Here is a 464,572-nt window from a genome sequence, read left to right on the forward strand (position 1 = left end):
TATAATTTAATAACAATATTAAATTATCATTTAAACTCGGATATTTCAGACATTCCTTTCAAATAGGTTTCCTAGGGGACATATAATTAGCATCAGACATCACTTGTTCCATATACCAATAAACAATATTTTTAAAACCATATGAACTACCAGTTAATTTTTTGCGAACTTTGTCAGTCTTCATTCCAGTGACCTATCACTCAATATCTTTACTTCTAGGCTTTTAGTTTCATCAGAAAATGTAGTATATACATTTGACAAATTTGACCCTTATGACCTTGAATAGGACAATATTGCTTTTGTTTTTTGTTTCCTATATCAGAATTTTGGACATGAATGGAATGTCTATAGGACTAGTTTTACATAAATATGTATTCATTAACCCATAGACTTACGTCAGAATATGTGTAGAAATTACAAAATATCACAGTCTGAATCATCAGGCAAGTGTCTGTAGAATATTAATCATGTGTAAAAACACTTAATTAAAAATTTTAATAAAAATTTCTCTGATTGAAAATCATATGTGTCACTGCAAAAAATGACAGACTAAAAATGATGTCATAACTATGGTTTTCCTTGTCCTGGCATTTTTCTGCACTCCCACCCACACTTTGAAGTGACAAATTGGTTTGGTCTTAATCTACATCAGTAAAATCACAATACTGACACAGAATAAATGGCATTAAATTTACTTGGCTCTTGACAAATCATTTTGCAAAAAATAAGCCCACCCATCTAAACTTTGTAGTGACATGTTCCACTGATGTCTTTCTACATCAACAACTTTTTCAAACCCTTAATAATAATTATCATTATTACAACCTTAATGGCCCGTCAACACATAAAAGGTCATTAGGGCCATCAACCAACACACAGTGATCAAAAAAGGAAAAAACATCAAACAAACTAAAAGGTAAAAGACAAATGCTAAAAGTCTTAAATGATTAAAACAAATACTTGCATTGAAATATCAAAGTTTGTACATTCCAAAGGAACTTTTTATGACAGGTTAACTTCTTTTTCATTATTTTATCCCCATTTCTTACCATGCTAAGTGTTATCATCCTGGCACCTTATATAAATGTCGCACCTATTCAATTTCTATTCAAATCTTTGCCCTAATTCATTTCCAGCAACATTTATCAACCTAACACCTGTGAAACCTTGGCCCTGATTTCCTAACACTTGTTTGGGTTACCAGCAAGCACAGTAGTCTTGCAATCATTAATATGTGAACAGGATGGTCATATTTATCACCAGCCACTGGCAGCAGCCATGCCTGATATGGCAGGCAAAGCTGGTCACATGATCAAGTTGCTTTATTATCTGTATCATTGGATGGGTCATTTATAATGGAAGTCCATGGTTAGAAGTGACCATTCTGTTTACTTATGTCCAGTCCTGATAACAACAGGTCATATCGGTCATAAAACTGGACATCAGAACTTGAAGCAGAATGACCTTTCTTACATTCCTCACTCTTTCTATTTGGCTCTTCATACAATAGCTTCATCACAAGAGCAAACAAAATAATTTTTTTTTCGCATAAAACAAATTAATGAATGGACAGACTAACCCCAGTTATGTATTTATGATAACTATCATCACTCAATGTGTCTCATAAGAAGACTCTGGATATGTACAGGAAACATAAACGCCAGCTGAGTATGGCCTTGAACTTAGCTGTTATCCTGTTATTTCAATTGACCATGACCTAAGCAGTAATCCTGTTATTTCAATTGACCTTGACCTTAACTGTTATCCTGTTATTTCAATTGACCTTGACCTTAGTTGTAATCATGTTACTTCAATTAGTGTAGGGTATATCAAAGACAATCAAGACCTGAATCCATATCAACGGTAATTTCATAAAAGTCGATAAAACAACTCCAAAATTCTCATTTACTATTTTGGATGTATCACTTCTTTACCACCCATCAAAACTAACTTAATACCAGCATTTATCAGATGTCAATCTGAGCAGTTTCCAAGGTTACATATCCTACTTTTGGATACAATTTATCAAACAAGTGTTCCATATAAAGAATTTCTATCAAACATATACCTGATCACAGTTCTCACCATGGAATATTGATATTCAAGGAACCAGTTGTTACAAAGATCTAATCACTATGGAGCTTCAAAACTGGAGAACTTTGTGTTTTAATTTTCAAAAAAACCTTTAGGCAACTCTTCATAATAAAAAATTAACAAAGAAAGCTGGAGAAATCTGTTAAATACTCGTAACACCTGTGTGTCTGTAGTAGCAGATACATTAACTATGAATGTATGTTTTAATAGTTTAAACATCACTTCCCATAGGTATACATAGTCATTACATTATTATGGCACTAAAAATCCATATTTGAGCAAATTTTTTAAGCAGAAATTGGCTTTTAGTAGGAGTCATTGGGTACATACTATAATTAACCTGCATACATGTCAGCAATAAAGTAATAATGGATAACTTCATTACAGCAGGATATTTGCATTTTGTTATTTTTTCTTCTCATCATTGCTTTCATAAATGGTCTCCAAAATGACCTACAATTTTTCTATACAGAGGTATACCAGGCAAACATGATAATTTCTGGTTTATATTCATGAACTAGACCGATTATTAAAATTGCATGTTAAACAGTTTTCAAGTGTAGCTATTATATGACTGCTACATGGGGACTGAACAAAACCTGCCTCGCCATCATATGTCCCCAGGGAACTATTCTCCTTACATGTAATGCTGGACCCACATAAAATGGAATACCATGATGCACTAGTACTTTTTTTCAAAAACCATGATGCACTATAGAGTTTTTCCTTTCCATTATTGATTGTCTTTGACAGTAATGTTTCCCTGTACTTCATCCAAAAGATGCCTTTAGAAGATTTATTTATTCATTAGTCGTGTTTTACCAAACGATGGATACACGACACCTACAGCTTGCACAATGACTTGGAAACTCGTTTCAGGGGCTTGCTTTGACATTTCAATGTTGCGATGTCGAAAAGAAAATGTAACAGCTTCTAGTTTTCTATGAAACTTGAACATGTGACATAATGGCGCCTTCAAAACTACAAGCAATTTTCATCACCATTAACTTCTTTTCCACTGTGAGTGATGATGATACATGTCCCTATTCAGAAGTCGACCCAACATTTTACTGTAAACTTCATACTGTGTTGATGAGTTGTTCAATACACATTTCCTTGTTTTATTTGCTTTTCATTTTTTGTTTCCTGTACTATTACTTGGGAAAACTGCATTTTTCTTCTGCAATTTCTAGTCAGTCAATGCTTCTCTAGGGCTCTTCTTGTTTTCTTGAAGTTTTCTACATCATTAAAGTGTTTGTAATTTTGGAGTGTTTGTAACTCTAGAAGATAAGAATGTTCACAGATCTGAGATTATTCTGTCATATATATTCTGTTCATTCCACACTCAAATTATAATGCACCTTGCCAAATTTCCTGTAAAATAAAACCATTGCCCAGTTCTCAATTGCTACAAGGGCTTTAAAGTAGATTTCAGTAACTTTTTTTTCTTTTCGACTCTCTACGGAAGTTATCTAATGGCTTAAAGTTTCATTACTCCTATTTCTAATTTCTGAAATCAATTTCATATTACAGCATATCTACAAAAGAAATAACGATGCAGTTTATACTGAATACGGCCTACAGACCTATCACTGCACACAATCTAGCGTGGATCTTGTTGCTATCAACTGTAGCACTTTCCAATCGTAAGGTAACTTTATCTTATCTGGTGGCACGTTCTTGTGAGTTTCAATTCACATACTGAGTTTTTATGTACCTAAAGAACAATTCTGTTGATAAATATGGATGGGAAACATTTAATGTGTCAGGTTTTATAGTTGGAAGATACACGACAAGCTACAGGGAGGTACACAGAATCCCTACAGATGGTATACAGCCTAGCGCAGATTACTTCTATGTACTCATAAAATGATGTATTTGCAGATGCCAGATGTTGCAGTTTTTCTCTTGTTTTCTTTCACCGATAATTTGTCCAATTCATGTTGTAAATTTCAATCAAATAACACATAAATCCCAGCCTGGCTAATTTTACAACTGCGTACAACAGTTTTCCCCAGTCTGAACTTCTTTACACAACCATAAAAGCATTTCCTTGACAGCTTCCCCAGCAGGTGGATTTATAATTATCATGGCTTGTCATATCCTTTTCATGGCAAATAATTGACAAACAAAAACCCCATACAGTTACAAGAAAAGAAAACATAACATTTTTCAGCAAAAATTTAATGCATTTTTAAACTGTGTCCATGACCAATAATGACAACAAAATTGTTTAAGTCCTTGAAAAACCAAATACTTTTAAATAAAACATTTACTTTCTGTCAAAACTTTCCAACAATTTTGTTACATTTCTGTTTTTTTATATCCCAATACTTTCTCATCTCATCAGAATAAAGTTAGATAAGCTGTTACTGGCAATGTAATTTATCATGTCTGTTAAAACTCTATCATCAGGCTTTAGCCTCTCCCTCCCCTGTGTGCTTAATCCTTGATAATCACCTCTAACCCAGACACATTCTTGCACTGATCCACCACTTACTAGCTAGACCTCAACACCCAAAATATATATGTTTAAACAGCAGAGTAATACACTCCTGTCTAAACTTAAGCCAAGTAGACACGCAAAGCTTGCTCCAACGAGAAAAGGAAACAAAAACTTTTCCAATACGAAATGCAAGTACTATAAATATAACGATTCTTGATTTTGTGAAAAAGTTGTAATTTTTCCCATCTGAACCACAAGATCGTTTTCATTGTGAACAAATCCTGCATACTATTGACCTTTGAACTTACCTGTTGTTCTATTGATGGAGAAGTACTGCCCAGTGTTGCCCTTGGTGATGCTGTAGGTCAGTTTTTCTGTAGGATTGTTGTCGTTGTCATGGGCAGTGACATTCCCGACCACCAGATCTGCTGGCGAGTTCTCCACGATAGCCATGTAATAGATTGGTTGGAGAAATTGTGGGATATTGTCATTGACCTCTATGACCTTGACAAAGACCTCGAGACGAGCATGCTGAGGTACAGGGGCATGTTCTTGGGCATACACAGTAAGCCAATAGTGAGGTGCTGTCTCGCGGTCCAGAATCTGATTTGTCCGAATGGTACCTAAAAATCAAAGAATTATAAATATCAAACATCATACAAAACTATTTGAGATAATGGTGAAAGGATTTTATCTTAAAACTACATGGAGCTTAGAAAACTGCACTATCTGGAGCTTAGAAAACTGCAAATATTTTTGTTGTTGATGATGATGATGATGATGATGATGATGATGATGATGTGACCATCTTATTCAAGAATTCTCTAGATACATGTACAATATAAATTCTCATGTGCTTTTCTGTGCTTCAAATAACTTGGTAATAAGCCTGACCCAACATAATATCATTGATTATTATTTTATATCTATATGACATAAATGTAAACATTGTTCTCTTATTTCAATATCTCTTATGTTTAGATATATGATCAATGAACCTAATAACGACCTTGACCTAGTTATTAATACAGATTAAAATAATGATATACAACTGTATAAGTTAGGCAACAATAGTTAAAACAATTATTTCAATACTTCCTTGTTTTATACATTATTAATGAACTTGATGAATGTGTTTTATTATCATTCTCAACTAGTTTCTAATTTACAATACTACTATAAATGTGCTTTGTCTTATGCCTCTGTACCAGGCCTCACATTGGAGATAATGAGCTGATAAAGACAACAGGCTGGGCTGGCTCTCATACAAGGAATGTTACAGTCTACAGCTAGGTCATCCACAAGCTTACATAATTCATTTATACTTATTATAATTCATACCAATTTCAAGGACAGCTAATCATAAGTGTTTCTATAACAAATGAAAAATATACCGGATTAGGGCACAAATATTTTTAACAATATCTTTAAGTTAACATGTATACAAATTTTACTAGAGTGAAGAACAGGTTGACAATGCTCAGCAGACAGACCAAGACCAGGTGTTCTATACCCAAGACAGAAATCTGAGGTTACATAACTGTCCATTAACACTATGACCCCACCCCTCCTTCCTCCTCTCCTGTCTACAGCCCAGACTCCCATTATTTGCATCCATAAGCGATGACTTCTACTATTCCTTTCAACAAAATTTATATGGAGAAGAAATGAATACTGTTACCAATTTTCTCCCTAGCTTTCCCTAATAAAACCGATTCTCTCCTTCAATGTCCCCTTTTGAATATAACTACAAAACATCTACCACAAACTTGCCCTTGCGATCACTCTTTCCTTCAAGAGCGAAAAAGTCGAACACAGGAATTTATACCGTTATAAAATATATACATGCAAGTCCAACAAATGTAATGGTAAACTTGTGACCTCTGCAACACATCTGGTGTGTTATTACAAACAGCTCAAAAAAATCCCTTATACATGTTTTAAACAGTTTTAGGGGCAATACACTTTTACTACAGATTCAAAACTAAAATTCAAGTAATTAAAATTTTGCAGTTAAAGCTGATCAAACACATTTATCCGATATCCGCTACTTCAATGTCCTGTAATACGCCTTCCCCAATTTGGCTATAGGTTGGCTCCAGGCCATCGACTTATTGTGGGATTTTTGTATGCTATTTCACTTAGCACAAAAAGATAAAAATATGCATGAAAATATCTGATCCCATTTCAAGTCATCCATGAAAAATCAACACCAGCCATTGCCAATACTTTATTGACTCTCTCTGTTTCAGTCATTGAGAGCTTCTATCATACCATCCGCTCTGAACACCTCTGTAGTAACATATACCAGGCAGACAACCTGCCCATCACAACACAACAAAGCGACAGCTAATATGCCAAACATTTTATTTACATCACCCATAAAAACATTTGAGTCAGCAATGATCTTTTTACTGTTATTCCAATACAGGGGCCGAGACGAAAATCATCATGATACTAAAGGCTTATTTCTATACTAGTGTTGTTTGCATTGAGACAGTTCGTTTTCCTTGGTAGGCATCCAACGATAGCCTTACCAACTGGAAAGTAGGTGCTACAACAAACCTCATCTACACTCACAAGTCATCCTTCAGTAACAAATTAACTGATGGAAACTTGCATGCAACCTGAAAATTGGTTCTTGAAGGCATTTCATGCTATTTGAAGACCAATCTAAAACAAGAACTTTCCACATTGATGGTTTCAGGCCCTCGATGCGGACAGCATCGCCTCCGCATTAAAATCGGGTCATGTGCAGGCCTAATTATTCCGAACTCAAGGTTTTCATTACACTAATTACAGTTAGGCAAGACAGAATATAGCAGCATAAAAACTCCTCTCTATTAATTAAAATTTAGTGGAACAACAATATAAAATCCATTTATGGCATCAGTTCAAACCATGTCCCCTGGGTTTTGGATTCTGTCTAGAATATCCAAATAGTATGATGGAACTCATCTGAATTGTACATTTTTTTCCCATCACGTTGAAATACATGAGCAGGGCATAAGAAAACTACTAGCCATTTCAAACTGAAGCTCACATATGTCCCTTTCAAGATACCAGGAGACCCAAGAATACATGTTAATGTTGTCAGTAGGAAGCAGATTTATTACAAGGGACAATTAAGGACTAAGGACTAATTGTTTTCCATTGAACAGATATAGGCGGGCTTATTCCAGGACAATGAATTTTTCTTTGTGATTCTATTGAACTAATATAGATACGGCTGGACTTATTACCAGACAATGGCTTAGTGCTCATGTGTATTTTAGAGTTTTTTTCTTGATGGTGTTCAATATGTTTATAACTAAGGACATCCATCACAACAACATTCTTTCCAATAAATGAACAGATGCATTAGAGATGTTGAAAAACAGAGGTGTTGTAATATAGGTGTCCATATTCAGACATGAAGGCGATCAATTAATTCACTAGCATGACCTATACAGACAGAGCAGGTGTTGTATAGTTAATCAATTCTCCTATATCATCAGTCACTATAAAGCCTACCACACAATAGCAGAAAAACTAAACAATTTGTATCAAACAATCCATCCACTGCCTTGATAGGTTTCAGACATCACCGCTTTCAAAGCCATTATGTGTATCCCCTGGGACAGAAATGAATTTTTACAGCATTTCGGATGAATATCTTATTTTAGCCCAACACTGAGCTAATAGTTCTACTTGTCATAGAATCATGAAATTCTAAACCATGACATGATTGTTTTGGATACAAAAAAGTTTCAAGAAACGGAAAGTTTTTTTGTGAATGGGGGTGGACTTATTACAAATCTTCTGAACATGGTAGATATTTGCATGGGCTTATTACCAGGTATGGGCTTTTTACCTGATGAATATGGCATTTAGTACAATTAAATCATAATACTGATATGCTTAAATTCAATGTTGTCTTTAGTGTAAGTAAGCTTTGCTGATTTTAAAAATATCTCTTGTTTAAAGGTTTATTTTTCTCTCTTTCTCTATTTAAAAAAAAACCTGTCTAATGTATGTTTTGTGTTAAATAAATTTGAATTTTTGCCGGCAAAACCTATGAATTTCATTCAAACATCTACCAGAAGGAAAAAATGGAGGTCCTTAATTATCTAGCTCTTACAACTACTTTCGAGAAAAACAATGAATAATGAAGCCTTGTTCATGACTCGACTTTGAGTGCAAGGCTAGACCAGATTGAAGGTTAAACCAGGACTATGAAAGAACATAAATATTTGGTTTCTGTATTGTAAATTTACAGGTCTGACTGATGGTTGTATCTACAGTTCTAGGTCTTTGTTGAAAACCAGATGTACAAGTATATTCTAAGGATTTTGTATTTTTATTTACAAGCTGGGTAAAAACAGACAGTAAATCGTTAAAATCTGTATATAAAATATCCCCCATGTGGCCATCATGATCAGGGTGTGTACCTGAACTGGAATAAAAGTTGGTAGATATTGTTGAGATAGGACAGAATTAGTGGCAATAACAGCCAATAGTAAATATAATAATAAATTTCACATCCATTTGGGTGTTTTTAGATTGTAACGAGAAAAAAATATGTCCTAGAGAAACAAATTAAAGTAAAAGCATCTGCAATAAAGATGAAGAAGCATGGAGGATAAAACTGACACCACAACTAAATATACAAGTTTTAGGGAAGTTTCCCAGTTAACCACACACTGGGTAACGTTCCACATTTAAATTTGATTATCTTTTTTTTCGAATTTTCAAATTTTGATTAGATGTTCAAAAAGAGTACAGTCACATTATAAAGGATCAAATAATTTCGATTTCTAACTTTGAAGATAGAAAATGTTTCTAAATGGGTGTCATTAAGTTGTTATTTTTTGCAGCAGCTTTGTGTCCTTTTCAACGCAATATAATTTTACTGGTACAAATATAGGTTTTATAATTCAAGCATTCTGAAAAGGCTTTAAATGTCACAGAACTTTAAACCGGATTTACAAAAATATTTTTTCCAAGAATGCATTTGGAAACCAGAAACTTTTTAATTTTAAATTGTTGGTTAGGTGTGGTTATAATTGATATATCTTAAACCAACCCTTCATAGTCAGTGTGTACCAAAGCCAAACAATACATAGGGTTCAAGATGACAAAGTGGTTTTTTAATCAGTATAAAACTGCACCTAACAACCTCTGTCACCTTGTCATAGAATGTGGTATTGCCCCCCCTCAATGCAATCTATATGGCCGGTTACATGTCAAATTATGGCTGTTCATTCAGGTGTCAAAACATCATGGTGAACCAGATTTTTCCTGTTTGAATATACCTTGAGCACACTTCATTAGCCATACACCCGCCCAGGGTTAGGATTTCAAACATTTGTAACATAACTAGAAAAATTAACCTCTCAATCAAAACAGTCAGGTCAGAAATGTGATGCTTTGTAGAAATATTGTGGTAGAATGTTTGGAAGATTAGTGTCGCCTACAGTATATCATGTCAAACTTCCTCCAGGGAAGGCCATATATACAATAATTCCAGTCCCTCAATTACAAACAAATACTATTGATACTAGTAAACACAACAATGACCCTGAATTAATACATGTTGTTTACTTCCATGAAGGTCACTGTTTTGGATCCTCCTTGATTATAATCCACACAAGGTGTTCCAAGTTTGAATGAGTAAGTGATTAACATGTGTCAGATAATAATCCTTCCTTTATACCAGATCTATCAAATACACATGTTGTTGATATCCGAGTATGTCCCTAAATAATTCATTAAATCAACTTATTCAGTCATATATTACTTTCCTTTACATATACATGTATTAAGAATAATAGTTTTTCCAAACAATCAATCACATTTTTTCTAAGGCCAAGTGATTTTCTTTTCAAATAAAAAAAAAGAGATTTCTGATGGTGAATGTATAATGTATTTATCAATTTTTAAGACCATGTCTAGTAATAAGCCCACCCATTCGTATTCAACAGAATCAATTGCTAGTATGTAACGCCAAGCTCAAATAACAAATGACATGTACTATATTCTATGGATAGGGCCAAAAAAACCAAATTCTTTAATTGCTGACGCTAGAAACGAAATTCCCACTGCAGCAGTCATTGCATAAGCACTAAAATAGTTGATGAGACAGCATACTTTTCATTAATTGTTCAACAGCTGACTGAGAGCAAAAAATAAACAATCAAACACAGCTGTCAGTCGTACTTTGACACAAACACTTATGTCCATAGATGTGTGGGCCCGAAGCCTTACGTAGAACAAGGATGATCATACCTATACATAGATCTCTATTTACCAATCTTAAATAAAAGAGCACTCCCTTCCATTCATACGTAACTTTATCCTGTTTCTACCTGTATAATCTCACCTGCCACAGGTATACAAACTCTTACATATATCAAGGTACATCACAGGTAATATATGGCTGAAATGCCTGCTAATCCAACTTCCTTTCTATGTAGCATCTAATAAATCTGTCAAATCCCTAGTATAGCTCACAGTATATTGGCACCAGAATTTGAATATTGCCATAGCTTTGTTCTAAATGAAATCCTACACAGAAAATTCTTCCAAAAACTTTTCCAATGTACTCTAGCTATTTTTAATAATTTATAAGATGTATTAAGATTTTCTTCAAACAAATTTCCAATTTAATTCTAATTCTCAAGTTTTAAATATGGTTCAAAATGTGTGTAGTTTAATATTTCAAAAATATATTAAGAGGAAAACTTTGTGTCCATTTATAATTAATATCAACAATCTACCTACAAATACTGAACCAGCAGTACAAGTCATAGAATCACAAATATTAACATTCGTTTATCAGCTGTCATAATCAATTGCAGGTTTACAAGAATACCTATAAGTAAATACTGTATATGTAAATATCAGTGATAACATATGGCCGCAGTATATGACATGCAGACAACAATCTTTGTTTTTGACGCAAACATCATATCTAAACAAGGTGTACGTACTTGTGAATGACAGAGTGTAGTAACTTTAATGATGTTGTTGACTTACTGGAAAACCACAGACAAGTCTAGATTTGTCCGACAGATAACCCAACCTGTGCTTTGTGATTATGAATGAACGGAGGGAACCCAAAAACTCCACTCTCGACCACAACACAACACTTTCAATTCAAAATGCTAATTTATTTCCAAGCCAGCGTCACCTCCAGTTTAAATTTCATTCAAGAAACATACAAGTATATATTTATACATGAAAGCCGTAGGCCCTTGATACGAAAGCCATGTGATCTGTCGAAAGGTGTTTTTGTCCTGGGTCAGGTAGACGCAAGTCATTCACTCAGATCAAATGAGAAATTTTATGTGCAGGAAAACGACAAGAAATATATAATTATCTATATCCTTTGGGTGCTTGACCTTTGTTATTCCAGGTATAGATCAGTGCCTCAATTAACACATCCTTGACCTGGGATATACAGACACTTTAAGTTTGAATTTGGTCAGTTGCTTGGGAAAACAGTTACAAGTTCTACACCAAGGTAGAGGACATACATTTGTAATGTAAGTTCAGAATGAAGTCGATGTGTGTTTTGTACAATCCTTAACATTGTAGGTGGCAGACACTGCTAGTGGAATAGAAGCCCCTGAGATTTGGCGTAACCTGCATGCCATGTTTTGAATTCATTCGAATAATGGCATGGTTCAGAATATATTCATGTACTTGACTTTGTTCTAAAATTATGATATAGATGGAAATTATTATAAAATTTATTGAATTATTTGGCTGGTGTGCCTCTCCATCTTGGTTTTTTCCTTTCGATTACTTTGGTTTTTCCTCAGATGCCTCCAAGGCTTGGAGACTTTTAGCATCACCGAGTCCAAGGACAAAACAGCTGAATGATGCTGTTTATCTCATTGGCCCTACAGTATTCGACTATGAATTTTGAAGGTGCTATTTACCCAAGTGTCTTTTATACAATCTTTTAATCCTTTGAATATCTAGGACTCCTCTTCGCATATCCTTTTGAAAGGAGTTCCAATAATGTAAGAAAACATCGCAGAAGTTTATACAAAATGTTCTAACTTAATAAATTAATTGTTAAAAAAACTTTTAACAAGAATGCTTTCATGATAATAGTACACAACACTTATATCTACCTGCTTTTATAACATTATAATGCCAATGGAGACCCATTGAGAGATATTAATATGTGTATGTAATATTCTAAAGATTTTTTAGGGAAATAACTCTATATTAAAGTGATTTAATATGTATGGTAGTATATTTTAATTAAGTTATTTGGTCCTGAATCGCCATATTAATTCCTTTCTTTCCTAAAACACCTATTTTTAGCCACTCTGTAACAGCACTATTTACATAAACACTATATAAAAAATGCATGATTTTATTCCCTGTAATGGTTGACCATAGACTGAATACTGTACAAACTAAATTGTCCTAAATGCACCACCGAGCCTACACTAATGACATAAAGTTTTGACACCAATATAAAAAATTTCAAGGTAATTATACAAATTATATCAAAATATACCCAAAGCTACAAAGCCATTGATTACATGAAGCAGAAATTTAATCCATTAATGTTTTTTCTTCAGTATAATTTTCAGCAAAGTATACAACAGATATTCTCAATAGATAAATGTACACAGTGGTCCAATTTCTATGTAGTATTTACTGGTGGACTTTCCAGACCATGAAATTTCTAGATCTGTACATGTATATGTGGCCATATTAAAGACCCTCTGGAACACTACTTATCACCCCTCAGCTACAAATCTATTTTCCTACAAGCCAAATTAAATCACTTCAAGTGTTCTCGGTGACAATTTGTGATTTATAGAAAGCTTTCAAAGGTAATTTATATACAATATATAAACGTGGTGAAAGTCTGATTCAATCAAAACATTTTGGCAGTGAGCATTACAGAATTTATAACAGGTCCACCAACATAGGTCTGCTAACCCTTAGATTTCATGATCTGTTGCTCATTCAAGTGGGCAGAAATTATATACTAAAGAACCCACTTCAACTTAAGTGAACTGGCAAATGCTAACTTTGTGAGAGTGTTAAATTTCTGTAAAACGAATTCCTACTCCGTTGTAGTTTTTGCATGCATGAGTTTGATCTATAAAATAATATCAAAAGACCAAAACCTGTAGGTGTGTTTCACGTTGATGAAATATTTCCTTCAACAGTCCCCTCCTTTATTTCATTAAACATTCTATTTAGCAAACACTTATAACAGAGGGTACTTCATTCATACAAAGGTCCTCATGAAAATGATATATTGCAGAATCCAACCTGGTATGCCCAGTGCATACACAGGCTACAGTTATATGCCAGAATGTGAACAGCATGCACTCATAATTTCTACATGTGTTCTTACAAGTTACCCTGAACCCAAAAAGGCAGAAACAAATTCAGCATGAAATATTTCATTTTATTTAACAGCATTTTTCTTTGCTACCCTGGGATTCTTTGCCCCCTGTGGATGAGATTTGAGCTAATCTTTATCAATGAATGTTGGGTCCATTAGTTAATGAGGGGGTGACAGGGGGTATCCAGCCTCCCTGCAGGTGCAAGAAAGTGGTGTGCATTACTTTTAGAGTTATCACATGTTCTCTAACAATGCTCGTCAAGATTAACACAATTCAGGCCAAGCCACACAAAATGTATGGTTGTCTCACATTATTACTCATGCAGTTTCAAATGCAGCACATACAGTAGGCCAAGTCATAGAAACTGTCAGGTTTGATATTGTTTTAGTTTATGTGAAATTTTAAGGATTAGCATGATTGTAAAATTAAATGATTTAAAAACTATATGAATTAAATTTTGCATCAGTTTAAACTCAGGCATTTGTTGAGCAAAATCAACTTTGTACTTTCAAATAAACTTCTCACACATGGAAAATATTCTATTTTAAAAATACACTATTTTTTTTAACAGACAACAATTAATAAAAGCTCTCAAGTCACTTTAAATGTTTTGTAACACATGTTCTTTCCCATAAAGTTTGACAAGTTGGCAAGTACCTGTATACACATGAAAGTTTTATCAAAATTGGGAGTGTCTTCATGATGTAAACCCTGAGTGAAGTGAGTTGCTAGCAATATACTGATTTACAAAATAAAAACTATCTTTTCCTTGTATCATGAAATGTGCCTGTGGAATTGTTTTTCAGATGAAGTGAAAGAAATGTCAATTTCAATGTGAAAAAAATAATCAGCCAGGATGAAGATCAGAACAATGACGCCTCAAAAGTTCAATAAATATCTACAAGATTTTGGACGAGGCAAGATTTTGGACAAGGAAGGAAAAAGGTGGACTGATAAGTATTTCTGCTGAAATCTGAACAGGAACATTAAACAATGCTTTTTGTATGTAGCCTGTAAAACAAATCCATCAAACCATGGAACCAAGTCAGAAGGAGTTCAACAAGTTTATTATTATACAAAATGAAGGGGATGGCAAATTCTTCTAAATACCTCCAGCTGATTATTACTACACCTCTACTACAGCTCCTTTGTAGTCCTTAACCTTACCATCATCAACATCCTATACCTTTATACCTTCATTTCAGTAACTTCAGACTCAATTATATTCTGCCATTCTTATAAAGCATAATTGTAGAAATTGGCACTTCTTGTTTATAGACCATTTTTATGTACAAGATCTCAGAATATAAATGTCTGGTAGATATTAGGGGTGATTTATTTACATTTTAAACCCTGTTGACCTCCATTCTCTACGATGTCTGCTTCTGCTTTATAAAATTATACACCACAGTGTTTCATGTCTGATATTAGTAAAAACATTGCCTCCATAACATTATTTTCAAGGTAAATGTATGATGTACAGGGAAATTAATTGTTGTCTACTATCATCTCAGTCCTTGCATACAAAGTAATTTTTCGTATAAATTAGTGTAAGATATATCATGATGGAACCTTGCTCGTTTGTTTTCTGACAAGTGTTTGGTCAGATAACTATGGTAAAGATTCTGTCAACCCATCATTATTGTGATGGGTTAATATGACAATTCCATCTCCAGGTTTTGAAGTTTGTCATTGTGCAAAAAGGTCAACATCAAAGGTCATATCATTCACATACCCTGGGAACAGGTCGTATAGAAAAAGTCAAAACACCTCAGCACTGTAATATTAAATCACGTTTCCTGGGTCACAACGGGTCAGCCGACTTTTTGACACATGATTCCTACAAATTGTGCAAATTTTGTATGTTACAACTAATATGTATACGATCAAATAACGCTAGCTGTTACATCCAACTTCCATAAAACCTTGGGAGGTTTTTCTCCATGGGAAAAAAAATTTCAAATGAAATGCCAAATGTAATTCATTTATGTGACTGGGCTTTAATGTGACAAAAAAACAAAATGTGAAACAAATTTAGCAATTTGTAACACAATGTCTATTAAAGAGAACACAAATCGCCACGTAAAACTACAGTATAACGTAAGCAAGTCAACTATTTGAATAATTTGAAATATTTCAATGAAGCGAAGGTTTCAGTTTCTGGTTTTCGTGTATCAGTGAGTTGATCATGTTCCCTATTGTCTAGGGCTGATCGTTTTTTGTCCTCCTATCAATGTTTTGTTGTGTCGGAGATAGCAACTAATCCATTTGCATGGCATGACTTGGAATGGCAACCTTCAGCTGTCGAAATACAGGAGCACGTTTTATAACAAGGGAGCAGTCTAATAGTTTACATACGAGAGGCACGCACCACTGTAAAAGATAGCCCGATAGTATACATTCTCACCAGAGTTTAGGTTCAGTATCACAGAGAACCCAAACATTTACACATATTTTTGGTCTGTACTGATTGGAACTTTCCAATCTGGGCAATGCAGTATCTTTTACTTCATTCTACAACACTTTCAAGATCAAGCAAATAAGATATTTGTTGATAAGTATATATAAGTATAATTACTTATACATTCTTTATATTTATACATCTTATATACATCAATATATACATATTTATATAATTAATTTATAAATTTACATAAAAGAATTCCTAAGTTTATAAAATTTGCTATAGGTATAATGAATTCCGGTTCATCTATAAGGTAATTGTTTATGTCAATATTTTTTTTATTAATACATGTCAATGTTAGGTCAAGTAAGACTTAATGTCATTCCCTCACATCAAAATATTTTTAATTATGAAATGTTCATTTGTCCTTCAATCAATTGTTCAAAATGTCAAGCATTCCAAGAGCTTCCACACAAATGGTGAGGACTAGTAGCTTTAAAACAATATGCTTTAATTATATAATCACTTAGCAATTAATTATTCTGATAGCTGTTAAAATTGAAATGAAGAACAAACAGAAAAAGAAATCAAATTCTTAAATGACATTTACCAAATTGTATATATTATGTTTATAATTTACGACCAAAAATGAAAAAAAAATGAACATACAATATTATAATCAATCAACATTGTATCCTGTATGTATAATGCCATTGGCCATCCTATACATTATAATGATATAGGTATATTTCCTGTTGGTGAATGATTATGGCTATCTTCGGTCTGTTAGGCAATTACCCTTAAGTGAATTTTTTCTGTGCCATGAATTGCACTACATACAATATCACATGAAAGAGTTCCACTGTTTCTTCTCCGATGTAAAATGTAAAATTTAATGAAATACATGTGTAACATTAAAAGTTACAATTCTATGTGTTAGTCAATTTACAATGTAAACCACAAACCAATGATCAGTCTCAAATCAAATCAAGCGAGAACTGACATGAAAATAAGTCAGATAATTTCAAAGGCCAATAGAGACCTAAAGATGGACACAATTTCTTTTGTAAACTTTTTTTTATCATTTCAATACAGCTACAACTTAAACACTGTAGCATGGGTTTAGTCTTTAACAATGAGCTGACAGAAAACCTGATCTCCGTCACCTGCCTTTACGGGGTACAAATCATACATTGGGGTCAAGAAAGGTCAGGGAATTCTTCCCTTGGCCGACAGACCAGTGGACTTTTCAATACTGCAGGACAATGGACAATTCTATAAGCAAAATGTTGTGTACTCTTCAAACCCAGTCGACCAAGAAGTAACTCGCACGACAAGGATAGTGTTACTAGACGCTCATCCTACAGCACTGCATGTTCTGACAACGGACACAAGTAAAAAACAAAACTCGGATCCGTATCTGCTGTCAAGCTCGCGACAGTATGTCCCGACAAGGTACCTGTGTGATTTAAGGAGTGTCTGAGCTCCATACAGTCTGTCTCTAGGCTTTTGTTTCAATGACGAGATTACGTTTCTACCTGTTAGCGTTTGTGTTGACGTTGAATACATCTCCGCAGTCTAAAAGTGTGGGCATGTCAGTCAGATGATGAAAAATTTGCAAAGTCACATCCACATTAATCTACATAGCACCTACTATCATGATACAATGGTCACTTTAATCATTCATACTGGTCACTCCTTTATTCTTTTTTTCCCCCTTTCTGAGGACAAGTACAATGTCATTAAAATAACTTCTGACACCAACATGTAATTGTACTATAACTCGCCCATGGCCAGATGTACTAATGTATTCCAGGCAATAAATTAACATTATCTACTCCATCAATTACAGTACAATCATCAGTGGACGCAAGTATTTCTAAATTCAAACTTGGTCCTGGTCCTCGTCGTGTGTGGCACAAGATTTTTAACAACAAGAATAAATTTTATTGAATCTAATGAAATATATAATTCACTGTCTGATTTCACCTGAGAAAGAGGTGATTAGGTATATATACACAATAGTACAAATGGTACATCAAGTTAAAGGAAGAAGTTAGGTTTAACGCCGGAAGTCTCGTCAATTAAATGTGTATATTCTTTTCATCAGAATGATATATATTATTAAAAAGTACTGAATACTGAATAAGGTGAAGTAAAAGAGACGGCCTAAAGGTCTTTTTTAACAATTCTTATCTGAAACATTGATAGTCGTGTCATTATTTATGTGTGTTTATTGCCCCCAGTGACTTCGAATCATAAATCCTTCCTTTTTAAGTTTATACATTAGATTTTTTTCATAATAATTTCTTGGTTATAAATTTATGTCTAAATGAAAAGGTTCACTATAAAGATGCTGTATCATGAAAAAAAATCTCTAAAAATCATGGATGTAAGAAATGGATACATTATTGGCCAATGCAGCAATTTGATCACTTTTGTCAAAATCCAAATTTCAAGTCTTGGAATTTTTAGTGAACGATAACATCACTACTACAGACTATAGTGTTGTCTTATTGAACGAAAACAACCCTACTACATATCATAGTGTTATCTTCCTGAATGAAAACATCACTACCACAGACTATAAAGATCCGCCACAGGGGTCCGACAAGAGTTGGCTTAATTAGTTGAATTAAGGACAATAGAGGTAAACAGATACACCAGTATATGACTAGGATTAGCTGTATTACCTGTCAAATCACACCTTTATAACTTCTATCAGGATTTGTATAGAGCTGAATAGACACAAAAAAACTACAAAACTGAAGACAGTAATTGGCTCACAAAGAGGGAATCACACCCTTGGTAACAATAGATCTATCATGATCATGTAGCACAAGGTTATGTTCTTTGTGGCCTATTTGTCCTGTAGTAATGGGATCCATACTTGTAAAATAGGTCGGGAAATTTGAGCTCAGTAACTAGGTCATATAAATCAACATAATGACACGAGGTTATTTATTGAACTAACCCCCACAGTTATACTGAAGCACAGGTGTACGGATGTCATGTTGACAGCTTCAATCAAATGTTTGCATTGATTCCAATACCTATACATATTTGTCCTGTTATATTTTATAGTACAGTGATGTTATTTTAGTCATTAAACACGAAATAAAAATCAGAAATATTTTTTCTGTCAATAAAAAAATTGATAGCACAATTCATCAATGTTAGGACAAATACTGAGTCAATGAATTATTCAATAGTTTCCCTCGGGGTCTATATGTAGCCTTTTAGACCTATCAAACTATGTTAATTGCCATAAGTTTTGGTTAATACATAATACACAGAGATGCAAGCTATGAAATAAATTCATCTTATTGTTCTTTGGATGTAATTTTGTTAAATCAAAAAAGCTGTCAAAAAAGTACTTACCATTGTTGTCTATTGTGAAGCGACCCAGACCCGATCCATCTCTGATGGAGTATGTTAAAAAATTCCTTGGATCTACATCAGAATCTGCATCACTAGCACTCACTTGTTGAACATAAACTCCGATTGGACGATTTTCTTGAACAAAACCAGTTTCACAATAAGATGCAAACACAGGAGGCTCCAGATTTTCATTTACATCTATAATTTCAATATTAATGAAACACGCCGAAACCAAACCACCCCCATCCTCCGCTACAGCACTTATATTATAGATCTGTTGCGATTCAAAATCAAGAGCGTCCAAGATCCTGATCACTCCAGTGAGGTCATCAATTTCAAATTTATCCTCTGTTCCATAGGTCAATCTGTAGGTGACCTTGCCATTCTCACCTTGGTCTGCATCCTCTGCTTTTACGATGGTAACAACAGTACCAATGGGTAAATCCTCACGAATTTTAAGATCATAATGATCTGGAATAAATTTTGGAACTTCATCATTTACATCATCCAGGGTTATGGTGAGAGTTGCAGTAGAAGATAGTGGCTTTTCACCCTTATCAGAGGCAACCACTGGTAAGTGGTATACTGCCATCTCCTCCCGATCAAGAGACTGTGCAACCCTGACAATACCGCTGTCTGCGTCAATAGAAAACTTATTGATATTTGTTCCCAAAGAATATGTCACCTTACCATTCACACCAAGGTCACGATCATGTGCAATTAGTTGTGAAATTGTAGCATTAACGAGGATATTTTCAAATATTTTCACCTCGTAATTATTATTCAGGTCACTATTTCCCTCCTCAAAGATTGGTGGATTATCATTTTCATCAAGCAAATTTACAGAAATAAGAATGCTTGCTGACCTTTGTGAACCCTCGTCTGCTTGGTCAATGGCCATAATTTCAAGGTCATATTTTGGAATGAATTCACGATCAAGTTTAGAGATGACAGTAAGCTGCCCTGTGTTTGGTCCAATATCAAACTGATTGTGCGGGTCCCCATCAAGAATGACAAAGTTTAACCTGCCATTGAAACCTGGATCAGCATCATCAGCTTCCACCAACAAAATTGACGTCCCAACCTCCACACCTTCTGAGATATCCAAAATGGTGACCTGAGTTGAACTGAATGTAGGGTCATAAAGGTTAGGATTGACATTTAACTGAGACATTGATTCATCAACAGGAGTCTGGTTATTTTCACGCATGACTTGCACTTGTTTTGCCAGTTCCTGAGACACATTAGTGGACTGACACCTAATATTTGCATCACTATTGGAGAGTTGAGAATTCTGACGGTTGTTCACCAGTGTTATCTGCATGCTTGACTCACTTGAGATGAAGTTTTCATCAGTAGCTACAACTGTGACTCTCCTTTCAGTTTCAGTCTCATCTTCCATGGAGCAGTTCAGCATCAGAGTACCCGTCGCAGGTGAAATATCAAAACAGCCGTCATCATTTCCAGATTCTATTCGATAAGTTAAGATGTCATTGTCAAAGTCTATGGCAGTAATCACCGCAAGCTCAGTTCCAATTGGAGCCTCTCGAGACAGATAGCCAGAGCATTGCATTTTCTCAAACCTTGGTATGTTATCATTGACATTTGTAAGCTCAATATCAAGGGTGACCTCAGTTTCACGTCGAAATGGGGACCCCCAATCTGAGGCTCGCACTTTCACTTTGTAACTTCTTCTCATTGTTTCATAATCCATTCTCTCAGTGGTCTTAATGGTTCCTGTGAAATGATCAATCTCAAACGGGACGGAGTTGATGTTTGCAATCGAGTAACTGACACGTCCATTTCCTCCTTGATCTGAATCAGTGGCAGCGATAGTAGCTACTTGTGTTCCGACAGGAAGGTTCTCCTCCATTTGGATAACGGTGTCACTAAGATTGAACACTGGGGCGTTGTCATTGCAATCGATGATTGTGATGTTGACTACCGTATTGCCTTTTCTTGTGGAACCTTGGTTACCATGGTCTACGGCACTGACTACCAGTGTTACCACAGGAACAGATTCAGTATCAAGTCTGGCCCCTGTCGTTATCAAACCAGTGTCTTTATGAATAGTAAATAACTTGTTGTCATTTCCAGATTCTATAGCATAAGTTACCTCCGAGTTTCGACCAAAGTCTTTATCCTTAGCCTTTAAGTATATTACTGATGTTCCCATTGGAAAAGATTCCTCCACATTTGCCTCATATTGATCTTTCTCAAACAGTGGCTTGTTATCATTGATGTCCAAAATGTCAACATGAATCGCTGTTCTCATAGATTTTGGAGGAATTCCAGAGTCAGTGGCCTCAATTTCAAGGTCATATCCATCTGGCGCTTTTTCCTTATCTAGAGACTTCAATACTACAAAGTTAAATTCACTCGGATCAGAAGTTTCTTCAATTCTAAACAAGCTTCTGTCAAGATTATCCGAGTCTATAATTGAGACATCACTGATGACCCCTTTGTCCCCTTGGTCTTCGTCTGTGACTGTAATTATCGCATAAACTGTTCCTTTACTACCATTTTCCACTACTGCTGGTAGATGTTGCACTATTATCTGTGGAGCGTGAAAGTTTGCCTCTAAAACCTCTATGTTAACAGTACAATTTTTTGGTTTAAGATCAGGATGTTTCGGCCCCCTGTCTTCTGCTATCACATCAAGGTGATATTCATTTTCCTCGAAAACATTTAATGGTCGTGTAAGAGTTATCACCCCTGTTGTTGGATGAATAGCGAATGTTCTCGTCCTTTTCCTAAAACTGTAATAGATTTCTTTATTGATGCCGATATCACTGTCTAACGCAAACACTTGAACAATACTGGAATGTAATGGTGTATCCTCACTTACTGACTTGTTATAGATCTCGGGGTCAAACAGTGGACTGAGATCATTTCTATCCAAAACAGTAATGATGAGATCTGTGGTTGCTGTAAGTGATGACCCTGAGTTTGTTTGGCCTATGGCCTTAATCTTTAAGTGATATCTGTCCTCAAATTCTCTATTTAGTACCCCATGGGAGCTTGAATGTGTTCTCACTCTAAGAAAGTGAAAATCCCCAACTCTATTTTCTTCGGCCTTAAAAAGACTGCGACGATCCCCATCAAATATCTTATATCTGACATCTGTTGTCAGCATTGAATAGATGCCCATTTTCTTTGATGACGTGACATACGTCTTACCTGGTGCCTTTTCATAAACAGTGGCATTGTAAGTAGCATGTGTGAATTGGAAGGTATTATCAATAGCAATTCCTGCAGCTCCATTGCCAATGGCTAGCATTGCCGTGGCAACGACAAAGATGGTGTGCAACATAAGTCTTCGACACCATTTTGACTGCCTGACTGCTCCCATTTTTCACATACCTGAAAAAATAAGAAAAAATTAGCTTTCAGAAAACTACAAATCTCAAATTTCACATCATTTATCTTTCTGTTTAATTGATACATTTACTGATTTACAAGCATACATTAAGCAAAACAAAGTGTTACAGAAATGCTGGATTGTGTGAGCTATTTGTACCTGATGTGGACCTACCGCAGAACACATTTGTAATGATATTAAATGTACTCTACAAACCACAGGCTATGACTGTACTCATTCAGCTTTATACATCACATCATTGCTGACAAACATTTGTATAGGCAAGAAAATATAACATCTGAGAAGAACTGGCTACAGTAGAAAAGTATGCTGTGACAAACCATAATAAACTCATTAATCATCAGCTCTATTTTAAACATGCATGTAAATAAATCATTTATTAGCGATAAGAATAAGATTGAAGTGTGTCCACCGAGCACAATATCTGTTGGGTGTGTGTATGAACACTATGTACACTATGTACTTGGTAAACCTTACTTATCTTAACTAAAACCATTGACAGATTATCAGATCTTCGATGAAGTTAATACTTATAAACATTCGTATCTGTGTCAACCTATTTAATTAGCTAAACCTTAAATCAATAGAGCTTAAACTTGGGGATTGATAAGCAGAAATCTGTCGTGTAGAGCACCAACATTGTTACCGAGAAAATATTTTTGATGAAGTGTTAACTTTTTCAATATTATTTAAATCATTTATTGATGATTTACTAATTTTATTCACAAAATACATAAATCAGCTAAATGTCATTCATACCGGTAAATGATTAAGACAAAATTATATTTTCATAAATGTATAAAGACTGTATACTGTATACATAATATATGAATAGTAAGGAAGTCATTCTGTACCTATAGACCCAAGCCTGTGTGTGGACACATCAAATAAACATATTAATATTAGAGTAACAAAGGCATGAAATACAGTCTGTAGTTCACTCCATCTGGTCATATCTAGCTTTACAATAAACCTTGTCTGTCTAGCCAACATAGTCATTGATTGTACTTGTGTATTGGTGTAAACAGACTTCCGGCTCAGCTTGAGAAGTCCTCATGGCTGAAGAGTTTGAACTCTTGAGAAGATACTACACATGCTAAATACCAATGGGATCATCTCTTGGCAAATTTTACCTTTCACATGATTACAACACTAAACAAGAAAGTGAAATCGGGTCCAGACATCACCTTTCATCTCAATACAAACTCTAATCCATTATGTGTTGATTAAAGATAGCCCAGTAAAGATACTTATAGTGTATTAATTATAAAGGAGAATTCTTTGAAGCACCTGTTGACTGTATGGGAGCTTTCCTCAGAAAAAATTATTTCCTTCCGTTTCAATATTTCTGAAGTTTTGGGATTATTTTGGATAAAGTAGTCTTTAATCTATCATTGAGTTTTGATACATCAGAATGGAAATCCAAATATACTTATATTATGCAAAGCACTGATCATGGATAATGATGCTGGTGTATCCTACAGACTTATCTAATATAGGCCAACCAGTGTACATGAAATTTTACAAGATAAACTGATCCCAAAATCAAAGATCACAAATATTTATACACTTATGTCATACAATTTCAATCAACAATCATATCTGATTTCAGTAAAGACTAAGAAATGCCTTGTTTACATCATCAACACGATATAATTCTATTATCATTTAATATATTTTCATAGAAATCTGTTGTTACCAATTAAAACGAGAGATCATCAATATATATATATTGATCTGACTAAGTATGAATCTATGGATTCATATCAATTCACAACTGCTTCTCAGGAAGCTTCACTTCAAAATAAATACTTGATGATAAAAACATAACTTTACAGTACATGATTAGTTCATTCTAAAAGGCAGCTGACAATGAAAATATGAACACCTTTGAAAGCTTGAATGACATCACAGGTTGGTTCCAGGCCATCAATTCTAAATAAGAAATCGCCAATATAAAATCTACTATGGAAAATCTCTGTATTAAGTAATTATACATAAGTATCGGCCAATGGGAGTACATGGCTGATCACATGTGATTAATTCAAAAGCATGAATATAAAGAAACTAATGGCAGCAATTTCAACTTGGGACATCGTTTATTTTAGGAAGAGTGTGACTCATCTAGCTAGTACAGTTTGTACCACAGACAATGACGGAGTAAAAGCAATGCTCCCACATCTAGCTCCCATGACACAGCCAGTCCATGAAGCCATGATACACCGTGTACTGACTGAAACAACGTCTGAATGTCAATGAAAGAAATAAGGCAAAAAAAATCAATACAGACACTATAACATACATCTATTTAGGCCAAACAAATTTATAATTTTTTTTCGCTTTGGACTTTTGGAAATTTTAAGCAGTATTAAGCAAAAACATTTTGCAACACAAATATAATTCAACACAGGTTTTGTAAAAAGACAACGTTTTCGACTTCAGTTTCTTTTTACTTAAAATTTTCGGGGGAAAAGGCCAAAAGTAAGGTAGGCCAGGAACGAATATCTTGGCATATTACCCAGTTTTAAAGCTATATATGTACATGATAGAATGTCAATGCATGTAATATTACTGGAGTCTTCTCAGCTTTCATCGTTTACATGCAGGACGTTTCACTCTTTGTATACACTGAGAATGATTCCATCATCGAAACATTTCAGTACATAAATCAAATTACATTATTGGGTACAAGGGGAAATATAATCTACCTGAATTGATAAAGTTCATTCTGTAATACTATAGTGAAATTAATCATGGCAAAAGAAATACATCCTGGACAATATTTCAAATAAACTTTGCAAGTGATATTGTACACCTGTTTATCTTTAGACCTAATCACTTCCTCCAACAGGTGTGCAGAGTTCCAGGTGAAACTGTATAAAGACATAGGACCCTTCCTGCATGTCTGTATCACACTTACCATATATTCCCTTTCATAACTTATCCAACATGGCAACAACCCAAACAGATTTTATTTCAGTTTTTTCCTTCTGTGATATGCGACAGAAATGTGGTATTGTTGATGGGTAAATAGGAACTTTGAAAGATGTGAAAGAAATCTGCCAGAAGCATGAGATACAGAATAAACAGATACTTTCCAGACTTATTGCACATCCTTGTGATACAGATATATACAATCTATCTTTATTTATTAAAACTATTTTTTGCTGACAGACAATCATCCACAACCTATGACATGATTTAAGAGATGACCTTTTCTTGTCGAGGTTTGTGATTGTAAACCAAATGAAGAATTTTGTTACTAGGAATGACATTGCTGCACACATTTGCTAGAGATGATGTTTCATTAATTGAAAATTATGAAACACCTGCGAGATCGTAATGATGTGTTTTGCGTTATGAATACTCAACCTGTAGGGTACCACATTTAAAATGTACCTCAGAGGAGTCCACAGATGAGGTTATATTACTGAGCAGTGTATGAAATATTATGACAGGAAAAACACGCTGAGGGTATATATATTAGGAAATCCCACAGGCATTTTGGAATGAGGTTTTCATTTTTTGCATGTGCAGGTGTTATACAAGCACTTGGTGAGTCGCAATCTACTAAAATGTATCCAAATGACCTTGACAGTCAAAGGAGAACCATTCCTAAGTTATGAATGTCATTGCAAAGAAACTACCTGTATACACATGTTTCTGTTGCTGATGCAGAATAAAAAATACATCTATATCTTGCTCAGACAGCACATTTTCTGGTTGATGTTTTACTGTAGAAAATACCTGTGGTACAAGGCAGTTCTATGGTGTAGTATATCTAAACTATCGGAAAATGTGTTCTATTTAATACAGGTGTAGTATTCTGTAGTTGTGTACAGAACAACATAAGCAAAAGTGATGCCATCCATTGTCACCAATAAAAGCTTGGCAGTGATTCTTGTAGCATATACACTGTGGTGTAATCTGATAGCTGATTGTTTATACAAAAAACCTGCATCATAATTCTCATCAGCCATTACATCTTGGCTTGCACTAAACAGACATGTACATCTGTGCACAAATAGGGAACAGCCGGTCACTGATAACTCTGCCGATTTTTATCAAGGCCACTCAAGCACCCAGAGGATGTACCAACAAAGATCAAAAAAACATTCCTTTTGATACGGAATGTTTCTTAATTAATCAGAATTTTGTCAACCGATATTAAGACACATTCAGCATATAAAAAGTACTGTGAGCAACACTTTTTAAAAAATAATTTTGATAAATTGATAATTATTATGATATTACTAATGAACATCTGTGACACATACACGGCATGTATCCAATTATATAAAGTCATTTTAAGTAACACCTCACCAGGAAATGTGAAAAATCAAGATGATTTAGTGATGATGTCAAATTAAAACTAGTTCCTAGTTAATATATACCACCAGATGTTACTAGGAGTGAAGTAGGCAAGAAACTAAAGGGCAAAACAACGGAATGCCTCAGAGCTCCAAATAATTCTATAACAGATATATCTCACAATAGCAGGAAATCTTTAACTTAGGCAATTTAATCAAGGAATATCTCATGATTTACCTATATTCAGCAGACCCCGCAAAATAAACTTTTTGTCACAGAAATTCCACAGTAATTTTTCCATTAACTAAGTCATCCTTATTTGTTTCTGAATCCAATTCCTATTAGCATTGTCTGTTTTGCAGTGTAACACATTATGGAATGAAATCAAGTTTATATCAAAACACTCAAATTACAAAGTTTTACAAAAATATGGTTAAATTTTTGCAGCCAATTAAAAACATGATATGGGTACATTTATAGCACATCCAATCATACAGCTTTACTTCTATCCTCATATACAGAGAGTAGAATTTACCAAATTCTGTTGATACACTATGCTATTGATTGTAAAAGCCTATCAGTCCCTACAAATACCTGGCAGCACCCAGCAGAATCCCTGTAACATTTGCGGAATGCTATTTTACGGTGCTGCTGCCAAAGGCTTATGCAGGTAATGATATTTATATTCAGTTCATAATCTTCAATCTATAGGATCAATACCTATTTCAATTCCAGGTTAACGGTAATATCTACCTGTATCACTTGAGTCCTGCTCCACCCAGGTGTTGTATAGGTGATAAAAATCGCGTCGAAATACATGTTATTCTGATGAGTAATAGACTGTAATCCTATTTCTACTATCAATTTCAGTTTTTGCAGTTCACAATATCTGCATTTTCCAAAAGGACTTACATCACACAGGTAAATGAATCAGAAAACACAGGCCGTAAATTTTCTGAAATTGTCCAACTTCTATTCATTTCTTGAAATGGTTCTATGTATTTAAGTAAAAATAGGTGTTATCCGTTTCCTGAATGGTAAAATTAACAAGTCTAATGCTGACCTAAAAAGATGTACACAGTATGTTCATTATTTATACATACATGTATATGTAAATTACAATTTAATGTGTTCTGATGTCTGTGGATATACACAACACCTGTATCCTACCTGGTCGGATATACCTGGCCACTTATGAACATGTGTACTATACCTCTTTTTCAAAGTCTCGGTAATCAAACATCATACATCACTGATGTTCTCTTTTAGCAGCTTAAGATATTTTCACTTTGATAGTGTCAGTTAAATATGCCTATAACACTTCTTATCAGCCATTTCAATCTGTATACTCAAATACATTGTTCCTTTTGGTTCCTGAGCATTTCTTAAAATTTCTAAAGACTGATGAAACAGCCATACCCTCAGGAACATGTTCAGTTCCTATGGTTACCAGTTTCATTTAGTAATTTTCATCCCAATTCTGATTTGACTGTAATATGCTTTAACAGAATGTTGGGTGATGAAACAGTTTAACTACATAATTGTTATTTGACTTTTATCAATGTTTTTTTATATAGAAATGACTGTACAACAGAAGAGTATTCCAAATTCAGTGAAATTCCTACAAAACCAACCTGTAATACATACACAGTGTCCTTAAGACTGGTTTTCCCATTTGAAACCTCCTACTCCTTTGATTGCTTTTAATAAAAAAAATGAGAAAATCTGTAGTTTGTCAAACAGCCAGCTACATGTCAAAAAGATGACAAGTACATGTGTCAATAAGTTCACCAGGTAATCTGAAATTTATCATCTGTGTAATTTCATTACAAAATCACCATCTGTAATCAGTTCTGAAAGGTATAATACCTTTGATCTTTTTTTTTAATACAAAAGACACAGACATATCCTGATAGCTTGGACATGTTTGTTAACGATCATTGCCTGTACCTGTAGATCAATACCTAGAGATAGCCAACTTTCAGGTAACATTAAACACACCTATCACTATTTATTATTTATCAAAACCAAAATAATAAAAAAAGGATTTCCCAACATACACTGTTTTGATCAAATATGAAATAAAATTATGCAATGCCTTGAAAAAATATTTTCTGAAATAAAAGATTCACATCTAGACATTCTCTGATTTTTAAATCTGTAGGTGCATGTTTATCTGTTTAAGACTTATTCCTCCTACAAGTAACCCAGAACACCAGTTCATAGGTATTTATTTATTTTTTATTTATTTAAGAGTTTCATGTCCCCTGTAACAGCCTTATGGCCTTTCAAACTTTCAGCAGAAGAGAAAAGATAAGAAAATGAGTAGAGAGGTATAAGTATGAAGATAGGAAAGGGCTGGATATAAGGATGACCATTAGTTCACAGGTAAATAACAAGTCCCTATTTATATGTGTATAATGGTAACTTACAGGTAGAATAAGTAGAGTTTAGAGACAACTAACATTTCCTGTAAACAGATAATAAACACAGGTACAAGTATTATTACACAATAGTTGTTGTCTTTGTCTATATATATGCATATATATCTATGAACAGATTGTGCAGGTAACATGCAATTTGCACAGGTATGTCTTTGTCTTTACCTATATCTTTAGACAAAGAGATGATCCTTTGCCTTTACCCCAGATCCTATATTTTGTGACACAGAGACAGATAGATGATCTTTTTCAGCCAATTTGTAACAATCAAGGTAATTCTGTGAATGAATTCAAACAAGGTCTGACTGTGGACTGTGTACAAACAAAGGTAACGCATGTCTTTCCTAATTCACCTGTTTATCATTCAGGTGTGTACTTTGATCACTTGTACTTGCAGGCAATTTAAAACTGTAGACTTGAGCTCACCTTTAGGATGTTTATCACCTGTATTTACCTGTATATTTAGGTCAACAGCTGTGTACTGACTGACCGACACACAGCACTCCTACTCAAAAAACTGATTTCCTTCCCATTCATTCATTTTTCCCCCGTTGAAATAAAATTCACAAACAATCTGTCTGTAGTGTTATATTTTAACATGTGTAAAATGTTGAATGTCACAACAGATGGTAAAGTTAATAGACAGATTTGCTGATTAAAGCTTACCTGTTGATAAAATATTGATACATATCAGCCTTGTACTAATTTATGACATACACATACATCTTAATGGTTTTGCAAAAATCATTGTCTGAATATTTTCGTTCAATCTAATCAATTCAATTTTTTTTTTTTTTTTAATTTATTTTTTTTTTAATTTTGTTGAACTTTTTTCTTTGCTCATTACTTCAATCTTAGCTCCCATTCAAAAATATTCAAATTACACTTCAGTCATAAATCTTTTTGCGGTATAAATAATGAGTTAGATAAATTGTTCTAATCTGACAAATTGACAAGATTTTACTTGTCTTGTATTAATTGAAACAAAAGAAGCCACATTATATCAGACTTGTTCTTCTAGTTTCTAAATTAAAATCATCTATTTTAATTTTATCACACTATACTGTTAAAAGCCTGGGGGTGACAGGGAGTGGAGGGGGGGGCAACATGATTCACTAAATCACATTTTATGTCACTTCTTTCTGAAACTGGAGCAGATATGGATTTGAATATGGCAAGTTAAATCTCACATAAAGCTGTACTGCCTACAGTTTTCTCACAAAAGTCACACTGACAATCAAGCATCCTAATGACCCTATACATACAAACCAATCACCAATATTCATATTTAAATGGAGTTTTTGAGAGGTCAGTCACTATGATTAGGTGCCCATGACCATGGTGTGATTCCCCAATCATACGTTTGGGGTAACAATGCATGGCAGTACACTGAAAACCATTATATGTTACCTAGGTTGGGTTCATCATAATCCTTCTTTTTCTCTTTCCATCTTTTGGTTCTGTTTTAGTATTACTGGAGATTTGCATAAACATGAGCATTAAATTTAATTGGCTCGTAAAAGTTGACGCTTGCCATTCTAGATTTTTACACAAACAAACATACAACATACTAAATAGAAATTAAAAATCCCTGTTGCTCTCCTGTGCCATTATTTTGGTTTTAAATTGAGTTGTTGACATTCAGTTTCACATCAAAATGTAGCGTGTTGTGTATGAATATGGCAATACATAATATAGCATGGTACAGAAGTAATCACAGTCCCAAAGGGGAACCTACCCCATCATTTGGATAAGTATATATAACTTGTACTAAACTGATGCACTGTAAAGTTACATAGTTTTTCTTTTAAGTTTGTTAATCCTCACCTTTGTTTTTAACACTACTGAACAGGACTTTTAAAACACTTTCAATATTACAGTTTTCTGAACCGTGGGATTAAAATCTACTACTATATATACATTGGTAATCTATTTGCTTCTCTCATATAACAATCACAAAATCACATCCTGTTAGACATCCACTTAAATGGTCAGTACAGTGGGTAAAGTTACCCTGTCACATGTGACTGACCATGGTCCTGAGTGCTAACAAATTAATCGCTGATCATAATGGACACACATCCCTCCATTAAAGCTCCTCCCATCTACTGAGGCAATCACATGATCATAAACACCAAGAAAACGACCTTCAAATTTCCTTCTTCATTGTTAACAAATTTTCACACCTGCCCGTTTGTAGGACATTACTTATCTACCCATGAATAATGTTGAACAGTTTCCAGGTGAGATACAACACTGATCACTTATCTCCTAATGGTCTGGTTTGACCACTAGCATGGGTCATTGCTTGACCTCTTGACCAGCAGGCCAATGGACAGGGTAAACACAACACAAAAATAAAACAACTGTTATCTACCCGGTAACTAATTTAAAGTACATAACTTAAACTGCTCCTTCAGAAAACAACTTTTGTCAATTTATGCATTGTACTTTTAAGATATATTCATAGGCTATATACATGTACAGAAAAGTTGTAATTAATGAAAAATTACCAACTTTACCACATCAAGAAAATCAAAGATTTGGTGATAAAATATTGATAAATGATAACAGCGTTTATTTTGAAAGATACCAAAATCAATATATTACCAACACATATTTTATACAGGTAACATGTTGTCCAGTTAGATTTTCATCACAATCACTGTGTGTAAGATTTGACCTACTTTATCCTTCAGATTGAGTTCTATATTTCAGCATTGCGTTTTTTTCTATTTTCATTTCAACTATTCATGCTGGACTGTTTGGCGATTGAATGATACCTTACTGTAATTTAGCCTCCGTGTGATGTTTATACAAGATATTTATACAGTAAACTACAATCAACCTACATATAACCCATTAAATAATATATACATATACAAAATTAAGTTCAAGAAGCAAACCATTAAAAGTGAAATCACAATAAATCTAAATTTTACAGACATATCACAAAGTTACGGGACTAACTTTCAGTTAGACTTTAAGGAGAATATAGTTTTAAAAATTTTTGACTTGACATATGACAAAGAGTCAAAATTATTTTGAAAAAAAAATTATATATATATATCTTCAAAGGAAAAAGTCATACAGAGCATAAATAAAATTTTTTGATTGAAATAAAAAAGAATATATCAAAATTGTACAAAGTCTTTATTTATATACTTAGTTACATTTGTTGTTACTAGCACTGTAGAATTTACATGTAGACCACACCACCAAATCCCTACATATATATTTAAAATTAGTCAGTACTTTAAAGTACAAACACTATGATGTTGTCACCTTCTCTATTTTAACTTGGTAAACAGTTATGAACTTTGAATCAAATAGAATTAGTTCAGCCTGACCCTTACACCAACACATTATATACATACATCCAACAAGCTGAGCTCACAAATCCTTAAAATCCGCTTCAATCAGGTAAACAGAAAGATCTTTAGTGCTCATTCATAAAATTTCCCACATAAAATGTTTAGGTGGCCCAACTTTAAAAGATGTGTGTTTTTCATCCTTCAATTGGAAAATATCCAATCTACCCCACATCCTTTCATCAGTGAAATACAAACTGGGGGACAAAGCTTTGGTGTGACCAACTGAAGATCTAGATTTTCTAGTTAAAGGAGACCTACATTGTGTTCCACCCCTGTAAATGACCTTACACAACCACTTGAGCCCTCAAGTGGATCAGAGCCCAGGTTCACCTTTGACAAATCATTTAGTACTAATTAATTACCATAGATAAGAAAATGAGGTTAATCCTTAATAAAGAGCCGACAAATCCACATCTTAATCCCACATACACCTGTACATATAAGGTACTATAGCCTTAATTTCCTGTCCTCACTTGCTGCATTTTACCAAATTGCAGTTGTCCTCATTAAAAGATAAACATTAAACAACTACCATTGTGTGGAATCACAAAATGTGTATCATCACTTAACACAAGCAAATCCAAACACACAATTCCAACATCAACTCTTTACATTTGTAAGAAAATTCTCAATTTCTAAAATCACCTACCTTAATATTTTTGTGTAAATCACTTAAAGAACAGGATTTCAAAAGTTTCATGCAACTGACAAATTTGATATCAAAGTTTCACATGAAGAAGACAAAACTGAAGTTTTAACCAATCTACATTTGATTGTTTGCTGGACTTATTGCACTGTGAACAGCTGGAGGCATTTTTAGTCGGTATCACCTTGTAGTAGCTCAGGTGGCGACCTCACTGAACAACATTTGAGAGGGCCATCACATGTGGTAAAGTGTCTTACCCAATGACACAACCACATCAGCACAGACAGTGTTATTTCTCTGCTTCTTGAACTGAGAAACACAACCACTAAGAGTAGGGAGCATTGAACCTGATGTTACATAGGCCAACACTCTAACAGACTGAGATGTGGAGGTTTCAATCTACATGCAATACCCTGAATTGGTGACAAGACAGAAGATCTTAATGAATCAAAAGTGAAGACAGAAAAGATATTTGTATTCAAGAGACTTTTAGATTTCCACATAAAATTTTAATATCTCCAGGAGTATAACACAACGCAAGTTTGCCATGTCTTTTTAATACACTAAAGTAACCCAAAATAGAACAGGAGGACCAGGACTTTATTACAAAGGATAAATGACCCCTGCTTAAATAAAAATTTTAATTCAGTGAAAAAGAATTTGTTTCTCCTTGATATGTTGTGTCTAGTACACACATATGCCTTATCTATGTGGTGTTTGGCAGTGTTGTGGCATTTAGTTAACAGTACAATGCTCCGTCTCCCACCAGCTGGGTCCTCTTTTACCCCCTGTACAATTTGTCTCCCAGTGCTTTCAACAATAACTAATGACTTCTAAAGACTGTAATCATGACCGCACAAAAGTACCCATTTAAAACTTTCCACCTTTAAATTATCACAAACTTAAATCCAACATCGAAAAGTAAAGTAATATCAAAACCTGAATTTATACAATCACTTCAAAGAGTTTTGGATGTCGAGGGGTTTTCACTGATACCATTTCTTGACACGTTCTTGTACTGTAGGTAAAACATATATAGTTGATTTTTTATATCTCCATCTCCACATGTCAACAGGTGTATTCAGTGAACGATTACTGACGATCAGATACACACTTATCTAGACATCTGCGTACAGCTACAATAGGACATTATGTCTAGTCAATACTCTGGCCCGCTAATGACTTATTATTTAATGAAACATAAGCCATAACTTTGGCCCTACCTGACGGCTAGAATGTCTAAACTATATTTTTAATTTGTGACATAAACTTGGTAACTACATCACGTGAAAATTTGACACTGCTACGAAAAGTCAAGAACATATTTATCATTATTTACTTATTATATATGTATATATGTTGATCAAATGTGTACATCGCTACAATATATCACAGGTATACACCATTATAACACAGAAAACTACTACATTAATATTCATTTATACAAAGGTAATTCTGCATATACTGCATGCAGTCCTGCAGTTTAGCATACATTGTAACAAATCACAAGTTCTCACCGGGAATTATTGGAAGAAATTTACCAGAAATTCTTAATAACATTCTATAAATCAAGCACAATAGATTTTTGTTGTATATTTATTTGATATGGATACCCAATCAATATATATCATAGAAACTCCTCTGGTTCAAAGCAACGTTGCAACAAAACCAATCGATACTACATCGTGCAGCAATTCCCTCTGGTTGGATCAAGAGTTGTGATACTTGGACTGCGGCTATTAATAAGTATTCATCAAAGTTACTTGGAGCTCAAAGGAGTTTCTGAAATGTATACTGATTGAAGCTCTGCTTCAGTAACGACAAAGAGTAAAATATTTCAAAATTGTCTGCATAAACTTCTATATATAGGAATTTCATGTTACTTCTCTTATCAGTAATATAGAGATCAATATTTTTTGACATCAAAAAAATATCACAGAGATTCAAGTTATATATATATATACACAGATTCAACTCAGACTAAAACATTTATTAGCAGAAATATTGGCTCCAGGTGTTACAGGCTCGTAACTAAAGTCTTGTGGAGGTGTTACGCCTCCTAAGAAAATACCCAGCTCAAAATGTTATGACCTCCAAGTAAAACCTGTCTCAAACCAGGGGAACCTATGCAGTCACTTCCACATGCAACAACAGGTTGTAATTCAACATAACTGAAGCGGAAAGAAGAGGAATTAATAAATCACTTTTGTGTGTTGTGCTCAACCTACCATGGAGGACTTAAAAAACATTCAGTACAAAGATGATGCAGAGTTCTTTCTATTTTGATGGCAATAATTCATAGCAAAACTTCACCTGATCCATTGTATGATCGCAAAATAATTTGATATGTTATAAAAACCGTCTTCTGAAAGTCATGATCTACAACAACAGGTTCAGAACTAATCAGCAATTTGTATGTATTGAAATTATTTCCAAAGGGATTTCTACATTCGTGATCTGAAGGTAATAAATCTTATACATGAAAATGTATTCCATTCTTTTCTCCGTACACTACAACATGCTAAATTTTATTTCATTTTCTTACAGAACAGATGTCTCTTTTGAATATGAATTACTAAAAATAATGAATACGAGGCTGCACCACACATTAAAGTCAGTTGATCGTGATGATCAGAAAGCCATTTCAATGTGATGCCTCAAATGTACCTGTTGCATGCTTCAGTCAACCTTGTGAATTTCACATAAAAATCAATGATTTCTAGTATTAATTGCCTAAGTTCAAAAGTGTAACAGAATAAAAGATAATATTCAAATAGGAAATAAATATGACATTTTTCCAGCATCGAGATTAAAAGGGTGCTAGAACACAAAGTGGTCTTTACTATAGCGAATGCTCCAGTGTATGAGATATGTTGTGTGTGTGGTGCCTACACCATCGTTTACGAGATGGGTTCTATCTGATAGGTTCGTTGCTGTGCGTGAGCAGAAGACATCAAGATACATTCAACCATTGCCTTGATCAGGCTATTCCAGTACCGGACGCCATGTTGTCGATCAAAATAATAACTGATCCTCAAACTTGTTTTAATTACACTCATTATAAAGTACGCCACAATATTTTATGTTGTATTTTTTTTCCATTTCAAATTGCATTTTGTGGACAGTAGAGGAAGTTATTGATTAAGAGTGTAAAAGACTCAATGTAATTAATGGTCACAATTACATTTAAATCCAAGAACCAGTAATATTTGGTTGTATTACACACAACATCAAAGCCATTGATTTCTAAATAACACTGTTATTTATGACAGGGACATAATTAATAGGTCCCTGTTAATTAGAAGACAGGGCTAAAAAATAATAATCCATTTTGTTGTATAACACTAAATCTCATTGTCTCTAAACTCAACTGATTATCTAAAAATTTTCTAAAACTGCAATAATACATAAAGTAATGCATTCCATCAACAACATTTAATATAATAAGATCATTCCTAAACGAAAGTGAAGTAATGATATGTAAAATTGTAGTCATGACACTTGCCACCCGCCATCACTTTAACAGCCTTACAACTGTCCTATTATAAATAGTTGATGAAGTAACCTTTCTGTGTCACGTTTGAGACATTACCGACTATCTTAACTTCTTTTTCATTATCTGATTGTACTATATCCCAGCAACTTACTGTCCACTAACACACTCCTTGAACCTTTCTCATCCCAAACCCAACCAACTCATGAATATATAATCAATTGACAGATTGTGTTTTTGATATTAATTCATTGTTGAGTAACATTGTGTATGTTGGTGATGGTCTTGCATAGAACTCACTGAGTCATTTCCCATTAATGATTAGACTTGTTAATGTGACCCAATACCATGGCATGCCATATCACACAAGCCTTCTGTGTCATTCCGCTGTACGCATGCGGGAAAAGTCTGTTTCATGTTCTCCATGTGTAAAGCATCTGTAGATATTGTGTGTGATGAACCAGGTACAAGGCTGTATATATATCAACTATCAAGTACCTTCATATTGTTCATCAAAAGTTGACAAGAGTGTCACTTAACCAGATGTAAACCTATGTAGCCATTATACATCTTGTACATATACCAGTATATAAAACAATATTCACTATCCGACATCTGAGGACATTCTTGAAATAATTGACTATGTAGCATAGAAGTTAAAAATAAGTACACGTGTATATATATATATATATGTTATAATTTGCATAAGAGATCCAATTTATCTTAACAATGCTAGATTTACAGTGAAAACATTTTGAATACTATTTCAGACAGATTATACAGAAAAAATGTATACCACAAGGTATTCTTTACATTGATCAACTGTCTTTATTTATCTGACCTTTAAAATAACTATTTAGTTTTAAAACTACAATAAGCAATATCTAGATAATTTGATAAAAAGATATTTTAGAATTTTTTCACGTGTTATTGATGTGGAAATAAACATGACTTAAGCAATTTTAGTCTGATCTGACAGGAAGGCATTTTGTATGAAAGCACCACTGCAGTCAGACCTAACTAGTGCAACAGGTCGTTCTAAACCTATCTTTATGATCAGAATAATAATAGATCTATGTGTCAGATAGTGGGTAGATTTAATATGAAACAAATTTCCTGTTTTATCACATAGGATGTACCAGATTCTCTCTATATACTATAGTTAGCATGACGGCTTGATCATTACTTATCATACAGAAGTGCTATTGAAAAATAACAACAGGAAATTCACCTTAAGGGAAAAAAAAAAGATTTTAAAAACTTGAAAAAAAAAAGATTCTTTGAATTGAGAGACATGGTGCCGTTGAAATACCAAGCCGATCCAGTCAGCTGTTCAGACACAGAAAATAAACATGTGCTTTGCTCCAGCAAGGTTCAGAGCAAGCTATCAAAAAGGCACCCCACTTTTATAGCAAATCTATCTACACATATCACAGTACTGATATGCTTTTATTTGATCCTGTGTCAACATTATCACACTTTGATAAACTGTGATGAAGAGTTCTGGAGAACTAAAACAAAATGTATAAATATACAAGTTAACACATTAATGCATATAAATTGTTCTTTCACTAAATTATGTATGCTACAGTATGCTCCAGGTTACTTTCTCAGCTTTTCTTCTTTTGAATATTCATTCATTCATTACAAAGATTTTATTAATCATGAAATCTTGTAAATCACAGCACCTATATATTCTGATCTACATATTTGGTCGTCCGAAGGGCAAATGTCTATTCTTGATTTATTGTTTGTATGTGTCACAGTCAATAAAAAAAAATTAAAAATAAACCATCTATGTTTAAAAAAAAAATAAAAAGAAACCATCTATGTTATGTAACAGCAACAGCTAGACATGATTTTTTTTATATCTAAAAATCTATGTTCTGTTATTAAGATGTAGGTAATTATCTCAATATGAAGTATATAGGTAAGTCATTGTAAAACGCTCAGGTAAGGGTTGAAAAAATATTATACGGTTGGCCATTAATTCACTTCTTGAAACGAAAGCTCACCAGAAGACATAAACTGTATCACGACCATCATTTCAATCCTTTTAACTTAACATATGATGATTAACTTTAAAATATCAAACCTGACACATACACTGTCACCACCACGAGTAAAGTTACCTGTCTTTTCCGAGTGAAAAATAACACAAAACCACAATCAGCTGTTACGGTAAACAGAGAGCTGGAATACACACGGTCAACGTTTTCAATCTTGTCCAATACACAAGTGCATTAAAAACTGACCACGAGATATAATCCACTTTGAATTTTTAAAGACGTTCCCTGCACCATTTCATCCTTTTCCCAACCGTACACATGAGTTCGTGGGGTTTTAATCCGTCCTCAGGGTTACAGAGAGCGGACATGTCCCCATTCCGGAGTCTCTAAGCTCTCGCTGATCGGCGACAGTACGTCCCTATATATAATACATTATATAGGCCCAGCTTATGGAGTTACCTGGCAGTTGAAAAAATGACCAGATATATTTTATATACAAATGATAAAACAAATCAATACAAACCTTCTAATTAATACAGAACAGCAGTAATTCCGAGTAAACACATCACTTCCAATCATTCACAACATGCCTGTATTCCATACTATGTGTACACTTCAACGACCGCCATGCGACTCGCGTAAACTCACTCCAGCCGGCAGGTGCGCGTCATCCGCACTTAAAAATAGTTCGCTGTTATAACTTAATATACACGAGAAAATGCACATGAAAATACTTATTTTGAATAAAACTTTTATCTGTGTCTTAAATTGATACTTTTGCATTTTCAATACTGTAATATAACGTCTAAAAATTCAATCAAAACATACCAGCGTGTTGGCCTCGCTGTCTGGTGCAGGGATATTCATGGCTCCGCCCATATCTGAATGACTGACAGCGGCATCACACCTTTCACGCGTCGAGCTAACCTGGACATCAAAGGTAGTTATCAACAGGTAAATCGTGGAGACACTGCGTTGAGTAATTAGTCCTTATTAGTATGTATCTATTGACAAGTTGGACACGATAACAGTCTTTATTATAGAAGTTGCTTTAGACTGCGAACGACGGAACCTTACATATATAATATTTTATCAGGATCGTATCAAGACGTAATTTGTATCAAATCTCAAGTTCATCACCAAAGCTAACTGGGTGACATATTTCACTCGAATAGCAGAAGATAGCGATCACAAACATTTAAAAACTTGAAAATCCATTCACAAAAGAACTATAAAAAAATGTACTCTTTGCATAAAACAGGTTACAAAGGTCAAAGTAATTATTTTAACTCTAGATAACTATTATAATAGAAAATCGTGCCGACTATTTTCATATTTCAATGATCATAATATTCATAAAAATGTATTCATCTTATATAGAAATTCATCATAGAACTGAGGACGAGCCTAGTGTTAATTGTTACCGGAGATAGGTGTCATTAAAGCTTGAACAGACATTTATACAGAAAATAACTTGACATTAATCAGGAGAGAATGTTAATTTGTCATCTTAAAGTGCATCTATACGCCTGTGTATGAAAAAAAAAGTTTAAGCCAAACAGTATCAATATAGGTTTGATGATAATTACCAGTGATGTTGTATCAACTTGTAAATTGAATATATTTATTTATTTATCGGTATAATTAAAAACTTTTAATCATTGTCTAACCATAATTATTGCCAGGAGATAAACAGCGCTATTGTTAATCGCCAACACAATTTCTTTTAAAAAATTGTATTATCACAATATCCCATGTCTTCAATCAAGGGCACAATAACGGTTTTTGTAAAGAAAATGAATCACTAAATTTGCATACTATTTTTACAGTCACCTAGGTGCACTTATACAATACTCACATAGAAATGAAACTGATTCAACTGAGGATTTTCATTTTCGTTTGAGTTTTAACCATTCAGTATTCAAAGGATACTTAGATGATGTTTACAAGCCATTGATATTGTTGTAAAACAAACTAACATCACCAATTAAAAGCTTGATTCATTTAGTTTCCAACGATGTACAAAAGATTCTGTGTAACACGTCAAGAGAGTTAAATAATATGGTAAACACGCACACGACCACGCCCCTCCCCCTCTCCCTCAGATAGTGTGTTTAATTAATCAGATAATGTTTGAACCATTGTTTTAACATCTGATTTCATCTACAATAAGAAAAATTGTGCATCTGTTTTTCATCTTCTGGATTCTAATAATTAGATAGATAAGTTTTTAAAATATGTAAATAATAATTTTGAGTTTGTTAGAAGTTTTTAGTCTTTGGGTTTGTAGACAGATAAAACGATTCCTTTAATCATTAAACAAAACGTATGTTGTTTTTGTGAACTGGAGCACTTTACTTGACTGTGTCCGAAATATAGACCTACCCCTTTAGTTACGGAATGGGGTCAGCATTCATCATTATAAGCTGTTGCGATATTTGTGCCAGACATACACAGGTGATGTTTACAATTCTTCCCAAATGTCAACAAAAACCTACAAAACATTGTTTGTATAATGTATTTAAAGCTTGATAATGATACATGTCTCCCCTCTCTCCCCTCCATCGATCGCGGCACAGCCTGCTGTCCGAGATTTACAGAACGATTTGGGTACTATCAAATGATCCGGGTGAATGCCCGTTCTGGTACAATTGTCAGCGGGTCAAGGAAAAGTTAGTCTTTTAAATAGCCGCTGTTTTAACCATAAAGATACAGTCCAGCTGTTAATGTACCGAATAACTCAAGCAGAAAACTGCAGTCCAAACGCGGCAGGCCTGTCTAAGAGAAGGGAGGCCACTCCTAAACCATGTTGTATAATTATATTTTTTATTTCAATTCAATTTCCGAGCTTGTTTTACAAGAATTATGATTCACGAAGTGATAAAAAAATATCTTGCACCAGAAATACATACATCATATGTATAGTAGACTTTTAAGAGAATAAAAAAAGTAATCAAAAGACTAACCGTAATCCCGTGGAAGCTTTAGGGGTTAGAGGATAGTTGTGTTGGATACGTTTGTCCGTGTGGTGCCTCATTAGCCTGGTATCAGAGGAAGCACGGCGAGTACCAAGGTCAATGCCTTCGCTCGCCATTTTATCTGAATGCTTATATCAGTAGAGTATCAAAGCAATTTAAAAGTAACGAAAGGTTAACAAAATCAACCAAGAATAAAATATAGACCTTTTAAAATGTACAAATAGAACAGCACGAGATGTTCCGGAAGGGTGTGCTTCTTTTGCTTCATCGTCTACAGTTGCCATTTCGTAATGTCACGTCCTCAAATAAGAGAACCAATGTATAATGGCTACCAACACACAGAAGTCGACTTCCCCTAAAAGTTCAGTTAATTACGAACAGTTCATGATCCAAAAAACACATTTCTATTAATTTTGCAGTTATCTGGGTATTTCCATTAGAAGGAGAATGCTTCGGGAAGATTTATCAGATCAAGACTAGATTCAGGGATAGGAAACGTGATTTCCTAATATGGCAACGCTCACTCGTGACGTCAAGAAAGTGTCAAAGTATATCAATAGATACCACTTGCTGGAAAATAAACATGCCTAAGTCTTTTGTCTTTACCATAGTTGAAATGTCGAACCAATCCACGGTCTGTCGCCTCGATTTATTACGAACGGTCTAGTAGGAAATTCCTTAATTCCCACTGGGAACTTGCAGAGCACCCTTACAATGAAAGTACAAATTAAGTGACAGTTTTTTTCCTTGGCTTCGGTATTGCTTCCTTTCCGAAAAAAGAAAACTTTTTAAATATGTAAAGGAGCATTTGGGGATGCAGGGCATAGGCCGCCGTGAATTTGATTGCGTCGCATTTTGATTCCGGCAATGTTTTCACATACATGGTTAAGTCAATATGTATCAGCTGAAGTATTGACCGAAGTGAACTCATTGCGGCGTCTATATGTGCACTGCGGTACACGGAATTTTTGTTTATATAAGTATCAACATATGCAAAACGACATTCGTACTTCTACGAATCAGGGTGCGCGAACTTTTGTCTACACGAGAGTTGTTGCTGGAACCTTCATTCATTTGTCTGTACATGAAATACTCGTGTTCACTCGTCAATAAAGTGTGCAGAATTTTTGTGCCCAACCTACACTTACGATATTCTGAGTAAAAACCCTAGTCCGTTCGTCCACACACCCAAAATGCGTGAAGACCTCGCCTCCTACCGCCTGCCAGTAGGTAATTGATATTGGTCACGATCTGTGCCAGTTTTCGCAATGTTATGGTTTACAGTGCAGCTACAATTGCTGGTTTTCATTTTCTGTCAAATATTTCATTCTGTATACTTTTAAGCGCTATGAATGCATCGTTTGGTCAAACTTTCTAGCACTAATTCCTCACAGCAGGACTTCCCGATAAAGTAAATCAAATTTTCTCCCGGCCCTTCATTTTTTCTGGACGGACAAGGAAGAGGAGAGTGGGGAAGATCAAAGGTGCCAAAGCTTGAAGTACACTGAGAACGGTACACGGACTCTACAGGGATCAACCTAGAAGATGCCGCCTTCTCCTAAACTTCACTGAAACATGCAAGATATACTGGGATCTATCACCTCTAAGCATAAAGCATTAGTTTTAAGTCGGGCGTCGACTTCAGTACATTAATCATATTGCAGGTAGGCAATGGTACTGGAGCACCACAGTAAGACACTGAAATGTGTTTACAACTCATTTTCCTTATCATATACCGTATCACACTTGGCAGAAGAGATAAAACCATAGACCTTAATTAACAAAACAAGTTTAACTTTGCCCCCATTATCTTCAGATTTCATCTTTGGATTGGGATTCAAGGCGCTTAAATTAATTTCTCTTAAAATTGCTATTAAGTCGTTGTCGTGTAGTCCCTAGTAGTAGAGACGGCAACGCGATTGATTGAGGTGCGTTCGTTGGGGTCTATAAATTGCTAAAGGGTTGATGGATTCGTATATATTCACAATACTTAATACTAATACATGTTAACGCACAAACTGTAGACGATCAATACGAACACGCCTAAATGATGTTATTCTGGATTTTGGTAAACGTCCGGATTTTTTTTATTTCGTTACCGTGACATAAAACAATAAAACCCCCATGTTTGTTAATTGGGATCTACATATATTCATAGTAAGTACATCCAAGGAATTCCATTACACTACCGAATCACATTTACAATTTACGAACAGTTACAATATATGACCGAAATGTAATGGCCGCTAACCAGCTCCAATTATTATTACCGAAGGAAGAATTCACGATGTTTCAAATATTTTCATATCAAATATTGCCGGCCTTACTAAGATAATTTTCCTAAAAATACATAACATTGCTGCAGGCTTTTCATGCTGTTTACAAGATACGATAAAATTAGTTCTGAATGGTGTCTTCCTTATAAACAATGGTCGTTCGTTGGTAGAGGTTCTGTGACGACGAAGCAAGCAACATACGGTGAGGTTAATTTGTGTAATGAGACTAATAAACACAGCGTGCAGATGGAAGTAGACAGGTGTGGAGCTGTCGGGAAGAAATAAGACACAAGGCTCGATATATCTTGCAGCGAGGCATATCTTCAGTATTTTGTGCAAAATGTTTGGCATGCGTACCTCGTAATTTGTCCCGAATAGTGTTATAACAATGTTTATTTTACATATATAGGAGGAGTCACCTGTCGGAACAGAGGTGAAAGGAATCTGCTAGTTTCCATCTCTGATGCTATCTGGGATTTCTACTTTGTCGCTGGGTATATTTCGGCGACCAACGTATGCTGCTCCTTAATTACAAAGGTGGTTTTGTTTCCTATACTGTGCCTAGCTGGCTCTCGCGCCTGTTAACGAAAAAAATCCTCTCCCGCACTACATGTGTACGACTCATACGGATACAGTCAGCGCATTCCCTCCTAAAGAATTCCTTACTTGTACTTACAAATATAATGGGCTTTTTTCATCGTCAGTTTCGCAGGCCAGTTTAAAAGCATTTAGAGTTCAATTTGAAAACAAATGACTAGAAAATAATGGATATGAATTGTCTCAACGCTATTTACACTCTCTCTGGAATTCAACACATGCACCATATTAAAATGGACACAATTGGATGGTTAAAAGACAATTGCCAAAGAGATGAAAACATTTACATGAAACGAAAAGCAAATAAAAACTGGCCCTAAAATAAGTGGTAAACCTTTTATCAGTCTTCAAATACACAAATCTATTGCCGACTGTCCATATTTTTGTGAAATGGTCATAATAATACATGTATGTTTTTATCCGGTATTATAGATACACGATGAATTACGTTCTTAGTGCAGCTGTGTTTCTCAAGTGAGGCAGTGTCAAGGAGTGAGGCAGTGTCAAGGAGTGAGGCAGTGTCAAGGAGTGAGGCGTTGTCAAGGAGTGAGGAAGTGTCAAGGAGTGAGGCAGTGTCAAGGAGTGAGGCAGTGTCAAGGAGTGAGGAAGTGTCAAGGAGGAAGGCAGTGTCAAGGAGTGAGACAGTGTCAAGGAGTGAGGAAGTGTAAAGGAGTGAGGCAGTGTCAAGGAGTGAGGCAGTGTCAAGGAGGAAGGCAGTGTCAAGGAGTGAGGCAGTGTCAAGGAGTGAGGAAGTGTAAAGGAGTGAGGCAGTGTCAAGGAGTGAGGCAGTGTCAAGGAGGAAGGTAGTGTCAAGGAGTGAGGCAGTGTCAAGGAGTGAGGCAGTGTCAAGGAGTGAGGAAGTGTCAAGGAGTGAGGCAGTGTCAAGGAGGAAGGTAGTGTCAAGGAGTGAGGCAGTGTCAAGGAGTGAGGCAGTGTCAAGGAGTGAGGCGTTGTCAAGGAGTGAGGAAGTGTCAAGGAGTGAGGAAGTGTCAAGGAGTGAGGAAGTGTCAAGGAGTGAGGCAGTGTCAAGGAGTGAGGCAGTGTCAAGGAGTGAGGCAGTGTCAAGGAGTGAGGCAGTGTCAAGGAGTGAGGCAGTGTCAAGGAGTGAGGCAGTGTCAAGGAGTGAGGAAGTGTCAAGGAGTGAGGCAGTGTCAAGGAGTGAGGAAGTGTCAAGGAGTGAGGCAGTGTCAAGGAGTGAGGAAGTGTCAAGGAGTGAGGAAGTGTCAAGGAGTGAGGCAGTGTCAAGGAGTGAGGAAGTGTCAAGGAGTGAGGCAAGGATTGAGGCAGTGTCAAGGAGTGAGGCAGTGTCAAGGAGTGAGGAAGTGTCAAGGAGTGAGGCAGTGTCAAAGAGTGAGGAAGTGTCAAGGAGTGAGGCAGTGTCAAGGAGTGAGGAAGTAGCAAGGGAAATATTACAAAAATTTCAGGAAAAGTGAAAAATGTTTAGATTCCAAGTTAAGTCGTCTCTTACCATCATACAATGGGTACCATTCTTATGACCTATGGACAAGGTAACCACACCAGAGAAAATGATCAAGCGATTACATACACTCGATCCCAATCAGTTTTCTCCAGCTGGTATATTTTTTACCTAATCACATAAAGACAGCTTAGCAATCTACCTCACTACAAAGTACATAGATGTTATGACGTAACGTAAGTATAATCAGGACGTCACAAAATGAAGTGAACAAAATTACAACCTAAGAGCTAGAACTGATGGAATGTATAAAAATGATGATGAAATAGTGCAGTGATAATTATTTGAATCTTTAAACTGATTTATATATAACGAGACATACGCTCCTCTGATGGACGATGTCAAGGATATATTGCTAGAACGCCGATTTTAATCATTACACGTGCTATAATCCCCTACAGGCCGATTTATTCGTCTGTAGCGAGGGTTTATGATGTGATATATTCTTTACCTATATCCATTTGAATCTTCATTTAATTTCCGTTGTGCATGCAACATCGGAATCTCTTGGCATTTGCTATTTTGGGTCATTGCAGCGACTTATCAGCAGCAGTGAGAAGAGAAACCTTTGAAACATGTCATTCAATTCCTTGTTACTTCCATATCCGCTGAGATCCCCTATAGTAAGCTATCAACACGTAATACCCTCTCTCTAATTCTTTCTTATCTCCTTGGTATAACAGTACATGCAGTATTTCAGTCAGAATATAGATATTGGTTTCATAAACTGCTCCATAAAACACAAATGTGTGTTCGTATGGTGTTTTTTGCGCAGTACCAATGTCTGCAACGACGTCACAGGTGGCAAATACCACGCGTCTGACACGAAACGATTTAAGTTAGATCGGTGTTAATATTCAACCATGCTCATAACGTGAACACATCGTGCTGGTGCGTACGTGACTTAAATATAATTGACTTCTTTAAAAGGAAGAGCGAAAAGTGTAAGAAGTAAATAAAATACGGTCTTTGTAAGTTTTATCTTACGCTAAAATTTACCACTTGCAATATTCATTTCGTGTCTATTAGGTAATTATCAAAGACATGTATGTAAATAGGTCATTTATCATAACACGGAAACGCCAGATGGTTATTTTGCTTGAACAAAAGCAATACACAACAGCAATTGTGACAACGATTGACGAGCAAAGGTTCAATACCCGGACTTCAAAGAGAAATTGTAAAAAGATTTCCTAGTGGAATTAATTACTACATTATAATTTCAGTCTATATGTTTAAATGAAATAATTTGTTTCGCTTACGGCAAATAACAGTAAACACCAATTAAAAAAAAACAATTTTCAATGAGGATGACAGGTAATCATATTGTATGATGGATGGCTATAATACATAAAATATTGAGGTTTTTATTTTACTGAATACCACTGACTTACATTAACAAAAAAATGTATGTATTGTAAATAGGAGCATACCTTTACCTGTAAGGGATTTACGCCGGTGTCTGCTCTAGAGTTCGGCTATCATTCCATTTCATTAGATTTTGTGCAATAGTTCTTTGTACCAACTTTAAACTTGATATTTTGCGATGTATGAGCAGAAGTGGAAACCGGTCAAAAATAATACTCGTCTTGCTCAGGTAGGTGCTTGGAAGATGCTCCGGTGTATTGTGAAATTACACAAAGTCGAAAGACTGCACTAATTGTTTGAACTATGAAATGAAAACACTGGTGTATCAAAAAATCGAAAAAGACAAACAAATTATCGACTGACATTTTTATTAGGGAATGTACGGTATATGAGCGTAAAGAACCCGTATGGTCAGCGCCGCCACGGTAACAGACATATTGTTTGAAAACATGCATTCATAATACACTTCATTTCCAGGCTTAACAGTAGATTGAAGACATATAAAGGTCGCGTGACTGAAGCCGTTCATTCCATGACTAACGTGATAACAGTTCCAGAACCACAGTCACAGAACAATTCACACCCTTTGGAAGGATTATGAAAGGGTTGTGTTAAAGATTGACTCTCCCTGTTTTAAAGGGTTGTGGTTTGTCTTGTAGTTTAACACTCACCGTTTTAAAGGGTTGTGGGTTGCCTTGTAGTTTAACACTCACTGCTGTAAAGGGTTGTGGCTGTCTTGTAGTTTAACACTCACTGCTGTAAAGGGTTGTGGCTGTCTTGTAGTTTAACACTCACTGCTGTATAGGGTTGTGGTTTGTCTTGTAGTTTAACACTCACTGCTGTATAGGGTTGTGGTTTGTCTTGTAGTTTAACACTCACTGCTGTAAAGGGTTGTGACTGTCTTGTAGTTTAACACTCACTGCTGTATAGGGTTGTGGTTTGTCTTGTAGTTTAACACTCACTGCTGTAAAGGGTTGTGGGTTGTCTTGTAGTTTAACACTCACTACTGTAAAGGGGTGTGGTCTGTCTTGTAGTTTAACACTCACTGTTTTGAAGGGGTGTGGTTTGTCTTTTAGTTTAATACTCACTACTGTAAAGGGTTGTGGGTTGTCTTGTAGTTTAACACTCACTACTGTAAAGGGTTGTGGCTTGTCTTGTTGTTTTAACACTCACTGTTGTAAAGGGGTGTGGTTTGTCTTGTAGTTTAACACTCACAACTGTAAAGGGTTGTGGTTTGTCTTGTAGTTTAACACTCACTACTGTAAAGGGTTGTGGTTTGTCTTGTAGTTTAACACTCACTGTTGTAAAGGGTTGTGGGTTGTCTTGTCGTTTAACACTCACTGTTGTAAAGGGCTGTGGTTTGTCTTGTAGTTTAACACTCACTATTTAAAAGGGTTGTGGCTGTCTTGTAGTTTAACACTCACTATTTAAAAGGGCTGTGGTTTGTCTTGTAGTTTAACACTCACTATTTAAAAGGGTTGTGGGTAGTCTAGAAGTTTAACTCTCACTGTTTAAAGGGTCTTGCAAGGGATTTTTTGGAGTCTGGTTCGTTACTATTTGAAAGGAATTTTCATTGATTCAAACTCATTGTTTGAAGAAGCTTGAAAGATAATCTGTTCATTTAAAATATCTTTACTGCAAAATCATATATTTTCACGAGGCTTTCATGAGATTCTTAATGTCCTAACGATTTGTTTTAGAGGTTCTCCTTGTTTGACATTATGCTACATGTGTCATTTTTCTTTTAAGCTTTGTCGTAAAATAATTACAGCTTCTTCGTGTCGTCGAGGTGTGTTTCTACTCTCATGTTTCAAGAGGTTAAAAATATTGTTTGATAAATCAACTGTTTCCTATTTAGTTTGAAGAGTATTGTATTGATTTCGAGAGTTGTTACAACAGTTGTTCGATAAACAATGTATATTGAGGATCGGCAAACATTCTACATCTTTATATTGATCCATCTCCCTGTCTCCTACTTAAAACGGTTTTGTTGAGGACTGGGCGTTCAAGCGTTAATTTTATAAAACGGCATCAACCACGAGTCTGTTCGCTCGTCACACGTGATAAACGTTTTTGATCTGCTCTGGGTTTGAAACTGGAGCTGTTCAAGAGATATACATGTACATGTAAAATATTGTAAATTGAAATAATCTGTAACAATGAATTCCGTTTAATCATTTATGACCAAACATGATTCGATAGGGGGTAGATACAAAACTACTATATTCACAAACATTCAACATGATCTTTAACACACAGCGATTGAAAACGGTATGTTTGCGAGTTTTCGAAAATGTGTCACTTTGGGTTCATCAATCATGTAAAGAATGCAAATGACTACATATTGAGGCAGTATTCAGCGTATGGACGAAAGTGTTAAGTCAGCTGTCATTTCAATTTTTTTTTTCATTCAAGATAAACATCTTCTAAAATGTATCTATACGAAGCTGATGAATCTCAATCTCATTCCGAGCATTACTTCACAGACTGTTTATTTCATATATCCGTTCGGAATTGTCGCTTGAATAAAAGTTCACTAATTACTACGTGCTTGTCATATGAACGTTTTCTAACATGGCTCTGAAATGATTCTAAGGATAACTTATTTCCGAAAAAGCAACGACATCTTGGAAGTGTTTTGCCTTCTATTTATCATTACTTGAGGACATGACGGAAACCCGTTTCCGGTTGGTGGTGATGAGGCATTCGCCTCCACAAACATATCTTAATGACGTAATGGCTCTGTCAATTATTATTACTGACTGTAAAGCCTTGTATGCATAAAACTAGAAAAAAATTCCGCAGAATCGATCTATAGATGATGCTTACAATAATTGTGGTACTGACAGAATAATCGAGAGCCTCATTATCATCGGAGGTGACGTAAGAGCAAGGAAACAGAACCGGATATTACAGGCTTAACATTCAGCATCAACTGCCGTGTGGTATCCGTACCTCTAGTATTATTTACATTACGAGCAAAATCATTATCGGTAATGTCACAGACAGAGAACAGCAACAGGCGTTTGATTTTTTCAGAACAAGGATAGCGGTAATCACGTTGGCTTTGAACCCTCATGTTATCGACCCTATAAAATTAATATCATATTTTATTTGCCATGATGGAATTGCTGATTCAATATTTTGTTGCAATAGAACGCATGGAATTCACAATTCAGCTCAAGGACTGTGTATGCTTTGATTATTCTGGTGGTTAAATCAAGAGCAAAACTACGGGTGTGATCTGTCCTGAATCACTGGAATGATTTTATACTGTTAACCGCTTTAATTTGGCGCTTAATAGTTTTTGACAAAAAAGCACATCCACAATGATTGTTCAGTAAACAACATACAGAAAATGCAATTAGCGCGATCCTATTTTAGAGCAACGCTTTTAGCACTGAAAGCGTTAAAATGATATTACCGCGAAGTTAGGTACGAATACCGTACTTTTGTTTTATTGTTTCGTTTTCTGTGTGTTTTTTGTTTTTGTTTTTGTTTTTGTATTTTTTAGGGGTGCAGGGTGTTTGGTTTTTGGCACATAATGTCAAAGCATGAAAACTCATAGCTATACAAAACGTTGTATCGTCATTCGTTCATACAAACTCATCTGAAATTTTGATACTGACCTCTCGCAGAGACTGCTTTGAAGAGCTCCCACCGATAATGAGTCACTATTATCCGTAGCAGGAAGGGGGTGTTGGTGGTGGCACGCTAACGTCTGTCTTTTCATCCAACTGTGTCGTTATGACGACCCTTTGATAAAAATCATGGAATACAGAGGGACGTAAAAAACTTTTAAAATACCAGGTAAAATGTAAAACATACCTCTATGAATCATGTCGATGCAATTTCCTCAAAACACCACCCACCATACACGACATCATGACTCTTGTTTTTTCTTTAAAAAATAAGATAATTACAATTTATTTCGTCCTCCGTCGACTAATACAGACACATTTTAAAAGTGCCGGAACAAGCATGGCGTGATTTTTATATCACAATAGTAAGTAAAACCATTTCAATTCAAATTCAATTTATCTTAAAATGATTTGCGCCGAGTATATTCTGAAGCTAGACAGATTGTGAAATAGACACGTGTTGCTTTATCAAATTAATGTACCCGGACGTAGTTTCGATCCTTTCAAGGACAAATTGTCTTTTACTGCTCCAGCGCCATCACGCTTTCCAATACCATGTACCAATTCATACACAGATTAATGGGTAGTCCAGATTGCCTCCCAGGGATTTCCACTGCCTAACCATTCCATGTGTCCAGCCATTTCAAAGGTTCGCTGTTCATTGATTATTCTAATTAATGGATGTTTGACCCAACGCTGACCTCATAATATTGTCCAAAGTTCACACGTCCAGAAAAGATTGAGTGAAGCGGATGAGTTAGAATGTCATTTGCGAATTAGACTCGAAATAGCTCTAGAAATATTTCGTGTATAAGCGCCATAGCGTACAAGCGTCTTCCTGATGTAGAGACACGATGACATGACATGCACGTGTGTTCGGAACGTCTCCTACGTTTTCAATTAGAATCAAAGCATACCGTGCATTATTCAGAGGCAACAGTATGAATTGTTGACCTTGGTACCTTGTAGGTCCTAGACGACCTCGCAATATCAGCCTCTTGCCCTTATGCCACATACATCAATTTTAAGTTTTTGTAACATTTGTTCACATCGACATCATATCGCGGACATTTTGGGCTTCAGGGAAAACCACTCCACATTACCATTAATTTGGAATCCACCTACGAGTTTTCTCCAGTAGCTAAACTAAAGACCACTGAATGATTCAGTGGCTGGCTGCATATTTTACACAGTTTCCAACCATTATCTTCTCTTCATGTCCGTCAAATGTACAACTATCATAGAAACATTGCAGCGAAATTTCAAAAGGCATATAAGGACTGTATTGTTTACCCGTTCGTCTGAAAACGAGTTTAGTAGCAAAATAACCCGTCAAGGAATGAGGAGGAAACAGGACATAAAACATCCTAAGTTTTCTGCTTCCCGACTTTCCTTTAAATTTTGTAACTTGATAACAAGGTAGATAGGAGTTTCTTGTATACGAATAGTTTTAATGCAGTTGACTTATCAAACATGTCTACAAACCGAAGCGTTATAAATCTATCTTTTTAATCCGTATTTTAATGTGGATCTATCACCTTGTTGTCGAAACAACACATTCCTAAACCAAAGTTAGAATTTAAAAATTGAGTGTAGTGAATTACATACCAACACGATATAGCTTGTGTGTGAAGGAAAGATCAATACTAAGTATATCACAAACCTTTTGTTAAAGGCAGAATTTATACTATTTACATCACAATAATTTTTACCAAAATAGAAAAGAATAATGATAGAATTACGCCAATTTTTAAAACTCGTGTGCACTGAAACGCATTGGAAATTTCAACAAAACTAAAAGTGAACGTTGTGTGTGATAAAGCGGTATAATGTGTGCTCTGAATCATTTGCATTCTTTGTCCCAAAGCGTTTAACACGACACGGCACAAATATAAAAAATGTTCATGAATTTGAAAGTATTTAGGCTAATAACAAGATGACCACCAGTTGGTTCCTAGAAAAAGTTCCTAACTACTGTCATTAATACACCTGATAATTTGTATATTCTTAACACAGATTAATCTTACCTACCACGAGTAAAATAATTAAACATATGTGGTCGCCTGTCCGACATCTTTGTGTAAGTTGACAAAAATGAGTAACGTTTATGATATTGATACGATATTGACTTGACACATAAATTGACCATCAGTTGGTGACAGGGTGATGCAATGGTAACACACTGGCAATACTATCGGCTTTTTACTAAGGCGATTTGAGTTGGATTCGCACGTGAAAAAGACTAATTGGGTCACATGGTAAATCTCTGACAACAAGATAATTTCAAGTTTAATACCAAATTCATTATATTGGTTGGAACCGCAACGCAAACTGATACTTCAGTGGTAAGCAATGGTTGGTAGACGACTGTTGGACAGATGGTCATACATCTAATGTTTGTGAAATGACATCATCAAACTAGCTTCTAAATTTTCCCGACCTTCTAGTGAAAAAATAAATCAACCGATATAAAGGGGGCGTTTCTAACAATTTTAAATGATATAGAGATATATCAGAAGGTTCAAACCTTTAAATAGTACGTAAATTGGTTGACGGTTGAGTATTGAGAAACAACATGTTTGTAAAAAGATTCATGAAATAACGGGTGGCATGCAAAAAAAACGTGTGGCACACAAGAAAATAACGTGTGGCACGCAAGAAAATAACGTATGACACGCAAGAAAATAACGTGTGGCACGCAAGAAAATAACGTTGTGGCACGCAAGAAAATAACCTGTGACACACAAGAAAATAACGTGTGGCACGCAAGAAAATAACGTGTGACACACAAGAAAATAACGTGTGGCACGCAAGAAAATAACGTGTGACACACAAGAAAATAACGTGTGACACGCAAGAAAATAACGTGTGGCACGCAAGAAAATAACGTGTGACACACAAGAAAATAACGTGTGACACACAAGAAAATAACGTGTGACACACAAGAAAATAACGTGTGGCACACAAATGAAAACCGCTGATCACTGTTGGATCTAAAAAAATCAACGGTAAAATTGGAATCTTCAATTCTATTTCAGCAGAAGATATTTTCTGTAGAGACCTTATCTGTATCATATGATCACCACCAACCCATCCAAACACCTTCTCTTAATCACGAACTTTCACCATTTCTCTCTATTCCCTTTGTCTACTTTCGTTTTTATCCAAACTTAAACCTCACACATAATGTGAAATCAATACAAACGATCTTACTGATCTTATTACGGTGACTGGAAACTGACAGTGACAAAAATGTCTTCGAACTAAGTCAACGCAAGAAATGATTTTGTAAGGAAAATTCGCTGAGTACCATAATATCACTGAAACTCCTTATAATGTCGATAAGAGACATATTTCTGTATTTCATGTTTCAAATACCAACATCTTTGTTCGAAGCCATTTAAAGGCTAGTCAGTGCTGGTTAAGTTAATGTCACATTATTTTTAAAAAATGACTACTTTTATTTTCTTCTAAATTCTAAGAAAGCACATGTTTTTTTATCGCTTGATTTGTGCTCAATTTCCTTATTTAACAGAATATATTGAATTGTCTTTTATTCGCTCTTAGATTTGATTTTCTCTGCACGAAACAATTTAATTATCTTACTGATAAGTTGTCTTCCAACAGAATTTAAGTTTGCACGCACTTTTAGACTACAATGTAATTTTTGTTTTCTTTCACAAGGAAATGTCACCGTGTCCGAATTGTGGTCATCAGTCGTGGTCAACAATAACCATAATAAGTCTACTCTGGCGAGTCAATGTCAATCAAGGTCCTACGTCCTAGACAGTGTCATTACTCTATCCGGATTAGGCAGTTTTACGGCTCCGGGTCGAAAGTTATAGTTGACGGTCTATGATCAACAAAGAATGGTTAGTTTGATGAAATGTTGTAAACCACCATTTCTGTTTTATGGCAATATATGACAAACTTCCCACACATATATTATTTGAATTAAATCGGACTACACTATAATACAAAACATAAACTTTTGACGCTTTCTTGCACAATCTTGAAATTTCTTCTCTACCCCATGTATATATGCATGTGTGATATTGTGGAATATATTTTTCAAAAATATTCCGTAAAACTAAGGCAGGTTTTGTTGGTAATTTGATATAGAATATTGACGGAAATATAGATTTTGTTTACAATGTGATGAAACTGCAGGTCTTTTGGAAAGAACATACGCGTTGTAACGGAGAGCTGTTTGGAAAGTCAACTCCAGTTGAGCCATCGTTTAGTAACATATGTTCCAACTGGCACCAGACGTTTGGACTGAAGAGTTAGGGATAAGTAGGAACGGAGTTGCAGGGGGACGGGGAAAGAAGTAAGGTGGGGTCTTAATGTTACAGAGGACGAATTGTCCAGTTCATAACATCAGTCGATCTTGTCTACCTGTTTGGTTATTCGCCTTGTAACTGAGTGAACATTGACGTCTCTTTGGCATTGCTTTCGCGCCATTTTGTCAACTCCACAAAATAGCCAAGTCATGCTCTGACAACTGTCTGAGAGCAAATTAGTGTTATTTTGTTGACATAGTGACAGGCATTCGGTCCTGTATTGTGCATGACAAAACCATATTACTTACGTACGCTTCATTACCAGACATCGATCGAAATCGTGTAAGCTAGTCAAGTACTACCAGAGTATATCGGCTGTTTCCGTGACATTCCGACATGATCGCTCGGCCGTGGTCTCTACACGTGATGATAGATAAGGTCAAAGAGGTCACTTATTATGTGTTCACAAAAGACAATAACAGGTTAAATAAGTAAATCACTTATTCCGTGTACGTTTCAATAAGAAAAAACGAACAACATCCATTTTACAACTCCCGAGACCTGTCATTACGAACTAATTCCAGCTCACTCATGACCAGGGGTACAAAATTACCATCCAAAAATAGAAATTAGATACACACAGTAACCTCTCATAATATTACCCTATACGATTAATAAGGAATCTTATTCACTACGAAGGATTTAACAAAATCAATATACGTTTAGTGTTTAATCTCCGCGAATGAAAACACCTTGGATAGTCACTCGTTCGTGGAGAATCTAATATGTATTTGCACGTATTAACGGATCAAATCGTGCGCAAACCTTATAATTAATTCGCCCTATCCCTCCTTGACCACCCTCCCTTCCTCTCAAGGGACATGACTGACTACATGCCTGATAATGTTGCTGGTTTTATATCCATTTTTAGTACATGTGATTGCACATGTTGACGACCTATTCATAAACAGGTGGTAATTTTTAATCACTAGAACCCCCCTCCCCTCCTCCCCCCCCCCCCCCCCCCAAAAAAAAAATAATAACAATTTCGATCTTTGTTCACCATAACGTCTTAACGGACCATTGACACTTCAAGGTCTAATAGGTCAGACGATATATTGAAACGCGGTAAGCTAGATTAGAATGTCGTTTTTTTCGGATCTAAACATTTAATTTTCTCTGTGTGTTTTTTTCTTCTTTATTTTATTATCGCGGTTGACGTCCTTCGTTCCGTCCGAGTCTAATGGAGTACGACGTCAAAGGATACGACAACAAACAAAATAAGAGAAATTGAGACGAAAACATTAACTGAAGCTTTTTGCATAGCGAAAACAATCGCTGCAGTTAGACAAACAATCCTGTTGTAAGGTTTTCCCATAACTGATAAAGCTTCCCTGAATCCCGAATCGTAATTAGATATCAAAGCATCAATCATACTTGCAATGTGTATTGAATTTAGTGCCTAAATACATCAATGTGAACATAATTATTAAGACAATAAAACCAGGGTATTTACACATGTCCGAATTGGCAAGGTCCAACTTCGACTCGCAGGATTGGAGAAGGGGGTGGGGGTGGGGGAGGGGTGAGAGAGACACATTGGGATATAACGCAACAGTTACCCTTGTTATCACTTTATACACCTATATATGGACCATAATATCTCGGACAAGTTTGAGTTTTAGAATTTTAGGTTGTAGGGTCAAAGTCAAGGTCACTGTTACAGGTTTTAGAAATCCATGTGGGCTCTAGCCGTTTCTTTCCTTCGAGATAGTTTTATCGTGGTCCTTTTATAAAGAAACTTAGTCTGAGTTTCAGGGTTGTGGGGTCAAGGTCAGGGTTACTGTTCCCAGCTTTTTTGAAAATCTTTGTCAACGCTCTTCCACCATAGCATCAAGGATAAATTTGAGTTTCGTGATCGCAGGATCAAGGTGAAGGCCACACCTTTTTTTCACATATATAAAATCTATACCATCACTGCAGGATGTTTCCATTCCCGGAAATACATAAATAGAACCATGATATCAAGGACAAGTTTGTGTTTCAAGATTGAATGTTCGAGTCATTGTCATTTTCAAAATTTCTTGTCAGCACTCTTGTTTTTTTAATTCCCGGAAGGATTTCAATAAAATTTTACAATCTGGAACATTTGCTTTAAATCATGATGGGACCGGTCCGGTATGTGTATAGCTGGCGATTCCTCATTTAAGTTGGTTAACTGTCCCCACTCGAGTGTTTCTCAGAAAATCGGGTATCACCAACCGCCTTCTGCTGTTGTGGTTGTTTCCTTGTCATAAACCTAATTGCACGTAATAGCATGCGATGTGCCTCCCGCACGTTGTTCAATAATGTAATCACCAGGTTTTACAAGGAGACATTTCCTCAAAATAATATCGATTGTTCACAGAGAGTACAGCACAGCAAACAAGCATTTTTAATAAATAAACAAACAACTGTTCTACTGTTTCCTATTGTGACGCCCTTCCTTTGTATAAAGCAAAAGAAAATAAAACAAACAAATGATTATCACTCCTGATTTGGTATCCACACATGTTTTAAATCAATGCATATTAAACCACTAGCGAGTTCCACTTAAAACTATTGACGACGGAAGGACATATAATACAGATATAAGCATATCTACTCCAAATCTCCAATAAAACCGTCACAGCGTCATAACTCTCTAAATACCAACCGAACGCACCATTGTAAACTGAAAGGAGTGTTGATATAAACTTGAGGAATTCGTATACTCAGCAGGGCCTGAGATAAACAGGTTAGTCTATTAATCCTATTTAAAACTTCGTCGTAAATCCATCTTTATGATTCAACATTTCCATTTAAGCTTTCACATAAAACGTAATTTTCTGCAAAATGGAGCAAAATGACAGGGTGTGGGGTCTTTTTGTTAAGCACGCGTCCGCCACGTTTAGACGTCTGTTCGCTTAATTTGCATTTTAATAAGTGAACGAGAAAGAATGTAGTTGTGTCATACAAGTTTGCCGAGCCATTTAACATTTTATAAATTATGCATGTTTCTAAAGGGAAACATGTTCAAAGGAATTAGGTTTAACGTTTATTGGATAAAGGTTATGATGCACGTCTAGAGTGAATCGGGGGCTTTTTTAATCAGATCAGAGGAAATTACCAAATAAGGAAATGTGTAATTGTCACGGTGAGCATCTAATTCCCGCGTCAAAGCGTTGGGGAAACTGTGTAAGCATGCATTATTATTAAATGCAAATATCGTTCACGACTCTTAATAATAACCCTTCCCGATTTTTACACAAACTCGAGAAAAAAAGGAAAATCTCTTTCGTAAAATTCTTTAAATTTTGGCACGAGTTAATAGTGCCTATGAACAACGTAAAGATATGCCGTCCTTTATCTGGATGTCAATTGTCTTCATCTTTTTCATAGTATTCAGGAGACTAGTTAAATACAACCTTAAGTCACTGTTGTATAATTGTTTACTAGTAATTTAGCGGGCCCGATATTTTACGACTGCCCCGTTTTACGTTCGTTCTCGAGTTTTGAATTTCGCACGTATCATTCACATGGACATACATTTCCTTAGATTTTGATTCACTATAGAACTATTGGTGGGTATATGTTTGTGTTATCTTTAGGTACTGTGAATACTATTAACCATACTCCTGTTTCTTGTGTTACTTGTTGGTAACTACCATCATATAAGCAATATTTTATCACATTATTTTCAGACGAGGCCTCTTTATAGGATTTCGGAAGTCGTCAGTGTTTCGAACAAAGATCCTAATAATCTTATCGAGGTTAAGGGAATCATTACATACAGTTCTCACTGTGACAGAGCCAAATTGAATTCCATAGCACACAGGAGAAAGAAACCCACTTCCCACCCCCGCCCTCCCCTCATTTCAATCAATCCGCCAAGAAATCTGTAACGCCATAAAGCACCGTCGTTGTGACGTAACAGTTAAAGCAATGAGACCAAGTCTATACAGAACTACGTTATGTTGTATAAAACTATACGAGTTATGATAGTGATAATTAGAAAGTAATGTGATGAACGTCAGACGTCATGGATAGCAGGAGTTTGTGCCTATATCATAAAGTAGTGATGCACAGGTTCACGGACTTCGATTTAGACCATATTGTAGTCAGTGGTTAGATTTATCAGTCTGTACGGAAAAGTATTGACTATATACATCGCAAAATATTCGTATCTTAAAGAAAGAAATAGGAATGATGATGATGATGTATGCTGGTATCAGTTGAACAGTGAAGTTATAAATCCTGGGCGAAGAAAGAGATCTTTATACCAAACACAATGACAGCGTCACTGAAGTGTTTGTTCTGGATACAGCCAGTTATTATCTAGTTAAGCTTGCGTCTGCGTCGATATTGGCTGTCATGGCAGAGCGGCTTCAGATCTGTTGTTGAGTAGTTGCTTGTGTGCACTTTGTGTAATGGGGAGACGAATGTCGTTTTCCACCATCAAACGAGGCGTCAGGTCAACATGACTACATCGATCATATTCTTAGTTAAATATTTTATATACAAATGTACTTTGCTCTCGTGACAGGGTTTACAACAAGGTACTTGTTGCGTTTTCGCGTGGTGTATTCATTAACATGCTACACAAATATTTATCTTTAAAGGCTTTCATTCGTAATATTATATCTTTGTTATTGTAATATCATACACGATCATTAGCGGCATGTTAACCTCGCTGATCACCAGCTCACTGCTGGATCTACCTACAGATCGATTCATACGTCCAGCAAACATAGTTCGAAAACAACAACTTTGCTAAAGCAACGTCTACATAAAATCCCCAGCCATTGCAAGCGCACAAGCCTACAATTCTGGGATGCATTCAAACACTTCCGGTTATTCGGAAGCTTGTGTTCCGTGTCCCAGACCATAACAATATCGAACCGAACCTCCTCCATCTTTCGCTTCATCCGGAACCTGTTTGCTTTGATTCTTAAGGCGCTTTTAATGCCATTTTCACAAACAGTATCCTGCGGCATGACGTTGTGGATATCGCCATTTTTATTGCGGTTGGTTGGCAATGACAGGTTATTTTATTGTCCCATTCACATCGACGTTACAGTAGCCATGTTTGATTTAAACACACACACTCCGATAACCAGAGATATAGCACAAATATGCCGCGTCGCAATATAGCGAGATCTATATGGTATATAGACTTACAGCGTTAAAAGGTCATAACACTAAATTTCGTCTATTTTATGGTAATGGACTGTTCGGAGTTGCCTAAGGTATCTAAAAGTACCAGATATAAACCAACGGTCGTTTTGTAACTGGAGGGTATTACTGGCCGTCGTAATTTATCAATATACACCATTACTTTATTATCAGTTTTAATGTTCTATATAAATGCACAGTGCAGAAACTCCTTCTTCAACATAGACGATTGCTTTAAATACCTTCTTAATTAGATATGAAATTTTATGACGCGGGATTTCTTGTGATTTCAGGCGTTATGCGTTATATTTAAGATTGGCTGTCCTAAGGCGGTGTCTGCGTATTATCAAATGGTCAGTTTATATTGTAAGATAGACTCCGAGTAGAGATTGTTTAGTGTAGGCATTAGCTCCGTAATGAATGAGTCGGCGTTTTAAGTAGAAGCCGGTAAACTTATGAGTGTGTGATCATTCCGCCAACGTTAACTGAAAAGCATTCCGATTTTTCTCATTCGACAGAAGTCAAAAGGGAAACAAATTACTGTATATAAAAATTACCGTGTATAAAATCTACCTACGAAGCCTGACATTCGACACAGAACGTCAAGTCCAAAGTGTTTTGTCTTTAAATATATTCTGATTTTTGGTTAAGTCTTTTTCTTATCTGGAGATAGGTTGGAATTAGTGTAGGTGAGGACGTGAGAATTATTAGTGAAATAATGATGAAAAATGCCCAGAGGTGCTTGGTTCCAAATTAAAAAACAAACGAATGAAAAAACAAAAAAGTACCAAAATATAATGATGAAACGTCCCAGAATCTCCAAGAGCTGATATAACAAACATATTTTTTCCTTTCTGATGCTACACAAAACAATGTCTCAAAATGGCGATTTAGGGAATTCTTAAGCAATAAACTCTATATTTTTACGAGAGCTTTGTCAGACAAGTGGTGATCGATAATATGATCATTTCTATCACGTGATTGACATAAAAATACCCGACAGTCGTTAATACTGCTGATAAGTGCATAATAACCACTAAAGAGAGGAGATCGGCGCAGGCGCACTATCGACGTTCGGTGTTGTTACTATACACAGGGAGCTTCCTTTTATCACGTTCCAGGCGATGTTGTTTGTTTATGAAATATTTTGTTGATGACAAAAGTACATTAAATAACATTTTCCAGTTAATTGTTTTCAAGGTTTAACAATTATCGCAATAAATAAATGAGATAAAGAGGAGCTGGTCGTCGGTTGTCTGCCCTGCATCCTCTTTAAAATTTTCACACTCTTTGATATGATTCATTTTTCATCACATTTTAGTTTCGTTCTTTTCTTATCGAATATTTGTTAGTTTGGTAGCGGAACGATATATGTTTTTTAAAATGCTATTAATTGATGTTTATAGTATATTAGAAATACCGGAGAACGTAAACTGTCGTTGTAGATATTTTCAACATTGGAATTTGAAAACACACAACAAAAACGAGAAATGTGGTTAAATATAGCTATATTTTAGTATATCTGTAGTGGGCCCATGTCTCAAATAGTGAGTGGTTACAAGCACACAATGTATATGTACTTATACATGTATAATGTTTTCAATATACATTTTCTTCTCGTGATACCGTTCATGCTAAAATTCAAAAGCAAGTTGAACTCATTTTTATTGATATACCAACAATGGTTATACTACACTCCTATAGATAACGATCCCTACCCGTTAGTTAAAAATCTAGCAGTTATGATTTTCATTCACTGTTTTATCGAACAATCATACGTTGGGCGTAACATTTCATTGTTATGATAGAAAACTCCATTTGATTGTTCCAAAAATTGCACTGTAATGGAATTCCTGTTATTTAATCACATCCGCGGTATTTAAAGTGAGATTGTCTCTTGTTTTCCTGTAGGCATCTCCAACACAAAAATTTCACCACAACACATTAAAAAACCTTTTGTAAGAATCTCAACAACATATCCGATATTAAAAAGACACCTTTTTGATTCTTTGAGTTGTCACTTGAAGAACACAGTTAGGATTATCGGAGACGAACAATACTTATTTTTTCTTTGTCGTCAATAAAATTTGGAATGTTATCTCAAATATCTTAATTATAAATCCACAACTTAGAATCGCTGATAAGAAATTGGCACTGAAAACATAATTGAGAAATATCGAGAGGGGTATAATCTCTTTTCTTTGTTGTTGATAAATTTTGAAAACAATATCTCGAATACCAGAGTCCTTGATAGTCTTATTTCCTTCTCATTGAAGGAATATAGAATGTAGGCTATAAGGTATGCCCTGAAGTACACATCAACTATCTATAATTAATGGATGGATGGCTAGCAGCAGATGTCTTTCTATCTGCTGACGAACGGTTCATTTATCAACCACCTTCTTATGTATGCTATTCGGCTATAAATCCAGACCAGGGTAGTGATGTTGCAGGGGATACTATCAAAACAAGGGTGGAGCGGTGGCATTGGGCATCGGTCTTGTTATCTAGACGAGGGCAGTGGGTGAAATCGGTGAGGCTATGATTAGACAGGGGTGGGGTTCTTATGAATAATTTGGAAGTTGACAAAAGCGAGTTCGTGAATGGTTTCGTCGACGAGGGCGTCTTTGGTAGAGGTTTTGGTCGACTAGGGCAAGTTTATTAGTTGAGGCAAAAAGGGTGTGGTAATGAGGCGTTTGAGAGTACAAGAGCCAAATCGAGTTTTAAGTCGATGAGTTCGTTAACTGATGTTGGCAAGGAAAATTGAAATATACACAGGCAAGTTATTGAAGCGTTGGGATTGACAAGAAACGTTTCGTTGGGGGTTTAGTTGACAAAGACTAGTTCGTTAGTTGAGATTACTGGTTGAGGGTCAGTCCGTTTGGGGCTGAGACCGACAGCCGCATTGTTAGTTGTTCAGGTGGGCAAGGCAGGTTCGTTAGGACCGAGGTTGACAAGGCGGATTTCGTTAGATGTTGAAGTGGATAAGGCGGGTTCGTAGAGGGTTGAGGTGGGCAAGGCAGGTTCGTTAGGGACTGAGGTGGACAAGGCGGATTTCGTTAGATGTTGAAGTGGATCAGGCGGGTTCGTAGAGGGTTGAGGTGGGCAAGGCAGATTCGTTGGTGGTTGAGGTGAACAAGGCGGGCTCGTTAGAAATTGAGGTTGACATGGCGGGTTTCGTTAGATGTTGAGGTGGACAAGGCGGGTTCGTAGAGGGTTTGGGATGACAAGGCGGGTTCGTAGAGGGTTTGGGTTGACAATGCGGGTTCGTAGAGGGTTTGGGTTGACAAGGCAGGTTCGTTGGTGGTTGAGGTGAACAAAGCGTTTATTATGGGTTGAGGATAAAGCAGGTTCTTTTGGGTTGAAATGAACAAGGCTGTTTTTTAGTTTACAAGGCGGATTTGTTAGTGGTTAAGGTAAACAATGTGGGTTTGTTAAGGATTGAGGCCATCGAGGCGAGTTCGTACGTGGCGGGTTAGTTAGAGGTCGAATGTCTAGATAGTCATGTTGCATGTCGTTTGTTTTTGGGTTGACTTGTTTTTATGTAACTGTTGCCAAGCGATATTACCTTAGCATAACCCACGTCTCTTTGACTCCTGTACAAATATCCGTATCTTGCCTGAAAATCCCCGAAAGTAAGGGCACGATATATATATATAAATTGGTCCATGCAGTTTTAAATCCAATAATTCCTTATTGTTAGATTACCTGGCCAACTCTTAAATCAACAAATATCATGACGCACTCTTCGGTTTATCGAACAACAATCAGTGGTAGTGAGTGGCACAACGAATTACTTCATGTACCCTATCACCATTAAACACATTGCTAGCAATATTAAAAGTCGATTAAAAAACCCATTAAAGTCATAATTTTATTACGTTCTCTTACGAAATTTGATTGAATGATATCTAAAGGTACATTTACCAAACCAATCAGTCTTGTTTAACGACTTTCATGGTGACATCAGGATTTTATTTTTATTGATGTGTTTTATTGATAACATGATATTTACTGATTTATTTTCCAGTTTTTATTTATTATCAAATCTATGTGAGAATACGAGAATCAGAAGAGGGAAGGAAGGATGAAGATATAATGGTATTGATGAAGACAAAATAGGAGAAGGGAGAATAAACCAAGGAAGAGAGTTTGAGAAAATGAAGGAAAAACAGAAAAATAAAGAGAAATGGAAAAATGATACGAGAGGCGAGAGAAGAGAGACAGAAGACATAAAGGAAGGAACAGGGAGAGGAATGAAGGATAAAGAAATGAGAGAAGGTATGGGAGAAGAGGGAAGGACATGTGGAAAGGGATAAAGAGAACGAAAAGCAAAGACAGACAAACGAGGAGGGGTATGCATGTGTACTAGTAGATCAAAGTAATGGATTGGTCTTTTGTTTTGCATGTGTTTGGTTAATTGGTTTGTAATTTGTGTTATATTTATTTATTTATTTATTTATTTATTTATTTATCTATATAATCATTTTAAAGTACACGTCTGTTTTTCTGTGAAGGGAATTGTGTGTTCACGTCTTATCTGAAGTCCGTTTTTGTTATGTTGGTATGTCAATAATTTTGCGGTGTTGTGTTTTGTAGGGTAAGGTTTTTTCTTTATTTTGTCAAATGTTCTTTTTAGGGACCAGAATCTCAAATGAACGTGTTTGAGTGGTAATAAACTACAAGTTTGGTGATGTCCGTATTTTGTGTTTTGTTGTGTAATTCTCAACACTACACAACATGTCCTCAAAGGTCACACGATTTCTGATTGTAAGAGAAAACTTTAATATAAATATTTCTTTAAAAAACGTTTTAGAGAGTGGCTGTCATTTCGTTGTTATCTGTTGATAATATCTTGGATATCTTACCGCCATCGGTCATGCAACAGTGATTTCCAAATGACAGCGATATTTTAATGTTTATCAGTCTCTTTATCACCTGTGGCAGATCGTATCTCTGGCAGGGAAATAGACTTATTGTGATATTACGTCAGTCAGATCATAGAGCGATTTACTTATAGTCCATTTATTCCGAGTTTGTGTCTCTGTCTACTTAGATTTTTATGACTCTGTTCATTTATTCCATCTGATAAAATTCTCGACAGTGTTTGTAAATATATCACAAAATTGTTTTCCATTTTTTATCAATTCATAAACTTTAAAAAAAAAATTTTCTCAATGAGTAACAAATAAAATATGTTTTAACATAAATAGAAATGTTTATGTGACACGTTGAATATGCCGATGTTTTCTGCCCAGTAAATATACCTCCCGAACAGTCGACAGAGACACTGATGCTATATTGAGGTCTAGCACAAAATATCTTCCCAACGTTGGCTGCTATGTGCAAATGTCAGATGTCCAACTTCACGGACGATGAAGTCTCCAGGGTCGCATTCTTTGGTATCATTTTAGTAATGTGTCTTTAAAACGACAATACTTTGACTTTGGACCTAACGGTATTATCGCAAAAATACGGTCCAGCATCGACAAGGGAGATAACTCTAGTTTTACATTAGATTTGCCGCGGAAGTCATTGAGTAAGAGAGTAAATCAATCTCAGTATTCAGAACTATCTCATCCGATATTTGAAATTTGAAACGGTGTGGTACTGAAAAAATCTTCTAGTGGATTCAAAAACAAAAACATGTGCAGTATTACTGGATAAATTCAATAACTTTAAAGTATTTTGTATTACATTTGGCTCTGAATTAAAAGAATGAAACGTTAAGTTATGAAAACTCGGCATGCATTTGGATCGAAAATGGCACTTAAACTACAGGAAAAGGAAAGAAAAAGAAATTTACTTTTGTAAATTGTATGGGGAAATGATTTGAAATCTAATCTAATGTGTCGTAAAATGCTCCCCTATTGCTTGGTACATTTTACAGCTAGACAAAAATTCCAAAGCTAGAAGGTCAAAGCAATAATACAGTCGTAAAGAAAGTGAATTTGTGACTGACCTACACGTACAAAGCACAAATGAAATGTTGATTTTTTTGTGTGTAAAGTAACGACAGTATCTGCAGCAGATGTAGCATGATAAGATTTTTTGTCTGAAGTCGGTGCAATATTGAAATGTTCATGGTTACGATGTTTTTACGGTTTTAATGTGTTATGGAATAAAATGGTTTGCGTGTCTAGAATCATTCGTACGCGATGTTTGGTGCTATCAATAAAAATCACAGACAACTAACGACCTTGTGGAAAACGAACGAACAAACATGGCGAAATGTCAACTTCCGGTTTAACAGACAATATCTTGGTGTCGGGAATCGGTTTAAGAAAAAGCTGATTGGCGTTAGTTGCAAGTGGATAAAAACATTGTGTACTGGAATAAGTAATGCCCTTTTTCATTTTATCTGTGTGACTGAGATAGGGTAGTTGATTGAAGGGACGATTTGTGCATCTTCCACATGTAAAAGGGCTGTTGACGAACGATAAATGTTAGTACTTCTTCTTGATATCGGCGATTCCAGACGTGTCCAAACGTCCACTTCGGAACTTTTAAATTAAAGACGGTGTCAGGTGAAATGACAGCGTATCTATGGAAACGAGCCGGCGAATCACATTCATGTATTAAAATGATATAAAGTAAACCGTCCGAGTATCCTCTCACCCTGCCGCCAGATCAAAGACAGGTTGGCAATAGCATATTGAATATTAAGATAATTTGGTCCAGAGGTAGGCAAGGGATGTTCGAGCTATGTAAGATGTTCACCAGCATAATTACCTGTGTAATGTAGATACTGCGGTATCATTGATTTCAACTGACCTCTTTTCCGTATCTGCCAGTTCAAACATGACCTTGTAGTCTAAACAAATTTATCTTTTTAGGTAAACCTCACGAACATTTGGCAATCTCCATTTTCATTCTAAAGATTGCCTCAAATCTACGTTTACCTGTAAAGATGTGACAACCTGTCAATTACTCCTAATGCAAAGTGCGTTTTACAATCTCTGTATGAACAGGTGCGTGCTCGCGAGATAGGGGACAGGTAACACATTGACACTATCAATGAATACAACACGATACGGAGAAAGTGGCTTGTGTATGTTATATACAAGTATACCAGGTTCTTTAACTGGCACAGCGCTTCAGGGTCAAAGGAGGTTTCTTTTTAAATATCCAACATTTTCCATCCTTACTCGGCTATTTTTTCAGTGTTCGCTGTGCTGTTGATTCATGATAAAACGGTTTATTAAGTTGATAAAGCTCTCTAATGTGGACCGGTTAGCATTAGATTGTCATGACACAGCAGAAACTTAGAGAAAAACTTGACATATGAAATATCACATTTAGATACTGTGCTAGATATTAGACTGAAAGGTAGAGCATCAGCTTTTAAAGTATTTACAAATTTTGCCATGAGTTTTGCAAATATAAATATATATATATAATGAAGTATTCTTAACTCAGACATTCTTGTCGCGGACGTTTACAATGATTTCTGTACACGGTATTGTCAACATAGGAACTTCAGACACTTTTTAGTCCTACATGTAATCATTAGTTCATTTATGTGCATCTTATGGTAGTCTTCCTCCTAACACAAGGTGCTGGATCAAAAATGATAACACTAACCGTTATTCATTGGGGAAAATTTTAATGAACTTGTAGAAAAGAAACACGGCTTTTGCTGATAAAATGCTGGCTTAATTGATTGCTTGCCTGACTGTTGGCTTGGTGTATGGATTATTTACCTGTCTGACTGACACATACCTTGTTAATCTTTTGTTTTCCTGCCTGTTTGACTGTTAATTTTGATGAGGATGAAACATATATTGCAATGTTATTTCATTTATTTTTTTCTTGTCTGTTTGAGATTCCGTTTGCTTTGTTTACTGTTTTCTTACTTCCTTGTCTGTTTGCGTGCTTTTTGGGTTGTTTGCTCGCGTATTTGGTTGCTTGTTTGACTAGTTGGAAAGTAGGGGTTTACGGCCTTGCAAAGACTAAAACGTATCATAATAATACACAAAGATAACTGGGCCAGCAACGGAACCTTCAAACTGCTCAACTTTCTCAGTCCTTACAACCAAATATATGCTTTTATAGAAACTCGATTCTACGTTATACACAAGTATCGATTCCTGTAACGTGGCGATGTAACTCCCTATTTGTGTACCGGACATTGTGCGTAAAATTTCGTGCTGCACGAAACAGAAATCTTCTGTATATAGAGGATGAAAAATATATTCCGATGCAAAAGGGTGTTAAGAGTCGAGCCTCCTTAACGAGTGTACAAAACCTCTCACAAAGGCGATCGGCGTCGAGCACTCAAAATCCGCGTGACTTTATAGCGCATTTTTCTTTATTACAGATAAATCCAGAAAGTGGATGAATTACTAAAGAAGACCTGTGTTATACATTAAAGACTTTGAGATAATTCATTTGACAAATATTGCTGAATCATTACTTAAAGGCTATTATGTGCTACTATCAAGTATGATGATGCAAAATTTTACATTTTTTTCAAACCCGTGTAACTGGTAGATCACTTCTTCAAACGTAGATCTTTTTGTCCTAAATATGATATGTTTTTCCACTAATTTGTTTTTAAGGTGAGATATTATGAAAGGCAAATGCATGATGTAGTGTTCAATAAGGTTTTTCACGGGTTAAATAATAACGTACCTGATACGTTCTGTTCGTATTCAAATTAAATGTGTCAAATTTACCACTTATCTATACAGAAGGTAAACCCTGGGGTGCCATGCTTTTTATCAATCGTGTATAGATCATATGGCCTGTACTTACAATCACACCTAACGTTTTAACATGTATAAATTAACTTGAATTAGGAGCATACACCACACCGGGAGAGTCACCAGACTAACGTACCTCGTCAACCTATAATGTCCTCTCACCAGTCTGATCACTTAGAACAAGATTAATTACGCTTATACATCATATTTAAAACGTATTTCTATATATCGGAGGTAATTCACAGAAGAGGACATAAACACGTAGCTCAATAGAAAGGTATTGGTGAAATATATTCTTTTAAAACAGTATATCAGAAATCCTTACTTTGTTATTAAACTGAATTAGAAAGAAAATACAAACTGTATCCAAATTAACGATAAAACGAGACTTTCCATCAGTTAGGAATGGGGTTTTATTAGATAGTTATAAGAATAATTCATGTTCCATTTCATTTTATTTTGCTCCATTTAGCTATGCATGCAACTATGTTCTGAAAGTCTCCCCGCGCTACTCCCCCTCCCCTGCGTCACTCCCCTCCCCCGCGCCCCTCCTCCTCGCTACTCCCCTCCCCTGCGTCACTCCCCCTCCCCAGCACCCTCCCTCTCCCCACACTACTCCCCCTCCCATGCGTCACTTCCCCTCCCCTGAGCCACTTCCCCTTCCCCTGCGCCACCTCCCTCCCATGTGTCACCCCCCTCCCCTGCGCCACTCCAACTCCCCTGCGTCACTCCCCCTCCCCTGCGCCACTTCCCCTCCTCCGTGTCTCCCTACCTCCCCTGTCCCACTACAACTCCCCTGCGCCACTCCACCTCCGTCACAAGCCCGTTGAAAGCGAAAACAAACATGTGATTGGCCATTACTGAACAAATTCATTACTGACCTTTGTTGAATTAGTGTATACATATATGCATATATTTTGTTTTATATTCCATGTTATGTACATGTAAGTGTTGGCTACAGCGTTCAAAAAGCATGATATAGTACACAACTGGATTTCGCAAGGAAGAGATTTAACCACAGACTGATCATTGTAAAACCATGAAGTTTGAGACCTATGAAAATATATAATTTGAGAGTATATGATAGCACTATGTTGGTGAAATGACCGAGACTTGCGACATTTAGTATAGGAAAGGACCTACTTTAGTACATACAATTGTGGATACTAGACAGGCTGAACTGTCCTGAACATTGAACTCTACACGAAAAAATCTGAGGTCGATGTGTTTCATCGCCATTGCTTTATATGAATCTATATTCCATAAGATCAATGAAGTGTTTCCATTTCAAATACCAGTCGGACAATATTTCAGTTAAGCAAGTTTCTGGCCAGCAGATAGAATATTTTGTGTCGTTTTTATAGTATTTATAGAAAAGCTAGCTGACTCTATACATATAGTAAGCCAGCTGGTACTATACATGTAGTAACCTAGCTGACTCTATACATATAGTAATCTAGTTGACTCTATACATATAGTAAGCCAGCTGGTACTATACATGTAGTAACCTAGCTGACTCTATACATATAGTAATCTAGTTGACTCTATACATATAGTAAGCCAGCTGGTACTATACATGTAGTAACCTAGCTGACTCTATACATATAGTAATCTAGCTGACTCTATACATATAGTAAGCTAGCTGACTCTATACATGTATTAAGCTAGCTGGTACTATACATTTATAGAAAGCTAGCTGACTCTATACATGTAGTAAGCTAGCTGACTCTATACATATAGCAAGTTAGCTGACTCTATACATATAGTAAGCTAGCTGACTCTATACATATAGTAAGCTAGCTGACTCTATACATATAGTAAGCTAGCTGACTCTTTACATTTATAGTAGGTTAGCTGGTTCTATACATTTATAGTAAGGTAGCTGGTTTTATATATTTATAGTAAACTAACTGGTTCTATTCATTTATTGTTTCATACTGGTTTATAAACCCCGTGTTAATCAATTAGTTATGGTGTCAATCAAGGTTTGTGGAGCAGGACGCCATAGATTTCAATTTTTGGTGGAGATCCCGAAATTGTCGTCAATTTCATTTTCCGATACTATATATACTGCACAATCAACTTTGCTTCAGATGGTGGGTACCTACATACATGATACCTTAGATAGATTTCGGTGATAGACTAGAACACGCTACAGATAGGGTAACACATATATGTACATTTATCTAGATAAGAAAGACACATAGATTAGCTACTTATTGGAGTTGCGTAAGTTCGTGTTTGATTGACGCACATGTAAATGTGTCCTATGGTAAATGTATCATTTAAACCATTATAAATGATCTTTTATACGAACCTTTGTTTTACCGTAAAGTACATCTTTGGCTGTTTAAAGTGATACTATAAAACTGCAAATGTTACTTTTATGAATACTAAACAAGAGGTCCAATGGGCCTGCATCGTTCATCTGGTAATCAAACCTTTCACAAATATATGCACATTAATATTTAACATCGCTGGCATTCAAATCTTGGTTAATGAGCAAAACATGAAAAGTACCCAGTGTCGTATACCCGGTACCTAAATTAAGTATGGAGAGAAATCTATTTATAAAATGTACTCCATTTGCAAGCAAAGTGTGTGTATAGGGGGAGGGGGCGGGTCGTTCTATCTACACCCTATACAACAGTTTGACTTGTATATACTCATTCCATGCAATGTCAGACAGTAAGGAAAGACTGGGAGGAACCGGTAAAGTAGTATAAATCTACAGTTTGTAGCATGGACCAGCTCAGGTGGGATACGACACGGAAGTTTATGTAGAAGAGTTTCCGGAAATTACGCTGTCGCTGGGCAAATCATTTTACTTTGCTTTCTGTACCCCGTCTCTCACAACTTAAAGCTGCACTGTGTTGAAAAGTTTTAATTTGTAGAAGTATCGCTCGAAATGATTTGAATTACCTTTACAGTATCGAGTGAACTACTAAATAACATATGTGTATGATGTCAAATGTTTATGATCGGGCGATGAAAAAAAAATAAGGGGGGGGGGGGGTCCATTGGAAACAGTATAATCCTATTTGCTTTAAGCAATTTTGAAAATTGTTGAAATCTGTTGATACAAAAGCGGACAACTGATAACTGAAGAATGTAAAATGACCACAAAATATTTTAAAAGGTTAGAAATAATAACATTATATTATTTACAAAAATATCTTCTAGCGATAGCGTACAGGCATTAATTTGTACGCATGTTGCGGTAAAATTAAAAAACTCAGTCTGAAATAATTAAAACAAAGATACAATTTGTAAGTCTTTTATGATTTTGTCAGAGTTATTTCTGATCATCCATTTCCACCCCTTCTCTGTCCTCATGCAATACGAGGGGTGTTTTCGGAAGAGATCAGGGTTAAACAGAAGCTTGATCGGGTACAAACTAAATCCATCTGGTAAACAGAACGCCGGACAGTAAATCCGAAGATTTAAATCATGGCGACAACTTGACAAACAGCGCATTGTTCTATTAAACAGAGGTAATACTTTGATTCATAAAACAAATCAATAAGTCACGGAATTAAACCGATTTGATAGATATAATGTGAAACGTTTCGGAATCAAGGATGACATGTTGGTCAATTGTACCACGATGACGCACAACATATAAACCTACTGACAGGTATCTTCTCCTTTGGAAATACTGGTTTATTATCACGTGTGACATCATGACCTTATATGACTTTTTTTTTATCACAGTTGTCATTTTAAAATGTGATAAAATTTAAGTAAGATACATTTATAGTTATAGATTGGTAAAGGGACTACATCGTGTATTTGTGTCCACTTAGGGTTTAAAACATAACCGACAGATTAAATAAAATGTATTTTCAATTATATTTTGTTGGGACCAGTTACTCATCAATAAGTCCGTTGACAAAATCACTAGTGTAGATATGTAGGTAACCAGCTACAAACACCCCGCGATGGCAATGGTTTTTTTTTTACTGAATTCTTCCCATAATTTATCTTTGACATCTCCCGTTCTTTGAACGAAAGGAAGTACACGTTTCGGGTCTAAGATAGAATAATTCTTCTCTTTTAAAATACGTAGTTCAGATTTGTTCAAATACACGGTATCAAAACAAGATCTGTACATTGAGTGTATGGCATCATTTATCTGCTGTTGTTTTGTGATATTGAAATTTGAAATACCAATGGAAGAAATTCTCATTCAACTAGACGTTGTTGTCTGTTTGTCACGCAAACAGAGATGATGGAGCGGCTGGATGAGCAAGACCAAATTGATGAAAGCTTTCAGAGCATACATTTGGAATGATGAAACAAGAATTTAAATGTGATATACAAAAAAAGGGTCCATTTCTAGATTGGACGATATCCAAGTCAGTGAAGCATGAGACTATACAACATTAGTCACGTGGTTTGTGGTTAGATCCCTATCTTGGTTCCAAGAACCTTAGATCTCGGACCTTCTTTTGGTGTCTCGATTATGTCTTTCTGCACTAGGTTGCTTCAAAGAACATGCGGCGGACACCCGCGTTGTGTTTAGTGAGGTAGCCAACAGCTGCTACCAGAGGACCCCGTCTCTAACCCTTACTGTTCACAATGTAGTATAGACAACACACTAACAAACCGAACATAGAAAACCTCTGAAATTGAATCTCAAAGTTATAAGAATAATGCAAAATATATTTTTATTTCAGGGTATGTCTGACATTTCTTTGAAATAATTGATTACAAAAGAATTCTTCACAATGAAAATAAATATCAAAACTCAAATAATCCAGTCTCGTTTAGATGTAAGTTGTGCTTTACATGTATAAATGATTGCAGTGTATGATCAACTGGCTCATAAAATATGCCTTAACGCGGTTTTACAAAATTGAATGAAAAGTATATTTATCATGATGTGAAAATCTATTCTTTTAAAAGAAAGCTTACTCTATAAATTGTGTTAAATACATCACTGAATACTGCTAGATCATCGCATTTCTGGCAAAACAGTATCAGAAAGAATCCTTCATCATTTGATAGCCAAGCATCTGCAGTTTTCTGAGCAGAAACCGAGAAACAATATCAGCAGGTTATGATGGATTTTACCGCCGAATCTAAACCGATCTGTATTCAAAAATATCTATATACACCTATTCATGCTTCTACAAACATATATATTACATGTTGGGGCGATATTATCCATGGATTCAAGGCCGATTTTTTGTTAAAGATGAGACAATCTCACAATCGACATTCGACTAGCGTGCTTCATGATATGTCTACAAGCAAACTGTGAAAAATCAAACAGATATGATGTCAATTAAAAGATAACATTCTATATGCATGTTTCTAGAGCGTGTGCACGATTTGGTGAATAGATTACGTCAATTTTTTTTAATGAATTCGTGTTATTTATTACTAAAACATAAAGTAAGGTCATTTCAGTCAATGATAATGTTTCGTCTGAGAACACCTGTCACATTTAAGGGGTCTAACTTTGACATAGAATCGTCATGTGTTATATATTATTTCTCCTCGTGCCACGGTATTTGATACATTATGTAAACAGGCCAACGTGCAGCATATATTTAAAAATTTGATTTATTCATTTTTATAAATATACATCGTGAACAAATAATTAAAAATTCCTAAATGAAGTGTGCTGAAATGCATATAAATCACCTCAAATTGAACTCATATCGTAGTTTGTGGTAATTTATGTACATTTCATGTCAAGTAATTCAATAATTAAGGAATTTTAATTGAATCTAATTAGGTAAGAATTGATTATACATTTAAAGTGGCGATCTAGCGATTTATCCGATGGGGTTTTCAGGTTCAGCGATCGCACTAGTCTGATAAAAATCTGAGACAGATTACACCACCGCAAGAACATGGACGTTTTATGTTCCTAAATGATCTATTTAAAGAATTAGTTATATTACGTACGGGTATTGTTCCTCAAGTAATGACAATATAGGGAATCGATTAAGTTACATCTGAAATATTGTAAATCGACGCGTTCCCGCGATCAGAGGAGGGCACACACGGCCGCCTTGTCTAAATCCCTCGGCCCGAAAAATTGAAATTTGGTTTGAGCTTGACAAAAGTCATTGTGGTAAAGTTTGTACGTCACTGATACTGAACAGATTGAGTTACAAAATCTATCAAGTGTCGTTAGCTTAATTTTACCATAAATCGGTTTAGGAAAAGATTCTGTCAAAATTATAAGTTTATTTACCGAGTAGTTTTTAATTTTATTGTTCTTAAGACACATTTTAAACTACAGACCATCTCTGTTTAGCTCTTCTTTTGAATCGTTCTACAAGCACGATATACAGTTCACTTGTATACCTTAAAAGCTTTTAATGCATATACAAAAAAAGTTCGAAATCATGAATATTTCCACTCTCTTTTAAACATATACAGATATACACACATATGTATATATTCCTTTTTAAAATCATTTTTTATTTACGAAATCTCTTTTTATAAATATCCTTATTCAACAGCTTGTTCGTTTTCATCAAGCTAACGAGACATCAAAGCAACGCCCTAATCTATATCACTTATCAGTAGAAAAATCACAAGATGTCAAGTGTTCACTTTGTTAAATACCATCTATTATATAGATACTGTCAAAGGAAACCTAATGTTTTCACGTCAAAGGCCCGAAACAACAATCAAAACAATATCTAAAGTTTTTTTTTCATTTTTTCAATTTTCGAAATCATGATTAAAGAGTCGAAAAGTCTTGACCCGAATTTTCTGGCGATGCATACAACTTAATTACAATCCTCGTCACCTTGACTCATAGACATTTCCTGACTCGTCCTCTGTTAGACGATAGGTGAAACATTTGTCGTTGTGAGTCGAGATTCTTTGCCGAGATAACACACTGTATACCCACGTGGTAGTCTTATCGTAGATTTACGTTGATATTCTAGTGAAATATAAAAGAAATTGCCACCGGTTTTCTACCTCATTATACTTAAACAAAATATTTGACTGGAGTTTAAACTCATTTTATATTAGATATTGCTTATTTTAATGCACGCACTAAAACACACAGAATGATTTGGAAGGCTTTTGACGTAGTTGGGTGCATTTTCACCTGTGGAGTTTAACGTATCTAATGGTCTATTTCCAAGAGCTTGTCAGAAGCAGGGGTGCATATCTATCAGAAATTGAGATAGTCGTAAAGATGTAAAACTGGCATATTTTACACTTAAGTTTCACATAAAGTCAGTTTATAAGATGATGGTTAAAGTACAGCACGTGCTGTGGGAGTTACTTACGACCATGCGCAGTTACGAGTGTGTTTGTAAATAACTGATAAATAATCCTTGTGTAAGAGTTGTCCTACCTTGATAAACCCTAGGGTTTTAAGAAGTATTCTTCCTGTTCCCCAATATTGGCAAAATGTTTGAAATTAATTGTCATGTCTGTGACAGGGCTCTTTTGATGGCGGACAGCCAGTTGGCCCTCTTCACAGATGTAGTTCTGCTAGCGGTCCGCAAAATCGCCAGGATTACTTTCCATTTCATTGTAACTTTTGACCTGGCAAAGCTATATTTCAAATGGTGGCAACCGCAATGTAGTTTACTAAGTGTATTTTCATAGTTTTCTGTCTGTTCTTATGGTTTATAGGACAGTCCGATGAATTTGACGAGTTTCAGACAATCAAACCATTAGGATCATTATTAAAGTATTATCCTTTATGAAGTAGTTAATGTAATTCTGATATTACAAGATATACTATAGAACGTAGACAAATCCTAATATGATGCAAAATAAGCAAGATTCTTTTAAAATGGATTTTTTCATTATGACGGCTCGGCGTTTGGATGATGATAAAATGTGCTTTGTCGTGAGAGATTGCAATAATTTCCTATGGTAATCCTCACCCATGAGACAACTTCATAGGATATATGTCCGGTGATAATTCAGCCAATTACAATGTCTGGGATAAAAATAAATCTTTTATGGGATAGATTGTTGACTACGATGTCATTTCTACCAATGCAAGATGTCCGCCAGACGTCCTGCACGGAAGTAATCTCGCTGGCAATCACATGGCGACCGCCAAGTGCTCCCATCTTACCGGCGACGTGCGGGTGACTCCGTCATTACAGTCTAATTCAACGTAGTTTTCGTTAACTCGACAAGGTTTCACTGAGTCACTTATTCTAGGAAACTGACATATAGCATATATAATTCCCTCTCCCCAGTGCATACCAAATCACTAACTGATGTTACGGTAGATGGGTATGAATATCGTCAATATATAATTATTGCACGAGGACGAACTCCACTCACGTGGAAACGCAAATGAAAAAAAATGTTATTGTGTTTGAACGCAACAATATTTTGATTGATTGCAATGCTGTTTTCCCAGCAACGTATTTATGCTTTCAAAATCGAAACAATATTTCATTTTTCTGACTTTAGTGTTATTTCCCTTTGCAGAGAACTCTTCATGTTGATTCAACTTCTTGATAAAGAGTAGGACTGGTAGTGTACAGGTTGTTAAACAAGAAGCCATTTTGTTTTCATTTTGTGTCAGACGATACCATGGAACACTGAAACTTACCGTCTATGAGTCTGTTTAAGATTTACTGGGCAGGTCAGCTAACACCGACATATTGACCTCCGTAGGTTCTGTCGACGCAGTGGCAGTTATGGTTTACAAAAACAAATTGGGCTTTCACGAGTCAAGTAAACAATGCGGATCGGGAGTCTTGAACCTGTCAAAGCCAGACTTCTATAACAGTCAGCTCGACTCCAAACCTGTTGTGATTACGTCGTAATCTGAGAATCAGCAGGCCAGAGCGAGGTGTTCCAAATTGCCCGACCCGGGATGGATCCAGAGAGAACTCCGATGCGTTGATGGAGCAGAACATGAGTTGAGTGACAGTTCGTCCCCGGAAATCAATGCCGATTTGACTCGTCTATTTCCTTGATTAGTTCCGACTTAAACAATAAATGTTTGCTGTCATATCAGCCCGTACTCGTATTCTGTGCTCCCGTCTGGTTACGGCCACCGTCTACGAACGGTAGCCCAAGAATTGTATTCTGTCTGATAGCATTGGTATAAGAGTTGTCAGGAACTCTCCGATCAGGGTGAGATATGAGAAAAGTTGACTTAACTACGCTTCCATAACGCGTACTTTATTATTGTTGACAAATTACCCAATCCTTCCTCGCATACAGCCCAGTCCACTCTCTTTCACCGACAGCTACATCTCCAACCAAACCCTTGTGAATGCCATGAAAGTTTCACAGTCATGTGCAGCAGTAAGCTTTAGAGCAGATTCAAGATCGTTTGAACGCTTTGTTGCAAAGTTTCTCCTACTGTTATAAATTAAACCATCTTCAATTAACACGTGGAACTGTGGCTATTCACTCAGCGACTATTTATCGTAATGGTAACGAGGAACAATCACAACAGTTCAGATATTCGTTACTAAATCGGTTGATTCGATAGAGTTAAAACTAAATGTCGATTTTTGCCTTCGGACTGACGTAATGTTTCTCTTTATCTTCCCGTCAACCATTCTAACACTTTCGAAGAAATCAATAACGTCCTTGACTTTTTCTGTCCCAGGAGACTACACTCCGACAGACATGTTTCACGCGACCCGACTCTCTAAACAGAATGACGACATCGGTGCTATGGAGACCGTTCTGGTCAGTAAAAAGTTTCCTTTTGTCCAGACTTCAGTTGTTGCCCAGATTAATGACTATTTTGTACGGACTAACGTATAACGTTGTATCATTGTTCTTTCTACACTGACAATGTAGCCTAGTTGTACCCTTGTTCTATCTACAATGACAATGTAGCCTAGTTGTACCCTTGGTCTATCTGCACTGACAATGTAGCCAAGTTGTACCCTTGGTCTATCTACAATGACAATGTAGCCTAGTTGTACCCTTGCTCTATCTACACTGACAATGTAGCCTAGTTGTACCCTTGTTCTATTTACAATGACAATGTCGCCTAGTTGTACCCTTGTTCTACCTACACTGACAATGTCGCCTAGTTCTACCCTTGTTCTATCTACACTGATAATGTAGCCTAGTTGTACCCTTGTTCTATCTACACTGACAATGTAGCCAAGTTCTAACCTTGTTCTATCTACACTGACAATGTAGCCTAGTTGTACCCTTGGTCTATCTACACTGACAATGTAGCCTAGTTGTACCATTGTTCTATCTACACTGACAATGTAGCCTAGTTGTACCCTTGTTCTATCTACAATGACAATGTCGCCTAGTTGTACCCTTGTTCTATCTACACTGACAATGTAGCCAAGTTGTAACCTTGGTCTATCTGGACAAATGATGACGCCTAGTTGTACCCTTGTTCTATCTACACTGAAAATGTAGCCTAGTTGTACCCTTGTTCTACCTACACTGACAATGTCGCCTAGTTGTACCCTTGTTCTATCTACACTGACCATGTAGCCTAGTTGTACCCTTGTTCTACCTACACTGACAATGTAGCCTAGTTGTACCCTTGTTCTATCTACACTGACAATGTAGCCTAGTTGTACCCTTGTTCTATCTACACTGATAATGTAGCCTAGTTGTACCCTTGTTCTATCTACACTGACCATGTAGCCTAGTTGTACCCTTGTTCTACCTACACTGACAATGTAGCCTAGTTGTACCCTTGCTGTACCTACAATGACAATGTAGCCTAGTTGTACCCTTGCTCTACCTGGACAAATAATGTCGCCTAGTTGTACTCTAATTCTGTCTAGACGAACAATGTACTCTAGGTGTAGTCTTCTTCTCTCAAGACTAATAATGTTCCCAGTTGTTCCTTTATTCTATCTAGACTAATAATGTCACTTAATTATATTATTTTCTATATATACCAATAATGTCACCTAGTTGTGTTCTTGTTCTATTTAGACCAATATTGCCACCCAGTTGTGTTCTTGTTCTATTTAGACCAATATTGCCACCTAGTTGTGTTCTTGATCTATTTAGACCAATATTGCCACCCAGTTGTGTTCTTGTTCTATTTAGACCAATATTGCCACCCAGTTGTGTTCTTGTTCTATTTAGACCAATATTGCCACCCAGTTGTGTTCTTGTCCTATTCAGACCAATCATGTCGCCTAGTTGTACCCTTGTTCTACCTACACTGACAATGTAGCCTAGTTGTACCCTTGTTCTACCTACACTGACAATGTCGCCTAGTTGTACCCTTGTTCTATCTACACTGACAATGTCGCCTAGTTGTACCCTTGTTCTACCTACAATGACAATGTCGCCTAGTTGTACCCTTGTTCTACCTACACTGACAATGTCGCCTAGTTGTACCCTTGTTCAACTTACACTGACAATGTCGCCTAGTTGTACCCTTGTTCTACCTACACTGACAATGTCGCCTAGTTGTACCCTTGTTCTACCTACACTGACAATGTCGCCTAGTTGTACCCTTGTTCTACCTACATTGACAATGTCGCCTAGTTGTACCCTTGTTCTACCTACACTGACAATGTCGCCTAGTTGTACCCTTGTTCTACCTACACTGACAATGTCGCCTAGTTGTACCCTTGTTCTACCTACACTGACAATGTCGCCTAGTTGTACCCTTGTTCTACCTACACTGACAATGTCGCCTAGTTGTACCCTTGTTCTACCTACACTGACAATGTCGCCTAGTTGTACCCTTGTTCTACCTACACTGACAATGTCGCCTTGTTGTACCCTTGTTCTACCTACAATGACAATGTCGCCTAGTTGTACCCTTGTTCTACCTACACTGACAATGTCGCCTAGTTGTACCCTTGTTCTACCTACACTGACAATGTCGCCTAGTTGTACCCTTGTTCTACCTACACTGACAATGTCGCCTAGTTGTACCCTTGTTCTACCTACACTGACAATGTCGCCTTGTTGTACTCTTGTTTTATCTCGTCCGATTTTGTTGCCTAGTTATATGCTGGATTGATCCTAGTTTGATCCTGTAATGTATGATGTGGCGGGGGCATGCGAGTCGATATGTAAACCTGTCTGCAGACTAGTATAGTGGGAAGCCTTTATTACGCTACAATATGAGTTCTGTATCAGAGCAGGATGTTATCGATATATTTTTTAGTGTTCGGACAGAAATCCCGTTTGCCTCGCATGCTGTTTAGTTCGTTTGGATCTCGTGCATACAAAGTCGACTCATTAAAGGTTCTGTTGTGCTACAAATTGTAGACAATATATGATCATTCGGTGTTCGATCCGGACGAAACTTAACTGGGTACTACTTTCAGTTGGATACATAGATCTTCAAATCATTCGTCATTTTAACACTGCGACCGTTGTGTCCGACCGATCTCCATAATGACGAAGATGTTTGGATGCTGTCATTTAAGGTCACCCTGACCAGAAACCTCCCCGTCACCCTCCCCCCACACCAATATAATGTTATTTCTTTCGCTTCAGTGCAAGTGGCTTTACGACGATATATGTAGCTCTGTTTAGCCGAATGGTTAATATCCTGACACAAATCAGCAATAAAAACGAGGCAGATAATTAATTGAAACCATCTAGTTGCTGCCCCTTAATTTACACTGAAATGTCCTATCACGTGATCACTACAGATGCCTTTGAGGCTGGTCTCCATGCGGAGTATCGATCTCACAACAGTAGTATATCCAATGACTTGGCATGTTGCATGTTAGTTCTGTCGATATTTTTTACTTTGTCAACCTTCTGATGATGCTTCTGGGTCACTACTTCCGGGTCACTGCATGAATTACAATATTGATATAATCATGTTTCCCCCGAAAATTTAATACCCAACTCCAGAAGTTCATATGAAGTTTAGGTCCTGTTCCCGGCATTAGGCTGTTCCTTAATCATGGGACCCCTACAATCTGGTTTATCTTCCGTTTTTGTGTATCGCTTATTCTTTAGGTTGTAACACGAGACGCTGCATGACATGCCCTGGTTAACCGTGGTTGTAATGACGTTCCTGTGTAACATACATATAATTTTCATCTAAGATCCAAACTTTATCAGTGTCTTCCCTGTATATATATACTAACAAAAAGCCCATGCTACTAGACGCTAATATGTTGATGAATGAATCTTTGATCCTAAATTTTCGATGGTTATTATAGGTTTGCCTTACCGGAGATTAATATGTCTCCTGTCATATGATACCAAACATAGCCATTATTTCGGTTGGTTTACGCAGTCTAGTGGAACAAAATTTTGAAGGTATAAAAAAACAAACAAAACAACAACAATTACAAAACAGAAACAAAGCAACAAAATAAAAACAAAACGAAACAAAAAAAAAACCCATAACCAAAACTCGACAAGCGTAACAGCTGAACCCATAGCATCAAAGACGTGTACGATAAGCATCCTCCAAACACAGTCACATTGTCAGCACTTTGTCATCCCATCAACTGCTTTAGTTTTTGAATTAATAATCTGTAAATTATATGGAGACGAGGGCTGAATGCGTTATTCCACTGACAACACAAGTGATCTTGTCTCGGCAATCCAGCCCTAACACACAGATGTCTTTTATTTGAATAGTGATTGAAAAGATTTTGACGACAAATTATTTATTTTCGTATCTTGTCAATTAGTCTCATTTTGCTTAAGGATTAGCTTTGATTTGATGAGGTGAGTCATTTGACATGTTTTTTGTGTCCGCTCTCATAGCGGTTCCGTATAATAGGGGTCTGCCGACGGTATGGGAGGGACGCCGGGGGCCGCATATAACGGGAGATGGAGGGTGCATGGGACACGACAGATTGTTAGCAACAATGCAGAAGTCACGTGACATGAACGAACATCGCCGAGACAATACATGGCTTTTGTTGCAAAAATTGTCGCCAATCTGACATAGAAATATCAGCTCAGGTCAACATACACGACAAGGAAACCCAACAAAGAGACTGCATTAAAGGGCGTGTCCGCAAAACCACGTTCCATTCGGAATCAACAGCCAAATGTTATAAGGCCTCTAGAAATTGATCGACGATGCACTCTTCGTGTGGAAAATACTTAATATTTCTAAATCAATGTTTACAAATACAACATCTTGGCAATATCGGAAACCTTTGAATGTGCTGCTAGGAATCCGCTTTTGTCCAAACAAAATAAAGGTAGATATTCTCGTCTTTTATCAGTGTTTATTATACAAATAGAATCTAGAAGGTCACTTGTCTTTGTTATATCCGGTATTTCTTCTCTACGCTAGACTTTAATGTTAGTCGTTTACTGTGGAGGGGAGAAAACTATTATAAAGGCGATCCAGTTTAGAAAACAACTTTTGCCGCGGAAAACCCGGACGTTCGCAGATGATATAACTTATTTGTTTCGTTTTATCTATTAGTCTCTCTATATCAAATCGGACTTCGTTTATTTCCCGAAATCGATGCTGAGCTTTTTTCTTTAAAATTGTCACAGCTTGTTGTAATATAACTAGATAATGACAGAAGTTTTCCAATGTCAGACAAACGATAGGTGAGCCTTCCAAGTTTGACAAGATTATATGAATGATCATTTCCGGACAGAACGAGCAACATGGCTTGCAAATCATTAAAATGAGACTGACACATGTACGCAGACAAATCCTCCCACACGACTGACCACAATAAGAGTCAGGATAATGAGAGTTTACGACGGACCCCTCGGGCAGACAACCCAATAACGAAACCGCTAATTGTTTTTGGATCGATGATATGAAAACTACGGATTATATCCGGTAACGTCTTTGTTTCAAATTTTAGATAAGCTTACTTTCTTTGCTGGTAAAATGTCCTAGCAATGTGTATTACTCGTTCGGTGAATGCTTTTTCACGTGACAGATGGTCGCAGTGACCCAATAATTTTCAATCTGGGAATCGCACTCAGACCTCGTTGTGAAAGGCGACTGAGCAATCTACTACATCAACCAACCATATTCCATACTATGATCCATATGACGCACAACACATGTGTGGTATGTGTTAAACAGGGAATTTTCAAAACTATCACAATGAACGGAAGAATCCATGTTTCATTAAAACATAGTACCATCCCTGACGGTGGTTAGATGGATCCACAATTATCTTCATGCTGAAAACTTGATTTTCTGATAAATTTGCACAGTTTTACAACATAGTTCTTAACATAGGTCTATGCTGGCTTTTACAACCGATTAGATGAAGTAAGACAAAGGAGGATAGAAACCAGACAAATGTTATGGGTGTTCACGCAAATTCACAGCTTTAATGCTTCATTGATACCAATATGCGACAGGGCATTACACTGTATGTCGCTTTGGTTCGTTTCGCCAGCGGACACCATGTTCGCAAGTGCATTATCCATATATATAGGTCAAATGCTACATACACATGCATATTTAACCATGTATATTGTTTACAAAGTCAACTGAAATCTGATGTTCTGAAAATTAAACATCTGTATACATCTTTTTCTGCCAGTTTGTCATTAACTATTTCTTACATGTGTTTGATAATTGTAATTTCTTATGTAACCTTCCGTCCCAGACCAGGTTTAATATACACACAAACACAACTCAGATTGGTTTTAGTGTAGATTTCGTGACTAACAATAGAAGAGTTCCAGTCATGGCACCAGCTATCAAACCCAGACAGTGCAATACTGTTACCCCAAAGACTCCAACAAACGGTCGTTTCCTGTCAATACCATCAGTCATTCGGGACCCGCAATAACTTGTCTGTTCAGAGTTGACACGGGGCCACATATATCCCTAGAAATATCGGGTTGTTTACACTTCTGAAATATTGGCAATTACTCATATTGATGTCAGGCGCCTAAACCTCTATCATTGTGAACTGTTTATGCGTATTTGGTCTGTTGGCCACAGGCAGGTGTAGAAATCAGGGCGCTATATCATGAGAACAATGCCCTAATGGTGCTGTAACACCATTTCCGGTCGGCCCCTGGGGACGTGTCGTCTGCACATCTCCGTGCGAATAAGTTAAACTTGAAACCAAACCAACAGCAAAACACGCCATGTACACACTTTATTGATGCAAGAAAAATTACCTTAAGAATTGATGTGAGCTGGAAAGTTTTATTGGTCTGTGATTTTCGATCAACAAGTTTCACTTCGGCAGGGACTTCAAACGGAGAGTCGCTTCTCGGATAATGCTAAACCTTAAATATTAGCTTCCTATTAACAATATACATTGTAAAAGAAGAAAAATAAAAGTGTCGCATTTCAATAATCGAAATATGTTATTGGGTGTTATTTTCTAGACCACAAGCGTGACTGCTTTATACAGATTTAGTTTTCGTACAAAACAAAGTCTACCCGTTAACTGTAGCTTGCTGTGCACACAAGTAATATGTCCGGACTAACGAATAAACGCTCACTAAAGGAGCAAAAGTTTCCGTACTAACGAGGATTAAAAAGCACGCACATCCAAAATGTCCGAACAAAGGAGGGTTAACAGTGAGCGCAATCAAATTTTCTGGAATAACGAAGAAGTGAATGATGTCGATATTATTAAGAGCAATTTATAGTCAAACAGAAATGTTCACACTAACGATGTTTCAAATCATAACAAACGTTGAGGGCATAAAAATCCATAGGAATATACATATATTCGTCATTCGAATTCGGGCCTGACGAAGAATTACTGCACACATAGACCAAATCCATGGAAGTTAACCAATATACAAAAACCAAATACATGGACTGCGGAGGTTTTACAGCAAGCAAAATCAAACCCAGGAACGACAAAGATTTACAACTTACAAAAATTAAACTCAGGACTGACAGCAAACAAAAACCAAATTCAAGATTCATGCAGTATTCTGGCACACAGGACTGGGGTAGTTTTACGCATACTCGCGTAAATTGGGACTAAGGAAGTTTTACAGGATAAATAAACCAAATTCGGGACTAAGGAAGTTTTACAGGATAAATAAACCAAATTCAGGACTAAGGAAGTTTTACAGGATAAATAAACCAAATTCAGGACTAAGGAAGTTTTAAAGGATAAATAAATCAAAGTAAGGACTAAGGAAGTTTTACAGGATAAATAAATCAAAGTAAGGACTAAGGAAGTTTTACAGGATAAATAAACCAAATTCAGGACTAAGGAAGTTTTAAAGGATAAATAAATCAAAGTAAGGACTAAGGAAGTTTTACAGGATAAATAAACCAAATTCAGGACTAAGGAAGTTTTAAAGGATAAATAAATCAAAGTAAGGACTAAGGAAGTTTTACAGGATAAATAAACCAAATTCAGGACTAAGGAAGTTTTAAAGGATAAATAAATCAAAGTAAGGACTAAGGAAGTTTTACAGGATAAATAAACCAAAGTAAGGACTAAGGAAGTTTTAAAGGATAAATAAATCAAAGTAAGGACTAAGGAAGTTTTACAGGATAAATAAACCAAAGTAAGGACTAAGGAAGTTTTACAGGATAAATAAACCAAATTCGGGACTAAGGAAGTTTTACAGAATAAATAAACCAAATTCGGGACTAAGGAAGTTTTACAGGATAAATAAACCAAAGTAAGGACTAAGGAAGTTTTACAGAATAAATAAACCAAATTCAGGACTAAGGAAGTTTTACAGGATAAATAAACCAAATTCAGGACTAAGGAAGTTTTACAGAATAAATAAACCAAATTCAGGACTAAGGAAGTTTTACAGGATAAATAAACCAAATTCGAGACTAAGGAAGTTTTACAGGATAAATAAACCAAATTCAGGACTAAGGAAGTTTTACAGGATAAATAAACCAAATTCAGGACTAAGGAAGTTTTACAGAATAAATAAACCAAATTCGAGACTAAGGAAGTTTTACAGGATAAATAAACCAAATTCAGGACTAAGGAAGTTTTACAGGATAAATAAACCAAATTCAGGACTAAGGAAGTTTTACAGAATAAATAAACCAAATTCAGGACTAAGGAAGTTTTACAGGATAAATAAACCAAATTCAGGACTAAGGAAGTTTTACAGAATAAATAAACCAAATTCAGGACTAAGGAAGTTTTACAGAATAAATAAACCAAATTCGGGACTAAGGAAGTTTTACAGAATAAATAAACCAAATTCGGGACTAAGGAAGTTTTACAGAATAAATAAACCAAATTCAGGACTAAGGAAGTTTTACAGGATAAATAAACCGAATTCGGGACTAAGGAAGTTTTACAGGATAAATAAACCAAATTCGGGTCTAAGGAAGTTTTACAGGATAAATAAACCAAATTCGAGACTAAGAAGGTTGTACAGCATACTTAAACCAAAATCAGGACTAAGCAAGTTTTAAGGAAGTCAAATTCTTGACTAATGGCATTATACAGTAACATTTAGCCCGAATAAGTAAAAATGATAATATGATATCGATTGTTTCATTATTGCAATAGTCAAAAAGCATTTGTATACCTAAGATATTGATTTAGGAATTTGAAACAGAACCTGAAAACACTGTCCCACCCTCGCAGTAAAGTTGTCATTATAAATATACACTATATGTTCGCGATCTCAATCAAATCTTGGCAGCCTCTCAAACTAATTTGAATTTAATGCTGTTTTTGATGGCATTTGAATGAATGTTACTCCGACAACCGACCCATGCGCACTCGACCTCATAAACCTTAATCGATTTACATTTTTTTCGCTGACCCCATTTTCTTATCATACCTGAGGTCGCTTAGATCGTTGTCAAAGCTTGCGCACGGAAATTAGTCACCATCGTCTTGAGTCATTTACAGGTATATTGTTGACAAAGGGTTAGATACAATGTTGTATAACATGATACCTGATGATTAGAGCAGTACACGCAAGTTGTGACGTCATCGAACCTTGTTGTGGTCGCATTGTGCAGCAATGTTCAATATGCACTTTAAATGTAGAAACGGAATCGCGTTTTCGAAAGGAAGCAAATTAGATAAAGTTTAATGTCGGTGTTCATGGGTATTGCTGTTGGTACACATTCATATACCCTAATTCCATTCAAAGGTCCTTTTGAAATACATCTAGAAAAAAAAGATTCATGGTTCAGCATACCATGTTCAAACTTTTCTCGGTTATAACGGTGTAATCAACCATTACCTTTTTTGATACCATCCCCCCTCATTTTCCACTCAAAGGTCAAAGGTCAGATGTGTTTGCGGTTAAATTCGTATCCAGATCTCAAAACCACAGATAGGTTCGCCTGTGACACAATGTTCATTATTGGCTGAAAACATCCAATTTTATCTTTATCAAGTCTGCAGTGTATGTGAAAATGCATGTGACATGAATTTCGAGACGAAATATTAGTAAACAATTGCAGGCTTTGTGGGAAGTGCGTGTCTGTCCCTGCAAATAGTCTTTATTCACATCTCCGTCCAGGTCCTTATCTTATAACGAACCTAACTAGACCCACTAAAGTGTTTTCTTTCATTTTAATGGACGGCATCATAAATATGATATAAACATTATCAGTGATCTATAGATATGTACAGACGGCATTCAGAATTAGCTACCGTCGTTTCGAAAATGTAATTATGTAGAAATGTGACCCTCATTACCGATCCATCGAGTTGTATTACGGCACTTTAATTATAACGCTTGACTTCGGGTTTTGTTAGTTTTTTTCTTTCGAACCTGTAATCAAATGATATCCATTTCAACATTTTGAAACGTTAAAACGAAAGTTCAAAGGTTGCCACGTCTTTGTAAATTTACTCAATCAAGATAAACCCATCAAACCGGAACTTGCTTACGTCATTCAGATTCTAAACAATTGCTGGGACGGCATTGCATTTCCGGTTTTGAGGTCAACTTGGGCGGTTGACAGATCACATATAAAAGTTGATATCTATCTCGGCGGATAACAAGATACGTACACATATTAATTACGTCAAGTATTGATTACCTGATCGTTCTCGGAGTTTACAAATCCAATCGTCTCTTTCCGTCAAAAAAACTGTACAGGACGGAAGCACCTCAGTGGCATTATTAATTTGTTTGTTTGTTTGTTTTGTCTTTAATGAACACTGATTTGGGAAAATCGATGACAATTCCAAAAGATAAGAAAAACCAAGATATCACAGAGATGTTAAATTCATGATAATTTATTGTTAATTAAAGTCAATCTTGTAAATAAACTGATAACCTGTTATAAATAGTTTCTGGTATTGGTATATTTTAAACGAACTCTTAATCAAACCAATAGCTTGATCATCCAAAATCAACAATTTCATCTAACATTGACTTAAATGGTATAAACCAGTTTTATCAATTTGCCAATAAGTGTTTTGATCAAAAAGTTAAACATTCTGCGTTTGATATCTATAATGAGATATTGTTTGTCAGTATCCATGATTTATATGGCGTACTTAATGAAGTACTCACTTCTCAGGCGCACAGAAACGAAGATCATTCTCTGGACATGGTAAACCGTTAGTAAGTAAAAATATGTATACAATGGCCTCGTGGTGAGATACGGTAACCAAAGTCGCTTTCACCGGATTCTACTTTTGATTTTTTTGTCTTAAGAGACGATTTGTTCAATAGGTCTACCATGGTGACATATCCAATAATCGTCTTATTGCCATTGTAACTTTGTATTTGTCTGTAGCAAGCTAAGACGTTATTCTATTGTTAGTAATTACCAAACGGGTCCAACGTTAAAGAAGTCACACAGCTCTTACAAACTGATTCCTATACAAATACAGTTATCTGTCAATAAAGGCCTATACAGGGAAATTCTGTACGTTTGAGTAACAGAATGAATTAAATGAAAAAAGTGCTGATGTCGACAAGTTTCAATCACAACGAGAGGGAAACTAATGATATCCTTGTAAACAAGACACAGGCGATGATACGTAATTGTTTGTGCAGGTGTGCTGGTAAATATCCGGGAACGAGCACGGATAGATAAGTAGGTGCCGTGACTTTTATAAACTCCTTGTAGAAGGGATCACCTCAAGATCAATGCTTGTGTCATGACAAAGGCGAAGGCGAAATGGCGTAACGGACTAATAAAGCATTTATTTACTAAACGCGACAGGGATACGCCTCTCTTGAAGGAAGGGGCGACCACAACTGACAATGTCACGCTCCCACCCCCTCCACACCCCCACTTCCAGACGGGAGAGACTTGCTACCAATGCTAACCGTTCTTCAACTGTTCTTAGGGTAGACAAAAGACAAGTATACATATATTTACCTGCCGAACAAGGCAAATTCTACATACACGTCTGAGAGGAGCCAGCTGACTCTGACGTTTTACTTTAGAAAATATATTATGTATGTACTTAACGTGTGCAAACATCCCGATGACATCGATTTGACTTTTGTGTAATCAAAGCGTCAAAGGGAGCTGATCCAAGTTTTATACACGGGGTGTGTTTTGTCCGCGTGTCTGTTTACATTGGATTTAAAGTGATACCCTACTACTATATGGGATAGAATATTGTCTACAACACACAGCTATGACAGCTTAATCAAACATTCATTCAAATGTCCTCATTTGCCATGGTCTGTTTCATTAAATATATACACTGTGTATAAAATACTCTTACTATCTGTCCTCTCTCTGATCAAAAAAGGTGATCAGATCCTTGGACATATGTTCATATCAATACGAATACTTAAAGATATAGTATGCACATAGCGTTTTCATGGCCCAAAGCTTATTGATCTTTCAAGAATCAACATTCAGAACAAAAGAGATACTAAGTAAATCGATGGGGCCTAAAGGACCTCCCCTAACCATGGGTAATTATATACCCTGCTAGGAACTCTTCAATCCCTCTGTCACATTTGAAAACACACAAAGTCTGTGTTACATCATTTTAGCCTTCTGATCGAGAAGACCTTGTCAAGTTTGAATTATTAGAACACATCCGGAAAATCGCCTTCTCGTCTTTCTCTAGTTCACAGATATGACAAAAAGTAATATTTCGTTCATATATTTAACGGCAGCGACAAGCTAAATTAAGCCGGAAGAGAAATTCTTCATTTCTGAAATTCAGCCGATCTGGGATCTGTAAATATTTTTTGACACCTGTTCGTCGTTTAACAGGCTACATTTTGAGTATGCTTAATTCATATCCTTCGCAAATTTCCAGTCCAGATAAATGGTGCGCTTCGGTATTGCCCGCTGAAGCATTAAAATCCGTGGAAAGAAAAACACTTTCTATTTATCTAATGCAGCCGGCGACTCTTAATAGAAAAACTTTCTCTTCGACCCTTTAATGGTCCATTTGTAAAATAATTCCGAAACTTAAAACTCAAATTGTGTACATGACAATAGCTAGAAAGTAAAATTTATCATCTGCTATAGAAGAAAAAAGCGTCATCTATAGAATGTGAAAGGGTAAATCTAATTAAATATTTGATTATGAAACTTTCCAGGTACTTATTCCTGACTTGCGCGTATCGAATTCTCTGGAGAGTACTTGACACGAGATGATCATGTGCACGAATTATAAGGTCAAACGTAAATACACCCCACCCACTCTCCAATCAATTGCCCTCTAACCTTTAAAGCCACAAGGGCCTTGTTTTATGTGCATTTAGCAATAAAATCCTAAAACACATTGGTTTAATTCCTCGCGTTAAGTAATGATAGTGAGATACTGCTGCAGGACAAGTTTCTTAGAGTAAGCGTTGGTTTAATGGAAGCTACGGAATTGCTGCTTAATCCGCCTGGGGTAACAAAGCGCATCCATTTCGAGTTGGTAAAAGTCTTGCGATGCGAGTAATTTTACGAGAGTTCACTTCATTTCGATATTGATTATAGTTATACATTAATACTGAAATAATAATGCAAATGAAAGAATTACGATTGATTTTACAAGTTAAAAAAAATGTTTACGAAGGTTCTTGACGCAATGTATAATGGATTTTTCTGTCTTTGAGATATATACGTTGAATCTTCGACATAAAAATACTCTTCTGGTTTCCAGTTTCTTTGATAATACCTATACAAAATACCCCGTACATATCCCAAAACCCTTAACGATGTCAAAATGTATCTGAGATGATGATAACAGTATAACGAAGTTTTGACGATGTTACGTAGTATGCATGTTAGTAAATGTTTTGTCACTTGAAACCGACTTTTTTAAAGAAAACTTTCACCTCTCTCTCTTTTGAGTAAATAAAAAAAAAATTAAATCCTTGATATATTGGCATTGCATAATTTCGTTAGACTTATGTTGTGATCTGTCGGTTTTCTAAAAAGTGAATTTTATTATTAAAACATGACGCATGAGATAAGTATGAAAGGTTTAGGCCGACTTAACTGAAAACTGACACGTTTAAGAAAAAACTGCTATTATACAAACAAATTCGGAAAACATTAAGTGTGACCATTAACATCCGGTCTTTGCCAATATAAATGAGAATATGTCACCGCTCGCGCCAGTAGATAAGCCGAACTCGTCTGCAGATAAACCAAGCGATATCATATATACCCTGTGTTACCGTCCACATACCTTCAGTGTGGGCGTTCGTTATTCACGAGACATGACTCTTAAAAATATTATTATGATTATGTATATCAAGATGTCTGCCAACACTTCCGGTTTGTGTTAGTGTGGTGTCTGCTAAGCATGGTGGACAGGTCAATTTACGACTGGATTACTAGGCATTATAGAAAAATGACACAGTAATTCTACCCATCATTTCTCGTATGTCTCTTTAATGAGGAATGGTGTCACGTGCCCGACAGTAAGTTAACGATGACACATAATGCAATATATATTTTTCACGAACATTCTATTTCAAATCTACGCATGTTCATTTCATTGTTTCCTTTTATCTTCGTCTCTGGGTTAATATCATCAGTTGGCAGCGTCTATCCACCTGCTGTGTTGTGTCATTTCATTGTCTCATTCGATTTTCGCGTACTACTCATGGATTTCGAAATTACGACTTGTTGGTTCCAGATATAGCACTGTATGAAGTGGTAATATGTATTTTCGGGCATATTCGTGTAATTTCGTGATCGGATTGTGTGATGGATATAGCGCACTCTCTCTCTTCTCGAGTCTACCGTGCAGAGTTCAAATTCCTAATGTGATCATTTACCCCACTACATGTGTTTTTTCTCCGGATAAGGATTTTCTGTCACATATTCTCATCGCGCTGCCATGAAAATATTTTCTAATTCTGGTAAAATGAATAAATTTTACTTTTGAAAAATTCTGGCATAAATCTGTATTGTAACAAACACCAGAACTCCAATATCACAGCAACCGTTTAAAGCTCGGAAAGCTGTCTCAATATATGTTGTAAATCTAAAACAATGAAACCAAATCTCCGTGTTTGCTCGGAAAGTAAAACACGTTGTTGCTTAGCAACCTAAGCAACCTAACACTACACTATGAGCTTTGCCATATATGTACACAAGATTGAAGACATATCACATGTTGACAACGTTTTATAAACTTCTTGCCTAAGCCAACAACAATAAAGATATTTTTTTCACTCAGCCTTACAAGCTGATTGCATGTTTCTTTCTCTAGTTGACCCAGTTTAATTCGCAATCCTGATGCCACTAAACTGAAAATATATAAAGACATATTTATGACGATAAATAAGTCAAATAAGAAAGTGTTGGCAAAGAAATGAACAACGACATGTAGTGTAATAAACATAAAAATAACGCAAAATGAAAATGAGAGGACATACAAAACGATCATAACTGTCTTAAACACAAGGAATATCCTTTGTTTTAATTCTGATTTTGTAACCAGATCATTCCAGATGTTCCCTCTTATTTTGTCGAACAATCATCATATATCCAAGTAATTCCATATTCAATATTCATCTATAGAAAATTTTCTCTCTTTAAATCTAATTCACAACCCATAACATCTCTATCCCTTTAACTCTGATTAAAAACCTGCACATGATTTTTTAATATATAATTCATCATCGTCACGTGGTTGACGACCAAACCGGAAGTAGGAATTCTCTAGATACATGAACACACAAATGGACAAAAACCAGCAAATCATAGACACTCCTCTACCATGACCCGGAAAATAATTAGAAAATCACGATGCGACAAAATCTAGCAACTGATAAAAAAACTGATGTTTAAACGTTTAACTGTTTTCAGGACAAAACCGAAGTCGCGAAGGAATTGTTTCGTGCAAACATGATTCCTGTAAACAACAGCATCCAGGACAGTCTATTAAGTTTCCATCAGGAATCAAATGACTTATTTAAAGTAACCAGCATGAAGATGAACATCACAGAAGACTATTATGGGTTCGTTTCTGATTGAGAATTACCCAAGGCTAGCCCATGTCAGTATGGAAGGCAGATAATTTTTGGATTATCCAGTTCTTACAACAACTTCAATCTATCTAGACGTGAAGCATTTAACAGAGAGAAGATGACTTTCGATGGTCTAGGTAAGAAGAATTCATTGGCTTCATTGCCTGGATGGCGCAATGGAAACGCATTCCAATTCAATCTTGCCGTCCGGAGTTCAATTTTCCGAAAGGACATAAAATATATAGTGTTACCTGCCCAACGGTTTGGGTTTCTCTGGGAACTCTGGTTTCCTCCTACAGTAAGACGCCTCATGCACTTCTATCCGAGCCATCAAGAGTGATTTGTTTCGCATGTGTTGTGAAAATTAAATTATTTGTCAATTAAACGTGGTAACGAAACCTGTCGTCTCTTACTGATTAAGTAGTGAGTAATAGCTGGTTGCTCGTCAGATTGCATTTAATGATAAAATGAACGCAATCTGAGAGACATAAAAAAATGCCGTCCAAACGCACGTCTTTCAATTTATCTGTCCCTCAGGTGGCATTCATATCGACAATAAATGCTAAGTGGCAACCGCTCAATGATTTCAAAAATATTACTATTCTGCGGTCACCTGCCCGACCACGTGGGTTTTGTTGAAAAAAAATTGCTTCGATTTTTTTTTTTTTTTTTTTTTGTAAAATAGCTAAAGTTTGATTTTAAGCTATTCCACATTACGGTGACGATTATCTCAGTTCCGAAGTGGATTGCATTCACACGAGTATAGGTACATTCACGATCACAAGACAACTTAATGAATTGTAACGGTTTGATAATGTCATAGTGAAAATTGAGGGTATTTTTCACCAGATATGATGAACTGATCAATAGGTATGGTCATCTTTTTTGAACGAACCGATTTCTTAGTCGCTGAATTTCTTAATTCTAAGAAATTAATGTTTAACGTATATATCAAGGGAGTTTATAAACAAAAACAGACACTTTTTGATTTAACATCAAACTTTATATAAAATATAAAATTGAGCACATGTAATTTGTTTATATTTTGCATTGATTTTCATCACATTGTCTTCCTTAAAGCTTTATGTTACATTTATCGCAAATAGTTCATTAAGTGTTGAGCTTATCGGTCACTGGATTTGAAAGTAAGATTTCCTTACTTTACGCTTTAAACCTCCATGAAACAGTATTAAGAAGATCATTTAACGAAGAATAATGATCTAAGTCCGAGGAAGACTAGCGTGATATGAAATATCTATGAAATGTTACATAACTACGATGCTTTTGTTTTTCGTTTCCGGCTGTTCGGAACTCTGCTGCCGTCAGAAGCACTAGGCGGAAGAAGCATGCCCCAGAGTTTGACCATGACCAGGAACGGAAGGACGACCCAGACACCATTCGGAATTAAGAAAAGGAAGATGTGTTCCGTCATTGTATTGTTCTTCCGGTAAGTGTCGGAGACGACGTACATTAAGAAGTACAGCACTGTCTTCCAAAACGTCATAACGGTCACTGTGAAGGCCAAGGGCAGTGTATGGCGGCTCTTCCGGTAATGCTGCAAGATCAATGAAAAGCTTGGAATAGACACTACTTCAGTACGTACAATAAAAGCGAGATGCTGTTCGTCAAGAATTTCGATCACCATGAACGTGTAAATATTTTCGGTTGTCTGTTAATTTAATTGTGTGTATATGCGGATGGGGTCTAAGCGGACACCAAATGAGAGAAGACAGAAAGCGGAACTAGACATGAAGGGAGATTCCAAGTATTGTGATGGAGACAGAAGATCAGTGTTGGACAAGTCAATAATGTCTATGTTGTAGAAGACACATTTGTAAAATCCCCGATTCTGCGGTGACCATTTGCAATCTTCTCTAACGATCAAGTACAGTCTGCTTATTAGATTCTACCGTAAATATGATTAAAATTGTCTACGCGTCATAGAGAAAATAAAATATTCCACAAACCGACAAAAAATAAACTAATTGTAAGAATAGACATCCCTGTTACAATATCCAGCAGTCTGGAATAAAATAACCACCAGGTGTTAACTGTCTACCAATTATCTGCACTAACCGTACATATTTCTCAAAAGATTCTCTATGAGTAAGCGATGATCACCTATTATTCGGCCTCGGCCTTCGTTGTTTGTTGAACTTTAACGTGTTTGTTGATATTTACATGAATAAGGTATTAACATATGTAAGTGTCTATAAATCAAATATTCAACGTAAACCTATTTTGAAATTCATACACAATTTGTGATTGTAAAATCGATCCGTAATATGACCCGTTTCTAAGAGCTGTTGCGTAGCAACAACAAAGGTAATCACTTAATAAGGCATGTTCCCATACTCGACAGTCAGGTCTTATATACGTTTGGTTAATTTTGTAAATGGGGTCAAAATTAGTTCGTACAGAATTTAGTTCTTTGCTTGGTAATAACATATCGTGAAGGGAGAATCACATTAGTTAAATTGTCTTGTCAGTTTCGTTTTTTTCCCGAATAACGTTGTACATAATGGTATTATAAAGTTCTTTGTCACGGTACTAAAGAATCGCACATCAAGGCTCTGCAAGTTCTGATGTAAATACTACAAGGTGAATGGGTTAAGACTGCGAACCACACGATACCTGTATCAGATACTCTCCGCCCGCTACAGATTAACACGCAGAATAGTTCCGTCGTCATAACAAGAGGTTAATAAACTATACATCGAATACCCGCTCAGAACCCTTGGTTGTCGAGAGACGTCAGTCAGGAGTGACATATACGCATTTTAATTATTACTTGACACTGATTAACGAAGTGATGAAATCTGAAATGAATATATCAGGACACCCTTTGTAGCCGAAATTATCTGTTAATTTATGAGATTTTGCTGCTACAATTTTGAGTTGTCGTGTTTAGAGAACTTTCTGAACCGCTAATAAACTTATTTTCACTTTACAACAGGTTGACTATTTAACAAATCAATATTTCAAGCTGATTTGACCGTCTTTTGGACAGAACCTTTCCTCTCTTTTGTTTTGTTATATGAAATACTTTCAAATCCGTGTGCAATAATGAAGCATTTTGCATTGGTTGATGCCGGTGGGATTGACAATAACTGATTGTGTTTGTTTTAACTTGGGAAAACCACTTTAAAAGAGTAAGAAAAAGTGTAAGTTATGACGACATTTGACCTTGACATTCTCATAGACGGGATTATCTGCCATATCATTCCCCTCCGCTAGACTGCACTCGTTGGCAATAAAAGTTCTTTAGAAATGAAATCAAGCGGAGAGTAAAACACGTCGGCTTTGTAAAGATCTGATATGAGAAAATGACGACTAGGTTTATTAAAACTAACGAGTTGTTATATGGTTAATGGATTTCACATTAATGTTGAATGAAGATCAATTAAATGTATCTTTGTTTACTAATATATTCAGGGCACAACTTAAAATTAAAATATATATATATATGTATGTGAACGATCCTAAGTGTAACTTACTGAGATCTTGTACCCCGTGTAGATGACGGGGACTTTGTTTACTAAGAGATGACTAACTGAGGGGCACCCCCTGCAGGTCCGCGGGGGTTGTTTCTCTGATGCCTTCTGCTAAGGTGACATCAGAGAGTCTAATAATACTGGCTTTGTATCCCACAGCATAATGGAGGAGGTGGTTAATGTGGGTTCATTGCACTAAGCGAGTATTGCAGAGACGAAAACAGATCTTCTGTCCCTATACCAATGTTCAGAATATAGAGTTTTTTTCCGTCTTTCCTAACCGTTCTTTCTTCCTGTCCCTTTTTCCTCTCTTGATGTTTCCCTTAACACCTGTCCACATATGGCCTGTATTTTGGCTATTGCAAGGACGTTAAACCCCGTAAAACCAAAACATATACCGAGACCTTGTCAAATGTAGAATGCAGGTAATCTTTTAACACTTTAATCCCTTGGAAGATGAATAGACACACACACTCCAACCCCCATTTTGGTTCACCTTAAATTTTCCCGAACATACATAGAGAACCTAATGAAAATGTCCAACAAAAATCGATCCTTGTGACCCACAGACTATTACAGACGTGTTTATTAGGAGGAGATCCATGGGCGAAGGGCAATAACTCTTACTACATATGTGTAATTGTCCGTACATACCATGAATATAGCGATGATGTTCAGGATTACTTCTACATAATTCAGTCTGAAAAACAAAATGAAATAAAATCACATGGAAATATCAACTATAGAAGTTTTCAGGAAAAAATCTGACAACTTGAGATCAATTCATGATAGCTTGAAAACAAAAATTGTCACTTGATAAGCAGACTTTTCCATTTCAGAAATCATTCAGCAGCTAAGGTTTCATGATAACATACATACATAAAGTGAAATATTTTTGTCAAACAGGAGTACATATAAGTAGATATCGACGAACAAAATGAACGTGGTATTTCGTATTGTTTTTGATAGGCTTACCTCCATATCAACACAAGTCTGCATAACTCAAATTGCTTCAAAATACCGAAATTTATACAAAATTTTAAATATTACGCAAAGGTGCGACCACAAAATCTACTGTAGTATCGGAACTGAACTGTGTCTGGCAACGATTAAGTTCAGCTGGTTGCTTCCTAATTCTGTAGTTCAGATGTCCCAGATTCGACTCCTAACTGGTTTAGTGTCCTGAATGTTACATTGAGTTGTACAATACCACAAACATAGCATTAATATTTCTTCCCGATAGTTATGTCTCATTTTCATCCCATCCGGAAAAATATCACCCGCTTCCTACTAACTCTTCCATCAGCTCGTCATTAGCTCGATCTCTCGAGGAGACACTGTAATTCCTATGATGCGTGTTACAAATATGCATGTGATATACAAAACATAAACGCGGTTACACTGGCCAGCATTTGCCACAAATGTTTCTGGGATAGTAACGGTTATCAACGTTTCCGATATTTTATGGACACAGAACACCCAACCATGCATACGAATGAGGTCTTCATTTTTTATTTGTATGTTTTCCGAGATTACGTGTTGTAGTGTTTTAGTTGGTTGGTAAAGGATTCTTCCAAGTACATCTACGAATTACAGGGAAATATGTGAAAACTGAGCATACACTTGTACTATGATCCAATCGTTGACACGGACGACAGAAGTTTGAAAGCTGTAGTCCTACATTATAACGATGATTAATATTTATATAGACCATCGGGACGATGGACGGAGAAACATTGGCCACAGCGCCACCCGATCACCAAAATATTGCCGTTCCCCTAAAACGTTCTTTATATACTGTTCGCTTGAAAAATTTTATAATGTCACGAATTGTCTATGTTTTGTAAGTTATACTTGAATTTTAAAGCTAGGATGCAAATAAGGCTTAAATAAAGTATGCACTTTCGTTCTATAAGTTTATATTTTGCAACTGTTTGGTAAGCGGTCCTACACTATAATATTGCATGGAACACTGTATTACAGTGTGACGTCATTAATGCAAAAAACACATTGCGTTTAGGTTTGCCAAGCAGCAGCCTTAGGTTCGATACATTTCAGATTATAACGAAAGTAGCTATTTAAAAAAAATCACCATGAATATAAAGTGGATTGGAAAAGGTTAATATAGAAATTGAAAGACAGCTTATTAACCTCCATAGCTCTATAGGAAGCTGTGAAGGTTAAAAAGCTCCAATCTCTACCACAGCTGTCGTTCCTTAACAGCCACAATACATCGATATCATGTTGGGTATGCTGGGAGAGATTGATAGCGCTGTGAAAATTCAATAAGATCACAAAAGAGCTATGATGAAATTTTTAATTTTCTAAGGTTAAAGGTGAAGGTTAAAAACATTGGCTGTCAATCTTAATAGCCTAGAAATGCGATGATACTTACAAACTCTGGGCAAACACGAAGTCGTCTTTGAGATCATTATATCGCTGGTCTACCGTCACATAGTGCTTATCTACAACAGAAAACATACAGATAATTGTGTCACATTACTGGTTGTATCTTAAAAAATGTCAAATAATTAAATCCATTGTGCATTTTGAATTTAAATCTGATATTCTTTACGACAGACATGATACTTCAACGGAAATCCAAGTACCGAGGGTCTCCTCCGTTGATCCACGACATTATACATGTATTCAGACAAACACTCGTAAACATATCGGTTTAAAAATATTCAAATGAATACTTTAACATTCAGCATGAACAGTGTCAAGTAAACAACTTAACATCTCATTGTAAACCTCATTATTTGTGCTAATATAATTAAAATATAGAACATAGCTGCTCGGTTGTTCCTACGACGCCCTCTTTATGTGTCCCCTCCGGACCAAGTACACGATAGAGGATTACGTAGTTTAATTGTGTAACAACGGAATAATTTATGAATATTTCATTGTCATAGCAACATGACTAACCAATAACGAATTCTTGTCAAAATCTCCGTGATATAACCACGTTCTTCTTGAATGAGGAAGTTTGATATTATCTCATTTCTTTTTTATACGTATCCGGTATGACAAACTTTCTATTCAATACATTGAAACATAACCTAGACACAGATGCCTATTGCAGAGTCGGTAGATTAAAAAATCTCCAGTAACACATCGCGCATGAATTGTCCAGTCTGTTGGCCGCCGTAGCACAGTTGGTATTTCACGGAAAACTTTGTAGATAACGCCCCTCGGGAGGACACTTTAATTGGATTTCGTAAGAATGTATGCGACGGATCTCTCGCACATTTCTGTGTGGTAGCCACCACTTACTAAAAGGAGACAACGTGGAAAAAAAAGATAATGACTGTTGAATGAATTTAGACATAACGAGATTGACTATCATCTGACATTTACCGAGCGCGTTTTTATTGTTTTGGAAGCAATGACGGAATATCTCGTGTAAAATATTGTTACCTATGAGATTGCTTTTAAATTATTAAAACAATGTTATACAGATCGGTTCGTTAAGTGTCAGAATATTATACATTTAAAAAAAATCCCAGTGCAATTAAAAGAAGTAAATGCACAACTTTGTAAACGCAACGTTGACTTCGGTAGACGCGAAATCAAATTCGTATGTGGTTTAGTGGTTAAAACATGATATTATATAGCGGTGTTGTAATTCACAGGTCACGTGAAACTTATGCGAAATTGTCCACGGACTAGCTATCAAAGTTTGATCAACTTACTGACAAGGTAACACAAAAATGTCATGTTTTTTTTTATGAATTTTAAAACTAAAATTGTAACAAACGACCACATGGAAATAAGACGACCGGGAAAATGTTGTAATTTACATAATAAGTTTTACGAATATTTCATTGTAAATGGTTAGCTTTATCTATCACATTCTGAACATGATTTTTTTAAAGATTTGTTCGCCGAACTCGTAAAACTAAACCTTATACGACTTGAAGCTCAATTAAAGGTCATGTAGGCTTTCATGTAAAGTAATAAATATTAGAGTCGGTAAGGTGTTACTGGGTCTAGACTGTTACCTGCACAGGTATTTGAGTCAAATATAGAACACGTGACGACACGAAAGTTGAAGTGACAAGCAATACTTTTCGTATGTGATTGATTTAGTGGAAAATCAAGTGAATATTTGTACAGGCTGACGACCTGATGCTAATATTGTGTATAAATTCAACACGCTCACTATGAAAACATTGTGTATCTGGTTCTCGGGTCCACGAGAACAATATGTTACATTAGATAAATCCGCGAGCACGATTAGATCAAGACTTTGAATCAGGTAAACAAACTCGCTACATTTATCAGTTTTTTCTTCACTCCCCACAGTTACAAGAACTGGAAAACACTCCCAGCAAATATACAGAACATTTAAAACTAGATGTTGACTCATTCAGTGAATTAAGACATGATTTAGGTATCAATATCTTAAGTAATTAAATTAATGGACCCTGTACTCCTCCAACCGGTTCCCGGACATTTAACTTCGTGGATGGATAGATAATGGCTCCACTCAAGGAAAAAGAGAGATTTCTGTCTACATGTAATTTCACTGGGTAACATAAAAATGTCCCCGAGTAGGTGTATACTCACATAGGTACCAGATGGAGGCCAGGCTGCCCCCAGGGAGAGAGTGAGGTCGAAAAACAATAAAGCTTGCATCCCATGTGCAGATAACGGCTGTGGAGTAGAACCAGTAAAGGACCCAGCCCGGCATCTGAAGAGCACTCTCCATTGTACGTCCGTTAAAAGAAGCACACACCTCTTTATTCAAGGAACGTGTTTATACCACGTGAGAGGCGGTTGTTTGGAAGGCACTTCTTATAATCCCACACGTAAGAATATCATTGATGATTTTAAAGGGTCAATCTCACGTCAGTTCCAACTCGTGCATAAAGTTAACTGAGGTAGGTGATATCCGGGTGACACGCGTATATACGTGCCACGGGTGGTCGGATAACGAGATTTGTTTACTTATGTACAGTTGTAACGCATAAGCATATCGCGTAGTGAAGTTGACCCACGGGCACTCACATTGGACTTGTAAAATTACGATAGCTTTGTCACGTGACAACTGACCACAGCGATTGATAATCGCATGGATTAAACAAGCATCGCAAGCTTGACGGTGAATGTTTGTGTATTTTACATCGTCATACAGCAGGGGGCGGGTACAATAGGTAGCATGAGATTGGTCCATGTTTTAAAGAAGCAGAATCTTTTCACAGGGATTTTTTACATATCGTAGACATGGGTCAGGGAAAGCACACGGACGGTACAGGTAGGGTAGGCATAGGAACTATAGAGACGGTTTGACCGAGTTCACGAGTCAGAGAAAGTACCGGCGGTATGATCTGGGTCAAGGAATGCACACAGTCGGTACAGGTAGGGTAGGGCCTGGGGGTATAGAGACGGTTTGACCGAGTTCACGGGTCAGAGAAAGTACCGGCGGTATGATCTGGGTCAAGGAAAGCACACAGTCGGTACAGGTAGGGTAGGGCATAGGAACTATAGAGACGGTTTGACCGAGTTCACGGGTCAGAGAAAGTACCGGCGGTATGATCTGGGTCAAGAAAAGCACACGGACGGTACAGGTAGGGTAGGGCATAGGAACTATAGAGACGGTTTGACCGAGTTCACGGGTCAGAGAAAGTACCCAGGCGGTATGATCTGGGTCAAGGAAAGCACACGGACAGTACAGGTAGGGTAGGGCATAGGAACTATAGAGACGGTTTGACCGAGTTCACGGGTCAGAGAAAGTACCGGCGGTATGATGGGTCAAGAAAAGCACACGGACGGTACAGGTAGGGTAGGGCTTGGGGGTATAGAGACGGTTTGACCGGGGTCACGTGTCAGAGAAAGTACCCAGGCGGTATCATCTGGGTCAAGGAAAGCACACGGACGGTACAGGTAGATAGGGCCTGGGAATTATAGAGACGGTAGGACCGGGGTCAGAGAAAGCATACGGACGGTACAGGTAGATAGGGCCTGGGAAGTATAGAAATGGTAAGACCGGGGTCAGAGAAAGTACCCAGGCGGTATGGCCTGGGTCAGGGAAAGCACACGGACGGTACAGGAAGGTAGGGCCTGGAAAGAATAGAGACGGTAGGACCGGGGTCAGAGAAAGTACCGGTGGTAGGGCCTGGATTAGGGACGGCACACGGACGGTACAGGTAGTGTAGGGCCTGGGAAATATGCCAGACGGCTTGACTGGCGTCACGGGTCAGAGAAAGTACTGGCGGTATGACCTTGATCAGGGAAAGCACATGGACGGTACAGGTAGGGTGAGCCTAGGAAGTATGTCAGACTGTAGGACCGGGGTCAGTGAAAGTATCCAGACGGTAAGACAAATGCTAGGGTCTTGGACGAATGTCAGGCGTCAGAACCGGGGTTAGGAAAGCGTGTTAAACGGTAGAACCAGTTAGGACCACTGACTTAAGTTTGGCAAGCAGAACATGGCCAGCGAAATAGAAGTGTGTCAGAAGGTAGGACCTGGGTCAGGGAAAGTACACAGACGGAACAGGTAGGGTAGGGCCTGGTGAGTAGGTCAGAAGGTAGGACCTGGGTCAGGGAAAGTACACAGACGGAACAGGTAGGGTAGGGCCTGCTGGGTAGGTCAGAAGGTAGGACCGGGATCAATGAAGTGAATCATGTCTCTTTTTAGCTACACTATGTAAACTGAAGGTAATGTGCATTTACGAGGTTGTATTGTAATCATGTTACATGATCAGCCTTTTTTTCACGTACACACTATGTCTATTTGTTTAAGAAATATTAACGTTTCCGTGTCTTTTCTGGGGTTTAACCTTAGCACAACAGCTAGGGGTCATGCATGAAACCAAGATATGAAAAAAACCAACGTACACGAAAGATTGACAAGAAAAAGCAAGATCTCAAGAAATGCAATGTAAAGGGCAGCAAATTCATTTGGGGTCATGTTTTCAATTTTTATTGTATACAGTTTGCAGTGAGATAAAGTCAGAATACCATCCCTGTTTCCACGGTCTAACATTTTCGCACAAAAATAATTCAGGGCATTGTCAAAATAAATAACAAATTTCATTGCTTCACATGACATTTAAATTTTAATGTAAATAAATCCGCGAATGTTATTTAGTTGTTATTATTAATATGGCATTTCTTTCTTTTTTTCTATCGTTTCTTTTATCTAAATAAAATCTTCAGTTTCACTGTTTTCTTTTTCTTTTTATCTTTCTCTTTCTTTCATTTATATAAAGTAATTGTCAGATCGCAGTTTTTCAGAACATGATTATTTCAATGTTTTCCTGTTTTCGAACGTTTCGAAACCTTCCGTTTCCTTGGGGTTCTTGGTTCGTCAAGAAACGATGTTTCCATGGTGGGAATCTTTACCAGAAGATGAAAGGGTTCTTCGGTGTTATCAGTCATGTGATCTACCCCTGTTGTCATGGTTCCGGTGTCGCACGCTTCGTTAGTCCGCTCTGTTTGTTCGCAACGGCTATTATTTCTGATGCTTTCATTAAAGGGAGACTGGTATCCTTGGTATTTCTGCGGAATACTCGATTTACCGTGCCCACATACTTCCGGTAGTTTCAATGGGGGAAGCTTACACCCGAATAACAAATTTGAATGTGTTGTAAGCATTTCTCCTCTTTGAGTTTTTGGTTTCTTATTCTTCCTTTTCAGTACAACATGGCTCGGAATAGGAGGAAGCCTCTTGTTGTCGGCACGACAAGCGTCAGACAGACGCAATTTCCGGTCCACGGGATATTCTTTGGGTGTTAAGAGAGGCAGGAAAACTCTTGGTGGATGTTTTTGTTTCACAAGATTTGTCTCAGAGATTGTGTTTGAGTTGCCGGGATTGGAGTTGATTGGTGGGAGATGGGTATTCTTATTTTCATATTTTACATACGGCGTGGCACTAGAAACAACGTTGCTTGGTTTTCCTGTATGAATTTGTCTCATTTTGTCGTCATTTGCACTGACGGTTTTCTTAACGCTGCCTCCACCAGTGTATGGCTCGAGTCTGTTTTGTCCATTTTTTGAAAATGTATATTTTACATTGTCTATTGAGAATATGATCTGACTATCAGACCCGAATCGTTCGCACAATGAACACTTAGCTAAGGCCGCAGTATTTGCTCCCTTCTTAACTTTGATTATTGCGTTTTTCCGCTTGAGGCTGTCGTCAGAACCGGAAGAGGTAGCAAATGACCTTTGAGACGAGCTAGCTGTAGGAGAAACTTTCTCCATAATAGTTGGTAGTACCTCTACTATACCACATCTGCCGTGACAATAGGGCATGGAGCCTATTTGATCAATATCATCATTAGCATCCTTCTGTTCGCAACGCTGTCTTGGCGTGTCTCCTTCAATATTGCTTTGCGAGGTATTCGGTGAATTCAACTCGTCCTGTGATACTGGAGTTGTTGCCTGCTGTTGAACCCTTCTCCCGTCTCCCTGGTCAGCTCTTTTCTCCTGCATTTGCTGCCACACCAGATTATCCCGGGGTGAGTTTTTGGCCGACTGATTGGGAGTCGTGTAATGCTTGGTTTCCGCTCCTAATGGTTTCAGATAACGCATCATATTAGCTGCTGCGTTGGTGTTCGATGATCCCTTCCTGAGAAGCAATGAAGCCTCCTGGAATATATCGCCGACACTGACACCAGTTCCAACCTCTCGGTCAACACACAACTTGAACTCCGAAAAGCATTTTCTGATGGACTGGGAGTTGATTTCTGGAATCATTAGAGGTCGAAATTCTTTCCCGTCAGTCCATGATAGATTATTTTGTGAATTTGACCGTGATGTTTTGGTAGTAGCCCCGATTTGGTCACTGTTTGTGTAGGGATCTGTTGTGCCATTATCTCTACCGGTGTCATCGACATTGTCTGTGTTTACGTCTTTCTTATTACGCCATTCTCGGACCGCTTGCTGTATCCTCTCCAAGTCCTGTTTGGCATCCAAGACGGCCGCCTGGTGTTCCGCTTCTTGAAGGCTTATCACAGACCTGTTTCGGGTAAGCACCTGATCTATCGAATGAAAGGACACATTTAGACTGGGTTGTACAACAAAACTAAAGAAGCCCGTTAGTTGTGGGTGTTTGGGTACATTTAAAAACAAGAAAATGCACACATACTAATATAATCATAATCCAAACTCAAGTTCAATAAAAATAAAAATATTAACACCAGAAAGTGTACGGATGAATCGTCTTCTGCATTATCGACGACTCCTACCATATACGTCGTGGTCAATTCAAATTATTAATCATGGGAAACGTACAGTAGAATTGTTTTGTGGAAATCTATGATTCCGCCTAACGCTTTAACGATAAATATATTGTTTACTTACATTTCATGGTCTATCTGTCTTTGGTCAGGTCCCTGTATCAACAAACTTCACCTGTCAACATACCAATGACTTACAAGTTATTCTTACCAGATGGCGAGTTTTTAACACTGTTCGACCGTACATGCATTACAGCAACAAGTTATCACTTATATAAAATGGGATTGGGAGGTCGTCAACATTATAGCGTCAATCATCTTTAATCGTTTTTTGTTTGAAATTTGATTTAAAACAAAACTGTGCTTCAGTTTAATCACAACTTGAATTATTATACATCTTCACAATAGAAGTGCTGGTGTGTCTAACTGCATATTGCATTTATATTGGGAGAAAATGTAAATAAGTTAATTTGTGTCTCGTCCCTTCCTTGTTCTTATGTTGACAATAAATAGGTTTAGATCAAACGGAACATATAGAACATTCATATCAAATATTTGCAAGACAAGTTTTGTTGAAGTGTTGTACAATTAACCAAACCGTAAATGTGTTAAACATTATTTAACCACGATTATACTCCAGTCAAAATAATTGTACGAATCCGATAAAGTAAATACCTTTCGGGTCCCGCCATTCCTGTCAGCCTCCTTGTTCAGGTTGCTTGGCGACGTTCACGACAATATCAATGACGTCACAGTGTTTGTTACGCTTTGCCTTTTTCATTGTGTTGATATATAGCCAAATTAGCACTATCTACCGAAGACATTCGGGATGTGAGAAGATTTACTAACAGTTTGTGTGTGGAGTAGCCAACCAGACAAGGCTGTGTAATCTGATCTCCTCCAACACACAACTACAACCTTACACTCTCCGCGAATGTTGGATATAATATTCTCAGAAAGCTTACATCCTTTCCAACAACTTTGATTCACGCTTAAACGTTATCAAACATAACCTGTGTGAAATATTGTTCGAAAATTGGTTTCGTTTTAAAGTAGCAATATATATGTGTTGGCGGCGATGGAGCCAGTGGTCGACTTGTCGACCGAAAAACGAACCTTCTCTTTATTAAAAAGTGACGTTAATATGGCTTATATATATATATTTGAGTTTTCATTGCATATGAGATTTTATGAAACGGGTCCTAGAACTTTTAGTTTTGAGAGCCTTGGAGTGTAAAGCTCTAAACTTCGAGACGAATTTCATCAAATCCTTTTTGAAATGGAAACAAATTTAAAACACTTTTTATCACAAGACTCAGCTATATTTTGATAGGTTTGAAAGTAAAGATATAGAGGACAAAACCAAATTTCAATTCGTGACGTGACGTCATTACTATGAACTTACAATCATCGAAATTAATCATTATTAGACGTAGCGTGTTTAAAATATCGTGTTATCTTAAAAAGTTACTTTCCTAAAAACGAAAAGTACCTTCCATAAGAAAATTAATCATGCATGTATGAGTAATTATAAATTTAACAAAGTACATTTCATCTATGATACATTCTCTTCTCTGTATAGCCACACATGCGCTCTGTATTTCTGTATATAAATTGTATATTTCTGTATACCACTTGTAAAGATATTGATATACAAATAACAAATTACATGTGATAGTTTGAAATGAATTTGATAATCTCATTGACGAGTCGTTAAATAATAATTTCCCCTATATATAGTAACGAGTGTTGTGTAATTACATATGATTTCATTCAAACATATCTGATATTTGGATGAACAGAACAAATACGTTATTTGGCTACTAATATAAATGCATTATCAATACTGTAGGATTCAGTTTCGTTGTTTAAAAAAATACTTTTTCGTGGGCACTTGATTTTCAGAAATCTATGTATACTCATTTTGCAGTTCATGGACATATGAATTGGTTGGTTAAACGCATCCACGAAATTAACCCTCACCCCTCACCACTTTCCTCCTCAAGAAAATTAGTGATTTTTGAGTAATTCATGTAACGGTTATAAAACTGCGTACATCATGAAACGGATAAAGAGGGTCGCTTAGATTTATAGTGGACAAGCCTACAAAAGCCTACAACCTATAGATCTGACTGACCTTCTATTTCCGCTTGTATCCTGAAAAGCCTTCACAAGCCTACAACCTATAAATCTAAATGACCTATTTCCAGTTTGTATACTGAAAAGCCTACACAAGCCCACAACCTATAAATCTAAATGACCTATTTCCAGTTTGTATCCTGAAAAGCCTACACAAGCCTACAACCTATAAATCTAAATGACCAATTTCCAGTTTGTATACTGAAAAGCCTACACAAGCCTACAATCTTTAAATCTGACTGACCTTCTATTTCCAGCTTGTATGCTGAAAAGCCCGAATGTTCGTAATAGCGAACGGAAAACCTGTTGGATAAATGAATAAATCGACAGTATTATACAGATAAAGTAAAAAGCATGATTGCTGTGAAATGTTTGTTTCTCAAACAACATTCAAAATCTAAGAATCATTAACCGTGTGACGTCGACAACCCTGTTTTTTTATTCATCACGGAACAGAAAGAAACACGTGTCAGAGGTAACTATGGTTACTGATAGAACTGGTGTCAAACACGTTTTACTTTGGCTGTGTTTTCACGATTATAGCTCAGACCTCCTCGACAGACTTGAAACCAACATCGACATCAGGGTCTGGTAATCCGAGTAGAAATAATATAATGAAATTTCAGTCAAAGCCTGAATTGAAACTTTGAAAAAAGTCTTTGTTAAACCTTTAGGAGGTAGTCTCAAGAAGCTGCGAAACAAACCGTGCTGATGTGGTTGTGCCCATGCCGAGATATTTTACCCTGATTGTTCTGAATGGCGTACGACGGGTCATCTTTATTGTTTAGTAAGTTAGTCACCACCTATTACAGATTATCAAATGAATGAGGAGAGTCGGTTCCAAAACACTCCTTTGTGGGTTAACATTCGCTGTTTCTTTTGCTTGATTATGATACTCTCTGAACCATTCTCTAAACACACTTCAAACCATTCCAGACTTTTACACCTTTCATTTACTGATCAAGGTTGAATGGAATAAACTTGTACACACCATGGGACGCTTATGTATGTATTGTCATCAACGTGCTGTGTATCTTACCTACTGGTGCACTTTCACCAAAATTCTTCCGTCGTCCATATTCTTTAGTCAATACATAATCCTACGTTATGGGCGTTTGTCTACCTTAATGATGTTTGGGAATTATTGTGGCCTGTCGGGAGATGTACACAGTATGACGTCATCTATCGAATCATCGCAGATGGACACAATGACGTCATCTATCGAATCATCTCAGATGGACGCAATATGACGTCACATATAGAATAATCCAAGATAGACACAATATGACGTCATATATCGAATCATCCCAAGACAGACACGATATGACGTCATCTATTAAGCTTATAGTTTGTGCTGGTGTAAAATAATCCTAAATCAATCACATCTGGCCCTGACCCAAAATATATCAGCTATATTCATTGAACTGCATTACAATTATTCCAATAAAAGTAAACATTGACTACACGGGATGTATGATATCATCTCTCCTTTTGTTAACTCCCCATGGCCGATCTTTAATGGTGATTAAGGACGTGACCAGCTGGTTTATTGTTATACTAGTTGTTAGATGAAATATTTGATGTTCGGACATGTACGATTGTGTAGGATTGTGTAGTACACAGTTAATGGTATTCACTGGTCTAATATCCACTTATACTACCTAGCTGTACGCTAGTTTTACTATCACAAAGGGACATAACTCTAGTTTATCCCATGTGTCATATACCACAGACTTGCATTTACTAATTTCACTTGTTTCCTTTCTGGACCAGCAATATATGGCTGATAGCTCCTTTCAGTTGAAATTGTTTCCAACAACAACATTTGTACAAAATATGACAGAATATTTTATTGATATCTTATTTTAATATGACATCATAAATAATAAATTATTATTTAAATGTTTTTATATATACACATACTAAGCAAAACAAACAAGACAAAATCTGTATCATTTTATACAATGATATACAAGGGATACCTCTATCTGTTGTGTACGACAGGTAAGGTTCAAGGGAGGTAATTTTTACTGTCAAAACCGCAAAGAACATATGCCATACAACAGCCAGCATGTACTAATGACAGTCTTTTAGCACTTATTTCTGTATATGTGTAAGGGGAGTGTCTTGACAACTATTGACTGCTCTTTTAAAATATATGAAGCAAGGAAACAGAACCTGTTACTCTCTAACAGTATTTGATGTATTATTACTTAATTATTACAGACAACCAGATGTTTTTTTAATTTTGATAATGCCACTCCAATGTACACTTTAATTTACCCAAATCACCAAAAGCTCACTCTGACAATTTCCAGTCTGATAAACATGATCTAGGATTGGACATACTTCCAGGAGTCCTGCTCTCATGCAGAATAGATCAAGGGTGGAACTGTAGGATATAGGATTAGATTGGTTGTGCTTTTATTAACCAAGACAGTACTTAATAGACATCCAAAGTAAAGACATAAATTTTACAACAAATGACAAGAATTGCTACATGTTGAAAAATTCAGCAGCCATGGACGATTTGTGTTGCATTTCAATAAACTAAAATAAAGCAAAAAAAAACCCATTTATACTAAATACTAATTCTTAAACCATACATCTTTTTCAAATACTCCTAAAAAGACAAGTAAAGTGTTTTTCATAGCTGTAATATTAATAATAGATTAGACCCTGACATTTCAGAATGGAATTAGTGGTACCAGTGATTTCCCTCAGTATTCCTATGGTGACAAACTTTTCAGTGACCCAAGAGTTTAAAGCATTCAAATAATAGCTGAAAGCTAAGAGTCTTTAGCAAGATGACAAAGAGTCTTGCCAGCTAGCTTCCAAGCTTTAACATTTGGGTGATAACTTCAAATATAAACTATCTGGTAGCCAAGCCTTTCTAACTTGGAGGTTACCATATTAAAGCAAATTCTGCATACATCTCCACATGTTCACTATCCACCAGGAATGTGTACTGATCATGTGAACAAAAGTTATGAAGAAGCATTCTCTTGCCCTTAACATGGAACAGCTTTTAGGTTGTGCAAAATCTCATTATCTTGAGGTCAAAGTTCAACAATGTGAAGAATGGAGGACATCTAGGCATCTGATAGTGCATCCACACCTGGCAGAACTTTACCTGGAAGACAACAATTAAATTTGTAAAATCAGGGAATACAGAAAATACAGTATCCCTATTTTTGACACAAATAACTGGGACAAAACACTTTGATCTAGGTACAGTGAGACCTGTTTAAAAACAAAGATTTTATAACAGTACGACATGGCTACATGATGAGACAATCGTTGACAAAACATTCTCCAAAAGAAGGGCCTGAATATATGTTTGATTTGACTTCTTGATAACTAACCTTCCAGTAACTCAAGACTGGCTCCACCCCCAGTGCTGACATGGCTGACTTGGTCCTCTGTTTTATACTTTGCTGCACATGTTGCTGTGTCACCTCCACCTGTAATAGTAATATTCAAATTTAGAAATTTCCAATTCTGAGTAGTTCTACCAGTATAATATTTAAGCTGCCTCTGTAAACCTCAACAGTGTTGATAAATACAACAATAAGTACAATAGGTACATGAGAACAAACTAGAATTTGACTCAAATGAATTTTACTTTTTCAGTGTCAGATGTTAAAAAAGTATTTGATGCATCAAGAGAGTTCTACAATGGCTATCATTTTAACAATACAGGTCAAGTTGCTCACCATACAAAATATGATGTTTAGAGATGTGAAATTAAGATTGAATTATTTGATTTCTTTACATCAATTGTACACCTGAAAATAATTCTCATTGTCAAAACAGGGTTATCATCCACAGAGCCATCACCTGACTTTATATAGGGAGTTGGGGTAACAACAGGACAATATCATTGCAATCAAAACTGCTATAAATGGAGTTTGGCTCTTTACCCTGGATTTGACTGATTACTGAAGGAATATTGTCGGACATTGATGATATATAGATGTATGTATACTTACCAATGATTGTTGTGGCTCCCCTCTTGGTACTCTCCACCACTGCATTCATTACTGTCTTTGTCCCTTCAGCAAAGTTAGGGAACTCAAAGACACCAGGAGGACTGTAATGACAAGTGTTGACGTCAGCTAACACTGAATTATACTAGAATGAAAACCCCGGCCAAAATTAATAACGACCATCTTCTTTTAGCAAGAACTGCTTTAATAATCTAACAGTATTTAAATGTGGATCACAGTTCCTGTTATTAAGAAATACAGCAGTTATTGTTAGGTCATCTAAAACAAAGTCCCATAGTAACCTACTGCATCACATTTTGTGTGCTAACATGCCTCATAAAATTTGAACATTTTTGACTTCTTAAAACCCCTGCACCCATTCCAATGAAGTTTTTCAAGAAATTCCATCCCTCTCCAAAGATTAAACAATGATTGCAAATTTTTATGATTCTCATCCCCAAGGGACTTAAGAGACGATGCTAAAAGGGGCCATACTGACTCAAAGTTCAAAAATCCCCTCTCAACACCAAGATATGGTAAGCGAAGTAGCAAAGTGCCTGATCACAGTCTTATAGTAAACAAGCTCAAAAATTAGTTTCTCTTGGAATCAATGGGATCAACTTTTGTCAAAAAATTCATGCTGGTTTGATGGTTTTATTTTCATAGTTGCTAAAGATACATGCATGTTTTCATGTCTTGTGTAAATGCGCTACTTGTTAAACGTGTACAAGTAAGTCACTGCTTTAGGATAATGATACTAATTAAGGAGTCAGCTTTTAATTGGATAATTAAAGTGGTAATCACTAGAGACCAAGTACTATATGTATGATGGACCCATACGTGGTACTTAGCCAAGTATTATGCACAAATGACTTTCTACTCTGTGTATGTATTGACTCATTTCGTCAGAATTATTTTTGAGACAACAAATGACTATTTCCATGCTTTACAATTGCTAATTGGCAAGGCAAAACAGGGTTAACTGATTCAAACTTCAAAATTCTTCTTCTCAACACCCAAACATGGTAGAATCAAATATCCTTCATGGATGCTTTACCTTGTGAATGTCTTCACCCCCAGGGTTCTGAATTTCACGTTTGGAAGGGTAAAGTTTAGTTTAGTTTATCTAGGAACATTACATTTTTGAGCATAATTTGCATAGTGTTGATTTGAAATATTTTAAATTTGGAAAGCGTTATTAGTTTATAATGATGTTTTAAGGGGTGGGGTATGCACATATTCACTCTTGCTAACCCCCAAGGAGTTGATGGGTTGGGCAAAATTGTCAGAAATTTCAAAAAACTTTTTCTTAACATTCTGATATGTTAGAATCAAGTGACCCTTGACTCCTTGTTATGATCACTTTGCATCTTACCCATTCCAAACGATGGTATTAGCTCTTGCTATTGCTTCAGAGAATAATGTAGCTGATTCTGGTCCTATATCCAAGCCCTGCAATAACAAGTAATGTAAAACTCAGCAGTCCCTGCTAAAGGAATTCCCATCCTATTTACACCAATATCTAAGATTTTCCAATACTGAAAGGAACACTACAATAAATCCAAAGTGTCAACACAGTATTTCTTAATCAGAGTATCGGACATGCTTAGTGCATGATAATAAAGGTAAAGTGGATTTTAATTTCACTGAGCAGTAATATTCCTAAGAATGCTTATTTCAAGACATGCTCTTTTCAGACAAATGAAGGTTATGAATAGAAGATTACCATATGTCCAGCAGGAATTCCAGATGAAACAGTAGCTTTACCAACAGCTGCATCCTCCGCAAACTTGTCACCTGTTACAAAGTCTTCAGGGAGAATGATCTTCACATTGTTTGCTGCTGCCTTATCAACAAGTTTCTGAACAATCTTTGCTCCATCTTCATCAAACAACGAGTTTCCAATCTATAAAAAATTTAACAGATAGAAACATTCCCGATTAATTTTTCCACTTTTTAATTTTCAAATTCATCACTGTGTCTCATTTCTAGAGAAACTCTTTAAACCAAATGAAATGGTTGTTTCTTCTCAATTACGAATACACCAGTGACAAATGAATCATAAGTGCCCCACACACATCCATGTACCTGTCACAGGCAGGCCTTGTATGCCAGTGTACATTACCTCCAACAATCAAGACCATCATGATTAACGTTATGTATAATTATGACCATTGACAACATACAACCATACCAAAGAATGTGAAAATAAGCATGGCACCCTGCGTGACTATTCAGTGTGTTATAAACCCACCAAACGAACAAACTAGTTCTCCTCACTTTTATTCTCACAACATCCACAGCTGGTTGTACTTTTTGAGCCTCACCTCCATATCTTTTAGGACCTTAAGGAAGGTAAAGGCCATCCCACCGCCTACGATCATCTCATCAACCTTGTCTAACATGTTCTCTATAAGCTGGATTTTGTCTGCCACCTTTGCCCTTTAAAAAAAGCATACACAATCTATATTACAATCTATGTTTTATTTAACCTAAACTTCTGGGGTCATTTTAATTATTTATCTAGTTTACCTAATACAAAATTTGTCATTATTCAACACACATCTTCATTCAACCACATGCTTGAAATGAATGCCATATCAATGATAAATCATTATGAATATTTAAATGAAAAATATATTATCATAAGAATTTTATTCATTTTATCTTTTTCATGAAGATCAAATACACTGTGTACTGTCTGTTTTTCCAATTGTTCAAATATTAACTGTTTTACCAAAAGTTAAAAAGAAAGCCTTTTAAATGGAGAAAATGTCTTTTACATGATGAAAATGCCTTTTATACATAGAAATAGTATTTCACATGTAGAAAATGTTCTCTTTTCATGGTGAAAATGTCTTTTATGAAAAGAAAATGTTTTCCATATGTAGAAAACATCTTTCACACAGAGGAAATGTCTTTTGTACTGAGAAAATTGGCTTAAATCTCTTTAATTCCAACAAAAGTGAAAAGTAGTACCCAGTTATTTATCTGCATTTTAAAACATCTGGACATTTTTTGCCAAAAACAAGCAAACAACAAGGATATTCCCTAATAACATGGTGATTTTTTCTATTTTAATGGGACAATTTAGAGAAATATGTGTCCTTTGCTCCTGAACTTGTAGGTAGATAAATCATTATGTAGTCATTAAAAATAACTACTGTAACAGTGAACTGTCACTTAACAAATTGACCTTGTCATCAAGTTATCCCTATATAATCAGAAAACCTGTCCAAATCAAACAATACATTTACATTGTCTACATTCTGTATAGATGATACCAACATGATCTGGAAACACATGGAATCAGTAACAGTATTACATTGTATTAAGCTCACTGGAGTTCTTACCCTCCAAGAATGGCCAGGAAAGGTTTTACTGGTTTGTCCAGGGCCTTGGAGAAATATGTCAGTTCTTTTTTCAGGAGGAAACCTGAAGCTCTCTGAGACAGCTCACAGCCCACCATAGAACTATATGAATACAAATTAAACATTGTCAATGTCATCATAGAATAGTGAATATTACAAATACAGGTGTGACATTTATATACAAATTTCCTGAGGTGAATTTTAGAAATTTTCATGAACTGCCTATGTGTGTTTATTGCGACCATCTGAAGTTGTTGGACATAGTTTCATTATATTATATCACATCAGGTTAAATGAATATATAGATGCAATAATGAGGTATAAAATAGGATAAATAATGAGAATAAACACAAAATCTCTCTGCTATTGTTTGATCTGAATTTTTTTTAAACTTTCCCTTTTCTCTGAAATTGGAAAATTCCTCTTAAAAAAACTTTAACTGCTAAATCCCATCCTCCATACTCCAGGGGTTACACTCACTATTGCTCTCTGCACCGTGGAACATTTCAAAGCCAAGCTGAAGGTTCTATGTGCCACGCCTTGTGGATAAGATGAGAATACTAATTTGATCCTTTGATGTACACCACACACATCACCAGGTCACATAAGGATATGTTGTACTGGCTTTGAAGTTGAGTGCCATGCCTTTGCAATCTTTGAAGCAACTTTTCAGTCTGTGATGGTCAGATTTTTTCTCCTAAACTCTGCTCTAGATCAATCAAATTACTATGCATATGCCTTTAATTTTGCCATGAAATGTTCCAGGGGTGCAGTGAGTGAAAATGGTTATAATAACTGGAGTATGAAAGAATGCTAAATCCAAGATGGTTGCCTGTTGGCCAATTTAAATCTCTGATCAAAAATAAAATCAATATAGCACATTTAGGATGTAACCTACAGATCAAATGTTTTAAAAGTCCATCCAGTATTTCTCAAGAAAAAAGTGATAAAAACTTTCACAGTAAAAAAATTAAGACAACTATCTATGGGTCATTTTGTTTATCTGATCAGTGGCACAATCTAAAAGGCACAACTAGTAACCAAAGGATATCCAAGAAAGATCCATCCAGTACCTCCCAAAAAAAAGCAATAACAAAAACACTGATGGCTGTCAACCGATGACAAACAGACAATGGACTAGGGACACAGGTCAATTCAAGTACATCAGATAGTGGGCTAACAAATATCAAAACCAAGTTGTTCAGGTACTTGAATGACTAGCTGTTGAGAAGAAATGTGAAAGTAAGGTGTATCAGCTTTATTGAAAAAGAAATATTTTAGTTTTAGAAATGAAAGTTTTCAATTTCATCAATAAGACATCAAATATTTGACCAGCTACAACCAGTCAGTATGTAGACAGGCCTGAAATATCTGCTTAAGCATCATGGACATATACATACCTATGTGCTCTATGGGCATTGTCAAAAACATTATTTACATACCCATACCTGTGTTCTATGGGCAATACTTAAGTGGCATACATGTTCTCTATGGGCTGAGTTTTAGTGACATGGACTTACACATACCTGTGTGTTGTATGAGTAATACTGAAAACATTACTGACAAACACATACCTGTTTGTTTTATGAGCAGTGCTATGAATATACACATACCTGTGTGTTTTATGAGCAGTGCTTAAGTGACATGGACAAGCATACCTATGTGCTCTATGGGCAGCGCTATGAACATACACATACCTGTGTGCTCTTTAGGGAGTACCAAAAACGTCATTGACATAACCATACCTGTGTGCTCTTTAGGGAGTACCAAAAACATCATTGACATAAACATACCTGTGTGCTCTATTGGGAGTACCAAAAACATCATTGACATAACTATACCTGTGTGCTCTTTAGGGAGTACCAAAAACATGATTGACATAAAAATACCTGTGTGCTCTATAGGGAGTACCAAAAACATGATTGACATAAAAATACCTGTGTGCTCTTTAGGGAGTACCAAAAACGTCATTGACATAACCATACCTGTGTGCTCTTTTGGGAGAACCAAAAACATCATTGACATAAAAATACCTGTGTGCTCTATGGGCAGTGCCGAACGCATCATTGACATAAATATCTCCAAGTTTTGAAAGGGAGGCCCTAAATGCTGCAACAGCTTCCTTGTCAGCCTTGACCTGTAGTATAAAATATACAAATCTAAGAAATATGTAATGCAACTTGGTAATAAAAGAGGCCAAGGACCTTAATGGTGACCTGAGTCACAATGCTTCTTGTAACATGTGATAGAAATAATTAAGTTAAAAAAGGTAATGTAAAATTAACTATATTTTACACATAATGAAAATTTAATAATAAGAATATAATAATAAATTTATTCAGGATAAATATGTGCAAATTTGTATACAAAACATGAATATATGGCACATATAACATGTTATACATAATCAGAAATAAGTTGTTAGCTATATCTTTAATGTATCAGCTAGTTATCATTATTAATAAAGACAAAAGTACATCTATCCTAGGATTTCCCAAAAAAAATGTTAAAATGTTTATTTCCATTGGGGTCCTTAAAATGGATTTACAAATGTATTTCCCTCAATAATATACCTAATAACTATCATGATTCTCTTGCATTTTGTTTTGAAAGTGACATTTCACTTGGCTTTTGAACTTAAGCTTTTTTGATATACTTTTAATACAATCTGGAAGAGAATTCCATTATTTTGTGCCTTTAAAAATCAGATTATTTTTGAGGGACTGAATTTTTCATGGTTTTTCAAAAAATCACTATTTCCTTAGCACTGGTATTTCGTGGATTGATATAACCTGATAAATCTGCAGATATGTACTAACTGTAACAGTGGACATATGAATTCATGTATTTCAAGTAACCAAGAAATAAACAAAAAACCCACAAAAATTAACGATTCTCAGTACCTTGAAAATATAATCAGAGACAATGTTCTATTTCTGTGAAAAATACTTACCTCCTTGTAGATTTGAACCATTGCCAAGGAACAATCTCTACAGAAATCTAAATAGTATTGTAGAATTATACAGCACTGACTTACTTGTATCCCTAATGATATGATTCCCTGAAGCTATAATTACCAGGTATTTTTATTTCATTTATTGCAGGAGAAATCTGGTAAAGTAATGTGGGGCCCGAACATTCCTGTATAAAATTCATTACTACTTTGTAGTCTGAATATTTCCAAAATGTTATAAGATCACCTTCTTTGGCATTGAAATCTCAAAATAGCAGCTAATTACAAACTTGTCATCCTGAATTTGAATAAATTTCCAGCAAATGTTATAAAACCTTCTGTTGGCATTGAAATCTCAAAATAGCATCAATCCCGACGCTAATTGAGGAGGACACACATGGTATTCCAGAGGAATGGACAAGAACACGTGTGTGACTCATTGACAGTGCTGGCGGAGAAATGGTAACTTGTCATCCTGAATTTGATAAAGCTGAAAACATTCTGTAGGAATAGCTGTAACAAGAATTGCCTATGGAACAGATTAACACACAGACCATGGACAAAACATGTCCATGACCTAATGTTAGGCTAAAACATTGTCCCACATTACCTTAACACCCTCAGCATTCACACCCTTGCCTTCCTCTTCCACATGGAAACGTAAGTTCTCTAAGAGAATGATTGACCCTGGAGCAGGGTTCGCACAAGCAGCTTCCACCTCTTCACCGACACAGTCATTCAGAAACTGAATATCTCTATAACAATAAGCAAGAGAATTAAATCAAAAAGCAGTTCAAATTCAGTTTATTGAAGGAAAGTGCATTTCTTGAAAACAAAACTTGAATACATTCAGGGTATTCTACTTTTGACAATTATATATTTTCGTCCAAACAAATGGAGGTAATTACCACACCACAATTTGATGAGATTCTAGTTATAATATGCTCAGAAAGTCAAGACATAAATTTTTGACTCAGAGCATGAGTTAGAATTGGACTCATCCCAGGACAATGAAATAGATTTTATTAGCATTTTTATTTGAATCTAATAGGCATGGAATAGATTATTATTAAACGAAAGAGGAAATAATACTTGGTGTTCTAGAATACTGGGATCCGAGCCCAAAGAGTGAAGCAATTTTGAATCTTTAATCCAAAATTGAATTGCTAAAAAGATGTAAATGTTAAAATACAGACTTGATTTGACAACAATTGTGAAACATGTTATACCAATTTTAAATATGTAGTTGATCTTGTTGTGTATGGAAGCATGAAGGGGTGTCACTATGGGTACCTTGGGAAATCATACAGGTGAACCCCATATCTTTTCTTGTATGGACAGGAAAATATACCATGGTCAGCTATGTGAAAAGGCAAGACTGTGCAATCTAATCACCAAAATAACACTTTTATATGTCTATATGTATGTTATCATAATCAGCTTCAAAAAGAAAGAGTAAATTATATGCATGCACTACAGTTGAAATATCTTGACTCAGAACTGACCAGTGAAGAGAGTGTTATACTACAAAAGAGACATTTAAATGCTTAGCATTCAGAATTTGAAATGAATATTTGTAGTTCTATATATAAAACGCAAACAGAAACATGTACACCTTCCCTTTGTTCAGAATGTTTCAGAATGTTTTGTATTTACTTCATCAGAGTAAAAGGGACACAGGGGAGAAATAAACCTACAGGTTATGATTAAATTTTGCTATATTTGTGTTTTATCATTTTATCCAAATTTACATTTTTATCACACTTTTACCAAATTAAAAGCCAAGTTCTTCATTCACGAAGTTGTGAAAAAAGAAAGCTGTGATGTATTTAGGATGTTTATATTTTCAATATAACTTGGCATTTAACCAACAATTTAAGACTGAACCTTGACTGCTAGAGCTTAATGTTTTAATTTTCTAACAATCACGGACCCAACCTTGTTGACAAGCTACTCTTACATCAGTAGCTTACACATCTATTATGATTCACTGTCCTTGATGTCAAATGCTTTAAAATGATATACTTACTTTCCAAGAAGATTTTTTAGTTCTGCAGCAACAGGAGCGAGGGAGTATTTGTCCTGGCGACGCCCATCAGGACGTCCGAGGTGACTCATCATCACTACACTCTTTGCTCCATTATCTAAAGCATGCTTCACCGTTGGCAATGCTGCCACAATTCTGTTACACAAAAACACATATACTTCTCAAAAAATATTTAGTTAAATCATTATAAACAAACTTTGTAAAACAGAAAAAATGGATTGGTTCAAGTTCTAAGCAACAGTACTACCAAAAATGGAACGATAGAGATTTAATCTAGAGAGATCAACTCTTTAGCTGAATCAGTTGCACAGCTTTTTGAGATCTTTTTGGGGCTGAAATTGGCCTGATTCCCAATGAAACAGTTTTGATACATATTTAAACCAAATTCCCAAACTTTGCAATTTACTATACTAGTAATCCCAGTGAAGACACTAAAAATATTTGATAATGATCTCTAGCAATATATGAAAATTTCTGATATCAATCAAACTCTTTCCAAATGTTGCCAACTAATTTTTTTATACTGGTTTGTAATTAATTCAATGAAAACTCCAGCAGAAAGGTTAAATTTGTATGGTTTCAGTAAAATCAACACTTGCCTTTGGGTGTTAGTTATTTTACCATCCTTCAAGGGGACATTGAAATCAACCCTGAAAAAGAAAAATATAAATGCAAACTCATTGGTGAAAGTGATACCCGGTAATATTATATTTCCTGTGAAATGTAGACAAAATCACATTTAATAGTAGTTCGAAAGTCAAAAGTTTGCTATCAACTGTACTTCTAATTCACTCACCATGTAAATAACTTTTGATTAGTCAGAGAATAATTTTCTTCAACATAAGCACAATCGTCAATCCATAAATATCTCATTTGTATATTTAGCCAGATGTCAATTGCCGTAGCTAATAGTAATAACGTGTAGTGACCTATCCTGACCCCGACAGGTTGTGAAAAAAAAATGAACGATTGTGTTACAATAAATGTATTCCTGCTTTTGAGTCATATGTGATGGACTGTTTACAATAGAAATTTTAAAGGATGAAACTATATGAACCTCTTTGAACTTCGGTTCCTTTTCGTTAATATAAAAATAACTGTTACACATGAAAATATAGAATGGAGTGAGAAAAAACACCATGCCACCTCTGTGGTTCAAACTAATGACATATTGGTCTCTAGCCTGGCACTCAGCCAATCAACTAAAAGGAAATTCCTATAAGCAAAGGCTAATAATTAAGCAACTTGTACTCTCTACATCTGCTTGCATGAAACAAATCTTTAAAAATGCTGTATCCATATCAGACTGATAATTATTACTACTACAGTAGCTTTATTTTAATTAAAAAATAGTTTTGAATTTTATAAACAAAATTTAAAGCAGAATTTATTTCTGTCCAATCCACCCTATCTTAACAGCATGTCGGTGGCAAAAGTGCTGTTATCTTTACATCAATGTCGAGTAGCCTAACTGTTTTAATAAAATGCAACATCTGCTCAGCATGAATTAGCGTTCTATCTAACAAAGGGGAGCGTACATCAAACAACTGTAGTTGGGTACTTTATATCTAACCTAACTTAATTGACTTCGTGACAGATTTTAGTAGAAAAAATATATGAACTAACCATTTCGCATATGAAAGAACAATTTGATAATTATAAGTCAACAGTTTTAATCAACCAGGAAAAATTTCCCGTGCAGAACCTCATTCCAGGTGACATTCAAGCCGTCCTTGATGAAAGTCAAGGTCAGACATGCGAGTGTGCACCTCAAAATATATCTGTTCCTCGTGCAAATAAATGTCGTGATCAACGGGTTATCATACCACAAGTAGAATATATACGAACCGCATCAAGACTCTCTTGTCCTTTAAATCCAGAGAATCGATTGCCAATTTGTTCAGTGCCATTGTTCTTCTGTTTTTTGGTCTCAAAAAATGAAATTGCTTCGCCAAAAACTAAAAACACAGCCGGCAAAGTATATCTTTTTGTCCTTCAATTGAAAAGTTCTACCAAGAACCTTAACTCTATACGGTTTAAAGGTAGCAAATTCTGTAGTCGGGCGGTAAATTTAAATACAATGTCTTCAAATAATTCCCTAGATTACACGCAACTCACTGTATTCACTGAGGGTTACACGCACTAATAAATGCAAATTATACATTGTTTATATTATAGTTAATATATTGCTATGATAGCTATTTATATCTATATCAGACTCGGTTACATCACACTGGCGAAAAACAATATTTTTTTCAGATAAAAATGCATGTGCACAAATGCGGCGAAATTTTATACCTATTGGGATGTTTATAAAGAGAAGACAATCATACTACAATCAATATTTATATAAAATAATAGAGCAATTATTTCACCAGTTAACAAAAAATACGTGTAAAAATGATTGCATTCAGGGGCGTAGCTAGCCCAGCAGAAATGTGTAAGCCAAGACGAGGGGTCTGAATTTCATGATTTCAAAGATGTTTTGAATCGTTTTCTGAGACAGCTTTTTTTTTTAAATTTATTTAACAACAAACTTCAACCCCTGATATTTATCTTCAATCTTAGTTTTGTAATTTTGTCCGACATACTCTATGCAAGGATTTTTTTATGTGTAAGCCCGGGCATTTTCTTTCTATGGAAGCTACGCCTCTGGCATTCTATTTGATGATGTTTATAAACACTCCCAGTAAGTTTTAGATGTTGCTTTCGTGTACATGTATTTTTTGTTGGAAATCAACGATTTTTTTCAGTTCTGTTTTGGCATAAATCGCTATCATAACGACATATATGGACAGTAGGAATAAATCAACATGTGTGAAGCCTGTCAATAGCACGTGAGAGTATTGATGTATTTCTTACATACGAACAATACAAAGTACATTTAAACATGTTGTTTCATCTTTAGGATCCCTTCCTTTTATGGTTACTGATAAAATACTTTGGTGACTTATTGCGGCAATTTCGCAGAGTACAACAATGCGAATAAAATAAGTAAGGCAGGGACTAGTGTAGTATACTGTCATTATAATATTGAAATCTTACGGGAAGCTTATTTACTGACACAAAGAACAACGTATAGAATGTTTCACGGTAGCTCAGACTATATGGTGCAGAGGGAAATCAATTCTAATTAAAAACTACTATCGGTGAAGCATAATGGCACTTAGAACATAAAACGTTTAACAAAATAATGACATCAAATTTTAATTTTCAATTCCGTGACAATTGATATCATGTGATTTAATTGATGACGCACTCTAATATGTGACGTCACAATAGACGCCGCCATTAGTAACGGAATGGGAGGACTTGCAGAGTCATGAATCCGGCAACATACGGACGTCCTCAAGCATCCAACATGAGAGGGCCTCCTAACCTATTGGCCACCCAGTGGGGGAATGCGGATGAGGACTTCCGTCATAGGAGATTTGGGACTCCGTGGGAACCCCTACCTAGAGACACTGCTTCTTACTGGAACTATGAAAACGACTGTTTCCGAGTCGATCGGAACCAGTTTGAAAGTAATGAATTTTCCTTTTCGCCTGATCATCTCTTTACAGCAGATTCATGGCGTGAACGAGAGGAACAGAAGAAATATCCATCTTCTACAGGATTAACCACGGAAGACGATCCACTTAGCAAATTAAAAGTTAAAGGTCGCGCTGTTGGTACAGATGAAGAGATAGCCGATTATTGTTTTGACAATGACAGAAGAGTCAAAAGTTCACAATCTGGAAAATTATGTGGCACATTGAATAATTACAAGCTCGATCCTGCTGAGTGTGATGCTGATTTTGCTTCACTCTCTATCAACGGGAAAAAGGTAGGCACGAATTCCATCACCAGCGATGACAACGAAATGGGCATATCTACATCTATTGTGGTTGGTGGAGAGCGCGAGTTCCTGTTTTCGTTCGGTAAATGTGGGAGAGTTGCTGTGATGACCCCAATCACAGAAGTCCCGTCACAGTGTGGGACCCCGTACAAAATTTTGGTGAGCCCTTCTTTCTCTGAAGAGACTTTATCCCCTGCTAGCAGCATGTCATATGAGTCTGTCTTTGATTGTCCTTTTGCGAAAAATGAATATTTTGCTCACGACCAACACCTGCAACAATATGCAGCACCAAGAGGTCACGTTCCGTTCGAGCATGACATGCGTTCATCATCGCAAGGCGATGGTGGTCTTTATGATATCTATGGCAAGCTGAAGAAAAGTGTGTCAGCAGTGACGCCGAAAGATCCACTTCTTAACCAACTAGAGCGTTTATCAGTTCTTCCAGAAAGGACAAGGGCGGCCTATAATCTACCTCGCGTTCCCGTGTTAGAATTTGGCATTCCGGCTTTGTCGGTTTCCACGGCAACTATCACAAATAGGTATTCCATCAAGAAGACTGACGACAGGCCGCTCAATAGATTTTCTTATAAGTCACTTCCTCCGTTATACCCAACAGCACACCTAGAGAACGGTCCCAGTAGCCGTCAGTCCATGAGTCGCTCACAGAGTATTTATGGGTTCAAATGCAACTCTGAGAAACATGAGAATTCAACTGTAAATACGAACAAAGATACAAAAAAAGATAAAACTGAAAGCAATCGGTCTATGTCTACCCCACGGGGAAAATCAGAACATGATCTTAAAGCTTTAAGAGCAAAACTGCCACCACTGCGGAAATCGTCAAAAAAGAAGACACCAAACTCTAACAAAAGAAATATCAAATCTAAACGATCAAAGAAACGAAATCTGGAAATGAAGGGTGTGAATGACCCGTCACCATGGCAGGAATCTCCGCGTGATGTTTGTGTCGCCAGCGAAATCGAAACAATTGTTGGTGAAAAACTCAAACACACTCTGGACGGAACGGAATCGGAACCAGAACAGGAACCCGATGCCAAATTGCAGAGCTCCAGTTTAATCCTTATGCGTTCCAGTGTGAACCTTACAAAATCGAAAATGAGTTGTCCCTATATGTCACAAAGTGTCTCCAAAGGTAGCATAACAAAAAAGGCAAAGCGGAAACGAGAATCCAGGAATAAAAAGAAAAATGAATGCAAAACAAGCAAATAATTGAATCATATCATGAAATAGGCCTATACCATTGATCATTTAGTTATCCAAATGGAAAATAAATATTATATCACGGACTTTTTGTATACATAATGTGCGTGTTTATCCTTGATAATACTTATGTCCATTTTCAACTAAAATAGATTAAAAAGAAAAAAATGGAAAATGTTGAAGATAACAGTTGTGATAAAATATTATATCTTTATTTCGCGTTCAGTGTTTTTGTTTCTATGATCAGGTTATTGGCATTATTTTAGTATCAGACACGATTCTTATTCGTGATAAAGCCACGATTTCGCTGCTTAATCTCCCATAATCGGTAACTCGTAGAATACATGATATCGACTCCAAGGAAAGAGAAGAGTCTAGGTTTAATTTGCAAGAAATTGGAAACAGTTTTTTCCCGATATCTTGATACATGGATCTTTTCGATAAATATTTACTTCCTGGAGTGATGATATTTATTTCCGGGAATGATATTTATACTCTGGAATTATGATATTTATTTCCGATAATGGTGATATTTCTTTCCTGAAATGATGATATTCATATCCTGTAGCGATGATGTATACTTCCTAGAATGATGATTATTATTCCCGAGAATGATGATACATAATTCCGGGGAGGGTGATATCTTTTTCCGGGAGTGATGATTTTTATTTCCTAGAAAGATGATACTAATTTCCGGGAATGATATTTAAAACCGAGAATGGTGATATTTATTTCCGGGAATGGTGATATTTCATTCCTGAAATGATGATATTCATATCCTGTAGTGATGATGTATATTTCCAAGAATAATGATATCTATTTCTGGGAATGATGACTTTTATTTTCTGTGGAAAGACTATATATATTTCCGAGAATGACGATATTCATTTCCGAGAATCATGATATATATTTCCGAGAATGATGATGTTTATTTCCGAGAATGATGATATATATTTCCGAGAATGATGATGTTTATTTCCGAGAATGATGATATATATTTCCGAGAATGATGATATATCTTTCCGAGAACGATGATATATATTTCCGAGAATGATGATATATATTTCCGAGAATGACGATATTCATTTCCGAGAATCGTGATATTTATTTCCGAATCATGATATTTATTTCCGAGAATAATGATATTTTTTCGAGAATGTTGATATATGTCTGAGAATGATGATTTTTTATTCCTGGATGGATGATATTTATTTCCGGGACTGACAATGTTACAGAACACACATGGAAAGCATTGCGACCACAGGAACCTGACACAGTTATAAAAACACATCGTGTTATAAGACACATAAAATATAACGCGTGCTGGTATGCGACCATGGTTTGGGAATCGGTGCCTATCCACGTCAATGGTTCTATGCAGGTCTTTCGCATTACATGTCAGTGTTACAAACTCTCCTTTTCAACCTACAAATGAATGCATCAGGATGTCGTCTTGCTCTGTTGGGGCTTTAGTTACGACATTGGTGAATTCAATTAGATAATGCGTATTACAGCATGTTTTCGTTTTCAAAATGAATAGGCCTATCGAATGTTCCTTTTAGTTATAAACAATAAAATATTTTCTGAATGTGGATATAGTTTATATAAATGTAAGTGACATGTTCGTTAATCTTCCATGAGATATCGACTATCATTACATTTAGAAATTACATCACTTTCTATGTTTACATCTCCAACAACACTATGTTGTATTGAGTATTGTGACGTCTCAATACAGCAGGACCAGGTGTAATTGTAGTATTGTAGTGACGAGAAGGCAACGGAAAAATGTAAACACTAAATGTATAAAACCACGAAATCATGAACAAAGAAAATACCAACATGTCAGCAAAATCTTCATTCATTCTAAAATTCCACCAAATAAGGGCAAATATAACTATACCTAGACCTCTGAACGGTATAAGGAGAATAAGACAAAGTGTTCCAGAAGGGTAAACGTCTTCTACTTTATAAAAGATATTCTACTTGAAAATCTTGGACAAGTATGTAATGACACGCTCCCAAATGAGAACAATCTCAACAATATTGGAACCACTAAGCATACTCAACCACTATTTCGCCTAGCTTTCCACTGAACAGGTACTTTAAAATTAACATTCCAGTTAATAAGAGGAAGCTCGTGGTATTTTGGACCTTGTATTAAAAGCTATCTTAGCTTAACATATTGAATAATGCTTAAATCGCCGATAACTAGGACCTACATGACTATTGTATCCATCCCGATCATACATCTGTAGTTAACAAGCAAATTCATGGAATTTATATCTCCCGCTTTCTAAACATATTGTAAGTAAATATTTAAGAGGTTAGGAGTAAACATGTCATAATGCTATGTAGAATGATATATTCTCTTGAGCTATGATGTATTGCTTTAAAGCCAAAGAAATATGTAAAGGATTATAGAGAGGATGTTTTATTGGACATATCAAATATTAACCAATAATGTGAACTAATTAAAGAAAACTTGTATACCAGTAACTAAGTTTAATGATAAACTGATAATATTTGTGGGACTTCAAGTTACATCTAAATCATATTATATTTAGGAAAGTTAGAGCACAAAAACTGACCGACCAATGAAATGAAAGGATACCTAATTAGTATGCATAGATATTAACAGACAATGATGATTGCTGAACTCAGTCTGGTGTGCCCTAATATGTATCTGCTGACCAAGTTTCATCTAAATCGGATTATATTTAGGGAAGTTAGAGTACGGAAATAAACCGACCAATGAAATCAAAGGATACCTCATTAGTATGCATAATTATTAACAGATGACACTGATAGTCAAACTCAGTCTTAATGATCTCAAGATGCATCTGCTGACCAATTTTCACCCAAATTGGATAATATTTGGGGAAGTTAGAACACGGAAACGGAAGTGTGACAGACAGACGGACGGAGGGATGGACGGACATACCCAAATTAATATCCCCTGTTTCGGTGAAAGCGGGGGATAATAAGTTGTACAGGGAGAGGTAGAACAAGAACACGCCATAGGAGAAATAGCTCTAAGGTCATCTGCATTGAGTTGCTGCAGTTTGTGTGTAACTGGGGAAAAACCCATCTAGACTTGGAGTAATAGGAAATGCTTCAAAGGGGTTACCATCGACACACTTATGGTGTAAAATGTTACTGATATTGATAACATCCACTCCATAGCTTGTTTGCAAGCTCGACTTTCATCAATTGCCGAGTTGCTGGGATATTAACTGTCTTACCTATCCATGCGGACAGACTTAAAAAGTTGGTGTTGCCGCGTCAAGATACAAGATACAAGAAAATTTATTTTCTGTCGTATACAATAAAACACGTAACATTAGCTCAGAAGAGCTATTATCACGGCAAACATATAAAAATATAATACAGAGAACAAAAAATCACAGAAGGAATGTTGAAATAAAATTCAACAAAACATCCATAATGTAATAGGCACGGTATTAACATAGAATTTATCACAGTGAGTTTGTGGTACATAGCACAACTAAAAAACACTACAGCTTAATGAAATTACAAAAATTAACTAACCACAGAACAAATTCATTTAGAAATTGAATAAGTTTCGAGCTATCATCCGTGATGGTTAATTTGACTTCAAAGTGTAAATAAAATGGTAACATATTGACACGTACCTTAATGTGTTATATACCTTGTTAGATGTGTACTACATGTAAACATTAGTTTGGTGGGGTTTTGTTGGTAATTCCAGGGACGTATATGACACTGGTAATTCGCTTGAAATAATATGATAAATTTAACAGTAAAAGAAATTAATTAAGTAGGATATCGATATGTAATTGGAATTTACCTGGATCAATAGATATTCCGTGACCATTGTATAAATGCTATGAAAGAAATTTGAAATACGAATTGTTCTATATTTTTTTATGATGGATCACGAATCACGCCAGCATGCATTGATCTGACGTGAAGCATCTCAAAAGTAAAAAAATTGTGTATATGTCAGGAGGTCTCGATCTTAAATACATGACATGATACCAAAAAGGTCATTGACGAAACAATAAAAAGAAATGAATTGAAAAAGTCACACGCATATTTTGATATATGTGCCTTCTGAGCGTTGAATTCCTTTCAGTAATAAACACATACAGAGTTGTCTTTCTTGGTGTAGTTCTTTTATTTAGGATACTTCCTGCTGTCACATCAAGCTCATCGAAGTTCATCTAATCTTAACAGTGAAAATGCAGTGATATATCATTCAGGTAGCTTTAATTGTTTGATCAAAAATGGAAGGCAAGGAAGGAAACGAACTTTTTCCAGAACCGAAGAATCCACAAGCCGCCGCAGCCAGCAGCGAATCCATTTCAACATCCGATCGTTCTGCATCTTTCCCACACGAAACTTCAAGCACCAGTTCCAAAGAATCTGAATCGCCATCGAAGTCACTGTGTTCGTCATCCTCTACCTCCTCGGAACATGTGCCCGCCGAAATTATCCCTCTAAAGGTCGGTAACATTAAAACCCGTTTTCGTTTTCTTTGTGACCGGACTAGAGCAGCAGAGTTGCAGCTACTACTATTCTCAACTATTCTCGTGAGACTACCCCACCAGGCGATATACATGTTGGTACTCAAAATGGGACACTTCCTACGTCTTGATGATTGGTTGCATACCTTGTTTTTACATATTGTTATTTTTTTGTTAAAATAACAGGTAGAAATATTTGAAATAACCCTTTTTCTTTTTCACAAATAACACAAGATAGCAGGGACGTGAATATGGTACGGTAGCATTATGAAAGCCTCTTACCAGTTTACAAGTTATTTGAAAAATTCAATGGTTATTATGCCACCAAAATCTCATATTTAAGTGAGACTTTCAATACGCCAATGCTATCCTGTGTGATTTCATACTTTGTGCCTTCTCCAATTTTAACAGAAACTCCCAGACATCACTGATCAGTAATTGAAACATATTACTTTAAACAATAGATTGATATTTTGAGAAAAATGTACTCCTTTATACAACATTTTTTTCAGGTTCTGAGGGATTCGACTAAACTTGGTCAATCTGATGATCCACCACTTCTTCAGGGAGAAAAGGTCCAGGGAATAGGTAAGACAACTAATCATTTAAAGCATGCAACATTTTTCATACCATTTTGTCAAGTTTATATTGTGGCTTACTTTTTGGCAATGTGATACAATTTACATAAATGTAATAATATAAAACCTGATGAGTTATAATTGCTAAATAAGTTAGTAATTTCTCTTTAATCAGTTCAATATGATTCTGCTAAAAGTTTATTTCACTCACAAACCACTGTTGAAGAATTAATGACCCTATATTTAAACTTGTATATGATGTGTACTCTTGGGCTTAAAAAGCACAAGATGCAAATCCACTTGATATGACTTATGGAAATAAGCTAATGGATGAGGGATGTTGTGCTTATGATATGGAATATGATCGACATCAACTGATTTATTTCAACAACTAAATTATTTTATCAGTTAATGTTTCACAAAACAAATTTGACACCTTGTTTGAAAATAAAAACAAGAATGTAGTAAACCAATAACTGTTGGTTATTGAAATATCTATGTACACCTTGTCCCTGTATTCATTAAAAGCATGGAAACAAAGGATTGGTTTGTGGTAGCATATTTTCTAATTTCAGACGATAAATCTGCTGTATAAAATCAAAGATTCAGAAATTATATGCATATGTAATCAAAATTATAAACATTTGCAATAACATGTTTTTTCTGTCTTCTCTGATCCATATACTTGTTTCATTTAATGAACTTTTGTACTATTTATTTTTTAACATAGGAAAGGATGTAACCTATCTGTGCCCATACAGTGGAGCTGTGAAGGGTACCCTCACTGTCACAAACTACAAACTTTATTTTAAAAGCTCAGAGAGGGTATGTGTTATGCTGTTGTATTGTTAAAACACATAGTATCAGGAATTTCAAGAATTTTAGTTACTGGTAAACAAGTCAAAACTTAGACTAAAGATACAGCTTCAATGTGTAGATTGTGAATGACATGTGTCAGTTTATTAGAATTTTTTTTGTCTGTTTGTTGGAAAAGATATATTGGTTTTTGTAAGGCATAATGAAATTTGAGTATTGACACAGGGACAGTGTATGTTGAGAGAGATTCAAGGTTAGACAATTTCAAGTCTCTGTCTTTAGGAATCTCCATTTATCCTTGACGTGCCACTTGGTGTCATCAGTAAGATAGAGAAGATAGGAGGCGCCACTAGTCGTGGGGAAAACTCCTACGGCATAGATCTCTTATGCAAGGTAAGTCTTCTTTAATAGCTTCATGAAATTTAATTTGAAAGGCATTTACAGAATGGTTTAAGTGGTGGCAGCTAAAAAGGGACAGAGTGCTGTTATTTAATAAGTAATTATTTGATATTCCTTAGGAATATTGTTTATTTTTTCTGTTTTCTTGTTATTACAGAATATCCTTTAATACATGGAATTATAAACAGATCATGAATTAATCCCACTTTTCTTTCTCCAGGACATCAGAAACTTGAGGTTTGCACATAGACAGGAAAACCATTCAAGAAGACAAGTGTTTGAAAAAATCCAACATTATGCCTTTCCCATTACAAATAAACAGGTAATATTGGATTTTACTGACTCCTTAATATGATTGTGTCACACTGCTATCATAAATGGTTGTGTAACAGTTGAATCATCTGTTTGTTTTAACATGTATTTTCTTATTTTAACAGCCTATATTTGCCTTTGACTTGGCAGAAGATTATGGAGAAGATGGATGGAAAGTATTTGATCCTATGACAGAATTTAAACGACAGGTACAATGATTTCACTTGTTAAATATTTTGCGAAGGTACCAATACTTTTCTAAAAAGATGCATATTTTTAGATTAAAACTTTTTCACAGTGAATGTAGTCTCTTATATTTGCTGTTAAATCTTTGTTTGTAGATATTTATTCAATTTCAATCATTGTGAAACATGAGAACAAATTCTTTCATGTAAAAATTCCAGGGACTACCAAATGAGAGTTGGCGAGTGACACGGATCAATGAAAATTATGAATGTTGTGACACCTATCCCTCTTTGGTATGTATTCAATATTTGAATGAACTAATATGTAATTTGTTTCTCTGAAACATTTCTAAACTGTAAAATTTAGTTTTACTTCATTCTGAGTACATGGAAGACCCAGATTAGCAAAGAATAGGGATATCAACTAAGTATTATATTAGTACAGATCCTTGGTTAACTCTTTGAGGAGCCATGTCAGGAGCTTTATCTAATAAATTTATATAAACAACATTTCTTTTTAAATGCCATATTCTCCTCCTCTGTTATCAAAAGGATTTTCTCAAAAAGTACAAATGTTACATCTTAGCAGGAGGCGGTATGTCATGTTTGACAAAGAATCTTGAGTGCTGATTACACACCATTTAGAAGTTTTTTAATAACGATTGATATCTTATCATCTTTGTAGACTTTGTGAAAGTTTTGTGCATGACATGATGAGTATTAAATTACTTTTTTTTTAAGTTTGTTGTACCAGCTGCTACAACAGATGAGGATGTCAAGCAAGTGGCCAGTTTTAGAACTAAGGGGAGACTACCTGTAAGTTTTTTTTATAACCAAGGGAAGTCATACTATAAGTTACGAAAAAATCAAGGGAGACTACATGTATGTTCAATAACTAAGGGAAAAGTGTTGATAACTCAAATACTCTATTTTTTTAGACATTATAATGATAAATCGATAAGAATGAAATAAATAGGGGTTTTATCAAAGGTCAGCATGACTTAGTGTCAATGTCCAGGTCAAATTCTATTTATTAGCTGGTGTTATGTTACCTGGTTTCTGATTTTCGGCCTCCGGGAATATCTTATGATAATGTTACTGGTGTATTTTGAAGGAGGTTGTGAATTACAGTGTATATTTAGACACAAACATCCATACCTATTATCAAAAAGAAAATGATTACATTAATATGATGAACTATTTCCTGTGTTAGGTTTTATCATGGATACACCCTCAAAGTCAGGCCACCATCTCGCGCTCTGGACAGCCCCTGGTGGGTGTGGTCAACAAACGCAACAAAGATGACGAGCGTTACATACAGATGATCATGGATGCCAATGCTCAATCACATAAACTCTACATTATGGATGCACGACCAAGTGTTAATGCACAGGCTAACAAGGTAGATAACATTGCATTGCGGTTGTTTTATAGACAGTGTACTCATAACTAAGTGTAAATTTATTTGTTGAGTAAAGGCAAACATGATGAGAGCCAATAAATCCAAATGTTTTATAGAATACTTCTCGAAGGTTTTGTTTGGGAAATAGTTACTTAAATCTCCTTGCCACAACAGGTATATTAAAATTTTACCCAAGGGGAGTTATTCTTTTCTTTGACAGTTAACAGGTGCATACTGGTGTTTGCTAGATAGAAATAAGAACTGTCTTTCCCTGGAGTGTAGACATTACTTTATTCACTTAAAAACTTTGCTAGTGATTATTGAAGTACTGTTTATTCAGGAGAAGGCAATGAATAAAAGGTATCTTTGTGATTTGTAAGTGTGAGTAAAACAGTTATAAAACCTTATGTCAAACTTTAAGGATATGGTATATCCACACACTTACCAGTAAGAGATTTCTGTGTCTTACCCTAGGGTTGAGACAGGAATTCCCATTGTCATTACAGCAGTGATATAATGATATTGCATCAATATTTTAGTCAACTTTGAAATCTTTCTCTTGTGATTACAATCCATAAATTAGATTTGTAAAAGAGGTGAAAGATTATTCTTTTCACAGTGTTTCAAGTTTATCACTCTTTAAAATTTTGTAAATCTGAGTGAAGGAAACTGAATGATTAATTGTGTGATTGAGATTGAATGAGATGACAATTATTGTTTGCTTTGTGTGTCTGAGTAGTGATATTGGAGTAATATCTATGTACTGTATACAATATACTGGGAAAATGGAATTGGAATAAATTGTGTTTGGTAAACTCTGTAAACATCATGTATTTGATTGCCTGGTTTTAAAAGACCTAAAGAGGAGGCTTTATTTTCTCTCCTTTTGAATCAGTGAAGAAACATTATTTGTAATTTATAGGCAAAAGGAGGAGGTTATGAACGAGAGGAGAACTACCAGAATGCTGAAGTGGTATTTTTAGATATACACAACATCCATGTCATGAAGGACAGGTAAATCTAAAGTGCAATACTATACAGTTACATAGATTTAATTATTGTTTTCTATAATAAGTATATCTATTATCTCTTATTCACAATGAATAATAAAATGTTACTATTTTTTAGTTTACTAGCATCACCATTAACATAATGTGATCAAATACATAAGATACAACAAATGAATTCAGAGTATGTGGTTGAGATACTTGTAAATATTTTGTCAGGTATCTCGAACTTTTCTTCAATCTACATGATATTGAATTTGTTGTATCAGAGACCTAAGGTTTTATATTGACGTTAAGTTCATATTTGTTGAAATTAGAACAAGTAATAACATGAGATACTTTACAGAATTCTGTTAATATTTTTGTGAACAGTTTGAGGAAATTAAGAGATGTGGTGTTCCCGACAATAGATGATGCTCACTGGCTGACTAATATTGAATCAACACACTGGCTCGACCACGTAAAGGTAGAAAACATGTCCATATATATGTTCTTTTGATCCTATCCCAAAATACATCATGGCTATCTGCAACTTAAAGTATAAGTTCCTGATTCTGTGGAAAAAAAATCAGGTTATTTAGATATTTGGATTGTGAGATTCTGGTTTGGGTGGTGATTTTTCAAGTAATGTTTATTTGGAAGAATGTTTTTTTTCAGAATCCATGTTCCATTTTTAAATGAGTATTTTGTTATTCCAGCAAATTTTGTCAGGTGCACTGAGGATAGCAGACAAACTAGAGTGTAACAAGACTTCAGTGCTAGTGCATTGTAGTGATGGATGGGACCGGACTGCTCAGGTAAGCATCATGTCGTTCCGTCTACTCATCACTTCTGACTGACATTTCCTGGAATGATTTTACTGTAAAAATTACTTACTTCGAAAATCTTTAATAGAATAAAACTATGATGAAAGGATTAAATGGGTATCAAGTGACATTGGTAAAACACTAGATCTACACGACCAGGGTAGGTATGAGGTCACTTTCCCAACTACCTTGGTTCTATCCTGGTAATATTTCCTCCCTCAGTAAGACCCCATATGTCCACTTCAGTCTAGCCAACAAGTGTCATTTTAAAAGTTTGTATTTATATTTATGGAATGAAATATTTAACACTTTTGATGAGTTATCAGCTGAATCATTATTATTTTTAGAGGTAAATGAATACTGCATGTCAGTATTGACTTGCTGTTGTTAGGTGTTTGCCTTTAAATAATAAAAACTGAGTTTCTATATCAGTTTAAGACATTTAAATTTGAATTTAATGTCATGATTATAACATCTTCATCCTTTCATGTCAAAAACTGAAAAGTGTATCTGATACAATTACAAAAACTGAAAAGTGTATCAGATACACTTACAAATACTGAAAGGTGTATCAGATACACTTACAAATACTGAACAGTGTATCTGATACACTTACAAATACTAAAAAGGGTATTAGATACACTTACAAATACTGAAAAATGTATCAGATACACTTACAAATACTGAAAAGTGTATCTGATACACTTACAAATACTGAAAAGGGTATCAGATACACTTACAAATACTGAAAAGTGTATCAGATACACTTACAAATACTGAAAAGTGTATCAGATACACTTACAAATACTGAAAGGTGTATCAGATACACTTACATGTATGGTTTGTTGACATTAATTTTCAATCAAACCCAAAAACATTTTTATATGATTCCTTCTCAACATGTACATAAACAGCTAAATGTTTGCAGTTTACATTTGAATCTGTCCTCATGTTCAGCTTTTAATTCCAGTTGACATGTCTGTCTATGATCATGTTGGACCCATTCTACAGAACTGTCATTGGCTTCGAAGTCCTAATAGAAAAAGAATGGCTGAGCTTTGGACATAAATTTGCACAGGTAGGTTTTAAAAAAGGCAAAATTGATAAGTAACTTTATGACCTTCAGTTGTGAGAAAGGGGTGAATATACTGTTTGTATTTGTAAGCTATGAAATAATATGCTAATACAGACTAGTAATTCAAAGAATAATTTCCAAGTAAATACTTACTTTTCATATGAATTGGTTAAATCATCTTTTATTAAACCTAAAAGCTCAGATATTTATTTTGATGTGTTCATGTGATTGATCAATTTTTATAACAGAGTTGGTCATGATAAATTTTTATAATAGAGAGTTGGTCATGATAAATTTGTATAACAGAGAGTTGGTCATGGTGAAGATAAACATTCAGATGCCGACCGATCACCCGTGTTCCTCCAGTTCATCGATTGTGTGTGGCAAATTATGCGTCAGGTATGTAAGCCATTTTTTATCATCACTTGTTGCTTTGAAATCTTAACTTTATGTTCATTACCATTCTGACTGTAATACATGGAACTATACAGCTATGAAAAGTCTGGAAAGTTGAAAATGAAGAAATAAATTAATAGATATGAAAGAAGAAAGAAACAATGTGTCTTTTGATATGAAAATTGAAAAAAAAAAAAATTATACAAAAATTTCAGTCTGCAATTGTTTAATGAGGAATATATGGGTCATCATTTGTCTGTATATATTTTATTTCAGTTTCCGAATGCCTTTGAGTTTAATGAGCATTTTTTAATAACAATCATGGATCACCTGTACAGTTGTCTGTTTGGGACATTCCTGTGTAACTGTGAACAACAGAGACATAAAGAGGTAGGTATATATAGATATAAGATATAGGTATCACTTCCTGTACAGTTGTCTGTTTGGGACATTCCTGTGTAACTGTGAACAACAGAGACACAAAGAGGTAGGTATATATAGATATCACTTCCTGTAAAGTTGTCTGTTAGGGACATATTTGTGTAACTGAACAACAGACACAAAGAGGTAGGTATATATAGATATCACTTCCTGTAAAGTTGTCTGTTTGGGACATATTTGTGTAACTGAACAACAGACACAAAGAGGTAGGTATATATAGATATCACTTCCTGTAAAGTTGTCTGGGACATTCCTGTATAACTGAACAACAGACACAAAGAGGTAGATATATAGATAGTAGATATAGATATCAACACATGTTTTTTTGTTATATACACATCCTGTAAATTATCTATCTGGTACATAAATCAGTGTAGCTTCTGTTTCTGTTGTATAATGTGTTTGTAGATACTGTATACATCCTTATTTCATTTTAGTATAATATCGATTTTGAACAAATTAATGCCATATTTAATTTGCAAATTACTCACAGCCCAATGACATACAGAGTGTGCAATTTGCTTCATCATATTTTAATGCCATATATTTAAGCATTACAAATACTACAATAAGATTGTTACTACATTATGTACATTCACAGTATATTTTTTAATGATTTAAACAAAGCTGTGAAGATTATTTCTTGGTTCAGCTTTTCTTGGTATTCTTAATTTTTGTTAGGATTTCTATTTATCATTTTTTGATTAACATAGTTTTGAATGATGGACACACTGGTTTAGTGTGATAAGTGAGTGTGATGGTTTTTCTGTTCAGAACCTGAAGCAGAAGACGGTGTCATTGTGGTCGTTTGTGAACTGTCAGAAGGAGGAGTTCATTAACCCACTATATGCAGCCTATGTTCACCAGCACGTTCTCTTCCCAGTGGCCAGCATGAGGAGGATTGAATTGTGGACTGGTTATTACTGCCGCTGGAACCCACGCATGAGGCCACAGGTAATGTATAACAGTCATACAGGGCTACATTAGTAGTGTCTTCAATTTTATAGAGTCAAGTCACACCAGGCTACACTAGTTAATGTCTTAACAGTCATACAGGGCTACATTAGTAGTGTCTTAAATTGCTGTCTATAGAGTCAGGTCATACCAGACTACACTAGTTCATGTTTTAACAGTCAACCTGTACAGTCAAGTCTCTTTTAATATCTTACACAGTCAATATGTGTACAGCCAGGTTGTAAAGGGTTGCACAGGAAATGTCCTTGAAGTCATATTCAGTCAAATCATAAGGGGCCACACAATAAAAAAATTGTGAAAAGCAAGTATGCCAAAACAGACATTGATGTAAAAAGTAACACAGATTTATGTCTAGTAATAATAATAATACTCTTGGTTACACTGATCGCTAAGTATTTGATTATCACAAATAGTTAAAACATCTTGTATATCAAGAAAGAAAATAGCCTCTATACTAAAAAGGATATTAGAAATAAATGACTTCTATTGGTCATAGGAACCCATACACCTCAGGAACAGGGAGTTGATCATACTGAAAGCTCAACTTCAAAAGACAGTGGAGGAACTTCAGCAGGAACTGGAAGCCAGAAACTCCGGAGGTGGATTATCTCCAGAACGTCACAGTCCTCCAAGGATATCAGCTCCTATCAATGTATAGTGATGGAAAAGATTAATGGACTTTATAGTGATACTAACATTATAATAACTATTAACATGGTTAATAGAATATGTCCCAGAGAATGCTGTTTGTAACAGTAGATGAAGGGGCTTGTCATGGCCAGCTTAAATGAAATGGCATTTTTCTGTTGATCTGTTGCCAGTGTAGAGAAAACTAGGAGGGAATCCACTGACAGGGGAGATAATCTCCTTTACAGGGGAGGTAATTCATACCAAAACTTACAGGGGCCATAATCTATATTGATTCACCAGTCTGAATTTCCATTTGACAAGGTTAAAAAGAGATATTTCAGGGAATATGGACGTCATAGTCAGGACTGTCTCGTCAAATTTTCATTTATTTATGAAACAGCGAAATATACATATTTATCATCTACATCTAGATTTTTTCATGATAAATTTGTGCACAAATTAGACTAGCAGAGATGTTCTAAAGAGTGATATCATTCAAAGCCAGTTTTTGGCAATAGCCTGCTATTCATGATATTTATCAGCATCATTTAACCAGGCATTTCTCAAAATATTCAACCATTCTTAGAAATAACTATAAAAAAGAAAAGGTTTGTCATTAGAATAGAGTTAGTTTATTAAAAACAAAAGACTTGATTCAGATTTTGTTTAAAATGTTTGTGTATTTGTCAGTGGTTAAAAGAACAAATTTGAGTATAGGTAAACAATAGCTTTGACAATCTTTCCAGGTAGGAGCGAGTCGAGGAGGGGGTCAAACTTAATACTTTAATTATTAGTATTCAAATGATTGCCTTAACATATTTGTAGCTTGTATTGAAATATGGCATTGTCCGAGACATAAATATGTGCAATATATAAATTGATTTAAATGTTTTATTAGTGGCTCTGGAAAGGTGTTAGAATGTGGAGTGTCTTTGGAATATATGAGAAAAAGGGGTGTGATTGAGTATAAATGTTTTTTGTAAGGTTAAATGTCAAGTCTTGTATGTAAAATGCGACAGCGGCACTCATGAATGGATGGTGTGACTAAGGGTAAGCCATGTCTGTATGGTGTGATATGGAGGGTGTGTCTCAAAAGGTGTGGTGGAAGGGCCCCACATATGTAGATGGTATGACCAACTGGGCATTGTATGGCATGACACAGAGGATGTGTCTTGAAGGTGGGGCTGGAGGGTGCTCACATGTGTAGATGGTATGACCAGTTGGATGATGGATTGTAAAACACGGAGAAGATGTCTGGAAGGTGAAGCAGGAAGGTGACACATGTGGAGGTATGGACCAACACAGAGGATGTGAAAGATATGAAAGTGGTGTGACTAGTGTATCGTATGAAATGGAGGTGAATTCACGGATGTTAAATACAGATGTGTATAGATAGGGAAGAAGATGTAGATCTCTATGGTGTTTGTAAGGTATGGCCATAAAGGGGTGCAGCTGACGACCTGTCACAGAGTTGGATGAATGAGAGAAGCGTTTCTATGATTTTTAGTAAAAATTATAATTATGATACAGTAAGTGAGGTAAGGGGATAAGGCTTATTTGATGAGGTAACTGTAATGTCTCTCTGCTGCAAGTTAAATGAGAGTTTCTTGATCTGTTCTCATGTGTTTCTTAAATGAGTATGCCTTGTAACTACTTTTCGTTGATAGAAACATTCAACAGTGCAAGAAATTTGTATTAATTTGTCTTTTAAGAATGAAATAATTATTGATCAATTAGTTGGATAATGTCTCTATAAAAAAATCAGTTGTTACTGAAAGCAATGAACTAAGAGTTGATTGGAGGTGAGCGAATTCTGATTTGATTCAATTTACCTTCTAATAACTATTAATTAGCTAGCGAGTCATTAATATTATTTTGAATAGTACCAATTTTATTTGTCAATAAAAGTTAATATATTTGTATTAATTGTCAGTATAATTTCCCATCATGTAACATCCCTTGTTTTGCCTTTATCAATTGTTTGTATAGACTTCAGCGTAATCCCATTTGGATACCAAGCATATGGTACAGTTGTTCTGACTAGAGATCGTACAAGTAGTGTGTGTAATATTTTTTAAAAGTATACTCTTTTTTAACTAATTAGTTAGTTTATTATAGTCTTAATTTTGAAATGCATTTAATGATTGATGACAACATGAATTATTATGCAATAAATAAAAGAAAGTTTTGACAATATATCAGATTTATTTCTTTAGTAATAATGTTATAGAGTTGTGCAGTGAATAACACACCTGTTTCTCAGAAACGTTTTCTGATGGATCTTCTCCAGGCACTCTAGTTTTCTCCCATAGTAAACTGTGTGCTTCCAGCAGCAAATGACTACTGTACCTTATAATTATTTTTTATCAGCAATTTCATACGAATGCTTCCTTATACAGATAAGTGAAACAGAAATGAAAGAATATCTTTAATTCTGTACCTACAAAAAAATGTATATCAACCAAACATACAAATAAGTTTCTGTGATAAAGATTAATTTTACTATAAACAGTTCTTAGTGATAATACACTGTACATGATGCATTTCAAATAAGGCAACAATATTGAATAGAATATTGAGATTAATCAAAGGCAATAATATTCAACAATTTTCCTCTTAAAAGTGTCAATACTCAACAGCGAGGAGTGTATATATTTTGAGAATATTATGCATCTACAGTGATGACATGTAAGCAAGGGATGATTGAAAAATACAAATTCTTAAAAAAGAAGAAAAAGAACCAGCACTTTTAAATGTAAAACAACAATTCCAGCTAGAGAGATTACTGAAATAAGAAAAATGTGTAAATTTCAGGATGAAAAAGGTTTGGTATATATAAAAATTATCTAGGCACAAAGATTTTTTAAAATTAAGGTTTTTTTTTCATAACATAATTCTCTGAAAATGAGAGTGATTTCTTGGTCTGATAATAATTTTAATGACTTCTGTTTTGGAGCATCTAAATAATGCTGCATAATGATAAAAAACAACTGTATTTTACTGTTAAAGCATTGTAAAGACTAGAGATAAATACAAATATGCATTTTCTATATAAACTTTACAGACTGCAGGTGTAAATAAAAATGGACATCTTGCTGACATCTGCTATATGTATTATTAAATTATAGTATTGAATAAAACATTTCACAAGAAGGGAACTAAGCCTTTCAACCCTTAAAAATTATACAGGTAAGAAAGTATACAAATATTCACTTTTTGGACATTTTTGAAACCAACTTTATGGAGGCAGTATATATATACCAATATATATATTTTTTTTTAAATATTAGCATTTTCCCTTGAAAATTATCAGTTTAAGGATAACTTTAATTTCATTAATTGTTACAGACCCTTAAAGAAAGTCATATTTGTGTTGGACAGCAATTGTCCTGGAAGGGACAGGAACTTTAAAGGAACTTTATAATGTCAATTACATTTAAGAGTTGTCAAATTAGTGTGTTTAATATATTTCCTTGTTTCAGCCAACACATGAATTAATTTTACTCTAATTAACTGTAACTCTGTCTCCATTGATGTACCAGGTATTTCTAAACCTCTGTTATTATGCCAAAAATGTGACAAGGTTGTACTATTCAGGAGCCAGGAATCATTTATTCAATTATCTAGAGATTTCAGAATATAGGAAAGTAGTAATGAAAATCACTTTGATATAAAATTAATCTAAAAAAATTACATGAATGGTAAATATAGAATATAATTTAAAACACAATTAACAATCATGTGGTCTCAGTAAAGATTTCAAATACGTAATTAGGCTTTGAATATATATTCTCGTTACTGAATTTCACAAAACTTTGAATATATATTCTTGTTACTGAATTTCACAAAACTTTGAATATATATTCTTGTTGCTGAATTTCACAAAACTTTTAATGAGGTAGGCTGGTTTATACTACATGGTTTAACATTTGGTCAAACTGGTTTGTATAAATAAATATCTCCTATATTCAATATAGTGATAATCAATTTTAAAATGCAGAGTGAGAAAAAATATCAACTGTTAGGGATTGTGTAATACTATATAGTGCATATTGCTAATTACTGACACAGTCAGTCATAAGGTTTTCTTTTACTGACAATGTGTTTATTTCAGCTCTTGTGTTAGGATCTTAAACAGAATCTCAAATTAATTACTGATATTGTTTATTTTTTGCCAGTCCTTCATTCAAGATGTCCTGCTTTTTTCTTGTTTTTTTGTTTTGTTTTTTTGACTTTAACAATATGGGTATGTGAGCAGTTGATGAAATAATTTTCAGAAGTTGTGACAATCAAGGAACAACATCTTTAAGTATTTTCAACTAAGCATTTCATTTTAAAGATTATGTGTCAATTACTTTGAATATAAACTTACTGGTCAGACATAACCTCACACATAAGAGTTAAATACAGGTCCTAAATATAAGCAATGTGTTATTTGGAAGGTTATTGGATCACATATGACAGGTGGTCTGTAAAGGCAGGAGTTATTGAAGTAGAATGATCCTACTAGGGAAGGTTTTTGGGAGTACTACATTTTATCTACATTTATATTATGATATATAAAAATCAATTTATTGTTTATTCATGATTGTCATGTCTCATCAAAAGGTTAGAAATAGTATATCTTTCATGTGATTATATTGAGTGAATGAAAATGACAGTGTAAATATGACTTGTTCTTACAGGAAATTGACCCCGGTAAGTGGTAGTAATTAATGGCGTTAATGACTTTGACACATGTACATTTAATGTATAATGGTAAATTCTTGTGTCCTTCACAACCGAAGTGTTGTTGGCAAGTTTTCATTGGCAAGTTGTGAATGTATCTACAGATGTTACTAGATTTACTGACTAGTTTATAAATACACTGTCACAGGTGTATCTCCTTACTCACTATTCTGCTTATTCAAAACTCCAGTTTTGGCCCACAAAGTCTTTTTTAATAAAAAATGATAGTCCCATTAAGGACCATTTACAAAGGACATGTATACATATACTTGAATATATAAACAAAATCCACTGGACACAGATAGTATCTACATCATTATTTTCTTTTCTCACCATATTCCCCAAAACAGATTGATTTCTCCCTCATTGGGGTAATGAAGTTCACCTGTATAAGGTAAGAGGATTCTGAAATCAGTTCTGACAAGAGCCCAAAACTAAACAATTCCTTCCTTCCTTATTGATGGCATATAAAAGTATTAGGGCTAAGTCAACCACTATTTTCTAGATAATACAAAGTAAACATACATACTAATATGATATATGTATAGGAGCTGGTCAACATTAATATCCTTGATTTTTCTATCAAGATCAACAAAATGGTCCAATGATACAACTCAAATCAGCAAAAATCAAAATCAAATCAAAATTAAACATCAACAATGCTTTCAGTAAACAATGCTTTCAGTAAACAAGCAATTTTCTAAACAATATTCTTCTAAAACAAAAATACCTTAAAATAAAATTTCTTAAAGCTGGAATGAGTAAAAAAATCAATAACATCCGCAAATTATAATAAAAAAGAAACGATTACAATAATTATAAAAAAATAGATTACAATGTTCAAAGTTATACTTACAGCAATGGCAAAAAAAAAATTTTTGATCAAAACTAAGAAAGGATAGTCATTTGAATTTAATAGGTTACTCTCAACTCATTACAATTATCTTCTGCTTTCATCTTTTTATGATTACTGGATATGATGCAAATATATTTATTTAAGTTCTAGCAGTTTGGTCCCAACTATAATCAGGGAGCAATGCCTTTGCTTTGTGTATAATTATCTTTGTGTATTTCTGAGATTTTTTTCAAGCATTGATAGAAAAATTTACCAAATGAACAAGATAAATAATTAAATCTGAGCAATACATGCGGTATGACTAGTCATGATTTAAAAATAAATACTAACATGATTAGTGATGAATAACTAGTGGTATAGTGACAGATTCATATTTCTTTGTTATCGATATTATTGTGTGACTGAAATACTGTATTTATTAATTAGATGTCATATGCAAGGATACAACATCAACTAATTTTTCATTGAAAATTGGGGAAGATAGTGCACCTCCTTTCTCAAAGAATTTTGACCCAAGTCTTTTTGGTTAATATTAATTTGGATTTTTGTCCCTTCCAAATATAATACAATGTACAGTAATACAGATTTGCTATCACCAAACTCACAAGGTTAAGTTATTAGATAATGTGTGAACTTCATTCTGGTGGGCTTTCCACTTGCAGGACAGTTTAATATCAAACATGTATTCAAAAGGATTTCTGACAGTAACTTCAGGTACAAAAATAGATTTTTCATAATGTGCTAGGGCACCATTTTGTCAGCCATTTGGCAATGTCCCAAACCTCATTTGAACACCATCACTATATGACATTGCAAACATCAAAATAGCACACCAGAATCAAGGTCTATTGTTAACTACAAATGCTTCATCAGTTATCATTTTAACACATCACAGGCAGTTAACATTAAAATTTGTATCAAAGAAAGAACACAAAATTAATACATTTTGGTAATAGTGTGTGTTAAAAACAAGGCAACCATACTGAGGATACAACAAACTACAACAATTACTATAATAAACACTAACAAAGTTATACATACATAAACAATATAAGTCAGAAAAAACATAGTGTACAAAATATTTCTATCAAATTTTAGTTTTGAAAGCGTCAGAAAAAAAATTAAAAGGATAATTTTTCAACAGATCTGCATTGACATTAATTTTTGACCATTAAAAATAATGAATTACAGAAAATCTCCTTACAGACATTACCAGAGTCTTCCATGTAAAACTGAAAAATATCTGTAGCTATTTCTCACAGAATTTCCCTTTGTACTACTGTCTTTGTGATACCTATTAAACAAATGATGTAAATTTTTCATGACTTATGTATCAAAAATAGACAAATTCACATAATATCTAATTACCTTATTAAATATATAAACAGGTATATTAATAAAAAGATATCCTGAACATACATGTTTGATATAATGAGACAGACCTAGTTAAATTAACATACATCATGGCAGTGAAAAGTGAAGAAAGAAAGTCCTAGTCTCGCTTATATAAGCTACATCTCCATCTCATACCTCTGCTGGGTACACCCGAGGAGGACTGCCTTTTTTCTACATCACCATATCTCTGTTTTGCAATATTGTGAAAAAGGTCATCAGAGAACAGTCCTCGTTAAAGCTACACCGCCACCTCTCTATTTTGTAACACTGTGAAGAAGGTCGATGGTGATAGCTTCAGCTACACTGCCACATCTCCATCTCGTATCACTGCGGAGTAGGTTGGAGGAGGACGGTCCTGGTAGTTATAGTCAGAATTCACACCACTTGAATCCTCTTCCTTCTTTGGTTTCTTGGTGGCAACAAATTGTGTTCCATCTGGTCCCGCTTTTGGCACAAGGTACCCATCAACACCAATATCGGGAGATGTTCCCGGTGCATATGTACTAGAATGTCCACTGTCCGTGTCATCAGAACGATGCACCTCTGCCATTGTATTTAACTGTGTCGGAGATTCATCCCCAGGGTTGGTATCATTCATTTTCCTTCTCAGCCTCACTTCCTCTGACTCCTCACTGTCCTCACCTTCGTTGTCCTTTGACATTATTAGAGGCATAAGCTCAATTTCCTTGGCATTTTCCTTTGTTTTATCTGTCCGCCATTTGTTAGCATTAACATATCTCTCATCCTCAATAGAAGCTTTGTCCAGAGGAATTGGGGGTGCTGGTGACATCTTCGTGTAGTCAGAGTGGAGTTTTGTCTCCCCATTCATCTTGTAGTAGCCTTCCTGATCTGCTGAGCTTCCACAAGCTCCTTCAGACTTTCCAGTTTTCTGTAGGTCTGCCATTTTGATGTACGGCTCATTCAGGTCAAGATAATACTGAAACAAGACAAATAACGAGTTCCAATGATAAGAAAGAGTTTTCACCGCACATGATTCATAAAGGACAAGGTAATAGAAAAATTTTCATGTACAGTGTATTTTGATTTTAGAATACCAGCAAGGTATAGAGCTTATCAAGCAACCATTGTTTTCCACCTCCAGACAATCTTCTGTATTGAAAATAAACAAAGAGCAACATATAAATCTCTTTATGCTTTGGAATTTTTCGATACTAGGCACAAGCAAAAGGACTGAGTAAGGTTTTGGCATTTTTTGGCCCCTTAATCCATCAAATTTTTAAACCCATCATTAAACTCTCCATTCACTGTATTTCAAATCTATAATACTTCCCTGGTAACCTTTGTAATGATAATTATTTGTTATCTCAGGTAAAGTTGCCATAGTAAGCATCTTTCATAAGTTGAGGGAAATTTGAAAATTCATAATTTTTCTTAGTTATCTAGTGTAGAGAGTGTAAGGAGATGTATATTCTTGTTATCTATTTATTGAAATGCATTAGATTTTGGAGATTTGAAATTTTGCCAATCTGGATAAAGACCTGCCAAATGGCCAAATTAATGCTGTTTTAAAATTAAACCCCTCCACCACTGAATTTGTGCAATTTTTGAGACCACACCTTATCTTTTTACACACTGGTAAACAAAACTATGTTGGCTACATTCCTAACCTAATATCTAGTTTCACAATGTGACAGCTACAGAAATTAACAAATCTGTATAAAACACAAACAGGTGCACTTCGCACTTATGTTTAACTTTCTGCTACTTTTTACTATAAACTTGTAGATCACCTGTTTAACATTAGCCTCCAGGAAGTCACCCATCAGGGAAGCGAGTCCCGAAAAGGATGGTCGATCATCTGGATCATGTCTCCATGTGGCCTTCATCACCTTATACCTGTGAATAAAATAAATTGATCAAAGTTCTGAAAATCACTATGAATACTCACTTATACAATATCCCTGTATTAACAAATTTGATCTTACAATATAATTTTTTCACACTCCTTTAAAGAAAAGGAATGACTTGTAGAATGAAATTTGAAAATAATAAATTTTAAACTTGGTTTTTAAGATAGATAAAACAGATGTATATATGACTTACTATTGGATATACTTGTCAAGCAAGTTAACTATAGTAAAGTTATTTTAGGAAATGACATAACCCGTAGAGCCAAAACTATCCACTGTTAATATCATTACCCACTTCAAGACATTTTTTCTAACTTACATCTCATCAGAGGCATAGTATGGCTTGTCCATGATGTAACCACCCTTAACAAGATCAATGAATTTTTCGTTGATCTCCACACCTGGATAAGGACTTCCTCCTGTATTGTACAAAATAGTTCATGTTGAGTTTCTTGCTTGTTATTTTAACTGAGGTACATGTGAAAGGTGAAAAAGTTAGAAAAGATATTTTAGTTATTTGTACTTTATTAACTGATGGCACAATGACAAAAAATGCAAGATTTGATGACATACTATGGTACACAAGGTTTGATGACATACTATGGCACACAAGATTTGATGACATACTATGGTACACGAGAATTGATGACTCCAAGAGAAAATACACATAAATAGGTGACATTTTGGAAAAGTACATGATATTTATTTGTAGCACTTCAGAAGTTCAGAATGTCTTTGTACATCAGTTCTGCATATGTCTTACCAAGTGAAAACAGCTCCCAAAGAAATATCCCATAAGACCACCTGTGGACAGGAGAAAATGAATATAAACACTAACATAAAGAGACATTAATATCCTGTAGCATGGGATTTAATTTGGTGAGTTTAATGAAGGTATGATGTATACATCATCAGCTCTTGTATGAATGTAAGTAGGATACGTTTTGTATAAGTATATGGTAGACAAGTTGGTTGTTATAAACTAAATAATTTCTATTGATCACAACACCTGTATTTGTTGTGATGAAGATGACCAACCAAAAGGAGATAATACAATACTTTAGATGGTTGTAATATCAAATTTCATACTTACACATCACTCTTGGTGGTGTAGAGACGATGTGTCAGGGATTCTATAGCCATCCACTTTACCGGAACAGGGCCCTGAAACACACACATTCAATATTAATTCATTTCATCAGCACAGGACTGTGAAACACAACCATAACTCAATTATCATTCATTTCACCAGCACAAGGCCCTGAAACACCACATAAACTTGGCATTCATTCATTTAACCAACACAGGGCCCTGAAACACAAAACTCAATATTTATTCATTTCACCAGCACAAGGCCCTGAAACACACACATAAACGCGGCGTTCATTCATTTAACCAGCACAGGGCCCTGAAACACAAAACTCAATAATTATTCATTTCACCAACACAGGGCTCTGAAACACACACATAAACTCAATATTTATTCATTTCACCAACACAGGGCTCTTAAACACACACATAAACTCAATATTTATTCATTTCACCAACACAGGGCTCTGAAACACACACATAAACTCAATATTTATTCATTTCACCAGCACAAGGCCCTGAAATCCACACATAAACTCAATATTTATTCATTTCACCAGCACAAGGCCCTGAAACACACACATAAACTCGGCGTTCATTCATTTAACCAGCACAGGGCCCTGAAAAACAAAACTCAATATTTATTCATTTCACCAACACAGGGCCCTGAAACACACACATAAACTCGGCGTTCATTCATTTAACCGGCACAGGGCCCAGAAACACACGCATTAAGTTTTTATTCATCAATATCACTGGCACAAGGCCTTGAAATATACTGACATTCATTTCCTTGACACAGGAAGTTACTGTTTACAAAATTTAGATCCACTAATTTCACTGACACAGGACCCTGAAAGTCCTTAAGTTTCTTCTTCTTTACACAGTACCCTTTGTGGACTAGCTCTGGGTACCACTGACATACTGTAAAATTATTAATTTTTGTGGATGATTTATTTTCACTGATCTCACGTGTACTCATAATCCATGTGTTCATATTATATATTCCATGAACTGTTAAAATAAGTAGAAGTAGATTTATCCAGCTGTATTTATCTACAAATTGAAATGTTAACAAAGTAGTATGTACGGTACTTTACAATAAAACATAATCTAATCCACCTGATTTTTCCTTTATCATATCATATATGTAAATATTCTTTGTTCTATGGACAGTAATGGTGCATGGACATGCCAAACTTACATCTCCTTTCTTGAAGTACTCTGGATTTTTGTAGCAGTCTTTAGCCAAGCCAAAGTCACAGATCTTGACGACATTGTCCTCTGCAAGTAGGATGTTCCTAGCAGCCAGGTCCCGGTGAATGTACTGTACAAAATCATCATATCATATTAGAATAAAAGTACCATATATTTTCTGTTCCATATTTTAAATCTAATATTTATTCAGCTATAGACAAAAAACTATTTTACAGTATTTCTAATTGAATCCAGAAATAAAACTGAAATATAAGAACATTCTATAGCATGGATTTGATGGCCTTATAATCTACAAGCTCGGCTTAAGTTACTGTTACATGGGCTTAAATTTGCTATTCATCCTTTTTCACCTAATAAAGGTGTAAAAATTCAGACTCAATGTGTTACGTATATGGACATACATGCAAGATAAATATTATTTACCTGGTATGAGTAATTTTTTCATGTTAATCTACAGTCAAACCTGTCTCTAAGGCCACTCAAGGGACCAGATAAAAGTGGCCTTTATACACAGTTGGTCCTTGTATAGAGGTTCAATTATTATGAATTGCATTATATTGGGAATTTAAAAAAAAGCCTTTTTAGACAGGTGGACTTTAAGCAAATTTGACTGTATTCGAGACCTTGTATAGGCACATTTTTGTGTCTCCATAAAATCTCTTCTGTTCCAAGTTGCTCATAACATGAATCACATCTGTATCTACAGAACTAATAATCGTCATTTCCTATTTTCTCATTTAAATTATCCACTCTCAATACTTAAACTTACTTTTTTAGAAGACAAATATTCCATGCCTCTTGCTGTTTGAAATGCCCAGCAGATCAGATTCTTTGTTGTTAGGGATGGACCAATCAGATCAGCCGAGTTATCCTTCAGTGCCTTATTGACATAGTATGGTTTCGAAGCTGCTGCTTCCTTGGCAGCTTCACGTTTCTTCTCTTCAACAGGATCAATGTAATCGTCCATGACATCTTTAAAAGTGTTCTTGTTCTTCAACAAGTAGTTACGTAGATTTCCAAAATGAGCATATTCCACAATGACATACAGCTCTCCTACAAAGATCAAAGTATTATTGCAAACATACAGACACAAGGAACTTCCCATACATTACATAGGTTTGAAATTCTAATTAGTATGAGTAATACAAACTGATAAATAGTGCTTTAAAAGAATATGGGAAAAGCTCTAATATACACTCTGCTCCATACTTGTTGTCGTTCCTGAATCAATCATTACGGTTCCAGAACCAGCTCTAACTACCACTCACCATATCCCATATCCTTGGTTACAGTTCCTCATAAGTTACTTACTTACTCACTCACCTGTATCCTTTGTTATAGCTACGGATGAGTTACCCATTCTCTACTCGCCATATCTGATATCCATTGTTACAGCTCCTCATAAGTTACTTACTCAATCAACTGTATCTTATATCCTTTGTCACACCTCCCAGTGAGTTACCAACTCCCCTACTCGCCGTATCTGATATCCTTCGCTACTACTCCCAGTAAATAACTCACTTATCCTCCACTCACTGTATCTTATATCCTTTGTCACACCTCCCAGTGAGTTACCAACTCCCCTACTCACCATATCTGATATCCTTCGTTACTGCTCCCAGTAAGTTCACTATATTCAGATGTTGACCCACATGGATGAGAATTTTGAGTTCAGACAATAGAGCTTCCATCTGGTCACGGTCTGTACAGTCTGTTGATGATAACCATTCAACCATAAAATATCAGTTAAATATTCTTATGTAATAGTCTAACAAGGGAGATAAATCTTTATAAAATAAAATAAAATAAACGCATTGTGTAACGATCGCTTGCAAATACAGAGTTGAGGCCTCAATTTGAGTCATCTGGCATGTGCAAGACTTCAAAGAAGATTGTAATCAGCTGATTTGGTCATTAAAAGAGAGACAATTTTTGTACCTGAGATAACAACACTGACACTGTTGATCAGTGTATAAGACAAGTGTTTGTGTATAAGATGGATAAATCTAGGTTAATTAGAACGGCAAGTTTTCAGGTGTACAACATAACATGTCTTATTTCAAAGAAATGTAAAGATAAGCCCAGAAATTAGGCAGATGATTTCTGTACAAATATATTGTAGTTAAAGGTAGTTATAATCAATGATTTAGATGAAAACAGATTTGGAAGAGAATACTTTCAAATTCTGGACTGATATTGTTCTGACATGTTATTGGTCTAACATGTTAGCTAAATATTTTGAGATCATTTTTTTAGATCAAGGTGATAGATCATGACTGAATTCTAATGTACTTCAAATTACGAGCACACATTATGTGGGTTTTTACTATACTAGTAATATACTGCAACAATAAATGTCAAACTTATTATTTATGCTTAATTATGTAAACAGCAGCAGTCTCTACAAACTTCAGATTGTGATAACAACAATTCAGGCCAATGGGATGTCAATTAATCAAGAAATGAACTAACCTTTCACCATTTTGACAGCCACGATAGTGACATCTTCATGTTCCACTATACCAATGGCTTCAGCCTTGATCACTCGACCAAACGCGCCCTGTCCCAGGATCATTCCTTATCAAAATAGAAAAAGACATTTTCAGAAAACAGCATATCTATCTTTTTTACTATAACACATAACAATGGTAAATAATTTTCTCATGGTACAAATTATCCATACAGAAGACAGCACAATGATCTTTGATGAAACTTTGTTGACCATGCTTTAGAAACAGTCAAATAAAAGACAAGTTGACAGAAGGTAAATAATGAAACGGTTGTGAGAGCTCGTATACTTTAAACCAAGTGAGCAAATGTATTTTGAACCTGTGAAGTAAAAAGTATGCAGATGGGCATTGCTTAGCAAGGTGGATAGAAAGATGGCCAGCAAATGTGTTGCTATTTTTGAAGTCTGAAAGCACTTCACATATGATAATGTTGTAATTGTGGGCCACAGTGGCCGAGTGTTGAAGACATCTGACAATCTTTATCATTAGCCCTCTACCTCTGGTTTGAGGGCTACATGGGGGCAGTCGCAAGTTACTAGCCAAATAAACTTGAAACCACAAACTGCATTCACAACATATTCTAAATAAATAGATAAATAAATAAATAAATAGATAAATAGATAAATAGATAAACAGATAAATAAATAAATAATCAATCTTGAAGAAAACTACATCTACCTTGCCTCAGCCTCTTCTTAGGAAACTCCCATTTTGGATCATAGGGTATACATGTGGTTTGTTCGTCAATAGGGAGATCTGGGTTATAGTCCTTTACAGGGTGGATCAGTGACTGCTCCAGTTCCTTGTGCTGAAGAGTAAACAATGACATAAAACCCATTTTCCTAGGTTGAGGAGGTATTGACTAAACAAGGACAGTTTAACTCATGAACAATTTGAGAATTGTCCATACTTAAAATTCAAGAAATATTTTGGTTTTAATAAAAGGTTTCTGCAGCTTATCTATTCTGTAAATGAGAGGTAGGAGAATTTAGCAGAACTGGTAAAATGCAAGTCAGAATGATGGGTATCAGAGTTTGACATTAAAAAAGAAATTTGTAACAGGAGAAATATGACATTTTTAGGTTGTTGATACTGTACAAGAAATAATGAAAACAGACATAACTAGCTAAACTGACCTTGACAACAGATGTGCCCTTTTCTATAGGCTACAACATTGGTTTACATTTTATATAAGCTAAGGAGAGAAAGCATGACTTACTAAGATGGCCGATCTTCTCCGGTAGAGACATATAACTACCACCAACCCAACAACAAGAATGACTGTTGCTACGACAACAGCCGCTATAATTATATTGGGATTTAGACCTTTGTGATAAATCTTCGCACCCTGGAACAATGCTCCTGTCAATTGAAATGAAAATATTGGTTTTAATTCATCTGAACATCAAAAGATAAGGGAGGGCTTATTGTGGGATAAATACAGTAATTCAATAAGTATACTACAGTACTGATTACTGGTTGTAATTTGGATGTGTTTGATTTGTTCATTTACTGTAGCCATATCATCCAATTTTCAACACATTATTGCAATGATAAATTCGAGCATCCACATTGAATACTATATGTACAGCAATAGAAACAATCAAAATTCATTGCTACACTAAAGAGTGCAAAAAGTGCTAAAAAAAGATTACTACTAAAAGATGTTTACACTATTTGTGAAAATTTGATACAAACACAATTAAAATTGGATAAGGCTTCGTGTCTTTTCGTTTTAAGATTTACATGTTGCAATATTTAATTACTGACAAACATTTCAGTTTGCTTTGCATTGTTTTTCTTGTATGAATGATTTACATATTGTAAGCACTTAACAATGATTTGACATTTACAACTCCTATATAATGGAAAATTATCTAAGATTTGCAAACTTGTAAATAAAGTTACCTAGATAGAGTGACCAGTTGCCATACACAATGCCACCGCGATTCTCTGCCTCACACAGATATTCACCTTCATGGATCTGTGATGTTTTTTTGATAATCAAACTGAAATATAAAAATTTATTTGATGTTGGTAGACATCAGGCTACTATTGAATTCCTAACATCTTAAATTTCATGTGAAATATGAAAAGTTTCATTTCTAGAAGATTAAAGTTTCTTACTTTATTGCACGAAAACACTCCATAAATCTGATATGGTATGAGAGACTTAATTTTAAAGGTACCTCGTATACATTCTGAGAAACAGTGCTGACAAGAATTGTTTATGGGCAGATGGTAAACAGACAGATGATGAATCAAAGAGGAAGGATTACCTAAACAGCCAATTACAGTGGGCTACATAATGCAGACAATACTTCAGTAAAAAAGATATCTCAATGCTACCTTTTATTGTCATTGCTGAAGATAAAACCTAAAGTGTTGTTGCTAAGATCAATGGGAACTCCATCTTTAAACCATCTGATGGTAGGCGTGGGCACACCGCTGACATCACACTCTGGGAGCTTGAATCTGATACCGATACCTGTTGGTATTTTGCCTTGATTACTTTCTTGTTGAAAGGAAGGTGGTTCAATATCTGTAAACACAAAGTATCACTTAGATTATAATCAGTTTAACTGCATCATAATTAATACCATGTCAAAAGAAATCTACAGCATTTAGACTTCTAACATACTGCTCTTCTTCTAAAGATCCCTTGGAAATGAACTTAAGAAATAATCAGAGTCTTTCAGACTAATCAAAATTGGAAAAAAATAATAACAAAAGAGTTACCAGCACTGCCCTCCATCCCCTTCCTCCATCCAGTCTAAGGAATGTATTTTATCTAATGGGAATTCCTGAAGTTTATTGTTATTCTTCCTTGGCTTAAGAAAATTCTATAATATCATTATGTTAAAGAATTTCCTTTCATCAAGGAATATAAAATTATGTTAATTTGGTCGGAGTGTGAAGTAAAAATCTAATATTTGTATGAATATCCTACCTCGAACATCCAATCTCTTCTCCACAGTTGCATTGTTTGTAGAAACATTTTTGGCAGAGGATATCAGTACAGCGACACAAACGTAGCTACCTTCATCTGACTTCTCTATCTGGTCAAAGTCAACATGAACCACTGAGGAATAATCAGTTCTGTAATCAAAATCAAAGTGTGATACAAACAAGTTCATCCTTATCAAAAAACTTGTTTAGAATACAGAAGTTTTTATGAAATGAAAATACCTGAAAAATAACTGACTACATGTTCAAAAATGTTGATGACATGTATAAAAGGTACCCAAGAATAAAATCAAATATATATGACATGCAAACACAGGGAATTTGGAAGTAACAATGGTAATAACTTATACAGGGAGGTAACTCTAACCCAAAACAAAGACAAAATGCTTCAGGTAACATGCTCCCTTAAAAAATACATCATCAAACAATAGCTCACCTATTGTAGGACACGTAAGTGGTGTTTGTTGTTGTCAGCTTGGTCTGAGTGGAGTTGCCAAACCTCCTGTAGTACAGACTGACTGACTGGTACTCCCACAAACTGGCATAACAAGAGATTCGAACTGAGTCCTCCTCAATGACTTCTGGGGGCATCACTATCCCTAGTCCATCAGCTACCTCTGTTGAATAACAGATCAAGATGAATAAAAGGTCAAGGAAAGGTCAATGTCCAGTAACTTATCAGGCGTGGGAGAGATATAAAGACTTTGATGACTCACATACACTTGTGGCAAAGGTCATGTAAGGACAAATGATCAGATGATTGGAGACATACAAAGGTTTTGACAGCTAACATAAGACAATCATGACAATGCTTATGATGAAGGTCATATCTTTGACAAAGAGAGTACTAGAGACAATGGTCAAACAGAGGTCACACAGAGGTTAAAGGCGACAAAGTTCACAATGGTGGCATAAAGACTGATCATAGATGTGACAAAGGTCATTTGGAGGTAACGAAGGTCAAACTAATCTGGACTAATCTGACTCCGAACTAATGTGTCTGGAATTATGTGGTTCTACTGTATTACACAATTATGGTATGCAGGTACAACAAGAGAGAAATGTTTAAAACAAACCTGAGATTTTGAACTCAATTTGAGCTGAACTGCTCCCTAGTCTGTTGGATGCTTTACATTGGACAACTCCGGCCTCTGTTGCGACAAGCTGTAGTGAACTGCGGTGGTCAGTAATGATACCCGAGTCATTATAGTAAGCTAGAGTGTCCCAGCCGTCCTGAAGAGATTTCCACTCCCATATTATGGTCTGGGTTGCAGGGACAGACACAGGATTACAGAATACATTGTAAGTATCTCCTAGTACTAGATACTGGCTGGATGGAGGCTTCACTGTTATAGATACCACAGGCTTATCTGTAAACAAAGACCTTGTAACAGTAGTTTTTTCCTCTAAATTTCGATGTGTGAAAAGCGAAAAAAAAAAATCCTGTTTTGGTGATTAAAATATTAAGATCATACTTTTGATAAACTCGAATCTGAATTTCTAATCCAATGTTTTTTTAAATATCTACCAGGGCATGTGATTTTTTTGCTCACAATAAATGTCAATGTAGATAAAATCGTTAACAGATTCTAGTGTTTATTGCATGTAAACAACACCATTTTTCTAAGCCTGATTTCACCATTAGTATAGTCCTAGTAATTCTGTTTCCCGGAATTTTCCATGACTGCATAATGATTCTAATAATATTATTATTACTATGTTTTTGTGATCTTAATATCACTACAATACACTGACGAAAACTTATCTTCATTTACACTTATTGTTTCAATCATAAGCATGCTGCTTGCCAGGTTAATCCAGTTTTGTCCCATATGAAAATGGAACAAGACTGGATTAACTTCACAAATACCTCTTGTTATCTAGTTATATTGGAGGATAATTCAGGACCTTTTATATATAGCACAATTGAGAATTCTAGCCAGCACACAAGAACTAGCGTCCTTACAGATATCATATTAGAGTTTATATTACAATAAGCTCATGCCTGGTAATAAGCCAAAATACATCTAATATACTTTCAGTATTAATGCCAACAAATGATCTATCATTGTCCTGTGATAAGCCCACTCCCTTACTTTGAGAGGTAATGTGTTGACCCCTTGTGGCATGTAATAAGTCCAACCCTTTACATTGAGTAAGTAATGTGTTAACCCCTGGGGTTTTGTAAAAAGCTACACTTACTTTGAGCTATGAGTAATGTGTTTGCCCCTGGGGTCTTGTAATAAGCCTATCCCCTCACTTTGAGTTAGAAGTTATGTATGGTTACCATAGGTCCTGTAATAAGCCCATCCCTACCTTTGAGCTAGAAGTTATGTATTGGTCCCTGGGGTACTGTAATAAGCCCATTCTTACTTTGAGTCAGAAGTTATGTTTGGTTACCATAGGTCCTGTAATAATCCCATCCCTACCTTTGAGCTAGAAGTTATGTATTTGGTAAGCCCCCTTTGTCAGGTTATGTTTGGTAGGTACTGTAATAAGCCAACCCCTAACTTTGAGCTAGAAGTTATATATGATCCCCTGGGTTCCTGTAATAAGCCCATTCTTACTTTGAGTAAGAAGTAATGTATTGGTTCCTGTGGTCCTTGGACAAGCCCACCTCCTTACTTTCAACAAAAAGTTATATAATTGTCCCTGGTGTCCAATAATAAGCCCACCCCTTTACTTTGAGATGTTTTGCTTGCCTCTGAGCCTACTGCAAGATAAATAATACGATAGTTTAAATACTCACATAGAACTACCAGTTCAACTTGAGCTGATTCAGACAGGTAACTATTCTCTATCACAACTTTATACACTCCAGCATCACTCTTTGTCACATTTGTAATAATGTATTGGGTGGCATCTTCAGCAATTCTAAAAATAAACAAAAAACTGCTATAAACAAATAGTTTGCAAATCTAGAATGTGCAGGAAATTACAAAATTTTGTACATAAGGTCAGTTTTTTGTTTTTGTTTTGTTTTGTTTGACAGCTGAGGAGACTAGAAAATAATCTCTCCTCCCTCTCGCATCCCCTGTTTCCTTCATGTTTTTCCTCATATAATATTTGGACATTCCAATTTACTTCAAGTTAATATGCAATCTGTCTAAAAGTATTGGACACTCAGTCTGTCATATTCTCGCAGTATAGCTCAGAAATTGTATTTAAGCTTTGGAAAATAATATCACAAATATGTGTTCACATATATACAAGTAATGTATTCAAAGATTTAAGTTAACAATTTACTTTAACTTTGAAACAATCTTATTCTATTTCAAATGTTTGAGTTTAAAATTGTTGATATTTTGACATTCCGTTTAGATCGTCTTTTCTTGATGGTTCAAATTTTAACAAAACTTAAATTCACAAGAGATACATTTTTCATGAATGAATTTTTTATCATTTTCTTTCAAGGTTTCATTTAATTCTTGAAAATAGCAAAGAGATCATGTCAAGTATAACTTTTACATTATAACACATTTATACCACTGGTAAACAATGGGAGTTGTCAAAATGACTTCCCTTGAATCAACCTACTCGATATTGAAAGGAAGAACTTTGTCCTCTTTGTACCACTTGACTGTAAAGTCATCAGGATGACAATTGATGGTGAAGGCCAGTCGTACATACTTTACATACTCTTCTACTTCTAAAACATTCTTTTCTCCTGGCACATTAACATGGCAATATGGCTCTAAAAACACAACATCACAAAAGTATTACAGCAAATCATTTCTGTTTCAAAATGAAAAACAAGGAAATCAAGAGATCGGGGTCTTACATAGATATTACCCCCCCCCCCCCCCCCTCTTTATTTTTACTCAAAATCTGTTCAGAGGTCCATGAAAACAAGCTTTTCATTCAATAGTGGTCAAGGATAACCTTTAACCTTTAACCCTGACCAATGACGATTCAAATGAGGTGTAGACTTTGGAGATATGATACTGTGGTATGAATATGAACCAAAGCTGATCATGATCATGAGAGTTATATATAATACCACGGTTTTTGCTGTATTATGAGGTATGGTAAGATCATTGTAAATTTTAAAAGTACAAACCTCGAATGTAGATGTCTTTGGATACAGACTTCTGTTGTTTATCATGTGTGGTAATTTGACAGGTGTACACGCCTTCATCCTTCAGTTGGACATTACGCACAATTAACAGTGTCCTGATGATGTCATAGTCATATTTATCACTCATGTGCTTCACGGTAGGTTTGGTGTATCTTACTCGATCTGAAACCTGATCAGAAATAAACAAATTGAATGATGTTTACAAACAAGAGGCTCAAGGGTCTCAAAAGTTCCATAAAACTGTCTCAAGTGACAGCCTAAATTGGGTACATTATTTCATCAGTTTTTATACATTTTTGATACGTAAAATATAAAAAAAAAAATGTTAACAACATAGCGTTGGGCACTGCACACATAACAGTGAAAACTCGTAAACTGGAAATCTCCATCATGTTACATTATAATTACAGCCTTATTGAAATCAACACAGTTTATGAATATAACACAATACTTACATGGAACACCAGTTTTGAAAATAAAATTTTACTGAAATAAACTGGAGATTCCAGTCACAAAACCAGAGACTTGACAGTTATGTCTAAATCTAAGACAAATATATACATTATTTGGTAGTCTCCAGAGGAATGTCACATATAACTGTCTCCAGAGGAATGTCACATATACTTGTCTCCAGAGGAATGTCACATATAACTGTCTCCAGAGGAGTGTCACATATAACTGTCTCCACAGGAATGTCACATATAACTGTCTCCACAGGAATGTCACATATAACTGTCTCCAGAGGAGTGTCACATATAACTGTCGCCAGAGGAATGTCACATAAAAACTGTCTCCAGAGGAATGCCACAAAAAACTGTCTCCAGAGGAATGTCACATATAGCTGTCTCCAGAGGAATGTCACATATAACTGTCTCCAGAGGAGTGTCACATATAACTGTCTCCAGAGGAATGTCACATATAACTGTAACCAGAGGAATGTCACATATAACTGTAACCAGAGGAATGTCACATAAAAACTGTCTCCAGAGGAATGCCACAAAAAACTGTCTCCAGAGGATTGTCACATATAACTGTCTCCACAGGAATGTCACATATAGCTGTCTCCAGAGGAATGTCACATATAACTGTCTCCAGAGGATTGTCACATATAACTGTCTCCAGAGGAATGTCACATATAACTGTCTCCAGAGGAATGTCACATATAGCTGTCTCCAGAGGAATGTCACATATAGCTGTCTCCAGAGGAATGTCACATATACTTGTCTCCAGAGGAATGTCACATATAACTGTCTCCAGAGGAGTGTCACATATAACTGTCTCCAGAGGAGTGTCACATATAACTGTCTCCAGAGGAATGTCACATATAACTGTCTCCAGAGGAATGTCACATAAAAACTGTCTCCAGAGGAATGTCACATATAACTGTCTCCAGAGGAATGTCACATATAACTGTCTCCAGAGGAATGCCACAAAAAACTGTCTCCAGAGGAATGTCACATATAGCTGTCTCCACAGGAATGTCACATATAACTGTCTCCAGAGGAGTGTCACATAAAAACTGTCTCCAGAGGAATGTCACATATAACTGTCTCCAGAGGAATGTCACATAAAAACTGTCTCCAGAGGAATGTCACATATAACTGTCTCCAGAGGAATGTCACATATAACTGTCTCCAGAAGAATGTCACATAAAAACTGTCTCCAGAGGGATGTCACATATAACTGTCTCCAGAGGAATGTCACATATAACTGTCTCACATATAACTGAGGAATGTCACATATAACAGAGGAATGTCACATAACTTGTCTCCAGAGGAATGTCACATAAAAACTGTCTCCAGAGGGATGTCACATATAACTGTCTCCAGAGGAATGTCACATAAAACTGTCTCCACAGGAATGTCACATATAGCTGTCTCCAGAGGAATGTCACATATAACTGTCTCCAGAGGAATGTCACATATAACTGTCTCCAGAGGAGTGTCACATAAAAACTGTCTCCAGAGGAATGTCACATATAACTGTCTCCAGAGAAATGTCACATATAACTGTCTCCACAGGAATGTCACATATAACTGTCTCCAGAGGAATGTCACATATAACTGTCTCCAGAGGAATGTCACATATAACTGTCTCCACAGGAATGTCACATATAACTGTCTCCAGAGGAATGTCACATAAAAACTGTCTCCAGAGGAATGTCACATATAACTGTCTCCAGAGAAATGTCACATATAACTGTCTCCAGAGAAATGTCACATATAACTGTCTCCAGAGAAATGTCACATATAACTGTCTCCAGAAGAATGTCACATATAACTGTCTCCAGAGGAATGTCACATACACTTGTCTCCAGAGGAATGTCACATAAAAACTGTCTCCAGAGGGATGTCACATATAACTGTCTCCAGAGGAATGTCACATAAAACTGTCTCCACAGGAATGTCACATATAGCTGTCTCCAGAGGAATGTCACATATAACTGTCTCCAGCGGAGTCTCACATATAACTGTCTCCACAGGAATGTCACATATAACTGTCTCCACAGGAATGTCACATATAACTGTCTCCAGAGAATTGTCACATATAACTGTCTCCACAGGAATGTCACATATAACTGTCTCCAGAGGAATGTCACATATACTTGTCTCCAGAGGAATGTCACATATAACTGAGGAATGTCACATATAACTGTCTCCAGAGGAGTGTCACATATAACTGTCTCCAGAGGAATGTCACATATAACTGTCTCCAGAGGAATGTCACATATAACTGTCTCCAGAGGAATGTCACATATAACTGTAACCAGAGGAATGTCACATATAACTGTCTCCAGAGGAATGCCACATATAACTGTCTCCAGAGGATTGTCACATATCCCTAGGAAGCAATCTTACTTAAGATCATGAATTAATGATATATATATATGTAAAAACACATCTTCATCGACTTATGTATAGACATTGTACACCTCAGTGGTAGTTCATTTGTGGAAATTCTTTATAGATATAACTAGATTGATTTTCAAACATTTGTATGACCCTGATTTCACCATAACAGGTTTACACCATTATAAGAATGAAATGTTTATGTAAATTGAAATATCAACAGAAAATAAGCTTAATGAAGTAATAAAAATTGCAGCTCCAGCAGAAAATTTATTGAATGGCATACAAACTTGTATATTTATGTAATACTCTGCATAAAATCTATGATCTAGTGACCTTTCAGTCAAGAATTTTCGCAATGTCCTATATCTAGTTGGTTTTGGCCGAGAGTATTCCCTCCCATTTCGCCAGTCCAAACTGACCACCGGTGAGGTATTTTGATACTAACAATAGTTTGAAAAGGCATTAGAATGAGTTCTTAAAAGAACAGCCAGAAATTTTGAAACTTGGACTGACTATCTCTTTAAGACTACATTTAAAATGTTCATCACAGAAAGACAGAATTCAAGTACAGAAAAGTCACTGAGGTCAGGATTATACACATTTTATGCTGCATATCAAATAAACTTAAAACACTGAAAAATATATCCATCCAACTAGTCGATACAGTTGAATATTAACAAATTGGATATACTGATAAAACAGCAAGATGCTACAGTACGTGACATTACATTCATAAAACAATAAAAGTGTGATGAAATTACGACTTTGTACATGTATATCATTTCATCTGCCAGTAAGTTTAGAGCCTGTCACAAAGCTTTTGAACCAGTAGGGGGATGGGCCTATCATAAGACAATGAAAGAACATAATTTGGTAATTTCTATTGGACAGTTACATGACTGAATAAGTTTATCTTAGTTACTTTCAGGTTCATCTAAAATTAAAAGCAAAATAACAAACTTCAGGATCAAAATAAAAATGAAGTTGCTTGAATATTTTCAAATATTTTGACCTCACTGACCTTGTAAGAAGATTCAGGTCATTCATTTGAACTGACTTTGTAGCTCTTCATTCCAGCATGCTGATAGCTATATATCCTAACCTTGTGCTTTTTCATTTATCAGAAGTTGTTTAAAGATTTTAAAACATTTGGCTGTGCAACCTTGAAAGTGGGTCAAGGTCATACCTATTAACAAACTTGCATGTACTGGAATCAAGTAAATTGAACAACTTAAACATTGTTGGAAGCTTTAAGTATTTAGAGGAAGATTACATGACACAAAGGTACTGTCATTAGTAACATCAGGAAGACAATAGTAGGTTGTTCATCATGTCTCCATGTCGAAGTTTTATTTATCTAATGAAAATAAAGTGATATATCATCAAAACATTTCAAAAATATTGTTGCAGGATATCAATTAAGTCTATCAAATTTTCTTAGTGGCCAGCAGCAGATCTGGTTTGTATATTACTGAATGGATCAATGATAAGAAACCAATCTTCCTGTTGGAGTCTTAATAAGTGGAAGATATTCTTAAATAAATCTTGTACTGCCTGGAATATCGATGACAATCAAAAGCATTCTAGTCATCCATTATGAATTCTGTTTCAATGTTTGTATACTCCTGGTTTTTGGATAGAATTATCAACATTTTTATTGATTTATGCTAATAAAACAGAGCAAAATAATAAGAAAAGAAAATTTCACAGCAAAACCAAATAATACATGCAAAACTCACAGCAACTATGGCTGACACAAGCAAAACAACAACAGATGTATACGAGTAATCACCATTCATCACCTACATCTGACAGAAACCATATAAATGTGAGGATTCTGTAACGATGTCATCTTCAATTCAAATCTGTGTATGAGGTAAAGAACATACAGATTACTACTGTCAGACAAAATATCTACTGCACTTTTATCAATATTTCCTGTACAGAAGAATATTATATATGAAGCATTAGCTTCTATAAAGATATTTCACTCAACAAGTCCATGGGTTTGATCATCACTTGCCTCATCAAACAAATATACCGTAAAATCATTAGTTTTTGTGGGTTTTTTATTTTCATTGATTTCCCGGGTGTTCTTAATATATGAATTGGTATGTCCATGAGGTGTGTAGAAGTAGATTTATTGAGCTATAATTATCCATAAAATCAAGTGTCCATCAGAAAGAATTTCTTTTGGAAAAACCTTGGAAATTGGAAAAACCTTCTGGCAGAGATTGAGATCAATTCTCATATGCTGTGTGTGTGTGAGAGAGAGAGAGAGAGAGAGAGAGAGAGAGAGAGAGAGAGAGAGAGAGAGAGAGATCAATAGTATCAGGATGCAGCATCATAAAGCAAACAAACTAAAAAACAGAAGCTGAAAAACAAAATTAAAATAATAACCTAAAAAAATCATTTTAATGTTCTAAATCTGTTTTAATACAGGTGTAAGGAAAATGGATAAAATAGAAATACATTCATACAAAATATAAAATTGTGCAATATATCACATCACCAGTGTTACATGCAGGTAAAAAAGAATATCTTGGAGAACTGAGTAGCCCCCATATAGGCATACAACCAGGCTATACATGCATGATGCATGCTTACCGGCGTAGAGGCTGCAATTTCAACAGCAATGCCCATCTACAAAGGAAATCATGGACAGTAGGTAAGGGTGTGTCATTCTTGAGGGGTAGAGATGGGGGAGACACTCCTGTCTGGTCAGGTTTGTTTGTATTAGTATACCAATCTTCCGTTTGTACAACATACATGCATTCTAAAAGATTACATTTCTATTTCCAATTCTACAACAATAACCTACGATGTTTTTTTTTGTATTAAAGTAGAAATTTTATTTTTAAAGAAATATTTGGTATCCATGACAATTGTGAATTAATGTTCAATATACTGACAATTTTTATAGAGAAAATCACTTTTTTACCAGCATTTACAGCTAAATGTAATGTATGGAAAAGTACAGTAATTCATAAAACATTTGTCTGGGTCTAAGTAACATAGGTATATCACCATGAAAACACCTTAACATTTTTACAAGAGTCAGATCAAAAAATACAGATTTACTGAAGTAAATTACCCTAGCATTTTTACAAGAGTCAGATAAAAAAATACAGATTTACTGAAGTAAATTACCCTAGCATTTTTACAAGAGTCAGATAAAAAAATACAGATTTACTGAAGTAAATTACCCTAGCATTTTTACAAGAGTCAGATAAAAAAATACAGATTTACTGAAGTAAATTACCCTAGCATTTTTACAAGAGAGCAGATAAAAAAATACAGATTTACTGAAGTAAATTACCCTAGCATTTTTACAAGAGTCAGATAAAAAAAATACAGATTTACTGAAGTAAATTACCCTAGCATTTTTACAAGAGAGCAGATAAAAAAATACAGATTTAGTCAGATAAAAAAATACTGAAGTAAATTACCCTAGCATTTTTACAAGAGTCAGATAAAAAAAATACAGATTTACTGAAGTAAATTACCCTAGCATTTTTACAAGAGAGCAGATAAAAAAATACAGATTTACTGAAGTAAATTACCCTAGCATTTTTACAAGAGTCAGATCAAAAAATACAGATTTACTGAAGTAAATTACCCTAGCATTTTTACAAGAGTCAGATTAAAAAAATACAGATTTACTGATAAAAAAATAAGATTTACTAAAAACCCTAATTGGTAAACACATTTTCTAAAAAAAACATTTACAACGCATTAAAACAAATAATTCTTAATATCCATCAAAATAGGTTTTTTACAATCAGATAAAAAAAATACAGATTTACTGAAGCATTACCCTAGTCTGATAAAAAAAATACAGATTTACTAGTGTAACAGGATAAAAAAAACAGAATGAAGTAAATTACCCTAGCATTTTTACAGAGACAGATTAAAAAAATCATGCATTTTTACAAGAGAGCAGATAAAAAAAAAGATTTGCTGCTGGGGAAAAAAAATACAGATTTACTGAAGTGATCCCATTTTTACAAGAGAGCAGATAAAAAAATACAGATTTACTGAAGTAAATTACCCTAGCTTACAGCCCAGATTTACTGAAGTAAATTACCCTAGCATTTTTACAAGAGTCAGATAAAAAAAATACAGATTTACTGAAGTAAATTACCCTAGCATTTTTCAGATAAAAAAAGAGTAAATTACCCTAGCAGACAGATAAAAAAAATACAGATTTACTGAAGTAAAACCCTAGCATTTTTACAAGAGACAGATAAAAAAATACAGAACTGATAAAAAAAATACAGATTTACTGAAGTAAATTACCCACATTAATCCAGATTTACTGAAGTAAATTACCCTCCTGAAGTAAATTACCCTAGCATTTTTACCAGATAAAAAAAATACAGATTTACTGAAGTAAATTACCCTAGCATTTTCACAAGAGTCAGATAAAAAAAATACAGATTTACTGAAGTAAATTACCCTAGCATTTTTACAAGAGAGCAGATAAAAAAAATACAGATTTACTGAAGTATATTACCCTAGCATTTTTACAAGAGAGCAGATAAAAAAATACAGATTTACTGAAGTAAAAACCCTAATTGGTAAAGGTCACATTTTCTAACATTTACAACGCATTAAAACAAATAATTCTTAATATCCATCATAATAGGTTTATAACATCGTACAATCAGTATCGGCATTCTGTCTGTTGTCTGTAGTGTAACAGGAAAACAATTCATGTGCTGCTGGGGATCAAACCAGTGATCCCAAGCTTACAGCTTACAGCCCTACGGATCAAACTAAAGAAACATCTTTCCTAGCCCAAAAGCTAGAATGCAACTCTAATATGTACTATCTAAACTGGCCACATTCATCCTACCTCCTCCCCCCACCCACCTTATAAATGTGGTCAACCCTGACCACCTGGCCACATTACACTGGGCCACATTACCCCTACCTCTTCCCCCAGCCCACCTTATAAATGTGGTCAACCCTGAACACCACATCAATAAATGTGTTCAACCCTGAACACCACCCCTGAACACCACATCAATAAATGTGTTCAACCCTGAACATCACATCAAACCACGTCCTTCCTAAACTTTAACTAAGCCTCTCATTCTCCTAACCTCCAATAGATTACACTGAGAGAGGTCTTAGGCACCAAATACAACAGCAAAGCATGAACTAAGCTGCCACTGAAGATCACGCCTAGGACTTTTATCTTACCTGTCCATATTACTACTGATCACATTAAAGGTAAATTCCTTCTACAGAAAAAAAAACTCAAGATGGCCACTTTCATATTTTACGTATGAGCAAAACTTGCCATAGTAACAATACACTACAAATATAATTAATACTGTACTTTAAATTTCCACTCCTCTGCATTACACTTCAATACAGGATCATTGAGGAGTAGAACTTACAAGTCTAATTTTAACTACATATACACATACACAGAATACATTACTAGATAATTACAGCTATTTTCAATGTATCATCGCTTCTATTATTTACAGTAAACCTATACATACAAGCCTAGAAGCAATCAAAGCATTCTAATTAAAACTGAATTAATTTTTATGTCACACTTTTACCTTACTTTGATTTTCCAGTGATAATAATTACCACAAGCTATGTTAACACATTAAAGTTTATAATTAATCTTATCATAATATTCTAGAGTAATGTGAAGACTTCTCTTATCACAAAAATAATTTAAAATCTCAACACAGAAAGATGATTGCAACAAACATTTATCAATTTTTCAATATTAGAAATAAAAGAATATCAGTGATTTAGATGAAGTGAATTAAATAAAATCTAGCATCCACGCAGCAAAGCTTTCCTAAATGAGCTAAAAACTCAATCAAATTATTACTGTTTCTATCAGATGTATTAATTAATCAAATTAGGTATTTGTGATTTTTTTTTTACAAACACCCACATGCTGTTAATTAACTTTATTTAAAACCCAAAACCAAACAGATTGTCAATTACTTATACAACATGCATAGTTTACAATTTACATACCTCAGTGTCAATATTGCCGGTTGACAATTCTGGAGATAGATCAATTTTCGCTGATGTCTACACAAACAAGAGTGGTTTATACAAATATCTACTAACATAAGGTTATTGATCTACAACAGACATGCATCTCTGGAGCTTTCCATCTATATCCTCACAACATGGTTCTCAAATAACAAAGCAGGTGCCCTATCATTATTTAAAAAAAAAAAAACAGGTTTTAAAATTTTGGGAATTCTGCATTTCTTTTCTTTTTTTTTTAAAAAATTTTTTGGGAGGATTTTTAATTTGTCTGTTGTTTTGTTTTTGTAGGAATGTTTACTAAGACATTCTTTTATTATATAGGTAATTTTGCCAAGATATCTTTTTTTTTGTAACGGGAGAAAAAAAAATTGTTTATAGTTTTCTTTAAGATTCATGATCTGAAAGAACAAAAAGTTTTATTGAAAACCATATATCCAAAAAGGATGATCAACTTATTGTATCTCAACAGACAAAGGTAAGGGCGATTCCACCCAAACAATACATTATATCTTGTATATCCAAGGAAAATACATCCTGTTCCTGTTATTTTAAGGGGAGTAACTCTGTAGAATTCTGTGATATAAACATTATCCAATAAGTTTTAAATCGTATATTCATGGAGGGTTCATGTATTTATTCAGCATTACACTATTTTCCTGTCATAGGAGTTTGTTCATAAAATTTCAGCTTTAGTTGACCTTGGTTGACCTTGACAGTCTCGTGACAGAGATGCACAAAAACACAACATTGGGACAAAATACAACTTGGATGACATTACAGCAGGAAAATGAATGGGGAACTTAAAAGCCACAGACAGGTACAAGCATTTTGGATCTTTGGGGTCTTTTATGATAAAAGCAAAGGACAGCCATGGAATGTTGTCTTTCATTAATATATGTACTGGAGGTAGAGTGGGAAAAGAATATAGAATAAATTGAGGGATTTGAAGGATGGAATTAATAGTTTCATGCTCCAATATCAAAACAACAAATCATTAATAAAACATGATGGAAATTTAAATGTGTGAATGAAACCATTAAGGTTAAAACCTAATCTAAAATAGTATAATATAGAAGTGTCAGTTAACATTTTTTCTACAAATGTTGCTAATCATTCTTTTTTCTGAAAAGGAATATTATGAGTCACAACTTCAAATGAAAAAATCAATATCACAGCTCTGTAGCCTACATTTTGACAACATTTTTTTTAAATACAAAAGATTTAAAATCACGATGAAAACATGTGTAAAACTAAAAATCTTTCTGATCACAAATCTTAAAGACAGGGTTCCAGTCTGTCATATATGTACCAGTATTAGTGTTACTTTAATTTCCTCTTTGTTTCTTCATCAATAGCAACATGATCACTGTCTTTCAAATGTTTATTGAAATGTTCTATAGAACAAGTCTACTAAACAAAAATCATTTACATCGCTATTTTATCAAATGTACCTTATACCCCATTCATACGACGAAAATTTGCTTATATATGCAAATTTACATGCGTAAATTTACACACATAAGTAAAAGTTAATTTGCTATGCGTTCATAAGAGATTTATGTACCGTCAGTAAATCCCCAAATTGCTATTTGAAATAAGGAGATGGACCGATTCAGACTGGTGAATTTTCACAGAAAAGGGTATTCCCTTGCTATTTGGGCATAGGACTAGCTATTGGATGTTCCCAAATCAAAGAAACTAGAAGGAAAGTTTTATCCACTGAATGGTATGACAGAACCGTACTTAATGACTTTAAGGACAAAGATTGGTATGAGAATTTTCAAATGAAATAAAGAAAAATTCTTAAAATTTTGTGAAAAATTGGAAAATGCTTTGGCCCCGGCACGCATATTCCCATCATAGCTCCTAAGCATTCCCATGGAGACTACTTGAACTGGAAAGGGTTTTACTCCTTGATTTTGCAGGGTGTTTGCAACCACAGCTATATCTTTAGAGTCATAAATATAGGTTGACCAGGAAGGGTCCACGATGCAAATTCGGAAATTTATCTCAAAGGAGATAATGGCTCCTTGTTTCCAGAGTGGCGAAAGACATTTTGGGAAAGTACTATGCCAGTAGTTCTTGGCGACCCAGTGTATCCTTTGAAGTTTTGGCTTTTGAAGCCATACATCTACCCTTACAAAAACTCAGTCTACTTTCAATTATCGTTAAAGTAGAGCACGAATGACCATTGAAAATTCGTTTGGTCGTTTGAAAGGCATCATGTTTACAGACTTATATTTTTTCCTGCCAAAACACACACAACCATAACAACGCTTAAAATAGAAACTGATGCAATTCACATAGCAAAATACTTACATAAGTAAATTTGCTGGGTGTTCATACGACAAAATTTACACACGGGAGCAAATAATTTGCGACAACATGTATGCAAAAGTTAATTATCTCAACTGTGCAGAATTTGCATACGAGCAAATCAGTCCATACGACAAAAAGTGCACACGTAAGTAAATTTACATATGTGTAAAATATACTGAGGTATGCAAATCGCGTCGTATGAATGGGGTTTTATTCATGTACTGTAGGAATTATATAGTATATCTCTTGATCTTTAGCGCAAGGACACAACCACGACATCCAAGACCAATTTAATATAAATTATTACAGGTATTGCTTCCTACCTCTTTTGATGTGTAAATCCATTTCATGAAGACAGAATAGTTTGGATCGACCTTCACCTCACACTGTAGAGTAAAATTAGAGCCCTTCTCTATGATGAAGTCCTTGTCAGATCCTTTCAGGAAAGGTGTTGGGGCTGATTGACTCCTTTCTGTAGTTTGAAAAAAAATATCAAGAACTGTGTAAACCCAATTTAGTAAATGGAATGTATTTGTATACAATGACAAATACGCTGCCATAATTGACATGGAATCTTTTCTGTAGTTTAGATTTTTATCTTTGTTTTATGATATAAGATATGGTATCAAGTCCACATCACATTACATTCAATTCAGATAATTATTCATGAAGACATCAAGAGAAATCCCAGAGACATTTTGGTATCTACGAAAAAGGAAACACGGGCATCCAAAAAACCTGTAACTGTCGAAATCTGCTGCCATTTTCCTACTTTGTTTTACTGATCAGTTTGAAAGTTGAAATGACATAAATAGTTAGGGACCCAAGAAACCCTACAAGTGAAATATCAGAAGTTATAAGAAAGAAATAGTTATAACAATGATTAAATCATAACAAAAGATCCCAGAGGGATCTTAACCCCCACCATTGTTTGATATTTATTTGCTCTTTGAAAGTTGGATCTTTGTCCTTCTTTTCTTCTCTGGTTTTGCTCTTCGTGATAAGAGATCTGAACATTCCTTTGCAGAAATTGCGATGATTATCTTTTACTGACGAATCTAAGATAGTTGCCTGGAAGCCATGTTGTTTATTCTGATCATTTCTTTTTCTGATCAGTACTAAAATAACAGGCACAACTGGAACCTACATATGAAATTTGAGAAAGATCTATGCTGTAGTTCTCAAGAAATAGGGATAACAAACTTGCAAGTCAAAATCCAAGTTGGCTGTGTGTCAGCCATTTTAAAAAAAAAAAAAAGTTTTTGATCAGTCCCAAACTATTTAATGGGCACAACTAGAGACCAGGGGAATCTACATACGAAATTTGTGAGTGATCCAGGAAGTCCTTTTGAAGAAATAGCAATAACAACTTAATTGAAAAAAATCAAAGATGGCCATCTGCCAGTCATTTTGTTTTTCTGATCAGTCCCATAATCAAATGGGCACAACTAGGAACCAAGGGGAACTTACATATGGAATTTGAGAAAGATCCATCCAGTTCTTCTCAAGAAATAGCAATAACAAAAACTGTTTACAGACAGATGGAACATGGACGTAGGGCAAATTGAATCTAAGATAACCGCTAATTCGCCTTCCCCCCCACCTCCTGTCACTCCAGCAGTTACAACTAGAGGTCGGGGGAACCTTTGTAAGAAACTGGAGAAAGATCCATCAAGTATTTGTCTAAACGATAACAAACTTCTAGTTTCAAGATCCAAAATGGCCACCTATGGGCTAGTTTGTGTTTCTGATGAGAACCACTATTAACTGCCATAACCATCTTATGATGATAGGCTACATGGCTGCAAACAGTATCATCATGGCTAGTATGACAGCTTTTTACTTACTCAGGTAACGGAGATGTATTTGTTTGGTGTCTGTGTAATTACTGTAGTTTGCTCTACATTCAAACATTTCCGTGAAGAAAGAATTAGGAAACTCCAGGACAAATCCCTGTTCTGGATCATAGTAAACAGCATTTGTGTCTCCCGTCTCAATCAGCTGATCTGGGTACAGTTTATACAGCTCCACCTGGACATCAGGGTGCGTAACTCTGCATGGAATGTATGACCTCTGATATTGATAGACTGCTTTACTGACAAAAATGTTGTTTTTCATTTTTAAAGGTGTGAGCAAATGGTCCGGATCTGAAATAAGATGGAAATTTTTTATTAGAAAATGTTTTGAAATAGACTTATGACAAGGATCATTTTCACTTTCCTTTTTTCAATTTTGTTTTCTGCCAAAATTTTGGCTACAACACATGATATTATCAGTACAGCTCTATCCCTCTTCCTTACCTTATCAGCTGGACCCATACTGTTGTATTTGTAAAATTTTCCGTTAAACTTAACAGGTGCTCCTTAAATTTGTACCTTAACATTTGTACTATGAAGAAGGTAAGATCCTAAGATGTGTACCATGAAAGAATGGAGGGACCCTAAAATTTGATTCCTTAAAGGAGGGTGAACTCTTAAATTGATACCCTTAAGTGGACTCTGAAGTCTTATCTCTGTAGCAAAGTGTCAATTTTTTTTCTTAACAACATATATAATTTTTGATATTTATGAATGAATACAAAGTTTGAATGACTTACCATATACATAGATGTAAATACTACTATACAAATCGTCTCGGAATTCGTCGACGTACAAACAGCTGTATTCCCCGGTATACAGATAATTGATATTGCTCACAGTAAAATTAGCTGTATAATTGTTGATGCTGTGTAATAGTCGCTGCTCAGCAACATTAATACCTAGGTATGGGGAATTCTGTAAGGACAAAGATAGATATACATTTCAAGGTAAAACATTTAATCATTCAAAATTAGGTGTGATAAATGATAGTAACAGCACTGAATATGAAGACATTCTCTATTGGACAGAAATATTTCTTTTTATAATTCACTGTGATGGATTCTTCTAAATAACTTGACTAAATTTGAGTATTACAATAGAAAAGAAAATGAAGAAGATGTAAAACAAAAAACTAAAACAAACAACATGGGGATTTAAGTTGGTTGCAGATTTTATGTTTACTTGACTCTTCCTATTTCTAGGCTTTGTCTCATCAATGAACATTAGGATTCTGGCAATGTTGGGATTTATCTGGGATCATGTGATATTTCTATCCAAATCTAGATCAATATATTGTAAAGGGAAATAACTCTCATGCCAAACAAAAAATGGTTTAAAATTAACAAGATTTTCATAAATGAAACTTAAATATTTCAGTGATGTAAAAGTATTTCTGCCATCTTTCGATGGAAGTTTTAGTTTTAGTTTTTTGGTTTTGCCAGTCTGATTTTTGATTAAGTAGCAATTATGAACACAGAGCTTGTGATAATACATACTTTCGGTTTAGTCACTTTGAAAAAAAAACAACATTTAAATGTTTTGCAAGAACTGCACTGAATGATGAACAATTAACAATGACATCGCTTCTTGAGAAACAGATAAAAATGTAAAGAAATCACTTCTGGCAAAAAAAACAATCAACAGACGACGAAATAACAATTTATTTAAGTGGCAGGTCCTGTTAAAATCAAAAATAAAATGTGTGATATCAGTTAAACAAAGTAAATTTCTAACTAAACATATTTTATTATGCATACCAATTTATGATAACTCCTTGTTAATCTCATTGTCACATTATAAACACCTCGGCACTCAATTGTAAAGTTCTGTCCGGGTGATAGGATGACATCAGTCGCCTCCGGACCCCACAGATCTGATTCAGAGCTCTGTGTGGAATTGTCATCTGTATCAGTGTAAATACGAATGGTTGGACGTGGATAACTTCTGTTGGCTTAAAAATAAATAGAAAAAAAATCACACATCTTGCATAATATACCTATACATTAGTGGAATTTCTATACTTGATTACAATAACGTTACTAGAAGAGGCCCAAGAGCCTTAACAGTCACCTGAGTCACAATGCTTCTTGTAACATGGCATAGAATTGATTTTGTTTAAAAAAATAATAAACTTTATCTATATTGTATACACTATACAAATGTTAATTGTGTATAACATTAACTGCTGTCTCATGCTGAGTCTTCTAATCAAGTTTGAATTATAAGAAATTACACTCAAAAATTGAATTTTCCTTTATAGAAAAGTACAGAACAGTAGAACATCTTTGAAATTTCAGTCAACTTGACCATTTTTTAGTCTCGCAAATCAGTCCCTGGGGGTCAGTAAAGAACAATATGTGCATCTCACCAAACTATCATCTTAAATGAATAATTCTAACCAAGTTTTAACTATTTCTGAAAGAAAATAAATAAATTATTCTACTATACCTGGGTTTTGAAAAGAAGATTTTTGAAGTTTCAATCAATTTAACCCATTTTGGTCCTACCCCTCAGGCTCCTGGGGGTTGGGGACCATACAATTTACGCCTTTAGCCATAGAAAGTTTTTGTAATCATTGAAATTCAGTTCAGCAGTTTTCCAAAAGAAGTTAAAAATGTTAAAAGTTTATGATGCACGAAGAACAGCTCCCGACAAAAGGGAATTGCAATAGGTCATCCTGCCCCTAAGGGATCTTGGCACCCAACATTGTTTGATCTTTATATGCTCTTTAAATTTGGATCTTTTCCCTCCATTTCTCTTCCCTTCTCTGTTTTTGATCTTAACGATAAGACATATGAACATTCCTTTGCAGCAATAACAAAGATAATCTTCCCCTGCCAAATCCAAAATGGCCACCTTGAAGTCATTTATTTTCTTCTGATCAGTCCCAAAATTCAAACAAACAGAAGGAGAGACCAAAGGGAACGTACATATGAAATTTGAGAGACATCCATTCAGTACTTCTTAAGACACAGTAAACAACAATCTTTACCAGACAAAATCCAAGATGGCTGCCTCTGGCCATTTTGTTTTTCTGATCAGTCCCAAACTCACATAGGCACAACTAGGGACCTAAAGGAACCTATACAGGAAATTTGAAAAAGATTTATGGAGTAATCCTCAACAAATATTGATAACAAACTTGCAAAGTCAAAATCCAAGATGGCCGCCCTTCGAACGTTGTTTTTTCACATCAGACCCAGAATCGTATGTGCACAACTAGGGACAAAGGGGAGTCTATGTATGATATTTAAGAAAGACCCATCCAGTACTTCTTAAGAAATACAATAACAAACTTTTAAAATCAAAATCCAAGAAGGTCACCTGTTGGCCATTTTGTTATTTTGATCTGACCAAAAATTAAATGGCCACAAATAGGGACTAAGTGGAATTTACATATGAGATTCAAAAAAGATCCATTCAGTACTTCTCATTAAATAGTGATAACAATCTTTCAAAGTCAAAATCAAAGATGGCCACCATTCGTCCATTTTTTGTTTTTTCTAATCAGTCCCAAAATTACATGGGCACATCTTCCTACATGGCTGCCTGTCGGCCATCTTGTTTTCTTTTTAATCAGTCCCAAAATCAAACGGGCAGTACTTGGGACCTACATATGCAATTTGAGAAAGATCAATCTCAAGAAATATTGATAGCAAATATTGTTTACAGGTGGACAGACACCAGGACAACAAAATTTGATAAAGGAATAGGCTTATTACAAGATAAAGAATATTCATTTGTTGGCATTTCATTAAGTTTGCTGTGTTTATCATCCCATCAAAAGCCCATGTAGTTTTGAGCCTTCCTTGCAATAGTGGGTAAATATAACATATGAACAAGAAACACTTTGTTGTCATTTCCAAATTGTGGACATTAAACACTTGACGTCTCACAACAAGTTACCTCCTTCAAATTTCATGCGGTGGCACAAAATACATTTTGTATGTACATGAAACATATTGCATTCATCTACATGATCTCACAATAGTGCGTATGTACCTCTGTAAAGTCAAACAGATGTATATTTTTTAAACAAGTTCTACAATGTCTTATGCCATGCGTTTATAGATCATTCTGTGAACAGTCCGGTATATTTTGAGTCTGGGACTTCTTGAAGTAACTGGTGGCTACCTCAGTGGTCATCATGTAAGAGGCCCATTGTTTAGATGCCATCCAAAGCAGTTGGGGTCAAGTGTCTTGCCTTGACAGGATGGTCCGTAATCTCAACATGGATAGTCATGTTGCATTAGTCCATTACATATATCCACTGGCCGAGATATTATAACCTCACTGCCAATACCATTCAATCATCAGCCACGAAAATGAAGTTCCATATATTTCTTTGTCACAATTGTTAGTTCTATTTCTATGTAGCAATCCTAAATTTAACTTCTGTAAGAGTAGCTAAGTGAATTTTGAGTTGGACTGAGCACACCTAAAAAGTTTGATGTCATGTATATAAGACGTAATCTAGACATTACCACAGTGTTGTTACTTGTATCATGCAGTATTTATGATGTGGTCCGATTAGATTTATAGTTTGAATGATAGGCAATACATGGTAAAGAATAGCTTCAGTGATTATAAATAACACATGTAGACCTATCATACAGGTGAAATTTCTCAAAGCATTTCAAAACTAAAAAAAAAACATTGTTAAACTATAAAACTACTGAAATTTGTAGCTGGTATAAATTGTATGTGTCAGCTGAAAAAGGTAACTGTTCAATATTTATGATCACAAGAAGTTAGTGTTCTACTATGACAACTTTCCCAGTACAGGCCTGTATACTACTCACTGTAGATTTGGTTTTGTTAACACCCATTAAATGAAATAAGTTTATTTATCTTTAACTCAGCAGAGCTCAAATAAAAACATCTTACATATGTTTTACAGTCAAATCCAAATTTAAATGGAAATACAGTCAACACATCTTAAAACCTGATGTAATTGATAACATGATAATTTCCCAATTAATTTCATTTTAATATTTTTTTTTATCTTTGAATTAATTATAAAGGAATAACAAGAAAATATTTAGGTGTAGTTGAAATAACATTGACAGTAAATACCGTTGTAACATGATGATAAACCAACAGGTTTTTCATCTGTGTCATAATGATCTGTATACCACACTAGGACACAGTGAGATGAGCTTATCATACATGAATATGTCTATATATGTTAGGAATGATTCTATAATTTATCTTTCTGGTTTGTTTGTTTGCTTGTTGCAAATTAATTAACTTAATTAAATTACTACAGCTCAAGGGAATTATGATATATATATATCAACATATTTTGAATACGTCCTCCATCCCTGGAGCGAATCATATCAATAAAACTAATTGGTTATTACTTCACAATAAAATAGGTTTAACATCTCTTTCCCAAAGCGTAGATATACAGCTGAAGGGCAAGCTACAGTTTATTGGCAGCAGATTCAGTATTCTGCCACCCTGGGGTGAATTTTAGGTCTGTATATAATTAGTGGTTAAGGCTTTAACAATGTACAGAACACTTGCCTTCTAGATCTCCAACGGAAATAAGAAGTGCATGATAAAGAGGATCTATTGTCCACAGTGGTCAATTATGAGAAACTTGACCTTGGTCACTTCCTGTTTCATGGGAATCATTTATTTATTTAAATTCTTAAGGCTGTTATCGTCTCTGCTATATATAACCCAAACTTCCTCCATGCCTCTCCTCCAAACTAACATAATCCTATCCACTTAACATTAGTACATAGAAAACCTGCTAAAGTGATGAGTATTTCCGGAAATACACGCTACTTAAGATTTTAAAATACATCATTTTAGCGACAATAACTAGGAATCCAGACTTCTTTAAACCATCTGTCAACTGAACTTGACTGTTTTAGAAAATCTGAGAACTGATAAAAGCTGTAAAGAATCCTGTTCTTCCTAAAGAGAAAATCTCAAAAACAGAGATAATGATCAAGGTCAACATCGAAGGTCAGCTATTTTGAAGACACATCTTCCTTTTATCTGTTTAAACTTAAGCAATAAAAAGCAATATTTACTGACTAAATAATCGTGGCCTTCCATATCCTGTTTATTTCTGACATTTGGTTACCTGACCCCAGTTCCTAAAGCTTGCTTACAATACTACTACTAGTTATCCTATGGTTAGTGAAAAGTTTTCAAATACAAATTAAAGATAATTCTGTAAATTCTTTGTCATTTCCAAACTTTCCGGTGCAATTCATATTTCTGAGCATCAATTTTGAAATTGAAAGTCCTTGTTTTTTTCTATGGCACTGTCAAATTTTTTTTCTTTATTCACTGGTTACACTAACCAAGCTTTCAGCAACTTGTGCCTGAATTTCTAAAGCTGGTCCTGTTGACCTGGTCACTTAAAGCACCATGGGGGAATACCAGTATTACCTGACTTGATTAGGATATACCAAACGTAGAAAGTTGGACGTACATATACAATGGATACATAAAACAGCATGCTTATTAATATGTGTTCAAACAGCACACTTCATTTTCCAGGTATATAGAAAAATTTTAATTACCTAAAATCTTTTGGTTGTTAAAGAGTTAGTGCTTGGCCAAGAAAATTATTCTTTATAAATACCTATATCAAAGTGTACAATGATTAACAGTGCATATGCAAAGTGAACTTTCCTTTCCTTCACATGATGTCAATGAGTACAAGTCTGTTGTGCTATCTCAGAAACAGCAAGGAGAGATGATGGATTGGTTAAAGAATGTCTACTCTCTGCACTGGTGTACTTGTAAACAAACAGAAATGAATTAAACTTGGTCTATACATACACATGCACGTGCAATGAATGACGGAGGAAATTAGTACACCAAGTCAACCTGATCCACGTGTACTGACACATTGGAGATGCTGATCAATGACAGGTGGCCATGGCTAATTTTTTGCATTAGAGATCCAAGATGGACCTTATTATAAAGGTTTTAATTAAAATTGGTCTTGTCATGTTGAAGTGGACAATGTGGGGTTTTATTTTTTTCGGAATAAAATTTTAGCTTTGTGTTGGAGATTACCTATTGGACAGTCTTGAATCTGTGTCTACACACCAAAAACTAACTTTACAGGAAGTGAAATTTTCATAGTGTTTACATGTGGTCATGTTGTGAAGGATTTCCATGTTGGAATTTGCTGAAATGTAAGCAGTTTGTTACCATGACAGTCTTATTGATTTTAAGACAGGTGTTAAGAAATAAATTTCTTCGATGAAGTTGTAGTGTTAGGTTCGAATGAGCAGTCTTTTTGCATTTTTAGCATTTTTTGAGTTGGTAACCATGGCAATCACATGGCAGAAATCAGAGAAAATTTTTGATTCAAACAAATTTTATCTCTCTGCTATTAATGTAATTGTTATGTAGTTTATAAAAATATATACATGTAAGGATGTTTTTTTTTATTACCAAACTGCTATACCTGTACATCTTAGGAACAATTCAGGAAAAATGCAAATTAACTGTTTCCTGCTACTTCAATATGGAATTTGTGAAAGAGTTTTCAAGTACTTTCTGATGACTGGCTGAACATAATCAGTTATTTTGAAATTTTAAATATCTAATTCATAATCAAATAAAGCTTGAGAATCAGCTATAATCAGTCTGCAGACCATGTTTTAATTCATATGAATGAACTTGACAATCTTCTAATATACAGGTATGAAAATTACGAAAATGATTGAATTATGGAGCTAGTGCACCTCCCTATCAACATTTTGACATTTTTTTTCAGTCACTTCTGAATTTCCTTAGTTGCAAATTAGGTTTCAAGACTTAAGCCAATTAGCATTACTGAGGAGTCCTCAAAGGACCTGTCAAATATATGATGCAGTTTAATTCACTATTTAGTTCTACTGTGTCTAACTCTAAATTTGTATTAAAAGTTGCTACATTGTATCAACTTGTGTGTCCATATAAAATGGACAAGTAGAGTACAGCTGGCCCCAGGGGCAAGACGGATGATTTCGGGGTAGTGTTAAGAGAGGTGTCACTATGAATTGGGATTAGTGTTTGGGATAGGGGTGGGGGATTCTAGAGAGGAAAAAAGTGTTAATATTTTAGTACGAAAGAGGAATAAAAAGTCAGTAAGGGTTAAAAGAATTATTCAAGGACACCAAGGGAGATAATTTTTTGATGATACACGAGTAAAGGGATGGTTTTACAAAATGTCTTGGGTACTAATGTGAAGATAAAGAATGAAAAGGAGTTAATTTGAGTTCAGGATTAACAGAATGATATTTCCATAAAGTACACTGATAAAGGTAAATGCACTGTAGAGGAAGGTGGGTTTACTTGCATGCCTATATAATATTACCATGGTGACAATTGGTAGGGGTTAATTTAATACAATGGGACCAATATAGTGATGTATTGAGCTTTATTCTAGTACAACTTAACAGCCTGTACATCTGACATTAAACCAACAAGTAATCTTTACATTAAAATTCGTAATAAGCCTGCCCATCCTGACTTTGAGTTGAAGTATATGTATTGGTAGTCTGGGCTTGAACCTTCAATCATAGTACATGTACATTATATGAATTGTGGGCTTGTCTCTATATCTGAAGTATACTGCACACAAGCCATAAACATTTAACACTGAAATACCAATATATATCACATATACACAGGGCTCGACTGTGAACTTGTTAACAAGGAAAAATCTACAATGGTGTAAGGATACAGAACATTCCTAAGTGATAATCTGCATGATTTCCTGGGAAAACGTATACTAATTACACAGTCCATAAAGAATATATTATATAGCACAAATGAGAAAACAGGGTCACCTGAGTACATCCCATACAAGTTAAGTCAGGTAACATTGCTGAAAAAAACAAGCCAATTGACAGAAGTTGTTTTTGACTTTCATTTTCTTCCATGATGTTGACCCATATGTACAACATACAGATTGAGCTTCAAATTGCAAATGCTTGAACAATTGAAGTCCAAAGGAGATATGAGAGATTTGACCTACATCATTGAAATGTAGTAGGTGCTCAAAACAGTATTGTCATTGAAACAGTGATCTCTAGAAAAAACATTGCTGTAGTGGTACATTTTTACAGAAGTCTGTCCATATGATCATATTTGACGAGTTTAAATAGAAAAAAAAATGTTTGAGACCGGTGACCTCAGGTAGATTTATGGACGTCTTGGCATGGAGAGTCAAAACCTTTAAGATAAAGTAATTTAATCATTTTGACAAAATAATATACTGAAATATTTTTGAATCCTGTTAATGACCTTGACCTCTGTGCCAATTTCAATTGAAATCTCTAAGAAAATGGAGTAGCTTTAGTACAGTGATGATTCAGAAACAACACAAGGAATGGGACAGGCAATGGTACCCAAGGTATTACACTGCACATGCTCCATTCCTCCAACCTCCACATAAAAGGGCATATTCATCAAGAAAGGCAAGCTATATCATACACCAGTATATTCTTGTTTAGCTCTACTACAATGTACTCCAGGAACATTGGGTCTTAGGGAAAGGAGATTGAGGTTTAAATCTGACAAGGTCAAATTAGATGCAAAAGTTTCAAAGTTACAACTGATAAACATTTCATGGCACTAAAATCTGTGTTCTGAATACGTGAGTTTGGATTATGACTTGTGACCTTTACATTTGCGAGAAAGTCACATTCAGTTCAGCACCTCGGAAAAACATGAAGTTATAAAAATAAAATATCTACAGTATCATCTGATCATGTTGAGACCTGAGGTTTACTTGACTAATGCTTATAAACATACTGCAGACTCTGAGTGCCAACTCCATCTTACTTAAGGTTAGAATGTTTCAGTAGACCTGTAAACAAAATGTCTACACGACGCTGCTGAATTGTAGTTTTTGGCTGCCAAATTTAAACAAAGTTTAATGCAACAGAATAGCTCTACATCTGCATTGTATCATTGCATTTCAGAAACGAAACTAATTTGAAAATGTTTTTTCACATGATGTGAACCTATATAACACCGTATAAAACTGTGCCTGCTTTTGTACAGACAACACATCATTATACATGTAAATTATCTTAAGTCAAGCGCTGAGGACATGACAGTTAATACATTTTAAGGACTATGGTAAAGGTCAAACAAAAATTCTGCTTCCTCTCTGCCTACCTGCATTAGTTTTAGCATCCTACTTATCTTCAGAAACTTTATGGAAATCTATAAGTCTTGAAAAGACTTCCTTATAGTTCTGTACTTGTTCAAAGTTCACTTCTAAATTGGCTGCAGTGCACTGTGTTTCAGATGAGAAAGCCTTGCTGTACATACTAAAAATGTGAAATTCTGAATCTTTACAAAATCAGAGATTTTATATTTTAGAAATGTCCATTTTATTTTTCATTTACTTCTTTATTTTCTTTCATAACTTCGTATTCAGCAGTCATTCTTATGCTAACACAGAAATAAAAGTCTTTCATAATAAGTTAAGTTAATAATGGACACGGGCAAAACAATGCCTCTATGTCCATATCTAAAATTGATTTACAGTGGAATTGATATATCATACAATGTAGGAGGAAATAAAGTGTTACATAGTAACTTAGCAATTTACGGTTTTGAAAGATCAAATTATTGTTCATCAGGAAAGATTGAGATATAGGTGTATTTATATTTCAGTGCTTAATATTGTATAACATTCCTGGTTTAAATGTCTGCTGATTTGAACAATTTTTCTGTTCCATGGTGGTCCGCAAACCTGATAGATGTAGGCTTCAGATTCTTGTTCTTTTTTCCTTTTTGCCTCTTTATATAATTTACTTTCCTTTTCTTGTTCTAATTCGGTCAGATCATTCCTGATTTGTATAGAATAAAATTGTTCGCAGCTGTGACTTCAGAGTGAGAAAAAGCGACTTTTGATTTTTGCCAAGGTTAAAGGGAAACAATGTTAAAAAAATATGAATCATATGATCAATAGAATCTTATACTTGTGTCCATGTCTTATTTAATTGATGTAACTTGTTGCAATAACATTTTAATCACTCTGTCTTAACAGTACTTGTTAAGTTCAACTTGGAGTTACTTCCCCTATCCAAGTTTTGACAAGTTTTATTATTTATTCAATTTACTGACCGATATATTTATTTATTTTTTAATACATGTACCATAATTCTGAATCATATATGTATAACATATACATATAGGCTATATGCCTTTAGAAAGTAATACATATACATGACATATACATATGAAATAGTACCTGTACATGCTGTACCTGTAACAGGAAGGATAGATCTCTATGGCCAGCACATAAGACTATAATATAATGGAAGCATAGATAATAGCATTTGTCCTAAATTTCCTAATATGTTCCTGGTAATTATTACATTCTTTTATGTGACTGACTTGTATTATTTACATATGAGAATTCAAACGAGAATGTAAATCAGACCATGAGAAATGATAATGTACGAAATAAGTCATGCAAAACTGTTTACTGATGTAACAATTAGCTGTGCTTGAAATTTTTCATGAAATGCAACAAGTAACAGTAAAATGTAACAGTACAAGGAAAAATACATCCTGGCAGAAAGCTCCAACAGGAATCAAACCAAGGTCTCCAGGGTGACAACCAAGGCTCTACCAACTGAGCTGAAGAAGCATGCTCTGTCATTAGTGTGACCGAGATTGTATTTACTCTGTGTACAAGCCACAACAACCGACTATACAACTCCCTTTGTTATTCTTAAAATTTCTTTAATCTCAACACAAAACTCTAAATATCACAAAAAGTGGGAACATATGGATTGAAGAACTGAGCTAAAGAGCCAAGTCCTTCCAGCTGAGTGACCCAGGTCACATATAACACTTTTATAAAACGTAAATCAACTTTAGAGGTTGTTGTGATTGATAAACTGATTTTAACACATTCATGTACAAACCATAAACTATCCATCTTCACAAATATCCAGAACATGAACTGACACCAGTGCTTCAGGTCTTTTCATTTCAATGATTTCATGAGATTTTTTTTTTTTTTTAGCATTAATTTATTTAAGAATAAAAATATGTCATTATTTGCATGAACCTAAGCAAAGTTCTGATTTATTTCAGAAGTGCAGGTTGCTGAAGGGGATGGTGGTGGGAAGATGAAAACTGTGACAAATCTTAAACTTTTATAATTATAAGGTCAATTTTTCGTTAAACCAAGTTTTTAATTTAAAGGGATTGTGCATAGCATGATGTCAGTTTTGAGTGAGACATTAGGACCACTAACTGCAGAAATACGCCAATAAATCACCATTTATATTCTGCACTGTACATTCTCATGTCTAAAACATTTAAAATAAGTTTATATATACATTTTAAAGTGTTGAGAACTTTCCTTTACTCTGGCATTTATCAGGTTTGTTTATTAAGACATCAATGAACAATATTTTACATATACTGTATACTTACGCACTTGAGCTGATGAAAACACCAGAAGTAGGCCTATAAACAGCCAACGGATGCCATCCATTGCTCTAGAGGGTAGACCTAATTTATCCACAAGATGGAGATCTCAGATTCAGGTACAGAGTAAGATTAACTGTTGGAACTTAGTAACGAAAGTCCAAATAAGTTATTCCTTTTGTATATTATGTGTGATCCTCAGATATATTCATTTTAAAGACACTTTCAATCGGTATTCGATATCCCATGTTTAAATCTGACTCAGACTATGTTAGATTACTTTCATGACAAGGCTCTGAAGGTAAGTACTTGACATAGTTTGAGGGGGAGTTCCTGTGTTGAAGTATGGCTGTTCCATCAACTTGACAAACATCTAAAAATGTAAATAAAAGTACTCAAAACATATCATTCATTGCGTTTGTAAACTGTGTTTCTTCATTATCACTCAAAAAAATTTATAAATGATTAATGTTTTCTTTTTAAACGTCAATTTAAACTTTTATTTCACTTTTTTTCCCCATGGGAAATTAAAAATAGCCAGGGAATCCCCCTCAATGCGTCATCTTCCCTCCCGGATGTACTAAAATTTGTCTCTGCGCAGGACCGGATACAACGGGAGAATCATGGCTAACACAGTGAGTTGACAAAATACCGGTTGCATCTATTTTACTTTATTTCTTCAGACTTCAAACTTACAATAGAAAAAAATCGGCGTCTCTCTGAGTGAATCATTTTCTTTTTCAGAAATATGTTTAAGACCGTTATAATCATCGTTAACGCAGAGACTTAACATTTCGTTCATAGGCATACTCGATCACAACAGTGAAAATGGACCAGTGAAGTTGTTTCACACATTAATGATTTATTCAATTAGTTTCACATATTTTTACTTTGTAACACAGCAGTAGAATTTTCATTACAGTACGCATGGTACCACATAATTAATCCACTCATAGCTTGGCTATTAGCGAAACATTTAAGAAAGAAAATGTCGGTCTTTGTCAATTTATGTCATTTAAACACTAATCATTGTATGCTCTTTGGGCTTCTGGAAGCGTATCCGTGTGTGATCAATGATTAGATCATGAAACAGTAGAACTTATAGGTAAACAGAGGGTTTGTCGCTCCAGTGTTTGTTTAGCCACAATTTGAACGAGTTTTTATAAGAAATCAATATTATCAATAGTGGATATCAATTTTCATTTGGGGACCTCTTGTTAATAGCAGAATCCAGAGTTACCATCTCTAAGTACAATTAATGTTTTTTCTAAGTTAATAGTTGATTACCGCTGACATTGGTCAGATGGCTTCTTTGTTGCAGTGCTACTGTTACTAACTTAAAAGTAGAGAAAAATAGATATAAAATACTTTTCTCTTTCAGCATATTTCATACCCAGCAGTCCGTCCAAAGCCAGAGGGGTCACAGAAAGTGGAAACTCCAGTTGGGAATTATGGTGTCCCTGAAATGATGACACATGGGTAAGTCTTATATAAGACTTTCCTGTTAATGCAGTAGTTTTGTAATTCAATGTAATAAATTTCTGTAAATACTGAAATCCTTCTGTAGGTTTTGTTTTGTGTGTGTGGAATAGTCTTCTCTCAAAGGCTTATGATCATGAATCCTCAATTTGAAATCTTCATTTTCTTAAAAAAGTTTCATCAAATTACTTGAAATGTCAGTTAGCATGTTGGATTATTTTGATAACTTCACAAAAGTTTGTACTAACTATTTATACTCATGTAGATTATTTTTATCAATAACCAGCACAATGTAGAATTCTAGTACATAGCATGTGTTGCAGTGTCAGTTTTCTATACCCCACTGACACCCACTTGTGTAAAAGGGGGATATATGGTTATCACTTTGTTGGTGTATCTGTGTGTGTACATCCATGATAAACTTCTGTAAAACATATCTCATGAAGCCTTTGACAGATTACAGCTGATAATATTTTGGTGGTCATCAAGTTAGGTTTAAAGTCAAAGGTCAACCTTGACCATAGATATAGATCAGAAGAAAAAAATGTATAGTTGGGGGTTATCTGTGCTCACTTTGTTTTTGTTCTTCATCCAGATTTGACAAGAACGATGCCATCAGCAAACCAGTGCATCCATTAGAACAATCTGAGAAACAAGTAAGATTATTTTTTCTCTATGATACATGTTAGCTGATTCAATGATTTGCTATTCTCAATAGTTCAATGATACTTCGCTATCATACTGATAAACAGGTAACTGCATTTTACAAGCAACATTACTAAAAACAGAAACATTCTCTTTCTTTGTCACTTTCTGGAATGACATGTCTTTTAGAAATTTGATCAATTTTGAAAAGTCTGTACAGATTGCATGCAAATTGTGAATTAGTATTTGCATGCCCAGTCCTGTTCAGTGAAATGGCTTTCTTTTTTAATGTAAATGCTAGAAAGCATTTGACAAGTTATTATAATGTAAATAATTATGTATCACATTGATATTCAAGAACAAGCTATTTAATCTGTAGAAGTATATCATAGCTACGTTTATATTCCTGAAACTTCAGTGGAATGAGAACAAAATGAAGATGGACTTTGCCATGTTACGAAAGACAGAAGGCATCCATGCGCCTTTACGACTTCAGATGGAATTTGGAGTAGCTAAAAGGGTTAGTTTCTTAAATCATCATTTTCCAAAGATTAACAGTGTTCTCAACAGCAGACTGACTCTGCTCATTTGAATAATACAGTCGCAACCTAAGACATTCATTAAATAGATGACTTCAACCTGCAAGCTCACATATTGCATTGAAATTTAATTATGTGTGCTTCGCTGGAGGATGTGAAAGTGATGAAAATGATTGGTATTAATAAATCTGCATCACATACTTCAATATTTGGGATAATATTTTCTCTTAAATATCTTTTTTTATATGCCTTTTCAATCTTCTTTGTTGTCTTCAACCAAGATACATTATGATTCTGTCCTTTTACATCATAAAAATTGGTTCTTTTCATCCCATGATTGACATTCAGCTTTAAAATTGCCCTGAAGTGACCCCATCATCTGTAGAGTTTAAATAAAACACCAGATTCATTTGACCTTAGCTGTTGAGAAGATGAAAATTAAGAAACAAAAAGAGATTGAAATTGAAACATTGTCATGAGGCAGTGGATATGTTAATTATTTTATTGTGAGTCTTGTGCAATTTTCATAATGTTTATAATGTGAAATGCCTTAAAAATTGATGAATGATAAGGATTGAAAGAGTTATCTTTGTTTCAGAATTTACGACTACCAGGACTACACAGCTCAGGTCTAATGCTTGATACATTAACAGGCAGGGATGAGATAATCGATTTTGATGACATCCTAAACAGTAAGTTGAGGGTTCTTTACTATATTATGATCAAAATAATAGTACATGCAAATTATAGACCAAACAGTATTTCCTTTTGTTACATACCCACGCCTTGTGAGAACTATTTTTAAATCTGCGTTGAGCAATGTACGTAAGTGACCTGATGTTTGACACAACGTTATCCCAATGGATCTGGTATCTCTGACACCTTGTTTAGATAGGGATCACAGACATTATCAAGACCATGTTCTCTGTGGTTGTACTATATAAAACTAATTAAATGTCCATTATTAAGTAGGTTCAACAATTATAAAAGTCGGGTATTTGAAAAAATGGGGTCCCTTAAAGGAAAATCTGATTCAAATAAGAAATGGCGATATCTCCAGCATTTCTTAAATAAAAAATATCAGTGTATCATTCTTCATTAAATTAAAGAAAGAAAAATTGGTGAGTTTGTTTCACTTAGCTTTTGTTATTTACGGGAAAAAATGTACTAATGTTTTGTGAAGTTTTATATCATCTCCTGTGTGATGACCTCAGAAAAAAGGAGACAGTCTGCTATGTTTGAGAGGTGGAGTGCCTACTTCCGTTGATTGGGGAGGGGGTACGTTTCCTGTTACAAGTGCGTTAGTAGGTCACCGGCACTGTGTCGGACAGAATTAACATATGAACATTCAGTATTAAGCTTATTGGTTCACCTGTATAACTTTTTCATTAACAATGATTGAATGACAATAGATATGGTAAAATGTTTTTCAACTGTTTGTTAATGCATCTCCCATAGCCTCATTGTACTTAGTCTATCACTGAATGAAACATATGAAGTTTCCAGTTTCTGTCTGCCAATCCCTGATAAAGCAAGTTAAAGATACACTGCTGTAAGATTAAAAATAACATGTCTCAATTTGAAGGTTATGTCTTTGCCTGTCCAACATAGGTGCAATATGTGTGTCTATAGACAAACAGCTGATTCATGTTATCTGGGAAACTTTCACCAAACAATGAAGTATTATGAGTTTGTGGGAAAGAAAATGAAGTGAAGTGCTGTTAGAGAGATATCTTCCTTCAATTGCCACTGTTTTATGAAAATATCATGACTTGTTGAAAAGTTTTATTTTTACACAAGTTATTCTCCAATCAACACACTTCAAACTTTTCAAGTGTCTGTGTATTGTGTAAGTGCAAAAATATGCTGCATCTAATATCTACTTGTCAAGATATTTGAGGAAAGCATTGTAAGCCAGATATACTTGACTTTGTGGGTCAAAAAACATGCACAAGTTCAATCTGACTTGGCCCTTCACGTCATTCAAATCTGTGTAGATGACTAGTCATGAAAGCATGTATGCATGCATTGGTCACCTCTCCTAGTAAAGATATGACACAGCTTCTGCCCCTACTGTGAATGTGTATAGACATTAATCATCTTAGTTTAGAGTGAAAGATATGTCTTTGTTTATTGTTGATATCCTAGATTAAGATTTTCTATACTCTAGTGGGCAATATACAGATAGAGCTTTATATATATGAAAACTGTATTAACAAGTTAATGTTAAAATATGACAGTTGACAATCTGCATTGTCTGGTAATAAGTCCGTAAGATATGATATTGTTCAGTAAAAAGTATCATCCAATGCAATTTGATTGTACTTAGCTCATACCCACTGGTTGAAGAAGTAATGTAGTGGCCCCCTTGGCTAATTTCAAAATAATCATGGTAGTACAGTAGATATTGATTAACAAGAAACTACTTCTAAATCAGGCATAAATATTAGAAAAACTGGTGCAATCTGCAAGATTCAAGAACTTATGCGAGCAAGAAAGCTACTTATTGTATGATAATACACAAACCAAACCTGTGACAAAACATCGATTTCAGCTATATAACATTATCCCTGTATAATCTAGATATGTTTTAAATTATTCCATAAAAAAAACCCAGCCAGTTATTAAGGAACATTTAATATTCTTAACAGAAGTACAGTATACCTGGTTATTTTCAGAGGTCAAAGTTTTCACGATTTGCTTTTAAAAGGGTGGAATTATATTTCAACTAATTGCGGCCTATTTCCTGCAAACCATCTGATATCCAAGAGGAGGATGACCAAATCTTATGAAACCTTTCATAACTTGTGTTAGCTCTCTTTTTATATTCAAATCAACTAATTAAGAATTTCCCAATCTGAATTTAAAAGGACATTTAATATGCATGTCTCATTCTTTTAAGAATTTAATTTTTCGCGTTAATGTTCTGCAAATGTTGTTCCTCCAAAAATAACCAGCTCTACAGTATTTGTTTCATTTGACAATTTTTCCTTGTTACATGAGTACATATCAGTGCTCCAGATAGGATGCGTGATATTGCATGTTTCACGCATAATTAATGGACAAAATACGCACAAAAACTCTGCCAATGGGTCATGATTACTTAGAGCATATTCAATTCAATATCATTATATGCGTTGATTCCAGATCAGTGGTCGGCAATCATAGTTTTTGTTTAGTGTTTCCAATGATATTATAGGAACACCTCATCTGTTCACCTCCATATGAGTACCAGACCAGTACCAGCTAATCTTAATCAAATAAAAGCTAATGTAAACTTCCATATCTTACAAGCGCAATGATGATTTGTTTTCATCTTTGAGAATATGTCTGCCATGCAAGGGGAGTAAATTCTTTAAGTATTGTTATACATGTAAAAAACCAGTATTAAATCATTACTTAATTACTCATTTGAAATTTCACCCCCTGTGGACAACAAGTCATACCAATTTCACCCCCGGTTTTCACATTGAGGGGTGATTCACTTCCTAGCATCAAGATCTATCTGGAGCACTGCATTTAAATCATTGATGGTAGATGTAGATATAATTTTGATTTCTTTTTATTCATTGTAGATCCATATGAATCAGAAACGATCATTGATCATCATGGACTGATGGAGAAGAGGCTGAACATACTATAGTGCCACCTGGTGGTGGATGTTAGATATATAATAAACTCTCATCTCATTGTCTGGACTAATAATTGTCTGTAGTGCTATTCACTCTATGTAAGAATTAAATTCATTTTTTACATGTCCATTGTTAGTTGTGTTTTGTGTACATTTACCTTAAGACCACTTCAGATCAAGCCAGTCCTAAACACATAGATGAGCTGAATTGTTTCAGGTTTTTGTTGGTGAGTAATCCACAGAAGTAGATATCGTCACAAAATCCAATGCTTCATAATAAGTCCATCAATATCCGTTGCTATTTCATTGACAATTAATCCTATTTCATTGTCTTTCAAAATGTTTTGGCTCCATTGCAGGATAAATATGGTATGTAGTATTCAAATATAAATTTTTTTTTTTTTACCAAATATGGTCATGAGGGCATTATTGATGAAAAGGGAATCAACTTAGTATAAAAGAAGGGTTTCTGTCCCCTCTGGCCTTAGGGGATCGGTCCTACTAGGGAAGTGAATTTTATGTGAAACTCGGGTCTGAAGAGTGGCAGGCCCAATTATGGACAATAAAGGTATAGTGAGAGTTAAAAGCATTCCTTTCCTACTTGCATGAAAGTGATTTGTCAAAATTTAGTTAGGAACTTTAAAATTCTTTAGAGAAGATGAACACAATCATGCAGAAAAATAATTTTTAGTGAAAGCCAAATATCCAGGTGAGCAACACAGGCTTCCAGGCCTCGTAAGATTTCAACAGATTTTCAAAACATTCATCTTGCTTTAGATGTAAGAACTGACTATTTGGATCATGCTTACCTGCTGTATACATCCTGTAATGTCATTAGCACACCATAATAGGATGGTGGATTATCCCTTTGTCCCTCATCTATCCATAATCTGGAATTTATACAATAAATGAGAACTGGATTATCTTTCTTAAATTTCATATGTGGATTCACCTCTTGGTGCCCTTTGATGTCATGCTTGATAAAAAAAAAAATGACTCTGGTAACCATAATTGATTTGACGATTAAAGATTAATATTGCTAGTTTTGAGGAAAGAAGGGAAAAAAACTTTCAAAGAGCAAATGAAGATCAAACAATGTGCCAAGATCCCCCTGGGACCTCTTGCATTGAAATAGCATGGAGTACGATATCTCTTATAACCCCAGATGCCGCAGTGGAATGTGCACTCAACTTGTGCAAAGACTTCTGGTTTTGATATACCAATCAGATATGGAAAAGGTCATCTGTCCGACCCATATCAGCCTTCTTGGGATTAGTCTGGTTTTCTCTCTCTTAAATTTGGATCCTTCCGATCTTGTTTTTTATCAAGTCAGGTAGAAAGTTGGGCTTATTACAGGATATTGCTTGAATGGGGAGTTCTGATGAAAGTGTAGTATCACCACCAGACATCATATTGTTGTTGATAACCATAGATCTTTCTTACTCCATTCATTTCTGCAGTTAATATAATTTCAATTGAGGCTTGTTGAACCTTGTAATGTACACAAGTGCCAGCAAAGGTTGGGATTACCTCACCTTCAACAATGAGCTGTTTTCTTCATAACACACACATATATATATACAGCATACACGCCTTACAAACAGGTGGTATAGAATTGTAAATTTTTTCCCAACACATGGAAAGAGCATTTGACATCAATAAGCAAAGAGGAATGGAGTTTTGATTACGTAGGATTTGCTGGAGACCTAACTGTTTATATTTACAACAGCTACGTTGGATTTTGTTGACGTGCATAAAGAAAGGGAATCATGATTCTGTTGTAAGAAAAAAGTGTTTGGTAATGGACATAGACATTGAAACTTGAAATGACATTTGAAGAATTAATTTAAACAAGAGGCCCACCCACGGGCCTTAACAGTCATCTGACATGAAATACACGATTTCAAATTTTGAATTGAGAAGAAGTCGAAAATGTGTTTTCAAGATGGTGGCCATGTTGGATTTTGGACCAATCCGAAATTAACAAACTTTGGTCAGGATCATGTCACGATCATTTCAGGTAAGTTTCAGCTCAATGAGACATGTAGAACTTGAGAAGAAGTTGAAAATGTTTATGATGGACACTGCCGGACAAAAGGCAATCGCAATAGGTCATCAGACCCTTCGGTCAGATGACTTAAAAACTTTTAAAATTTAACAGAAGATATGTGCCATTACGATGTGTGAGAATATTCCAATGCCTCAATAAATTTGGCACAACACAAATGGCAAACATTTCCCCTTAATCTTAGAATTGTATAGCTGTTGGTAATCCTTAATAAAATAGGTAATTATCAAGTAATATAATTTTTTGTATCTAAGCACAAAATAATTTGGCTACTTAAATTCAATGCTGTTGACGGTACCCAATTTATATCAAAATATCTTATTGTTGCCAGATTTAAGAAATAGATTTGGCAATTCATTCAATTCCATATACATAAGAATGTCTGTTTCTCTAGTGTTTTGCAACTGTTGACACCATTAAAGAAAGAATCAAAACTGGGGGACCTGACTCAAAACTTTTATTAAGTGTGGCTATTGCTACCAAATATGTCTGAACTGGTCAGTGTGGACACTGGTCAGTACCAACGTGTCACATATAAATACATCAAACTTAGGAAAAGCTTTCTATATCACAAACACAATTAACAAATTCATTAGAGGAGGAAAAAAAAAAATTTTGATATGTTTTGTTCATGAAATAATGAATTTGATATAGCATCATCCAAAGTAATATGTATAAATAGCCTCTTTAAAAAGAAATCTGATTAGCGATGGATACACACATACCTGGTAACATACACACATACACACACAAGTAACATATACATATAAATATATCTATACCCCTACGTAACTCTGTTTCAGAATGGAACAGTACCCAATTTCAGGATCTTGACTTAATACAATAGAAGCTGTTAAAAAAGAATAACTAATTATTGAATAAGAAATAATTTCCCCTTTCTGACACCCCCACCTAAATTTTGATCTGCTCCCTCGCTTTGATAGGAAGTTCAAACAGGAACAAGATTTTGGATTTACTGTGTGAATGTATCCATTAATAAAAAAGGAAAATCTTTATAAAGACAGCAGATGATCTCTTAAGCTATTAACAACATGACAACAAATATCAGCATGCATGTGAATGGTTACAAGAATCGCTTTCTGAATAAATAAACCCAATTCAAGAGAGACTATAAAATATGAAGACTTCCCTCTGGTTTAGTAGCCGTCCTCGCTCTACTTACAGAATTTAATGCCCACCCACAAATTATCCCATAAATTTTTCAGGCAATTTCAAAATTAGAGAACATTAAAAATCTTCCATTTAATGGAAGAATTGTTTCTATGGTGGGAATATTTTCTTAAGATTATTTATTTACATCAATATATATATACATATATATCTATAATGTACACACTATTAATCTTAATTATTTATGTGGACCCTATCATACTACAATAAAAAGAAGCAAGACATTGAATTAAGTACCAGATATACCATCATAACAGTACTGTGCAATCAGATGGACACAATCCTTCGTGCTCAAATGAGAATTTCACTTTAAGCACAATAACTCTATAAAAGAGAATACCTCACGGAATGTACTGTTTATCATTACAGCATACTTCTCCCATTCACAAAGCTGAGCAGCAAACAAAATAAATCATTCTTTTTATGAAGTTTTCACTTAAAGTGTTTCTGTACAACCTATAAAGTAGCATACGATAAACAGATTTAAAAAGTATATAAAAAGAAGATATTTCAACAAAGAAATAGGAATGTTATCTCAAAAGTTTAAGAATAATATCACTTCAATTAACTCTCAAATTCATATATTACCCTACAAACAAGTATTAAAATATGAATACACTAAAGTTCCTTGCTAGATCTAAATCTATTTAATCTCAAAGTTTATAGAAAGTAGAAATCTAGCATCCTCACAGTCTTTTCTGCTCCATATTTCCATAAAGAAAAACTTTATTTAGTTTAAATATCAAAATGTATTTAAAAAAAAAGGTCCAGTCCTATCACTAGCACTTCATCATCTTATCACTAATAACCATCGTTAAATACAATGAAATATTTTATAAATTTCACTACAGGTAAGTTAATCCATACCACAGTTGTATGATATATTTGGTTTAAAGGAACAAACAACAGTCTGGTTTGAATTAGAGGACTAAAGCCAAGATTAAACACCTACTGGTTTGATAGTCATCAATGAAACTACCTAATGGTTAGATTGAGAATTAACACAACAGCACAAAATCAAAACCTTTCACAAATCTTAAAATATAACCCACACGAAGTAACAATGAAACTGTGGATACCATTGTAAAACAAACATGAGATACCAGTCAGTAACTCTGGAATGATAGCAGATATTTTACTGAACATAAGTAACGCAACTACTTTTAATGTCTACCAGGAGTGTCATGTGCTACATACCCATTAACAGACCTCACATAAACTCAATATTCACCAAGGAGTCTAAAACCTTCAAATTACTCAAATTATTTTACCGTGGACACATAGTATAATTACTAGCAGGTAACGCATCTATATCTCATCCAAAGTAGCACTTTACTGCAGGGTGATTCAAACTTATTATGTGAAACATTAGTACTCGCATGCATTTCTGGTAGGTCAGAATCAGTTTTAGTGACAGGCGATGAAAATAATTCCACAGGTAGTCAAAATAATTTTGTCAGTAAAGAACTATGGTCATCAAGACTTACATGCACAAGTAGATCTGAATCCTCGTTGTAGATCTACCAACACAATTCAAAGGCATCTCAAGAATTGTTGAAGGAGGACAACCCCTCATGTCATTTACTATATTTAAATTTGCTAGCAAATTACTATTTGGCTGCTTTTCATAACAACATTTGTTAAAGTTTATAACATCACATAAATATATTAAGTTATTTTAAAACTTCCCTTGAATGTATTGAAAAATGCAACACATAATATACTTGTAACAATGAATCAGATTGAGTGCATGATATCTTATATTGGTTCTACACAGCAATATGCAGCGATAAGACTTTGTCACAGGAATAAGTTGACTAGAGATACTGTACCATAGTAATAAGCTATATCGGCAGTGCCACAACTTGTCATTTAGAGTAATTTGCCAGTACAGTGAGCTGCAATATAATTCTGCACAATATTACATTTTAGTGCTGAGCAGGACAACAAATGGTGTAAATATTGCCAACATAATGGCAAAGCTCTCCCTGATAATAAAACAATTTTAAAACTGACTGCATCACAAGTTGCTCTAGAATGCAATAACTATATGTTAGTGATAAGTGACACAGCTAGCTCTTGTGGCACTATAATATAATGGTTGTGCTTGTGACTGAGCAATTGAATTAATTGACAGCCTGCCTTACAACACAGTACAGCTACAGCAGCTTTGCTTATCTATTTCCATAAGTTTTCCCCTCCAGAGATTCTAGATCTACCACGACTGGTTTTGTATGGAGACAACTTATGATGCATTTGACAGTACATATTAGAGAAGTATTATTTTCAGTGATTCTAGTTCTACAACTGGTTCTGTTCAGGGATGATTATGTCACACAATATGTTCTACAGAATGTCATCACGTTGATAAATCATATCAACTGATGGTGTGAACCTGTCAACCACTGGACTGCACCTAACACACACCAGTCTTGTGTCCAGACACACAACACACATGCATGCCAAAGGGGTGCCAGCACATTATCCCTTGGTGCCAAAATTGTCCTTGACATCACTCGTTTCTCGTGTCCACAAACTGTTCTGTACTGTTCCTGGACCACAACAATCTTCACACCTACAGTACTGTTTCTTTTGATGCACACAAACTACTCTTCAGTATCAATGCTGATACACAGGTTTGTGAAAGACCATTTAGTACTATTTCTGATCCTCACAGTGTCCACTAGATCTTCAGTATCGTTCCTGGTATTCATGGTGCCACTTATTGAAATCAATGTTGAATACCAAAAGACATCCAGTTCCTAAACCAGCTAACAAAAACCTGAAAAAGTTGAAGCATGATCAATTGTATTTGTCAGTAAACAATGTAATCAGGCAGAAAAAAAAAGGAACTATATGGTAGTCCCTTTATTTTGACATGAATTCACAGTGCCACAGTTTTTGACTGTTTAATGTATATTCAAAAGAGATTCATCAAAAACAGGACATTTGTACTTATCTGTGTTTTTTTTATACATATTTTTGTGCTAGATACTTGTTTATAATAGTGACTTGGTCACTTATTGATTTGACAAACCTTTTTGTGACCACAGAATAGAAATTCTTACAACACAACCAGTAGAAGATGAGAGTGTGATGGTTGACTTCATGAGAGAAATGACCATTGGCAGCGTACTAACACTGATGTACTTAGTGTATGAGATGGTAAGGAATCAGCCAACTTTTTCAGATGTACTATAATCATGTGACAGAGATCAAACTAAATTAGTGACTTCATATCCTCACTTGTGACCAGGTGTGACAAAGGTATGACACACTAAATTAGTGACTTCATATCCTACCTTGACGGAGATCTGAACTACTAAACAAGAGATCTGACACACTTATTTGATTGCCAGATACTTATTTTTCGACTGTGTGTGACAAAATGTGACTGATCCCACTATCATCAGATTTTACTTATGACCTTTCCTGAGAGCAAGTGACCTGATCTCAACATCATTAGATACTTATTTGTGGCTGTGCGTGTGAGCATGTGACTTGATCTCACAACATCAGATAATTACTTGTGACCATGTATGGGAGGAAGTGACCTGAGCTCACCATCATAGAGATACTTACTTGTGATCATGTATGAGAGTAAGTGACCTGATCTCACACATCATAGATACTTACTTGTGACCATGTATGAGAGCAAGAGACCTGATCTCTCCATCATAGATACTTACTTGTGATCATGCGTGAGAGCAAGTGACCTAATCTCGCTATCACAAGGTGGGTAGGCATACAACAGGGTTAGGTCATGTGAGCGCCACACTTCAACCACTCCATTGGAACCACCCAGCATCATGTATTGACCATCACGACTCAAGATCATTGACTACAATAACAAAAGATATTTTTCTTTTTTTTTTATCTGGCATTAACTATTGATGATTTTACCTCTGTAATATCATGTATAAGTATCATTATAGATCTCAACAATTTAGTAGCGCTCTCTGTTGCCTTTATGTAATCCAAAAATCTACATGACATGTTTTTAACAAAATCTTCAAATGAAAGGACATCAAAGCTCTGACAAATGTAGCTTTAAAGATTTACTTGGTTTTAATCCTTTACAGCTTGAATACACATTATTGATTTAAATCTATGACTTCTTTATTATAGGAATAAGGACTTTTTGCAAAGCATTAATCTTTTTTCCTTATATTGCCCAATAAGGCAGATAATAATGCAGATTTGAATTTACAACTTTGAGTCTGCGTGAAAATAATGCAATCACACATCTATATAAATATCATCTTTGATACTCACCTGAATGTTATCCTTATGGCGGACATTTAGAAGTAAGCGGCCATTGATGCTAAAGTTGCATATATGACCCTCGTCAAACTTGACAAGAACAAAGGACTCTCTAGACATTGTAATGAGTTGAGGTGTCCGACAGCCCTCAGGGGCCTCCAGAGACCGCAGTAAATCGCCACTCAGGGTGTGCACCAGACAAGGGCCATCTGAGAGAGAACCAAACATCTTGAGATTTCAATCATTAACAATGCATAACATCTTCATACATCAAGCCACAAGACCTATTTGTCATTCCAATGGATGCGTTTCATTTTTAGAACACTATTTTCTTGTCTTTCTAGGAAAAAGCCATTCATTTTCTCTCACAGATTGGTTTTTTATTCTCAATTACAAAGCAGAAATATCAAAATGCAGCTTTCATAATTTGAAAACTCATCTGAATGTGATCTAAGGGAGAGAATTCAAATAAATTGTTGCAAATGACATCAATTGGAATTAAAAAACAACTTACTCTGTGATCCACTCATGACTAGACCAAGTTCAGCAAGGACGGCGACACAGGTGACCTCAGACTCATGGCCAGTCAAAGTGGCTTTGGGAGTTGGGTGCTCAAGACCTGAAAGTCAACAGATTATACTCATGACAACAGTTTCTGCACCTGGACTTTTTTAAAATAAATTTTTGAAAAGATCATATAAATTTAAATCAGTTTTAAACAGGTCATTTACAATAACAATTACTTTAAACATGTAAAATTCCTCCATTGCTAAATATTAAGCTTGCATTTTCATCTGTTTCAACATGCAATTTATATGGTTATTAAAACCAACAACCAAAATTGCATACATTTAAAAACAGATATGACAAATTTGTATAAATTATACAGAATCAGAAAATGCTTATGAAATAGGATAGACTATATCATCGATCTGTTAGCAGTTAGGATCAAAACTGATAAACAAAATTAGTTCATTTGATAGCTTAAGAAAAATCACAGATTATCCCTAATATCAATTATCAATTGCAAGAAAGGGACACCAGGCTTACAAAGAAAACTGTGACATAAGTACACTGTGGAACTGTCTTCCAGCCTGATAACAACTATAGCGATGACCCCATAACAATTCAGAGACACAAAAGGACAGTTAGTCATATACCAGTAAGGTTTTTGTCCAATCATATTTAAGTTTTTGAAGGATGAACTTAATGACTCGATTCCATTCACAGCCATGGGAGTACCAAAAATTAAAATAGCCTTTTTTTTTTAGAGAAGGGGACAATATATGGTGCAATTATAAAACGTACAGTAAACAAGAGCATTAGTCACATACATACAATCAACAGTAAGGAGGACAATACATTGGATATGTGGGTTGTGTTGAGGAAAAATGGTGATAGAGCTATTATTGGAGGTTTATGAGATGTCATTGGAGGGAGTGAAAATGCCTATAATTCATTTCTATTTTTGCATTCAAGCAGGTAATGGGTGATCATTAGAGTGCAAGTAATTATTATTAGAACATATAGAGTACTTATTTTGTGGTAGTAACAGAGAATAGACGAATAGCTCTGTGCTAACTTACTGCCATTGTCACCAATGATGGCCATGTTTCGAGCAGTGAACATCCATACCATCACAGTACAGTCTTTGGAGCCAGTGATGATGTAGCAGTCCTGATTCAGGTTACACTCAGAACGTGTCAGACATGTCACTACATCAAAGTGGCCATGTACCACTTGTAAAATTTTGGCTGAAAAGCACAAACAACAACATGAAGGCAGTGAAAAAAAACAGTCACTCTAAGATTCCATATCATGAAATGGTCATTTATCATAAAATTTCTTTTTGCTGTACGCTAACAACCAATCTATAATTTGCTTGGTGATCCAATTAACTGTTTTGTTTGAGTACTGTACATTATCAGTTATAAAATTGAGTTCTACTGATACCACTCAAACCTAAAATAGAAATCTAACATCGGTACCTTCAATATCAAATTTACCACTGGTACCTACAATACCAAATCTGCCAACGGTACCAACAATAACAAATCTATCACTGATACCTAAAATATCAAATCTACCATTGGTAATTTCAACACCTAATCTAACATTGGTACATTCAATAAGAATTCTACAACCAGTACCTACAATGAAAAATCTATCACTAATACCTACAATACCAAATCTACAATTGATACATACACTACTGAATCTACTACTCTCCGAGTTTTAATTATCAAATATATACAATAAAATCTTTCGTTATAGTGTTTTAGATGTTATAAATTTCAGTTTTAATGAACAGCTGATTTTACCTGTTTCAGTAGAAAACAGACGGAAGCTTTTGTCCCAAAATCCACAGGCAAAAATAAAGCGGTTGTCAGCAGATGTAGTAAAGGAAGAGTGCCGAGCCTTCATCCTCTCATCAAAGTTATCTCCTAATGTACGTCTCTGTAGACCAGTGTTGAGGGCTGTAACAAAAGAAGTCATTGTAAATTTTGGTATGATTTATATGCAATAAACTGACAGATCCATTCAAGTTTTATACAAACCCTTTCCATTTTGTGAGATCCAGGTTTAATACAAACTCTGTACATTTTGTGAGATCCAAATTATATATAATACAAATCCCATGCATTTTGTGAGAAGATTCTCAGCCAGTCCAGACAATATTCTTTTTTGATAAATCAGTCTTAATCTTCAAGATTATTTTCAGAGTAGCTAACACTACATATACTTTCTGTTTAGCTCCTAGTCTAGCATCAGTGCTAAGAGGCAACATCCCACTACACCTACCTAGTAGCTGATCCATAGACAGAGGCAGGTTTGCCTGAGTTTCAGGTTTCTCTGAAGAAAAGCTTGTTGGTGTGCCTTGTTCTGTAAAGACAAGTAGAAAATTACAATGTTGATGAAAAATTCAGACAAGAGGCCCAATGGGCCTGCAGCACTCAACTGGTATATATATATTTACCCACCAAATATCATGCCACTAGACCTTTTAGTTCATCAGAAGAAGTTGGTTCAATGTTTAAACAAATTTGACCCCTGTGACCTTTAATGTAAGTCATTTCTTTTCACAATTCACAAACTTTGTCGGGCTTAATTCTCAGAACATAAAGGCTTATTATCAAGCATCTAGGCATTTTAGATCATGAGAAGAAATCGTTTAAAGCTTTTAACAAATCTGACCCCTGACCTTGAATATAGAAACACACCAACTAAATATCAAATAAGTAAGTATTCGCGAAATTTTAGTGATTTACAGTAATTCGTTTTTCACAGTAACATTTGTTGAACTTTGACCAAGCCAGCACTTTCCTTTGCACTATGACTGTAATACAATACATATGAAAACTTACTGCAATGTTGATCAAGCAAGTGTTTCATCTCAGATTATTTGTAAATATTTAGTTTGCGATTGTAACACATACGTTGGTAGCTTGGGTTCCACTTATTGATGGCGAAGTTGTGGCTGCAGGAGATTGTTGTGACAGCAGGCACAGGGACGGCAGGGTGAGTATTGGCAGCCACATAGGTTACCGGTGAATTAGACAGGAACTTCATGATCATGCACACATCGTCCTGCGTAGTTGAGAACATCATCGGGGTCTGCAAAACACAAAGTCACATTGTTTTGAAGTTTTTAAAGACAGCATATTGCATGATTATCTTTTCCCTTAAATATCTACCAATTGGCTAATTATATGAATTTTACCAGCTGCTATATTGCTTGATGTTCAGTTGTTTTTGTTAAACTTTAAATAAATACAAGCTCTCATCTTTTGAAGGAATTATCCTTCACATAATCCTTCATGTCTATTTGTTGATTATGTATTTGTATGATTCAGATATGGCACAAAGATACTTCCTTGATTTTACACTGACATAACTTGAACCATTTGAACAAAATCCATTAGGAACATGTTACCACCATAAAAGTAAATTTTCTTCACTGCATTGAAAATAACGGTAAGACAAATCTTAAAGTTTCTTTCTAATGCTATAGGCAGGATGGCAGGCTTGTTCAAAATCATTCCTAAACAAGAAACCTAGAGTACCGTAAATTGGGAATTTTTTGTGAGGTGTTATTAAGAATTCCATAACCAACTTTTATTCCTACAGGACAAGGTGTTCCAATTAGGTCTGATACAGGTGAATAACTGTTACAGGTGTTCGCAGTGAAAGCACTCATGGTAATGTTAAGTATAAGTTTGTTGGACTATATGTTCTAAATGTACAGGTTCACTTCCATGTTATAAAATTCTTGTTGGGTTTTTTTTGTTGGTTGATCTAAACTCTTGTCGAAAATTTATAACTAAAACAAAAACTTGCCATTTTACGGTATGTGCATTTACAGAGGTTCAAACTGATCAATCAATACATTGGATAACTTTCCAGTTCTAGAATATCTGGAATTATTCTAGCCACACCATCACCTGTTTGCAAGGAGGGTCACAAAATATAACAAAGAATAGATACAAAAAAGGTACTTAGCACAATTCAAGCATGCATATGAAATACCTATTTCACCAGCAATGCAATTGATATATGTGATTTAATCAAGACAATTCAAAAAGATTCATTATTAAATATCACACTCATTAAGTTGCCTTAAATGTAAAATCCCTTTATACATTTTTGTCATTCCCTTGGGTCAAGTTACTGGACTTACTTAACTACTATGAAATCTCAACCCTTCAATCCACATTAAAAAAAATGTCTGCAGTAAGTTATCATATGATGCAATTCAAGACCAATATAACTTTTCAACAGCATCAATAAAGCTGAAGACAGAAGAGAACTTAACCAATCAGATCTATACAGGGTTGACTACCTGTAGCTTTGCTTTGATATATGTACCACAACCACATACATTAGCCAGAGAGAGATAGAGAGATAGAGATCGGTAAGAAACAAGACCTTATGTATTATACTCCTGGTTTTTTTGTATTTTTCAGTAGCCTGCAATAAAATTGAGTCAAATCTTTTATAATTTTTATCAACTGTATTTCCACCATTACATTGTAATATGAAATCTGAGTCAAATCTTTTATAATTTTTATCAACTGCATTTCCACCATTACATTTTAATATGAAATCTAACATAAATTTTTCTTTTTAACCATTCAAAAACTATTTTCTTTTTTATCTTTTTGTTGAAATCTGCTTATCTATCAAGTTTGAGGCTTAAGTGGTGCAAAATTTATCCGAACAATAAAAAGAAATTTGAAGTCAAAAGTGTTCACCAATTTGAATTTAATGCTCAGTAACATGTGCTTCATTTCAATATAAGTTGGAAATATGTCAGTAAGAAATTGACTGGAAGGTTAGTTCTTAAACCAAAATAAGTTAAGACTGGAATCAAAGTTAGTCCAAGCAATACCAAGTACAAAAAAGAAGTGAGTACAATACATACAAGATGCATCACAGAGCTCCGGGGAGGATGAGGTTCCGTCAGTAGCTGAGTGGGAGTTTGACCAAAACTGCGAATCTGGTTCTCAATTGCCTGTAATAATGTAGAAAACAATCAATCCCAATTCAATATGATGACTGAAGAACAAGGATTATTGGACAAGTGATAATATTTTAAACAAGTTGTTTTTCAAAATATCACCCAGTTGCTTACATTTAATAGCTACAAGTATTTAGAAAGACAAAGTCATTATCAAATACAACATCTACTGGTATTCCCTGAAATAGTGTCCTTTGAAAACTGTTGTTTTGTTAACAAGAATAGAGTCAGAATTTTTGACAGTCAAAAATGAACCTGCCTCTTTAACAGTATTACTACAAAACCCCTGAAATAATCAACACTGTTTATTAAAGGAAAGATTTACGATTTTTTCTTGGTAATACTCCTTTCACAACATTAACCATCAATAGTGCCCTTCTCCCCAAAAAAGGTTAAAAAAAATATGTTAAAATATTAGAGACTTCAGATTTTTAAGTACATTACAACTTTCTCATACCACTGTCCAACAATAACCATCTATCAACATAAGTAACAAAATTTATCTACATGGAGAATTTAATGTTGGAGGTCAACTTTACCTCTTTCATAACTGGGTCGGTCATTGATTCCAGGTCTACACTACCCTCGTATGTCAGGTAATAGAATACGTTAGTGGATCTCACTGCTTCTGGTCCTGTGAATACACAACAAAAAGTTAAAACTAGTTTAAAGGCTAAATTTCCTGTAGATAAGAAATCACTGTCCAAATGAGATTTTAATACATGAAAAGTGACAGTTGAAATCTTAATGAAGATATGTTTCCACTGCTACTATCTTTTACAAAATTGAACAAGTGGATTACTACAGAGCACCCACATCTCGATGCAGGGCCCTGATAAAAATTAACGAACATTGAACCATTTAACACACTATAGAACATAACAAGGGCCGTCAAGACACAAAATGGGACAAAATTTATGTAAAGAAATAGCAAAGAGCAATAAATCCTAAATTTTGCAAAAGATAGTGATGGTTCTTGTGCACTGCACTTCTCCTTGTTGAGATCTATCTACCTGTGTTTCATGTTTATACCTCTTGTAGTGCTTGTGTAATGCTCCTGATATAATTCAAGTATGTAAAATATAAAAGGGCAATAATGCCTTAATTATGCAAAAGAAAGTAATGGTTCTTGTGCACTACACTTCTCCTTGTTGAGCTATATCTACCATATAAGTTTTTGTAATATGCTCCAGACAAAATTATGATGGACATACAAACAAACAGACAGACAAAGTGACAACTATATACTCTCCCTTTGGAGAGCATGAAAATCCTAAAACGTCCAATGTGAAACCATCCAAACTATTCAGTGAAATACAATGTGGAAATTCATAATTTTACATAACACCTTTTCAAGGTCTCCTTACTGCACTGCAATTATTAATAAAAATAAGGAAAATAAGCAACACTGGCAACATTTTACAGAAAACAAGTCGGCAAAACATTAAAGATTTAATACATAAAAATGGGGCAAAGCCACAATTTACCGGGATGAGTGCAATGTTATATGGTATTTATAAGACAGTTAAGGGTGTTTCATTTGTTGAGTATCAAGAAAAAAGGTCCTGAATGAATCTATGATAAGAGGTGTACATCTTCAACATATATATAAACATCCTACAAAGTTTCAAGCTTCTACGTTAAAAACTCTAGGAGGAGTTGATTCTACAAAACCAGTACCCCTTTTCCTTGCCAAACTGCTGAAAATGACTTAAGTTTCAAAGCCCGGAAAATCCAAAAAAATGTCAAGAATGAATCCATAATAGGAGGTGCACATTTTCAACATATATATAAACATCCTACAAAGTTTCAGGCTTCTACGTCAAAAACTCTAGGAGGAGTTGATTCTACAAAACTGGTACCCCTTTTCCCACCAGCCCAGCCGCCCGCCCGACATTCACCATACTATAACCCGGATTTGCACTATGTGCAATCCGGCCAATAAAAATGAACAACATGGAGATTAACATACCCCTTTGTTTGTATCCAAATATCAGATCAATCCAATGATGGAGTTGACAGGACACAAACTCAGATTCCAGAGCCTGAAACATTAAAACAACATCAATCAGGGATTATAAAAGAAACATTTGATTACACAAGACGATTTTACTTTCTATGGCCATTTCTACCATGCCTCACTTACTGAACATCATACATAAACATAGGAATCTTGATGCAGACAAAGGCTTCTGTATTAGTTAGACAGTAGAAATGTTTTCAACAAATAACTGTCAAGGAAAGAAAAAACTTGGTAACAAATATGTCAAAGTTCATGTTCAGAACTATTACTTTTAAAGAAAACTTTAGGTCTTCAATCTTATTTCAATACAGCGGAATCTTAATCATAATTAAGCATGAACATGGAGATGATTTTTCAGATCAATCTAAGAGAAGGTGTCTTTCAACATCTCACCATTCTATTGGTCCTAATGAAGTCCTCAGGACTCTTAGCCCAGGGTGGTAAGATGACGTCCTTCACTTCCAGACCGTCATCCTGCTGGCCCAGGTTGAAATCATTCTCATTGACTAACATCTCTGGGAGGAAAAAGTGTTCTGGCACCAACTCCTGTGAACAAGATAACATGCAATCAAATCCAACTGATGTCACAATACTTCTTGTCAATGGTGTGAAAGTTATGAATGTACTATATAACATTACTTTCTTTCGTACTTTAAACTTTGAGAATTCATTTCAAAGGTAAATAACTAGCATGGATAACATAATTACATTTATAATTTTATCATTTGAAGTCTTAAATTTCTTGCATTAAACTCTTGTGATTTATCTAGAACGGCAAAAGCAAATGTTTCTACACAACAAACATTTCATATGTTGAAGTATATGATTATTCTCAGATGAACTATTTCAAGAAAGAGACAGTTTCAACACAAAGAAAGACACAGTTTTAACACAAAGAAAAGACACAGTTTCAACATAAAGAAAGAAACAGTTAAAACACAAACAATGAAACAGTTACAAACAAGAATAAAAATAAAATGTAAATCTAAACTGTTTTTCTGACTACAAATACTTGGATAAATTAAACTGTGAACAAATGTAAACAAACCTTGACATCAGAGGTATCACGCTGGCAATTCTTCCAAGCCTGCGCAATTGAGAAAAAGGTCCGATTGGCATGATCGAACTTGCCTCCTTGCATATTCAAAAATATTGTCGTGAAAGGCTCCTACAAGAGAAAAAAACATGGAATTGAATAAAAACATTCCACAGTTCTAGCTCTCATATGATCAATTATAAAATGAAAACTAATTTTAACCAAAAATTGGCACAACGAGATTATGACAGTGAAATCTTTGACATGTGAAAAATAACGATAGTTTTTATTCCTTACATTAAAGAGAAAAGATTAAAAAAAAAAAAAGCCATCAAACCATCTTAACTATATTGCAAACAGGAAGTTTGAAATTCATTTTCCCCAAACCATAACATGAATCTATTAATTCTTTCTTCCACACTTTAGATTCAACATTTCAATACTACAAATTAATTCCCTCTTCCTAGATTAGGATTACATTTTTTTTAATAAAACAAGATTAATAACCCATAAATCATATTCTGTCATGTTGCTAATTAGTTAGGATAATAGTTTTAGACAAAATGACATACCACTCTTATGAGCCAGTTGAGGGTGAAGGCTGCCGTAGAGAAGTGTGTTCCGTAGTGGAAAGGTGGAATCTGATCATGTTCCCAGGTTTCATATCGCTCGTCAAAAAACTCCTTTCTTGTGGGATTCAGTGCCCCAACAGGCTGTTTTTGAAAAAAAAATTGTTTCAAATGGTAAGTACGAGTTTCTTATGTTTAATTATTTCATTGTACAGAACATGTTTATGATATAAATTAATATATGGGTTCCTATCTAACAGGAGAAAAGATCATAAGTTCTCTTTGTTTTCATGACAGCCAGTAACTGTAAAAATCAAAATCCAAACAGAGGTACCTAGAAGGTAATTTTGACATATCAATATGGTTTTTGAGATATCTGTATTCAACAGAAGAAAGATAAGAGACAGTAGGGCAAATTTTATATCAGCTACCTTAGACAAATCCCTGAAGTTGTTAGGCTGACTCAGATCTAGTTCCTCCGACTCGTAATTTACTATCACCCAAGGAAACACAGAATACTGGTTCAAATCATTGTAAGTACGCCCTGAAACAATTAAACAATGGGTTGAATAACAGATTTATGTATAGAGAAGGACATTCTAAAAATATGTAATGTAAATGTAAAAAAAATTACCATTCTTCTGAGTTAATATTTTCACTTTTTAAAGAACAGAATAAAATTCTGGAAAACATACCATCCCAATAAATTTAGAGAACAATATATAGCTCCTTTCAGTTTTGGTAAAACTACAAAATTCTACACCATCAAAAAAAAGTACCCTTTAAAGTATGCAATATAACATTTTACAGGATTTTATTGAAGACAACTTTTAAGCATCCCAACACATACCCGCTATGGTGTTCAAGTACATTAGGTAATCAAAGTTTGAAATTTCCCTTCTTTGCCATTTCTGTGTCATGCATGAGAGTTTGAACAGCTGCTTTCCTGATGCAAGTGACATTCGTCTGTAATTGTAAATCAAAAGTAAAACTTGAACATGTAATGTCTTATTGCAGATGATAAATGACTGCATTTATAAGAATTTTCAGTCTCTTAATTAGATCAATTACAAATGCATACATATACATCTCTCTTTCCATTATAGAACTGAATGCATCATAAATTCAATTAGATATTTGAATTTTCTTTTTTTTTATTGTTTTTTTTTCTAAATAAATAGTATCTAAGGATAACCCTAGAGTTATCTCCCTTTGCCCAATTGCTTACAATCTAGCAGCACCTACCTAGCTTGTGGGAGTCCATATTTCACCCCAACTCCCACACGAGGTAGTGCATTGATAACCTTCTTGACTGTAGCATGGTCAGGGAAAGCAAACATAACTGCCGCTGTAAATCAAATCAATGATACACTGATATTAACACAAGTCAAATTCTTATAATTTTCATATCTTTGAAATTTACGTCAACATATATAGGTGTCTATTCTTGAAAATCACTGTATTCACAAGCACACATGCATTATTGTAATCCAAGGATAGTTGTTCCCACAACAATTTTTATTTATAACCAACACAAGCAATATACTTCAGACAGCTTATCAGAGTATTATCGCAATATGAATGCTATGGTGATATGAATTATCTCATGGTATAAGGCAGATAAATCATTTTTCATCATTTAAATTGTTGCTTACTTCTGTTTGCCATGAAGATTTCAATAGAGACATTCTGTAGCAAATATCGCCGTGAAAATATTGCTCGTACTTCATTGAAATGCCATCGTCCATGAAGGTGTTCCACATACGACAAAACCTAAAAACAGACACCATGAAACTTAGATCCAGCCATAAATAGTTGAAGACATTTTCAGTAAATTATTGTTTTGCAATACAAATACATGGAATTTCTGAATAAAATTCCATAGCCGACAAATAACATTTTTACTTAAAATTACTCAAATCATAGCTTTAAACCGATATTTATTAAATTTGATATTTCAACATTTTCACTTTTACAATTACATATAATTGTGTTATGATGACCATAATGTAATTCAAAATTAAAAGAATTCATAAAATAGTATGACAAACATTGCATCATAAATGAAAAATCAATAAAAATATCAAAATAAATGTGTTTAGACATATTTCAAAATATCATACAGCATTTTCATCAAATCCATATCGTCAAAATCACAAATGGACAAAAACAGCACATGGACAAACACATGACACCACATATATATAATGTTATCATGTTTACACCAAGGAATACACAACGCTAATCATCATCATCAAACATCATAAACATCATAAAACATATTCACAATATTCACAATCATTTCACTTTATAGTGAAATTAAAGAACACATACAATCAATTTCAATATTTATAATTCAAAATCAATATAGGCCAACATATCAATCATCATCATATATATTATAATATTACAATATGATATACATGTATACACTACATTATGTCACCTCGAAAAAGACAGTATCATTATTTCTTATATGGGAGAGAGACACAAGATATTACTGATAAAGAGATAATAAGACTACATTGAGATCCACATCTTTTTGGATGACCTTAACATTTGTAAGTTTATTTGTAATATACATTACATTGATGATAAGTTAACCATCTCCTCCTCCATGATACACATCTGAAATAACAAGAAAAAACAATTATTCCACAACATATTACCAACATCACTGACCAATAACTGAAAAAATTGACAATGTTAATTTTTATTTTCTTTCCTTTACTTTACATAAGTTAAATGAGAGTCATCATGTGGTTATATTACATGAAACCAAATTGACTTGAAACTCAGTATTCCTAACCAATGAAGTCTTTGATTTTCTATTCATTAAAAATGATTTACATATTACAAGCAGTCTTTGTGAAAACAGTTTCTAGACATCTCTAGTGCTAATACAGGGTGATAGATGTATTATTTGACAATACCACAATACTGTAAATATGACATAATACTGATCTGATAATGCCATCAGCCAAAACTAGAATCACTGGACTCAGATCCAACTGATGGAATTGTTGTTGGATTTCAACCTGATAAAATTGGTTTAAGAATCTTAACATTTTGTTCTAGGATTTCAACAATAAATCACTAAATCTTATACAGATTAGATTCCAAGATTATCTAAATATCTAATAATAATTCAAGTTGAACTTAGCCACTAACACTGAAAACATAAAGAAAATAAACAAAGATCTTGGAATATAGATGGAATGATTTGGTAGCAATGGAATTTTATAGATCAGTAGCCTATCCAACAATAAAACATCAATAATGACAGAGTGGACGTCTAGATGGCACCAAATCATCATACATTATCCTGGCAATACTGGTAATCTACACTCCCACCAGACAGCAGCTCCTGCATCAAATCATTATAAAATCGTCCCAGCAAAACATCACCTATCAATCATGCCTTTAGCATGGTAAAATAAACTGACACACTAAATGCAGCACTTTCTGTTTAACCTTCTGCTAGCAAAACCCGGAACAATCATCATCATTTTTCGCTTTTACAAAATCAATTTTGTGTAGTCTAATCAATTTCGTGCTGGAAGCTACCAGTAAAACTGCAGCTATGTAACATTGGTGAACCATTGCTGCATCACAAGCCTCGTCTTCCAAGAAATGATACAGTGACGATGCTGCCTGCCATAACATGTACAGTGACCCAGACTCCATCAACCCTAATCAAATAATCCTACAGTAATTAGATTGTAAACAGGATCTCCTCTCCGATCCTCTCAAAACAAAGTCACATGGGTATTGAGAAATAATAGGTTCCATCATTACCCTCCCATGACTAGAACAGGTCTGTAATTAAATATTAAAAAGCCTTTTGTTCGTAAAATACTGATGGCCAGTTTGTGGCCCCAGATCTGTAGAACACATGGTATGCTTGCTACATCGTATATGAAGGCACTGCTTCAGTCAGGTCAATACAAATATTAAACAGTAACTATGTTAACATCCTGGTAACTATATGTTCATATGTAAAGCATAATTTTTGACATAAATCTGAATATTGATTTGTAAACTAATTCTGATTCAATAAGGGATGCAGTCACACATACTGTCTAATCATTTAGTAAAGCTAAAATCACATTCATATTTACTATATAAAAATCAAATTCTTACCATTTGGCTTCAATGAAGGGTCAATGCTGTGTCTACCTGTATTGCTGTATTTGTTACTGGTCCAATTTTCCCCTGGGGAATGCAACATCATGACTCCTCTGAAAAGATATATAAATTGTATGATAAGGATGGGTAAATAAACAATGTGATACAATCAATCATAATATATTTTACATTTATATAAATATTGGTGGGAACATGATGAGAGCATTTTCAGAAGTATAACAGTTTATTCACAATGGATAAACTTCCTAAGAAATTTTATACCTGGAATGTGCTTTGGCTAATGGTTGATTACTGGTAGAATATTCACACTTCAATTTATTTGATAAAGAAAATCTAAACTTGAAATACTTAAAAAAAAACTGTATTGTAAATAATTTTCGTTTTCTTACAAACATCACTGCTACATAACAAATAATGAACATTAAATTCAAAGTCTAAATTCCAAATCCTATTTTGTTGGTGAACCTCTGTCTAAATACAACACATTAACATACATGTCCCTGTGCTCATAAATTTCCTTGCATAGAAATAACAAATACCAATAAAGAATAAGACTACGGTGTTTCTAAAGCACAAGGTTTTAATTAATGGACACTGCGAACACTGAAAATCGATCAATATTCTCTTGGGATGTATGAAACTTAATTATCAGCATCCCCGACAAAATCTGTTTTGTGAAAAAGTGGAAAATGCCTAACAAGTTTTGACACATTTAATATATGGAAAATTCCTGTGACTGCATGTACCAATTCACTAAATCGTCTTAATTCTGTTACAATATACATTTCAAAGTTAGGTCATGAGACCAAATCTGCAATTCAATGACATCATTTGTTAGTTGTGAAAACATATCATGCACAAGTTTAAACTTATGACAAGACATTATATTTGAAATTGATTTAATTCTTAATATCTTGTTACATATACATGTACTTTAGGTTTGCAAAAAAAAAAAAATAACATGTACACGTCTGTAAATTTTAACAAGAAATGATATAGCTTAGACAATAGCCAATACATGTAAATCCAGCTATTTGAATGTATCAGGACCTGTTATGACCTTGTCTGTGAACCAATGACCAGGCTCTATATATACTGTCAGAGCTACATTAATGACTTGGAAGGACACCAACTACAGAGGTCCATATATAACTAGTAATGTGTACATTTGCATCTAGACTTTGTCTGTGAATACTAGACCCATCTGTTACACCACCACCTCAGGTATCTATACACCAGATGCCTGACATCTCAGGGTTTACAAACTTTATATGAAAATGTGGAAATCTGATAGAAGGATGTCTCAACCATTCTTAAGTTCATAAACAAATAAAACTTTTGTTTGGAATTAACAAGGAAATTAAGGAGTGAACAATGTTTGTGAACTTTAATGGCTTTTACTCAAATGAAAAAAATACATCATATCCCATCCACATGATCAACTTATATATATTCCAACTGCCCTATTTAAAAGATATACCGGGAAATGTACATTGTATATGTCCAAAAGAGATCCCAGAAGGATCTTGGCGTCCACCATTGTTTGATCTTTACTTGTTCTTTGAATGTTTGATACTTCCCCACTTTTCTCTTCTTTCTTTTAGCACTAAATGGTAAGTATTTTGAACATTAATCCTTTGCAGGTATAGCGATGATAATCTTTCACTGCAAAATCTAAGATGGTCAGCTGTAAGCTTTTTTTGTTTTTTCTGATCTGTCCCAAAATCTCACAGGCACTAGGGACCAAGGGGAGCCTACATATGAAATTTGAAAGAGATCCATACAGGACTTCTTAGAAGAAATAGCTTTAACAAATATTGTTTAAAGTGGCGATAGACTATGGACGCAGGGCAATTTGAATAGCACGATGGAGGGCTAAAAAACCAAATATGTTTGCTGTTTATAAAGTCTGTGAAACATTAAGAAAAATATTCAAAAATTGAATCAGTTCTTAGTTATTGCTTAACTATTATCTATAATGCAAATAGTGTACAGCTGTTGATATCACATCTATAGGTTTTCTTTTGACTCGAGTATGTAAATATGTATACGGATCTTATTTGAGTGAGTTTCCAGAATTGGTGTATATTTCATTGAATTTCAAGCTGAAGTATGCTTTTCAAAACAATCCACAAGTTTGCTCACAGCTCTGAATTAGGCCTCCTTGTTTTACAGAGAAAACTTGGCACAATCACAAATGATGCAGATCTGGAGCCATTTCCCTACAAGAGGTGTAACATCCAGTCTAAAATTTCATCTAAATCCTTTCGCTGTCAACAGAGAATGCAGTAGTCCTCCTGAAAGGTGACATGCTGTAACACCTTGCGGAGGAAAACCTCGTTACTCTGTGCATGTTAATGGGGCAGAATCATGACTGTCTAGCAACTGCCATCTGGTGCCAAATTCTCCATCGGACAACAACGGCCACACCAAAATAAATATTTGGCATCTGTATCAGATAAAGTCAATACCATCCTAACAAGTGAGTCGTGCATATTTTCACTCGGTTTGATATTTTTGACCTGGCTATTTGACAATGTTATCGTTAAGGATTCCATCAGGTAGTCCTGTAGCTAGACCATTTGACACAATTCAAATTTTTTCAAATATTTAAGCAATAAACTAGACACTTTAAAGCAATAAGACTGCAATGAAATACTGATCATGTCCCAAAAGTTACAGTGTGTTAAAAAATTCATCTCATTCATACAGAATGGCATTTTAATTGGCAATGGCCATATCAAACATGACAGTCTGATACATGTATTACCATTTTACCTCTAAAAACCTTTCAAATTTGCAAGATTTTAACTCTAATAGTGATTACTTCAAATTGAACATGTATTAATTGTAAAAATACCTGTTAAATAAATCCGACAAACTTCACCTTCGGTCTTAAATGAATCCAGAGTAACATTTCCAAATTTTTTAAGAATCCAAATACTACGAGATAAAGTGGGTTCTAGAAATTTGATTGAGTCCCTAAGGAAAAATATGAGTCCAGGACTCAAATATTTGAGTCCCAAAAATCAGTTAAATTATCTAAACATTGGGAAGGAAATAAATCTGCGTAACAGATTATCCCATCAGAAAACATAAGTCACCATCATGTTTCAGATGTCAAACACTACCTACATACCAAATTTCACGGAAATTGAACATTATTTAAATTTGACCAATCAGGGAAGCCTCCATTTACCAGTCATTATGGTGACAATGTCATCTTATCACACCATCTTAGAGAGTGTCCAATAGATAACTTTCTCATCAATTCTCATCTCAATATGCTAAATACAACAAAAGTTATAGGTTAAACAGTATTAACAAACCATGATCATGAGCCAGAAAATGGAAGCATTCTCGCCAAAGCAGAAAACGAAACTTGCTTTCATATCTAGAGGCCATCGGTGTTGATCCTTCAACGTTTGGTGAATATCTAATACCTAGTAGTTTTGGAGAAAAGTGTTAGAAACTATTGTGGTAGGAGTAAAATGGAAAAAACGATAACAAGAAGAATCAAGGTAAAATCAGGACAAAATTTGGGGAACTCAATTAGTTCTCAGCTCTTTAAAACTACAGTAACTGCAAACAACCCAAAGAACTGCAATGAGTGTAATGATGCTTAAGATTACCACTGTATTATGTACGTCTTGAGTTATTTTCCTGTTACCAATAAGAAACATTTTATAAATTTAGACCAACACTATGCTTCATACAAAGAAAACAAATAAAGAAAATATCAAAATAGGTAGATTTTCCCCAAAAAATATCCTCAATATTTTGTGGAATTGATTACCAAGATATTTTATGTGTTAAATTACATAATGCAGCAACTTATTTTTGTACACTAAAAAACATCAGCAATGATGATACAATTAAGAAGTACATGTAGTTCTGAACCAAATATTTTTTTCTGCTGAGCCTTCTTAATAATCTATCCTTAAATTAAGAAATATGATTGGTTTACATTTGCATCTGTGGTTTATTAATAGAACTAACAGCAGTAATGAGTATGATGATATTGTATAATTTTTACACGTCTGAAGAAAGTGTTGTCCCAAGTTGAAAATGTCAAGCTCATCTGTAAGTGTATAAAATATTGTTAACATATCTAATCTTCAGCCAATTAGCCAGGGGCTTTTGAAAAATAATGAATATTTCTAATTTAAGCTGATTAAAACAGAACTACGTCTTAAATTTAAATCCATGTTTTATTTTTTAATTCAATTCCGTAGACCAATTTACTTGTACAGACAAAAGGAGAATTCAAATGCCAAAAGCACATCAATCCTTCCATTAACAGTGTATTAGGAATGTGATTACCAGCATCTGCAAAAATACGCCCCACTAAAAATCAATAATTTTTTTACAATGCTGGTGTTTTAATCAAATTAAATTTCCCTGCATATGTCAACAATGAGTAATGTAGAAAAGTTCCTTGTGGATAGAATGAATTTCTCTCCTTATTTTTTGTGAAGTAAAACAGTGGAGTAAACTGTAAAAGGTGTTTGTATTTAATCGGTACGAACAAAACATTAACAATCCCTACATATACTAAATCTTATTTTGACTTTGGAATGGTTGAAAACATCAACAACTACATTCATCAATGCACATGTATTTAAAGATGATGTGAAAACTTCAAAATTTTACACCTTCTATACTTATTCATTGGAATTGATAAATTGATTGATGAAATGACCAAGCAAAGGTGATTTCAAGCAAGCACAGATCATCCAACTTTTGTAAGGCAACAACTGGGAGGGCATTTGATGGGGCCAGATTTAAAGACTCAATTGAAGAATCAAAACAACCAATCGCAAGTCCACTCTTGAGTCATGGAATTGTGATAAGGTAATTATCGCTTTTGTACAAGCTAAAGAAAATGCCATTTAAAATTAAAAACTCATGTATCAATACAGAAAGTTATCTATACTTAACAGATGAAGGACTTTCTTCATTCTAGTTTGTTCTGGATTTTACATCCATGAAAAGTCATACGAAGTATAGGTTGTCCAAAGATTACATTCAGATTACTAACTCACTGATGAGTAACACGTCACGAACTGAACATTTGGCATGATAATCAAACTTGGTCATTCTTATATCACAACAAGGTAACCTGGTGCCAAAGTAATATCACAAAGTTTCAGTGAGATTTGGTTTAGTTGGAGTCCAAGTTCAGGTCATTAAAGAAGATAACTTGTGAGTGTCAATTTACAGGTGTAATAAATCAAATGATTGAAGAATATGTGTACAGCTATCCAATAACACAATAAATTACATGTGTACAATATGTAATGTATACTGTATCAAAATACTTTAATCAATCATCAATTCTAAATTATAAAACACAACACTGATCAATCCACCAAGGCCCCTCCTCAAGGTCTTGGATTGGATCTCTGCCATTGTACATTGTGTGTGACCCAAATTATTGTCATGAATGTCAACAGTATCACAAAAGTATATTATATCAATACACTGTACTATCTAAATTTATATGGAATTCCTTGAAATGTTTTCTTGCTTCAAAATATCTCATTGTAAGTCTACATAATGTTCCTAGGAAAACTTCATGGACTTTGTACAGAAATCTTACCATTTCAACATCTTGTACAGCGACTAAACAAATGTTTCCATAGTCTGGATTGCGAGTTTTCTGGACTGCTGAATTTTGTCAATTGAACAAGTGATATTAATCGAGTTATATATATATATCCTTGATTATATGATGAAGACATTTAATAAATTGTATGTTGTTTTGCTGTATGGTATACATATTTACTTTTTATTTATTTTTTTTTTTTTACAATATTTCTCTACATATGTAAGTGGCCATGTAGAATTAATTGGCAACTGCTCTGCCAAAGGACCAGATAAAGACTATTATTATTTCATATTATTTTGTTCACCTTCTGTATAGTACTACATCATTATTATACAAAACCCACACCACTGGAATCATTTCTTGATAAACAAACACGCTCTACCAGATGTTTGAAATGTTACAAGAATAGCACAATATGCAGAGTTTTGAAATTTTCTGTCAGAAATACAATAATGAACAAACTATATACATGTAATATGTTTAATGTTAACCTGAAGAGAGTATCTCAACATTTCCAGATATATGTGTGTATACCAACCATGGTTTCTACAGAAATTCTGAACATTGATGATATTCTGTCATTTTGTTTCAGACATACATGTCTGGCACCCTCAAAACATACGTGCAGAATATTCAGCAGTCCTGCCTCAAACTGATCAATCCATGCCTGGTGTTTATCTTGCAGGTTGAGCCAGTTCGCTTACATGAAAACAACCCAATATGTTCAAGCTTAAAAGAATCTATAGTTGCTCGAAGCTTACAGCAACTATCTACCAGCAGTTACTGACTAGACAATATTGGCTTTTTCTACAGTCTTAAAACCAAAATGGAATTTTATATGCCTTTTTTGCCAGACAACTTCAACTTTATGAAATAAAAAAAAGACCCTGTATAATTTTTCTGAATGGTCTATGCAAAGTCACAGGCATGAAATCAAAACTACCCAAACAAGACATTTTACCAATGGTTTATATATATATATCCTTGATGCATTTGTTTCAAACCCCTTAAGAATAATTTTTCACTATCTAGGCTGTGTTGATGTACTGCCTCAAAAAAAAAAAAACATATATATGACTTAAAATGTGTTCATACAATCAGATTTATTTAAAAACTGCACAGTGAAATACCAGTATTTGTCAAAAAATATATTCCCAGATACCACCTAAAATTCCCTCACCTGAAATGACTGACATATGTTACCTTAGTGTGACACAGAAGTATACATGTACCGTATTATCCCAGTTCCAAACTGCACTGGTATGTAAGCCGCTGAGCCAATTTTAAACATTTTTTTCAATTTGATCTATATATTAGCTGCACCAAAATTTAAGTCACACCCTTTCTTACAATGTGGAAACCATTATGTTAACCAAAATTTGTTGATATATCAGACAAGGGAAGGCAAAATAAGATCATCAGTGAAACATTTGATATAAGTTTGCAAATAAATTATGCACAGATAATCTTATCATTTTATTGATTGTGTTTCAAAAAATTCAAAAATAGCAACTACCAAACTTGTTCGGTTTGGGATGCAACAGGCTATTGTTAACTTCCACTAATGGTTCCGGAGAAACCATAAAAGTCCAGGAGATATTATTGTGATTCATATTAAAAAGTATGATGAATTAAATCCATGAGAATATCATTTTTATTTCAATCTTAAAATCATTCCGTATATAGTTGCAAATGATGGTTCTAGACAATCTATTTCAGTCACAAACGTGCAATGGACATTAATCTTAAAAAAACTTGGTACCAATGTCTCACATCCTGGTGAACTGGTATCTATGGTTTAAATCCCTATTTTTCATCCTTACAGAGTGCAAGATCATGCAGGTTCAGAACCAATGTTGAGATGATAGTTTTTTTTTTCCGCTTTCCATTTTTTTGTCCACATATATGCTGTGCTGGTATATATGCTGCATATCCAACCGCCAAGGGAAAAAAACACTGCTTATAATCCATAAACTATGGTATTACATAAAATTATCATCTGAACAGGAATGACATTTTGATGAAAATAAATCAAAAATACATTTATGGTGCAAAAGTGTTGCATATCTGTGTGCACCTTTCCTAATGGATTAAATTCAAAGTTTTACTTTTTTCTCAAATGAGATGTATTTCTTAGTAAACTTCTTTTTTTTAATACACAAAATATTCAAAGTTTATTTTTCATCTCTACAACTCGCTATTTAAATAAAATCTAAATTGAGAAAAGTGATAATCTATAAACCATCACTCTTTCGATATATGCCGTATAAGTTTGGACTTCGGTAGCCAAAAATATTCGAGATGGCGCGGCCTATTATTCAAAGTCGATTTTTATTCACAGGACAGATGACAACGAAACATTTGCATCTGAGTATGTATTGATCATATTTATTTCATCATATCTCGGAGGATGCTTGACATAATAAAATGTGTATTAAGTAAAAATATACAAATACAAACGATATAAACAGGCCAGTGCAACGATACCGGCACGGTATTGGGGTCGTGATCAATATCGAGCGGAAGGGATGGTGGTGGCTGGCTGCACCGCGGTCAACAAGAAGAAATGAGTATAAAGATATGAGAGCCAATGTATATTTTACATGTATATAATTTGAACATCAATAACAGCTACAAGATGACACTGTACATCGTAGAACTGAAAACAAACGAGGCCTCCACGTCACTGTCAGAAATCATTTAGCGAACCTTCTTGGCACCTGTAAAAAAACATGTTTTACAGGGCAAAATCGGAGCATGTATCTGCTGTTAGTGACATGCACAGTAAGAAGATTACGTTGCTAACAACAGAATGGCATTTACGAGGAAATTAACATGAAAAATACCTCAAATTCTAGATATATTTGTATCAAATCATCTGTCTTCTGATTCAATATGGCGATGTGTGGTCTTTAAACGCCACCTGCTGGAAATATTATAAATAAAGTTAGATAACTCTTTCTCAACGTCCGGATTTAATAACGGACATGTATGAATATTTTTACTAAATAAATTAGAATTAAATTGATCATATGGATCGACCAAAACGAATATCAATCTAAATTGGTGTTTCAGTTTTCCAAGCAGGCAATATAGTGATTAAAGATACCGAAATCAGAGAAAACATATTACTAATTAGATTGCTGTTACTGAAAAAATCTATGAAAATAATTGTGCGATATCATGTATTTGTACTTAACACTACTGTAACTTAGGTAGCTTGTATTTACAGACAAACTATAAAATAAGGAGTTATGATTCACCACATTCATTCTATTCATTATCAACGTGTCCTGAAGATTCATGTGCATATATATATGTATTTGGGAAGGGAATTAATACCAGATTTAAGTTAGGAGTTCAACCCATCCCGTATGTATATTATAATTATATGTATGGCTAATAATGTTGTATAGTGAATACAATTTAGTTTAAACTAAGGCTTATGTAGGCGTTATTCAATTCATCGAACAGGTGTCAAATCTGATAGATTTTTGCACTTGTGTGACACATATGCGCGCATGTTTGTCTTTTTTTTTTTTTTGCGAAATATTCCATTTTCTACTGAGTATATAACATATATACATTTCCAAAAAAATAGATTCGAGAATGAAAGTGGTGAACGTTGCTATGCTTTTAAACCAAACTGAGGAACTGAATGTACATCAGTAAAACCCCGAGTTAATACCCTCCCTCTCCCCCATCCCATCCCGCCCCTTTACTTTTTTCTCTTGTTTCACTGAACGATACCACTAAAGTTAACAAAAGTATGCTCATCTTTCCGGGCAATGGTGTACATTTTTGTAGCTAGTGGAAGTGCACCACAAACGTTTGATATGGTACACTTTTTAATAAGAAAATGGACATTGGTTATAAAAATAGTCTCACGTAGTCTTTTTTGGTCTGGGTTGTTGTTTACGAAACACGTTAATCCGTGCTCTTAACTACAAAAGTATAGTCAAATGTGTACACTTAACTGTAAAGGGGTATTTAAATGTGTACATAGTCCTAGTCTATTTAGGTTAAAAATGTATAAAAGTGTCAGGCTGGTATGTGTTCTAGTAAAGTGAAAATCTTCACGGTCAGTTTGTGATTTTTTTTCTAAATGAAAAATGAAAACTAAACTAACAAAATTACTTAGGTAGATAGGTAATTGTTTCGCCTTTATATATCCCCACCCTGCCGAAATACAGCTATTATACTTAAGAAAATTGCCATTATTAATTTGCTGCACGCGCATACACGCGTACCCCCTACCGGAGAGGAAGGAAACTTGAACGTGTCATCATCACCGTTGATAATTAGCACAGACTGCCCCCTCCCCACCCCAAAATGAACCAGAGTGGGCACAGACACAACATGGATATATATCATCATAGAGTAATGTTTTACGGGTCACCTTAGTTAAACAAAATGCTTATATTATACCGTACTATTATCAGAGGAAGGAGAAACTGTGTAAACAGGGTGCCTCCCTTTTAGATAATTATAACATCTGCAACTCTTGTATAATTCAAATAAAGATTTCTTAAAGCCAGATGTATTGAAAATCTGGAAAATGTAACGTTAAAAAAAAAATTACCTGCTAGCTTGTTATAATCTATATGTTGATTACTTCACAAATAATGATATCTTTGTTTTATTGAACAAGGAAATGAAACTACAAGATATTACATGCCTATAAAGTCAAACACGCAAACGAAAAGCATTTTATACAAGGATTTAATGATAGTATTTGTAATATTTGCGATTGTTTTCTATTAAATTTTAAGTCACTAAAAATTATTTTATTTGAGCATGGCGATTTGCTCATGAACCAACTCCAAGTCCTGGTTGGAAACAACAACATCATGACGCATGAAATCATAAACTATTAGAACGTATTGCTGAGTCATCAAAATCAATAAGCTAGCTTAGTTAGGAGTTAAATATGAAGTAAAGTTTTCTGTTGTATAAATAGTTAACATTCTTGATAACCAAGTTTATATAAAACATAACAAGGTTACCTACTATGCATGGCGAAACTAACGTCATCATTCTCTAATTATATACCCGCTATATTTGTATTTGTCCAGTACATGTATTGTAAACAAGTTTTTATAAATCAGCGTAACATTGTTATACGCGCAGATATGGATATCTCCATATTTGGTAACAAATGCGACCTGCCTTACAAACCAAGTGCAATGTTTTTTTTAATTAATTAATATTATTGATGTAGTTTTTTTTCTGCTTGATCGAAGTAAAACAAACACAGTAAACATAAATTTAAAATGCAATCAATTATATATGTAGACCAGTCTTCACCGATTTCAAGTTTATTTAAGATTTTAACAGTTAATTTCATAGGACTATTAGATGGTATTGTGCGGGTTTTAGAGAACGACAGAATTACCCAATAAGACAGTGCGCTTAATTTATTTTTTTCATTCGCGGACTTTGAAAATGTACGTAGAAAAATTGAGAAATGAAATTAATCCTCCTGTAATTTTCTTCAGACTCATCTGATATTGTGTTGTCGACGATGAAATGTACACTCCAATTCATTACTCATATTTGAAATGAACACCGCGCGAGGAAGGCGGTACCACCATGCCTCTACCACGTTTGTCTCATGCCTGACGGGGAAAAGCGGTTCACAGTTTCAGGTGCAATATCAGGTGTGTGTTCTTGATATCACTGATAACATTCCCCGATCATTACAACGTAATTAATTATCAGTTTGAAAGGATGATGTCTACCAAAGTGCCAAACAGCGATAGCAGGTGTAATGGTGTATTGTAGGTGACAGAAGTATTTCTTCAATTTCGGTGTAATTTTGGTGTTAAATTTGAGAAAGAGTAAATAAAATGATGTATTTTGATACATCTTTTGAAAATGCAAATATAAGGGTTTGTGTGGGGAACTTTTTTGTCCGTGTGAAATTTCATAATGATAAAAAAAAAAAAAAAAACACCTGTTAGAATGAACAAAATGAGTTTTTTCCAGTGTACAATGCTATGAACTGTTGTCTCTTTACGATGCCCTATGCACCTATCAGAAAGGCATGAAACTGAATTTTATCCAATATTAGCTCTTCTTTTTCGCTCTACGACTTGCTTCATTGATTTCACTGAATGTCTTAGAAATTATTTTCTAGTGGCTAATTCATATTCGATGGCGCAAATATGTTATTTACATGATAATACAAATGTAGTTATAGCAATGCATAAGAGCAAAAGATTCATGATATACACTTACAAGTCACATAAGAGATTAGCCTAAGCAATTTCAGAATGATAACCGCAACGAAAGCACCGGTCATATTAACGAGAACCGAAAACTTCTAACTCCATAATGAATAGAGAAATGGTAGCACCCAGTATTATACATGTTGCTTTCCTCTTAATTCTCAGGGTTCATTTTGAAATTCCTTGTTCAGCACCAGATTTCCCATGGTTCCACGCGATCACGTACTTCTATGCTTTATATTTATTTCCCAGGGTTCATCATGTTGCGACGCTTTTAAATTTTCAATTTTTATAGTAGAAACTTTGTTTTTTAGAGTAATTGCAAAACAAGTTAATTGCTCAAGTTGGCCCAGATTTAAAGCCGTGAGCAGATGTATAGGATGAGACGGTGTGCTGGGAGTAGGGCGAACCACAGGATGATTATGTATCTGCGGAAAAGTAATGCTCCTCACAATATTTTGTTTGCCATCCATCATCAATTTCGGATTGGAGGTTTACACACGAAATTTAGCTATGGAGCAATTGGTCACTGTTCCTGAACAGTTGAAAGAGCATTTGTAATATTGAATGCATCATGATCTGGTAAATGTTTGTCAGAGACACCAATAACTCTACTGTCTATTAAGAGCCAAACCATCACACGATATGTTTCGTAACGTCACACACAACATAGAAAGCTGTATAAGAATGTCTTTGATTATTGACGTGTAAGTAATTAGTCGACAATTATCGATAGCAATACTGCATAGTGTGTGCACAACTAGATCAGTCGATCCCTATCTCTACACTGTTACCAGAGCGGTGTATAACATAACGAACAGAATTGGTCTCCGTCGTACTATCGCATTACATGAACATCATGGGAAAGATAATGAGCTCACAAGGGACGGAGTATCTACTAATTACAAATCAAAAGAGCTCGGACATTTGTGTACATAGACCAGACTTGCTAATTGGGCGCGTGTATATGTGATACAGTGGTTCACGAAGGACGGATCAGTGTTTAGATGTACTCAGGGAGAAACATGCGTTGATTTATAAAGCCCACCGTGAAATTCTCAGGGTACAATTATGTCGTATGTATCAAACCAAATATACAATGGTTTGAATAATTATGTTTTCTTTTTTTTTTTGTTGTTGTTTGTTTTTTGTTTTAAAACCAAAATAGTTTTTCCGCAACTGGCTCTAAAGGCAACAATACAATCGGTGCTCCCAAAAACAGTAGCATATTTTAAAAGTAATTGGAATAAAAAAACGGTATATGATTAGTAAAATATTTGCAAAATTTTTAATTATGTGAAATGGTATCACTCTTAGTTCAAAGGATTTACAAGCAAACACATGAGTTTCCGGCCGATTAATGACATTTTTCTCCTTCCTCTTTAACATATTACGTTAAAACGTTCTCGAAATTCGACCGCGTGAAAATGTATCACGTACCAAATATTCAAATACAAATGAGAGACTCGATAATAATTCCGAATACTGTTGTTTATATGACTGTATGGTGAAAAGCAACTATCTACTCTGATAATTTAACATTTGAGGTCCTGAAAAATCAAAGTTCAGACAATCGAAGAGGAAAAAATCAACTGGCAATGATGTTGTTTTTTCCTGATGATTGTGTTTTTCATGAAATCAAATTTGAAATAGAGCGCATATTTGGAAACAAGGCAGTAAACTTAACGTACTGGGAAAATATCAGTGCTATCGGAGTCCGAAAAGATATATATCTGAAGAGATGAGATTATACAAGTTTAAACAGAAGATAATTTAAATGTTCAAATGACTGAGAGGTATGACAATGCATGCATCTAAATGGAAAAAAGTTAATAAATTAAAAAGAACTCACGTACTTGTAATGGGAAATTAATTAAAGTAATCCACTCGTAAAACGAATGCGTCGTTCTTAAGACACGAAGCGAAAACCATCGATGAAGCCGAGGAGAAAATTAGAACAAAAAATCAAATATCACAACGATGGCCGCAACAACGACATATGAAAGCCAGGAATGTGTCAAAACGAAACCAGTGTTAAAAATGAATATATATATATATAGATATTTCCGAAACAAAGAAAACAGGAGCGATGCAAATTTGAAAACGGAAATACTAACGAGCCATCCAACAGTACCAGAGAAAAATCTAGAAACATGCAAGCATCGTGCGGACAATTCAATGTTAACAGTAAAAAAAACACACAAAATACTTCAGCTAACTAAAGAGCATTTCAACAGAGAAATCGGAAACAGCAAAACATAAACAATTCAACACGAAAACAGGAACAATTCAACAGAAACAAAGGACAATGAACAATGTTACAGAAACACAGGAACGATGCTACAGAAACACAGGACCATGAACAATGCTACAGAAACACAGGAACAATGCTACAGAGACACATGACGATGAACAATGCTACAGAGACACAGGGCTATGAACAATGCTACAGAGACACAGGACCATGAACAATGCTACAGAAACACAGGGTCATGAACAATGCTACAGAGACACAGGACCATGAACAATGTACAGAAACACAGGACCATGAACAATGCTACAGAGACATAGGACCATGAACAATGTACAGAAACACAGGACCATGAACAATGCTACAGAGACATAGGACCATGAACAATTCAACAGAAACACAGGACCATGAACAATGCTACAGAGACATAGGACCATGAACAATGCTACAGAGACATAGGACCATGAACAATTCAACAGAAACACAGGACCATGAACAATGCTAAAGAAACACGGGACCATGAACAATGCTACAGAAACACGGGACCATGAACAATGCTACAGAAACACAGGACCATGAACAATGTACAGAAACACAGGACCATGAACAATGCTACAGAGACACAGGGCCATGAACAATGCTACAGAGACACATGACCATGAACAATGTACAGAAACACAGGACCATGAACAATGCTACAGAGACATAGGACCATGAACAATGCTACAGAAACACAGGACCATGAACAATGCTAAAGAAACACAGGACCATGAACAATGCTACAGAAACACGGGACCATGAACAATGTACAGAAACACAGGACCATGAACAATGTACAGAAACACAGGACCATGAACAATGCTACAGAGACATAGGACCATGAACAATTCAACAGAAACACAGGACCATGAACAATGCTAAAGAAACACGGGACCATGAACAATGCTACAGAAACACGGGACCATGAACAATGCTACAGAAACACAGGACCATGAACAACGTACAGAAACACAGGACCATGAACAATGCTACAGAGACACAGGGCCATGAACAATGCTACAGAGACACAGGACCATGAACAATGTACAGAAACACAGGACCATGAACAATGCTACTGAGACATAGGACCATGAACAATTCAACAGAAACACAGGACCATGAACAATGCTAAAGAAACACAGGACCATGAACAATGCTACAGAAACACGGGACCATGAACAATGTACAGAAACACAGGACCATGAACAATGCTACAGAGACACAGGACCATGAACAATGCTACTGAGACACAGGACCATGAACAATGCTATAGAGACACATGACCATGAACAATGCTACAGAAACACAGGACCATGAACAATGCTACAGAAACACGGGACCATGAACAATGCTACAGAAACACGGGGCCATGAACAATGCTACAGAAACACAGGACCATGAACAATGCTACTGAGACACAGGACCATGAACAATGCTACAGAGACACAGGACCATGAACAATGAACAGAGATACAGGATCATGAACAATGCTACAGAGATACAGGGCCATGAACAATGCTATAGAGACACAGGACCATGAACAATGCTACAGAAACACAGGACCATGAACAATGCTACTGAGACACAGGACCATGAACAATGCTATAGAGACACATGACCATGAACAATGCTACAGAAACACAGGACCATGAACAATGCTACAGAAACACAGGACCATGAACAATGCTACAGAGACACAGGACCATGAACAATGCTAAAGAAACACAGGGCCATGAACAATGTTGCAGAGACACAGGGCCATGAACAACGTACAGAAACACAGGATCATGAACAATGCTACAGAGACACAGGGCCATGAACAATGTTACAGAGACACAGGACCATGAACAATGTACAGAAACACAGGACCATGAACAATGCTACAGAGACATAGGACCATGAACAATTCAACAGAAACACAGGTCCATGAACAATGCTACAGAAACACAGGACCATGAACAATGCTACAGAAACACAGGTCCATGAACAATGCCACAGAGACACTGGACCATGAACAATGCTACAGAGACACAGGACCATGAACAATGCTACAGAAACACAGGACCATGAACAATGCTACAGAAACACGGGACCATGAACAATGCTACAGAAACACGGGGCCATGAACAATGCTACTGAGACACAGGACCATGAACAATGCTACAGAGACACAGGACCATGAACAATGAACAGAGATACAGGATCATGAACAATGCTACAGAGATACAGGGCCATGAACAATGCTATAGAGACACAGGACCATGAACAATGCTACAGAAACACAGGACCATGAACAATGCTACAGAGACACAGGACCATGAACAATGCTAAAGAAACACAGGGCCATTAACAATGTTGCAGAGACACAGGACCATGAACACAGGACTATGAACAATGCTACAGAAACACAGGACCATGAACAATGCTACAGAGAAATAAATTAACAGCAAAACACAATTCAACACGAAAAAAGACATCTTTCAAGAGACTCAGAATCACCAAAACAAGAACAAATCAATATTGAAGAAAATTTGAATAATGAAATTAAGCATTTGTAATTTCAGGATTAGTTCGTGAATATAGAAAAGTCACTGAAAAAAATCAAACCTTTATATTGTAGTATTAATATTAAAGATCAATTCATTTGCAGATGGAAAACTATCGAGCGACTTAACTACATGACATGAACATGAAATCTAAAAATAACAGTGACAATAGGAAATTCAATGACAGAAAGCATGTCTACTATAAGGCATGAAGAAAATGTTGCCTGTACTTTAAGGGACATTTTCATCAGAAAAAAAACTTAAATAAATGGTGGGTAAGGATTAATTTTTTGTCGTATCTCGGTAAAGGACTTAATCACCTTGTGATTTCAGACGGCCCGTTAAGTCACTATGACATACCTTTCATATATAACCGTCACCTAAAATCACTAGGACTATAAATTCGTTTGATTTTTTTTATGACGACGCGTTTCGTTTTTAATGACATTTCGTATTTTTGTCTCGTGCTGACACAATAATGGTGTAAAGGTGTCACTCCATGAAAATTGGCACTACCTATCTTAGTCTGGGGTCATTACCGGGTCAAAATAAGGTCAAACTGTGGGGTCATTTTGCCGTGACGTATTCACCGGTCCATCCATCATGCCATTCAGCTCCAAATGAATCATGTGATTTCACTTTTTTTCTGCTTTGTAATTACTTTTTCCGCGTTGTAGTCCTATTCTTTAAAAGCATATTAATGTTAAACTAGTAAACACAACAACTGAAGTTGACGCTCTTTTCGTCGGGACCATGTTTGAAAAAACTGTACATCTCAAGATACCTAATTGTCTTATTTGTATATTGATAAAAATAAATAAATAAATAAAAATACGTTTCACTGGGTCAGATCTAACTAGTGTACAACGTACATTCAGAGTTTAAGAAACAAAAGGAATACTGACAAGAATTAACTTACAAACAGGAGTTTCTGTATTTGTTAATCTTATATATTTAACCCGTTAAAGTTTAAAAGAAATTTATTTATAATGATGTCACAATAGACCATTCTTTCTGAAAAAGTAAACATAGATTAAAGAAAAAATAGGAGAAAGAAAGAAAGAATACAAAAACTTTACAACCACTTTTGAAATTTACTATTTGAAAATCTTTTTACATATCTGATTTCAAACAAGAAGTATAAGATTATTTTATAGATATAAATAATATTCGTATTGTAATTTCGTAAGTGTGAATATCTCATTATAATTACCTTTAATGTACATGTATGTAATAAATGTATTTTAGGAAAAAATCAGAACTTGTCCGTAGCAATGTTAAAGTTTCCATGAAAATACTGAGTAAAATGTCTAGCACACGTTATCTTTAATCAATGGGTCAATGATTCTTACCAATAAAAGTGACAATTTTCTCTGAATTTTATCCGACTGGATACGACAACCTGAAACCGTAAAACAATCTTATTTGTTTTGGTTTAAATTTAAGCACTTGCTGCAAGATGACGTCACCAACTTTTTTTATCGCGTGATAAAATTACAGGGACAAAAAGACACCTTGGCATACATACATATTCCATTTCAAATAAACGTCATAAGAATATCAAATTTTTACAGAAAATCTTAAAACGTTAAGTTTAGGTGACACGGACATTCAGTTAGCGTCAAAATGAGCTTGATATTTTCCCAAAGGGGTATCCAGTTGAAGTCAGTGCCATGTTTTCGTGTCATGAACAAACCTATAAAATATTTAATTTGCAAAGACAGGTAAGTTTCGTACATTTGATAAGTAGAGACAGGTGAGTTTAAACTGTTGGTGATAATCACATGTTCGTTCAGTACATTTCACGTGCCAAATTACTTCATTACGACAGTTCGGACACTATAACGGATTGACCAGTCCAGCTCCATTATTACAATCTCCCTGACAATGTGAAAGTCGGTCCGGATTGGTCAGTTACAGTGAAATTGGACACGAGAAATTGATAACGTCAATTTCATTTATACCATCTTCAGCACGGAGTTTATTTTAATAGCTGAAACCGGTGTTCTGTATTTCAATGAAATTTTTCATTCCAATTAATGCAGGCACAGCCCATCTGACACTTGATACGGTATTCTGATAAGAATGTTGAAGCTATATGTATCCAATTTTTCTGTAAGTTCAAATATGTCAGAAATTAGTAAAGACTTTCGTACTTATATTTAAGGAAAAAGAATAAGTACTTACGTTCTCGTGTCGATATATATATATATTGTAATGTACTACAGAAATTAACAAAGAATATGCAACATCATCACAGGAGTTAGGAAAAAATAACAAAATATTGTGTGATGGCATTCTCAAGCCAGGGAACGATATTCTTGGAAAGGAAACACTATACTGTTTTGATGCATCATACGGTTACCTTTTACTGGTATAACTATTCTAACATTGAGCTGCCAAACGTAAGCAACGAAACAATACAGCTACCATCTTGTCTCATCTAATTTGAGATTCGTTTTTCATTTGATTGTTTGATAATTTCTCGATTGGTAGAAACTGTTTGCAATAGCAATATGACGGAAACCATTTCCGCGGTTTTCCACGTGTCTGATACCACGCTATTCGGTATATTTCGTGTGTACAAAAATAAAATATGTTTATTTGAAACATTTTCAATCACTTTTTGTAAGACGCTTGATTAAGATTGTAACATTCTGAGACGCGATTATGGTGGAAAAGAAATAAAAAAAAAATAAATATGGAATCAACATATTGTTTACTCGATATTTGAGTTCAATAAAGATTGATGACTGGTCGAATTTAATAACTATAAAGAGAAATAATATTCCACGAGACTAAACATCTAAAGTAAAGATTTAAGTCGTTTCTCACGGTCACCACATTCTTACGAGGCTCATTCAATTTTCTAAATGTTACTCTGGTTCATGTTTTGTATTTTTAATTTGTGATAGGCTCTAGAGTATGGATTAAAATGCTACTTTAAAAATAGATTATACCGGTAATTAGAAAAATAAATTAATTAATGTTACACTGGTTCATGTTTTTTTACTTTGTGATAGACTAAAAAAGATATAATATTTTAAAAATAAATAAATAAATAAATAAATAAATAAATAGATAAATAAATACATAAATAAATAGGATCTCGTGTTAGTTCAAAGTCTGAACAATGTGATCGGATATTTTTTGCTCATGTCATTGCATTTATGTGAGACGAAGTTTATTGATTTAGGCGTCACCAGTCAGTCAATCTATCACCTGCCATCTCTTAGATATCTTTATCAAATATTGTTAACAAAAACATAAAAATACTGTCATTATTTTGTATAAACTTTGGTTGCAAAAAATCAAAACAATCAAGTTTCTTTTTTGAGATATATTTTTAGATACTACAGCATAAACTAGACTTTAAAAAATCTTCGAATACATCGACAGATTTATGTATGATAAAATAGAGACAATATTGCACGGACTACGGACACCAATGTCAGAAGTGACGGTCTTTCTTTCTTATCTTCACTGTCAATTAGTCGACGATGACCAGTCCGCAGCTGGACGTACGATATGGTCAATAACGGATGACCGCTGTCCAGCAGTAATATGATTCTAATTGACTTCTTAATTGACACTGAAGGTTAGCTCCATTCTCAAATAAATTCACATCTTATGGAAAAGGATTGAGGACTGGTTTGATAATTCACATGATTATATATTCAAATTGAAAGAAATAAGGAAATTGATCAATATTTGAGTTTGAAGGATGCAAACAGGTTTTACTCTGTATATTGCCACTCAGATGCTTAAAGTGTCATTGATGTCAATTCTTATTTTAAGTAATAAATTTCCCTAGATTTATCAAATATCAACCCACATCGGACAATAATTGGTACTACATAAACAAATAATAGACCATGAATTCGGAAAATATTTAATTGTACTACAAGAAAGAAAGAAAGAAAGAACTGTGAAACCTAACCCATTAACCCTCCCACCCCCTTCTTAAAAAAAGAAAAAAAAAAAAAAAATAAGGTAAGAAAAATAGAAATAATTAACTGCAAACTGTTATTTCGATTTGAAGAGAATTCAGTAAATATAGATAATTGATATTAAACATCTAGTGATAATGAACATTCACAGTGATGTATCGTACGTGAGGCAGACATTAATTATCGGTAAAGCACCAGGGATATTTTGACACTAACGATATGGAGAGGAAATATTTATATTAATATGGTTCTAATCGAATCCTCGTTTTCTAAAATGACTGCAGCAATTACCGCGAGATCTGACACGTGATTTGGACGAGTGCTGGCCATCAATTACATGTTAGAATCGTGTCCGTCCCTGTCTAATACGGTTTGCTGTGTCCATCTTCTTGTTTATTTGTTTGTTGCGTGTCATATTAGGTGAAATTGATACGTGTTTATCTGTCGATGATCATGACCAACTGCAATGGTAAAGACTGACCGGCCCAGGTCAGGTCCGCATAACGACAGGCCAAGGATATTATTCATATGCTATCATACTTTATATATTTATTTAAATTGGTGAAATTCACGCTTGAAACTTATTAGCACATACAGGGACACAGATATAAAGATAAACAAGACAATATATGAATTCAGTGATTTTCTTGTTCAGGTAACAAGAAAGCTATCGGCAGAGTAATGCTATTACATACTGAAGATGACACATGACATGTCCATTATTGATGACCAGTGACTAATTGGTAACGTTATCAAAGACAGGTGGACAAGTGTAACACGTGGGAAACTCATTCGCTCAAATTCTTAATTTGTTGTGTATTTTATTCTTCCTGTGTTTATTGAAAAACGATTTACTGAGATTTAAAAAAACCTTTTTGCTAGAGTGCAAGTTTTTTGAGTTTAGGGCAATATCACAATATGAGGTATCAATATTTGATTCTGTCCTGCACATTGCTTGGTCCGACGAGGGATAAGCTAACCTTGTAAGTTTGTCTGTTGATTACGTTTGCGGAATTGTTGAACACTATATCTCAATGCAGCTGGAGATTTGAGCAACTCCTTCTGAGTACGTATAAGAGTATATATAAATATATAGTGTTTATATGTAATGCTCCTCCTGAACAATACTGGTTCTGAGTTCGAGCTGACGTGTACTTTATTCAGCATAACCAAATAGCCACCTTAATCATATTGATTACTTCTTTGTTTTAGTATGTCAGAAATATGTCCGCCCTAACTTCTATTTGGTTTTATCCAAAGGTCACATATGGTTTCACCCAGAGGTCATTTTCTGTGAACGACAATGAGCTTATACACCACCTACACATGTCTTCCCGAAAAACAAGTCAGTGTGTCCACTGGCTGTCTAGAGAATCGGACCAGAGGTTCAGCAGTGGCTATAAATACACTTAATCTTCTTCTCTTATTCAAAATAAAATTGAAACAATAAATCACAATAATGCCCGGATCGTCTTTTCTGTATCATTATTCCTCCCCTTTTTCTTTCTCTCTCTTACACCTTTGTTTTCTCTCTCTCTATCTCTCCTACTCTTCTCTCTCTCTCTTTATATATATATGTTTCTCCATGTTCTCGTCATTTTTCTCTTTCTTTTGCAACGGAAAAACACATCTTCCTTCCCCTTTTCTTGTTTTCTTAGCTAATGAACAACCAGGGTCATTTTGAGGCTTCCTTGTAATAGCTGGCGATTACCCTACTGAACAACATATGGAAGAATCACATGTCATCCACAGCACCACCTACTTCCTGCCATGGGTAGTGAGCGTCGAACCACACACCGCTTGTTTTTCATCAAGGGTCTGAGCAGCGCTCTAACCAACAGAGCTATCACCACCCTTTCGCCTTTTTTAAACCTTTCACATCTTAATATAATAAAGTTGATACGTATGTATATTCCTCCATTTCAGAAATAAGAAATGAAAAGCAAATTTTGTATTAGAGATGTGATGTAGAAAAACCTGCGGTAAACACAATCTCATTATTATTTATATTAAATTGTACTTGAAGTGTCACTATATAATGAAAATTGAAAATAAAGCAAATATAAAATGAGAAGAAAATTTTCTTTTACTGCTGGTCAGTTTCTGGTAACAACATTCCATTCTAACGAACTAGCCGGTGCAGACCATCAAACGCCACAGACCTGTAATCGTTCTGGTCAGTTAATTAACCTTACAAGGGGCCGATCGTATCGCCGTGTTTGTTGTGGTCAAGATTAACGACTCCAAGGGAACGGCGATATATGTATCTGTTACAACAATTATGATGGTATGGGTGATCCTTATTGGATCCAATAGTAATACTGATTACTTATACCCTCGGGACAATATTTTATAGGTCTTGCCTATCAGCTGATTTATAGGGAGTCTAGTACAGAATTTACAATGTTTTTATTTGTATAGACTCTGTCAAAATGAAAACAACCATTAACTGTACACGTGGACATTGCTCATTCTTCCACGTCTATTAAATGTAACTATCGACATATAGCTTTAATTAAAACAATGTAAAATTACATTGCCATGTTGGAAGAAAGATAATAACTGGTCATCTGTCTGATTAAGGTGCAAGTGATGTCCACGAAACGTCAAATATCTGATCTGTTCTCAAATTTTGAAACATAGTTGCAGATTCATTTTTCAAAGGAACTGCAAGAATCATACAATTCGTCTCATGCGTTTGAAATAAATAAAGATAAAAATGAAACATCAAAATCTAACATTGAATGAACATCAAACAGGGAACAAATAAGATTTTATTAAGAAAAATTAAATTAAAGAAAGGTATGACATATAATTACTTAACCTGTAACGTTTTAAAACATATGACAGGAAATGTTACCAGTCATAGAGTGAAAGGAGACTGCAAGGGGTTCTTTTGTTCGTCAGAAAGGGGTATATACATAGACAATGATTTTATTTCTGTGTCCAGTATGTGGCACGTGACAAGTGCCACACTTGGCGTCTTGGTGTTACGTAGTGTCTCCTTTGTCTAGTGACACGATATTAAATTGTCTCTTTGTTAATGGGATTCGGTGGTCATTTGCATCCGAGATAATGGACTATGACAGGATATTCACTTTTCGTCTTGGTAATGGGATACGACAAGGCGTTAACTTGTCTCTGTTTTTGTTACGACATATGCCTACACGTTTTCTTTCATATGTCTCTATAATACGACAAGGCGATCACTTGTTCCCGCGTTTGTTACGGTGTTTAAGTTAATAGGCGCCGAGTGCTAACACACTTCTCTAAGTTACTATGACAAAGTTTCCATTGTCTTTTTGTAAATTTTTCATTATAAACAGCTTCAAATTCCGTCTTTTCGTAATGAAGTGCAGAGTTGTCTGCTGATCATGTATTGATTGTTACGTCATTTGTTAGTGAGAGTGATGTCATGAGAAAAGATGTAAATTTCTCACGCAAACTAATAATAATAATTAACTGCTTGTAACGACAGGTAATTAAAAAAGAGGGGTGTAGCAAGGCACAATTTTGTCTCCTTCTTCGTTAAGTTTTGTAACTGGACATCAACTGTACTTGTCTTTTTATATATCATTTCAATTCACGGGATAGGAGGAAATAATGTGTAAATCATGGTTTTATTGATATATAGCGTAACTCAGTACAACAATATGATTTTGTTTCCCTTTTTTGTTAGGGTCTAATAGACGAAACTGTTAAATCTTTTTCATACACTAAAACCGACATCTACTTATTCAGACAGGCTTTATTTTTTTTGAAAGAACTGTGTTTCATGGGGTGATAAATGTGTCACTTTGATTTTGTTTGTAAGTAAGACATGTTAAATGATAATTGATTTTAAACAGGGGAGGAAACTCCAATTCTAAAATGATTCTGAGGTGGCTGAAGTCCTCTTCATAGGACGTTCTTAGCGATATATAAAACCGATCGAAATTATAAAATATCTTCAAATCAGTTACATTAAAACTTCCATGCGATAATTGACCATAGACATACTACACTGTCTTTCTAAATCACGTCTCTTTAAAACTGAAAACATACTTCTAAGGATGTCTAATCCTAAACACGAAAATAGTAAAATTAGTTTATTTAATAACACTAGAGTGACAGAATATCACTTGTAGCATTGTAATTTAAGTCCGATGGTTTCCACTATATTCCGTAGCTTTAGCAGAAAAATGATAAATAGAGCCATTGACTCTGTGGAAAATTCCACATCAGTCACCTTTCGTCACTACGAACAATGTTTTCTCGATATGAAATCAATTTGAAATATTAATTCTGTTTATGTCGTAAAATTGTTATTAGAATGAAGCAGATTTGTAATAATAATAATTTAATATTTTGTCGTGATGATGTATGTGTCTGGCAATATTAAGTCTACGCCTTTTCAATGGATGCAAACATTACGTTTTGCGTCATAATCCAGAATCTGATATCAAGATTGTCAAGCTCTAATATCAACGGCATTTATCAAGCAGGCAAATAACCTGTTTATTATACTAAAAAGAAAATTACTCAACATTAAATCTATTTGCCATTAAATCATCTAACTTCAACAGCTGCATTCTGGGTATGATACAAGGGACATTTAAAACATCCACACAAGAGCAAAGACGGAATCCAATGCTGTTACCAAAAATTCACAACTGTTCACCATTAAATATTGCAAGCAGACACGTCGGTATACCGGTCATAATGTCCAAGTGTCTAAACCAGGAATATGTACGGTTCTCGGTAGCTAACGCACTGCGCCTTTCCAAACGGATTTAATGAATTGTGGCACGGTTCTGTGTATACTCATGTACAGTGTAACTGAGGTTCATTCGAAATTTCCTTTACGAAACTCATTGAATTATAAGGTGAATGCACCAGTCCATTTTTAGTTCTACATCGGCTGCTGCTGTGTCTGATTTTTCTAACACGCCTTCTTTATCATTTATATCCCCATCAATACTGAGTCCTAGAATAACTATACAACTGTGAAATCCATTTCTTTCTGATTTGAGCAAATACTCTGTCTATTACGGAATATATATGTCACGTTTTAATTCATTCTAATTGAGGCAAAGTTCAGAAATCCATGTAATTGACACCCTTTTTAAGTTATCGTATATATATTGATTATATTTCTTTCGGTCTACTTTAATTTTCTTCAGTTTCCAAATAAATAGACCCATAGTATCACTGATGGATTCTAGTATCCTAATATTTAAGTCTAAAAGTATATCAAGGTGATATTCACTTGTTATATGTACAGTACCTTCAAGAATGATATACAAGTGATGGCGGTCTCGATTGTAAGCTTAGATTAAGGCCATCCTATCTGAAGCCATGACTAGAAAATGGAGTAAACAATTTTTAAAGTTTTTGTAGATAATAATAAAAAATTCCTTTTTAGTTTTGAACATTTCATCATTAAAAAGACACAAGATGGAGGGACTGACAAGATGTTGTGTCTCCAATCTGTTTCGGATGGATATTTGCCTACAAAGATTATACAAAAGACACAGATATAAATGACAAAGTAGTTCTATATTTGGTTCTTATTATCTTATTTATAGAAAGAACATTTTCTGTTCTCGTAATTCCATTTATTGTTGTAACATTGATCTTAAAGCGTATTTAGATACTAAGATGATACAGGTGAAAATAAATTGATAAAAGAAATCATCTTACTTCATGCATCAACTCAAGTTTAAAATCGGCGTTTACCCAGTTATATTTCTTGTAATCGAGTTTGAAAATATCAGTTTAGATCAAATATCAGTTTGAATAGCTACCAAACACTTATTCAAATGATTTCAGAGATAGTCTATTGAGAAATTGCTTTCTTCCATTCTTATTTTCTGTACAAATCATATCATCTTCTACAATGCAATGGTAGATCCACTGAGCCATGTTCTTGCTTACTGCACTTTTGAACAACGGCTTATAAAAACATGTCATGACTAATGTTTTCTGTACATGGATGTTTTACTAGAAAAAATGATACGCAATCTGCTACAAATGGCAACATTTTTTTCCCTTGAATATCACAAGTAGAACCATTAAATGCAAAAAGATTTCTCATCGAAAACATATTAGACACAATTTTCTCTTTAAATTTGTAGTACTTTAATATGATTACAAGGCTTTGTGATAAAAGACATTGACGTTGATATGCAAGACTGTTATAGATACAAATATGATTTCATGGCATAAATGACTACATAATATACACATAAAGATAATCGGATTAGACAACACGAGGAACTAGACATATCTAACTCATAAACCAGGAAGTGTAACGGTGTCTAGCCTGACAGCCGTTACAGTTAAGCATTTCACTGACCAAGAATATGAGAAAAATACCCAGAATCCGTTTCAACGTGATGTATGGAAATGCAGAATGGATGTTGATGTATGGATAATGGCACCCCACCGTGAGAGCAATTGGCATTATCGGGATAAACAAGTACCCTACGGTGTCAGCCCTCTACCAGACCCAGTAAGAAAATGAAAGATACTCAATACCTTCATCCCTGGAGTTAGCAAATTGGGGATGGAGCCGGCGTGTATTAGCGTTCGGTATTCTTGGTGCTGACAGGCGGCGGGTAAAAAAGACTACATCCGGAAAATTATACCGCTGACACTAACCAGTCTTCCACTGGTGTTTTTTTCAGTGTTTATTTTTTGTATCCTTTGTATTTATTTGGTATTTTGGGTTCAGTGTTGTAGAAAAAATTATTTGAAGAAAATTTGAAATATTTTGTCATATCGCCATTTCTGATCTTTAATTATTTCTTGTTTCCCTTTTCAAAATAGGTTTTTGTTTTTAGACTAGAATAAATTATTTCTTTATTTAAAGCAAACGTGAGGCAGTCTTTCGGACAAAAAAGGTAAGATCATATTTCAACAATAAGTCCATAGCTCTATATCATATAAGTGGTGAATATTGAAATACTTACTTAAAGGACTAAGAATTTTTTTTATTAGAAAGGCATTTAAACAGTATTATAGTTTAAAGGCTGTCTGACTTCCCATTTTTTTTCTTTTTCGTGTATATGTTGTGGCAATGTAAAGAATAAAACACAACTTCTCCTATATACCCACTGTGATGCTAAAAGAAAACCTTTCCTGTTTCTCTCTAACGGCATTTTGTATTAAGACTTTACCATTTTTTTTCATTCAAGGGTTAATGGACTGTGGTTCTAGATCTAACAACACGTGATATCCACACAATACAAATGTCGTATATACATTTATGTATTTCACATAGTCATAAGAAGATTTTACATTCTGTGTTGTTTTTAAGATACCATATGTGCTTGGCGATAAATTTGGATACATGTTTACAAACTTTATGATCTAGCTATTGTTTACCCAACAAATCAATATCAGAATAACGCCGATTCTTAAAGGTCAGCTGGTTCCTTCCTTTTTTCCGCGTTCGTTTCTCATTTGTTTTGATGTCTCCGTAATAAACATGTTTTTTTAATGATGTGACATTTGATATACGCTTTGTTTTGTTAGACTATGCTACAAATATTTTTTCTTTTTATCTAACATAGTCTATGTGATTTTTTTTACCTCTGCCATTGGTTTCAGGATCTAAATTGCAATTTCAATATTTTCGATTTAAAAAACAGGTTTATCAAAGGCTTTGGATACAACATTTGATTCGCAGCATTTGTTTTATACAGCTTTATTTCCTAAATGGGTATATTCTTGAGGTTTTTATTGGTTGCATAATCATATTCTTGAGGTTTTCATTGGTTTCATAATCAAAATAAAGATTTCAGATTTGATTTGATGTATAAATAGCATTAACTAAAATACAAGATGAATTTTTATTGATCTAAAAAATGGTGCCTTATATCATCTGTATTAGAACCACAACTTATTTTATCACACATTTTATCATACTTCGACTGATTGTCGTGTTCTGTTTCTCGTTTCATATGTTTGGTTAAACTCCTGACCCACCAACCCAGATTATCATCTATTTTATTATTTATACATGGATTTGTATTCCGTACGCGTATGTTTGTCCGTGCTAAGTTTGATTTGTTTTCCATCCTCTACACATTCGCTCTGAGTTATAGGTGTGAAACACCAAGAGAACCTGATGTTACCATCATAAGATGTCTGACCATACCACATAAAAACAACCCTGGGACAGTTAGGCTCCTGACATTTATAGACATTTTCACTGAGCACGTATACAATAAATCTAACAAGACCAGTCACATTAGTAAAATTTAAACGTTTCCTTCTCTATGTGTTCAGCCTACCCAGTTATTATCTAAATAGATCTTCTGTAATTAGTCCTTGATTTACGAATTCTAATCTTGTTTCTTCTCCCTGCGAAATTGTCTGGATTTGAGTTGAATACACTATTGTTTGCATTACTTTTCTGACATGTTGTCTTCTGTATCAACCTACGTGTAGTGTGAATTGTTTCCGTATTCATTTAATGTTGCATTATTTATGATTTATGTATTTCAAGCAGTTGGAAATATTTCTTTAATTAATAGATAATATCCTTAAATCGATACTAATACACTTGAAGGAATCGGCATTGTTGTCTTGTCTACATAAATAGTTGGTAAACTTACAAAAATCAAGTGTTACAATGCATATAGTATTCTCTTAACAAGGGACTACAATAATTCTATTTGAGACTAAATCCTAACACAGTATATACTTTTGGCTTTTCCAAGGCAATGGGAACATGCACAGTTGTAAACTTCCTAACTTTCTTATAATCCAAAACGAAGGGAAGCTGTTGTTTAAAGAAAGATTAGAAAAAAGGTATTTTATACAATGTACAATTATAAGTGGCGATTTGTTGACATCGATAGTTTATTGTACAAGCCGGATTAATCTGGCACTTTTACCATTTTTTATCATATGGTTTACAGAATAGAAAGGAATGAAATAATTGTCTTGAGTCTACTTTTGTACTAAAATGACGAAGTTTTAGGCAAATTCTGTGTGGTAGTAAGAGAAACAAAGTACAACGTTGCAAAATGTGATAAAATATTTGAATATATACGGAAAAAAAACTGAAAAAATCGTTGAAAGACTAAGACACGCAAATATTATTACCGGAAGAAGCTTACACATTCACTGTTTTGCGTGGAACTTTTAATGTACATTTTTATGTTTATGTGCAATGGAAAATAAAACGGTATGGTTCAACAAATAGCTTTTATAGTTGCAGGAATCTGTTAAAAATTATAAAGACACGTATAAAGCGCATTTTATCTTGTAAGGTGCCTGTTAACGGACGTATCTTCTGGTAGTCGTTTGACAAAACCTCTGCTTTTTACGGCCTTGTTGGTGTAAGATGTATGAGAAGTATAGGGCAAATGCTGCAAAACCCGACATAACATCTGCACTTAAATTATCATATAGTTTAAATGTAAGTAACTGTAGTCCCCAAAATTCTATAAATCCCCAATACTCCCATTCTAAACACGTGCGAAGCATTTATTTAGCAATTATATGCTAAAGATATTTCTTTAATATCAGGAAATCAAGTTTTTACGGTGGGTCATAATTCTTTTCACGTGCGGCGTGATGCTTCATACAAGTGCACGCCGACAACGCTATCACCTCACATTGGCAGTATAACGTTGACTGCAACTACCCCACTCTAAATTACACTGTTAATTTTGTGAAATTTAATATCTTGGTTATATAGCGAGTGAATGGTTCCTATGGTTCAAACTGGATTTTTATTGTCCAATCCTACTTTAAGTTCTGTCGATTATCATTTAAAGCATGCTGCCTTCCTTGGACTAAAATTTATGAGTGTTTTTATGACTAACAAGTTACTTCACTATCCTCCTCGTATGGTATATATTTGGTGCCTCTCGTTTCCTTACTGTGTCGGCGTATTCAAACAGTCAACTCAAAAACAAACCATTCCGGTGAATTAGATTCACTTTGCTCACACGCAAATGTTTGCATTTTTGACCACCAAGGCGCAAACCAGAAAATTCTTGTTGTCGGCTGGCAAGTGGAATCAATTTTGGGGCCGTCAATCAAGCGACGGCAGCCCCGACATATTCGAGACATTTTGACTATCTTACATATCCCTACATTTTAAAGTAGGGCCATAAATCATGCTTCGTACAACTGTAATTGATCCCGGCTACAGCGGAAAGTTATTGTGATAATCTCTATTTAAACTCCACAGGATCTCGAAACCCCTCACACGAAACTTGGAATTGTTACCAACTGTTTATGCAGTCCTTAGAACTAACGGTTTATAGAGAAATAGTTCATATCAATGTATCTTAATGACATCAGACATAAGATTCTAGCCAAACCTGGCAAACTCAATTAGTCGGCAGCTCTTAACAATAGAGAGTGCAATGCGATCATATAAATTTACTGATTACTAATTCGTAAACATTTTTTTTATTATCTTATAAATTAAATTTGATAGTTGATTCTCAACGCACCGTTTTTTTCCCCCAAAGTTTTATCCCTTGCTCTTTAAGTTTACAAGACCTTGTATTTTAATTCTAAGGCTCTTCAGTGTCATGAATGAAATCTGAAAGTTTAATTCTGTGATTAAAACAGACAAGGATCCTTCAATATAATTTTTTTTATGTTATCTGTATGGTAATAGTGGAACAGAGCTATATGTTATAGTTGTGTCTACACATGTAATAAAATATAGTGTGTCATTTGAACTGAACCTACTTGGTAACATTTAACTGTATCATACTTCTATTACATTGGTATTTATGTATCCTGCCCTCTCCCTATTATATAACCTCTCTTATATACCAGATAACACTGGAAGATCTGATAAATGTGATTGCTTGTTTGAAGGGGACATACTTAAAACATATCATATCACAGCCATTGTTTTGATTGTCTATTCAACAACACAATTTACTTTAACGAGTCAGCAACCAACTAAAAGTTTGCAAATGAAAAAAGACCAATTTGTCAATGCAGATTTAATGAAGAAGCACTCATGTTCACAGTTTCAATTACACCTTATTCTTAAGTGTACGTTCCATAAAATTTTCAGCAGTTTTTTTGTATAAACTTGCATTAAAAAGCATCACACCTGCTCTATAGGTAACACTTCTTGTCCACGTTCGATTTAAAATGATCTACAAACTTTTATACGGGAATCAAAATCTAGAGATAAGTGATGACGAGAATGAGATTTTAAGTGGGGTAGGTATGCGGAGTATCACAAGACGTTATGAGATAGTACAGACAAGTGGACTTGTATCACCACTAGGGGGCGTGTCTGACCCGACTGGTGCGTCGGAGATTGCGCAAGGTTTATAGGCAGACATTGTCAATTTTTTGCCTACAATATAGTACATGTTTTCCGTCATTAAAGACAAAAACGTAGTTCTGGCATTACATTAGCCTACTTAGGCCACGAAAGTGAATCATTTGTTTCCCTGTGTGGAGGCGTAACTTAAGAAAGATTTATTAGTAAGAAAATGTAAAAACATTTAAGGTTTTAATTTTCAGACAAAAAAAAAGTTATATTTTTCTTTTACTGTTGTCTACTATTTTTGTACCGATATCCGACAGAGATGTTCTTAAACATGATATGTGTATAAAAAGTATTCAGTTGTATGCGGCTTAAGTATATTTCATTATTCACACTTGATTTACCCAACTATAATTGGTATATTCCAAATTTCAAATATAAACACAAAGGCTGGTAAAACTATTAGATATTTTTAATACGTTTTATCATTTCTTATTGCATATATATAATTATTTCTGTATGAATCATGCCAAAGTTTACTGATATCATCTTATAAATTAAATAAACAAAATCCATGAAATGGTTAGAAGTATCATACTCCATTTTACTCATTTTACGGTATAAATCTTCGCCTTAATCAACGAAAATATCTGGTATTATTTAAATAGCAGTCCCAATGTATGATTTTAAACTATTCACTGTTTATTTCTTGTGTAGTAGATACAAAATATGTGTATCACAAACAGATATTTGTCTTCGCATTTCCTCGTGGAGGACTAAACGACTGTACGAAAAGCTATAACATTTTTTGGCATTTTGATAGTGGAAACCAGCAACATTTACTAGATTACATAGACCGAAACAGCTTATCCAACCTGATATCAACACTGCATTTAAGACGCTTCAAATTAAATTAAACACGTTTCAATCACACCGACGGTTGCATAAAACACAAATCTCACAAATGTCTAAGAAAATCTGAAATATCTTCCTGCCTGTGTCATTTGTGTTTCATTAATGTAAATATTGGTTTGACATGCCGCTAACAAAGGCCTTGTGTCATTACATCCTCAGTGCCATGTGAAATCTACAATCTGCACACGAAATGGAAACCTGTTGGTGTGTATATGTCTTCATTGTAATAAAATACAGAATCGCCCTCAAACGTCTCGTGAGATGTTAATGTGGCGTATATTCAATCAAGTACGTTTTTTTTGTATTCAATTAAGAATATTATTATAATCATTATTTTTCTGGTTGCCTGGTTACGAGGGATCAAATCTATGATTTATAATTCATGTCGTATTATATGGAAACTATGGTCATCACTTTTCATGATGTTTGACCTTGTAAAAAGCAATAGTAAGTCAACTGTCCACCACATCTCATGACTACTGAGGGGGGAGGGGGTGGGGGAGGGGGGGGGGTAGGGGGGAAACATGGTTACGAGATGGTGGGGAGGATGGGAGGAGGATGTTTGGGTATGGATGGCTAATTTTCATGCCCCCGGATCGAGAGATCAGAGGCATATTAATTTTGTGCTGTCTGTTTGTCTGTCTGTTTGTCTGTCTGTTTGTTTGTTTGTCCGTTGCCTATAACTATTGCACCATAAGAGGTAGGACTTTCATATTTAGCATGTGGGTTTGTTCTCTGTGACAAGACCTTTACATTGCTACCATTTTTTTTTTACAATGTGGCCTTTGTTCTACATTTGATAAAAAAAAATGGGCCATAACTTTTGCATCATAAGAGATCTGACTTTCATATTTATTCCATCGTGACAAAATTTTTAATTTTGTTGCAACTGGGGGCATAAACACATTGGTTTTTTTGTTAATTAAATACCCTTATATAAACGTTGTATGATTTCATACTGATGAGAACATGTATATTTATCTATAAATTGGTTAAATATTTATAAATTGATGATTCTAACATTGAAGCATAAAACTTTCATGTAAAGTCACTCTAAACAAAAGGAACAGGAGTTTGAAATTGTGCTCTGCAAAATTGCTGTGCAACACTTTCGTAATGATATCTTTATTAAGTGTTTGTGTTTACTGGATAGATTTTTTTATGAGATGTTTGATGATACAAATAATGAAACATTGACATATATACCCACTTGTCACAACCCACTGATACCTGTTTACATATAAATCAAACTTTGACATCGATGTTTATATGGTTGCATGGCAGCAATTTTGACTGATTGGTGCACGTGGACGCTTTATGATGTAAAATGCAAGATACATATCAACTGACAGTCTATTACATGTCACTGATATAGAATATATATAAATTTCTGTACATTGACAAGTGTAAGTTCGGACAAGTATCACAATGGGTGACGACATGCCACATATGTATATTGCCGGAAGCAGTATATGTGACAGGAGCGTTGTAAATCTTTGTTAACGAGACGCTCTAGAGCTGTCAGCGTTTGGAAATACAATCGCTTAGCCCTATAATCACCAATAACGCAGGGAAACAACCAATACTTGTGGCAAACAAAGTTAATGGGGAAGAGAAAGAAAATGAAAATACAATAAACGTACGTTATGGTAATTAACCCGAGAGAAACCTCACGGAGTCAGGGGAACCTGCTATATTTCAGGATCATTTTATTGTCGCTGTATACGCGTACGTTAAACGGAGCGGATATCCGCACGGTTCCTATGTAAGCATAATACGTTGGCCTGCCACAAACAGAGTACCATTTCGGAGAAATAAACTTGTGGGGTATAGCACTATTGGGATCTACACAGAATTATAATCTTTTACAGGGAAATGTCACTAAGCATTAGCCGGCCTTGAAAATGGCTCAACTCTCATTTGCATGTGCCCATCTACATTTCTTTCGATCAATTTTGGCTTGCCACCGTCGCCTCTTAGGTTACAAAATTTAGGACCTCAGTCATCACTGATGAGTCCTAGAAGGACAAAACAGCCGTATGGTGCAGTTTATACCATAATTTGACTCCTCTGTATCTAATTCTAAATTTGTATTGAAAAGTATTATTCACTTTAAAAAAAATAACAAAAATGAAAGTTATAAAACGATAACAATTATTAATATATGGAACCAAAATAGTCTCCTCATTGCTATTTTTGAGACATACACTTACGAAAAGGTTACCTTTTAAGCAATAAATCAGTTAATTGAGGTATGTCCAGAAGGTTTTTTCAGGGAAAAAAAATCCATTTCTTTACAAGACGTAATGTTTTACTTCGAACTTTTTTTTCCGTTTCATTTGTCATCAGAATATATTTCGTACAACGATTACAAGTTCTAAATAACCGTTTGGGATATTCTCTATTCTATCTAATCAAAATGTGTCAACTGTGTTGAAAGATAATTAAAAGGGATGATTAGTAACTATGTCCGTGTGATTACGGGTATCTAGTCTAATTAAATATCAATGGCACAGTGTTTGTTTCAGACGAATCCAGATTCAGTTCCTTGATCGGTTAAAATGGCTTAACTGAAATATTTATTGACATAACACGTCCTGTGCTAATATTCACATGTCATCTATAAAGATGGTTATCTTTATTTCGTTTTTATTTAGAGATATGTCCTTCTATTTGTAAACAATACGATAAATTATCCTGCCTAGTTAACCATGTCAGCCAATGATTCGTATTCAGGGAAAGTTGTTTATTTTGTTTACGCACTAAGAAAGTCTGCTTTTGGTCTAATAATTAAAACCGTCTAATATGGGTATATAAATTAAAATGTCTGTTATGGGTATATTAATTACAAGCGTCTGATATGGGTATATTAATAAAAATGTCTGTTATGGGTATATTAATTACAAGCGTCTGATATCGGTATATTAATTACAAGCGTCTGATATGAGTATATTAATTAAAATGTCTGTTATGGGTATATTAATTACAAGCGTCTGATATGGGTATATTAATTACAGGCGTCTGATAGGGGTATATTAATTACAAGCGTCTGATATGGGTATATTAACTAAAAACGTCTGATAGGGGTATATTAATTACAAGCGTCTGATATGGGTATATTAACTAAAAACGTCTGATATGGGTATATTAATAAAAATGTCTGTTATGGGTATATAAATTACAAGCGTCTGATATGGGTATATCAATTACAAGCGTCTGATATGGGTATATTACTTACAAGCGTCTGATATGGGTATATTAATTACAAGCGTCTGATATGCGTATATTAATTAAAAACGTTTGCTTATAAAAAGTTTGCATGGCGGAGGGCCTAATAATTGATAACATGTATCTATAAATGTAAACTATGTTTAGTAGATGATGTCAGGAATGTAAATATCAGCTGATTTGTGAGAATATACCTGAACATTTCTGCTGTTTCCGATTTCTTCTTCCTCTTTAAAATAATTTCTTTAAGTTAATTTCTTCGACTTTCATCGGAAATTGTGCCAGCTTGATATTAATATGACAACAGACGGCGTTAATTAGTTACTAGACAAAGAGTATGATGTCGTATATTTGTCTAGTTCAATTAATTAACGTTTCCGCACAAAACATATCTTGTATCTGTTTCCATATCATGACCAACTTTTAGTTTAATTATTCCAAATATTTCTATCAAAAATCATATTTATCTTAGAAGCAAACATCATTCATACTACCTTTTTGACGAAATTTCATCTAAATATCTCGTGAACGTAGAGAAACAATATTTCAAAAATAAGGTAAATAAATAAAAATCATTAACAAAACAAATAATAAATAAATAAATAAAAAAATCAATTGTATTGTGATCATACTAATTTAAAAAATCTTTATTTGATAATGGGACTTTCTGTGCGATGGGGAGATTTTCAAATAAGTTTATTAAAATTTGTCGATAATATATTCATAAACAACATGAATTAGTGAAACACATTTCAGAGGCTACCAGTAAGAAATAAAAAAGCATTTGTTTAAAAACACAATTTCGAAGAGAGCATAACATGGTGGATATTATCCTGGTTTAGAGGAATTTAATTCCGAATTTGATCCTTGTATTTTTAATGTTGGCGAAAGGTAATCACTGGGAGTAATCTACCAGAAAAAAAAACTACCTCTCACGACCCAGACAGTCTAACCATAGGTCTGTATGGCTCTCACTGTATCTCAACACCTACACACTTCACGGCTCCAAATTAGTTTCCAATCAATTACATCTTTATAAACCCCAGCTAAACACCGAATACCTTAATCTGTCAACATGCGTGATGATTTGTACTCCAGACGAACGTGATTAGAGGCGAGCTGTGCTGCACTTTTCCAATCCGCCTTGTAAATTAGCGGATACTTCCTGTCGTCAGATTGTTAATAATATTGGTGTAGGAATGTAGACTATTCTCCTTCTAATCAAACGGCATTTAAAAGAATAATTGTAATGCTGTGTTTATTAATTGAAAGTAGTACAAGATAAATTGTATTTAAATTAGCAAATGTAATATTACACCAATGGCAGTTCCCTTTTACGTCTATGAATTTTTCACAAAGGGATAATTAAGTGACTATGGAAGTAAAAAATCTTTGTTTTCGGGTTATTATCCGAGACTTTTAGCACTCATGAGAAACGTTTTCACGATGCTTGGTATGCTTTGGATGGGAGGGGGTTATTAATTAATGTTGATTTGAAGACATGTACATAATACTTCTCATCGATAACAAGAAACAGCTGATAATACATGTGTAACATATACGGGGATCAAACAAAAAAAAAATCAACATTTTGTAGTTTGATGACTTAAATGAGATACTTGTATTTATCGAATATGTGAATGGTGTTTTTATAAAAAAATTATTGAGAAAAGATATACTAGGAATGTTTATAATTTTGTTTATTTCAGTTGTAAGATAAGTAGAAATGTCCATTAGGAATAAAATTACGGAAACATTTAATTTATTTTATAGACATTGAGGAGCAGACAACAGATAAAACTGTTAAATCTTTAATTCGATCACTTGTAAATACAGGTTTATGATAAAAACGGTGTAATGATGGGTAGGATAATATTAGGTGTTACATCACATATATCTGGAAAATATCGGTTTAATAATTATATCGAACTGGTGTGTTACATTATAATCTTTCCTTCTTTCTGTCTAATAAGTCTTTTCTACTACAAACAATAGATTAGGGATCGTTTTTTTATTAGCAGCAAGATCAATTACAGTACTTTGAAATAATCTCGGTAAAACGTAAACAAACAACGTACCTGGACACGGGAGGAATCGTGGAGACGAAAGACATGTCAACAACCAAACCAACTACGTACATATGGATGTCCACTGTTGTCCATGTACAAAAATACCTTTAAAATGAATAATTCGGACTTAGGTCATATTGTCATAAAGCCTATGTACCACAATAATATAAGTAATCAATTTCAAATTTAACATTTAAATTTGTCATTTTTAGAGTAGTAAATAAGATATGGTGATGTTTAATTCTTACTACCGTCACTGCTGTAGTGATTATCTACATCAGTAATGTCAATATGTCTACTTAAGAGTAATTTTGAGGAACATATAATATTTTCGTTTACGTGAAAACTAAATAGATAAAACTAACACTTTTTTACTTGCAGTGTATCAATGAATATTGTGAAGATAATATTTATCTAAAATTAACAACAGTAAAAAATAATAAACCGTACGGATATATATATATATATATATATATATATTGTTTTGTTTTGTGAATTTTTTATTTTATTAAAGGAAACAGGGTTGCATACTGTATCACTGCCATCCTACTTATCAAGAATTATAAAAAAAACCTTCCAGAGGCTATTGTGCGGTTATTTTGACCTGTGTGTTTATTTTTTCACTTAGCCAGCCCTAGGACCACGGAACAGAAGGATGGTAAGATGAAATTGTTTCATCTTAATAAAAAGATCATTACACGAACAAACGCTCCAGTTTCAATGCACAAAGCAAAACCAAGAGAGAAATGGACAAGGACAATAAAACAAGAGCGCAAATGAAAAACGAGACGCAAATGAACGGATTCCGATTTTAAAATAGACTGAAATAAATAATGATAATAACAAAAAACAAAGATATCAAATCTGTCTTTCTTATATAGACAAATAGAAATTGTCACAGTATGTAGGAGGTAATAGAATCACATGTCCCTGACAGGTGTCACGTGACATGTCGGTCCTCCTCTCCGCTAAGTCAGGTGAAATATGATAAAACAGAGACAAGCTGATGTGACAGTGTTTTAGATAAGGATGATAAAAGCGACTGCCTACTAAGGAGATACCACATATATGTCTTGTCTAGGGTATATCATTCTGCTTGTCCTTTTTTACAAAATTTACAATTATATATCTCTGCACGTGGTCAAGAGAGCCATCGTTTTTTTCATCATTTATCTTGTCTAAAGATACTTATGACAAGTACATCGTTCTTAGTGAGACAGGGACGCACGTGGTCTGTGATTTTTTTAGCATTATGTGCATTATTACTGAACTGCGTATATGGAGATAATATATCCTTACCTTTGGATGTTATATGTCAAAATGCATCAGTTTTATTACAAATGTCCTCAGATATTCCTGGGAAAGCTAGGGTAGTTATTGGGTGTTTACATAGATACAAAAACAATACATAAACTAATCATATTTAGCTTTCCTTAACACTAGTTACTTTTCTCCCCCTTTTAGAATGGCCCTGTACATTACAGACGAGTGTGCCAAAGTACAACATTACAGCCGAAAAGAAAATGAAAACTTTGTCTTGCGATCAATAAAAACAAGTTTCGGTGTCTTTGAATAACATGAAAGTATTACACAGTATATCAATAAGATGTTAGTGGACAATAGTATAGAATGGCCGAAATTGACCATAAGCTGTAGTCAAATGATACCTTTGTTTGGCTTTCTACATTGACGTACTAAATTTATATTAATATGTACTTACTGACACTATCATTATTCTATTGATTATTCAACTATAACTGCTGCAAAATTTCTAATTTGTTGTAATGAACTCAAATAAGGATACCTAAATTGCATAAGGAACATAAAACTTTATCACATGAGCCTTAACGCATTTCTTTGCAATGTAATTAATATTTAAATACTGTTCTATAACAATTCACGTTATTATACTATAATTATGTATACAGTTGTTCAAATATCTACCTCTAATTTGTTTCTTATGAACATGCTGACAACGTGACGATTTCTTTGTTAGATTTGCAGCCACATAACATTTTTGGTCTAAAAAGTGAATTATTCTCATTTTTTTTTCTATTTCAAATAGATGTAAAGAAAACAAGAAACCATAGTATCTACACAGTAAGTTGAAACTTTGCTCATTTCTTTAGGATCTAGTATCAATAAACAAGTAGCTAGATATGGTTTGTCAATGAGAAGGTTAACTGACCGAAGGAACGTGAAACGGTGGAAATTGCGTGTGGCCAAGCGCTCATCATACGTACGAGATATCGAAAATATGCGTATCTTGACTGTACGAGACATTTGTGTGACTTGAAACTGGACGAGATATGTTATAAAACTAACGATATTTGACTGTGTTAACAGTAACAAGTAAAGGAACCTTGGAGGTCTGGTGCTAACAGACAGATGTCAAATATTTTTTTACGGTGAACGTTATCTACTGCCTCCATCTCCACACAAATCCATCGGACATGAACAGTCGTGAAACGGAGACCCGTCCCACAAACTATCGGAAGGCCAGGATTGCAAGACCAATTAAGTTTGCTCTACACATGGGAATATTGGGCTCGGACGAGTTTTGAACATTAATACGACACCTTTAAAATCTACAATTCCCTCTCTTGCTAATAAAGTATAAACCTAAATTTATGGTCGTATCCTATCCACGCGGACACCCAGCGTGCCATTGTTTAGTGGACAAGACGGGATGTCTATAGGTATGATTACCGCGGATAAGCCACATGATTCTTGTTCAGTAGCATCTGGACCGAATAGCAATGTCACAATATATTGTTTTTAATAGCCGACATTTTTATAAAGGACGATCATATCGCCTTTTGACAGTTGTCGCTCTTTTACACCTTTCACAACAGAAATATGTGTGAACAGCCCTGTGGTTTTATACCCCATACTGCACTAAAATCTACTGTGGATTGTTCCTGTCGTGTTTTATCACTGTGTGTCTCTGTAAGTTTCATTAAAGGTAAAATGATCTGTTAAGCACAGATTTGTGTCAGATTCCTTATGATTTTAATCCGCTTAATTTCCATATGCACTTTACTACAGATTTAAAAGTACGAAAATCTTAAAAACCTATAAAGTAAATTGTCATTTTAAAATGATTTTATCTATGGAAAACCACGTAGGGTGGTGTTTTAAGCATGAATGTCGTTAAAATATGACAATCAAGATTGTAAATAGTTAAATATCTATTTCAAAAACAGGATATCAGAAAGGATAAAGGAGACAATCGGACGTTAAAGTATTCAACAAAGAAGTGCCAGAAAGATGTCAGTAAAAATTATATTGAAAGGAAGGAAATGAAGTTGTAGATGAACTCATAAATCCGCATAAACATGGACCAGGCTCTGTAATTGTTTTTGTATTGGTTCTTAATGAGATTTAATGGAACATTAAATGATTTGAAATGTCCAATGATTAAGTTATTGAAGCCCAAAAATAAAATGCCACATTTCTTTTGTATGTAACAGCCATATGAACACAAATTTTGTATAAAAAGTTATAAAACATCTAACGAACAACTAAAGGATTAAACAACCCGGACAAAAACGCACCCTTTGGTTCCGTAAAACAAAACACATCAATGGCATTCTAGTACTTACGACACTAGATATTTATAGTATTTAAGATGTCATATAACTTAAAAACAGAATGTTGTGGGTATAATAATGGATTTGATAGAGTAGTTGTGTCAGATGTCGACTGATTAAAGACATAATTGTTGTGTATAAAAGCTGGTTAGTTGATGATCGGGATGCTTTGAAATCATGCTGGGTACAATATCCGATACAAAATGTTTTTTCCTTTAGGGGCACTTGCTTTTTTTCTGCGGATTTCGAGCAGTTTCATGAGATATTTATATAGGTTTTGGTGTCCCAAAATGTCTTTTGAGTCATGAGGTTAAAAAGTAATTCCTGTTTTTGTTGCCAGTTCACACATTGCTGTGTATCTTTTCTGTAATACAGTAACATCAGGTGAAAATGGAAATCCTTCCTGGGATAAAAACACGCCTGGGTAATGAATAAATTTATTTTATCATATCAGCAAAATAAACGACCCTTTCCCCGCCATGGAAAAAATGAAGCAATTTCATCTGAAAATGTCATTTAAATGTTGTGCATATCGTATTTTCGGGCTTGATTTTCAGAAAGGCTGCAGAACAACAAAAGGCCTTACTGACTTTCTAGTAATTTAAAACACTAGACGATTATTTCATAGATTATAACATAATATAATATTAATAATAATGATAATAAGATTTGCACCAAACGGGCATTCTTCAGTTTATCTCATTCGATCATAATTATGTTATTTGTTAATAGTATAAAATTACGAGGGAAGTCTCTATTTGATATTTTCCTCCAATTACCAAATTAGGGTCTTGGTCACATATATGGTATCTGTTGAACAGATGCTTAGTTTTATCATTTCTATATATGTAAATGAAGGAACCCGAGTATAAAAGTGATTGACAAAACTTCACATGATGAGTAGTACTTATGTAATTACAGAAACTAAAACTATTAAAGGATATGTAATTGGAGAAATAATATGTAATTAGAAATATATGTGACTGAAAATACCAAATATTATTTAAAAATATGTAACTTGAGGGAAATTATAAATAATTAAAGCATATGTAATTCAAGAAACCGGATAATATTTAAAAATGTATAACAATAGAAAAGGACATCCAACTTCTGTTTATTAATACATTTTTTGTATTGTTACTTACAAGTTGTTGGTATATCTGATCGGTAGGTCAAATCAACCAAGTGTGAAAAATGCCCTAAACAATAATTCATCTGTAAACAGTCACGTGATCGTGCAGAAAAATTAACACTACATAGAAAATATGTATCATTGCATTCCGGGTCACAGTGCATGTCGCAAACAATAACTCATGCACGTGCCGTACGATTTTTGTAAATTGATATTTCTAATTTGGGATCACGAACATCAGTGATCCATTCTACCTATCTATAGTAATTTATCCGGTTAAATCATGTTATTGGTGATGTATTTCCTTGTTAAGTTATGATGGAGAGATTCACCGGATCTTGCACTCAGACCATCATCAAAGAACTCTCGCGAGAATTGAGCGCCATCTGTGACAAACCACAGTAAATCAATTTTTGTTTTATTACCCAGTCCATAGAACGACAAGAACAAGAGAGGCTATTAAAATAATGAAAAATATATTGGATTAACCGAGCATGTTTGATTTCTTCAATGGCCGAATCCTTTCAGGCTACTTGTAACAAATCGTCCTCTTCCCTTATTACCCCCTATGCTAAATGCCTTACCGATATAAAATATTATATGGCAGTTCAAATGAGATTAAATGCACATCAGTCTACAAATGAAGACATCAGAGTTTAAAATCTGATTACAGTAATTAGAGTGGGTCATCTAACGAAGCTGGTAACCAATCGGAGGACGACTGATTTTCATGGTGTGGGATATAATATCTGATTACACAAGATGCTTTTTTAAAAGAACGAATATCTTTTATAGGCAGAGATGTATTCATTTATGGAATAACAGACATTATTTAATTGGTAAATCAAACTATTCATTGTCTGAAGTAAATCACGCGACAAATAAGCTATGGTTTCAATTAAACTGTGGATTTGTTTGAGAAATACCAATATTATCACAACTTACTATATCCACTGGTTATTATATGATACAGTATTAAACACCGAGAAGAATAATATGCCTTTAAAACTGACTGAAATAACCACGAACTGTCCAAAATGAACATGTTATGTGGCTTGGGATGATTGATTGAAATAACTAAACGTTAAAAGGACGAGCATTACGTCATCAGCAGGTAACATTTAATTACAAATTGATCAGTTTTATCATAATGACGATTCATAGTGATAATAGGATTTACTCGATTTTGAAATTAAGTGGAAAACAATATATACCTTTGAGACAATGACAGAATGTTATAAAAAATTACAATATTTTAATTCGAAGGTATTGAATTATGATATCCTAGTATCATATGAATTAGAAATAGGTAACGAGTTTTAAATCAACATATAACGGTATTTTTAAAAAAATCAACATATGCACAGCATTTTAGTTGAACGATGTTTACATTTTCGTATCCTCATAAAATATTTTCAAAGTAAAATTTGAATCTTGTATTATTAAATGATGGACTTTTCTAATCTTTTTAAAAATAATTCCAAATTTTGAAAAAAAAGAAAAGATTACATTAATAAGACCAGTAATACAATTACAATGTCTTTAAAAAACTGTGACACCATAACACATTTACATACAGATTGTACAAAGTCACACGAGTGGTCGAAATAAAAGTGACCGGTGTAGGTGTGCAAATTCCAAAATCGAATAAATGTCATGATTCTTAATTCTGCACAACTTAAAAAGAACGTTAAGCACATATATTTGTGTTAGTTTAAACATATTTTATTGCCAAAAAACAAAATAAATGGATTGGGCACAAGTTATATCAACATATATGTCTGAACTATAGCGGTCTTACATTCAAGACATGTCAAAATTGACTTCAGAGGCAGATGAAAATACCGTATCGCCAATTTCCTTTTTCCTTTTCTTGCCACATTTATATTTTACATTCTGTTTACAAGGATTATCATATCTCGCTTTAGAGATATGAATGTGTCTTATTTTCCAGAATATCAGTGCCATCGCTAGAGTCTACTAATATATTAAAGTTTATTAAGAACAGTTTCTCTTTCAGCTTATCTACATACCAGTACGTCCATATAACTTGCATTAATTCGTAATCTGATTTCCCAGACAAAGTACAAGCGTTATAATCCAGATAACCACACTCGCTGAATTAATACTAGTAATTCGTGTTGGATAGCCCTCATACAGCCTTTAAATAGTACACAGCAGAGTAATTGATATAATTTCATTATGTGTGATATTATTACACAATGAGAATTTCAGAGAACACGCTATAATCCCGGAATCAATCTAAATATTGCATCCATGAAAATGGTCAGCAATATTTTTTAATGAATAATCTTCCATATAACATCTTCTGTGGTTAATATGCCTGTCACTTTCTATCCGTCCTATACCACAGAGATAATTTTATGAGGCTTACAAAGAGACAAGTGTTTTGCGTACTGGAAACAAGCCAACATTATCCATTGATAAAATATTTAGAAACCGAAATCGTGAAAAGGCAGTGTGCTAGATCCATAGGGATTCACACGGTATCCTGACATGACAGAAGACATTTTAGGTGACGCATCTGAGGAACAAAAAAAATGCTGGTATCTGTAGAAATTTATTTTGGCTTGATATATTAACCAAAATCGTAAGCACTGATCCATTCCCCATTTTACAATTGTGATATGTTTGCCTTTTTAGTTTTTTCCTGACATTGTGTTTCAGGTGTTCCCAGGGTTCTAAAACCTTTACTTTTGCTACAGATGCAATGTCGTGGATGCGTTACCGTATAACGTTCTATAATTTAATGTTTTATGAGAAATTGCTATGTTCAGTTCGGTCTATCATAATTTGAACTTCAAGAAACAAAATGCGAGAATGACGGTATTGCCAAAAAATGGTCAGACAGAAAAAATAAATGTTGTATCAGTACACAAAGAGAGTGTGGTCTTGAAGCGCTTAATGTCCTAGCTATCAGCCATTTGGTTCTGAATTCCATCATACGGAAACTAATGTAATTTTCTGGTGAACGATTTTTAACCCAAACTGTATTCCGAAGTAATTTTGATTTAGATGAATATTTTGTTATCTCATTACAGAAATGGACGTTCCACACTTAGATTTATTTCGTTAATCAATGATTAACCAAGCGGATACACACAATTGGGGACGGCAAAATAAGGCAGAAGTTGGAAGCATCCATAGACTAATTGTCTTCAAATGTCGTCTTGGAATAATGCCAATACCGTTGCTACAGCAAGTAGCCAAAGTTTTCTCCGGAAATAAAAATAAAGAAAAAAAAGTCAACATTTTGCCGTACAAGGCAGAAAATTGTAAATGTCATTTTCAAAGGTAAAATTTACAATTTTATACGGGCTGTCAATTTTTTTTTTCAGTCAAACTGCATAAAATAGTATTAAATCACGACAGTATATATATATACTTATACATTACCATACAAAAGTCTGAAAAACATTCGTAACATAATTATGATTATAGAATCGAAACCAGGAAGTTCCATACACATAATGAAATACAATTCTGCACCAATTGATATGGATATTGTTGTATTAGAAAATTGAAAGCTGTCGTTTCTGCTTTCGACTCATAAAATATCTTGAACCAAACCATAAATAAACAACAAAATCAATTGAACCTGAAATATACACACATATGAATATGAAGTACCTAATATGGTAGTACAGCTATAGATTTGACTAAACTTCAACCAAATCATTGTTAAGTCGTAGACATGTGTAAGCTTTCATTATCTAGAAATTGCTGAATGCTAACGTTACATACCCAATGGAGGACACATCTTAATTTTCACTTTTTCATTGATACTGTCTTGTTTCTCTTCGGTGTCGCTATTATTCCTACATAGATTCCATCTTCAGGGTATTGATGGCCTGGTGTATATTTATGTATATAGAAAGCCAATCAGGCAAATGAAAATAACTATGAAATGTTGGTCGAAAATGTTGATTTTACATTTTTTTGTTCTGTTTTTTTTATTATTAAATTCTATACAGCGAAGTTTATGTTATACATTTATATTCATGAAACACGTGAATTTTACTGATAATGAAAGCAAGCATTATCATTTACCATTAAGAACTAACACCAACATAAACAAAAAGCTGCAGTAGTCAATGCTACAATACTCTTTGAAAAACAGTCAGATACAACAATATATAATGTTACAGAACAGTATATCCATGCAAGAAAATAGGACAAAAAGGCTATTTACTCCAGTGATATCATTAATACTGTTCCTTTTCCAAGACTGGAAGGCGTAAAACCGGAGATCATCCATCTTTGTTTTTAATCGAGGGCCGAGGGAAATTATTTCTCAAAACTAGGAATTTCTGAAGCTTTGGTGGAAACAATTTATTGTCCGCATTCGTGTACCCTGCGAGAAGCGCCAGTAATTACGTTACGAAAAGACATGCTTGAAATTTATCCCACACTTGGGAGGTGTATTTTGCAGCGAAAGTGAGGCTCCTGTTCATTATGGGGCGGTAAGGGATTCCCATCTGTAGACAGACTCTGGGATAACCTAATTACCTTGGTTTTGTAAAATGGAAGTGTATTGATCCAAAAGCTGCTTTCCTGTACAGTTATTTCCCGACACACCGACTAGTCTTTCAAGGCATAGTAACTTGACCTTTCATAAAATGACCGGCTCTCTGTTTTGGACATTCGATAAACCATTAGCTATGGATCGTATTATGGATAATGTGTGTTTTGGTTTAAGGCATCGAAAATAAAGTATACTTTCATAACAAATCTAGGGAATGTGCATATACCATTTTGGTTGGTCGATCTACGTGAATCACTTAGAGGTGGAACGGCTATCTCTGTCATCAATTAAGGTAATCTCAGAGCCCAGTCGGCTTGTCGTATAGTTTGGTCTGTGAAATATCTGATGTATCCTCTCGTGTATCAAGCCGACATCTCGCGAGATTGGCTTGTCGCTATGGAGGCACGCGATGCCGTTTCTCACCTCCCCGTCTGCTGTGAGGTGTAATGTTCCACTGAATGGCGACGGTCGGAATAGTTTCAATTGTTTGTGTCTACCGAGCGCATTTTGTGTGAAACACGAGCCAATTTCAAGTATTTGTCAAGCATGGGTCAGATGCATCAGCATGTACGTGGTCAAATACTGCTGGCTGTTTTCTCTCACAGACTAAAGCTTTGTCTGTATTGTTTATTGTAGTGCTTGACATCATACATTATTCACCATGATATTTTTAACGAATGCAAAACATAACGATAGCAAGAAAATCTTCCACTTGAAGCTTTCAAATGCCGTCACTTTTGAGTCGTCTCCAAGAGACAAATTTGAACAATTTTAACAAATTTCATACTTTTATCATTTCTCATAAACAACATTACTTAGTTCTGTTAATCCTTAATGAATATAAATGACGTTAGCTTTCTGGCACGACATAAGGTCGTAATTTTCTCTAAATGTTCCTCACACAAAGTTGATAAATCCATGGATCCAGATTCACAAAAGTTTCAAACGTCTTTGACAAGACAAGTTGATTAATATTTTCCCTTTACTACAACGAGGCCCTTTTCAAAAACGGCAGTTAAGAAACAAATTAAGTCAAGAATAGAAATGATCTGGAACTCGATTGTGAAGAGAAAATATCCTTGATATACGTTTCCTACCTAAATGTGAAATTTTTTTCCCACCCCTCTTTTCCCTGATATTTAAGCAGAGCAGTTTTAGATCTAGGATAATTACCAGGTGTGCTGTCTACAGGGGTTGTTTTCTTACAATATACATTACAAGGAGTCTTTTATTTCCATATTTTTGTAATTTTGTTTACGTCTATAAACAAAAGTACAACAAAGTAATACATATATTGCAATATTGCATTACAGAGTCAACAACACAAAGACAACGTTGGAACTTTTGAAGTCAAACCACAGACACGAACAGGAAGTAAAAAGACACTAAAACAAAAGAAGGATATCATTCAGTACCCATGCCTTTCAATACGCCTTCTTTTGCAGCCAAAACAACGTTGTTTTATTATTTTTGCCATTTGATACGCCTTGTTTTGTTACATACAAGAACCATCAATGCATGCGTTACTCAGAAATACCCCTTAAGTTATCAATGTTCGGTATCACTCCTCCCCCCTCCTCCGGAAGTTTTTCTGACCCTTTGCGAAAAGTGCCAGTAGAGCAAGTTTTGTAGACAAAACCATTTTTTCAAAACGTTTTGATTTTTTAATCCCTCTTCTTGAGAATTATAGTTGGAAGGTGGGGGGGGGGGAGACTTTTATCTATCATGGTATGAATATTAATCTTTTGAGTACGCTTTGTTTTTCTTTCGCTTGTTTCCCAGTCTGATATCATATCTGCCTGCATATATTGTAATATATTAACAACACATCCTCTCTCGTGTTTACAGTGAACCTGGTGGGCGGTGTGATTGAGTAGGTTATCTACCTTATTGCTATCACTTGACTGGTAAATGATTCTCATAATTGACAATACGAATGATTGTTCCTGTCAACGCGCACCTGTTGTCAGTATATCTATGCATGTGAATATTGATACGTTAAATTTGCAAGTGTGTTACGTGCATATGAACATGCCTCAGGCTACTTTAGCATTGCCAGCTTGTGCGCATGTCTACATTTGACCTTCACTTTGCACCTTTGCTACTTCTATCATTGAGCTTTTAGCATTACTGAATGTATTTTGTCTTTGCTGTCCGCCCCTCCTTTTTACATGACTCGTATTTTAATTCTAATACTCCAATAGTTGGTCAGTTATCAGAGATATGTACACACGTTTTGGGAGTACTAAACATTTCTGTAAATATGTAGGTTGCTGTGACCTACATTTTGCATCACTTTATTGGTCTAGGTAAGGCTTTGTCTACAACTGCATTTTCACTTTTTTTATCAAAGCGGGAAAAAAGGAATTACATTTATAGTTTTAAAGTATTCTGTCAGCTAGTCTGATGTTCAAGTAGTACCAAGTAACTATCAGAATAAACTAACTCATGTCAGTGATTCCTATTAAAAACATTAATAAACAAAGTCACAGAATGCTGTCAAACTGTCTTCCTAGCTAACGACAACAAAAATAATTTAGTTTAAATATTAAATACATACGAATTTATAATAATGACAGGGTTTTATGAGTGAAACTGGCTATTATCGGATGGGCCATACCATCGTTCATTGGTAATAATCAATACTTTATTCAATCATTCAACCTTATTAGAAAACAAACACTTCTGGTGAATGAGCTATTTCCTTCGATCTTTAACATTTATCACTTAAAAAACCCTAGGACGATTCGGTTTCACTTAAGACATTTTAGACAAAGGGATGTTAACAACAAACAAAAAAACCAATGAGATGATTATTTTATCTGTAGATTGCGGTTCTTGAAGTGATTATGCTTAAGATGAATTATCCAGAGTTATGTTACGTGGGAAAGAAGTCACTGGAACAGTGATAAGTAGTCTTTGTTTACTTTACAACTCTTTGTTTTCGATCGTGTTTACAAATTCTGATAGCTACTTGGTTGCAACATTTGTAACTTGCATTGTTAGTTTGAGAAGGATGTGTTGTAAACGAGAGTACTCTTCGACTTTACCCTTCCGTAAGTTCGTGACATCTTAATAAGTACCTATTGCTCTAACGTTCTATTGAAAATATAATGTATTTTAGAGTTTTTTCCATATCTAAGAACCATGATAACGTCTTATGCAAGCTAGTTCTCGGAATCAAATGACCAAAACAAGTCCCTCCAGATTTATATATAGTACGTGTAGTTTGCAAAACTATTTTCAAAAATATGCTTGAGGTGTTCAAGCAAGCTTGGTGATATAACGGCGGTCAACCACGGATCTTTGATATATTTAGGAACATAGCAGCATATTTTGCGGTAATGGAATACATTTGGTAAACATGTATATATCATTCCAAAAGTTATGGCCAATTTACTTACAAAAGCACTTAAGCGCCCGTTTTCAATTTCTGCAAAGCGAAATTACGTTATTGTAATGTACAGTGTGAAGTTAGATTTTTAGGTTTAGTATGCACCTGCCAAAAATTCACTTAGTCACTTTAAGAATAGTTAACAATGGAAAATTTAAAAAATTTGAAAAATGTTCAAAATTTTAAAAGGACATGATTTATGTTGCAAATATATGCATATTTTATTACGATGCATTTTACATTGTTAGTACATTACACTGACTGTGGGTGGGTTACCACTTAATTTCCTCCTATCTGATATTAAAATGTTCCTTGCTTACGGACTGCAGAATATCAAATCGTTATGTAATGAACATTACATCAGTCGGTAGAGTTGACGTTATAAAGTTTTAGAGCGTATTGTTAAAAGCATACCTTGTATTTATTCCATTCATTAAAATCTAAGGTTGTCTTAATTAAAATAAATATTAAAAAAACACAAAACAAAAGAAAACATCAGTTCTGGAAAACAACAGAACATTGCTGAAGGAACTTGAGCGGAAGCTGTGTTGTCTGTAATTAGTATATTGTCTAAAACATTTGTCACGTCCTGCTTACAGGTATTATGTAGTTCTCTTTAAGAAACAACAGTAGACCTGACTCAAACAATTCATAGTCCAAAATGTAAATATTGCAGATATGAAGTTGAATGTACTTTATTTCACAATACAAATCTTCCGGTTAGTATACACACGTTGTAATATTGACGATTTGACTGGCACTGATTCAGGAATCCTAGAAATTGTGATATTGATTTGTGCGTTTACTAAAACAAATACACATAATACTAATATCGATTAGGTAATCTACAACACTGACTCAACATTGGCCAAGAAAGAATTTTAAATAAATCATGAAGAATGATTTGTTTGGGAAAATTAGAATGCAACACAAAAGAATAACTCGGTAAAACGTAGTTTTATTGGTTCTATGTACATCCCAGTATGTCCGAATATATTTGGCTGTAAGTGGAGAGATGGTGAAACAGACTTCTCGGTAGAATTGGATAATGATGTAATAGTGAAATTCGCTTGATGAATAGAGCACGGACTTACTTACTTATATAGGATAGTCTGCAGATGCAGTGATTAACGTGCGATATTTTTCAAATTGTCGTAACCTTGAAAATATAAATATCCTTCGGACATCACATTGCAAAGAAATAATTATGGACCGGTAATGCTTGTTTATCAAATACAAAACTTGATATAATACTGACAAAAAAAATTATTTGGATTTTTTTGGTTGTGTTTTTTGTAGTTTCTTTCATCTGCAAAAATATTATACTAAACCGAAAACTAATTCGTCAATATTTATTTAGTAATTATTGAAGATCATTGCTTTAAGCTTAAAAGTACACACGACCTTACAAATCCGGACCAAACGTCATGACGTCAGTTTCCCCCAGGGTAGTTGGACTGCCATGGTTTTGGGTGGGAAAGAGATTGATGACGTGCGCTGAGTTGCCGATGATCAGATCCAGAAGGCGATAAGTGTGGCGACATTTCGTTGACAGGTGGTTTTACCAGGTGAATGACCGTTCTAGGGTAACATCTCGTCATTGACACCTGTGTGATTGTGTCAGATTAGGGATCAATTCCAGATTTTACGTGTTAATATACTGCGATTTTATTAGTTTATTACCTGTGACCGTACCTAGGCAATTTAGTGCATGATTTATCATTTCAATATCATTATGTTCATTCAAGCATCCAGATACATTTTTGTGAATATATATTGTTTTTACCACTAAACGAGCATTGATATCAATTACATCATAATTTTTTAATTGATATTTCAGTACATACCTGTATAACCAGTCACCTTATATTAGAATAAAATTGACAGGCGGTAATTTTCCTATTTTTTAAAAGCATTGTGTTGTTTATGCTTGGAATTTTATGTTTTCTTTCAGTAAACTACAGAAATAAGGGCGAATGTTCCTATAACTTAAGTTATATGCAAATATGTTATTATAGTAAAAATGAAATAAAACACGCAATTTTGCTGTTTTCTTCACATTGGGAGAATTAATGAGAATAATAGTAATCATCTATTGCATAAAAATGTAGATTCATTTAGCTGTTTGTACAGTTGTGGAACCAAAGCTATGTGGTATCTATACGTAGCACTGAAATTTCACGTACCTCCCACTTCAAATGGACAGATGATGGCTTTTGATTAATAAAATAATAAATAATAAAATAATAAATACAAAGATAAAAATCGTATTTGCGAATTTGGGTTTCAGAAACACCATTTTTATATTATAGTTATAAATCTAGTTCAGTGAAAATTTACCATGTGTTTGAAGTTTGCATGGATTTAATGTCATCACATACCCATACTTGAACTAAGCAAGAACTTTTTAAATAAAGTTGTTTTAGAATATTATAGTTATTGATATGATATCAGTATTCTATGCTACAGTTGACAATGGTTACGTATGATATAAATTATTCTCTTTTACAGATATCATCATTTCATAAACAAAGTCTTGAATAAAGATGATAAATGGGGTTGATAAGTATGGAACTCTTTTTGGATTCGAGATTAAAATATCACAATAAGGAAACACAACCGTGGAAACACCCTCTTGAATAACAATAAACACAATCTCTTGTCTGCATTCACGGGACGTGTCCCTTTAACAGACTATATCTAAACTATGTAGCATGTCTTACGAAGCGGATCAGCAAATGCCAATAATATTGTAAAGCATATTATCAAAACAATTATCATTTTATATTTTGATATATTTTTTTTCTCTGTGTGAAAAATTTGGGTTCAAAGATTAGTAACCCAAGGTCTGAAATGTCCATTTAATGGTGCATATTTGACAGCAGTTTATAAAAGTTCATAATCTTTTGGTATTATTTAACTTAACCAGGGGAGTGACGAAATATTAATTAATTGTAATTAATATTAACTATATTATTACATATGATATATGTCAGTCATGATAAAATATCATAATGAAAAATTAATTAATGCCCATCAGCTTAATCAATTACAATTCAGTGGACACGACAATATCAAAGACTGAAAAATGTAGCGATTTCCGTAGGAATTTTTATTAAAACGGTATTAGATATACTATTAATAAAGAAATAACGTCATTAGCCAGGAACTATGTCGTTTCAATGGATATTAAAGTATGGGTTGATTTCGAGTGACTATGACAAAGACAACTTTTGTTAACATTCCAAAGCTATTACAAAATCTCGACAAAACATCTATTGTTTATCGCGGATTTATACAAAAAATATTGTCATATTCTGTTTTTTGTCAAGCAGTGTATCAACATTGTGTATTAAAGTTGATATATCTGGTGTAAATAATTTTAAGCGACTTTTCCGATACACGGAAAAGAAATATAAATGGCAAAAAGAGTTCACATTACTTATGATAAGTTAATACTGGGACACATTTACAAGCCGTATTTGATATTTTGGTTAGGTACCAGTTTTAAAACATATTCTCATTTTAACTTTACTAATACAACATATCGCTGATGATCACTCTGATATTTCTATGATATGTCAAGTCATCAGTCAGATAAAAAAAATAAATAAAATTGAAATTTAATTATAATAAAATGACTCCACCTGTCTACCGAGTAGATCAATTAACATATAGTTTGTATGAGGATTTGCATAAACGTTCAATTTTAATTAACAAATATCATATTTCCTTCCCGTTTAAGAGAGTCAGTTCCGAGATATCAACGACATCGCATGCATTAAAATCAATAGTAACACATAACCCGTGGGGTACAAAATAGTCCGTTCTGCCACAAACCGTTACATTTTTCCGTGACAGGTCCGGAAACCCGCTCCAGTCCGGGTATTATAATGATGGCAGAGGGCCCGAGGGAGTAATTATTAGCTTCAAGAGTTCCAGAATCCACGGGATTAGTTTTGCCTTATGCTACAGCCAAATAACAATAATTCGACAATAGAAGGGTCACTAGTCGAGTGAGATGGAGACAAATATTGACTTTACTCCTTCAAGTGAACATTGCCCAGACACTGGGAGATCAATACTAATCGAATTTTGGTAAGAGTTAGAAGACGGTGCATTGTAAACAACAGAACCAGCGACGGTGATGGCACTAAGTTATACTGACGGAGAACCACATCTGGCCGAAATTTATACAATAATAACCCCGTTTAGAATATGTTCAGTGAATCAGAAATTTGTACGAATCTGGGAATTCTCGATAAATAAGAAGGACTTTTCATGTCATTCAAGGGTAGTTGGTAAAATAAACATTAATGTTTATTTATTCGGAGACGACAAAAGGGAGGTTGTAATTTGATGTAACAGCCTCTTTCATCCGAAATGTTGGCACGCGCAGCTTTTTGCTGATTTCCACCTCACCTCACGTGACATGTTGAGCTGATGCAGGCCTAATTAGGTCCAATTTTACGGTAGACGGAGGACAGATTTTTACCACGATTTAGATACATTATTAATGGGTTCTAAATGTACTGTAATATAGCGCTAAAACACTGCTTTGTTGTAACATTAAAAATTGACTCGAGTAGAATAAAAGTATTGTTTGAAGAATACCTAACGCGCCATCGGCGCATATCTAAAAACCTCTTTCACCATTGGAGTAAATTTATCTGTAGAGTGTAATTGAAGATTTTAAGTTAAAGATATTTTATTCACCAGTGCTGTTTAACTAAGAATTTACAGTGCAAACAGTAGGCTGCCTTTAGAATGGCATGAAAAAATTAACATATTTTAAAATTATATTCTTTGAGGTCACCTATTATGTATAATAATGAATATTTACACGTGTGGTGTTAGTGAATTTTGCCCTAGAAAAGATTGGTACAATAAAACCTACACACATAAGCCGTATGTTACCGGCATGTTATATAAAATTACATGGTGAATTCTATTTTGATAAATTACTTTTAGATTTAGTTTTTTTAATAGCATCTTAGCATTGATAAGATGCTATGATTTTCGTCAAACGCTGTAATCCCGTCTATAAAAAAAATAAAAATTATCACCGATTTGCAAATAAAACCTGATTTTCACTAAAAACCCTAAATAAATCAAATTGTATGTTTAAGTTGTGTTTTTTACAGCACGTTTGATAAGGAATAAGTTATATATTGATGTAGGTTTATTTCGTGAAACGCTAAGTAGGACATATACCTGAATTACGCTTTCTTCATCAGCTTAGATATAAATTGATTAGTTTCAAATTTATCACATGTATATTTCCTCAAATACATTCACAAGTATCATTATTTAAAGTACGATTTAACGACGAGATGGATTGTAAACATACAATAGATTTCAAACAAAGCATTAGTCAATCACCAAATATTTAACAATATTTCATGAATGTTTTTTGACAGAAGGCAAGTTCCGATGAGCAATTCTACAGTAGCAACCCGATGGAAAACATCCACTCATTGTAACCATATCGAATTTTATCGATGATATTAAGGGATGCATTTTCTCTCCTATCTCTACCATAGCGTGTTGTCATCTTCCGGTTTCAAAAAGAATTAGTCACTCTAGGTCAGAAAATGTAGTCCTGTTATACAATCAGATTAAAATAGATGTTAAATAGCTTATCAGAGTTTTCTTTTGTTTACGGACGCTTGATGTTATAAACTCTACACAAGTATGACCAAATACGTTCATGCAGGCTCATAAAATCACGGACATATTTCGATTTAATCTTAAACAAACCCTTAAAAATCTTATCTTTTTTTGTCCTTCAATCCGTGGCGTGTTCGGGTCAATATTTGAAACGGCACTCCGGTCCATAAAGTATAGGTAGGCGCTATCAATAACAGATGAAATATTAAAAATAATAGTTTTATCAAATTAAGTGGCCCTTTTGTATCAGGTGTGCATGTATTACTTACTCGGAAATTTTGAATCGTTTACATGGCAACATATTACAGGTCTCAACATATAGCAAAAACAAAATGTCCGTTAATGATTAAACTTGGATTGGATGTTTAATCAGTTGTCAATATTTCTGTATCATAGACCCATATTGAGAAGTTGTTGGTAAAAATCACGGAATCTTTTAGGTTTTTAAGACAGTGCCAGATGATCGTAGTCAAAAGGCGCTTACAGTGGATAATAATACAAAAATTAATCCCCTGGATACGATAAGCTCATCACCATTAAAAAACAACAAAAAAACAAAAACCAAGAAAAACACAAACTTGCAATAAGACTAATGTTATTCAATTAATAATTCCAGATATACAAACGGCAATATTCAAAATTTCTTAAATAAATGGCCGAATACGTTTGATTTCTTGTTATTACTAAAACAATCTGAACATACCATATAAAGTGTTAAGTTTAGGTCATAATGACTGTTAAATTAATGTAGCCTGAAATTTTAACTCGGATTTAAGAAGCCCTTTTTATCATATTATTGCATTTTATGATAACAGAAATGAGTTTGAACCAAGTCTGTAAAAGACATGAAATAAAACTCAGATTTAATAACTTAAATCCTAAGGGAAAACCTTGTTTGTAAACATGCGTGAAATAAAATTCAGCTTTGATAATTTAAACCATTCTCTGTATACTTTTGAAGAAACTCTACTTGGCGACAATTGGAGAAATGTTTACACTAATTTAATTTTAAAATATTTACACGTATTTAGATTAAGAATAACATGTACTCTGTGAATATACCATAAGATAATAAACACGCTATGTATCAGATTAGTTATGTTTAGATAATGTCGTCTTTACAGAATTCAATGAGGATTTCAATCACGGATTAAAATTAATTAGGATTACATACGCTGTTGGTTTCTCTGTAGGCGGGCTGTTTTGCCCGGCGTCCGTCGGATTATCAAACGTACAATAAACAACAAATCCCATTGCTAGAAAAAATCCGGACTGTGCCAGAGAGAGAGATAGAGAGAGAGAGAGCAGGGGACCCACTGTTCTCCTGTATACTCTACATAACAGCAAAACGTCAGGTATTATATGTGTGCGTTCATTATGATAATGTTAGTATTTAAAGGTTACGGAAACCGCCCAGTCGTATGTAGCTATGGTCTATATTTACTCAGTAATTGATGAAAGGTTTTTTTTAAATATCAGCAGAAAATGAACAATGATGGCACCGAACAAAACGCTGCGGGAACATCTCATCAACCCGATAAAGTAGCGTTTCCATCCCCACCAGGAATATTCGCTCCGATGAGCCATGCGTAGCTAACTTTACTTGTACTTCACTGCGGGTGAGCTCATCAAATCCGCTGCTTATTCACTTAACCAAGAGGCGTGTCACAGTACGGCTAATTGATTAGTACTGCCTATGGGCGTTCAGGTGGGCGGAGCCAATTCATAACGCTATAAGGAAAGCAGGCTTTCCATTGGTCGATGTCTAGCAATGTTTACCTTTCAATTACTGGCCGTATGACAGTCAAATAGCGGAGGATTTCTTCAACATGCTGAAAGGACACATATAGTAGGCTATCGGAGCAGTAACTGTAGTCAATGCATACAATAGCGTTTCTACTCGACGAACTGAAGACAATTGGTGTATAGATAGAGTTTACTATCGTTGAATACATACTCCACTGACCATGGAGGGATAGTAGTGGCGATTTTTTTCAAGTACGGAGTAAGTGGTCACTTACATACCTACGTGGGTGTCACATCTGAACCGTGGTGGCTCTTACCTGGACCGTCTGACGCCTGTTGCACACACTTGTAAACAAAACGGTGAGCAGGGACGAGAAGAGACACGGTGCATCTCATCAATAGATGACATCACAATCATGTTACCCCGTTTTAGTGATTAATAACATATGATCTGTTCCTGGACTTTTCTTGAATGAAAGGAAAAGATATTCTGGATATTTTTGTGGCTCCAATATTTTTTGGACATCTATACTTGTCATTAACATAACATCTTTTTGATATTAAAACACTGACTATGCTTCTAGAAGGCGGATCAGCAGATATGTTAGCTGCGCAATCTAAGATCTTGTTCCAATTGAACAAGTACTATAATGAGCGGGTGCAGTCGCGACAGGGTGCCACCATGAAGACCATTCGTGAGGTGTGCAAGGTGGTGCAGGATGTACTCAAAGAAGTAGAAGTCCAGGAGCCTCGATTTATCAGCTCTTTGAACGAATCCAATGGACGATATGAAGGTTTGGATGTTGTTTCCCCTACCGAATTTGAGGTAGTGCTTTATTTAAACCAAATGGGTGTGTTTAATTTTGTTGACGATGGTACGATACCTGGTTGTGCTGTTTTGAAACTCAGCGATGGTCGGAAACGGTCAATGTCGTTGTGGGTGGAATTTATCACAGCGTCAGGGTATCTCTCCGCCAGAAAAATAAGGTCTAGGTTCCAAACTCTAGTCGCACAAGCAGTGGACAAATGTAGTTACAGAGACATTGTGAAAATGGTCGCAGACACGACCGAGGTTAAGCTTCGGATTAAGGAAAGGTTTGTGGTGCAAGTGACCCCAGCTTTTAGATGTGGTGGTATTTGGTGTCGTAGTGCTGCACACTGGCCTGTACCCCATATACCCTGGCCAAACCCGAACCTCGTAGCCGAGGTCAAGACAGAGGGATTCGATCTACTATCCCGTGAAAGCATCTACATGAAGGACAAACAGAGCGCAGCCGAAGGGGATGCATGGGCCATGTCGTTCAAGTATGCCGAGGACAGACTTCTGTATGGGGGGTGCAGGCGGAAGTGTCTAAGTATCATGAAAACCTTCCGCGACAGACACCTCGACATTCCGGGACAGCCCATCACCTCCTATATCATGAAGACCCTACTTCTGTACGAATGTGAAAAACACCCGCGAGAAATCGAATGGGATGACACGTGCTTAGGGGACAGACTGAACGGCATATTACTTCAGCTTATTTCATGTTTACAGAACAGGAGATGTCCACATTATTTTCTACCAAACGTTGACTTATTTAAGGGCAAAACCACATCCGGAATGGACAATGCTGCAAAACAAGCGTGGCGAATTCTCCGGGAACTTTTAACGAATCCAAAAAGTTTAGAAAAGCTTTAAATGTATTTTGTCTGTGATGTTGTGTATTCGTGGAACGCTGAATGATGTGTTGTTAAATCAGAGGTCCAGTATCAACAGAAATTTATCGTAGATTGAGATGTATGGACGAATTCCCTATCTATCAACCAGACAAGGAACATTGGGATATTGCTGGTAGGCATAATGATAAAAACAAAAGTAAAATATATTATAAGGGGGAAATCTTCATTGTTAATAAGTCTTTTCTGATTTATAAAAGATTTCAATGCTTTAGCGTGAATTTTATTTTGAATTTGATTGTATAATTTACCAAATCATATTAGTTAGTCATGCGAGTTATCATAGACAATTTTTTGTGTGATTCAACGTAACGTGGTATGAGTTAGTGAGGGTAAACGGTAAACGATATAGGGAAACAATTTTAAAAAAACTCGGGAATGGGGGAGCGGACAACAGCTGACACTTGTCTCCAGTACACGGTGAGATAGGACTAGAAGCTGCTTTACTGTTGACGATAGAGGTCATTGCCGGCTGAAACGCATTAACCTGATATACAAGGCTTTTTGGTGCAGTTGTGTGATGTAATAATACCCAAATGTATGGATTTATGCAGTGGATTGAGATGTGTTTGGAACATATTGCTAATCTCGGTGAGTGCCAATGTAATGAGTTCTGAAAGAAAAAATAGAGAAAATCAGAGAAAACTAAAGAAAATTAAAACAAGAAATACCTCTGTTGCCGGAACATATATCAAATTTAAATGACAACCTGTCGTGTTTATTCGGTACAGAGTGATAATAAACAATGCGGTAAGGATACATGAGCATTTTGATACCAAAGATAAGCGAGTTTCCTGTAGTAGAGAACTGGATTAATCTATGAATGTGTTGTAAATGTTTGCTTATGGTTTTACTATAGGTATGTGAAACAGTGAGTGGTTGTTTTGATATACATTATCTAAATTAAGCGCTATATTGCGTAATTTGTTAACTGTTAAGAAACATTGTTGTTGTCTTTTATGTATTTTTTTCAATAAGGATTGTACATGGATACACATTTTTTTTTAAAATTCTAAGTTATTATAGTGTTTATAAACACTTGCTTCTTAAAAAATTCCATTTCATGTCAAAAAAGAAATATGTACAAAATTAAAGACAATTTCAACAAAAATTATGTTTCCCGTTATGTTTGCCACACTGCAGGAATATCTCCCATAATTTCCATTTTCAAAACAGACCATTCATAATAAAAGCATGTGACAAACGGTTAAAAATAATTTTCCAGTTACTGTTATCTCTCAAATCATAAACCCTCAGCCCAGATTGCCTAAATTCCGGCCTGAGGATAAGCGTTCTGGTCGTCAACCGCTACCATGATCTCTCAACATCTCAGCAGGCCTCCCATAACACTAAATATGACTTCGTGTAGAGTTCCATGGGTTTCAAGTGGATATCTCCCACCACTAGCAATATGAAAACTTGAAAAAAAATCCCCATTCATTTACAAACTATACACTTGTCGAAGGAACTTTTGCAACTGTCTACTATTATGTTAACACCAAATTACCTCAGTTGTCTTCAATAACACAGAGTTGTATAGTGTTAGTGGGGATACAGTCATGTTTGTTTTTCTCTCTGTCGTTATAATTGCATTTTTGTGTTCCACTTTTTTCCCAATAGATGAGTGATTAGAGGGTGAAGGAGGGAATAATGACTTATCATGTCAACACAAAACATCTACGCTGCTAATTAAACGTATCTTGCTACATTTTAGCCAACTTTTGAAAGTATATTGCAATTTTCTGTTAATGGAACAGGTCTGAAGTTAACAAATCTTAAGATGCTTTCTAAAGTCTAAATATTTTGTGATTATGTCGTTAATGAATAGTCATATTTTCGCAAAATGATAGAAATGAATTCAACAACACATGTTGAAACAAATCAAAATATTATACTGTTATTTACATTTCCAAAAATAGAACATAAACAACGCTACTGCAGAATTACAATAGTTTTTTAAAGTTGAAGTGACATTTAAAATTTTATTTATGAACACCCGATTGTTATTTGTAAATAATTGATATTTTCATGAACAGAAAGTGCCTATTTGTTTGATAAAGAAAATAATGTTATGAATATATATATAACTTATCCATAATGAGTATGGGTAACAGTCCCACTGTTATCTATGCTCTATTTTCGTCTTTGTACTCACAGTTGAAATGTTCCTCTAACCCTTATTTGTATACACTTTAAATATTGGAATTAACACCCATATGTAATATTTTACTTTATCACTAAAAAGGCTTAAAGTCATTTATTTTATCGACAAAAATATTATCATGTCACACAATAAATGTATAAACATGATTGAAACTGTTAAAAAATATTCTTACAGTGCCAGTTCATTGGCCTAGTATAGAAAGTAGAGATATGATAGAGAGCGTATGAAAAAATATAACAAGGTTTTGACAAAATGAAATTGAAAATGGCAATATCGACATAAACAAATGAACAAGTCACCTGTTTTCAGTATATGTAAAATATCACTGATATCCTCTCCGAAAAATTGTTAATGGTTTCGACTCCGACAAATTCATGATGAGAGTAAATCCCTTTAATTTAATTTGCAATTTATGATTATGTTAACTTTTTAAGTGATATCTACACAAATTGGAATACCAGTGAATACAAACAAAACCTAAACACATGTTTCAAAGTTACATTTTTGTCAAAATAAAGGAAGTCTTGAGATAAGTTAGTTGTATAAATAACAAAATTAAAACTGAATGTACAAAAAATGTTTGAAGTATACATTTTACACAGATGATCGGTTACGCCTATTTTAGACAGCAATGTGCACCAACAATTTGATGTAGTTATATATATCTTAGAATTTGGAAAAGGTAAAGTATAACAATGAAATAAAATAAATATGTTTACATGCTTTTATCAAGATAATAATGGCCATTGATAATGATTGGAGTCATGTCCGAGGGAATTTAATTATAAAAATATAGGAAACGCATTAACTTTTATTGTAGTTATGATAGTCATGTCATATAAATCAATTCAAATATCACTATATTGAAGGTGAGTCATGTTACTAAAATCATATAAAACATTATTGTAGTCACTCGCCAACGTTTCCTTAATTAATTTTGAAATTACCTTATATGTTAATTTTGATTTGCATTAAAACACAGTAAAATGTTAAAACAATTTTCTGTAGCTCAAATACACCTGTTCATAGCAATTATTTTGTCTATTTCTTACAATGAAAAATATTCTTGCCCATTTCATAGACACATGATTACATACCTGGATCTATATATAGCTATTTAGTTTTCTAACAGAGAGTGTAGCAAGTTTATGTTTGACTGATCATTCAGGAAACCCACAAGCCGTGACAGCGTCACAAATTACACACATAATGCTGATAAAAGTTCGTCCTCCATCTTTCTGTTACCTCTCTTAATAAACATTGTTGCATTATGATATGCATCATGTACGCTAATTAACCTTGTATTATGTCGGGATGTTAAACTCACGCTGTCACGCATTTATAATGTATAGTTTTATGGAGCAATACATGAAATCATTATGCATCAAATTCATAAAATTTGCAATATAACACATAATAAGTGATGCTTTAATGAAGGGCATAATTTTAAACAATATCCACAACAAAGTTAAACTATTTCATATCAAAGCGACATATTAACATCACCGGAGTGCAGACGAGGGAGCCTGTCGACAGTTATGTGTCTCGCATGAGGTGAATCTCCAAGCATATTTATACCACCCAAGTCGCATTAGAACTATCTACAAAAACTGCCTGGCGGGCAGAGTTTGATCCCTTTTCAATAAACCACTTACAGCCTGATAGCCTTCTGTCCTATGAAAACATTAAATGACATGATAAAAAAGACATATTAGCGAGACATAATAAAAAAAAACTATGTGATGTTACTCCCATTTAATGGTTACGGCCGAGGTGGGACCCAATAGGTCAAGTATGTTCACTCCAAGTATTCTAAAGTGGGTAGAGGACTCTCGTTCATATGTTTCTTTACCTTGAATTCACATCGCATACATTTTTTTCGGAGGCGTTCTTTATATTGGAAGTATGATTTAGTTGATGCTTTTAGAATAAAGAAACAAAATGTTTTCTCTTTTTTATATTCTAAATAATTGCATTTGATATAAAAAAAATACTGTTCTATTTAATTATATCCCTTATCGATGTGGTGGGTGGAAAAATGGTTAATTAGGCAATATTTGAGGCGGTAAACTCAAATCATTCTGTGGTAAATTGTGTGGGATATTTCATATTAATTACAAGAGTGATGGCTTAACATCAGACTTTTTAAATCATGCGTATCTAACATAAGTTTTCCTTAGACACTCGCGGACAATTTAACAGTCTTAAGGCCACCTACACTGTTAATGTTTACTAATTCATATACAGACACACAAAAATGTTCCATCATTGTTATAGGTCTGCGGGCTTTCTGCTCTACCCTTTTTAAAGATCTAATCAAATAATCAGTTTCCACTCTCCCTTTGTGATAATATAGATGAAGTTTGGACACCGTATGAACCGCCTGATTATTATGATCAGCTTAACAGTCGCTAACGTACTGCTAGATGTTGTCGCTAATACTTTAGTACCTGGTGCCTATTTTTGCATCTGTTAAGTACACATAAAACCATAAACTTGACCATCCATATATTGTTACATGTTATTGTATTTAGATATTTCATAATAATATAGCTTGTTCAAATAAAAATGATCAGTGAGAAAAAAAAAAAAAAAAAAAACAAAAATATATTTGATATATTGACATTTTGCATTGAAATCAGTAGGCTGTTTCATGAAATATACCGAAGCCTTTTTATTTGATAAAGAGAAATATCATTGAAAAAATTTAACAATTTTTTAGACAAACATTTCCGCACATTTGGCAAATAAACAATGTAAAACACTGCAGTAACTATAAAAAAAACATAACATGCATTTTGAAGTCTGTTCTTCTGGTGAACGCCGGAATGAAAATTAGCTTTTATATGATGTACTGCATTAAAACATAAATAAGAAACAAACAAACGATTGCTTCTTACTTCTGTCGTGGATTTAACAAAGTTTTGTCTACAACGTCCATGCAAAAGTATTTTATATAATTATATTTCTATCTGATTCAGAAAACAGATGACCACTGTTCATTCATCTAACCATCTATCAGAAGCTATTTTTCTTGACATTTAGGCCAAAGAAATAAATTGTATGTTTAAATTTTATAACATGATACAGATAAATATTAAACTTTAATTCACATCAATTTAGTAACTATATAGGAAAACAGTGATAGAATCAAAAAGATGCCGAAGCAAATGGAAAGAAACATATCAATATGATACAATAACACTTGATCAACGTTTTCTGTAAAATTCCATAATACAACGGGGTACAGATATATATTTCAACTTCCTCCGAGGTGCCGATGTATATTACTGACCCTAATTGAAAAAGGCAGTGAACATGGAAAGTCAGTATGTGCCGTACCAGTGCATCGCTCACTGTTACAGAAGCCTGTCAAATGGTGACATTCCAGAATATACTTGATCACAGGCATCACAAACGTCTGACTGACATCATCATGACGTCATTGATGATTTTTGGATAAGAAGTAAAGAATTTTGTAAAGATGAGCACCAGACCCTGCAGAGAAATTCATGCAGGCAGATACTGCACAAATGATTTAATCTATTGCACGAATAAGCTGATTTCACCACAAAAACGCCCTTTTTACATTAATCTGCAATAAACGAGTCGCTGTAAAAAGAATGAATCCTCATTTTGTATTTCCTGTCATAGCATGGCTATAAATATCAACAAAAATAAACGCTCAAAACATTTGCTTATATAATGTATATGATAAATGAATAAATTAAATTGATAAATAGATAATCAGGAGTATATTTCATAATTTTTATAGTGCGTTTTATTGACATTATTCACCTAAATATACTATTGATTATTATGTATTATTGCACAGTATGCAAGAAATGTTACTTCTACAATAAATAAGATATATTTTAAACTAATGCAGTATCTCAATAAGCGTACGAATACAAAATATATATACCACCAGTAGAATTCAATAAAGAAATAAAGTTTGTATAAAATTGAAAAGCAAAAATTATCGAAATCATTTTTTGTTCATCTCAGTAATGTTATTGGTGATTTATCTTTCCTCTTTATAAGAAATGTCAATTCGTGAATGGCACCAGTACATACTTAAACATATCTAGTTTTCCCTAGGGCAATTTACTGATGAAATATTCATTCGAAAATTCATATGAAATATTTTATTGGAGTCATGGACTATTTTATAGCAACACCATGTACTGGATCTCCAATGAATATTGCCGGAAGAAAAGGCCATGACATTTCTAAACATAATATGTCTTAAGTACATGTCGATATTTATACAGCATTAACGATAAACAATTTACTGTAACAAATATAGGCAAAATTATCAATAACAAGGGAAATGTTGGCCTATCGGTCAATTTTAATAATTGCAATGTTTATTGGTTTGGAATGTCCTGTCGATTTCTTTGGCATTTGGGTTTATTTACAATTTATTTTAGCAATACTTGTTTTTAAATCGCTGCATGCCACTTATAGAACAAACTACTTACTCTCCAGTTCGAACCATTAAGAAAAAAGAGGAAAAAACGAGAATAAAACGGCAAATATCTATTAGCCATACTTATTAGATCTTGTCAAAATGAGCCTCGAAATAGTATAACAGTATAATTAATTTCAGATATAAATAGAAAACGACAAAATGAAAAAAATCCACAATATACTTGTCGGCTTAACATTGTAAACAAAGATACATTTCTTAGACTATCAAAATTACAAATTTCACTTCTTTGCACTGTAGCTGTTTAAAAAATGAGTATAATGTATAAGGGTTATTTCAAAGGCAAGAGAACAAATGAGAGCACAAGACAGATTGCAGTGGCTGGTTTTACCCAAGGCAGGACCAGATGTGTACAGGAATCATCTCAGCGTCATACATGCTGGACAACGTTTTACTTCATAATCTTCAGACTTGAAAAGAAATACGCGATGATATATCCTTATATCGCTTTGAAGGCGATGAGTTTTTCTTTCACATGACTGAATGAAATACAAGATTATTTAATGCCTTCAGATGCCTAAAATGAACGAACTGGATTAATGTCTATTGGATATTTAATGCCATTGGAAAATGACTCCACTCAATTTATTAAGAGGATGCATTTTCATCAAGTTTGGCTCCATCCTTCACCATTATGCACTGTTGTTAAATAAACACAGTGTTGTTGTAGACCACAGACTTTTGATTGAGTCTTCTGAAATGTTTATTTGTCTTGGATGTAATTTATACATAAATCTGTGACGTGACCACACGATCCACATCAATAATTCATTATTCAATATCACACCTTAAAACACATCCCAATATAATATTTATAACAATTTTATGAATACCTGTGAATGCCTGAAGGTAAGTTCCTTCCTTTATTGACTTTAACTATTGAACGCTGCATTTCTTAGTGTTCTTTCCGAAACGGACAACATTAATATTCGCGTTTCCCAACGGCAAGCACAGAATTTAAACAGCATTTGATTGCTCATATCCATTGTAAAATTGACAGCATTAGTCATAAATCACAAGAATTTAAAATCATTTGCCAGTGTTGTGTGATAAAAAGAATGAAAACCAAATGAGATTTACTAAAATTTTTCCAATATAAAATGAGTTATCAATATATATTTAAGTCTTTTCAGGACTTGTTAGTGATGCTAGGAGTCTAAATTTTGAAACTTCGAAGGCGACTGAAAAAAATCCAAATTGATCGAAAAGTCCAAATCTGGATTGGAAGGTACACTAACCCATAACTAAATAAATTCCATAATTTTCACATATCTAATAATTTAAGAAGAACGTCAAGTACATGTGTATATTATGAATCATGCCACTTTTCTAAGCTAATGCCTGAGTTCGATCAATCTATGCCGCCTCATTAAAAAGTATGAAATTATTGCACAGTAGAAATTCATGCACATTTTCTTGACACTGTAAAATGTTTCATCATTTCAAATTCATGATAAAAGTGAAATTGTTTTGATCAATGTTATTTTTATTTCCATATCATATTAAATATGACTTCAGTTAGTTACCTATTAGTTGGTATGATATAGGGATGGAAGTAATTCTATTGCATCCAGAATGCATTTTATTTTACATAAACAAACGACATGTATGATGTATATAAACCATTAAGAATAATTATGACATTTAGAAACATAGTATTTGCATACTGCTGAAACACAAGAATACAGGAACTAAATCTACAATATTTATGCAAAGCCATTGAATAAAGTTATAGTGGTTGACGAATACAAGGCTTAATACATTCGTAAGTACTCATATAATTAAAATGAAATTGGGATTTTAAATTTCGTTTTTGTTTGTATTGACTCTACAATCTTTTCATCTTTTGATCTTATCTTAATACTCTTTTGTACAGCACTGCTGTCCGAAATAACACTTAAACTTAATATATCAATAAAACATTAATCAACAAAGTATGTAAGAATGACAATCACCAAATATTACATTTACAGGACCCAAGATATTGTAGTCTTGACATTTAACTTTTAAAAATATTTATAGCTTAACATGTAAATGCTATGGAATTTGATCAGATATAAAAATATATATCCATAACTTATGATTGTCTCAAATCCATAGTTTGTCCCTGGCAAAGAAACAATAAATAGATAGATAAATAAATAAATAAACAAATAAATAAATAAATGCACTAACGAATACATAAGAACACATTGGGGAGTCGATAGACAATCGGTAACATGCAATATATAAGAAGAACATTTTATACGTAGTGAATCATGTTGGCTCGACATACATGTATTAAAACAAGAAACTTGCAAAATGCTGATTTAAAAACGTACACGTGTCTGCTATGTGACGAAGAAAAATTACTGTCAAATAAACAGAATGAGTGTCTGCTTAAGATGACAAAAGCCCGGGCTCAAAGAGCATTAATGGACATCACGAAAAAAGACATCGCATACAAGAAATAAAGGAATGGGAGGCATCGCACCTCGTTGATAAAGAAAATAAATTAATTAAGTTTTGAAGTATATACATAGGCACACAATCCATAACAGGAACGTGACAGTATATCGTAAAGGTAAACAGTTTGATCTCATTATCGTCACTCTATGGGAACGTTTTTAAAAATCTTGTCGTAAAGAATCGAAGCTAAACATTATCGTTCATGGATCAAGGTTTTCAAATGACAAAAGTATTGTAAATATACATGGAAAATAAAAATATCTTAGCCATATATGTAAGTTAATGAGTACGCATGTTCAAAAACAAAGCGTAAAATAATTATGCATTGGAATTTAAAAGAAATTAAGGTATTGCTTTTCTTTAAAGATCAATAACTCAAACTTCACATTTGGTTTTTGTTAAAGTAGGGTTTTTTTGTCACTACTAGTATTTTCTGCACGTTATATGACACTGTGTGTGTAACCTTTACCCTCAACACCTACCTGGTTCGTTGCACGTGCATTATGTCAGAAATGGAGGCGAGGAGGAAATGTTCTGTAGATCACGATTTCGTAATACAAAATGCCCTCTTTAAAGTGGAATGTAACACAATCCTAAATGGGTAAAACATTAGCACTTAAAACTTAAAATATGTGTTGATTTTCAAATCCTTAAATTAGAAATTAAAAATATCCATATGTCTCTGTTGAGACTGATAAAGTAAGCTCCCTGAACGCAACGTCATTGCACAAGCATCAATAACCATGAAATGGTTTGTTCTGGTTGGAAAAAGACAGTCTTATAGGTTTAAATAATTGTGATGAAAAATTGAGGCATTGTATGTATAGAATAATGATAAGTATGTCCTGAATTTTTTAATGTGTAATGACAATATTGAGGTCCTGGCATAATGATCTTTAATGGGAATTAAGCGTTGATATAACCATCTGGATGAATATTATAGTCACTTTATTGTTAGTATGTGTGAAATAAATGCCATAATTTCAAAATACAACAAGTAACACCTTTCCATTTGTTAAAGGAAACAACGACCAAATCTGACATCCCACAATTAGTGAATACCGGAGTCAGGCGGTAGGTGAATATAATGTCTATGTCAACACACAATCAGGTCTGCGTTATATCAGGTTTGTTCAGCTTAACATCTCATTAAGTTAGGGTGTTTTCAATTTTAGAACTAACGGAAGAACTAAAAAGAAATTCTTGAATCGCAGAATTCATATAAGGAGAATTATTAATATAAAATATACTATTTGAGTGCCCAGTTTGGGATTTTTTTTCAATTTTTCCATTTTAAGTAAATATGTCCTGAAGCGATACCATCAAAGCATCGGCCTACATTAACTATGTAACGAAATCACAGTTTATGAAAAATGTATATAAATATATATATAAAATAATACTAGTTTTAATGCCGCTGATATCGAAATATTCACATGCTTATGTATTGTATCATGAAAAATTTCAAAACCTTGTTGCTGACAAAAATTTTTAAGATCAGGCGTTAAAATATTTAATATCGAAAATTGCAAAATTAAACTGAAAAAAAATGGACAAATATTTCTAAAGGCAGTGTACATTAAGAGCAAAAATTCATGAGCTGTGATCAAAAGCAGAGAGCACAAATGTGGAAAATTGACGCGTTTCGGTTATTCGATAACACTATATAAAATTATCAGAATTTTTATCACAGATATTTTCGACCAATTACACATGAATGAAATGTTACGGTTTCTGGTCTTGAATCGGCCTCCCTGATGGCAAATCATTTTAACGTTAGCGGTAGCGCAACTATTTAAAATTATTCTGTGTAAATGGTGGAACGAATGGATCTGAATTTATTAGCATATTACGCTATAATAGTTAAGTAAAGTCTATTTTTGACTCTTAAGTAACAAACTAAAAAAATCGTAATCACTGATATAATATATGATACCGAGTACGTACATTGTACAATTTTAGCACCATATTGATTTATCAATGAGAGAACACAATCACATTCAAAAAGACAATGGTTTTCAAAGTATTTCTAGATTGTTCTGTGTGAAGATGCAGCTTGTATTTCAAAAATCTATTGATTGGGATTCATTCTTTTTTAATTTTGAATAATGTAATTTTTTCTAAGCACGAACATTTAGTTAACAAATTAAAATAATGCTAGTTTCGAGAAAATGACTTTGAAATCAGCATGTCATTCCACAACTGAATGCTGTTAGTTTTTTAAATATGGAAATAGTGTATTATGTATAGCGAATAATCCGACAAACTCTTTCATTCCAAGCCAATTAACTATCTTATCTCACCGACAAGGTCTATCTGATAACTGTAACCAGCTTACTTAGAACACCGTCACCATAATCTTAGTGATTAAAGTAAACGTAAGGGACTGATTTCAAAAGTTATTTTTAATATTGGGGATTTCGCAAGGACTTTTGACAATACAATTTGTAATTATATGGTTTTCACAAATTAAAATGGCTAATGAATTATTGTTATACTACTCAAGGTAGAAAACGTACGTGGAAAATTAGTTCTGAAAATCGGTTTCTGTAACGATATCATTTTATTTCGTCCAACGCATCTGAAATGTTAATTTCATTTCAGCAAAATGTGATTAACAAAGATTCTAGAATGTTATCAGGAAATATCAAGACAAATTTGGAACATTGTATATGCACCATGAAGGAGTAATAGAATAAAGTATAGCAAATCCACACAAATAATGACAACATAAAATCAAAGTTTTGTCTCTCGACAATAGATCTAAAATCACGTGGTTGAAGAATTTGCAAGATATATACTTTAATGCCCTTTGTATTGTTCAATCTGCTAATGATGATGGCATTTTTCTGGTTGTGTCTGATCGTTCACTCTATATTAATACTTTATTGATTACTTCTCCGACAAAGCATTTTTTGTTTTAGCCATGGTTAATGTAACGATTAATACATAACATAGAAACCATGTTCCACATCACTTACAGATGTTCGTATAAACCTGTTACTGTTATCGTGTTTTTAAAATGGTTTTATACACTTAAATCTAAACGCAATATATCAATACATAAAATACTGAAGCGAACATCTAAAAGAAATACTATGATTGGAACTTTGTTATTATTCGAGTTCGAATGTCAGGAAAGCCTCTAGGTATTTTAACATTAAGAATATCAAAAGGGTATGATGTATTATTATCGTTAATATCCGCGGAAAGTCAGGAATAGTATTTTGATACAGCTTGCCAAATGCTAGTTCCTCAAACCTGAACGTTGTGGGGAAAATTAAACAAAAGAAGGAGTAACAGCTGCAGACACACGAACCTATCCTCTACCAACACCGTAGTTAACCTATAGCTATAACCCATTAAAGTACAGAATTAAAATTAAAGATGAATTTTTGGAAAAGGGACGTAACCCAGAGCAGAAGAAGTGGAATTCTACTCCGCTATAATGACATGAAAGTGTTTAGCTGTATCTAAACACAATATCTGCTTTAGCCTAATTACATTTAATTCCTATATATTTTACTTGAAATTAACTGAGAAAGTAATTATTTTGAAACTTGTCCACAAATTATAGTCTAGCAGCACGATAATTGACTTTGATGGGAACACATTAGACATCACTTGTCATTTCTTTGACCTTTCTTATCACTGGAGAGTCATTACCTGACGAAATGGACGTCCATTTTATATTGTTTTACTTCCTGCACAGATTTATTTCATTTCAAATATGTGCTTCGGGAGTCCTTACTTTCGTTTTACCAGTAGTAATTTGATTTTAAAAGAGTTACTCTATTGGTTATTTAAAAGGTTACACCGGTGTTGATGTACTTTTAAAGGAGTTTGCAATGCTTGATCACTGTGCTGTGCCACGTGTGTGTGTTTCGTTCATTTTATGAGATGTTATATATCTAAAAATGCTTTAAAGTTGAACAGCACACGACCAAATTTCAAATACTTGAAATGCTGTAGTCTTCTGTCTAATCTATAAATTCTGATTTTTCATAGCTCTTCAATGATTAAGCAGACGGAATGGTTCAAACCCAACTTGTTAGGAAAAAGAAAAATGCATCATTAACTTCAAACAGAAAAGCGGAAGCGGAATAAGAAGACTTGAAGGGCGTTTCTTTGCATCAATCTGTCCTTCATGACTGTCATAATTTCGTTCTGCGTTTATGATCGACATACCAAAATTCATTACGCAGAACGCGAAATCAATTGTAATATGTATATGTAACATTTAACCATGGTATAATATGAATTCGGCTTTCCTGTTCCATCCTCAAGAATATTACATGGTGTATTTATATGTATCCCTGGTAAGGATCGATGTCGGACATAACAAAACCCTGTGAAACCCATAACAAAACCCCATTCATCCTATCAATATTCCAATTTCTTTTCCAACGACTTTTTATTGTATCAGATTTGCCATTAATAAGAACCTTTCCATAAGATCACCTCTAGAAATTCTAATACGAGTGATATTAATCTATGCTTTTTGTTGTGGTCTGTGATTTTTTGTTTGTTTGCATTATACAAACGACTTCCTGACGGTGTGAAAAGTTGCGATGTGTATTATTTTGCAATTCGAAAATGGATTTCTTTACACGAAACTGCGTTTAATCACTCGAATCATGGTCCAAATAACCATATAATAATGACATTTTGAGAATTCAGTAACGTCTTAAAGATAAAAATGTTGGAGTTCTGGGCTTCCCCACTGGTTTAGTGGCAAGCTTGGTCACATCAAATTCATAAATGCTTTTTAGAAATGGATGAACGCGGTTCCAACTTCATTAATGACAAAATTAGTCAGGATGATTTCCAGTAAGATCACTTATGTTTAAACGAAAACAGATCGTGATTTCAAATATCATATAGCCTGACCATACAGACCATCGTGAAACATCTACAATATCAACGGCGAACAAATCGTATGCACACTTAAAATAAAATACTGTGAGGTCTTTTCAAATCCATGAGTGGTGCTAATTTATGCACATTTTCCTATCTTCAGGTGTTAAAAGAGTAGCATTTCTGTGACAATTAGAGTTTAAACCAACAGTTTGAAGGCGAGGCCATAGACTTTTATGTAGCGCGAGCTGAATTTGAAATCATTCGCTCGTACCATATAAGGCTACAATTTTGTCTGAGGTTGGTGACTGTCAGCATACGGTTTCATGCCCTATTTAAAAAGATCATGTTTGTTTTTGACTCGTTTGAATATTTTTTTTTTCATTTCAGCAATGTAGACAATTTGTTATTAAAAGGAGATAACTAGTTTGTGGTTTTATCGCACAAACGTTGTTATTATTATTTTGTTTGTCTTGTTATTTGTGGTTTTTTGTTTTTGTTCTTTGTTAATGTTTGTGATGTTTCGAATTGTATAAAAATACTGTGCCTTGTCATTGGTATTGGTTGCTTCGATAACGTTGTTGTTGTGATGATGAATGTGGTGATGATATCTGTTCTAGTTGAAGGGTGTTATGGTTTTCATTAACATTTGTCGTTATTATGTTGTTGAATTTATTGATAATGATGTTCCGACTTTGCTGTTGTTGTAGTGAACAACACTTTGAGGTCGGTGAATTTATTGTACATATTTGCTAAGTCGGTGGTAATGACAGATTTCTTTCATTGGATCACCGAATCGTGGTTACTGTTTGGCTGCAAAAATCCGATGTAGAAGTTAGAAAGAACCAGATAAATAGAAATTAGCTATAAGTTTAACTACAGATTAGGAATTAAGTCTTTAACACTTTTTTGAAGTCTCTTATTATGTTACATTTACTTCCACTGCCTTGTCAATATTAGACAATAGTATCGGATATCATTTCTAAAAGGAATGAAGTTTAAACTTGAAAATGACTTTACTTCTCAGTCGAAATACTTTTTGACTGCAGTGCTCTTCACCAATACCTTCATCATATACATTGCAACTTTGCATTCCATTTCACCGTTCTGTAAATACGCATGACGGGGTTCTCCCCTAGAAAATCACGGATCTGTCACGTGATTAGAAACTATGTATGTTATACGTTCTAACTGTCCACGTGCAGTCAATTTCACGCTATTGAACTTAAGTATTTTGATATTTAGATAATTAAATCGGATGTGAAGTTCATTGCACTATCATACGCACGTGCGTTAACCAAGGAGATTCACGTGTTGAAAATAAGGTTCTTCATTGATATTGATGTATCAGGAGACCTTCCGAACGTCTGGAAACAATTTAGTTTGAGTAAAACGGGATTTTGTTGCCGGAATGTTTGCACTAAGATGTGATGTATTCGCGATATTGTTTTCTAAAGAAGCAATTTGAAGAGTGTAAAGTAACTTCTCGTCTCCACATACCATTACAAAGACAGAATTTCTTACATGGCAAAAGAAAGTTTATTAGCTTTCGTAGAAATATAAGACGTTTGGTTCTTGCGGAGCTGTATTTTTAAAAGAGAGCCTTTTAAACTGGCATGTCAGTATTTAAGTCAAGGGAGAAATTACGACTTAGGTAGCGCCAGTATTCACAAAGAAGAACATATCGGTACCAAAAATATGAAAAGGACGCCATATGGTTAACAGGCAGAATAGATCGGCCTCACTGAACAGATACAACCGTAACTTTACGAGCTGTAGAGTAGAATGTACACTATAATGTAGAATTATTCATGATAAAATGATAAAATTTAGTAATTTTCACGTTAGATGACGTCAATACATTGTTTTGTCAACCAGTGAAGATCTATATTAACCAAAGAGGAATACATAAAACTTAGTTATGTGTCCTAAAAAGAAACTTATCACGATTCTTTAGGGTGTGATAAGTTTCAGAAGCAATATCCATGAGCCAGCTTTCAATATTATTAATACTTTCGTACAACAATCTTGTCAACCGTGATTAAAAAACATCGCGAAGTGTTTTGAAGAAAGAATTCTGACTACACATTACTGCATTGTCTACATATATATAGTCTTGGAACTCAATTACAATATATGCTTGGTACGATTTCTCATTTTTTAATGATGTTTTTTCTACGTTAATTAACTCGGGGGAAAATATGTTGATTTTTCTATCTCACTGAAATAAAAACTGATAGTTCAGTACAGTCAATTATACATCTACAATCTCTCAATAGATATATTGAGAGATCATTTATTTTTGTTCTTTTCGCGAATATATATCCCGAATTCTATTACAAAACTATGAACACTTACAATATTCAATGCCGTTTTCTGTATCATGTGTAAGCTGAGTGAATATAGATATATAATACGTGCTGAAGTAGTGTTATACACAGATGCATATAACAATACACTTCAGTCGGTCTTACATTAGTTATTTACGGAGAAGAAGCAATGTCTGGACACAATACTATAGACAAATGCTCAAACAAATTACAAAATATCCCATTCAATTAAAGCAAATTTATATATGAATAAGTGATAATCTCATATTTCGCAAAGAATCTGTATTTCTTATTCAAGGGACGATGTATGAAGATTAAAAGCAAATACCATCTGATGATTTATCAGGTACACATGACCGCAGGGGCTGATGACGTCACTAGTCCTACACAAAAACGTCTGACCCGAGGTTGGAGGTCATCATCGAGGGCAACCATCGGGATTACTGAAGCGCTTAACAACACATATTCCGCAGTTATAAAGTATAGAGTGAACATGATATTTATGATCGTAGATTTCTTTCAAATGACATTCAATGGAATCTGCAGGACTACCATATTGTTTTTCGTGATGTTCATCGACATGTGTTTGGGAGACAAATCTAAACTAGGCATTATTTTAACACTAATGCAAAAAAGAAGCATGCATATTACTTGCTGTTGTTAATATTTTTCGGGTTAAGATAGATGTGGTCAACCTTATGTGTTCCAAAGGAGGGTTGAACGGCATGAATATCTGGCATTCGTTCGTTTTCAGATTATGTTATTTCAGAATATTGATCCTTTATGAATGTCTGTCATGCGTCCGTTTTCACATTAGGCATTTTCAGAATAATGACCCTTTATGGATGTCAGTCATGCGTCCGTTTCCAGGTTAGATGATTTCAATGTAATGACCCTTTAAGAAAGTCAATCCTGCATCCGTTTACAGGTTAGATGATTTCAGAGTAATGAACCTTTATGAATATCTATGAGTGAGCAGTGTTTGCGATTTTACAAAGAACACCAATACAAAAACAAACAAGCGTAGTTATGGCAACATAAAACCATGTTTAAGATTTGTTGCGATTGCACAGCCATTGTGGAGGAAATAATGTGGTACTACTTTGATCTGTTACATGCAATAATGCACACGGACGTCTTCTATATATATATATATCACGTGATTCATCCCTCTTGAGAACCAATAGTGTGAAATTGGTCTAAAACGGAAACATAGTTCCGTTAAGTACTCAATTAGGGGACATAACCGGGCACTCAGACGATTGCGATCATGGGGCTGACTGACAACGTCGCGTGCCATTTTCGCAACGCTCAAAGAAAGCACTATACGGTGGCTTGGTAAACACCGGAGCGAAACCGAGAGGAATCCGGACTGTAACACGACCCTTTTGATGTCAGGAAAGCGAGAGTAAAAGTATGAAATAGTTGTTTCAGTAAATTACGTGTCATTAAACGGTCATTTATAGATGTAATTAAATGATATGATATCTCCCATTTATGAAATACGGCATATTTATCCGAACGAAATGTTCAATATTTTGTAATTAGCTTTGTTATGCGACTAAACATCCTGTAGACATTTGCATTTTTCGTAAAATTGTAGAATTTGCAATTTCGTATTTCATTGCTACTATTACGATTGCACTGAATATTGTTTCTGATATTTTCCAACTGAACATATGTCTGGTTATTACAGAATATCGATTCTCCTCGCAATACCACTAAACCAGTTATCATTTATACAAAATTATACCATAAATAAACCACGTGGGCTGGGTTTTATCGTTCCACTCAATTCTAATTGAAAATCTAAAATGTATGATGAATATGACTTTGGTTATGAAAAACAGTTTTTTGAGTTAACGCCATGTGAACAGATAGTGTCATTTTAAGGCGGGTTCTCCATGTAGTAGCTAGTGGCTGCCTCACTCAACAGCATATGGGGTGCCCGTCGCATTCCATCAAGGGAAATGAGGGTAAAATGTCTTGTCCAAGGACACAACCAGGAAAGTACGGCCTGGTGTATATTGTTTAACGTCCTTTTAACAGCTATGGTCATTTGAGAATGGCCTTCCGATGGATGTGAGGTGAGTGCAAGTGTTTTAAGTGTGTGTGAGTTTTTAGGAGGCTGTTCGTGTTAGCATTTTCTGTGATAACACTGAACTAAATACGACAAGGTATGCGTGGTAACTACCACTTTTATAGATTCTGGTATACCTCGGGCTGGGGATAGAACCAATAAAGCCTTCTACACAAGGGCAAACCCTCAACTTAAGGCTAAAAATAAGTTAGGGTCAAGGTCAAGGGAGACATTAAGGAGAAGAAAGATCTTTCGACCCCCCCCCCCCCCCCCCCCCCCCCTAAAAAAAAAAAAAAAAAAACAACAACAAAAAACAAGAGAAAACAAAGATCCCAAGTTTAGTCGTCTCTTACTATCATGCAATGAGGATAGCAGGTATAGTTCTTACGCCCTACCTGCAAGGTAACAACAGCACAGACCGGTCTGTTTTTCAGCTTTATGAGAATCATAAACCACCGCGGTTTCTTTGAGATCTTCAGTTTAAATATTTATGTTTGCAACAAATGCATGATGTTAAATATGCACAGTGTGGATGAAATTTTCAATGTATTTTGAATAAGATAAGTTGAACTGAATTTAAATTAAATTAATTGTGCCAAATAGACACGTCCATCACATGCCCACTATCGCAGGTAATCATTGAATATAACAAATTGTTACATCTAAAGTCAAAACCAGACAGAAAATCCAAAGAGACCCGAACACCTGAAAGTGACACAAAGAAAACAGCCCTTATCACCTGAGAAGGCACCTGGCCATAAAACCAAGCAGGCAGGTAAATTATAGTTTTTAAGTAATAAAATTTGAGCTAACTAAGTCAAAGGTATGTATTAAAATTGCTTCCCTCTCATTGACTGCTGCCGGCGTGAACGTCTACCGTATGTTACGTGGCGGGTGTGGAGTAACGAAAAGTGGGTGTTACAGTCGCCATGGAAGGACGACCAGTCGCCAGGGAAGTTCCAATTAAGCAATCATACTCCCTGCATACCCAAGTAAGTGTCTAAAATTAAAGAAGGCTGCAAATTACGATTGCAGTATTAAAATTACGGAGGAATTCTGACCCATCCCACCTCATAATGCAAAGTATTGTTCCAACACCATCTGCAAGATGCTGCCAGTTCTCAATATGGCGTCGTGCATTTAAGATGATATATCTTCGCCGTATACACAAGGGAAGTAAATGGAAACGTGATATTGAGTGGAAATGTCTCAGCAACGGTGTGCGATTGTAATTACTGCACATCATATAGGCTCTCTGCATTCCCTTGCAAATTCAGTTTTAGAAAATCGAAACTAGCTTCGAACGCGTTCGCCACATTTTCGAAATCCAGGGGTCCAATAAATTCTTGATAGGCAGAAAAGGTATGTTCAACGAAAGCAGAACCCTTGGATTTCAGAGAAATATTTGTCGATAAATCTATGAGTTGAAATTGAGATATTCGTGATAGAATCCGTTGTTTTTGTTTTTTTTTATGTTGTTCTCGGGTTTCTCGAGTATCTGTGTTCGGTAGTGATAACTATGTTAATATGAGACACCTATCAGTTTATGTCTGTTTCGATGTCAAATCTAGATCAGCGCTTCATACCTACATACCTATCATGTTGGTGAGCCTTCGGCTCGGTATACCGGGCGGATCTCCGATACGTGAATAGCCAACATGGACTTGTTGTGGGTGTGACGTCACATATGTCTGTCACATGGATTATCTGACACTTTTTGTGGTTAAAGATGACTGATTTTTATTAGACCGAGTTAAAAATGTTCTAAAAAATAGCATTTCTTTATCAGCAAATGAGATTTATGTAACGTATATGATAAAATTTCAACACAAAAGGGAATGCAATTCCACTCCATCGCGATTTAAATTATAATTTCAGATATTAATAAAAGCATGCTGAATTACTAATGGTATGGTTTTTCGTTAGCCACGAAGAACGAATGTCAAAAATGTCACACTTGATAAAATTACGATTACTCTCATCACGTGGTTTACCTATCGAGACAACCTTAACAATTGAACTCATTTTAAATGCAAGATGTGTGAAAATATTGTTACTATTCGCAAGTGTATATAAATCACGGAATCAAACCAAAAATTTAACTCCGAATCGGTTACTCAGTGTGAGGTCCTGTGCAATAAACTATTCAACTAACCTTACAATGTCAAATCGTCCCCATCAAATTGATTTAGCGCGACCTTTTACAAAGACTCGGGGTCAAGCGTATGTTTTACCTGTACAAGTCAGGACCACATAAGATACCGTTAATATAGCATCGGGGTCTCGTCTGCGCTTTAATGATTCATACGCGATGAGAAATAGTCCTGAAATGCTGCGGGAAAGATCACAGGTCATTTAGTTGTAGAAGGAGTCCGAACACATGTGTACACAGTATATAATTTATGTAACGGATCAAGGGTGTGTTTTCTATCCTGCAATGCGTCAATGAGACAGGTTATGTAATAGTGTAATCTGTATAATAAGTATTTAAAAAGGACTTTGTAATTTGAAACATCATCAATAGACACATTTAAACATGAATCACAGTTTTCTTCTAAGATTTTTTTTCTGAGAATATATCGCAAGTCCTGGTTTTGGTGACATTAGCCAAATTCGTCTATAAAGTTAAAGAGTTCCGCTTTGACTGACATCCATTTTCTATCAACAGTTATATAGTTATATTATACCGTATGACGTAGTTATCAATTAAACATATAAAAAAATAAGTGATAAATTATGTTGTGTATTACCAGGATACAGGGATTATTCTCTATATAATATTTAAATACTGTTTCTGTCTGTCTGTCCTTATATACTTTCCTCTCTCTCAATACGTCTTCCAGTCAGACGTTCACTATACCGTCCGATCGTCCGTACCGGTCATTTCTGTCATTTCCTTGATATAGCCTTATATGGCTGATTGTTTATTTGCTTTTTCTCTGCCTGTGTCTCACATTCTACGGTTCGTGTATGATTTTCAACCCTATCCCCTGTCCCACTTTAAACCCATGCTTTCGTGTTTTGTTAGCTATAAATGGACTCTGGTGCTTGTATATTTCTATAAACATACATGTATATTTCTTTCTCAAGGATCCTTTCTCTACTTCATATAAAACAAAAGTAAATAATACATATAATATGAATTTTCTAAAACATTTTCTCTGTCGCAAATCTGAAAAAATGTTCAATTTTTTCTATTTACTAGAAACAAAATTCAGCGTTACAGAAAAATGGTATCCCGCAAGATTATTCCTGACGTCTGCCGTTTTAAACATGTGCCATTAACTGGCTGTGTTGGTTTTTATTATAGTAAATTGTTGGTAATCATAAACGTATATAAAGAGGTATTTACTTTGTCGTTTGGTATCTGATGCCGGGGTTAGAGGAACATGAAAGTGCGCTCCGTCCGCACCAAACAACGTAATAGTGGTATAAATAACAATTAAAATCGTAGTTGTGCCGTAAATGTCACAGTCGAAATGTCTGTCCAGGAGTTTTGTTACTGACCTTTGCAACAAACCGCCAAAAATTCTATTCTGATTGTAGGTTTAAGCTAAAGTAATTCAGCCAAGTTTCCATAAAACTCAATTTTATGCAGGAAATTACGGAAAGGTCAGTACAAGATATATGTGAATATATATGGCAATGTTTTAAAATCTCTTTAGTTTAGTTTAAACATATTTTATTGACAAAGAAAAGTCAAAGGGATTGGTCAGTAAGTTTTGCCAACTTATAGACGACTTCTCCCAACAATATATATACAATATAAAATCTCTTTATCCTGGAGTTGGATAGATATGTGAAATACTGAAACAATATTTCAATTGTGATTTTTTCTGACATCATAAAGCGAAGCTAATTGACTTTATAAATTAATCGGAAGGTTCCGATTCGATTCTTAGATGGATATTCGGAAATGATTTAAGGGGTTATGTACGAGTGTCACCTTCAGGAGAACTCGAGTCAGCATCAAAACCTTTTCAACGTTTTACTTTATAGCATTCGTTAGGGGTGAATTTGTTGTATTCATTGCATCTGGCCTCCTTTAATTATATAGCACACACCTTGTATAACGTGAAATAAGGTATGTCTGAGTAGGCATATTGTCGCATACAAGAATGAAGAAGGTTTTGTTTATCACTGTATCAATTAGTTCGGAATTTTACGTCGAAAAATTATCAGCAAAATTGAAAAAAACAAAATGCTTCTGCATATTGGATAATTTTGAAAAGTACAACTAGAGTAGTTATGTTACTAAAAGTAAACAAGGACCCGACTTTGGATTAATTATAACAATTTCATTTTCTTTTGTGAGTATCATATAGTTGAAAAGTAAAATTAGTATTGAAAGCAAATATTTCGTTTTTAATCAAGTAGGCTCTCAGACGTTTCTATCACAAATCTAGAGATTTATATCTCCTTTTCAAGTTGAATTCAAAATCTTTTATTTATTAACTATACAAATGTTCAACGAAGAATTGTTCAGATAAGTGGTCTCAGTATACTGACCAGTAGTTGTTTGTGGTCATCGCTGTCTGTGTTCTAACGACCACCTGTCCTGTTTATGTATTTGCTGAGTCAGTTGAAGTGATAACTTTTTCGGTCATCTTCAATGACGGTGGTCAGCTTAAACGCCAGCATTTATTGTGATTTTATAGGCCATGACTGTAAAACGTATGATATAGCAATCCTAATTCATCAATAATTCCTGTGTTGACGAGGTCAATCAGTACGACCGTCGACATGACATATTAACGAATGGTCAAGACGGACTGAAAGGAATTCCGGCCGTGGGCAGCAATCTTGACCTCATGAAATTAATGATAGATATATTGTAGACATACACAGTCTCCATATAGTACATAAATATTCTCGTGATGTACAAGAGGCTACAACGAGAGTTTACGAGAATTGTAAATAATACACAACAGGAGTGCTTCCAATTACAAATCTTCCCTTTCTACATACATGTTTGTGTAAATTTGATTTTTACATGTTAAAGAAGATACTGAAGCAGGGAATATTTTGGATGATACAACGGCAATATTGATATTGATAATGACAGTAAATAAACAAATGAGATATTGTGTCTAAACACAGTCCATAAGTTACACCCGTCAAACTCGTTCAACGGTATGATCCCTCAAAACCTCCGCAGGTAGTGTTTAGACCTAATAAAGCTATCGATCACTTAATCTGAACTACGTAAACGGCAGGAACATATCGCGGTTATTACCAATACATATAGGGTATGTGTACGCTTAGTGGTATAGGCCTTTGGCGCTATAATTTGGAACGTTTCTGACGGAAGTCGATCGAAATAGGTAGATTATGCACACTCCGACCACACCTGTTTCACCAAAGTTTCGAAAATAGAGCATTGCGTCGTTAACCTTTAGTTCAAGTGTAAATCAAAACATCAGATGTATTGTATTTATTTTATCCGGACAATTCAGAAATGTCCTAATAACACATATTCCGTACTGCTTCTAACCGACATCAATATTCTGTATTGATAAAAACCGGAATTATAATTTATACTTGACAATTTTGTCGTCGCTAAGGAAATAGACGTGAAGATAGAAAAAAACAATCCTGGGATGCTTTTTCTTTCATGAAACAATGCGGAAAAGGTTGTCTCCGCCGTGAAAAGTATCTTATAATCATCTGTTAACGTAGGGGATGTCTCGACATTGAAATTCAATCATGGTTAAAATGGGGATGTGTCCAAAGTGAACAGACAAATGTTCGACAATTACTTGCTACTCTGTGAATACCGTTTCGCCATTTTATGACAATATGTTTGTCTTCAAAAAGGCATTTAATTTACAGAGGCGCTGTGTTGGTTAAGGGCATCAGGATACCCTCTGGGAGATATCGGCATTTACAAGTTATTTTGGGGGATGGAGAGATTGGAGGCAGGGACAGTGGTACTCAGAAGTAAGTGATCAAAATGGCGAAGAGATTCAATAGTAGTAACGAGTAATAATGTCTAACAATTGATTTCTTGGATATAAGACAGTGTATCCTAGACATAGTAGCGAGCGTTTCATGATACTGTGTATAGAAACCCAAAACAGTTTAAAAGGCTACAACAAAATCTGCAAATTAGACAGCTGGTTATCGCAGCTGAAACGGACTTTGTATTTCGAATTATCGGTTTAAACAAGTTCCTGAAAATCTAGTACAAACACACTAAATGTATGAAATAAGTCAAATAAACCACACAAACATGTACATTAATAGCTTGAAAGTCATGCTACCAATACAGGTTATTGAAAAAATAAATAAAAAAAAAAAATAATAAAAATCACGATTGATTTGATTTCCTGTTCATCTCATTTCCGGTTCGCGAAGCCTAGCGGAGAAAGTTGTACTAAGGCAGGTAATCCACTCCACACGAAGAGTTGCCAAATTCGATATGGCGTCAACATTGTGGTATCAGTGTAAAATGTGCATTGTTATATCGGTGATGTCTCTAGATTGTTAAAACGTTACAAATACAAAATCAATTTTATTATGTGACCCTGACAACAATTTAATGTTCATTCCTCAGTATTGATCACAATACGTTAGTACCCAGTGCCTAGGAAAAAAGTAGCATTTGGTTATTAATAAGCTGCAGTAAACATGACAGATATGCCCTACAAAATCATTTTTTAAAAAATGCATTCACATGTGTGGTGCCTTTGTTTGTCTCTGTCATAATCAGCGAAGCTGGCAGTGTTTTTTAAAAATTATTTTGAAAGTATCTAAAAAGGAATAGATAAATATAAATATGACATCAATATTTTTATCAGCATTATATTTTAATATCTAAAGTTATTAGTGGGTAGTCGTACCAAACCGTTTATCTACTGTATTCAGTAAACGCATTAAACGACCTTCGGATGGGTACCATTTGTGGTGATATACAAGCCATGTTAACGACGGAAAAACGAACTACCGAATACAAATGAATACACATTCCAAGTAATCCGGAATGATTTTATTCCCGTCTCTCTGAAATCCGGAATGTTTACAATATCCCGCTTCTGGTGCTTTTTTCTCGTTTATTTTTATTAGAGTTTGGAATCGGCCGAATAATTACGATTTTTAATCTTCATAATTTGTGTGTTTTGTAAAATATTCTTTTTCATGTGTGACAAAAAAGTCACTAATTGCTTTCAATCTGCTTGATTATGATGCCTTCGGCGAATTCGTTTGTTTGTACTGTACAGGTTGTCGAAATGAATCTGCTCATCTGTCAACTTTTAGCGGAGAGTCCGACAAAACGGCCCGGGGCGGATTCGTCATTTAGATTATCCCGGGACAGGTGGTGCGCACGCAAGCTATGTCAAATAAGAAACCGACTACTTAATGGAAATTACACGGGCCAATTATTTGGTTAAACGACCGACAATCAGTCATTTTTTTATGAATTTATTGATAATATATCTTAAGAGTAATACATCTGAACATTGGAAAGCTTATTAAATTCATTATTCATGGCAAATCGACGAAAAGATCCGTTATACTCTATGGTAGATATAGCCTGTAAGGCAGTATTATACGTCTGAGGCCGAACGCGAGGTATCCAGATCGAAATAGCTCGGAAAAGAAGGGGGTACAAGTGAGGGAAGAGACATGGGAAATGATTCGTAATTATAGGTTCAAAGTTGGAGTCGGTGTTCCATCCAACTCATCGATTTTGCCGGAGTTCCAATGATAATTGAGCAGTTTGGTGATTTAGACTGACATTGATCAACGTCATTTATCTAAATCACGCAAGGAAACGCGAACGTGTGATGGAAATCGCGTGCACATAGAAACTAGGAGACTTGGGTTGGTTTTCGGGATTATAATTGATTGTCTATGTTAACATAAATATTTTGACAACGTAGGTTTTATTTAATTTCATATTTCATTCATCATCTAAGGGAGTTTTAACAGCTAATCCATAAATATGTTCTGGTTTTAGATGAGTAAACCTGCGCGTTTTTAATTCTCTGTAATATTTTACATAAACACGGAAATCAAGGGTATTGTTCAAACACAAGGGAGACAACAATTTAGATTAGGGGATAGTGAAATAAAGAAGTAAACAACATCAGCACAATATGTAACTATTGACGAACCTAAAATAGGAAAGAATAAGGGTTACAGGTATTTTGATATAGAAAGGCTCCATATCTGGTACCGTGTAAGGCGGGAGGGTGGGACATCATTTCAAAGTCTGTAAATGTGTTATAAGGCTCGGTTCCACTACTGGCGTCGATGGACAATTGTTTATCTATATTGAATTAACTGTCCATACATAACGTTGATCCCGAGGCGATTGCGCTGTTTCCAATTTTCTGTCAGGCGTGCTAGTATAAAATAAACTAAAATTTGAAATGTTACAGTTGATGTGTTACCTGCGGGCGCTCGCCATTAATAACTAACACCTGTTTAGGGACAACGGAATTAATGACTATTTTCTTCATCTATTCAGTTTTTACCGAGCGATCAATACAACAAATTTGATATAATTAGTCATGATAGTTTATTCAAAACCCATGGTCGTTTGTTATTGTTAGCTTAATCCTTGTCCCTTGAATTACAACACATCTTTTTATATTCATTTTTAATGTTTTAAATGTTCCAAATTATAAAACATACATTCGGATAATCCAACTCGTTCCAAGATTTTTCCTGTTAGTTTCCATTGATGTTTCCCTAAGTTTAGGTGTCTTGCCAGTTCCTGTTGCTTTTCTCACTCCCGTTTTTATCTCTTGATGTAGTTTGAACTTTTCGTGTCTCCTCGGTTCCTGTTACTGGTACCTGCACTTATTATAATTTTAATACTCCTATCAGTATCACGTTTTCAGATACAGAGTCCCACTATTTTATTCTTTTCAGAAGATGATGCTATGACATTGAAAATGATTAAAAATGGCCGGCTTAGTTGCCACCAAATATCCGAACCAGTAGATTGTATCACTTTAGATATAACTATTTATTATAAAGTAAAACCTTGTCACTATCTTGCACATATATCATCATCATCATCATCATCATCATCATCATCATCATCATCATCATCATCATCATCATCATCAACAACAACAACAACAAAAACAACAACAACAACAGTGTTTAGTTGGAAAGCTTCGTTTACAATCAATAATAAATATTTATATAAACCATTATTCTCTGTGTGTTAGGATACCGATATCGACATACGGACTTAAATGTTAATATTTACTTGGCTTTTCTGGCAAAATACAGTCGCCCCAAGTGCATGATATTTGCGTGAATTTGAGATGCAAATCAAACAAAATGACTGTAGTATTTAAAACAAGGAGAGTGATGGCCGGGGAGGGTGGCTGCTATTTAAATGCAAATGTTTCGCTATCACATACCGCCCGTCATATTACAGATACATTCATCACAGTTAAACAGCGTCTAATTACATCACGATATATCGAAATTGAACATAATTATCATGTTAGAGTCAGCGAGATAGCTAAACAGACGAAAATTAAAATCAATGAAGCCAGAGATGTGTATGATTACGGCTAGAGAGATGGAATGGAAGAGGCAGAGGAAGGGAAGGGATAGAGGGCACGGGAAACGGCGTTCGGGGTCAAATACCACGGAAATATTGAAAAGCAAACTGCAGCAATTTCATCAGATACTATTACGTGCCCCGAGCTAGTCGTTCTCGCGCACACTAAATGCATCTTTGTGGTATCGTGATAACTTTTAATGTGAATAGCTTTAGAAAATAAAATTATTCTAAAATAATATCATTTTTATAAAAGTTTTGGTCATAGGCATTGTATCTAATCGATAAGTTATATTATAAATTGTACTATGTCGTGGTTTGGAAACGTGTCTGTTTCTCCGCTGTGTGATGTTGAGATCGTGTTTCAGTGATGCTGAAATCCTACCACGTGCTGGTGAGACTATCAGAACTAGACAAAGCATTATCAGAGCTCGATCCCCAGGACATGGTTAAAGTTCTTTTTCAGAAATCAGACACCTGTCCCTTGGGTATACTGGGTGTACAGTTTAAAAAGTTCATATGTATCTAGATTGCAGAGTGTTGTTCTCAACAAGGAGGGAAAACAAGATAGAAAGTGTTTTTTGTAAATAATTTATTTCATTACCAGAATAACTTCACATTTAAAAAGGACCGTTTTCCTTGATAGAACAATAAGCAGTTTTGTTGAAATAGTATTATTCACATCGGCACGTGTTGGTGGTCAAGGAGTTAAAACATTGATTTCTCATTAAAGTATATGCGATAAATAATAATTAATATATTATTTTTGTTGCAAAAATTAATTCCTACTTAAACAAATAACCCATTTTCTAGAAGGAACTTCAGCTGTATAGAGAGGACTTTATAGCATCAAAATAAGATACGGTTTCTAATTTGAAAATTATGATTTGTTTTCTAATAATAACAATCCAATTTTCATCGAAATATTTGTATTACTTTCCAGATTTACTCATGTACCAATTTGTAGTAGAAATCGCTATCTATGTATAGTTTAAACTGTATTAGATATGGCCGTTTCACACACATACATTTATTATACATGTCTATATAGTCGGTTGATGTTATACCACAACCCTTTTGAATGTTAGTTCACGGTATGTATGACAAAAGTAACCAACACATTTTCTTTATTCAGGAATGATTTACATAGATAATATATTAATGCTGTAAGAAAAGTTTATAAAAAAAGTATTTCTCATTTATTTCATTGTTTTAAAAGTATTTATATATCGTCACACGAAAAACAACTGAAGGAATAATGGTAGATGTAAGGACTTGAAGTAGAAAGGATAATTTTGAAATGTGTACATTCTTTATTGTGAAACGTCTTGTGTGTAACATAATCTCAAACGAAAGTGTTACACAATCACGAGTAATGCCCAATAATTGATAGTATTCTGACATTAACACGTAATTCTCTTCTCCATCATTACACAAATGACCCTTTCAACAACACAACCGCCATTCTTAAATAAAGAGGAAACGAGAAGGCGAGAATCCGACCTAAATAACCTAGTTGGTGCATTCTTTGGGTCACTGGATTAAGGTGACACATCAAACCTACCCCAGGTTCCGAGAGGTGATGTATTTGCAATCTCTACCTGTATAAGCAATCATATTGGAAATTGCATACGAAGTGCGATATATTTATTTTCTTTTAAGTATTCGAGAGGAGATAAAACAGGAACAAATTGTAATATTCATGATAATTCATATAAAAGACCTGTCACTTAAGTAATGTATGTTACGTATACTTATTAAACGTTAATGGCACTGATAAAGTTTACTGATTCTTGTAGCCACTTCCAAACAGGTAATCTCTGTATCGATTAGATACTTGATATTTATACGAACTGCAATGATTTACCTTCGACGTTGATATTCTACTGTAAATCAGATTCCTTTCAGAGGAAATACTTATTTATGTGAACAGTGATAACACTACGTCACCAAAGGATGAATCACAACGTCTAGTTTTTACTTCATAAATTTTTGGTGTAATTCTTGTTCGTATTTGTCGACATTTCAGATCATTTTGTGCTTTAAGTATATCGATTATGTATTGATATTGTCGTAATTATTGATTTTTTTTATTGATTGATTTATTTATCGTAATTTTCCCTATTTTTCGATTTTAATTAATTCTTACTGGTACATGAAACATATATTTATACATCTTTGTTTTCTCACATTTCGTAAGATGATTTTGAAAACTCATCAGATGTTCTAAAAGTTAATTCCTCCCGAGAAATAACGTCTAGTTTGAACATCTTATAAAGGTTAATTGAACTTAGTAAGTTCAGTAAATCAATAACTGTTTGACGTGGGTGCTTTACTTTTGGAATTGAATAAATTCTGATTTTATGTGCATATGACTAAATATGAATGATGAATATGTTTGTTATGAGTTTAAAGTAATGGTATGTGACATGTTTAAGACGTCTTTAGAATATTCTGACAGAGGAATGGCCGGTATTTTATGTATGCATAGAGGCAGTCAAGAACATTGCATGCTGCTTTCGTCATTATGACGTAAACAACACAACTTATAGGTCCTTCAGATGTTTTGCATTGCGTTCATGCATTCATAACTCAAGCATGTCAATTTGATTAACGCATTTGAGTGACACTACAAAAGTTTGGATATATGTTTCACATGGTGGGTTCAGCACATATTTTCTCATACTTCGATAGCAAAACACGATGACAATCGTTCTATGTCCATAAACTTATATTTCTAATACATGTATAAATTCATTCTAAGAGACAAATATTTTTAAATGAACAGTGTTAGTGTATTTTTCAGCAGTTACAGGAGTTTTAAAAATGTTTTGAACACCTAATATTTAAATTGCTTTAATGTAATCTTTAAGAAGAAAGGACCAGGAAGTTAATTTCCATCGATGGTGCAATGTTGCAACCCTATTGTCATAAATTTCTGATTGTAATGATTCATTGCATCGAGGTTAACCTTGTTGTAATAAATTATTACAGTAAGTGAGACTCACTGTCATAAATACGGAATTCATTACAATGGGGTTAATACTATGCTCAATGTACTGAATATAACAATGTAATATTATTTGGTTGTCTGTATGGCAGCATGAACCTCTTCCAAATCATGAAACTGGTGACCTTTGAAGCACTTAGGGAAGTCACGGCAACAAGTAGAACATGGATTTCTATTCAGTCTCAGCATATGACTGTTTTATGTAAACGAAATTTGCGTTCGATTTTTCAGGAAATCAAGAAATACTCAATGCTAGTCTATATATTAATCAAACCAGATTTACAACATTATGGATGTCATATTTTTTCACTGGTGAAAAACAGTAAGAAATTAAAGAAATTACCATCGGGTTAATGGAATTGCAGTTCAAACTGAAACCAAGGCAAAATTCGAACAAAAGAAATACACCGATGCCTTTATCAAACAAAGAGAATAAGACCTAATGTTTTGGAAGAAGAAACATTCTCTGTTATAAAGACGACACCTACTGTATAAAACGTATTACACCTACTGTGTAAAACTTGTCAATCCAAACAGCAACGAATACAGCCAGTAATACATTCATTTAACTCTATTTCAAACATATATATCAGATTCGAACAAGTTTACAGTGTGTTGATTATCATCTGTACTCATAATATGGTAGACGGGTTACAATTACAACAAACATAAAATAACAATTATTGATCTTTCAGCGAAACTGCGACTTGCAGTAATCTAATCTACCGGGCTTGAAAGTCGTAACATATTCTTCAATTTTACTTTATTTTTGGTTTTGGTGTAAATTTTATAAGATTTTCAGAGAACTTAGTTTTGGCGACATTCGTGAACAAAGAAAGATTATGTTATAGGCAATGGAATATGATGATGCAATAGATCGAGAGTCGTATTTGTATGCTACATTAACAATGCCTGTGGAGAATGCTAAGATTACACATGAGTGCAAAATAAATTATGCACCTTATTTATCATAATCCTTTTAATTAATGTTAAATCCTGAAACATAATCTTAACTAAAAGTAAAGATCGACGATAACTGATATTTACTGGCATAAAGTTGTATAGATAAGGCCATATGTTTCGTTCTTTATATTTATCCAATGGTTTTTGATTGAACACATAGACAGGCTAATGTTTTGATGGTCACCTTTTTACCACAGATGTGAATTTATGAAGTCGGTGCGTACAAAAAAGACCATAAACTCATTCTCAGTGGAAATATTTGTTAAAAAGACATATAGGGTCGATAATATATCAAATCTTAATCTTTGATTAAGAGTCACAGGTCTTATCATATGTACTCACCAGCACCGGAATTTATTTAGATAATAATTATATGTGGACATATTAAAGTTCTGACAGAAGAAAGTGCAATGTAAGGGCGTACTCTGGTCGTACTGAGCTGAGCAGATGGCAAGGGTCGAGCTGTAACGTAGCTAGACAGAATGTATTACTCTGTGTGATGTATGCTTCAGGAAGTATGCATGTTATAAACCATGTCTAGTTTGAACTAATTATAAAGATTATTTATACGAAAGTTGGCAATGAAAAGTGTATAGACGCAATATATAACCAGTACAAAAATTACCAACTCAGAGCTACGTATATACCACAGGACTATATAACGTGCATTTACACGAGAGACGATGCATGGTACTTTTGGTCTAAGTAGCATTTTTCTCACATTCGTCCGCCGTCATGAAGACGCATTTTGACATTAATATCAGGAGACCTATGTTCGCTCTGAAAGGAACATTTCTCCAAACATACTTCTGGGAAGACAAAAGAATGCCAATGCATGCCAGCCCTGCCATGAGTGGGATTGTGTCCGAGACCTAAGACCATAAATCCTTCCAGAAATGTTGAACGAAGTGGCAAGACATGTTATTGTATGCTTAGGCAGGAAGGAAAAGAATGGCGACCTTAAAAACTGCGACAAGTTTGAGAAGCAAAGTAGAAGATTTATTGAGCTATACTATTTTCTTCCTGTAACATAACATCAATTTACATGAAGGAGGAATTCTGTAACTTGACTTCCTAAAACCCTTTATTTCCGTTAGGACTACTGGAACCTCATTTACGAAATGTCAAGGTCGTTCATGTGATAAAGAAAGGCTGTACTTTCCCCTCCTGCCCAAAGAATAAATGATAAAGATTTGCCTATTTCTCAGCATACAATTATCTACTTATAATAAATTTTTCAAGGTGTTATTCATCCGTATCAATGATGTATCAACATTGGTCATATACTCGAAATGATAACTGATATACATTCTAGAATAGCAAATATTGATGAATTGAATGTAAATATTTTAGCATTGTGTGATAAGACATGATAATCTTCATCTTCAATGAAAATAATCTTATGACAAAAGAATAACAAACTGTTAGATATAAATATTTATCTTACCGCGTAATAAACACTTCAAATCTGCTAAAACATTAAGTGCAATTTGCAAATACTGTAAAATGTAATATGCAAATATTATAAATCATAATATGCAAACATTACAAAGTATAATATGCATTTAATTATGATAATTGACACATATTTCTTTTGATCTATAGAGTAGATTTAGGCGTCTCCCGATTTGCTAGGGATCTTAATGAGCACCAGAAGTAAACAGTCTCGGTATGCAGGCACAATTATTGCATAAGACAATACGTAACGCACGGATGCCGATGAATAGGAGCTCTGGAATATTGACATTATGTACACACACTCTGATCACTACCATGCTCCAGAACTACGCTCGCGTGGCTGTCTCGTAAGTGTTAGGATGACGTCACTGATCGATGCATTCTGCGAGAAGAGCATGATTTCCGGTGCCTAAGAACGACGAGCTGTCAAAGAATATGGCTTCAGTATATATGGGAAATATATTGAATGTGGCATATTTTAAAACGCACCGGATTACTCTTGTGTTTAAACCCATTTTGAATTCAGTTCGGCCATGAAATGGTTTCACAAAAATTGCGTGTCAGAACCGCTGCATTTACGAGTAAGTTAATAGCATTACGATGTAGCAGGCCGATTCTTAAATTAACTGTCTTGACTTTTGTCGGGGAAATGTAGAGAAGCTGTTGGTATTTCTGATCGCTTCCAAGTGTCATCCTCGCTGTCTGATTAGCCTATAATTGCTACCCATGGCGAAAAATTCTGAGATCGCGTGTGTTTAGCGAGAGACGTTGGCCTGTTTAGGCAGCACGTGCGGCTCGCGTGAGAGTGGTCTCGTGCATTGTTCATTCTGCCAATTATCACAACATGAAGAGCAAATGCATGCAGATTATCTCTAGAGATTATGAAACGAATTAGAATAGTAATAGACAGAATAACCGAAACTGGTGGAATGGCAAGTCAGCTTCCATCAGTGTTATCAATATCATCAAAGACAACCTTTATTGAAGAGATCTTCACCAGAACACCAGTCTTCGTAATTTTATGTAGTTCTGTTTCCGTATCATTGACTTTGGTAATATAGCCTGACCAGCGTCCAGCCTTCAAAAGCTTAAGTATCTTTACAAGAAGTTAGCAGAAATGCTTTAAACTGATAACCTTACATATTACCATCAGGACATTTACGTACTACACCTCATAGCAGATTAGGCTATATCACTCGGGCTCTTTGTTTTAATATTTTTTTTAAAAACTTAAAAATTATCATAGATGCATGTTTAACGTTAATTTCTTAAAGAAACTTGTCTTACGAACTTTAGTTTGGGGTAATCTAATCGGACAACTTCACATTTATGTACGGATGGCCAATAAATTACAGATACAGCGCCATAACAACCGTCTGATGTTTCCACATAAACACCACAAGGGGGATCTTGATTTTGTCATTGCCCACACTGGCAGTGTATAATGAGATAACTTTCTTTATATCGTCAATAAAATTGATAATGACGTGGCTTGCGTTTCACATTTTATTCAAAGTCATTTATAAATCTATTTTAATTTCCTTATTGCACTTAAAGGAATAACATTATTTTCAAAAAATAATAGTTTATTGAAACAAGATATTCAGTAAAAGAAATATGATAATATTGTCGACGAAACATAACCAAATTAAAGTGTTATTATTTTTTGAATGTTTTACATAAATTTGAACCCAAACATATTAAATGCTATATAGTAACCTATTACATAAAATTTCCTACACTAAAACTAAAAAAGAGCAATTCATTCTGTAAAATTGATATAAAAAATCGAGGATAGCACAAAAAATCAATTCTGATGTTATTTCGGCCAATATTTTTTTCTTCGGTTGTCTAGAAGGGCGGTTGTTTGGCTCTACTGTATCTAATTTTAAACTTGTATTGAAAGAAACTACTCATATGTTTGTCTTTTGTATCATCCTTTGATCACAATATATTGACGTAATTTTCACCTATAATGTTATCCTTAACAATAGAATCTCATTTCACAGTATTTTATACACAATTTAATAAGGATTTACATATTGTGCTTTCTGTCATCATTTTGATATCTAATTGCTTTTGCACCGAATGAATAATTGAATACGTGAATTATTAAACCGAATTTTTATGACTGCATCATTGATTGAATATATTTTTGCAATAGCCTGTGGAATATACGGAACTAACGGAGGCGTCAATTGTCTCAATTTTGACTTAATGAATGATTTATTGTTTTGATTAATTAACTATTAATTAAGTGAATTACGTAACGAATAACGGATTGTAAGAATGCATTTTGAATTAACAAATAAAAGTATTATTAAATAAATATAAAATGTATAATATAATCAAACCCGTAAGTTTCATGTGAAACAAATTTTAATGATACAACCCCCTGCCCTCCCCACCAACAACAAAACACCCCCCAACCCCCAAAAAGTGCTAATGCGCGAAATTATGCTAATTTACAGTATAGAATACTTCAAGATATCTCATATAGCACCTCGTTCAATTTCTACATAAGATATATACTACCACTACTAATACCATATCTTCATGATCAGACAAAACACATTGAAGAAACAACAACACTGCATAGTATACATGAAAGCAGGCTGTCCAATACATATCATTTGAACGGTGAACTTTTTTGAAATACCACATTTGGCACCCTGATATTAAGTCTTCCATCAAAATGATTTAGTATGAAATCCAATTAGTAAATATACTAAAGAATTTAGTCATTTGTATCCCTTGATATTCGAATATATAGATATAAATCCGGATTTTTGTGTTAATGTACATAACACAGAGCGATGGAGACGATAATTTATCACAATTATAGAGTTTAGTAGATGTGAACAGTATTGAGGAAGGGTGTTAGAGAGGATGAAAAATGGAAGGAGCACATGGCCTACCTCGCTTGTTATAAAATAGAAAATATAGCTGGATTCTAATTTATCACCGCTCTTACACAAAACACAGACTTGTTCCTATCTCTAGAGTCATCCATCTTGGGAGCACGAAGGCATGATACCCACAGAAACACACTATTAATCTAGGGAAATGATAAAACAACTAATGATCTCTCTGATAGAGTGAGGGAATTAATCGAGACCTAAATATACAGAGGTCGTGTGGCGATATTTTAATGATGAGTTAGGAGGGGAAATGTGTGACTGTAAATGGCCAGTCACTGATGCCGGAAATATCATTCGATTAAAAACCTTCAGTATTAGATTGCTAAAAAGCTCTCGTGTTTCACGTTTTGTGTATATTTGGAAGCGTAAATTGGGGAACTTGATGACATATGAATACAGGATATTTCTAAGGGTGACGCTAACTGAAAACGGAAAGAAAACAAACAGACCACGACAACTAGATAAGGATATAGGATGTCTGGGTATTAGTCAATTGAATTCTTTTATTAGCAACGATATGCAAACATATCATTGCAATATACATACATAATAACATTGTTTCATTGTATAATTTATAGACATAAATTACGTGAACATGCTGATGAGACATCCGTATTAACCATAAAGGAAAAATGTCTTACATAAATATTCCAGTAAGATATTGAATTAAGAAACATTGCTACATATCTTTAACATCTTTAATAGCCAGATAAACATAGGTGTATAGTTACAAGATCTTTTCGCCAGTTGTTGTATTGTAATATACGATAATGATACTACAGTCTTGGTGTAAATGATAATACTATTAAGTAAAACAACGACAGGATAGAGAACGATCAGGTTGTGTGCAGTGAACATAAATAATTACAACTAAAATATGACGTCACCTTAAGTCATATAAATCATTACAATGTGGTTTGCACGGTCTCATGACGATGTCATATAACAATTGCTTACATTCAACCAGGAAGCGGACAATTCAGTAAACGGACTATTTCATGCAACCTTAATTTCCCTGTTTTTATTGCTCCTGCTGTGCGGTCGGCGTACATCCCACTCCGACCTGACATTGATAAATTTAAGTATGACGAGAGAGAGTGCTGCTTTTGAGTGTAAATGAAAATTATTTGTTTAGCGGTTGAGAAACAAGACATACACACGTCAAATCATTCATAAAATGCATTTGTGCTGTTTTGAGAGAAAACTACTCAAAATTTGTATACATTAGAAGATACTCTTCAAGTGGGATTGGCGTTTCCGTCATTAAATGGACCAGCTTAATGGTTAACGATTTCTACATTTCCGTAATATTCTGTGCGTCGTTTTTATGACATTGGTATAATCGTTGTCGTCTTTAATGTAGTGCTGCACAACTCCAGTTTTTACTAATGACATTCACTTATTGTAAAGCTCGTGCACAATCTGCCAAATACACGTGTTGATACATACCACTGAAAATAGTTAGTTGGCATTATAAAAACTGGATGTATATGTATTTTAAAAATAATCTTCTCCCATAAATCTATTCGACTTGTCGTCCATCCATTTTGCGTTGTGATCTCAGCAGGGAAACCTATTTGACACTTTGACTGGCATCGCCAGAATTCCCAGTCAATAATGATGTAAATAATGGGCCATTACACACTTCGTGTCAACAATCTTAAGTAATTTCTTAAATACGCTGAAGTAGGATACATTTAGCTACGAGTGGTGTTGAAGTGGTGAAGCAGTGTTGTATCACAGACGAAATTTATCCCCCACCTCTTCACCTGAGTCTTGTATCTATCTTTGTCCCATGACAAGTTTTGACTTTAGGCAAACAACCAGCCGGTATGGCACAAAGAGAGCACGGGTCTATGGTTTGGATATCTTACACATCAAACGATAGTGTTTAGGACATTGTCCTGATAGCATAAGACGGCTAATCAGTTAATGTTATCTCAACCTAGTCATGCACGTGAAATCCGTTCCAAAAGGTAACGTTTATTTGACAAAACCGGAAATGAAATATAAATCATTTCAATATGTAAGCCTGTAGATTATGTAGGGGCCAGAATCGGTTCCTTCTGTTTTAGTAATTTATGTCAGTATCTGTGAGTATCAGAAGTTTTATTGGGGATAATACGTCCTCTCGTTAAGAGAATAAGCAAACTATGCAACTATTTTATACTGTCTTGATGCAAAAATATTCATATGACATGGGTTTCGACAGGTATGTAAAGTTATAAGATAGTATAAAATGAATAAGCGTTGTAAAACGGAAATAGCGATGCTGTCTTAATACTGGTTAATTCAACTGAAAAATGTTTTTTTTTTCATTATCAATGCTTAAGATTTAAATACTAATTCCACCTTTGTCTTAATTTGATACCAGCTACTGTGATCCCTTCAAAGTTTTTACAAACGTTTTTATAATATATATACTTAGCAACATTCAGGATATTGTATGATACCAGGATAACAGCAAGCGTGTAAATATAATTCATACCGAATGCCATGCCGACAATCGACATTAATCAATAAGTAAAGCTCGGAAATGACAATGAAAAAATCTACATATATGTATATGTGTAAGAAATCGCTCAAGGTACATGTATTATATAGTATTGTGTTGTGAATTTAGCTTTTAAATAAACATATGATTGATGTAATCTGGACAGATTTTGTAACAATGAAAATCACAATCGTGATATAAATATGATCTCAACAACATATTATAATTAGATGTAATTCAAATTACATGACAACCTGACAACATGAATAAATTATAAACAATAAAATTTGACTTTGATACACGAAATAGATAGCGCATAATCAAAGTCGAATGATATGATAAATATGTTATTTGTAAATTTTGCAGCTTTCCTCTCGACAAGTACACCAAATGCCTGATGCTGGGTGCTGGTTTAACATATCTACAGTGTCATTATTGATTAACAATGCATGTCGCAAGAACCCTACACCCAGAGGTGTCAACTGTGGTAAATATAGCACATGTTTATTTCCTTTCAATTATCATGATACTTACATCTACCTGCTTTTATTAAACATGTCATTGTACGAAAATGTTTCAGGTAGGATGTCTACTATAGAATATCCGCATCTTTTGTTACACGCACTTGTTCAAGTGACACAAATACATTGTCATAGCACTGCTAAATATGAAACCGAAATTTGTGTCAAGATAATTTATATCATTTTCCTACATTATCTGCTTGAATTAATGTGGTAAAATGGATGTAAGCTGGTGTCAAGATCCTAATAAAAATAATAAATCTGAGTATGACATGGCCCACTTATCAAAGATATCTTTAAGGCCTGTCAGTGCACTTTATCTATATTTCAAGTTCTTCGCCAAATCTATTTATTATTACCTTCGCCAAAATTGTTTGTAAATTATATCTGATGTATATCCAATCATATCTGATATTTATCTCTTTTCGTTTTGCAGATATACATAATTCAATAATCTAACCACAATTTCAGTCGATGTATCCCTATGAACAAGGAGGTCGCCCACAAGTTTTCTACATCACAGTAAACCTACAAAGTATGGTACTGAACAACATCTCTCAAAGACAAAATACTATGGTAACAATAGCACAGACAATGACAACAAAACGAAAAAAAAAACATAAGAGAAACAATGACACGTAGACAAAACAAAAGTAAAAAGAAAAAAAAGAAACTGACGAGGCAAAATAGATATAAGAGACATCGATATAAACCCAGACAAAATAAAATCAAACACAACAATACAAAATTAGACACTAAAACTAAATGAAAGACATCAATACAAAATCAGACACGAAAACAAAATCAAAGACAACAACGCAAACTCTCAGACACCAAAACAAAATAAGACAACAACCCAAATAGATATCTCAGGACAAGAACCGTTTAGGCAAAGACACATCAGAACAACAAGTCCTGATCAAAGAAAACAGAAGAAAAAGATGAGGACAAACCTTATAGGAATTGAGTAACAGCAAATCAAAAGGGGAAGACATCGGGACCAGCTGTCTTTACGTCGCAAATCACTTCTGTGTCTATTTCTATATTTTATAACACGCAATGAACATTACTATGGTGAATATTTCAGAATACAGCAGGACCAATATTTTAGCAACTTATTTGAAATAATACATGCATACATGCATAGGACTATAATGGAGTAAAATATCTCATACTGTATATAATGATAATTCAATTGACAAACCTACTTTTCACAGTTCAAGCTGGTATGACACAAGAAAGATCAACTACGGAAACACAGGATTTCACTACAAACGGAATTGAATAGAGTGTAAACATCAAGCAGCATATCAATGTACGCTAGATTATCTCAGATATAAGCTGCAGATCTAATTTCAATAAATTACTAACAGATTGCAGTAATTATAACATTAACATAACATAAATGGTAATTTTATGCTATCAAAATGTAAAAAAGCTAAACCTTATCAGGAGAAAGTCTTTCCTGTAATCCAATTTTATCAAATTTATATGATTTTGTCAGCTGTAATGACAGGCAAAATTATGACCGTATCATAACTATTATCAGTGATCGTGATTATGATATGGACATCACGAAATTGATTCACGATACTATCGTCTATTTATAGACCCCAAAACATAAAATTTGTCATTTGTACTAGACTCAATCAAAATGTCAGTGTCAAAATAATTTCGTTATACAGAAACGAAGCAGACATTTTTATGAGTGTTTTTTTTATGATAATCAGTAACTGATATACTTAAGTTTCAGAAGTATGAAATAGACAGAAATAGACATTTTACTTCCTCCATTGCCGTGTAATTAAGAAATGAAGACGTATTGACACATTCTCAACATGTGATAAAAATATGCATCAAATGATCTTCAGCTAATATGCTTTTAATTCGAATATGTTTCTCATATAGGCAGAATAAGGTTCGTTCTCATGTAGTTACGGGGCTTTTAGATAAATACACATATCCATAAATGTATAAATTGGAAATAAATAAATATGGAAAAAATATGCATCAAATAATCTGCAACCAATATGTTTTTTACATATACATGTATGTTTTTCATATAGACAGAATAAATTTTGGATTTCACTTCCTCCATTTCCTCCATGTAGCTACGATCCTCCAAAGATAATGTTACCATGGTCTCCTACAGATAATGTTACAATGGTCCTCTACAGATAATGTTTCCATGGTCCTCTACAGATAATGTTACTATGGTCCTCTATAGATAATGTTACCATGACCCTCTATAGATAATGCTTCCATGGTCCTCTACAGATATTGTTACTATGGTCCTCTATAGATAATATTACCATGGTCCTCTATAGATAATGTTTCCATGGTCACCTACAGATAATGTTACCAAGGTCCTCTACAGATAATGTTACTATGGTCCTCTATAGATAATATTACCATGGTCCCCTACATATAATGTTACCATGGTCACCTACAGATAATGTTACCATGGTCCTCTATACATAATGTTACCATGGTCACCTACAGATAATGTTACCATGGTCCTCTATACATAATGTTACCATGGTCACCTACAGATAATGTTACCAAGGTCAGATACAGATATTACCTAGGTCACCTACATATTATGTTACCATGACCACTTACAGGTAATGTTACCATGGTCACCTACAGATAAAGGTACTATGGTCCTCTATAGATAATATTACCATGAACCCCTATAGATAATGTTACCATGGTGCCCGACAGGCAATGTTACCATGGTCCTCGATACATGATTTTACTATAATCCTTTTCAGATATTGTTATCAAAGTTCTTTAAACAGAATGCTAAACGTGGCCTTTAATAGATAACGTTTACATGATCCTCTTGACATACAACTTACTAAATTATAAAAAGAATTAAGCAAAATGCGCATCTTTTAATACAAATTCAGATAGTCATACTGCATATAACCAAATAACGCGTTCAGATACATAATATAGCTATTCCATCTCCTTGGACTCGTCATTGAAACTAGGGACTTAAATGGGAATATACCATCTTTACATCGGTATTATAAGATCAAGCTGAAGATTCCCACCTATCACTGAACAATACACCATGACATTCGACGGTGCATACCCCGGTATGACCTGTGACCCCCTGCGATGCCCTTCAATGACACAGGGTACGATTAGATCGCTATCGGAGACAGTGAAACACGATAAAATAACGAGGAGCGAGTTGAGGCTAGTCGGAGGAGTCATAATGGTGGGGCGGGACTGGCCCGAGGGCTGAATTGTCTGGAGCATCAATACAACCGCCACGGGTAGGACAGCCATTCGAGATAACGATCGCTCCTTATGGTTAAGATTGTAATCATTATTCTACAAACATACTGATTGTTACTGAATGAAGGTAAACATAGCTCAGTCATTCACCTGTTCGGATTACTGCCATGACAACGAAGTATTCATTTCAAACAGAGAATTGTGAGACATACGAAGAAAGCTGTCTTTATTTGTATATACAGTACTTATAAATAATAAGCATGTACACAGGTACAGTTCTCCTCTACACGCTGTAACATAATTCATCTGTCAACAATGGTATATATATATCATAAAGATTACACTATTCTATATATAGATCGGAATATAATTAGGTTAGTTTGTAAACAAAACTCTCCATATAGTTTATAAATACATTATTTGACACATATGTTTAGGATAGAAAGGTTTTGTAGATAATGATGTGAACATGGTCATTTTAAAAAAAGTTCTTTTGAATTATAACCTAAAAGACAGTGTTTAATTTGAAAATAAACCACAGAAAGTCGCGTATTATCAACCAAACGAGAAGTTGGATGCCTCCATTTTTTTGAATTGTCAAATCGCTCATAAAGATTAACTTCACAATAATATTACTGGTGGTATATACACAATCTTTCTTTTGATAGGACCCTGAAGAGTGACTTGTAAACTTCTATCATTCTATCGTTACGTTTCACTTTTTAAAAACTGAAACAACAATTTCCTTTTTTGAAGCTCTATGACGTCAGCTTGCTCCCGAGCAGACGACCACGACAGAAGGTAATCTTAGATCACACACAGACAACGCGCGTATACACAATGGCGGGAACAACATCGTAATTAGCGCCCTCTCTCCGGGATAGCCTCGATTAAATTGTGTTCTCCAGGGGAGATAATTATGACTTACATAGTTTGGGTTGTCATCTGAAGTTATCCTCAGCAGTCATTTGGTGCACTCAGCCATACAAGGATCATACCAATTGGCTTTCATACATCCACAGGGAACTAATGGCTTGTCTTTTTTACTTGACGGCTCTTTTTGGGGGAGCTGCATCCCCTGCCATTTTTTTGGCCCTGTCATTAGCGCTGCATTTTAATGGTATAGATTGACAGCTAGCGTGCACCTGGACGGAAGAAAGATTTTATTGAATATCCAAGAGAACGATCAACAGACCTAAATATATCGAGCCAAAGACGCCATTTTTATAATTTTATAGTCTTCTGTGATTTCATTGGACTTGCTATATTAAGTACCTTGATATAGGGAATGATAGACTGATTAGATTTTTTTAAGTAACTATAAACTGACATATATGCAAGCAATTGCTCGTACGTTTATTGACGTTTGTTGAGAAATATAATTTAAAATATTATTTCGCGGTAGTCAGCGTTCTTAAACTGTCACCTTTAACAACAAAATGAAAGAAATCTTCAAAAGAACGAAATTACTTTAGAACTGAGAAGCAAAAAATAAAAGTTTTAATTTTAGGGGCTGATATGAGTGTTTTATTGCAGACATTCCAAGAATACTTCACACCAAGGTTGAACAGATAACTATACACGCTATAAGGAGGAAACAAAGTCTAAGATTCTAGTTCGTACATATGAAACTCTACATGCCATAACTAGCTATTGTTGTACCACTTTTTACTTCTACAATTTATAGCAGGTTGCCTTTTCAGATAAGAAAGGACCATAGATTCACGATAACAGTTTTTTTATGAACGACAAAAGGTTTCAAGTTTGTCTCGGCACGACCAAACTCATATTCACTCAAACTCGGATTCAGATAATTCCTTATAAACCATGAACAGAGGAAATGTTTTTATGTTTTAGACATGATTTACAACTCTTCCGTGTGAAATTATAGAAGAAAATACCATCTCATTTACAAGTACATGTCACAAAATCTTGATGACGTTTTCACTTACAGAAATATGATAATGTATGTTAAAGTAAAATAACCGGTATTTGGGGAAAAAAATCTGTCATTCACATAATACAAGGAACGGTATGGGTCAATAATTCATACGGAGAAATGATCAGGGTATTGAAGGAGAAAATGTACACTGTATCTCACGTTTTTCAGTTTATAAATTTTGAACATCACGTGATACAACCTTTGATGATGATTGGATCAGATGTACAAAGTGATCGTCCGGTCCTGGCGTGATTGCAAAGCAGTATATCATAAACACTGCCAGGTAACATGTTATCATCATTCAACAACAGAATGGTGGTAACAGGCAGTACTCATAGTAGAACTGTTGTCTTCCTCTGCGGATTGTACTATGGTATTACGGTGTGGTTTAAAGATGGCTAGACGTACACTTTATTAATATTAATTAATTCCTCGACAAGATCATGCACACCTATAAGCCTCAGCACAGAGTGTATCTGCGTTAGTGACACAGCATTGTCAAAATAATTTTAAAGTGATGTATGAATTCACATCATTTAGATACAGTAAAGCAAAATAATGAATTAATCTGCATCATAGAGATGTTTCGTCTATCTAGGACTTTACAGTGACGCATAGATTTCGAAACCTAGGAGGCGACTGAGGGAGACCAAATTGATCGACAGAAATATCAAAATTTAGATGGAGAGGTGCATAAGCCCCATAAGTAGATAAATTTTTCCAATTTTTATATGTCTGATAATTTGAACGGTTCATTCACATAACCGTGCCGCTTTGCGAAAGAATTAAATCGTGAATATTACAATTTAGTTGAAATGATACATCTTGAACTGGCATTGTAATTTAAAGAGAAAGCGTTTTGTGGGATACATACGTGCATAACAGATTTAAGGCGTATAAAAAAAATGGGTCAACTGGATAAAGATAATCAATTACAAAACGTTGTTTGAAAATTTGAAAAAGGAGGCAAGCGTTAGTATTTTCAGTGTATAATTTCGAAAGGGGAAAACTTTGTAATTTAAATGTACATAAAAAAGGGGAAATACTTTCTATGTATCTAGATTAGACGGAGAAAAAATCCTACACGTGTACCTGTACCTCCTATTGTAGTTCTGCTGTCACAAGTCCAATCATGATGAGAAGAAGATGGTATATGCAAGCTTTAAGTAAGTGGAATTCGACTAATGCCATTAAGAGTATTTGTATTACATAAGCATGCGCGTGATTGCACGTGAGTGCATTTAGGATCATTAATGCAAATATACGTTATGTAGACATTCGACAACGATAATGGGTCTGACATTGCCATTTGGTAACAATATATACCACCCTCACTAAGTAACCCCTAGATAACGCTTTCTTCATCATAACTATTTCCTGTTATTGGGTACAGTAAACGAAACGATGACAAAATTCTGTACACATACCAAATGTCACACATACTATGTTTATCTGATACATAACACTATTACCTTTTCCATTTACAAACGTTTTTCGTACAAGGTGATAAATTCGTTTTATACCTTGCATTGTACGGTGAAATTCCATGTCATATAATTCCTAAGTCTATTAAAACTCATTACTCACTTCTGATATCGTGTTTCGACTTTTTATAGTAAACAATATGATTATGTCACTTATTTAGCTGGTGTTAGCTGTGGTGTACTTGCACTCTCTAAATCCTTTTTTTACCTCTCGATGAGAATGTCTAGTATTATTGGGGTTTTCTCTATTCATTAACAATAAGAGGCAGGAAATATAATGTTTCATATAAACTGCTTTCTTCAACAAGATATTTATCTATGATTTACAAGTGTGCCATATCTGTTATATTTGATTTTAAAACTTTCAAATAATGTCGGAGTTCAGAAGCCCATCGGTGCCAAATGAAATCCTAAGAAAAAATATTGCGCATATAATTAATAATCATTGCGATGTATACTATGAAGTGCATGCTTTATTTTAATCTTATTTCAACACCAAGCATAAATAGTCGACACGTTGTGCTAATCTCTAATTGTTAGTCAAGATCAAGTAATATTTTGTGTAAACCATAATATAGAAAACTGCTTATAACTCTCCACGCATTTGAAAAAAAAATGATGAATGAAAAAAAAGCTTTATTCTATGTTTCTTAACAGCATATCATGACATATATCTTCAACGTAACATACACCAAGCCTTATTTGGGAAACTGGGGGCCAGAATACGCCAGATGGACCTAAATGGCCGCTAAAGACATTATCCTTTTTGTGTGAAAGCCATCCATCATCTAATAATTCCTTATCATTTCACGTTCATACACGAGTAGACATATCTGTTACCTTCAACGAAATGACTGGAGTAGTTAGTCCTTTCACAGAGATTGTCTCAGTTATGACATTTAATCTGAAATGAAAAAAAAAAAAAAAAAAAACAAGACAATTATAATGACTATTGATTTTCAATTTTCCTCTGCACCTTGTCTTATATGCTAACCGATATCGTTCGACCAATTCATATTTGAAAGAATGATTGGGTAATAATCAAGGTTAAGAAAACGGCCGATAATCAAACATATTTAATATTTGTTTTGATTAACTGGAATATAAAAACAAGCTTAAGCATTATACTTGTTACTCTTTCAACGAATTCAACAATTTATTAATAAAAAAACCCAATGAATCCGTAATAATATTATATGATTAACGCTACTTATTAAGTATGATGGTAAGTTAATATACCACTCATTAAAACCCCGTGAAGCCGGTCTCTCCTACCACCCACAGTGTACATCCGTTCCTTACATTGTCTGTGGTAATCATTGTCTTAGCAAGTGGATATGCAGTTACCATAGAACAAGCAAGGCGATTATTTTGTAATTTTAGAGGATTGGAAAAGATAAGAAGAACTGGAGATTTTTACAAGGTTTAGAAAACGTTTAACAAAACTCATTCTATTCATTCTTAAAACCGTGCAAAATCACGCGTACTAGCTACCCATGAGATAAATCTGGCTACACTATTTTGCCTCTTAAATTATGTTTTGGATAGGTGCATAATACGCCTATGTGCAACTGATAGGTGTTCGGTGACGGGTCTTTGTCGTGAAATTCACGCTTACATAATCATTACACAATGTTAAATTTTAAATAGCTTTGACCATAACCCTGAATTAATTGATTTCAACAATGCTACCCGAGTCATTGCGTTTTGTAACCCGAGTGGTCTGCTGTCACCCAACGCGACAACTAGGTTACTGCAAAGAGGTGCAAACGTCTGAGTGAAGTGGATTGTCTACTAATGATCTGGGTCACTGAGGTTTGTTACATGCGATCGCCTCCATGATAGGAGAGTTCAACGATGATAAATTGTTTGCATTTTCAACTACGTATCTCACCCTACCGTCGCGTATGGATATCTAAGTGTATAGACACACGATGCACTGTTCAGTATGTTTAGCTTATCGGAAAATAATCAGAATCAGTACATGATTTCTTGTTAATCTTCTTTTGTACAGTTGGTATCTCTAGATTCCGGTACAGCAATCAGTTGATCAGAACAGAATTTCAGACAGAGAATGTCACTGTAAATAAATATAAAAAACAGTCGTAAACAAGAAAAAAACAATGATAACCTAGTGATCATTTGATTGTCATGTTGGAATTCAAATTATACGATAAAATTATGAATGAAATGAATTGGAAACTGTCAAAATATTTCATTCAAAAGAAAGAAAAACACGGGCAGCAGATTAGGTATGTGAATGTCTTTGGTTACTCATCTGAAAAAGAAGGACACAAGGTAACTATTTACTAAAATATCACAACATGATCCGGTGTCCACATTTCCTGTTTCAGGTGCTTTCATTATAGAGTCATGTATGACAGGATATCGATATTGCTTTTAGTGAAAATATTCATATCCGCTGAAACCTGAGTGAAATTGCATTATGCATTATAATAGGGAATGAAAATGTTCTCATCATGCTATTCTATCTACTAGCCAAAACCTTTTTGAATGGTTGAATGAAATTAATTTCATAATGTTCTATCATTATATCACGAAAATGTATTAACACATCAATCAGATGGTTAAAATATGTAGTGAGATATGAAATGTTTTTTAAATGTCGTTTGTACTATCATAATTTTTTTTTCAAACTTCTGTGCAGAAACAAAAATAAGCTTTCTTATTGGTCAATTAAGTTTAATCATCACTCGTGATGAAAGAACATTTTTTATATCGCTTAAAGAAACTGCAGAATTCCCAATTAGATGGCTAATTCAACCATAAAACGTCGCAATAATCTCTTTCAACCTGTATATCTACCAGTGTTTGTTTCATATCTGTCAGCTGTCGAATTCTTTCACGGGAATCATGATATTTGAAGCAAGTTTCCGACTATCGATTAAACTACAGAATGCAAACTACGTAGGTCGAGCAGGCTGGTATACAATGTGTTACTATCTAGAAATGGGAAATTAGGTACAAAGAATGGTCATGGTCAATGCATTTCTCGCTATATAAAGGCAAGTCATTGTCAATATATCTAAGACTGACATAGAAAGACTTGCCAAGGTGTTTGCTGCTTGTGTTGCTTTCCTCTTTTTTTAAATGAAAACAATAACAGGTCAGATGTGACAACAGTCCTGATTGTCGTTAGAAGTGTGACCGGAATGTCTTATACTGAAAATACAAAATTTCTATGTACGATTTTGTAACAGAATTTAAACGCATGTTGTATGTTTAGTATGAATTATACACGTAATACCACCAATGGTGATGTTGATCATCAAGGTTTAGCACGAAAACCACTTAAATGTCTAAACACAAGAACCAGACTACTAAGCAGTCGACCGCGTAATCAGGAGATGTCTATTAAACATGTTTTAATATATCAAACTGTCCCCCAATTAAAACTGTTGTCTGTTGGAAAAACAATAACGTGTTCCATGGTTATCTGCTGTCCTGTTGTACTTTTGTAGGTAATTTATCAACAAGTCTGACACTAAGTATAGACCTACCTAGTTGACAGAGAACCGCAACCTCCAACTGTACATTCATTACCACTGAGAAATGTTGCCGAGAAGTCGACCTCGGCCATGAAGGGATTGCTTGTTTCGCTAGGTCTGAAATGAGTCAACGGTCATGGAAAAGTGCTTAGTATATGAGCCAAATGACATTGTTAGACTTGGTAATTATCTTCATCTTCTCCGTTGGTTAATTTCAACTCATTTAATTGTATCGGTATAAGTATATAAATCATTATCTGTGACAACTAAGACAGGTTAGCATATATTCTCATATTCGGGTTTAATTGGTAGACATATACCATTAAGAGGTGTATTAAAGTGCTCCAGTGGTCGTGATCTGATCATCCATCCGACACTTGCAACACGAACACACAACTTCCATGCATCAATCTTTAAGGTAACTTTCCCATATTCTGTCATTTCAAACATCTTAATGATATTTTAAAACTACTCTTCTATAATTTACAAGTCACGACTATTGTTCTAAGTGCTGTATTTGTCAAATATTGTACAAAAGACACACAAGAGATTACAGAATACGTGGACTCGAAATCCTGTGAATAAACAACGTTTCAAATTAAGCATTTTGACATTGAAAAAGGATTTATGACAACAAAGTTAACAGTACAGATGTCTAAAGGCAGCAAATGTCGAGTTTTAAAAGAAAATGAATTATCGAAATGTATTAATATTGAAGACAAAATCTATTTTTAATTTGATTACAGGATATCCCAAACTTCTATGAGCTTACTTTAGTCAGCTTCGTATCTTGAACTTCTTATGCTTAATGAATTAAGATGACTTTACAATACGTATTTAGAGTTGGATAGTCAAGCCAAACAAAGAATAAAACTGCATCAAACAGACAATTGAATGAAATGTCAAAAATTAGATGGAGAAGTGAGCTTTATTTATATGTCTGATGATTCTAAATGAACGTCGGCTTCATGTATATATGTAAGTCAATTCACTAAGTAATTTTGTGGTAGTTTGGCCCATAGAGGTTCGCTCTTTACTTTATTTACTTTGGTAAAATATCTTTTCACTCACCTAACAATATATTATAGCGTTAATGACGTCATTACCACAGAGTCTACTAAAGATTTTTTCAGGCATTGTTTACCTCAATAGCTTATCTAGTTTGGGGTATCCACCAGTGGCGTTTCACTCTACGAATTGATAAAAGAAATCTTGATCTAATGCATTTGAAAAGTCTGAAACTGTGTTGCATATCATATTTGTTTCTTCTACCGTTAGTATTGTTTCAAAGTGTTGGTTTGTAATGATTATACTCTTGTTACATTCGACGGCAACTAATTGGCATTTTCGGTTATCAAGTAGTAATATAAAAACAATAAGAGTTCTAGAGGAATTTTAACTGTGATATTGTTTTGAATGTCACTATGGCGCCATTGGATAATTCAAGAAACACTCGTTAGACAACAGAACGTCTATGCAATTTTAAACTTGTACATGTGATAATCAATCACTTTGAATACAATGTCTATACAAACACAGAATTACATGGTTATTGCAGGAATGTTCAAGTCTCAACTAATCGTATAATAGGAGATTGGTATAACTACGCTGTCTTAAAATATCCTTTTCTAATTAAATACCAATCGATATTTACTTTGGTTTAGTATTCCATAAATGGAAAAGAAATTTAAATAAGGTGAACATTTTGCAATTCGATAATCACATTCCGAAATAGCCGGAAGGATCTTCAGAATACAATCAAGGTTTCTTTATACGGTAAGAATAGATTTATTTACTGATATGATATTAAATTTACTTTAACTATAGAACGAAAGACATCAAAAACATCAAAGTATCATAAAAGTTTGACTCTTTTCACCTCTTCAGGGGGAGGGTTATTCTTAAGGTGTCAGGACGAGACAGAAACCGTGGACTCGATTTCGATAAAGACCTCTTCCAACCGTGGTGTAAAGTTACTAGAGTGCTACGTTTCGCCACTTTTCAATATGGCGGTGGTTCGCGACCGGTTTTAAGATATTTCGTTCAATCTGATTAAAGGTTTAAACGGTACTTCAAATTATAATTAATTTTCGTTTACAGGTAAACTAGAATACCACAGTGAAATTTATGGGATATGATTTGAGGCTTAAGGGCAGTTTATGACGTGCTTAAGATAGATGTACAATGGGGGCTACAATTATGACATATTTGTAAAACTTGTTTTCTCCGTACCACTGGGAATAGTTGTAATTATAATGCAATATTCTACCGCATTTGCAGCGGTTTTTCTGGATCGTCTTCGCCATTATCGAGTGTTACTTTTTACGATGTGAAAAAATGAGACTTCAAAACACTTCTGATAGACAGTCTTTATAGATAAAGGTTGTTTATTCCGCCTACAACTATATGCCCCATGATTTTGTGTGTTTGGTAATGACTTTTCAGCATTCCTAATCGTCACTTAATTGTAAATAAACAATTCTACAGCCTCATGCCAGGAGGAAACATATTGAAGAAAGCCCAGCTGATAAACACCTGGAGACCTGGTAAACAGTTAATGCAATTGACAGCTACAACACAGAATGTAAATAAAGTTATCACTGTGTTAACAATACAACATTCATTGAATATTTAGATTTTATCCTTGTTTTGATTCTCTATTACAGTGTTATTCGTAATTATCCATGGAATCTATATTGGAGTAACATTGGAATTTTCAAATCATCTGATTCAGCTAACACAAAAAAGAATATATGTCTATTGTACATTGATTTGTAGAAGCAATATATGTCATTTTGACCATGAATATGTATAAAAACGAAACAAAAATATGTATCTTAGAATTTAGCAATGTCCAGGATAGAAATTACTCTAGTAAAGTTTATAGTAAATGTTGGTCATTCATACCACGTTTCTTCACAACAAAAGGCATCATTTATGTTTGAGAACACTTAGATTAACGATAATGACAGCTGATAACATTTGAATGACAGGGTTCAAACCTCACGTTTGTATTTACAATTGCAGAGCTAGTGTATTTAGTTTCGAACAAACTAACTGCAATGGTGCATGTGACGCTTTGCACTTCTCGTGTTGTAACAGTTCAATACAAGCATTCTCGGCGTACAATGTTATCATAACCTTGTCGTGACGGGCAAAACGTTTCGACGACAGTTTTAGCAATTACACACTTAAAATTATGAAATAAATACCAGCTATTCAAAGACACACTCTATAAAATGAGAATTAATAATGTCATAAAACTTCTTTCTATTATGAGTGTTGAAACAATAATTGTTTCACAACAATACACGTACAAAATATAAAAATATTTTGTATAACTATCCTTTTCCTAACAAGTGCCATGGTTCAAAGCCCTAGAGTTATGAAGGTCGAATGAAGTAGATTATACGCCAAGATACTGTGTAGATAGAATTAGAGATTTAGTCTAGATACGAGAAAAGTTACGTGGACAAACGATGAAATAAAATTTACGATCTAGAGGTTGATTGGAATTGTGCAGGGCTCAATTGCAGCTGCTATAGGTAAGCTTTGAGATCTATGCGGATATTCGCACGCAGTGAAAGAGATAATTTGGATGTTAGTCGGTTGGTTGGACAGCTTTGTTCCGGCGTCGTCAATGTCCGTCCACCGAGTGATGTAATACACCTAGTCTTAATATCACATGATTGTATAACCCTTTTGATGTTTCATAACCTACCTTTTGAAGTGTGTTGTCTAAAAGAATGGAGTAAATTGTATCTGAAGTCACATAGACTGCGATGAATGATCTAACACTCTATTAGCATATTTTAACTGATTTTGGATTTAGCACGCTTCATTGACTTGCTTTGGTTTTCGATGGTATATAAGGGTACCTGATAGCGGTGGCTATTGTGCTGGGATAAGTCTAGCGCTTCTCATTAGTTATTTATGTGGCTGTGTTCTGTAAATGAAGAGGTATCTGAGGATCTGTACGCGACCTACTCACGCCATATAGCCACATGCAAAGTCTACAGACGATTCCGTATTGTCTGGGATCAATGCATACCGGATTATCTGGGGGAATGCAATGCATTATATACATGATATTATTTTACGTCATTGACATCATAAATCATAGAATTACACACCTGACACCATTGTTATTTTTCCATTTTACCTAAATATGGGTTATTTTTTTATGTTTTGAAAGATTTTTTTAGTTTGGCACATGCCTTATCTCTATTGTTGTGAAAATACCTTTTAATCATAGCTTAATTAAAAATATTCTCTATAAATATTTTTCATGTAAACTGGGATTGAATGATAGAAAATTAAGCAAGCGGAACATCAAGTTATTTTCATTGACATTATTACATCGTGACCAAAGGAACGCGGGAAAAAATCTAGGGAAAGTATTATTTTGATAATATAAAGCATTTTTAAGTCTAAAAACCAACTGTGTGTCAGGTATATCTGTATCCAGTGGTACCCAATAATTAATTCAAATGAATTTGGATTATCACATTGCAGACGTTTAAGATGAATATCTTCGGATATAAATTAAGATTATCATCGTTGTAGGAACATGAAGTTTCAGCAAATACAGTTATTCCTGTCTCTGTTTATGCTGTCGAAACGTTTTGAAATATGACTACGAATACAACAGTGTAACTGTTATTTATTTTGAAAAAAATTATTTATGTAGCTAATAATAAAATCTATAATCAAAGATTTTAAGTTATTTTTTTATCGAGTTTTGGATTAATATTGAATGGTGTGACAATAATACTGCCATGCCTTTATTTTTATTGGTATCGGTGTGAATAAAATTGATAAATATGTCGAGAGTTTTCCGTTTAAATTGTCGTTATCTACCCTAAATGACAATTATGTATTTACTACTATATTACGTAGTAACAGGTGTGTTTCTTTCTACCTCAGCGCGTTAAGAAGTGAAGGGGTAATTCAATGTATTCACAAGACGGCTTGATTGGTTTAAAATGGCAGTAATTTCCTTTTCGTTAATAATAGTTTTAAATCCCAACCAGCAATCAAAGGAAAAAGACGGCAGTCGAAAATTGAATGAACGATTGTTTATAGCCCTTAATGATATTTAATTGGCAAGTAGCCAGGAACAATCACAAAAGTATCACTTTAAGAGAAACGGATGATAACCACACAGCGTCCAACGAGCAGGGTCAAAATAGTAAATGGAGGAGAAAATGGGAAATAATGATGGTAGAAAGATCAGCTGATCATTATTTAAACGTTCTCGTCTACAAAAATGATTTATTGCCAGAGAGAGAGAGAGAGAGAGAGAGAGAGAGAGAGAGAGAGAGAGAGAGAGAGAGAGAGAGAGAGAGAGAGAGAGAGAGAGAGAGAGAGAGAGAGAGAGAGAGAGAAAAGAAAAACAAATGGAGCAGATAGGATGAAATGATTTCCTGTGAGCAAGCGTTAAAATGGCATGTGCTGTGATATAAGAACAAATACGTATATCAGCACATGTATATCACATGTAAATTGTAATTCATGGGAAGTGCCATTCCCTAGGTACCAGGAACACCATGTAAAGTGTACAAGAAGCAGGCAAATGCACTCAAACCTTGCTAATGAGACAGGTTGGTAAGAAAGCGGGCGCCATGTATGAAGACCCTCCCCGTTGATGTGACACACACTCGGTTATGCACGGATTGTCTGGTTTAGATACAACACTACCTGCAGTATATCAAGAAACAGTGTCATTAATAGTAAAATATGTCAGGATTTTTTTGAAAAATTACATCGGTAATTGTTCATTTTGTCAAGTATAGCCATTTAATGTTATAAACACTAGAGTGCATCTAACCCCGGTAATGAATCCCTATCAAACATTTTAAAGGTATTTCTATTCAATAAAAATCGAATAATGCTACATAATAGCAAAGAAAATAAATTTCTGATAAAACTGAAGCTGAAGTATGAATCAACAAAAATAATGAAGAGAGTTGTTTTTACTTATTTACCGTCTAGATTGATATGGACGAAATGCTCTTGATATCTAATTCAAGTTATCAAAAGTTGTTAGGAACTGGAAAGTTGTCAACATATACCGATAAAAGTGGTTTCTTTCTAGAAAAGTTCAATACATATTGATGACAAGTTGTAAAAATTTAATTATGCTATTATTCTTAACTTAATCAACCCAGTCAGTAACATAAATTGCAATACAAGACGTGGAGTTTTTAAAAATTATTAAACGATTCATTAGTGGTATCATTCAGTGTAAATATCTTGAAAACAACAGGTCATTTGACCTTTGACCCCGAATTTAAAATGTTTTTGCCACTGCAACGACGTAAATCATTTACCTACGTCTGGATCTCCCTCATTAACTATAGTCACACATTGGTGGCTACAAACACAAACAATCAACATATGTTTCTTGTTAAGTGTTGATGGGAAATAGCTTTAGAATTTGTTCATCTTCTGTCATCTTTTTTTTCATTGATAGATAATTAAACGATAATTGATTTATGGTGATTAATATCACTCATGTTTTACGAAAGTACATTGACATTTGTTATTCGGATATTCAAATGACGGTTTGCTGAATAACAACAGGGTACATGATTTAACATTTATATCGCCTTAAAATATGACAAAACAATTGAATTATTTTTTAAGTCATGAACATTATACACTTAGTAATGAATACTAAAAACATGGGCAATAAACTTAACCTTCTATAATTACATCACAAAGACAGAACATCTGTGTACCAAAATACAAGCTGGAAAAAGTAAATATCTTTCTTAGTAGTAGATGGAAGTCTTGGAAATTTATATGAGTTTGTCAAATTTTGGACATGTGGGTTTTTAACTTCATGACAACATAGTGTCAAGCTTAAATATGATTTGCAGTGAATGTGTGATAGAAAAGAAACATTCTTTAAACATTCAAAATCTTCATTTATACAGACAACTAACTTATTTACTAGATAAAGATAAGATACCTCGAAATTCCATTAAAATTCCACAAAAAAGTAAAAAGCAAGGGCATATGATGACATTTATAAATTTGATGCAGATATGTTTTTTACCTCTCGTCTGTGTCAAAAAATGTATTCATTTGATACAGATGTCTCTTTCCCCTCGCCTGTGTAAAAAAATTAAATTTAAAAATATGTCTTATTGGCAAATGCGGAATAAAGTTAACACACTTCCATGATATTTGAATGATTGAATGGAATATAGCGTTATCAGAATCAGAGTTTACGAGTATGTTGTGGTTGACAGAAACGTTCTCCTACGCCAATCACTTCTGCCATATCTGCTAAGCGTCCATTTGAATGTGACAGTTACATGAATATCTGTCCAATTAGCGCATGCGCTGTGTATCTTATGCCGTGTCGTGTATTATGACAGATTGTTACTCAGGAAATGATATCTGGTGGAACGCTGTTTCCTTAAAAAAACTTTCTTCTAAATTTCTTCACCGAGAAAGCAAATAAGAAAAAAAAAGACATTATTAATTTGCTGACTTGTATTCCTAATGGAAAAACCTTTAAAATGTCGTTTCTATTTTGAGCGCCCATTTGATGTACTGTAACAAAATGTTGAGTGTGTATGCATCACACTTTCGCAATGTTTCGTTAGTTATGTACAGTCACTTCAATCCCATCACTTCGGACTTAACTTTTAAATTTTACAAATATCTAAATCTGTAGTATGCACAAAAATATTTTAATCCTGTGGAAGTAAACACTTGATTTAATCTGACAATAATTCTGATTATCATATAAACATTTAATTACATATAAAGAAAACTATATGTAATAGCCCCAAAGAAGGCCTTAACGCCATATCTTCTCTGATCTACAAGCACCGATTCCACAATACCAGTTTTGAATACTCGCCAGTGATGATAATACAGGTCATACTTCTTAACTTCAATGTCAACACGGGCTTTGAAATGTCTTGTTAGTTATTGCCTGTAAAGTGAGCTGTAATCATATTGGAAGATTAGAATAAAAGGAAAATTAAACTCGAGATATACTGGCAGTAAGCAAAATGACATTTAACAGGCAATTCTATTTCATTTCTAAAAATGCCTATATTAACTTCCTGTTAAAAGACGAATATTATAATACCTGCTGTATTTGATATCTAAATTTGTATCAAAAGATGTTATTCACTCGTGTCTTTTGTATAATCTTTGAGATTAAAAATGGTGGACACTGCTGGTGGATTATTTGTCCCCGAGGTTTGCTTTAACTTGAACACAAAGTTTAAATTCTAATAGATAGTGGCACGGTTCAGAATATACACTTGAAATTATATATAATTATATGAAATTTACGAAATTTTCTGCTTTATTGGGCTAATGCTCCTTCTCATTTAGGTTTGTACATTTCTTTGGATTTTTCTTAGTTGTCACCGCTTAGGTTTAACTTCTAGGCCCTTATAATCCCTGACGAGTCCTAAAAGGAAGAAATAGATGCGTAATGTATTTTAATTTATTGTCTCTACTGTATCTCATCTAGATTGGTATTAAAAGGCGCTATTCACTTGTGTGTCTGTTGTACAATGTTGTTTGTATAGATCAACCTACCAAATTTGAATACAGAAGTGGGTTGCAACACAAACGGTATAAAATGTCGAAGATTCCAATAGGGAACAAGGTATAATCTACCTAATTCAACATTTTTGGTAACTGATACAGAGGGATAAACCAAGTAAATATATATCGTAAAGTATTTTAAACTATCTTTGAAAGTAATCGATATGCAGTTTGGGCGTAACAATCAGAGAAAAACATTAATCGGCTTCAGACAATTCGGATGGAAGACTCTTGCTATTATGCTATTCTCGGATGTAATTCCTTTTTCTGTGTTGTTTTAATGTTTATGTACGCAAGCACGTGCAAGTAATAAATTACACGACGTTATTACTTATATGGAAAGAATGGAGTTGCAAAATAGCACCTGGGTGATAAGATTAAAAGAAACTTTATTTTTAGTCAGATGTATCTATTAATAACCGAGTTATGTTTTATTTACTTTTATAAAGGCGGCATAACTACTTAGACACGTCAAATCTGTCTATATTATAAGTTCGCTATTAAAATTATAAATAACATTAATTATATTATAATTAGTACCTCAGATCGTAATGGCGGACCTAGATGCTCAAAGTCGCCTAAATTATGTCCCTGTCATCGACATGTCAACAACTTGGCTGTCTTTTTTCTCGAACATGACATTACCATGAATAATGCATCTGGCTAGGTCTACAATCTATTAAGAATTGACTTGAACAAACTGTCACTAAACACCCTACACTCTATAAAGTAATAGAGAGAAGAAGGAAAAACACCCCACTCACTCCAGCAGGCGTTTATCAACCATTAGACGTTATATAGCCTTTTGTGTGATCTAAGAGTATACCCTGATACACATTATAGATAGGCTTTCTCCCTGCTGTGGAGGGACAATAGACGTCTCGGGTGGGAGTTAGATCTGTCAAAGTGGCCCTCTGCCTGCCCTGTATCAATGAATACCAATGAGGGCTGCCTGACAAATTGAGACTCATCACCCTGACATCACAGACCACCATGGTAGAACTACCCTGCTTGATGAAGAAACTTTTTAATCAGAAGTAGATATATCTTGATTTTGAAACCGAAATTCATTGCCTGAGAAAAGTACACTTCAATAAACCACGTTAGTATTCATAGGTACTTCAGTTCACAATTTATTGATAATGAAGATATTATATTTTTTTTGCCTATAGAAAACAAGAGTAACCTTTATTCTGTCGGTGTCTAATCAAGTCCAGGCTTCATACGCTTACCTCTCTGAATCAAACGAATGCTTCGTCCGACCTGTTTGTCGAATCAAGTGCAACCTTTAGCTTAACAGTAAGCTTAAGTTTGCAAGTTTGTCAGTCAATTGCATGCAAGTTATCCCTTTGTCGACATAGGGAGTACGCTACAGCCTGACTGTTTGTCGACTCCATAAGCATGTTTTGATAAAGAGTAGACTTCAGTCTCGCCAACTTGCATTCTTGTATAAATCAAGTACTAGTTTAAACCAAGTACAGACTGCTGTCGCTCTGCTTGCCTTCACCAAGAGTAAGCTGCATGTTGTCTACCGTGGCAGGCGTAGATGCCATGCGGTCCGCATGTTCAAATGTTGTTACATTGTAGGCTTGGTCATATCAGCTGTAAGCTTCAAAGCCTGATCGTTACTTAAGTGTAAGCGTAAACGTGCCTATCATTGTAGAGATGCATTTTGTTGAAGAAAATGGGAAAGTATTTTGCCGTCATAATAATCTCTCATTAGGAAATATTCTTTTCCCTAAATGATATGAAGCTGCAAGGATTCGATATTCGTTGATGTGCCTATTTGTTTTGTTGTTTACTTCATCTTCATTTGGGAACCACTTGTTTGGAATGACGGAGATTCATATGAAGTATGCAGTCGATGAACAAAAATGCTTTTCCTTTCGAAACACATAGCCTTATTCTCACTTTACTATTTCAGGTATATCCATGAAAATATTTCATTTTTTAAAATACTTTTCTCTCGTTTCATTGTATCTAAAATTTGAATAAAGATTTTGGTGACCTATCAGTTGTTTCTTTGTTATTTTAATATAATGCTAAATTTGCATTCAAAGGTGTTAATAACTTGTGTGTCTACCGTGAAGTCAAGTTTTCACCTGTTATCTTATGCAGTCAAGATAAGTTCACAGCCTGCTTACTGATGTAAATCGAGTGAGCGCAACACATCAAGAGAAAGTTTTGGCACCCTACCGGTATTCCTACCTATATCTGATTAATTAATACTATATTAATTGCCTGTAAAGATGAATGATAAAAAGCCGAAAAATGCCACTTTTCTTGTCTTCGTTTTGCACTACTACAATCTTTGAAGGAGAAGATTTGACTGATATTTACACACACGCGAACGTTTCGTAAAAAGGGGGGAAATAACTTTGAATACAATTATCGCAACCTTGTAAAAAAAAATTTCTGTAAAGCGCACAAGTTTTCCAGGTTTCAGTTCCCATAAAGAATAATAAAATATTCTAATCAATAAAAAAGATACAAAAATATTTTGTTTCAAAGTTACCCTAACTATACAAATAATTTGTGCATGTTATTGAAATAGTGATATTTAGAAATTGGTCTGCCATTACAGTTGTATCGACCTTTAACACAAAGATTACACGAAAATAATTGCTATCTAGAATAGCAAATCCATTAGTATTAAGTAAAGAAATATTTCCAATATGACCGTTAAAGAGGACAAAAGAAATCAATAACGTAGATCCATCAATTGTTTCGGCGCGATAGCAGTCAACATATATTTTAAAAGAAAGAGATGTGACCTAATTCCTGATAATGAAGTTTAATTATTTACTTGCTATTTCATTACTAAACAAAACAATAATTTATCTATTTTCTTTGACAACGGGTCAGTACGACATAGTACACACATATTGCATTCGATTAACGTAAGGACAGTCGTTTTGGACGAATGGGATATAGTAAGGTCAGAAATTATTGGAATTATTCCATCCTTATTTGTGTGATATGAAGCTAGACGTGCTTGATTTGATGATCATTAGTTTGCCTGTTGCTTCCGTTGTTCTATACCTTGTTCTCATTTGAGAATGTTAGCTTACTTACCAAGGTTTTTTTTATGACGGGTGTCGTCGATGAAACAGAAGACACCTAATCTCCTTGTGCTTTTTCAGGAGTCTCTGTGTAAATCTTTCTTTTGTTAATTTTTCATCTAGTTTTATGGAATATGAATTATGATTCTGTTACCAGGTTGGTATTTAATAGATAGCCTCTCACACTTTCTTGTGTAAGATTATAATTGATTGACACTTCCAAACATTATATCTTCCCCATTATTGATGCAGTGTTCTTTCGTCCTTGTTTAAATAAAACATTGTATCATATCTGTGTTTGTTTTAAGGATGGACAGAGGATTACAGAAATATAAGATATCTTTTTAAATCATAGTGCCACATAAAATTTCAATTTATCAATGTCTCGGGCCATACATTTAAATATTTTTCCATTAATTATACGTATATGAATAAGTTTTACTACAAATTTATTAAAATCGTCCCCAGTCTCGGTTCTTTATGATATGTTTTTTTTAATAATGAGCACAAAGTGTTAGTCTATATTGACAAAGTGATCTGTCCAGAGTATTTTGATGGAATTAAGAATTCATGAAATGTTAAGCTTGTCCTCAAATTTAATTTTCTTGGTGTATTTTTTTCCGTGCAACTTTTATATCTAAAGAATAAAAACAAATAAATCGAAGAAAAAACTGAATGAGATTTGAATACAAGATTGCTTCATGAACTTAGAAGAGAAATCTTAATACGGGAACTACATCATGATAAATTAATATGACCTACTAACTCAGATATGTCCTCCATGAAGACAGGATACAAAACAAGAGGATACTAACTGAAAATGAAACGAAAAAAAGTTGCACAAAACAGAGAAAATGAAACGATTAGGATGCAGTGTTATAAGAATGGATATTACACAACTAGTAGAAGACACGGAAATGCATTTTCCTTCAAACCTGCAAATAAAACAAAAACAACATATACACTCCCTGTATATTAATTTATTGCGAAGGGCAGATAAAAAAGTTTCTCTGTAGTATTCAGTGGTAATTCTTTATTAAGTTTGAGCAGGATACCCCTCCCAACGGACATGACTATAAGGCTTCACCACTTGTGGCATCAGTACCTGTCAAACCAACCGCAGGTAATAATTCTCTGTTCTTGGCAATAATGACTAATTAGTCTTTTATCTTAGGATTGCTCTTAGCAGTGGACTAAACAGGATGACCACGGGCTTTGTAGATACCTCATATCCGGATTATATAAATAAATCTCTCAACTGTCTAAAACACCTGTATTGAGGTAAATTCTTATTACGTACCTAATATACAGCAACACTTCAGCTGTTGACACTTGATAATTCATGCGGAATGAAGCTTTCATACAACTGACAAGTGATGATAAACCAGAGAATCTTACAAATGCGATATAAAAAATGAGATATAGAATAGATAAAATGTCTGATAAAAAAGTGGGATAATTTATAGTATTTTGTGAGTTGACAGGACATTGGGTTTGTGTAGGGGGAGACTGATTACAATACGCGTCCAATGGTCAGACAAGTAACATACATCTGTTGTGTCAGTGTTGGTAAGATGAGTGGACCTCCGATACAGGATCTGGGTGCCACTTTATACCAACACAAGTGTGAGAGCCTCTTAAACCGGCCATCTTTGCCAAATTATTAGTTAATAGACCACAGCCTTTTTAATCGTCAAATAATATACCCTTCCTAACCATGCATGGCTACCCACAGGGCGCGATGGTAACACTATACCAAATTAGTAGGTGTCGCTATGTAATGTAGAAGGATATTTTATCACCTACTCACCATCCTTAGGAGCGAAGGCGACCTCCCAGCGCCTCAACCCCAATGGCAATGACCCTGAAGAATTTTTATCGGCGCCACAAAAAGTGTGTTGTTTCTAACATTTGCTGTCAGTACAACCTTTCTTGGTATCATATGTTTCACAGAAGTGTCGATTTTCTTTGAATATTATACAGGTTGCAGACAAATATTATGACCTGAGCAATATATATTTCTTTTGAATTGTCAAGTAAAACCTATCTGAATACACTTGCTTGGAGTGTTTATTTAAAGGGCCGTTGTGTTAATGACGGGTTTGGAGACACCTGATTGAACACTACGGTCTCAATTGGTCAAATTATACCGCCATCAATCAAGATACAGTTACCTGTGGGATTCCATATATGTGATTGTGATGACAGGAATTGAAAGAAAAAAGTTCTAATTAATTTACACCAAAAGGATTTCTTCACAAAGGATGTCAAACCAGTGAAACTCAATGTTCTAGAAGGTTTCAGTTTTATTTTCATTCTAGCCATTACCACAGATGCGTTACACGATTTTTATAAGATAATAAATATTCAGGATATCTGTCAAAAGTATGAAGCCATGTGAAATTCAGACACTTGAAATAAATTATTATTTCTAATAATACATATATATGTTTAAACAACATGTTACATCGATCAGGGTCACACATCTAGCTTACAATAACCTTAGTCTCTCAACATGGACTGAAAGGCTATTTGTTGTACACTTTTGAAATTTCACATACAAATTCCATGAAAATGTTGCATTAGCTGATATTAATATTTCGATCATCTGAACTAGAATCTCCAGCATCTTAGATCGAATTTCCCAAGCATTTTAGATCGAATTTCCCAGCACCATCGACCGAGTTTCCAAGCATCTTTGCTGGAATTTCCTAGCATCATCGATCGAATTTTCAATCGTCTTAGATCGAATTTTCCAGCGTCTTAGATTGAATTTCCTAACATCTAAGACCATATTTCCCAGTATCTAAGATCGAATTTCCCAGCATCTAAGATCAAATTTCCTAGCATCTATGACCGAATTTCCCAACATCTTAGCTGGAATTTCCTAGCACCATCGAACAAATTTCCTAGCACCATCGATCGAATTTCCTAGCACCTTCGATCGAATTTCTTAGTATCTTAGACCGAATTTCCTAGCATCAAAGGCCGAAATTCTTAGCATCTTAGCCCGAATTTCCTAGCACCATCGATCGAATTTTTTAGCATACTAAATTGAGTTTCCCTTTATGTCTTTAAATGTTATTGTTTTTTTTCTTAGATGCCTTACATGGAACATTCACTATCAAAAGCATGGAGACACTTCAAGAATAAGAATACAAACTTTATATTATTTTGATGTACCTCTTGTTTAAAAAAGTTGATAAGGTACATACGCTGTCATTTTCAATAAATGACTATGACATTTATTCTTGACGATATATTGTATCTATCTTGAGCACGTGCATCCCTGCCCAGTAGTCATTGTCATGGTTTAGAGGTAAGAATTCCTTGTCCGTATCGTCTTATCTCTAGCAGTCACATTGAGCAGGACTTTGTTAGCTTCACTTTATCTTCAATCGAATTTCCTATTTATGGCATCTCTTCATCATACAAGTAAAACAACTTGATTTTTTTGCTAGAGTAAATGAAAAGTATTAACTTTCTACCAAAAGCAATTAGATTATGAATATTTTAAAACCATATTGCGTGAAACAGAATTAATCATTTTAAAATCGTAATCAAGCTGACATATCTGGTTGATTCCTTTTGTACACAACCAATACAGTTGAGTCAAGAGTTCTTTCTCTGGCTGGTTCCCTCAGCAGTAATTCCGCCCAGTCTCCGGCCCAGCTTTCAAAGGGATTCGGCTTGTCACTATCTGGTTTTTATTTGAATTAGATAAAAACATGAAACTTATAAGAAGAGACATGTTCTCGGCAAACGTCAGCTCTTATTTTCCGTAACAATGGTGATTGGGCTCATTTCGCTGTTAGTGAAAGTGGGGGTCTCTTTCCCGACGGCAATATCTGAGGGAGGATAATAATGGCTAAATGAAGCCTTAACAATGTATGTCAAGTATTCCGAGAGAGTCCATCTTTTACCGTTACACGTAAAAGTATAATTCCTTGCAGACTGGAATTGATTTTAGTAAAGAAGAACCGAATGATTCAGTACTGGGAAATGTATGTAATTTATTGTGACAAGGAAATAATATAGCATATTAGTAATCTCCATGTCAATATATTTGGATACAGTCACTATGTCCACTTTCAATGATATATATTCAATTTGAAAATTTGGGGAAAATATCATTATACTAAATGTACCTAGTTTTGCTTTAATTATATCATATATGCATTTTCCCATACCCGCTAATTCAATTTAAGATCCTTAGAAACATTAACATTTTTTCTTCAATCTAGACACGACTTATATATCTATAGGATGTACAATGCATATTACGAAATGGGTTCCCTGAAGCGCTAAATATTCTATTTTCTGTATACGGATCTACATACCTGTTTACTTCCTACATGCACATTTGTGGGTTCACAAATCATTTAATTTGTCGGCTTTATGATTCACGAGGTTAACATATATATAAAAATGCATAAGTAAGCCTTCATCATAGGTGTGATGTCGATATAAATATGTATGTTCACATGTATTTCCTTTATTAAACTGTAACACTTCAAGTGTAATATCCCAATACTCATATTTATTCAAAGAAACGTCTACTGACAAGACAAGTTATGAATGCTATAAATTATACATGACAATTTTTTCGAATCAAATTCGTGAATGATATGCCATGCATGTTAAGGGGACATAATTACTTATACAATAATCAAAGACCGTCGCATCTATTTTGATGTGTTGGAGAAAGGTTAACTTCTCATTTAGCCCTATGTTTATGCATGACCTAATTACTGTCTCATGAATATTAATATTATGTTAATTAACCATCATTACGAAGATAAATGACTTCAGAAGTGTCATATCTTCCTTGTTATGGACTTCATTGGGAACATTATTATTTGATTTTGAAGAACAAGAATGCAAATTAAACAAGAAATAGAGGCAAGTTTATTAAGTCGTGATTTTCTCATGTAGTAAATTTCGAACTTAGAGACATATTCAGGTCTGGAGTCAATAAGTCACTGTCAATCCAACTCATAAATCTTTTCACGTGATGTTCAACGCTACAAAATATTATTAACTATGAAATATTTTCATAATAATCACGCATATTTTATAGAAAAAATATAAAAATACATTGATATATTGTTCGATTCATCTGATCATAAACTTTTTGCAGCATCAGAGAGATTGATAACAACCCGCGAAGAAAAAACTTTGAATATGATTACATTTCAAGGTCGCATCCTTGTCACCATTAAAATATTATGTTTCATTTTCATATATACTATTGACATGTATATCGGATACATAAGAACCTTGCATTTTTTGTAACTGATCAGATTTACATTGTGCATAATCTAGAAATGAAGTATTTCGGAACTTCTGTTCTTATTCGTCTTTCAATAATCATTGTATATATTTACTATATATGTGTTTAACTATATTGTGACACGATGAGATTTTTTTTTTCTAAATAAAAAATATTTACCGGCAAAAAGTTCGTATTTGATTGCATCGATATCTCAAGGTATCTTATTTGATATCTGTAGTTAGTTACACAAATCACACGACCTTGACGAATGCATCCAGTAACTCATGGATACCTTTGTTTTAAAAGATACTCACCTATAAATGCTACAGTTTACATGTGATTTCTTTAGAGTTAAGGCTGTATGCATCCTTTCCCACACCCTGCTGTTATTCGTGGTAACCTCAAATAACTTCAATGTATGTGATTGCCGTATATGACTTGAATGCAAAGAATACACTAAACTGAAATGTAAATCATATCTAGACATTCCATATCATTTGAATGTATTGTTCTTGTAGAAAGAACATACTTACCTGTCAGGAAAGTATATAACTTCTGACCTTGAATGTAATAAACAGCACGAATAGTGCAGGTATCACCTAGATAAGTCTCAGTGCAGACCGATGTATAATAAAACATCTATAAATGCAGCAATCGATTAAAATGATGGCATGTCGGATACATAATCTAAACTATTTAATATTAATTTGCATGTATGTTTCCTGAACTCTAAACACCTTTATTTTAGATACACCTTATAAATCTTCACATGACTTTCCAATAAACTTAGACTTTCATAAAAATGCCCATAACATGAAATGTCAAACACACTTGTACTAGAAATACAGAAAAACATATGTAGATATATGCACTATATACTATTTACCTCTCCAATTTACTTTAATTAAGACAAGCTGGACTATATTGATAATACTTAATTCAATACCTCAGTATTATTACGTATCGGTTCAAAGTTTCATTCCATAATTGTATGAAAAATGAAACAACGAACAAAGCTTGTTAATTACACATATTTGTTATGAAGTCAAATAAGATAAGATGAAATAGATATATAAACGTCTTATGAATATTTTGAAATTCAATTATTCATTCTTTAATTAAATTTATTGCATTGAACGAGTTCAAGGACTAGTTTGATGCAATAAATTTAATTGAATAATTGAATTTCAAAATTTATATTTGCATTAATGACAATGTGATATTGAACAAAAATAACGCTATAATTCAGCTAAGATATATCCATTTAAACTGCTCCAGTTGTGTGAAGACTGGACAAACTCGAGCCTACAGTAGAAATCAAATGTATGCTTGATTCCATGATTTGCATAGGAAGAAATCATGGATGATAACAAATGGAGACAAAAGGAATGTAGAAAAATACGGAAAAGTCATTAAAAAATGAAAGCCGATCCTCCCTTACTTTCAAGTTATTATTTACATAAAACGACGACATCAGATAATAAAAGTATACGAGTTTCAATTTCTTCGAAATTACATGTATATGAAATATTCAATACGCTTAATAATAACAGGACAACGATTTCTGTCCCAGAACTACAGATAAAGGCGGACTTATAAAGACATAGACATTTTTGTCCCAGGTGTTCGATGTCGGAAGTTTATTGGTTATAAATTGGGTGGTGGCAAAGATTTAGGTAAGTAAGCATATTTCATCCCTTGGCTGTTCATCCTGGATACCTAGCAGGTATATACAAATGTAACAAATGTCAGGTTTAACAGGTGAGGTAGCGCTTCATCAGCAACCTTGCACAGGTAAGCTTCTGTCTACCATAAAACGTCAGTGACCAGGTCACAGCGACTTACATTGTTTACGTAATTTTGCACTGTTAAACTAGAACGGCATTTTGTTGTTTAAAATATCTGAACATTCGATCAGAAGCTAGAAGTTTTAACATCATGATGCTTTCTCTTTTATACTAATATGCTTGCAGGTCTATTCCTTGTGTCACGTTTTTTTTTCTATATAAAAATGCATTTTAATCAGTTTTTGATTAAAGCCATCACAAGTCACTGCTAAAAGCTAACAACATATCTGACACACAAATGTTGTCACTATCTGTACCACTCTTACACAGCTGTTACAATAACACTATTTGACAAATACACCTGACATTATAAAAAAGATTTTAAAATTATTTTTGTAGACATATTTTTACATTTTCGTAATGAATGTCTTCCACACATCAATCAAAAATAACGATATGTTGAATATTTAGATATAAATCTGTACTTTTGTAATAAAGGCCCATCTCCGTATTTGGCGGATGATGGTTATATGTCAGTGCTAAATGAATACACGTGTAAATAGATCGTTGTGATTTACTTCATTCATATGCCCAGTCCCATCCATTACCAACTAATTAGATGTCAATATCTGTCGTATGTTACCTGGTGCAGTCTGCAGTTAGTATCACGTTTTGCATTAAGTTTACATACATTATGTAAACTGCTGTTCATCACTGTTCAGCAGAAATCGATCTATAAGGACCGAGAATATCCGAAATATTCATAGGAATAACATATATATCGTGTATCGGTTTACGAAGCAAACAAATAGCAAATGGAAGAGTATTGCACAATGAATATGAAAAACAAACGACAAACGAGGCAGAGAGAGAAAGAGGGTAGGAGAGAAACACAGAGAGAGACAGAGAGAGAAGGCGGAGGGGAAGGGGGAATGGAGAGACACAGAGGGACTTTGGGAGACATTGCAAGCAATAAGTTAGTATATTGCACGTCATTAAGTCGGAAGAAAGTAATTGATTCGGTACAACGTAAACTGAATCTCTCGTAACCTCCACAATATTCTGACAATTTAACAGGCCTGGAGAGGAAGACCCAGATTAAGGATACATAACGTGAGGGGAGAGGAAGTGAGTATCTCACAAATGTCAGCTTGTTTTCTCTTCGTCCATTAGGTATCATATAATACACGAGTATTCACTTCCATGACCAGATGATTGAAAACATTCCCTAACTTCAAAGCGAACTTCAAAGTTTCGGTCGCAGCTTTGCAGAATTTCGGATGAATACAAGTTACATAATTTACATTTAACAGCAAAATTAAAATATATATACACGCACGTGATATTTTATTTACCAAGCTAAGTATTACCTGTCACTTTGTTGTTGTTTATTGTCTGTCAATTTTCTTTGTTGTTGAATGTTACACAAAATTTGTGGCAGATACCTTCTGTTTGCTTTTGTTTTACACACTTTATAAAACATGTACTGTTAACCATCTCATCTTCGTCTTTGAATTTGCCTTCCATTTCGATTTAAGTATTCATTTCTGAGTTTTTTTCATTTCTTTACGAAAAAAAAATGGTGTTTGTAACATAAAAAATGCCCCTTAAGGATTATGATGCTGCTAAGACACTTGGTTTTAAACTCACATTAACAGAATAACTGTGATGATTGGTGGTAACTTTTTACCACGACATGTCAAGAACACCTAATGGGCAAGTCTTCAGTTTACATATTTCGCACAACTTTAGATTTGCTGGTTACACAAAAACAGAAAAGAAAAAGAAACACCAGTTTTTAAAGATTGTCAATTCCATGGTCTTTAGCACGAAAAACACCGTGGAAACTTCATTGGGGCTGTTTCATGCTAGGGGTTTTATTTCACTGCCTTCTGTCAGAATGTAATTATCTTTATCGCTGGTCGTGCCTTATGTTGCCTCAGCTTGAGAATTGCACAATGGTAACAAGGGCAAGCAGTGCAGCGTGATCACCATGGCATATGTATTACAGTACACACGTTTATCACGAAAAGGTCAAAAGATTGCTTTATAAAATTGCAAATTATTTCTATCCGGGTCATGCACACTTAAATGAAAAACGTTTCTTATCGGGTATCAAACTGAATACTGTTAATCACGTTAGAAGCACACGATCTTTCGTCCAGGCCGTTCATCAGAAACTCTCTGTCGTACGGATCCGACACCTTCGCCCCGAGACCGGAAGAAAAATACAAATTTAAGTGGTTTATCATCCTTATATCACCCTATAATCTATCACCCCGTTTTTCATTATGTATAACCCTGATGGAGTCAATATAAGATTTAACACCAGAGGGTGATACCGAACATCTCCACGTTCACACTTCTGATAGCAGTTATGTATTTACACCACAACGAGGCAATATTTGTGTCCATCCGCCCTGAAACACGGAACTTGGACATGATGGTCTCATTACCTAGCGGCCACGTGCGCTGATAAAAGTAGATCGCATTTCGCTTCTTGTGTTTTTGCGCGATAGTGAGTCATTTTAGATGTTTATTTTTTCATCCTATGACGAGAAAAAAACCCGTTCTTTTCTTTACATGTTACAATATGAATTTCATAAAAAGCACCGGTTTTCGTAAACTCACAAATAAAGGTGATAAAAACACTTCTGAAGTAAAATATTCGTGTCAACTGTGCCCTTAAATTGTTCTTTTGATCAATATTTGTTCCAGGAATGATAATTTCAGGAGCAATCTGTTTTTTGTTACGTGAATATTTTAGAACTGGATACAGTGCTATGTCGCTGTGTCACGATTATCGTCATACATATGAATGTAAGCGTTTGTCACATGTTTCATTGTTGTGTTCTGATCTTTAAATATATGCAAAATACTTATCATCAATTAACACCATATTAATGAACATAACCGCAGAGTTACCACAGATTGTAATTCTTTTTCTCTATGGTAGAATTTCTATATTTGGTTCCCCCCTTTTTATATTGTTTTGTTGGTTTGTTGACTTGTGGTGACGATTATGAACACGAATTCATATATCAATGCTTGAACCAAAAACACAAATGAATGGTACATATTAACACAAGTTCAGAATTAGATAGTGTAGGACTAAGCAAAAGATATAACTATATCATACAGCTGTTTCATATAGGGCCTAGATTTTCAAACGAAGAAGGCGACTGAAGAAAATCGGAAGTGATCACAAGGAAGGTCATCATCTAGGTAAGGAGGTGCACTAACCCTATAGATGTGATTAAAACAAAATTGTCATAAATCTGATAATTAGACAAAAATGTAAAGTACATGTGCATGAATGAAAATGCGGAATCCATCAACAGTGTCTACTACCAGTAAGTTTATAGACAATTAGTATTTACACTAGAGTCAAACAATTATGCATTTCAAGCAAAAAGATTATATATTTCAAATCATACATTATATTACTGATCATTTAGAAATCGTGAGATGAAAGATATATCAGGTACTTCCCGACATTCTCCACAGGAAAAATAAGTAAGAAAATATGATTTTCAAAAAGGGGTATGACTATGTGTTATGGCCGTGAATCTATATTGAATTTATGATTTCCGACAAAAAACATTAAAATATCGCTAATATCGTAAGGTCTAGTTACTTTATACACTCAGGCTGTTGTAGCAATGGTCATATATTACTACGATCTTGACCTCATGAAATACATTGTGTTATGTTCATAACTATATATTGTTACGTTCATGAGTACATATTGTTATGTTCATAATTACATATTGTTACGTTCATAATTACATATTGTTACGTTCATAATTACATATTGTTACGTTCATGATTACATATTGTTATGTTCATAATTACATATTGTTATGTTCATAACTATATATTGTTACGTTCATAATTACATATTGTTACGTTCATAATTACATATTGTAACGTTCATAATTACATATTGTTACGTTCATGATTACATATTGTTACGTTCATAATTACATATTGTTACGTTCATGATTACATATTGTTACGTTCATAATTACATATTGTTATGTTCATAACTATATATTGTTACGTTCATAATTACATATTGTAACGTTCATAATTACATATTGTTATGTTCATGATCACACAGTGCACATTGCTGTGTTTTTATGTTTTTCGTGTTGATTTCAAATCATCATTATAAAAATGACAATGAATACAGTACTACAAGGGTGATTATTTTTTAGGGGTCTTATTCTCGCTATTTTTCGAGGATGGAATGTCACTGCAAAAACAGATACCCTGAAAATTGAAATTGATAAAGCCATTGTAATCTATATCATGACTTACAAGTAAATTATATCTCTTTCACATCAAGCTTGTAGCAAAACCATCAATTTAACCATCGAAAAAAGCCTACCTTTACCGTATGTTTTTTTTCTTCTGTTTTACTAATTTATTATCATATTCCATCTTTAATAGGATACATGTAGGTCTCCAATATCACCAACCAATTAATATTTAATTGAAATAATAAAAACAATGTTTTGTTAATTCAAAACACACGAACATAATGTTATCCTGTGTCTTAAACATTACACTAAATGACTGCATAATAGCTTCCGTATCGTCAATATTATCATAAATTTATTCAAACATGACGTCTAGTTTGTTGAAGTCTGACAAATGAATGACAGATTTAACAAATATGTGCATATAGAAATGAATAATCAACATTTAATACCTTCACGTTTATAAAATACGACATAAATAAAACGTTGTAACGTCTTCATAACACCAAACTAATATACCTATGCAGTCAAAACACTTTGATCGTTTGAACATCGATACCTGGTATTTTTTCTACCAAAATGAAGATTGATATATGTTGTTCATGTCAAGGAAAGGTCATCAATTGCATATAAGTATTGGATACAAATGATGTCATCTCTAACCATGATAATCAGATAAATCCACAGCAGGTGCTCTATACTATAAACATAGGTGTTCTATACTATATACATAGCAGGTGTTCTATACTATAAACATAACAGGTGTTCTAGACTATAAACATAGCAAGTGTTCTGTACTATAATCATAGCAGGTGTTCTATACTATAGATCTAACAGGTGTTCTATACTATAAACATAGGTGTTCTATACGATAAACATAGCAGGTGTTCTATACTATAAACATAGGTGTTCTATACTATAAACATAGGTGTTCTATACTATAAACATAGAAGGTGTTCTAAACTATTAACATAGGTGTTCTATACTATACACATAGGTGTTCTATACTATACACAAATGTGTTCTATACTATAAACATAGCAGGTGTTCTATACTATACACAAATGTGTTCTATATTACAAACATAGTAAGTGCTCTATAATATAAACATAGCAGGTGTTCTATACTATAAACATAGCAGGTGTTCTATACTATAGACATAGCAGGTGTTCTATACCATAAACATAGGTGTTCTATGCTATAAACATAGCAAGTGTTCTATAATATATACATAGGTGTTCTATGCTATAAACATATGTGTTCTATATTATAAACATAGCAAGTGCTCTATAATATAAACATAGCAGGTGTTCTACACTATAGACATAGCAGGTGTTCCTTACTATAAACATATCAGGTGTTCTATACTATAGACATAGCAGGTGTTCTATACTATAAACATACGTGTTCTGTAGTATAGACATCGCGGTGTAAGCGTGCTTCTTATTTTTTGTTGAAATCATTGCCCAGTGAACACCTAGGACTGTTTTGAAGAGGTTGACCTTTAAGAAGATGGTGACTACCTCACAGAACACTCCTCAACCAGATACCACACAAACTCCCCTTGGACGCAACGATGGACAATTAATTACATGTGTGTCTTTTTTTAACATTTCATGAAGCTTTCTTTCATATCCCTTATGTCGATGTTATAATCATCGACAACATGCTTTCTATATTTGGATCATAATTATTTCTCTTGTCAATGGATTTTCCGGTGTGTTCCAATGACCAGAATTAAAAAAATCAAAACATAATATTACAGACTTAGAGGAATCCGACTGTAAATCATTATGTTTAGACAATATAATTTATAGTCTTGACAAGTCTAATTGACATCACAGGACATGTTAAACAATATTTCCTAATGGCCCTTTCTATAGTTATAACCGTAACAGTAGCCTACAAATCTAAACTAAAAAAAAATTCACCTAATATTATCTAAATAGGACATAAATCTGTGGTGATTTTCTCCGTATCGTTTACTTCATGTAGTTATGATGAGCACCTGGTAGATATGGGCGAGGTGACATGGATGTTATATCTACAACAAGAAGACAGAATTATGATAACAGTATAAACTCTATAAATAAAGATATGTGTTTACGATTATATACAAACGACTCTGATATGTTACCTAAACTATACACTAACGTCGATATTTTAAGGTAAATCATCAGATTTTTTACTATCGACGAAGGGTTACTTATAATTAATATGTAAACAAGACATTTTCTGTCATACTTGTCCTTACTCTACCACAGGTAGGGTATACCAGCGTCTCATACTTGATGTGACGTCGCGACGGTAGTCTGTATTTTACTACAAATCAAACCGGAGGATGTCACATCGGCTAACGTTTACGGCCACACGGGGACAGGACCACAGGTGCTTGTGCTGTACATCACGGTATGATGGCCATACGATGACAGGATTATACTGTCTTTACAAATCAATTGTACTGGCCGTACACTCTGTGGTGTAGTACCGAGTCTGTTTTGTTGTGTATCAAGAATATATATTCATATCCATACAGCATTTACCAAAATTAAGATAAGAGACAATTATTGCTCGTCGTCATTAATTAGATCCTGTAGAATTATATTCTAAAGTAATCAGATTTATGTAGCAATGGGTTTTATTAACTTATAATTAGTCATCCTGTATTTCTGTTACACTGTAATTACATAACACTTTCTTTGTATTAGGGACTAGATACCACGACCATTTGGTAGAATTTCAAGCTTTGAGTAACTCTATTTCTCACTGTGGCTATTACTCCATTTAGTTGTGGCCCAAAGGTTTAATGTTATAATATACCTGTTGTATTTTACTACAATTTTTGTTGAAGACGTTAGATCTTGACATTCCCCAGACCTAGAGTTGTCTGTGACTTTTAAAGCGACATTGAGGAGATCAAAGTTTATGTACTGAATCCATGCTGTGTATTCTTCCTTTAACATTGTCTCAACACATTAACCTCATCGTATAATATTCAATGTGTCAAGTTAATTTTAAAAAACTGATGAAAGCACATTTCGACAAAGATCATAATTATTTTGACCGTGTTGTTCTTAAGGTGACGATTAACGGAACGAAGTACACATCGGATAAAGCACTTCGTGAAAAATAACACGGGAGACAATCGCGAAATAAATAATCTCTCGCCTTTTGATCTTGTTTCTTGGGCTTTTTTTCTCTCTTTTTATGCTGAGAAAAAACATTTTCATTTACAAAATAATCAATAATACAAGGAAAAGCTTGATTACAAATTTACAAGAAAATGGAGGAGGGGAAATAACTCCTTTTCACAATTACATCACAAGCGATTTTTGTCGTTTCAGAAGCAAATAATGAATTTTTTTCCCTTCCTGGAAAATGAAAAAAAAAAACCCGTTTTTTTAACGCAACTGAAAAAATGATAATAAATAAATCACTTTACAGTATGAATATAAGACTTATTAAAACATTGTTTTTCTTTAATTTCATCAACATATTATACGGATTTCCTGATAATTTAATATTTACTTCACTAGAAAAGAAATTAAAGTTTACGAAACATGTACCTATGACCTGATGAAGTTAATAATACTATAGTTTATTAAATGATTTGCACATTATACAGACAACATCTACTCCATTGAATACAAACGTTTCCTAAATAAAATCCATAAGCAATAAAATTGTCTGGATTTAGAAGTTTCCTGTTATATAAAAAGGCCATCAGATATCGGTCACACTAACATTTTATAACCAAATGCCTGTTTAAGAATAAACTGCACGAGAATCAGTTATCAAAATGATCTATTTGTATTATTTATGTCTGACCTCGTGTCCTGGAGCCTTGATAATTTACGACGGATACGTGAATACATTATGTTTCATGCTCCTTAGAAGCACGACAGGCTGTGAGGTCGTGTCAGAAGTCTGCAGACAAGGTCAGGATCTTTAAAAGTTTAACTTCATACCCGACAAGCCAATTAAAGTTCGTCGACGTTTTATGTGAAATAGTTGCACCTAACGGGCACGAACAAGATGATTCACTAAGTCGATATCTTTACTTTAATTCCACTTACACTATAATTATGAACAGAAATAATATACATATATATAGGATCTTAAATGACTTTCATACGAGTTTTAATGAAACAAATCTTACAAGTTTCATTTTTTGCGAACCTTTGTAAGCAAAATTCAAAACTTTACGGCAAGTTTAATAAAATCTCAAAATAAAATGATACATTAGAGATACGTTTTATCACATAACTCAGGAAAGTTGCATTCGGGCATGTGTACAAATTCACTCGATTTATATCTATATATATTTAGATAATATATATCTACTGACTCTAGTTTTTTTCCTCTTCAAATTAGGCCCTAACGTCACTGACAAGTCCTAAAGGAACGAACCAGTAGCATCACTGATACGTCCTTGACGACGAAAAAACTGTATGATGTGACATCATTGACAAGTCCTGGGAGGACGAAACAGTTATAGGACGAAGCATCACTGACGAGTCTTAGGAGGACGAAACAGCTGTATGACGTAGCACCACTGATGGAGGAAAAGCATTATGATATGGCATCACTGACGAGTCCTGGAAGGACAAAAGAAATGTTTGACCTAGCATCGCTGATGGGGAAAAGCTGTATGATGTAGAATCATTGATGAGAAAAAGCTGTAGGATGTAGAATCATTGATGAGAAAAAGCTGTAGGATGTAGAATCATTGATGAGAAAAAGCTGTAGGATGTAGAATCATTGATGAGAAAAAGCTGTAGGATGTAGAATCATTGATGAGAAAAAGCTGTAGGATGTAGAATCATTGATGAGAAAAAGCTGTAGGATGTAGAATCATTGATGAGAAAAAGCTGTAGGATGTAGAATCATTGATGAGAAAAAGCTGTAGGATGTAGAATCATTGATGAGAAAAAGCTGTAGGATGTAGAATCATTGATGAGAAAAAGCTGTAGGATGTAGAATCATTGATGAGAAAAAGCTGTAGGATGTAGAATCATTGATGAGAAAAAGCTGTATGATGCTGTTTTGTGCTTTACTTGTCATGATTTACTATACTTTATTTGCTGAATTCGTATTGAACGACGTTATTTAATCGTTTTTCTTTTGTAAATTAGTTAGACCAAACTCTTATGAAAATCTAATTAGGTTACAGGGTGAACGAAATCATGGTCGGAATTTAAATCACATCGTCTTCATTTTCCTAATAAACATAATGAAAAGGCGAGCATCTGCACAAGATGATTTTAAAGCTCCCTTTTTATCACCAAACTATCCTATTATCTGTGTCATAATTATCATTAGATTAAATTTGTTATAATCACATGTGTTATAACACCTAGCAGAACTGTGATTGGCTGAATGTTTCAATTGTGACGTCATTACTTTAGGATGTTATATCAATAAAGACGACACCAAAGAGAGATATACGCCAGCTTAGACTTAAAGCCCCAATATACGTAACATTCCTCAAAAATTTCGTGTAGAATCACACATAATTATTGAGATATTCACTAAGATGTAGTTAAAATCAAGTTAATCAAACAATAGTTACCATGACTTTGTGCATAAAGTATTGATATATGAGCAGTTGAAACTCGCTATTTGTAAACACACCTCTATTTTAAACACGCCGCCATCGAAATTACGATTGTTGCCGAACCACGTCGGAAAGTTCATGACCTGATCTCGCGAGAGTTGAGGTTTCTACTTATAGAGGAAGCACATGCAGATATGTCTTCGATAAGTTTTTGTTTACAAACATTGTTTGCGAAGTCTTGTCGTAGACATGAGGTATTCCTGTGATAAACATTCAGTTTTTGGGAAATTATTAGAAGGAATAATTAGTTTAGAAACGATACGACGCACGTAAGAATTCAGAACTGGCCTGATGTATGATTGGAAAAAAAGGAAGCGATTGGTGAACGTCTGTACTGTGTCTGCCATGTTTACACACGCGGAATATGCGCATGCGCAATGTCATCGCTGCGAGCGGTAATGTATGAATTATTGTGGGACCCACATTGCTTATTTTCAATTTCCAATTTTTTCCATTTTTATTTAAAATTTTATATAAAACAGTCAGTTTTATTTTCTTTAATTAATGGAAAGTATCTGTTTTGTTAGATATATTACGGGGAAAATAAGATAAAGTTTGTTTTTATAGTGATTTTTACGTATATTGGGGCTTTAATACCATTTAAAACGGGTTTCTCGTTTTCTTACGAAACTGTCGATGTCGTGAGATGACTAAAATCTTACATAAGTTAATGTTTCATATGGGAATTATGAATCTCTTTAAAAAAAAAAATTTTTCCAGCCAAAAAATTAAAGATAAAAACTTTTCATAATGATATATGAAATGGAAACATGCAAGGTCCTCTGATTTTATGAGATGAAATGAACGAATGAACGTGGAATTAATACTGATTGATCTTTATCGAGTATGATTCATTATTATTGAGTAATGTAAGATGTAAGTTACAGGTAGGTGATCAAGAACTGCTCAGTCGTATCTTAAAATGTAAGGATGATGCACCATACAGAAAAGAATGAGGAACTAGATGACAAATATGAATTAATCAAAATTGTATGGATTCTAACTGTCATCTATACATTATACATGTACGGGATCATAAGAATCGTGTGAATGATTTGATAAAAAAGAAATCAAACAAACACTAATTCTCTCCAGTTTAAAACCACAAACTACGTCTAAAATTTCATTACTTTGATTAAGAATACCTAAAACATCTCGACCACTTCCGTCTCTGTCCGTCGTGGTCTTAAATATATTTTTGATAATGCCGTCTCACCGATCTTTTGAGAAAGCCAATTTAAGTAATAAATATGCAAGAAGCAGTAGTTTGACGTGGATTAATGACAAACTCCGTATAAATATGTGTAATGTGACAATTTCTTTGACGTTCATATGCACGTTAATCATTTACACAAGTTATGGAATAATTAATGCTTACAAAACGACAATCTATTTGATTCTACCTATGATAATATTATAACGGTCGCTTTAACTGCCAAACACTTATCTAATGTGTAGTAAGAGCATACGTTTTAGCGCGCTGTAGTTTTAACGCGTTATCAGGACTTGTAAGCGCACTGACGGACTTGCGATCCATGTCAAACGCAACAATTAACAAAGACTATAAAATTTATATTACATCAATAGCGTGGCTTAGATTAATCACTCTTGTTGGCCCGGGTGGAAGCATCCGGGGGTACCCGGGGAAAACACACTTAGTTGGGGCAGGTGACCTCATACCCTTTCACGTCCATTCCGGGAATTGAACCCCGGTCGGCCAGGTGAAAGGTGAGTGCGTTACCATAGGTAATAATGACAGCAATTTGTAGTATTTCATTTTGTTCACAGATATTCTTCACGTAAGCGCCTTGATGACAGGTACATTATATTGTAAACATCTAATGCCCAAACATACGCCGACCGAATTTTAATGTCAAATTGGAAACTTCTTAGTTGTTAATTGTTTGTGGTGATGTTTTACAGCATCAAATGTGGCTTTTGTCACTACGTGTCAGACAAATTTATCACGACAGCAAGGAACATGATTAACTACGGCACATAATGGTATTATAGAATTCGAAATCACGTCACGTAGACTGAAACGCACAAAGTAAGAAAAAATGACAATGCATCTATTGAGAAGTCAGTTAAAAGGGGTAGGTGAGCGTAACTAACGGAATTGTTAAGTAGAAAAGCGGGTCAAAAGGGGGTAGGTGAATGTCACTTACGGAATGGTGAAGTAGAAAAGTGGGTCAAACGTTGGTAGGTGAATGTCACTTACGGAATGGTGAAGTAGAAAAGTGGGTCAAAAGTTGGTAGGTGAATGTCACTTACGGAATGGTGAAGTAGAAAAGTGGGTCAAAAGTTGGTAGGTGAATGTCACTTACGGAATGGTGAAGTAGAAAAGTGGGTCAAAAGTTGATAGGTGATTGTCACTTACGGAATGGTGAAGTAGAAAAGTGGGTCGAAATGGGGTAGGTGATTGTCAGTAACTGGTACCAATTCAGGGCGAGTTCCGTACTAAGTAACTGATGCCACGTCAGGGCGAGTTCTGTACTAAGTAACAGATGCCACTTCAGGGCGAGTTCTGTACTAAGTAACTGATGCCACGTCAGGGCGAGTTCTGTACTAAGTTTAACTGATGCCACTTCAGGGTGAGTTCTGTACTAAGTAACTGATGCCACTTCAGGGCGAGTTTTGTACTAAGTAACTGATGCCACTTCGGGGTGAGTTCTGTACTAAGTAACTGATGCCATTTCAGGACGAGTTCTGTAATAAGTATAACTGATGCCACTTCAGGGCGAGTTCTGTACTAAGTAACTGATGCCACTTCAGGACGAGTTCCGTGCAAAGAAACTGATACCACTTCAGGGCGAGTTCCTTACAAAGTAATTGGTACCACTTCAGCGCGAGTTTCGTACTAAGTAACTTTTTTTGCCATTTAATTATTTATAGGACAGTTATCTGTAGGAGTACTAAAATATAGAAAGAATGTGGGTTTTGAGGACTGTTCCCAGTTTTGATCAATTCATATATAAAAATGTTCACTAATCATCGGTAACTCCAACTAAGCTGTGAGGAACTCTCGCCTGGTGGATACCTCAATGAACATCATGCAGGCCATCCGTCGCGTTCTCCCCAAACCAGCTGAGGAAAGTGTCTTGCCCATTGACAAGACAATACCAGCACAGGCCAAACCGTATTCTCAGTTTTCTGAGTAACATAAACAGTAGTGATAAAAACACGTACACCTTGGACCTGAAGGGGCATGTGACAAAGTCATTACCATTATCCAATTTTCGTAAATTATGAAACCGAGACAAAAACACAACCATGTCTTATAAATGAATATTAAAAAAGTTGTGTAGAAATTAAGATGGGAAATGAATTAGAAGATTTGCGTACGTGATGCATGGGAATGATAACTGACAAATGACGCTTAAGTCACATTAACTTAAACGGCCATCAACACATTAACTCAGTCTTGGTCCTCCATTTATCAGAGGAGACAAGAGGGCCTTTATAGGCGATATAGAATTACATGCCAACATGGAGTTCGGTTTTTCCTTCATTAATAAAAAATGTCAAAGACCGTATAAACATTTTTCTGAGACGGAGGAACAGGGAACTGCTTGGAGTGATGTTTCCATTTCCTTGTCCATACTTCTAGGCTTAGATCTTCTAGTGTCTTACTGGAGACTTACATTTCTCGTGAACATTTCTTTTTGAAAAATGACAAAACTCTCGGTTTCGGGCAATGGTCTTGATTCGAATTTGAAATTGTGTGAAACAAACTTTTACAAAAATTCACAAATACTACAAGGCCTAGGAAGCTTGATATCATAGATGACCTAGGGGTCAAAGTTGAAATTTTTTTTATTTTTTTGGTGAAAACCTTCGATAAGTTTTGGAAGCTCTAGAGCCTTGCTATTTCATATATAAACAGCTCTGGTCATTGACTATCAAGTTAGTCAAAATAAATTACCTTAACCCATTTTCAAGGTCACACGAGTAAATTTTGTTAAAAATATTGAATTGGCTTCTTACCAATACCCAAGATACAGATATTTCGCCAGTTGCATAGTGAGGCCAGTTGCTATCCGCAATGGCAATTAAACAATTGTTCTCGGTCAACTTACGGTGTTCGGTAGCAGTCGAAAACTCAGAAGTGTTATTTTGGGCAACTTCTTCTTAAGTTCTGAAATATATAGAATATTGATATTTCTCAAGAAATGAGTGAATGTATTAATAAAACATTATCTGCAAATTCAACTTCCTCTTTCTGGCTGCCTTCAAAAATGAAAAGTACCAGTTTTGGTAACAACATTTGACAAACTTCATAAGCTCTACATGGTCTTGACGCGATATTCCACATGCAAGCTACTCCGGTAATTGGCTATCAAGGTTGTTAGCATGAATGACATTTAAGGTCAAGGTCACAGCGACCAATTATGTTAAAATCTTTTGATGTGATTTTCTCAATAACTAAGGGACACACTGTGATGACATTTTGTCAGTAACATCCATTGTACCATGATCAATTGGTCTGCAAATTCAACTTCTGGTTTGCGATTAGGATCAAATATGAAAAATTCCAGTGTTGGTAACAAGTTTTGACAAACCTCTTCTCAAGTTCTACAAGGTCTACAGACTTGACATTTTACATGTTAAATGTGCAAGTAACTGGTCATCAAGGCTGGTAATATGAATGACCTTGACCCACTCTTAATGTCACGAGGGCTGTGTTAAAATCTTTATATGAATTCTTTCCATAATCAAGGTTCAAAAAGTGTTAATATCTGGTCACCAGCATATCATATTTGTGATGAATTAGTCAGTGAAATCCTGTCTGTTTACGCAGCGTTGAAAGGAATATTTATAATTTATTTTAAATAATTTGAAGTCGTTTCTGATCGTTCAGTGAAATGAGATAACATCTTTAAGTTACAACCAGGTAATATTTATAAACATTTGAATAAAACAGTTTCGTTTTCACAAACATAAATATATATTTCATCTCCATGTAAATACTACAATCAAATGTCCGCGGAGAGATGACACTGATAATTCTAATGACATCATATCGTGTAATTGCTCTCCATATGGTCATAAATAAAGACGAAGGGGGAGTCTCTTAGCTAAATTACGAAGGAGACGTTGGTCTCGAGTAAAGGAAACGCATTTAATATTTACTCATCATTAAAAATACAAGGTCGTAAAGTTGGCCGCCGTGGATAAGTATACATACACTCCGTAGATGGTGGGCTTGGACATGCACTGAGACACTCAGACATAAAGTTAGGTTGGAGACATACTGTCATGGTGGTAGAGATTGATAGAGGCATAGAGTGCTGTGGGGCAGGGGAACAATTTGTCAAGTTTTAATTGTGACTGTGTGGACAGGACAGGACGGGGCGCTTGTAAATCATCAACTATTGGTTTCAGTCATTATACCATTATCTTAAAGACCACCAGGAGAGGCATCCGTTCCCGGCAATTATTAAGACCACCTGGGAAGGTAGACCTTCCCGGCAAACTATATTGACCACTAGGGACAGACATGGATTCCCGGTTATTATTTAGATAACCAGGTAGCAGCATCCGTTCCCGGCAATTATTAAGATTACCTGGGAAGGTAGCCCTTCCCGGCAAACTATATTGACCACTAGGGACAGACATGGATTCCCGGTTATTATTTAGATAACAAGGTAGTAGCATCCCCTCCCGGCAATTATATGTACCACCAGGGAGAGGCATCGCTTTCCGGAAATTATATGTACCACCAGGGAGAGGCATCGCTTCCCGGCAATTATATGTACCACCAGGGAGAGGCATCGCTTCCCGGCAATTATATGTACCATCAGGGAGAGGCATCGCTTCCCGGCAATTATATGTACCACCATGGAGAGGGATCGCTTCCCGACAATCATATGCACCACCAGGGAGAGGCATCGCTTCCCGGCAATCATATGTACCACCATGGAGAGGCATCGCTTCCCGGCAATCATATGTACCACCAGGGAGAGGCATCGCTTCCCGGCAATCATATGCACCACCAGGAAGGGGCATCGCTTCCCGGCAATCATATGCACCACCATGGAGAGCCATCGCTTCCCAGCAATCATATGTACCACCATGGAGAGGCATCGCTTCCCGGCAATCATATGTACTACCATGGAGAGGCATCGCTTTCCGGCAATCATATGCACCACCATGGAGAGGCATCGCTTCCCGGCAATCATATGCACCACCAGGGTTAGGCATCGCTTCCAGGCAATTATTTGAATCACCAGAGGAAGGCACTCCTTCTCGCATTTCACTTTAGTACCAAGAAGAGGCGTCCCTTCCCGGCTATTGTTTAGATAACCACGAAGACACTTTCCTCCTCGGCTGCTTGTGTTCTGCCATTATATAGATAGTTAGTGAGACCCGTTCCTCAATGACTGTGAAATACAGCAATGCGGTGGTGGATATCTCTTCCTTGCAATCAATAAGAGCAATGACTGTGATATATATCCCATCACGGCAATTAAAGACCAACGGCGACATGTATCCCTTCCCGGCAATTAAAGACTGACGGCGACACGTATCCCTTCCCGGTAAGTACAGACCAACGGCGACATGTATCCCTTCCCGGTAAGTACAGACCAACGGCGACATGTATCCTTTCCCGGTAATTACAGACCAACGGCGACACGTATCCCTTCCCGGTAAGTACAGATCAACGGCGACACGTATCCCTTTCCGGTTATTACAGATCAACGGTGACACGTATCCCTTCCCGGTAATTACAGACCAACGGCGACATGCATCCCTTCCCGGTAATTACAGACCAACGGCGACACGTATCCCTTCCCGGCAATTAAAGTCAAACCGCGACACGTATCCCTATCCGGCAATTAAAGACTAACGGCGACATGTACCCTTTCCCGGCAAATGAAGACTTATATCGACACGTATCCCTTCCCGGTTATTGTAATAATTCTTCACAAAATTATAACACTGAGAGAAATAGATAAAGATTATGAGCTTCAAACTTACGCTAGTCGACACTCGCTGTTGTTTCTCTCATCACTGTTTTGATCGGAGATAGCCGAGTTAATCACGTGACCTTTCGATGTCTCGTTTTAACCCGCCGTTTTGATATGTTTTCGACTATGTATAATTATGTAATTAGCCAAAACTTAATTTGCCAGCCATGTTTCAAGTCTAACTTTGTAAAATGACCTCTTGTTTTACGCTATACGCGTGACAGAGCGCAATAAATGAATTTGAATTAATCTGAATATAAAATTGCAAGCGCAAAGATATTGTTTACACTCTCCAAACGATAATAATATGAACTAGTGTTGGGTCGCTCCTGTTTTTGACGTTGTTAATAAAATGGTTATGCAAATATATCATAATTAATAGAAAGTACAATTTTTTAAACAAATATTTAAATGTTATAAAGCTTTTCGTCAATTGAGATGTATCCATCCCCTGTATTTATAAAGACTACCGGCGAGATATATCCATCCCCTGTATTTGTAAAGACTACCGGCGAGATGTATCCATCCCCTGTATTTAAAAAGACTACCGGCGAGATGTATTCATCCCCTGTATTTATAAAGACTACCGGCGAGATGTATCCATCCTCTGTATTGATAAAGACTAATGCCGAGATGTATCCATCCCCTGTATTTAAAGACTAATGACGAGATGTATCCATCCCCTGTATTTATAAAGACTACCGGCGAAAAGTATCAATCCCATGTATTTATAAAGATTACCGGCGAGAGGTATCCGTCCCCTGTATTTAAAAAGACTAATGACGAGATGTATCCATCCCATGTATTTATAAAGACTAGCGGCGAGAAGTATCAATCCCATGTATTTATAAAGATTACCGGCGAGATGTATCCATCCCCTGTATTTATAAAGACTACCGGCGAGATGTATCCATCCCCGGTATTTATAAAGACTACCGGCGAGAAGTATCAATCCCATGTATTTATAAAGATTACCGGCGAGATGTATCCATCCCATGTATTTATAAACACTACCGGCGAGATGTATCCATCCCCTGTATTTATAAAGACTACCGGCGAGAAGTATCAATCCCATGTATTTATAAAGATTACCAGCGAGATGTATCCATCCCCTGTATTTATAAAGACTACCGGCGAGATGTATCCATCCCATGTATTTATAAACACTACCGGCGAGATGTATCCATCCTCTGTATTGATAAAGACTAATGACGAGATGTATCCATCCCCGGTATTTATAAAGACTACCGGCGAGAAGTATCAATCCCATGTATTTATAAAGATTACCGGCGAGAGGTATCCGTCCCCTGTATTTAAAAAGACTAATGACGAGATGTATCCATCCCATGTATATATAAAGACTACTGGCGAGATGTATCCATCCCATGTATTTATAAAGACTTCCGGCCAGTAGTATCCATCCCCTGTATTTATAAAGACTACCGGCGAGATGTATCCATCCTATGTATTTATAAAGACTACCGGCGAGATGTATCCATCCCCGGTATTTATAAAGACTTCCGGCGAGATGTATCCATCCCCTGTATTTATAAAGATTACCGGCGAGATGTATCCATCCTCTGTATTGATAAAGACTAATGCCGAGATGTATCCATCCCCTGTATTAATAAAGACTACCGGCGAGATGTGTCCATCCCCTGTATTAATAAAGACTACCGGCGAGATGTATTCATCCCCTTTATTTATAAAGACTACCGGCGAGATGTATCCATCCTCTGTATTGATAAAGACTAATGCCGAGATGTATCCATCCCCTGTATTAATAAAGACTACCGGCGAGATGTGTCCATCCCCTGTATTTATAAAGACTACCGGCGAGATGTATCCATCCCCTTTATTTATAAAGACTACCGGCGAGATGTATCCATCCTCTGTATTGATAAAGACTAATGCCGAGATGTATCCATCCCCTGTATTAATAAAGACTACCGGCGAGATGTGTCCATCCCCTGTATTTATAAAGACTATCGGCGAGATGTATCCATCCCATGTATTTATAAAGACTACCGGCGAGATGTATCCATCCCATGTATTTATAAAGACTACCGGCGAGATGTATCCATCGCCTGTATTTATAAAGACTACCGGCGAGATGTATCCATCCTCTGTATTGATAAAGACTAATGCCGAGATGTATCCATCCCATGTATTTATAGACTACCGGCGAGATGTATCCATCGCCTGTATTTATAAAGACTACCGGCGAGATGTATCCATCCTCTGTATTTATGAAGACTACCGGCGAGATGTATCCAGCCCATGTATAGATAAAAAAATGAAGAGATGTATAGCGTACCGACAATCTTAAAGACGAAAGGGTGTATAGCTTCCCGATGGTCATAAAGACTAACGGGTGTATTGCTTCCCGACAGTCCTTAAGACGAAAGGGTGAATAGCTTCCCGACAGTCCGAAAGACTAACAGGTGTAAAGCTTCCCGACTGTCTTAAAGACTTAACGGGTGTATAGCTTCCCGGCAGCCCTACAGACTAATGGGTGTATAGCTTCCCGACAGTCCTACAGTCTAATGGATGTATAGCTTCCCGACAGTCCTAAAGATTATCGGGTGTATAGCTTCCCGACAGTCCTACAGTCTAATGGGTGTATAGCTTCCCGACAGTCCTAAAGATTATCGGGTGTATAGCTTCCCGGCAGCCATACAGACTAACGGGTGTATAGCTTCCCGACAATCCTACAGTCTAATGGATGTATAGCTTCCCGGCAGTCCGAAAGACTAACGGGTGTATAGCTTCCCGATAGTCCAGTGGAAGGTCAGACCGAGTGTAATCTCATCGCTTCCAATGAACTACGCTTCAAAAATCTTCAGACAAAAAAGAAATGAAAATAAAATCGTAAAAAATATGGTTTGAAAATATAAACTTGTATCAAGGTGAGAACAAGTACATGGAAAGATTAGTTTGACGTTCCGTCTAAAACACGTGTACATCGTATTTTGAACATTGTAAAATAGAAATCTAAGTTTATAAAATACAAATCTTAATATTTCATTAATCCAATCATTGTTTTGCTTCATCAAAGATCGATACATTATGCTGTAATGTATGCCGTGAATGGGAGTAAAACTGAAGTTTGCTGTGTCGACTGGAGTCAATAATCTAGTGATTAATACTATTCAACAAGGTAGGCGTTATAGGTGCAAATAACGTGTCTACGGCTGCATTCCATCACCTTAAGCACACTGTCTGTTTTTATAATTATTAATTTATATCATCGCCAACTTTTGCCAAAATATTACTCATTCAATGTCTACTCCTGACTTTAAATGTTCACGATTTTAAAGTGGGCTGCACAAACATGGACAAAATTACGAGAGGTCAAAGACTCACGAAAATCTCATTTAAAATGGGTCATCGGTGTCGTAAACAAGGTTTTCTAATAAACATCAATCATTTCATACCACTAGACAGACGAATTCCAAACATTTAGAAGTAATACACTAATTTAGTAATCCTCTTTATTTCACAAGGCATGCATATTGTGCAGTACATCTATACGATTATGTACAACTGTCCTGGTTTAATTCATAATTTGACTCGTCTCATGAAAAATTCCCTACAAAATGCTACTGGTATTTCCAACTTAAAATCATTTACTCTTGTTGACCCGGATGGAAATGCGCGAGGGGTCTTTCTGTGGGAGGAAACCGGAGTACCCGCGGAATACCCACGTGGTCATGCCGGTGACCCCATCTTTACATGTCCGTTCCAGGAATCGGACCACGGACGTCTAGGTAAAAGGCATTGGTGTTACCGCTGCGCCATCCGACATGTACTGCTTTAGACCTGCAAGCCGCGAGTGGGACAGAGAAAAAGCTCATTCAACTCGTCTGATCAACTGCAGACTCGACGAAAATTATATCCTTCCTTCTATCGGAAAATGGCATACATCATCGGACCCAGAAGACGGCCATCACAACGGGATTATCCCACACAATAGTATAGAAACATGTTGAAAGAACAATTAGTTTCGATACGACAACCTTCATCAAACTCCCCGTGCAGGAGTCTGTGGTGCAAGATGTCGCATCTATTTCACATTCTGTCCGAAGTCCTCTCGCACCCAGAAAGGACGACTGGACAGATATGAGAGGACGCCTGTGACGAATCCATCGTGTCCGTCAATGCAATACTGAGGTATTTTCTTTCATATAAAAATGTTTTTTATCATGTCCTTTCCATATGATTTATAACGATTTCATGTTGCATTCGTTTACTTGTTGAGGGAAACAGATTTTGGTATGGAAAGCTCACAGACGTCACCTCAAGGATATAGTTTTACTTACCGCGTTCAGCTTCTTTCATCTCCACAGTCTGCAAGTACATCGCGCTTCGCCTTAATTGTAGTTCCCTTTGTCGCTGCAATAAAGGCCTCTTTCCCGACGAGCTGTTGATACGGAGAACGTTTTTAGCGTTGTTACTCAACGCATCTTGTAATGAAAACTGACAATGCAAGTTAAAATGCTTACATGTTGAGATCAAATGTTTTCCTTTTCAAAATGCTTCGGAGATGCCCCCTGTGCTAACGATACTTCCATTCAAAGTATCTAAGGAAGTGGAGACATTTTTGTTCAAACCCTGCTTGGAAACGCAAACTCCCCAGTGTTCATTGAACACATGCATGTGCACCAAACACTTCTCACGACAAATTTTATTGCTTCACTGAAACGCTTTAAAAAATGATCTTTGACTTTTAAATCTTGGTCCTGTAAATGCTTGACATGTAAAACATAAGCAAACTGATGACCTACTGCCGATCGTGTGAATTTCACTAGAAAACTTTTTTTCAGATGGAGAAAAGTAGAGGGGGTTATTTTTGTCTCCTGTAAGAACAAGGTAGGGTTTACGGTGTTATGAATTTATTTTTTGATCCTGCAAAATGTACAGCTCCTTTTAATTGTGTACATTGAAAGGCTAATAAAAATTATTTCTGTTTTTTTTGGAAATATTATCTTTTTGTTGTAGACATCTGTTCAGCATACATTTCCAAGTTCTGCAATTACTCGGAAGAAAAAATTAAGGCATTGCAATTATGTCCTTATATCTTCATCTGTATATATAGAGGTGTTGCATTGCCCTTTCATTGAAATAATTATCAGTGGTTTGACACGGTTGTTTGGGTTGGTTGGTTGCAGGATATCCGTCTCCCTGACTCATCCGATCTTCAGGCGTTGTCTCACTGACAACCGCCGGCATTCTGGCAATGTGTCATCGGCAGATTAAACAGTTTTTATGTCCACTTTTGAGGCCTTTTTTTGGGACGACACATTTATTGGAAATAGAGTAAATTGGGATAAGTATGTCACCAGTTTGACAGGTTGAAGGCTTCATATCCGTATACGTTTCCAAGTACGACTTAGACTAAAATGTCTGCCACTTCCTTGGATGCGACAACCGGATAATATCATTAGCATATTTGGAAGGTCTCAAAAGCATTCTAAAAAAATCTTATCTCAACAAGAAAGTTTGTATCATGTATTGTCAGCTTCAAATTATATACAGTTGTATCCAATAACTTGAAATGCTGTGAACTTATTAACAATGAATCATTAATATGCTTCAGTTTGCAAACCATTTTGGATTTCATTTATGCTTATTACTTAAAAAAAGGGACAGTTCCATTACATATAGAAAAGTTTTTGACAGGATTTGTAGTAACTTCTCAGAAACAATATTTCGAAAGCGTTCTTACTTGCATTACATTTAGGTTCTAAATCATTAGGCTAAAACTATTGATCATGACTCTTCCCAATCTGATCACGATACAACAAAGCTAAGAGATTTTCCTCAGTGGTGATGTCTCCTGTCCTAGAAACCTAATGATGTTTCAGGAGATTCAAAATGTCCCTTTACACTACAAAGAAGTTCATACATACAGAACCATATAGGGAACTTTAAAAACAATCCCTTGCAGAAGAGTTTTACACTCTAAGTATAAAGTGTCCCCTGACATATAACAAACAACATACTATTCGTATCTTTATTTCTCTTTACACTTTTTTTAAAATGCAATAATATCATAAACAGATAGTTTCAAAATCACAGTAAATCTGAACCTTTCCACCTCCTCCTTCAGTGATTATCAATCCTGCATTCATGCTTGTACACAATGAATAGATATTTCCTGATATAATTTGCTCAAAGTTGTCCTCCATTACAGTCACTTGATTTCTACTTGTCTTGTTGACACAGGAATTGTGATCCTGAAACAGACTAACAAAATACCTGCAACACAAATAATGTTTAGCATTACATCTATCCAACAAAGAGAGTGACTATATAAAGTATTTCTTACCAACCTACAGTTTTTGCAGTGGTGTCCATGGTATACAGGTGTGTTGTTCCATCATAAGCAGCTAAGTCTGAATCTGATATTTATACAAACCCCGGTGTAAATTTTACAGCAAATGTGGTATGCATCTCAGGTGTATATCCAAGTTATTTCCAAAATGACCTGAAAAACACTAGAAACAAAAATCTGCAAAAAAAACTTATAATTAGTACAACATGGATAAGTTACCTAAGGTTCCTTGGTGTAAACAGATAACACATATAACACATAACACAGACTACCTGTGGATCCAATTTCTTATTCTCCTCGTTGTCTTCATCCATCTCAAAGTAGAGTTCTGTCTTGGTGATTGCCATTGTCCCGTTGACCGTCACCCCAGGAGCTATCAGCTTACATGTGGTCGACAAAGCTACAGGGCCTGACAAAAAAAATTAGAAACTTGATGTCATTTGGTTAAAACTTGTTTATATCAAATACAGACCTCTAAGTTCCAAGTGCATTTAAAAACAATATTATAGTAACCCACTGTTTGTATGAAACAATTACAAAGTATATAGAGGATATTTAATAGTGTCTTCAACGATATTAATTGTGTCTAAAATTTTAAAATCTTTCATGAGTGCACATCTATTTATTACATTTTGACAAGCAAAATAGTCAAATTACTGGCACATTTAGGAGCGATATATTATTATGAAGCTGACTAGGCTTTTCATGGACACTACTCGCTCATTATAACTTTGCAGTATGCAACAAAATGCAGTCTATTTTTAAAAAAAAATCATTAAAGACATGTGAACACAAAAATAAATTTACATAGAAATGATGCTTATTCATGTCACCAACAGACAAAATTTGCTGTAAAAAGTTCTGAGAGAGTTTAACTTGTGACAAGTTACTATGCAGCTGAAAATTTGGCGGCAACCTACAGCTGTCACTGTAGATGACACAAATCCCCTTGAAATGTCTAACGTGTCAGCTCCATATTCAAGACGTTCAGTTGGGGATTGGAATTGCTGAATTTCATAGTTTCTGGCTTTGTGTTTTTGTACCAAGCTTTATAATTCGTGAATTTTATAAGATAATTTGTGTTCTCTCTTTTCAATGGTGTAAGAAATGTGAAAAATAACACTTTTATCAATGTGACATTTCTCTATATTTCCTATGACAATGCAATCTTTGTTATTACTTCTCCTGGCATGTAGCTGTAGTGAAGACATAAACGCCAATGACACAACAAATTAACCTTACTATAATTTACATTAGAACACTTACCAAGTCCTGGTTTACCAGTAATAATATCTCTGCAGATCTAATATAATGATTAAAGTGACCTGTCATATACTAGTCCTTGTATACTGGAGAACAATACATCTATAGACCTATTGTAATAATTAACCTTACAATACCTGCATATTCTTGCTCAAAGTCCCGTTCTTCCATGAGCAGCTCCTCATCTGTGTAGTCTGGTGTCTGTTGTGACCGTTTGGTAGAAGCTAGGTGGGCGTGGAATGCCTCCCGAGCCTGGTTAATAGCATCCTCTGTTGCTCCTGAAATAAAATGGTCATTTTCTGAAGTAGTTATCACTTTTGCCAAATTATGCTAAAATCACAAAAGTTATTGTGCAGATCAAAACAATCATTTTCGAAATTACACAAAATACCTTCAACTTACATTAACCAGCTTTAATTTACTGGTAATTTATCACACATACGTTATACAATGTATCATATTTATGTTTTAATTGTCAGTTATGTGTTTGGACCTTTTTTGTTCTATCTTAAATGAACTTTGTACTATATGAGTTTTGGATTACTAGTAGTTTTACCACATAAAGATATATACACACACACAAACTTTAACAACTTGAATGCACACTTTACGTTAATTGCATGATTTCACCTTTTTCAACTTAAATACTACAGTGGGATAACATGACTAAACCTTCCATATTTACAAAATTTGATGGATCTTACAATTGGTAATATTCAACAAATGTTCTGCTCTGTTTCATAACCCTGCAGTATGTCATAAAATTTTGTCAGTGTGTTAGAACATAGTCTCAGCCTGTCAGCTGGTGTATACTGACTCACCGTGCTCTATTGCAGCCTTGAGAGTGGCGTCAGGGTGAGAGGAACCGTTGGGATTTTTAACGAGTCTTCGCCGCCTCCTGGAATCATCCTCCCATACATCCAGTTTCCAATGCTCAGTTTTCCTGTACAAAAACACAAAAACAAGTGTGTATAACATTCTTTGAGTTCCTCTTTTTATCCAACAATAAAAGGTTGATTAATGCATCAGTACCCCATCTTCACTATAATTACTTCCTTACATAATTTGTCTTCAGTGACAATGACATTGCAGATTAATCATATTTATTGTCATTTCAAAGCAATCTGTCCCCATTTTTCAATAAGGATTTATAGTTGGTAACATCATAATGACAATAAACAATGTCTCCATAACGAACAGAAAAAAAAAACATATGTATAAAATTCAATTAAGGGGTTTAGGAAAATCCTTGCTAGAATATTTATCCAAATACAGTGGAACCCACTTAATGTCACATCTGTTAATGTCACTTTACAATAAATATAACATTTTCTTGAAACACCCATATGATCTGATAATGTCACTTATTTTTATGTAGGCAACGCTGAATATCACTTCATTTTGCCGACCCTCACAAAAAACTACAGGCAAATCACAGGTAAGTAAGGACAGGAACAGGAAATGCACTGTGTAAAAGATTTTTTAAAAATTGATAATTATCATCGTAGAACATTATATAACATCTGAATCAAAAAGACACGATCATATTGGTTTTGGATGCCTCACCTCTTTGATGAGTTACCCCAAGCTCCATGTTTGTTTGATAGTATGTTGAGTATTTTATCCCTTAGTTTCACAGCGGCTACATGATCTCTACGCTTGGCAGATTTTATAAGATGGTCACAGAGTTTTTCTTCCTCCTTTCTGTCCAACATAGTCTGGGCTCCAAGAGACTGGGAAAAGAACAATAGTTTTACATAACCTAGGCTCCTTCGCAGAGACACTGGACAAGGTTCCACATTTAAGTCTCCTCTTTGAATATTGCAAACTTAAAGAAATTCTTAGAAATGAGACAAAGTTATTCCTGACAAGAATGGTATTTGAAGACAGGCAGGGCTTATCATAGATTTCTGTCCCAGTAAACAGAATATATTGTATACAATTACTACCAGTAAACAAACTGTTGTAGTTTTCTCCCATGATTAAATAAGTTCCTGCAGCCCTTAGTACCTACCTCAAACTCCGCATGTTTCTGGACATCTTCAGCTCTCATCCTATTCAGAATGAATTCTGCCTCATTTGCCACACGTACGATGTGGTCTCTGGTTGCATGCGCTAACAGTCTGAAATATATCATGTGTCATAGTTTAATTTTGAAAGTTGAAGACAGTAACTTTGAAGTAACCATCTGTGATTAAAACATATACATCATGATCTAGAGATGCACCTGGAAAAGCTGGTCATAGTGACAGCAAAAATGGCACAATGATAGCAGTTACATATGTGGATACTTCTGATTGGTTGAAACCAGATTACAATACTAGTACTAAGGAAGATAGAGACAATATTTGGCTGCTAGAATTATATGGTGCAGTGTTGACTGTAAAAAGCTTAATATCTGAACAGTGTTCCACATCTGATCTGATCACTAATTGAAAAAAAACAGGAATATCCTGATTGGTTAAAAGGGAATACAATGATTGGTTAAAAACAGGAAAAAGCTGATTGGTTGAAAAAAGAATACAGTTCTTAAGACTTCTCACCATTCAGTATTCAAGGAGGAAGTAAAATACATGATGACTAATCTTCTACATGGAGATTTTATCTAACATGGAAACCCAGTTGTTATAATACTACAAATTTTACATATATTTTTTGCTGAATGCATTGTTCTGACCTACCTTCCCTCATTGACTAATTCTATAAATGCAAGACCAGCATGCTTCTGTAATGAGTTCTGCCACTCCTGGGAACACAGTAACATCACCAGTTCTACCACAGATGTACTCTGCTTCAAGGTCACCAGGCCTAAAGGTCAAGGTCAATGTTTTATAATAAGTGTCCATTACAAATCATTTTATAAGCCAATTTATCTTGATGGAAATGATAGGAAATAATATTGGTTTTCTCATGTGCAAATCTTTTTACATCTTATTCATCAAAGTACATTTATTCCTTACCTCCAATAAGAAGTTCTTGTCCATGTGATCCTATCAGTGTTTTAGACAAGAATGGTGCGAAATCCACGAATATCTCCCTAAGTAGAGGTGCAACTGGCCCCAGTGCCCGTTCCAGCCGTTCAGTTAATGAGCCTCCCTCCCCAGGAAGTGAGGGTAAATTATCTACAGGCATCGGCATTTTAGCTGCATCCAAATCTAACTTTTCAAGCTGTGGCTTCTGTTCACGGTTACTGTGGACATCTACAGTAATGGCAGAAATTGGCAAATTGTCTGGCTTGCTCTGAGTATCATCCACACGCTGACTTACTGCAACTGGCTGAGATTCCTTTGTAGGATCAGGACTCTTCTGCTGAACTGCCTCAGCTTCCTGACCCTCTGATTCAGGCCTTTCTCCTGAAATCACAAAATGAAGTTAACAACAACCTATCAGATGCAATTTTTCATTTGAAATAATTGTAAAGCAGTACTACAACATGGTTTTGAGGTTTAGAGGTACATGTTCCAATAAAATAACAAACCTAACTACATACTGTCTGCATACGGTACAATATTATTTTAAGAACCCCCCCCCCCACCAAACTTCCCCATCCTGCGTACCCTCATTTCCCTGGTGTGTTCTGTCTGTGTCACTCCCATCCTTACCTCGCCTTTTCCTCCTCTTGTGTACCCCCATTTCCTTGGTGTGTTCTGTCTGTGTCACTCCCATCTTTACCTTACTTTTCTCCTCCCCGTCCTGTGTGTCCTTGGTGTGCACTGTCTTTGTCACTCCCATTTTAACTTACCTTTTCCCCATCCTGTGTAGCCACATTTCCTTGGTGTGTTCTGTCTGTGTCACTCCCATCTTTACCTTACTTTTCTCCTCCCCATCCTGTGTACCCACTACACTATGTCCTTGGTGTGCACTGTCTTTGTCACTCCCATTTTAACTTACCTTTTCCCCATCCTGTGTAGCCACATTTCCTTGGTGTGTTCTGTCTGTGTCACTCCCATCTTTACCTTACTTTTCTCCTCCCCGTCCTGTGTACCCACTACACTATGTCCTTGGTGTGCACTGTCTTTGTCACTTCCATCTTTAACTTACCTTTTCCCCATCCTGTGTAGCCACATTTCCTTGGTGTGTTCTGTCTTGTTACTCCCATCCTTACCTTACCTTTCCCCTTCTTGGCCTCCTCCTGTATACCCTAAATTTTCTTGATGCTTACTCTCTCTGTCTTTTCCTCTTTCCCTTTCTCTCATTCATGCTTAACCTCACTCCCCTAAAGTAAGTTAACCTTACTCCCCTAAAGCAAGTTATCAGGGTTACACATATTTTTTTCCCTTCTTCTATTTCCTGTGCAGCTCCCAAGGGAAAGGTTGTATGTGAGTCACATCTATCCTAACCTTTCCTGCCTTCTTCCTCCTGTGTATCCTCATTCCCCTGGGGTGTGCTCTCTAGGTCACACCTATTCTTACCTTTATCTTCCACGTCCTCCTGTGTAGCCTCATTCCCCTGCGGTGTGCTCTCTAGGTCACACCTATTCTTACCTTTATCTTCCATGTCCTCCTGTGTAGCCTCACTCCCCTGGGGTGTGCTCTCTGGGTCACTTCCTCCATCAGCTTCCTCTTTCTCTTCTTGCTCATCCTCAGGTTTATCTTCTGCTTTCTGTTCATCAGCAGCATCTTCTTCACTTTTTTCTTTTTCTTGTTCTTCCTTTTCATCATCTTCTTTGTCTTCTCTCTCTTCTTCGGCTTCCTCTGCTACTTTGTCTGTAGACTCTTTGTCTTCTGAAGCATCCTCATCTTCCTTCTCATCAACTTCCTCTCCAACATCAGCCGAGTCAGTAGTTCTGTTAAGGTCAGTACTGGACTGGTCAACAGACTCGGAGTCTTCATCGTCTACAACAACCACATGTCATTCACATGGGTACTAGGCTAGTCACAGGTAATATACAATGCTAATTAAACTAGGGTAGAATGACATGTGAAATAATCATATGAAACATTTAAAAAATCTTACCCAGGACAAAACCTCACAACAATATTTTTAACTCAGCAATTTCAAAATTCAAATTTTGAAATTAGTTGTGTGAAGGATTTTTTAAGATGCAAAAGAGATGCCACACATCAGATGCAGAAGCAGAGAGAATTGTATATGGTGCACCAGTACTGCTGAAATTGTCATGCCATAACATAAAATGATATTTAAACTTTTAAAATACTCTGACACAATTTTCCATACATAGAATGTCAGCATATGTATTTTTAAATTTTACTTTCAATATTTCTAACATACATAGAACATTTTCATGTTTCCAAACAAAAAGATAATGCTGAGAGAAAGTGATACTAATCTATGTATGATAGTGGTCAATATATGCTTGACCATTGTCCATTATTATACTGACCGAGCCATGTCATTTGTAAGCTGCTTTGAATGCTTCTCCTTAAAGCCATATTGTCCCCTGAAACTGGCTCATCTGAATGTTGAAAAAGTCTAAGATTCAGAAACTTGCTTATTCATTACCGTTAAAAATTTGCAAAAAAAGAAAAAGAAAAAAAAGGGGAAAAAAAATCTGTTTTAGTATTCTGATTATATAGGCATGTTAAAGGAAGTTTAAAACCTGCATCTCTGAAACATTGGATTAGAACCAGAAAAGTGGGAAGGAAAAAAGTCACCATATTATTAAAGTTTGAATTTTAGTTATTTTTTCAGTGCCCCTAACCCAATAAAGTAAGAAAAGTGAAATTGAAAGAAAATGCAACCATTTAAATGTGTTAGTTTCTCATGTTTAGCAATATTAACATTTATGTAAAGTTTGAAAACATTCACCACATGAAGTTGAAAAAAAAAAGTTCTAGTTTTAGGAAAACCCTTCAAGACTGTGTTAGTTATTTTATTTTAAAACTTTGCTGCCTGTTTCTACCACGTTAGATTGTCAAATTTTCATTAGGCTGTGGTGATACTCCAGTTTTTTCATTAACCACATTAAAACACATCAGTTTAATGCTCTTTTCTGGGTTATTTTAGTGGATTAGAACTAAAAAAATCAGCACACAGATTTACGACAATTTATTTCAAATTTAATAAAATAATTAAAATATCCAACTCAACTTGCAGTAAGTTTATTTCTTTTTTATCTATCTAAAACTTTTCTTCTGAAAATAATTTTTTATTGAACATTTTAATTTGTCAACAATATTCTTTTTTTAGATATATTTTATTCAATCTTTGAAATACATTTAATTTTCTAACCATGACTATTATTTGATCTGTATTAATACTAGTAAACATCTGGGATCCTTACTCCATTTTCTAATCTACTTGTCATTTCTGCTTCCATAAATATAACTAATACCTATGTTGGTTTTTGGGGTTTTTTTAACTTTTAAATAGATACTATTCTAAATCGCCTGACTACAAAAAATGATCTCCAAACAACATGGAAAAATGATAGTAATGATTCTAATACAAATTATGCAAATAAATAAAATTCTTGAGAAAGACATCAGTAATGTATGACCACTGACAGACTATGTATACATCCAGTGTTTGGTTAAGATAATCATATTCTATTGTATAATCTAGCAGAGTATATAGAGTATATTTATATACTGTGATATGACAGCTGGCTGATGGTAAGTTATTGTTTGTTTTATATTTCAGATATAAGTGATATTCAGATGGACAATGTGGCTTTAAAAAGCTCCATACAAAGGAACTTGGGTATTTCAGTCAATGAATTACTAAAATGATGTAGTACTGGCAATACACTGCACTGCATATACAATTAAAACTGCCGGGAAGATGTAACAGGGAGGGGCTAAGAGCCGGGGAAATCTACATTACATTGTGTAAGACAGGTGCACTAAGGTTTGACAAGACAGGTTTGAAAACATAACACATGATCAGGGAGACTTACTGCTAGCATGTTAGATGGGATGAATGTGGAGGTATAGGACAAGGCATGTCGGATAAAAAAAATATATGTCTGACTGAAGTAGTTTCCATTGCAAGGGAGGTAACTACAGGAAATTGGTTACAGGCTAAATACATATAAGTTATAACAAAGTTATAAATTTTGAAATTTTGGTCACAACCAAGGTGATGCCTGCTTTGTTTGGACAGGATCAGTATGTTATATTACAACATGATATTATATTCTTTTGTGATACAACACATACACAAACACCCGGGTAAGCACTTAAAAGTAGAGCTATCCAGCAAATAAAATATGTCTATCACATATATACCCAGTCAGCATATATACTAAGCAGTCCATTAAAACGTGTTGGGACAATACCATCTACCACAATGAACATTTAATAGGAGGTTATGAGGAAGTCAAAGGTAAGCTTGATATGAAAATTGTATAAAGACAAGGAGCCAGTTACCTTGGATACTGGGCAGGGTATATAATTGTAATTATAAGGTCAGTGTCTAAAACTTGTGACATGGTTTTTGAAGAAATTTTGTTCCTTTTAATCTCACAATTAGCTTTAGTAACATGCATCTTAGCATACTATCAATGACATGCATCCAGCAGGCTGAAGGTCAAGGATTCCTAGCAACCAGCTACAGGTCAAGATCATCCAACCACAAAGCTATAGTCACACACCAAAAAGTGAAAGGTCAAGGTCAAAACCCATCATATCTCCATTCAAAGACTCCAAGAATGACATGCATGCCTTAGGTCAAGCATTAGGGTCACACACCAAAGAAAGTCAACAAACATCTAGCTAAAGAGCAAAGGTAGACATGTCATGCATTCAATTATAACAATAATTTTAATCATATCCACAAAATTGAAAATGAAATGAAAAAGAAAAAAAAAAAAAAAAAATATGCGCATATTCACACTACATCAAAATCTGAAACTGTCTTCACATTGAAGTTTTTGTGTATATATACAATTATGGATAACTGTCCATATACCCTGTTCTTTGTATAGTATAGAACTATAATAAATTTTCAGGAAATGAAGTAAACCCTGGTCATTTATGATGACACAGTTGTGAATTCCTATAGATAAAATCAAAGACTGAACTTCGAGAGAAGACATGGAACCCTAGAGATCAGAGATAGAACCCTAGAGATCAGAGATAGAACCCTAGAAATCAAGATAAAACCCTAGAAATCAAAGACAGAAATCAAAGATAGAACCCTAAATTCAAAGATAGAACCCTAGAAATCAAAATAGAACCCTAGAGATCAGAGATAGAATCCTAGAGATCTTCTCGTTCTACAACCTACATACCAACCAATAGTGGACTTTGATTACAATGTATAAGGACATATTTATCAAAGACTGCCATGTTGTTATTGACCAGTCAGTATCATTATAAAGTATATACTTTGTATGGTAGTTAGAGAGATGAAGACTATACACATGGAGTATTTCATACAGGTGTTTTGTATGGTAGTTCGAGAGATGAACACTGTACACATGGGGTATTTCATACAGGTACTCTGTATGGTAGTTACAGAGATGAACACTGTACACATGGGGTATTTCATACAGGTACTCTGTATGGTAGTTACAGAGATGAACACTGTACACAAGGAGTATTTCATACAGGTACTCTGTATGGTAGTTACAGAGATGAACACTGTACACATGGGGTGTTTCATACAGGTGTTTTGTATGGTAGTTCGAGAGATGAACACTGTACACATGGGGTGTTTCATACAGGTACTTTGTATGGTAGTTACAGAGATGAACACTGTACACATGGGGTGTTTCATACAGGTGTTTTGTATGGTAGTTCGAGAGATGAACACTGTACACATGGGGTTTTTCATACAGGTGTTTTGTATGGTAGTTCGAGAGATGAACACTGTACACATGGGGTGTTTCATACAGGTGTTTTGTATGGTAGTTACAGAGATGAACACTGTACACATGGGGTGTTTCATACAGGTGTTTTGTATGGTAGTTACAGAGATGAACACTGTACACATGGGGTGTTTCATACAGGTATTTTGTATGGTAGTTACAGAGATGAACACTGTACACGTGGGGTATTTTATACAGATATATTTTTGGAACTGATACAGTCAATGATCAACAGTCATTCATCAATCTGTGAAATACTAGATTCAATGAATTTAGAATGGTCTTAAAATTGTCAGAGATTAACTGATTAAAACAGGCAGAGATTAAAGTAATGAACAAAAGAATCAAGTTTGATGAAAGAACGAGAGACCAATTAATAATGGCCATACACAGCATTTCCAGTACCAGTTAAAACTGGTGAAAGAATAAACCCAATAGAAAAATAAGATAGAAAATAAAATCTTATCCATTCCAAAAAAAAAAAAAAATTGATAGTCCTGAAACTGACATGCATATAGTAACATGACACCGAGTAACAACATCAATAATTGGCATTAAGCAAGGGGAGGTAATGCAATGGGTAATTTCCACAATGTCTGCAAGGAGTCGCCCATGAAGTGCAATTTTTGTTTTTAAGAATTACCATTTTGAGTTGTCTTAGGAACTTCTGAAAAAAGAGTGGAAAAGCAAAGATGTCTACTTTTAGTAAGTGTAGCTTCATCATAGCAGATTCATTCAGTAATATTTATAGATACAAGTTTTCTACATTAGAGAAATTAATTAGCTAGCGCTAGAACAAATCATAAGCCAAACTGGTGCCTCAGAACCAATCCAGAAAGAAAATGTATTACCTGGTAATATCTTAGGTACATGTACTTGTATATATGATAGATAGGCTTCAGCATCAATCATAACTCTAGCTTTATCTAAGTATGATATATTTGGCATATAACTATCTATAGCAACTGATTTAAATATGAGCTAATTATTGACTTTCTATCAATTCTACAAAACAATCAACAGCATTAGGAAACAGTTAACTCTGACCAATAAATCTATGTAAAAGTTTGCAAGAAAAAGGATTTTTTTTTTGTCAATTAGGCTCATAAAGATAATATGTATGGTTAATTAAGAAATATCTTAGTACGTTATGTAGGTGTATAATATTGAGAATGCCAAAACACAAGTGATGGCAATATCATAGATCTCATGTGTTGGAGGCAGAATAATCAACACATAGAGCATGTTAGTCTTTTGATGTCATGAAAAATGAAGAATCAGATATCAGAAATCTTACTCCTCGTGTTGAGAATTTCTTGTTGTCATCACACAATTGTCACTCTTACACTTCTACAATAAGTCAACAAGTAAGCATAACTTCTATGAATTTTCCATACTGACAAGTAATCACTTTGCAATGTTCTCTTACTGTTTTTAATGAGACAAATGAAATGATAACATGAAAACTTTGTTTGTGTTAGAAAATTATGCACCATTGGAAAGGGAGATAAGGCAATCGGTTTTAAGAGGAATATAATATAACAGTATCAAATATGTTGTTTATAAGGAAAATGTGATATTATCAGGGTCATGGAGCAATGCATTATAGACCTTTACACATTAAACTTTAACTACATAAAGTGAAAAAAGCCTTTTCTGGTTCATTGATTTTTAAATACAGCTTAATCATCTAGAAACTCTGTTAAGTTTATCATAACACTTTTTATAAGGCCAAGTTTTAAGCAGCAGATTCAGAAATCAATGACATGTTGACAGAGTAAAGCATATGCATTAGACACTCTCCTGGATTCAAGCACAATCTTTCTAATAAAAGCTGTCAAACTTTACCCTTGTTTTCCCATCATGTGTTCTTATGATACCTCTAGGAATAACCATTGTAATCCCCCAACAGATGTTTCCCATCATGTGTTCTTATGATACCTCTAGGAATAACCATTGTAATCCCCCAGCAGATGTTTCCCATCATGTGTTCTTATGATACCTCTAGGAATAACCATTGTAATCCCCCAGCAGATGTTTCCCATCATGTGTTCTTATGATACCTCTAGGAATAACCATTGTAATCCCCCAGCAGATGTTTCCCATCATGTGTTCTTATGATACCTCTAGGAATAACCATTGTAATCCCCCAGCAGATGTTTCCATCATGTGTTCTTATGATACCTCTAGGAATAACCATTGTAATCCCCCAGCAGATGTTTCCCATCATGTGTTCTTATGATACCTCTAGGAATAACCATTGTAATCCCCCAACAGATGTTTCCCATCATGTGTTCTTATGATACCTCTAGGAATAACCATTGTAATCCCCCAGCAGATGTTTCCCATCATGTGTTCTTATGATACCTCTAGGAATAACCATTGTAATCCCCCAGCAGATGTTTCCCATCATGTGTTCTTATGATACCTCTAGGAATAACCATTGTAATCCCCCAGCAGATGTTTCCCATCATGTGTTCTTATGATACCTCTAGGAATAACCATTGTAATCCCCCAGCAGATGTTTCCCATCATGTGTTCTTATGATACCTCTAGGAATAACCATTGTAATCCCCCAACAGATGTTTCCCATCATGTGTTCTTATGATACCTCTAGGAATAACCATTGTAATCCCCCAGCAGATGTTTCCCATCATGTGTTCTTATGATACCTCTAGGAATAACCATTGTAATCCCCCAGCAGATGTTTCCCATCATGTGTTCTTATGATACCTCTAGGAATAACCATTGTAATCCCCCAACAGATGTTTCCCATCATGTGTTCTTATGATACCTCTAGGAATAACCATTGTAATCCCCCAGCAGATGTTTCCCATCATGTGTTCTTATGATACCTCTAGGAATAACCATTGTAATCCCCCAGCAGATGTTTCCCATCATGTGTTCTTATGATACCTCTAGGAATAACCATTGTAATCCCCCAACAGATGTTTCCCATCATGTGTTCTTATGATACCTCTAGGAATAACCATTGTAATCCCCCAGCAGATGTTTCCCATCATGTGTTCTTATGATACCTCTAGGAATAACCATTATAATCCCCCAACAGATGTTTCCCATCATAACACTGCATTATTATGCTTACAATTTCCTTTTTCAATATTCGACTATCATATTTTCCCCAAAATCCTAACAAATTCTCCCATATTTTCTACTATAACTCATCATAACAATGCTTTTCACAAAGTTATTGCTTCTGAAAATCACAGTTACTACCATAAATATTGTCTCAAAATCCTTTCCTTGAAACTAAATCTCAATGGTAAGCTTCTCCTATGTCATTCTACAAATATAACCTTGTAAGATTTCTCCCATGATTCCAGTAGAAAATTTCCTTTAATCCCCTCCTCATGTTGTCACTACAGATAGACCTAGAAATTCATAACTACAAACTATTCTCTGGGATCTCCCACAAACATTTTACCTGTAGAGTCCGTTATATGAATATCAGCCTTGATTTTGACTCGTTCACGTGGCTCCTCATCTACATTATTCTGTGGAGGCTCCACATGGGGTTCCTCATCATCTGGGTCTTCCTCCTCTGTGATTTCCTGTGTGAGGTCTCCTTCACTGGTTCCCACCTCCTCTCCACTCTCCAGCTCCTCATCTGGATAAACATCATTTATATGACTGATGTGAAAATTTTCCAAACAATTTTGAACATAACAGATAACTAAGCAGTTATGATTTAGCACAAAGTTTTTTGAATGTTACATCAATCCTTGACTTTATAGGTTTTATATGCAATTTCATCAACTATTCACTATTTTTTATCAGAAGTTTTCCCATCTTGTGTTTCTAGGTAAGGTAAATAATGTGTTTATATTTTCACGACTGGACATACCGATGAAATTTTACCCCATGAATTATCTACTTTTTACTTGTCAAACAATGTATTCACTTGAAAACCATTTAATCTGTGTACTTTTATCACTATTATGATTATCAAATTCACCAATGCTATATAAACACAACTAAAATTCAAGTGGACCTTCAGGTAGAAATTAATTGGTATAATGTTTAATGCATAAGGAGAGCACCTGTAAGATCACTGAAATGACACATAATTACACAAAAAATCCAAACTGTAAAAACCTGGGTCCAACAAAATGGTTATTGTTAAGTTTAAAACATGTCTGAATTTTTTAAATCATGAATTTTAATCCCAGTTTACATCAAAATTAGACCCAAAAAGGAAAATCTTCATGAGAAAATAAGACCACTAAAACAATTATTGATCGAGAAACGGACATAAGGTCAAGTCTTACCAAAGTGTGGTAGACGGACAAATAGAGAGTCAATTACATTTTGTTACAAAAGTGTAAAATCATCATCCATACAAAAGCATGTCATGGTATCAGACATAAACATAATTCCCTTATATATGTACATATTTCTGTTCATGATGCATCACAAAACTATTACAACATATTTTTAGATATATGAAATAAAATCTACAGTAGATTAAAACAAAATAAACACTACAACAAATTTCCCAAGGTGAACTGAGGGAGTCTAGGGAAGAATTTCAAACAAAATCTAGGGAAGAATTTCAAACAAAATCAGGTTATCAGATATATCTAAAGTATTTTTCTATTAAATAAACTCTGAAATAAACAACAAATAAACACAATGTTATACTAAGGGTGAGAGGTAGTGACAAGTCAGTGAAATTACATCAAGCATAAAAAAGCTATGTACTATACTAATATCTACAAAACAATAAGAGTAAATTTCATATCATGGGAAAAGAACCAAATAACAAAACGAAAATTAGGCTTAAATTCGTTCTTTTAATTAGGAAAATCTATCTTTCAAAATATAACACCAAAACGTGTTCGCTTCAAAGACATAGAGTGGATCAGTAAGTCTAAGTCAGACATAAATGCAATGCTTTCTGACATACCTGACATTAACAGAAAGATAAATATCTGGTTTCCTTAAGTCAATGACCGGGGAATGAGACTTGATAAGTGGTGGCACTTCAGTGAAGAGGCCTCACTATTAATACAGTGGTACTGACTAGCACTAAATGTTTAAATCTGTAACAATTTCCATTTCCTTATAACTTCCTATTAAGTACATGTTTATTTACTAGTAAGAAGTGTATGTATGTACAGCTGATAAAACAATTTACGCTATGTAGATCATCAATGTAGAAATCAAAATTATCATCAAAATAAATTACCTTTTCTCAGGAATTAAACAAAAATGAACTTTCCTGTAATATGTATGTATTAAGTGTCTTGTAGTTTACACAATAAGGAGATCCACATACTTTATATCACTGTATACAAGTTAAATAAACATACAAATCATTCATACAAAGGAAGATTTTATAGTCGTCAATTTTTCTAAGTAATCAGGATTTCTGACAGAAATATGAAGTTTTAAATTTAAAACTTTAATTTTTTTACCACAAATAAAGAAGTAGAACCTTTTGTAGTTTTCCATGATTTAGAAATTGTTAATTTTTTATTATCACTTGAGATTGATATATACAACCTGCTAAGAGAGGACGAAAACAGTGGGATATTTTATCTGACATTACTAATACTTCCTCATGAAGTGAGCAGAGGGGAAAATAATATGTTGGAAATATCAAAATGAATATGTAAACAGCAATAATTTCATTTGAAATAATCTACACAATCATTACATAACTATAAATCAAACAAATTAAAACAAACATCAGTAAAATTCACAAAATAAATCTATAAGTAAATATAGATAATTTTTAGGACTTCGATGATAATCATGATAACAAAATTGAAAAATGTACAGCACTCAAAACAAATACACACCAAAATTCATACAAAACATAAAATACAAAAATCAATAAAGCCAGATACACAACTATAGAATAAGGGCCCTAAAAGCAAAGTTGTGACTTAAATAAACACATCTTAATGAAAACAGTTCAAGCAACATGTTACATAGATACACAAAGACATGATAAATACAGAAAGTGACTACTGGGAACATGCATGCAGTAAGGATGAAAACCTTTGGACTGTTCTGTGCCGTCAGTGGATGTGGTGCCGTCTGCTGACCCAAACTGACCTTCAAACTCGGACATTTGATTTGCCTCTGAGGAAGCATTTTCCTCAGAGCTCTGGTTGGTTGTCGAGGAGCCAGACTGGGAGGCTAAGCTGCTTTGTGTAGTTGTCACGGATATTGTCTCCTCATTCTGATTGGCCTCCTGAGAGCTTGTCTTTACATTCTGATCAGCCTCACAAGCCGAGTCATTCTCTGAGCTCTGATTGGCTTGCTGTAAATCAGCCTGCACCACGTGGCAGTCGTCCTCTACAAGGGCTGCTGACATGTGAGCAAGTATGCCAACTCCCTCGTCAGCAATGATCTCAATACTTTTGGACCCCTGCCTGGGGTCTGCAGGTTTGGTAATGCCTCCTTTTCCAGTTTCTGTTGGGGTTTTTACAATTTTCTGCTCCAGGTACAAAGATTTAAGATCGCTATGGGAGGATCTCTCCATCAACAGTGGTCGTAAGTTTTGAAGTATATCTGATGCTGTCACTGTAATATTATTCACCAACATGACTGACATTGTGACACAATACTGAGACAAGACAGGCTTTGACAATGTATGATGGCATGTAAACATCGCTCAGCACCAATGAAATAAGACAATTCAATAACACGTTTTAAAGCCAATGACAATCAATGACGATTTACCGATATGTTACAGCTGCTGACAAGTTAACTTATTGACATGACTGGCTGTGCCATATGGTTTCATAATTAAGCTGACATTATAAGACCATTTACCAGTTTGTCAAGAGATAGAATAATTCATCAAAATGGATGGGAATCTAAGATGTCCTTCTAGGAGGACTGACTTTGTAAGAAAGTTACAAGCAATCTTCATGTTCATTAAGACAGAGAGCTTCCTTTTATCAAATTGTGTAACAAGAAATATTATACATGAAACTTCAACCAACAAAACATTTTTTCTCCTTGAATTTTCAGAAAAAAGCAAATAATAAAAGTTTTTCTATGAATCCAATTTTAATACACAGACTTGTTTAGTGAAAATGACAAACTTTAAAAATAAACAAGAATTTTGAAGAAATCAAAGAGTCTTAAATAAATTGAAATTTCACACAATATTTCTGCTTTCATGGAAAGTAGAATGCAATAAACACAAGTCTGTGACAAGACTTCAGACATAAAACATAAAGCTGGAATTTTTCTATAACCTAATTGAGTGCACGCTTGTCTACAGAGCACTACAGATATATATACTACCCTGACTATGACATGGTTACTTTGTATGAAGTGAATGGTTAATTTAAATACATTGGCCAAGTACAGAAGTAAAGACTCTCACTTAGATGTTTAAAGTACTTCCCTTTAAACAAAAACTTTATACAAATATGCTAGCTAAATTTTGTCAGGACGATACATACAGTCACTTACCTTAGACTAAAGAACTTTAACATAGAGTGCACACAGAAATATGTCAGAGGTAAAAAATTACAGCTTGCACTTCTAAATATTATCTTAAGGCAATGACAATTTTATTTGCCAACCTAGCTGAGAGTGATCTGAAGGAAGGGAAGTATAAGAGATTATTTAGGAATGAGTCGATGGATCAAACTGAGAGATGCACTAATCACCAAGGGTAAAATATGTCCCAAATTTCCAGTGGGCCAGTAGGTGGACTTTAGGTGAATGATGGTGGTTATGGATAAAATTTGTTGGGGATTACCTGAGGGTGAGTTAATGGATTGACGATGTGAGTTAGTAGTTGGGGTGGCTGCTGGGGTTGGTGGTTCCAGAATGTCCCGATATTTTGACACCATCAGTACTGAAGTGAAGTAGACAATAGCCAAGGCTAGGAACTGTGCCTGTTTTGTTTCCTCGACATCCCGGTAAACAACTGCACGCAGACGATTGATGTCCATATCCTGAAGAAGCTTCTCATAGTCCTTAATTGGTGATGTCTGCTCATTCAAGTTCTCAACAATATTCTGTAAACAACAGTTATTCATACTCTATTTCATTTCAATCTTCAACTATCCACCAACAATGCAAAGTACTAGCATCACTGTCTTTTAAGAAATAAGAGTTTGTACACATCATCTGTCAGAACAGCATATTTTCATATGAACTACTAGGTTTAGTCAAGATAAAAAGCAGAGTTTTTACACTGTAAATGTATTTTAATTGAGGCAATTGTATCTTTGCACATTATCACTTTTTAATAATTTAGTGCAGTATTCAAATTCACGCTTTCATTATAAATGCTATACAATCAGTATAAAGAAACAGCCAGTCGTACAATCATAATCAACAGTTGCAATATTTAACATTTTTTTAGATATTCCTAGATATATACTGCGAGAAAAATCTGTGTATAGGGGTATGAATGCATTGGGATCTGTGTTATTTTTTTCTATCTCCTCTATGACTTAGTGCCACAGTAAGAAGCAAACATTTAAGCGCCCTCAGATTGTTACAGAAATACTGTTCTTTTTTATGATATATACTAATACAGATATATGGAAAATCTTACATTTGTGAGTTTCATGATAAGTCAGTAACCAACACAAGTTTACTTCAGAACAAGACATGTCATTACAGTTATTATCTAGATCAACCTACCCTCTCATTGGGATGTGAGGTCATAATCAGTGACTGTATTGGGTCATCAGTTATTATCTAGATCAACCTACCCGCTCCGTGGGATGTGAGGTCATAATCAGTGACTGTATTGGGTCATCAGTTATTATCTAGATCAACCTACCCGCTCCGTGGGATGTGAGGTCATAATCAGTGACTGTATTGGGTCATCAGTTATTATCTAGGTCAACCTGCCCGCTCAGTGGGATGAAAGGCCATAATCAGTGAGTGTATTGGGTCATCACTTATTACCTAGATCAACCTACCCTCTCAGTGGGATGTGAGGCCATAATCAGTGACTGTATTGGGTCATCAGTTATCATCTAGATCAACCTGCCCGCTCAGTGGAATGTGAGGTCATAATCAGTGACTGTATTGGGTCATCAGTTATTATCTAGATCAACCTACCTGCTCCGTGGGATGTGAGGTCATAATCAGAGACTGTATTGGGTCATCAGTTATTATCTAGGTCAACCTGCCCGCTCAGTGGGATGAAAGGCCATAATCAGTGAGTGTATTGGGTCATCACTTATTACCTAGATCAACCTACCCTCTCAGTGGGATGTGAGGCCATAATCAGTGACTGTATTGGGTCATCAGTTATTATCTAGATCAACCTACCCTCTCAGTGGGATGTGAGGCCATAATCAGTGACTGTATTGGGTCAACACCATTCATGTTGCGTGAACTACGACTTCCAGAACTTGTTGGACTGCCAGGTGGAGAATGAGGGCGGTGTCGGTGGCGACACTCTAGACAGTTCCTCACAGATGATGTACACACTGAAAGAAAACAAAGGACCATCATGAGACCAATATCAAAAGAAGTTCTCATGACAAATTCACAAAATTTTGATAATTTCTCTTTCATTTCAAAAGTTAAGGTTTATCAAAATTTCCAAAATATACAACATCAATAAGATAATCATGCCCTTTTCCACAATAAGAAAACTGGTTTTATACACCACTGCCCGTTAACCATAGTTATATACAATCAACAAAGCAAAAACTGGCAGAAAATCAACTCTTTTGTAAAACTACAATACTGACAGGTCAGCAAGTGTTGGCTATGTGGCTGGAGACCGTGCGGGGCCCTAATTAAAAATATGACACTACATGATAAAAAGTAATACCCAAGCGAAGGCATTGTCTCAATATTCCACCAGACGGCATATTCTTCTCTTGTTCCAGCTCGGCAAAATTTGTAGAGCTGGCAAATACCAAGACGTCCATCATGTTCATGATACGCTGCAGGATGGATACTGCCTGTTCTATACTGAGGCCTTGGGTGGGCTCCAAGATCTCCACCTCACCCTAAAATAGACATTTGAATAGCTGCTACTTGATAGTATAAATTCTCTATCCAGTGCAACAACATACAGACATGGTAAACAGTGGTCTTATCTGCAGTATGATATTCTTCCACTTTCAATCTTATAAAAAAACCATGTACAATGTTCTTTTTGAAGTGCATGGAAATTTCTATGAAAAGAAAAGTTTATTTATATAAACTGTAAATTCTACAGATCTAACACATTTCCTTCTTATTTCACAATCCCATGTTGATTTTAATTCAATTGAAACTATAAGAAATTATTCCTTTCCAACATACCACTTTCAAAGAGCACTACTTACATTTGGAGATGTGGCAGCTGCTAACAAGGGAAGTAACCCGCCACAGGATGTAATGAGGTTATCGGCAAGCTGAGAAATCATGTGAGTGACGTTGACGACATACACATGGTTGTCTCCTGAGTTGACAAAGTCTATTACTGTCTTTGTACTGTGGCTGAAAATAATCATACTAACATACAGCCTCTGATAACTACAGCATATTGTAAAGAACCCTGAGTATTCAGACTATAATTTATATAGCAGTGTAATACAAAGTCTATAAAACTTACACATATAGCTGGTTATTTTAGCAGGAATGATATCTTAGCTGTTTCGAGATACATTAATTGTGATAGTGAAAATGTAATCTGTGAAATAACGAGAAATCTGTATAATACGTGTCATTTTATGTCAAGATTGCAAAACTTTTCATTTGTTAAAATATTATTTGATCATATAAAAAGAAAATTTTTATCAGTGAAATTTACCAGCTATCGTCAGTGTAAAAATTTGTATTACAAAAGAACTATTACCAGAATAAGGTATTGGAGCGTATTTTACACCTGGAAAACAAATATGCTTCTTCTAGCTTCATTATTTATTTATATCTAATATTGGCACCACAGGCCAAAACCAAAATAAACAGCACTTTCTTTCATCATTCCATATACAAAAAGCTACATGCTCTATGACTTTGTTATTCAATTCATTACCGTTCACAAAAATAAATATCCTTTGCTAATCTTGAAACCACTAAACTGTTAAAATAGATACCTTTTCCAGACCTGAAGGTCAGTCTCCACAGAGAAGAGAAGATCTGACAGGAGTTTCTGGTGGAGTCCTGACCATCTGAACTCGGGGATCCTGAAGGGTGGGGCCCGGGGACCTGGGCTAAACACGTGTCTATTGCCATGGGATTCCATGCTGCCCCGGAATGACTGCGATCTTGAAGGGTTCCTCTTTACCCCAGTGGTAGTGGTCTCCCTTGGGACATCACTCTTTTTTGCATCAGTTACCTCGTCTGATTTAGCACCAGTTGCTGCATTTTCTGCAGCAGTTGATTCTGGTGTCTTGGTTTCATCTGACGTTTTCCCATCATCCTTTGTATCTGTTGATGCCTTCCCATCATCCTTTGTATCTGTTGATGCATTCCCATCAGCCTCAGCTTTTTCTGCCTTCCCATCCCCATCCCCTTTACTGTCACCATTTTGTTTTGTTTCAGATTTTTCTTCTGGTTTTGTCCCCTCATTTGTCGCATTTTCTACTTCTTTGATCTGGACGGAGCTTTTAATTGGTTGTTGTTGTTCCTGAAGGGCGGAGTCAGATATGCCCGAGATGGTGCTGATTGGATAATTCTGTCTTTCTTGTGGATCAACATCGTCCACTCGCTGTTGATCATACTGACGGTACATCTTTGACATATGAATTTTAAAATCCTCATAAGCAACCTGAATAAAAAATACAATGGTGAAAACTTAAAACAAAATTACTTTTTGTATAGTAACCTTTGACATTTTGAACTACGACATGTTTACTTTTGAAACATTGACCGTTGATACATTAATCAAAACTCATTAATATACATGTATGTCATATCGTGACCTATGACATATTGTTGTGATATTCTGACCTCTGTTATGACTGTCACCACTGGTGTTGACACACTGATGTAGGATACATCGTCCTGTGATACATTGATATAATATAATGACCTGTAATATCTGAACTAAGACTACATTTACGTAACCCGGTTGAAATGTTTCAGGTTGTCTTGAATTATTCCACTATAAAGGAATGCATTTGTTGTACTGGATCTTGGACCTGATATATGTAAAGCTGAAAATGCACAGTTTTGGAATTTCCTGTCAGGCATAAATCAATTAATTAAAATTAAGATACCATTCATTTCATTCATACTTTATAACACAATGCTCCCAGATATATGTGAGTGCACCAACCCTACTTTTTAAGTAGAAATTCTGAAAAATAATGATATTCAGCAAGTTAGTTTCAGACAGGTACAGCTAGACCCCTCAAACTGCACATGCCAAATACTTTACAGTCTCTGTTCCAATCAGTACTTTATGTTTTTCCTGCAGGTTCAAGCGGTCCAACCGTTTCAACTGCTTATGCGAACGCGCCCAATGACAGGTTACCTTTGTTACCTATCTATGATCGAATCAATATCCCGTATAATATCTAAACTCACCTTCGAGTGTAGGATAGCTAATGTGTCGATCCACACTCTCCAGCCTCCGTACTCATATTTGATAGCATGATGGAGCAGCATCCGAAACAATGACATTACCATGTCTGTGACCTTCCGTTCCTCGTCATTCCGTGAATAGATGTAGGAGAGAGAGAAGAGCCAGTCCTGCCAGACAGACATCTGAAGGACAGTTCTGTAGGACAAACAAAACCAATATCTAATGATAACTGTGCTTATGTTGTCTTTTTAGTGTAAACTCTAAGAAAACTAGAGTAAGCTCTTATAAACATCATCAAACTGAAGATATAGTCACAATATAGACAAATACCTAAGTTGGATATACCTTCTATACAGGGTGAGGGAGAGCTAGAAACCCTCTACATGGGGTGAGGGCGTGCTAGACATACCCTCTACACAGGGTGAGGGTACGCCAGACATACCCTCAACACAGGGTGTGCTAGACATACCCTCAACACAGGGTAAGGGTGTGCTAGACATACCCTCTACACTGTGTGAGGGAGAGCTAGACATACCCTCAACACAGGGTAAGGGTGTGCTAGACATACCCCCTACACTGGGTAAGGGAGAGCTAGACATACCCTCAACACAGGGTAAGGGTGTGCTAGACATACCTCCTACACTGGGTGAGGGAGAGCTAGACATACCCTCAACACAGGGTGAGGCTGTGCTAGACATACCCTCTACACTGGGTGAGGGAGAGCCAGACATACCCTCAACACAGGGTAAGGGTGCGCTAGACATACCCTCTACACGGGGTAAGGGTGTGCTAGACATACCCTCAACACAGGGTGAGGCTGTGCTAAACCTACCCTCTATACTGGGTGAGGGTGTGCTAGACATACCCACTATAAGGGTTGTGGGTGTGCTAGATATACCCTCTACACAAGGTAAGGGTGTGCTAAACATACCCTTTACATGGGGTGAAAGTGTGCTCACTGATGGATCCTTCAGAAAGGACAGTGTTTTGGATATCTTATTTGAAGTTATTCTGTATGTAAATAACTTAAGACTTTTACCTCCTATTCTCCCGGTTGTTGTTACATAAAATCGTCAGATCAGACAAGAATGTTTTCTTGACCTCAGCAACCTCTGGTGTTGGTTTAGACTGGCGAATCATGGTAGCCACTACCTTCAGCACAGCTGTAAAGGTAAAATTTTTAATAAAATGTCCTTCAAATTAATACTCCATACACAGGTATTCAGAAATAGCGTGTTAAGTGCAACATAACATTGAGAATCACCCTACAAAACAGTTCATGTCGGACCCTTAGATTACAGTCGTGTTGTATACTTACCAGAGTTTTCTATTCTGAAATAGGACTCAGGCTCCACATGTTTTTCCATCACACTGTCTCCAGACAAACGCTCTGTCAGTAACTAAAAACAACAAAGTATACAATCATAAATATCTTGTCACTGTGTAGTTGTCATAATAAGGAAACAGTAGTCACTTGACAAACCCCTGATCCCCTCATGGTGAGATTGTAGGTAGACACTAATCATAATAGCCTTCAAATTTTTTAGTAGCAAAGTTTCTTCTTTTCTTTTTATTCCAACTGGAGTACGGAAAGGCTCCAACATCAGTCTTTACTGCTTTTGTAAAAATCTTAACTAAAAATTCTTAAGGTCAAATGGCTAATCTGGAACCTTAATTGACTGTGAACAAAACAAGATCCTGTCCTGCATATAATAAGTATTTAGCTACTTACCAAATTATAGATCTATATTTCTATCCATTAAAGAGTAAAAAGTTGAATAAAAAAAACAACAGAATGATGGACAAGGGTAACATTATATGTCCTGTCCATAAGCTCACCTCAAACAATACATTGTACACTGGTAGAGTAATACTCTGCTCATTCAGCATCAGTCTTTCTCCGATCAGAGAGAAGAGATTATGTGGGCCCATACAGTCGGCTTTTCTCCTGAAAACAAAGGTATAGCAGGTGTGACATTTGGTCCTATCATATCTCATATCATCTGACAAACTGTGACAACATTTACTGATACACACGCCCTTTCCATGATACGGGGACCTAGTCATATAAATCCTCAAAGCCCTGACAATATGTTCACCTATCACATCACCAATATTGTCTTTGTTTTATAGAAACATAATGTACATAGAACAACATACCTACTGATAGCTAACCCTCATCACAGGATTATCTTATTGATGCATATGTTTCAGATATACATTGTATCTCTGCTTGGTTCAGAACTGCATTTCATTGTATGCAATATCTGATAAAGACAGGAAAGTGATAATGGAGTGTACATTTATCTACCTCATATGTATGTGTGTTCAGTGTTTTTAATGTTCATGTTCCTGTAATGAAAGAAAGAAAGAAAGAAAGAAAGAAAGAAAGAAAGAAAGAAAGAAACAGGAGGGAGGGAGAGGAGGAGGAAGGATAGAATGGGGGAAAGAAAGAAAGAAAGAAAGAAAGAAAGGAAGGAAGGAAGGGAGGATAGAATGAAGGAAGTTGTAGAGTGGCAGAGATCAAGAATGAGACAAAGAAGAGGAGAGAAACAAATGAAGATAGAATGAGAGATAGGAACAGGTGTAATGTAAGTGTGATCATACTGTCTGTTTATTTGTTTTTGTAGTTTTTGGTAATGCCGTGACATGCGTCGTGATCTGCAACAACAACACAGTAGTATGTTAAAAACCGATGTCCAGAGGTTAATTAAGAGTTTTATCTCATTTAGAAGTGGTCATATAACTTGAAGAGATGATAAAAATGACAGCAAGTAACTATACCTACTAACACATTCATGAGGTTTTGTCTTTCATTATGTCTGTATTCTCACCTACCTAACATTGAGGCATGAAAAACACCTTTTTAAAAATTGAATCAGGATTTATTGATATTAATCACTAAATATTAAAATGGTACACGCTGAGGTAAAAATGTGGGGAAGCCTAAAGAAACGTGGGCAACAGTTACAGGGTCATTGTTGGTTGGATATAGTATGATAAACAGACTGACTTCACAGAAGTACAACATAATGTACAAGAGTACCGCAGGGTGGAACAATATACGCCCATCCAAAACTGTTCAAGAATAAATGCAAAATTATTGATGGGAAACCTATTTTGCAAATGTACCAAGGGCCATAACTCTATAAATAATGGGCAAAAAAATTTGGTTATCAAACTTGACCTGGCTTTTTTGGTAATAAAACTTCATGTGAAGTTTTCAATGAATTTTTATGAGTTATCGATTGAAAACCTACTTTGCAAACATACCAAGGGCCATAACTCTGTAAATAATGGGTGAAAAATTTTGGTTATCAAACTTGACTTGGCTTTTATGGAAATTAACCTTCATATGAAGTTTCAAATTAATCTGTAAAAAATTATTCAAGTTATCGAACGGAAACCTATATGCAGCTGCCCGCCCACCCGCCAACCGCCCGCGTGAAAACATAATACGTCCTGTCTTGCAACGGGCATATGAAAACAGCATACACAACATACTATACCAAATTTATTGAGTGTGAAAAGAAAAATTTATCCAAATTTACAGCAAACCAATGACGCTGAATATCTGACAGACTAGAGTGGACTTATCCATGTGTACAATATTACATTAGCAAGACATATCATCTCTGTAAATCCATCAACAGTTATTTCTCAATCATCCTGCCAGGAAATCATAGGGAAAGCTTAATAGTATTTATCTGTATATAGTAAAGTTTGAGAATAGATTTTGGTATGGTAGTAGATGCTCTGCTATCTGAATAAGTGCTCGCGAAAAAAATATGTTCTGGTAGACGAGAGAATACATCAGAGACATGCTACATACAAAGTCAGTGACATATACACAGACAGACTAAATGTGTGATATCTAGTCTCTTCTGTACTACCCAGAGACCAATCCAGCAGTATCTGGAATCCTCTCTCTCCAGTCATACCCAAAGAGACTGACAACAAGATAGTGTCTAATGTTAAGGCAATTCCTAAGAAACTTTACTTACTTGTGTGTTGCTCTCATTAGGAAAAAGCCAAGAAGTTTGAGAGCCTGAATCTGCAGTGGTTCTGAGTTTGATGCCAGCAGCTTAAAAACAGTTCTGAAATAAACAACAAGTGCTTGATAATTAGCACATTTTACACATCAACACTCCATACTGCAAAATCATATATTTTTGTGGGGCTCAAATTTCATGGTTTTCTAAAAATATATGTTTTGTTGGCAATTGATTTTGTAGATAAATCAGACTAAAAAAATCCATTTGAGGTAAAATCCATGGTGACTTTTATCTGTGCATCTTTTTGAGGGCATATAAATTTGTGGATTTAGTGTACCCACAAATTCCATGAAACTTAAATCCACCATCGAATATTGATGATTGTATAGTACACTGCTTCTCATCGATACCATCTACAGGAATTAATTAAATCCTTTTTCAGGTGTTCACTTACATTCCTTCTTCAGAAAACTTCACTACAATGAAACATGACTTTTATCATCAACTGGTTCCAAACATGTCCCGCAGTGACTGGTATAATTTGAGGCAGTCACACACCACCTCTACTTCATATGTTTTGTTCCAGATATCATAGTTAATACCATTTATATACCACTTACCTTATACCATTTTTCTTGTCGAAGGATGGTACCATGGAGGCGGGGTGTTCTGCCATCAGTGATACCGTCAGCTGGAGTACGTCCATCAGATTGTCATCCTAAATTAAATAACACCAACAAAATTCTCAAGGAAAAGTTAAAATATAGTAAAAGTTGAGAACTTGTGATTCTTTTAACCTGGAACAAAATTGATGTCATCATCAAGTACCTTTCTTTCTTGGTTCTTCTTGATTTCTTTACGTTTGCTTTTTAAAGAATGCAAAATGTTTCTACCTCGTTTACTACAAATGATCTTTTAGAAAAATAAGGCTAAGAAATTCTGTACTGTAAGAGGCAAAACCTGAAAGCCCAAATTAAACATAAACAAAAATCACTATTTTTGTATTTAAGAATTGAAATCTGGGGAAAAACTGTCAAATTTTACTATGTACCAGACCAGATCTCGGAAGTTACAATCCCAGTAAACTGTTTACCTCGTGAAGCGTAGACAGGTAGTTGAGAATGCTTTGTAACTCATCCTCCTGTACTCCCTGACCTTTCAGCAACAGCTGTTTGATGTACAGTAGCATGAAGGAGCGTAATTTAATGATCTCATCATAGGTCGGTCGCGGCCCATCTGTAACAGACCATTAACGCTGGTCACATTTAACACAGACAAAATAGTTCAATTTGATATACATGAACGACATCAGTAGTGCCTTACTGAGGATTATTTGTATACCACCATCATGTGTATTTGTACAACTTTTATAACTAAGTGAAATGATGGGACACCTTTTAATTTTCTGATAAAATTTACTGGAGTAATAACAAAAGAATCCAACAAATCAATCAATTTAATTAAGTTTTTTTCCTTTTCCTAATAAGACTGAACACTGAGTTTTCAACTGGAGGATTCTGGTTCAGGAGGAGTTGCATAATAAAACTTTAGCTGATGCTCATCAATGGAAAAATTATGACATAGCTAAAATTAGATATTCTGGTTTTGACACCAAATGGCTAAATGGGTGAAATTAACCTGTTCCATAGCATCATAATCTGTAATACTTTTTCGGTTTGTTTTGAAAAATATTTGGCAAGTGAAGACATTTAATCTAATACAGCTATATTATACAATGTCTGTATGTTCCATCCGAGTATAACTACCACTTTTCTGTCAACTTTATGATTGCCATGGAAGCAATGGCCTTAGCCATATCAGGCCTGTACTTGTTACACACTGATTCCCTAAATCATTTCTCTTCATATGAATGACTTTTAATGTTTGTATAAACAAGTATACTGTTCATAGACCGAAGACCTATCTAACAGACAGTTGACCCCTGACCTGTGCCCTTGGGTGCGATGCCACTCCGATCCTTAGGGTTGACGACCCAGTAGTAGAACTTCAGAGTGTGCATTGTCTGTAGAACTGCACTGACGCGACGAATGTTATTGTAAATCTGGGCATTACTAATAAAATCTGTTGCTAGGTAACAATACAGTTTGGTCTGCACCTGTGAAAACAGATTATACAGAATTTGTGAACAATGGCATCTCTTAAACTGAAAATAAATAAATGTATTTTTCTTCAGTTGGAAAACACTGACGAAACTATTCTAGAAACAATGTAAAATTCTGAGAAAAACTCCGATTGCTGACTATTTTAAAGAATGTAGTTGTAGAATGTTGAAAATAAGGATTGAAATGTACACGATAAAACCCAGTTTTGATGTTCGACACTTACCTCTACAGAAGAATGTATCCATAATGCAGGGTTGAATAGTATGTGATCAAACAGGTGTTTGAGAAGCATGCTGCCAGTAGGCAGGTCAACAAGGTATTGTGTAAGGGCTAGGAAGGACTCCAGGACTGCTGGTGTCACATGCATTCGTGATGCCTGCAAAAGATACAATCATGCTTTCAATGAGTGCATTTAGTACAAAAATATCATCATTTCAAGTTACTTCATTTAGAAACTGGGATGAAAAGCATGGATTCTTCATGTGCATGGAATTGTTTTTTTTGAAATCGAGAAGAAATGGTTCTTAAGAATAAATGATTCAGAAGAAAAATGGAACAAAAATTTCTATATCTGTTAGTGGAAATATCACCCACTATAACTTTCTACTATGACAATATAAGTAGGGTGTACCTTCTCCAGGAGGTAACCGGTCCTAATATTCTACTATGACAATATAAGTAGGGTGTACCTTCTCCAGGAGGTAACTGGTCCTAATATTCTACTATGACAATATAAGTAGGGTGTACCTTCTCCAGGAGGTAACTGGTCCTAATATTCTACTATGACAATATAAGTATGGTGTACCTTCTCCAGGAGGTAACTGGTCCTAATATTCTACTATGACAATATAAGTAGGGTGTACCTTCTCCAGGAGGTAACCGTCCTAATATTCTACTATGACAATATAAGTAGAGTGTACCTTCTCCAGGAGGTATCCAATCACCAGGAATCCTTTGTTCTGTAACATCTGTTGTTGTATGGTCACAGAGCTTTCCAGTAGGTTTAGTAAGATACTCATCAGGTTAGCACTGAAAAGGAAAATCCCATAACACTACAAAAGTAGTCAACCTTTATCAAATATTTTTTTCTAAACATTTAAACTATACTCACCAACATCCCATTATAACAAAGTAGTTGACTTTTAGTAAACTAGCTCACTCCCAAATATTTCATGTCATTAATACAAATTTTTGACTGTAATTGATGACATCCTGAAAGACTACCAAAGCAGTAGAACCATAACATTTAAGTTAGCTTTGAATATTTTCAGGTCAAGTGTGACCTTTTGTCTTAAAAATTCCTCCCATACATCTCCACCGATATATCACCTCATAACAACAATATGGTGTAGGATAACAGAGGATGTATAACTAGTGTTACAGTTCAGGTCTATCTCAACTTGTTGGCTGTACAAAACACACACAAGTGAATATTACCTTCTAATTAATATTTTATTTAAAAACTGTAAGGGTGAATAATGAATTAGACTGCATCATGCTGCTGTTTTGTCCTTCTAGGACTTGTAAGTGATGTTAAGGGCCTAAATTTTAAAGTCTAGGAGGCAAACATTGAAAATCTAGACTCATCGAAAGAAAGTCAAAATCTAGATGGGAAGGTGCACTAGCTCCATAACCTAATATATTTCGTAATTTCATAGATCTGATAATTTTGGAAAGATTCCAGGTACATGTATATATTCTGTACCTATTTGTAAAGATAACAGCAATACCGTTTTACCATTAACTCTGTCATATGGGCATATTTGTATCTTTGACCCCACAGTTACAGAATAAGCAGTGATATGACATTTGATATTTTGCATTATTACCATATGGTGTGGTCCACCTCTGACTTGTCACCTTTGTCTACAGGGAAGTCCAACTGTCCGAATAGTGGGAAAAATACCTACAAGAGGATGTCATCGGAAAATGAAGACTTTGGAAACATTTCAGAATTACAATTATATATGTGATTTTAAGTACATGTATAACATTACACAATTTTTATGAGTTTCTGATGAAATCATAATTTTTATGTACACACTGGTATTGGAATTTCCTGGATTTGTTAAAATAACCTTTACCTTATTTGGTGATGAATATTTAAATTTGATGATCTCACCTGTACACCACCAAGGGAGTGGAGAGTGCTGTGTATAGACTGGGTTATTACTGCCTTCACCTCCTGAAACATCAATAAATGACATGTAATCCTTGTCACTGCTACAGAAATGATCATTGTTTAATTACTTGGGGCACATTATGTAGTACTTTTCCAGTACAATTTTATGGGACTTCATTCAGGAGATAACTCAAGACTTTCCTGTGAAATGAGGGCATGTTCTACATATATGAAGTAGGAGGGATTTCCCTTGGGAGATAATTCAAGACTTACCAGTGAAATGTGTGTGTGTTGTACAAAGTAGGAGGGATTTCCCTTGAGAGACGACTGAAGATTTACTTGTGACATGAGAGCATGTTGTACATATAAAAAGTAGGATGAATTTCCCTTTGGAAATGTTTCAAGATTTACCTGTGACATGAGGGCGTGTTGTACATGTACAAAGTAGGAGAGATTTCCTTTGGGAGACGATTCCAGACAAAGCTGACTGTCGCAGGCCATTGGGTTGTACATAAACATTATACTGTTTGTTAACTTTCCATCATACACCAGCTGTATAATGAAAAAACCACAAAGACATTTAGTAACATGACAACAAAACTATTTTATCTCAGAGAAAAAGGAAAAGAAAAAGACGTTTCTCAAACGAAGGCTAATAATAAAGTACTTCAGTCATATACCTAATATTGACAAAGAACAACTGTAATTCTAAAATCCTGACAAAATTCTTATCCTAGAATAATGGTAACAAAATTCTTATCCTAGAATAATGGTAACAAAATTCTTATCCTAGAATAATGATAACAAAATTCTTATCTTAGAATAATGATAACAAAATTCTTATCCTAGAATAATGATAACAAAATTCTTATCTTACAATAATGATAACAAAATTGACACTAACACCATTTGTAATTTTGTTGTCTACTAACTCAGAAAATTGTTTTTATCTTAGCTCACCTTTTTGTTGATATTGTTTCCAGTCAAACCACTTTCATTTTCAAATCTAAACTGGCCCTGAAAATAGTAAAAAAAAATTACATTTTCACACCACATTTGTAATTACAAAATCAAAATTGCTAGAATAATAAAGGATTGTTTTGTTTAAAGAAGTGGGTTGGAACAAGCTTGCAAACTGACCGCAGCAATATTGTGAGCGTTAAAACACTTGAAATTTTATCAACAACTGGTATAAACCAAGTCACAATGCAGAATGTACACAATTTTCAGATTATTTAAGGCTACAATAAAATCTGAACCATATTTTCCTGCTTTTCCTCTCTTCTGTATACATTATGATATAATGATTATGAAAGATAATGAAAAACTTTACATAAGACAGATTACGTTTTACGTCACAAAGACGTCTGTGCCATATCAACAACAAAAACACACGAAACATTAAGTTATAATGAAAATTATTATCTGACAATGACCTGCGTGGAGTTATACTACACTGAGTGGATACAGTTATCTGAAAATTCAACATTGTAGCCATTTATTTAAAGACCTGTATACTGCAGCACCAACAGTTGCCCAAATCTTCTGTATTTTTAACTCCTTGATATCAACTGATGTCTAGAATTAAGATTTTCACCTTGTAGTTAGGTCCTAATTGGTAGATAGCTCCTATCTGTTGTGGCGACAGTGACTCACTAAACAGGTAAACACTGGACATCTGACCACAAAACATATGGTCAGCCTCAACCTCTGAGCTCGCTCCAAGGAAACACTTGTCAAATGGCTGTAATTTTAAGTCATCATTGTTTAATGGTATGAACAAATGAATGTCAACCACTGACATCATTTAACAGATAGAAATTTTGTATTATCTCAGATTAATAAATTTTTTTTTTCTGTTTTCATTATCAAAATACTTTTATTATCTATTTAACATGAAAAGTTTTCATTCAAAGTACTACGGCTTTTCAATATTCATTTCCTCTACTGATGAATCGGGAGAGAATTTGACCACGTAGATTTGTTAAATTAATTTACTTACATCACTTGTATTGACAAGCCAAGACATCTCTGTGTGAGAAACAAGCTTTCCGTCAACATAACATCGCAGCTCTGACTTACTCCAGCGATTGTAAACATATACCAGAGTCACCATGTACCACTGTGGAGATAAGGGAGATAACCCTATTTAATTTGAGTAGTTACTGCAATACAACCAGTATGTAGCTTCTTTATAGCATTTATACTTGTGGTCTCTTTAGAGAGGTGGTCTCTTTATAGACATAGGCCCTTTATAGAGGTGGTCTCCTTATAGAAATAGGTTCTTAATCAAGGTGGGCTCTTTACAGAAGAGGGCTCTTGATGAAGTTTCTCTGTGTATTTGATACTTATGATACTACATCAACACAAAGGTGGATGTCTCTTGAAGGAAACTTCATGAAAAGCTAATTTTGACATACTTGTATATCAAATACTTGTTACCCAGCCCCAGGAATGGCTAGACATCTAACTAAAGTTTTTTTGTTAAAATATTTCAAATAGATGATTGCCATTTCCCAATCTAAATAAATCCTAATTGTAAGTCCTGCAAAATGTTCCAAAAATGTGATTCTTGAAAAACACTTTGTATAGGGTTGTCATGGTAACAGACCTTTCGGGGCTGGAACTCATGTTTGACACAGTGCTGGAAGCCTTTTCCTTTGACTTTCATCGCAGTCAGTACGAGGGAATTACCCAAGAAGTTGGCCGAGTATCCAACACCTTTGTTTGTCCTGAAGCTGTAGTGAATAATACAGTATGTCTGTCAAAACCCTCCAACATGTAAACAATGTGCCGTCATAAAAGAAAATACATTCAACAGTCTGTACAGATATTTTCCCAGCATTCAAAAAGATGTGCTTCACAAAAAATAAAGGCTTTAGAAGCAGTTAATTTCGGTTTCATATAGAGTTGACTAAAATGGCATTCAGTTTCAGATTCTTTTGAATACCTAATAATTTACAAAACATACACATTTTGTCATGTTTATCCATATTTGACAAATAAATCCTATAGTGTCCCCTCACAGAAATGTTTGTTATTTTCTAAACAAAAAACTAAAAACAAATGATATCAGTAACATTTTTCATAACTAATTAAATATTGTCAATCACTTTAGACTTTGTGTTCTCTGAAGAAAGACTGCTGATTAGACTTTTGACAAAGAGCTGATGTTGGTCCAGGGATAACATGTTGTATGATAAAAACCAAAACTTCTGTTTTCCCTACAGAAATACAGAACAATTGTTTCCAAATTACAAGATTACTTATTATATAATTTTGGAGCATGTCACTGAATGTAAGACCACTACACTCACCAGTACAGGTATGGTCGCTCTCTCTCTACCGTAACCCCGGTGACAGGGTCGAGTCGTAACCAGCAGGAGAATGTCCAGCCATTCTGATACGGCCAGGTCTTTATTGGTGGGAGACTAATATGCTACAATAGGAAAGATTGAATTATCACAAAATTAAAATCACAGCTAAACGGTAAATAATAATCAGGTCACAAATAGTTAAGTGTCCAGGAGTTCATAATCTTAGATTTTGTTTAATCATCAAACAACATATGGTATTCTACTGTAACTGTGTAGATTGACTACCACATACATGTGAATGTGAAAAGACATAGATCCAGGGCGATTTATTACTTTAATGGGTGTTATATTTGGAGGATATGTCTTACATTTTATTCATTGGGTATGAAGTTATTCTATGGCTGGATGGGACTTTGATTCTATTTAATAGGTTTGAAGTTATTGAAGTGATTACTGTGTATGCAGGTACATGCTTAGCACTTCATTTCTTATGAAATATAAAGTGCACAAGATTTTCTAGATTATATCTATCTCCTATGAATGTAGGTTATTGAACAGAAAACATACCAATGTTGACCTCTAACCAAGTCATTGACAGTACAATATATATAACTGTTCAGTGATGTTCTCCATCTTAATCAGCCAATCAGTCAGTATCAGTAGTATGCTCACAAACCGAAGTCCTGGTCAAACCCTAAACTTCTGAGCAACTTTTCACATTTAAAATCTCTAGTGATCTGGACATCTTTACTATATTGTTAAAACATACAACAGATACCAGAACCATCTTTGCTATTGTTTACTTCTGAAATTTATATATCTTTTTCTTTCTTTTCTCTTCTTTCTTCCATTTTTGCTTTTAATCAAATGAAATTTAAGAAATAGCAATAATAACCTCTTATTGTCAAATAAAAAATGGCCACATGTCAGCCATTTTGTTTTGCTGATCAGACCGAAAATCAAAAGGGCACAACTAGGGAACGTGAACCTTCACAATTATAAAATCTGAGAAAGATAAACAGTGCTTCTGAAGAAATCGAGTAACAGGAACTTTTAATGGACAAACCACGGACTAAAGACATACAGCAGTTTGAATAGCCCACCATCAACAGATGGTAGAAAAAAAGTAGATCATATTCAATAAAGAATATAGTGCCATTTTTCATCTCAAATCAGCAGTTTTCCCCAAGAAAATCCTGATGTTGATTTCTGAGAACATTGTTTCCTGCCTGTCTAGTCAGGAATTCAGTATTTACAGAAATATGTATATATAGACAGTTGTAACATAGCCTGATCTGTAAGTTATGCCTGTCAGTAGCTCTCCGTTATATTACTCCTTAGAGACATACCTTTGTAACATAATGGAATAAATTCCTGATCAAAGAAGGCAGATCAAGTATTACATATGTATCCAATCAAACGTGACAAAGTCATGAATTATTTGTTATGGTAATCAATAGTAATGCTCCACTGAACTTTCTTTCTGATATATTGTTCATTACTTACTTTCAAAACAAACATACCTGCAAATCAAACTAATATTACTACACAGAACTGACAGGAATGTAAAGGTAAGACTACTGCTTCTAATATACCCCAACAGAAGAAGTCAGTTTAAAACTACAAGAAAATTGATCTGAACTAGGGAAACTGGACAAAAATAGGATACTGACACATGTGCGGAAGGGCTTTGAATTTATTAAGACCCCAAACTTGAGTGTTATATTAATATTGAACTTTTTGTCAACTGCTATAAAGGCACAATAATTTGTCTGTGAAATGTTTAAAAATATTTCAAATCTGACTTTCCCCTTTGACCTTGTGGCCTTGGCCTGTATTTGGGTGAATTAATATAATAATATTGCCCTTAACCTTTGACCTTTGAAAAGCAATAGAGAGTTAGCACTTCCAGTGAACAAGCAATGGATTAAGTCTCAACCAGGACTGAGATATTTTGTAGAAACTAATTATCTATTTATAGTAACAGCAACCTTTGACCTTAGGACCTCGAAAATCATTCTCCTGCACTTTTTTAAGGAAGCCTTGGGTAAACTAGAGATGTTGTGCCAAACCAAGAAAAGAGACAGACACATGGACAATCTGATTGATAAGTACATTTTCACTACAGGATCCTAATTTCAAAATTCAAGTATATTTGTTTAGCAAGACACTCTGACAGATTTTTTTTCTACAGTTAAGACATATTTTTTTCTGACTGAAACTTACTGATCCTATTTTACCAGGGAAACTGAAGAACTCATCAGGACCATCCCGTCGAGGCATCAGGTTTAGAACAGACAACAGCTTCACCGAATGTTGGGGCTAAAAGAGCAAAAATCAATTGTATATGCATATACTTTAAATAAAAATAAAACGGATGAAATATTGTAACTATCAAATTTCAAATGCAATCTTCTTAAACTGTCGACAAAGCAATTGCACACATCTTCCCTTTGAAGTCTTTGCATCTTGAAAAGCCATGAAATGGTCGTTTTTGTGACCGTTTCAGCAATAATTTGATTGAACTTTGCAGAACACTATTCATCTATATTCATTTAAGAACATCTCTCTCAGTAAAAAAACTGATCTTTAAATGAAATCAATATCACTAATATCTTTTATTTCCCTGAACAAGCAAAATTGCCTTTCAAAAACTGATCCTGCAAGTTGTAATGGTTTCTGTTGTCATGGATACTGACCCATTTGCCATCTGTGGCCTTGAGTAGACTGAAGAGCATTTTAAGTTCCCTGACAGTGATGCTGTATGTGGCCAATACTCCCAGCATCTCCACCATTAGATCTGAAACATAATGCAGACCCTGACCATATTCTTAATAACCTGCTGGATAGCATAGTAATCCCTGATAAAGCAAGACCTTGTTACATTACAGCTTTTTTTAAGAAAAACTTATACTGTTGTGAAGTATCTTGGCAACACATAAAGCAATATTTCTAATATGCATAATTTCTTATTAATCAAGAAAAAATGGGAAACGAAAGTTAATACCCTTGTGACCTTGAAAATATGGGCCAATGTCACTTAATCTATTCAAACAATATTAAAAGGTCATTTGAACCCCAGAATATGTTCAACAAATATCACAACTCAAAGTCTACAGAGAACAGTATATATCAATAGCTTAATCATCCACAAGTATCGACAAAAATACCACACAATTACGGAAAAGGAAACGCACAGAAAACTATGGCTAGAACATGTATTTATACGTAAATCTACAGTTCCACACTTCAGAGTAGCCAGACACCTACAGATTCAGTTTTAATGCTGCACATTACCTTCAGTAACGAGGTACAGCGATGGTACTTAACTATGCCATCTTATTCATAGACCACTTTGAAACCTACTTTTTCAAAACGTGTCACAAAACATCTATAGTGTGGTGGAGATATATAGCCGGTCTCTTTCTCATTAGGCCACACTTAAGAGAGGACCTAACATTCTTCACCCTGATATTAATGCAATACCATGACACTATCAGACTATCTACTGAGATTAAAGTCATACAGAAGTGAACTTCTTGGACACTGCTGTTTTCATAGAAATGGCCACTCAATAAATGATGCCAAGGTTAGCTGAATTACGACATCAATTGATGACATCAACAATCATATGTGAACAGAATTGTTTGCACATACACAGAGTTACCTTAACAAACAACAAAATTATTTCAATTGTCCTGACGAAGCCCTCCCCCTAACGAAACGGTTCAGCTCTGATAAATATAGTTTAAAGCACCATGAATGTCAGGCTGTGTTGTGATTGCACCTCCTTGTCCATATCTCAAAGTTTTGTGTTTTCAGTGAAAAATCTTACTTTACAGTAACAATGTTATAATTTAGTAGGAACATATTGAAATATTCTACAACATTAATGAGATATAAAAAGTATGAAATATTTAACCATTATAACATAATTCTTGCCATCTCTTAATGTTATCTAATGCCTCACATAACAAACTGGTACCTCTACTCCAAGAATATGATCAGAAGGTACACACAGAATGGAAGAAAACACCTATCGGTTCCACAGTAATCCTACTCTAATTATGCACCCCCATGCTATATACGATGTTTTATCAAATGAACACTGATTTTTCTCCCACAGGAAAGATTAACACCATCAGCATTAAGATACCAAAGCTCTAACACAATGGTTTTAGAAGTGTAATTTCAAACTTTGCCAGTTCTACTCTATACAGACAGGATTCTTTCATAGAGAATACTAGACAAATTCTATTAAGACTAGGAGTGAACTGTCTTCCCTCAATAAACTTTTTTTTTATAAAATGCTGCTAACGGAAACACATGACTTAAAATGAGATCTAACCCGTATCTTCTAAATTTTATTTTTGTCTACTGAAAATTCCTCTCTCCAATAGGAAATCAAAATGTGATCATGATATCCCGTAAGGATTGGTTAAAGACATCATACAGATGTCCAGACTTTGAATTTTTAAAGAATCCTGGTCCTGGTTAAATTCACTTTGAGAAATCAGCAAGAGTGTTAAACATACATGACACTTAACTTTAGCTGTTATTTGTCTCCTATCTAATTTCAAAAGATAAATTTAAAGAAAGAATTTATTATGGATATCGTAAGTACATTTACAGATATTTAACAAATCAGATGGAGGACATCAATATACAGACACATATCTAATCTATCAATAAAGCTAATCACATGAAATATAAAATTCATAATGACAGAAATAGACACAAGGCTAAGATGGCCAAACTCCAACTCAGACAAAGTGGTCTACACAAATCTATAAATAGATGACCAACCGGCTATGACATCTTCCGTGTCCTTGAGGAGGTTGAGGGCATGTTCTATGAGCCCAACTTCTGTACAGGCCTGGAGATTTCGACGGCTCTTCTTCAACATGGCTGTGAACACACTCCATATCTCTGCCTGTAAATCATATATTGAGGTCTCAATTTATGAATATGATCTAACACATTGTCAAAAATTAATTTTGACTTCATCATGTGTTTAGAAAATTTATTTATTCAAAAAGATTGAATATTGGTGTTTGAAGAACTGCAAACAGACAGACATTCTACCATTTTCTTGTAATAAGCCCATCTTGTAATGTAAAACCAAACTTCCTGCGTTTATATATGTAGTTTATGCAGCATTACAAAATTTTTAAAATGGTTAATCTTGTTTGATAACCTGGATGTCAATTACATGTATCCAGATATATACCGTATTTCACTGCAAATAAGCCCCCCCACCACTTTTTCCAATTTGCCAGGAATAGGGGGTTATTCACAATTAAGCCCCCCCACCCACCCCCTTTTTTCGAAGATACAAAACAACATGTGCGACGATAAAGCAGTATTTACATCTAATCGCCGGGTGTAATTATTAAGGGTCTGTTTTTGTAGTGTTCACAGGTGACCACTTTTTTGTTATTTAAACTGGTGAAAATAAGCTAACAATCACGGCGACTGAGCGAGAGGGCCTCGCTTAAAACACGCTAAAACAACACAGTATGGACTAGTTAGAGACTCCAAATACAGTTGAAAATATTTCAACTTCAAACAGTTGAAAATGGCTTTAAACTTGATAAAAAAAATTATGATAATTCTTTTCATACAAAATGTATCATTAATTCTGGTCTACATGTCTTTGTTACCTGCCTGATCAGATCACTACACATATTGGATACTGATGCAGGAAATGTCCTCATCATTCAAAATATAACCATAAGCATGGAAGTGATATAAAGCATTTTAATTTGTATATAACATATAAACTAAAGACATATCATAATAGCTTGATATCAGGTAATGACACTAACAGCAGGTAAAACTAGTCAATGAATTAATCTGTAACACAAATTAATATGTAGCTGTAACACTATGATGCATGATCCAACATCCAATTATGGTTTACTTCTGCCTGATCTACCGTTTTAGGCTTTTAGCATCGTTACCTAGGAACTATATTGCCAACAATATCTATATAGGGTGTTAGAAGGTCATTGTAAACACTATATACTGTATTGATTTTTAACATTTTTCTTTCCCTTTAAATTCTTATGATTGCAATTACATGCAACTACAGCAAAATCGAAGCAAATTGTAAATGCAAATTACAGTATACACATGTATGTACTGACAGTAAAAATGCAAAAATCAATCCTTTTTTATCTGACCAGGTCTGGTTTTTACCTCGCTACATGCATATCTAAAATTTATATTATATTTTACCTGGTTTTCTGATCACTTCTCCAGCATCTTTGACAATATTTTGATTTTTTTAATACTTTTGATTTAATTGTCATGCAGTTGATGTAGATGAGTACATCTGAGTTGAGCTAAATACCTTGATTTGATCCAGTTGTATTGACCTTGACATGTTGAATATGACCTTAGTTATTCTTATGATTTTCTGTCTAGATTTAAACCTTGTCAATTTGACTTCTATGCCAACAATTCTGACTCCCTAAAACTCGGAAAATATCTAACCCCAGTATTTAAGATACTGTATCCTTACCTGATATTTGTCTTTCCAATTTTCTATTTTACTTAGAGTATACAGATAATACAACTGTTAACATCTTTGATTCAATATCAAACATTTTTTATTTAAATATCACTAGCTTTGAGCTGCATATTATTTTGACCTTGAAATGCTTTGATTTGACCTTGACTAGTTTTTACTTGACCTTACCTGCAGTGTGATTGGACAGTTGGTAAGGAGACGGAGTGTATGGAGGATATTCTGTGGCTCCTTAATGATGAAGTTACTCTCAATGTCAAACTCTTCTCCAACCAGCTGTAATATACAAACAAGGATTATCAGGGGACATTACTGAGAGATTCATTTACAGATACACCAGAATATTCATATGAATGATAAAGGGGACACAATAATGCTATCTGTGGGTGATATTCGAACAGGAATAAATGTTTAAAATGTCACAGAAGAAATGGTCAGATAAATAACAAAAGGGGAGATAACTACATTTTCAGAGTTGAAAATAATAAAAAATCCCAAAGGAAAAATGTCTAGATAAATATCAAAAAGAGGAGAATACACAAAAGCCACAGAAATTAATGAAATCTGTATCATACACATCAGAGCAACTTATCACAACAAAGATCTGATTGTCTCCCTTTGTAGGCCAAGATCTCAAACAGCAAGAAACATATTAAATCAATTGGTATTTTAGGGACAATTTCACAAGCAACATAAACAATTTATGAAAAAGAACAACAAAGATAAAGTGATTTATATTTCAGAAATGTCAACTTCAGCATGTGGCTATGTTTCTATAGTTGATAGCAAGTAACAACATATCTTTTTCTTGGGGGATCAAAGCTCTAGATCAATGTTGACAATTGACACTATTAACATACAAATTCAAAACACTCATTCAGCATGTAATGTTTGTACTGAACTCTGTTGAAATGAAAACCAGTCAGGAATACTAGTCAACTGAATATCCTTTGATAATTAAAAATATTGTTCAATATTGTTGCAACAATAAAAACATTTAAAAAGTTTGATTTTTTTCTAAAAGATTCCACTAGAGTTGATCATTAGTGAAGATTAAAATCTGCTGTAATGCAGTAATCAATCACATTTCAGTCAGAAACATGACAGTGATTTCCCGTTACATAACCAATGTTGAGGGATTTATGATATTTCCCTGACAGAATTTGATCAAACTGAACACTTCTTCAAGACCGGAGTGACTTAAGACTATTAGATTGGCAAAGCTAATGATTGAACATTGTTCTGAGTTTTTTTCCGGAGATTGAATTCATATCGACATGCAGACTTTTTTGTAATGGGGGTGAATGTTGTGACATGCTGCTTGCAGTTCCTCAGTGTTACGGTGCACATGTCTCCAATAAAGACATCACAATGCTGTAGCTCACCAGATAAAAGATGGCAGACAAGCCAACTCTGATTATACTGAATGACTGCTGTGAATATCAGTGTTAACTTAATGTCACTATTAAAGTTGAATCATGCTAAGAATCACCAGCTTTCCCATGAAGTGCTTTCCCATCACAACATTGTCCTTAATGCCAATGTCTACCCTATTTCAAGCATGTTTGAAAACAAGAGGCCCATGGGCCTTAACAGTCATCTGACAAAAAGCAAGCCAAACCTAGAAAGTGGGTTGAGGTCATTCATTTGAACAAACTTGGTAGCCTCTCCTCCAAGCATCTTACAGGCCCAATATCAGCACTCATGGACTTTTGCTTGTTGAGAAGAAGTCGTTTGTATATTTTAAAATATTTGACCCCTGTGACCTTGAAAGTGGGTCGAGGTCATTCATTTGAATAAACTTGGTAGCCTTTCCTCCCAGCATGCTACAGACCCAATATCGGCACTCATAGACTTTTGCTTATTGAGATGAAGTCCTTTGTATATTTTAACATATTTGACCCCTGTGACCTTGAAAGTGGGCCAAGGTCATTCATTTGAACAAATTTTGTAGGGCTCCATGCCAGCATGCTATGGGCCAAGTATTAGCACCCTAGGCCTTCTAGTATTTGAGAAGAAGTTATTTAAAGATTTTAACATATTTGACCCCTGTGACCTTGAAAGTTGTTCAAGGTCATTCATTTGAAAAAAACTTGATAGCCCTTCATCCCAGCATGCCACAGGCACAATATCAGCAATCTGAGACTTTTGGTTATTGAGGAGAAGTCGTTTAAAGATTTTAACATATTTGGCCCCTGTGACCTTGAACCTGGGTCAAAGTCATTCACTTGAACAAACTTAGTAGCACTTCATCCCAGCATGTCACAGGCCAAATATCTACACTCTGAGCCTTCTGGTTAATGAGAAGAAGTTGTTTAAAGATTTTAACATATTTGACCCCTGTGACCTTTAAAGTGGGTAGAGGTCATTCATTTGAATAAACTTGATAGCCTTTCCTCCCAGCATGCTACAGACCCAATATCGGCACCCATAGACTTTTGCTTATTGAGATGAAGTCCTTTGTATATTTTAACATATTTGACCCCTGTGACCTTGAAAGTGGGCCAAGGTCATTCATTTGAACAAATTTTGTAGGGCTCCATGCCAGCATGCTATGGGCCAAGTATTAGCCCCCTAGCCCTTCTAGTATTTGAGAAGAAGTTATTTAAAGATTTTAACATATTTGACCCCTGTGACCTTGAAAGTTGTTCAAAGTCATTCATTTGAACAAACTTGATAGCCCTTCATCCCAGCATGCCACAGGCACAATATCAGCAATCTGAGCCTTTTGGTTATTGAGGAGAAGTTGTTTAAAGATTTTAACATATTTGGCCACTGTGACCTTGAACGTGGGTCAAGGTCATTCACTTGAACAAACTTAGTAGCACTTCATCCCAGCATGTCACAGGCCCAATATCTACACTCTGAGCCTTTTGGTTAATGAGAAGAAGTTGTTTAAAGATTTTAACATATTTGACCCCTGTGAACTTTAAAGTGGGTCAAGGTCATTCAATTGAACAAACTTGGTAGAGCTCCATGCCAGTATCGTCTGTGCCAACTATTAGCCCCCTAGACCTTCTAGTATTTGAGAAGAAGTTGTTTGAATGAAAAGTTTACGCACGGCGCACGGCGGACGACAACGGACGAAGCATGATGGCTATAGGTCATCTTGACCCTTTGGGTCAGATGACCTAAAAAAAAAAATGCAATTTGTTTTACAACTAATGACAAATACTGAAAAATCATATACAAACACTTAGTCAAATAGCTGAACAGTAGTAACCACAGATGGAGCTCAGATACAACACAGACGTAAAGAATAAAGGACAGCGAAGGAAATTTATTCAACCATCTTTAAAAAGTTGATGTAAATTTTTTCTACATAAACATTTCTTTAATTCCTGCAACTATGAAATAAACATGAAGTATGGATGTATATTATATACAAAATGGTGTCTGATTATTCATTATTCATTTTTGTAAACCACACTCTCTCTAAACTGTCCAAAATGTTCTTGTGTCAATCATTGTCAATTTGGAGAAGTTTTCATGGTTACAATTTCTATTCTGTCAACATTTTTTTGGTCCTTTTTCTCGATTTCCTATTTTGGTAAAAAAATCTGCATCACCTCTGAGTATGGGCCCATATATTGTGTCGATATACAGTAACAAGTTGATTTATCAAGGAAAACAGAGCAAGAAAATCTATCTCAATTATGCCCTGCAATTACAAACGTGTAATATAGATTTGGACACGACAGTCCTAGCAGGCCACAACAGATGTGCAGGATCACAGATCACTAAACCTAACCCCTTGGTCTGAACCTATCCCTGATCCGTCAATCAAAACCGACACCTTCTATGGCAGAAGTTGACTGGGGTAAAGAGATTTTGGCACAGCGATGCTAGATGATTCCTCAGAGGTGTCAGGCAATAGGACAGTTGTAATAGAATGGCTGTTATCTAGAGCCTCTTGGGAACCGAAAAAGGTTATCATTTGCAAGTCTTGAACTAGAAACGTGTACACAATCAATACCATAATGACAAAATTCCTATGGACTCCTCACCCAATACCAATTAGCTATGTTTACCCTCATGGAGTCTTATGTCCCCTACGAGTGCAAATATCATGACGAGGATATCAATATCAATGACACAGTACCATCAATTCATAGTACTCAGAATTAATCAAGACTTTCTTCTAGGATTACTTAATCATTAAACAGGAATGTTTGGTATTGAAACAAGTGCCCTTAATCAGAAAACTAGATATCCTTAAAAGTTTGAGTTTCTGCAATTTCACACATAACAAGACTAAAGGCAAATGTAAAAGAAAAACATAGTTCTTTGAGATTAAACCAGACTTCCATATATATACAAAATTTACAATATTTTCACTATGGCTCCTACTATTTCTGATCTCTAATTCATTAGATAATGTCACCATATTTCCTTCTAGATAATTGATAATTATAAACATGAATATTTTGGTTTTTTTATACGCGCTTTGTTTTAAGAAATATTTTCAATTCAAGGAACTTTGATACACATTAACAAACCTTGAGAAATCAGCACAATCAACCTTCATCAAATAAAACTAAAAGACAAAAAATATAAGTTATGACAGAGCCAACATCATGATCAGTACAGTATCAAAAATATATTATTCATAAATCATGAGCACCAAATGTACCTTGCCTACGAAGCGCAAACTTTTTATCTTCAAAAACTTGAAAAAGTGTCATGGCGGTGGGTGTGAAAAACCTGAAAAAAGTGTCATATCGGTGGGTGTGCGCATGGGACGAACAGTCCAATTCGGTGACGTCTACTGAGGTAAAGTGATGTTATATATTAAGACGATCTTGCCACAACGACAAGGATTAAAACAAAACTGATGTTCTGTTTGTAAGTTTTGTTTGTTTATAAGTGCTGTTAGTTGATAATTCAAACCAAGCCCCCAGACTAGGTTCTTATCATTGCGCCAACTCGCGCGTACAGTGTTCTGTACGCTTACATCATGTCGAGAATTCCGTAAAATATATTGTTCAAAATTTATCAATAGTTCAACCACACTGTGCTTCTTTTCTGAGATATATAGTTATCGTATTGTTATTAAAAAAAAAAACTAATTTTGGATGCTTTTAAAATAGCGATTTGAAAGATCGCGGCATTATTTCAGCAGAAAATTGCCGCTAGAGGGCTCTAACTCTTTTCGATATTTCAACCAATGAGAAGGCCAGGATCGGTAAATTTTGTCTGAAAGGCCATAGCAATAGGCTATGCGTACTGAGTACGTTTAGCCTAAAAAAACTATACTAGAGGTTCTATCTTAAAATACATCTAAACACACAAAAGGATTTCTACTATTGATGACTTGTTGTTTTCACTTTCAACTGCATGTATTTCATTCAATATATGGTAATAACAAAATAATACACAGTTCTACAAAGAGAATAAAAAAATAGGTATGTACATATCTAAATCAATGTGTCTACTTGTTATTATAATGTTGTGGTAGGACAGCCTTGAGCTTTAATATCTAAATCTAAGGTCCTTAAAATATGACAGCATTAAATGGTGCTTTGCATCACAAATCTGTCAGTAATACAGATAACTGATAAAGACTTAGTGATAAAAACAGTGGTTGATGCTGAAGTCTTCACAGACTACCGTGTATTTATAGCTACAAATCATAGACATCAATGATTCTCAGCTGGAACAATTCTTATAGCATTGTTAGCATGGAAACATAATGTTAGGAAAATTTTCACAGGTAAAACCAAAATTAATTCATCTCAAGGCAATTTCATAATACAAAAGTTTAAAATGTACAATTGTTAAGATAGGAGAGTGAGGATCATATTACACAGAAACTTTTGTATACTTGTACGATGATTCAGTAGTTTATTTGGAGTTAATGCCTGGACCTGGTGCACTATAAAATGACATGATGTCCCATTTATTGACATGATACCGTACAATTTTTCACCACGCCTACTGTAAACACTTTCCACTGCATGAAGCTTCCACATTGTAGAATGTACATGACATCACAAACCTGAACCATTTTACATCAAGCTCTATCAGGCTAAAAATATGTTACTTAAAATTTTCATCTTTATTCATACATCTGTATGTATCCCCCAGACTAATCAATTCAGCCATATGAAATACATTTTTGAATTTTGATTAACTTGAACTCATCATATAGGTCCAATATTTACTTTTTTAGGCACTGGAAAAACCGGAAATATCAGGTTTGATAGAGGGAAAGTGGACAGGACTTTTCTGTTGTAATTACATCATAGCTAACACTCGATGTGAGAGTGGTTATCGCGTGCATGTCTCAAAGGATTTCACGGAGAGGGAAGTGTCTATGATATAGTTATCTGTTGTCTAGATTCCCTTCATCAGCCACGCTCAATATGGCTGCAAAATATTAGCCATGTTGATGTATCAGAATCAACATATGTCAAGGTTGTATAATCATACAGAAAATCAGACAACAGCCAATGTCTCATATTTAATCACTTCAGCTGTTGTCCAAAAATGGGCGGGTACATGCAGTCAAGATTATCTCCCCTTCTTGTAACTTGTAAATATTACATTTGCCATATTCATTCAGTCCATGCCTGGTTATAAGTCCACTCAATGAAGCACTGATGTTATATAGAAATGCTAAGAAATAATAGGTAATTTTTCTGTGTATACCTCCTTACTTTTAGTCAGAATTTATATTTTGACCTTGAGCTCCTGTGCTTTCATAAGGACTGATTGTCTATTTTGTAGCTTGCATGAACTGATGGAGAGAGGTAAACCTAATGCAGAGGCAGTTTCTTCATCAGTCAATGTACAAGACATAATTGAAAACCAATTTTTATACATGTATTTCAATTAACCCTTTTAAATATCATTCCATTTGAATGCATTTTAAGTTGACCCTGGGATGAACGGTCACTTTGTAACACTGTTGCAGTTATTGTACATGTGCGCACACATACAAAAAGCTGATAACTAGCTTCCAACGTCACCAGGAAACAACAAAAATTAGTTACTAGATGTGATTTCAATTACTCTAACATGGATATCATTTTAAGATTTCACTTCCATTGTCAATGAATAAGAAATAAGACTTTTATAATGTACATCCATCAAAAGTGTTCTTTAATATAGTTGTAACACACAGCAGTAACAACACTGAGAGTTTGTGATTTGGTCACACTGCAAGGGAGTCAAATGAAGTTGTTAAATGTACCATTTTGGAATTGATAAAAAATTGAAATGTTGCCCTTAGGATTAACATAATGATGAGTATGCTGACATTAAAGCCTGTTGTGAAATTAACTGAGGTAAGTCTTCTGGAAGGTTTTAATTTGGTTTAATGTGTCAATCCAGTCAAAGCAGTTACATTAAGGGTGTAAGGCACAGTAATTACTGTAAGGTCATACAACACTATTTTTATAAAAAACATACATAGCTCTATCTCACCACTCACAAACATTATTTGATATATCATTATAGTAAATTCTGAGTGACAAAGCAGATCCTACCTCACATGAAAAATTATCAAGCAGGATAATTGTTGATGTGATGATACTTTCAGAAATGACAATCTTTCATCAGATGATATGCTTTTAAACTGTCTGCATCATACTGGTATTTTTCAATGGCATTGTTATAAAACAATGCACCATTGTACCTTTTCATCCAGAATAAATACAAATTATCTGCTTCTTTCACAAAAAATGAAACAATTAAGAGTTAATTAGTTTCATTGGGGCCGAACAAAGTCAAAATGCAAAATACAGTAAGATAGCCATGGGTCGGGGTTAAGATATTGAATGAAATTCGTCTTCAGGTCATATTATTTCATTACAATATATATGAGTACGTTAAATGAAAACAAGTGTGTTTAATACAGTCAGTTAAATCTGGAGCTTATTGAATATCACTATAAAAAGCTGTGTATGGAGGGAGAATGGGGAAGACCACGATGAATAATAGAATGTCTGAGAATGCTGCTGACGGCTGAAGAATCCTTGTACATATTTCAGGGAAAGTCTTCACTACAGGGAGATGTCCAAGGGACATTTCTGATAAAAAATTGATGCTTTTAAGACAGGAAATTCTAGAAAGAGCTTTCCGTGGATCTGACCAGGATCAAGCCTGATTTTTTCTTAGGGCTTCCAATCATTACCACAAATAGTATATATTGTTAGATCAATATATACCCAAAACAAGGGAGCACCAGCTGGTGACCGCTCAGACTGTCTGATCAGATAAACTAACATCTATATACACCACACCTCATACTCTTATATACTTCTCTCAAATATATACATAAGGACTGCATATATTCCAACAATGTATACCAATTGTAACTGGCTCCTGATTACCGTAATTGACTAATTACAAGGCCATGTTCAGTACGAAGTTTAAATTCCATAATTATTTATAAACTCTGTCAAACAGAACATCTTAAATGCCCTAATAAGGAATAAGGATACTCATGAAATATATTTCAAAGTTCAAAGCAATTTTCACTACTGATAAAGTACTCAAAAAGGTAAAGTTGGATGAAAACATTAATATGTTAGTAACATTTCCGGTCTCTGATCTGATGAAAATCATAGCACAAATATAGAATATTTTGTATAAATATAACACCTCAAATACGTTTTATTCTAGGGATTTTTTTTTTTTAAATAATAGTGAAATTAAGTTACTGTAGTATATATGGTAACTAATAAAAACAAGAGCATTATATCTACAAAGACAGTTGTAAATACTTCACTGTGTTTCAAAGGACAAGATATATAGACCCCTCAGGCATGCTTATCACAAGTATTCATGTACAATTATAGAGACTTTCTCATATCCCCAGTTCAACTTGTTCACTAAATAGTATCATCAGACCTTGGATCACAATAAATATAACCATCCAGAGCAACCTATATACAGCTATATCAAGGAAAGGAAAATTGTATGTCTACTATTGAGCATTATTGATTTTTTTTTTCATTAGCCTTCTTTTCTTCCACTTTAATAAGACATAGCTGATGATATTTGAGATATGCATTATTATGACCCCAGAAGATGAATACCCATGTTTTTGTAAGAAATGATGCGTGTAAACATACATGGGAGATTCTGTGACAGATAAAACTTCAGAAAACCAGTAGTGTAATGATGCCAAAATTATATTTCAAATTATAGATGACCTTTGAACCCATAACTATTTACTTTTGCTTATTACTCTTACAAAGACAATGCTTGTGGAATCTTGGTGACACTTCATGGTAGCATAAACAGCAAAGAACCACCTCAGCCTCCAGACATGAAAATTAATATCTAGTGTACTGACTTTATCATCATATCAGTTGTTCAAATTCAAAATGTATTGATAATGTCAATTTTGAAGCTGTGGATATTTTCAATATATCCCCCCTCCCCACCATTTGCTTAAAATCTGAAGACACCAAAATGAAAACTTTGACTCACAAAATGTCAGCAAAAGGATGAGAGCCGTATATATATATATATATATATAGCTTGAATTGACTATAACGGAAACTAATCTACTGAATCTAACCATGTCTAGCTTGATCGGATTGTAGGCTGGAGTCCGTAACAACATCTTGCAGGTATCCATAGCATTACAATCAATCATGACTACCAAACTTCTAATTTGTGCGATATACTCCTTAAAACTGGGAAAAGTCATGCCAGAGATCATTGATCTGTAAGCAGATTTCTAAAATGCGCTGCAAAGAGGATAAATGGACACTTTAAGATTCTAAAATCGTCTCGTGAAGAAATATAGGTCTGCCGGAAAAAAACTCAATGTCGATTTTATTTCAGGAACTAACATAAGGTGGCTCAGTGTAGTAAATACTTGTGTGTCAATCTTTTATTGGGTTTCAAATAGATATCTATATGTGTCTCTAGTTTTATACTATATGTAATGCCTCAACAGAAAGCTATATTTTAAAAAAATCAGTTTGTCCTTTGATGAGTGCAGGACTGTATAGACTGTAAATGAAAAATCATTGGTAAAAAGTTAAAATTTGTCAGTCTTAAGACAAAATGTACAGAGAATTTGAAATCATGTACAAAACATATAAAAAAAAACCCCATGTTTTTCATATCACACTTCTGAAGTTTAAAGTTTTAAATTAAACAAAAATTAGAATATAGAATAAATATATGCTGTTTAGAATAGATTACAAGGGAAAGGTATTACTTTTGACAAAAAAACTGATGATAAACTACTATCGTTTTAAGTAAATGACTTTAAACAATCTTCAATCAAGTGAACATGACAAGACAGACTGATATTTTCTACACGGTGCCACCATCAATATCTCTATATAAACATTTCCCTTGTGAAAGCCAAGCTGTCTCACACAAAATGACTACACTAAGGAACACGAAAATGAAGACAGATATTTTTCATTCATCAAATTTTGTGAGACCTGAGGAATCAGAGATCAATCTACAATTTATTTTCATGAGTCTGTTTCAACTTTGATGCTGAAAACAATGGATCCACAATGTAAATCTTGAGTATTTTCTGAAATTCTAGGAGTCCTATCAAAATTCTATGAGCACATAGATTATTACTGTAGTATAATTTTTCAATGTTGCCAGGGAAACAGTTTCATCTTTTTCAAAATGTTTCACATTATAATATATATAAGTAAAAAGGGGATCATTCATTGGTTCATGATTTGCTAGTCATACTAACTTATTGTAAATATCAATGAGATGCCTTTTTAAAGTTTAATCCCTTCCAGAGCCCCATCCCCTCCCCTTCCAAAAAAAAGGAAAATTTAGAGAAAAGATTAAATATGACAAGTAATGAATGCAAACATAATTTATTCGTACAGATAAAGTTAAATAATTAAGGAGCCTTATTCTGTATTTATAAAGCTGACAACTGACCTACTTTGTAAACCGCTGTTTTTGACAAGGGGTTTGACAACAATCTTACTGTAAAAATAATATTATATGCATTTTCAGCTGTTTTTTAGGATATAAACACTAATACAAGTAGTTATAGCAGGTTGTAGTCTTCACACAGCAGTTAAAATGGAGTGGAACTTTATATAGTATTTCACTTAACAAAACATCTGAAATTACAACTTTACTATCTACAATTTCCATAACATCTCAATGATTTCACACATGAATCATGCCATGAAAAACACAATCAAATCAACCTGTCCCTCCCAATACTTGGAACGAGCCTAATACTAAACGCGAATCCCTACAGCATTCCGAGTTGTTTACCAGAGCACGTAAATTTGGCACTTGAAATGTCGAAACAGGAATACATCGCACCATGCTTGATTGCAGTCTCTGTAAATTGTTCGAATGATCTGGCTGAAGTGACAAATTCAATTATTTTCTGGTGTCGGAAATACCATCTTTATTGATTGTTTGATATAGCACTGCGTTAACACCACAATTTCTGTTACTGTAGAAATTGCAGGTTGTAAGCTTTTTTCTTCTTTCGATACTGAACTATGTCAATAAATGTCTGTCTGTGATTGTGTTCTTGAGAGTTTTATCATTTTCTTAAAAGAAAAAGGAACATTAGTCTTTCAGAAAATGAATCAAGGTAATTTTCCTTGTTACAACTTGTAATTACTCATGCACATAATAATTACATATACAAATATGTACAAATGGTATTTATATTTAGAAATCATGTAAATTGTAATTACACATACAAACTGCAATTAAATGTAAATAAGATTATAATAAAATATATAAATCATAATAAAATGTACCAATTGTTATTAAATGTACAAATTATGATATGTACAAATTGTTATTATATGTAAAAATTTTAATTACATGTAAAAATTTTAATTACATGTGTAAATTTGCATAATAATTACATCGTTATCATTTCTACTGAACTCTTTTCTTATCTATATTATCTGTTCATAATGATCTGTTGTATTGACAAATAAATTATCAGAAGTTGTTTTATTACCTGGCTAGGACAAATAAATGAATTAAAGGAAGATCCTCAAAGTACTCTCCGATAATTAGCATAACAATATGTAAATGGCCATACCTCTTGATGAATGATTATCTTTCATTCTGACAGCGGTCTTACCTACATTAACATTGTAGTTATTATCACTACATGTCATTCAAGACAATGAAAATAAATAATTTGGTGAAATATGAGACTACTTCTCTTGGTTAACTTGCTTTTGTTTTCATACAAGGCTAAATCTATCAAAGAGCTTAGGAAAACCGATCACAGAATCACACAAGTCCTTCAATTGCATTTTCTAGATATATTCCTGGTGTCCAAGGTGTCTTGTCTTTGAATAACAAGAAATTTATTTACTAGCTATATAATAAATCTGATGATTTTATCTCCCTTTCTAGATAGTAACATCCTCCTTTTCTTAGCCTTTGGCGTTGATATGTCACAGTTTATTCAACAAACATTTTCTAAATATCACAATTTCTGCTTTAAGTGATGCCATCTGACTGATTAAAATACAACAAACGGTTTGTGAGAGATAAATGCTGATGAAGATTATGGGGACATTTTATGGTCATTGCAATTATCTCATCAGGAAATATTCTGTTTTCAGGTGCAATAATGTGACATTTCTTTCTTAGATTAACGAAGAAGCAGAAGACCTTTACGTTTCTGCAACACCTGGTCTTATTTTCCTTATGAATTTTTAGGAGCAAAATCTTTCTCCTGTTCACAGTTTACAATAGCTTCATTGGTTTTAAATTTGAATCAAGATTCTGTTGACATTTCAGTATTCCATGTTATTGATTTTTTTATTGATATGGCAAACTATGACATTTTACAGAGAAAACAAACTTATCTGGAACTGTTGACCTTTCTGATGTGATCTACAATGTGATAGATTTGATGAAAAAAACATTATTTCTAATTAATAACTCAATGGCACACAACTAGACCCATAGAATATATCTAATCACAATCTTTGTGTATCACATGATGAAAGATAAAAGTAATTTATTATTTATCCTAGCCACTCAAGCTCTGATGAATGAATTGTCTCCCCAGCTCCAGGCTATAGTCAACTTATATCCCAGAATTCTGTGGAATTCTATACTGAGGCACAAGAGGCCCTTAATAGTTGTGTTCCATAATGGAACCTGTGTGGTATGTGATAATGGATTGTAGAGAGTCGGAGATATGCAAGGAGATTTGAGATTAGTTTGCCTTTTAATGGACACTTCTTGGTAATGGCAATTGATTAAGGATACTGGTCCATCCTCCTAATGACACAGGAAGTGTTGATAGGGGAGAGTTCAATTAGTAACTTATCACACAGGAAGTGTAGACAGGGGAGAGTTCAATTTGTTAACCAGATTATACAACACTCTCTGATGCAAGAAGAGGTAGCTAGGGTTAATATCTTGTCGTAAAACACAAGAACTATCACTTCAAGTAGGGTCCATTCTGGAGCTCGACTTTACTTACTCTCTAAATTTGACCAGATTTATCAGCACTTTTCCACGAGTCCTTGTCTCAATGAAGGACAGAAAAAGATCATTCTTCTGTCTTAGCTTTTATATAACATCAGAGCAATGATGCTTTCCTGCAAACCATATGCATGCACTGAGACAATCTCAACTATGTCTACAGAAGTTTGGAATTTCACCACGGGAAAAAGATTCACATTATCTCTGATAATCTTAACCACAAGGGTACCCCAAAAGATCCTGAAATTACCAAACATACAGTAAGCTTTTTTTTTTGACAATCAAATATCAAAAATGAATTCCTCATTTAAGTAAGATCAACCCTTGTTTCATCAAATACAATGGGTGAATGGTTGTATTTTATCTCTGAAAGAATGGGTTTTAGAGATCTATGATAAAGCATTATCAGTTTAACAAAGATCAGATATAAGGAAGATGGAATTCTAATCGAGATATAATATTGATATCACTGTGGCCACAAGACTGGACAAGACAAAATTCAAGGAATTTCACTTGTCACAGTGGTTACATTAATCTTGAAATTAGATACAACTGAACACAAGGACAGTCGGGTGTTTTTTTTTTTTTTTACAAAACTAGACTACCTGATTTAGATCAAATGATAAATCAGCTACGAAGAAATCCAAAGATCCATCATTAACGTTTTAAGCTATAGCGGATTTTCATCCATCACTGGAGATCTTGTATGCTAGAATCTGAGATCCTCTGTAAAACAGACTCTAAGATTTGCTAATCAGGATGCTCTAATATTGAATGTCCATGAGATCAGAGATCTAAAAGTTTGAACTCTAGCCAGGATTAAAATTGCAGCAAACATCATTTACATTGTAGCTTTGCTCTGTACAGACCCTCCTGATTTAAATTAAGGATTACTATACTACATGTACAGGATTCCTGTTGCTCATCATTTCTTCTCTGTTTGCTTTGCCTTCTATGATGAAGACTATTGAATATCATTAGGTATCCCCCCTCGGGACCCTATACCGCCACCATGGAAGTGCAGGGAAGTTGAGTCGTCACCCTTAAATTGTTTGTAGTCAGAATAATCAAACACAAGAACAAAGACATGTTTTTTCAGTAAATTAAAATCAATAATGGCTTTCCTTTTCTGTTACATAATGAAAAAGGGTGCCCTCTATAATGGACAAGATATAATGCCATTTCAAACATGAGAGAACTGCAACCAGAACATTGACGACAGGGTTCCATTAAGCATTGTTTCCAAAACTGGCATACGTCTGGTGTGCGGACAAATAATAATTTTGTTTGAAAATAAATGAAAGTGACATTAACATAAGATGGTTAATATGGTTAATATCCCCAGTGTACTAGTACATCTTGTATATACAAACTGTAGGTGACTTTTACATCCAACAACAGCTTAAAATGTAAGGATATGGAGCTATCCACATAACTATTACCAATACATGCAGACAAAGAAGACCATTACATTCAGTTTCCACTAAAAGACAAATTCAATAAAAGATTCTTAGCAGGGTTTCACTCAGGCCTGCCTCAGGTGAGCTAAAAGTCCAAAACTGAAAAAAAAATGTTGAAATGAATATTTTACTGTGATCACATGATCATTTGTGAGTCTTTTCATGTTTCACTTTAAATTCTGTAGAAATTTCAGATTATTTGGCTGATTTGACATGTTATGACTGTTCGTACTGAAATCAAATAGCTTTTGATTTTCTGTGCAAATTAACACTAAATATCTCTGATCTCTATGTAGGTGTTACTTGTTTACATGTAAGGTGATGATACAGTTGATGTATAGGTTGATATGTTTCATCTCAGGTATCAAGTCTCTCAATGGGTCATCCAGTTGGATTGGTTGGCATGGTAATCGTCTATATTTCTATAGCTGGCAATATATGATATTTAAGATGGCAATATGACCGCCAATGTCATTAATAGCATGCATTGCTTTCAGGTCAGTAACACCCAAAGAAGACAGTTATTTACAATCAATGTTGTTATTTTTTAACTGTCATGCTAACTACAAAGGTACAGTACTGTGCCAAAAGTATTCGGTCACAATAGCAGTGTGTTGACACTCTCAGTTGGTATTGTGGATTAAGTCATTTCGCCCCATATCAATCGCCTCACTTATGACCAAACAAGATATGTCTAGCTGTAGCTGATCATGTGACAAGTTGTCACGTGTCATTTTTGTTGTCGTATGCTTTCTGGTTTTCCCTCAAAACATATGTTTTCAGGATGCGGCAGAAAGGCCGGGAACTTCAAATGGAAGTAAAAAACATGATCGTAGGCTTATTACAAAGTGGATATTCTCATCGGAACATTGTTATGCTGAAAATACCTAAGTCCACAGTTATTGATGTGATTAAGAAATTTTTAGCTACTGGATCAGTGGCAAACAAACCTAGAAGTGGCCAACCGATTTCTTTGAAAAATCGTGATTATCGGAAGTTAGAAAGGATAGTGAAATCAAAACTGGAGAGATTTTTTAAGTGATATTACACACCAATTTAACCCGTAAAGGACTGTTCCTTCTTCTAAGTGCACAATTCAGCGACATTTACGAAACCATGGATATACATGGATATATAAGTTAAAGTGAGACAGGTCAATCAAGCAAAGAGACTTGCATGGTGCAGAGAAAAACATGGACTCAAACTGAATGGAAAAGGGTGATTTTCTCGAATGCAAGCAAAGTAGTTGTCAGCCAAGACAATCACATTTACATATGGAGAAATAGAGGAGGGGGTGACGATCCGACCTCGTTCAACCTCAATCAGCACAGACCAAGTATGAAATTAAGATTTGGGGCTGCATTTGTTGGGACGGTGTAGGGACTTAAACGGCAGTAGAAGGAAACATAACAGCTATTAAGTAGGGGCTGCATTTGTTGGGACGGTGTAGGGACTTAAACGGCAGTAGAAGGAAACATAACAGCTATTAAGTAGGGGCTGCATTTGTTGGGACGGTGTAGGGACTTAAACGGCAGTAGAAGGAAACATAACAGCTATTAAGTAGGGGCTGCATTTGTTGGGACGGTGTAGGGACTTAAACGGCAGTAGAAGGAAACAACAGCTATCAAGTAGGGGCTGCATTTGTTGGGACGGTGTAGGGCCTTAAACGGCAGTAGAAGGAAACAAAACAGCTATTAAGTAGGGGCTGCATTTGTTGGGACGGTGTAGGGACTTAAACGGCAGTAGAAGGAAACATAACAGCTATTAAGTAGGGGCTGCATTTGTTGGGACGGTGTAGGGACTTAAACGGCAGTAGAAGGAAACATAACAGCTATTAAGTAGGGGCTGCATTTGTTGGGACGGTGTAGGGACTTAAACGGCAGTAGAAGGAAACATAACAGCTATTAAGTAGGGGCTGCATTTGTTGGGACGGTGTAGGGACTTAAACGGCAGTAGAAGGAAACATAACAGCTATTAAGTAGGGGCTGCATTTGTTGGGACGGTGTAGGGACTTAAACGGCAGTAGAAGGAAACATAACAGCTATTAAGTATCAGGAAATACTGGACAACGTTTTGTGGCCAGTTAAAGCTCGCCATTTCTCTAGAGGAGGATGTTTCTTCAAAGATGACAATGCCCCAGTACATCACGTCAGGTCAACGCAAGAATACATGGCCCAAAACAGAATAAATGGCATCAGCTGGCCCGCTCAGTCTCCTGATCTTAACATAATTGAAAACGTTTGGTTATATATCAAAAGGAAGCTCCAATCGTAATAAAATCAAAATTTGATTTTTACCAACGAATCTGTAACATTTGGATGGAAATCCCGCTTGCCTATATTCGTAGTCTCTATACAAATATTCCAAAACGTATTTTAAATGTTATACAATTGAAAGGACACTTGACAAAGTATTGAAGGTAAATGCAAATTTTCAATTTTATTGGCCTGTCAGTTTTTATGTAAAAGAAAGTTGAATTCAGCAATTTCTTTTGTCTACTGTCAACACGCCGCCATTGTGGCCGAATACTTTGGCAAGGTACTATACCTCTGGTTGTGTTGTAAAAGCTGGAACTATGCTCTTTGTTAATAATTATAAGTACAACAATTTCATTTTATGTCTTGCGTTACCAATAATGTATATCAAATGTATATAAAAAATCTATAAAATTTCTCCACTTTCAAGATGTAATTAAAGTCACTTAACAGAACTTTATTTATTTGATTAGAATAAAACCGATCTAGCTATTCATATTGTATGTACACCTACACTGTGCTAAAATCAAAGGTAGTGTATTGAAGGGATGAGCTACGTATTATTATACTGAAAAAATCTATTCAGTGGATTTTACAATTTTGAGATTATGTTAAAACATTTTATCAAAAGAATACTTATATGTCACTATGAAGGTCCCACTGCAACTCAACTTTAGAGTTATCCCCCTTACCATAATGATTTGCTCCCCTTGGCCTCTAACTATTATCCCTTTCCATGGGGAATATTATGACATCCTTATCATAAAGATAAACAGATGTAAACAGATTTCTTTTTACGACAAGTAAATAACCTAATACACATTTAAAAATACCTTTGAGCTTTCATTGTCATGATATGACAGTGACCTTGACCTTATGATATGTGTCATGTTGAATGTCTAATGGCAAACCTCAGCACTGTGGTATAGCTGTGTATACAAAACAATACAGCTAGTTATTATGCTGATGTCCACTTAAAACCTCCATTATAGTTATATTGATCACAGTTACTATATAGCTGTACTGGCCAAATCTATGGCCTGCTGTGTCAATATCATCCGATTCCTGAAACTCAATACTGCTCTGAAGATCTGATCCAAGTTACAACATAGCGACAACAGTCAACATCACCTGATTCCTGTAACTCAATACTGCTCTGAAGATCTGATCCAAGTTACAGCATGGAGACAACAGTCAACATCACCTGATTCCTGTAACTCAATACTGCTCTGAAGATCTGATCCAAGTTACAGCATGGAGACAACAGTCAACATCACCTGATTCCTGTAACTCAATACTGCTCTGAAGATCTGATCCAAGTTACAGCATGGAGACAACAGTCAACATCATCTCATTCCTGTAACTCAATACTGGTCTGAAGATCTGATCTACAAATGTACAACAAAGGGACAACTGCTGACATCTGAGTTGATTCCTGAAGCTCCAGAAGATCTCACTCAAGTAACCTAATGGACACTCCCATCATCACTGATTTCCTCTTACTCATGTTTATCAAGATATTATCATAGACACAGGTCAGAAATTTTTATCTACAAGCAAAATCTGGAGATTGTCCTGGAGACAATGAAATGGGAAACATAGCATAGAGTAACGACCAACTGGACACTTCTCAGAGTAATGTATATAATGATAAGTACCTGAAATGCCATGGTCGGATGTATCTTATATTGAATGTATAAAAATATTTAGGACAAATGGAGATAATCTGAACCAAGAAACATTAAACAGAAAATAGATAGACAATTTTTCCCCAGAAAAAGCTGAACAAGCATTCTGAGCCAAGAATTCAACTGTCACAGTCACCATTCAATCTGAGTATGTTTTTCAGAGATCTACCAGTACATAATGTAGTGAAGTAAAACAACACAACAAAAACAAACAAGAGAAACAATGAATCTATATGTGTAGATTATATCATCACAACAGTAATGATATATATTGTCACAAACTTTCAGTTGCTATAGACAATTAACAGTTAACATTAAGATTACAATCAACCTGGGAAACATCCATTACAATACCTATATATGGTGCTAAACATTCATACCTATGAGCATTGTAAACATGTGAATTATACTTTATAGACTTAAAATGATGGTTAGTTGGTGCAGTGATAACACACTTGCCTTTCACCAAGACTTGCAAGGTTTGATTCCCTGAATGGACATGAAATGGGATGGGTTTACTGGTGCTTAACATGGCTTTTCTCCACAGGCTTCCATCCAAGCCATCAAGAGTACAAGTTCGTACAACTGTTTTGCATTTGTTGTAAATAAAATTGATTACTGGTATATGGTTCCTTTTGACCAAGAACCTGGCCGGTTGCCGTCATTTTCAAATCTGGAATATTTAGGTTCTAGTCTAATAAAATTTTTGGCACTTAACACTACAGAATCACTATTTAATTAAACTAGTCTAAGGATTTATCAAGGCAGTTTTTTGTGGGATTTTTTCAGGCAAGTCCAGAACAAAACTTTTGAAATTTTGATGAGTCTGAACGTTAAAAGAGATAGTGTACATGTGGTCTCAAAAAGGCCTTACAGAAAAAGCATGAGTATAGCACTCAAATATCGGAGTTCTTGATTGGTGTTTTTCCTATCAGAATGGTGATGTTTCCTTTATGTATATCTATTTACTAACATTCTTCCTGACAATAACATGATACGTATATATAGCACAGAACCAATCATTGCAGTATATAACATTCTGTGAAACAATGCAATCTGACTCCTACTTTAACACATATTTTATAACACAATTGGCTCTCCAAGGTTATTTAGAGGTTGTTGTTTATTTTTATATCTATGGTCGAATGTCATACATCACAATTAAATCTGTGTGTTATCTGGCTGGCCTGCCAATCAATAGCTATAATGAACTGGAGACTGAGAGATAAAAAAGAAACAGTTTGTCTACATAGAATGTTCCCTGTCTATTTAGTTTAATTTCTACTGTACAAAATTGAGTAAACGATACAGTATCTACAGTGATAACAATATTATACACTGTATGTAATTTGATATACAACTGTTTGTAGTTTCTTTAATTCCAATTTTAAGTTATAATAATATTTCTTTGAGTATTTTAGGCAATATTGTCTAGAGATGCATCACAATTACCCATGGTATTTGTATATTGAAACTTCATATATCGATGTAATATAGTCATATTAACCTCCATGTCACTAACTTTAGTTAGTATTATCAAATTCATGACTGAAGACACTGTTCTGAAGCAATCAAGAAAAATTTAACTCAATTTTACAAATATCAACTTGAAATTTAGTAAAAAGGTGTATTGTTATCATATCTATGATGTCGCTAACTATATTGATTACATTAAAACATATTTTCTGAAGAGTCTTTAAGACTCTTACTGTCACTGATTATCACATGTTGCTGACTTTTAGATAGACTGTTGAGAATAGATATTAACATCATCCTATAATTCTGTGCATTTTGCCATATTGTCCTTCCTCATTGGAGAATCCTCTGCAAACCAGAGCAATGCCAGATCATGACTGATGCAAATATCACTCGTAATATTTTCAGGAACACCTAGTCTGTCAAGTCATGTAAGATTTTAGTATAATACTTGATTGTCTCATAGCAACCGTATGCATGCATAAACTGTTTTGAATGATAGTCACATTGTTTATAGCATACGACTGCCACTAGGTAGCGTGGTGAATCTGTTAGAACACTTCACCAATAAAAAGCTAGAATTGGTAGTAACAACTAGTTCCAAAGGCTGTGACAATAGGCTCAAACTGTACTGCATTAAGTTTAGCCTAAAAATAAAACTGCATCTAAATGAAAAACCTGTGTTTTTCTGAAGTAGTGAAAGTAATTAACAAACACTAATTATATATAATACAACAGTAACTGCACAAGTGAGTTTAAATAAGAGCATATGTTTACGTACACAAGACAAATGGCTGGCAGTGACATTTCACTGATTTGCTAGAAGAAATTATCTACAAGTTCATTAAATCTGAATCAGTTAAGAAACAAAGAAAAAGTATGAACAGGTAAGGGACAAAGTGTCTGGATTTGCCCAATTTTATGAAACTAGTCACAGAATCAACAACACAGAAATGGTATGAGATCAGCTTCCTGAGAAACACAAACCACCCAAAGTTGATATCCAGCCACACGCCGGAGTCTGCATCGTTTCATGCTCTGCCAACTGACCTTATTACTTCCTCAAGAGTTTAATTATTTATAAATACTGTGTATCTCTCTCAAAATCCAATGTAATAGTTTTGTAAGTTGAGTGTCCTTGATTAAATTGTGCGTGAACAAATTTACACAGTATATCATACTATTAGAAAAACAATAATTGTGTTGTATCTTAGTGTGTCTTTTTTCACCAGGCATTTTAAAAAAATCATGGGTCCAGATTAATTTGTTGGGATACTCTTGTTTATTGTGATAAATAATTTATCAAAATATTAACTAATAAAATTTGCAGCTTTGACCTTTATTTTAAATGTTTGTCAATTGACATTCAACAGGTCTCCAACATAACTTGTTGTTAAAACATGATTTTATTCATGACCTTCACCTTCACTTCATAGATTAGCATGTTATTTTGGTACAACACTTCAGTGTGATTCAGTTTATAACAAATTCTCAATGATGTGTGATAATGTATTCCTTCTAAACTTTGGTATTTTTTGGACAAACTTACTGATCAGATTCAATGAAATTCAGGACCTAAATTCAAGGTAGTAATACAACAAAAAAGGCATGCATGTGTTTATAGTGCTTATGAATAACAGTGTGAATATTAGAAAAAAAAAACAGAAAATATGCAAGGGATATTTTCCTGTATATAATTTAATTGAAGACGCAGTGTTTAATTTCACAATCATCTAAACATTCATTTATTAAACTGTTACCACAACGACCTAAATACATGCAAGTCAAGGTGAAAAAGGGAACTTTTAATTTCCATATTTGGGGTAAATCATTCATACATTTTAAAACGGATAAAAACTGACATATTTATCTTTCGGTATGAACAACCAAATTACCATTTACCTCATGACGTTAATCATTACAACCTGATCCCCGTAGGGGCCTCTTTGTAAACACAGGTAAAAACGGCTTGTGGACACGCCTTCTTTCGGTTTAAACCTCCACGTAATCACTAAACTAAAAGCATTAATTAACCAACCCTTACACCCTTAACAAAGTCGACTTACCAGATGCAGAACTGTGTTGACAACATCTTTATTTGTCACCTGCTTCACTTTGACCAAGCCAATTAACAATCCGAATTTCAGCTCGTCATTTCCAGCTGCTTTCAGGATACCCTCTGTCGTGGTTACCTGTACATCCCCTTCGCCTTCTGTTGAAGACATTCTGCCACTTTGAGTTGTGCAGAATGTTCCAACGACTGTCTCTCAAAATCTATCGTCACAATATTTCGCTAGTAAACAAATATACACCTGATATCTGCGAGTACGTTGATGCTGTAAGACAGTTGTCGGCGAGATGCCGATGCCACTTCCGCGTCATCGGATTAAATAAAAGCTAAAATCTGATTGGTTCAGAATAATGATGTACAATTTAATTGATATTTTTCTAGATAATTGAAATTAAATATAGTTTTTCCATGAGACGGATTTTAAATAAAGTTTGTCAAATATCATACATTGAAGTTTTATGAATGTATTTTTTAGATTGATTTATTCTATCCGTAACGGTCCGTTTCCGTTTCCGAACACAGGACGTTGAAGCAGGCAAAGAATTTCAAGTATTTTCCCGACAGAAAGCGCACGGATATGTCGACAGCAGAAGTACAAAGAGTAAGTATTGAGAGATAGAATCTATTATCAATTTGTATACCATGTCGAATGTGAGTAAATGTTATCAATTTCGGTTTTAAATGCACATGCACGCTCGGTTTTTGACGGGTGATTGAATTTGGCATCTTGCATTGTTCCAGGAAACTGAATTTCTGGTCATTTGCCTTGATCTAATACAAGCTTTCGCCCGATCGCCAATAATTTACTACATTTTATGTTTTAAAATGAAGAGTTTGCGTTTAGTACTTTTCTATATTTAACTGAAATATATACGATCGCGATGAATCATTCATTCATAAAATGGAAATGGGCGGGGCCAACTAAGTATGATTTCAGATATAGACCAACTGTCAAATCATAGCACACGCGTATGAACTTCCCGTACATTTTGATATGAAATCATCACCAGTCTTGTCGACCACACTTTTAGACATATGACTAGACTTAGTAAATAACAATATCTCTGTTAAACATTAATCCATATCTGTTTAGTTTGTGCAAGGGATACATAATGCAGAGACTGGAAACGGACACACTGGTGATAGCTCTTGTGTTTGTTCACTGAACTGTTGAGTCATCCATGACCTGTTCTCTTCTCAGTTGTTATATTATGTACTAGGTTAAAGCAACCAAAAATTTGGTATGATATGGAAACTGGCCTATGATATTGATACCCCATTGAGGTATGGATTTATTACTTAAAATAGTTTAAATCACATAAGTTTTTTCAAATGTTTTTGCCAAAGATGCATTCATTTTGTCATGAAACATCATACAGCTGAAAAAAGTTAATCTATTGCATAACTCCCAAAAATAGATGCAGTTCTTCCAGCCTCTATGGCCTATGTTACAATAGTAGAGTTACATCAAGTTTCTAAGCAGCCAGCATTATTAGTAAACATATTTTTTTGAAAAATTATTTACCATGTGATAAATTAATGTGGCTTTTAATAATATATTGAGAAAGTTATTGCTTACACGATTCCTGTTGTTTTTAGTAACAAAAGCATACTCCAGTTGGCATATAATAGGCGAATTTGCATATTCTACACTAATTTGTGGTTTTTTCCCAATCTGATCTACCTATCTGTACCTTGTTCACCTTTAGCTTGTAGTGTTAACTTGGCACCTACTGGTTTGATAATTTAACCAAAGACAGTGAGAAGTGAAACTCATTTTCATAACAAAAAAGTACAAATGAATGAAAATAATTGACATTCAAATATGCTTCTACCCTGGTCTATCATCTGTCTGTCCATAAACAATTTTTGTTGTTGCTATTTCTGCACTGGATGGATCTTTCTAAAATTTCATGTGTAGGTTCCCTTTGGTTTCTAGTTATGCCCATTTGTTTTTGAGACTGATCAGAAGAAAAGTTGACATGCGACCATCTTGGATTCTTTAAAATAAAGTTTGTTATTGCTTTTTCTTGGTAGTTTGTTGTTGCTATTTTTTGAGAATTACTCAATGGATCTCTCTCAGATTTCATATGCAAGTTTCCCTCTTTGTCCCTTCTTGTGCCTATTTGACTTTGGGACTGATCAGAAAAACAAAATGGTTAACAGGTGACTTATCTCCAATTTTCACTTTGAAAGTCTGTTATCACAATTTCTAGAGAATATATGCATAGATCTTTCTCAAATTTGGGCCCCTTGGTCCTGGTTGCTCATGGATCTTTCACAGGGTTGATATGTAAGTTTCCATTTGTCCTTTGTTATGCTCATTTGATTTTGGGACTGATCAGAAAAAAGAAAATGACAAACAGGCAGCCATCATGGATTTTGATTTTGAAAATTTGTTATCACTACTTTTTGAGAAATACTGCATAGATATTTATCAAATTCATGTATAGGTTCCTCTTTGTCCGTAGCTGTGCCTGTTAGAGTTTGAAATTGATATTGATATTGATCAGAAAAACAAAATGACTGATTCAGATTTTGCCTAGTAAAGATTGTTATCCCTATTTCTTAAGAAGTACTGAACGTATGTATTTTCCATTTGATCTCTACTTGTATTTGTTTGATTTTGGGACTGATAAAAAAATTGCTTCCAGGCAGCTATCTTTGATTTGGCTGGTAAAGTTTATCATAGATATTTCCAGAAAGGAATGTTTAAATTTCTTATGATTAAAAGCAAAAACAAAGAAAGGAAAAGATCCAACTCTCATAGAGCAAATAGAGGTCAAACAATGGTGGGTGGTAAGATCCCTCTGAGATCTCATGTTAGATGTATAGACATTCTCCTATCCCTTCTATTATACATCCCTGGTTTTTCCATAGACATGAAATAATGTCGATCTGTTAATTACTGTATATTTAGTTGTTGGCATGTAATTATAAGAAACTGTGTAATATACCAAAAAAAATCAGCAAATTACATGTACATATTGTAAAATGCCAAGTTACTAGCAACAAGTTCACCTGTTTCATTATGACTGTATATGTTTTTAAAAGTGAATATTTATTATGTATCCCACAAAATCTGCAAATATAGTGATAATGTTCACAATTCAGACTTAAGAGTTTCATATCATCCTTCAGTTCCATACTTAATATTTATGATACATTTTAACTTTTTAAGAGTACCTTTCTCTTGGTGTGTTTATTAAAGATGTTTTGTCAAGATTCAATTACAAAAATATATATATATATATTTACAAGTGCATAATAGAATTAAGAAATTTGTATTACTGGTAAAATATTAAAGTGTACTGTGCTTTCGTTTGCAAGACAAAGAGCACATCAGGTGAAGAGAAATCTGATCAGGGAAAGACACATGATCATGATCAGAAATCACATGATCAGCAATCACATGATCATGATCAGAAATCACATGATCAGAAAAAAGATCTCCCATCTAATCCTGAAGAATATGTGGACAGTAACAAGGTTGAGGTATTCAACAAAAGAAACCTATCTGAATATATATTTTTCTGGATTCTTGTATAAATTCTGATTAATTCTGATCTTCATTCTGTATTTGTGATAGATAATGATAACCAGAGAATGGAACCTACTCTTTATTACAGCCTGATATCAGATAAGCAAACATGCTTCAGTTAGTGGAAATTCATTTCAGTGCTTTGCATTATATTTACTGCAGACACATTACAACAGATTGTCAAAGCTCAGTGCTGTGAATAACATATGAATTATTGTCTACATATATTGCATGTGTATGTTTCTGTTTGTATCTTTATGTGATATACTTATCTGCATGATGAGTCTGTTTGATATTCTACACAAAAAATGTACTCTTAAGCTTATGCCATGGAGTAATCTGTAAAAGTTCCCTTGCATGTGTTATTATATATATAATCAAATTAATATTTAAAAAGGGAAAACCAAAGTTTATTTCCATGATGGAACAATGTACACAAGCAAATGTTGAAATGTTCAAAAAGTTTCTATCAAAATTATGTGGGGTGAATAAATTTTCATTTTATTTTTGTTTTGACATCTTTGGTTTTCATGTGAAAGAAAAAATTTCATTTCAACTCTGATGACGAAAAAACAAACATCAATTTTTGTGGGTATGAATAAATATATAATGAAATGTATCTGTAAGTTTAATTATTAGAGTATTTGCTGTATAGCTATAATTTCCTCCTGTCAGATGAAATAAAACAGTAAATGAGAACATACAGTTTTTAGAACTATGTGTATGTACAGGTAAATCATTACCCAGAATTTGTATGATAAAATGCATGTTTTTAATTATCTGTAATTGATATCTAATATTCATGTAACATCATAAATCATGATACATTTTAACATGAGTGGATATTTTAATAATTTTATATAATTAGCATTAATACAGATCCTGGAATCATAATTATGTTGAAAACAGATACTAAGTAAACCAACAAAAGCACAATGTGTACAGTAGGTGTATGATCAGGTCATTATTGATTTTATTGTAAATAAAAGATCTTCATGTTGACAATAGTATGTGTAAATTACATTCTGATTATAGTTATCTATCAAAATATTGCTGATATGTTAGCCACATATATAGCCTATACAAGTGTTGTCCTGTTCCTAATTATAAAATAAATTATGTTGAACATTTACAAAAATGTCTGTAGGCATATACACAATCTGATTCAAGGCTAATTTATTACATATGTACTGTTAATGGTATGTCCTAGAATTACATTCAATTTCAGTCTAAGAATATTATGTAACATACCCCGGTACTAACACACATTTGATAGAAGACTATCTGAAAATGTTTCAGTATGAAGAAATGATGAATTATAATAAACATACTGATTAGTTTACAATGTGTTGGGATGGTAGAATTGTGTTGATCTTTCTTGTACGTATATGTGCCAGTTCAAGGTCTAGATCAAGTACATTTGCAATTTTTTCTTGTTTAAATGTCTTAACCATGGTGGTATAGCAATAACTAGTAATACCTATAATTACTGAGGAATTTGAAGTGATGATTTATAAGGGTACACAAAAGGATTCAAAATATATTACTGAAGTGTATACTTGGTTTCATGATAGGTATCGGTAGTATATACAACGTAAGACTTAAGTCTCGGAACATTGTTTTTAGGGACAAGGGGTATGCACTTACTTTTTCTAATCTGAAAAAACAACTGATGCTTTTTAGAAAATGAACACTTCTATTGTCAACACTTGATAAGTAACATTATAAATTTGATCATGATTTTCATAAAATTTTCATTAGAACCAACATTCAAGTATATATGTATGTAATGTTTAAACTTGTGGTAGTTTAATGCGTTCATTTATGATATTATTTATATCTTTCTTTTAACTGTATGGAATGTTTATGACGGAATCGGAGAGAGTTAACAATGAGACACCTTTAATGGATCTGTCAACATTGTCCTTCTCCAGCCAGGTGAACCTTTTGATAACAAACAGGAAACAGCCATCTGAGCTTGGTCGTTTACTGGTTGGAATTTCCTGCTCCATGCATATTTACACTAAGGAGCAACTGCAAACAAGTGTAGGATAATTACAGAAGCCTTTTAATTGATTTAACCTTGGCTAATAATTTAATAAAGTAATGAATTAGCATCTTTACCCAGGCTGGATCAGCTTTAGTTGGCTTTGTACTAGAACAGCCTACGGTTAAGTCCACACTAATCACACTTAACATATACAGCTAGAGCTCTTGCTTGGTAATACTTATTTACAAAAGACATATTACACATTAAATACTGCAAAATCTTATCTAATGTACCAAAATTAATCTGACAAAATGTGTCTGAGGTATATTATAGTTCTGTGACGTATCAAGTGAGGTTTGCCCTTAAAGGGGAGATAACTTGATGTCTGATCACTTGAAATGTTGTGTATTTTCTTATATTTTTATATACAGAGTAAAATTAAACGTCACTCACAATCACCCACTTACTTGATGTCTAATTTAGTTTGTTTTTTGTTTTTTTTTGCAAATATTTCGTTGAAATTGTAAATTGTGAGTTTTTTTTCTGAAATCAGAAGAAATAATTACACATGTATCTCCTTTCTCAGTGTTCATTTTTTGTTTGTTTGGGTTTTGTTTTTTCGGTTTTTTTTTACCTTCTTACTTTCTACATTTTACATTTCTACACATCAGATTTGATATGTCTGAAAATGCAGTCTTAATGGGTCCATGCATACATGAAGATGCCTTATAGATTATGCATGTTTGTAAATGGTGGCATATGGTTGTACTAAGCTACAGACTACAGATTCTCAAATGCCACAGTTTCAAATTCCATTCTATCTTGCATAGATCTAAAGTCTATGTTTAAATTAGAAGATCGTGGCCCTGACATCTGGTGGATGTACTAGTACATCGTTATGTTTATATAGCTATGTGCTGAATTGTACATACAAAATTCTAGTCTGTGAATAAAAATCTTTATCTACTGCCACAAATTCTCAAGCAAAACTTGGACATTGTAAAAAGTCTTCAGTCAAGGTTTATTTTATGGTACAAATTATTGATGTAGATTATAAAATATGTTCTTTATGAATCAAAAATTAACTAGTTCAATCAAAAAAAGAAATCTGGTTTCTTAAAGAAATTGAACTTGATACAAAGTTTATGTATCTATGTATCAATTTTATACATTTAATTGGTGGAGAATTTTAGAAATTACCTTAGAATATAGTGAACATAGGTATATTGTTACCAAACCATTATGATGTATAATGTTGTCCATATCTTGATCAATATATGACAGTTATTGACTGGCGTTGAGGACAACAGCTGTAATACTGGACTGAAAGATGATAATATTACTAAGGTGTACAGCTATGTAGATGATCGTGGGTGTAATAATTGACAAATATGAAATACATTCTTGTATCTGCATGCTTTTTCAGTTTGTGTTCAATTGTACCTAGTAAACACACATGATTAGGATTACTTGTACCTGTTATGTACGTAGAGTCCGATGGATTTAAAGGAAAAGAAATTGTTAAAGGTTTTGTTAATTACATACTGGCTAACTTCTATCTTAGTTTCTATGGGAGAGATTGTGCTAATTCAAATTTAACTCTAAAATCTCATTTTGAAAAGTGGATACTTTAAATGTTGAAACATATTTGATCAATTATTTGGTAGATAAATTGATTTTTTAATGATGTTTGATAAATAAGGATAATTTTTGACAGGAGTAAATATAGGCTGTCTTGAAGACATTAACTTTGTCATGAGCATGGAAAACTACTTTCCCTGTGCTTCTTCACTAAAGATCTTTGTTCCCTGCGAGTTCAAATTTCATCTTCCTGATATACAAACTTTGGGGCCCAACCTCAACAACTAATTGCGTAACTGTCAAGTTACATTTCCTGGTTAATCTAACCCAACCCACTAACACCATTTCATTTATAACAATGTATTTCAATGGCTATTACCAGGTACTGGAAGTAAAAACCTACAGGCATATAGTACACACATGTAAATGTAACATAATAATGTAAATGTGGATGGATGAAAATTATTTTAGATAATTACATATTTAATTTTTCTGGATATCTAAATTAAACATTTATACTTACCTGGTAATCTTTTCTTATCATTGTTCTCACTTTTCTTAAGCATTTGAAATTTATATTTTGTACATGTATATTATATTATACCAGTATACAGTACATGTTGATCAATGACATCCATTGAATAAACTTATAATAAGTGCTGATAAGAAACAGTAGATTGTTGTTTTGGAACTTTTTCTTCAGGTAGGTAATTTCAATAGAATAAAAGTTCTTATGACACAACCAGTAGAAGATTAGAATGTGATGTTTGAAAGATGATGGTACTGTCAAGTATTGATCTGTAGAAAAAAGACACACACGGACCAATTCTTAAACTTCTGAGGGCACCATCTTACACCAGAAGTTTGGTGTTTTATGAACCTTGCTCAACAGATGTGAAACGATTGTCACAGAAGAACAAGACAAGAAGCAAGAACAAAATCGTATCCATGGAAACCCTGATTGGGCAATCCAGAAAGTTAATGAATTTGATAAAAGCTTAAAAAGAGTAAGAGACAACTTGTAACACCAAGGAAAAGATCAGAAAGAAAGGACAAGTTGTCATCCCTTACATCAAAGGCCTGTCAGAAAGCATTCAGAGACAGACATGAAACCTCAGAAGACAATAAGAAACATCCCAGTTCATCATAAAACACTCCAATAGAACATCCCAGAATGTATATAGAAAATCAGATTCAAGAACTGTTATACATCATATATTGGAGAAACAGGCAGGAGATTCGGGGTCCGACTCAATGATCATCAGAAAAATGCAGAATCCCAAGAAGGCAAAACACATTCTCAGTCACAGACCAATAAACCTGCACTTACAGATCCTTTTGCAGGATCATATCATTACCTGGGAAAACTCCAAAACAGTTGACACAGAAAACAACCTTTTCAGGTGGTTGGTTAAGGAAAAAATGTGGATATGCTGCAGTGGGCAAGTAATGAATAGGGATGAGTGAGTGGGGCACAGTCTCTCGCACATGTATGACCTAGTGTTAAACAAACCATAGCAGAATTGACAAATTGACTACAGTACATTGTTAACATTTTGTGTATTTTTTGGTCTATAATCTGTTTACTGTCTCGTCACTCTATGTTTGACCTTAGTGTACATAGGACTATAGTACAGCTGGAAAAGTTGGTCTATTCATTACCACCTCATACTTCTTGCATCAATGCTAATAAGGTGGTCTTTGTCTGATGAAGGTGACCGTGTAGTCATCGAAACATCACTCTCATATTCTACTGGTTTTGTTTTAAGAACTTCTTCTATAGTAGATTGTGGTATTATATAATTAGTAATTCAGTATAAATACACTTCTATAGTTAATGTCATTTAACATTTGTTTTTTTGAACATGCATGTTTAGTTTGAATAAATTTAAGAAAGTGATATATGATGTATCTTTAATGGTTAGGGTTTGAAGACGATTAAATTTAATAAGGCAATGCACTTGTATTTTAAGATAATTTCATGTCCCATAATTGTTTGTTTGTAGCCCCCAAAGCCTCCAAGTGTGGGATCTAGCACACGGACTCTGACCTTGAATGGCCATGTTGGATTTGACAGTTTGCCAGACCAATTGGTCAACAAGTCTGTTAGTCAAGGATTCTGCTTCAACATCCTTTGTCTCGGTAGGTCATCCATTGACTAGACTTGTATGTCAAATGATAAGGCATGAAGAGCTGCCATGGCAATCCTTTACAAAAATGCTTTTTAATTTTTGAAACCGAATTCTCTGTTCTTAGCAGTGACCTAAATTACTGTATGACATTGTCAAGGTGATGTGAATGGCATTGATTACAGACGGTAAACTTTCAGTCAGTATGAGCAAAATTTGATATAACTTGTTGTTGAATCTGTTCTAAATATACAAATTTATGTTTGTGAAAATAAATTACAGTTCAAACTACCAGAGTCGACATTGCCTCAAATCACAATGAAGTGATTAGGTGGATACGTAGTCAGAACTTTTTGGACTAGGGAGTACACTACCTATCAGTAATGGCATTTTCTAGGGGGGAAAAATATGTTGATAATAATATGATCATATTTTGAAACATTCACTGTACATGTTGATTGTTAAGAAATCACAGGTTTCACTCTGGTCTTCATTACAATGGATATTGTGACAGAGAAACCATGCAGCTTGAAAAAAGTCTTGTCTGCTTGTGTATTGGCGGAAGTTAGGGTTTACGTATCAGTATGTGGGATGTGGAATGATACTTAATATGACTACAGGTTTATGTTTGTTAAAATCTCTATGACTCCTACACTTATTCGGATAGTCTTGACATAATTGCCCTATCAAAATGTGAAGTAAAACACAGTTACTTTATGGCAATACACATAACAAATGATCTTAGTCAGTATATACCAATCACTTGTAATAGAGAGTGATGGGGGCCTAAATTAGCGTCAGCTGGCATAAGCATGGTGTCATGGCAAGATGTGAAAGAAAATCAATGCTTAGTAAGTGACATGTATGTGTATAATTTGATGTTATCACTTACACACAATGGTTATGTATACCTATTTCCCACAGTGTTAACAATGACGTTAATAGTAACCACAGGTAGTGATTATTGCAACTCCAGTATCTCTATCAATAGTTATATTCAAACAATTCAAATTGTAAGGAAAATCAGATTGGACAAGATTCAACCTATCACTAAGTAAAAGATTGTTGTTTTTGTTTAAAAAATCACATGTAATTGTAAGTAAAACAATGTTCTAACTACCCACCTATTTATACTGACTGGAGGTTTACCCTATATCTAGGTTATCTGAATGTCTAGCTGTAGACATTATGGCAAATACATTGCAAACCTAATGAAGAATGAATTACAGTATAAACCAGCTTCTTTGTCGCCTTCTTGTTGTATATTGATGTGCTGTCCTATTGTAGGAGAGACTGGTATAGGTAAATCCACCATGATGGACACACTGTTCAATACTCATTTTGACTCAACACAGAGCAGACATGACCTTCCAGGAGTCAAACTAAAAGCTAGTACATATGGTGAGTACATACTTACACATGTATATACTGTCATAAGACATTCATTACAGAACACTCAAAGTCAAATGTTAAAATTATACATAAATTTCAAAGGTTTGGAGGTGGAAAGTGAGTTAATAGCGATAGTCTTTGTAATAATGATAATTTATTATATGACTCAATTTTCCATCATGCTAATTGGTTAAAATACTTTATAGGCCTAAATGTCTTGTAATGTTACTCCAAAACAGACAGAATTTGTAAAGTGAGGTAGATATAACAGTCTAAATCTCTGTCAGGTACCTCTCAGGTGAATGTAACAATCCAGTAACCTGTGCTGCAATTTTTACCAATCAGGAGCTCAAACTGTTGTCACATGACTGAACATGGGCTGAGATATCCCCTTCAAGGGTTAATCAATCATCTTATTCACCTGAAAACAGGTCAGTAACTGTAAAATATACATTGACAGTGTGGCGTTTGTGTTTACAGAGCTACAGGAGAGCAGTGTGAGGCTAAAGCTCACTGTGGTGGACAGTGTTGGTTTCGGGGACCAGATTAACAAGGAAGACAGGTTTGTATACATCGACTGGATTTACATTCTCTTATGTAGAAGAAGAATCAAGCTATTGACAAAGTTTTAATAGATATGAAATAATCACCATTATTTCCAATTTTGGAGTCAACAAGGGTGAAATATATTCATAAAAATGTAGATTAGAAAAAAAAGAAAGAATTAATATTTCTTGTCAAGATATATCTGAAGAGGATTATGTTTCCGTTTATATACCCTGTGGAAATGTGTTACAGCTGGAAGCCTATAGTCGACTATATTGACAACCAGTTTGAGGCCTTCCTCCAGGAGGAACTGAAGATCAAGCGTTCACTTCACACCTACCATGACACCAGGATCCATGCTTGTCTGTACTTCGTAGCGCCTACTGGACACTCGTACGTAAACTTTTACTTCTGGCTCCTACCGTCTTATCTTACATAAAGTCTTATTTTAGGCTCCTACCGTCTTCTCTTACATAAAGTCTTATTTTGGCTCCTACCGTCTTCTCTTACATAAAGTCTTATTTTGGCTCCTACCGTCTTCTCTTACATAAAGTCTTATTTTGGCTCCTGCCGTCTTCTTTTACATAAAGTCTTATTTTAGGCTCCTGTCGTCTTCTCTTACATAAAGTCTTATTTTGGCTCCTACCGTCTTCTCTTACATAAAGTCTTATTTTGGCTCCTGCCGTCTTCTTTTACATAAAGTCTTATTTTAGGCTCCTACTGTCTTCTCTTACATAAAGTCTTATTTTGGCTCCTACCGTCTTCTCTTACATAAAGTCTTATTTTGGCTCCTGTCGTCTTCTTTTACATAAAGTCTTATTTTAGGCTTCTACATGACATTCATGTAAATGTTTTACCTCTGACCCCTACTGTCTTCTCTTACATAAAGTCTACTTCATAACTCTACAGGGCACTCCAAGATAATCTATCTGCTTTGTCGTTGAACTAGTCTCTGGTACTATTAAATCTATTAATTGTGCATTTTTGTGATACAGAATGTACAAAGATGTTGAAAAGCCATTTTAATATGTATATACGGGGGGGTAGTTCATGACAAAAAAAATAAAATGAGTTTTTCTTGATAAATGAAAGCTTCTGTTTTGGTAATCTATGTGTTTCAGTGTATTCAAACTTAGAAGTAGAACATTATTTGGTTTTACAGATTGAAAGCTCTTGACCTTGTCACCATGAAGAAGTTGGACAGCAAGGTCAACATCATCCCAGTCATTGCCAAGGCCGATACTATCACCAAGGCAGAGCTTCAGAAGTTCAAGGCCAAGGTAGGATAGGAAAGAAGTTGAGAATGATGGTTGATTTCATGGCTGTTAGACAATGATGTTCTGTAAAACACTACTTAAATTACATACTATTGTACATATCATAATGACAACTATACAGTTAAGCATTATTTCTTCTTGGGCAGAAAGTGTTTTCTCCAGTTTATTTTTGTCTTCAAACAGAATGAATTCAACATATGGTGGAAAAATTATAAGTGTACAGTTTATAGTCAGCAGCAGATTAAATGATCAGAGTGTAAAGGTATATTAAGTCATACCATGATCTTTAGTAGTGGGGTAATATAATCAGTTAAGTGATAGTATGGTGAAACAAGATCTGGTAGATTTCATTTATCTGCAGTCTACATATTCAAAATTATGATAACTCAAAATACAGTTTATAACCATAGTGTTCTCCTTATTACAAGTATTAAAACATACAAGACAATGTTTTGAAGTAAAATAAGATGTTTCCACACAGATTATGTCAGAGCTGATGACAAATGGTGTCCAGATATACCAGTTCCCTACTGATGATGAGACGGTGGCAGAAACCAACAAGACCATGAATGTAAGAATTATTTGTTTATAGAAGAATTTTCCATGCCATTTGGTTTCATAGATATCCCATATTCAGCATATTCCTAATCTACAACCATCAAGATATGTGTTGTATAAAATTCATCCTCCTGCAGTAAGCCTGTTCCTATTTCGGTCTCACCTGTGATTGCCTGTTGTCCTGTGTTGTCTGTCATTCGTCGTAAATAATTTACATTCATTTTCAACTTCTCTTCAGTAAACAAAAGGCCAAGGGTCATGGTATTGGGCCAGTAGCATGCTGGGATGAAGGGCTATTAAGTATCTTAAAATGAATGATATTGACCTATTTTCAAGGTCACAGGGGTCAAATGTATTACAATCTTGAAATGACTTCTTCTCAATAATGAAATGACCAAGAGTCATGATATTGGGTCAGTGGCATGCTGGGATGATGGACTTTCATTTTTGTTCAAATTAATGACCTTGACCTTCATTCAAGGTGACAAGGGTCAAATATGCTAAACTACAACAGCAGTGTTGTCAGTTCTGTTTGATTGAAAATTAAGCCTTATAACATAAGCACAATAAAAACTTTGTCAGCATGCATATACCAGTTCTGTTCTGTCTGCCCAAATACTGGGAATAATGGACAGGTTCTAAAACTGTTGAAAGACTTGAAGATCTCAGGTAACCATCAAGGCCAATGGGCCTCTTGTTTTTTGTTTTCTTTTTTTCAGTGGTATAATTTCATATTTATATATGATATATGTGTTACAGAACCATCACATCACTAGTAGACTATCATATTCTTATTTCAGGGCCACCTTCCATTTGCTGTAGTAGGCAGCAGTGATGAGGTCAAGATGGGAAACAAGATGGTGAAGGCAAGACAGTATCCATGGGGCACAGTACAAGGTAGGTCAAGGTCACAGTATCTTTGCAATATAGTCCAAAGTAGGTCAAGGTGTGGTAAAATTTAGGACAAATCCACAGTACCCATGGGGAATATTTTGTTGTAGTTCAAGGTTACAGTACCTGTGAGGTAGTCAAATCTAGGTCTGAAAGCATTTCAAGTTGAACCTTGATTACTTGTCTTCTACCACCTTTTCAACATTTGTTAATGTCATGCTGTGAATTCTAAGTAAGCCAAGGCATTAGCAGGGTTTTATTCTTAGGCCAGTTAAACTTGTTTATGAAAGTCACTCCTGTGGCATGTAGCTTTTCTGTAGAGCTTGAATTACTATGAATTGAATTATATTAGAAACCCAAACTATTGTCCTTTTTTAGATAGGTTTTTGTTGTATACAGGTGGTTTTTAAGACAGGTTTGACGATAGAGGTATCAGATATATATATATTTCAGAATTGTAAGTATTTTTTAACCTGATCATTATACCAGTCAACTGATTGAATATTTTTGTTTATAGTTGAGAATGAGAACCACTGTGACTTTGTCAAGCTGCGTGAAATGTTGATCCGAACAAACATGGAGGATATGCGAGAGACCACTCACAAAAGACACTTTGAACTGTACCGTAGAAACAAGCTTCAGGAGATGGGTTTCTCTGACACAGACTCCAAAAGGTCACTGTCTAACATACTTTGTTCTGCCTTGTAATTAATGTTTATATAAGATATATGAGAAAAACGCCTTCACCTTTTGTCTGAACTATAAATCGGTGATTGTGTGACATTTATTCGAAGTATCTTTGACTTTTACAGTTTATCAGAGACATACGAGCTGAAGAGACACCAGCACGAGTCTGATCTACAAAAGAAAGAGGAGGAAATGAAACAGACCTTTGTGATCCGGGTCAAGGAGAAGGAAAGTGAACTGAAGGAAGCTGAGAAAGATGTAAGATGCAGACTTAACTTGAAATTAAAAGAACCAAATTACATTTTTAGGTTCATCTGACCCAATTTTCCTTCAAAACACTACTCTTCCTTATTGCTTGAATGCATTTCAACAAATGTGGTCTGAAATATCTTTGCAGAAATCATTTCTTAAATTCAGAAAGTTCATTCAACCCCTGCGGACTTAGTTACAAGGGTTCAAAAGGGGAACTTAGACAATATTTTGCTCCCTAACACTACTCCTTCTTATACCAGTGTAGATTTAACCAAATTTGGTATGAAACATAATTAGGGAGAGGCAATAATATTAAAAGTGCAGGAAGTGACCTTGACATTGTACTGCCCAAATCTTATTTTTATGCTTTGGTCCAAATTCCAACATATTTCATCTTCAACAAATAGTCTTAACTACTTATTCATACCATTGAGAAAAATATTTGGAGTTTGATTTGTTATTAAAAAGAAAGAGATAATATGTTGTTATTTTTCAGCCAGATCAAAACTTCAACTGCAGTAGCCATTTTGTAATATGATTGCACAATACTTTTCATATACAGAACTTTCTGATACTTTCAAGGAATGTTCAATATTTGTATTGATCAGATTTGTCAGCCCACTATCTGCAAATTCTGTGGTTTGTCCATTGATTGTCCATTATGCGCCATTGCCCTCTTGTCTTCATCGATTATGCCTCTCTTTCTTGAATAAAATCTGTTTGAAAAATCTTTAGAAATGGTGCACTAAAAACAGAATATCCACATGTCAACAAACTTATAATTCAAACCCTTTATTGTATTGATGCATATTACTGCAAACATGTAATAGTTAGCCATTTAATGGTCTGATTTGTGCCTGTAATTAATAAGGACAATGCTCCAATGTAGGTTCAAACATTTGAAATGGTTAAGCAGGTAAATAAATGGAATCGCCCATGATACAAACATGTTAAGAAACATTTGTTCTCATTATAAAAGCTGTTAAAACTCTCCAGATGTTGGTGTTTCTGTTTCCTCTTTTATATGATTTATCAGATGGTAAACCTTTTTTTTCCATCAATAGCTGCATCAGAGATTTGATACTTTGAAGAAACAACACACAGAAGAAAAGAAAAAGATTGAAGATAGTAAGAAAAAGCTAGATGATGAGTTTAACCAATACCAACAACGCAAACTTCAGTTCCAGCAGCAACAATCCACACTAGGAAAGAAGAAGAAGTAAAGATGCCCTCATTGTCACAAAGAATCAAAGGATGGAACAAAGATTTGTGGAAAAATGACTGATTTTGGCATAAAAGAGGCTGTCAGAAGATTTAACCTCAAACAAAACATACCATGTTAATATTTCTGTTACATACCTGGGGATAAAGCATTTTTACATGGTTTATCATTTAGGTCAGAAGTTGAACTATGTTGTTTACAGAACCTAAAAATCTGCCTTTTAAAGAATATTTAGGAAATATGGTTTCAAATGTCCTGATTTTAATCGCAAAGGAACATAACTCTTGTAAAACAGTGATTTCACAGGTATATAAGATGTACATGAACAAGTATTGTAACATACCTAATGTCATGTAAAATTTCACAGAAATCAGAAATGAATTTTATGTACAGGTTTATCAAAAGATGATGGTCATTTCACTGTCTCCTTTTATATCAAAACCTGATTTGACCAAAAGACAATCACTGGAGTTTCTCTAACGATGGGTCCAATTAGAGGAGTTAAGTCTGCTTTTGTAAGGTGCTACAATTAAGCCCATTATATTGCAGGTTACAATGTATCCTACCAATGTATTATACACTTATACTCTGTATTTCCTGGCATTGTGCTGTTCAGGAGTTTATACCTCTATGTTTAAACTGTATAAGAAGGTGATGAAAACAAATTTAAATTCAAAGAAAGAATGACCAGAAAGATGGTCAAAAGGGATAATATTTTGTACTACCATAATGGAAAGTAGTTAATTCAAATGAGAGCAAAAATTATCAAAGTCTTTTCAGTTGTTTTCACTTTGACAACTCCTGGGCATTCAAAACTGGTTCACTGCCAAAACCACATTATCACTGTAAGTTTTTGTGAAAGTTTTTCAAGAATCTATGCATTTAGATGAAATCCTATGATTCCATTGTATGTTTTACTACAATTTTTTGTAAAAAAATGTTGTGTGCATTATATTTACACCTCCAGTGCTTGACCTTTACAATTAAGGTTGATTTAAGGCAGAGAAAGTAAATTTTTGATGTAGAAATGTCAAATTATTTTTCAGAACAATATCCTTAGAAATTGCTACAAAATATTCTCCTCGTCCTTCTATATTTTTCATTTTCAATGAGACTCTTGGTTATACATAAATTTGAGAGATCCTGGGACTGATAGTCAGATATAACAATTAATCAGAGGTAACAGTTTGTCCTGTTTTCATAGCTGTTATAGTGAAGATTAATGTCAAAGTATTTTCTCTAGATTTTCTCTAGAAATTTATCATATACAGATATATATGATGTTGTGATGGAAATACGAGTGTTAAAAAATGAAGTTTTTGCAATATGCCACATGAAATAGGAAATAATAAAAAAAACAAGAGCATTTTTGGGGAAACTTTTCAGATTCGATCTTGGAAGTCCCAGGTTGTGTCTTTCATAATAAAATTAATAATTCTTTTATCGTTTTTTCGCATTATCATGTATCTTTTAGCTACAATGTATTAATTTTAACCTTTCTGTTAACATCTTTTATTTAATCTTGCCTACAGTGATTAAGTATTACACTTTAGACTAATTATCATTTATAACATATGTAGAGGTGCATGTTACTGTTGTTCTGTATTGTGACTTTTGCGTTTTGTGTGGTGGTTTCAAAATACAGAATTCATCTAAATGTCTGAATGACTGTCAGCAGTGTAACCCATCTTGACGGGTTTTACACTGAAAAATACTTCGTGTTTGACAATATTTTGAAGGTTGTTGGGTAAATTACTGGACAGCTTGCTTGGTCGTAATCGTTTAATGATTTGACACAACATCTTCAGCAGTGTGATTTATAGGAAGTCTGACATACATGTGCAATTACCTGTTTTCAAACTTGACCTTTGTTATTTCATGTTCTGAAAGATCCTGTTTCTGTAACTAGATCTAGAATGAAAGTTTTCCTGTTATTTGTGTGTATGTAAAAAAAAAAAAATCCAAGTGTGGAAAAAAATACTGAGACCAAAAATATTGATCCTCTCTGCTTTTCAGAGTATTTAGGAACAGTTATGAAATGTTTACTAATATCCACTAGCTCTTTCCTTTCTTTTTTCTTTTTGTGTTTTTATTTTACTTTATCCTGTTACTGAATATAATTATGAAATAGATTTGTACAACTGGTCCTTCAAAGGGAAGTTACTCTCATCATCTTTAGAATGGAAATGTGAAAGTGTGAGTGAGAATTTTTTTTTCTACTTTTATATGTTCAATATTATCATTACGCATAATTAACATTTTGTTTTTGTAATCCAATTTTATTCAGGCCCTGCATGCTGCTGAACATTGTAGATTGTAACAGTATATAAATTATGTATCTAGTCAATTGGCTGACCATCAAAAATAAACATGAAATTAATCACTTGCTTTGTTCTTTGAATCACAAATTCTTTATAAGATAGAACTAGAATTGATAATACAATGAAATCTGTTTATTTATACCGATAACATGGGATGACAAGCCGGTGCTTATGTACTGAATCTGACGGTTTTTATGTAGGGATACACAGATTTAAATGCTGTATAAAGATATACTGGAAATGTATCACTGCTACATAGCATAGAAAACAACAAAGAAATTCTAGTATGTCAACAGAATCTAAATCCAAACTCAAAAAATAAATGTTAGAATGTTTATGAATATTTAAATGGAGACTTGTGAAAAAAATGAGAAAAAGACCAGGGGTGATTCAGAATCAGCTATGACACCTGCTATACAAATCTTGGTATTGTCTCATTCCAGGCGAGTCCATGGTAAACAACAACAGATCTAAAGAACTTAATATTATTACTTTGTACTGCATTATTATAAAAGTAAAGCAAACTTCTTAAGCCTTAATATGTGACTCAACTGTTAGATTATAGTCGCAAAATAGGAAGTAACAGTAGCAGTTAACTTTTTTCATTTTTTTTTTTTACATTTTCTTCAGATTGGTAATGTCAACTTCTACAAACACGACCAGTAGAAGATTAGAGTTTGTCATTTCGATGACTACACACTCACCTTCACCTTCTAACACAACCAGTAGAAGATTAGAGCGTGACATTTTGGTGACTACACAGTCGCCTTCATCTTATAACACAGTCCGTAGAAGATAAGAGTGTGACGTTTCATTGACTACACAGTCACCTTCATCAGACACACTCTAATCTTCTACTGGTTGTGTTATAAGAACTTCTCTGTAGTAGTAGTAGTAGTTGAGATTAAGAACAATGGTAGAACACCTCGAGGAGTTTCTACTTATCTGTTTAGTGCAGGCTGTCTTTAGTCTACATTTTGTATGTGTGGGATTGACCTTAACTGACGTTGGTATTTGATATCTAGAAGGAATGACTTAGGTATATAAAATATGAGATGTGGAAAGGACAAGCCAATTAGATCAAGTGTCAGGGGAAAGTTTTTGTGTTCACATTACCAACCAATGGTGACCCGCTACACATTTGGAATGAGCTCAAATTTTACTTTGCAGAAACTTTGGTTGATCATTTTTCATAAAAAGGATAGAAGCAGTTTGGTAATTGTGCATCAGTCATATTATACACAAGACTATAGTCGAAAATGTCGTTGCAAAGGATTTCATGTCATGACATTGCTCTGATAGTACAAATTATGAATTGACATAACTATACATGTGTCCTGAAATATTCATGTGTGAAAAAGGTATTATGAAGAAATCCAGAGTGATGACACACTATGCATCTTTTTGATAGCAAGATTTAAATATATAAGGGAGGTCCAGATGTTCTGAAACGACTTAACTTAATGACTTTGTTTACAAACAGTCTTGCCCGCCAGAGGGCGGTGCGTTTCACGCTATATTTGGATTATCGCTAATTTTGACGAGGGCTTCCCCAGATTTTAAACTGACCACACTGGACATTGGGTACGTAGGAGAAAACTATTGTGTACAGATTTGTTAGTCTGGACACATATATTTGCATTTCCAGCTGAATAGAAAAAACGTTGCTTGAATAGATAGCCCCTTTAACTCAAAACCAATGCTTGCTTTTATCTAATTTTGTATGGTATAAAGTTATAAAGTAACTAGAACATCAAAGTTTGTTGTTAATAGTTATTTTTAGGTAAATATTCCTTTAATTTTGAAATTCATTTTAAATTGATATCAAAATACATTTGTATCTGAAATCGCTATACAAATGAGGTTATCAGGATTGATACCAGATATCTTGGGACTACCCAGCACAAGTCAGCCAAGCTTGCAGATCTTGTAATAGGAACAATGATAACCATATGTACAATTCTGGTATTTCGTCCACATCATCAAGGCGAGGATGAAACTGTCTCACGATGGCTCCGATGTCTCTCATGCTGAGGATGTTGTTCCAAAAGAGTGAGGTGGAAAAATCTATCCTTGATACACCAGACACATTCTCCGATATGTATACCGATGAAATCTACTTGAGGCCTACAAATGTGTGTTCTAATACTGAAAACCTAAATCCATATAGCGAGAGATTCAACAAGTTTGGACGCATTCTTGGTAGAGTAGTCCCTCGTAAGGAGATAAGAAACAATAGGTACCAACAGGAAGAAATTCCTTCGCTTCATAACAGTAGACCATATCTTCAGGAGGACTATAATAACAAACAAGAACCATTCCAACCTCTAGTAGATTATCAATATATTGTCAAATGGAAAGACATTGCTGATATATCGATGTTTTTTTAGTAATTTGTTAATGTGACAGTGCTGTCGAGTATTAGACAGATGACCAGAAATAAATTTCTGTATGAAAGTGTAGTTTTAGGTTGAAATTAGTGTTATTTATCATTTCTAGTTTTTTTCTATAAAATTTGGTAACCATGGTTGTCATAAATTAGAAATCAAGATGAAATGTTTGTTTGCCGAATTTTTATTTCTCTACTGCAAATGCTGTTTAGTGCATAAAGATATTTACGTGAAAAGATGTGTTTTTATAACCATCTCAGACATGCCCTTTAATGTAAGGACAAAAAGCAAACACACTGACCCTGCAACTTTACATGGACTTGTTCTAGGAAATGGGACATTTCAACCAAAGCACAGTCCTAAACTTAAGTGTCATATAAAGAAATTAAGGCTGATATGGTGTGTAGTTTACAGAATTCCCAATTGATACATGAATTGATAACAATAATAATAATAATAACAAATGTTGTGATAGGTTTCTACATAATTTGGTAAAGAAAATAGTATTATTTTAACACATATCCGAGATAATGACGATAAGTAAGTGAATAGTTATTACGATATAAATTAGCTTCGGAAAACTAATAATAATCAATATCTTGCAATCAATTGAATTAATCACGCACATGAAATCAAACTTACTTTTTTTTAATATTGATATTTCACAAAAAGTGTCAATTACTTACAAAATAGACTATAACTGATACAAGTAATATCAGTAGTTGCGTACCTACAAGTAAGTTTTACAGATAGATTTACCTGTAGGATCCCTATCAAATCAAATTGTCCTGTAGGGAAATTTACAATGTTTGCGTTCAGAGATAAACCCTTTATGATAATGATGTATTATTTGTCATTTTGTTGTTTAAAGTATTATGCTTATCATGGATGGTGATGATGATGATTGGTGATGATGATGATGATTTTTAGAAATGTATTATGAAAAAAAGAAGATACTTTTTAAGGTTTTGATTATGTCATTGTGATTGTTTACTAGGTCAATAACATCAATAATGTTTTCCTTCAAATCTTTAAGTACTAGTAAATGAAATTTGATGAATTACATTATTTTCCTTTCAATAAAGCAGTGAACATATGAGTTTATCGCCTTTATATTATATATATATATATATATATAAAACAGTCTATGCAATTACCTACTTCATGATTAAAACGCGGATGCACACTACCACTTAATACCACAATGTATTAATACTTCCTAGTATTACAGATCCTATACCTAAACTCTTCTCCTTATTACATACGATAACAAAAAAACACAAAGAAGCAAAGTAAAGCCTTTATTGATAAGGAAAAATGACAAACAATCAGGAATGTTAAACATACACAATTAATGATATTACTCATCTACAAAATCAAAAAAAAAAAGAAAAAAAAATACAAAATAGATGAAAAGTGGAGATGGACAAATTTCGGCACAATTGAAACTTTTAGATCTACATAGCTGTTAAAATATGTTTGGTATTTTGAAGATAATATTCGACACGTCCACTGAAGTTGATTTCACCAACTCGTCCGATCAAAGAGCAGTCAATACTATCCAGTTCTACGACATGGCCAGTGCAGCTTCTCATAACTAGGAGAAGTTGGTCGATTAGAACATCAACACGATGGGTGACGGCATAGATGTCATCAAGGTGATTTGTTGTAGTAAATTGCGGACAGTTCTCATCGAAGTCATTTGTGTCTTCCAGGAAATTGGTATATCGCTGGGCAATCTGTAAATTATGTATAACCGTCGGGAGTTAGATGTTTTGGCTCTGTATTTATTAATTACGTTATAATATCACCACTGAGTTTAATTTCTTTTTTTAAATCTTTGACGTCATAATAGGCTATGATCCAGGTGAGTAATATGCAAAAAATATAACATTGTAAACCAGGCAATCGTCTAATAAACCAGTATTTATGGTCTTGATGTCTTTGTGAGATAATGGTGGTAAAAAAGTTTTCTTAAATCAAGAAGATGATTAATGAAACCTACAGTGATATTTCCCAAACTGAAACGTTATCAAAAGTAAATTATGAAATCAATAAAATATTTAAACAAGATGTAATATATAAAAATATACAAAACATGATATAAATTTCATGCAGTAGGCAATAGTGAGGTATCCGTAACCGCACTTACAAAAATACAGATGTTTCCTCATGATGGTTGATGTATAATGGACAGATGCAGGGCAGCTCGTCCTATTTATATTGCTGTGATATATACATCCATTGACATTCAATAAACATTGGGAATTTGATGGGATTAGTTCAAGTACGCTTTTAGTAGATGTTGAAATTATCAAGTAGGATTACACGGATATTTCAAAATATAGAAGTGTTAGTTTGAAATATATATTTGCCGATAAAAATACTTAGTAATACAATATTCACAGGAAAAACCATTCTTCTACTTATTTGTAAAAAACCCATATCTATCAGGTACTTTGGAAGTCAGTGTCAAGCAAGCAAACATTACTTTCAAAAAACGAAGAAAACATTCCCACCTGCCTACAGACCGAAATAGGAAGCAGTTTTTTTCAGACAGCAACAGGAAGCGCAGGTTTCCCCTTTACAAACAAGAAGAATGTTTTTTCCTGTGAATGATGTCTTTCTAATCATTTTCTTTTTCTTCAAAATACTTTTCCGATTTGTTAGAAACTCCCACTTCTGTTTTTTGAGACATTCTTTTAATCTCACTTGATACATTTATAAATAACGTACGTTAATGTACGTATATGTATATATATCACAGCAACAGGACGAGCCACCCGATATTTGCCCAATCTACATCATCCATCATGGTGAAACGTCTTTGTTCTTGTAAGCACGATTACGGAAACCTCACTATTGCCTACTACATGAAACATATCAAATATTGTATATCTTATTTTTGATGTGTATATTTCAGTTTGTTTCCCTAAATATTTTATTAATTTCATAATTTACTTTTGATAACTTTTTAAGTTAGGAAATATCACTGTACGTTTCACTAATTTTTTTTTATATTTTACGTAATGACAGTTTGGCACCTTATCGTTCTTTGGCAAATGAATAAATCAGTAGTAATATTGATATAAACAACAAACTATTCAACAAACCAATTAACACTTAAGACGAGAGACTTCTAAGTTATCACTAAACCTACGTTGACGTTAAATGCAGATATAAATTATCAAATTTAGAGGCCGGTACCTAAGACTTGCTTCCTACTTGGTAATAACAAAAAGACTTCTTAAGAAAGCGGTTCACAAAATTATGATCAGCATATTCGTTTAACAGCCCACTCTACTTTAGTGGTTATAAATGTTGTTTTCATGTTGATCATTTTCAAGCTCTTATGAAAAGGTTATATATCTGGCGATGGGCCTTTTTCTATAAAACTTATTTTCTTGCAATCTATTCTCGTCATTGTAGTCACCTCTAGAACGAACGCAGCGAAAACTTATTTTTCCTTTTATAATGTATCAGTTACATTTGATAATATTGTTTTCAATCAAATATGATTTTTATATGTATTTCCTTTCCTTTGAACTCTACAAATATCATCTTTATTGTTATATTTTAGTCTTTTTTCTTTTCCTTTTTTAATTTTGAAAGACACCTGTATTTGGCACATACAGATTCACATTGTTGTAGTAAATTAATTGTACAAAAGCTTTATCGTAGGTGCTTCTACATTATCGTATGTGGTACCTAAATATTTTATCGGTAATAACAAAAAGAATTGTTGAAAGCTGTTCACAAAATTATGTAACTAATTGTTTTTTAATTTTTAATATGGAGAGGTTTTAAGGCATTTACGTTTTTCTGTAATACTGAGAAGTATAAAATATATTGTGGTAGTTAATGAACGACCAATTTGCGTCAACTTGGTGTAACACAGCTAAGGTGTGACCAAATTTCAAACTTGTGTAAATAATCACTTCCGCAAAGATGTCAGTTACATGAAAATTATATTCCCTATTACTGAAATGAACGTATTAAAAGCAAAATTCGACTAATCTATATCATAATCATTTGAACCTGATTTCTGGAACAACGTCTCCATGTACAATGCGTATTTTTAATTGCCTGGTGGTGAATCAACAACTGCAACAATGCTATAGCGACACTAGATTGTAATATATTGCATGGTCAACTGAACGTAAATTTGAGTGACAAATCGATGTCAGTTGTGAAAATTATATTCCCTATTACTGAAATGAACGTATTTTAAATATAATGACTGATCATCTGATTTGCTGCAAGCATTTACTGACGAAGGGTTATAATAATTGAACCTACAATGTACACATGGTATATGAACCGCTTTGCAGCACATAAATTGCAAGAGGGTCTCTTATGTTAGAGATCACTATTTGCGCTATCTTGAATCTGTATCTGCAGTGTCCACATGTGGTCATATTGTGAATTCATTTCGAGTTGGGATATACTGAAACATGAGTAATTTGTTAATGTGACAGTGCTGTTGAGTATTAGACAGAAGATATATATATATAAATTTCTGTATGAAAGTGTAGTTTTGGGTTGAAATTATATATTTTATCATTTCTATTTTTTTTTATATAAAATTTGGTAACCATGGTTATCATGAATTGGAAACCAAGATGAAATGTTTGTTTGCCCAATTTTTATTTCTCTACTACAAATGCTATTTAGTACATATATGCGTGAAAAGATGTGTGCTTATAACCATCTCAGATATGCCCTTTAATGTAAGGACAAAAAGCAAATACACTGACCCTGCAAATTTACATGGACTTGTTCGAGGAAATGGGACATTTCAACCAAAGCACAGTCCTAAACTTAGGTGTTATATAAAGTAATTAAGGCTGATGTGGTGTGAAGTTTACAGAATTCCCAATTGATACAACTGATTAAGCAGTTATTACATGATTAATTTTACAAAAATGGAATAGTTATATTTAGTGTTTTTTTCGATTTCAGTTATCTACAGAGTATATAAGAAATAATTGTAGCTGTGAAAAACACTTTGAAACAATTAGAAGATGTTGCAAGAATCTTACCGTATTTCGAAAAAAGTAACCATATTGACGTCGTTGTAATAAAAACGACATAGATGTCCCCAATAGATACACTGAACATGAAAAATATCAAAATATTATTACATAATTCTAAATGCAGTTTAGCGTTAAAGAACCTAAGATTTCAGCCATTTAAGAACCTTGAAATATACATGAATTGATAACAATAATAATAATAATAACAAATGTTGTGATAAGTTTCGACATAATTTGGTAAAGAAAATAGTATTATTTTAACACATATCCGAGATAATGACGATAAGTAAGTGAATAGTTATTACGATATAAATTAGCTTCGGAAAACTAATAATAATCAATATCTTGATATCAATTGAATTAATCACGCACATGAAATCAAACTTACTTTTTTTAAATATTGATATTTCACAAAAAGTGTCAATTACTTACAAAATAGACTATAACTGATACAAGTAATATCAGTAGTTGCGTACCTACAAGTAAGTTTTACAGATAGATTTACCTGTAGGATCCCTATCAAATCAAATTGTCCTGTATGGAAATTTACAATGTTTGCGTTCAGAGATAAACCCTTTATTATAATGATGTGTTAGTTGTCATTTTGTTGTTTTAAGTATTATGCTTATCATGGATGGTGATGATGATGATGATTGGTGACGATGATGATTTTAATGAATGTATTATGAAAAAAAAAGAAGATACTTTTTAAGGTTTTGATTATGTCATTGTGATTGTTTACTAGGTCAATAACCTCAATAATGTTTTTTCTTCAAATCTTTAAGTACTAGTATATAAATTTGATGAATTACATTATTTCTATTTCAATTAAGCAGTGAACATATGAGTTTATCGCCTTTATATAGATATATATATGACAATCTATGTAATTACCTACTTCATTATTAAAACGCGGATGCACACTACCACTTAATACCACAATATATTAATACTTCCTAGTATTACAGATCCAATACCTAAACTCTTCTCCGTATTATATACAATAACAAAAAAACCACAAACAAAGAAGCAAAGTTAAGCATTTATTGATAAGGAAAAATGACAAACAATTAGGAATGTTAAACATACACAATTAATGATATTACTCATCTACAAAATCAAAAAAAGAAACAAAATAGATGAAAAATAAAGATGAACATGTAGGTTGCAAAAAACAAATTATTTTCATAAGATTTAAAGCGCATTTAATGTTTTATCACAAAAATATAGTTTCCATCTAATATGAGAGGATTAAGAAGTTATACTCCGATGTGAACGTGATTCTATCTCAGTGAGTTTTTTAGCGGATATGATTAAGTATCAAGACAGAGGCAAAATTATGAAAAGTGGAGATGGACAAATTTCGGCACAACTGAAACTTTTAGATCTACATAGCTGTTAAAATACGTTTGGTATTTTGAAGATAATATTCGACACGTCCACTGAAGTTGATTTCACCAACTCGTCCGATCAAAGAGCAGTCAATACTATCCAGTTCTACGACATGGCCAGTGCAGCTTCTCATAACTAGGAGAAGTTGGTCGATTAGAACATCAACACGATGGGTGACGGCATAGATGTCATCAAGGTGATTTCTCGTAGTAAATTGCGGACAATTCTCATCGAAGTCATTTGTGTCTTCCAGGAAATTCGTATATCGCTGGGCAATTCGTAAATCATTTATAATCGTCGGGAGTCTGGTCAAGGTGAGATTTGCGCATCCAACATCATCTCTTTGCTGGAATTAATTATAGATCACTTACAACTTAATAGATAATTTCAGTTGAGAATAAAACGTATGTGTTTTGTTGAAGTGAATTCTACATCTAGTGTACAATCGTTAGTTACATTAAAACCTCTTTCGATAAATAATTGATTTGTGTTATAAAATCTATTGTTATGACTTTTATCAATGATTTTAAGTTCACGGTGTACACGTAAATATTTTTCTTACCACAGCCAGACTCTGGATTCCGGTGATGTTATGTAGGTTTCGCTAAAGGAAAAATATATGAAAAATTAGATTTGATTGAAAACAATATTATAAATATAACTAATACGTCATAAAAGTTTTCGCTGTATTCGTTGAATACGTCACTACATTGGCGAAAATACATTACTAGAAAATGACATTTATAGGGAGAATTACTGCCCGTTTCATGCTGTCAGCCAAATATATAAGCTTTTGATAAAACCATGAACATGTCACCACCAAATAAATCAACATTTATAGCATATAAAGTAAACGGAGCTATTAAACGGATATAGGAATCATAATTTTGAAATCAACATCATGTACAAGACTTTTTCTTTAATTTCAGAATAAGACGCGAGTCTTGGGTACCAGCCTCTAAATTTGATAATTTACATATGATGTAAAGTAATAAGTCAAAGTAGCCAATTAAAAGTTCAGAGTGCTAATTTTTATTTTGTATTTTGTTATTTATATAAAGTTTAGTTCTAATACTCAATAATCAATTGCTAATTTGCCAAAAAGTAATATTGCGATAAAATTTAGTCAGGAGAAGATTTTTCATGAAATACAATATGTTGTTTATATTCCTGAGACATATTTCGAAATTATTTTATTGAAAATATATAGAGAGTTACCCAAGGTTCCTCTATTCTTCTCAGTGATTCAATTGCTCTGCGAATGTACAATCTACTTCGCCGTAAATTTGCTGGTGTTGATGCGACCTCATTCAATCCTGAGCACAAAAGCAGCCCAATTGTTGCAATTGGTAGACCTATGATGTGAAATGGAAAAGAATATATATATATAAGATACTACTAGAATTTTTATTTCATACATGATTTATGAAACGGGTCCAAAAGTGTTTCATTTTTATCGAGCCTTGGGTGAACTGAAATGAAAAAGGAAATTGTAAGAGTTTCATAGCTGACATATCAAATAGAAACGAAATCAAGATCCTTTTATTATGTGATCAATAGTTCATGCAAATATTGTAGAAAACGGAAATTTCCACCACAAAGCTTAAGTCGTTTTGGCTCTGTATTTATTAATTACGTTATAATATCACCACTGAGTTTTATTTCTTTTTTAAATCTTTGACGTCATAATAGGCTATGATACAGACGAGTAATATGCAAAACATATAACATTGTAAACCAGGCAATCGTCTAATAAACCAGTATTTATGGTCTTGATATCTTTGTGAGATAATGGTGGTGAAAAGTTTTCTGAAATCAAGAAGATGATAAATGAAACCTACAGTGATGTTTCTCAAACTGAAACGTTATCAAAAGTAAATTATAAAATAAATAAGATATTTAAACAAGATGTAATATATAAAATATACAAAACATGATATGAATTTCATGCAGTAGGCAATAGTGAGGTATCCGTAACCGCACTTACAAAAATACAGATGTTTCCTCATGATGGTTGATGTATAATGGACAGATGCAGGGCAGCTCGTCCTATTTATATTGCTGTGATATATACATCCATTGACATTCAATAAACATTGGGAATCTTATAGGATTAGTTCAAGTACGCTTTTAGTAGATGTTGAAATTATCAAGTAGGATTACACGGATATTTCAGAATATAGAAGTGTTAGTTTGTAATATATATTTGCCGATAAAACACGTAGTAATACAATATTCACAGGAAAAACCATTCTTCTACTTATTTGTAAAAAAACATATCTATCAGGTACTTTGGAATTCAGTGTCAAGCAAGCAAATATTACTTTCAAAAAACGGAGAAAACATCCCAACCGAAATAGGAAGCAGGTTTTTTTCAGACAGCAACAGGAAGGGTAGGTTTCCACCTTTACAAACAAGAAGAATGTTTTTCCTGTGAATAATCTCTTACTAATCTTTTTTTCTGCAAAATACTTTTCCGATTTGTTAGAAACTCCCACTTCTGTTTTCTGAGACATCCATTCAATCTCACTTGATACATTTATAAATAACGTACGTGAATGTACGTATATGTATATATATCACAGCAACAGGACGAGCCGCCCGATATTTGCTCAATCTACATCATCCATCATGGTGAAACGTCTTTGTTCTTGTAAGCACGATTACGGAAACCTCACTATTGCCTACTACATGAAACTGATATCAAATATTGTATATCTTATTTTTGATGTGTATATTACATTTTGTTTCCCTAAATATTTTATTAATTTCATAATTTACTTTTGATAACTTTTTAAGTTAGGAAATATCACTGTACGTTTCACTAATTGTTTTTTAATTTTTAGTAATGAAAGTTTGACATATTATCATTCTTTGGCAAATGAATAAATCAGTAGTTATATATCTATAAACGACAAACTATTCAAAAAAACTAATTAACACTTAAGACGGGAGACTTCTAAGTTATCACTTATCCTATAATGAATTATCAAATTTAGAGGCTGGTACCTAAGACTCGCTTCCTACTCGGTAATAACAAAAAGAATTGTCAAGAAAGCTGTTCACAAAATTATGATAAGCATATTCGTTTAACAGCTCACTCTACTTTAGTGGTTATAAATGTTGATTTTTTCATGTTGATCATTTCCAAGGTCTTATGAAAAGGTTATATATTTGGCGATGGGCCTTTTTCTATAAAACTTATTTTCTTGCAATCTATTCTCGCCATTGTAGTCACCTCTAGAACGAACGCAGCGAAAACTTATTTTCCCTTTTAGGATGTATCAGTTACATTTGATAATATTGTTTTCAATCAAATATGATTTTTTTTTTATATATTTTTCCTTTCCTTTTAACTCTACGGGCTCATCTTTATTGTTATATTTTACTCTTTTTTCTTTTCCTTTTTTAATTTTGAAGACAGGTATTTCCATACTTCACATTCTGTAGTATTAATTGTACAAAAGCTTTATCGTAGGTGCTTCTACATTATCGTATTTAATATGGAGAGGTTTTAAGGCACCTGATCTGTAATACTGAGAAGTATTAATATATTGTGGTAGTTAATGATCGACCAATTTGCGTCAACTTGGTGTAACTCAGCTAAGGTGTGACCAAATTTCAAACTTGTGTAAATAATCACTTCCGCAAAGATGTCAGTTGTGAAAATTATATTCCCTATTACTGAAATGAACGTATTAAAAGCAAAATTCGACTAATCTATATCATAATCATTTGAACCTGATTTCGGAACAACGATGTACAATGCGTATTTTTAATTGCCTGGTGGCGAATCAAACAACTGCAACAATGCTATAGCGACACTAGATTGTAATATATTGCATGGTCAACTGAACGTAAATTTGAGTGACAAATTTTAAATATAATGACTGATCATCTGATTTGCTGCAAGCATTTACTGACGAAGGGAAGTGAACCTCGTACACATGGTATATGAACCGCTTTGCAGCACATAAATTGCAAGAGGGTCTCTTATGTTAGAGATCACTATTTGCGCTATCTTGAATCTGTATCTGCAGTGTCCACATGTGGTCATATTGTGAATTCATTTCGAGTTGGGATATACTGAAACATGAGTAATTTGTTAATGTGACAGTGCTGTTGAGTATTAGACAGAAGATCAGAAATAAATTTCTGTATGAAAGTGTAGTTTTGGGTTGAAATTAGTGTCATTTTATCATTTCTATTTTTTTTTATATAAAATTTGGTAACCATGGTTATCATGAATTGGAAACCAAGATGAAATGTTTGTTTGCCCAATTTTTATTTCTCTACTACAAATGCTATTTAGTACATATATGCGTGAAAAGATGTGTGCTTATAACCATCTCAGATATGCCCTTTAATGTAAGGACAAAAAGCAAATACACTGACCCTGCAAATTTACATGGACTTGTTCGAGGAAATGGGACATTTCAACCAAAGCACAGTCCTAAACTTAGGTGTTATATAAAGTAATTAAGGCTGATGTGGTGTGAAGTTTACAGAATTCCCAATTGATACAACTGATTAAGCAGTTATTACATGATTAATTTTACAAAAATGGAATAGTTATATTTAGTGTTTTTTTCGATTTCAGTTATCTACAGAGTATATAAGAAATAATTGTAGCTGTGAAAAACACTTTGAAACAATTAGAAGATGTTGCAAGAATCTTACCGTATTTCGAAAAAAGTAACCATATTGACGTCGTTGTAATAAAAACGACATAGATGTCCCCAATAGATACACTGAACATGAAAAATATCAAAATATTATTACATAATTCTAAATGCAGTTTAGCGTTAAAGAACCTAAGATTTCAGCCATTTAAGAACCTTGAAATATACATGAATTGATAACAATAATAATAATAATAACAAATGTTGTGATAAGTTTCTACATAATTTGGTAAAGAAAATAGTATTATTTTAACACATATCCGAGATAATGACGATAAGTAAGTGAATAGTTATTACGATATAAATTAGCTTCGGAAAACTAATAATAATCAATATCTTGATATCAATTGAATTAATCACGCACATGAAATCAAACTTACTTTTTTTAAATATTGATATTTCACAAAAAGTGTCAATTACTTACAAAATAGACTATAACTGATACAAGTAATATCAGTAGTTGCGTACCTACAAGTAAGTTTTACAGATAGATTTACCTGTAGGATCCCTATCAAATCAAATTGTCCTGTATGGAAATTTACAATGTTTGCGTTCAGAGATAAACCCTTTATTATAATGATGTGTTAGTTGTCATTTTGTTGTTTTAAGTATTATGCTTATCATGGATGGTGATGATGATGATGATTGGTGACGATGATGATTTTAATGAATGTATTATGAAAAAAAAGAAGATACTTTTTAAGGTTTTGATTATGTCATTGTGATTGTTTACTAGGTCAATAACCTCAATAATGTTCTTCTTCAAATCTTTAAGTACTAGTATATGAAATTTGATGAATTACATTATTTTTTATTTCAATTAAGCAGTGAACATATGAGTTTATCGCCTTTATATAGATATATATGACAATCTATGTAATTACCTACTTCATTATTAAAACGCGGATGCACACTACCACTTAATACCACAATATATTAATACTTCCTAGTATTACAGATCCAATACCTAAACTCTTCTCCGTATTATATACAATAACAAAAAAACCACAAACAAAGAAGCAAAGTTAAGCATTTATTGATAAGGAAAAATGACAAACAATTAGGAATGTTAAACATACACAATTAATGATATTACTCATCTACAAAATCAAAAAAAGAAACAAAATAGATGAAAAATAAAGATGAACATGTAGGTTGCAAAAAACAAATTATTTTCATAAGATTTAAACCGCATTTAATGTTTTATCACAAAAATATAGTTTCCATCTAATATGAGAGGATTAAGAAGTTATACTCCGTTGTGAACGTGATTCTATCTCAGTGAGTTTTTTAGCGGATATGATTAAGTATCAAGACAGAGGCAAAATTATGAAAAGTGGAGATGGACAAATTTCGGCACAACTGAAACTTTTAGATCTACATAGCTGTTAAAATACGTTTGGTATTTTGAAGATAATATTCGACACGTCCACTGAAGTTGATTTCACCAACTCGTCCGATCAAAGAGCAGTCAATACTATCCAGTTCTACGACATGGCCAGTGCAGCTTCTCATAACTAGGAGAAGTTGGTCGATTAGAACATCAACACGATGGGTGACGGCATATATGTCATCAAGGTGATTTCTCGTAGTAAATTGCGGACAATTCTCATCGAAGTCATTTGTGTCTTCCAGGAAATTCGTATATCGCTGGGCAATTCGTAAATCATTTATAATCGTCGGGAGTCTGGTCAAGGTGAGATTTGCGCATCCAACATCATCTCTTTGCTGGAATTAATTATAGATCACTTACAACTTAATAGATAATTTCAGTTGAGAATAAAACGTATGTGTTTTGTTGAAGTGAATTCTACATCTAGTGTACAATCGTTAGTTACATTAAAACCTCTTTCGATAAATAATTGATTTGTGTTATAAAATCTATTGTTATGACTTTTATCAATGATTTTAAGTTCACGGTGTACACGTAAATATTTTTCTTACCACAGCCAGACTCTGGATTCCGGTGATGTTATGTAGGTTTCGCTAAAGGAAAAATATATGAAAAATTAGATTTGATTGAAAACAATATTATAAATATAACTAATACGTCATAAAAGTTTTCGCTGTATTCGTTGAATACGTCACTACATTGGCGAAAATACATTACTAGAAAATGACATTTATAGGGAGAATTACTGCCCGTTTCATGCTGTCAGCCAAATATATAAGCTTTTCATAAAACCATGAACATGTCACCACCAAATAAATCAACATTTATAGCATATAAAGTAAACGGAGCTATTAAACGGATATAGGAATCATAATTTTGAAATCAACATCATGTACAAGACTTTTTCTTTAATTTCAGAATAAGACGCGAGTCTTGGGTACCAGCCTCTAAATTTGATAATTTACATATGATGTAAAGTAATAAGTCAAAGTAGCCAATTAAAAGTTCAGAGTGCTAATTTTTATTTTGTATTTTGTTATTTATATAAAGTTTAGTTCTAATACTCAATAATCAATTGCTAATTTGCCAAAAAGTAATATTGCGATAAAATTTAGTCAGGAGAAGATTTTTCATGAAATACAATATGTTGTTTATATTCCTGAGACATATTTCGAAATTATTTTATTGAAAATATATAGAGAGTTACCCAAGGTTCCTCTATTCTTCTCAGTGATTCAATTGCTCTGCGAATGTACAATCTACTTCGCCGTAAATTTGCTGGTGTTGATGCGACCTCATTCAATCCTGAGCACAAAAGCAGCCCAATTGTTGCAATTGGTAGACCTATGATGTGAAATGGAAAAGAATATATATATATAAGATACTACTAGAATTTTTATTTCATACATGATTTATGAAACGGGTCCAAAAGTGTTTCATTTTTATCGAGCCTTGGGTGAACTGAAATGAAAAAGGAAATTGTAAGAGTTTCATAGCTGACATATCAAATAGAAACGAAATCAAGATCCTTTTATTATGTGATCAATAGTTCATGCAAATATTGTAGAAAACGGAAATTTCCACCACAAAGCTTAAGTCGTTTTGGCTCTGTATTTGTTGATTAAGTTATAATATCACCACTGAGTTTTATTTCTTTTTTAAATCTTTGACGTCATAATAGGCTATGATACAGACGAGTAATATGCAAAACATATAACATTGTAAACCAGGCAATCGTCTAATAAACCAGTATTTATGGTCTTGATATCTTTGTGAGATAATGGTGGTGAAAAGTTTTCTGAAATCAAGAAGATGATAAATGAAACCTACAGTGATGTTTCTCAAACTGAAACGTTATCAAAAGTAAATTATAAAATAAATAAGATATTTAAACAAGATGTAATATATAAAATATACAAAACATGATATGAATTTCATGCAGTAGGCAATAGTGAGGTATCCGTAACCGCACTTACAAAAATACAGATGTTTCCTCATGATGGTTGATGTATAATGGACAGATGCAGGGCAGCTCGTCCTATTTATATTGCTGTGATATATACATCCATTGACATTCAATAAACATTGGGAATCTTATAGGATTAGTTCAAGTACGCTTTTAGTAGATGTTGAAATTATCAAGTAGGATTACACGGATATTTCAGAATATAGAAGTGTTAGTTTGTAATATATATTTGCCGATAAAACACGTAGTAATACAATATTCACAGGAAAAACCATTCTTCTACTTATTTGTAAAAAAACATATCTATCAGGTACTTTGGAATTCAGTGTCAAGCAAGCAAATATTACTTTCAAAAAACGGAGAAAACATCCCAACCGAAATAGGAAGCAGGTTTTTTTCAGACAGCAACAGGAAGGGTAGGTTTCCACCTTTACAAACAAGAAGAATGTTTTTCCTGTGAATAATCTCTTACTAATCTTTTTTTCTGCAAAATACTTTTCCGATTTGTTAGAAACTCCCACTTCTGTTTTCTGAGACATCCATTCAATCTCACTTGATACATTTATAAATAACGTACGTGAATGTACGTATATGTATATATATCACAGCAACAGGACGAGCCGCCCGATATTTGCTCAATCTACATCATCCATCATGGTGAAACGTCTTTGTTCTTGTAAGCACGATTACGGAAACCTCACTATTGCCTACTACATGAAACTGATATCAAATATTGTATATCTTATTTTTGATGTGTATATTACATTTTGTTTCCCTAAATATTTTATTAATTTCATAATTTACTTTTGATAACTTTTTAAGTTAGGAAATATCACTGTACGTTTCACTAATTGTTTTTTAATTTTTAGTAATGAAAGTTTGACATATTATCATTCTTTGGCAAATGAATAAATCAGTAGTTATATATCTATAA

The 464,572-nt window shown here is 34.6% G+C and overlaps 9 protein-coding genes across 10 annotated transcripts; 4 read left to right on the forward strand and 5 right to left on the reverse strand.

The window, feature by feature from the left end:
* Positions 1-96,349: 96,349 nt before the first annotated feature.
* LOC132562208 (uncharacterized) lies at positions 96,350-103,284 on the reverse strand. The gene is made up of 4 exons (XM_060226939.1): positions 103,143-103,284; positions 100,966-101,035; positions 99,225-99,270; positions 96,350-96,631 (listed from the first exon to the last, which is right to left on the reverse strand). The coding sequence occupies exons 1-4, from the start codon at positions 103,282-103,284 to the stop codon at positions 96,350-96,352; spliced, it is 540 nt and encodes a 179-aa protein (XP_060082922.1).
* Positions 103,285-105,824: 2,540 nt separating this feature from the next.
* Positions 105,825-107,889, reverse strand: LOC132562211 (uncharacterized). Its single transcript, XM_060226943.1, has 2 exons — positions 107,883-107,889; positions 105,825-107,560 (listed from the first exon to the last, which is right to left on the reverse strand). Exons 1-2 carry the CDS (start codon positions 107,887-107,889, stop codon positions 105,825-105,827), a joined length of 1,743 nt encoding a protein of 580 aa, XP_060082926.1.
* A 3,843-nt stretch (positions 107,890-111,732) lies between these two features.
* On the reverse strand, positions 111,733-124,242 carry LOC132562209 (probable phosphoglycerate kinase). The gene is made up of 12 exons (XM_060226940.1): positions 124,106-124,242; positions 122,857-122,907; positions 122,240-122,392; positions 120,821-120,965; positions 119,291-119,394; positions 117,240-117,359; positions 116,214-116,328; positions 115,613-115,792; positions 115,262-115,338; positions 113,890-113,990; positions 113,263-113,361; positions 111,733-113,030 (listed from the first exon to the last, which is right to left on the reverse strand). Exons 1-12 carry the CDS (start codon positions 124,165-124,167, stop codon positions 112,990-112,992), a joined length of 1,248 nt encoding a protein of 415 aa, XP_060082923.1. The 5' UTR covers positions 124,168-124,242; the 3' UTR covers positions 111,733-112,989.
* Positions 124,243-131,509: 7,267 nt separating this feature from the next.
* Positions 131,510-143,037, forward strand: LOC132562214 (myotubularin-related protein 2-like). Its single transcript, XM_060226945.1, has 17 exons — positions 131,510-131,806; positions 132,340-132,415; positions 133,136-133,230; positions 133,504-133,614; positions 133,841-133,942; positions 134,058-134,141; positions 134,337-134,411; positions 134,859-134,933; positions 135,331-135,519; positions 136,442-136,533; positions 136,899-136,992; positions 137,225-137,323; positions 138,303-138,410; positions 138,714-138,806; positions 139,080-139,193; positions 140,019-140,198; positions 140,716-143,037. Exons 1-17 carry the CDS (start codon positions 131,588-131,590, stop codon positions 140,875-140,877), a joined length of 1,968 nt encoding a protein of 655 aa, XP_060082928.1. The 5' UTR covers positions 131,510-131,587; the 3' UTR covers positions 140,878-143,037.
* A 4,444-nt stretch (positions 143,038-147,481) lies between these two features.
* On the reverse strand, positions 147,482-187,120 carry LOC132562213 (vascular endothelial growth factor receptor 1-like). The gene is made up of 26 exons (XM_060226944.1): positions 187,060-187,120; positions 176,385-176,578; positions 175,365-175,542; positions 174,616-174,915; positions 173,092-173,240; positions 170,429-170,485; positions 167,021-167,056; positions 161,544-161,730; positions 161,021-161,177; positions 160,233-160,357; positions 158,560-158,853; positions 157,920-158,100; positions 157,467-157,615; positions 156,866-157,058; positions 156,425-156,525; positions 155,736-155,878; positions 155,195-155,324; positions 154,479-154,583; positions 153,598-153,717; positions 152,776-153,059; positions 151,993-152,115; positions 150,793-150,863; positions 150,463-150,503; positions 150,019-150,118; positions 149,580-149,685; positions 147,482-148,765 (listed from the first exon to the last, which is right to left on the reverse strand). Exons 1-26 carry the CDS (start codon positions 187,118-187,120, stop codon positions 148,127-148,129), a joined length of 4,224 nt encoding a protein of 1,407 aa, XP_060082927.1. The 3' UTR covers positions 147,482-148,126.
* Positions 187,121-187,590: 470 nt separating this feature from the next.
* On the forward strand, positions 187,591-193,475 carry LOC132562215 (proteasome maturation protein-like). The gene is made up of 6 exons (XM_060226946.1): positions 187,591-187,688; positions 188,435-188,532; positions 189,128-189,188; positions 189,596-189,697; positions 190,315-190,408; positions 193,292-193,475. The coding sequence occupies exons 1-6, from the start codon at positions 187,677-187,679 to the stop codon at positions 193,357-193,359; spliced, it is 435 nt and encodes a 144-aa protein (XP_060082929.1). The 5' UTR covers positions 187,591-187,676; the 3' UTR covers positions 193,360-193,475.
* A 2,380-nt stretch (positions 193,476-195,855) lies between these two features.
* Positions 195,856-428,546, reverse strand: LOC132562216 (neurobeachin-like). The gene is made up of 60 exons (XM_060226948.1): positions 428,388-428,546; positions 406,177-406,281; positions 404,280-404,406; positions 402,173-402,273; positions 401,700-401,795; positions 399,474-399,595; positions 398,768-398,894; positions 398,159-398,278; positions 397,754-397,900; positions 397,117-397,173; positions 396,568-396,708; positions 396,157-396,219; positions 395,864-395,940; positions 394,955-395,063; positions 394,258-394,410; positions 393,859-394,027; positions 393,005-393,147; positions 392,532-392,629; positions 391,921-392,013; positions 389,756-389,864; positions 389,235-389,316; positions 388,956-389,079; positions 387,919-388,111; positions 386,484-387,157; positions 385,731-385,884; positions 385,229-385,409; positions 384,718-384,878; positions 383,183-383,444; positions 381,460-381,987; positions 378,878-379,060; positions 376,076-376,099; positions 372,004-372,075; positions 371,150-371,494; positions 371,000-371,020; positions 369,620-370,012; positions 369,341-369,467; positions 368,674-368,782; positions 368,226-368,392; positions 367,481-367,602; positions 366,797-366,937; positions 365,669-365,805; positions 211,671-211,788; positions 211,261-211,363; positions 210,866-210,981; positions 210,447-210,559; positions 210,019-210,159; positions 209,459-209,578; positions 208,804-208,956; positions 208,360-208,432; positions 206,927-207,021; positions 206,292-206,381; positions 205,796-205,837; positions 204,307-204,484; positions 203,672-203,752; positions 203,191-203,346; positions 202,456-202,623; positions 201,384-201,488; positions 200,882-201,078; positions 200,296-200,447; positions 195,856-199,388 (listed from the first exon to the last, which is right to left on the reverse strand). The coding sequence occupies exons 1-60, from the start codon at positions 428,544-428,546 to the stop codon at positions 199,298-199,300; spliced, it is 8,808 nt and encodes a 2,935-aa protein (XP_060082931.1). The 3' UTR covers positions 195,856-199,297.
* On the forward strand, positions 272,416-275,137 carry LOC132562217 (protein mab-21-like 2). The gene has a single exon (XM_060226949.1). It carries the CDS (start codon positions 272,904-272,906, stop codon positions 274,008-274,010), a length of 1,107 nt encoding a protein of 368 aa, XP_060082932.1. The 5' UTR covers positions 272,416-272,903; the 3' UTR covers positions 274,011-275,137.
* Positions 428,547-428,902: 356 nt separating the features above from the next.
* LOC132562210 (septin-11-like) lies at positions 428,903-446,838 on the forward strand. Of its 2 annotated transcripts, XM_060226941.1 has the most exons (12): positions 428,903-428,993; positions 431,723-431,887; positions 437,511-437,646; positions 438,921-439,034; positions 439,506-439,587; positions 439,824-439,964; positions 440,734-440,851; positions 441,330-441,419; positions 442,207-442,303; positions 442,815-442,971; positions 443,110-443,242; positions 444,301-446,838. In XM_060226941.1, exons 1-12 carry the CDS (start codon positions 428,970-428,972, stop codon positions 444,457-444,459), a joined length of 1,416 nt encoding a protein of 471 aa, XP_060082924.1. In that variant the 5' UTR covers positions 428,903-428,969; the 3' UTR covers positions 444,460-446,838. The 2 variants fall into 2 exon arrangements, with proteins under 2 accessions (XP_060082924.1, XP_060082925.1); XM_060226942.1 differs by lacking the exon at positions 431,723-431,887.
* The last annotated feature ends 17,734 nt before the right edge of the window (positions 446,839-464,572 follow it).

Source organism: Ylistrum balloti, unplaced genomic scaffold (assembly GCF_031769215.1).
Source record: "Ylistrum balloti isolate Yb309-2 unplaced genomic scaffold, AGI_CSIRO_Ybal_v1 Utg371366, whole genome shotgun sequence".
In the NCBI taxonomy this organism is placed as follows: domain Eukaryota; kingdom Metazoa; phylum Mollusca; class Bivalvia; order Pectinida; family Pectinidae; genus Ylistrum; species Ylistrum balloti.

Bases quoted from the DNA above. Each gene is read 5' to 3' on its own strand.
- LOC132562208 (XM_060226939.1), bottom strand. From the start codon at position 103,284: ATGGAGAGTGCTCTTCAGATGCCGGGCTGGGTCCTTTACTGGTTCTAC. The intron at 101,036-103,142 runs GTGAGTATACAC...TTTCTGTTGTAG, and splicing joins GGCCTCCATCTGGTACCTAT to ATAAGCACTATGTGACGGTA. The intron at 96,632-99,224 runs GTATGTACGGAC...TTGATCTTGCAG, and splicing joins ACATCATCGCTATATTCATG to CATTACCGGAAGAGCCGCCA.
- LOC132562209 (XM_060226940.1), bottom strand. From the start codon at position 124,167: ATGGCACTGAACAAATTGGCAATCGATTCTCTGGATTTAAAGGACAAG. The intron at 122,908-124,105 runs GTTCGTATATAT...TTTCTTTTTCAG, and splicing joins GACAAGAGAGTCTTGATGCG to GGTTGATTTCAATGTCCCCT. The intron at 122,393-122,856 runs GCAAGTGTTGAT...TTTGTGTAACAG, and splicing joins AAAATAACTAACACCCAAAG to AATTGTGGCAGCATTGCCAA.
- LOC132562215 (XM_060226946.1), top strand. The intron at 188,533-189,127 runs GTAAGTCTTATA...TTCTTCATCCAG, and splicing joins CCTGAAATGATGACACATGG to ATTTGACAAGAACGATGCCA. The intron at 189,698-190,314 runs GTTAGTTTCTTA...TCTTTGTTTCAG, and splicing joins AATTTGGAGTAGCTAAAAGG to AATTTACGACTACCAGGACT.
- LOC132562213 (XM_060226944.1), bottom strand. From the start codon at position 187,120: ATGGATGGCATCCGTTGGCTGTTTATAGGCCTACTTCTGGTGTTTTCA. The intron at 157,616-157,919 runs GTGAGCTATTGT...TTTTGATTACAG, and splicing joins ACTTACGTGTCCTACAATAG to AACTGATTATTCCTCAGTGG. The intron at 153,718-154,478 runs GTTAGTTCATTT...TATCATCAACAG, and splicing joins GGCTGTCAAAATGGTGAAAG to ACTGTACAGACCGTGACCAG.
- LOC132562216 (XM_060226948.1), bottom strand. From the start codon at position 428,546: ATGTCTTCAACAGAAGGCGAAGGGGATGTACAGGTAACCACGACAGAG. The intron at 376,100-378,877 runs GTAAAATGTTTG...CTCTTTTTTCAG, and splicing joins TCATATAACGGACTCTACAG to AAGTTCCTAAGACAACTCAA. The intron at 371,021-371,149 runs ATAAAGGTAAGA...ATGAGGATACAC, and splicing joins TACACAGGAGGACATGGAAG to AGGAGGAAGAAGGCAGGAAA.
- LOC132562217 (XM_060226949.1), top strand. From the start codon at position 272,904: ATGCTTCTAGAAGGCGGATCAGCAGATATGTTAGCTGCGCAATCTAAG.
- LOC132562214 (XM_060226945.1), top strand. From the start codon at position 131,588: ATGGAAGGCAAGGAAGGAAACGAACTTTTTCCAGAACCGAAGAATCCA. The intron at 135,520-136,441 runs GTAGATAACATT...TGTAATTTATAG, and splicing joins TTAATGCACAGGCTAACAAG to GCAAAAGGAGGAGGTTATGA. The intron at 136,534-136,898 runs GTAAATCTAAAG...TTTTGTGAACAG, and splicing joins ATCCATGTCATGAAGGACAG to TTTGAGGAAATTAAGAGATG.
- LOC132562210 (XM_060226941.1), top strand. From the start codon at position 428,970: ATGTCGACAGCAGAAGTACAAAGA. The intron at 441,420-442,206 runs GTAAGAATTATT...TTCTTATTTCAG, and splicing joins AAACCAACAAGACCATGAAT to GGCCACCTTCCATTTGCTGT. The intron at 442,304-442,814 runs GTAGGTCAAGGT...TTTTGTTTATAG, and splicing joins TCCATGGGGCACAGTACAAG to TTGAGAATGAGAACCACTGT.